This window comes from Meles meles, chromosome 4 (assembly GCF_922984935.1).
Source record: "Meles meles chromosome 4, mMelMel3.1 paternal haplotype, whole genome shotgun sequence".
In the NCBI taxonomy this organism is placed as follows: Eukaryota; Metazoa; Chordata; class Mammalia; order Carnivora; family Mustelidae; genus Meles; species Meles meles.
In genome coordinates, this window is record NC_060069.1 from 156,271,432 (window position 1) to 156,827,266 (window position 555,835).

The following is a 555,835-nucleotide window of genomic DNA, read 5'->3' on the forward strand; positions in this document are numbered from 1 at the left end:
CATGAAGACAGAGGCAGAGATTGGAAAGCTGCAACCACAAGCCAAGGGTCAGATGGAGCCAAGAAGCTGCTAGAGACCTTTCTCGAGAGTCTTTGGAGGCCACACGGCCCCATTGATGTCAAGCCTGGATTTCAGGCATTTGACCTCCACAATGTTTCTGTTCTTTTGAGCCACCAAGTCTGTGGCCATCTGTGATGGCAGCCCTAGGCCACACGCAGATTCTGTTTAGTTGGGCAGAATAAAGATGACTCCAAGTTTATTGTCATTCTCCATACCAAGAGATGTTAAACACCTTCCATCCTCTTGGGGCACCTGGGTGGCTCGGTTAAGTGTCTGACTTTGGATCAGGTCATGATCCCAGGATCCTGGGATTGAGCCCCACATCAGGTTCCACACTCAGTGCGGAGTCTGCTTCTCCTTCTGCCCCACCCCAGCTCAGGCTCTCTCTTTCTCTCTCTGTCTCTCTCTCTCTCTGTCAAGTAAATAAATAAAATCTTCAAAAAAAATGATCTTCCATCTTCTTGAATCTGGGTCGGCCCATGGCTGTTGAAACCAACAGAGTATGGCAGAAGTGATGCCATGCCAGTTCTAAGCCTGAGACATCAGAAGTCCTGGCAGGTTCTGCCTTTACATCTTCGGGAGCCTTGAGTTGCCTCACAGGAAGTGCAGCTACCTATCCTGCTGACAAAAGTACATGGAGAAGCCAGAGGAGAGAGAGGGAAGCAGGACTCCATGGAAAAAGAAAGGCCCAGCCACCTAGATTCAAGCTGGCCCAGCCTTCTAGATGCCCCTGATAACCAACGTCTGGACTTAGCCTCCAGCTTTGTCTCCCTCCCGTCCCATCCCAGAGCCTGGTTCTTCCGTCTAGAGGCCCCAGTACCTTCTCAATCCCAGGGCACTCACCCAGAGGCAGCTCTCCTCAACCAGTCCTGCCAGGGGCTCCTGTCACAAGTGGGTGAGCCATTTGGATGTCTCAGCCTGGCCGAGGGGCGAGAGGACTGCAGCCCCAGGCAAGATCACATTGAGCCAAAGAACCACCCGGCTGATCCCCAGTCTACTCACAGAACCACAAGCAGAAGAGGCATCAACCAACCTGAGAAAGATCTCCTTGCAGATATAAGCACTACAGGCAAAACCAAGTCGAGATTCATGTAGGTTCTCGGTTCCTGTTCTCAGTAGACGAGCTGACAATAATAAATTATTTAGACAGATATGAGGAGGAGATTTACAGAGCATCCAGATAATAGTTAACTCTTAGGTCTTAGTATCTAGGACTCTAATTTTGTTAACCACACACAAAGAGTGCTGCTTCTTTTTCTTCTTCTTCACCTTGTTTTACACCTGTGTAAATAAAACTACAAATCAAATAAAGAAAATATCAAGTTAATGAATATGGAAATGAAAATATCATAAAAACAAACCCATGTGGTTAACTGTGTGCCTTGGGGCCAGAAACTTGACCACTAGGTGGAACTGTAGAAACAAAACATCTCATTTATGGGTAATCATGGACATCTCAGGCCATGAGGAGAAAATCACCTCAGATCTGAGACAAACAAACTAAAACCGGGTCAGCAAAATCAAGGGAACCTTGTGACTTCCCTGTAAGGTACTAACTGCCAAGCAGAAATAACTTGATCCCAGACTTTTGTAATGCTGCTGTTTGGAAACTGGTCAGGATCCTTGTGGATGTGACAGTCATGTGAAAAATTCGCTGTTTTTCTTTTTTCAAAAGATTTTATGTATTTATTTATTTATTTGACAGAGAGAGATCACAAATAGGCAGAGGGAGAGGGGGAAGCAGGCTTCCCGCTGAGCAGAGAGCCTGATGCGGGGGTCAATCCCAGGATCCTGGGGTCATGACCTGAGCCAAAGGCAGAGGTTTAACTGACTGAGCCACCCAGGTGCCCAAAAATTTTGCTGTTTTTCTACTGTGCACAGACTAACTGTAACCTCAGTAGCCTTGGTGGGATTTTTTTCCCTTTAAATTCCTGTTGTATTTTGTATGATGACCTCAGGGAGAAAATATTGACAAGAAAGCAAGAATAGGGCCTGAAAGGAAAATATAAGAATTAAGTGATTATCTATATACTGGACAGCCATATTCCTCCCACTCACTCCCCAGAACACTGGATAAAATGTGTCTTTTCTCCGGGCAGGAAACTGGAGGATTTGTCCTTGAAGAAACTAAATAATAGGTCCAGTGAAAAGACACAGGTTTTAACAATTGGGACCCCCCCAATGAGAAAACCAGGTAACCTCTCAATCACCCTACAATGAGGCCCCAGTACCCACATGTCCCATCTACATCTATAGGACTTCCAATCAGAGTTCTTTTCTGACATGCAGACAAACCAGCATCTCTCCCTTTTGTTTTTGTTCTCCATGTTTTCCTCTGTTCTGTTTTTTTGCTTTGTTTTGCTTTATTAAATAAGACATCATCCTCTAATATCATGTTAGACACGTTTTTTCTAGCATTCTAACATGAGATGGCAAAAAAGAGAAAAGATAAGTGTGGGAGCAGAAGAAAACATCAAGAATTTATATAGCAAAATTTTCCAAGAGAATATAGTACATCTATAAAACAAGAATAGGGTGACAGAAAATAAGGCATAGCCAGAGAACAAGAATGAGGCCCTAGAAAGTAATGATGTATTAACTAAAATGAAAAATTCAATAGTTGGATGAGGGGAGTTGAAAAAAATCCCAAAAGTAGGATAAAATATCAAAGAGATAACTAAGAGAAGAAGATATGAATGAAAATCAGAAAACCAAAGCAGAAGTCAACATGCAACAACAGGAGTTCTGTACAAGACAGATAATACACAGAGGAAGAAATCATCAAAGGAAGAATTCCCATGGGGCACCTGGGTGGCTCAGTGAGTTAAGTGTCCAACTCTTGATTTCAACTCAGGTCATGATCTCAGGGTTGTGGGATTGAGCCCCACGATGGACTCTGTGCTCAGCATGGAGTCTGCTTGAGATTCTCCCTGTCCCTCTGCTCCCCTTCCCTCACTTGCTCTCTCTCTCTCTAAAAAATAAACAAACAGATAAAATCTTTTAAAAAAAAGAACCTTGTAGACCTTAAAAAAAGAAAGAATACCCACAACAATTGTCATCACCAAACAGCATGATTTTCCAGATTGAACAGCCCAGAGAGAATCCAGCACAATGAAGGATGGGGGAAGCCTCCATCAAAGATTAAAAAACAAAAAAACGTAACTTTCAGAGAGGCAAAAACAGTACAATTTTTAGGAATTAGAATGACATCAACTGCTCAATAGCAACATTAGAAGCTGGAAGACAGTAAAGGAATACACTCACAGTTCTGAAGAAAAATTTCCAATGCAGCATTCTATAATTAGTCAAACTAGCAACTCAAGGAGGAGGGAAGGATGAAGACACAAATATGTGAAATCTTAAAAATATTTCCTCCCATGCATCCTTTCTCAGGAAGCTAATTAGGGGGTGCTTTACTCAATGAGAAACAAGCCAAGTAAGCCAAAGGGATGAGAAAGAGAGAGAAGCAGAGGGAGAAGGCGAAAGAGAGAGAGAGAGGAGACACAGAGTGGAAGAGAGAGAGAGAGGAGGAAGAGGGTCAGAGAGAGAAGGAGGAAGAGAGACAGGGAGGGAGAGAGAAGAGACAAAGAGTAGGAGAGAGAGGAAGAGGGAGAGAGAGAAGAAAGAGAGGGAGAGAGAGAAAGAGAGAGGACTAACACATGGGAGACACGAGGTGTCAGAGCCTAGTAGGATTTGATGAGAAACAAGGTTTTATACGTTCTCAAAGTGGTTCCCTCACAAATACTTACTAATGAAAGAGGGAATAGGATTCTTTTATGGCAGAGAAGCCTTAATCAAATGATTATAATCAAGTATAATTACAAGAAATAAATGATTATATCACCTTAATCAAATTACCAAATTTAAAGCCAACAGGCAATGAAAGCCATGCACCCCTGGGTGGGAGGCAGGGGGCACACAGTCCTCGTGCGGGAGATGTGCTGCCTGGATCTAATCAGGAAAAACAACAGACAGAAAGGTTGAGGGACTGTTTTAGATTAAAGGAGACTAATGAGACATGACAGCTAAATGCAGCACATGATCCTGGATTAGATCCTGGACCAGGGGTGGGGGGGAGGGGGAATTATAAAGAACATTACTGGGAAAATTGATGAACTATGAATATAAACTCTGGATTAAATAATAGTATCACGGTTATAACAGTAAATTCCCTAGTTTTAATTATTGTATTGAAGTGAGGGAAGGGACTATTCTTATTCTTACAAAATACACATTGACTATTTGGGGGGCATAAGGGCATAAGGTCTCCAATTCATTTTAAAATGATTCAGAGATAGAGTGTGTGTGTGAATAATCAAATAGGAGGAGATGAAAACAAGTGGTGCATCTAGGTAAAGGGCTTATGAGGACTTCTCATAGGATTCTTGTAACACTTCTGTAAGCTCGCAGTTCTGTAGAAAGTAAAAGTTACAGAAAGTCTTCTTCTTTTCATTTAGATTTCAGTCCATTAACGTTTGCATTTTATGGTTAAAAATGTAGCTTTACTAATGGCATAAACTAAAATGTGTTACCTATTTTTTAAAAATAAAGTAAAATGTGTTAACTATACTGGAATTAAAATGTAAAAACTTAAAATAAATCAATAAATAAAATGCAAAATACCTGAGAGATTAAATAGTATCCACCCAGATGTAGGCTGCAGGCTAATCAACTTCCCTATGCCTCACTTTTCACATCTGTAAAATGGACTAATAACAGTACCTATTAGTTTAGATAACAGGTTTTGAGGACTATGTAAGGTAAAATGTGTAGCGTCCACTCCACACACACACGAAAAAGCTCACTCTGAGAAACATACCCTCACAGACAGAACTCCTCCCTTGCTCTGGCATCTCAGACCTCAGCACACAAAGTGATACTCTGTGACTTATTCATGTATAGGCCTGATATTAAGAATCCTATACAGGGGCCCCTGGGTGGCTCAGTCAGTTAAGCACTTGCCTTCAGCTCAGGTCATGATCTTAGAGTCCTGGGACTGAGACCCATATCAGATTCCCTGCTTTTCTCTCTCCTCCCCTTTCCTCCCCACTCATGCTCTCTGTCGCTATCTTTGTTTCTCTGTCTCAAATAAATAAATAAAATCTTTAAAAAAAAAAAAAAGAATCCTATGCAGCAAGAATGCGACAAGAGCCCTGTGTAGTTCTGACATGTTCCACTAGTTCTTTTTCCCCCCATTGATTTCTTTACATTTCAGAAGTGTCCCCAAGCAGTCGTTTATACAGAGAACAAAGGCAAGCTTCTGGGCATGTCTCTCTGTAAACACAGTACAAAGGGACAGGTGGGGTGGGGGAGACTAAGAGGCGCATCCCTCTGTCACTGGGCTTCCGAAAGCGATGCACCTGAGACCGTCACCTGGCGGTCTGCCGACATGAGCCTCGAATACAGGAAATGCCATATTTGGCTTCTATTTATGATGAAGTATCAGAGCAAACTTTGTGCTAAGAACGACTACAAAAACCGGGTAAGAGACAAGAAGCAACTGTCTGAGAACGTGGATCTGCGGAGATCCTGGAGTAGAGAGAAATGCATGGAGGCAGAAGCCAGACTGACTTTTGACTTTCTCCCTTGGAACCTTCCAGCTTGAAGCACTGGCTACGCGTGATGAGTGAAAAGTGTTGGGGTCGGCCTGAGGTTTGCATCGGCCTCATTAAGCTGGGTGGAAAAAACTAAGTGAGTTTAGGACAGCCAAGACAGCCAGTGCTTGAAATGCAAAAATCCCAGGAAAAAGAAAAACAGTGGAGATGGGAGCTTGACATTCTACGTGGCTTTGGCCTGCGGTATATGCCATACAGCGGTGACGCACAGACTGGGAGGCGGCTTGTAAAGAGGTTAACAATCTAAGTGGAGCTATCAATGGTTTTGTGGATTCAGTAGTGACCGTCCCAAAATCATGTCTTCCCAGAACCGCAGCAAGTGACCTTATTTGGACACGTAGCTCGGTTAGTATCTTGGGGTGAAAGTATCCTGATTTAGAATGGGCCCTAAATCCAATGACTGGTGTCATCAGAAGAAGAGACAAGGACACAAGGCAAGGCTGTGTGATGGCGGAGGCAGAGCCTGGAGGGACCCTAGAACAAGCCAAGGAACGCCTCGGGTCACCTGAAGCTAGAAGAGGCAAGAAAGGATCTTCCCAAGGACCCTTAGAGGGAGCATGGCCTGATGGCCCTCGATTCCTGGCCTCCAGAACTGGGAGAGAAGACATTTCTGTTGCTTAAGCCACCAAGTGTGTGGATCTGTTAAGGCAGCCCCAGAAACCTGCGAGCAAGGGAAAGCAGGTTCAGCGTGAACCTTCTCAGGATGAAAATTAGAGAAAAGTCCATATAAAACGTGTAGAACAGGGGTGCCTTGGTGGCCCAATGGGTTGGGACTCTGCCTTCAGCTCAGGTCACGATCGAGCTCAGGTCCTGGGATCGAGCCCCGCATCGGGCTCTCTGCTCATAGGGGCGCCTGCTTCCCCCTCTCTCTCTGCCTGCCTCTCTGCCTACTTGTGATCTCTGTCTGTCAAATAAATAAATAAAATCTTTTTTAAAAAGAAAGAAAAGAAATGTGTAGAACATAGCATAGGGAGCTAACACAGGTTCACCGCAGCAGGGCAGACACAATGGAGAGGATGGACAGAAGCAATACTGGAAGACAGACCAGCTGAGAAGTTCCCCAAACGGACAAAAAACATCAAAGAGGATAAATTATTTGTGCACAAACCAGTCAAACCGATAAAAACCAAAGACTGACAAGCTAGAGAAAAAAATCATCATATTCAAAGGGGAATAATGATGCAGACAACTGAATTTCCAAGAGGAATAACAGAAGCCAGAAGATACTGATATTGAAAGAATCCTATTCACTCCGGGGGAGAAAACAGCCTCTACCGAAACCCCGCAGCAAACGTCCGAAATATTCCAAGCTTTCCCCTGGAGACCGAGAATAAGGAAAGGATGTCTGTTCTAAGCACTCCTTTTCAAAATTGTATTGGAGGTCTAGTTACCACAGTGGGTAATCAATAAATAAAAGATACAGTGATTGTAAAGCATGAAAATGTAACTATCTGCAGCCAACATGCCTTTGGGCCACAGAGGAAGCGCCCCATCTCCAGTCCCTGAGGCAGGTCGCAGGTGTGTCCTGATACACCTCTGTGGGATGCCCTTAGCTGTGGGTTCCAGCGGCAGGTGCCTGGGAGGAGAGACGGCGGCTCCATGTAGCTATCTGGGGCCCCGGCGGGGTCTATGGTTCTGGCGGCTAGAAGGAGGAGGGCCGCTCGCAGGCTCACTGAGTCCCATAGGGCCCTTGGGCACTTCTGAGGGTCTACTCACCCTGAAAATACGCACACTCCCAGGGGGGAAAGTGACAGTAAATAGCAAACAATAGACACGAACACATACCATGGTGACAGATGGAAAGACCACAGGAAAGAGGAAAAAGATTTATAGTTTTATAACCTTCAATGCCGGTTTTTCCCCTTTTTGAATGAGAGGTCTCATATTTTTGTTGTGCACCGGGCCCCGCAAACCTTGTAAACGTCCCTGCGTCCCTTTATTCCTCAAGACACAGCTTAGACCAGCTGAAGTCTCAGAGATAAGAGAAGGGGGAGGCCACACCGAAGTGATCGAACCGCGGGGACTGTCATCTTGAGGAGGTCCGGAAGTCACCTCACAGCCCCGGCTTTGGTCTCTAATGAACTCCTGAAATTGTGCTCAGCGGCCGGACATGAGCAGCTGAACTATCCATGCTCTCCCTCAGATGCGTCCTTAAATCTCCAAATGGCTGGGTATGCATTTCTTATTTTAAAGATTTTATTTGTTCTTTTGAGAGAGAGAGAAAAAAAAGGAGGGGGCAGAGGGAGAGGGATAAGCAGACTCCCCACTGAATGCAGAGCCTGACATGGGGCTCCATCCCATGGCCCTGAGATCACGACCCAAGCCAAAATCAAGAGCCAATCACTCAACCGACTGAGCCACCCAGGCACCCCAGTTTGGTATGTGTTTCTAAAAGACAAGAACATTTCTGGGGCATCTGGGTGGCTCAGTGGGTTAAAGCCTCTGCCTTTCGGCTCAGGTCACGATCTCAGGGTCCTGGGATCGAGCTGTGCATCGGGCTCTCTGCTCAGCAGGGAGCCTGCTTCCCTTCTTCTCTCTCTACCTGCCTCTCTGCCTGCTTGTGATCTCTGTCAAATAAATAAATAAAATCTTAAAAAAAAATAAAAGAAAAGAAGTAAAAGATAAGAACATTTCTAAAACAGATCGTCACAGTACCATTATCATAACTACAAGACTGACAACGATACTTTGACAACATCAAATATGCAGTCCGTGTTCACATTTCCCTGGTTTTCTCCTACATTTTTACCAGGTGATTTTCATGCATTCAGATGCCAAGTTTCTAGCTTGCATGTGGGTCATTTGTCTCTTACAGTCCTTTCATTCTCAGGTTCTCTCTCTGCTTGACTCCCTGCCTTTTTTCCTTACCATTTATTTGTCAAAGAAACTGGAACGACTCTCCTATAGTCTTCCATATTCTAGATTTGTTGGTAGCATTCCCTGATGTCTTTTTTTTTTATAGTATAAACCCCCCTGATGTCTTTTAACATATTTCTCTGTCACTGTGATTCTTGAAAACCGGTAGATGGTCTAGTTAGGAACCGAATCAGATTCTGAGTTGATGTTTCTCGGCAAGGCTCTTTTGTAAGGGATGTATATACTCCCTCAGGAGGCAGGTAAATTCTCTGGATTATCCTCAGCACAGTCTCCATCTCTTTCCCTCAGCCTCCTCAGACCCCCTTCTGTCCTCACGGTTAGCAGCCACTGACAGGTAGGTGGTAGGTGATGAAATCCGTAACGTAATCAGAAGGTTAAAAAATGGTATCCTAATTCCATCCTCTCTTCTTTTATATTAGTCAGACTATTTTTATGGAGGGAAAATTTCCCCCGTTAACCATTTGTTTACCTGAAGATGTAATTTGGACGTATTTCCAGCATACGTGTTCTTTACTATTGACTTTTTCCTTCACAACTGAATCCAGAGTTGGACAGTTCAATGTCTTGGGCTGTCTGATTGAGTCTAAAGACCCACATTATCACAATATCTAATGATCACAACATCTAATGATTCCTTTCTGAGTCTTTCAGATGCACTCACGGGTTCTGTGATTTCTTGTCTTCATTTTCCACTAACTTTTCTTTTTTTTTAATATTTGTAAATTTTTTGAGTAATCTCTACTCCCAATGTAGGGCTCGAACCCACAACCCCAAGATCAAGAGTCCCAAGCTCTTCCGACTGAGCCAGCCAGGCAGCCTCCACTCACTTTTCTTAATTCATTAGGGAAGGATGCAATAAAATATTCGAAGAATTAAGCAGACCTCACCGAACAAGCCAAGAGCACAGCATGATGCCTCTGTACCATGGGCTAGCCAGGGGACCGCCACCAGGCAGCAGTTCAAAAGCATCTTTCGTCCACTAAGGCACCGGAGACCAGGTGTGATGGGTTATGTCCAGCATACAAGCACACACTGAGTAAAGTCAAGTGCATGAGAATCAAGGGCATGTGTGACCTGGTCATAGAAGAGGCACAGATCCTCTCAGAAGGCTCTCAGATGCTCACAGGCATCCTGAATGTTAGATTCAGGATGGACATTCATTCATCTGCCGGACAGCCCTGCCCCAGGGACACCAGGGCAGCTGTGAATGACAGCTGGGATATTCCTCCTCCTGAAGGACAGGAATCCCCCCTCAACGTGGAACTTCCTCATTTCCTACCAGGATACCAGGAGGAGAACTGGGGATGAGCATGGCTCTGTGGACACGCACTTCCTGAATCCAAGTAATTGACATTCGCCCTGCGTGTCTTCCGACTCAGAATATCCAGGGACGTGCAAATATTTTGTTTATTCTATGCTTATTACTTTCGCCTTTTAGCATTTGACACTGTGAGTCAAACTCATGTTTAATGAATGAACCCTGGGAAAATTTGACTGATGAGACAAATGACTAATTTTTTTTTTTAAGGGAGAGTTCGTAATTCTCAGACTAGACTCCAAACGGCAGAAACTGTCTTTGAGTGAATGTGGCAGGAGCAAGTCTCTGCAAACTGAGTTAACTCACCAAGGGCTGTACGGGAAAGGACACCTCTCTGAGTGAGTAATCTTGGCTCGTGCTCCTCCTGACCCATTAAATTATACAAGGGCATCAGTCACTGAAAGCTAAAAATAACACTTTGCGGGGCTTGCCAGAGAGTTCTGATAGCTCCAGTGGGAACTTTCCATGCTCTTGTGACAGACCAGCATCCACTGGTGTAGCCATAGGAAAAAAATAAGAATTGAGTTTCCTGCCTTGGTTTTTCTAGCAATTGCCACGTGGACAGCCTGCTTGGCTTTTGATGATAACCCCACTCTGGTCACATTGATTTGGCAAATATTTACTGGCCATCCACTGCGTGCCTGGTACAGTGCTGGGGGTTAGGGGTAAAGAGGTACATGTGACGGACAGAACATGGGCCCCAGGGCCATGAGATCTGGCCCCTAGACCAGCCTCAGTACTTTCTGGTCATGTGGTTTGGAACCAAGTCTCAAAAATCATGTCGGCTCTAGGCACTGGCAGGGTTCCTAGTGAAAGCAGCACTCCACATAAGTTAATAAGAGCTGGATCCCAGCTCTGTCCCTTACCAACTGTACGGCAGGAACCTGTGGTCACTTAGAAACAGAAAGGAAGAAGCAGCAGCTGGAATGGGAGAGCAAAAGGGAGGTAGGAGTAAAATCACATGTTATAATTTCTTCTTCTCTTTACTCAGGGTGTAACTTTCACGTATTAAATATAACAGTGCACGCAAGTCTGAACTACACTGCTTGATGCATTCTTCATACCAATCCCATGTAACTACCACCTAGATCAAGATATGGAACATCTCCAGCACCCCAGGAGATACAACTTTGAAATTGAAAAATACCAAAAGTCAAATCTCGGGACTTAGGTACGGTTCACTGTCCATCCTGCCAGCTTCGGATCCACTTTCCAAGCGGTGGAGATGAGTCTGCAGTCTCTCTCCCCATCCTTGTGCTGACCAACAGTACCACTTATAGACTGGTCTGCTGGACACGGGGGCTGGCTGAGGCTGGGAATCTGGCTCAGAACAGAGTCTGAATGCATACTAAGCTAACTGGCCCATCCAGGGACGAAACCCACCATCTTGCCCTCTTCTGAATATAAAACTCAGAGGTACTAGTCACCCCAGCCAGACTTTCCTTGTTGTAAAGTTTGCTAAATATTTATCGTAAAATGACTACATGGTCAAAATAAAGGTTGGAGGGAAATACCAGCATTATCCACAGCAGCTAAAAGGCAAAAACAACTTACATGTTCATCAACAGATCCACGGAGGGGCCAAACCTGGACTATCGCCTGCAGAATATGGTTTGCTGTAAAAAGGAATGAAGTATTCACACACTACAGCGGATATGCTACAACTTTGATGCCATTATGCCAAGTGAAAGAAGTCAGACACAGAAGACCACATGCTGTATGATTCGATTCATATGAAAGTCCCAAGCAGGGAAATCCGGAGAGAGAAAGTAGGTTAGTGATGGCTTAGGGCCAGTGTGGGGGGGGGGGGGGGCGGGAAGATAGGGATTTAAAAGCCAGTGGGTATTTTTTTGGAGAGGGCAATGGAAATGTTCTAAACCTGACCGTGGAGACGTCTGCACACATCTCTGAATGGACCAGAAACCACTGAATTGTACATTGTAAATGGGTGAATGGAATGGTCCGTGACTGTATCTCAATAAAGTTGCTTTTTTAAGAAACAAAGGGAACAAAAAGTAAATGGAAAGATTATTCACAGTCTTTCTGCCCAAAGATACTCATGATCAATGCTTCGGGGGATATCTGTCTGGTGCTCGTCTCCCTATAGTTCTATTGTTTTTTGCTGGTGATCACACAACATTTCATAGTATTGGCATATGTTGTCAGGATTTAGTTGCTAACGACAGAAAGTGGTTTTTTTTTTTTTTTTTCAGGCAGAAAGAGATCTGATGGAAGAACTTTGGTGCTTCTGGAACTACTGTTAGTCCTAGAAGAGAGGCTGGCTCTCCAGAGGTAGCGAACACATCAGGAAGGGTTGGCTGAATCCGGTAATGCCCGCAAGAACTACCAGCCAGGGATGAGAAAAACCACTACTGGGACTGCCCGCTTCAGCACAACTCAACTGGGCTCCATGCTGACAGACACACACTCACACGCGCGCACACACACACACCAAAAACATATTCACTGGGCACCTGGCTGGCTCAGTCAGTGGAGTGTGCTGACTCTTGATCTTGGGGTTGTGAGTTTGAGCCCCATGTTGGGTGTAGATCGTCCTTCAAAATAAAATCTTAAAAACATATTTATTTATTTTAGAGTGAGAGAGAGAGAGAACGGGGGGAGAGGCAGAGGGAGGGTATCTCAAGCAGACCCCCTGCTGACCCAGAAGTCCGAAGTGGGGTTCGATCTCATGAACCATGAGATCATAACTTGAGCCAAAATCAAGAGTCGGATAAGCTCCACCAACTGAGCCACTCGGGAACCCCTAAAAGGAAGATCTTAAAATAAAACAAAACAACCATATTCACTGATCGTGCCTACCAGCAGAAACAACAGAGGTCCCAGAAGTGTGACTTCCACTTTATTCTCAAAGAAGTGCGTCTCACGGTCACACTGAATTCACACCAGGAACCCTAGCTGCCAGGCAGCGGGAGAAATACGACTGCGTGCTAGGATCCATACTCTAGGAAGGTTCTTACCATGCCAGGTTGTTATAAACTTATCATTTTTAATAGCTACATAAGTTTTCATTAACTATTAGACGTATATCTATCCATATACAAGGATATTCATATATATAGTATATAGGATTTTATATTATTGGATCCAATATATTGGATATATATCCATTTATATATAGATAGATAAAGATCTATTATACATATATATGGATAGACTGTTTATTATTATATATGTTATATAGTATATATATATATAGACTGTTATTATATATTGGGATAGACTGTTTCCAGAGCTTAATATTATCAGTATTTATATTCCAAAGCTGAATAATAAAAATAATGCTGTAATGATAATGCCAGGAGTAGCAGCTACGGTTTACTGAATACTTCCTTTGTCTAGGCAGTGAGCGAGGCCCTTCACAGTCACTGTATGTGTCTTTCTTCTTTTAGTTAAGCTCATAACCTCTTTATGAGGTTGCTCTTAGCCCCACTGTACAGATAACAAAACTGAGGCATAAAGAGAAGTTAAAGCCAGACGTGACACAGCGAAGCTTACATCCTTAACCATTACACAAATACGCATGAAAAACAGTCTTTTTCATTTTGGAAATGCTTTCCATATCGCAAATAATCAGAAACAGAATTAGTGATTCAATACCTGCGGACATGGCGAAGGCCTCTGGCACATAGTAGCAGGTCAGAGTCTTTTTTTTTTTTTATTCGTTTATTTGTTTATTTACAGCATAACAGTGTTCATTGTTTTTGCATCACACCCAGTGCTCCATGCAGTACGTGCCCTCCCTATTATCTTAATCAGAGCATTATGGGGACTGAGAATGACCTCCATGGCAGGAGCTCACTTTTATCATGCAAATGCCTGGCTGGGTGCCTGGCACACTGTGGCCACCCGAGGGATGTTTCCCCAATGAGTAACAGCTTGTGTGCAAGCAGGAGTGCGTGAGGGCTCCCCAATTCAAAGAACTGCATTCCTTTCATGGGGTAAAGTACAAGCAGCTTCTAACTCAGTCCAGCTCTAGTCCGCAGTGAATAACGAGTGCCCGGAACACACAGCCCTGATCTGCTTCTTTCAGCCACCCTCACGCTGAGTCACCGCACAGGCCTGTCACTTTGTTTGCTGTGAAGAGTCTAAAATGACCAAATAAGTCACATCGCATGCATCTTACGGACCATGCATGCGGCTGGAAAGTGCATCTGTTCTTTTAGGTATATGCATGGGAGCATTTTTTTAGCAAGTGCAACCCCTTCCTCAGCTTGGATTATTTAAGAAGTCGACTGTCCTATTAAATGCTGATTCTCCGTGGAAACATTAACAACTGACACGCATTGTCCCAGTCCCAGTGCAAAACCGTAAACCCGATACCTTCGCAAGCTGCCTCGGCCTGTGGAGGCCACTTAACAGCCCTCAGATGCCCAGCTCTGCCCTGCTGTCAGGAAGCGCTGTACCCACCTAACTAACTACCAGCTTACGCGCTTCATAATGCTGAAACCGCGGGACCTCCATATACTGCTTTCCCCGGCAGAACAAAGTTTCATGACAGGATGGTTTGTCTTGGGAGAGTCAACGCAGAGGAGCCAAAAAACCTGCTGGACACCAGCTGGCCTATAACCAGGTGGGTTTATATTCCAAAAGAGTCATTCTGTCTTTCCAACTCTGTCCCATGGGATTGCCACAGTCTTTATTTCCCTTAAAAAAAAAAAATCCTAAGATGATGAAAGACACTCCTTTTAGTGTTACCTTACCTACTTCTTGGACTGTACTATTCAGGGGTCTTTGGAGGGATGGAATTATAACTTTCATTATCAATGTAGAAATACCTAGAAGGCCGCCTGGTGGCTCAGTGGGTTAAGCACCTGCCTTCTGCTCAGGTCATGATCCCAGCCCCCACCTCCCTTCCCCCATCAGGCTCCCTGCTCAGCCAGGAGCCTGCTTCTCCTTCTCTCCCTTCCCTCTCCCTTCCCCACTCTCCAGCTCATGCTCTCACTCTCTCTCTACTCTTTCTCTCAAATAAATAAATAAAATCTTAAAAAGAAAAGAAATACCTGGAGAAAGCAGGGATGTCCTTTGGCTCCTATCCCACTGCTGCTCTCACATCTAGAAGCTCTATCAGGTCTTCCTGGCACAGAGTAAAGCTGGGAGGCGATATGACCCAACCAGACCTCAATGATTTTATTTCTTCCACATGGCCTGAGAACATGTTTGAACATCACTTGCCATAATTTTTCTGGTGATTTCTATGAATCATTTTTTAATTATGAATAATGTCTTTAGAGACACTCCTGAGAAATTTCACCCCAAGTTCCCTTGACAAACATCCCATAAAGTATCTGAAATGAAGCAGCTTCCACGACCAACACAGAAAATCAATGCTAAAGCATGAATTCCTAAAAGATCCATTAGTCAACTTTGCTGGGAAGGGAGCTCAAGATCCACACACGCAAAAGGTTGCTGAGAAATACAAGAACAAACAAAACCAGAAAAAGACATTTACTGTCAAATAACATTCGAAGGATTTTTGTACAAATGCAGATCTTCTAACTCAGATGGAGTCTTTTTTTTCTTTCTTCAGCTGGAAATTTTCTGTGTCTAAAATTATTGCCTTTCTACCCTCAGCTGAAGGTTTTCAGCTCTTTCAGGATCTGCCATGGCTATGGCACAAAGGACCCTAACCTCTTGGCTCAATCCAGGCCACTCAGAAATTAAAATATTTGTGTAAGATAGTGAGCGTGAATTTCCATTTCTGGGATTTACTTTCAGAAAACCCAACTGTTGGATCTCAAACAATCAAGCAAGGTCTAAATACCCTTAAAGGACAGCCGGATGAGCCATTGGCCCTGGGATTTCAGCACTTTCTGCAGGCACGGCTCTTCTGGTTTCCACTTTCCTTGCTTGTCAGAGTTGACACCTTCTCCAAAATCGCGGTGTAGACTACCGGCTAAACAGAAATGCAGATAAGCCCATTAGATTTCAGTGGAGTACCCTTTATTTTTTTTTAAATATTTTATTTATTTGACAGAGAAATCACAACTAGGCAGAGAGACAGGCAGAGAGAGAGGAGGAAGCAGGCTCCCTGCGGAGCAGAGAGCCTGATGTGGGGCTCGATCCCAGGACCCTGGGATCATGACCTGAGCCGAAGGCAGAGGCTTTAACCCACTGAGCCACCCAGGAGCCCCAGTGGAGTACCCTTTAGGTTGCTTACCCAGGGAGGTGTTTTCTGGTCAATTATTTTAAGTAGAATTCAATAAACATTAAGATTATTTGTGCATGGGTAATAATGGCACTGATGTTTTTCCTCCATGGCCTCCAACTACCCAGGATGTAAAGCCGAGTCACATAGGTGCTTTCCAGTGCTCACTACCTTGTTTAAAGTGCTTCAAGGGTGTTTGGAGCTATCGTCCCCCCCCCCCCCAAGTGCTGACAGTTCCCAAACAAGTAGAAAATGGCACCCGTGGCCTCAAACGGTGCAGCCAGCACGTACATCATCACTGAACCGTGCTCCTGGGATGCCGGGCACCTCTGCGCTCTTCCTTACCCCATGCCTGCTTACATTTGTTCAAAAGTCAGATTTTTCAATAAAATGTTCCAAGTAGCCACCTTTCTGGTGCCCGCATGCTCTGGGCAGACGCTGGAGACCATAGGATCTGTCCACTACTTTTTTTTTTTTAATCTCTCCACTATTAAAAGCAAGTTGGAGGGGTGCCTGACTGACTCAGTCCATAAGGCATGTGGCTCTGGATCTTGGAGTTCTGAGTTCAAGCTCCACGGTGGGCGCAGAGTTTACATTAAAATAAGAATAATACTATAAATAAAAAATAAATAAACTTCAATGCAAGATTAAAACTAGGTCTCTCACAACACCCTAATTAAGCTGTTTAATGGGTTTCGACTTGGGGAGGGGAGTAGCACCTGCACGGTTCCCCTGAGCCAGGAGCGCACCGGCCCGCCCTTCCATAATGAGAAAAGCAAGGAGACAAGTCCCCTGAATGTGCAAACTTGGGCATCCAGCGAGGAAGGCGCTGGACGCTCACCCCGGAGAGGGGGTGGGGCACAGAGTATTCCTCAGTGAGATTAAATAATGCCTTTGTCGACACCCGCGGGGCGAAAAGACCGTTAGTGGAATAACCAGGATTATTTTTGTTTTCGCCCTCTAAAGACCGAAGACGGTGCTGGACTTGGGGCTTAAAATATTCACAAGTGACACGATTTGAATCAACCTTGTAGTTTATCAGCTAACCGCTGCTTTTGCCAGGGAAAATATCCTTGGATTGAGAAGAACTGCTGATTTTTAGTTATTCGTTTTACGCGAAAATGTGTTTTATTTACCCCGTGCCTTCTCTTCCAGGGTATTTGCTCTGGCACATAAAAGGATTTGTCTCAGGGCAGTTAAAAGAGGGCGAGGGACGGTGGAGATCCCCAGCGAGGGACCACGCAGGAATTCCCTCCAAGAAGGCTGAGCCGCTGACACTGAGAATTTTGACCTCAGATCCGTGCTAAGTGCGCGTGAGATGGGAGTGCCCCCACGGGGCTTTAGAGAGACCCAGATGAAATCACAATTTCATCTTCGATTTCCCCTAGATATCCCCCCCCACACACACCACCCACAGGCACCGGGTTTTGTCGTCTCCCGCTGGCCCCGCGCGCACCCAATCTTCCTCTGGTCTCCACTTTCCTCGTGAAAAGAACCTGGGAGGGAGGGGCGCAGCCGAAGCCAAGCAACCCGAGTGGGAAAGGTGGAGATGGGCACCCGCTGCAAGTGCCAGGGCGGGGACCATGTCCTGCCGGCCTCAAGCAGGCACCGGATCCTCACACACACCTCCGATCGCAATGCGCACAACCACTTGTGCCCCAGCGCGCCGCACGCCCCTCGCCCCAGGCGAACCGAGGTCCACCCCGTGGACGCTGCGCCCTCGCTGTGAGCTCTGAGAGCGCGCGCACTCGTGCGCTTCCCACTCCTTGTGCAATGCGCCCTCTCCGCGCGCTCGGTGCCCCCAACCTGCGTGTGTACTGACACCACCCTCCACACCCGGTGCGCTCCGCGCTGCTAGTGCTCACTGTGCCTTGCACCCTCCACGCGGACTGAACCCCTCGGGCGGCCGTGCGCATTGCGCCCCCTTCCGCCAACCCGCGCACGCAGCGTTTCTAACCGCGCGGACAGTCCCGAGACTGCGCCCGAAAGAGGCGGGACCACGCGGCAAAGGACATCTGAAACAAACCGATCTTGAGCCCGCAGGCAGCGCGGGGAGTCCCGAGTCCCTTCTGCAGAATCAAGACCTCTAGCGTCAGAGAAGCCTGACTCTTGTCCCCCTCCTGCCGCCGGTGTCCCCAAGTGTGGCCTGCAACTCCCAAAGCCGGGTTTCGGTTCGGGGTAAGGGGGGCTGGAGAGGGGTCTCTCCACCGCCTCCCTGCCTGGCCAGGTGGGGTGCGTTCTCCATGCGGCCGCAGCAGATCTAAAGTCGGGCTTTGGCGCGCCGGGAACCTCCGATTCGAGACGGCTCTCTGCCGTGGGAGTCGCCTCCTTCTCCTCCCCCGAGAGAAGAGGGTGTTCTTGGACACACACCTCTCAGGAAACCCGCCTACCGCGCCGGCCTGTGCAAGAAAATAAAAAATGAAAACCTTTGCTAAGTAGTAAGAGGCTCACGACCCGGGTTGGGGCGGTGTCGCGTCCCAGGCCAGGCTGGAGAGGGCCAACTCAGTCCGCCCGCCAGCTTTTCTCTCTCTAATCAACCACAAATGAATTAGCATACCTCTTTTTACAAAATTGTTTAGATTAGAGGAAAGGTTCCCCCGATATTCACTTTGCTTTGCAAATAACCCAGTTATATTAATTAAATGAAATGAGTTTGTATCCTCAAAGTACAGTAATAGCCCTATTCTGTAGTTTGCCTTTTGTTAAAGACCTGCTAGGGGGAAAAAAAAAATTTAAGCCCATCAGTTTTCTGCTCTTTGATGTGCAGAAATATTTATCTCTGGTGGATATTTTCTTTCGTTTTCTAAAGGAAATTGTTGGTGGATGTTTTAAAAGGCGGTTTCAACGCGGTGGTTACTGAACTAACTGGTTTTCAGATTTCAAGGTGGTGTGTAATTGGTATAACCACTGAGGAATTTCAGCGCATGCCGGACTGTTAAGACTCCTCCAGCTCAAAGGTTTCCAGGCACAACCCCCAGCTGGCTGGAGGCAAAAAGCGGGGCTTTGTGGGGAGCCAATGGGCAACCTTTTCCCAGAACTGTGATTTTGAGGCGCCGTTTCTGTTAAGCGAGGCCGGGTGTCCTCAGGAGGAGGACTGTGGAGGCTTCAGGTGGTGGGTCCTGGAAGGGTGGGGTTAGGTGGGCTCAGGTCACTCCTTATCCATCTCTCTCTCTCTCTCTCTCTCTCTCTCTCTCTCTGCCAAGGATTCCTTTCTGTCCCTGAGCTCTGAACTTGGCGCAGGCCACTGCCTGAGCTCCAGGGGTAAATCGCCCTCCCTGAAGAACGCTGGAAGTCTGAGTGCATTGGGAAGGGCACAAAGAATGGAGAGAAATTGGGGCCAGGCGTGGGAGAAAGGGGAGGAAAATGCGCAGGGCGGACTACCCTCTATCCTGCAGGTAAAAGTTAGAAGAAACGAGTGGCTCTCTTTTACCTGGAACCGGTGCGGCTTCTGTGCCCCTCTGTGTCCCATGCTCAGGGACTTTGCTAATTACGATAATTAATTAACCAGTGACACTGTTTTTCTTCTCCTAAATGCATCACCCTGAGGGAGGGAGAGAAGTGGACAGCAGCTATTCCATTCCTAGGTCAAGAGGCATTGCCGTGACCCAAGGTCTCCAGACCCCAATCTCAGGACCCAAAATTGTCCTAGGTAACTGAATCCGAAGAAAAGGACCATCTTCTTTTCAGAATCCCAGAGAGCCGAGTCACCTGAGAGCAGGCCCAGGTAGGAACCCAGAAGATGGGAATTACCCTCCCATAACCCCACTCTGGAATGCCTCCTTCTCTTGCCTCCCCACCCCATACCTAGGGCACCATGCTGAGGACCAAAGACCGGCAGGAAGAGCTCCCTGGACCCCATGCTCAAGGGTACTCTGCCCTCCTTACTGCATATGATCAGAGATCCTGCCCACCAAGCGGAAAGCTAACACTTTCTCCAAAGGAGTAACTTCCAGAGAAAGAATTTCTTAAAAACAAAACAAAACAAACAAAAAACAGGTAAACTTCTTTCTCTACTTGGAAATACATGAGCAGAGCCAGTTACTGTCTAGACCTCTGGAAGAATGGATTCACTAAGAAATGGCTCTGACTACCTCGAATTACTTTTCAACAACGAGCGGTGATACTGGAATTGTCGCCTGATCCTTTCCGGCAGTGGAAATGACTCCAGGAAAAGCTGGTGATATCTCCATGGGGCTTACCCAAGCGAAGGAGTGAAAAATTAGAGTACTGTTTCCGATAGTTCAGATCCAAAATGCCTCCAAGCCATGGTAGTCATATACCTGATACCAGAGCCAAGCCCATCTTCTGGAGTAACCACATCTTGCTAATTGTGTAGGAAAAGGCTTATAAATGGAATGGATTCTAATCTCTCTAGTCCTGGATGTTCTGTTGCCCCGTTTTGCTCCGGCAGTTGGCATTCTCCTTAACTACCACTCAGAGAGGATGGCCACCATCTCCCCTACACTGCTAGGCATGGGAGGAGTTCTCTCCCTGCCCCCACCTCCTTAGTGACGGTCTCTGACCCCCTTCCGCCACTGCAGCAGCCTCTCCCGGAGCCCATCCCCGGTAGAACATCTGCGCGTTTCCCCCTTGATCTCACCCGAAAGTCGGTTTCCTCGGGGGATGGGCCTCAGGTAGGCGCCGGGCGCGGCCTGGACAAAAACAGTTGCGGAGCATCTGAAGCGGAAAATCCAAGCAGATGTGGGGCGGCCTGGGCCCGCCCCTTTCCTCTTGGGGCCTCAATTTCTTCCAGATCACTTTCCTAATGGAAAATTTCGAAGAGGTGGCGGGTATGTAGAGGCCTGCTGGTGCACCTCCGGGTGCGCCAAAGCGTGTGATGCAGGACCGGTGGGGATTGGGGGGGGTGGGGGTGGTGAACAGGCCGTCCTCCCCAAGCTTGCTGACCTCAATGTGTCGGCCCCCCACTCCTTCCCACAAGCCCTCTTCCTGCCCCCAGCCTCCCTTCATTCTAGATTCTGCAGGCTCTTTGCAGGCCAGCCGGGGAACTACTGTTTTTGGGTGATGCCCCGACTTCAGGGTCTGTGGTGGCTGCTATATTTCTCCCCGGCAGGCCTGTCTCTGTGCTCTGGGGGAGGAACTGGGAGGTAGCCCCAAAGCATAGACCAGGAAGTCCTCTCTGCACAAAGAGCCCTGAGAAAGGGACATGCAGCAGGTGTCCCAACCAGCGGCCACCACTGACGCCCTTGATCGCTCTAATAAGCACGATTAATGCTTTTCCCACATTACACAGCGCCTGTGGGTGTCCCTATAGAGGTCCGAGGATTTCCTTCCGATAGAAAGAGCTCTGGAGCAGACCTAACCGGGAACGCACGGCGGAGGGGAGCGTTCTTCTTTCACTGTTCCATGCAGAAGTCACTGTCCTTACCACCCAGGAAACCTCGAGGTCTGCATCCAAGTGCTTTGGGAACTTTCGGTGACGGGGACCGCGGAGGGAGCCCAGAGCCGTCCTGGCCTGCGTGTGTGTGTCTCTCTTGAATGAAAGTGTTGGGGGATATACAGTGCCCGTTTTGGCGTCCGCTGAGGCAGGCTCTAGGGTTGGAAGTGTCCCACACCCAGAATTCTGCGGGTCTTCAAACGCTCCCTTATACCACGTCTCGAACCCCGCGACTCAGACCCGTCCGGCTGAGGTGAGAGCAGCGGCGGTGAAGATGAGATCATGAGATCTCAAATACTCTTTCCCGGAAAAAAATTTGGTTTAAGAAAAGTTTCTGTTCTTCCCACTTGTTGGGTCTCTCCCACTTCCACTTAGCCATGTTTCTGCGATCTGAGTAATCCCTTTCAAGCCTAGAAGGAATTCTCTAGGGTCCATAATTGAGGATCGGAAATCGTGGGGGTGAGGGAAGCGTTAAATCCTCCCGAAGCCAGGAAAGTGCCGCAGCACTCTCAGAGGCGGCCGTCGCAGCCCGCGGCGGGGCCCAGCCCGCATTCCCTTCTTCTTGGAGCTCTTTCTCCGGGTAGCCGGGAGACAACTGTCTGCGGAGGCAGGCGCGAGATTCCGGGCAGGGAAGAGGGCCCTGCGCCCTGCGTTTGGGTACTGCGTACCCTCACCTCTCGCGCGCCGTCCAGACCCTTCTGAACGCACCGCTGGAAACAGGAAAGTGCTCCTAGACCCAAAACCCCAAAGGAAAGTGCTGCGCTTGGCATGGGGTGGGGGTGGGGGTGGGGGTGGGGGGGTCCACCAACTCCGAAACTCGCGCTGCTCGGGGATTTCCGAGCACCAGCCCCGGGAGCCAAGGCCACCTCTGTGGGTTCCGCGGGACGCGGGGCTGCCGGCTGGGGGTTAAGCCGGAGTCTGCGCACACGGTCTCGCCCACCGAGGGAGCTAAGCCGCCTCCAACGCTGTCGAACTTGGCACCCTTCAAAGGGATCCCAGGAAAGGTCAGGAGCGCCCGCAGCAGAATTGGTGGTCCGTTTCTCGGCCCCCCAGGCTTGAGGGAAGGAGGTGGGTCCCGGGTCAGCGAGAGCGCGGAACAGCAGCACCCGGCTGGGAGGGAAAGAGGGGGCCGCTGGAACGGAGATCGTGGAGCGGAGCACCGCAGCCCCCGCGTCTCTCCCCCCTGAGCCAGCCTCAAAATCGGGCGCGCCACAGTCGTACAGTCTGTGCCACTCGGCCGAGGTACCCGCAAGACCCCGTGCCCTGAGTCCACCACAGCTGCCCTCTGACCTCACGCGTGGAGGAAGCCAGCGTCCTCCTAGCGCGCACGTCCGCACGATGGCCGTAGTTTTCCAACTGCTACGAGGGTGTGAGAGTCGGTACGACCGTGGGGATTGGAGGAGAGCCGTCCCGGGGGTGGCGTGAGAGTGGCTACCAGGACTCGCGGCCCAGTGTGGACCCGAGGGAAAAGCACCAGGACGCCCTATAGCTGTGTCCCCAAGGGCGCCTCCCTATTCCAGGTGCCTCCTGGCCCGCCTCCTGGGGCCCTACCAATGCTCACTGCATTACTCCCGCTCGGCCACCCCCGGCCCTGCAGAACCCGCCCCAGCCGCGATTCCCCGCAATTCCGGCAGCACCGAGTCCGGCTGCGGGAGAGGGAACTGTTGGACCCTGTGCCCGCCGACGCCCTGGGCGAGGCCTGGCCTCGAGGCTTGGCTCCCCGGCCCCCTCCTTTCGTCCCGCCCGCGTATCCCCGCGGCCTGCAGCCCCTCCGCGAAGGCGCCGATTTCTTCGGCTCCGGTGTTTCCAGGAGAGAAAGGGCCGGAGGGGCAGAAGGGGCAGAGGCTCTCTCCCGCCCTTTCCTGAGGGAGGGGGTCTTCCCTTCGGGCCCCCCCCACTTTCTGCCCTCGGACCTGCAAAGTGGGGAAGGAAGGGCGCGGGCCGGCGCGAGGCTCGGAGGACTGAGTCCTCCCTGGAACGGCACATGCCGGCGGGTCAAGCCGCCTCCCTTCGGCCTCGCGCGCCCAGGACTTGTCCGGGAGCCACCCGGAGGCTTGGGCATCCTTCCCTCCCTTCCGTCCCTCCTCCGCTCCTCCCCACCGCCCGTCCCAGCGCCCAGATCCCGCGACCCGCTGGCGGGAGCTGGTCCCCAGGGCGCGCCGTGTGCACTTACCGAGACTTCCTCGAGGCCGGGAGCGCGCGGGCCTCTCCGGGGAGAGTCCCTGGAGGCCGGACGCGGAGGCGCGCCTGTGACTCCCCGGCCGCGGCGGGGTCGGGAGCCGAGATTCGCCGCCCCCGCCCCCGCCACGGTCCCTCCCCCCTCCCCGCCCCCCCCTCCCCGGGCCGCGGCGGCCGAGTGCTCCGCCCGAAGGCGGGTCCGCCATAAACAAATGCGGCTCGGTCGCACGTGGACCGCGGAGCTGCTGCGACTCGCGACAGATCGGGGGCTTCGGGCGCCGCGTCTCCAGGCAGAGGGAACCGCCAGGGAGGGCAGGAGAGCGCGCCCGGGCCCGGCCCCAGCCGCCTCCGCCCCAGCTCCCCTCCGCTCCCCTCCCGCTCCATGGCTCCGCGGCCGCCGCCGCCGCCTTTGCCGCCCTCCAGCCCGCAGGGGCCTCGCGGCAGCGGGTACGCACACTCCGTCAAAGACTAAGCGGCTCCGCTGCCTCCTCGCTGGCTCCTCTCCGCTTCCTAAGGAAAGCCGAGACGCGAGAGGCGGGAGGGAGAAGGGAAGAGTGAGCAGAAGCGAGCGGAAGGTCGGGCTCTGGGCACCGCGGGACAGCACAGCCCGGAGGAGGCTGCGCCCGGGGCGGCGGGCAGAGCGCGCAGCGGCGCCGCCGGGTTGCGCCGAGCTCCGGGGCCCGGCGGCTGCGGAGAGGCGACTCGGTGCCCCGGGCCTCCCCGCGCACCTGCCCCGGGCGGTGCCCCGGACTCACCTGGTCCCCGGAGTTCCGTTCCCCATCCCCGCCGCTGCAGCCGGAGCGGGGCTCCGCGGGCCTGGAGCGCAGCCGGGTCTAATATGCCCGGAGCCGAGGCGCGATGAAGGAGAAGTCCAAGAATGCGGCCAAGACCAGGAGAGAGAAGGAAAATGGCGAGTTTTATGAGCTGGCCAAGCTGCTCCCGCTGCCGTCGGCCATCACCTCGCAGCTGGACAAGGCTTCTATCATCCGACTCACCACCAGCTACTTGAAGATGCGGGCCGTCTTCCCCGAAGGTGAGGCCGCAGGTGGGCGGCCGAGAGCCTCGGCCCAAGCGGGGAGCTGGAGCTGGATTGAAGCGCCAGTGCCGGGGAGTCTTAGGGAGGCCGCGCCGGGAGCTTCGGCTCCTGTTGGAGAGAGGAGCCAGGGTCTTGGCGTCGTGGGGACTAGACCGTCTTCTGGCCCAAGTGTGGACCCCGCGAATCAGGAATTGTTTTGTCATCATGCTGGTCCGTTCTGTTTCCTTCCCCTCTTTTCTTTTCTCGTGTTTCTTTTCTCTTTCCTTTGCTTTCCTTTTCGTTTTTCTTTCTTCATTTCTTTAACTCCCCCCCTTTTATTTTTTCCTTCTTTCATTCCTATCTTTTTTTCTGCGGAGGGGACACGTGTGCCCCCCAGCCAGAGGTGAGATGGGCTTGCTGCCCTGGCCTGGGAGAGAGTGGAGTGCACCGGGAGGCCCAGGCCCTGAAGGCCCTTTGGGGCCCGGGCCTCGGATTTGGGCCTCTCCGCCAGACTCTTCTTTGCTCCCTTGGGGCTGGGCGGGGCAGGTCAGGGTAGGAGAGACCGAAAGTAGGTGAGCAGAAACCTTCAGGAGAAAGGACTAGTATGAAAATGGCAGGCAGGCCGGCCAGAGCATGGTCTTCTTTCCCTGATCGGAATTATAAACCAGAGGGGCAGGTGCCACGGGGAGCAAGGGTCACCAGGATCCATGGGTCCCGCTGCGGTGGTAAGTAATGGCGTGCTGGCCAGCATTCCCTGCTAGCACATGGCCTGCAGGGAACTGTGGCTGCCAGGCTGGGCACTTCTGAGCAACGGGGCTGGGGATGCCTGGTCACCGCAGCGCTCCTTTTGGTGTCCGGGTGTTTCTGAACCAATCACTTTTCAGCGTCTGTCCCCAGCCAGGGTGGCCGCAGCCTGGCCCGCGAGATTCTGACACTACGCTCTGAGGCGGCCAAGGCTTCTGGGGCCGCGGAGCCACTGGAGCCGTGTGGAGCTCCAGAAGCCGATGGGGGAGTAGAAACAACTTCATCTGCGGGACACCGGACAGTGGCTACACCGTAGGGACAAGTGTCCTTTGGATGTAGGGTGCCTCCATTAAGCGGTGCCTGGTCAGGCCATCGACCAGAAGTCAGTAAGCTTGACCTTTGCGTTGGTTGCTTCTTAAGCATGTTAGAAGTAATTGGCTCTGGGTTGGAGCTGCGTTTCACGGTGCCCCCCGGGTGGAGCTCAAAGGGCCGGTTACGCTGCTTGACCTGCAGCCCTGCATCTCACCTGGCCAGAGAATTTAGGGGGGCCCCTCCCCAGAAGCAACTGGTAGCCTGGCTTAGCCTTTGCCTCCCAGCTGGGCCATGCAACCTCTAGCGCTTTCCTCTCTGGTGCGGGAGTCTGTGACCTGAACCTCCACCCCAGCCTCACACCCTTTCTTTCCTCTTCCAACCCCAGTATAAAGTCGTGTCCCACTCCAGCCCCTCCTACTGGAAGTTACCAAGCAGATGGTCGCTATTAGTGTGCCCAAGGGTGACCCCTTTACCAGAGAAGTAAAAAATTAAAATTAGAAGAGAATTGGCTTTTATGAGAGCTGAATCTCCTTCCCAGTCGGGAAGGAGTGGTGGTGAGCCAGTTTTTGTTTTTCTTTCTTTCTTTTTAAATTTTACCTATTCCCCCCCCCCAAAGTGAGTTGTTTCTTAATTTGCATGCCGCAAGCAGGTGGGGAACCAGGACAGGACCCTGGCTTCCTCTCACGTCCCTACTGGAAATAAACACATTAGAAGCCAGAATTGGGATATTAAATGATTTGTTACCAATGATTTCCAGTAAGCCAGAAATTACAAAGGGAGGCCTGGAGAAAGAGGGCTAATTGTAAGCCATTTATTGTTTGGAGAATTTCCAGGAAAGCCTGCTAAAAATTGAGAAGTGATGGGTACAGCGTAGGTTTTAAAAATTGGAGCTGGGTGCTCTAACTCTGAGAAGTGAGTCTCCACAGCCTTTGAGCCCAGAATTACTTGGCCCTGCGCCCTTTGCAGAGGTGGGCTTGCAGAGGTGGTCCAGAGCTCGATCGCCAGGCCCTTTTGCTTTGTTGGGTAGTGGTCTGGTTGAGGGGCGACCTGTATGCCTCCTGGGGGTGACGATCACAGTTGGAACTCAGGGTGGAGTGGGGGTCCAGGACTCCTCACTTCATTCAGAGGCCTGGGGCATGCAGCTCTGGGTGGGCGGCACTGCTCCCCTCAAGTCAGTCTGGGGCGCAGAGTTGTAAAGCTGGGTGCCTGGGCGGTGAAAGAGGCGTTTAGAGAGACCTCAATTATGCAAAGTAACTCGCTCACCAGTCCGGTAGCTCCGAAGGGCGGCGAGAGGAAACCGCGCTGTAATTGATTTAGCCTCAGGTCTCGAGCCTGGGTGTGCGCCGGGGGAATGGAAGAGGGCCTGGCGGACGCTCGGGGATCCGGGCGTCAGCTTCCGGGAGGTTTATGGCCAACGCAGGCTTGCGCGGCAGCGGGGGACCTCCCGGATCTGCTCCGTCGGACTCTCGGCTGCGGACTGAGAGATGCCGAGTGAAACCGGTATCTCGGGCTTGGTCTCGCCGATCCATAGTGACGGAGCAAGAGGGATGCGTGGGGGAAGAAGGGTCTAGAGGCCAAGTTAGGACTTCGGGGGCCAGAAGATGAGTAGCACAGTCGGAAGGAACCACAGGCATCGCGGACTAAGCCTCCCGGCGGAGAGGAAATTGAGGCCAGAGAAGGATGGGCCTTTTCCAGGGTCCCACAGCAAGGGCAAGAGGAAGCGGTCACTGTGCGGGGAGGCCGCTGGCCATGGGTCCTTTCATCTTGAGACCACCTGGGCCAGAGGAAAGATAGAGGAGCTCTGAGGAGTCCCGCACAGGGGCAGAAAGAGGCCAAGGTGGACACTCCCCATGGAGGTCAGACTGCAAGCTTGGGGGTGCTGACAACTTGCACAGCCTGTTCCCAGCTAAGCTGCCCCACCTAGACTTCCCGCTCCTTGTCTGTAAAATGGGCCCATTAAGAACTCCATTGCTGTGCAAGTTTCCTGGAATTAAGTGTGAGGAATCAGGCAGTGAAGGGGGAAATCGAAGGTGTTCTTACTCCACTCACTTTGTCCTGGGAGTGCACGCTGTTTCCTGAGCCAGGCATGGCTTAGATGGCAGGGCGCCCCGTCTTCTGTGCACCTCTGGGACTCACCGTGTGCAGTTGGAAGGCTGCTATTTTCTGCTCCCCCCAATAGCTAAAAAATGGGAGGTAGACAGGGAAGAGGACAGGCTGGCTTTGGAAGCGTACTCAGAATTGAAAACTCAGTGCGTTCGCTGGTGGCTGGAAAGGCCTCGGGCACTCAGGGCTCAGGGAAGGGCCGGGGCCACGATTTGCCTGCTGTCTTGGCGCTGTGATCTTCCCTTCAGGAGAGGGGCTCTTTGGAAGCACAGAGGCACCGGGTGGGAGAAAGCTGCTGCTCTCTGGCCATAGCTGCATGGTGACGTGCCATGCAGGACACAGGACGAGTTCCTCCCTCTGGTGATGTACGCTCAGCCTCAGGACACTGGAGTCAGAGCCCCAAGAACTCCAAGGCCCATCCAGTTGCTTAGGCTTCTTCCTAGGAGCCAGGACTCAGGATTCAGATTTGACTCCCAGCAGTGGGGTAGAGGGTGGTGTCTCTTTTGGACCCTTGCACACAGACAGCTGACAGGAGGGACTGGCCTGTGGTTCCAGCTGAGGAATGGAGCTGGAAACTGAGGCTGACTCCCCCCACCCCAGGAGAACACAGCCGCTCCCCCCCCCCTTTTCCCAGACCAGAAAACTCCGGACAGGTGGAGAGGGAGGGAGAGCAGGGGAAGGGAGTGCAGGGGAAGGGAGTAGTCCTCACACAAAAATAATGGGAATTTGGGGCCGGAATCAATCCAGCGGTGGAATTCGTCTGGGTTTAGAGTCAGGCAGACGGCTAGAAATTGTTGTCCGGAATGGAAACGCTTTGATTTAGAGGGTTGGGTGAGAAGAAAACCGCCCTCAACCTAAACAGATCCGAGCCCTTTCTCTACCGAAGCCCGAAATAATGTCGATTTTAAAAAGAAAACAAGCGAACTTTATTATTTTTAATAAAGTGGCGCTCGACAGCCACATTGGGAGAGCTCCCAGTCCCCGAGCAGGAAGCTGTGAGCTGCGGGCAGCGGCGAAGGGAACTCTGGGGTGCAGGGGGCCCCTGGCCATTGGAGGCGGGAACCAGAGCGCGCTCCAGCCGCGGAATCAGCCCGGGCGGCCAGAACCCGGGCCGCGGCCGGGGCGCTCGGAGGGGCGGGCGGAAAGCCGCTCGGGGCGGTGCCGGGCCTCCCGCGCTCCTCCGTGCGGGCCGCGGCCGGGCCTCCGTCCCAACCCCCGAGGTCTGGGCGTTGGGCGCTGGGGGCCCGGGCCTTGCTTGCGTCTGTTGTCTGAGCACGTACTCTGGCCGGCGGCCAGGCGAGGCCAGGCTGGAAGCCCCCTCCCTTCCCCGCCCCGCGGGCCGGGCGAGGCCTTCTTGGAGCGTCCCCACGACCCCGCTTCACAGCCCGCTCCCCGCCCGCCGTGCGCCGTGGGTTTGGAAAAAGGCCCAAAGGCCGGGCTTCTCGGGGACCCCGGACAGAACGAAGCATTCCGAGGAGGCCGGACGCTGAAGTGCTCGGAGGAGCCCCACAACCGTGACCGTGTACGGGGCCCTGCAGTCGGGCGAGGAAGGGGCGCCAGCCACGGGCTCCCCCGGCATGGGAGGCGGCAGCGCGACCCCCGGCTCCCGCGTTCCGACCTCGCCCGGGCGCGCTATGCCCCGTAGCCCCGGGCCGAGCCCCTGAGCCGGCCGCCTCGCTCCGGAAACCCGGTTGCAAATACCCGCGGGGCGACCGGCAACCCACGCCCGCGCCCCTGGCGTAGGGGGTGTCGCGGTAGAGAAGCCGAGCTGCCGCCTGCAGTCCCCGCCTCAGCCCTGCGCGCACCCTTCTCGACTTCGCAGTAGTCTGCGGTCAGCCAGTGTGACCTTGTGTCCTCAGATGGCCCACGATTTTCAAGAGGCCACACTCCCCGATAACACCCTTCCTTCCCCCGCAAGGGCCTAGTAATTTGGGGGACGGGAGGAGGGGGAGAGGGCCGGAGGCAGGGAAGGAGTGGGAAGGCAAGAGAAGGCTGGACCAATGTGGTGGCTGCGCCGCCGCCTTCCAGGGGACCCAACGCATTGCTCAACACCCTCTGGTTTCCTGCGTTTAATCCTACCAACCCTCCATCACTTGAGAGTCTAGAAATACATGTTAGAGGTCAGGGCGCTTGCTGGAGATCAGATCCTCCAGACTGGCCCAACTGGGGAGTGGGGGCAGAAGGAAGTGAGATACCCCTGTGTACCCTGGGGGCTCCAGAAATGTCCTTCCTGGATTTTGGATTTTTCTCAATCTCATCCGATTTCCCATGGATGGGGTATGTGTGTGTGTGTGTGGGTGTGTGTGTGGGGGTGGTGGTGGCAGGGTTAGAAGATCCCCTATTAACCCCGTTTAGTTTTCACAAGATCCCTGTGAGGAGTGTTCTTGTCACCATGTCAGACACCCAAGGCTGCCTTCCAGAAACCGCTGTCCATCACGGGAGTTCTTATCAAACTCCAGACCCTTTCTCTGGGGCTGGACAGCAGGTGCTCAACAGTTGTTTGTTGACTGACTAACTGAGCACCCAGCGAGGAAGGACCACATTTAGATAGCTTTGGTGGCGGGAGAGTCTGGTGAAGTTTAAACAGTCAGTCAGTCAGCCAAGTAGACAAGTTTGCATGCTAAGGTGCGGGTACCCACAAATGGGGGAAAGAGAACTCCTGGCTCCCTTTCTCTGCTGCTGCAGTGGCTGACCTCCTCCCCCGGGACCTGGGCATCTGGATTCCCGGTAGCAGGGGAAACCTTTTGGTTTCCCAGCAAACCTTTTGGTAGGGGAACACAGGCCAGGTTTGGGATGCTCCTGGCCATCGGCCATCCGGCTGCGCCCCCACAGTCAGTGGAAGGTAGGCGTTCCCAGGATGTGGTGAGGCCACAGATGAGCTTGGAAGAGCTTAGCTCAGTCTCACCTGTCTCTCCTCATTTCTCAAACAAATAAAACCTTTTGTTAAGCCCAAATATGGGTCCCATGCCCAGCGCCTCACTTTTGGGGGGGTATATATGGCTTTACAAGTACCAAGACAGATTTTTGGTTCTAATTACAAACCTTACCTTATTTTGTCTCTGCGTTCAGCCCAAAGTAGATTTTTATGGGTGGAGTGTAAAGGTCTCACCCACATAGGTTTCTAATGAAAGCGCCGACAGCACCTTGCCGGGGGGGCTGAGATGGCTCGGGGACCAGATGCTTGAGGGGAAACCTAGCTGTGACCCCTGCCACTTCAGACTAGGCCCAGAAGGGGGATTCGGACCAAAGCTTTACCTGCAAAGCAGAGGTATTATAGGAAAAATTACAATGCTATAAGACAACGGGCTCTCTTGAAGTATCCAGGTGTTTGAATTATATGAAAAATCATCCTGTGTACTCAGGGCATGTAATTTTGCATGTAAGGCCAGAGCCTTCTTCCACAAGGCTTTTGGGAGAGCTGGGCAGGGCAAGCCTGGTTTGGGTCTGGACCCTTCCCAGAGGTACAGACTTCCCCAGGTCACCTGGCTATGGACACTGCAAGAAGCCTAATCTGGGAGTCCAAGTTCACTTTTCCCACTGAGCCAGGCAAGGCTGGTGTGATGCAAACCAGGGGAAGGACCCAGGAGTTGGGTAGAGGACAGGGCATGGTGGTCCATTTTCGGAAATCAGGATTCCTGGGTCTTTATTAAATTCTTTTTTCATTCAAGTCCCAGGGTTTTTAAATTTTGGTTCTTTCCATTTCTCCTTAATGGAGTAAACGTTGACCGCACCAAGCCATCCTGCCCAGATGGGGGCGGGGGGCGGGGGAAGACTTGCTGGTGAGAGCCAGAGGTGCCCTACTATGGTCACTGTGGTCATCGTTGGAAGTGAAATTGGGCAGACAGTGATTAACTGGGATTGAGAAGACACCTCTGTTCACATAGTGGTGGCTGAGGGGCTGCGATTTTGTCTGGGGGATCGGGATATGTGGAATTTAGTCACTTCCTTATGGATAAGGATAAGCTCCTAATTCCTACAGTTTAGGAGGAGAAATTAAAGGTCATCCCTTTTTTTTTTTCTGAACAGAGTTTGCAAGGAAGGATCTCCAAAACCTCTGGGGGGGAGGTGGGCTGGGCCCCCAGGTCCTCTGGGGCCAGGCAGCTCCTTCGTGCTTGGGGTGGAAGCCTCCAGAAGCCCAGAGTCCTGATACATGGGGACAGCATGGGGACAGCATGGGGAGACCCAGAGCATCCAAGCAGCACCTTTCCGGGCCACCCACTGGCCGCAGCCCTCTTTGGGGAGTTTTGTGGTCCGGGGAATGGTCCCCAAATTCATTCACTGAGACTAGTGGAGGTTCCCCACCCCGCCTGGCCTGCTCTGGCTTCGCCACCAGCACTTCCCGGGGCGCAGCGGGCACCAGTCTGGCGTGCAGTTCTGGGCGAAAGAGAGGAGAGCCAACCGACTTACCTGCAGCGGGACCCACAGCTCACCCCGCAGGGGTGGCAGCCACGGGGCGGGGCGGGGGACGGTGCACAAGTGGGCCTGGAGCCTGGGGCCGCCTTCTCCCCTGGAGGCATCGGGCAGGCTGAGGACAGCAATCCCCGGCCTTCTTCACCTCGCGCCTGGGCGGTGGCTCTAACTGGGCGGTTGCTGCTGAGGGTTCTCCCACCTGGAACTTAGTGCGGAACCCTTGCCCAGCTTTCCTGCTTTCTTCTGAATATGCAGAAGCAAGCCTAGGGCTTCTGGGGGTCAGAGCAATTGAGTCGGGAACACAGGGGAGGAGGCTTCTCTGAGCAGAGCCACCATTCCGCTGATGTGCCTCCTGAAACACTTGTGACCTTCAGGGAAGTGGTGGGGAGAAGGAGGTAGGAGGGTGGTTAAGAACTGGGGAACGCTAATTGTGTAGCAGCAGATCCCTTCCACTTATCCTCCTGTACCTACATGACTCCCACCGCCTTTGGCCCATTCCCCAGGAGGCCTTGGGTGCATTTGGAGCTCTCTCTCCGGAAGGCGGCAGGGAACCCGTTCCCGAGGTGCCTGCGAGGGCTGCGGAGTCCGAGGGGTTATGTGAGGTTTAAAAACAAAGCAAAACTTTTTTTTTTAATGCCAGAAAAGCTGCCTCCTGGCCAGCTAGGGCTTCTCGCCTGGGCCTGTCTTTTAGGAAAATGCAGTTGCCGGGGACACAGTAAAGGGAGGGAGTGAAGGAGGGTCCTTGGGGAAATATTTACAGGTCAAATCGATATCCCCGTTTGGCTTCGAGGATGGCCGATTTCAAAGCAGATTAGATTACTTTATGGCATTTCAAATAAAACGGTAATTTCAGAGCCGTGAGCACGTGGGCGACTCACGGGAGCGATGGTCCCCGCCAGCTCAGCGCCCGCTGGGGGCGTTGGGACCCAAGGCCTCGGCGGGAACATCACCTCTGGCCTTTTTTTCTCTTTAGTCCAGGGCAAAGGGGCGATGGCAAGAACACAGACGGCGGCCTGCGGGGCCCAGGGGGCGGCAGGGGGGACGCTTGGAATTCCCGCCGGCCAGGGCGCGCCGTGAGGAAGTTCCGCATGCTCTGCAGGGCGTGAGGGCCTCTGGATCGGCGCTGCGGTTTACCGATTTGCTTTATTCCCCAGGTTTAGGAGACGCTTGGGGACAGCCAAGCCGCGCCGGGCCCCTGGACAGCGTCGCCAAGGAGCTGGGATCGCACTTGCTTCAGGTAAAGCCTCTTTTGCTCGGGGAAGGAGCGCAGCCACCGCCTGAGGCGCTGATCCGCGCCGGGTGGGGGCCCCCTTCTGACTCTGCCCTCCCAGTCTCCTCGTCCTTCCCCAAGGACCCCCGGGTGGATCCCGAGGCCACTATCAGGCTGCAGAAGTCGTCAAGGCGAGAGCTTCTGGACCTCGAGGCAATTGGCTACCTCCCCACCCTCTGTCCATGCATGCTCTTTGGAGGTCGGGACTGGAGCGGACTCAGCCCAACCAGAGTAACCTCCGGTCAGCCCCACCCTGACCCCGCATCTCACCGTGTCCCAGCCCTAGTACTCTCTAGCTCAGGAGACCTAGACCTAAGGAATCCCGTGGGCGCGCCATTCTTTCCAACCTTACTTCCTTCAGCAAACTTTCATGGAGCGCTTGCTCTGTGCCAGACGCTCTGCCAGGCGCTTGAGCCAAAGAAGAAGTGATCCCGGTGCTCCGAGCCAGAGTGCGGCAGTCCTAAAGCCTTGGACAATTGTGCATGTTTGGAGGGGATGCAATTAAAGAAGAGATGGTATCTATAACAGAATATTAAGTTAGCATTTATTGAGAACTTACTACCGACCAGATTCTGTTTTAGATCTTCTTGAATCTGGGTGCGTCATCACCCACCTAGAGTAGGTTCTATTTTGAGCTCCATTGTCTGAAAGGAGGAAATTGAGGCACAGAGAGGTTAAGCAACTTGCCTGAAGTCACACAGCAAGTGCTGGAGCGTGGTTCAACCCAAGTCCTCCAGCTCTCGAGTGCTCCAGGTCAGGACCTGGTGAGGCCTCCGGGGTCACCTGGCTCAGGGAGGGACCCCTTGCTTGGTTTGTGGTCTGCTGCTTATAGCCCTCAGCTCGGAGCCATTTCGCCCTCCGTCGGTAAACCGCTCGTGGCCTGGGGTTTCCCCCGCAGGGTGTGCGGCTCTGGCCGGCAAGGCGTGCGCACGGCCCACCACTTCCAAGTCCGGGGCTGGCGCTAGGTGGGGACCGCAAAGCCTCTTGTCTCCGAATCTTTCAAATGCCCTTTACAGAGCCTCATCAACGGCCCGATTCATTCCCCCCGCCCGTCATTTGTCTCTGCCATCGAAAAATGCTTACCAAGAGCTCTTTTGCATTTCCTCCTTCTAGTTTGTGTTTTCTTTAAAAGAAAAAAAATGTTGGCGGCCGTACGCAGTGGCTTGGGTCAGCCAGTCAGCCAAGCGGGCCGCATTTCGAAAAAAGCGGATCTTTTCAAAACCCCTTTCCCCAAATGTCTAGTATGATTTTTTTTGTTTGTTTGTTTTTAATGCATGCTCGGGGCACGAGAAGATCCCGGGGAATATTTGAAACCTGAAGCTTTTGCAGCATAAAGCAAGCGACGTGGTGGCCAGGCGGGGAAATGGCGCTCTTGGAGTCCTTCCCGCGCCCTGCGCTCACCCCTTGCTCACTCCCAGCTCCGTGCGCCGCCGCCGGATTTCGCTGGTTTGATATTCCTGCAGACTAAAAGTGACTCTAACATCAGGGACAAGTGAGTGAGAACCTGGCGGGCATAGTCCTCACGCCTGGGTTCCTCCACCGTACATTTCTTTAACTCTGGAATGCTGTGCCGATGGGCGTGTTTACCGTTAATATACCTTCAAGCGAATTAGGTCATTTGAAGCTATGAAGACATACCCCAAATTTTCCATTAAGGACATTATTTTTTTAGCTACTGCTGGCAACTCTCGGAATTTAATTATGATAGTTTTCTTCTTTTTTTTCTCGCATGACTGTCAGATACCGTTTCAATATATGTATCTCTTTAACGATTTCGGAGTTGAGCAAGGGTGTAAAATGTGCCAAAACATTTATAACTGTAGAAATTGCCATATAGTTTATATTTCTGAAATGGAATTTGGTTGGGAAGGTATTTTGTAGCTGAGTTAGACAGGAGAAAGTAAGGCTTATAATCAAGATGTTGATTTCATCCTCCGTGTAGGTTAGGGTGTTGATAGTTTAGCTGGCAAAGGATTTTCACAGTAAAACTGTATTTGAGACACAGAATGTAAGGATATCTTTCCCGTTTCACTTCTACTACATTCTTTGTAGGCCCCCCTCCAAAGAGGGGGCAGATTTAGAAAAACCGAAGGTAATCTGGTTTCAATTACATGTTGTAAAAATAGAATTTGTGGCCAGAAATTAATTTGGAATATTTTTTATGGGAGCAGCGTTGTGGGGTGTATGGACCTCTCACCAACTTTATTGCTTTTCTTTGGTTCTGGATCTAAAATATGAATGGGTAAATAAAATAAAAATGCAGTTTCCTTTTTCAAAAATAATTTAGCCTTTTCATCCTTGCCACATATAAATATAATCATTACCCTTTTATTTGTCTTAATTAGCTCTTAAAATTTTACTTTATTTTTTTGAGGGCTAGCCAACTTAAGCAATATCATTTAGGTAGTCTTAATTTTTCAGAAATTGATACTTTTTCTCCTTGAATTTTGCAAAAGTTATTTGATCTCTTGCAAATTCTAAGTAGTTAATTCTGTAGACATAGTCTGTTAAAAATAACCGGGTAGTTTATTTTCAGGGGAGTGGTAGTGCTCGGAATTTATTATTCAAATGGTACTTAGGGGGTAACTAGAAAATTGTGGCAAATAAGTATATGTTCTGGTGGTATAAAGGACTGCCAATTATGACATAAAATGGTCTGTATAGTGGTGGGTTTCCCCCTAAGTACCATAGAACTCCGGATTTGCACTAAGTGCTAAAATAACCCTAAACAATAAAACTACTGCATTTAAACTGAGCACGTTAGGAGTTCTCCAGTGTTTTGCGTGATTTTTGTGATGTGGATGTAGGATTGTTTTTAAAGTGCTTTAAAAGCATTTGAGAGCCTGGCCCCAGGAATTAAACCTTCAGTGTTATAACCTGGAACCCTTCTTAGGGCCCTGGGCTCGTTTTGCATTTGACAAGTATGTATGGATGATAATATGGTATACCTTCCTCTACCTCAGTGACAGTACAATTATGAGGTTTCAGTGTACTGTGTAACTATCACCTCTTAACCGTGGCACTCTCTTTTACAGACTTTGGATGGATTTGTTTTCGTGGTAGCATCTGATGGCAAAATCATGTATATATCGGAAACAGCTTCTGTGCATTTGGGCTTGTCGCAGGTAGGTATTACCTGGTTTTAGCTACAACCAAAATATTAAAGCGAGCGTCGGCAGATCCCAGCCTGTAAATGATTCTGTTCAAGCGTCTGCTTTTGTGTGTGAAATAATCCAAAATTGCAAAATCATCTTCTTAGGCTCTCCCGCAGAGCTTTTCTTCATGTTGCATTTCCCAGTTTTACTTTCTTTTTTCCTTTGGGATTAATGAGCGGTGTATCCTTGCAACAGCCAGCTTTGTTCTGAGATTCTGTCTGATAGCCTGGACTCTGCCTATACAGTAACGGTCTGCTGCTAACAAGAGCTTCACAAAGGGAGATTTTTCAGTGCACGCTTGCCGGGCTGCACGTGGTCTTGGGAGTTGCCATGAAAGCGAGCGGAAAACTGATGTCGAACATGGATTTTCTGCAGACTGTGCTTTGGGGAGAGAGAGAGGGGGGGGTAGATTTATGAGTGTTCACATGGAATTCAGGGTAATTTTTCCTGAGTTTTTCCAGTTCAGTGGTCGTTTCAGTAAAGCATTTTATATGCTTGTGATAGAAACTCGTAAAACTCAGTTTACTACTGTTTTGCACAGCAAGGTCCTGTTTTCTCCAGAACATTTAAATATTACCGATTTTTCTGGAACTGTCTCCTAAAAAGGGGTTCATCCCGTCAAGGAAAGAGGTTCGCTCGGCTTTATCTATTCTGATCAAGCCAAAGGTCTTCAGGTTTTGGGAGTGGGGGGAATTCGGCTGCTGTCTGGGCTCCTCGGAAGGGAGGGAGGGGAGGAGTCCGGTGGTGGCCCTTCACATTTCTGATTTAACGAGCGCGGACTGAGGTTTTAAAATTCACATTTTAAAAAATACATCTAGAGATTAAATGCTTCTTTATATTGTGACTTATCAGAATGCTTTTTTTTTTTCATCATGACTGAAGACGCACTAGAATTAATTAGAGACAGGAAATGGGCTCCTGGGAGGCAGATGATTAATCTGTGTTACACCAGCCCCCTCTGTAGTTAAGCCAAAATAAAACACGTCAATTAACAGGGCTGGAATTTTTTCATGGAAAAACAAAATTCCCAATTTGGGAAACCTGCATCTGGTGTATTCCTTTTCTTTTTCTGCCAATGCGTTTTTTTAAACTTGCCATTCGTTTACAACCATCTCTTCTAATGTGGGTATATCCTTATCCATGCCCAAGGGGTTTCTGTGCCTCTATTTCTTATGTAAAGTCCTTTAAAGAGAATCTCATATTAAAATTATTTAGTGTTTCCTTTGCTTTTCCTCCCGTCTTCCTTTATTTTTTTTTCCCGTCTTCCTTTATGAGACCGGGTCTCCCAGCTAACATTTGCTAAGGCTTGGCTCTTACACTTCCATGACAGATGGTGTTAGTACACTAGTAGAAAGGGAAATACTGTTGAGAACATGAAGTATACTGTTTATATGTTTTTCAAGGTTGTTATGCTCTGAATTCCCACGATGCCCTATTTAGAATTATTTAAACCCCTTTAGTTGTAACCAGTCTGGTGTCTAATCCTCGTTCTATTTGTGGCTGAATGATTTTGAGCAGATTACTTGATTTTTCAATTGTAATTTATCGAACCTTTGGTTAGTCTTATAATAATGTCACAAAAAAGATAAAGCATCTCACCTCCTTTAAAAAGAACTGGACAAAGATAAAACAGGTACAGTCACTATTTTCAGATATTAAATTTAGATCTGAGCTCCCTAGCAGTCAAAGCAAAAAGGGAAATGCCCAGTTATATGTTTTCATTGTCTGGTAGGGCAGGTTCTTAGCCTCTCTGAACCATCACTTAAATAAGAAAATCCTGCCTGATTTTCTCTTTCAGGATTGTGGTAAGAACTACATCAAAGTGCCCACTTTATGTGTTTTATAAATAATAGGGAGCTATGCAAAACCCAGGTGTCCCCAGTTTCACTAGAAGTATACTTCCGGTAGCACAGAAGTTGCTTCGGATAGTGTCTTGTGGTGGGCCCATATTGGGGCTGGCTAGTCCTGTGGAATATTCTGGCTCATGAGAAGGCCCTGTGCACGTCCCAGGACTCCAGCTGACTCAGTCAGGCTACTCTGTCTAGCATCCTACAACTCTCTGTCATTTTCCTCTTTTTATGTGGGAAATGAAATTGACCATTTGTGAGCACAATAATTAAGAATGAACAAAATATTGTAGAGGTGACAAGTCTGCCTCCTGTTCCTGAGTGAATTCTACAAAGGGAAATCTAAGGAGAATCCCAATTAAAATTACATTTCCTTTTGGTCATAATGCAGCAATAATACCTGGTGTCCTCGTTTTGAAAGAGGAGGGAGTTCTACACTCCCATCGTTTTTCAAGAATGTCGTAGAGATGCCTTTTGTCTGTATGTTGCCGGCTGGGAGAAGTGTCAGTTTAAAAAAAGATAAACCAAACTGACTGTGTACAGCGACTGATTCCCCCCCGCCCCCACTCAGTCTCTTGGCAGGACTGTCTCACTATCAGTCTCCAGCTACAAAAACACTTTAATGCAGACACGAGCCCTCGTTTGTGTCTGGGGAGTGTTCCACGCTGAACTGTTTAAATAAGCAACAGCAAACCTTTCCTTCCAAGCTGCCTCCTGCTCACGATTAACTCTGCAGAAGGAAATCTAGGCTGAATCACGGTGTGTATTTTTTTCTGTCTTCTTTACTTAAATAGTAAAATGAAGTATTAAATAGGATGTCCAGAACTTCTCCCCTTAAAAAAATTTTCATACCTTTTAAATTATTTTTATTAGTAGTAAGAAGTCAGACAAATATGTCAAACATGAAAACTTTATTAAAATAGGCTTAAGGATTTTTTTTAAACCCTCAGAGATGAAAGTGTTAAGAAAATTCTATCCAGTAGGCCCAGTAAAACTTTAAAGAGATTTTCTGATGGAGAACGATAATACTAATACTTATATTTACATAGTGTCCGTCTGTGTTCCAAGAACTTTCAATTACTCTTAGTGACATTATCTCATTAAGTAACAATATCTTTCCCATGAATTCAGGGTTAAACTCTACGTTAGCAGCTCCTGGGGAAACTAAGCTCTTGGGTTTGTCACAGCTGTGTGATATTCACAACAAAGCGATTTTTTTTTAATCTGCACTACCTAAATAACTACCTGAATCATCTATTTGAGAGTATAAAAATCATTCTTTATGTGTGATAAGTCCGTCCTAATTCTCAAGGCCTTTTATTGAACTTTCTTTTTTTAAGATTTTATTTATTTATTTGACAGATCACAAGTAGGCAGAGAGGCAGGCAGAGAGATGGGGAGAGGGGAAACAGGCTCCCTACGGAGCAGAGAGCCCGATGAGGGGCTCGATCCCAGGACCCTGGGACCACGACCTGAGCTGAAGGCAGAGGCTTTTTAACCCACTGAGCCAGCCAGGCGCCTGTTTTATTGAACTTTTTAAAAACAAGTGTGGGAGTAACAAATCTGGCAGTGTTTATTATTTTTGCTTTTAAATGAGTAATCATGGTGATCCTCGCTGTCAGACTTCAGGACCAAAGCGTGAGAGAGAGAACCACAAAATGCAAGTTGTGTCCTCAGCTCCCAGTCCGAGTGTGGGGAAAGTCAGACTACAGGCTTGAAAATTCCCCCTGGTCTATGTGCGCACAAGGATACGTAATAATTCATGTAGCCAGATTTAGATCTGTTTGGAAGAGGTAGAGTTGGGGAAGCACTCTACCCACGCAATTTTACTAGGTGGTTAGTTCCATGGTTTTTGGTTGATGTAATTAACTGACTTATATTAGAAGAAGGAAAAAAATGCCCTGTATACCCGCTGTGTATTTCTGTAGACTCTTGGAAGCATCTCTGTGTTGAAATTTCTTCACCAGAGTCATGTACGTTACATAGCATCTAGGTGACTAATGTAAATTTTCAAATAACTGTAGATATGTGTGAAATGGCCATTTATGAGACCTGTAAAGGAAAATATAATATTGGAGATTGTGGCCGGAACCGCAGCCGTAAAAATAGCCATGGTATTGTTTGAGGCCATAAGACCTAATCCTTTCACTTTTGAAATAAAGAGAAAGGACAGCGTTTTATGTTTGTTGACATAACTTGAACTCTGAAATCCAAACCATCTTTTTTTTTTTTTTTAAAGATTTTATTTATTTACTTGACAGAAAGAGATCACAAGCAGGCAGAGAGGCAGGCAGAGAGAGAGAGAGAGGGAAGCAGGCCCCCTGTTGAGCAGAGAGCCCGACGCGGGGCTCGATCCCAGGACCCTGAGATCATGACCTAAGCCGAAGGCAGCGGCTTAACCCACTGAGCCACCCAGGCGCCCCCAAACCATCTTTTTTTTTTAATGCTTAATTTACCGTAGTCAGCAAAACACCCAAAGCAGAGTAATGTGTGTTTCCAGGGGTGACTTTCCCCTTCCGACCCAGAATATATCCGTTTAGTGCAGTATTTATCGTATGTAGTTTTCTTGGCAGGAAGGAAAGCTATTCAGCAAAACATAATAACGTTCTTAGTCGGAAAGCAATTCATTTTGTAGTTAGCAGGGTCTTACAAATACTAAACTATCACATTGAGGTTCCGTTTTAATCAGGTTGATGTATGAGACCTGGGGAGTTTTATAGCGACAACCATAATTTTTTTTTTTTTTTTGGTGAGGTAGTCACATTTCTTCCAACCATTCAAAAGCAGGAATAGATATGTAAATACAGGAAACACCATGTCAACCATAATTTTGAGTCAAGGTCAGCTCTGTTTTGTCATTCCAAAATTTGTTCTTCAAAAACATTTCCAGTTATGTGAAGACCGTTGTACTTCCTGGGCAGGCTTGGAGTTTATAATTGAAGCAAGGATTCAGAAAATCAAACCTCTTAAATCATGGACCTTCTCTGTCTTCTCTGTCCTCATTGTCCCAATGCATGTGGCGAGAACGGGGTCTTTGAGGACAGATGAAGCTACTTTGGGATTAAAACGCGAATCGAATCCTTGTAAGGACAGTTGCAAATGTTCCTGCGAGTACATAAATGTACTTTCTCTGAAGAGACATGGGGTACTTTTTTCTGATGAAGAACTTGGAGCAAACCAGAATGCTCATTTTTTTTCCCCTAAAAACGTGGGTAAGGGAGAAATGATAGGCCCACACACAAAAAATTCTCTTTCGTTATTTTTTCATTTAAAAAAAATAAGCCATTGAAATTGTGAATCAATTTTTTTTTAAAAAAACTCCCTTATTGATTAGCCTCTGTCGCGCTCCACATGACAGAGTTTCACAAGGAATTTCTGTCCCTGACTTCAGGAAAAGAGGACATGGTCCTGTCCCGAAGGGGTGACTTAGCACTTGCTGGTTTATCGAAATTTTTAAAGGATGAAATGATTTGAAAGACGACTGTGTAGTTCTTAATCCTTACTGTGTTTGATGAACTCATGTAATAACTTTGGTCATTGGCAAATCCCCTTTAGGGTCAAGTGGGGAGGTAGGGAAGCTCTTTGTATCACATGATTCTCTCCCTTCCTCTGTAGGCATGACATTGGCAAGAGACATCCCATGAATAATGCAGAAAACAGAACTGCCAAAGCCGTTTCAGGGACAAGATTACTTAGCAGGCCAGAAACATAATTTGTTCTGAATAAAATGGTAACTCCTGTGTCGTAACAAATGGCAAGACCTGGCTCAGAGGACTGGGGTAAATTCCGTCACCTCTCCGTGGCCGCTCAGTCCCAGGGAGGGAGCTGGTGGCCTTGGTGCTAATTTGGAACAGTGGCTCCCAGGAGAAGCTGGGCCTCACGTGGCCGGGCTGCGGTTGTCCTGCTGCGTGAGGTAGCTGGGTCAGAGCTGCCCCCTGACAGGAGATCGTGTCGTCTCCACTCTGACGGAGACCAGGGAGCCTCCCAACAAAACACATGGCACGACGCACTTAAAAATAACAAGGGGGTGCTTGGGGACAAGACTGCCTTTGCTCTTTTAGCATGCCCTCTCCCCGTGGGGCAGAGCTGAGAAAGACAGAGTGGGACCTGCCCGTCGGGACCTGCCCACAGCTCCCTGCACCCCCCCCCCCCACCACCAAGGGCAGTTTCTCGCCCTCTCAGTTGCCATCCCCCTGGGCCGTGGGGATCCTTCAGGCTGTGGTGGAAGAGAGATCCCTGCCCTGGGCTCCCGCTGCCTCACTCTTCTTGTCTGCGGCCTTGCATCTCTAAGACAGGGCCTGCCCACCACTGCTCAGAAGGCCCTTCTGATGGTCATAGTCTCTAGAACAATCTCTGGCACCGCCCATCTTGGGAGGATGGGTGAGGGCGTCCAGGTCTTTGAGACTCTCTAACGTCCCCTGCCGTGGCACTTATGTTCCGGAGAACAGTAGGAAAGTTCCCAGACTTTGGCACTGAATCATCAGAAATCTCTGTGGAAAGGTCGTCGTGCTGGTGTTGTTGTCCTAGAGAACCCCATCCCTGCAAAGCAGGGTCCTGTCCCGCACGCACGTGGGCTCGAGGCCTGTCGTCGTGTCCTCTGCAGGGTGTGTACCTGGAAGTAGGTGGTGTCCAAGGCCTGGGGTCACACCCCCCGGAAATAACCACCGTGTCACTTGGCTGTCTGGAGCAGGCCCAAAGTCCCCACAGGTCACACAGCCGCCCCGCCGCACCCGTGGACGGGAGCCACTGGGTGACCAGTCATCCCAGAGTCAGAGGGCTGGGACACGTTTCTGGCAACGTGAAAGAGGCCTGGCAGTGCCCGAGGGGCGCAGCTCAGAGCTGACAGAGAAAGGGACCTTGTCGGAGGCAGGTCGTACCTGCTCAGTCTCAGAGAGGACACGGCTCGCGCAGGGACCACAGTCTGCACTCGGCAGCTGGTGTCCCGGCTGGCTAGGCCCCTCTGGCTCCACCCGGGCCCTGGCTCCGGTCTGTCGTGTCGTAAGCTGCCTCTTGTGTAAAGGACACTGCCTGGTGACCCGTGGGGGGTCACCCACCTCCAGGACACACCTTTCCCTCCTTCCCATCCCAGTTCCTCCTGCTCAGGACCGTCCCCATGTGGTGGGTGGTTCAGAGCGCAGCTCGACACAAGACCCACGTTTCTGCATGTGGAGAGGGTGTGGGCTGCGAGCAGAGGTCGGAGCTCTGACCCCTCCCTTCCCTCTGTGGCAGGTGGAGCTCACCGGCAACAGCATCTATGAATACATCCATCCTTCCGACCACGACGAGATGACAGCCGTCCTCGCAGCCCACCAACCCCTCCACCATCACCTGCTCCAAGGTATTTCCTCCAGGTGCAAAGAAACCAGAATGAAAACCAAACCAAGAACTTCAGCGTGACGCGAGGGTTTGCTTCCCGATCTGCCAGGGGGAAGGGTGACTGGGGCTGCCCAGCTGGGCCTCTCCAGCACACACGCAGCGTGGGGGATTTGCTTTCATGTCTCTGTCCTTTGAAGCAACACTATTGATCCCGTGCCTCGTGCCAGAGACCAGGACGGGCACCAGTGGGAGGTAAAGCGAAGCGATCAAGATGTGCTCTTGGTTCAGAATTCCGGGAACGCACGTCTGTCCCTGGGTCTCCTGACCAGAGGGTCCCTGGTAGGACTCAGGGGTCCGTGAAACGGCGCGGGGGGAACTACATCTTCATTCTGTCTGGTTGGAATGTAGCATTCCCTTGCTTGTGGGTTACGAGCAGTACGCCGTCTCCCTCTCACTCCGCCGGTGGCTTCGCCAACAACGAGTCACACACATTTTTCATTTCACTTTGTAGTTCTCCCACGTGTTTAAACTTATCACCTACGCTCATCGCTACTTCAGAACTCCAGGAGTTGCGAGGCCGGCTGCTGGCTGTTGTTATTTCATGTGTGAATAAAGCAGCACATTTATAACAAAATCACCACTTGTTTTATTACCAAAAATACTTTGGTAACTGTTTTAATACAGTTGGTTCCATTTGTGATCTCCTATACTTTTATCTTCTGCACTTAAAAACATTCTGGGGGCGCCTGGGCGGTTCAGTCTGTTAAGCCTCTGCCTTCGGCTCAGGTCATGATCCCAGGGTCCTGGGATCGAGCCCAGCATCTGGGGGAAGCCTGCTTCTCCCTCTCCTACTCCCCCTGCTTGTGTTCCCTCTCACCCTCTCTCTCTCCCTCTGTCAAATAAATAAATTTAAAAATCTTTTTTTAAAAAAGATTTTATTTATTTGACAGACAAAGATCACAATTAAGCAGAGGCAGGCAGAGAGAGAGGAAGGGAAGCAGGCTCCCTGCTCAGCAGAGAGCCCAATGCAGGGCTTGATCCCAGGACCCTCAGATCATGACCTGCCCCGAAGGCAGAGGCTTTAATCCACTGAACCACCCAGATGTCCCTAAAAAATCTTTTTTTTAAAAGGTTTTATTTATTTGACACAGAGCGAGAGATCACAAGCAGGCAGAGAATCAGGCAGAGGGAGAGGGAGAAGCAGGTTCCCCACTGAGCAGAGAGTCCGATGTGGGGCTCGATCCCAGGATCGTCAGATCATGACCTGCGTCAAAGGCAGAGGCTTAACTGACTGAGCCACCCAGGTGCCCCTAAATTAAAAAATCTTAAAAAAAAAAAAAAAGTTATTCTGGTTAGGAACCTAACCAGAGTAACTTTTGTGCCATGGCACGAATCAGTTAAGAACCTCCGGTCCAGATGGAGGCAGGTCCACTTCCCTGGCCTGACACCATGAGGGGGCCCAATCCCCCACCTGACGGTCCCATTACTGAACACGGATGGATTGGGGTCCTACTGCCATAAGTGCGTGTAAGGACATAATGTGTGATTCTTTGGGGGAGGATGTGGAGCACATCGTTACACAGATGACTCCCTAAGTTACAGTTGCCGTGCATGCTAGGAAAACGACCTTGTTCTGGGGTGCTGGCCCTGTAACTCCCTCTCTCTGACAAGCCAATGACGCCAACCAGCATGTGGCTCGGTGGGTCTCTTGTCTGCTGTGGACTATGGCATCCCAACTTGGCCAAAATTCCCCCACAGGAAAGAATGCAAATGCAGAGACCTCAAGCGTGGTAGAATGGGGTGGCCCACAGGTGACAATGGCCTCCTCCTGGGAGGGGCTGTTCTAAGGCTAGAAGGAGGGACTGCAGAAGCGCACTCGGCTTGAAAATCACTGCAGGTACAGCTCTGTGGCTCCCGTGTTCTCAGCCCCAGACGTAGTCCCTGGCGTCTCTTCCTTACCAAGGAGGGAGGTTGCTGTGCTGGTTTCTGAAATGAGGTGGGGGCTTCCTCGTAGCTATGGTCCGTAACTCTCTCTCTCTCTCTCTTTTTAAAAGATTTATTTATTTGATTTTATTATTTATATTTATATAATTTATATAAATATAAATATTCATTGATATCTATTTTAAGATTTTATTTATTTCTTTATTTAAGAGAGAAAAAGAGAGCGTGAGCATGAGCTGGGGGGTGGGGTGCAGAGGGACAGGGATGAGTAGATGCCCCACTGAGCGGGGAGCCTGATGTGGGGCTCAATCCTGGGGCTCGATCCCTGGACCCTGGGACCATGACCTGAGCGGAAGGCAGACATTTAAGCAACTGAGCCACCCAGGCACCCCGCTATAGTCTGTAACTCTTAAGTCCTTGCAAACAGTCTGGCCACCTCAGTGCACACAGATGAGCTCGGAAGAAGTAATTCCTAGCAAAATGAAGGCTGGCCGGGAATAGAGCACCTGAGTCTCATTCCTTCACGGAGGGGTTGTTTAACGCTGGAAAAGGCCACAGGAGTCTTAGAGAACTCCTTAAAACTTTCTGTTGTTATTGTTCTAGAAAGTTCCACAGTGTGTTAGCACACAGGAATGGACTTTCTCCCACGAGCTCTGGTTTCATGTCAGCCTTCCATGTCATAGCTATAAATTAGGTGTGTATATAATGACAGCAAACGAGTCTTGGGAATTCCATAAGACCCTTCCAATCCCAGTCCCCGTGGGGTTTATGTCTGAGGTGTAGCAACCACACAAGAGAAGTTTTCCAGGAGAGGTGGGAATGCCACCGGAGTACGCAGGGTCTGAGGTTCACGGACACTGGGACTAGTCCTCGGCTTCTTGTCCACAGAGCTGGTTTTCTGCCGCCGAGCTCCCCCCCCCCCCCCCCCCCCCCGCTGCTTCCTGGTTGTTGTGCTGTTGGCTTTTTCCATACTGGATGTTTCATTACTGGGTGAAGGTATTTAGCCCTGAGTGTCCACACCTCAGTGCATAGCTGGAAATGGTGCAGACAGGCACGCCTGTTCCGGGAAGCCTTTATGCCTTGCAGACCCTGGCCCGCTGCAGAGGAATTGTGGATAAATGTGGCCACCCCTCCAACAGGGGGGTGGGGTGGGGCGGGGGGATGACGACTCTCACGGCCATTCCCCTGCTCCCCCTGGGGAGGGCCAGGGGGCACTGCCTCCACTCCTAATGGTAACTTTTCTTTAAAAATTAATTTATTAACTGCCACCAAGTAGCTGTTTATTAGGAGTGGACTGACCTCACCCTTACCCAGGGACGTGGACACATCATTGCGGAGAACGGACATCTGCTCCCCGAAGCGTAGGGTGCTTCCTTAGGGAACTCACTTGCATTTGCAAGAGTGAGGCCAGAGATGTGTGGGTGAGGTCTTTGGGCCAGCCAGGGAGAGACTGAATGTGGAGGGTCAGAGCAGTCAAGACAGGAGGGGTGGTCGGGCTGGGGCTGTAGATGAAGGCAAAAGCTTTGATCTGGCCAAGCGAGTGGTCTGTTGGGTTCTCTTCCCCATTCCCCGGCAGTCTCGGGCAGGATCAGTGCCCATGGGCACAGCTGGCAGGAGGCGCCCTGTGGCTGCCTCCCTCTGCAGGAGAGAGGGCTCTGCCTGTGAGCCCTGACCCAGCATCCCCATCCCCGAGGGAACTCAGATGCCTCTGGTCCTTCCTGACCAACTCAGATGCCTACCCCAGGGCTGGCCAAGGCGGTTCATTTGGCACCAGGCCTCTCTGCACCTGCCTGGAGGGGACCACAGACGTGCGAGCGGGGCTGAGCCCACTGCACTTAGAGTCCTCACCGTCGGCCCCGGGCTGGTGTCTCCTGAGTTCCCGCCATGGCCACGTTTCCACGCTCCCTTTGGAGCGCGTGGAAGCCACACCAGGACGGGCCGGTCTCCCCACCCCACCCGGGGCCTGGCCACAGGCAGAAGTCCCTGGGTCAGGGGCTGGGCGTTCTGGGATGGGGCCTCTGGCTGCCTGGTCTGGTCCTGAGGGTTGACTGAGGTCGTGGGGACAAAATCGGGGCAAGCATCACTGGACAGTTGGCCCATCTAACGCCACTCCTGCTTTCAGAGTATGAGATAGAGAGGTCCTTCTTCCTGCGGATGAAGTGTGTGTTGGCAAAAAGAAACGCGGGCCTGACATGCAGCGGATACAAGGTACGAGGGGCCTGGCACGGCAGGAGAGAAGTGGGAGGCGGCGGTGGGTCTTCATGGCTTTAAGGGTTGCTTCCCGCATAAGAGCATCTGCACAGCACGCACCGGGACCCAGACATCTCGCCCTGGCAGAGTTCAAGTTCACTCAGGTAGAACTTTCTAGGGAGGCTGCTCGCCCCGGCTCCTGCAGCAGGTACGAGAGCTGGTGTCCCACGAGGATATTCCAATGTCTCCGCCAGACATGACCCCCTGCTCTGGCTCGCTCCAGAACCCAGGAGTCGGTCCCCTTACGAGCCCAGGGGTGGCGTGGTGCCTCCGTCCGTACCAGAGTCAGCCACTCCCAGGTGGACGGGCAGGTTGGGGGACATCAGGGCTGAGCATCACCTTCCGAGCTTCTGAGTCCTCTCTGGAGCCTGAAGTGACTGTTTCTCCCACCTTTTTCCTCTCTTTCTGGAATGCCCCCCCTCCCCACCACAGCAGGGGCTGCCTCCCCTTCAGCTTCTCCTCAGCGCCCCCCCCCCCCCGCTTTGAACCCCACACTGAGCTCTTTCCTTTGACTTTACCTTGCTCTGTTTTATAGTTTGGGGACACATTTCTTATTTGCTGACCCAGACTCGAAGCCTATTTCTACCAGGGGTGGAGAACCCCCGGCGCTGTCCCCTACCCGACAGACTTGGGTCTTGAGTTATGTCTGCCGCTTTCTAACTGTCTAAACTTAAGCAAAACAGATCACCTACCTTGTCCTTAGTTTCCTCATCAGTAAGATGGGACAATAGGCTGGACGGATTTTAAGATCTGTTGGGGCTCTAAAGAGTGAATGCATCCAGGAGTCCCGGAGGAACATTTTAGAAAAGAGAATTTAAGATTTTAGCTGCTCATTGCTGCTGTCATGGTGATTGGGATCCTTTCAAGATTTTACTGACTCTAACTTACATAAATGCTGCCAACAGTGAGTCTGGAGGTTGCACCAATGTTTCTGTTGGCCAGTTGGAACCCTCTAAGTTCTCTCCCTCATGGTTTTTGGCTATAACAATCAGAGGTTTCCAGAGAGCCATTCTGGCTTAGTGGTCTTTACAAGGGGGTAGAATCTTGAGTTACAAACAAACAAAACAAAATAAAAATACGTCAAAGGAAGACTCTTAATTCTACTGAAAGAATTCTTGATTTATGATGGAATGGTGTAGCTTGTCAAGTGATGCGTCAAGTTAACATGTTGTCAAATCCAGTCGCACCAGGAGGCGATGAGAATCATGGAGCCAACGGTCCGCTTCCCGTGGTGCTTTCGTTGTGCCTCTGATGGTGACTTGGTGATGAGTTAATTATGGATAAATCCATTGCGATTGGAGTCTTACCTTGTGGAGTTACTTGAGCAGAGTCAATTGGGTGAGACAACCCTTACATTCTATCACGATGGTTTCCTGAGAAAGAAGCACGTTGTCCCGACCACTCCGTAGAGGCTGGGCTGGGCACCGTCCAGCACGCTCGAGAAGGCAGGCAGGCCCCACGCCAGAAGAAGTGGGTGTCAGTCTGACCCCCGGGCTGCCGGCGTCTGACCCTGCCCTCTGCTTTCCCCAGGTCATCCACTGCAGCGGCTACTTGAAGATCAGGCAGTATATGCTGGACATGTCCCTGTACGACTCGTGCTACCAGATCGTGGGGCTGGTGGCTGTGGGCCAGTCGCTGCCGCCCAGCGCCGTCACAGAGATCAAGCTGCACAGTAACATGTTCATGTTCAGGGCCAGCCTCGACCTGAAGCTGATCTTCCTGGATTCCAGGTGAGTTTGGCACCTGCTGTTCCTGCAGAGTTCCGGAAGACCCGGACGGTGGAAACTGCCCCGAGAGCTAGCCTGTTAAGCCAAAATGTAATGTGGAATAAGTCATACTAAGAATGCAAGTGAGAGAGGCACCTGGGTGGCTTGGTCAGTTGAGCGTCTGCCTCTGGCTCAGGTCATGATCCCCGGGTCCGGGGATCGAGCCCCGCATTGGGCTGCCCGCTCAGTGGGGAGCCTGCTTCTCCCTCTTTGCTGCTCCCCCTGCTCATGCTCTCTCTCTCTCAAGAACGTGAGTTAGAAAGCGATTTAGTGGAACCAGGTCATGAGTCGAAAGACCTGCTATCAGCCGTAGGCCTCAGGGCACAGCCGCTTCTGCAGGTACTAGGTTTTATATTATTTTATCTTATTTACTTCTCCCTTCATCATCTCACTGGAATAGGAACTGGAAACACGTGTTGTGGACACTAGTTTTGGAAGGCCCACGAGGTCGGGATTGTCTTGTATCTCCATCAAGTAGGTAGGACCTTACAATCAAAAGAACGTAGTAGTGTGGGTGATGGGGCAGGGGGCTGCCCATGCAGGCTGTTGGGAGGCCATTCGAGCTGTGGCGGCCACCAGCACTGAGGCTTCGAGCAGGCAGGCGGCCTTCCCTGGGGAAAGCTGTGGCCACGACCTCAGTGGGGGCCCCCGTCCGGCCCTGGCCTGGGAGGGCACCCCCGTCGGGCGGGGAGGGTCAAAATGCAGTAGCTCCAGACCCAGCTCTCTCAACCGTCCTTGCCCTTCTTACTTGAGGATGCCTGCCAGTCCGAGGGTCTGCTCTCCGAGAGAGAAGGGAGAGTGAACGAGGCAGAAGCACTGATTCGTGTTCGCCGGGCCCACGGCAGCAGCCCGCGGGCTTCACCCTCCTGGAAGCCTCAGGCCTGTGGGGCTTCTCTGGCTTCCCTTTTCTCATCTGAATCTTCCTGATGGCTAGTGATGATGAGCATTTTTTCATGTGTCTGATAGCCATTTGTATGTCTTCATTGGAGAAGTGTCTGTTCATATCTTCTGCCCATTTTTTGATATGATTATCTGTTTTGCGTGTGTTGAGTTTGAGGAGTTCTTTGTAGATCCTGGATATCAACCTTTTGTCTGTACTGCCATTTGCAAATATCTTCTCCCATTCCGTGGGTTGCCTCTTTGTTTTGTCTCATCTGTGAAACAAGTCAGCCCTGCCCTGCCCACGGGGCTACCCACAGGCTGTTTAGGGAAAGTGAAATCTGAACCCAGACAGGAAGCATTTGTGAAAGTAAAAAGCCTGATGGGCCTGCAAGGTGAGTCTCACTGCCGCCTCGCAGTCACCCTGGAGTCCTCAGCTGTGCAGGGAGGACTCGACGTTCAGAAACCGCATTTCTGCTTTTTGGTGTGTGTGGCTAAGCTTTCTCGGATGGAGGAGACAGATACATCTATATGTAAATTTATATCTATATTTTGTTGTTGTTAAGATCTGTAGATTTTTTCCCCCATCTTTTTACTGTGGTAAAATATACATGCCACAAAATTGATCATTTTAACCAGTTATGGGAGAAAAACACACATATCTAGTTAGGGGTGGGAAGAGAAGACACCAGTTAGCTTAGTTCGTCGTCAGCACACCTCAGAACCTCAGAACCCTGCAAAGGTAAGGTGACAAAAGCGGGCTTGGCCTTTGCGCTCCCAGGAGCTCCAAGCAGAGTACGCATGACGCTTTGGGGGAAGGAGGCCAGCCCCTTTGGGCAGGCAGAGGCTGACAAATGCTGCTTCCTGCAGGGAAGACAGGCACCCGCCTGGAGGGGCCCCGGGTGGGCTGCCTGGGGTGCGGCGGAAGTGCCAGCAGGCAGTGGTGAGAAGGGGTTCTTTCTGGATTCAGGAGCCACTTTTAAAAGTGAACTGAAAAGAGTTCCAGTTCTCCGAGTTCATTATTTTAGACACTTGGGGGAGGTTCTCCCTTGTTATGTCTGGCTCCTAGATTTCCTTTGAGGGTTCCAGGAAAAGCCTCTGAGGCTCAGTGAATTCTCTAGAAGATGAGAGAGGCAGGTCTCCCCAGAGAAGAGATTTCAGGTCTTCTCAAATGGTTCAGTGCATGCAGCTTTGAAACAAGAAGGACAAACGGAGGGCTTTGCGGAAGAGGGTGTACTACGTGAGCTGACAGGCCAGACTGCTGGGGGAGGGAGCCTCAGGCCTGGGCTTTCTCGAATGCCAACATCCTTCCACTTCAGGGTGAGGGCCAGACCCCTCAGGTGAGTAGGAAAGAAAGACTGTGAACTTGCAGAAGACATCCTGTCTCTGCAGAAGTCCCCACCGTTCTCCCAACTAAGAACCAGGAAGCTTCTAGCAAAGTTTCTGAACTCCAGTCATCTTAGAGATGCTAAGAGAGTCAGAGATGAGCTGGAGAATTCTTCGCCCCAACTCTGGTCTCTGGTCCGTTGTAGCTTGGTCTCTGACAGGTCTCTGGGCTGGGGGACAGAGGGGCTGGCCTAGGACCCAGAGGTCAGCAGAATGGCCGGGCGTGATGGGAGATGTCAGCTCCCCAGGGGCCACTGTGTGGGCTTGGCTTGAAGCCCAGCAGCCCTAGAGTCACAGGGGCCTGGGGGGTGGCCACTGGGCCCCCCACCCAGTGGAATCCCAGACACAACTGAACTCAGCGTAACCTGAAATTTGGTTCATAGGGGTTTTGTGGTATTTCACTTTGAAACTGTAGATGGTGCTTTTGCTAAGGATGGGTGAACCCAGCCATGTTTGGGGTTTGGCAAATCCCTCTGACAGGTCTTCAGACACTGGAGGTTTGGAAAAAACCAGAAGGGCATGCTGCCAGACCCTTTTCTTTCCCTTTAATTTTTAAAACCAGCGTGCACTTTGATGAGAAACTTAATACATGTGTTTCTGATTCATTTACACATTCGGGGCCGTTGTTCTGTAACTTTGCTTCCAAAGGGTCTGGGAAGCCTCTTTCATCCCCACACCGTAGAGATGCCTGGTTTTCTTGCTGGGGAGACGCCAGCTCTCAGTTTTCCTGCCACACAGTTCGACTCTGGTGGGGCCTGAAGTTCTAGGTGGCCCTAAGACACGTCCCCCGAGCCCCGAAAGGCTGTGGCAAGTTCCCTTTCCCACCTACCTCCAGCCCCATCTCCTTCCCACCCTGGAGGAACACCATGGAAATGTGTACACCAAATAGTGAGTAATTCCAGGGAAATATGAGGCTCCCAGAGATTTACAACCCGAAGCCCGCACAGAACTCAACAGAAAGGGGAGCAGGTTACAAAATGAAAGTGAGGTCAAGTTTCCCCGATTCATTTCTAGTCAACATTTCAGACAGAAATCAGCAGGACCCCCAGTCCCGGCCCGGCCTCAGGCCCCACCTCTGCCCCCCAGAACCGCCTCCCTTCCCTTAGAGTCCTTCTTGTTCTCCTCTTTCATCTGTTCTTGAATATCTGTCACCAAGACGTTTGGGCCACCTCCTCCGAGGGCACAGCTCCCAGCTCAGTTGCCCAGGGCCTGAGGAACAACACCGTTGCCGCCTGCCCTTTTCACCTCCACACGGAGTGATCCGAAGGCCAGTGATGATGTGGGCTTGGACAGGGAGAGCTGCTTTTCTTCAAAGGGCTGATGTGGGGCCTCTTGAAGAGAATCCGCATTCCTGGGGCTTGATGAGAACAGAGACGTGATAATGGCAGGAAAACCCGGGGACATGCTGCCCTTTCGTCAGCAGACTGGAGGTTTACCTTGCAGTCATGCTATTTGTAGGGGCTGTTCTACTGTTTTCTGGGGGCTGCACGATCATGCTCCACTCATAGGAGGGGTCATTGGCTCCAGCTAGTCTGAATAAGCCACCGCCCAACGAGAGCATCCTGAGACCACAGCATCCGGTGAGACATCAGGGCTCACACACTCCGTAGCCCAGATGTGGAAACCTCCCAGGTGGCCGTCAGTGGGTGAACAGACCTAATGTGATACCTACATGCGATAGAACGTTACCCAACCATGAAAACGAACCACATCTATCACATGCCACAGCATGGGCACACCCTGAAAACATGATGCCTGGTGAAAGAAGCCAGACACAAAAGGACACATGCCAAATCATTTCACCCCTCTGCGATTCTTACTTTCTTAATTTTTACTTATTTATTTGTCAAAGAGAGAGTGATCACACAAGCAGGGGGAGTGGCAGGCAGAGGCAGAGGGAGAAGCAGGCTTCCCGCTGAGCAAGGAGCCCAATGTGGGGGACTCAATCCCAGGACCCCAGGATCACGACCTGAGCCAAAGGCAGCCGCTTAACCAACTGAGCCACCCAGGTGCCCCACTTGTAAGATATCTAGAATAGACAGATTCATTGAGACAGAGGGAGAGTGAAGGTTACCTGGGTGGCGGGGTGCAGTGGGGAGTTCTGGAGATGGAAAGGGAGCTGGTCCCACAATATTGTAGGATGTAGTTACTGCACTAAATGTACACTTAAAAATGGTTAAAATGGCAAAGGTTTTCCACTATGCATATTTTACCATAATAAAAAAACAAAGGTTCCCATTGGACTGTCACCCAAAAGCCCCAGGAAAGTGGGTCTTTCTCCCAGTAAAGCATCAAAGTTCACGTGTAAGCGCCCCCAGAGAAGCTTCACCCTGAAAAAGGGAAACATGTTAAGCCATCAAATGTTCTTCCAGCCGGTGGTTTCAGAAGAACATTCCCCCTCACAAACAGTGCTACATCCTGCACCGGGCTAGAGTTCAAAGACTGTCTTCTTGTAAAAAAGATCATTCTGGGTTTCCAAAACCAACATCAGCCCCCCTCCTCTGAGCCTTTTAGCACTTGATTCGTTGGCCAAACCAGTATTAGTTTAAATGAAAGGCGATCTGCAGAGCAGAGTAACCCACGGAGCCACTGTCCCCTACCCCCAGGGTGACCGAGCTGACCGGATATGAGCCGCAGGACCTGATCGAGAAGACCCTCTACCACCACGTGCACGGCTGTGACGTCTTCCACCTCCGCTACGCGCACCACCTCCGTGAGTACCGCTCACTAGGTCCACCCCTGGTCTGTGGGCGGGGCTCGCTGTGGGCGGGGCTCGCTGTGGGCGGGGCTCGCCGAGGTTTGGGCGGAGCGTGGAGGCCTTTGTCGGGTACCACGGTCATCTGCTGTGCATACGTGAATTTTAAACGTCCTGCGCACTCCATCCACCCCTCGATTAAGCACAGCTACTGGTCCGTTCTCAGCCGTCCAAGCTCACCTTCCAGTAATGTGGCGGGGGTGGGATGGTGCGGAAGCTGCTGGAGTGGAGGTGGTGAATTTAGAACCTGAATGTCTCTATGACATCTGGACACCGGCTGCAAGTGAGGGCAACCAGCCAAAGAACCAGCACACACAGAGTCCTTACTACTGTCGGGCACTGGTTTAAGTGGTTAAATATGTTGCCAGCCCGGTGACGGAGCGTCTCCTGTTCATAGCTTTCTTGTACTGCTGAGGAGGAGCTGAGGTTCAGAGAGGTTCTGCCACTTGTCTGGGGTCACACAGTGAGAGGCATCAGGCGGCCTCTGACCGCTGTCCACCACCTGGTTGGCAAGCTCAGGGGAGACCCCAGGTTCCCAGAATGGGAGAAGTCAGCATGGAAAGAGGGAATAATCAGTACTCGATTCGCCAGTGCAGACAGTTAGGTGAGCATCTGCACGGCATGGGGTGGGCCTCAAGTCACTGAAACGTTTAAAGAAGTGACACTTTCCTTCCGGAATCCAACTTGAGGCAGTAAAGAATTGTCATCGATCAGAATACCTCATCTCTGCAGATGGACGGAAGGTCCAGCCTTCCGTGCCAGTGGCCGGCTCAGGGGTGCTTGGCAAGGGGGTGCAGAAGGTTGGAGGAGCCGGATCTTCTCCTGCCCCCATTCTCGCTTTGCTTTGTGTTGACGAGGAGGCATTCGAGGACACGTGACTGGTGTCGGGCTGAGGGTGGACGGCAGGTTCAAGGACTGCTCGCTCTGGCCACATCATCTGCCTGCCCAGTCGTCTCTCATCCCAGTGGGCACGGCAGTCACTAGGGTATCGCTAGGCAGACTCACACAGCTTCTTCCTGCTCCCTTTTGATTCACAACAGCAAGGAGAGGTCGCCATGCACCTCTCAGACTTGGAGTTGTGAGCCGCCTTTGTATTTCTTGCGTTTCAATAACTGAATTGTGATACAAACATCCCTGTCATTCTTGAAAGCAGTTTGGTCAGGAAGAACTGCTGACCATTTGGACAGGATCTGTAGGTTGGCCTCCCTCCTACAGGGCTCGTATAGGGGTAGGGAGTGTCGATTACAGAATGAGTTACTGGGGAGACTTGCCCAGCAGAGCGTAAGCTGAGAGTATGTGCTCTAGAGTCACGAGAGTGGTCGGGAGATGAAGAGGCATCTGCCTTGAGGGTGTTGGAGCAGCAGCATCACCACGGAACAATCTAGAAGGGAGGACAGGCGTGAGGGTCCTCATCTCCACACCACCTGGGGGAGCCCCTGGGAGGGACATTCCCAGCTGCCACCACTGCAGATGGAGAAGGCAGGCAGCTGCTCTAAAAGCCCCCACCCCACAGGTCCCCAGCCCCCTTCCATGGAGGCAGGAGCTCGTCAGGACCCCAGCAAGCCCTGATATCCCCCAAATTACCTGCAGGAAGAGTTGCTCCTCGTAGTGGGGCTGCACTGGCGGACCTTAGGCCTCTAAGCACGGAGAATGAAAACGTAGGGAATTGAAAGTCTTCATTTTAAATCTCATTTCTTTTTTATTTTGAAGATTTTATTTATTTGTCAGAGAGAGAGAATGCACAGCAAGGGGAGCACAGGCAGACGGAGAAGCACGCTTCCCACTGAGCAAGGAGCCTGACGTGGGGCTCGATCCCACAACCTGGGATCATGACCTGAGCCGAAGGCAGACGCTTAACGGACTGAGCCACCCAGGTGTCCCTTACATCTCATTTTTTATCTCTTGTGCTGCCTGGCTCATAGAGGGGAGCAGGGATTTTTTCCCCCCGGGGAAATAAATATAATTTGTGCTTTGGAAATGTAATAAAAGCCACAGTGATGATCAGCATGAGGCTCTTGTGACCCCGACACGGTCTGGATGCTTTTCATGTATCCATTCTGACCTTTCGTCAGTGAGGGGAGCTGGGCGGCCCTTGTGCCCATTGCCCAGCAGAGCAGGTGAACCCCAGGAGTGGAGGCCTGTGGCCGGACAGCAGCTGAGTCAGACAGGACTGAGGTTCAGGCTTGTTTGGCTCTCAAGCCTTGAGCGGTTTCCGCCACAAGGTGGCTCTTAGACGTGGAGACATGGGCCCGTCTTGGCTGCATCAGGAACCCCAATCTTCCAAAGCTCACCCGGCTTATGAAGGGACTTTATTTATTTGAGAGGTTCTCTGCAGTTTATCTCACTTGGGATTTGGTATTTCTAGATATGTCGACAAGGGAGCCCTGAGAGGGAACGCATTCACAGGCTTCCAGGAGACGCAAGGAAAAGACAGAAGCATTTAGAAACCAGAGAGAGTACGGTGGTTTTTTTTTTTTTTTTTAATTTTCTCCAAATGGGCTAGAATTGGTAAATCAAAGAAAATTAAAAATAGCAACACTGACAATGATTGCTACAGTGCAGTGACCTTCGCGACGGTGGAGACACCGCCACGGGGACAGGAGGTAGAGAGCATATCCCAGCCCAGCTGAGGGGAGATGGGGCGTGGCCTGGGGATCCGCCATGAGCCCCATGTCTGCCTCAGACTCCCTTCCCCAGCTTTTCCTGACATAAACTAGAGCACCTTCGACAGAAATAGCAGAGGCTCTTACCACAAATAGGGGTGGGAATTAGTCCTCCAGAGCTCACCCCTTGGCTCCAGGATTGGAACGTTCTTTGGATATCCCCCTCAGGAAAGCCATGCATTTCACCTCCAAAGCTGGGACTCTTGGATGAGCAAAGGGGATGGATTCAACATGTGGAGCGTGGTTTTTGAACACCGCGTCTTTGTGGGTGTGGAGCTGGGGCAGTTTTGAAATCTCTGTGTTGGGAGGTAGCTGGGGTTCTGAGTCTCCTTCCCATGCACAGAACTGGGGCCAGAGGGGCCAACCCCGGGAGCCGACCCTGAGCCTAGAGTTCAAGGACAGCAGTTTATTTGGACAGTGGCCAAAACATGGTCAAGGGAGAAAGAAGTAAGTCACGGAGGGGAAGGAGTCTTAAGAGGGGCTTGTCTGTCTGGGACTCGGTCATGGTGCCAAGGAGGGGTGAGCTGAGGCGTTTATGTTCCTGTTTCTGCCAGTCATCGGCTGATGGCCGCTCTCAGGGCTGTTAACCCACCAGCTTCCCCACATCTGTCAGCGTGGGCTCTGCCAGAGAAAGGCCTCAGGAAGGAGATGGGGGCGTTGGAAGTTGCTGGGTGCGCTCCATGGTGAGGGATGCGATGAGGCATCTGTCAGAGCAAAGATCCAAAGGGCTGTGTCTCCTCAGCCTACCCCCCGCCCCCCACGTTGGTCTCCAGGCTTCGAGAAGGTGTTCTCCGTCCAGCCCTGCCTGAGGCCCTGAGTTCTTGTTTCTGGACAATGCTTTCACCTCACGCTGTTCGGATCCTTATGGGGACTGTATTGGTCTGCTTGGGCCGCCATGACAAAATACCCTAGGCTTTAAACCACAGAAATGTGTTTCCTCACAGTTCTGGAAGCTTGAATCTGAGATCAAGGTGTTGGCAGGGCTGGGTTCTCCGGAGGCCTCTGTCCTTGTGTCATAGATGGGCGTCTTGTTCCTGTGGCCTCACGTGATTGTCCCTCTGTGTGTATCTGCGTCCTCATCTCTTTTTATTATAAGAACACCGGCCATATTGGATTAGGGTCCCTCCCATTACTTCATTTTATTTCTGTTACTTCTTTAAAGATCCTATCTCTAAATACAGTGACATTCTGAGGTACTGTGGGATGGGGCTTCAACATATGAATCTGGGTAAAACATAGTTCAGCCCATGACGGGGACTTTCTCTCAGAGCTCTGTGTCCTTCCCCAGGCAGTAGGCCCAGATGGACAGGCCGGCTACAGGGGGACAGGGGAGAAGTCTGAGAAGGCAGGATTCATCATTTGGAAACATGACTTTTCAGTCCTGTCCCGTGGTGCTTCAGTAACCGAAGGCAGGGCTCTGGGCCAGGCCCCAGCCTCCTGAAGCCCTCCAGGCTTCACCTGGATTCTGGATCCGCACAGTGGACCATGCCAACCTCGGACTCAAGTCCTTCATTCTCATCACAGCTGGAGCTGGCCGGGTGTTTGCCCCAGGAGTCCGGCATGCCACTTCCTTCCCGTCCCCCACAACAGAAGGTGGCCAGAGGTGGCCTGACTATGGTGACCCTCAGGACTCCAAGGCCTTGGGGGGCACTGGCCTCCCCTTCTAGAGAAACACACAGACACATCTGTCTTCATAGTTGATGAGGTCACCGAGCACAGAAAACATCTGCCGGCACCCAGGGAAGTCACTGTCCAATTTTCCAAGCCAGATTTTCTCCACACTGGCGTCCCCAACCCAAGAATCCTGGGAGACGGGGGCCAAGGGCTTTGCCAGCAGCAGGGTTAGACATAAGGCCGTGGTGGCTCTGGAGGAGAACCGTCAGCCAAATGGTTTTCACACATTGTTCAAAATATTATCTTAACCCAGAGCAGGGACCCACAGGGTCCAAAGAAAGCACAGCCCCTCAAGAAAGAGAATTCAACACCTTCCAGAAAGTTAATTTCCTGAGGAGAAGCAGAACACGGGCTTCGTGAGGTCAGCAAAACGGGGCTGCCATGGCCCGGGCACCTTGGCCCCTGTGTCCCTGTGGACCTGAGCTTTCCCCACCAGTCAGACTGGGCCAGCACTTTCCCCAGAAGCTTCTGCAAGGACAAACGAACCCAGATCCTCTGGGGAATGTATTTGACCCACTCTACCCCCCAGCCTTCTCCTGACCACCATCCCGACGGGGCTCTGCTGAATGTGGGCCCCGGCACAGGCCTGACAGTCAGGCGGCCTCAGGCCGACACACAGCTCGGGAAGGGACTGACATCCGCAACCCTGATGATTTCTGTTGAGGGACACTGGGCAGGTTTCTTGTGGACACGGCAGTTTAGAAGAACTAGGATGTCCAGAAAGCTATTTGTCCAAGATGGGCAGAGAATGTCCCCTAGCTCTCTAGTTAGGCCCCTCTCCAAAGAGGGCCCAGATCACAGAGAACTCAGGCCATGGCCAACTGTCAAGACATTTCGATATCCCAGAGAGGCTTCAAAGCCTGAATGTGTGGTCTAGAGTTCAAGAAATAACTGTTGTAACAATATGATAGAACAGCTGTAGACGCCCATAAAGAACACACCTTAAATGGCACACAGTCCAAATGTTTATGGGGCCAGACCTATGACATGTATGAATGGGCAAATGGAGGGCAATAGGGAGTAGCGGAGCCTGTGGCTAACACCTGACCAGCCAAAGGCACCCAGAGTGACAACAGCACTGGGCCACCAGCAGAGCCCATCCACGAGCTTATGTGGTACAGGGGACACCAGTTTGCCTAACTCTGTGGAACAGGGGACAGAGGTCTTCAAATGAAAGATAAAGTTGAAAGGAGTTTCTAATCTACCGCGACCATTGCATTTCAAGCAACACTAGCCTCTGCTGCTGGCCTTGCTGGCCTCTGCACTGGAAATGGATGAGCACGTTTCATTCATACTCGGATCCTTTTTTAGATCCTATCCTCCAAGTAGAGTCTGGAGGTGGAGACGTCTTGGTCCTGAAGGTGACGGTGTGGGGAGCCTGTGCGTGAAGGGGGAACCACAAGCGATGCCGCAGTACAGAATCCTAGAAAGTGCAGCGTGATGCATGCATCGTCCTGATCCCCGGAAGCAGTTTGGGGCATCTAGATGTGTAGACTGTACCTTCGGGGTACATATGGGTCAGGCTCAGCCCAGGGCGGTAGGTGGTTGGTGCCGCAGTGTGGCTCTTGGGGACGTTCTTCCTGAAGGTGCTTCCGTGTCGTGCTACCCATCCTACCCTCAGCGTGGAGCAGGGCACTGTGTGGGGAACGTGCACGCCCCCTTCCTGGGGCTTTCTTGAATCTCACCGACTGCACTCCCCGAGGCCGAGCCAGCCCAGAGGATAAGAGCCGGAGAAGCACGGGGATCTCACTCACCCATTTTTCCCATGGAGGATGTTTTCCTGGCGGGGGCCGAACATGACGGAAATGCACTCGTGTACAGTTCTGGGGACCAGAAGTCCGAAGTGAAGGTGTCGGCAGGGCTGGGCTCCCTTTGGGGCCTCGAGGGCCTTCCTGCCTCTTCCAGCATCTGCTACTGTGGACCCATCCCTCCAGTCTCTGCCTTGGTCACTCCCCCCCCCCACCCCTGCCGGCGTATGTCTTCTCCTCTTCTGTCTTAGAGGGGCATTTGTGTCGAGGTAGAGCCCACCCCACCAGAACAATGTCGTCTTGAGATCCGTAACAGTGACACCTGCAGAGACCCTTTTCCCAAATATGGTCACATCCGTAGGTTCCTTGGGTCAGGAGAAGGAATGTATCTTTAGGGGGAACACTATTCAATCAAGACAGGCACTTCTGGTGTCCTCTTCAGCTCTTCATATTTCAAAACTGAAATGGAAATTGCGCTCCAGGCCGAGGTTTACTGTCCTCCCAGAGGCCGAGAGACCCAGTTGTGCCTTCAGGAGGAATTCCGGAGGAACCAGGCAGGCACCTACTTTTCTGGATAGCAAATTCACGGAACCAAAATCTCCACCCCAAAGTGCCCTCAGAAAACCACGACCACTGGCCTCCATCCCAGCATGGGCCACCCTGATTTCGGAAACATCTTGGACCATGATGTTGGGGATACTGTTTTGGACACTCCAGAGCCAAGACCTCTGCCCCCGAGCTCACGGTTTAGAGGACTCTCCAGCCTGGCCCCGTCCCTCACCTCCAGGCAGGGCCTTAGCTCATAGCCCTCCACCTCGGGATCATTTCAGGCAGCCAATTAAGAATGACGGACGGGAGGGGAAGCTAGGGCAAACCAAGGAATGTTGTGACTAAGCATCTAAGATTTCAGCTTGGATTGATACGTGGACTATCACCATGGGTCATAGAGAAGAACAAAAAAAATTCAGTGTCTATGTTTGTTTGGTCTCTGTATCTAAGCCCCATCACAGCAGAGGCAGGGAAGGTCAGAAATAAAATCTCAGCAGCTTCTCCCATCGGAATCCTAATATGAAATATTCGGGATAAACTGGCTTTATTGTATCTGGCTTAGAGGATTACGGATAGGTTTTAGGAATGTTGTAAGAAGTAAGGGAAGTATGGGGGCGCCTGGGTGGCTCATTTGGTTAAGTGTCTGACTCTTGATTTCAGCCCAGGTCCCAATCTCAGGGTCGTGGGATTGAGCCCTACATTGGGCTCCATGCTCAGCATGGAGTCTGCTTGGGATTCTCTCTCCTTCTCCCTCTGCCCCTTACTGCTGTACATGCGCACTCGCTCTTTCTCAAAGGGGGAAAAAAAGGAAGGAAAGTATGAAGTACAAGTTAGGAAAAAGGAAAAGCATATGGTCTTATTGCCAGGGGCACTACGGATACTACTAGGAACAGACTTCAAAGTTGAGGAGCCTCATAAGCATTTCTATTGAGGAAGGAATGGCCGCTTGGGAAATCCACATGTGGGACCCTTGTTGGATCTTACCGCATCTCTTTTGGGGCCAAAGGCAAATTGGTTGAGTCTTCCTTAACCTTCCACCTCTCCTTTCACATATAGCTACAGATAACCTTCTGGAGGCTGCAGCCTCCTCCTCCCACAGGGGTCACTTGGAGGAAGGAGAGTCAGGACACCCAGCCTGGGGTCCCAGCTGTGCCCACAAGATTAGTTGGCCCCACTTTCCAGGGATGCCTGGCTCCCACGGTGACATGCATGCATGCATGCAAACCTGAGCTGGAAATAGAAACCGTGGATCGTGCTGTTAAAAAAGCAAACCCCAGGGTCACCTGGGTGGCTCAGCGGGTTAAGCCTCTGCCTTCGGCTCAGGTCATGATCTCAGCATCCTGGGATCGAGCCCCACATCAGGCTCTCTGCTCAGCGGTGACCCTGCTTCCCTCTCTCTCTCTCTGCCTGCCTCTCTGACTACTTGTGATCTCTCTCTCTGTGTCAAATAAATAAATAAAATCTTTTAAAAAAAAAAAGCAAACCCCAAGAGGAGAAGCATAAGAAAGATAGCTCTTTGCTGCTCCCTCTGTCTGTACTTTTCAACATGGAATTTCACTCCTGTCAAGGGAGCCCACGCAGGTGCACATGCCAAGCCTGGGAAGAAGAGAGCCCATGTCTGCCCTATCCCAGAGAGCCCTGCCCCTAATCTGGGTGGGATGGCGGTCCTGCGGCTAAGTAGGGGGCCTGTGGCCTGATGTGTGCTGCATTTCCACTTCCCGACCCCCACACAAACGACTTAATCATGGGAAAAATAATTGTTCGCTTTTATTAAAAAATGAATACCTCCTTATTGTTGGAAACGTAGACAGTCAAGAAAAGCTGAACAAGAAAATGAAACTTACTTGTAATTTGACCAGATAATGAGAGTTAATATGTATCAAATCCTTGCTGTGTGTCTTTGTCACTGTTTTAAAGCTTCAAACAGATTATCTATGCTCCCAGCAGCTGGTTGAGGTAGGGAGTATGATTATCCTCTTGTTCTAAATGGGAAACTGAGCCACAGGGGGTTAGTAACTTGTCCAACATCACACAGTTAGCCAGGGTGTATGTGTGTGTGTGCATGTGTGTGCACTTTTTCCTACGGGTACTCTACACCTTTCTGAATCTTGTCTTTTTTTTTAATGAGACATAATTGACATGTAGCATTATATATGTTCCAGGTGTACAACATAATGATTTGACATCTGTATGTGCTGCTCCATGACCACAATGAGTCTAGTTAACATCCATTACAGTATATAGTTATAATTTTTTTCTTGTCTTGAGAGCTTGTAAGATCTATTCCCTTAACAACTTTCCATACATACATAATACAGTGTTATTAACTAAAGTCCCCATGCTAGACAGTACATACCCAGACTTATTTACTTTATTTATTTTTTTAAAGATTTTATTTATTTGAGAGAGAGATCAAGAGCACTAGTGGGGAGAGAGGCAGAGGGAGAAGCAGACTTTCTCCTGCACACAGAGCCCGACTCCAGGTTGAATCCCAGGACTCTGAGATCATGACCTGAGCTGAAGTCAGATGCTTAACTGACTGAGCCACCCAGGCATCCCTCCAAGACTGAAATAAATATTTCATAACTGGAAGTTTGTACCTCTTAACCCCTTTCACCCATTTCACCCGCCTGCGACCCCTCACCTTGGCAACCACCAAGTACCGGTCTGTTCTCTGCATCTATGAACTTTTTTTTTTTTTTTTAGATTGCACATGTAAGTGCGTGACATGGTATTTGTCTTTGACTTATCTCACTGAGCATAACGCCCTCCAGGTCCACCCATGTCGTCCCGAATGGCAGGATTTCCTTCTTTTTTTTTAATTTGTTTATTTACAGCATAACAGTGTTGATTTCCTTCTTTTTTTAATGGCTGAACAGAATTCCTCTCTCTGTGTGTGTACATATATACAACACAATTTCTTTATCCATTCATCCACTTAGGGTGCTTTCATTTTTTGTCTTTTGTAAATAATGCTGCAATGAACATGCAGGCACAGATGTCTTTTCAAGTTAGTATCTGTTTCCTTCAGAGAAATTACCCAGAAGTGGGATTTCTGGATCAGATGTTAGTTCTGTCTTAAATTTTCTGAGGAACCTCCTTACTGTTTTCCATAGAGGATGCACCAATTTACATTCCTACTGATAGGGCACAGGGGTTCCCTTTTCCCTACATCCTTGCCAACACTTGTCATATCTTGTCTTTTTGATAGTAGCCATTCTAACAGGTGCGGGGTGATGTCTCCTGTGATTCTGATCTGCATTTCCCTGACAATTAGTGATGTGATGAACTTTCTCGGGTACCCGTTGCCCACCTGTATGTCTTTGGGAAAATGTCAATTCAGACCCTCTGCCCAGTTTTCAGTTGGGCTGTTTTATTTATTTATTTTTGGTACTGAGTTGTGTGAGTTCTTTGTATATTTTGAATATTGACCCCTTATCACATATATGATTTGCAAATATTTTCTCCCATTCGGTAGGTTGTTGATGGTTTCCTTTGCTGTGCAGAAGCTTTTCATTACAATGTAATGCCGCTTTTTATGTTTGCTTTTCGTCTTTTAGGGAATTTGGGGGGGTTCCATACAAATTTTAGGGTTGTTTGTTCTGTTTTTTCAAAGGATGACCCTGGAATTTTGATAGGGATTTCACTAAGTCTGTAGATTGCTCTGGGTGGTATGGGCATTTTATATGAATTCTTCCACTCCATGAACATGGAATACCTTTGCATTAATTTCTGTCTCCTTCAGTTTCTTTCATTAATGTCTGTAGTTTTTAGGGTCTTTCACCTCCTCAGTTAAGTTTATTCTTAGGTGCTTTATTCTGTTTAATATAATTTGTAAATGGGATTTTTTTCTTAATTCCTCTTTCTAACAGTTCATTATTAATGTATAGAAACTGAACAGATTTTTGTATATTGATTTTATATCCTGCAACTCTACTCAATGCATTTATTAGTTATAAGAGTTTTTTGATGAAGTCTTTAGGGTCTTCTGTATATGCTGTATCATCAGCAAATAGTGACAGTTTTACTTCTTCCTTTTCAATTGGGTTGCCATTTATTTCTTCTTTTTCTTACCTAAGTGCTCAGCTAGCACTTCCGATCTGTTGAATAAAAGTGGTGAGAGCTTTCCCTTGTTGAGTGTGGTGTTAGCTGTGAACTTGTCATGAGTGGCTTTTATTATGTACAGTGGGCATTTATATCCCCACTTTGTTGAGAGGGTTTTTTTTTCTTTAATCATAAATGGGTGTTGGATTTTGTCAAATGCTTTCTCTGCATCTATTTTTATCCTTCACCTAGTTAGTGTGGTGTATCCTACAGATTGATTTGCAGATATTGAACCATCCTTGCATCCTGGACGTAAATCCCATTTGATCTTCGTGTGTGATCCTTTTAATGTATCATTGAATTCAGTTTGTTAATATTTTGTTGAGGATTTTTGCACCTATGTTCATCAGAGATATTGGCTGTAATTTCCCCCTTTTTTGTGGTACCCTTGTCTGGTTTTGGTATCAGGGACTTGCTGGCCTCATAGATATGTCTGAAAGTGTTCCCTCCTCCTCTGATTTTCCAAAGAGTTTGAAAAGGATTGGTATTAACTCTCCTTTAAGCATTCGGTGAATTCACCAGTGAAGTCATCTGATCCTGCACTTTTTTGTTTGTTGGGAGGTTTGGATCACTGATTTACTACTCTTTAGTAGTAATCATTCCTGTTCAGAATTTCTGTTTCTTCATCATCCAGTCTTCATAGATTGTATGTTTCTAGCAGATTATCCATTTCTTCTAAGTTGTTCAGTTTGTTGGCATGTAATTTTTCACAGCAGTCTCATATGATTTTCCTATTTCTGTGGTCTTGAATGTCTTATTTTCACTTATCATTATACCATACACATTCCCCATATTACAAAATTCGTATTAATCAGTATTCCAATAGCTGCATAGTACTCCAAAATTTATTTACCATCTTCCCTAATTCTTGGGCAGTCAGGTCTCCCCCTCCCTTTTTTCCCAGAATTCTAAGCAGGACTTCTTATAACAGGATCAATTATTGGAAGTGAAGTCATTGTGTCAGTGGATATGAGCCGTCAAACTTCTTCCCAGATGGACCGTACCAATCCATGCTTCTCTCAATGCATGACAATGCCTCCCACCATACATTAGCTGACATCACCCATTGTCAGTTCATTATTTTCTTTGAGATACAATCCACATATGAAACTCACCATTTTAACCATTTTCAGAGGTTTTCCGTATATTTACAATGTTATCCAACTGTCACACTGAACTCTTTACTGAGTTCCAGAACATTTCCTTCATTCCAAGAAGAACCCTGGTACCCATCAGCAGTCCTCCTGGTGCTGCTCAACCCCCAGTTCCTGTCAGCTACTACGCTGCTTTTGGTCTCTACAGATGTGCCTATTGTGGACATTTCACATAAATGGAACCATACAATATTGGTTTCTTTTTAAATGTCTGCTAATTTAATGAATGTTATCTAGCTTTGAATTAAGCAAATACATTGACCATTTGTTTCTCATTTATCTTTATTCTTTGGTAAATTGTTTTTTCAGGTCCTTTTCTCATATTACTTTTAGGGTCTTAATGTTTTCATTGATCCATGTGAACTCTTTATATATTAAGGCTTGTAGCTCTTTGACTATCATATTTGCAGTATTTTTTCTTCTGCACCAGAATACTTTACAGCATGTGTTAAAGTGGATGATAAAGAGGCACCCTTAATAGGAAAAGCCACAAAAGGTAGTGAAGAACCCCAGGAGTGTTTGGGCAGATGGTGAGGAGGCTCTGCCTAGTAGCACAAGATGAGGGCTAAATTTCTGTGTCTGTGAGCCCCCAGGAGGTCCCTTCAGTGCCAACTAGTGCAGGCACAGAATTTGGCCACCTCCCCAAACCCCTGTTTAGGTGGCTGCTAGTTAGGGCCCTAGGGCCAGCCCTGCTTGGAGAAGCAGGAATGCTCTGTAGCCACGACCTGGACATCAAGGGATGCATTTTAGATTTGTGCTGACCACTCCCTCCCTGGAGAAGGCTAACTAGGACTTTCTCCTCTCCACTGCCCACCCAGAGCTTCTGGCACTTTCCTTCCCCTCTAGCCTGTGCTCTCCGGGCCCTGAGAGAAATGAGTACAGAGACTTTGGATGGGAGTGTCGCTTAGCAGGCTGGAATTTGCGCCCATGCGTGGAAGATGGGCATATAGGCCCAGTGTTAAGAAACTAGCCAAGCAGAGTTCTTTCCTACATATGGATCATAGGAAATTAACAGGCCCGAGGAAAAGTGGGGCTGATGGGAAGAAAATATAAAAGGCATCAGAACAGCAGTCTCTCTGTGAATACACACATGTTCTGGAGAGTAGCAAATACCAACAACAATTTGACACTTGGTTGAATGTACTTATTATTTTGTTTAAATAACTACACCATCCCCTTCCCCTGGTGCCTATTAAGGGTTTTGGGGATTAAGGGTTTGGGGGATTATAACATAATCGTGGCATCTGGGAAACCGAAAAGCAGAACCAATTTTATCGCTCTGCCAAGTGTAAATGTTGTATGGGGACTAATTGTTTTTCCCAATGAAATCAGTGACTATTACATTTGACGGGGGAGGGCAGCACTACCCAGACCCCTGGAAGCTGTAGGTAAAAATTTTGCCTGCGTGCGTGTGTGCATGTGCGTGTGTGCGCGTGTGTGTGCGTCCAAGCATGCACCTTCCTATGGAGAAAGCCCATGCCTTTGTCAAGTTCTCAGAAGTGTCTTTGACCCCGAAAAGCTCCAGAACCGGGACTGTGGGTTATTCATGGGGGGCGATGTCCCCGAAGCTGGGGCCTGCTAACCGCCCCTCGGGACTCATGTCTTCTTGTGCTTGCAGTGCTGGTGAAGGGCCAGGTCACTACCAAGTACTACCGGCTGCTGTCCAAGCTGGGCGGCTGGGTGTGGGTGCAGAGCTACGCCACCGTCGTGCACAACAGCCGCTCGTCCCGGCCGCACTGCATCGTGAGTGTCAATTATGTCCTCACGTAAGTCAGACGTATTTGTTTCCTTGCTCTCTCCTCCTCCCGTCCCTCATCAGCCCGCTCCCACAAGCACCATCGCTCCCTCTCTCTCTCTCTCTTTCCAAAACTGTTCATTTGTCTTCTGTTTTGTTTTTATTTGAACAATCTGTTCGTTTGGGAAGGGCCAAACTCTTTCTGTACTCAGCACGGAGAGCCAGGCGCTGGGCATTGGGTGAACGCTGGAAAGGGGGCCCTGCCCCAGGCACAGCTGACGATCAGATCACAGACCAGCTGTGGGGGGCAGGGGCAGGGGCAGAGGGCAGGTGCCCTTGCCCTCCATCTTGCACAGGACGTATAGGCGATGTACCTCCAGGACCAGGAATTTAGGCTCTTTGTGCCCACAAATGCCGGGGTCATCTTGTGTGCTCCTGCCATGCGGGACAGTTTATGTCTCACATCTTTTCCTGTCTTTCTAAATAGCCCGTTGCAGATAATGATGAGTGTTTGACCCCTTTAAAAATCCTAGAAGGTCAAGTTCCGTAGCATATACTTCTAAGACCATTAGGCACAGCAGGACATGGGTCTCCCTGTGGACCCACCATGGCTACTGTATGTGAAATCAGCTCTGGCCCTGAACTCGATGTCCAGGCCGCCCCCCAGCCCCACCCGGAACAAGGTCCTCAAGTGTGCTCTAGAGCAGGAAGGATTTAGGCTCTCAGTTCTTTCATAGAATGACTGCCAGGTCGCTGGTTTCTTGATTTTGGTTTTAGTTTTGTTTTTTTAGAACTAGAGGTGAGTTCAACAAAACTGTAGGGAAGAAGGCATTTTGGCCCCTTTGTGATTCTTCCTAAGCAGCCAGGTGTGGGCTGGTACTCCGGGCAGCTTCCTCACCCCCTCCAACCATGAACATGACATTGCCGAGTTAGCTCTTCAGGGCACAAACTGGCGCCTGTTTTGGAAATGGGCGAAGCTGGCAGCCAGGCTCCTGGACCCTTGGTGGTCCACGCCTCCCTGGGTGCTAACTGGAGAACTGCTGAGTTCCAGATGCTCAGACTGATAAGAAGTGCTTCTACCCTTTCCTTCTGCCCTGACACACTTCCTCATGGCCCACTGTGTTCCTGGGAAACGTGTTTTTTGGGAGCTACAGGATGGAAGAGAGCTAAAGTGACACCCCCCCATCCCGCTATTCCTCACAGCATTGCCCAAGCTTTCAGGGGGGCTTTTCTCACGAGGCTGGGCTGCTCTCTGCTCAAGTCCTGTTCCCCCAATCTCAGTGATCCTCTGTGCTGGAGGTCCGGGAATGCACTCGCTCAGGGGCTGGGGCCAGGGAAGCCGCCCTTCCCCCGCAGCCCGCTGGACAGGACTTGTTCTGCTCTTGCTTCTCAGGGAGATCGAATACAAGGAACTGCAGCTGTCCCTGGACCAGGTGTCCACGTCCAAGTGCCAGGACTCCTGGAGGACTGCCTTGTCTACCTCACAAGAAACTAGGAAATTAGCTAAACCCAAAAACACGAAGATGAAGACAAAGCTGAGAACAAACCCTTACCCCCCACAGGTAACCCAGGGGAATGGCTGGGGCCTGGGTGCAGCAGACACCCAGCCGGGGGTGGGCGCGGGTGCTCAGGACCACCAGCCCCGTCGGAGAACGCCGAGCCTCTGACCGCAGAGCGGGTCTCCCGGCCCAGAAGTTTCCCTGTGGAGTGTGGGCAAGTCCCCTGGGGATGTCCCGCGCACTTGGCAGAGACAGAGCCTAGAGGCACATGAAACTAACATCTGGGAGGGCTCGTGAGGTCTAGGAAAAAAGACTAAATTAGGAAGGCACATCAGCTTGCTGGAATCCACATTAAGGTGGCTTTAGTGCATTGTGTTTCCATAGCATTTATTTTTTAATGAGAACCTTCCTTTTTTTTTTAAGGTTTTATTTATTTATTTGACAGAGAGTGAGTGAGAGAGAGAACACAAGCAGAGGGATCAGGAGAGGGAGAAGCAGGCTTCCCACTGAACAGGGAGCCCGATGAGGGCTTGATCCCAGCACCCTGGGATCATGACCTGAGCTGAAGGCAGTCGCTTAACGACTGAGTTACCCAGGCTTTCCTTTTTTTTTTTTTTTAAATATAGTTTGCAACCTCTATTAGAAAGTGTGTGTGGGGGGGCATGTGGTCAGCTCGGGCTCGGGAGACCTCCTCCCACACAGGGACCGGGTCACTGTGTACTGTTGGCTGTGCACCTGTCCCCAGTGGGGCCTCCCAGCTGTGGCCGCGCCCAGGGATGCGACTGAGTCCTAGAGAGTGGAGTCTGGTGAGGCCAGAGGGGTCTCTCACCGGCCCCTTCATCCGTCTTCTTTCCCATGCAGCAATACAGCTCGTTCCAAATGGACAAACTGGAATGCAGCCAGCTGGGAAACTGGAGAGCCAGCCCCCCGGCGAATGCCCCAGCACCCCCAGAACAGCAGCTCCATTCAGAAAGCAGCGACCTTTTGTACGCCCCGTCCTACAGCCTGCCCTTCTCCTACCATTATGGACACTTCCCTCTGGACTCTCACGTCTTTAGCAGCAAAAAGCCAATGTTGCCGGCTAAATTTGGGCAGCCCCAAGGATCCCCGTGTGAGGTGGCACGCTTTTTCCTGAGCACCCTGCCAGCCAGTGGTGAATGCCAGTGGCATTACGCCAACCCCCTAGTGCCTAGCAGCCCGACTCCAGCTAAAAGCCTTTCTGAGCCGCCAGTGAACACTGCTCGGCACAGCCTTGTGCCAAACTACGAAGGTGGGTCATGTTTGCACGAGGGGAGGGGGCAGGACTGTGAACAGCGGCGGTGCTGGCGGTGGGTGGCAAATGGAAAAAGGATCCTCACACTTTGGGCCAAGTTTTCCTTTTTCTGCTTGTAAGTAGGAGTTGCTACACTTTCCTGCTCTCAGTGAGAGGAGCTTCACGAGAGGGAGAGAAGCAGGGTGACCGAGTCCGTGTGCCTCTCGTGGCACCAGTGACAGCAGAGGGCAGAGGAACCCAGGGGTCCAGCCACCCTCCATAGAACCCTGGCCTCATGTGCTCCCCAAGAGGGAACAAAGTGATTTTCAAACCCAGCTCCTGGGTTTGAGAATGCTGCAACCGCAGTTATTTTACACGATTACTCTCCCACTCCACCCAAAAGTGAATATGGGACACTGCTGGTTTGCTTCCCGAGCCAGTTTTCAACGTGTGGAAAACGGTGGTGAAAATTCCTGAGCTCAAAGATAGAAATGTCACTCACCAACCCAGGGCAAATAACGTAAACACTCCATGACTCAGTTTCTTCATCTGTAAAATGGAATCATAACCCATGCGATATGCCTACTACCTCAGGGATTGGCACACAATAGGTGCCTGGCCAGCACCAGTGGTTCAACAACAGAGAGAGGGTAGCCCACGGTGGTCCTGCAGGGACTCCTACATTCGGGGTAAATGTGACATGCTCAGAAAAGAAACACCTGTCTCAAGAGGAGAGCTTTTTGGAGCCCCCACCTTCCCCTCTAACTTTCTCTCTTTGGAAGCAGGTAGGGCTCTGTTCCTCCTGGGGTTGCTTGGGGGAATCTCTTGCTCAGACTCTGTCTTTACAAGGCTGAGACACATTTTTTTTCTCTAAACCTGAGAAGAGGGGTAGATTGTAGGAGAAAGCGGACCGTGTTGGAGATTACTAGGACATGTTTTTCTGAAGGAGGCAGCTTAGAAAAGAACATGCCAGCGACTAGGGCAATGCAAACCCGCCTTCCGGTCTGGGCCAGTGCTTGGAGCCACCAGGTCTTCAGTTTTGGACAGATGGCCATCAGCGCACGGGTCGCTCCAATAACCAAGGAAGGGATTTCCCCCAACGACCAGAAAGGCAAAGATAAGAATTTTGATAACAGCTGAAAATATTATTCACTTGAGATTGATCTGAAAGGATTCTTTTAGTTTGGCCAATGATATTACCAACACACAGTGTCGTGTATATTTTTAAATTTGCTATTTTGAAAGTGAAAGAGGTTAACAAGGAGCTCATTTGTTATACTCTTGGTAAAAATGGGCCAAATTTGGGGGCAATTCGTGATCTACTTCCTAGTCTTCTTTGATATTAAAGGAAGACAAACGTTGTCTTAAAGGAAAAAACAAACAAAAAAACCAACCATAGGGAGCTAATTGATTGCCGGCACCTGATTAGTGAGGGTGGTTATGACCTTTAGTTAGGACAGCACTAAAAGGAGCAGGCGTGATTACCAGCCACTCTCTCCACTGAGGGCTAAGCAGCAAAAAAAAAAAAAAAAAAGGCGTGAGAAAGAGAAAAAAACAAGGTTGGCTGGGGGCACGGGCCGTGGAAGCCTCCAGACCAACGCCGTCCACTATGGTAGCCAGTAGCCACGTGCAGCTCTCGCACACGGAAATGTGGCCCGGGCACCGAGAGGCGCTGCTGGGTGCGCGTGGCACTTCGAAGTCAGAAACAAAGAATCAAGTATCTCGGTCATTTAAGAGTATTGATGCCACATGCGAGGAACCTGTTGGATACGTGGCATTTACGCAGAGTAGCGGTTTCCGCGAATTCCACCTGGCCCTCTCCGCGCTGGCTGGAGCGCGACCTCCCGAGCGCGGCACTGTGCAGCCTGCACTGGACGGCGCGGGCCTGGGCGCGGAGGGGAAGGGGCCCAGGCGGCCGCGGCCCCCGCCCCCCGGAGCGCGCAGAGGGGGGCCGAGGAGGGGGGTGGTGGCGGCGCCCGGATCCGCCGGGTTGGTGCTGCTTTGGGCAGGTCCCCTTCCTCCCCCCACGCGGGCGTCTAACGTGTCGCCTGTCCCCGCAGCGCCCGCCGCCGCCGCCGCGCGCAGGTTCGGCGAGGACACCGCGCCGCCGCCGCCGCCGCCGAGCTTCCCGAGCTGCGGCCACTACCGCGAGGAGCCCGCGTTGGGCCCGGCCAAGGCCGCCCGCCAGGCCGCCCGGGACGGGGCGCGGCTGGCGCTGGCCCGCGCGGCGCCGGACTGCTGCGCGCCGCCGACCCCCGAGCCCCCGGGCGCGCCTGCGCAGCTGCCCTTCGTGCTGCTCAACTACCACCGCGTGCTGGCCCGGCGCGGGCCGCTGGGGGGCGCTGCGCCCGGCGCGCCTGCTCTCGCCTGCGGCCCCGGCGCCCCCGAGGCGGCGGCCGGCGCGCTGCGGCCCCGGCCCCCCGGCCCCGCCGCCGCCTCGCCGCCTGGCGCGCCGCTGCCGCACTACCTGGGCGCCTCGGTCATCATCACCAACGGCAGGTGACGTCGCGCAGGGCTGCCCGCAGGGAGAAGCCATAGGCCAGGCCTCGGGCTCCCGTTCTCCAGAGCGCAGCCGAGTGGCGAGGGGCGAGCTGCAGACGCACGGTTTAAATTAATTTATGCAGAGACGACTATTTCACTAGAACTCCGCGGCCGCCTTCTAGATTTTTACGTAGATCCTGCAAACGCCGGTGCAGGGGACTGCGGCGCGGCCCGAGGCCGGGGGAGAGAGGCCCTCCGGACCTTTGTCCTCCCAGAGCCGGGCCCCCAAGGGGCGGGGCTGAGCGCCCCCCGCGTCCCGCGTGTGACCTCAGACTACCCGGTCGGGGGCGGACTCGGTTGCCCCACCTTGCCATCGGGCTCGCGCGCCTCGCCTCGTCCCCGGTGCTCAGTAGCCGTCCCGCCGGGGGACCGGAGGAGCTCCCACCCCGCGGAGAGCCCCCCTCAGGGGAGAGCCCCCCCACGCGGTGAGACACGCCGGGCGGTGGCCCCCCGGGAGGGAGGAGGCCTCTGGAACTCAGCGCTCCTGGCGTCTTAAGGCAGGGTGTGACGGTTGAAGTCCCGCGCACCGAGGACAACTCTGACTTTGCAAGTCATTCACGAGTCTCATTAGAAGCTGTCGTTTTCATTTAAGCCTTTTCTCCGTACACACATCATCAAGCCGAGACCAAGGGGGTGAAGGCACGTGGGGGTGCCCCACAAGCACGTTCATGAGCTTTCACTTCCTCCCAAGCCCTATGAACGCTCGATACCACCAAGCATAGCACCTTCCGAGTAGCTGAGATAGGCATTAAATGCAGAACTAGAGAGAGCCAGGTGTTTTCTGAGAACGACACGTTGGATGATGAGGTGCCCAAGGCGACTGGCTACCCCTGTCGGGTTTGATTACGAGGCAGCATCCCTGGGGCCCAGACAGACCTGTAACTCCCTAGGCTCGGGTTTGCTACAAGTAATGCTAATAAAGTTAGTTAAATTGCATGTGCAATACGGAAAATTGTCAATGGACTGCGCCCTCGTGGAGGAAGCTCGCTAGAGGGATGGTATAAAATGGTGTATACATTTTCTTCAGCATTTCCTGCATTTTCTGCATAGCAAAAAAAAAAAACAAAAAAAAAACAAAAAAAAAAAACAAAAACAAAAAAAACCCACAAAAACCCTTGAACATGTCCTGTATGTAACAGGTGAACAGAAATCCTTTTATAAAGCACCAGCAGTGTTTAAAAAATAAACTTCCCTTCATTTTTGTCTTTTATATTTTTGCTTCAAGATTTCACCATTTAAAAATCCCACCGTGCCTCTGAAATGGATTGGTGCATGGAACCACCGTCTTTCAATCTTTTCCACGCTCCAAACACGCCCTCATCTCCGTTTCCAAAATGGTTTTCTTTCAGGAAACTGCGCCTTTCTGAGTGGAAAGAGTTTTCACAAATGTCTCTTTAAGTCCTCGTTCGCGGATCTAAGTGCACCTATATATAATTGACTGTTTGCAAAATCTGAGATGATTGCTTGCCAACCTGGTGTCACACTGAGTGTCTGCCTCACTCTTAGCAGGGCGTCAGGAGCCTTATGTAGGGGGTGACGTTGCAAATTTAGGAACATGAGTCTGTCCTGCAGCAAAGGGACTGAGTCATAAGCATCCACCTCCTTACTGCACTTAGCAATACCTCATGAGCAGCTCTTTGTGCACACAGAAAATAAGCCCGGGGTATTATTTTTTTATGCTCACAAGTCTTGTCATTAAACCAGGCTTCCTGAAAGGTGCGGTTTGATGAGCAGATATCACCTGACATTTTTCAATAAAGTACCACAAAACGCGGTTGTGTCTCCCTTGTTATTAATCATCGGGGACTGTGTTCATGAGTAAATACAAACCAGGAAAGCTTTCGAGCAGTTTAGGGTACTGTGAAAAGATAAGACCATGACAGACTTACAAAGGATAACGTAAACAGTCTTAATGATGAGTGTGTGGGTACTTGAAAAATGCAACCTGTACTAGGGAAAACTTCCTTGTCTAAACAAACCCCGGGGTTTTCATAGCCTAGAACACGAAGGAAGATTCCTACACAAGCGGCTTCAAGGCAGCAGGCAGCTCAGTGCAAAGTTAACAGGAGTTACCATGGTAACCTAATATTGTTACCTCCATCTTTAAGAATCCGCACGTTTAAGCTGGGGATATCATTTCTTGACTTCTGTGAGGCTCTGGCAGGGGAAGAGGAAGCGTTTTTTAATAAATATGATTCTCATTCACAAAAAAAGAAAAAAAATGGTAGTGGGTCCTAACCCGTTGACAAAAATGCCAGATCAAAAGGATTTGAGAAATAAACCCAGTTCAAGACTGGCCCGGCCCTCCAAGGGGCCTCCCAGGGAAAGGAATTCCTTTATGTTCATGGAAGCCCTTTCTAGAAAAGCCATTCCATTCATACCTTTGTAGAGAAGGGAACAGGGTGTGAAGAAGGCTGCTCTGGGGAAATCTGCAAGAGCTGGGTATTTTGAACCCCCCTCACCCCCCACCCCTTTGTCCTTTTTAAAGTCCTATGGCCAAGCCTTCCCCCATGGACCCTAAGGGCGGGAGAGGTTTACACAGTCAATGAATCCTATATAAAGTCTACCTGAAGTTGGTAACTGTAAGACAGTTAAGGTGCACTGTGAGGGCTGCTACAAATAAAATGGGATAAAAAGAACATTTTCAAATAAATGCCAGAAAACTACAGTAGTTTAAAATCTTAGTGAATCGTACCCCTTGGGTTATCGAAGATGCATTATTCAAGCTGTTCCTAAACTTAAGTATGATATAGAAGGTTAAAATCTTGAGGGGGAAAAAACTCAAAAGTTAAGCGGTTCTTTTTTTTTTTTTTTTTTTTTTTTTTTTAAAGATTTTATTTATTTATTTGACAGAGAGAGAGATCATAAGTAGGCAGAGAGGCAGACAGAGAGAGCGAGAGGGAAGCAGGCTCCCTGCTGAGCAGAGAGCCCGATGTGGGACTCGATCCCAGGACTCTGAGATCATGACCTGAGCTGAAGGCAGCAGCTTAAACCACTGAGCCACCCAGGCGCCCCAAGTTAAGCGGTTCTTATAAAAAAAAGAGTAAGAACAATTCTATAAGAACAAAATCTGTTCGTATAGTAAATTTGTTGTTATATTAAATCTTTCAATTTAAAAATTTATATTAAATGGTTATATTAAATTTATTTCTCACCTCAGTTAAAAGGGGTCTTTTTTTTTTTTTTTTACTTTGGGTTTTGCTAACTTTCATTCTTTGGAGTAATAAGATTTCTCTTTTGTATGACACTTAATACATTTGTCAAAAAGAAATCAAAACAACAAAGAAAGCACCCAATTTCTCAATACTTAGAAATACATACATATTCCTTACTATGTAAAACTATTTATTTTGTAAAAATGTTTAAATATGAATAAAGATACTGTAACCAAGAGTAGTTGCCTATTTTGAAAAATGAAACTTGTGGTCAAAAGAACAATGAGCCCAAACCGTACAGAAAAATCTTAAAGTTTATTTTGGTAGACTTGCTTTTTATAGGCATTGGCTTAAAGTGATTACTCTTCTGAGACAGTTCTTTAGAAAAGGTAAAAATGCGAAGGTTGAAAGTTTCAGATGTGCATAGTAATAACCCAGGAATGAGGATTCTCTGCGCTCTGCCTGTTAAGAGCAAAGAGATCATCCAGAATGCAAGCCGAAAACGTCCGTCTGTGTATCCTGAAGCTGCTGGATGAGGCTGGCTTCTCTCCTGGTTCCCAGGCTCGAGGGTAGAGGCAAGTACATAGGCCATCCCTGCAGGTGTATGGGGGGGGCACGGACTGGAGGCTGCATGCGCCCCCCCCAGGTCTGTTCCTCACCCCCCCCCCCCATCACCCACTTGATCCCACATTGGGCCAAGTCTGCAGGAGCAAACCCTACCGACTGTTTCAGACCAGACACGAATCCTTCAACTTTGCCCAAGGTCAAGGGGCGCTGCTTCAGCAGGGAAGGCCTTCTGGAAAATAAAATGGGAAGGAGGGAAAACTTTCTTGTGCAAATTCAGGGAGCGCTTTCCCACAGCTTCCCCTGAAACCTGCAGTCAACCCGCAAGGGAGGAGGTCTTGTTTTGTTTTGTTTTGTTTTGAATAATAAGGGCAGCCTCTAAACTTGGGAGCCAATCCAGTGTCCTGGTGACGCACGCCAGTCCTGAGTTCAGTTGCCATGTTTTAAAGACTAGGAAGAAAAATGCAACGTTTCTGTTAAGAACTGAAAGTTCCTTGAGATCAGAGACGGCTGGGTGCCCGAAGGCCCCCAATCCATGAGGGTAGCAAGTAGAGAATTTCCCTAACATGAAGAGCTCTAAGGAAGATGCTTTTATTCAGTTGTTCTCTAGGAAGCAGAATTTCAGAAGTCTTTGGTTCACAGGAGGCAAGAGCGGGTTTATGGAAAACGTAGCATCTGCTTCGAGTCTCTATTTTGTCTCCCCCAAGACAACTGCGTGGCAGCACACGTAAGGAACAGTCTTGAAAGCACAGAGGCCAAGCCGTATGCCCGGAACATCTCCCATATGCACTGACACGGCCACACATCATTAGTTTTAATTTACAGAAAGGAAATTAAATGATAACATTTTTTTCCCCAAAGCAGAACTGTCTAGAACGGGACTTCAGCTTAAAACAAAACACAGCATGTTTTTCATTAAAGAACCCCCAAAGAAATTCAAACAGTACCAATGGCAGAGCCCTGAGAGACGACTGGCCTTATATTACAAAGTTTGAGAAATGAAACTTACAGCATTAGCCTGGAGATCTTTCCTCCTGACGATATTGTGCAGATGCCCTCTCTAGGGTGAGTCCATTTGGTGATTCTGGGGGTGCTGTGGGCTTTGATTGAAACTTGTCACTAGTTCCAAATGAAGACTTGGACACTTAGGAGAGAGCAGTATTTTGGTGTTTTCTGGTTTTTTGTGGGTTTTTGTTTTTTTTGAGAAAAATAATTCTAATGGAAGCCTTATTTGCAAAAATTACTTCTGAAGTTCTTTTAAAGTTACATTTCCAAAAAAACACATATTGGGTTGGTGTACTTAAGCAAACATGCTGTTTTCCCCCCTTCCTATGGTGCTGCCTACGCCTGGCTGAAGGCAGGCACATTTTATACTGAAAACCACAGTTTCTGGAATTAGCCCGAGTGGGGGAAGCCGGTACTCGTGAACAATAGGGGATTCTGTTCAAAGCTGAGAGCTCCATCCAGTCTTCCTTCCACTAATTTCAGTTGGGACTGGCAGGAAGAGAGAAAAGTGGGCAAAAAATCGGCCTTTTAAGGCTGAAAAGTAATGTGTGTGATTCCCAAGTTCAGCAGAGATAGGAGTGACATGGAAAAAGCATGGAGTGCATCTGGAAATTGCAAATGCATATCAAAAGGTTTCCTTTCTTTTGTTCTTCCAAGGAGACTTGTAGGGCATCGATCTTGAACATCTTTTAAAGCTTCACACACACACACACACACACACACACACACACACACACACACACACCCTCTCTCTTAAATGATGGTGTTCAGTATCAGTTCTCGGCCATTTAGGGAAGGCCGGGGTGGGGGGCCAAAAAAAATGATGACTTACAAATAAAATGCCACGTACGTGTACATTCTGTACACCCAACAGTCTTTCCGGAATGCTCCAGATTTCAAAGTGAGCCTACAACGGGCTTAAAAGCTCCAAATCCTTCGTGGTGTGTGGGATGAGTGAGTCGTCTCTCCAGCTGTTGGGGTCCAATCACCCACCCCACACGCACAGAAGGCCCCATTCCTACAGAATCTGTGGTAATTCAAACTTACGAAAAAGAAGTCATAGATTCATGTTGAAGTAAGTAACTGATTTCCTCTACAAGGTCACTGCAACCACGCCGGGGACACCCATCTCGGGCGCCGTTGCTGGACCGCCAAACCCCCGGGCTCAGAGTCAATGCTCAGAAGTCTACCAACTCTTTTCTCATTAACAAAAAAAATAAAACAACCACCAAGTGCCAACGTGTGTTCCTCTAGGAAAACCCCTCCCTGAATGCTCATAAATGGGTGTTACCAAACCTCTGCTCCATCACTGGCCTGGGCCTGGACGCTTTTTTTGATCTGTTGTTTAATAGTCTGGAGTGCAGGTCTTGGCTACTGGGGAAACAACTGCATTATTCCATTGCTGTTTTCCAAATAAAAACTTTTTTTTTTTTTTTTTTTTTTTGCCAATAAACACATATCCAAGCCCAAGTGGGGAAAAGGATTTCACACGTGCGGCCGTGCCTCACCTGAGCTAAGTCTCCGCTTGCCATCCCTCCACCCCAGAACGTCTGAGAGTGCCAAGGGAAAGGGCAGCAGACAGATCAACACGAAAGAATGACGCGGGTTAATTGGAGGGAGGCCACTTTCGCTCACAATTCTAAAACCATTTTCCAGATCCTCCGGCTAGGAAAGGGCGGCGGGAATGACCTAGAATGCTTGCTGGGGCGGCTCTCCCGGCCTCTCACTGCCCGGGGGCAGCTCCCTGCAGGCCCCCCAGGGCCGCTACTGCTGTTTGGGGAGGATGAGGTTTCTCAGCATGTCGAAGGAGTTGCCGTCGGGATGCACGGTCACCACCTTGCCGTCCTTCGCCTCGACCTGAAGGAACCCAGAGTCATCCAGGCCGACTATCCACACCTCTGGCCCCTCCAGACTTCCCAGGCGGACCCGCTGGCCACTGTGTGTGAGGAACAGCAGAGAGTCAGCGGGAAAAGTAATGCAGCGTCTGGAGACAGGCGGCTAAGTACTCACCCCTCCTGCTGGGGGGGCGGGGGTATGGGGATGGGGAGGGGGTCTGTGGGAGAGAGAAAATGCTTTGACTTTCACTGGTCCCGCCTGAACTGTTTTGCTAGCTACTAGAAAATCAGGGTGATGGAACTGGGGATGGGAACTTCTACCAACGGGGACGTGGCCTTGCTCCTAATTCCGATCATCTGACCATCCAGATGGTGATCTGTCCCACTGGCTCCCCCCATCCAGCACTTTTAAGAACCGCTGTGCCATTCTAAGTGTTTGGGCTGAAACTGGGGAAAAAGCAGCTGAGCTGGAAAGTGGATTTTCTAAAACAAAGCTGGTACCATCAACGGAAGTTGAACTCACTCTAATGCTGCTTTTTTTTGTAAATACAAGGCTGTATTTTTTTTTAAAGATTTCATCTATTTATTTGACAGACAGAGATCACAAGTAGGCAGAGAGGCAGGCAGAGAGAGAGGAAGCAGGCTCCCTGCCAAGCAGAGAGCCCGATGTGGGACTCGATCCCAGGACCCTGGGATCATGACATGAGCCAAAGGCAGAGGCTTAACCCACTGAGCCACCCAGCCACCCCTAACGCTATTTCTTTTAATATTTTCCAAATGTACCCGTTGAGTCACATCCCTGTTAATAGTTTCTAAAATAGAGGGTCCACCCCAGTGTCCGCCACCCCCCCTTATTTTCATTTGGAAGAATTTTAAACCTACAGAGAAGTTGAAGACACAGGACAAGGACCCCCAGAATCCCCCTTCGCTAATATTCACACCAACTGGTAACATCTTCCATATTCGCTTTCTCTCTTCACGCACACACATGCTTTTTTGCTGACATTTAAAAATAAGTTGCAGGCATCACGCCACTTTATACTTAAATACTTCGGCACGTACCTCCTAAGAACAATCTCCCACAAAACCAGAATGTGATTATCACCCTTGAGAAACCTAATCTCCATACAGTAACATCTAGCAGATAGTTCATGTTTAAATTTCCCCATTGCCCCATTAATATCATTTGTGGCAATTTCGGCTCATCCAGGATCTAATTATGAATCACATTCTGCATTTAGTTGTCATGCCTCTTTACTCTCAAACAAACCTCGACCTTCTTTTTATTTCGTGTGTTTGAAGACCTGGATGTTTCTGATGTGTTAGTGGCCTACTGGAATCCACCACGCTTCTCATGCTCCGGGTGCCTCGGACCCCCTAGAGCACGCGTTAAAACACGAATGTTCGCCCAGCCTCAGAGTTTCTGATTTAGGACGATCTATTTCTAACAAGTTCCCAGGTATGAGGGTGCTCCCGCCCCCCTGGGGGATCTCACTTTGAAAACGGTTGTTATCTAGAATGTTCTAGAATTTTTTTTTTTAGAATGTTCTAGAATTTAACAAGTGTCTGTTTCCTTGAGTTAGGCTCCACTTAAACATGCCGGAAAACTCTCAGGTGAGGCTGTGTCCTGCCCACAGCATCCCACCAGCAGGCACGGGATGCCGGGCCCCACCACCTCCCACCCCGGTATTGCTGATGATAACTCGCTCAATGCGGTGGATGCCAGTTTTCTCCATCAAAAAGGTAAAAAATAATTATCTAGGGGCACCTGGGTGGCTCAGTGGGTTAAAGCCTCTGCCTTCGGCTCAGGTCATGATCCCGGGTCCTGGGATCGAGCCCCGCATCGGGCTCTCTGCTCAGCGGGGAGCCTGCTTCCCTTCTTCTCTCTCTGCCTGCCTCTCTGCCTACTTGTGATCTCTGTCAAGTATATAAATAAAATCTTTTTAAAAAATTATCTAGGGGCACGTGAGGGGTGTGGTCGGTTAAGCGTCTGACTCTTGGTGTCAGCTCAGGTCTTGATGTCAGGGTCATGGGATGGAGCCCCGTGCTGAGCTCCAAGCTTGGTGCAGAGTCTGCCTGAGACTCTCCCTTTCCCTCTGTGCCTTCCCCTGCTTGCACGTGCTCTCTCTCCAAAATAAATAAATATTTTTAAAAAATTATCTAGATCTGTGCTTAGCTTCCTGTTTTAGGATACGGAACAAGTCACTTAATGAAGACATTTTAAAAGGAGGAAGATGGGCCAGCACTGACCTGTGTACCCAATACTTATAATAAAGGGGAAGGACGCCATTGGGCCCTTTGTCCTGAAAGGTGTCGATCAGTTTCTCCAGCACAGTCACGGTTCTGGCGATGAGACCGTCGCTTCTTAAGGGCTTTAGCCCTGCCCTGTGTTGCTTGTTGTATTCTGCGATGAGATCATTAATGCAGATGGTGGGGTTGCTGTTACTCACGTTAAACCCGAGGCCTACACAAAAACAGTAGAAAAACATGAGCGGCTCAACCTACTGAGGGCGTCGCACGTTCCTCCCAACCCCCTGGAAGAAGTTCCAGCCTTTATAACCGACTCTCTGCTTCCTTTCCCTCATTTCAAATTTATCATCTCTGGCCACTCAAAGAATGACTTATTGGGGCACCTGGGGCGGGGGGTCCCGTTGGTTGAGTGCCCAACTCTCAGTTTCAGCTCAGGTCATGATCTCAGGGTCATGAGATCGAGCCCCGCATGGGGCTCCCCGCTCAGCACAGTGTCTGCTTAATGTACTTTCTCCTTCTCTGTGTGCCCCACTCCCTGCGTCCTACTCTCGCTCTCTCCCATGAATAAATAAATCTTTTTTTTTTTTTAATAAATAAATCTTTAAAAAATAAATGAATGACTTGTGTCTTTGGGACCTTCTTCCTTTTCATTGTTCCTTTATTATCCTTGTCCAAGGATTATCCTCGTCCACCCCAACCTTGCTGCGGATCGGTTTGGTGGGGGTGGGGGGACCCAGCCAGATTCGATTCAGTTAAACAGGAGCTCTGAATGGGGCAAAGCTCCTTGGAATGGCCTCTGAAACAGTGCTTCCTGGGGTCTCGCCAAGAACCGTGGCTCTGCACTGAGCCCAAGAGAAAGCAAAGCCTCCCGTTTCTTTTCTGACTTGAGTAACAAAACACGTGCCTGAAAATATAGAATCTCCCTCAGGTCTTAAGGCATAAACTCTGGATTCAGAGATTTCAAACCCTGGTCATGGCATAACCCTAGAACACATCCTTTCCTGCGTGATCCTTGGAAGTCTTTGGTGCGAGGGTTATGCTGCTGGCAGGGGGCCAACCCGTGTTCAGTGGCTCTTTCATTGGGCTCCCAACCCAGAGCTTCAGAAAAGGGAGTCACCAGCAGTGGGTCTGAATGGGCTCGTCTCTGCTGTTACTTAATACCGCCATCCTCTCCAGGAGAGTGGGAGTCTTTGAGAAGCCGAAACTCGGTTTTCAACAGGGCCCTCAATCAACCTCAAAGACGTCTTCCATAAGAAATGAAATATTGCAGGAACTAAGCAGTGAGACGCTCTTGTTTTCAGTGCCTCTGAGACAAAAATTCCCCAAATCCTCGCCTCCGACAGAATGATGACATTTACAAGAACGGTGGAGAACAGTACTCTTCATCAGATGTTCTGGGCCATTTTCAGTATGAAGGAAAGGACTGATTGGTCTCAGTTTGGGGGGGGGAGGTTGGTGTGTGTGTGTTTTTTTAATATACTGGCTATTAAAATATAAAGCAATATCAATTACATCTGGAAAAAGAGAACAAGTAACTCCAGCAACAGGAAAGAATCGGCATTTCTTCATTTGTTCTCCAACAACACAGAGTACTGGAGCATAAGGCATTCAATTGAGGGCATATGGTGCTGAAAAAGCTCCCTTCTGTTCAGAAAATTCAGAGTCCTGGGGAAAACAGCCGCAATGACTACCGCCAACTCAGGCCATGTCTTTCCAAGGACAAGAGGGCACCCCTCCTGGGAACTGACTCTTTTCCCCTCTCCCCCATCGCATCCCATGGCCTTAAGAATTGAATAAAAACCATGAATTCCCCCTATAGGACCATGTTTCCTTTCCCCGACACTGACAGAAACCATCCCCAGACCTCCTCGATATCTCTGGGCCCTGCTCTGGAACGTTCGCTTCTAGCCTAGTGAACGCATTTTAAAATGGCCCAGAATAACAGCTGGCCCAGAGTAACATTGCCAGTTGGTGGCAGAGCTGGAAACCAGCTTTGCACTTTCTGGCTGGTACTTCCCAAAGACACATCATCACACGTTCTCCTGCCCACTACTCATTTCTGAACAGTAAGTTCTCCCAGACATTAGGGAGAAGCTGAGTGTCAGAGGGGCGGGAGCCTAAGAACTTCTGAAACTGTGTCTGCATCCTTCTTGCCTGATGTGGATGTGCTGAGGGGAAATGGGATTCTGCACCCGACCCTGACCAGCCTGGAGCTTCTTCCGAAGGTCAAATAACAAAAAACCAAAAAAGTCCAAAAACACACGCAACTTTTTCACGGCTTGGGGAAGGTTCAATTGAGAATGCAAAAAGCACCAGGAGCCCCATCCTTGAAGTTAGCTTTCTTTTCTTATTACAAAGTGGCATATTAAACATTTATTTTCACCACTTCTAATTTGACAAGAAGCCGGCGTGTGGAGAGGTGCAGGAAAAAGCCTGTTTGATGAGGTACCAATCTGGTGGTTTCCATGGCCAGAGACAGGAACGCTAAACCTCTGGAAGGGGCTTTCAACCAATCTGGCCTGTTTTGCATACATATTGTGCTCCGTAACTCAAGACTCAAAAGAAAAAGTAATCCCATATGATAATCCACTCCCCTCAAGGTAGTCATGTAGAAACCATTTTTATTTTTGCTTTTCTTCATCGAAAAATGTGGATGAAAGGCTTTCACAACTCACCAATGAGTATATAAAATGTTTCTCCCAAAAGCGTCGAGTTAACCAGAACTCCACCAAGCTTCATGAGGTCACTGTAATAAATATCGTTGGGCCATTTTACTCGTAGGTTGATATCCTAAAAGGAAATGCGCACGTTAATCAAGCCATCACGGGACACGAAGGGTCCAGGAGTGGTCATCCAGCTAAAAGGAAGATGAGTGGGAGACTCTGGAATCTAATGGAACTTGGGATCTCATCCTTGCCTCTTGTTCTGACGGCCAGTCAGTGTTTGGGACAATCCAGTGGTCAAGGACCACCTTGGGGCCAGAAGAGAGACCTACAGATGATACCTGGCGTAATAAATCTGGCTTTCTCGCCACAGCTCTGCACTCTCCATTATCCCAGATCGGTGGCAACCCTGAGCCCAGGAAGCCTAGTGGTGCCATTTACCCAATGGTATTTGCTCCCTTTGGGTCTCTGTGTCTCGTTTTGGTAATTCTTACATTTCAAACTTTGCAGCCTTTGGTATGGTGATCTGTGATCTGTGATCTGGTTGAAGGTTCCGATGATGGTGACCATTTTTTGGCCATAACGTATCTTTTAATCAAGGTATGTAAGTACACTGTTTTTTAGACAGAATGCTATTACACACTTAATAGACCACGGTGTAGGGTAAACGTGACTTTTATATGCCTCAGGAGACCAAAACTCTATTGTGGTGATCTGGAACTGAACCAGCAACTGTCTCCAAGGGGTCCCCGTGTCAACAGCCACCCCCATTGAGTGCCTACTGTGTGCAGGGGGCAGGGTGCAGGGAGACCGAAACACGCGCAGGGTTCTTTTCCCTTAAGGAGCTCACACTCGAGAGAGAAAGATGCCCCAAGTTCACCACTGTCACCAAGGGTGGGAAGAAATGTCTCAAGTAGAATCCTAGAGAGATACAGAGAAAGAACCTGGTTCACCAGATTATCACCAAAGGCCTCAACCAACTGCCAACAGCCAACAGAACAGAACAGATTTGCTCTGAGGCTCGCTGCCTCTCTGTCTGGAAGCAAACCTGGGCAGCCCGGCCTGGGCCTCCTGGTCACGGTCACAGTGGAGGGCGGACACTGCCTTGAACTGGGCCCCCCCAACCTCCTGCCACAACTCTTAAGCAGGGACACAGGGACTGGGTGAGACCCAGTGGATGCCGGAGCTGTTGGGCCTCCGGGACCTGGGGCTGGGAGCCAGGTGGTGCCATGTGTGGGGAGAGGAAGAAAATCTGGAAGAAAGACACTCGGGAGAATAAACCAAAAGACCGCAGGGTATCAGGTCGCCTCAAATTCCACAAGCCTGGCTCTTCCTTCCCTGAGGGCCCGCCCGGCACCAAGCCCCACCTCAGCACTGGTCTGTAGATTACTTACACCAAACCCACGTGGGGGTACTGGTTTCACTTCTGTTTAAACAAGGAAGACACTGAAGCGGGGAGAGATGGCCTGGCTTGCCTGAGGTTTACACTTAGAAGTGGCAGAGCTGGGATTCGAACCCAGGGCTTTCTGACACCCCCGCCCCCCGCTCCCGGGTGCTTAACACTAGCTATGTAGCCTACTGCAAGCAAAAAAAAAATCCTTTCTTTCCCTCCAACAAAGTCTTCTTTGCACAGTGGCCAGATGGAATGCGTTTCTGTTCTTCAGAAGCTCGTCTGCCTTAGCTGAGCACTCTAGGTGGGAGAAGAAAGCAGAAGCACAAAAGAACAAAAGTGTAAGTAAGGGGAGGGTGTGCACCAGGACCTGTAACCAGCCGGGAGCTTCGTGGTTTTTTCTGTGGTTGAACAGGGATCTCAATGGGGGTGCATTCTGCCACCTTGTCCCAGGGGACATCGAGCAATACAGGAGGCGTTTCTGGTCACTCTCCCAGGTCCCCTTCTTTGTCCTCTCTTGCCGTTCTGGGTCCCCCCCATGCCCAGCACAGTCGCTGCCCAGACCTGGAAACCACTCCCTCGGCATGGAAGCGGCAGCTCCGCTCTCCTTTGTGCTGGTCCTGCCCCTGGGCACCTGTTTTATTTCACATTTTCGGACCTAGTTAGTTAATGCTGCAGCTTATGAAATCGTGGGTTCTCGTGCAAGTAAACAATGCCCTCTATTTCAAGATGCAGAGAAAGGCTGCATGCTTCTGTCTCACTGTCCCAATCATTTGTTGGAACAGCTGCGGCGGGCCTCCCAGGCATACAGCACGGTGTTAGGCCCTTTGGAACAGGCAGAAAACTAATCCTGCATTCAAGTCGCTGGTTACTTTACAGGAGATGGCACAGGGACACGAATCACTCTGCTTCCGAGCGATCCATGCGAGACACTATAAGGCAACTCAGAACTGCAAAATGCAGAAAGGTTAGTTAGAGGAGGGAGTTTGTAGCCAGAGGTTTCTGGTAATGGCACCGAAGCTGGGCCTCCCAGGGCAAACAGAACTTGCAGGCGCGGGGAGGAGAGTAGAAGCAGGAATGTCCGGGTGGAGGGCTCCAGGCGCCCAGCGGGGACCTCGCGGACAGAAGGAACAGCGGGCGTTCCCGGGACACCAGCTCTGGTCCAGGGAGACGGGCACGATCTGTGTGCTGACAGGGACATCTGGCCAAGGACGTAAGGAAGGCAAACTCTATGCAACAGGGGCCTATTCCCACCATCCTGGAGCTGTACTGTGCAGGCCAAACGGCTCTGTCCAAAAGAAATACTAAGAGGGAGGGGAGGCTGGAGATGGGCATTAAGGGGGGCACGTGATGGAATGAGCACTGGGTGTTGTAGGCAACTGATGGGTCACTACATTCTACCCCGGAAACTAATAATACAATATATGTTCATTAAATTGAAGTTCAATAAAAAATTTTAGAAAGCACTGAGAAAGTAAATCCTAAAAGTTCTCATCACAAGGGGAGAAAATGCTTTTGGGGTGACTCTAGGAGGTGAAGGAGGTTAACTTGATGCAGTAATTAGTCCACAATATATGTACGCCAAGTCATTACACTGCACACCTGAAATTTACACGGTCGGGTTTGTCAATTCTATCTCAGTAAAACTGCAAGTAAAATAAAACCAGAATAAACCCAATCCCAAACCAAAGTCACACCACACAGGTGAGACCGAGCTGCGCAAATGCAGAAACAGGACAGGAACTTGCGTGGGAGCTCCTCAAGGAGGAGGAGGTGGCGTACCCCCTCGCCACCCCCCTTCCCACAGGGCAAGCTTCCCACCTCCCATCTCGCTGCCCACAGTGCCTGGCAGGGCCTCCCTGCCCAGGAGGCGCTCAGAGAATGCTCGCTCAGTTAACATGTGAGGCTACAAGGTCACGATCAAAGCCAGGAAAAGCTAAACAGACTAACTTAAATTTTAAATTTTATTTATATATTTTTTTCTTGTTTCCTACTGTTTTTTAAATATCCTTTTAAAAATTTAGATCAATTAATTAGCATAGAGTGTATTATTCGTTTCAGAGGTAGAGTTCAGTGACTCGTCAGTCTTATTTAACCCCCAGTGCTCATTACATCACATGCCTTCCTTGTCCATCACCCGGTTACCCATTCCCCCACCCCCTCCCATAATTTTATTTTTTAAAGAAGATAATAATGCTTTATAATAGCTTGCATGAAATGGCTAATACTATTTTTTGCATGCTTTCCTTAATATTCTTCCTTTTTTAGAATATAATGCTTTATGATACATGAAATTGATAAATATTATTTTTTTGCATGTTTTTCTTAGCATTGTTTTCTTTTAAAAACTTATTTAAATTCAATTTAGTTAACATATAGCATATTCTTAGTTTCAAGGGTAGAATTTAGTGATTCATCAGTTGCTTATAACACTCAGTGCTTGAGGGTTGCGGGAGGGGAATGGATGGGGGGATGGGGTAATTGGGTGATGGGCATTAAGGAGGGCACTTGATGTAAACTTTAAATTTTTAAAAAATACTTTATTTATTTACTTGTCAGAGAGAGTGAGCGAGCACAAGAAGGGAGAATGGCAGACAGAGAAGCGGGCTCCCCGCTGAGCAGGGAATCTGATGTGGGACTTGATCCCAGGACCCTGGGATCATGACCTGAGCCGAAGGCAGATGTTCAACCGACTGAGCCACCCAGGCAGCCCGATGTAAATTTGAAATTATTTTCCCAAGACTAATGAACCTGCTGCTAGGATTAAAAATACGTGCCCCACGACAGAACTTTATCTTCTCAACTGCCTTCTATGAGGCTGACCTGTGAAGGTGTATGGCAGCCGGAGGAGCCCAGGCCCTCTGGATACAGAGCGCAAGGATGCTGAATGCTGCTACAAACGTCACATTCCAGCGTGCATGCCAGGGACTCCACGTGATCTGGGAAACATATCCCTAGTCCCACACACGGTGACCATGAGGCCACGACCATGTTGGATGGGAGGACAGCTTCCCTGTTAAACACAAGGTCAGGCCCCTTTGAAAGTCATGATCTTAGCCTCTCACTTCAGGACTTAATACTATAATTGTGTTCAGCTCGATGCAAGAAATGTAGGCGGGAGGGAGGCTGGGGAGGAACCCCCCTTTTGATATTCACATGAAATTCGTCTAAGAAAACTGCATTAATCGCCCTCTTCCTTGTCTCCTTACTAATTGACGCAGAAGCATTGATGATGAAGCAGGCACCTCTGTCCCTACAGCGGGGAGCAGACACCCCAAATGAACCTACACATTGAACTTGGGCAGCCACAGACAAGAGCTGTTCTGCTGAGCATGAACGGTGCTAAATGAAGATAGGGAATGAGAAGGCTGTTTAGCTCCAGACAACAAGCCTTTTCACCAGAAGACACAACAGTGTGGATGTCAGTCTGATGTGCTTCAGTTAAAGGAGGGGGAAAAAAAAGGAGGCTTGCCCTAAGATGCTTGAGCAACCTGACAAGAGCACAGAAAGGGAATTCTGGGAAATAAACCCATCCCAGTGAACCCGGAGCCACTCTAAGAGCTGATGGTGCTTTTAAAACTCCAGGAGCAACCACTCGGCTGCCAGCTTGGCCAAGAGCAGCCTGGAACTCTACACGCAGGGGTCATCTGGACACACCCACACACCAACCCCAACTGAGATCTGCACGCAGGGTGGGTTTGCAGGGCGGGCGGGTCTCACGTACCTGGTACTCAGGGATGGACCTCACCGCCTCCACCACGGCCAGGGACATCAGATGCTGGACGAACGGGATCCTCTGTCCCAGCTGGGATCTCAGCGGGATGGAGATGAGCAGGGTGGACAGGGCGCACCCCAAGGGGCTCAGCCAAGCGTTTGCTCCCCGCCCTGGAACACAGAGGTCCCCATCAGGAAAGCGGCCACCTTGCCTAGACAGTCACATATGGACAGTCACATGCACGGTGCCCGAAAATGGGCCCCAGACTCAGAGCTCCACGTGTGACCAGCCGCACTGATGAAGGTGCTTGGAGGTTCTGGGGCTAACTCAAGAACAGAGAAGCGTTTTAAAGTCTGGTGCTGTGTTGCTGAACGGTTTCTGGTAAGTCGAGGAGTGTTCCGCCTCAGTGAGCAGATCATTTACGCTTTGATGATTCAAAGTCCTACAGGGTCTGAACATGCCTGTCAGCTTAATTGTCACCATCTGGTAATGCCGGCAAAACCAGAGAGAGTGGAGAAACCGGACCAGGTCTGTCCTGGTCCAGGAGAGGTCCTGGACGCCACAGTTTAGAACTGACCCGTATTGTGGTGATGCTCCCACAACCCTGTGAAAATATTAAAGACCTCAGAATTGTATACTTGAATTGGGGGAACCGTATGGTCTGTGAGTTAGATCTCACTGTTATCCGGGGGGGAAGGAAGGAAGCAGACTTTAAAAAGTAATCTCTGATATTAACTCTCAGAGTTATTTTTCCTAAAATAGAAGAGAAGAAAATGCTCAAAATGAGAGGAAGTTCTTCTACGTTCTTTTTTTTAACCACCATATTGAGCCCCCCCCCCCAACCCACCCCAGCTTTGGATAAAATGTATTTTCTCTTTGAGTTATGTTCAAAAGACGTGTTCAAAGGAAAGAAGTGGAAAACAGTGAATTTCTTATTTCATTCCACCTTCTGAGAAAGGCATAAGAGCCTCTGAGAGTTAAAAGCACGTTTGGGTTGGCCTGGCACCATGGGGGCGGGGGCAGGGGGAGCCAAGTGCCTCCGGCAGGACCACCGAGGACGGAGTCTGCTTGCGGTTGGACCCCGGGTGGATTCTGGGAGGATGCGGGCTCTCGTTTCCGAGGGTCAGCAGGTGGCAGAAGCTGGGAGCAGCTGTTGGCTTCTCTGTTGTCACTTAGTGAAGGGGCACTGACCACTGGTCATGGACTTTCCCGTGTGGCTGGCAGACGTAAGGGCTCTCCACGGGACACTCAACAGGTACCCAGAAGGCACCTCCCAGAGAACCTTCGGGCAAATAAATGTCTCTGTAACACAGTAACGATTCACACATTTGCAATGCTTACAATGTGTCTGAAAGAATTTACAAGATGTAGGTGATGGAATGTTAAAAGCATCCCCAGCGAATGTCCCCCGATTAATAACCATCCTGGTTCAAGAGAAAGCTTTAATTGTACCAAGACTCAGCCTTCTGATCAGTTTCCCTCCCTCTTCCTCCATTTTTGGGGATCTGAAAACAAGCACTCCTGACTTGAGTCTTCTCCGGGATCAGCACACCCACTCAATCGGCAATCTGGCCACGAGAGTCGCAGATTGTAGAAAACAGAACAACAGAAACGATAACAAAAGATGACTGACCTTTGCCCTGCGTCTGGCGGACTGCGATGGCTATTAACCCCATTTCCTGCGGGATCTCAAACATCAACCTGCAAACGGTGGGAAAGACTGGTCAGCCAGAACAGGGACACGACCGCGGAGCTTACGGACCCTGTTTGCACTCATCTGCGGGGGTGTGTGGGGAAGAAAAAGGGCCATTTCCCGGGTCTCGAGGGCTACTGACCCCATTCCCAGCCTCTGATAACAAAGGAGAAGAGACTAAGAAAACACCATAATCAAAAAAGAGTGGGGTTGGGGGTGCCCGCCTGAGCTGTTAGTTCATTTAAGATGTTTTTGATTTGGGGGCACCTGGGTGGCTCAGTCCTTAAGCGTCTGCCTTTGGCTCGGGTCATGATCCCAGGGTCCTGGGATCGAACCCCACATCGGGTTCCTTGCTCAACAGGAAGCCTGCTTCCCCCTCTCTCACTCCCCCTGCTTGTGTTCCCTCTCTCGTATGTCTTTCTGTCAAATAAATAAAATCCTAAAAAAAAAAAAATGTTGTTGTTCGATTCTATTTCTCTGGAATATCCTATCGAGACGTTCTTTCTTTCCCCCTGATGTGGTGTCCCTTCTCCAAGTGACAACTAGCAGTTCCTGACATTTGTTTCTACTTACGGTGTGTTTCTGTCCGAACACTAGAACATAATCATAACAGAAGTTTCTGATTATTCAGAAAGCCAATATGGTGGCAATAAAGCCGTTTAAAAGATACACTATCCCCTGAGAACTAATTATGTTTTAACTATAGTAAATAAATCTACACCTTCTGAGAAGTCCGAGAACCTTGGATCATTTCAGGCTTGAGTTCTGCTTTTAAAATGGTTTCATTTAAAAGAACACAAACTTCCCTTTGGGGATAGGTAGGAAAATGCCTTATATCTCCACCAAATGAGTCAACATTAACCTTTTTTTTTTCTTTAGAAAAGGAAAGTGTGGGGGGCAGGGGGAATCCCTCACACCAAAATTTCCTCCCAGCTACTTTCTACATATTTTAACTCCATGTTAGGAAGGCTTTCCTGTGCATTCCCAGAAGGTGCTGAGCAGGTCCTGAGCGGCATGGTTCGTGGTAGGATTTATGAAACAGAGCAAAAATCAGGTTGGTCCACTGCAACTGCAGTGCAGCTGCTGGGGACTCTCTGAAATACTTTTGGGGGAGGGAAGAAGGAGGGGAGGGAGGAGAGAGAGACAGAGAGATGGTATTTGTAGGAAGCTTCCGGTAAGTTTCCAGGGTTCTACAGCACCCCCCAGGCGAGAAGAAAGGGCTCTGAACCCCCGATCTGGTGGTTCTTCCGCTGCTCTCGGGGCTCAGGGTAGGGGGTGGAGGGGTCTACAAGGGGTAAGAGGAGAAACACACTTAAAATCAGGGAGCAATAACACAGTGCCTCCCTGTGCACTGCCGGCCGGTAGAGCTCGGCACCGGTGTGTGCAGACCATGGTCACAGGGAGCCCAGAAGACCCCCTCGCTTGCTAAGAGGAGCCGGGCCACGTCAGGTGGGGGCGGCGGGTGCCACCGGCCCAGGGCATTCCCAGCGAGCAGGCCGCCCGCCGTACGTGTGCCAAGCCCACTTTCATCGTGCAAGAAGCACAGCTCCAGAAGTATTTCTCTTGGACCCTATGAATAAGCCACTGAGACCGGCCGTTCTTGTGCACTGTTGGGCTCCAAGAATAAAGCGTCCTTTTCTTGGGCTGGACCAGCAGAAAAGAGAGAAAGAATCTTTGTCCGTGCGCGGACGTAACACTGTCTTCTTGGAGCCTCATGCTTTCCAGAAAGTTCCTTAAACCCCTCCCTCACCTGGGCTCCGAAGGCTGCGGGCAGCAGCTCGTGCACTTTTCTAGGGGAGCGGGTGGGGGATGACTTAGCACGTTGTGAGCAGACTGCAAAAGCTCTCTCAATGGCAGGCCATCGAGGATGTTCTTTAAATAAACACGAAGACAGGAGACAGTCATGTGCACGGCCAGGGATGGTGACGGCGGAATTAGGCGAGGAGGTTGGGGGGGTGGTTTAGAAACCAAACACAGACTTCTAGAACAAAGAGAAATGATTAAGGGAACATATGAAGTCAACTGCCGGAGGTTTGGCAGCAGTTAACAGGGCATATTGATGAGACGACGGCGTTTGTGCAGCTGAAGGCCAAGAGGAAATTTCTGCAGGGAGGGGACAACGCGGGGAGGGAGGTAATGCTCAGTCTGAGACAACTGGAGGCCGCCAGATTTATTTGCGCTATCTGAGATAACTCTAGGGGCCAAACCACACGGCTCACGGTCAACAAAGAGGCATTTATGAACTTCACGAATTTTGCATTTCTGGGAATGAAGTCGCTGGAGTTTGCTTTAGCAGAAAGGAGACACCAGACATGACTTCCCATCCCGGGCTGGTGATGTTCTCGCAAAAGGAAACAGAAAAAGGAAAAAAGAAAAAAAAAAAAAGGAAGAAGAAAGGAGGGGGTTACATAGCAATCGGGTCCCTGGTGCTGTGGAGTTTCTTTTCTGGTTTGCGAAGGATGTGGAATGAGAGGTTTCGGAGACAGGCGGATCAATGCGCTCCCTTGAGTTTCCCAATGGGGCATGCGGGAAATGGGCTCCATCACTTTGCCAATGTGACCACTTTGGTTCCTGAGGACTTCCCAGCAGCTAGTGGGTGCCCTGCCAACGGGGGTGCCCTCCACTTCACCAGGTGGTTGGAATAAAACTTCAAGGATTAAGACTAAGCTAGAGGACAGGCCAGTAGGAACGTGTGTGAAAATTCTGAAGGAACAATTTCAATTCAGACCCAGGTGATCCATTTGGGGGGAATTCAAACCCGAGGAAACAGTCCACATTCCCCACAGTGCTACGAAAGTAAAAATGTGGGAATAACTTAAATGTTCAACAGGGAAACGTTGAGTACGTTGTGGCAGGTGAGGTCAACCGAATAATTCACGGTCATTAAAAATGATAGTTATGAGGAGTGTGTGGGAAGAAAGGCTTGCAACACTCTGCTAAATAAAAAAACCTAAATATATGAAAACGACTATACTTTTATTCCAACTACGCAAAATTCATAGAAAAGGGAGGGAGGGAGATTTATTTAGGCTTTATTTATTATTTATTAGGCCTTATTATGATGACTTTTTATTTTAAAATTTCTTTAAGATGATTGGTTATCCTTAAAAATTATTCCAAAAATTTTTGGCAAAAAAACCCATGGTTTTTATGTTTAGATATACTACTAGTAATTAATTCTTCGTAAATACTTCTAAGAAAAGAACTAAGAGACCAGCTTTAAAATTAAATAAGACAGTAAGAGATATCTACAGCACCCATTTTATTATAAGCAAAAGCGTATTTGATAGTAATAAGGAGGAGGAATTTTAAAACCAGTCTGTTCATTTATTTGCAACCAGAGCCTTAAAAATATTACACCTTCTGACCCAGTGACCATCTTTCCAGGAATGCATCCTAAGCAGTATTCAGAGAAACAAAATAACTCGGGGGCACAACTGTTCATCACAGCCTCACAACGAGAAAAGTTGGAAACAACACGAAAACTTCACAGCATCCTCACATGAACACTAACTATCAAGTAGCCATCGGTCATACAGACAAAAAGCCCACTGCACTCCGACAGGTGATTTAATCAGAAGGCAAAACCCTATACAGAGCATGGTTCTAGTGATGCCTTAAAATATACTTTTTTAAGTTACTGAGAAATACAGCACAAGGGGCGCCTGGGTGGCTCAGTCGGTTAGGCATCTGCCTTCAGCTCAGGTCTTGATCTCATGATCCTGGGGTCCTGGGATCGAGCCCTATGCTCAGCAGGGAGCCTGCTTCTCCCTCTCCCCCTGCTTGTGCTCTCACTCTCTTGAAAATAAATAAAATCTTAAAAAAAAAAAATACAGCACAGTATTAGCTCTGGTTATTTTAAGGAGTGTAATTATTTGAAAAAAAGAAAAAAAACCAACAACAACAGAAAATAAGTCCCCCTTCTCACTAAAAGTGTATTTCTTCTAAACTTTCTCCTCTTTTAAACAAAGACACAGATATATTTCACAAAGTAGATTTCTGATGATTGGAGCAATTCCTCACTGTGGAGCTATGAAAATGATGCTGTATATGAGGTCCGGTTACGGACATTCTCATCACATGGACCATAAAGAGGGAATGCTTGGAAATAGCACGTTTGGTCCCACTTATGTAAGCCGTTTCTTTCCGTGTGCATTTCTAGAAGCACACAGGACACACGGCAGCACCCCCAGAAGATGGATGTGGAACCAGCACATCGCGATTTCAACTTCTTCTTTACGTCGTCCCCTGTCGTCTCTGGGCGGCGAGATTTCAAGTGGCTTTAATTTTCTTCTTTATCATTTTCTGGGTTTCCTAGTATTTCTGCACTTGGGGTGCATTCATTTTATAACCAGGAAAAACGCTATTTTTAAAAAGATGTGTTTAAACTCAGCTTTGCTCTAAGTGGGTCAGGCATGCACCCGCCCGCTTCTGGGTTGAACAAGCTCATGTCTTTGGAGAGACCTTAGTTTTGCGATGTGAGGGCAGCCCACCCGCTGGGTTTTTGCCAGGCTTGATGCATGGACCCACCCCCCCACCGCCCACCCCCTGAAATGCACATGGTGCACGTTCACTGGTGCCTGCCCCTCACTCTCCCTCCCTGGGAGCCCGAGCCCCGTGCACTGCTGACCGGCTGAGTCTGCTCACTGTCCCTGCAGACACGGCCTCCGGGCTGGGAAGGCAGCGTGCACGGGGCCGCCAGCATCCTTGGGCCACGGAGGAGCTTCATCGACTCGTGTTCTTGACGCACAGGCTGTGTCTTATCTTTGATGTCTTTTCCCCCCTGGTAGTTTCAACTCTGGCATCTCCTTTATTCTTGGCGTTCACAAAGACACTCTCAGACAGCAACCCCCTACCCGCCATGCTTTCTGTGAAAAAGAACCCAGTTAAGGGGGTAGGGATGAGGCAGAAGGACCCAGAAAGTCAGACGTTTATAAGTCCCGATTTCTGATTTTTAAAGACTTTCCTGGAAGATAAATTCCCGCTATTCATAACCCCTATGCCTACGTAGTTCAAAGGAAACAGCGCTAGCCTTCATTTCAGAAACTTTTAAAAATATATGACATGGCAAATTCCAACCACCATATTCAGGCAGTACTTTTTTAAAGTTAAAAAGCTAAAATTTCAAAGATATTTTTGTTTTTAAAAAGTCGGATTCTATCCGTGCAATCGATTTTTTTTTTTTAAGCTGCCTTCAATGTCAGAATGTGCAGCACTGTTTTTAGGGAAAAAAACACAGCGGTTTTTGCAACACCGTGGGAAACGGAGCGAGATGCGTGGAGGGCTCTGGGATGCCGCGGTGACTTCTGAACGGGCAGCGAGGCATGTGGGTGCAAAGCTGGGGTTGACAGTCCCAAGGAAGCATGGTGCCCCCCAGGGACCTGGAGACATTGGGGGAGTAGGGGGGGACTCCTGGCAGGAAAGGACAGGTTCCCCAGGACCTCTGCAAACACCCCAGCAGAGCAGAGTCACACAGGGAATCAGACCCAGATTCCAATTCAAATCCCAGTGTTGGCGAAACTGACATCGAGGAAGGGGCTCCCTCTCTCTCAATCTCTCGGGTCGCTCGGGAAATGGAACATTTCATCTGGTTTCCGTAAGAAGGAAACAGAATACAGGCAGGGAGTTGGCAGTAGGTGGGTGCTTAAACACAGCGCTTTCTCTTTGTTGTGTGGATCCTAGAACTTCCAGCTGTCAGAAGACCTCCCGTGACTCCTTCCTGGGGTTAAAGAAGACGGTGGTCAGGGAGAGGGGGGAGCAGTGGAACGTGTGAGTGTTTTAGGACTCTTCAAAAATGCTAGAGATAATGGCCTCTCCCCTGTACATCCCCCCATTCTAATCTAGACATGCACTGACCTCTGTGCACGGGGCTACAACGCATTTAGACTGACACTGGTAATTGGGGTTGGAAAATATTCCCTTTCAGTTCTCGGGTCTCTGAACCCCCTCGGTGAAGCTAGAAGCTGTTGGTTCAACTAGCTATTTGGCTGAATTTTACTTATTTATTTATAAGGTTGGTTTTTTTTTTGTTTGTTTGTTTGTTTGTTTTTAATTTGAAAGAGAGAGATCACAAGTAGGGGGAGTGGCAGAGGGAGAGGGAGAAGCAGGCTCCCTACAGAGCAGGGAGCCCAAGGCGGGGCTCGATCCCAGCACCAGGGGCTCATGACCTGAGCCGAAGGCAGACACTCTACCGACTGAGCCACCCAGGCGTCCCTAATGGGCTGACTTTTTAAGGACAGCATTTTCTTTAGGTGACTACTTGTTGATAATTTTGGTCGCTGACGCACAGAGGCACAGAATACGCAGTTTGATTAACATATTCTTCCCTTATCTTCTGGCTTTGACATTTAAAGCTCTAACAACCTGTTACCAGTCCACTCTTGGAATACTGTAAATAAATACACTTCACATCCGGTTCACTGTCCTCTCTCTTGGTGTTCAGCTGTAGGCGAAATGGGAATTTGGGGACCCCTCCTGGAGGACCCCCCAGAAGCAAAGGCCCCACCCGTACCTCTGTTGAAGGAGGCCAGTGGATTGGACCCTCTGGTGGAGATGCTGTTTAACTCCCGTATCTCCTACCACGGCAACCACTCCCGGGTCTTCCGCTAATGTTCCCCACCTCCGACATCATGATCGAACCTCCACTCCTAAATCATTTCGTGGCTCGCAGAGAAGAAGGCCTGTGGATCCAGCGTTCAAAATGGGGCAACTGTCTAGCAGACCAAGCATCTATCAATGCTGGTCAGTATTATTCAATCCAGATGAACACACGCCACTATGCCTTACCCCGACACTGGACCCGAGCATCACCTCTTTCTACCTTCGATACAGTTACAGAATTCGCAGATGGACAGGAGGCTGTGTATTTGGAGACCGTCATGGCACCCACAGCTGTGTCCGTGACCGTGTCCAACAGCGGTCCTGACCCTAGATCCTCTCCCCCTCCTGGATGCCAGCCTTCCCTGTACTACCAAACTCAGGAACTCAGACCATGTGCTAAGCCCTCCACTAAGAGTTATAGGATCTTCTCAACCCACCACTCAGGTCGATCACAGTCCATCCCCTGCGGCTGGATGTGGAGGGGCTCCCCACGGAGCGTGTCCACAACCATTGCTACGAGTCGTCTACCCCAACAGAGGGCCTTCTGCGGGGAGGCGGGGCTGCCAGCTCGGGAGACAGACGCTGGTGCTTCTTGAGCACGTGGCGAGCCGACATCTGGGAACCGTTTTCCTGCAGGCACTGGGTAGACTTTCAACATATGAGGAATTCCTACATGACTCTCCCTTGGCACCCAGATTTCCCAGATATTCACTCCTTACCACACAGGTTGTTTTGTCTGTCTATCCATCCCTCATTTCTCTTCCCTGAGCTATGTGAGAGTTGCAGCCATCACATCTCTTTATCCCTCTGTATGTCAGTGTGTCTTTCCTAAAAATTAAGGGCTTATTTTATGTAATCAGAGTACAATGATCAAAATCGGGAACTTCATACTGTGATATAACACTATTATCTAATCTGGGGGTCAGCAAACTTATCCTATGAAAAGCCAGGCAGTAAACAGTTTAATCTTTGTGAGCCACTGGGTTTCTGTAGGAATTGTTCAGCCCCACAGTCCGGGCACAGAAAGCAGCCACAGACAACACATAAATAAGTAAGTGTGGTTGTGTTCAGCAAAACTTTATAGACACAGAAATTTAAATTTTGGGGCACCTGAGTGGCTCCATCATTAAGCGTCTGCCTTCAGATAAGGTCATGATCTCGGGGTCCTGGGATCTAGTCCCGCATCGGGCTCCCTGGTCAGCGGGAAACCTGCTTCTCCCTCTTCCACTCCCCCTGCTTGTGTTCCCTCTCTCACTATGTCTCTCTCTGTCAAATAAATAAAATCTTTTTAAAAAGAGATGTAGATTTCATATACGCTTGTGTCACAACACAGTATGTTTTAAAAAATTAATAGACTTAATTTTCAAAAACTTTTTAAAAGATTTTATTTATTTATTTGACAGAGAGAGACACAGCGAGAGAAGGAACACAAGCAGGGGGAGTGGGAGAGGGAGGAGCAGGCTTCCTGCCACTGAGCAGGGAGCCCGATGCGGGGCTCGATCCCAGGACCCCGAGATCATGACCTGAGCCGAAGGCAGAGGCTTAACCCACTGAGCCACCCAGGCGCCCAGGTGGTTTAATATTAGGTTCACTCTTTGTACAGCACAACCTTGTAAGTTTGGACAAACGTACACCCCCTACGTGGAACAGTTCCCAGCACCACAACTATTCATCCCCCCCTTTCCTCCTCCCAACCCCTGATGGCTTCATCGTCTCTGCAGTTCTGCCTTTCCCAGAATGTCGTAGTGATTTTATTCTTTACATTTTGTTCCCAATCATTTCAAAATGTAAAAACCACTCTGAGCTCGTAAGTGGTACAAAGACGGGCAGCCAGCCAGATTTGGCCCGAGGACCACAGTCTGCCAAGTCTTGATCTCATCTACAGAATGTATTTAAATTTCACCCACTGCCCGAACAATGCCCTGGACGGTAAAGCACAACCTTCCTTCTGGTTTGGGATCGAACCCAGATCGCTTGGTGAGGTTAGCGGTCACCTCCCTTGACCGGCCTCCATTCTTTAGTCTTTGTCTTTCATGATCGAGACCTTTTTGGAAGAGTGTTAGACATTATGAGTATTTTGTTTGTTTGTTTTTTAAGATTTTATTTATTTATTTGACAGACAGAGGTCACAAGTAGGCAGGGAGGCAGAGAGAGAGAGGAGGAAGCAGACTCCCTGCTGAGCAGAGAACCCGATGTGGGGCTGGATCCCAGGACCCTGAGATCATGACCTGAGCCAAAGGCAGAGGCTTTAACCCACTGAGCCACCCAGGTGCCCCACGGGTATTTTGTAAAACGCCACTTGATTTAGACGATCTGGAATCTCCTCCTGATGGGACTTAGGCCAGCATCTTGGACAAGAACAAAAGCTCTTAGCGAAGCTGCATCCTTCCTGGTGTATCATGTCGGGAGGCCCGCACAGATGCAGGGTCCCGTGTTGGTGAGTTAATCCTGATCCACTCGATTAAGGTGGTATGTGCCAGGTTTTCCAGCGCAAAGTTACTGTTTTTCCATCGTAATTAACAAGTCCTTGTGGAGAGATCAATATCATGTTTCTCATAACATGCAACCTACTAGTTTTAGCATCCGGGGACCAAGCTCGCTTGAACAGATTATTTATTGCATGGTTGCCAAACAATGATTTGGTTCCATGAGTTCTTCTGTGTTTACTGGGTGGGACGCTACTGTAAGGAAGACCCCGTTTCTCCCTCACTTGCTTATCTATTTATGTCAGAATGGGTTTATGGATTCATATTTGATTTAACAGATTACATGTTTTCCTGTCATTATTTATTTTGATGCTCAAAACTGCCCCAGATTTGGCAGGTGGAAGCTCCTTGAGGCTGGTATCTGGGTCCTGGTGACATGTCCCTGTCACCTTTCAGCGGTTTCTTACTTTCTGGCATAAGAAGAGGTTCCTGCCTCACTTTCAAATCTCTCCGTCCCAGCCTTGGAATCAGCCTTTTCTCCACAGAGCTCTGGTTCCTTTTAGCAAAAAATGACATTTATGTATTTATTTATTTATTTATTTGAGAGACAGGGGCGGGGAAAGCAAGAGGGGGAGAGAGAATCTTAAGCAGACTTCACACTGAGCACAGAGCCCAAGTGGGGCTCCATCCCATGACCCTGAGATCATGACCTGAGATGACCTGAGCCAAAATCAGGAGTCAGATGCTTAAACTGACCGAGCCATCCAGGCACCCCGCAAGAAAAATGACATTTATAAAACAGATCTGGATACTAGGAGATAGCAAAAAAGTGTGCTTCCTTCCTTCCTTCCTTTTTTCCTTCCTTCCTCCCTCCCCATCCATCCATCCATCCATCCATGTATGCATCCACCTTAAAAACCACTGAAGTCCACTGAAAACTCCAATTCCAATTCAACACCACATGGTCCATTCTATTCTCCCTCTTTCTATGTTTCTAACTTCCTTCTCCAATAATGAGAAATCTGGATCCCATTATCTCAGATATTTTTACTTATTTGCTCAACACTGTAATACACAGAAAGTGGCTTCAGAACTGGGGACCCCCATGCTACTGTGAAAAACAAACTCACTAACCAGCCTTCAGTATTTATCTGTAGTTCTTTTTTGTCTCTAGCCTGAGGGTACACAGTCAAACTCTGTGTTTACAGATTCCTTGGGCTCCTTCTTCTTGTCTTTCACTTTAGTGTGGTTACATTATTCATCTAAAATAAGGTCAGGCTTAATTGGACTTCTGTGTCCCATTAAAGGGTCGCTCCTCCCATCCGTGTTTCTTTCCTAGTGTCATTTCTTGTTTCTTTCTTATTCTTGGTTCTGAGAATCAGAACTACACAGAAAAGCCTACTGAGAAGTGTCTATACCCGGAACCCTCCCTCCAACTCCTTTCTGTAAGTAACAGTTCAACTGATGTCATTACTTTCTGACTTACTCTTCCCGGTGCTTCCTTCTACACAGATGAATGGGTATGTGCACACTATTTCCTTTTCTCCCTTGCAGAAAGTTACCATGTTGCAGATACTCCTGGTCTTTTGTGGGTTGGTTGGTTTGTTTTATTCCCCACTCACTATGACCTGGAAACACTCTGTGAATTCTTAGAGCTCTTCCCCATTCTCTTCCAAAGCTGAGGAGTGTCCCCCTGTGTGCACATAGCACGGCTTATTCCACAACCGTCTTACAGATCGGCATTTAGGTCATCTCCGAGAGACAGCAGACTGAATACCTTCGTTCTCACATATTTTTGTGTTGCTGAAGTGGATCTTTGAGTAAATTCCTAGGACTGGGATGCGGGGTCAGAAGGCGAATGTGTATGTAGCTTTGTGAGATGCTGCGGGAGTCCCTCCCTGCATTACTAATGAACCGGCCACACAGATGGCACACCTATGCCTCCCCACCTCACCAGTACAGCATGACGTCACACCTTTCCCATTTTAGCCGTATGAGCTGGTGTTCAGCGTAGTTGTAATTTGCATTTCTCTTACCTGTGAGCTTTTCCTATGTGTAAGAGCCATTCATATATATATAGTATGTGTGAATTACCTGTTCATGCCTTTCGCCTATTTTTAAAAGGGCATTATCTGTCAGGGAATGGTCTTGCTTTATCTGTGGCATCTTGCCAATATTTTCTCCCAGGTTACTGTCTTCTGATTTTGTTTATGGTGTGTTGGTTTTTTTTTTTTTTTACCATGCAAAAATGTTTGATTTTTTTCCTTATATTTATGTAACTGACTGTATCAATCTTTTACTGCCTCTTGTTTTTGTGTGTCTTCAGACCCTACACCCAAGTTCCATAGGAACTCATCCGCTTGTTTCTGATATTTATAGGATTTCACTTTAAATTTAAATCCCTGTGGGGCGCCTGGGTGGCTCAGTGAGTTAGGCCTCTGCCTTCGGCTCGGGTCATGATCTCAGGGTCCTGGGATCGAGCCCCGCATCGGGTTCTCTAGCTCAGCGGGGAGCCTGCTTCCCTTCCTCTCTCTCTGCTTGCCTCTCTGCCTGCTTCTGATTTCTCTTTGTCAAATAAATAAATAAAATCTTAAAAAAAAAATAAATAAATTTAAATCCCTGATCGATTTGGGGTTTATTTTTAGGTATGATGAAAGGGATGGGTCTGATTTATCCCCCCCCCTCCAAAATATCTGTCAAATCATCCCAGGATCATTTATTTAAAAGTCTTACCTTTGGCCTATGAATTTGAGATGTCACTGTTATCATATACTACATATCTCTATGCACTTGGGTCCATTTCTGGACTTTCTATTTCATTCTGCTGGTCTTTCCTTTTTTTTTTTTTTTTTTTTTAAGACCCCATTTATTTATTTGAGACAGAGAAAGAGAGAGAGAGCATGAGAAGAGGAAGGGTCAGAGGGAAAAGCAGACTCCCCGCCAAGCAGGGAGCCCGATGCAGTACTAGGTCCCAGGACTCCAGGATCATGACCTGAGCCGAAGGCAGTCGCCTAACCGACTGCACCACCCAGGCGCTCCTGGTCTTTCCATTTATTCACATGCCAGTATCATGCTGTTTTAATTACAGAAGCTTTATAGTGTGTTTTAAGATCCAGCAAGGCTAGTAACACCTCATGGCTTTTCATTTTCATTGTTTTCCTGACTTATTGCATATTTACTTTACTTTTCTAAACTAACGTTAGCATCTATTTGTCTAGCTTATTGGTTTTAAAAATGGTATTTTTTGCATAAGTGCATTAAAGGTATAAATTAACTTAGGGAAAGAGCTGCCCGGGTGGCTCAGTCAGTTGAGCATCTGCCTTTGGCTCAGGTCATGATCCCAGGGTCCTGGGATCGAGCCCCGCATCAGGCTCCCTGCTCAGTTTCAGGGAGTCCGCTTCTCCCTCTCCCACTCCCCCTACTTGTGTTCCCTCTCTCACTGTGTCTCTCTCTGTCAAATAAATAAATAAAATCTTTTAAAAGAATTAACTTAGGGAGGACTGATATTTTGGTGATCTCAAACTGTCCTATCTACCAGCAGGCAACATCTTACATTTTTTCGAGGTTACTTTTGTGGATTTCAGACATGTTTCAAAATCATCTCATGCAAATTCTACACATTTTTTTGGTTAAGTTCATTCATTAGGTATTTTATCTTATCTCTTGCTATTGTGATTGCTTACCATAATATCTTTTGCTGGTTACTGTTTGTATATACAAAGACTATAGATTCCCACACATTAATTTTATATCTTGCTCTCTCATTGAATTCTTTTATTGTTCGAGTTAGAGAACCAATGATTCTCTAAGGTGTTCCAGGCATACTATTATAACATCTGCAAATAGAGGTAGTTGTTCTTCCTTTTCAATTATGCCTCTATTTGGATTGGCCATGCAATGTTAAGCAGAAGTAGAGATAGTGACTCTCCTCCTTACCTTGGTTCTGTCCTTAGTGGAACCCTTAGTTTTTAGGGGTCCTCCACCAAGACACTATCTTTAGTATTCACACACACATGCAATCACATTAAGAAAAAAACCATTAATTCTTATTTTGGGAATGTATTTATCAAGACAGGATGTTGAATTTTTCAGCATCTACAGAGACAACCATATATTTTTCCTCCTCCACTCTATTAACATATTAAAGAACTAATATATCTATAAATATATTAATTTATTTTGTCCAATATCAAACCAACCTTGCACTCCTGAAGAAAATATTTGATCACGGTATGTTATTTTCTTAATGTGGTGCTGGATTCTGTTTCTTAGTATTTTTTACTTCCATATCAAGGCTCAGAAGTGATACTGGTCTGTAATTTTTTTGAGTTGTCTTTAACAGATTTAACATATTATCTACTTCCTTAAAGAGGATCTGAGTTTTTTCTTCATTTGCTTTGTGGCCATGCTCTCTCTACTGATGTCCTCCTATCAGCAAGAATTAAAAAGTTTTGGCTAATGATCCTATAGGACAATTCCTAGAGAAGCCTTTTCTGTTTCTTCTTGAAATGGCTTTCATACTCCTGGTCTGCCTCAAATCTCTTTGCGTCTGTAGTTCTGTATCATTCATAACATGTGGGGATCAACCAGTGAGTCCCATTTCCACGGGAAAGTTAAGGAATTTATGCCTACGAATCCGAACTGAGGCTTCCCCCTCTCCCACCGACTGTCAGGCTAGACACGCACTGGACTTTCTCAGGAAGGTATGCACCAGGTCTGGTAGAGATCAGCCAGAATGATCGGGTCTCCTGACATTTCACAGAGCATTCCTCACATTTAACAAGACACAGGTCACAAGGGAAACCATTTGAAGAGTCTCAATCATCTCCATTAAAACTTTAGAAAAAAACCTGAGAACATACTTAGATGTTTTGTGCTGCATTTTTCACTCAGTTTTAACAGAGGACTCAGTCTTTATTAGAAACCACCAAGCTCAACCAAGGTGGGATCCTGACCATAGAGTCAAGGTCATAGACTCAAAGGGGCCTCTAGGGTTAGGTCCTCTAATGAAGGCGCACGTCAGAACCTGCTGTGGAGTTAAGGAAACAAAAACAAAAACAAAACACATAGATGTTAAGGCCTCATCTTAGACCCATCGGATCCCAATCTCCAAAGAGACTGGCTATGCCCTAAGTAATCAGGATACAGGTGGTCCAAAGGCTGGTGTCCTGAAACCATTGCACCAAAAGCTATTTCTCAATAATTAAAAAAAAAATTATATTTCTTGAAAAATCTCCAGAGCTACAACATTAAAGAGTGCCCTTCTCCTCTGGCCATCACAGCTCCTGAAATAAAGTATTGCATTCTTTTTCTATTCTCTAAGATAACACAGAAACATGCCCACAAATGAGGAGATTTTATTTTCTAGAGCTAAGGTGGCGATTGGTAGTTAAGGACAAGGGGAAAGAGGGAAAGGCATGAGGGACTGGCAATCAGACAGAAAGTGTACACCAGTGAGTGCCACTGTATACAAGACTGTGACTTGGAAATGCCTGAGTTCCTTGTTAGTGTTCTGTTCCCCTAAACTGACTTCTTTCACAGACACCAGAGGTCAAGCCTGAGTCGTTTTCAGCCCCATGAAGCATGTTACGGTACAGGACAGTCTCAGTCCCTCCTTCTCCCTGTCTCTCTCTCTCACACATGACAGCACTCGCACTCGCAATCACTACCTCATTATGACAGGCTTCCAACAGTGAGGACACCAGCCAACACAGCACCGTTTTCCCCTCACTATAAACATTTCTCCAAGGCCTGGGCGCCTAGGTGGCTCAGTTGATTAAGCATCTGACTCTTGACTCCAGCTCAGGTCATGATCTCAGGATTATGGGATCGAGCCTCGCATCAGGCTCTGGGCTCAGTGAGGGAAGTCTGTCTGATATTCTCTTTCCGTTTTCCCCTGCCCCTCCCCCACCACTCACAATTTCACTCTCTCTCTCTAAAATAAATAAATCTTTTTAAAAAAGGAATTTCTTTAAGGTCTTATGAGCTAATTAATTAATGAGCCATGTATCTTCAGTCACAGGTAAAGAATAAGTCTTTAAGTCCTCAGAAAGTATAGCAAGGTTACTGCATAATGCAACGGTATCATTTACTGAGCACCCAACCATGTGATTTTTTTTACTTCAACAATCCAGTGGCCCTCGTGATGGTCATTGCCACGTGGTCTCATTTTACTCGCGAGGAAGCGGAGGTCGCAGAGGTTAATGGCCTGGTGAGGTCCCAGAACAGTTAACCAGCTGTGCCTGGATCAGAGGCCCACTCCGTGAGTCACACTACCAAAAAAACAAAACAAAACAAAACAAAACAAAAAAACTCTCCTTTTACCAAAACAAAATTTGAAGGTAGAAATGCCGCCAGTCTCTTAAAATGCATTTTCGAGTTGTGGAAGTCTGGCGGTCCTGGGGGTTACACGCTTTCCTGGAAAGTTATGAAAATGTACACCCAACATGGAAAATCAGACAGGGGTTCTCGCATTTTTTTAAAAGAATTAAAATAGAGTCATCTTAAATTAAAAAAAAAAAAGAAAGAACAGAAATACCATATGAGACTTGCCCCAAAGTCCATTTGCTCAGCACGTGCCTGCCTGAGTCGGCGCTTTCCCTGCTCTGTGTGCGTTTTTATTCCAAAAATGACAATCTTTCTTTTTTTTTTTTTTTAAAGATTTTATTTATTTATTTGATAGACAGAGATCACAAGTAGGCAGAGAGGCAGGCAGAGAGAGAGAGAGAGGAGGAAGGAGGCTCCCTGCCGAGCAGAGAACCCGATGCGGGACTCAATCCCAGGACCCTGAGATCATGACCTGACCTGAAGGCAGAGGCTTTAACCCACTGAGCCACCCAGGCGCCCCCAAAAATGCCAATCTTTCTTCACTGAATTTACATCAAAACTCGCATCATTTCTTTACCTACAGGCCAAGGGGCTGTTGAAAGAGCCGGGCACACAAAGCAACAGGAAGGTAATGAATTTCTTCCTCTAGAAAGGGGGGCTCCTCCCCGCCACTCAGGCCCTCACGGGGGCCCCTCTTTCCACCCCAATACCACTGCCGCTTGGAGGATAATTAGGAGCACGAATTTCCTGCCCTGCCAGCTGGCCTTCAAACCATTGCTTCTTTCACCACCTTGCTGCCCCCTGTATCACCCTTCCCTTCTCCCTCTCGCCGGCCCAGGCCTCTCTCCAGGGCCCTCCTCGCACCCCACCCGGCCGGAGATCAAGCAGCATGTCAGAGCTCGTTCACCAGGAAGCTTAGCACCAGCTTAACTCTCCATTCACTGGGACAAGGGGCCCCTTTCTTTAATGCACGGCTTTGCTCCGAGAGAGAGACGCTGGGTTTACGGTCCCCGTGAACTCAACCTGGTTCAGCATCCAATTCTAGAACAGGGTTTCATGCAAATGGTTATTTTCCAACCGGCCCCCCTCCCTGGCTGCATTTTTGACCCAACCCTACTGGCCCCCTTGAGGCCGGCTTCTGGGGAGGCTCGGTGCCGGCAGGCCACCTAACATCCTGCTCCTTTGCTCAATTCTTCTATTGTTTCGGTGAAGGTTAGCATTAATTCTCCAACATTTCCCAGCTCTACTATCGCATCAGCTGCAAAAAGGAGAGAGTTTGTCTTCTTTTCCGATTTGTACGCTCGTAGTTGACATCTGTCGTCTACTGAACGTGGCTGATGTCCCTAGGATGATATCCAGCACCAGGAGAGAGAGTGGACTTCTGGCCTTGTTCCTGGTCTTTGTGGAAATACACTGAGGGCATCTCCATCAAGTGGGACACCAGCTCTAGGATCCAGTGGATTTCACTCACTTTCTCCAAACACCAGGCCTCAGCCTCTCCTCTCACAGATCCCCCCAGGGGCTCTGGGAAACACTATTTCAGGCCCAGGAGTGGCAAAGGATCCCCTGAATGGCAGGTCTCTGGAGACACCCTCAACCCAGGTGGGCTCCAACTGCCTACCCTCACCTCTGCAAGCTTTCCCTGCATCTCAAGCTGGAGACCGTCTGTCTCCCTGACAGCTGCGGGAAGTGACCATATAGGACGTTATAGGACCGGCAGGATCCTTGCCCTGATTCCAACAGGATACTCGTGCACGGAGAGAAGGAGGAGTAGATGGAAAGTCAGTTTTCCTGGGGTTTCCTGGGAATTTTCTCTCCTGATAACTACCTTCATCCTGCCTTTTGCTGCCCCTTTAAAGAGAAAAGGGCTTCCCGCATGTTAATTGTTGAGCGTTTGGACTGCCCTTTTATTTTGCTTGACATTTGATAATCAATCTTCTGTATATGTTTATATACGCTTTTCTATGTGAACTTTTTTTTTTTTTAAATCTAAAAAACATAGTACCATACCGCCAAAGGTGTCAGGAAACGCGCTCAAATAAGGACGGGCTCCAAAGACCGCCCTGCCAACGAAATGCCAGTAAAACCTGAAACCCGGTTCAGACACACTGGGAAGGTTCCAACATTTAAGACTTAAAGAACTTCTTTATTCCAGTAAATCAGCTTCCCTGTGAATACCATCAAAATCCTATGCTTTAATGGGTGAGGGACTATCAGAGGAAGGGGTAGAGAAGGAAGGGATTTGGACAAGAACGAAATTTAATTTAAAAACTATTATGAGAAGTTTAATTTCCCTCTCCCCCAACCAAATACATAAATCTTTCCCATGCATTTTCTTTGTTTCATTTTTCTTCAAAAAAAAACCAAACAAACAAACAACTTTTTAAAAGCATCCTGAACCATTAGAAGCCATGAACAGGGTAAGTCAGTGGAATGGAGTTTTTAATTACAAATATTTATTTACTGGATTCCTAATCATTAAAACACCACATCAGATAGACGGGAATGCAAAGGAATTTTACGCGAAGTTGCATTTCTTGCTGAATGTATCATCAAACCGGGGAGCAAAGACCTCAGCAGGAAGGGTATTTGGCCACACGAGGCCGTGTGGGCCACCTACAAGGCAGGGACAACTCGAGGTGCCAGAGTTCTGGGGGGAAGACAGCTCACTTCATGGTTGGAGCAGGTCAAAGAATGGCCAACCCCGATGGCATTTAAAGAGGCGAACCTGTGTAGGAGATAAGCTTGCCTCTGTCTTTCGTAACTTCCCCTACATACCACACTGCCTTCGGCTGTGTCCCAAAGCTGGAACTTATCAAGGCCAAGAAGTTCCGAACAAACCGCAAGAAAATGGACTTGTCAGTTCAGCTGGCAGTGTGTGTGTGCGTACAGGCGTGTGTGTGTGTGTGTCTGTGTGTCTGTGTACACGCTGGTGCGCCTTTGTGCCCTCCACTCCAGGTCCTGGGATAAGTCACCTTGGGATGCCCTTCCAAGAACGTCCCCCCAACCCACCCCACGTCCATGAGGGATGAGGCGCCCCTTTGATCTCAACGCAGAAACTGCAATGATGTCCCATCTTTTGGGGGAGGGCTGAGGCCACTGACTCCAGCACCACCACCAGCAAGGGTCACAAAAAGCCCAGGGGAGGTGCTTTGCTGGGGGCATCCGTGGGGGCACCCTGCTGATGTTGAGCCCCAGTCTCCTCGCAGATAAATCTGGACCCTACCCTTTAACCCCCCAGGGTACCTCGAGGAATGAGTGTGTCATGCTGCCGTGCATGCTGGGGGCATGTAGCTGACGTCAGCTTCTTCCCGCTGGCAAGGGGACATGAAGGAAGGGACACAAGGCTCCTTGGCTGTACCTTTTCTAGGAAAGGAGGCGGCTTCCACCTTCCAGTTTGAGCCATTCTGTGCACCCTTCGGAGGTGCTCAGAATGTTCTGGAGAAAGAAGAACCATCTGGTCTTCCCTTCCCACCCCACCGGACTGAAAGGAAGATTTGAAGAAAGGCCCCATGAGAGCACCTGACCGAGCTCTCAAGGACTTGGTAAACACAGTGTTGTTCCCGGTCCGCGGCTGGTACAGAGGGCACAGGGCACCTGTGCTGATGCGCGGGCTGGGGGCGGCCTCTGCTCTCAACCACCCCGCCCCCAAGAGGGGGCGTCAGGGCTCCTTGCGGGAAACACCACTGCCTTGTGCTTATTCCTTTTGCTTTCACCCACCACTGCCTTGTGCTTATTCCTTTTGCTTTCACCCCTCGGCGTGGCTCGGTTCTGATCCCAGGTACCTTCTGTCTTCATTTTGCTAGACTCACTCCTTTCCTGCAAGCCCCTAGTGGACTGTTCGGTGACCACGTCCCAGAAAAGTCAAAGCCATGGCATTTCGGGGGTGCCCAGGTGGCTCAGGCAGCAAAGCGTCTACTCTCAGCTGAGGTGATGATCCTGGGGTCCTGACATGAAGTCCAGCATCGGGTTCCCTGCTCAGTGGGAAGCCTGCTTCTCCCTCGACCCTGCCACTCCCCCTGCTTGTGCTCTCTCTCTCTGTCAAATAAATAAATAAAATCTTTAAAAAACAAACAAATAAACAAACAAAACCTTTGTCTTCTTGACGCTGTCTGGGCACAGGCCCCTCTCTGTACCCATGCTCAATGCTTCAAGAAGCAACGTGCAGCAGGTCCCCGAGGAAAACACAGAAATGTCAGAGCTGGGGACGCGCTGAGCTCAAGATGGGCTGGGCCATGCATGGGGCAAAAGTGACACAACATGCCGCCCTGTGTCACCAGAGTGGGCCCAAGTGACTTCTGCAGAAACGCGGGGATGGACACACCCCTAGACCTACTGCTAAACGCGATCCCAGTGAACGACCCTCATAAAACCAAGAACAGTAAACAGAGCTTAACGTTCTAATGAAATCGAGATTGCTGGGTGTGCTTTCACAAAATGAAACTGCCTGGAACTTCTCATAATGCTTTTTACGATAAGCATTAAAATGCAAAGAGGAAGATGGAAGTTCCTGGTCCAGACCCAGTCGGTAATGAGCGGGAGCGGAGGCCTTGCAGGCGGGGTCCGGGAGAGAGGTGTGTGCACTGCATTACAGTCGCAGATTATTATATAAAATGAGTGTGTTATTAAAAGGATCCTAAAGTCATAAAAAGTCGAAGTTATTTTTAGTGAGGATGAATAACTTCTTTGGTAAAAAATGAATAACTTGTATTATCTTGCTCCAGAGCACGGGGAAGCCCCGAAAGCTGTCACCCCGATTCCTCTACACCAGAGGGCTTTTGTTGCCAGTAGTTGGGTTTTGTCGTTTTTGTACGGCATTTTTGTCTTGGAAAGATCGAGAACTCAGTCTTTTTTTTTTAATTTTTTAAAATTTTATTTATTTATTTGACAGACAGAGATCACAAGCAGGAGAGGAAGGGAAGCAGGCTCCCCGCTGAACAGAGAGCCCGACACGGGGCTGGATCGCAGAGGCCTTAACCCACTGAGCCACCCAGGCGCCCCGAGAACTCAGTCTTGAAGAAAGTTGGTGTGAAAGAATCCCTCCAGTTAGCAAATATGGACCTTGACTATCCTACTGGGAAAAGTCAACAGAAAGACCCATCTCCTCCAGCCACGTCAGCCACGGGCATGACATGTTGTGTCCTTACTTCTCAAACACCACACACCACCTCAACCACTTGATGCCACACAGAGAATGAGATCATTGGGTCAGACGACGGTGGTCTGATGCGGTGGGGAAAGACAAGATTTTCATGCAATTCTCCTTCTTTCAAATGCATTCGATTAATCGAACATATGCTAAAGAATGACTCTGGGCTTGACCTCCTCAAGTAATTTAAACATATTCCCCATAATTTTGTTTGTGCCCATAAACCAAGGGAATTCCAATTTAATCTCCGACGGGATAATCATAAATTCTAAATGAGTGGAGACAAAATAACGTTCTCCTTTACATGGTCAGGAGGATGTAGGATATTTGATTTAGGAACGTACTCATGCTATAGACAGTCTGGAAAACAGAAATAAAAGATGTAATCATTCATCCTAACACAATGTAACCACTTTTCCATATTTCCTAGTCCTTTGTCAGATGCGTGTTTTAAGATTTTAATCTATGGGGCGCCTGGGTGTCTCAGTGGGTTAAGCCTCCGCCTTCAGTTCAGGCCATGATCCCAAGGTCCTAGGATAGAGCCTGGCATCGGGCTCTCTGCACCGCAGGGAGCCTGCTTCCTCCTTCTCTCTGCCTGTCTCTCTGCCTGTGATCTCTGTCAAATAAATAAATAAAATCTTTAAAACAAAGAAAAAAAAGATTTCAATCTACTATCTCCTTATTTTAACCTACTTTTTAATTGATCTAAGAATTGCTCTATATTGTTAGTCTTTCTGTTGATGGTTAGGACTATCCCATTGAGTATGGGTTTCCCCATATATATTGCTATATATTTTCCCATATAATTCTTGAGTGTGGATTGCCACAAAGTAGGGTTTCGGAATCCAAGGCTGGGAACTTCTTGTGCTCCCAATGCTCGCTACCAAATCGCTCTTCAGAACATTGTTCCAATGTGCACTCCCGTCAAGGTTTAAACTTGGTTTCGGAGTACCTGTCTCATTATACCCTTGCCTATCTTGAACAGGATCACTAAAAAATAAAACGAAAAATTAATAAAAATCCATCCAGGGTTTTTGGTCATTTGGTTTGTTTTGTTTTGGTTTTGGGGGGCTAATTTAGTGGGTGATAAGCATGTTCAGTGAATCCTGAAGAACTGTGAGGAAGTAGGGTCCTATGATCTTCGCTTGGCTCCTATAGTTCAGAGTAAAGGCATCAAAATAATCACAGAGACATATTGTGTATCTGGCTGCCTTTCTCCGAGTCTTAGGTTTCTGCTCATCTGCACAGAAAGATCCAGAAGGCAGGAGGAATGCTCCAATCTGTCTGGCAAGACTCAGACAGCGAGGGGGGCTGTCTACCCTGGGAGGAGGGTCGGGCTATGCCGTATTACTGTTCTGGCGTCATTTCGCTCGGCCTGCGCAACACTTGAGTTTCCAGAAGCAGATGGTAGAATTTTGGTGTTCTCTCCACTTAGAAAAACCATGAAGTCAGCAGAATTTTCTTCAGTCGTTCTGTTCACCATCATTGCTTATCTGTGCTGATTTGGCATAGATACGGCTTCTGGTTCTTTTAAGAGCTGAGAATTTAGGTGTTGGGCAACTTGTTTGTATGCAGAATAAAATAAAACAACAAACTAAGGTGTGCCTTAGTGAGGTCCGGGCTTGCTTATACTTACAGTGGGTTAAATATGTCTTATCAAAGATCTTCTGAACATGAATCATTATAGGAAAGATTTTGCACGGGGGAGAAAACAGCAATGGACGTGTCCACAACAAAATCTGCACACATCTTGCTGGGCCTTGGGTGACCCTCCGAAGCACTCTCCATTATACAAAATTTCAAACACTCAGCAAGCAAAAAGAATGGTGTAAGGAGCCCCCACGTGTGCGATCACTGTCGACAACCAATAAGGCCTTTAATGCGCGCAGACCGGAAGGAGGCGCCCCCCGCCCCCGGGCCCCGGCCCCGCATCCAGGCTTCCCAGCAGCTGCTGACTCTCGGTGAGGCAGCTTCCAGCATTTTCGAGAAGCAGCACAGCCAGCTGCCAAATTCCTGCCGGGTCGGCCAAGAGGTAGGAACCAAAAATGAAAAAACACGAAGGACTTGTTTTTTAACAGCAATACATCAAACATAAAAAGAGCTCTTTTGTATGAATTTCTGGTGTGGGAGCCAGAGAAGAGAAAATCGTTCTCCCTCCCGGGAGGAAGCAGCTTGACCTCACCTGCATCTTTTCTCTTACGGTGTGGGTTTTTCTCACCCCATTAAATGTAACCTACTCTAGGTGGGTTTGTACCATGTGGGAGGAAGACGGAGTGATGGAGAAAGTGCCCAAGGGAAGCAAAGTGCCCAAGGCCAGACTGGGGCTACCACCATCGTTCTAGAAGGCGGGCCCTCGAGCCACATCCACGTGGGGGGCAGGGCCACATAAGTGGGGGGCACATACTTGGGGGGCACAGGGCCATGGGGATGCGGCTGCTTCATTGCTGCTTCACTGTGTGCTTGTCAGACACACAAGGGCACAAGGATCATGTTTCCATGGCCTCAGAAGTCATGTACACAACCCCCACCCCCACCCCACAACACTCTTTACAAAAGGAAAGAGGAGAGAAAAAAAAGAAAAGAACAGGAAGAAAAACCAGGTTAGAATGGGGCCTCATCCCACCACTTAAAAAGAAACGGCCATTTGGGATGGCGGGAACAGGTTTCACACTAAAAGCCGAAGGAAAAGCAGCAGAATCAAACCAGTGTTCTCGAAGAGCACAGAAACAGGAGCGTGAACCCCTTAAAACCCAGCCGGGGAGCCCCGCGGGCAGTCAGGGCGCTCCAGACTGTGCCGCACGGAGCAGGAAAAGACAATGTCAGTACTGAGTCCCTAAATCCCCATCCCATTAACCAGGTGCCAATAGTGAAACCTACAGAAGGACCCCAGTTAAATCACCTGGCGGCCGCTCAGCAGGCTCCCGGTGCTCATCCCTGGGGATGGGCAGCCTTTTCTTCGGTCACACGGTCACATGGCAGGAGAAGGAGCTCACTTTGGCATCCGTGTGACGAGGGACAGTGGCCATCTGCTTACACACCGTCCCCTGTAGATGCGTCAGAGAAGCAGCCTCGGGGAGAACTGACAATCGGCCGTTTTCAACCTGCGAAAACGGCACTTTCCCGTGACTCAGACCACGGAGGAGAAGAAGCAGCACCCGCTGATGTTTCGACATCAGCGCCCAAGGGAACTGCTGCATTGTGATCCTGCTGAGCCCTTGGGACAGTGCTGCAAGGTGGGGACCTTGCAACCCCGTTTGTGGATGAGACAACGCAAGGGATTGATTCCGGACTGCAGCTGGTAAGAGGCATGCCTGGTACCCACAACAAGTAACTGTTCCCAAATGAGGAAACCAACAACCAGTGAACGTCTCATCACAGAGCAGCTAGGACAGGTGGCCCGCTTGGAGCAGCCGCACAGTCAGAGGCCAGTGGGGACGGCTCCAGGGAAAGAAGGCTGTGGGGTGCCAGATCCCGGCCCTTTCAGAGGGACTGAGACCCAAGGGCTGTCTCCATCTTAACTGTGACAGTGACCCTACTGGTTTGCTTTCACTTCCCTTTCCTTTCCTGGCGCAGGCGCGCACTAAAACGCATCCTTGGTGGGAGCCGCATCAGAGCCATCCAAAACATCCGTCTGCTTAACCACACTGGGCGTGGAGGAAAACACATGGCAATGCCTCTCCGTTCCCGCTGCCCCATTCCCGAGCTTCAACTTTGCCTCTCGATCGCACAGAAATGTTCACAGTCAGACCTGAGCTCCTAATGTACTTTGTCTCCAGTGAGATGACCTGGTCACAGGCTCGGCTGGTTTCTACAAGAGAAACCTTGACTCTTTAGTGACAAGTAAAAAGTTAAAGTCGTTGAGACCTTTAATTACCCTTTCTAATGTTAATGTTCCATTTGCTTCTGGACGTTTCCTTAGGGACAACTCCTTTCTCTAGGCCCCCGCTTCTCCCGAGAGCTTGAAGGCCACACAGAGGCTCGTGTCCCCAGAGACTCGTGGAGACACAGGGTAACAGGGGGCACACTCAGCCGTGCGGCAGTGTTACTCCCTGAGGCAAAGAGCCTGGAAAGTGGATATCGTTTTTATATTAAAACAAATACACACCAGATTTATGGAGTAGAATTACCCACGGAGTGGGTGAAATCATAAGGTGACAATACAGTGAAAACAAAATAAAGCAGAATAAAGGCATAGAGAGGGTCAAGGGAGGGGGTGTCTGTCAACTGTGCGGGGGATGGTCCAGCAGGGCCCCGTGACTAAGACATTTGTTCGGAGAGCGCCAGGAAGCCGGAGAGCGTGCCATGAAGGTATCAGAGAGAGGAATGGTCCAGGCAGTGGAAACAGCAAGGCCAAGGGCCCTGGGTGGGTATGGGGAAGAACAAGGTGGCCGTGTACACTGTCAATGTATGTAGGGGACAAGGACGGCTACGGGAATGTGGGTTGGGAGTGGGGTGGGGCAGGTTTAGGGTTTTGAAGATCTGGATTCTGGATTTTATACTGAATGAAATAAGAAGGAATGTTGAGGCATTCTAAGCAGAGGGATGATATAATCTTTTTAAAAAGGATTCACCTGGCTCCTGTATGAAAAACACCTGGGGGGCGGGCAGTGGTCGTGTCAGTGGCCGCAGGGAATTGACCAGAAAGCCCTACAACCATGCCGGTGAGAGGTGAGGCTGCGTGGGCTGGCCTGGGAATGCCAGAAGCTGGAGGGGTAGCTAAATTCTAGATCTTTCTAGGTTGAGTTCCTGAGAGAGAGAGAAGGAGGGAGAGAAAGGAAGATAGGAAGGAAAGAGTCAAGGATGAGTCCAAGATCTCTGGCCTGCACAACTGGGAGAAAGAGGATATGCCATTTGCAGAAAGGAGGAGGCCAGGCACCGAGCAGGTGGAGGGTGGATCGGGCACTGGGTTCGGAAGCGGCAAGAATGAGAGGCCCTACTGGACCATCCAGTAGATCTAAAAGGCCGTGTGGACTTGAAGGGAGAAATCTGGACCAGGTTCTTCATTTGGGAGCCATTACTGTGAAGATGGTACACAGAGCCATGGGACCCGGTACGGAAAGCCAGGTAACGAGTTGGACTGCAGAGGGAAGACGTCCCATCACCTTGACTTTGCTCTCTGGCAAGGGCTCCAGGCTGAGAATTCAGAACCCACAGCCCTGATTCCTTTCTCAGAAACACAAAGCGTGGTGACCATGTCAGGTCAACACACCTGAGCTGCCAACCCCGAGAAAAGGCGGGAATGCATCCCACCCCCGCTCTGAGCTGTGGACGGTGCTTGTTAACAAGTGTCCCCACACACAGGCAGAGCAGGGCAGGAGGGACAAGGGGGTCTGCTCCAGCACTGCTCCTGCCCACTTTTTAAATACATTGAGAATCGGGAGTAAATGATGACCATATGCATCCTCCGAAATAACGATGCCCTTTGACGCAAACTACTGGAATGACTTCAGTTTCTGTGCCACACACGCTGCCTGCATATAGTAGGAACTCTGTAAATATATGATGTGTGAATAACTACGTACATTTCTAACTGAAACCAGAAATTTTGGGACAGTGACTCCTCTGCAGCTCAACAAACATGCAAAATTACTACTTGGTTACAGACAAATATCTGAAGGACCCCGGCAATCCAACACCCCCTCCTACACACCCCTGTTCATAGAATGAGACATGCTGACTTAGGTAAACGAGCTCTGATTCCCTTCCAGAAAAAATGAGAGAGGAACTCTTGCCATTGATTTCTCCCCCAGTACCCCATGCAGAGCAAATGCCCAGTAAATCGTAATGAGTGTCCAATGAATGAGTGAATAAATATTCATTAAAAATTAACCGGACAGTTAATTTAGGTCACTCACTGGAAAAAAGAAAAACAGTGAAACTAGAAAAGTATCTTTTTAATTTGAAAGGTTAATTAAGGATAAAATTTTAGAAAAATATTTTGGTGGCTTAAGTAAACCGAACACAATGGGGGTTCTAAACAGCGGCGATTTGTAACTTGGAAAACATTCCATTATGTTCCACAAATGAGAAAAAAGAGCAAAAGCTGCCTGACTTATTTCATGGTTCTCGTACAATTAATCTCAATCCTGAGTTAGGTAAGTAAGAAAACAAAAAAACAGGCCCTCTTCACTTATAAACGGAGAAGTGAAAATCCTAAATGAAATGCTGGCGAACCGAGTTCAACTACATGTCTTATGTATAATGCATTATTATAATCAAGTCGTGCTGATCCTAGAAATGCAAGGATGGTTTAACATCAGAAAAACCGATCAGTGGAACACCTCACGAGGGCAAAACGGGAAAATCACAGGACTGTCCAGTGGATGCAGAAAACAAGTGATACATGTCAGTGGGTCTGAGTCAATTCTCCAAATGACCTATTAGTCAGATGACTGATTTCCTGAATTACCAAATGTTCTGATTACCCAAAGCATGTTTCTGTTGACTAAAGTGGTACAGCAATCCGTATTAGAAGTACTGGCAGGCCTGTGGGAATGGCAGGGGACTGGAACTCAGATCGTCTGCGACGCGGGAAAACCAAAAAGCCAGCACGCTCCCCAACCGGCAAAGAATCCCAAGCATATCCCTTCAGGCTTCCCGAAGAACCCACCAGACTGACCGGGGCCACTCCCAAGCAGGGAAGAAAAACTACTTTGCGGTTTTCTCCAGAGGACATGTGTGGGTCCACGCTAATGAGCGGTCACTTCCAGAAGGAAGAATTCAGGAATGAGGAAAAGTAATGACGCATCTACAGAAAATATCCTTGGCCCTATATTAGCAAATTTATTATGTACAAGTGACTTCTGATCACAGTCTCTCTAAATACCGTCCCTATATGATTCATGGCGATGCCATCCAAAGGCAGTATTTTGTGCTATGTCTAAAACCTTCTGATTCGGCTTTAAAACAAACATATCTTCAGCAATAGAACAGAGAGAAGTCAGAAAACAGTATTGGTTCTATGCCCATGGTTTCAATAGCATTTAAGTCCAACATTTTATAAACATTATTACATTTATTTTCTCCTCATTTTGCCGTACATTTTTGTTTTTATAAAGGGGGGGACAGGTGAGCAGAGGAAGACTTACAATGAGCCCAGCATGCACTGGTGAGAAGTTTCCTACGTAAAAAGCCCACTTTTAATACCTTTGCAAAAATGTCAAGAATTTCCCATTTGAACAGATTAAATGGGGGATTAAATGTGCTGGCACTCATTTCTGGTGTGTATTTCGTTAGTTCAGTTTCTCAAAGCTACACAGAGTCTGAGCCCGTTCAGCACATAGATGAATGAGAAGACTAAGGAAAAGCCGCCAACACAAAATGCAGCTGTATATATCTTTTTTTTTTTTTTAAAGATTTTACTTATGTATTTGACAGACAGAGATCACAAGTAGGCAGAGAGGAGGAAGCAGGCTCCCTGCGGAGGAGAGAGCCCAATGTGGTGCTCGATCCCAGGACCCTGGGATCATGACCCGAGCCGAAGGCAGAGGCTTTAACCCACTGAGCCACCCAGGCGCCCCAGCCGTATATATCTTGACGGAGCTCAGGATCCGGGAGGTCTCATCCTAGCGTGCTTCCTGCATTCCTATTTTTGTGCCCTGGCATCAGTTACCCAACAATGATCTACTGGGCACCTACTATGTAACAGTGTTCCAGAGAGCAAGAAATGTAGCGATAGACAAAGCAGGCTTACCTTCTGGCAGGAGGAGGCAGATACGAAACAAATATGCGAATAAATATATTCTATATTGGCTGGTATGCAGTAATATACAAATAAATATGCAAATAAATACATTCTGTGTTGGGTACGGGGGTGACAGAGGGGCAGTGTTTGCAAAATGTTTGACATTCTGCAAAGACGGTTCAGGACGGCCTCTCTCACGAGCTGACATGCCAGCAGAGTCCTGAAGGAGTGAGAGCAGGAACAGCATCTGGGAGAGGGATGGTCCAGGCAGGGGAAGAAGCCGGAAGGAGCTGAGGCGGGGAGGGTGCGCTTGCCGTGTCTGAGGCCCAACCCCCACGAGTGTGTGCATGGGTGCATGTGCATGTAGGTGTGCCAGGCGGGGGTGGGGCGGGGGTGGGGCGCCATCCGGTAGGGCTCCCGGGCAGGTGAGAACAGTGGATTTTCACGCAGCGTAACATTTCTGAGACACACCCGTGTTCCTGCAGGTGCTCATCTTCTGCCCCTGGATACTGCTGGGGAGTAGCCCAGGCATTTGTTGGAGATTAGGAATAAAAGTGCTACGAACATCTGCATCCGGGTCTTTGCGTGGACACATGTTTTCGTTTATCTTGGGTCCACCCCTAGGAGCTGCACTGCTGGGTCACATGGTGAGCGTGTATTTAATTCCGTAAGATATTACCAGCCTGCTTTCAGAAGCAGCGGCATCATTTTGCATCCCCACCAGCAATACATGGGAGTTCTAGTTCCTCGGCATCCTTGTCAACACACCAGCCACTAAGTCTGCCCTACAAATGGGTGCAATGGTATCCCATGACCTTGCATTTCCCTGAAGACTCGTAACACGGAGCATCTTCTCACATACTTCCTGGCATTCATCTTTTCTTTGAAATGTCTATTCAATTCTTTTGCCTTCTTCTTATTCTTTTTTTTAAACTGGGTTGTCTTCCTAACACTGAGTTGGAAGGCTTTTTATGTATTCTCGCTGCAACCTCTTTGCAGGTCTATGTTTTGCAAATATTTTCTCCCAGTCTGTGGCTTGCCTTTTTGTTTTCTTAACTCTGTCTTTTTTAGAAAAGGTTTTAGAAGTATATATACGATGGGATATTACTCAGCCATCAAAAAGAATGAAATCTTGCCATTTGCAGCAACGTGGTTGGAGCTAGAGGGTATTAGGCTAAGCAAAATAAGTTCAGCCAGAGAAAGACAATTATCATATGATTTCACTCAATGTGGAATTTAAGAAACGAAACAGATGAACACAGGGGAAGGGCAGAAAAAAAATAGGACAAAATCAGAGAGGGGTAAAAACCATAAGAGATCCTTAACTCTAAAAAACAAACTGAGGGTTGCTGGAGGGGAGGGGGTAGGAGATGGGGTAATTGGGGGATGGGTACTAAGGAGGACACTTGATGGAATGAGCTCTGGGTGTTCTATGCAACCGATTTCTAACTCTGAAAATAATAACCCACTATCTGTTAATTAATTGAATTTAAATAAACATTTTTTAAAAAGTTAAACAAAAATCATTTTTTTTCTTTTATAATTCATGCTCTTTGTGTCTTGTTTAAGAAATCGTTCCCTACTCCAATGTCACAAAGATTTTCACTAACATTTTCTTCCAGAAGTTTAATAATTTAGTTCTCATATTTAGGCTATGATGTGGTTTTTTTTTTTTATTTGACAGAGAGAGATGTCACAAGTAGGCAGAGAGAGGCAGGCAGAGAGAGAGGGAGAAACAGGCTCCCCACTGAGCAGAGAGCCCGATGCGGGGCTCGATCCCAGGACCCTGAGATCATGACCTGAGCCGAAGGCAGAGGCTTAAACCACTGAGCCACCCAGGCGCCCCGGCCTAGGCTATGATGTGTTTTCAGTTCATTTTTTCATATGGTAGCAGGTAAAGGTTGAGATTCATTTTCTTTTTCCCACACAGACACCCGGTTGTTGGATTGCCATTACTGAAATGAGTATCTTTTCCCCCATCGAATGACCTTAGCGTCTTTACCAAAAATCAATTGGCCACATGAATGTACGTGTGTTTCTGGGACTTCTCCTCTTCCGTTAATCTATACCTCGACCCTTCTGCCACTACACACACACATATATATCTTGATTACTGGGGCAAGTTAATTTAAAGCTGTCTCTTAGATATGTAAAAATTAGATCTCTAACTGTAATTATAGTTTATTTACCTATCCAATCAGTGAATAAATGTGAGTATCTGAATACCAGGGGAGAGATCGGAGGTGTAAATTTGGAAGCCATCAGTTCTGAGAGGATACTTACTTTATTTTTTTTTTTAAAGATTTTATTTATTTGACAGAGAGAAATCACAAGAGAGGCAGGCAGAGAGAGAGGAAGGGAAGCAGGCTCTCCGCTGAGCAGAGAGTCCGATGTGGGACTCGATCCCAGGATCCTGAGATCATGACCTGAGCTGAAGGCAGCGGCTTAACCCACTGAGCCACCCAGGCGCCCTACTTACTTTATTTTTAAAGATTTCATTTATTTATTTGAGAGACAGAGAGAGAGCATGAGAGCAGGGAGACCCGATGTGGGACTTGATCCCGTGACTCCAGGATCATGACCTGAGCCAAAGGCAATCGCTTAACTGACTGAGCCACCCAGACGCCCCTGAGAGGATATTTAAGGCAGGGGACAATCCCTAAGGCAAGGACACCCCCACAAATGCCCTTTTTATTTTTTTTAAAGATTTTATTTATTTATTTGATAGACAGAGATCACAAGTAGGCAGAGCAAGAGAGAGAAGCAGGCTCCCTGTGGCTCAGAGGCCTGATGCAGGGCTTGATTCCAGGACCCTGAGATCATGACCTGAGCTGAAGGCAGAGGCTTAACCCACTGAGACACCCAGGTGCCCCACACATGCCCTTTTTATCACACTCTGAGCTGCCCACACTAAGAAAGTGCACGACCTCTCTGATCTGTAAGCAGGGAGGCTCCTATCCCTCGCAATGTCAGCAAGGCCTGATGCCGCGCTACCTAATTTGGATCCGCTAGATTTCCATGGAGCAAATCGAGTCCCAGATGTAGCCTGGAGGCTCAGGGAGTCACTCCAGTCCCCACAGCCTCATTTCTCCAATTTGGGGGGTGGGGAGAAAAAGGCAATTCAGTAACAAACCAAAATCACAGGGTTGTGCATGAACAACTAACAACAGTAACATGTACACAAAATCCAGCCATCTTTCTTTCGATGGAAGGGTGTCTGAGAGTCACAGAATTCATTTCCACATTTGCTAACTGTGCTTAGTATCAGGGGCAGAGCGCACATGCAAACCATTTCTGGACGGTTCATCCCTGGTCTGGAAGAGCCCACAAGCTCTGAGGCCCGCCTGACCCCATCACCGCATCATCAGAGGGGTGTGGGGGGAGTGCGGAGGTCAGCCCTGCAGAACGTCTCCTACTGAAAACAGATATCACGGATGCGGGCATGGTGCTCAGCACACAGCAGGCACTCCATAAATACTTGGGGAGCAAGTAGACATATGTGAAAACAATTTGTATCACAAGCTAAGACACAGAGAATCTGTAATCGGCCTCCCCAGTAAAGTGACCATCGACATTACAGATTACAGATGTGAACAGATGTCATTGTAGTAGTGACAATGACAAGAACAGCTGAGCGCCCCATCCCTGTGGGTCCCCGTCTCAGCATTTCACACGACATGACTCAATCGTCTTAGCTAGATAGGTCGTACCATCATTAACTGCGTTTTACTGGTGAGGAAACAGGCTGGACGGTGCCGGGATTCCCGGGGCAGGTCTGCATGTGTGGGGTTTCCCCAGCCTACGTGTTAGCCACCAGCTGTCCTCCCAGTGTTTCCTTTACCTCAAACCTCAGATCCTATCTGCAAATTCCATTCCCGCCACTCGTTATCTTAACACAACCTAACTCACGTGACTTCAGGACGCAAGCCCACTGGTTACAGAACCCACTCGGAAGGTTAGGGTTGGCTGCAAGTCTGTACCCTGGGTCGTGAATTCAGTCCACTTAGTTTTGGGGGGGCGGGGAGCAGTGTTGAAGTAAAGAGGCACAATTCGAACATGAGGTCAGTTCATTAGAAAGCACCTGTGGCCGTTGGGGCCATATTCCCACGGCAGCACCTGTCTCCGTGGGAACTATCTCGTGCCTGGATGCCTCCGGCAAGAGGAGGAGACATGCAGGAAACCGTATCTGGTTGGACATATTTACATAAAAAATTCAAGCACAGACGGGCGAATCACTGGTAAGCCACAAATGCCCCCCGAATAATTATCCTTGTTCCTTCCACCAGCCAAAATGAACCCAGAGACACACAATAGAGACACCTGTACGTTTTCAACCTGCAACGGCCTACTAGAAATTGATTTTGGTAGTCACTGGCCCTGTGACATTTTATTTTATTTTATTTTTAAGATTTTATTTATTTATTTGACAGAGAGAGATACAGAGAGGGAGGGAACACAAGCAGGGGGACCGGGAGAGGGAGAAGCAGGCTCTCCGCTAAGCAGGGAGCCCGATGCGGGGCTCAATCCCCGGACCCTGGGATCATGATCTGAGCCGAAAGCAGATGTTTAAGGACTGAGCCACCCAGGCGACCCCCTGGGACATTTTAGAACTCACGTTCTCATACATGATTAGCGCCTCAGCTTAATTCACGTGGAACACACTCTATTACAACACAGGGGAAGGGAGCGTGACAATCTAGAAAAGGAGTAAATATGCTTTTGTCTGGTAAGCCAGTGTTAACAGAGAAAAAGCAAACATCTCATTTCCGGTGAACCCCTGTCACGTCTGCGAGTTCTTAGCACAGTATGTCTGACATATCACAGGAAGGGCTTCGTCGGCAACCGTTAATCTCCTTTTATGATTATGACTGTTTCCGGGAGGAACTTCCCTTTCAGGGAGTCTATTTTCTCTTTCTGGTCAAGCTAGGTACAGAAATTTAGTCAATCTTAAAGGACAGATCCGGTTCACCATGAGCAATTATGTTTTATTTATAAAAACTGCAAACAGGTTGATTTTCATTTGCACTTTGGCAACAGTCTTATATATAAGACTTAAATGACAGTATGTTATATTTATGACGTATATAAAAACACAAGTACTTGGAGCGCCTGGGTGACTCTGTTGGTTAAGCACCTGACTCTTGGTTTCGGCTCAGGTCATGATCTCAGGGTCGTGAGATCGAGCCCGGTGTCGGGCTCCCCACCGGGTGTGGAGTTTGCTTGAGATTCTCTCTCTCCCTCTCCCTCTGCCCCTCCCCCCAACCCTGCTCTCTCTTCCTCTAGAAAACAAAAACAAAAAAACCAAGCACTTCCTATGCTAACAGTGGCAAATAATACTCTTTTCCAAAACTGTGATTATTCAGCGTAGGCTAACATTGGGTCAAACAGCCCCAAGGGCAGTGTCCCAAGACCAAGGCTAGTTAGACAGCTCTCCTCCAAGAGGTGACTCAGGGACGGACCTCTTCCAACTACTAATTCTGCTGTTTTCCTGCACGACCTCCAAAATCACACCAGGAAACGCTAATGGCCCAGGTCTGGAAGACGGATACTTGGGTCCATCCTGTCTGTCGTCCATCCGTGCGACACCAGCCCCCGAGAGGGTGGCTGTGTGCCCAGGAGGAAGGAACGTGAAGCGGAGTCGGGAACCACATCATAGAGTCCCTGCCACGTCTGCCTTGTATTTCACAAATGTTTGCCCGGCACTTTCTAGCTACGTCTTATTTCCTTATTGTTAGAACAAGCTACAAGGCTGCTGTGGTCACTGCCACTTTACAGAAGAAGAAACAAAGGCCTGGAGAAGTCATTTAGTGTCCACGCAGATGACTGACGTGGCGAAGACATACTCCCCACCGCTGGATCCAGATCCCGAGCCCTCGCCACTGCTCGTGGCCCTGTACCGAACACCGAGAATGCTGGACCGATGGAGCTTCCGAGATAGAGCAGTCACGAGAGAACTGGGGCACGGTGCGATGTATCCCATGAAACAAGTCACGCGGGTGCGGCCAACAGAATGGTTCAGGCTGCCTCCTACGAGTAAGAAGTGGTGTGTCAACCACTGCAGGAAGTGTTTCAAAAATGAAAAAAGAATTACTATGGCAACTACCCCAAAATGCGACCTCTGCTTCTGATTTGGGGAGTTGCTGATACAGGTGCAAATAGAGAACAGTAAGATTCAAGTGGAAGTTGATGATGTGAGGGGCGCCTGGGGGGCTCCGTCGGTGAAGCCTCTGCCTTCGGCGCTGGTCATGATCCAGGGTCCTGGGATCGAGCTGCATTGTCGGGCTCCCAGCTCAGCGGGGAGCTTGCTTCTCCCTCTCCCGCTGCCCCTCCCCCTGCTGGTGCTTGTGCTCTCTCTCAAATAAATAAAATCTTTAAAAAAAAAAAAAAGAAAAAGAAAACTAATGATGGGAAAGAGGAACTCTGTGCAACTGGAATCAGATTCCCAGCCCTACATCTCCAAAGAAACGCGAGTTTCAAGAGTCACACTCATTGTCATGGTGACAAGGAGATGACGAGTGCTTGGAGACAGGACAGAACCCACAGCTGGGGACTCAAAGCCTGAGGGGATCCGAGCCCGTCAGAGGAGTGGCCAGTCCTCTGTGGACAAGATGGCCTTCCTGGTGGGAAGGGGTTCAAAGCACGCGCTTAGAGAACGAGGTCTGTACTGGTTGGCCAGAAGCGGGGCCGATGTTCTTTCCACGGCTTCCTTCCCCGTGGTCTCTGTCCAGCATCAATATTTCCATGTTCGGGATGAAACAGATTTACCTCACATTTAAAGGAATTATTTTCTCCTTTCAAAACAAGAAGGCATGTGCAGTATCAAATCTGGGTTCCAGAAACCCTGGTGGAGGACGACCCGGTGTCCCAAACTTTCTTGCCAAGGTTCCAGTTTATGCCCACGAGGCCCGAAGCAACGTTCCGGATGTGGCGGCAGCTTTTGGCTCTGACGGGTTTTGGCTGCTAGATCTACCTGGTGACTGATTTACTCCTCAATTTCAATTCTTTTTTTTCCCTCCATCAAAATAATTCGACATGAATCATTTCCATGGTTCCAAGGCAAAAATAGAAAAAACAAAAAGCTGTGAGTAAAAAAAAGAAAAAAAGCCTGCGAACAGCCTTTGCTATCCAGCGGATGGTTATCCCACATCCCTTTCAGGAAACCATCAGGTAGAACCGAGCCATGTAATGGGCAATTTGGTCTCGAATTCCCCATCAGGAAAAACGCCTGTGCGCACACATACACCCACATCCGTTCCCAGGCGAGCCCCGCACCAGACCATGAGCTTCTAGTGACACCAAATTCCTGCAGGAGGGCAGTTTCCTTTTTGCTATACCAACATAATGCTTCATTACACCAAGACATAGCTCTCTCCGATCTGCCAGGTAAGCAAAGAACGAAGCTTAAAATTTATAGTCACCTTTAACGTGCTAAGCGTTTCCACCCCAAATCAATGTGCCCTACCAACCCCTTCCCGTTCTGTGTTGGATTTCTCCCATGGCTGAGGTGCAAACTGGCCTTCCCAGAGGCCCGCTGGTTCTAGGCCAGTGCCCCAGGCTCAATGCATGCTCCCAAGTGATACTACGACGGCCACACAGCCAAACCCCCAGTCATACCCTGAGCTGCGGACATGGACACGGGGCGTGTCTCTACCTTTGTTTTGTGGGCATCACCAGAATGAACTTCAGGCCACCTGTGGTCAGCAAATCCCGTTATCTATCTGGGTTGGAGAAGATGCTGGAGGTAAGCCAGCGGACCTCCTCAAGGCCTCTCAAGTGGACAGTCCCCAAGTCCCCGCCCCGGGCTAGGAACTGACAGACTAACTGAGCTCACCTTCAGCTTCCAAAGGTGAGCGGGTCTCATGATGAAGCAAAACGTCACAATGAGCTAAGAGACTCTCACCCATCCTCTCCCTACACGCCAATCCCTCTGTCCGCCATGGTCCTCAACAGGCACAGGAGTTCCTTGGCCAGAATGAGGAAGCATCTGTATTTCTTTTTTATGTATTAAATGCTGCAATATTAGGTAGCCTCTCTGATAAAATATAAGACATCTCGGGTTCTTTGTGGTTCATGGTGTTCTTTATGGGATCGTGGTTCCCCTGTGGAGTCAGCGAGATGCAAGCCAACCCTGGCGTTCAGTCATTCCACCCGAGACTGGCAATGTTTGACAGCTTACCAGCCATTTCTGTATTTTGTCTTCTCAGCAGGGCAGGGAAGATCATCTCCATTTCGCCGCAGAGCGAACCACGACATGGGGACCCAAGGGCGGCCAGCGGGTACAGGATGCGGAGCTGACTTCCCACCCCAACAGGCGGGCTCCATACACACAAAGCCAGGCCAGAAATGGGACAACAGGACAAGGTTTGGAATCGCACAAAGACAATGCCGGTGGGATGTCCACCTTGAAAAATACGAACTTGGCAAAGACGAAAAGATGCTTCCAAATTTCAAAGGAAAAAACCCAGAAAACCCCTCAGAGCGAACCCTCACTACCCTGTCGAAAATAAAAGCAACGTGGAGGTAACGGCCCGAAAGGGGCTCAGATCAGCGCCGTCTCCCTGATCCCGGGCCACACGGAGGTCCGAGCCCGCCCTGGGCTGTGTGTGTACGGGAGGGCGGCAGGGAGGACATGACCACCTCGGCTCCGTGGCAGGTTAAGCAGCCTGATTGAACACTGCTGCTAATTAAGGGCCCCTCTCGTCTGGCAGGACCACCGGGCTACCTTCTGCACTTGTTCATGACCACGGCCCCTCGCTCAGAAATTAACTCTTGATGAGTGCAGACAGGGGCCCAGCTGGTCCTCCTGAGTCCTCCCAAATAGATAAATGAAGTGTAATAAGAATGGCGCTGGCTGCCAAGGCAAGAAGGGCTCTCCGTGACCTCTTGGTAAAATCCGGAGTATACTTTTACAGTGACTTAATTCTCAGCTCTGGGGACGCTAAACGCAGCCGGGAAGGGTGTGAGTAGGCTGATGGCCACAGGGACAGCGCTGAGAAGTCCATCACCAAATGTCCACTCATTAAGTATGAGCAGAAAGAATAGAGAGGCAATGGATGAGAAACTAATTTTCAATTGGCCGGAATTTTCACTGGGGGTGATGGGCTGTTTCTCTCCGTGACTCTTCACAGGTCTAGGGACAACGGTGGCCTTTATTACAGTCTGCAAATTGTACAATCGTTGCGCTCGGGTTTAAAATATTAAACACTCATTTGCTATCACTTACAGAGGAAATCTCTCCCTCCAGCTCTGTTTAAGAAGAGGGAGATGGTGGCCTTTATTGTCCAGGCGTTGCGGAAACTAGACGGAAAGACATGTTCTGGTTTGCACAGCAAAGCCACCGGGGTGGATGGGGCCAGAACCCAGAGGTCTAGCCACTCGGTAGGTCAGAGAATTCTCCCTTTTATCTCAGTAAGTCAATGGGTGGCGACTAGAGCGAGAACGCTGGGGACCATGCGTGGTCACTGACAGTCCCACTGCACTGGCCCACCGTGACCAATGCTGAGTGTGGCCCGTGAGCGACATCCTCCTGGAGATGTGGCAGAGGGACAGAGGGTGGGCTGCGAACCACTGCTCTGGGCTCTAGGTCACACTGAAGTCACACTGTCCTGTGACTTTTGAAAGGAGCAGGGGTGATCTCCAAAGCAACAGGTGAAATGACAGCACTAGTCAATTTGGTTTTTTGTTGACCCAGCACAAAAGTGGTGACTGGGCCAGAGGCAAGACAGCAAGATGACGGAATGGGCAGGAAAGGCGTCTGATGCCTTGATGTAAAATCTTAACAAGAAAAGGATGCCATGGAGAAAGAGCCAGAGTTCCCCAGGGACTGACGCAGAAGGGATGGAAGGAGGTGGGGAAAGTCCGTGAAGACACTCATTGCTTCAGAGAGTGTATTAGTCACCGACTGCCACGTAACAAATTTACTCGTGAAGACACTCATTGCTTCAGAGCGTGTATTAGTCACCGACTGCCACGTAACAAATTTACTCGTGAAGACACTCATTGCTTCAGAGAGTGTATTAGTCACCGACTGCCACGTAACAAATTTACTCGTGAAGACACTCATTGCTTCAGAGAGTGTATTAGTCACCGACTGCCACGTAACAAATTTACTCCAAACCCGGCAGCTGAAGACACATGTATTACCTCTCGGTTTTGGAAGGTCAGGACCCGGAGAGGTGCTCAGTGGGCTGCTTCTGGCTCAGTATCTCCCACAGGTGGCAAGGGAGGTGTCAGCTGGGCTGTGGTCATTTCAGAGCTTGACTGGGCTGTGGTCATTCCGGGTTCACTTCCACACCTGCCCACAGGCCTCGGGTTCTCACAGAATAAAACATCAGTTTCCAGTCACGTGGGCCTCGCCACAAGGTGACTGACTACATGTCTGCTCGCCTCTCCCAGAGCAACTGCTCCAAGAAGAGGGAGTAAGAAAAGGCCAGTGAGACACAAGCCACAATCCCCTTTGTAACCGACTCTCAGAAGTGATATCCCATCCCTTTTGCCATATTCTCTTTGTTAGAAGGGGGCCTGTAGGTCCAGCCCATACTCAAGGGGAGGGGCTTACAGAGGACCTGCCTACCGGAAGGCGGACATCACGGGGACCCTCTTGAAGGTGGCTTCCCAGACATTCCTCCTTTCTTGTTCCTTGGATCAACCCAGAGATGGATTCTTCTACGGTGAACCTCTACAGAGCATATGTGGGCCGCCGTCATCATCTTCCCATTCAACGTCCTTTCTCACATAAGTGAGACTATCTTCTCCCCAGGCATGGAGTTTGAAATATTTGGAAAACATAACACACATGCCAGCATGACGTCATGTTGGGGCATGGCTGCCCAGAGCTGGCAGTCCTTACAATGGACTCTTCGTGGTCCCTCCTTTCATGGGAGCCGCCCACACAGACGGGTGTAGCTGCTTCCCAGGGCTCAGCTCTGCACCCTTCCAGAAGGAAAGTTTGTGCAAGAGATACGTCCTCACAGCAGTAACCACTAACATTTGTCGAGAGAGTCTGATGGCCAAGGACTGAGTCAGGACTTTGCACCCATGGGCACATCTAATCCTTACAAGGAGCCTACACCATACATGAAGAAGCAGGGACGGACCCCAGACGTGTAATTCCCACTGCTTGGCACCCCCCCAACTCGTGTGAATAGTGATTAGCTCCTGGGGCTCTCCATTGTGTTAAGGTGAGCGTCAGACACCAAGAGATCTCATGACTGAACGGTCCTCTTAGATGTCCATCACCCAACCATATGCTTAGAAAATCTAAAGGAGGGCCGCCTGGGTGGCTCAGTGGGTTAAGCCGCTGCCTTCGGCTCAGGTCATGATCTCAGGGTCCTGGGATCGAGCCCTGCATCAGGCTCTCTGCTCCGCGGGGAGCCTGCTTCCTCCTCTCTCTCTCTGCCTGCCTCTCTGCCTACTTGTGATCTCTCTCTGTCAAATAAATAAATAAAATCTTAAAAAAAAAAAGAAAAGAAAATCTAAAGGAATTAGTAAAAAGCTATTCGAATAAAAAGAAATTTTAGTGAAGTGCCAAAATAGAGAATGTAGAAAAGCCAAGTGTTAATATGTAACTATGTACTAGTAACAGCTAAAAAAGGAATCTTGTGATAACCCTCATTTGCGCATTGTAGAAAATCTGGAGAATGTACCAAAGTAAGACTAGGATATTACGTCACCTAGAACTCTATCACCAAAAAACATTTTGGTATATTTTCTTAAACCTTCTTTTCTATAATGTGTGGGTGTGTGAATTTTGTTTTGCTTTATTTTAGTCATATTACGGTGGCTGAGAATTCTTTTTTTCACTTAGCACAACATCAGGAGAATTTTACTCAGATTAATAAATGTTCTTCAGGGAGCCTGGCTCGTTCCTTCAGTAGAGCATACAAGTCTTGATCTTGGTGTTGTAAGCTCAAGTCCTACATTGGGCATAGAGCCTAATTAAAAAAAAAGAGAGAGAGAGAGAGGAAGAAGAAGAAAAAGAAAAGGAAAGAAAAGAACCAGGGCAAAATAAATGTCTTAAAAATTAGTTCTTCAAAAAATTCAATTTTAAATGGCTACTATCATATTATAGCCTAATTTTAAAAATGATTTCCTTTTACTCATTTAATGGGTCACAAAATAAATAAAAAATTTGTTCCTGTTTCTCATTTCCTGCCTTTAACAAAAATTCTTTGAATATCCATTTCAATTCTTATGTTGGTTTTTTAGCTATATTTCTTTGCATTCTTAAGTGGCTGCACCAGGGATTATACTATACATCATAACTTTTCATTGCCCACTTATACTCAATATTGTACCACTTCCTGTAAAATACAGAGATCTCAACAACAGAGGTTCGTGCCGACCCTCTCGGTTGTTATAGGTACCATAGCTGCAAATGTTACAAGTCCCATAAGATAGTTACAATTTTTCCTTTTAATAATTACAGGATTGACAAAGAAATTAAGAGAGAAAGCACAAAGGAAAAAAATAGTATTTTGTATTTACCCAAATATTTACCATTTTGGTTATTCTTCATTTTCCCCCAAGGGTCCCAAGTTCCCATCTGGTGTCATTTCCCTCCAGCTTTAGGAAATTCCTCTAGCACTCCTTGAAATTCAGGTCTGCTGGGGATGGATTCTCATCATTTTCTTTATCTAACATGTCCTGATATTCTCTTCATTTTTTTTTAAGTAGGGGATTGAACATATGACCCTGAGATCAAGACCTGAGCTGAAATCAAGAGTTGGACACACTTAACTGACTGAACCCAGGCACCCACTTCATTATTTTAAAAAATTTTTTTAAAAAGTGGTAAAATATATACAATGAAATTTACTATTTTATCCATCATTAAAGGTAAAACTCAGTGGCACGAAAAAATTCATGTTGTTGCACAACCATTACCGCCAACCATCTCTGAACCTTATGATCATCCTAATCCTTCACACTTGAAGGATTTTTTAATAGATGCAGAATTCTGGGATGAAAATGGCTGTCTTTTGGCTCTTTAAAGATGCTGTTCCCTTTTCCCCTGGCCCCGTGGCTCCTGAAGTCGTCCATTCATTGGACTTCGGTTCCCTCGTACTGTTTCTCTCTTGTTGCTCTAAAGGTTTGCTCTTAACCTCTGGTTTTCAACAGTGTGAAAAAGTCAGCACGGGCTTCACTGTATGTACTCAGCATGACCCTCTTCAAGCACCCTCTCTGTACATTTCTACTTTTCATCAAATTTGGAAATGTTCAAGCCATTACTCATTCTAACATGTTTTTGCTTCCCCATCTTTGCTTTCTCTCTGCCATTTCCGTCCGACCGTGAAGTCCACGTAAGTGACTATTCTATTTCAGGTACCGTATTTTCAGTTCTAGAATTTCCATTTGGTTCTTCGTTGATCATTTCCACTTGTCTGCTGAGACAGCCTTTTTCCTTCATGGTGAGCTTACACTGTTTTCCTTCATTGAGCACAGTTCTAATAGTCACGGCAATACCCTCCTCTGCTCCTCCCCATACCTGCTTCAGCTTGGGGCTGGACTCTGTTGATTTCCCTTTCTCCTAAGAGGATATCCTATTTTCGGGTTTCTCAATGATGGAGTGTTTTAGCTTCATATTCCAGACATGACAAATGTTAAATTGCATAGATTCTGGATTTTCTTATTTTTCTTTGATGAATGTTTTTATTTTCTTTTTTCTGTTTTTTAAAAGATTTTATTTATTTATTTGACAGAGAGAGACACAGCGAGAGAGGGAACACAAGTAGGGGGAGTGGGAGAGGGAGAAGCAGGCTTCCTGCTGAGCACGGAGCCTGATGCGGGGCTCGATCCCAGGACCCTGGGATCATGACCTGAGCCAAAGGCAGATGCTTAATGACTGAGCCCACCCAGGTGCCCCATTTCCTTTCTTTCTTTTTTTTTTTTTAAGATTTATTTATTTTACTGGACAGAGAAAGTGCACGCATGTGTTGGGGGAGAGGCAGAGAGAGAAGGAGAGGAAGAAGCTCAAGCAGACTCCCTGCTGAGTGCAGAGCCCCAGGCAGGCTCAATTCCAGGACCCTCAGATCATGACCTGAGCCAAAACCAAGAGTCAGACGCTTAACTGCCTGAGCCACCCAGACTCCCTGAGTGTCGTTTCTTTTGTTTTGGTTGACAACTGCCTTGGCTGAGCTGGAACTGCAAACTCTGTCCCTCTGGGCAGCAGCTTTAGTCCTAGTCCCAATCTTCTGTCATTACCTGAGGAGCTTTCAGTCTACTCCACGCATGCACGGTTCAACAGTTGAAGAGGTACATAGAATTTGGAGATGCTTTTCTGACCCCTTCACTGTACGGCCAGCACCTGGCCTGGGCTTACTTTGGCTGGCTCTAGTCCTTCCCTTTCCCAAGAGGCAGTCCCACAGAGCTGCCTGCTCTGTTCACCGTCCGTGACTCAGGGTAACTGCTTTTTGTATTATGCTCAGCTTGCCCGGTTATTTTTAGGGTGAGAGGGAGGAGTCTGGCAAGCTCTTGGTGCATCATTCTCAGAAGGAGAAGTTAAAGATCTTCCATTTCTAAGTATCATTCGCCACTAAAAAGAACCAAATTGGCCAAATCTGGACCAATTCCATAAAGAATAAGAACTGTGATTGATTATAAGATAATAATTCACAAGTCTATAGCACAAGCAGAGAAAGAGAGAGTCAAGACAGAGAACCAAAGAGAAGTAAACCACTCATTTGCTGTTCGCGGAGCGATAAGTGTTTCAACTTCCTACTCTGAAAACGATTCTTTCCAGAATAATATCAGTTAATAAATGAAGGAAAAAACAGGTAAGAAGAATGTCCATTTTTGCAAACCTTAGAGAATTGGTTCAAGCAAGGATCACTAAGGTTACCAGAGAACAGAATATTGCCTGGTGTGCCAATGCGAGGCTCCGTAGATTACTCACAGAAAGAGAACTTAACCGTGGAGAGAACAGGTAGTAAAGCTCCTCGCCAAGAGGCTGAACTTCGTATCAGTGAGAAAGGTACAGTATGATGCGACGTGAAACGTAACACACAGCATTGCCTGGAAGCTTCCCTTCCCAAAATATTTAACCTGAGTCAAATCAAATTTTTAGACCTAACTTCCAGTTTACAAGAAATCCAGGGGCCACAGGAACAAAAACGTCACCACGAGGAAAACAGCCAAATCCAGAATGTGGTGTATCCTTTCAGATAACTGTCCTGGGCTCTCCAAAACCCAGATGTCATTTTTTTTTAAGGGATAAAAGAAACATAACAAACAAGTGTGATGCACAATGGTGATTGGGTCCTGATTAGAAATAAACGGTAAGACAAGACAATTTTTGTGCAATTGAAGAAATTTAAGTATGAACTAGATACTACTGAGCTAGCGTTTACATAAGAAATCGTGTATTGTGCTTATGTAGCAGAAAATCTTTATTGGTAAGAGATGCAAGTTGAAGCCTTTAGGGTGATGTGTAAAGAAGTCTACAACGTACTTGCAAATGCTGTATCTCAACAAACAAACAAAGGGAAAAAAGGACAAACTATAAATAGCTGCTGAATCTAGGTGTTGGGTATTACTTACTGGTACATGGTGTACTGTTCAACTTTCCAGTATATTTCAATTTTTCCATAATAAAAATTTGGAGAAAAAATTCCAGTTGACTCTTTTGGATGGTTCTGACTCCAAATCAGGGATGAAATCCAGATGAAAGTGAGTTTTGGAGTCAACCTTGAAATGGCATCTAGGTGACCAGCCAACCACAGCCAGTCTCCACTCTGGAAGGGACGCAAAGGAGAAGAATGGCTGGTAGGTAATGCCTGTCCCTCCAGGGGACAGGAGTAACTTGCTGACCCATGCCTTTGGGAAAATAACATACAGCACCTCTGGGAATAAGGCTGATCGGGATCACTGGATAAAAGTGAGGTTTCAGTGCTATTAATTCACATATTGATGATGTTCAAGTACTCCAGCCTTCGTGGAACTACAGTCTAGTCAGAGAGAGAAAACAGGCTGTTGCAAACCAGTAGAATAAGCAGGATAATGAGTCCATCATGGAGTGTTCAGGAATGCAAACATAGAAAGGGCAAGCGGGGAGAAGGGGAGCACTACCCTGGCCATGGGGAGAAGACATCAGATCTCCTTCAGGAGAAACTAGTTGACGGACAGCATCCGGCCACTTCCAGGATACAGTACGGCTCCAGGTACATATATGCAGGGTTGGTATTGAGTAAATGAATTCGTGAATCTCCATTACCCATGCCTTCTCTGGTCCCCATGAGTATGTCAGATACTGTGATGCTCACATAGGTCTCAGTTCCAATAATCTAGTGCTCCCTAACTAACCATCCCAAACATTAGTGGCTTAAATCACTCCATTATTTATTTTGCTCACAAATCTGCATTTGGGGCAAATGTAGGCAGTCCGGTACAGCTCCACTGGGCACAGAGGATCTGTTTCCAAGATGGCGCACACTCATGGCTAGCTGGTTGGTGCTAGCTGGGAGTTCAGCGAAGCTGGGCCAGAACTCGGTTTTCCACAGAGCTATATAGGCTTCCTCTCAGTATGATCACTGGACACAGGAGCAAGTGTCCCAAGAAACAGGAAGCCACCATTTCTTAAGGCCTGGGCCCAGAAACAAGCACACTGTCACTTCTACCATTCTATTGGTCAAGGCAGTCACAGAGCCCACCCAAATTCAAGGAGAGGGGACATGGCCCCGCCCTACTCATGGAAGGATCAAGCCTAGTCACATCCTTTTCTTCTGAAATGGGCTGTTTAAGAACTAAAAAGGTGTATTTCCCTCAAACCATAGTATAGTATACGCATACACACATACACATATCAATATCCACTCTGTCTGGATTTGTTACCTGGAGGTTGGTAACAAATCACGGGCTTCCCTCACCAAGTCAAAGAAGGCTTCAAAAAGAATGCACATTGTCTTAAAGTGTGGGAACAAAACTGTTGCAGTTTCCTTAACTAAATCCAATGTTCATTCACTTATACAACATTTTTTTGAGCAATTACTATATGTTGTCTTAGGGAATACAAAGATTAACCAAATATGGCATTTTCAAATTGCTCACAATCAAGCAGGAAAACAAATACACACATTACAATTAACTCCAATGGGATGGAATTCAGGGATGCCAACAATGAGCAAAACCCAAGGAGCCAAAAAGAGAAGGGAAGGAATCAGAGAAAGCTGACATTCTCCACATCCACCCCAACAGAAGTCAACTTATATCTTCATCTCTGTCATCTCCAGCTGGGCTCCTAGCCCTATGAGCTAGCCAGCCAGAACTCCAAAATCCAAAAATATTTAATATAGGATCCCTTTAAATGATACATCCTTAATAACATCAATATAATTTGAAAAATTACCATTAATTTTATACAGTACTTAAAAACTTAAAAAATCTATTTGTTGGGTCACCTGGGTGGCTCAGTCATTAAGCATCTGCCTTTGGCTCAGGTCAGGATCCCAGGGTCCTGGGATAGAGCCCCAAATCGGGCTCCCTGCTCAGTGGGAAGACTGCTTCTCCCACTCCCACTCCCCCTGCTTGTGTTCCCTCTCTTGCTGTCTCTCTCTCTCTGTCAAAGAGATGAATAAAATCTTAAAAAAAAATCTATTTGCTAAAACAATGTATGTATGCATGAGGTATAAACCCACCCCCCATGCCTACATGCCAGTAGCTCTGACTTCTCCCAGTTCCTCACCCTGGTCTTGTCACCTCCAATTACAGACCCGAAACCAGCTTAGAGTATTAACATCTCACTGCCTGCCCCTAAATTATGTTTGGCTCAAGTATCAGCTAGAAATTGACATTCATGTGCTGCTGACTATTTACTACCCAGGAACTTTGGTTGATTCCAGGAATCAACAAGGAGAATAATATCCTAAAGAATTATTATTATTATAAGCATCAGGAGAGATCAAAGGGTAAAGAATTTACTCCTGAAGATTTAAAGTACTTTATTTTTGTGACTTCTCTTAATCCTATCTCTCTATAAGACCCCCATCAACTCCTCCTGTCATTTAAAGTGCTAGCCATTAGGGAAATTCAAATCAAAACCACACCGAGGGGCACCTGGGTGGCTCAGTTAAATGTCTGCCTTGGGCTCAGGTCATGATCCCGGGGTCCTGGGATCGAGGCCCACATCAGGCTCCCGGCTCAGCGGGAAGCCTGTTTCTCCTTCTCCCACTCCCCCTGCTTGTATTCCTCTCTCGCTGTCTCTCTCTCTCTCAGTCAAACAAATAAATAAAAATTTAAAAAACAACAACAACAACAACACATTGAGACACCACCTTACATCAGTTAGAATGGCAAAAATTGACAAGGCAAGAAACAACTTGTGTTGGAGAGGATGTGGATAAAGGGGAACCCTCTAACACTGTTAGTGGGAATGCAAGTGTTGGTGCAGCCACTTTGGAAAACAGTGGGGAGATTCCTCAAAAAAGTAAAAAGAGAGCTACCCTATGACCTTGCAATTACACTACTGGGTATTTACCCCAAAGATACAGATGTAGTCAAAAGAAGGGCCATACGCACACCAATGTTCATACCAGCGATGGCCATAGTCGCCAAACTGTGGAAGGAGCCATGATGCTCTTCAACAGATGAATGGATAAAGAAGATGTGGTCCATGTATACCATGGAATATTACTCAGCCATCAGAAAGGATGAATATCCAGCTTTTGCATCAACATGGATGGGACTAGAGATTATGCTAAGTTAAGTAAGTCAAGCAGAGAAGTCAATTATCATATGGTTTCCCTTATTTGTGGAACATAAGGAATAGCAAGGAGGTCAATAGAAGGAAAGGAAAAATGAAGGGGGGGAATTAGAGGGGGGAGACGAACCATGGACTCCAGGACTCAAACTGAGGATTTTAGAGGGGAGTGGGGTGGGGGGGGATGGGTTAGCCCAGTGATGGGTATTAAGGAGGGCATATATTGCATGGAGCACTGGGTGTTATACATAAACAATGAATGGGGTCGTGGGATCCAGCCCCACGTCAGGCACCCTGCTCAGTGGGGAGTCTGCTTCTCCCTCTCCCTCTGAGCTCTCTCAAATAAATAAACTCTCTCTCTCTCAAGTAAATAAAATCTTTAAAAAAAATTTTACGAAGCTCTATTCCCACTTATGACACCAATATATAAATATGTGAGTAATAATTAATCTCTAAACTTTCAAAATACCTGCTTTTTGTGCTCTCTCATGCTGGTGAACGTCAGGTCTGAAGATGGTCAGCAGCACAAGATGGTATGAGATAGTAGAAAGGGCCCAGGATGGGAGTTGGGATTCACAGCAGCTAGTGTGGACTGGCTGTTGGCCAGACGACTGGAGACACAAGCCAGCCCCTCCCCGTCTTGGTTTTTTGTTTTTTGTTTTTTAAAAGATTTCTTAAAGTAATCTCTACACAATGTGGGGCTCAACCTCACAACCTCCAGATCAAGAGTCATAGGCTCCACCAACTGAGCCAGCCAGGTGCCGCTCTCTGTCTTGGTTCCTTAATGTGTAATACCAGAGGGATGGGGAAGAGTTTGCTAAGTCCCTTCCTCCTCTGAAATTCTGTGATTCTTAATTGTTCTAGGAATGGCCAGCACCAGGAACACTGAACAGCTCCTTCTCACCCTACCATGATCACTCTGCTTTAGTAGCAAATTGCAGGAGACACACTCTAGCCTCATGAACACAGGGGAAGGTGTCCTACAAAGGACAAGGACAAAGCCAGGTCCAGGTGAAAACTACTGAGGTTTTATGGAATTGACCCTGCTTCTAAAATCTACTTAGTTAAAGTCTCCTCCCACTGACCTTCTTAGAGTCTTATCAAATTGGGAGATAATGGATTCCCGATGGAAAAATATCTGCCTCCTATGGCATCATTTATCATTTCTGTAACACACACAGTATGTTAACTAACAACATTTTAAAGTTCCAGATATCCTTTATATCACTCCTGCTATAGTTTATCCTTTGACTTCTGAACAACCGTGATTTGTAGGATATGACTGCCTAATACCAAATTATGTCTTAGAATTTTAATTTTGAGATGTTTAAAAATAATTGTTATGTGAGGCCTCATAAACTCTAAAATGTGTATCTCATTATCTTGACCCAAACTGTTTATTTAAATGGCTAAGGAAATTATTTCCTCAACAAACAAACAATACTCATCAAATTTAGTGAGTTTAAAATAAGAAACTACATACGGAAGAGTAAGCCAGAGACGATATACCAGGAAAAAAAAAGATGGAGAAAGAAAAGTTCTTAAATTTTTCATCTCTGAAATGAGAGATACAAGGAGTCTTGGATTCCTGTTTTCTGGCAGTATTATGCCACATGTAAATGACATGGGTAACTTTGCTGCAACCAAGAAGATCTCTTTACCAGATTATAAATCTAGCCAGCATTTCCCCATACAACCTCCTTCATGATACTAAGCAACGCAAACACATAGCCAAACAACCAGTGTTTTAATATTCAAGTTCCCATTTCTTCCACCACATAATTTCCTGTAATAATCTCATTCATGTCTAAGGTCCAAAGGCATTCTTATTTATGCTTTTCAGGTCAGTATGCCAATTGTAAGAAGACTCGTAGACTCGTTCTTGAAAGGTTGAGCTTCTTGAACGAGTCCTGAAAGAATTCTACTAACACTGCATATTTCCTCAAGAGGGATAATGTAAAAAAGCAAAATTTTAAGAAAATGGTTCTAATGCCATTTTCAGTTAAAAGCACTGGGAGATTTACAATGATCAAGTAATATGTCAATTTCTTTCAAATGTTGCCAACATTTGATGCCAACACAATTACAAGTTGGAAAAATGTGTAATGAATAAGGCAGCTCATAATTTCCCTTAGAATATGTATGTACAACTTATTAAGTGGCATAAAAAGCAAAGAGTCATGGCAAATGTTGAAACCCTAAATCTGAGTTTCATTGCTTTGGGGCATTGGAGTCAAACTCCATCATCTGGAAGTACCTAACAATAAGAAATATTAGGTCACGAGCTGTTTTAGAAACACCTGCAGTACTTACATCTAATGAGGTGAATAAATGAAAGCTTCATGTTCCCCCATCAAATAAGAAAACTTAATAGTTAAATCTGACATAATAAGCCCAAACTCGAACCCCGTAGAAATGAAAACACTCACATGGAGGGCATTTTCTCTTCCAAATTTTGTGGCTCAGCTCTGCCAGCTCCCTTACCCAAAGCCACCTGGTAGAAAAGTGTGCCCCCAATTCTAGAGCAGTATGGTTTTTTCCAGAGTAGGGCCTGTTTATCTCACAGTCTTTGGAGGCTCAGAAAGAATGGACGGAGCTTTCTCTTGATGTCTCCTGTCCTCACCCTCACCCCTCAAACACACCTACAGCCTCCGTCAGAGGCAACACGCCACAGACATCTCATTCCAAACCCCAAATCCCATTCCTTTCAAAGTACAAGTCAGGCCAAAGGCAGGACGTGAATGGATGACTCACGAGTCTTCCCTCGGAACCTGCCTGTATACCTTATCTACTATCACTTTGTCCTGAAGGGGAGATGCTTTTGTTTCCTTCCAATGAGGGTTGGCAGATCTCACAAATAAAAAATACACAATGCCCAGCTAAGGATGAATTTTAGATAAACAACAGATCATTTAGTAGTTTAAATAGGTCCAAAAAGGCTATTTTCTCTGGCAAACCTATGCAGAATATTCATAATACCAAGAAAGTGAAATTAACACCTTGACTTCTTCCTGGAAATCTAGGAAGTAAAGAAAGGCAGCTAGGAAGAATTAGAGGAGGGAAATTAGAGGTGAGGAAAGGGAAAACATAAAGAGAAAAGAAAGTCTTTAGCAGAATGGCATGTGGTGTTTCTCGGACTTTACCATGCACGCCAATTACCCAGGGACCTTATAAATTTGACGTGTGGATTCTGACCTGGTAGGGCCAGGGGACCTCAGGTTTTCATCTTTTCTCAGGTGATGCTGATGCAAAGATCATGCTTTCGGAAGCCCAGCCAGACAAGGTCGGGGGGCATGCAAATGGTGTGGGTAAGCAGTTGGTGAGGAGGAAGGAGGCCAGTGATTTAAGCAGCTTTTCCAGCAGTTAAGGTTAAACACAAAGCTCTAGTCTCTTCCAAATTCCCTTCTAATTTCCCACTTTGAGAGATAACCACCATCACCAAACATACTAAGAAACAGCTTCCAAGCAAAAAACAAACACACACATAAGACACCAAAAACAAAAGCATCGAACAATTTCAGACATGCACGCTTTCCATATCGTTGTTGAGAAACAAAGCAGCACACTTAAGAATCCAGGACAAAAGCCTTGTCACCTTTAACCCCCCCCCCCGGAAAAACAGGGTATATATTGTGCCGAATTTATCAATTCAGTGCTCTTCTCTTCAAGACCAGCTTGAGACCTCAGGCTTTGGCCACAGCTTGGCCCTTGGGGACAGCCTTTTGAGAGCCATCTGGAAAGCTGTCCAAGTCTCTCCCCTGCACAGACCTGTTGCAGACACCATCTCCCGTTTCTTTTTTGCTTCCTGGAAGACAGGAGAGGCCTGGCTCGCCAAAGAACATCTCTTGTCGCTGATGGCCATGAGTCTGGTCTGTGTCTATGTTCCGGATGATGCTGTCCCCACATGAGCTCAGATCTCAGGAGGCAAGGACTCCGTGGCCCCGTGCTCTGGCCACCCAGAGCTGTGGCCCCATGTAAGAGCAGACTCAGTGCACTCAGAAAAGTGGCTAGAAAAGAGGCAGATGTTCTCTAAACTCTCTTTAGGTCTTAACTAGGAGAAAACACGCCAACATGTAAATTTCTCACAGCCTGACTAGGCAGAGGGGAGCGTTTTTTCCACACGGGCACTTTTTTGCAGATCTGGACCCTGTTCAAAGGTGTTTATATTTGTTTGGTTTCCTGGGGGCAAGGGAGCAGGGCTGCTTCTGTTTTGGAAGTAATAAATGGAGACAACAGAAAAACAGGTGCCCCAGGAACTGTCAGAACGTGCAGGTGGGCGGTGCGTGCGCCCATGCTGCTTTCCAAGAGTGATTTAGAGAAAAAATTTCCTTCTGGTTCAGTGGCTTAGCGTATGGGCCAGGGGTGGACATCTATATTCAGGGACATAGGCATATGAGATTCCCCTAGAGTCCTTGATGCCTTTGACTCGGAACAAAATAAACCCATTGGGAACCTGGGTAAACCACGGACCAGTCACTTTAGATTACCTTCTCCTAAAGCCAAGTCTCTAGCTACATCCAGGTACAGAGAGTTTGTATGTAAGTCGATGCTGCCACAGAAGGGGGTTGATGGGGATACTAACCTATCACAAGTATTTGTTCTGGGAAGTGGAGATACACAGCTCTGGTTGGTGCCCACAGAGCCCTGATTCAGTAAGTCCTAAATGCAGGCACATAAACATTTATTTTATCATAAACACCCTATTTTCCCCCTCACGAGAATTCATTATTCCAGAATCAACTGATGATCCCCCTCCCAACATTTCGGAAATGGAAATTACTTTTTTCCAGATGACGGAGAGCTCCCTCACTAGCACGTTAGGAGGTTATATCCCAAGAAGAAAAGAAGGTAAGAGACACAAACTGATTTTATCATCATCATACCCACCAGTAACAGGAGCAAAAAATACTCCCCAAAGTTCCTTTCTCTAAAGACTCTGCTAATGACAGCTCGATGTCATTGACGATGGTACAAAGGTACATGCATTCATTAAGAGCCATACTTCACATTTGGAATCTGTATCTTTTCCTGGGCTTGTGATATGGGCTAGGATCCATCCTCTCTTGTGACGGTGGGCAGGGACCCACAGCTCCCAGTCACAAAGTCACGGGGGGACATGACCCATGCGCTTACAACCATTCTGTACCCACATAACCATTCTGTTGTTCACTTCTGGTAGTTTTCAGTAAATTACATGTCAACACTTCGTTATAAAACAGGCTTTGCGTTAGGCGATTTTGCCCAACTGTGGGCTAACGTTAAGTGTTCTGAGCATGATTCAGGGAGTCTAGGTCACGCTGTCACGTTCAGTAGCTTAGGTGTCTTAAACACATTTTGGACTTAGGAGGATACTTCCAACCTACAGTGGGTTTAATGGAACAGAACTCCATTGTAAATCAAGTAAGGACAGAGTTTATCGGAATGTGACCCCAACAGAAGTCAAGGAAGAGCCGTAGTGATGGAAGGGACAGCCTAGCACCAGCACGAGGCTGTCCCCAGAAGAGGGTCAGAACATGACTGCACTCTCACGGAACAGCAACGATGTCACCGAAGTGGGCGGGCCACGGCCGCCGGTAACCCGAGCACCCCGCTCCCTGCTTTTTGCTTTATGCTCGCAGATGTGAAAGAAGTAGGTGGAAGTGTTGCCTTTTCCATGACCAGCAACCTTTTCTTTTTTTTTTTTAAAGCCTGACAGTGACACTAATTACTTAAGCAAAAGATCACAGAAGTCAGCTGTCCCCATTGCTCAGATCCCAATAAGACGTCCATGAGCAAAAATTAAAGTTGGCTCTCCTCCTTCCCGGCAATCATTCACAGCAACCTTGTTTGGCTGTAATACACCACGGCCGTTGTCAGAACTTTCCAGAGCGAAGAGTGAGCATTTGAAAAAGGTTAAAATTAGATTAAAACGACTGACGAAGCATTAGATAATAGGCTGCGTTACATGCCGTATTATTTTCAAAATGAAAAAAAAAAAGCCTATTTAATGTGGACTCTCCGGATATAAAGGTAGATTATAAACACAGACACTTTCCTCTTTACTCACATTTGGAACTACTCTGGTCTTCTCATTCGTGCCTCTGCTCAGTCCGGACCTCATGGCTTTCCTCTGTCCTTCCCTCTAAAATCGAGTCTTTTCACCACATGACCCCGAATTCGCCTTAATTTGATTTTCTGGGTTTACTGTGTTTTCATCTTCTAAGAACCGCTACTTATCTTGTGCCTTCGCTGTGATCAATTCTCCAACATTTGTTTGACAGGGGCTCAAGACTTAAAATTTTTTAAAAAGAAGAAGAATTTAAATCTCTTAATTCTCAAACACTCATCCACTCCGCACCCATGGGGGATTCTCCCTCACCCCTCTCCTCCACCGCCTTCCCCACCCACGGCACTGGGCCTTCTTGTCTTTGACATCATGCAGTTCCCTGCATAAAGGAGGCCGCAGTTTTGTTACCAATGAAACGAACTTTACATTACAGACATCCAAATTGGGTGGATTTGGTATAAGCTTCTTTCAAAAAAGTACTACTCCATTATGGGGAATGTTTATGCCTAAAAAGAAGATTCTGTGTTCCATTGTGTCAGAAGCTTTCAGAGTGCAATTGTTCAATTTGCAAACTGCAATTGGTTAACCAAGCTAAACTTAATTAGTCCAACGATCCTAGAGCCCACATCAAACCCCACTGTTTGATGTATTCTGCGAGGTGTCCAAGCCGCCTACAGCTGTCTAAGTGCCACAATGAAAAGGCAGCTAGGCTTAGGTCTGGGAACTGAAATGAGCTGTTCTAAGTGGGGCTTTTCTTCCATTTTCTGAGGCTGCACTGCTCTGACCTTCTCCAAATCAATCCTTTGCGGATTAACATGTAAAGCAGTGTCGAATTAATTTCAGAAAGGGAATATGAGATCAGCCTAGGATCATACAAAACATCTAACTCCTAAATACACTAATGCTCCTCGCCATTCAATGAGAAGCTGTCAATAAAGGGAAAAAAGTCGGGGAGGGGGGCGGCCAGAGGATTTGAAGGTTGGGGCAATCTATCAGACTAGTTAGCACATTGCCTACTTCTGTGGCATAGCTAACGCATTCCTCTAGAAGTTAATCCTATTTCTAAAGACCATCCCGCTAGGGGCACATAGGCCGTGATGAATGAGAACTAAAATGCATTAAAATTCTCAACAACTTCACCAAAAGGCACACTATTAGATTCTGAGTGTCTACGATAAGACGGTTCATTAAAAGTGCAGGTCTTAAAGAAACCGCTTTTGTCCCGGCATACTGGGGAGAGAGGGTCCAGCGTGTCACTCCTGACATCTGCAGCCAAAATATTTTTACATTAGGTTGTCCCAGTAATCACACGAGAAATGCTACAGAAGACACCCAAGGAAGGCCCTTTTCCGAGAGCTGGCTTTAATACCGTTATTATGCGCCTACGCTCGGGGTAGGCTGTGTGTTTCCACAGCATTAGCCGCACAACAGTGTCCTTAAACCCACTTTTAAAAAATGAGACATGAAAGAGCACTTACTCAATTTCCCTTGAAGAAGCGGCAGTGTTTGAACACGTCCCTTCTTCTCCCATTGTATTTTGCTTGTACGTAATTAAGAGATAATTTAGCCATTTATCATGGCATGGTTGGGGCTGAGCGCTCATATGGGCGTGGAGTCCGGCCTGTCTTAGAGGCAGAAATCTGGAACTATCTCCGGAAGGCAGCGGACAGTGGCGGGCCCAAGACTGACTGGAAATTCCATCTCTGAGTTAGGTTTTGGTCCCTGTCCACGGGCATGGGGAAAGGCTGAGAAGCCTCAAGAATGGGGCTGCCGTGAATTATAACGCAGCACTAACTCTAAATCAGAAATGCCAGTGATGCAACAATGGAGACACTATGGAGCCCAGGGGAAGCGGCAGACGAGGAGAGGCCCCAAGACAAAACGGCGGGGTCAGGGGCGCACACCCAGAGATGGGAGGGGGCCCATGCAGAGTATGTGTTGAATGAATGAATGAATAAATGAATGGACCAAGTTGGACTTGGCCCCTGGGCTCAGGACAGTTACAGCGACTCGACTGGCTCAGGTTTTGCCGAAGTTCATCCTCCATGTGAAACACACGGTCCGGCAGAGGGGTTCCCTGCGGAGGGGAGCTGGGGCACGGAGGGTGCAAACCACAGAGACGGTCATGTGACGTGTCCACCGTGTTTCTGGGCTTCACACCCGAGGGTTATGTCTAATTCTCACACTACTTCAGGAAGCTGGCATCTCTGTTTTACAGATGAAGCCCTTGGAGCTCAGAGAGGGCACGTCTGATGTTAAAGGTCACACAGCTAGCGGGTGCTGGACACAGGACTGAACTCAGATCTGTCCGACTCCAAAATCCAAGCTCTTTCCACTTCTGTATGAAGAAAAGTCCTGACCCTTGTAGAAAAAAATACAGTATGGACTAACAGAATTCTTTAAAAAAATCACCGGTAATTCTATCACGTCGCATGAGGATGTGAGTGGAACTACACCAAATCCCTTACCCCTAAACATGTGCCCCCCCTCAGGTCTTCGATGCTACTCCCGTCTTCCACGCCGTGGTCTGAGTGGCTTTTGTCCTTTGATTACCCGTCGAGAGGCAGCCCAAACCGCCCAGGACCCAGAAGGGGGCTGCGTGTGGCTGGCTGCCGGGTGGAGGAGGGGCGGGAGCAACACGGGTGCAAACACAGCACGAGGTGGGGCGCCTGGGTGGCTCAGCGGGTTAAAGCCTCTGCCTTCAGCTCAGGTCATGATCCCAGGGTCCTGGGATCGAGCCCCGCATCGGGCTCTCTGCTTGGCTGGGAGTCTGCTTCCTCCTCTCTCTCTCTCTGCCTGCCTCTCTGCCTACTTGTAATCTCTATCTGTCAAAAAATAAATCTTTAAAAAAAAAAAAACAACACAGCACGAGGTGTGCGCAGCTGGGAGGTGACCTGGTGGCCAGCACTGGGCCAGCCCCGGGGCCTGGGACGTGAGGGTGCTCCGGCAAAGGCGTAAGACAGTAAACTGAGTAGCACTCGGGGAGGCATGGTCCCCCCCATAAGAACGGGGGCAAAAATCCGCTGAGCATATCACTTTACAGCAGAAGAGGTTGTGAACGGGGACACAGGCCACCTGGGTGGTGGCAAAGCTAATTTCCCTGTAGTCTTAGGGCATCCCAGGCAGGTGGGCACAGGGCGGCGGGTGGACACACTTTCCCTTCCACAGCTCTGCCCTTCCTTCCACACACAGTAGGAGTGCACGCGGATTAGGAAGAACAGAGAAAACAACCATCCACATTTCGCAGGTTTTGCTGACCCGCGGCCACGAAGACTCGTAACAGTGCGCTGACGAGCTGCTAGACACTCCTGCGTGCGTGCGTGCGTGTGCTCATTCATTCATTCACTCGGGTAACTGGCTACAATGATCACCATCGCACCCACCAACATACACTGCCTGGGAGACCGGGCCCTTGCCAGCTCGGCAGAACCTTCCTCCCCAAATGCCGTGGTTTGCGTTTTGCTCTAGTGTGACCTCAAGGTTATACCACGAAAGCAAGGTTTCTGTACGTCTCTAACCCGGATGCTCACGCTGTTACCTCCTGGGCCCCTCGTGCATGGCTCTTATGATGCTTAAGCATTTGTTTAAAACAAACGAACAAACCAACAAAACCCTTCAAGAATGTAGTCTGAAGAGCCTGAAGTCAGTGATTATCCTAAAACTGACATAAGGTGTAAGACATAAAGTCTAGGCTGTAAGAAGAAGACTCAAGAAGAATGAAATGTACTCTTTGCAACAGTCCATATACAATGGAATATTACTCAGCCATCAGAAAGAATGAATAGCTACCATTTGCATCAACGTGGATGGGACTGGAGGGGATTACGCTGAGTTAAGTAAGTCAAGCAGAGACAGTCAATGACCATATGGTTTCACTTATTTGTGGAACATAAGGGATAGCATGGAGGACATTAGGAGGAGGGGAAAGATGAAGGGGGGAAATCAGAGGGGAGACGAACCATGAGAGATTATGGACTCCGGGAAACAAACTGAGGGTTTTAGAGGGGGGAGATGGGTAAGGGGATGGGTGAGCCTGGTGATGGGTATTAAGGAGGACACGGATTGCACGGAGCACCAGGTGTTATATACAAACAATGAATCATGGAACATGACATCAAAAATTAATGATGTACTGTGTGGTGACTAACATAACACGATAAAAAAAAAAAGAAAATGTATTCTTTACAATAAGAATTATGACCGACACAAAGGAAGGGAAGGGGAGGAAGAGGACAGGGCCAAGAGGGGTGAGGAGGGAGGGAGACACAAACACATGCGTGCAGGGTGCAGGGTTCCCCAGAGTAAGCACCGGACCATCAGCCCGCCACCCTGATGAGCACAGACCTCGGAAGCCAGGTATCCTCACCTTCCCACCCGCCAGTGAGCTACTGTCTCGCCATATACAAGTAATTTACAGTACTGCTACTCCATCTCACGCAGATTAGGTGGTGATACACGGTCAGTCCTCATCAAATGGGTGAAGCAGGCTTAAAGCATATCCATCAGACCTGATGTACTTTTTTTAAAAAAAGTTTTATTTATTTAAGTAATCGTTACACTCAACTTGGACCTCAAACTCATGACCCTGAGATCAAGAATTAATTGCATGCCCTTCCAACTGATCTAGGTGGGCACCTCTGATGGTTTTTCTTTCTTTTTAATAAATTTTTGAGTTTGGAAAAAATTTACATTTACATCGTTTTTAATGATACGGCAACTGCAGTGGTTTTCTTTGTGATGGGTTTAGGGAGTGTGATAGCCAGCAGCACACACACACACGGTTGCCCCAATCAATCCATCAACAACCCATTCGGGGATACAGAGACGTAGATACGGAGGGAATATCTAGCTAATCCTTACCAAGAACTTTACCGCTCATGGTATTTTAAAAATATGGTTATGTGGGTCAATGACCCATGCCTGGCAAGTGCCCAGAAAATGGAAGAACAAGGACAGGACAAGAATCTAAGTGCTTAGGTTTAGTCATAGCAGAATAATGACTTAAAAGGCAAGTATTTTTAGAACTATCCTTAAGTATAGTATTTAATTCACAGGAAGGGTAAAAGAAATGAAAATACCCAAGTAAAAGTTAATATATGACTCATGGATTTAGCTGTGCTATAGGCGAGGGCATAACTACTCAGGTTTTCTTCTTTGCTTTTTTTCCCCCTTTCTTTCTTTTTAAGACACTGCCAAATATACTAGTAATGACAGATATTTTTATCTAAGCCCCCGCTGATTGCAGCATCCATGTCAATTTCAGAAGTGTTAAAATGTATGTTTTAGAACTGGTGAAACAGTCATCAAATTAAATCCAAGCCAACCCAAACCACGTCTCCTATTTCTTTGGATCATAACACACAATGCCAGGCAGAGAGTGGAAACTGGGTAAATATTTACCGAATCAATGGATGCTCTGGGAGGTAATACTCACATGTTCAACCACAAGTACTTGCATTTTGCTGACACACCACCTTCTCTCCCCTCTGAACTTACCTAGCCCTGGGCCACCCCTCTCCCATCTGTTTCACTCTAAGGAATTAGGTCAATCATTACAGATACCTCTTCACTCTTTGTGATAATTTCCATGTCAACTGCAAATACTAATGTGTTAACTTTCTTCCAGGACTCAAGAAGACTCATCCAATTCTTTCGGGTGCTCCAGACTTGCAAATATGTGTGTGTGTGAGCTTGGTCTTCAGATGCATGGACTGCACGTGTGCTCATCATCTGCGTCTGTCTTTCTGCATCTCATCATGGAGAGGGAGACAGCGTGTGTCCCAGTGTGCACCCATGTGCTGCAGGGCGAGGCACGTGCTCTGTCATTTGCTTCCTTGGTCTCCTACCACCAGATGCACCGAGTAGGGTCACTAGCGTAAACGAAACTCAACTGGGTTTTTGTGTTTGCATTATCTAGATAAGTACTTTTCTCTGCATTTGAACTATGTAGACCAGGCCTATTTGGCTATTTCCTCCTTCCATCCACAGAGGACAAAACCTAATTTGTTGTCCTCAGAGGTTCTCTGTGTACCTAACACCACGAGATCAAAAGAAATGAAAGAGAACACTGATGCCATGCTTGCTGGAATACCGATAAGGAGGATGAAAGACAGTGAATAATTGTCAATTCTCAACAGAAAAAAATGGGGGTACTAAGTACTAAGTACTGTCCTTAGTACTTAATACTAAGATATTGTCAACTCTCAACAGAAAAGTGGGGGTACTAAATACTAAGTATTTGTTAAGTACTCAGTACCTAGTACTAACATATTGTCAATTCACAACAGAAAAATGGGGGTACTAAGTACTGTACTTAGTACTTCATACTAAGATATTGTCAACTCTCAACAGAAAAGTGGGGGTACTAAATACTAAGTATTTACTAAGTACTTAGTACCTAGTACTAACATATTGTCAATTCTCAACGGAAAAAATCAGGGTATCAGAAACTCATGAATAGGCCACTCCACCTGATGGCTCCCCGGCAGCACAGATGGAAAGAGAAACCTTGTGGTAGACGTTGTTGATGAACGCCCATTAACAGCCATCAAAGAGACATTTCAGCAAACAACCCATGGACTGCTTGCCTCCTTACCAGGCTTCCCTGCCACGTGACCGGATGCCATCTGGGATGGTCAAGGCCACACAGGATGCCACCTCTGCCATCTCATGTGGAATTTCTGCTTCGCCTAATTTTCTCCTGCCCACACATACATGGAGACTTTCTCCTTTGGGGACTTCACGAGAGCCAGAACCATAGACAGAACCTGGGTGAGAGGTTCAAGCCCAGCGAAGAGAATACAGATGCACGCGCACTCCGCCTAACCAGGACAGCACCGGAAACGACAACAGCAAAGGGCAGCGTTTTCCTCCCATTCCTGGGGCAGATTTAAATCAGTAACTTAGAGCTCGGACATCGAGGTGCGTCCATCTGAATGCTGGGGTTATGTGGTTTTGTTAAAGCTCTTAACCATTATATCATGTAACCCATGGCAGGGGGGGGGGGCAGGGGTCTATCCTATTACCGAGCTCAGACTGGGCTGGGTAGAGCAGCGTGTGTGGAAGCATGGTATACACACCACGGAGCTTTTGTAGCGCCATCTGAAATGACCCTGGAACTTCTGAAGCGTGGCTGTCAAAGGCCACCAGAACCCATCTGCAGTCAGAGTGGAGACTGTTCGACCTGCTGCGGAAAGAGTTCACAGAGGAACCATGCAACACCCTGGTAAGAGGGAGCTGGGAGCCACCTACCACAGACTTTGGGCTTGTGCCGACTGCTTCTGTGGGGTGGCTTTGGGTGGAACTGTGTCCCTCTCCTAAAAAAAAAAAAAAAATTAGAGTTCTGACCCTCAGGAGCTCAGAAATCTGACCCTATTTTTGGAAGTCAGGTTTTCACAGAAGTAAGTTAAAATGAGGTCACTAGGGTAGATCCAAATCCAATTTGACTGATATCCTTATAAAAAGGGGAAATCTGGACAGACACACATACACACAGGGAAGGTGATATGAAGAATAGAAAGGGGGGTTGTGGGACTGGAGAGACACAGCCACAAGCCAAGGGAGGCCAAGGACGGCCGGCTGCCACCAAAAGCTGGAAGGCACAAGAAAGGGTCCTCCCTTAAAGCCTTGAGAGGGTACAGGGCCCTGGCAATACCTTGATTTTGAATTTCTAACCTTGAGAACTATGAGACAATAAATCTCCATTGTTTTAAGAAAAAAAAAAACTGATCGGCCATTATGAAACTCTGAAAACTATACTGCCTAGATTTCAAATTACTTTAGCTTCCTACGAAAAAAATAATTACAGGGGTGCCTGGATGGCTCAGTCAGTTAAGCATCTGCCTTCGGCTCAGGTCATGATCCCAGGGTCCAGGGAGAGCCTGCTTCTCCCTCTCCCTCTGCCTGCTGCTTCCCCTGCCTGTGCTCTCTCTCTCCCTCTCTCGAAAAAAAAATAATTAGAGCCTGTGTGCCAACAATTCTTTTTTTTTTTTAAGATTTTATTTATTTGACAGAGATGACAAGCAGGCGGGGGGGGGGGGGGGGAAGCAGGCTCCCCGCTGAGCAGAGAGCCCGATTCGGGGCTTGATCCCAGGATCCTGGGATCATGACCTGAGCCGAAGGCAGAGGCTTTAACCCACGGAGCCACCCAGGCGCCCCTTGTGCCAACAATTCTTGAGGTCGGTTTGGTTCTGACGTGTGTGTGCACACACATGCATTTATATTGTTCTAAGTGACTTTTTAGAAAGATGAGCTACTTCCGTTTTGCAAATCAGTTAGAGTTCTTGATTCAGTTAAAAGTCAGGAAGTGGTTTGGGGTCTCTTGGTGTTGCTCGGGATCTTGTGGATCCCCAAGTCCCTCCCAGTCCCAGGATTCCATCATGCTTTGAGCAGAACTAGCATCACCGGGAGCACAGATGGGCGGCTGTGATCATCATCCACCAGATGATGGGAGACTCCACCAGAACATCGGTGATGCCACAGAACAGCTATGGGGATCTGGCTACGATGGAACAAGCGACAGGCTGGAAATGAGAACTATTTCAAGGATGAGAGATGCCTGCTGATGTGATATAGCTCAAGACAATGAAGACAGGACTCGAAATCTGGCATTCTGCCAAGCTGTACCTGGAGGGCAGAGGGAACAAGGAGCGCAACGGTAAAGTGAGGGGCATCCTCTCCACACCACTGAGGACTGGAATTACCTGGAACTACCCGGAAGGGAGAGGAGAGCTCGTTCAACCACTGCAAGGGGCTAGAATAAATGACATACAAATATGAAGGAAACTGAGAGAATCCTATCTATTTCCATTCTGTTCATTACAATTTTAATGTGAAAGAGATAGTCATGGGAAACCCATCAAAAAATCGTTGACACTGCCCACCAAGTGAAATGACGCTTGACAAGTCTAGATGAATTTTAGTTCTTTTAGGCTGATATTTAAAATATATAATCACCTTTTACTACTATTGATTTAAGTACTTTTTCCAATGAACGAACCTTTTAATCTCTCTCCCTCTCACTCCTAGCCCCTTCTTTTTCTCACGCGCTTAGAGTTCCAGAAATTGAGATTTTCCGTAAGAAGGTGGGTCGCCAGACAGGAAAAGCTTCTCTGATGATCACACAGTGTTTTTTTCTTTATTTTTGCTTTGTTTCATTTTGTTGTTGCTTTGTTTCATTCTTACTTCTTGATCTTTAAGATTTGGTGGTGTTTTTGTCAATTCCCCTAATTTCCATTCTACTATGTTGCTGGTGAGTTGTTTGCTCCAAATATACCAAACATCAATTTTAACTTCTTTTTTTTTAAGATTTTATTTATTTATTTGACAGACAGAGATCACAACTAGGCAGAGAGGCAGGCAGAGAGAGAGGCGGGGGGAAGCAGGATCCTCACTGAGCAGAGAGCCCGATGCGGGGCTCAATCCCAGGACTCTGGGATCATGACCTGAGCCGAAGGCAGAGGCTTTAACCCACTGAGCCACCCAGGCACCCCTGATTTTAACTTCTTAAGGGACAAGCAAATCAATCCCATGCATAGCTGTTTATAATCTAGCATGAAAATATTCATTAAATGTAACTTAGAATATATACCTCCTCGAGCATAACCCTTCCTGCGAGACAAAAGCACACCGGTGCTCCTGTAGGAAGGCATCCCTGGGAAAGGGGTTTCGGGAGCTGCAAAGCTGCTTGGGGAACAGACAAGGAAAGGGCACCCAAGGCGTGCGATGCTACTGTTTCAACGAGGACACAAAGGCAACAGCAAGTAGGCACAAAGAAGGGTTGTCAGGCACTCGGGCCTGAGATGAAAGGAAAGGCACGCTAAGTGTGCAACGGAAGAAGCACAGGAAATGATGGATCTCCCGTGCCTCCATCAAGAGCCTTGAAACGCAAAGAGAAGCCTGGATTTGGCCCAGAGTCGGATGAAAATCTCTGTGGCACTTTACGGAGGAACTACCCCAGGAGAAGGGTTAGGGATGGAAGTGTGGCCAATAGGAGAAGCCTCTTCTGAAGATGAACTTCGGGGCCAAGAGGAGAGGCTAGAAGAGGAGGAAGGACCTGATCACCCGATGACACACAGGGAAACAGGCAGACAAAGCAGAGCCAACCCAGAATACGTGCCTTTGATCCAAATCCCACCTGTCCCTAAAGAAACCTTTGCTGACCACTGGAACACAGAAGGAGGCCTGGCATCCCAAATCCTTCCGTCTTCCCTCTAGGTTGACTTCCTGTCCTGCAATGGCTAAAAAAAATTAAAAATGGCATTCCCAGACTCCCTAAGGTGAGGCTTTGGAGGCAACTGACATAGATTTGCCAGTAAGATGTGCTCCCACGAGGTTTAGAAGGAAGAAGAGAGGCAGAACCCCCCACTGTTCACCTCTTGCCACTTGGGCTGTTGTACATCCAGTCCCCAAGCTGGTGGAAGCAGCCAGATCCAGTGTCCCAAGGCCACAAGGTCCCTGGCTTCCTGGGACCTGCCCCCCCGGTCCCAGCCAGGCAATGCACTCCTGAGATCAACAGTGCTGGTGGTTCCCGGACCCCTCCCTTTCCTCAGGGTAGGCCACTTTGGTTGAGGTTAATGTAGGGCATGAAATCGGCTCTCACACCTGGCTTGCTAAGATTTAACACGGAGCTGATGGGGTGGGAGGAGGGAAGGTTTCTGCGAAGGGCGCAGGCCTTTGGAATGCAGAGGCCTGCGTGACCACTTTGCCGTAGGAATGCCACGAGGAGTTGCCTTCCCCAAAGCTTTCTTAGCCCAAAAGACCAAACAACCACCCTGGGATCTAAGAGATGTATGCGATGTCCCCTCGGCTATGTTTAGCAGAACTCACAGAAAGCACAGATTAGCATATCCTATCCTTCTGTAAACAGATGCTCCGGCTTCCAGTAAGACCCCTTGTCACACATCACATACTTGAGATTTGTGATTATCCTGAAGGACCGATAAAGGTGGGAGCAAAGAAGAGCAGAGGGTCCTTGTCTCTTGAGCGTTGACCCCCTTGGCTTCTCCTCTCTTTGACAGCAAAGTTTGGAGATCGGTACAGGGATTGCTGGCCATTCCTGGAAGTTTTCTAGGTCATTCTTGGAGCTAGCCCAGAGTCAGCACCTCAAGTCTTTTTACTGATTCCCCCGAGTACTCAATCACCGGCATCCAGTCCCTTCCCACTCAAGAGACCTAGAACCGAGCCTGACCACCATGTCCCCACTGCGTCCTCCTTCATCTCCAACTGAACAAAGCATAAAGTTCTGTCACATGGCATTTTCTAGAATAGTTACATCCAGTTTTACGTTGTGTCACGTACTGAAAGTAACCTTTCACAACAGCATGAATAATACATATCACTAATGCCATTTTACAACCAAGGAAGCTTGTCCAAGTTTACACGCTCAGCGACGGAGCAGAGGTCACTACCTCCCAGTCAAGGTTTACATGGTGAATACAGAACAATCAGATGAGAGAAAGAGAAGTAATGGATGTAATAGAGGGCCCAGGGTTGGCTTCATAAGTATAAACACAAATTGGGCATGTTTGTAGGCAAAAGGAAAAAAGAAGAGCAGAGAAAGGATAGTCACGTGTGGCTGGAAAGAATGCTGATGGGAGGTCTACTAACTGAGAGGGGATGGTGCACTCAGGGGGAAAGAAGAGATATGGGAGGATTTACACGTTTGGGGGCAGGTTGGGAAAGGCAGGTGCCTGGTATGAGCCATGGGGAGGTTACGCTCAAACTCTGTTGTGAGGGTAAAAAAAGGATGAGGGGTGAAACGTTACGGAGAATATAAAGGTCAACCAGAGCTCGTTGGTGAGCATATTCAACTGGGAAGTGTAAAATACTGCCGCACTGGACAAGATCAGCAAGTAATCCCCAAGGTAGAAAGAAACTCAGCTGATGAGCATTGTATCTACCGAATTCCCATGTTCTGAGAACTGCAGAAAGGATACTACATTTTGTTGTACGTGTGAGCTCTGGGCTGAGTCAGGAGGTTCTGAACGGAACTGAGTAAAACCAGATACCAGGACAGAGCATATCGCCAAAGGGGTGAAGTACCTCTAACAGGACTAAATTTCTCGACAGAATCTTTACACATCTATTTCCCAAGAGCTCAGTGTGTGGGATGCTGGTGGTACTCAGAAGTCTGTGGAATGAAGGAGTGGTTATTCTTTGCTAGGGTAGCCAGAACCAACACCGTGCAAATGCTGAAGGATGTGCCGAGGGAAGCTGCTCGAGAGAGACCTTTCTTTCCTTCATTATTCCTTTTTCACAAAGCGGTAATGGCCTGTTCAGCAATTTTTTTTTTTCCTGACTATAACAGGGAATGTAGTACCATATTTTCACTCAGCAAAAACAATCCACATTAGAAGGGGTCCTTCCGTCCACCAGAGCTAATTTTTTAAGTGGATAAGCCATAAAAGAGTTCAAGTAGATTACAATTGATCCCTAGCATAAAAGTTGTGATCAATAAAAAACAATCTGTAAATTTGATTGCAGAAATCCTTTTTACTTAAGTCCACCGTGAGTATAATTTTCAGGATCACTCCTTTGATCTCACTTACTGGAAAAGAAAATGTAATGAAAATACTGCTGCAGGGCTGAGTTTTCAAAAAATTACAAAATGCCTCTCTTTAAATGTTGAACCGTTCATGGAAGACAATCGGTAATCATCAGACCACACTGCTAATCATGGAAAATGTATGATTAAAGAACCCCTTGGGATCTAGCTGAGCTCCTAGCATGTTTTATTTAACTGGTTCCAACAGACCCTTACTGGTTTTCATGGTTTGGCAAATTTACACGTTGTTCTTTGGTTCCATGCAACGAGGATTTAATTCACCTGGCGTCCATTTCTTCTCCCCTCGAGTATTATGCATCTATTGCCAATCCTTGGACTAAACTCCTGTGAAACTCCAGATAACCTACCAAACCACACTTACTGCTTTACCTCCTACCACTGCATCAGGACGCTCAGTTTGTGAGCGAGGAACATCAGCGTTCACCTTCCCACTGCACCTCCCCTCCCACTCGGCCACCCATACATCACCAAATTTCATGACTTAATAGTCTCTGTTTAGTAGCAGCCATTGTATCTTTTGTTATCTGGTCTACAGGTTAATTTTAGAAGTTGAAACATATCAACTTTTTATGTCGTGACACATAATTGACATCAGTACTTACACAGATATTATTTGTTACCCAGCCAAAGAGTAAGCTAGAATTACATTTCCTTCTCAATGGGATCACTGTGCCATCTAATGGAGAATGTCTCTCATTTCAAAATAAAAAAAATATACCTTTTTTAAAAATATTCTAACAGATACTCTTATGTAGTGGGTCGGGAATGGTGGCCTCCCAAAACATATGTCCATGTGTCCTCATCCTTGGAAACTGTGAAAGCTACCTTATTCTAAAAACGTTCTTTTGCTGATAAGATCATGCTGGATTACCCATAAGGGCCCTAAAGCCAATGACTAGTGTCTTTATAAGATGCAGAAGAGGGAAAGACACAGACACACAGAGGAAGATGAAGGTAGAGACTGGAATGACGTGGCCACGAGCCAAGGAAGCCAGCAACCACCAGAAGCTGAAAGAGGCAAAGCCCAATTTCTCCCCACAGAGCCTCGAGAGAGAGAGAGCACAGGCCCTGACAACACCTTGATTTCAGACCTCTGGCTTCCAGAACTGGAAGAGAATAAATTTCTGTTGTTTTAAGATGCTCCATTTGTGGTAATTTGTTAGAGCAGCTCTAGGAAACTAGTATACATATCCAGGTTTTACTAAACTCCTAATCATAGTACATACATATACACACCATCAATTTCCTTTTTGTTTCAGAGAATTTTCTCCTGGAGGAGTCTCTTCTATTGCATTCTGAATGGGCAAATTTAGGCCTCCTGTATCAGACTATCTTCCCAGAACTGCCTTTCGATGCTTTCATGGTTGTACCCTTGGACCCACTATTTTTGGACGTGATGCTTTCATCTTTCTTGGTTTCCTTTTATGTTTGCTACAGTATAACCTCAAGTAACTGCCTTAAAAAGGATATACATTAAGCTAACTTTCTGAATCTCTGAGTGTCCCCAAACTCCCCAAATCTTTTTAACCTGCGTTCAAATTCAATTGAATATTTGGATGGAAACAAAACTCTAAACTCAAGACCTGGAGGGTATCGTGTTAAGTGAAATAAGTCAGACTGGGAAAGACAAATAGCATATGATTTCACTCATACGTGGAATCTAAAAGAAAAAAAAAACAACAAATGAATAAACAAACAAAAAGCAGAATCAGATGTATAAATTCAGAGAATAAATGGATAGTTGCCAGGAGGGAGGAGTGATGGACTTGGTGGGTAAAATGGGTGAAGGGCAGCAGGAGATACAGGCTTCAGTTACGGAATGAATAAGCCATGGGAATAAAAGGTACAGCACAAAGAATATAATCTATGATACTGCAACAGTAAAGAATATAATCTATGATACTGCAACAGTGCTCTGTGGGGACAGATGGCAGCTGCATCTGTGGGGGACATAGTCTAATGTACAAACTTGCCCAGTCACTAAGTTGTACACCTGAAACTAATAAAAAAAATTCCAGAGTCAAAATTATTTTATTTTGGAACATTAGCACTACCAATTCTCATTCTCTTGTAGATACTTATATTTATCTTTCTCTGGAAGTTTTTAGAATATTCTCTTTATCCTTGGTTCCTAAAATTTCACACTGATATGTCCAGGTATGTCTTTTTAAAAACCCACTCTGCTTGGTTTTATATAAGGCCTCTCAACATGAAGAGTCAAGTCTTCAAGTATTATTTATCTGAAAAGCACCCCATACCTTTTTCTCTAGTCTTCCTCTTTCTTATTTGTTGTCAAGGGCTATCCAATAGAAGTTTCTGCAAAAGAAATTTTCTGTATGTCTCCACTGTCCAAATATATAGCTGCTAACTACCTATGGTTACTGAGTCACTGAAATGAGGCTAAGGAACTAAGGAACTCAATTCCAAATTTAGCATTTATTAAATTTAAATGGCCACAAGCAGCTAGTTTTAGCCCTTACCTAGAACATTTTCTGGACTGTATCTTTACTCTGACAGTTGCCATACATTTGCAATATTATAACTCTTTAATAGAATCTTATTGCTTTAAGAATGAAATACTCTAGACTACACATTCATAACCTAATTAGAGGTTTGTAAATTCTATTCATTTCATTAAATTAGCTCTTTTTCATCGGTAGTCATTTTTCTTGTTTATCCTGGTCTTTTTCATTGTAAGGTTTAGTAACACTTTTGGTAATACTTGGTCTTCCATTCATATTCAAATCTGCAACAATAAAAAGACTCATGGACATGAGAAGACAATTCTCCAAAGATATTTTCACGTTTCTGCACAGTCCAGGCATTCACATCAAAGAGTACTGGCCAACATGATTGACTAGAAAACATTCCTTGGAAGCTACAGACAGTATATTGCTCCAGAGAAATTTAGATATATCTCCCCTGGGGCCATTTGTTTACATTCCAGGGTAGTAAATACCTAGGGATCTTCCATGTTCTTCCCCTCTTCTCCCCGTCCCTCCTCTTCTGAGAGAAGACTTGCTCATATTCAAAATTCAGTCTGTCTCTCTCTCTCTCCGCCCATAGGGAAGGAGGGGGAGGTCACTCCAGCCACCCCATAGAGGTTCCAAGCCTCATAATTCTGGGATTCCTTTCCTGTGGCACAACGCAGCTGCATATGCAGGGTACCATGGACAGAATTGTGTCCCCCACACCAAAATTCATATGCTGAAGTCATAACCACCAGTATCTCAGAATGTGACTTTGTTTGGAGACTGAGTCTTTATAGAGATGATTCAGATAACATGAGGCCCTTAATCAAATATGACTGGTGTCTACCACCAATGCATAAGAAATTTGGACACAGACACTTACAGAGGGAAAACAATGTGAAGACACAGGGAGAACATGGCCATCTACAAGCCAAGGAGAGAGGCCTTCCCTCACAGCCTTCAAAAGGAACCAGTCCAACTGACACTTGATCTCAGACTTCTAGCTTCCAGAATTGTAAGAAAATAAATTTCTGTTATCAAGCCACCTAGTCTGTGGTTCTTTGTTACAGCAGCGCTAGAAAACAAACTCACAGGGTAATATTAGCCTTGCACTGTGTCATCCTATGGAGACTGGAGCACCGAGAATCTCTGTATTACAAGGTCTGCTCCCTGATTCAGAAATCTCATGTCTCCTTTCAAAACAGATCTGTCTAGCTGTGTGTTGTGTGTGTACATCTATGTATATATTACACACACACACACACACACACACACACACACACACACACACAGAGCAGGGAGCTCTGTATGATATACAGGGTTTGTCAACAGGCAAGTTTCACTTTACTGAAAGTGGACACGGGGGACCCCTCAATTCCAGGATGAGGAGGGTTTTACTCTGTGATACTAATGTCATACTAACTGCCCTACTTATCATCAGAAGGTCATTTCATTTCTTTAAAGATAAGAATCAGATGAATATTTTGCTTGGGATAAAACTACCTGCCATTCTGCAGTGGGAGCAGAGGAGAGAGGATATTGACAACTAATACAGCCAGGCCCTGTTTTCAGCCCTCTGCAGCAGACACTCTCCAAGTCCAGGGCTCACGAGCGCTCTACCAGGGAGATCGACCCCTCCACAGTCGCAGGTCTCCACGTGTCCCCTAGGTTTCATCAGCACCAGCCTTCCATCTGCTTTCCATCTTCCAGAAATTGATTTAAATCTCATCTGCTGATAACCACCTTTTATATTCTTTGATGTTGTAGATGTTTAACTCATGTACAGTCATTTTAATGGGGGCTCAAGGACAGAAAATAAACGTGTGCAGACTGCCATCTTGAACTACAAGTGCCCATCGTTTCTCTTAAATATTGTTTCTTGATATGAAATCAGATATAGGCCCAGTTATCTTAACAACAAATTAATCTTCTCAAGTAGCTAAATGAACACATGACCTGTTATACAATACCACTTTTTCAAGTGATATGGAAAAATCTTAAGAAAAATAGGAGAAACAGGGGCGCCTGGGTGGCTCAGTGGGTTAAGTCTCTGCCTTCGGCTCAGGTCATGATCTCAGGGTCCTGGAATCAAGGCTCACATCGGGCTCTCTGCTCAGCGGGGAGCCTGCTTCCTCCCTCTCTCTCTGCCTGCCTCTCTGCCTACGTGTGATCTCTCTCTCTGTCAAATAAATAAATAAAATCTTAAAAAAAAAAAAAAGGGAAGAAAAATAGAAACAGAAATCTTTGGGGGTAGCCCAAGGAAGGAAAGCGGTTAAAAGTTTCAGAATACAGAAATAAAGCTCTTCCATCCAAAGAGCTATTTTTGTCTGGAAACTGAAAATTATTATATATATATCAGCATTTAGGCATTGAGTAGTTTGGAGTTAGGTGTTTTTTACAGGTAGAAGGAAATATCTTTAAATTAAAAAAAAAAAATACAGTTTCTTATATCCTCAGTTCCAGAACTGGGTTCTGAATCATCCCCTCTCAGGAAGTTACTAGTAGTGTTCCACAGTGATTTGTCTTCATCTATGAGCATCAGAATAATTGAGCAGATAGAAGACAAGCCACCTAGGGCGCCTGAGTGGCTCAGACGGTTAAGTGGCCACTTCTTGATTTCAACTCAGGTCATGATCTCAGGGTCCTGGGATGGAGCCCCATGTTGGGCTCTGTGCTGAGCAGGGACTCTGCTTAAGGATTCTTTCTTTCTCACTCTCCCTCTGCCCCATTCAAACGTGTGCTCTCTCTCACTCTAAGTAAATAAATCTTCAAAAAAAAAAGACAAGCAGCCTGAGATATAGAACACAGCTAAGCTATATAGCTCAGATGTTCAGCCCTTCTACTGCCATGGTGAAAGGAAAAAAACTCCTCTCAATTCCCCAAGGTATGCGTTCTTGCACATAAACTGACATTTAGGCTCAGGTCGATACCGAAGGCCTGGTCCTTTGAAGCCAAGTAAGCAAGTCCCAGCCAGGCAGCCAGCGACAGTGCTCACCAGTGCCCTGTCCACTGCTTGGTGAGTGGCCTTCTGGCTTTTGTGTGACCAAACCTATAACCTAATAAAAAGGTGAACAGGTCAAAGAAAAGCCTCAAGAGGAGGAAGAGGATGGAAAGAAAAGAATGCAAGGATTCACCCCACTGTCTACTTGACCGGAACCCCAAGAAGCAGAGTATCATGCTAGAAAACCTTGATGAAGAAGCTAATGGAGATCACAGAAGTGGGAAGCTTTCTCTTTATCATCTGACTCAGTTAACACCTGAACAGAGCTGGTTAGAAATGAAACAACAAAGTCAGTGGATGCCAGAGCTCCTGACTTCACCTGCAGCCTAGACAAGGGTTCCTTTGGCCAGTGGTAGACTATCGTACTCCAGGCACGGTTCTGGGCACTTTACAGCCACTGCTCACTTAATACTCACAATACATTATCCGCGCTTCACACACAAGAGAAACAAGGCACAGAGAGATGAATAACTCAACTAGCAAGCTAGAAGTTGCACAGCCAGTGAGTGGCTGATCCTCAGACCTGATACTGACAGTCATGCCCCAACTCCTTGCTCGTCATTTGCTTTCCACATTACCTTTACTCTCATTTAAAAAAAGGATATTAGGGGCGCCTGGGTGGCTTAGTGGGTTAAAGCCTCTGCCTTCAGCTCAGGTCATGATCCCAGGGTCCTGGGATTGAGCCCCGCATTGGGCTCTCTGCTCCGCAGGGAGCCTGCTTCCTCCTCTCTCTCTCTGCCTCCCTGTCTACTTGTGATCTCTGCCTGTCAAATAAATAAAATCTTTAATAAAAAATTTTTAAAAAATGGATATTATGCCAACTTGAGTCAGCAAAATACATGCTCAAAAGAAGGCAGGGGCAGAAAACCAAAAACCAAAAAACATTTTCCCTCAAAAAATAGCCCCCACGGCAGCATGAACCTTGTAAGACCGGCGAGGAAGTCCCGGATTCACAGCCGCCTTCCCCAGCACCGACCTTTGGTCTTCCTGTTTGGATGAATACGGGAAGGGCAGGACTTCACTCATTTTCCAGATTCTGGAAAGGCCAAAGACGTGAACTTTTTCCCCTTGGAGGGTAAGACACAGAGATAGCACTGAACCCCCTGAAAAAGTAGGAAACCTCATAACAAACCTTTTGAAATAAACATAAAAATACCTGATTCGGACCAGATCCTATTGAGAGATCTCGATATTATGAACTATGATATTCGTATTCATGAATATAGTACTATGCTATGAACACTACGGAGAGGAGGAGGGGGAGGAAGCAGAGGGAGAGGAAGAGGAAGGGGAGGAGGGAACAGAGCAGCCAAGCCCGAAGGGAAAGCATCAGACAAAACGAAGGGAAAAGTTCCAAAGTAAGAAAGTGGCCGAGGACCCAATCATTCCCACACCAGAATTATGACCGAAGTAACCACCCCCTGAAAGTATTTCCAGCTGCCAAAATTAGCCCAGAAACTATGGGCCTAAGTTTTGAGAAGCGAAGATGCTCCTTCCATGCTTCCCCCGACTGGAGAGATTTGCTGGATTCGGGACTTAGCACCGGGCACAGGGCGGCTCTGCAGGAACAGCAGGAGCCCCTCGTTTCTCCACACTGAGGTTATCGAATTCTAATCGCGGAAGTGCTTTCTCCTTTTTCCTCTGTAGTTGTGAGAAGTAGGAAAGAGGAAGGAAGTCAGCGCGCATGTGCCCCAGTCCAAGCGTGTCCGACCCGCCGAAGGCCAGAGACCACGCAATTCAAGACAAGGAGCATGCGCAACGGACTGCAGGAGCAACCAAGTGCAAGAGTGACTTACCGTGAAAAAGACCGAGCGACAGTGACTTATTATCGCGAGAAGACCGAGCATCCCTGACCTATCGCGAGAAAGACCAAGCGTCAGTGACCTATCGCGAGAGTGCCACGAGCTGGACCAAGCGGAAGTAGGATTCTGCCAGCACGTCTGTGCGCTGTAGGTGACCCAGCACCTTGAGGCTATATAAGGAGACTCTTCCAGTTCATACTTCTAAGGCTTCACATTCTGCCTTCAAAATAAGTTGTAAGGCTGAGAAACAAGAGCAAGTTTTTAAGAAATGGGGACTGAGCGATCAGGAGTTGCATGGCATCGGGAACAGGTGGAGCGCTGCCCCCCAGCCTGTTGGAGGACTTGTCAAGGAGACGGCGGTCCTCCTAGATGCCCCGAGGAAGGTCTTCAGCCTCCTGTCTGCATTCCCAGTGTCCTGGCCGTCAAGAACCCCATTCGGAACCCAAGTACTGGGGAGAAGCTGTTTTCCAGCAGAGCAGGCAACTGCTTCCAAGATGAAAAACCGAGGGATTCCAAGGCGCCTGACTCAGACTATTAGTAAAGCAAATTATAGTTTTGTCTTTTCTAAATATTGTGACAAAGACTTTAATTTCACATTATGTCAAGAGTTTTATGGAGCCAAGAAACTTGCCAGTACTGAATACTCCTTATACGAATCCCGCAGAAATCAGGCGGCAAAAGCAGCAATCATAACTATCACCTTTGGGGTCAAAATTCTGATTAAAACCAACTGACAACTAAAGTGTATTTTATTAGCAGTAAGATTAAATGCAGAGCATATGTCAAAGCTGTAATATGAAGTCACAGTTTCTCTAGATTACAGTTGGAAGCAGTAATTTTATAACTCTGCCCCTCCCTAGCCCATAAATCCAAATATAGTTGAGACAGCTACTCTGGACTGCAGGGCGCTATCCCTGCTCAGTGCAAGGCCCAGGGAAGGCGGTCCTCTCTGTGGGGCCTCAATCCCTCAGCAAGGCCATGCCAGGGCTTCCTGCTCCCCTTGTTTATGGACCTGGGCATGTCTCCCAATCCAGGGCTGAGATCAGGTGTCACAGGAGTACAGGGCTTCTGCACGCCCAGAACAGCTGTCCCCAGGCAGGCATGCCACTTGAGTGGTCTAATTAGCCACTATAAAGAGGTCCTGTTTTGCCAGCAATAATGAGCACCAGGACATTTTTAGACACAAAAATATCTCTCAGGCATATCAGAGAGGTGCCCTCTCTCTGTGGCTTTCCATGGGCCTCTTCGTGCTTTAGTCACAGTGGTAAAGAGCTGATCCCGACCTTTTAAAATCCAACCAGGAGTCACGGGGCTTACATTCATTCTCTAGCTACCCCTACCCATATCTAACTCATCTTCTTACTCAATATTGGCATGCAAATATGCCCGTGGCCTGTCCCAATCCCTATGCCAATGCCGCTGTCTGAATTTCAGGTTTGTTACGGTTTGCTGTGATTAGGGAGACAGTCTCCAAAAACTTCCCCTGAGTCAACCAACCACTACTCCCAGCCACTATCACAAGATTGTTCTGGAATACAGCCCTGCTTACATAGCTCCATTCTCAGATGGACCGACAGCACATCACGGTCAGCCCTTCCATCCAGGGGAGTTCATCTGTTTTTCCACTGGAAGACAGGAACAAGAACCATGCTCACTCTGAGCCTATGACAGGACTGCTCTTTTGCTTACCAGTACAGTGAAAATCTTGATGTTAAAAAAGAAAAAAAGGGGGGGGGCAGTAAGTGTCAAGGAATGATCAACAGTTCTTTCTCATGTAGGAACTGTACCAAAGATGTCTGCTGGCCAACGATCGACGTACACAATCTGGATGGCACCTGATGTTCTTAGTACTGGGATCTGACCTTACTGTTCAGAAAGATCCTTAAAAGGGTTTTGTGATGTGCTCATTCTGGCAGCACACATAGTAAATGTTTTGTGAAGACCGAAAGCATGACAAAAACTGTGTACTATATTAGATGGGTTTTTATAATCTGAAGACCCCTTTAAATAGAAATATCTACTAATAGGTAACTCAAAATCTCCCCAAATACATTGGAACAAGTTTTATACCTTTAAAAATACAACACCGAAGACAATATCTTGGCTATGTCCATGCCAAGGAAAAGCCCAAAGAGAATTGAAAGTGGCTGAATCCCAGAGAAAACATTTTCTTAATCAAGAGGGAATTAATGTTTAATTTATCTAGTGGGTGCTGTTACCGTAACCTCTTAATATCAAACTCCCCAAAGTACCAGCGGGAATGGAATGATAATTAAAAAAAAAAAAAAAATTCTCTTCCCAGTAAGGTTAGTCCATAGAAGAACAAACATGAGTAAGATCTATAGTGGTCAAACACGAAGAAATGAGTGGTAATTTTTACACATTGGAAGTGTTGGTTTTTCATAAAAGTATAATTTTGGAGAAATGTGCAAGTCAGCTGCAATCAGGAACCCTGTATCAAGCTCAATAATGAAAGCCACTTTTGTCTTGGTGGGCTCAGACCAGCCCAGCCCCTGCTGAAACCCTGATACGCTGTAGAACTAATAACCAAGTTCTTACAGTGGGGGTTGTGGGTGGGAGAGTGGGGAACGGAACAAAATATAAGTTGAAAACAAAATGAATACGTTTCCTGAAACAAAGCCAAAATCTGAATAATCCTTAGGTAATGACCATTTATGCAGTTGATAGTTTCCCAAGTTTTTCTTTCCCCACTTCTTAAGTAACATGGGACTCTGGGCCAATTTTTCAAGCCAGGGAATACTTAGGAACTATTTTTAGGTCATTTCATCCTCCTTTTAGGTGACTAGAGTAACCTGGGTGGCACTTGGATTTCAAAGCAGCAAAGGCCAGCATGCCTGGGCTCTCCCTGCCCCCAGCACCAGGGTGTAAGCCTTCACCCTCCCAGGAAATTGGCCCGTGAGACTTCATTGCCCTTCCTGCCATCAGCTTCTTGGTAATGAGAGTTTCCTTTCCTTCTGTAGTGGATTGAATGGTGGTACATCCTGTCCCCCCATAGATATGCTCATGTCCTGATCCCCAGACCCTCTGACTGTTTCCTCATTTGGAAAGAAGGTCTTAGCAGATATAACTAGAGATCTTGAGGTGAGGTCATCCTGAATCCCAAGGGGGGCTCTAAATCCAGTAATATTTGTCCTTGTAAGAGACAGGAGAGGAAAAGACACAGACACCCAGGGGACAAGCCCACATGAAGACCCAGGCAGAGACGGAATGATAAATCTACAAGGCAGGAGAACTCTAGGAACTACCAGAAGAAGCTGGAAGGTGCAAATAACACATATTCCCCAGGAGATTTCAGAGGGAGTGTGACCCTGCCAACATCTAGATTTCAGACTCCTGCCCTCCAGAACTGTGAGAGAATAATTTTCTGTTGTTTTAAGCCACCAGTTATGGTAATTTGTTTCAGCAGTCCCCAAGAAACTAATACATTCCAGATACACAGATAAACTATTCTCATTTCTGAACAGCCAAGAAATATCACTCCAACCGTAATAGGAACCAACCTCTCATCTTTATGGCAACCTAAGCATTTGGCCTCTAAAATGAAATGGGAATGAAATGAACACTGCTTTATGGAGTCAACTGCTGTGCAAGTACACAGGATTGGAAAGACACAAGAGTCCATGGATAACACTAGCGTGTCCCTTCATGAAACAATGACACACTTTTCTGTGCTGCTTTAGTAAATACTGGATTAAAAGGGGGAAAAGCTTGGTTCACTCACACGTGGATGGCTATCTTTCAGAAACGGGTCGGAAACTGTTGACCATCTTCCTTAGATTCCCCTGTTAGGAGGTGGGCCTGAAAGGGGCCCAACACTAAAATCTCTCCACACACATTTTTAATGACTCATTATTTTGTGAGAATTTGCTTTTCTTTCTATAACAGTCCCCACCTTATCTGCACTTCTGCTTTCCGTAGTTTCAGTTATCTGTGATCAACCAGAGTCCGGAAGTGGATTCCCCTTCTCACCTGTCATCAGAAGGTCAACAGTAGCCTAACGCTAGGTCACGTGCCTACATCACTCACCTGCCTCCATCTCCTCACAGAGGCACTGTATCATTTCCCGTCATCGCAGGACGAAGGGTGAGTGCAGTACAATAAGGTATCTGGAGAGAGAGACCACAGCCACGTAACTTTCATACAGTATCGTTACCACTGTTCTACTGTCTTATTCATCATCGTTGTCAGTCTCTTTCTGTGTCTAATTTATAAGTTAAACTCTGTCACAGGTACGTGTGTACACAGGAAAACACATTACATACAGCTGACCCTTGAACACCATGAGTTTGAACCACACGGGTCCGCTTATATGTGGATTTTTGTACAGAGCAGCATTATAAACATATCTTTTCTTCCTTCTAATTTTTCGTAATAACATTTATTACTTTATTCTAAGGATACAGTCTATAGTACAACATATGAAATACGTGTTTATTGTCTATGCTGTTTGGTTAGGTGTCAGTCAACATTAGGCTACTAGTAGTTAAGTCTCAAAGACGTCAAAAGTTGAGCAGGGGGTGGGAGTCAAGATGGCGGAGAAGTAGCAGCCTGAGACTACATCAGGTAACAGGAGATCAGCTCAATAGCTTATCTAAACATTGCAAACACCTACAAATCCAACGGGAGAGCGAAGAGAAGAAGAACAGCAACTCTAGAAACAGAAAATCAACCACTTTCTGAAAGGTAGGACTGGCGGAGAAGTGAATCTAAAACGACGGGAAGATAGACCGCGGGGGGAGGGGCCGGCTCCCGGCAAGCGGCGGAGGAACGGAGCACAAAATCAGGACTTTTAAAAGTCTGTTCCACTGAGGGGCATTGCTCCAGGGGCTAAACCGGGGTGAAGCCCACGCGGGGCCAGCGTGACCCCAGGCCCCGCAAGGTCACAGAAGGATCGGGGGTGTCAGAGTGTCGGAGAGCTCGCAGGTATTAGAACGGAGAAACCGGCTGCAAAGACAGAGCCGAGGACTGAACTCTCAGCTCGGGGTTACCTTGAACTGGTCGCGGGCTGGGTGAGCTCGGACCGTGGCTAGAGGCTGGGGATACGGGAGTGATTGGGTGCTGTCCTCTGGGGGCGCACTGAGGAGTGGGGCCCCAGGCTCTCGGCTCCTCCGGGCCGGAGACTGGGAGGCCGCCATTTTCATTCCCGTCCTCCGGAACTCTACGGAAAGCGTTCAGGGAACAGAAGCTCCCAAAAGCGAACCCGAGCTGATTACTTAGTCCGGCCGCCGGTAAGGGCGGTGCAATCCCGCCTCGGGCAAAGACACTTGAGAATCACTACAACAGGCCCCTCCCCCAGAAGATCAACAAAATATCCAGCCAGGACGAAGTTCATCTATCAAGGAGAAAGCAGATTCAATTCCTAAGACAGCAGAGCAATTCCAGAGGAGGAGAAAGCAAAGCACGGAACTCATGGCTTTCTCCCCATGATTCTTTAGTCTTGCGGCTACTTCAATTTTTTTTTTCTTTTTTCAATTTTTTTTTTCTTTTTTCAATTTTTTTTTCTTTTTTCTTTTTTCTTCTTCTGCTAAATTTTTTAAAACTTTTACCCTTTTCTTTTTTAACGTTTTTTGACTAGTTCATCTAAATATATATATTTTTTTCTTTCTTTTTTATATTTTTTTATTTGTTTTATTTTTTAAATTTTTTTCTTTTCTTTTTTTTTCAGAACCTGTTTTTTATCCCCTTTCTCCCCCCCCACAATTTGGGGTCTCTTCTGATTTGGTTACAGCGCATTTTTCCGGGGTCTTTGCCACCCTATTAGTAGTTTATTTGCTCCTTCATATCCTCTTATCTGGACAAAATGACAAGGCGGAAAAAATCACCACAAACAAAAGAACAAGAGACAGTACCGAAGGCTAGGGACCTAATCAACACAGACATTGGTACTATGTCAGATCAAGAGTTCAGAATGACGATTCTGAACATTCTAGCCGGGCTCAAAAAAGGCATGGAAGATATTAGAGAAACCCTCTCTGGAGATATTAAAGCCCTTTCTGGAGAAATTAAAGAACTAAAATCTAACCAAGTTGAAATCAAAAAAGCTATTAATGAGGTGCAATCAAAAATGGAGGCTCTCACTGCTAGGATAAATGAGGCAGAAGAAAGAATTAGTGATATAGAAGACCAAATGACAGAGAATAAGGAAGCCGAGCAAAAGAGGGACAAACAGCTACTGGACCATGAGGGGAGAATTCGAGAGATAAGTGACACCATAAGACGAAACAACATTAGAATAATTGGGATTCCAGAAGAAGAAGAAACAGAGAGGGGAGTAGAAGGTCTATTGGAGAGAATCATTGGAGAGAATTTCCCTAATATGGCAAAGGGAACAAGCATCAAAATCCAGGAGATGCAGAGAACCCCCCTCAAAGTCAACAAGAATAGGTCCACACCCCGTCACCTAATAGTAAAATTGACAAGTCTTAGTGACAAAGAGAAAATCCTGAAAGCAGCCCGAGAAAAGAAGTCTGTAACATACAATGGTAAAAATGTTAGATTGGCGGCAGACTTATCCACAGAGACCTGGCAGGCCAGGAAGAGCTGGCATGATATATTCAGAGCACTCAACGAGAAAAACATGCAGCCAAGAATACTCTATCCAGCTAGGCTATCATTGAAAATAGAAGGAGAGATCAAAATCTTCCAGGACAAACAGAAACTGAAAGAATTTGCAAACACCAAACCAGCTCTACAGGAAATATTGAAAGGGGTCCTCTAAGCAAAGAGAGAGCCTAAAAGCAGTAGATCAGAAAGGTACAGAGACAATAGACAGTAACAGTCACCTTACAGGCTACTAATGGCACTAAATTCATATCTCTCAATAGTTACCCTGAATGTTAATGGGCTAAATGCCCCAATCAAAAGACACAGGGTATCAGAATGGATAAAAAAACAAAACCCATCAGTATGTTGCCTACAAGAAACTCATTTTAGACGCGAAGACACCTCCAGATTGAAAGTGAGGGGGTGGAAAACAATTTACCATGCTAATGGGCATCAGAAGAAAGCTGGGGTGGCAATCCTTATATCAGATCAATTAGATTTTAAGCCAAAGACTATAATAAGAGATGAGGAAGGACACTATATCCTACTCAAAGGGTCTGTCCAACAAGAAGATCTAACAATTTTAAATATCTATGCCCCTAACGTGGGAGCAGCCAACTATATCAACCAATTAATAACAAAATCAAAGAAACACATCAATAATAATACAATAATAGTAGGGGACTTTAACACTCCCCTCACTGAAATGGACAGATCATCCAAGCAAAAGATCAACAAGGAAATAAAGGCCTTAAATGACACACTGGACCAGATGGACATCACAGATATATTCAGAACATTTCATCCCAAAGCAACAGAATACACATTCTTCTCTAGTGCACATGGAACCTTCTCCAGAATAGATCACATCCTGGGTCACAAATCAGGTCTCAACCGGTATCAAAAGATTAGGATTATTCCCTGCATATTTTCAGACCACAATGCTCTGATGCTAGAACTCAATCACAAGATGAAAGCTGGAAAGAAACCAAATACATGGAGACTAAACAGCATCCTTCTAAAGAATGAATGGGCTAACCAGGAAATTAAAGAAGAATTGAAAAAATTCATGGAAACAAATGATAATGAAAACACAACAGTTCAAAATCTGTGGGACACAGCAAAGGCAGTCCTGAGAGGAAAATATATAGCGGTACAAGCCTTTCTCAAGAAACAAGAAAGGTCTCAAGTACACAACCTAACCCTACGCGTAAAGGAGCTGGAGAAAGAACAAGAAAGAAACCCTAAACCCAGCAGGAGAAGAGAAATCATAAAGATCAGAGCAGAAATCAATGAAATAGAAACCAAAAAAACAATAGAAAAAATCAATGAAACTAGGAGCTGGTTCTTTGAAAGAATCAATAGGATTGATAAACCCCTGGCCAGACTCATCAAAAAGAAAAGAGAAAGGACCCAAATCAATAAAATCATGAATGAAAGAGGAGAGATCACAACTAACACCAAAGAAATACAGACAATTATAAGAACATACTATGAGCAACTCTACGCCAACAAATTGGACAATCTGGAAGAAATGGATGCATTCCTAGAGACATATAAACTACCACAACTGAACCAGGAAGAAATAGAAAACCTGAACAGGCCCATAACCAGTAAGGAGATTGAAACAGTCATCAAAAATCTCCAAACAAACAAAAGCCCAGGGCCAGATGGCTTCCCAGGGGAATTCTACCAAACATTTAAAGAAGAACTCATTCCTATTCTCCTGAAACTGTTCCAAAAAACAGAAATGGAAGGAAAACTTCCAAACTCATTCTATGAGGCCAGCATCACCTTGATCCCAAAACCAGACAAGGATCCCACCAAAAAAGAGAACTACAGACCAATATCCTTGATGAACACAGACACAAAAATTCTCGCCAAAATACTAGCCAATAGGATTCAACAGTACATTAAAAGGATTATTCACCACGATCAAGTGGGATTTATTCCAGGGCTGCAGGGTTGGTTCAACATCCGCAAATCAATCAATGTGATAGAACACATTAATAAAAGAAAGAACAAGAACCATATGATACTCTCAATAGATGCTGAAAAAGCATTTGACAAAGTACAGCATCCCTTCCTGATCAAAACTCTTCAAAGTGTAGGGATAGAGGGCACATACCTCAATATTATCAAAGCCATCTATGAAAAACCCACCGCAAATATCATTCTCAATGGAGAAAAACTGAAAGCTTTTCCATTAAGGTCAGGAACACGGCAGGGATGTCCATTATCACCACTGCTATTCAACATAGTATTAGAAGTCCTAGCCTCAGCAATCAGACAACAAAAAGAAATTAAAGGCATCCAAATTGGTAAAGAAGAAGTCAAACTATCACTCTTCGCAGATGATATGATACTATATGTGGAAAACCCAAAAGACTCCACTCCAAAACTGCTAGAACTTGTACAGGAATTCAGTAAAGTGTCAGGATATAAAATTAATGCACAGAAATCAGTTGCATTTCTGTACACCAACAACAAGACTGAAGAAAGAGAAATTAAGGAGTCAATCCCATTCACAATTGTACCCAAAACTATAAGATACCTAGGAATAAACCTAACCAAAGAGACTAAGAATCTATACACAGAAAATTATAAAGTACTCATGAAAGAAATTGAGGAAGACACAAAAAAATGGAAAAATGTTCCATGCTCCTGGATTGGAAGAATAAATATTGTGAAAATGTCTATGTTACCTAAAGCAATCTACACATTTAATGCAATCCCTATCAAAATACCATCCATTTTTTTCAAAGAAATGGAACAAATAATCCTAAAATTTATATGGAACCAGAAAAGACCTCGAATAGCCAAAGGAATATTGAAGAACAAAGCCAAAGTTGGTGGCATCACAATTCCGGACTTCAAGCTCTATTACAAAGCTGTCATCATCAAGACAGCATGGTACTGGCACAATAACAGACACATAGATCAGTGGAACAGAATAGAGAGCCCAGAAATCGACCCTCAACTCTATGGCCAACTCATCTTCGACAAAGCAGGAAAGAAGGTCCAATGGAAAAAAGACAGCCTCTTCAATAAATGGTGCTGGGAAAATTGGACAGCCACATGCAGAAAAATGAAATTGGACCACTTCCTTACACCACACACGAAAATAGACTCCAAATGGATGAAGGACCTCAATGTGAGAAAGGAATCCATTAAAATCCTTGAGGAGAATGCAGGCAGCAACCTCTTCGACCTCAGCCGTAGCAACATCTTCCTAGGAAAAACGGCAAAGGCAAGGGAAGCAAGGGCAAAAATGAACTATTGGGATTTCATCAAGATCAAAAGCTTTTGCACAGCAAAGGAAACAGTTAACAAAACCAAAAGACAGCTGACAGAATGGGAGAAGATATTTGCAAACGACATATCAGATAAAGGGCTAGTATCCAAAATCTATAAGGAACTTAGCAAACTCAACACCCAAAGAACAAACAATCCAATCAAGAAATGGGCAGAGGACATGAACAGACATTTCTGCAAAGAAGACATCCAGATGGCCAACAGACACATGAAAAAGTGCTCCACGTCACTCGGCATCAGGGAAATACAAATCAAAACCACAATGAGATATCACCTCACACCAGTCAGAATGGCTAAAATTAACAAGTCAGGAAATGACAGATGCTGGAGAGGATGTGGAGAAAGGGGAACCCTCCTCCACTGTTGGTGGGAATGCAAGCTGGTCCAACCACTCTGGAAAACAGCATGGAGGTTCCTCAAAATGTTGAAAATAGAACTACCCTATGACCCAGCAATTGCACTACTGGGTATTTACCCTAAAGATACAAACATAGTGATCCGAAGGGGCACGTGTACCCGAATGTTTATAGCAGCAATGTCTACAATAGCCAGACTATGGAAAGAACCTAGATGTCCATCAACAGATGAATGGATAAAGAAGATGTGGTATATATACACAATGGAATACTATGCAGCCATCAAAAGAAATGAAATCTTGCCATTTGCGACGACGTGGATGGAACTAGAGCGTATCATGCTTAGTGAAATAAGTCAATCGGAGAAAGACAACTATCATATGATCTCCCTGATATGAGGACATGGAGAAGCAACATGGGGGGGGTAGGGGGATAGGAGAAGAATCAATGAAACAAGATGGGATTGGGAGGGAGACAAACCATAAATGACTCTTAATCTCACAAAACAAACTGGGGGTTGCTGGGGGGAGGTGGGATTGGGAGAGGGGGAGCGGGCTATGGACATTGGGGAGGGGAGGCGAACCATAAGAGACTATGGACTCTGAAAAACAACCTGAGGGTTTTGAAGGGTCAGGGGTGGGAGGTTGGGGGAACAGGTGGTGGGTAATGGGGAGGGCACGTTTTGCATGGAGCACTGGGTGTTGTGCAAAAAGAATGAATACTGTTACGCTGAAAAAATAAATAAAATGGAAAAAAAAAAAAAAAAAAGTTGAGCAGGGATCAGTGCCCCAGTGTCTGCACTGTATAAGGGCCAACTGGGTAGGGTCTGGTACTATCCACAGTGTCAAGCATCCACTGGAGGTCTTCGAACATACCCCCAGGGGTAAGGAGGGGGATACTACTTTATATAGACACACAGGCACACCTTAGTTCAATTATAAGCGCAATTCTTGGGTGGAGGTAGAAGACAGGTAGCAGCCCAGGGAGGAAAGTCCAGCAGGAGGACAGATGTCAGGAGAGGCTTCCGAGTCCTCGAGGAGAAGCGATGTGCACAAGATAGAAGAACTTGAAAGCCAAAGCTCAAAGCGTGCGCAAAGGAAATTAATAGGCACATCCCAGAAGAAATCCAAGTGGCCAGAAAGCTCACAGGAAGATGGTTCAACTCACTACTCACATCTTACATGCGTGGTTTTGAAAATTCCACAGTGTTTGAAGATATAGGAAGACTCCTCAAACCCAAGCCCGGATCTGAAATGATGCTATACGGATGTTTTCCAGCCCAACTAGCATTAACACGAGTAAAACTCAAGAGAGCACAATACTGCCTATTACCTTGATAAATTCTAAAGCTAACATTTATTTCACTGGGTGCCAAAACTACTGAATAACAAAAGTGTTATTTAGCTTATAAATGGTCTCCTTGTAATTTGTTAGCACAAGTGCTTTCCAAGGGAGGAAGAAAAAAACCCTCAAAATATAAACAGACTCTAATATTAGTAAGACCCCCATTACTTACAAAAAGGTAAAGGATGGATCTGAAATAGCTCATAAACAGAAAAAGTATGTGTGGCTTGATTTACGAAACATATAACACGTTAGAGATTTACTTATCCTGGTAGGAATTTCATGGCTAATTTTTACATAATCACAAAATGAGACGGGCACATTGCCCAACACTTATATTTGGTTTCAGACAAAAATTACTAGTCCCAAATATAAAAATCGCCTCTCTCTAGAAAAAGGGAGTGGTTTTTAAGTCCATCTACCTTTACTGTTGAAGCAGTTTTGCTTCCATTGCTATTGATGGGAACTCAAGTAACAGTGTCCATAGGAACATATTCAAATATCTAAAAAAAAGATTCTCCTGCAACTTAATATATTATCATTGATTAAAATGGATAAATTAATGATTTCTTTTGAAGTATTTGTAGATTGCTTATGGTAGAATTATGATATGCAAAGATGATAAATTTCTCCCATATTCTTTTTTAAAGATTTTATTTATTTGAGAGAGAGGGGAGCAAGAGAAGGATGGGGGAGGGGCAGAAGGCGAAGGAAAAGCAGATTCCCTGCTGAGCAGGGAGCCCAAGACTGGAGACTTGGGGCTCAATCCCAGACTTGGAGACCATGACCTGAACAGAAGGCAGACACTTAACCAACTGAGCCACCCAGGCGCCCCTCCCGTATTTTAAAATTAAAGCCGTCATCATGGTAACGATTGAAGGAGATTATAAAATAATGTTCCTAAAGGATGAGAAGGAAATACATATTATAAATAACAATATTGTTTTTAAATTAAGTTTGTAATCTTTAAAAAAAAAATCCATTAAGATTTTCATTTTTCGGGGCGCCTGGGTGGCTCAGTGGGTTAAGCCTCTGCCTTTGGCTCAGGTCATGATCTCAGGGTCCTGGGATCGAGCCCCACATGGGGCTCTCTGCTCAGCAGGGAGCCTGCTTCCCCCTCTCTCTCTACTTGCCTCTCTATCTACTTGTGATCTCTCTATATATACCAAATAAATAAAATCTTTTAAAAAAAAAGATTTTCATTTTTCTCAGAGGGATGGGGAACTGATATGAAATTACAACTATTTGGGAAGGGTGGACTTTACAGTATGTGAATTATATCTCTATTAAAAAATGAGAAAACCTTAGATACACAAATACACACACAGAATGCTCAAGGGATATTTATTTTCCATCTAACTGCTATAAATTAAAGGTATTTCTTAAGTTGCCAACAATAGTTAAACTCATTTGGCTTATACTTAAGTAACTATCCCATCTGCAAACAAAATAAACAACACAAAAATAAACCACTGTCTGAATATTAGGAACAACTTGGAATGTGAGGGAAGATAAGACAAGAAATTAGTCCCAGACCATCAGCACATTGCTTACTATTACTACAGGAACAGTAAAATGCTATGTATGTTTGAGGCCTGAATAAAGAACAATAATGGGCTCCCGTGTTATCTAGAAGTCTCATACTGCGAGTTCCTTGGAAGGCAGGAGGATTTAGTCAGCCCCTGAATATGGCAAAGGGCTGCCCTATATGGTAGCTAAGAGCATAGGAGTCAACAGCCTAGGCTGGGATTTGGGTCTGTCCTCAGTCACATACGACCTTGGACAAATTAGATCACCTTAGTTGCAAGTCTTTTGATCTATAAAATGGGCATAATATAATTTACAACTCTTGTGAACTAATGCATGTGAAAGTACCAGGCACGACACCCAGCTCACAGCAGAAAATTACAAATGCTGGTTGTGTCCTGCGGTTGGACTGGCTCTGCTCCACGGCCACCAGGTTAGGCCAGGCATCCTAGAAATAACACGGGGTCATCAAACAAGAATGCCAGTGGTAACCTTGAAAGTCTCCCGACCCTGAATCACATACACAGCTGGCAGGGAAACTGTTTTTGTAGACTGAGCCCCAAACACTGAGGATGATGAGTGTATACCTTGTAAGCCCAACAATTCCGCTCCTGGAGGGGCGCCTGGGTGACTCAGTCGTTAAGAGTCTGCCGTCAGCTCAGGTCATGATCCCAGAGTCCTGGGATCGAGCCCTGCATTGGGCTACCTGCTCAGCAGGAAGCCTGCTTCTCCCTCTGCTTGTGTTCCCTCTCTCACTCTCTCTGTCAAATAAATAAATAAAACCTTAAAAAAAAAAAAAAAAACTTCTGCTCCTGGGTATACAACATACAATTCTATTTATTCACCCAAAGAACCAGACTGTTCATAACTGGTAATAGCTCCAAACCAGAAATGACCTGGGAGTCCATCAGTAGTAGAATGGATAAACAAATTGTGGAATTTTCACCCAGTGGAGTACAAAATAGCAGTTAGGGCAAACAAAGTGAGCACGTGTACTGAAAGGGAGGAACACAGAGTCCCCACTGTTCGTTTCCACACCTGTTGAGTACAAAAGCTGGGCTGAACTTAGATGGTGGCAATGCAGTGCCTCTCAGAAGGGATCAATGACCAGAAGCGATGATGACAGGTGCCTCTGGGATGCCAGACCCTGTTAATTCTTATCTGGTTACATGCATGAGTTCAGTATGTAAAAATTCAAATGTTGACCCTTAGGATATCTGTATTTTTCTGTATTACACTTCCATAAAAAAATTTTTTTTTTTTACATCTACTTCTACGGCTGATATGAACAGAAAGTCTGTACCCCACTCAAGGCCACACACCGAGAGCAGCCTGTAACACTCTGGTCCCAGCCCTGAAAGCCACTGGCCTACACCAATCAGCCTAACCACCTGCTGGGAGGTGACACCTGCCAGATGCAACACTTTCTCCCACCCATGATTTTTTTTTTAAAGATTTTATTTATTTATTTGAGAGAGAGAGATCACAAGTAGGCGAAGAGGCAAGCGCCGGGGGCGGGGGGGGGGGGCATGGGGAGCAGGCTCCCCACTGAGCAGAGAGCCCAATGTGGGACTCGATCCCAGGACCCCAAGATCATGACCTGAGCCAAAGGCAGCAGCTTAATCCACTGAGCCACCCAGGCGCCCCCAACCCATGATTTCTTCACTCACTTCTAAGCCCGGAATATTCCTGTGGCTTTCTGCATGTTTGAAACCGGGCATTTTTCCCTGCCGTATTTCCTCAGTTCTAAACTTTGGCTATCATCTGTATGGGTCCAATCCTCAGATAAAAAAACACAGCTCAGGCGCCTCCCTCTTTCTCTCTCAAATAAGTAAGTAAAATCTGTAAAAAATACATTAAAAAGGTAAAAAAAAAATAAAAGCAATGACAGTAATTTTTTAAAAACACACATATACACACACAGCTCAGGATACAGAGCTAAAATGAACCTACTAACACCAAAGTCTTTCATTAACCACCCCTTACCTCAGACAAGTCTTTCAAAATAAGTATCCACGTTAAAGATACAACTTTAAAGAAACGACTCCTTAAAGGATTAATTTATTTGTAAGCAACTCAAATGAATGCTAGCAATTTACAGAATTTTCTAGTTATCAGGCATACATCACACTTATAAATACATGCAAAGTTCTTTTAAAATGGAAAGCGAGTGGAAAGAACAAAGTTCTCTTAAGTTTTGTACAGTCAGTTCTAAAACACCAAAATGACTGTTTCTTCGGGCCTCTATGCATAAGAAAGAGCTTCTTTTTTCAAGGAACTACACCCTCAAGAATACTGTAGTCGTTAAGCATCTGCCTTCATGATCTCAGGGTCCTGGGATCGAGCCCCGCATCGGGTTCCCTGCTCTGCGGGGAGCCTGCTTTTCCCTCTCCCACTCCCCCCGCTTGTGTTCCCTCTCTGGCTATCTCTCTCTCTGCGTCAAATAAGTAAATAAAATCTTTAAAAAAAATACTTCAGTCGACAATGCCTCCTCCCACAGGTGGAACAAAGGGGATTCTTTAGAGCAAAGGAACTACTGTGGGAGACACTGTAATAGTGGCCGTTTGCACAAACCCAAAGACAAAGAGGGAACGGTAACAATGTAAATGATACTAACAATCCGTAAGGTCTCAATATAGATTCAGCAGCTCTAACAAAGGTACAGCACTAACATAAGATGTCAATAACAGGAAACTCGAGTCAGGGAGAGAAAAGGGAGGGAATATGTGGGAATTCTGTACCTTCTGTTTAATTTTTTTGTAAACCTAAAACCCAAGAAATGAAGTCTATTCATTAAAAATAAATGAATAAATAACGTTCCCTCCCAGCTTTTAAGATTTTCACATTCCTGCCTTGCTGGTTTTTCAGGAAGTGCCTCCTTTAGAACACAGAAGTAAAGAACAAAAGCTTTCACACAGTGTCAGGGTTTTTACAATTGTCCACGCAAACATCTTTCCCCCACAGTAAGTGACGACACAAACATAATTTTTAAAAATTCACTACAGAGGACGACTGTCTTAGGGTGTTTTGTACCAGGCTGGCATGCCGTTCTTCTGTGTAAGAAAATATAACGCAAAACGTATTCAAATAAAAGCGAGAATAGGGGTCGACTTTAATACCTCGGGGAGAAATCCGATCGATTGGGTCCCTAAGAAAAGATGTATGCATTTGGTGCTCCCTAATTACGGCTGCTTTGGTGGGCAGCAGCGGTGGTGAAACAGATGTTGCAGACCTATTAAAGAAGCCGTTTCAAACATCTGCTTACAATTTTAAGGCAATTGTAAATACAGCAGGGAAGGTCAGTTGGGCCAATTAAGGCCAACGTGCAAATCCACCACCGCCGCTCTCTTTTCAAGCTTACGTGGACTTGGTTTTTTATGCTATTTTCAACCACATTCTTTTTTAAAGCATGGGAAATGGGTTTAATAACAACTTCTGTCCATTTTGAGTGGGATATGTTTTTTTTAATAGCAACAAACTTTCTGTTCCAGGCCTTAGCTGCACACCTTTTTCCTAAGGATGACTCCGTTTTCCTTTCCTTTCCCTTTCCCGCTCGAAGCTGCTGCTCAGCTCCCGACCGGCCGAGGGGGTCTGCTGCTACAAGCTCCCAGGGAGATGAGGAATGAGCAGAATGAACCAGGGCAGGCATCACTTCCAGAAGAGTCAGCACTGTGACATGCAACTTAGCAGTCTTAGCTCGGGTGACCTTGCGATGGGGAGCGGCTGCTATTTCTACCATGAGCATCCTCACCAGCCCTAGTTAGAAAACCATCATGTGTACGACCAGGGAAACAGGGGCAAACATTACTCCCCCTAATCTCAGTGAGCAAAAACTGAAACTGCCCTACGGTAGGAAAGGCTCACACACATCAGAGGTAATACTGGGAACACGCTTCTAGGAAATTCTAGGCCGGTGCTCCAAAGCCCAAGACTCCTGGGCTGCCCAACAGTGGGACCCCGGAGTGGAGCAAGATTCAGAGGGAGACTCAGGTCGGCAAAGAGGAGGGGTGTCCGTCCCCAACTCTACTAGGTGATGGCTAAGTAGGTATAAAAAATAAGCCCACCTTCTTTTCCATGAGCTGAATGATGGCCCCCAGGCATATTTTACCCCCCCCCCCCGTTTTTTGGTGACCCAGACCACTGAATTATCCTCTTTAGAGAGAAGGGAAAAAAGCAAGATTAGACAAACCTGAATTCAAATTCTGCACTTTCTAGCTGAGTGACCTTTTGTTTCCTCATCTATAAAATGGGAGTATAGCCACCTTCCAGAGCATTACAAGCTGATACACAGTAGGCACTCAATAAATGTTCTTCTCCTAAAGTTGTACACAGTAAGCATTCAATAAATGCTAGGTTTCTGCCCTCCTTCTAAAACCTTCAGGACTTTCACCAAGACATCTGCAAGAGACCAGGATGGTTCTCTTGAATTTCTCTGTTTGTCTGAGGGGAAGGGTCTGTTCCATTTCTTCTGTTGTCAATGTTATTATAACTGTTTGCTCTGCTTTTGATGAAACAAAAAAGAGACTGGATAGTGAAAACATGAATGAGTTCTAGAAAAAGATTCCTTCAGGCAGGAGGGATGCGAAGAAATGACATTAAGAACAACAACAAAAATGCTGAGCGAGAGTCAGGATAACCCAGAGAAAGTGAAGTTGGGAAAGAACTTTCTCTTCTTACGTTCCCCTTTTTACTTTCCAACCTTGAAGCTCGGCTCACTCAGGCCTGAGCGAGAATAAAGAGGCCCGCTTGTCTACACAACTGCTAAATCTGAAAGCAAACAGCTCAACTCCGTGTGCTTCTTCAGCAACATTCCCGTCAATAAACCCCGTCTTTGCTCAATCAGTCCAACAATGCGGGACTTAGAGCTGCCTGATCATCTCGCGGCCGGTCGGCCGGCGCGTTTCCACAAGGCCTTTCCAAGAACAGCCCTCACGACTTTTGTAGCCTTTTCGAAAACACAAAAATCTCATTCCTTCGGCTCACTGTGTTGGCTACCCAGCTTAAACTAATTTTAAACCCCCTCCCGCCCCCCCGCTTTTAAAACGGTGGTAGCTGGAACACCACCGTGACTGCAATGTAAGTGACTGTACTTTTCTCTCTTGCAACAAGTCACCGCAGTCCTGTACGTGAAAAGCTTCAGGCTGGAACGCCAAGGGTGCTCCAGGCTGCCTGGGGTTCACAGTGTACTGGTGACACCAGATGCTAGGAATCTTTTTAACATTGAAATAAAAAGACTGCCTTAAAAAAAAAAATCACAGGTTTCGCACAGGACCCAGTATAAAAAGTGATGGGTTAGAAAAAGCTGATAGTCATACCAGCGCACTAAATTCAAGATCATCTGAGCTCTAGTACAGACGCACATCTAGGAATCATTTTTATTTTTTTAAGATTTATTTATTGGACAGAGATCACAATTAGGCAAAGAGGCAGGCAGAGAGAGAAAGGGGGAAGCAGGCTCCCTGCCGAGCAGAGAGCCCGACTTGGGGCTGGATCCCAGGACCCTGGGATCATGACCTGAGCCGAAGGTAGAGGCGTTAACCCACTGAGCCACCCAGGTGCCCCTAGGAATCATTTTTTTTTTAAATGTCATCTGCCAACAGAATCAGCACAGAAAGTTCTAGGCAGGATTAACAGCAGATACAAATTTTAGCATCTTACCATCCAAATAATTAATCAGTCTCAGTTTATTAGAACCGCAAATAAGTAATGGATATCCAAGGTACCTCAGTTAGAAATTCTCAAGAACCATTTTTATTTAGAATATTACAAAGGGTAAACTGCAAAACCCAAAATAATATTTGGGCCGAAACTCCAAAGAGCTGGGACATCCCTAAGCTAGAAGACAAGACCAGCAACTTCTAATACTCTGCATTGCAAAAACACTGGCTCCCCACTTTCCTTCAACAGGATTTATTATTTTTTCTTTCTATGTTAGAGCAACAATATAAACTCACAGAAGAAATTTTAGACAATTCAGAAAAATCAGAAGGAAGGTGGGGATGTCTCCCATAATCCCATCACCCCAAGAAAACTGCCTTTCACAAGCTCTAGCCAACTCTTCTCCTCTTTCAAGGCATGCACAGACCTTTTTATGAAGTAACGTGGTCATACTGTGGGTATTGGTTTTTGATCTTTTTTTTTTTATGGTTTATACCCATTACACAACAGTTACATAGATATAAAATCCAACCTCCTATTCCTAGGCACTAAGACGGTCTCTGGGTTTCTGTTTACTAAAAAGTCGAGCAAATGAATGCACGGACTTGTGTGCCTACTTTATCTTCTTGGGTTAAATTCGACAAACAGAATCGTTGGGTCAAAATACAGGCACATTCTAAGGCATGCATTACACAAGACACACCAGGAAGGATGCATTAACTCTGCACCAACAGCGTGGAAATACCAGTTTTCCCACACCTTTGCTCAAATACCTCTTAATCTTCACAGTTCAGCGTGCAAAAATTATGTATATTTTCATTTTTATTAATAATGATATTCAGATGTGTTTCCACGTTTTCACTGGTCACCTGATTGCTTCCATTGGGAAGTGACTGATTTACTTCCTTTACCCATTTTCCAATTGTGGAACGTTTTTTGTGTACTGAAAACATTAACCCTTTGATTACTTTTTGTGTTCCAAATATGTTTTCTCCGTCGGTCACCCACTTCGTAGTGTTATTTGGCATACGGAATTCTACTACTATAGAGAACCGCACCAACCTTTCCTTTTATCATTTTTCCTTGGGCTTTTAAGCTTCAAAAGAGCTTTCCTATCCCAAGAGCAAATAAACAATCTGTTTTACATATTGAACTAATATCGGGAGGGCATGGATTTTGATTGCAATGATTGAGAGGGCAAAGCAGAGTTAAGGAAAGAAAGAAGAAATCCCGGAGGAGCGAGAAAGAGGTGAGAAGGCTTCTAAAAATAACATTTGGCAGACATCGACTAAACGCAAGTCTAATTTGCTTCTTAGTTAATGAAGGAGAAACCGGAGGTGGTGAAGGAATGAAAGGCCCATTCTAGAATGGAAATAATAAAATCCCCTCTGAAGACAATAACAACATTCTTGTTATACACGGAAAGCTAATCCTAAAATAATAAAGAATATATTGATATAACAGCCCTGTGAATAAATTCCATTTAAGCGATGTTATTTTAACAATGACCCAGAAAATGTTGAACGAAAGTAGTTTGTTACGTGCCCAGTTTGGGGGGGATAAAATCCCACTTAGAGAACCCCAGGTTCTCAGTAACAAACCTGGAAAAGGCCTCTTTGTCTGCAATTGGTTCATCAATAATTGTGTGCTAGGAGGCTCACTCATTGCTGTTTACAAAGAGACTAGCCACAAACGTATGTGCATATACATATAAATGTCACTGATTTCAGAAGGGGAAAGATCTATGAAATGTCATCATTTGTTCCAGTTGTTAAACATAATCATAATCTTGGGGCACCTGGGTGGCTCAGTGGGTTAAGCCGCTGCCTTCAGCTCAGGTCATGATCTCAGGGTTCTCGGATCGAGTCCCGCATCGGGCTCTCTGCTCAGTGGGGAGCCTGCTTCCCTCTCTCTCTCTCTCTGCCTGCCTCTCTGCCTACTTGTGATCTCTCTCTTTCTGTCAAATAAATAAATAAAATCTTAAAAAAAAAAAACATAATCATAATCTCAGTATGGTCAAACAGAAAAGAATGACTTTGGCAGCTTTCAACCAAAGCCCTGCACCCCCTTCCTGTGGCTAGAGGAGCCCCTGAGGGCGTCTCGGAGGGAGGAGGACACGGAAGCCAGAGGACGTGCCCAAGCATCCTCCTGCCCAGGCCAAGCTGCTGGATTGTGCCTCTGCCCACATTCACTTTCGAACTCACCCCTCCCAGCCTTGTCCTCCGAACTCCCCCATGCTTTTGTCGGCTACCCCAGGTCCAGCTTCCAAGCCATTCCTTTTCTGGCCAAGTGACACTAGGCCATTTGTTTGGCCGGCAATCACCAACCCTGACTTGTACAAACTCTGAAGTCGTTTCTGACAATTTAAGGCTCACACTGATGCAACTGTCCTCAGCCCAGAAGTACACACTCTATTAAAAAGCTACTGTGAGGGCGCCTGGCTGGCTCAGTCGGTGGAGCATGCGACTCTTGATCTCAGGGTTGTGGGTTCGAGCCCCACGCTGGGTGCAGAGATTACTAACATAAATAAATAAAATTTTTTAAAAAACAAAATCAATAAAAAGCTACCTTGTCTCAGCTCTTTCTTTCTCTATACATCTCACAAGGTTTTACATTTGATTTTGTTCCTTTCGCTGTCTTCTCTTCATGCTCCGCTCCCCTCCCTAAAATGGGTCTGGTGGGAGAGGCGAGGGGAGAAAGCAGAGGTCCCTTTCCGTTCTTTCTCATGCGGTATGGTATGGCTGCAGAAGCCTTCCTGTAGTACTTCTTTCTTTCTTTCTTTCCTGTAAGTATACTGAAGAGTGTGTCAGACGTGGATTTACACCTAGATGTTGCTGTTGACCTTTCCATACGGATGCACGCTCTCTGCGTGCAATGAAGGGCTTGGAACCGAGAGTGGGCAGAAGGCGGACGTGGCAGTGACCCGACGGCAGCTCACCATTCTGGCCTCGGCGCCCCTGTGGGGGGTGTGTTTTCCAGAATTCAGAAGGCTGCAGCACAGGCAGGACCTCCCCCTCAGCTGAGGAGTTGGGGAAAATGCGGGAGACCACCTCTCTGCCCTGTATTTTGGGGCTCCCGTCCCTCCCCAGATGGGCTGGGCTGTCCCAGGGAGCCCGCTCCTAGAGGCCGGCCCCGGGATCAGCCCAGAGACGGATCCACTTCCCCGGGCATAGAGCTGTGGGCACGTGCCGAGCTGGGGGCGGGGGGGGGCAGTTCTCCAGCCCCGGGGTGACGGGGTGGACGAGGAACCATCAGTTGAAAACCGGTTGTGTTTTCTCCCAGCAGAAGCTTTTCTGTGCACCCCTCTCCCGACCCTCCTCCAAAAACAAGGCTATGGAGTAACTCAAGATTTTCAGCAGTCAGGTTAAGAATGTTCTACATTTTAGAAACATATATTTGAAAATTTAAAATTGCGAAGTGTAGAACCCAATTTACACCACGATTGCATTGACTCCTAAGCAAATTTCAGAGAGTTTTTTTTTAAGCTAACATTGTACGCTTCGGAGTCAGTGCATGAACCTTGTGGTTACTCCTACTGGAAAGATGCTCCTGGGAGCTGTTCCTTCTCATCAGATTTAAGTTATGAAGATCCGGAAGGAATTCCTGTCTGGTCTCACCGCTAAGAATTCTACTTTCACCTAAGTATCTTTTTATTTTAATCTGCGACATGCTTAACAGACCAGACTTTATCCTTTACATTAGCTGTTAGCAAAATCAAAGAAAAAATATATGACTCTGATAAGATACCTAGGATTAAGGGAAAATTACCCAGGAATTGCCTCTGGGTCACCTCAACAAGAAGCCACATGGGACTGGGGGTTCATTCCTTCTCTCAGCCTCCTGAGAGATCAGAAGGCGGCAGGAAAGGCCTCCCCAGCTTCCTGTGGGCCCCCAAGTTTCCTCTGCAAGGTAGCTGGATTTCCCAGACAACTAAACAGCTGTCACCTGGGGTCTTGCTGCTCGCTGCCAGGCCATCTGCCGTCCCACTGACAAGGGGGCTCTTACATGTCCCATATGAAACAAGAGCAGGAGGGGAACAGTGTCCTTCCCCAGAATATATACCCACTTCATTCCAGCACAGCGCCGGTATGCCTCTCCCCTGGCGACCAAAAAGATCGGGGACCTGATCCCGGGCTGGTAAGTTTCCCTCTACAACCTGATTCTTTTTTTTTCTTTTTCTCTTTTTTAAAGATTTATTTATTTATTTATTTGCCAGAGAGACAGAGCGACAGACAGCAAGAGAGGTAACATCAGTAGGGGGAGTGGGAGAGGGAGAAGCAGGCTCTCCGCTGAGTAGAGAGCCCGATGCAAGACTCGATCCCAGGACCCTGGGATCATGACTTGAGCCAAAGGCAGACGCTAAAGGACTGAGCCACCCAGGCGCCCCTACAACCTGATTCTCAAGCCATACCCTGTGGCCTTAAGACCCCACCCACATCCTGGTGCACAACAGGCACCTTCTGCAAAGGGACCGCCCTGCCTGACAACAAGCCTTGGGGACAGATAGCTATGTTGTTATTTTGCCTGTCGTTTTTATGCGTTCCTACCACTGCTGCAGTGTGTTTCCGCAAACACTGAATGTCTCTACCATTGCTTCTCCTCTTTCCCTCCCAACTGTAATTCAGGATCTGATAGATTTTAACATCCTCATAAACTGCCTTAAGTAAGTCTCAGGAAAGAGCAGAGCAGAGCAGAAGTGGGGGGAGAGAAAGAAGGGAAGACGGAGAAAAACCATAAATTCTCTAACTTCCAAATGCAAGCCCAACTTTTCACACATTCAGTGTACACCATAGTTATGAGAGTCTCAAAATCAATGATTGAAAATGTTCTAAAATATAGCCATCTTCAAACGGGCAAAGTATCTTTCTTTTTTTATTTAGTTGACAGGGAGATCACAAGTAGGCAGAGAGACAAGCAAAGAGAGAGGGGGAAGCATGCTCCCCGTTGAGCAGAGAGCCGGATGTGGGGCTCAATCCCAGGACCCAGAGATCATGACCTGAGCCGAAGGCAGAGGCTTAACCCACGGAGCCACCCAGGCGCCCCATGGGCAAAGTATCTTTCTAAAAGGGCATGAGGGCACATCAGCTTTAAGGGCAAATGTCCCCAGAGCTCCCAACTTGCCATAAGCATTCTCTCTTAACACAAGTCTATTTCAGAATGGGCTTGGAGTCCAGGCACACACAGGCTCTACCTTTAAATCTCCTCTTAATACCACTGCCTCCCTCCCACGTGACAAGGAAAGGATAACCTCTCATCCTCCCCAGGCCTAACTGTGGGGCACAGCCTGGGATATAAAAACCTCTTCGATAGGTAACAAAGGGGAAATGTAAAATATTGATGACTGTTAAAAGATCCTTTAATCAAACACCACAAACCAGAGATCATTTCTCATCCTAGACCCATTTTGGTAAGTGCAAAGTGCGGCTTTAGAAATGAAGTATTTTGATCCATGTTGCATTGTTCCGGATTGAGGAAGGCCCTAGGGTCGGGCAGAGGGAGTGAAGACAGCTTTCACTTAATCCTGCTTCCTCTGTGACCTCGCTGCTATTCAAGAATGCTTTACACCCAGAGAAATGCCAAAGAGAGCTATTTAAGATAGGGCACCTTATTCCATCCAGGGGGCAAACTGCATGCCTCATTTCATCTCCAAATTGGAAAAGAAGTGAGATGTGGTCACTGAGGCATAAATGCTAACACGTCCCCCTGAACTGGAAAAGGAAGGTGGACTTTCTAAAGAAAGTCTTGTTTGGCCAAGTGGTTTGTCAGTGAGGACTGGCTTTGCCAATTAGATCACCTGGCAGGTACTCTCCCCAAATTAGAAGAACTAAATCAGTAGCTCCAAGGTGTTTATGAAAGTATATTTTAAACATGGGATAAAATAAAAGCATTTTCTTTAAAAATGTCTATTGTGTTGATGAGGATGTATTAAAATTATTCCCAGTATCTCAACTACTGTTGAGTAGAGGAAGCAAGGTGTCTTTAAATGAACCAATAACCAGTGAAACTGTAACAATTTGGTAAGTAATAGTTGAGTCTCTCAGATATCCTTGATACATCAGGTAGTTTCCGGTTTTTTTTATTCAACAAAACTGACAGTGGACCTTGAGTTATTAACTGACAGATGGGTAAAAATAGCCAAGAAGAGAGAAAACTTAATTTGTGGCATACAACTTGAAAACCTTTAGAAAAACCTGAGTTTTTTTAAAGCATTTTGACAATTCTATTCAAGAAGAAGAAAAAAACCCTTCCATTCCCATCTACGGTTTTTTTTGTTTGTTTTTTGCTTTTTGTTTTTTTTTTTTTTTTTTTTATTTGACAGACAGAGATCACAAGTAGGCAGAGAGGCAGGCAGAGAGAGAGGGAAGCAGACTCCCTGCTGAGCAGAGAGCCCAATGTGGGGCTCGATCTCAGGACCCTGGGATCATGACCAGAGCGGAAGGCAGAGGCCTTAACCCACTGAGCCACCCAGGCGCCCCTCCCATCTACGTTTTTATGTGAAGAAAGTTTCTCATTGGCTGCACATCTAAAAAAGAAGAAAATTAATGCAGAACAGTCTCATTCTGTCAAAAAGTCATGTCCGTCCACAGAAAACAGGACTGAAACCAATGACCCGATCCATTTAATTCAGAACTCTATTCCTAGTAAAAACTTAGGTATGTTTAATAAGAATTTGTCAAAATTTACAGTGTATTTGTTCTTTTTTTGCTGTATACTATTCATCTTGATAAGGAGAATTCAATCCAGAAAAATTTTTTACCTTTAAAGCCTGACGTTCACGGAAAATTGCACAGTGTTGTTGCAGAGAAACATATTAGGATGATTGGTAAAAGACTTTCAAGCATCTACGTGTACTACATTAAGTATAAAATTCTGTAGGGGAAGGGGCACCCGGGTGGTTCAGTGGGTTAAGCCTCTGCCTTCAGCTCAGGTCATCATCTCAGGGTCCTGGGAACGAGCCCCACATCGGGCTCTCTGCGCAGCGGGGAACCTGCTTCCTCCTCTCTCTCTGCCTGCCTCTCTGCCTACTTATGGTCTCTCTCTGTGTCAGTTAAATAAATAAAATCTTTTAAAATCTTTAAAAAAATATTCTATGGGGGAACTGGAATGGCAACAGGAGTTCAAGGAGATAAAACGACGACAGAAACATAAACTTTTGACTAGTAAAAAACAGCTTCATGTAGTTATTCACGGACGATGACAGGCCTCGAAGAGGTACGGCATTTAGGTGATGAACATATGAACATCAGTGTTCATCATAGGTGGAAAATCATATCCTTCGCAATGATTTAAACTACGGATGAAAACTGTTAGATGTCAAATAAGCCACGTGTAAGGGGATTTATAGATTTCCAAAATTATTTTAGGGGGACACAAGTGAGAGAGAGTTTGACAACCACTGTACATCAGTGTCCCATTCACGCCTCCACCACGGCTCCCTCCCACCCGAGGCAGGCGGGTCCCGGGCACAGCGAAGGACGCTTAGGAGGATGTCCCCATCAAGTGTCCCAGTAAGCACCAGAAGGAGATGCAGGCCGTAGGGTTCGTCGGAGCTCTGTAGCAGTGACTTCTTGGTATTGCTTTGACAACACAGTGTTTCAGAACAGACGTAGAACTTGAGCAAACTCTTGGGGCAGTGGGGGACAGGGACGATCCGAGGAAGAGTACTCCCTTTTCATCATGCCTGAAGAAGGCACCAGCCTTCCTCCTCTTTGTTAAGAGGATGGCCAATAATTTGAACACTTGAGGGAGGAAAAAGCTTAATGAGAGATACTCATGGATGAAGCCCACGTCACAAAGCAATCCCCAGAGCAGAGGTCCTCAATGGGCAGACTGCCCCCTAGGGGACATTTCAGAATGCTATTTTTTGGGGGGGTTGTTCTAGTGACTAGAATTTAGTGCTCAGAGGGTGGAGAGACCCCCACTACCCTGCAGTGCACAATCAGACCCTCCCACCTGCTGAAACAAAAACGCAATGTCCTGCTTGTCACTCACATAGATGAAAAACTTGTTCATAACGATCTGCCACGAGAACCTCATTTTATGTTTACCTGTAAACAAAAAGAACTTTCTGTACAGTTTTATCACACTCTTAATTTCCCAAGGATGTTACCACCATATAAATCAAGGAGACATGGGTGAAGTCCAAACAAAGTAGAGAGATGCTTCCCATTATATAAAATCACATCACCTGCAGCAACACCATTTGTGGTGTCTGAACTGCCAAAGGCCACACGCCATCATGAGCCAGTCTGCTGCATGGCCATCATACGCCCAATTTCCGTGCAGGTGCATCAAACGACCTCACTGTCTGCTCCAACACTCGTCTGTGAGCATGTATTAAAATGCACATTTCCGAGGTGCCTCAGTTGGTTAAGCAACTGCCTTCAGCTCAGGTCATGATCCTGGAGTCCCGGGATTGAGTCCCACATTGGGCACCCTGCTCAGCGGGGAGTCTGCTTCTCCCTGACCTCTCCCCTCTTATTCTCTCTCTCTCTCTTGCTCTCAAATAAATAAATTATTGTTTTTTTAAAAAATGCACATTACTGGGACACCTGGGTGGCTCAGTGGGTTAAAGCCTCTGCCTTCGGCTCAGGTCATGATCTCAGGGTCCTGGGATCGAGCCCTGCATCAGGCTTTCTGCTCAGCAGGGAGTCTGCTTCCTCCTCCTCTCTCTCTGCCTGCCTCTCTGCCTACTTGTGATCTCTGTCTGTCAAATAAATAAATAAAAATTTTAAAAAAATAAAAATAAAAATGCACATTACTTTTTGTCTATTTTATTATGTTTAGATTACATTAATTTTTCCTTTTTCTTTTTTCATTTTAAGTAATCTCTACACCCAGCCTGGGGCTTGACCTCAAGATCCCGAGATCAAGAGCCAGGTGCTCCTAGGATATTATATTAATGTTTAAAGTTATGTGTGTAGGTTGGCTAGATGGTCCAAGAATTTAACTTTAAGAGGTTAAATGACAGCAATACAAAATATTGTAGGGTAGGGACAGGATGACCCTTTCACTTAGGCTAAGGGAAAGAAGCCAGGCACAAAGGGCCAAGTGTGATAGATTCCACCCATATGAAACAGCCAGATTAGGCCAATCTGTAGGGTTTGCGGAGGACCGATGAGGGGGATGGGGTTTCTCTTTGGGGCGAGGAAAACGTTCTCAAATTGACTGTGGTGATGGTTCCACATGTGCAAATATACGAAAAACCACTGAATTATACAGTTTAAATGGTTGAGTTGTATAATTCACATCCTATTATCTCAAAAAAGCCGGTGCGGGAGAAAAAAAAAAAACAAAAAAACGTTGGTATGGATCTAATTTGGTTGGCAACCACAGCTGCATTGAGAGTCACTCCCACCGCAAGTTGCTGCTGGAGACAAGGCAGGCCCGAACGCCGTGGCGGGATTCCCACGGGGTTAAAACCGTACTTGAACTTAGGGAACATTTCTGGTATTTAGACTGTGGATGGCTTCGGTTTTAAAGGATATGCAAATGGCAATAATCCTAGGTGAGATTTTCTAAAATGGGATCTGTCTCAGATTAGAAGTAAACTCTGCGGCTTCTCTGGTCGAGAAAGACATAAATAACGCACACCGCGCCAACAGCAGCCCTCTGAAACCCTCCAGAGCCAATTAACACTCGGAAAAAGCATTAAAACACAACCTGTTGTAGAAAGTACATCGAGGCGACATAATGCAGCCCCCACAGCAACAAAAGGAAAAATAGAAGGAAAAAATAATACATGAATGCCCAAATAGCACCCACCACCAATAATCACCTAGTTAAGAGAAAACCACATCTAGGGATCGTGTTCCCTCACCTCTAGTTATGAGGTGGGTATGAGCCAGAGCATGAAATGGCTAATGTATTTTGAAATCAGAAAACTAGCTCCAAGGAACTAAGAAACCACACAGACACGCACGCACACAGACACACATACTGCATACTTTTCCCAGGTGACGTCATACTTTGCCTGAAATGCACGTGTTTGTTAACGCAGGCCATTCTCCCGTCGCGTGCTGCATGGGAGATGGACCTCACGCACGTGGGAACCGCGTCCCCGTGAACCCTGCCAAAGCAAGGTCACGGCTCCGACGCGCCCAGGTATCGGTGAACCCAGCGCCAGGCAAAGTAAGGAATGCTCCACACTAAAATAGGTCCACCCATGTTTTTACATCTTCGCTGCTACAGAAATTCATTTAAAAGCTTGTCTCGGGGTGGTCCGTCTCTTGCTCGGCACAGCCCCTTCCTAGCCAGGCACCCAAGGCATGACGGTCCTACGTTAGTTGCTTCAACAACAAGAAATGAGCAAACTGGGGTGCCTGGTTGGCTCAGTGGGTTAAGCCTCTGCCTTCGGCTCAGGTCATGATCTTAGGGTCCTGAGACCAAGCCCTGAATCGGACTCTCTGCTCAGCAGGGAGCCTGCTTCCTCCCCTCTCTCTCTCTGCCTGCTTCTCTGCCTACTTGTGATCTCTGTCAATCAAATAAATAAATAAAATCTGTTAAAAAAAAAAAAAGAAAGAAAAAAAAAAAAGAAATGAACAAACCTTTAGGTCCTTTCTCCTTCCCTTTCTTTCTGTACCAGCTGGAGCTGGGAAGGCAGGAGGCAGGCATAGGGGTAGGAGAAGCACTCAGGACCATCAGCTCCTGGCTCTGCCCCCTCATCACTCACTTCTTCCAAAGAGGCCCCTAAGAATTCATGTTGGCATTTTGTCTGCGCACATATGTGACAGAGTCTGGCCCGGCTCTGAGACCAGCCAGCCGGGCCGAGCCCTTGGTAAAACAGTGCACCATCATGCTGAGGCCTGGCATCGACCCCCACTTTGTTCGCCCACCGCAAACCTCCAACGTCCTCCTGGGGCTCCCTACATGCTCAGAGCTCTGTCCCTGTTGGCATCTCAGGGGCTCAATTTCGACTTGCTTTGTACAAGCTCCCCTTGTCAAAGCGAGGTGGCCCTCTTTGCCCCACAAAGCCCATCTCTTAGCTTGCCATCACTGGGCTGGGGGCCCGGCTTAGTTTCTAATTTATTATCATACTTGAAACATTTCCACTAAATAGTGAAATTCATTAAAATTTCTATAAAAATCCCGTTGGTTCCCCTTACGCTTAAGCAACCTTATTTCATCATGGGCATGACTACGTATCCTGTTTGTTGTCTTCTCCTTTCTCCTGTTTCCACAGTCAATTCTTTAACCCAGCTGGAATCTATTCAGATATATCTCCAAAACACAGAAAATTCCAAAAGTAGCTACTAGCTAAGCATGACTTGGACTATAAAATTGGGACTCTCCCTCCCCGCCTTTTCTAAGAGGAGTCACAAGGTTGGTAAAATTGAGGTTGGATCAACGTTTTATAAAACACAAAAGACTGAGGACTAACCATCCAAACAGTCCTGAGTGTGTTTTCTAAATGCATCCGCTCATTCAACAAACATTTGCGGAGTCTCCACCTTGCCCAGGCTCAAGGGACACGGCGGTACACAAATCCCTGACCTTGAGAGCTTTAAGTTTTAGAGAGAGAGGATTAACAAGGGCCAGAAGGTTAGGGAGAAGCGTGGACAGGGGTCTCTGGGGTGGGTCGGCGCCTGATGTCATCAGGGTGGCCTTGGGGACATCTGAGATCCGCAGGGAGACAGAGCAGCCAGCATATGGATGGGCAGAGCCTTCCAGCGACGGACCGGACTGCATATGCACCACACTCACAGCCTAACACCCACCTCCCAAGTGAATCGGCTCATTAACTCTCCTCTAGACCCTCTCCAGGCTCTGATCTGCTGGGACCGGTTTCCCACGGGGTTTGTGATCGCCCCTTAGCCCGCCCCTTCTGGTGGCTTGAACTTCACCATCTCTCGCATCCTTCCTTACCTGACTTGGTTTTCCAACATCTCAGCAAAATGCCCACGAAATTCTCTGGCTTTTCCCAGTTTCTGGGTCTGGACTTGCCCCCACAACTCCCCGCCCCGTGCCCCACAGACTCGCGCGTGGTCCACAAAAGGAGGCAAACGAGGACGGCAGCTGCCATCTGGTTGTTTTGCTTAAGTGGACTGAAACGTCACATAAGCAGAAGGACCGAGGGTTTTTGTTGGTTTTTTTTTCCCCCACTCTTTTAATCTCAAGAGTTTCTCTCAAAACTACAGCCAGTAGGACATTACTGCACAGCGCTGGGACCTCCCTGCGGAACAGCCCAACGCCCTTTGCTTTCTATTACCTGCTTGTGATACAGGCCGATCCCTCAGCCTTTGAACAGAGTTTAGACTGAAATTGTAAGGATGGTGAACTAGGAATATTAAGTATCAAAGTCGGGCTTCCTGAACCATCCTTCTCACGTGTGTTCACGTGGAAGCCTCTGGCAGCAACGGGGCTTAACTGCTGGTGCTCTAGCACAGCGTGAGGGAAATGGGCAGATGGTCTAGGAATCCTCAGTCCCGCCATGGAGGCGAACGGCTGCCACGAGGATGACACTGACCCACACCTCATCCTAGAACTGCCCCTTGCAGGTCCCGTATTTATTGCACCAGCATTTATCCAGAGCCCAGGACTTGGGATTCAGGTCAGAATTAGCAGGACAAGAACGCACACCTGTACCCTGTGCAGAGTACATGCTGGGGGAGGGGTTAATTTTCATGGAGTACCTGCTCTGTCCCAGGTATCAAATTTAGTGTTTAATTTCATCTTATTCAGTCTGAGTAGGCATTATTATTCCTGATATTTCAGGTAAGGAAACTAAACAGAGAGAAGTCCTACAAGCTCCCCAAGGTCACCCAGGTAGCACATGGTAGAACAGGTTCATCAGACTCCAAAACCACGCCCCTCCAGGAAGTCAGGCCCTCTCGGGAGGCCACGCCCCCTGGAGGCTCCTCCCCAGGAGGCCCCGCCCCTCCCAGAAGCTGAGCTTCCCCAAACTGGCCACCTAAGACAAGGTTTGAACTAATAAAGTGGGAAGAACTAGTAGAACCAACGGGCAGGGAAAACCACTGATGCTTCATTGTTAATAAGACCCCGCAACCTCAAGTTTTCTCTGGAGGCGTTCAAATTTTAATTTAAGCTATTTTTAATTGAGAAAAATATGCCATAATGTTCCTGTTAATTTTGGTGTAAGTTAAAAAAAAAAGCTGAATTACAACTTGAGCTTTGTTTTAAAAGGAAAAGTGGCTGAAGAAACAGGCAAGAAGTAAAAAAGAAACGCATTTCTCTTAGAAATTCACCTGATACAGGGATTACGGCATTTTTTAAACCACGTCTAGTTTGGACATGGCACGTCTGGTATGATAGATGCTGTGTATGAATGGAAACAAGTTTAGAGTAATAAATGTTTCCCAGTGTTAAAATAAACACCTCAGCGGTTCAGATTTTGGCCAGGCAATTTCTCCACAGTAGGAGGCACTTATCTACTTTAACACTTTGCTACTTAGAAATTATCACTCAATCAATTACCATCCGCATGGGTTTATTTTTACAGAGAGCTTCAATAAAATGAGTGTGAAAATAAGTTAAACATATTCTATTCATTTTCTCAATTTTTCACCTCTCCCAATGGTAGATATGTTGACAGAAAAATTACTTCATTTTATTTCAGCAGACGTTTATGAAACGCTGACCAGGTTCTGTGCTAAGGGCTTGGAGACAGGATATGACAAAGAGGAATGAAATGCAGTCCCTGGTCGTTAAGGAGGGCGTATAAACCTACCTTATAACATGGCTGTGTCTCCACAGCCCAACTAGAGGCAAATGCAAGGAAATTCTGGACCCATAACCTCAACAGCGCCCCCTTTATCCCCACGATCCCAAACCCTCTACACTCTGCCCAGATAATCTGCCAGTGACTGGTTATTCCCCGTGGGTCATTAGCCACGCTGCTTGGCTGCTGTTTCCGATACAGAAATACTTTTCCGTTAAGAGATGTTCACTAGATTTTTAAAGAGTACCTACCTACCTGTTGCATCACTTTTGACGTACTTCTGAATTTGTACACTACTTACTTTAAAAAAAAATAACAGCTTCGTTGATATATAATTCAAATACCATATAGTTACCCTTTTAAAGTGTTAAGATTCAGTGGTTTTAATATATTCACAGAGCTGGGTGCCTGGGTGGCTCAGTTAAGCGTCTGGCTTTCTTGATTTCAGCTCAGGTCATGATCTCAGGGTCCTGAGACTGAGCCCCAGGATGGGCTCCACACTCAGTGGGGAGTCTGCTTGAGATTCTCACTCCCTCTGCCCCTCCCCGACCCTGCTCGAACACGTGCACACTCTCACTCTCTAAAATACAGATACAGATATATTTACAGAATTGTGCAATTGCCACCACGACCCGAATTCCAGAACATTCTCACACCACAAAAAAGAAAACCCCTACCTATGAGAGGTGCTCACCATTCCCCCACCCCATCCCCTGGCAACCACCCATTTACTTTGTATCTCTATGGATTTGTCTGTTCTGGACATTTCATATAAATAAAACCATACATGATCCGGTCTTTTGTGCCTGGCTTCTTCTACTTAGCATAATGGTTTCATAGTTCCTCCATGTATTGGGTATCACAACCTCATTCTTTGTTATGCCTGAATAATATTCCACTATACAGACAGACCACATTTTGTTTATCCATTCACCCATGGATACTGAGCTGAGTTGTTGGCCATTGTGGACAGCGATACGTGTGTGCACAGGCAGCCAGACTGTCTCCCAGAGGATCGCCCCACTTGACATTCCCATTAGCAGCCTACGAGGGGTCCAAATTCTCCACCTCCTCACTCTAATACTTCTGTATTGGAGGGCTGACAGGGCATCCCCCTGTGGGACCACTCATCTCTAAGGCAGTCATTATCGTCACGTCCAGCTGCAGTGGGGAAAGGACAGTCTGTCCTGCTGGTGGGTGAGAGGTCTCCCTCCAAGCTCCAGAAGCTCATGCCCAGCCTCCCAACACTGGTCAATTACTCTCCCACCAAAGCAATGCTATCTCTGCTCGTATAAGGAAATAAAGAAGTGCACGTGTTCAGGTAGGTATTTTAAATAATTTGAAATATTGGTTGTGATCGTTCCAAGAGGTGAAGACTAAATTTCTCTCCTCAGTGCCTTCTATGTAATACCTAAGCTGAGCACGGACAGTATGCCAGGCATCATTCTAAAGCATCACATAGTTCATTTAACCCATATGACAACAGGAAAGTAGATATTCTTCTTTTTTAAGATTTTATTTATTTATTTAAGAGAGGGGGGAATAGAGGGGGGCAGCAGGCAGAGAGAGGGAGAGAGAAACTGGCTCCCTACTGAGCAGGGAGCCCCACGTGGGGCTGGATCCCAGGACCTCAAGTTCATGACCTGAGCTGAAGGCTGATGCTTGACAGACTGAGCCACCCAGGCGCCCCTGAAAAGTAGATATTCTTTATCTAATTGACAATCCAGAAAACGAAAGAGAAAAATTAGATACTGTCTACCCTGCTGCGGTCACCCGGTAGCCGCAAAGTCAGCTGTCGATCCTGGGCAGCCCAGCTCCACAGCCCCGAGGAGTGAACGAGCCTTTGACTCTCACTGCTGATTCCAGGGGCAGATGTAACTGTGCCGTTCAAGAGCCAGAAACAGGCATGAGGGAGTGAAAATGCACAGAGTGGGGTAATTCTCCAGCCTTTTCTTGACATCCAAAAAGCTTATAGGATGGAGGCTGGAAAGGGGGTGAGAATAAGATGGAAGAAGATGAGCCACACATTGGTAACTGCCGATGGCGGGAGATAAACACACAGGAGTTCACTGAATTTTCTGTCTGCTTCTGTACATACTGGAGATTTTCTATGCTAAAAAGTAAACTATGGTCTCAAAGTTAATCACAAAGGGAAAAACAGTAAGCCTACAGCAGAGAATCTTGGCCAACCTCACCCTCACCTGGGGGTCAAGGTTAGCCTGATGTAACAGACAGACATCGTGCACCGAGATGACGTACCAAGAAGAGTCCAGCATCGGGATATCCATCCCCCAAATGCACAAGCTCAACCTAACCATGAGAAAACCCCAGACAAACCCAAACCAAGAGGTCTTCTGCAGATAACTGACCAGTACTCTTCGAAAGTGTCAAGGTCATGAAAGACAAGGAACCACAGAGGAATTATCACAAATTGAAAGCGACCAAGGAGACATAACAAAGACGCAGGTGACATCCTAGATTGGCTCTCAAACAGAGAAAAGGTATCAGTGGAAAGACCAGTGAGAACCAGTAAGTTCTGCAACACTGGTTAATAGTTGTCCAGAAAGGAGCTGACATGGGACCCTACGCCACCCTTGGAAAGGCCTGCTTGCAAGGTGGTCTTTGCCTGGCTTCTGGGAACTTGGACTTTGGGGATATTCTCACCACCACCTAACTTATAGAGTGGCTTACTGTGCTGACGCTGTCTGTTCAAACAACATGGTTTATGCTGAACATTTTCTTTTCTTCTGGGAATCTAAAATGTTGATGTGGACCAGGCAGAGGGGACCAAATGACCCGCCTCCCCAGTAAGCATCCTGAGCACTGCCTCTCATGAGCTTCTCTGGTACATAGCTTCTTTCTCTGTTGTCCACTGCTCATTGCTGGAGAAATTAAGTGTGTCCCATGTGAACCCAGAGGAGCAGACACTTGAAGCTGGCACCCAGTTTCCTCCAAGCTTCACCCATACACCTTTCCCCTTTTTTTGGCTCTGTATTTCCCCTGATTTTGCTCTGTATCCTCCCAGTGTAATCAAGGAAAGCCATGAGTAGGACTGCATGTCCTGTGGGTTCTCCCGGTCAATCAGTGGGGGTGGCCTCGGAACCCCCAATACAGTAGCTGTACCAAGAGGAATTTCTTGCATCTGATACACTTTCTGTGGTTTTGTCAGATCTTAACACACGGGGAAGCTATGTAGGGGAAAGCTTTACAGAAATTGATTTTGCATGATCCATTAATTATCTCAAAAAGTCAATTACACTTTTTCTTACTCCACCAGTAATTCATGGCTGTGATGCAAAATTTGGAAAGTATAGGTGAGCATAAAGAATAAAATAAGAATTCCTAAGAACTCTCCCTTTCCAAGAAAAGCAGTCCATGGGAAAAACAACGCCTCTTCCCCGATGGGTTTCTCACCCACCAAGCGCTCTCCCCAGAAGGCTACGGAGAAATAGTCTGGGGATCCAACAGCGACGGCTGTGGGGAAGTGGGTTTTGGTATAACAAAGTCAGACTTGACGGGTCCCACCAGGTTTAGAACACACAGTTCAGCTGTGGACAAGCTTCCCCCTCTACCAATAAAAACTTTCGTCTGAAATTAATGATGGAATAGTGAAATATGAACCAGCAGAGCATATAAAGACGCCACAGCAAACTGGGACCAGTAGTAATATAAAACAACACCTTTTTGTTTAAGGTGATTCCTGGGGTGCCTGGGTGGCTCAGTCAGTTGAGCATCCAAGGCTCTTGGTTTCAGCTCAGGTCATGTTCTCAGGTGGTGAGCTCAACCCCCGCGTCGGGCTCCCTGCTGGGCATGACGTCTGCTTGGGATTCTCTCTCTCCCTTTCCCTCTGTCCCTTCCTCCACCCCACAAACAAACAAACAAACAAAAGATTGCTTTTTGTAACAGAAAATAATAATGTTCAGGGGTGCCTGGGTGGCTCAGTGGGTTAAAGCCTCTGCCTTCAGCTCAGGTCGTGATCCCAGGGTCCTGGGATCGAGCCCCACATTGGGCTCCCTGCTGGGCAGAGAGTCTGCTTCCTCCTCTCTCTCTGCTTCTCTGCCTACTTGTGATCTCTGTCAAACAAATGAATAAAATCTTTAAAAAAAGAAAGAAAGAAAATAACAATGTTTCAAGACATGGTGAAAGTAGGATCATAAGACACAGGAATTATCTTGAAGGGGAGGCACCTGGGCCAGTCTGGGACAGTGTGTGCACCAAAATAAAAACATCTAATGCATTAAGCCCTTGAACAAAATAAAAATCTACACATTTGTATTGACATAAACGAATGAATAAAGAATAAGAAAACCTATTTCTTTTTCTTTTTTAAGATTTTACTTTTAAGTTATCTCTACACCCAACATGGGGCTCGAACTTACAACCTCAAGATCAAGAGTCACATGCGTCACTCCCTGAGCCAGCCAGGCTCCCCAAGAAAAGCTATTTCCTTCACAGGTCAACAAATAAATACCAAAGGAATAAAAGAAAAACTTACCATTTTGCTACCTGATTCCTGCAAGAATCATAGTAAAAATCTGGGGTGGGAGTTTGCAACAAGCCTCGAAGCATCCCCCCCCATTACTTATTGATTACTAACGGAAACGGTGACCTGTGGGTGCCCCCTTCAGCAAGGGATGAAAATGAAGCTCGCCAGTGCAGGACAGAGGGCGTCCTGAGCCCGCTGATGGGCTGCTCCGAGGACAGGACTTCACATGGGTTGTGTTCCTGCCCCCAAACGCCTGAATCGAATCCTGTGTTCCTCCCAGTGTCCACGCCAGGATGACAAAGGAAGGCTGCAGTAATGCCCCAGGTTGCAGCGGACTCTGGACACGCGAGCGTCAGTGCCGTGAGTGATCCTAGGATAGGGCCAGACAACCACAGCGGACACGCCTGGGCCGACGGGCAACGTGTGAGCACACACCCTAGGCAAATGGCATTGTACCAACACTAAACTGCAGAGTACGACAGCTGTCCCGTAGTTACGTGAACAGAAGGTCTTGTTCCTCGCATGTCGGGGCAAGAGGGCGTGACGGCTCAGGACAGACAAACACACACGTGTGCACACACACACACACGCGGGTATGTATTTATTTACTCATTGAGTGCAAAAGAGAAAGCAAATGTGGCCAAATGTTAGCAATGGGTCAATCCTGACACTGACCTTGATTTCAAAAGAGAAAGTTTGAAGTAACGCAAAACGGAAAAGGAAAGCAAGGAGCTGCTCCGGGAGGTCCCGGCAGACTCCGCAGTCACACTAAGGTCCCCGCACAGGCACGGAGCTGAGCGGCTCGGGTGATGGGGCTGGAGCCGTGGGTACAGCGTGAAGCCACACAACGGAGAATTAAAAGTGTCCAACAGGATGGCAGCACCTGGCTGGCTCAGTCGTAGAGCGTCTGCCTTCAGGGCAGGTCATGATCCTGGGGTCCTGGGATCGAGCCCCACGTCCGGCTCCCTGCTCAGCAGGAAGCCTGCTTCTCCCTCTCCCACTCCCCCTGCTTGTGGTCCCTCTCTTGCTGTGTCTTTCTCTGTCAAATAAATGAATAAAATCTTTTTAAAAATTTTTTAAAAATTAAAGTATCAAACACAACTGTATGTTAATAACTGGAATTTAAATAAAAACATTTAAAAAAAAAATCCACTGTCGAAGACAAAAGGGAATAGAAGGCATGAGGCTCCGGCCCCAAGCGGCCAGCACCAGCTGCTGCCAAGAGCCACGGTGGCCACCCAGGAGAAGGCGTAGTTGCTGTCGGGAGAGGAGATGACCCTGGCGTTCCACCGGACCAGCAGGGAGGCCCCGTCTGGAGACGGCGCTGACTGAGACCCACGTCACCAGCGGGACTCTGCACCCACAGGCGGGAGAGTAGGAGGGAGGGAGGCATGATCACTTGTGAATGATGAATCTACTGACCTTCTCTGGCCTTGGCTCCCTCACCTGCCCAATAAGAGGAAGGGGGAGGCCCTAGAAAGCCCGTTAGGACAGCACAGTACTCAATAAAGGTCTCTTGACTTGCTGACTCCTGCAAAACTGGGAAGTAAGCCAAAAAGGAAGCTTGGGATCCGTGAAAGAGGGGACCTCACAGAAGAGACACAAAGCCCTGTCCCCGGATGGCGGGGGGGGGGGGGGGGTCTCCAAAAAACAACAGTGCGGCAGGCCTAGAGGAAGGCTGCAGGAGAGGGGAAAGGAAGCCGGCAGACGCAGTATGTGGGAAATAACCTTGGTAAGTTGCGTTAAGTGTTGGGGTGTATGTGTGTGTGTGTGTGTGTGTGTGTGTGTGTGTGTGTACACAATTCAGTGGCTCTTAGCATATCCTCAAAGCTGTACAATCACCATCCTTATATAATTCCAGAATATTTTTATCAACTCCCCCTCCCCAAAATAACCCCATGCCCATTCATTAGCAATCGTCCCTGTATCCCCCAACTGCCAAGCCCTGGCAACTACTCGTCTTGCTTTCTGTCTGTAAGGATTAGTCTATGCTGGACATTAATGTAAATGGGATCCTACAATGCGCAGCCTTCCATGACCGTCTCAGCATAATGTTTTCAAGTCCATCCATGCGGTATCATGGATCGATCGGGGCTTCCTTTCTTTCTTTTTATGGCTGAATCATACTCTGTTGTATGGACGGACCCCATTTCATGAATGCATTCATCCAGTGATGGGCCTTGGATTGCTTCCGCCAGTTGGCTACTCTGAACAATGTTGCTCTATATATCCACCTACGGGTTTTCATGTGGATGCATGTTTCATTTCTCTTGGGTAGATCCCTAGGAGTCCAGAGGCTGGGTCCTATGGGAACTTTAAATTTTGTTTAAATTTTGAGGAACCACCAGTGTGTTTCGCAAAGCCACTGTCACATTTTCCACGGCCATGAGCAGTGTACGAGGGTTCCAATTCCTCCGCACCCTCACCGACACCTGTCACTGTGCGTGTCTCTGACCATGGCCATCGTAGAGGGTGCGAGATGGTATCTCCTTGTCGTTTTGATTCGCAGTTAGTTCCCTGGTGCCTAATGAAGTCACGCATTTTTCTGTGTGCTTACACAAGTTTCCAAGATTTTCTGTATCCTTTCACATCTCCATTCTGCCCTACCAGCTCAGAAATGCTCAGCTTTCATGTGTTTCACCCTCCTGGTCTCTGTGTTTTCCCGCCTCCCAGACACCGCCGGGGAGCCCTACAGAACCTGCAGTCTCGGCTTGCAGACCCAGATGGGGATCAGAGAACCTCTAATCAATCATGCACGGGTTTGACAGACAGAAGGAGGCAGAGGCAGGGCCGGGTGGCTCGCCAAAGCAAACGCAACTCATGATGGATGAAGTGAAACCCCAAGGTCTCCGGACAATTCTTTCCACCAAGCCAAGCCACACCCCTGAGTCAACACCTGCCACAAATTCCGTACATCCCACGGGCCAAAAATGTATATGCAACCGCAATACGAGGGCTCATTCGTCTCCCAGGCCTGATGTGGCACAAACAGAACACAGATCCTGCCCCTGGGCGAGCATGGGGAGCCGCGGCACACAGGCGCCCGTGGGATGTGGAGATGCCTGGGGGTCGAAGGAAAGCACTCCTGACGCTACCCAGGGACACGGACGAGGCGTCCAGGGCAGATCTGCGGACCGAGCTTGCCAGGAGGGCACAAATCAGATAGGAAATAGTGGGGAAGACGTTTAGGCAGTGGGAACAGCACATTCAAAGGTCCAATGTCAGGACATAGCAGGTGTTTTAGTGAAACTGAAAGGAGTAGCAGGGTCACGGGCAGGGTCGTAGGCAGACCCCAGGGCTGAAAAGAAAGAGATCGCTGCCTCCCTGAACATCATATAGACTTTTTTTCAGCCAAGTTACGAGAACTTAAAATCACTATAAAACCACCACCTAAACTCATTCAGTATTCTCTTTGTATTATTTCTTCTTGGAGAAGTTTTACTGCTAAAAACCAAAGAATGCATGTCAATCCCCTACCACAGGGTTAAGAAATACTAGGATAGGGGGCGCCTGGGTGGCTCAGTGGATTAAGCCGCTGCCTTCGGCTCAGGTCATGATCTCAGGGTCCTGGGATCGAGCCCCGCATCGGGCTCTCTGCTCTGCAGGGAGACTGCTTCCTCCTCTCTCTCTGCCTGCCTCTCTGCCTACTTGTGATCTCTCTCTCTGTCAAATAAATAAATAAAAAAAAAAAAATCTTTAATTAAAAAAAAAAAAAAAAAAAGAAATACTAGGATAACTTGGGGAACGCTGCTATGTGCCCCCAAAGCAGCAGTCTTCAAATCTTCAGCTTGCATATCACCCTAAAAACTTACAAGAAACTATGTCTCATATATATATTTTTTTCTTTTTTTTATTTATTTCTTTTCAGCATAACAGTATTCATTGTTTTTGCACCACACCCAGTGCTCCATACAACATGTGCCCTCCCTATTACCCACCACCTGGGAATCCATCAGAATCCTAGAGGAGAACATAGGCAGTAACCTCTTCGATATTAGCCACAGCAACTTCTTTCAAGATATGTCTCATATATTTTTAAGTTGACCATATAAAGGTTTTCAGTAGAAGCTCGGATAGGTGCAAAGAACGGAATTTTGAGCTTAGGGCAGAAGTTGATATTTTAAATAGAACTATTATATTACTCATTCAAATGTATTCCACAGAATCAATGTGTTGTGTTTCCCACCATCACCTATTTTAAAAGTACATGAACAGGGGAGCCTGGGTCGCTCAGTGGGTTAAGCGTCTGCCTTTGGCTCAGGTCACGGTCTCAGGGTCCTGGGATCCAGCCCTATACCAGGCTCCCTGCTCAGTGGGGAGTCTGCTTCTTCCTCTCCTCGGCTGCTTCCCACCCCAGCTTGTGCTCACTCTCACTTGCTCTCTCTATCAAATAAATGAATAAAATATAAATAAATAAATAAATAATACATGAACAAATTTTGTTGGTCAGAAATTTTTATTCCTTTTTCTCCATCAACAAAATTCCATTTCCCCTCCAGAATCTCATCCTAATAAAATCATCGTCTGCTTGAAAGTCTTAACCTCCCTGCTCTACTTGTCTACAATAAAGATATGTATGCAAAAACTGACATTTTTAATTGTTTTACTTCTGTGACCTAAGTATTAAAAATGTTTTATTCTAGGATGATTTATAGTTATAATTAGCAATAGCACAGAATTGATCAACCCATCAACGCTTCAAACTTTGATAAAAACATAATACCTAAAAACTTGGAATCCACTGGAAATTGGATGTTAAGAAATGAACGTATGTTAAGAAATGAACGGGTCCTTCTTCTTTACTGCACCCCCGGCTGCAGACGACTCACTGCTGATGAGACAGGAAACAACCCCGAGTCCATGCCTACATTCCATTCTCGTAGATTAAACATTGGGAAACCTTATTCACATAGGTCAGTATGGGGAAATCGAAGGAACTGTATTGCAGCAAGGTCACTCCACTCTTTCAACTCCTTCCAAAGCATTTGCCAAAAATCACACCCTTATCTATCATCAAAGAACCTCTTTGAACGATGTCAGCTGACGGACCCGTTAGGTTCTCCTTCCGCTGGGTCTAAAGGGCCGGAAACCACCCGAGCTGGCACTCAATGTCTCACCTCAATATATTTTTTTAAAGATTTTATTATTTATTTGACACAGAGAGAGATCACAAGTAGGCAGAGAGGCAGACGGGGGTGGGGGAGAGCAGGTTCCCCACTGAGCAGAGAGCCCGACTCGGGGCTCGATCCCGAGACTCTGAGATCATGACCTGAGCCGAAGGCAGAGGCTTAACCTACTGAGCCACCCAGGCGCCCCTCACCTCAATATTTCACATGGCGCTTGTGTTGGCCTCCCCAGAGGCTGCTGCAGCTGGGGCAAGCCTCCATCCACAACAAAAAGGGTGGGTGGGTGCGTGGGTGGGGGTAAAACACACCTGAGGCCCCACTGCAGGCACGGGTTTCAGGCAGGAGTCTGCACGGAGGCTGCAGGTCTGAAACCTGAACCTCCCCACTCACACGGAGCCCAGAAAGCTGCTCCAAGGCACGCGTCTGCAGACCCCTGGGCTACTGCACTGGTCCAACCTGGAAAGGAGGCTTTGTTCCTGTGGACACCAAGAACAGACGGGGAATTGAGGATGAAGCAAGGACAGAAAAGGGTGATAAAAAGACCAGGAAGGGCTTCAAAAAAAAAAAAAAACAACAACAACAACAACAAAAACAAGCCAAGCTGCACACATCCGAATTCTGCTGCCTGCCCCATGGAAAGTACCCGGACCAAAAGTGTTCGCCTTCCTTGGCTGTCTCCTGCCAGCCCCACTTCTCCCTTACTGCACCCCAGAATCTCCTCCGGCTTGGCCCGCCGTGTTCTGCTCTCGTTGTTCTGGAAGCAGAGGGCCATCCTTTCAACCCGAGATTTTCCAAATGAGCAGCAAACGGGTTCGAACGTTCTGACCATTCCGTCACCAGCATTCTGATGTGGTCTCATAACTCAACATTATTCCCTCTCATACGCACTTGATATGACATCAGCTACCACACAAGTTTTTAATACACAGTAAGCAGATGGCCCCAGAACTTCCCTCGTATCTCACATCTGGTATTGTACTCCATATAAGGTGTGAGCCCGATTTTTTAATAAAAACATGGCCTGAGCTTGTAAAAGTTCAAGTAAAATATACCTCTAAAACTGCTGTATTTAATTTCCAGTCATGAAAGTCTAAAACTATTGTAAAATAATACTCAACCTCTTTCATAGATCCGTTCAACCAAGCTTAAAACTACTTTCCTTTCAGAAAGGGAAAGAGCTTCATAACCAACAGCTTCTTGAATTCACATGTGCTATCTTACTTTCATGAGTCTGAACTGCATAGATTTTATAACCTTTCAATCTGGACAAAATTAGTTTGGTTAGTAGCGCAGAGTAATAACGTACTGACGTTTCTGGGGAGTGGGGTGGGGGGAAGGGAAAGGCAGAATCGCTGAAAATGAAATCACGTCGGTCACCTGACACTTGGAAGAAATTAATCTTGCTTTCGAAATGAAATTTAAGAAATTCACGCTAACAAGATAAAGACATCAACAAACACGCAGGCGACCGTAAACACGCTTCTCTGATTAAACGCCCATTTTCGGCTATGTTACCGCACTTTCCGTGAGGGCGGTGAGTAGGGAAGTGTGTCTACCAGCACAGCACAGACCTGCGCAAGTTCAAGCTCACAGCCGTGCTGCTGACCAGGAGGACCTAAGCGGCTACGCCCATGCTGCATCTCCCGCTCCGGGCTATGAAAGGCGCAGTTCCTCTGATTAAGACGACGACGACGGTTATGATCGGAGCAAATCCACAGCGGAAACACAGGGATCATATTCCTTCGATCATAAATTCCTCAAAAGCAATCTTGCTCTAAAGGCAGCTGGTTCTAAATCAAAAGGTAACTTTCATTTCCTTTAAGTAATTCGGTTTCATCTTTAACTATCATCTTCAACCACAGATTTTTAAATCGTTACTAAATTGGGTAACTAAGTAGAAATAAATGAGTATTAGGCACTGGCTATAAAATAAAGCCAAAAAGTTGAGTAGTTTAAAAAAAAAGTGTTCTGTTCTAACAAATTGACTCTGTAATAAATATTTCTCCAAAGAACTTTCATCCTAGTGTTTCATTTTTCTTTCTGGGGGTAGGGAGGGTACCGTTAGCCTCCCTTGTCAGAATTAAAATGCAAGCATCAGCCGACAGGCCACTGTACAGAAACAGGTTCTCTCAAATTCTGAGGGCCAAAGTGTAAACTGGCCTGTGACTGGGTTTGGGAGGCAGTTTAAGAAAAGCTATCCAGAGTAAAGACACCGTTGATGGCCAGCTCCCACGGGAGAGAAACGTCGCCCATGTCTGTAACGAGTGTGATGCCGTGGGCATCGCAACACTCAATGTAAGAGCAAAAGGTAGAAATCAGCTAACTGTGCATTAGGAAGAAATGACTGGACAAAAACGTGGCCTATTCTTGCTGTGGAATATCATGCAGCAGCAAAAAGGAAGCACTGTATGTAACAGGCGAGTCTCCAAGATTCCTGATGAATGACGGAATAACGCAGCCACGAAGACAGAGAGCCATGCACCCAAATCTATCCTCCCTTCTTCCCGGCTCCCCCTGCATCTCCTGGCCCGGACCAGGCTCTTGCCAAAGGATGGCCATGGCAAGCCACTCCGGGACTGTTTAAGAGAAAATTTCTGGCCCTCTATTTCCACCCTTCTGCCGTTCCCACCAGCTGGACAACGACCAGACTGGCCTAGAAAGCCACATGTTAAAAGACACAGCGCCACTGTCAGCCTGGGTCCCCAAATGACTCCAAGGAACGCGGCAGCCCAGTGACCTTGGCTACTTATCCTGGACTCTTGCATGAGGCAGAACTAAATGCCTTTCCCCTAAAGCCAAATTGTTGGGTATCTCTGCTATACAGTGACTCGGACTTTTATCTCAATACAGAAGCATAGCATCAGACAGCTCTTATATAATACGATATAGGAAAGCCTTGAAAAAGACAGATCAACCTCCCCACAGTGGTGGGAATGAAGGATGGGAAGTGCCCGGGCAAACGGGAGAAACAGGATTGCGGTGAATTTTAACCTTAGTTGCAATGTTCAATTTTATGAAAGCAACACACATCCGTGTGTAACAGTGTTCATTTGAAAAATGAACACAATCTCCGCAATTTTATGATTTTCAGTACCGATGACACCTTTCCTCTGCATTCCCCACTGAGCTTATATTTTGATCCCAACGTAACTCTAGCAAATACATCTTTCCACAAAGCAGAAAGGAAATGACAACCAAATAAAAATTGTAATGGAGAAAAGCATCAAGAAAAGATTGTTTGGGGGCGCCTGGGTGGCTCAGTGGGTTGGGCCGCTGCCTTCGGCTCAGGTCATGGTCTCGGGGTCCCGGGATCGAGTCCCGCGTGGGGCTCTCTGCTCAGCAGGGAGTCTGCTTCCCTCTCTCTCTCTCTCTGCCTGCCTCTCTATTTGTGATCTGTCTCTGTCAAATAAATGTTAAAAAAAAAAAAAAAAGAAAAGATTGTTTGCCTGTCACCCAGACCTCCGAAAGGAGTGCCCGGTGCAAGCAGAGAACTTTGCCTCGATGGAGTGTGGTCCTGCCTGTCTGGGGTCACCAGACCCTGGAAGCGGCCCATCTCCCCAGGCCAGGAGCTGAGGAGGAGGCGCGGAAAGGTTTAGGGCAGCCCCTCCTCCCTGCAAGCTTCTTCCCATGAAAAATGGAGACTGGGGAGACTATGTCGGGGCTCTGACTCCTTGGATTCATGCCTTGGCTAGAATGTTTAAGGGCAAAATTACAACTTTTTTTTTTTTTAATGATCTGAGTCCATTTTTTAGGGGAGAGAGGTTTAGGTGTAGACGAGTTCCTTCCAGCTATCTCCTGACGTGCCAGAAAAGGGATTTTCATTTCCAAATCCCATTTCTTTTCTACAGATTACCTACGTAAACTGCATTTGTGTTTTCACAACCCCCTTTGCCGTTAAAAAGAAACACACACACACACACACACACACACACACACACACACACACACAAAACCCCTGGGAGAACGAGATGCCACGCTGAAGAAGTTTCATGCTACTCAGAGAAAAACTACCTCGGGCGATTTTCATCTTTACCAGATGCACTTATGCCCATGAAACCAGCCGCCCCGTAAGAAAGTCTTTTTCTGATACTATAGCCTGATTTTGTTAATCCTTCATTCGGAATTTGCTGACATCCTTCATCTCTTGTTTATATCGGCGGAGTTGCAGGCTGAGAACTTCGGCGCTCCCTCCAAGGAGTGCATCAAATCCAAGGCTCCTATTGTTAAAAGAAGGGGGGGTCATCCCTTAGAAGGACTTTATGAACAATTAGGGAGCCTGATCTGGAGGACTAGAGCAGGGGTAGGAGCAGCAGAGAGCCACCTTCAAAATAAAAGCTTGGAGCCCAGTTACCTATGGCAACGCCGAACAGCAAATGACTCGGAAGACGGAAAGCTGCTTGCCGTGATTTTCAAATTAATTCCGCACCAAAGCACGTGTGCTGTTCCTTTAAGGGACTTCAGAAATTGATCCTGAAGGACTGACTGTGGGGGGATCTGGCTGCTTCATTTGTGAGCAACACAGAGTCTGGCCACCACCAGCCCGCCCACAAGCTCCATCTGACCACCGTGTCCCCTCGGATGTCCTCTGAACACCACAGAGGAGTAGGGAGGGGGGTAAAAGAGAAATTTTGGAACGTTCTTGTCCGTGGGCCTTGTACAGAGTCTCAGCAAACAGTCCCTCTCGGGGGTATTAGCCATTCGCCTAATTACCTTTATTAGTTACTACTCGCAGGGGTCTGCACCCAAAGGAGCACACTACGCCTCCCATTTCCTAAAATATCTTCCCAGCAGAGAGTTCACGAATAATGTAAAAACTGAACGATGAAGGAGAAAGCAGCAGCATGTACCTCGGTCGTCGATAAATCAGCCGTCGGCAAAGCTGCTCGATTGGGAGACACAAGGGTTTTCCTCTCAGTCTCCTCCCAGAGGTCACTGTTAAGGAATCAGAGTTGAAAGTGTCCCTCAAAAAAATCGTAAGGATGGGGTAAGGGGGTTTGCTTCATGATAAAACATCGCATACGGAAAATAAATTTTTTTTTTTTAAGATTTATTTGAGACAGAGAGCACGTTCGAGCGCAAGGAGGGTGAGAGGCAGAGGGAGAGAGAATCTGCAACTTGACCGCAGAGCTTGACTCGGGGCTCGAACCCACGACCCTGAGATCATGACCTGAGCCAAAATCAAGAGTCGGACGCTTCACCGACTGAGTCACCCCTAGCCCGGTTAGGAGGAATATCTTAAAAGACTAGTTACGAAAAGGATTCCCAATAACGTTTTGAGCTAGAGATATCCAAGACTAAAATCCAAACACTCTGAGAAGAAGGCCACCTCCTCCCAGGGCCACCAGGACTGCCTGAAAGGACGTTGGCAGGAGGGTCTGGAAAACAGGATCTGAGGAAGAAGGGAATTCGGCACCTGCCCCCCTCACCCGCCTCCGGCTAGAACCTTGGAGAGGCTCTTTTGAGCAACTGTGGAGTAAAATTACCTCAGAATATACATTAATGAGAATATTTGAAATAACGAGAACGCTGCTAATTAGATCTTCTCTTTTTTAACACGAGGCTGAGCGCTTTATAGCAACCCTGAGACTCCCCGTGTGCCCGGCAGGGAGCCCCCCACTCGGCACACACTTGTAAAGGCCGTGACAGCAGGCTGGACGATACGAGGTGTGAGAAATGAAAACTTTATGTGCAGACAAATTTAGATTTTTAAAATATTTTCACGAGGGGCATAAATAAAGAGAAATTAGGCCACTGGGATTTCAGAAAACGAGAATACAGACTGCGATTTTTGTTTTAAATTTTAGTACTCAGAATACCCAATACCTAAGGAGTAAATAATTCGGCAAGTCACCAGAAGGAACACTTCGGTGTCAACTTCATACTTTTCGTCTACCTTGAGCTATTTTCTTCAGGGGGGAAAGTTGTGCAGGATTTGAGTAAATGAAGGGCGACAAGGAATGCGGGAAACGACACGCATTTCCTTTTGTGATGAGGCTGTCATCTATAACCAAGCATTTACACAACTGCAATTTTTGCAAATTCCTTTTGAGTATAGTAGCGCGACCACTTCTACGATTCTTCCACGACGAGTCGCGTATTACAGAAAATAAGGACACGTTACGGCAAAGGTAAATTTTGGAGCAAACACGCACGTACCACCCAGCAACAGTCTACTATTAATACTCTGTTATACTTGCCTTAGTACATATCTATCAACTAGACTGTGTCCACTTAACTGCTTTTTGCAGTTCACATCAATTTCAGACAGCCCCCTCTTAAGACTTAAGCCTGAATTTAACTGGAGTTCAATATTTTAGTTCAGATGAAAAAATTACCTGCAGGGATACTGTAAGATCTGCTGGTTGGTTGGTTTGGTTGGTTGGTTTTAAATTTTTATTTACTTATTTTAGAGAAAGAGAGAGAGAGCATCAGGAAGTGAGGGGTGGGGGGTGGGAGGAAGAGGGAGAGAGAGAGAGTCTGAAGCAGACTCCCCACTGAGCATAGAATCCAACACAGGGCTCGATCTCATGACCCTGAGATCACAAACTGAGCCGAAACCAAGAGCTGGATGCTTAACAGACTGACACCACCCAGGTGCCCCGAGGTCTCTGCTGGGTTTTGACAAATGCATACACCCCGTTACTAAAAGCTCTATGGAAACAAGAAGCAGTACCATCACTCAAAAGGTTCCTCCTGTCCTTCCTGGTTGATCTCCACCCCAATCCCCTAGGGACAAGCCCTTTTCTGGATCTCCTCCCACTGCAGACTGGATCTGCCTGCTCTAGGACGTCACGAAATGGAGTAAAACACGAGGTACTAGTTGGCGGAAGGCTCCTTTGCGCTTAAAGTTTCTTGAGATTCCCGCAAGCTGATGCATGTATCAACTGTCCATCGTTTTTGTTTGCAGAGTGATATTCAAGTGTATGAATATGTTACATTGTATCCATTCGTGTTTGATGGGCATTTGGGCTGTTTCCAGGTTTGGGCTATTAAAAATCAAGCTGCTATGAACAATGACCTACAAGATGTTGTACAGACATATATTTTCGGACAGTTTTGGGCTGTTGGGTCAGGAGAGAAGTCCATGTTTACTTTTCTAAAAGACTGTCACATCATTTTTCCAAAGTGGGTGCATCACTTTAAATTCCCACCAACAGAGTGCTGTGAAGTATTAAACCTGGAGATTCACAGACCTGTACCCCTAGAGATAAAAATACATTATATGTTTATAAAAATAAAAAAAATTTAATTAAAAAATACAAAAATAAATAAATAAATTCCAACCAACAATATGATGTTTAGGAATTGTGGTTGTTCCACATCCTTACCGATATTTGGTGTGACCACTCTTTTCTACTTTTAGCTAATCTGGTAGGTGTGGTGGGTCAGGAGTGGTGTGTATCTCATTCTGGCTTTAATTTGCATTTTCCTGAAGACAGAAATTGTTAAGGATCTTTCCACGTGCTTCCTTGGCTGCTGGCACTCCTATTGGGACACGTGTTGTTCAAATGTTTTAAGTGAGCTGTCATTTGACTATTGAGTTGTAGACGTTCTTTATGTATCAGAGATACCGGGTTTTTGTCAAATGTGTGTTTGTGCGAACGTCTCCCAGCATGTAGCTTATCTATCTGTTTTATCACTAGCTTTTTGAAGAGCACAGCGTTTTCATTTTTGTAAAGTCTCACTGTCAATTTTTTTTCTTTTATGGCTACTGCTTTCTGTAACCAGTTTATGAAATCTCTGCCTACCACTAAGTCATGAAGATATTCTCTTTTCCTTTAGAAGTATTATAATTTTGGCTCTTGGTTTAAGGTCTGGGATCTATCCCAAATCAATTTCAGTGTGTGAGGTGAGGTAGGGGTTAAAATTTACTTATTTTCCTATGGACTGTGTTTTTGGTTATGCTAGCACCATTTCCTTTTTCTTTTCTTTCTTTTTTTTTTTTAAGATTTTATTTATTTATTTGACAGAGAGAGAGCAAGAGAGCACAAGCAGAGGGAAGAGGCAGAGGGAGACGGAAAAACAGACCCTGGACTAGACAGGGAGCCCAACAGGAGGGGGGATGGTGGGGGCTCCATCCCAGGACCCCGAGATCATGACCTGAGCTGAAAGCAGACGCTTCACCAACTGAGCCACCCAGGCACCCCAGCCGGCACCATTTCTTGAAAGACTTTCCTTCCTCTACTGGATTGCTTTGACACCCATGTCAAAAATCAAATGGCCAATTAAGGGCAGGTCTATTTCTGAAATATTCTATTCTATTGATCTATTTCTTGTTAATGCTAATACCACGTACTTTGATTACTACAATTTTACAGTAAGTGTGAGTCAGAGAATAGGATTTCTCCAACTTTGTTCTTACTCAAAATTACTTTCTCCATTATAGTGTCCTTGCATATTTTTATGTAAATTATATGCAAATTTTGGCATCAGCTTATACATTTCTACTGAAACGCCTCCTGAGATTTTCATTAAACTTTTATTGAATTCATAAATCAATTTCAAGCAAACTGGCATCTTAATACTGAGTCTTCTCTTCCAAAATTTCTATTGTGATTTCTTCCTTGACCATAGATAATTTAGATGTGTGTGTTTAATTTTAATATTTGTGATTTTCCTAGATACATTTTTGTACTAACTTCTCATCTGATTCCATTGTGGAAAGAGAAAGTACTTGCTCTATGTGAGTTCAATCACTTTATTTTTATGGAGATTTATTTCATGGCCCAGCATATAATCTACCTTGGTGAATATACCATGTGCACTTGAAGAGAACGTGCATTTGGCTGGATGTCATGTTCTATAAACGCCAATTAGGTAATGAGAGTTGATAGTGTTATTCAGATCTTTTATGCTTTTCACTATTTTTGGTTAATTGTTCTACCACCTGTTAAGAAAGTGGTATAAAAATCTCCAACTGTGATTGTGAACTTTTCTATTCTTCTCTTTAATTCTGTCTTTTTTTTTCTTTATTTTTTTGAAGCTCTGTTATCAGGTAAATACACATCTATGACTGTTACATCTTCTCAATGAATTGACCCTTTTATCATTATGAAATATTCTTCTTTATCTCTCCTAATTCTTTGTCCTGAAGTCTGTTTTACTGGATGTTAATAAAGTCACTCCAGCCTTCTTAAGCTTGCTGTTTGCATGGTGTATCTTTTTCCATCCTTTTGCTTTTAACCTCTTTATGTCTTTATAATTAAGTGTGTCTTAAAGAGAATATATACTCAGGTCTTGCTTTCTTTTTTTTTGTATCCATTCTGACACTCTGACCTTTAACCACAGCGTTTAGTCGATTAGCATTTCGCTGAATTAGAAAAATGACTTTGTTCATTTTTGGCTTTTCTTTCTATTTTTCATTCCAACATTCCTTTTTTTGTTGCCTTCTTTTGGATTATTTGGATATTTTAATTTACCTATTGGCTTTTTAGCTATACCTCTTTGCCTTATGTTTTTAAAGATTTCTTTTAATTAATTTATTTAAAGAGAGAAAGAGGAGGCGCAGAGGGAGAGAGAAAGAAAGGATCTCAGGCAGACTCCCTGTTGAGCCCGGAGCCTGATGTGGGACTTGATCTCATGACCCTAAGATCATGACCTGACCCTTCACTGAATGAGCTACCCACCTGCCCCTTTGTCTTATGTTTTTAGTGGTTACTCCAGGGATTACAATATAAATGCTTAATTTACACACCTACCAAGTTTATACCATTTCGTGTCAGATGTAGAAATACTGCCACCACATACAGTTCCATGTAGCCCCTTTCTAGTGTCCTTTATTGATTATGTCCTAGTTGTCATACGCACGACATCAGCATGCACAAGATTACGCAGGACGATGTTACAATTTTTGCTTTGAACAGTCATATGTGGCATGCCTGGGTGGCTCAGTTGGTTAAGTGCCTGCCTTTGGCTCAGGTCATGATCCCAGGGTCCTGAGTTCCAGTCCCACATAGGGCTCCCTGCTCGGCAGGGAGTCCGCTTTTCCCTCTGCCTGCTGCTCCCCCTGCTGGTGCATATTCTTTCTCTGACAAGTAAAATCTTTAATAGATAAATAAATAAAAATTTAAAAAATAAAGTCGTGTGTGTGTGTGTATTTAAAGACTTTATTTAATTATTTGAGAAAGTGAGAGCAAGAGGGAGAGAGAGCATGAGCAGGGTGAAGGTCTGAGGGGCAAGCATACAACCCACTGAGCAGGGAGACCGCTGTGGGGCTCGATCCCAGGACCCTGAGATCATGACCTGAGCCGAAGACAGAGGCTTCACCTCCTGAGCCACCCAGGCGCCCCAACAGTCATATGTGTTTTCAAGAAATTAAGTGGAGAAAAGTATTTTAAATTTACTTGGACATTTGCCATTTTGTTCCTTCTCGAAGGATCCAAGTTTCCCTCCAGTATATTTCCTCTTGCCTTCTAGAACTCCCGTTGGCATCCTACCCAGCAGATCTGCACTATAACAAATCATCTTGGTGTTCTCTTACCCGGGGATGTATTTTGCCTCCATTGTTAAAGCCTATTTTTGCTGGGTGTAGAATTTCCAGGTTGATAGGGTTTTTTTCTTTGAGCCCTTTAAAAATACCGTTCCACTTTCTTCAGACTTCCATGATTTCTTTTTTTTTTTTTAATTTATTTGACAGAGAGAAAAATCACAAGTAGGCAGAGAGGCAGGCAGAGAGAGGGGGAAGCAGGTTCTCCATTGAGCAGACAGCCCGATGGGGGACTCGATCCCAGAACCCTGAGATCATGACCTGAGCCGAAGGCAGAGGCTTAACCCACTGAGCCACCCAGGCACCCAAGGCTTCCATGATTTCTGATGAGAAATCGTGTACATTCAACTCATCATTCCTCTGCACATAAAGTGATGTTTTCCTCCGGCTGCTCTCAGTTTTTCCCCGTTATCTTTGTCTTCACCAGTTTGAGTCTGATCTGTATGTGTATTTTCACCAGCTTTATCCTGCTTGGAGTTTGCTAACATATTGAGCTTGCCAGTTCATGTCTTCTACCAGTGGGAGATCATCTGGCCATTGTTTGCTCAAATATTTCTTTCTGTCTCATTCTGTCTCTCTTCTCATGGGATGTCAATCACTATACATGGGATATTTTTAGATTATCCCACAGGTTCCTAAGGCTTACTTTTTTTTTTTTTTTTAGTCTTTTCCTCTCTTCTTCAAACTGGGCAATTATTATTATTCTATTTTCAAGTTCACAGAACTGGAGAACATGAGGAAGGTCTAATTAAATTCCTATGGCCGATCTTTGAAAGGTTACTATAAGCTCGAGAAGTTAAAAGAAACATACCATTGTAATTTTCAAAGGAAATTTTCAAAGGATGTCCTATCCCTGCTGAAATTCAAGAAACAAGGAAATTACTACTACAGAGTACTTAGGACTGCTTGAGCACCAGAAACTAAACTGGGACTTTAACATATACCCTTGTATTTAACCCAGATAATAGTCTAGTAATACAAGTATTATTGTCCGAGTTTTACAGAAGAACAAACAAGTTAAGTAAGATGTCCCACTAGTAAGCTCAAAACCGGAGAACTTCAACTTGGGACTCTTATTGTATCCCTTTCCACAAAAAAATCTCCTAATCTCCTAACTTAAGAAACTCACCAAGAATTAGATACGTCCACTAACTTGATTTCCTTTTACAACAAGATTAGCATTCACATAGATGCTGGAAGAATGGAGGATATCAGCAAACCACCTGTAGTAATATGGAATTAGGGGCTAAGAATCTAGGCCCTCTAATAAACCTTTTAAATGCTGGTTCTGCCATTCAACTCATCATGTGGCCCTGGCCAAGACATTTCAACCCTCTAAGCAACTGCTCCCTCGTTTCTTAAAATGGGAACTATAATGGTCCCTATCTCCTAGGGTCCTGGTAAAGTGAATGGGGAAAATGCACATAAGGCCCAGTACCTGCCACACAGCACATGCCAAGTTAACGTGAGACGTTACGAAGGCACAACATCGCTGTGGACGGAAGATGAACTAATGGGAAATAATTGTACCATCGTGCTGAAATAATATGAAACATTATAAACAACAAGTATTATTAGCCTCATCCTGTTCAACTTCTATCAACGTCTGCTTTTGTTCTGTAATTTTCCAATTATCTTCTGGAAAAGAAATATTATAATGGGGTCACTAAAGAATTATTCAGAACCGCTGCTTAAAAAAGAAATATGCTTGTTATTTGGAATAGAAAAACACTGGAAATGACAAAAGAACATTCGCTGGAGATTGCTCAAATAAATCATGGTCAAACTGCATCTACAGAACAAAAGCCATGTTTGTAGCAGACGGTCTGATTGCCTGGGAAGTGACCATTTCCTAAACAACATAATCACCGTCTTACATATATCGTGTAGGAGGAAAACAGACTAGAAGAAAATATACCAAAAGATTAATATGATTATTTATAGGTGGTGGGGTTATAGATGATTTTCATTTCCTTAGCAGAAATTACTATATTGTCTAGTTTCCTATCATGGCCAAGAATTCTTTTTATAGCCAAGAAATAGTTTCAGAAAAAATAATTAGTTTTATGTACCTTGACTGGCTTTATTGTCAAGGCTCTTGGTCCTGCAGACCTAAAGTTTCCATCTCCAACACAGCGATGGAACTGAACGTTCATTACTGGAGATGCTTAGAGAAAAGGTGATATGGGGATTAACAGAGCCAATAACAATCTTCAAATATTTTAGACTCTGAACTAATTAACAGACCCTTTACGTATCATTCGGGAGAAAGCTAAATACATTTACTCTTCTTGGATCCATGGTCAGATTTCCTTTTTTGGAATGGGATGGGTTTTGAAGGACCCGTCCCCGGAGACAGCACTCACCCTGAGATGCTGGAATGAGCTGCCGGAAGGTCTAACAGCTCAATAAGTATTTGTAAATTGAACAAGGGCCAGAAAGTTGCTCACCGTCCAGGACTCGGCACACATCTGAAACAGTGCAGAGGGCATTCCGGAAGCAGAGGGTGACAAGGCACTGGCCTTTCGGGTCCCCACCCCACCCCCCCCCCACCCCACCCCCCACTGATCTGAGAGACCACGAGAGTTTTGGTATACACCGTTGGTCTGATTTCAGGTTTATAAGCCTAACCCTAACCCTTCATCCTATCCCAACTACGACCACATTGTGTTGAACAAATCTGGTCTGTTTCCTGACAGTTTTGCAGGTGCCACAACAAAAAAGTAAACCTGCCCCCCATCTTGACCATGGCCTCTACCTCCACTGGCCCACAGCAGAACCCCAAGAGGGGCTTCTGAGGACCTTCAACAGTTGGGAGGCACCACACTTTGCAACAAAAAGAAGGGAAGGGAACCAAAAGGAACACCACCGAAGCTGAAAGCTACAGGAAGCTTTTTAACTGAGCTTCTAAACAAAAGCAGAAACAATCCTCTGTAAGCGGAGGTTCGCATCAGAGATCCACAATCCTGACAGGCAACAGGCAAGTGTCCCGCACTACCTTCACAGATAAGAGCGGACTGTTAAAAATCAAATTACGCTTCATTTTGGTGACGTTTAGAAAAGAGCAGGTGCCACAGGGTATCCTCAGAAGTCAGGAGGATACTGAAGGAGCCCAAAGAAAATCTCCAGGAAAGCAGGACGAAAGCCCCTTGGATAAACCCTGCACCTCAAACTCCGCACTATCCTTTGAGTACACACAACCCATACCCTGACTCCAGGGCCGGTTCTAGGCTGTGTTCATGAGCCAAGCGAGCTCCAGTGAAAGCTCAAAATCTGAAATGTTGACCAAGACTTCATAGAAGACAATAATGCACCTACCCCACTCCTCCCCCACCCCATTCCCACCACTGCCCCCACCACTCCCCTCCCCCCTCAGAGTACTGCTAAGGGGTTCAGGAACTGAAGGGCATTCTCCACCAAAGCTGAGATCCCCTCTTGGAGCCTGGGCATCTGAGACCCAAGCTAGTCCAGCAGAGATGCCCCTCTCAGACATCACTCACCTGTAACCGGAGACACCTGAAGAAGCACTGGATAATCACCCTGAGACAACAGCCACTTAGCTTCACGGGGCAGGGGACCCCCCAGGTTTCCCTGGGTTCTAGAGGGGGCCACAGTCACTCAGTCCTCACTGTCAGTCTGGGGAAGTCGGGACACTGAATGGTGCTGAGTTTTACAAACAATACGCATATAACGTTGACCTGACATATAATAACAACCAAAGAAACACCGTATAATCCTTTTGTCATACAGTTGTACCTACAGGAGGAGATCTGTATCTGGTAGCAGATAAACTAAAATCCCCGTTGCCTTAGATCTTCTTGGAACAAGGCAGGGTATAAAAAGAAACAGTCCAGGGGTGCCTGGGTGGCTGTGGGTAATGCATCTGACTCTTGATTTTGGCTCAGGTCATAATCTCGGGATCCTGGGATCGGACCCCGCATCAGGCTCCACATTCAGCACAGACCCTGCTTGAGATTCTCTCTCCCTGTCCCTACCCAGCTCGCACTCCCTCTCTCTAAATATATAAATAAAATATTTTAGAATAAATTAATTACTTAAAATTAAAATTTAAGGGCACCTGGGTGGCTCAGTTGGTTGGGCGACTGCCTTCAGCTTGGGTCATGATCGTGGAGCCCCGGGATCGAGTCCCGCATCGGGCTCCCTGCTCAGTGGGAGTCTGCTTCTCCCTCTGACCCTCCCCCTTCTCATGCTCTCTGTCTCTCTCTCTCTCTCAAATAAACAAATAAATAAAATAAAGTTTCATCCCTCTGGCATACATACATCTCCTTCTTTAAAAAAAATTTTTTTTAATTAAAAAAAAAAAAAAAGAAAGGAAAGGAAGTCCAGCCAACCAGTCAGCCTGCCACTAAGATTTAACTGTCCCCATCAGCTGGGCCTGAGTGTCCAGGTGACAGGAACTTGGGTACTTTCTTGGCCAGTGGTCCCTACACCCATGCCCTGAGAGACCTGGGCTCTAGAAGGCTCCCCAGCCCCGTCTGTACAGGGCGGGTAGTTCATGTAAAAATGGGCTTTACTGCTCAACATAGATATACATAAGATTAAGCCACAGATCTAGTATAATCCTCTTGTGTTACAGATAAGGAAAAAGATCCAGAGAATTCCGCGGGTTCACCCAACATCACACAGCTGGTGTGGGGGAACGACACAGATAATATTACAGCCTAAGATTCCAAGGTGACTAATACTGCTGTCCCACCATGTAGTTCCATTTTTGGGTAACTTCTGTACACACATGAGAGCCAATTTTAACCTGTGAAAACCACAGTAGCATCCAGGTGACCTCTGGAACCAAAGGCTAGAAAAAGAGGTAGGGACAGACCTCATGATAATCCCTTACTCTCCTCTTTGTCTCCCCTTACCCTTCCCACATCCCGAAAAATGCTTCTCTGCCAGGCAATGACTTCATCATTTTCCTTCTCACTAATTTGAATACTCTTGTGGGAGAGCCAAACGAAAAATGAAAATGATGAATGACCCCTTGTGCAATGCAGAAAAAATGCGGTGTCTGGGTCTCAGGGTGACGGAATGCCCCTCATGCAGAAACAGAACACGCTTCTCTCCAAAACAGAAAGCAGGAACAAGGGCATTTCAGAGCTCCGAGTGTGTCTGGACACATGGTAGGTGTGTAAAAGATTTTAAAGGGGCAGATGAAAGCAAATCAGCCCTCACCTCTAAAGCAGGTAAGTGTTTTTATGTGAAAGGAAAACAGAAATTTTTCTAAATGAGTCACAAAGCCATGTCGGGGGAGAGATGGGAATGGGGCAGAGGTACGCAGAACAGGGAGAGGAAAAAAAGATCCGCTTGATCACCTAACACATTGTTACGAAAACAAACATCTGAGCCCACAGCTCAGCCTCTACCCCCGCTCCCGAGTATTCGGGTAAGTGGCCATACTTGAGTGATCACAAACACCAAATTCGAAGAATATTTAAAATTTTTCCACGTAGAAACCAATGTTAATTCAGGAACTGAGTTTCACTTTTTTTAATCGAAGTATATTTGACATAGGACCGTGTATAAATCGGAGATGTCGATGTTAATTTGATACAATGGTATACTGCGGTAGGATTGCTATCGTGGCGATAACTGGCACCTCCAATACACTACTTACCATTTCTGGTTTTGCGTTCTGTTTTGTTTTATTGTCTTAAGTAGGCTCCATGCCCAATGCGGGGCTCGAACTCACGACCCCGAGATCAAGACTCGGACGCTTCACTGACTGAGCCACTCAGGTGCCCCTCACATTACGCATCCTTTCTTTCCAGTGGTTGGAGTGGTTAGGTTCTAGTCGTGAAGCGGGTTTGATGATTACAATATGGTACCGTTGTCTACGTGCACTGTGTTGTGCCTTAGGTCGTGAGGACTTATTTGAGAGCTTGAGGACTTCTCGTCGCAAACCTGTGCCCTTAAACAACACCTGTTCAACCCCCCCCCCCCGCTCCCCCCCTCATTCTACCTCTGTTCTGGCTTTTTTAGATTCCACACAGAAGTTAGAGCGTCACGGAATGCTTAATCTTTCTCCGTCCGACTTCTCTCGTTAGCAAGACATCCTGTCCATGTTGTCACATAACCAAGTTTTCAAAAATGCTGCTTTCTTGTCATGCATTTTTTCCGGCATGAGAACGTGGGGACACATTCTCAATCTTCATTTTTGCAGTTTCCAAGGAGGCGGTTGTCAGCAGTCCCCATCTGGAGAGAGCACCCCTCACACGCTCCATGTCGGACACTGAGGCAAGGGCTCCCCATTTCACCGCCCCCCGACCGTCTCAATGTGAGTGCCATTCCTATGAGTGGGCGTCATGACAGTCTGCTTATTTTAAGATGAGAAGTCATGGGGCGCCTGGGTGGCTCAGTGGGTTAAGCCTCTGCCTTCAGCTCAGGTCATGATCTCAGGGTCCTGGGATCGAGCCCCGCATCAGGCTCTCTGCTCAGCAGGGAGCCTGCTTCCTCCTCTCTCTCTGCCTGCCTCTCTGCCTACCTGTGATCTCTCTGTCAAATAAATAAATAAAATCATTTAAAAAAAAAAAAAGATGAGAAGTCATGGAATTTGCCAACGATGCTCGGGGGCCTGTGACGCTGTCACTATCCCGGGGTGCCCTGCCCAGTGTAAGCCAGATTTCTCGTCCGCCCACTCTGGGCCCTCCCAGGAAACGTCTCTAAGAAACCACTCCTCTGCACTCAGTAACTGAAAGTGAAGACATTCCTAACCATCACAGGACACGGCTCACGTCTCAACTGCAGCCAGCCCTCGGCTTTCTGGCTAAGACTCATCCGAACTGGGGAGAAACAAGTTGGGAATCAGCTGTCACCTTCTCTACTGGAGGCCTTTTCCAGCCCCAAACCTTACTTTATTTCCCTTTGTGAAATAAAGTATTTATTATTATAATGTAATATTATAATATTCCCCTATTTTATCACTCGTTCGAAATAGCAGAGGCATCAGACAAAATGAATATCAAGTACAGTATCCAGCAAGCCGTTCTGCAGAGTAGGAAGCATCTGGGGTGTTTAACGCCACTCAGGACCATCGCGCGACATCAAACGCGCGCGCTTCCAACCAGTGCGAGAGGTCTGGGGGCTCAAGGAAGACGTGGGACGGATGAAAATGTTCAAAGAGTCGAAGTTCTGGCTCTTTCCAAATGCCTACTGTTATCTGTGCAAACGATAAATTGTGAAGATTTCAAAAAAGAATAAATCTGATTTAAAAAGGGGCGTAACTGGTGCCACATATTTTAAGGGTAACACAAACACAGACGACGGACTATGTTTTCTCATCTTTCAAGAAAAGCTGGACTAAAACAACCCATTGCTGGCAAAGAAAGTAACTCGTGATGAGCCTTCATGCTTCTTGCATGATGAGAAAAACTGCCAAAATCTTCCGCAAAAACTCCACCCCAAGAAAACACGGATTACAATAGGGGGCAAAGACAATGCTGATCAGTTTCATGGACACTCACGGCACTGCCACCAAAGAGCTCAAAAGAAACAATGAATGAGGGGCGCCTGGGTGGCTCAGTGGGTTAAAGCCTCTGCCTTCGGCTCAGGTCATGATCCCAGGGTCCTGGGATCGAGCCCCACATCGGGCTCTCTGCTCCACGGAGAGTCTGCTTCCTCCCCTCTCTCTCTCTCTCTCTGCCTGCCTCTCTGCCTACTTTGATCTCTGTCTGTCAAATAAATAAATAAAATCTTAAAAAAAAAATCACACACTTTTTTGGGGGCACCTGGGTGGCTCAGTGTGTTGAGCCACTGCCTTCGGCTCGGGTCATGATCTTGGGGTCCTGGGATTGAGTCCCGTGTCGGGCTCTCTGCTCAGCGGGGAGTCTGCTTCTCTCTCTCTCTCTCTCTCTCTCCCTGCCTGCCTCTCTATCTACTTGTGATCTCTCTCTGTCAAGTAAATAAACAAAATCTTTAAAAAAAAAAAAAAAACAATGAATGACTCGGAAGCTTAAAGAATAGCGATCAGCATGCACTCTCTGTGCTGGGAGCTTTGCAAACGAGTCTCAGTACCTCCTCCCCAGATTCCGGGGCAGATGCAAGCTCCCGGAAGGAAGGTCTCCCATGTCTGCTGTCTTTCCTTACTGGGTCCCAGAGCCCACTGGAAAGGCCTGCACACAGCTGGTGCTGAAGAGAAATCAGCTGAGCAACTGAATTTAAAAAGAAAAAATGAAGAAGAAAGCAGAACCTGGGACCAGGGACATCGCACGGATGAGGAAACGGTGGCTTGCGTGGTTTCTGATTTACCCAAGGTCACTCAAGTAGTAAAAGGCAGAAGAATTCCAACCCAGGACAGGAATACCCCATCCCGAGATCTAAGCCCCTAGGTCAAGCCAAGAGTCTATCCTCAGTAATTAGAAGGGAGTGAACCATGGGGAACTAAGTGTTTCTGCAAATACTTCCCACAATGGATACCTTACCATCGTGTCTAGGGATTTTGTTTGCGGTTTTGTCTGATTTTGTTCTGTGTGTTGTTTTTTGTTTTTTCCTGGAAATCTGGTATACCCTCAAGAGATTAGAGCAACACCATCAAGAACATGGCAGGATTGTGCGGTGTGTTTGGGAGAAGGCGCCCGACGAAGAGCTCCTGCTGTGTGGGGTGCGCAGCAGAAACACCACCATGGCTGGGCAGCCCGTCCTGTGTGCCCCTGAAACCAGTGATGTGCACCACTCACATGGCTTCCCTGGACAGTGATTTTCTCCCTCACTCTTCTGAACTGTAAAACCTGGGGTGCTTCAGGTTATCCAACCACTAAATGTCACTTAACGGTAGGAGAGAGACAAAGAAGGTCCAATTCGAATGAAGCTGCCCTCTAGACAGCACAGGCTGTCACTACCACAAAATGGCGCACCGCGCAATGAGTTCACCCTAGTTAAAAAGAAAAATCAGCTACACGACGTGAAAGCCAACATCCTACAGCACTAGAAGTTAATGTGAGAGCATCTTTGGGAAAATAATGGGCCACTTCATAATTCAATTCCAGGAGCGTGGCATGTGAAAGGTTAACTTATTCAGGTGTTGAATTGGGGCAGGGGAAAAAAAAAAAAAAAAGGCATTTGATGGAGAACTTGCCAGAAGAGCCAGCCCTTCAGTCATGACCTCTGGAGTGAAAGGCTGGAGTTATATTCGAAACCTCAATTTAGAAGTAAACATTAAAATGAAGGTTTCTTTAAAATTCTCCAATAATTTTCACTTTAAAAGTATCAAATTGGCCTATAGAAAAAAAAAAAGCTCACACTAATTACGCCAAAGCAATCAACTTCTTAAAAACCCTTTATTTCACAATTACACCAACATCCCATTAATTTGGGACACTTGCCCTTGTATTTCTTCTTTGCTCATTACCTGTGTGCACATTAAGAGTACACCAATAACACAATACAGGCATTAATATGTAAAACATCAACAAAAGCCATCTGGAAAGCTAATGAATAATCAAGGGATTTCAAATTAAACTACAGAATTTTCCCTTAGAATCTTTAGGACAACACTGTCAAGTTCAATCTATTCACTTCGCCTCCAGAATCAATTTTTCAAACCTTATGACAGGTCTAATCGCTTCCACCTGTGTCTCTCGCTTGACTCTTGACTGGCATGCTACCAGCCAGGGTGGAAATGTAGACAAAGACCCCTATTAGGATCCGGCTGTTTCTCTACTGTGAGGTCACTCAGCCATTAAATTAGTTCCAGCCCAATTTCTGTCTCTCAGGCCTCAACTTCAGGGGAGGAGGGTGCACGGGAGAGCGGGTTAGGGGAGCAGAACGAGAAGAGCAGAAAAGGGGAGAGAGATGTTTGGGACTGAGCGGACACACATGCAGAGAGGCGAAAAGCAAGCACGGGCCCCAAGTTCTGAACCAAAAATACTCTTTCCCAAATGATGGTGGCCATTTTGCCCAGTGCGTTTTCCCCAAAATGTTTTCCAAAATGTTGTGCTGGGATTGTTTTTCCTCTTCGTTCCCTTTGCTCACAGGAAGTCCACTGTCTCCCATGCGCAGGGAGCCTAATTGCCAAAACCGTTTCAGCCCTCCAGAGGTGCTGGGGAGAGGCTGGCTGCTGGAAGAGGCAGACCCGGGAAGATGACCCGATCAAGGGAGCGTCCAGCACCCCAGATCTCACAGCTGAGGAGAGCAAGGCCCAGAGGACGGATACTGCCGTAGTTATAGAGCCAGATGGTGATAAAATCTTCAGTTCCAGCATTTTCCCTACCAGACCAGGAGATTTATGGCATCGGGAATGATGACTGACACACAGTAACAGCTCATAAGAAAGTCACTGACCAGTCTATTTCCTTCCTTATATTACCTTACCGACTGCACACTTCTCTCTGCCCAAACCCCTCGCACTCAGAACAAGGAGGGTGCACACAAGGTGTCTGAGCTCAGTGTGCACTGTGAGCTGATTCTTCCAGGGCACTGTAAGGCCCAGGGCAATGCCTTCTCCATCATTCTCCCTCAAGAGCCTAACACAGTGCCTGGCATAGAGAAGGTATGCCATAAACACTTACTCTATGAATGAAGGCAAACTTAAGCCGGAGAAATCAAGGGACTTAAACAATATTTTAAAAATAAGCTTATTTAATAAGGAAATCTATATTATTCTTTACAAATAAAAAGGAGTCCGCCCTTGGTGCGTTTATTGAGGGTATATAAGTATGTGGAGGAAATCAGTGTAAACAAGTCTGCGGCCATCTGGCTCCCCACAAACCATGGCTTCACATACGTGTTACTTCAGTATCTGACAGCAACTCAGTAAAAGTCATCAAGAAAGATGATATGTGTCAAAATCTAATAAGGGACAAGTCCCAAATTATCACGACTCAGTTACTCCCAAGCTCTCGCTCTACGGTCTAGTCTAACGCCTTCCCCACAGCAGAGACTTGTCACAAGATGGGACAGAAGGTGGTTTCCCAACCATGCTGCATCTCTCCATGCCGGCGACGGACGGTGCTAACCCATCACCCCCGCCGGTGCAGAACCCCCCACCCCACCTGTAGCTCCCATCTGCAAACAGCTTCCGGGGTGCCCAGCTGTAGGATGTGACCGGGGGACACAGTAAAGTTCACTGGCCCGGATGCAGTACCGAGCCCACGCCCTTGGGACTCCATCCCACTTGCTGAGCTAACTGGTCACAGGAAAACCTACCAGGAAATTGGGCAGAAGGAAAAAGAAAGGCGTCGAATGGCAATCAAAGCCAGCATGGCATCCAAAAGGTTACCATGACGACACAGTAGAAAACATATTTCAGGGTCAGAAACACATGCCAGGGAATACAACTGGAGCAGGGAACACAGGGTGAAATCACGCGTCCTCATCGGCCCGGTGGGCAGCTGAGCCAAGTGTGACTACTGGGGGACCAGCGCTCACTGACGTGGTGAGGGGGAGCCCACAGGCCCTTCCACTGCCTTGATTTAGTTGCTAGCGAGCAGCTCCCTTATCTCCGCTGGTTGCTCCCTTCCCCCGAGATCCTGCCCCTGTCCTGGTTTATTAACACCTTTCATATCCCAGCTCGGGGCAGAGGGGAGGTGGCGCGGGGCTCCCGCCCCTGCCTGCTTTCATACCTGGAGATCGGATGAAAGCTTTCAGCGTCTGTCTCAGGGCCTCAGTAGCTTAGCTGCGTTTGTAGCCAAAGAAGAACAGATGATGCCCTCCAAACTGTCTGTCGGGAGAGAAATTTCCAGATCGCCCTAGATTTGCACTAGTGACCTAAGAAAAATACCTCTAATGACACGGAGTAAGCGGTGAGACAGAATCAGCGTGAGTATTCGAGTAACTGTTTCCACCCACGATGTCAGAGCTTGGAAGCACTGGGGCTATCACGATGTGACGGTTATTTAAGGGTCTCCTGCTTTCTTTTTAACAGTCTGACTCATGAAAAGTACATGCTTGGGAGAAAGGCTTCTAATTCTCCTCCGTATCTGTTCTCCACGCCTCCCTTGTGTTTAAACCGCGATTTTCGGTGGATTCGTGGATGCTGAGTAGAAAGACCACATTTATTTCCCAGCCTTCTTTGTGGGCGGACATGGTCCTGTGCTTAAATCCCAGCCCCAGAACATACACAAAAATGTCATGAGCGATTTTTGGAAGGAATCCGTAAGAGTGGAGCCACACCCTTCTCACCCCTCCTCCCGCGTGCTGGCTAAGACGAGAACATAAATGTCGGGGGTACCACTTGCTGAGGGGGGCAGAGCGACTCAGCTGCATCCTTGACACGGTGGGCCGCACGCTGGCCAACCCTGGGCTGCCCATCTCAGCCTCTCTGGTTTATGGGACAGAGAAATAACCCTAGGGCTCAAACCTGTTTGAAACACTTTAACATGGGGATGCCTGTCTAGTCCTAACTGACCTAGAGGCTGGTACCTGGATGGAGTGTGTCGAGGCTCCGGTCTCTCGCATGTCACAAGAAATGCAGCCTGAGAGGGAGGGTCATCAGGGCAGGGAACGGTAGATGAGAACATACATCTCGAAGGTTCGTAAGTGGACACGGCTCTGGTCAAACAGCGGCAGAGCACTTGCTAGGAGCCTGGCTTTCTAGAGCTTGGGAGGAAGACCGAGCAGCAGTTAGAAGTGGTACCATCACAGGGACCAGCTCGGAACACTCACGAGGATAGTGTTTCCATCCCTGACACTCTCAGCAAAGTTCCCTGTAAGAGACACGACCTCCCCAGGAGCGGGCCCGGCTCAAAGGACGGAAAAGAAAACAGATCCGACAAGCGGGCGGCCCCCAGCAGGCTGGACTGGAGCCTCCGGGCAGTGCCGGCAGCCCCCACGGTGGGAAGACGGACGCCTCGCCACGGACAGCCCACAGCCTCACCACGGACAGCCCACGGCCTCGCCACGGACAGCCCACAGCCTTGCCACAGACAGCCCACAGCCTCGCGCCAAAGATGCCATCAAGGGATCACCCATGGCACGTTTCATTCAGCCAAGGGACCCGCCATCTGACTGACAGAGAAGGGGTTGGGCAGAGTATCAGGGCCTTTAAAAGAACAGAGTTCTTAGGCTAAAAATCTCAAGTCCTGCTAAGATCTTTGTTGGTTATTCACACAGAACCATCCGAGGCCTACCGAAGTTTTCAGAAACTTCTACCTCTGTAGAAACCGTAAGGCGGACCTAAAAGGCTGTCATTTCACCCTAAGAACAATAATACTCAGACCCCCCCCAACCCTCACCGAGAGTGGGTGTCAGAAGCCCATCCCTCTAATGCACAACACAATGTGTTACAGTTCAAGACCCTCCCAAAAGGCAAAGCCACGACCCCAAGGACACCAGGCCCAAGGGCACGACCAGGAAACTTATCTACCGCCTGAGCAGGGCGTCCCTCCTCTCCCTGACCCGGGAGATTCCGTGGTCCCCATCTCAGCCCCTGCAGCCAGGGGCAGAGAACACATCTGTTTCAAGTAGGAAGCTGCCAGAGAAGGTTCCATGCCCAGAGATCCTGAATCTGCTCCAGAGGAAGTAAACGAGCAGGCTGCCCTCCTGGAGGAGGGGGTGAGAGTTTTAGATGGGGGGAGCGGGCGGAGCTACAACACGGATATTTGGGACTGTGGCAGACATTGCTGGCTGTTCCCCACTGTGGACTCCCCACTCCTTTCCTAGGAAAAGAACTCCCGATTTTTAGCTGCCACAAGTCCCCACGGGTGGGCGGGAGAGGCAGAGAAAAAAAAAGATTTTGGAAACTTTATAAAGATCTATTATCTAATTTAAATTTTACTTCTATTTCAGACCCCGAGGCAAGAGCCACAGAAGTGACAGATATAAAGACAGAAACACGCATGGAGTTCAAACCCAGGCCATGCTTTCGAAAATTCTTCTGGTTCTGCCTAACAGGCCTATGGATGTGGTCGGTTCACAGAATCAATTCCATATATGGTAAATTCTGATACGTCGCTTTCCACACGCTGGTATGGTACTAGAGTTTGGCTCTGATGACCCTAGGCACTAAAAAATACCGTATGAAACTGGTCGATACGTGTAAAGTACATTGAAGCAGTGTCTGGAAGATAAAAGCTTTCAATATATGTTAGCTGTTATTATTATTAACGTTATTATTATACTTATTATCATTACCACAAGAGACTGTGCTTCCAGGAGGGAGCCCACGTGGGATCAAATATAATATTGGGTAGAGACATGGTTTTGGTCTGGGGCACATGGGTGGCTCGGTCAGTTAAGAGACTGACTCTTGACTTTGGCTCGGGTCATGATCTCAGGGTCGTGGGATCGAGCCCCGCATCGGGCTCCCCACTCAGTGTGGAGTCTGCTAGTCTCTCTGCAGTCTCTCTCTCTCCCTCTACCCTTCCCCCCGCTCTCACACACTCTCTTTCTCTCTCTCAAATATATAAATAAATCTTTAAAAAAAAAGAAGAAGAAGAAGACAAGAAATGGTTTTGGTCTTATTCTTAGAAAGGAATAAGTCCTATGTTTCATTTATCCATCTCACGGTCCCTTCGTGGACAACTGAGTTTTCAGCATCAAGGTGACCTCTGCAAGTTCCTTCTCCTAAAAAAGGCTATAGCCCATCCACCCCCACCCCCCACCTCTGGGCACTGCTCAGCAGGCTTGCTGACGCACGAGGCTGCAGTGAGTAACTTTATCTCGCCAAGCTCGGAAGGAAGCCATGCAAGCCGTGGAAGAGGACATCTGTATGTTTCGGTGAACAGCCACTATTTATTTATGCGGGATCTGCTCTGTGCCAAGCAGAGGGATTAATCATTAATCATCAAAGCTATTTCATTCTCCATGCTCTACAGAGACCCGGCAAGAAGAGAGACAAAGACGCTTCCTAAATGCCCTTGGAAAAGCCAAAATATTTTCCTCTTTTGTAAAAATAAAAACTCGTCATCCTACAGAAGGTTCTGACTCTGCTATTGTCCTGCTCAGCTATACACTTTTACAGACTTAAGTTGCCTAAGACAGAATTTTTTTTTTTTTAGATTTTTTATTTTATTTATTTGACAGAGAGATCACAAGTAGGCAGAGAGGCAGGCAGAGAGAGAGAGAGAGAGAGAGAGAGAGAAGCAGGCTCCCTGCCGAGCAGAGAGCCCCATGCGGGACTCGATCCCAGGACCCTGAGATCATGACCTGAGCTGAAGGCAGCGGCTTAACCCACTGAGCCACCCAGGTGCCCCAAGACAGAATGTTTTTAAAAAAAAAAAAAAAAAAGTTCAGTATCAAAAAGAAACTTACCACTGTTAAGGGTACTAAAGCAGTGAATTTACACGGCATTTTTTTTCTATCCTAAAACAAGTGCTCACCAGCATGTAAGGAAACCCAACCGTCTGACGACACAGGGGACAGGCCAGGGGACGGGCCATCCACTCAAGGCTTACAGCCCGCTTCATAATCGCTGCCCACTACACGAGCTCAGAGACCATAATTCCGGTGGTTCAAGATCATCCCAACGTAAAATATTCTTCACTTATTGCCCAACAACAATGGGCAAGAAGTGACAACGTTTTTCTTTTCTTTTTTTTTTAAGATTTTTTTTAATTTTTGAGAGAAAGAGAAATTGAGAGAGCACGAGCTGGGAGAGGGGGAGAAGGAAAAGCAGACTCCTCGCTGAGCAGAGAGCCCAACATGGGGCTCGATCCCAGGACCCCGAGATCATGATCAGCCAAAGGCAGACGCTTAACCAACTGAGCCCCCCAGGAGTCCCGTGATGTGCCAATGTTTCTCCATCAAAATTTAATCTCCCAAAATCTTATGTCAAATGCCACATCTGATTTTTTTATTTGGAAAATATGATGATAATAGGTCACCTTTTCAATACAAATAGTGTTCTCCTGAGCAACAAAGGATTATCCCAGAGTTCGCGGCCACAAGTAATGATTCTTCCATATACAAACACAGAGGAGGGCAGGGGACCGGGTAGGAGGAGAGGCAGGAGAAGGAGGAAACGCTGAAAAAAAAAGTACTTACGACAACACAAAATAACACAGCAAACAAGAACTGCTCGCGACCACGGCTCCCACTGCCCTCCCGCTACACCCACGCCGCTCCACGGATCCACGGATCCCGCCCCCCGAATGCTTTCCTACACACCAGCCACACAAAACCGCTCGCTCCATGGCTTTGAGGATAACTCTCAAGAAAAAGCTAAGCTGATCTCATCATTTCATGTCAACATATTATCAAATTCCAGAAATTACTAAGAAAGACCAAAATATTTCCCTATGGTGAATTATGTATGCATCTCATCGCGCAGTACATGAGTGAAAATGCCCAGAAACTGTGAATCCAGTGGGGTTCTAGGGGGGGTCTTACATTCCTGAAATTTTAGTCCCATGTTGAAGGACGATGCTTTTTTTTCCCTAAAGACTTTATTTATCTGATAGAGAGAGATAGAGAGGGAATACAAGCAGGGGGAGCGGGAGAGGGAGAGGCAGGCTTCCTGCTGAGCAGGGAGTCCAGTACAGGGCTCAATCCCAGGACCCCGGGATCATGACCCAAGCCAAAGGCAGACGCCCAATGAGTGAGCCACCCAGGCATCCCAGGAAGACGCCTTTTTTATTCACTCCCTCTATAATCCAACTTTTTAAACTATCTCAAATAGGAATATTGATTAATACTAATTTAAGACTAAAAAAAAATTCCTTTCATCTGTTTGCCATTTTTTAAACTTTAACCAAAGTCCATGAAACAGAAGAAATAAGAAAGATAACTCAGTAAGAATAAATCTCGAATATTTAAATGGGATTAGAGAGCGCTTGCAAAACGTACTGGATAGGGAGCATATCAAAATGGGTTTCCAGGGGCGCCTGGGTGGCTCAGTGGGTTAAAGCCTCTGCCTTCAGCCCAGGTTATGATCTCAGGGTCCTGGGATCGAGCCCCACATCGGGCTCTCTGCTCAGTGGGGAGCCTGCTTCCCTTCCTCTCTCTCTGCCTGCCTCTCTGCCTACTTGTGATCTCCATCTGTCAAATAAATAAATAAAATCTTAAAAAAAAAAAGGGGGTTTCCAAAAGTACAAAGCTTCTGATTCGTTTCAATCAAACACAGCTCGAGGGGGTATAGCTCAGTGGTAGAGCATTTGACTGCAAACACAGCTCGTGTGTCGTTCGAATGCCCTGTCCAAATGCCCCCGCAAAACATCTTCCACTATTGTTGAATACTGGTTACGACACAAAAATAAAATGATGGCCTGAGTAATAACACCACTGCTTAAAGATATTTTTCTGTAGTTTTCTCCAAGGATCATCTGCAAGGCCAATCACTAAGGAAAGAGGGTCACAAGACACAAAATCCCCTTGCTTTCAAATACACACCTGGGATCAAGGAACATTTTTAAGCTTTTCTTCCTACATTTTAACTCATCTAGGACAAGAGTACTCTGACTTGCTAATGGGCTCGAGAGTTCTCCTTCATTTCTAGCCCTTCTTCCCCAGCGCTGATCAGACGGGACAGTCAACGCCACTGGGCTGCTCCGACAGGTGCACAATGTCTGGCCAGAACTTACCCGTCTAGAAGGTTCATCGTGGTGGGCACCACTTCGGAAAACAGAATCACTTTTCCGAGTCGCTTAGTCTGCAGATTCTGTCGGTAGATGTCTAGGTTAAAATCTTCCGAAGAGAAAGCCTCCACGTCAGTCACCACGGGCAGAGCAGACGGCGTGATTTCTATTTCAGACGTGTAGGATGAAAGAAACTTAAGGGAGAGCTTGCTGGATTTTATGACTCCTTCTGGATCCGTGTGCTTCCCTAGCCACCGCCTAAGAGGATCCCAGATTTCCTGTGTTACAAAGAAAGAAATGAAAAGGTCGTAATTCGGCAGTACGTGAGGAGATGGTAGCCTTTCCCTAAAATGCCATTTCGGTAATGTAAGTATTTCCTAAGTCATGACCAGTAAGAGCTGCGGGAACATATTCTAGATGTCTGTGCTATCATACAGCAGACATTAAGCGTACACAACAGGCTTTTCTCGATAAATATATGGTACAGGGCTGTAAACCTAATTTCCTTACACCTTTCTTCAACACCTTTTCTTTACTCTAGCTTTCCTTCTCGTGAGGATACCGTACAGAATACACATAGCACGCAAAATACATGTTAATCAACTGTTTATGCCACTATTAAAGTTTTTGGTCAACAGTACGCTACGGCTAGTTAAGTTTTCGGGGAGTCAAGGTTATATGTTTTCGGGGAGTCAAGGTTATATGTTTTCGGGGAGTCAAGGTTATATGCTGTGGATTTCAGCAGCACTGGTGGGGGGTCGGGTGGAGGGGAGTCCCCTAACCCCCACATTGTTCAAGAGTCAAGGGCAAATTGTTTAGAAGCCACGATCCAAAGAAATACATACAGTACCTTATTAAACTTTCTATCTTACATAATATCCCAAATCCTTAAAAGTCTTCTCCAGCTCTAGAGCTCATCAGTAATTCTCTAGTCTGTGCCTTTTGCAGAAAATGTACAGCCTTAAACTTTCATGCTGCAAGGAAATTCATTATCTTAGTTGGGGAAATAGGCCCAACTAAAAAATGCCCATGACAGGAGTCACAGAAGACAAGGCACTAAGACAGGAGCATTCGTTCTCCCCCCTCCTAGACTCCTCCTAGACAAGCTGACCCCCACCAGCCACTGACAGGGCACCAGCAGCGGGGAACGTGACTTTCACATGCGGAAATGATGGGGAACCCAACAGCTGCTTTCTCTTTGTCCAAATACGGGTTGGGAGGGAGGCAGAACCTACCAGAAACCTTGCCTAGCCCAGAACGGAGCTCTCTATTCTTTTTTTTTTTTTTAAGATTTTATTTATTTATTTGACAGAGAGAGAGATCACAAGTAGAGAGAGAGGGAAGCAGGCTCCCCGCTGAGCAGAGAGCCCGATGCGGGACTCGATCCCAGGACCCTGAGATCATGACCCGAGCCGAAGGCAGCGGCTTAATCCACTGAGCCACCCAGGCGCCCCCGGATCTCTCTATTCTTATCTCTACCACAAGAAGGGGTCCTGGAGCCTCCCAGAAGGCTGTAACTTCCTCTTGGGCCCTGGAGGACCTCCCTCCGGGGTGGGCTAGGAGGTGGGAAACCAGGGAACTGTGGGATCAGGGGAGTCATCACCCCGAGAGGCCAACACCAACTGTATTGAGATAAGACAGTCCCAGCAAACACAGATCCAGGCTGTTAGGCCACCTTCACGCAAACGCCGGGCCTTTTGGGAGACAAAATGTGCCCTTCCGCTAGCCAAAGGGTACACCCCAAAGGTGCACGTGGCCACAGAGAAGCCACTTCCAAGATGAAATTTCACTGAGCTAAATTCAACTAGCGCACCACTAAAACTCACTTCTTTTTTTTTTTTTATTTTAAAGATTTTTATTTATTTATTTGACAGACGGAGATCACAAGTAGGCAGAGAAGAGGAGGCAGAGAGAGAGGAGGAAGCAGGCTCCCTGCTAAGCAGAGAGACCGATGCAGGGCTTGATCCCAGGACCCTAGGATCATGACCTGGGCTGAAGGCAGAGGCTTAATGCACTGAGCCACCCAGGCACCCCTAAAACTCACTTCTACTTGGCGAAAAATACAGGGGACAGAAGAACAAGTTAAATAACCTCGGGAGAAAGGAATCAGAAGAAATCAAGAAGGTGAGACATTGCACAGAACAAACGGGCAAGTCAACGTTACAGGGGCCCCAGAGGTAGACAAGGGGGTGCATGTCTGCAGGAGGAGAGACTCGAAAGACTGGATCAATGCAATGAGCGGCTCTTCACCGCACTCGGGTTTGAACAGTCGAGCTGGAAGAGACATTTTGAGACAATAAGACACGTGAATCTGGACAGTACGGCTCAGACCACAGAGGTTCATTGTCAGGTTCAGCAGGCGCGATCACGGGACCGTGGTGGCGTAGAAACACAGCCTTCATGTCAGAAATGTGTATGCATCACGGTATCTGTGGTTTACCCCAGAACAAATGAAGCAAATAAGGCGAAATGCTAATAACTTAAATTTAGCCCATGCATATTTGGGATATCTGTTACACTATTCTATTTTTCTCTAGATTTTAAAACTATCGTAACTAAAAGTAAAACAAAACAGGGGCACCTGAGTGGCTCAGTCGGTTAAGCGACAGACTCTTGGGTTTGGCTCAGGTCATGATCTCAGAGTCATGAGATGGAGTCCCGTGTCGGGCTCTAGGCTCAGCACAGAGTCTGCTCGTCTCTCTCCCTCCCCATTGGCTCCTCCCCCGACTCACACACATGCTCAGTCTCTCAAATACATAAAATCTATTAAAAAAAATTTTAAAGGTTAAAAAAAAGGTAAAATAAAATATAGAAATGGTAAAATAAACATTAACTGTTATAAAAATATGAGATTCAACCAAAATGTTTTGTCAATCCATTCATGCGACAAATGTTAGGATATTCTGGGGTGCCTACCATATGGCAGACATTTTCATAGGTTCTGACATTCAGTAATGAACAAAGGCACCAAAGTTCCCATCCTCAAAGGGCTTATATTCTAGCATGGGAGTCAGATCATTTTTTTTTTTTAATTCATCGGCACAAGACATAGAATGCTAGACAGTCACGAGTGCCAAGGAGAGACGATACGCAGAGCAGACAGATAAGAAGTGTTGGAGGAAGGCCATTGTGGGGAGGAGAGACGAACCCCAGCGGGAGGGAGGAGTGGAGGGTCGGACAACATAACCCATACAAGCCCATGACTCTTTAGTAATGTAGAGGCTCCAAGAGGAGCATGACGAGGGAGGGAAGTGCCCAGAACACAGAGCAAGCCACAAGGAAGTCAAGGAACCCAGAGGACAAGCCGGAGGGACACCCACGCTGTGGAAGGCCTGAAGGGCCACAGTGGGGACTGGGGCTTCCACTCTGGGGGCAACGAGGAGCCCTGGAGGCTTCGAGAAAGGGAGTGTGGTGACCTCCCGGTCACAGTCACCGCGGGATCACTCACTCAGCAAGCTGCCCTACGCACAGCTGATCAAGGGGGGCACGTGGAAGGGGACACCGGCCAGGAAGCCTGCAGAGCTCCCGGGAGGGAGAGGCCAACACCTGGACAGGTGTCACAGTGGCCCGCGACTGACGTAGAGGCTACAAGACTCGCTGGCAGATCACCCTTGGGATGTCAGAGGAAACGGAGTCAAAAATGAGCCCAAGCCACCAATTCAGCCAACTTTATATGTAAAACAAGGAAATGCAGGCTTACTTCCCTTTACAAATAAATAAATAAATAAGCCCAACGCTTTGGACCCAAGCACCTGGAAGGAGGGGACAGCCACCCGAAGCACTGAGAGGTGGGGGAAGGAACAGGTATGGACGGGAAGAGCCGGTTCTGCGCACGTCACATTGGAGACCCTGGTTAGAAATGCACAGAGGGGGCGCCTGGGTGGCTCAGTGGTTTAAGCCTCTGCCTTCGGCTCAGGTCGTGATCTCAGGGTCCTGGGATCGAGTCCTGCATCAGGCTCTCTGCTCAGTGGGGAGCCTGTTTCTCCCTCTCTCTCTGCCTGCCTCTCTGCCTACTTGTGACCTCTCTCTCTGTCAAATAAATAAATAAAATATTTTTAAAAATAATAATTAAAAAAAAAAAGAAAAGAAATGCACAGAGGCCGTGAATAAGCAGTAGGAGACAGCCAGGGATTTGGGGGCGAGGTCCACACCGAGGACATAAATCTGGGGATCTCCAGACTACGGCTGATACTTTGAAGGCAGGAGACAGGCTGAGAGCAATGAAGGAGTGACCACAGGTGAAAAGAGGGGTCGCACCGGTTTCCTGGGGCTGCCGCTACAAATTGCCCCAAAGTGGGGGGGGGCGCGGCTGAGACAGCAGAAATGTATCCTCTCACAGTCCTGGAAGTCAGAAGTCCAAAGTCAAGGTGTCGGCAGAGTCACGCTCCCTCTGAAGCCTCCAGGAGAGAATCGTTCCAGGCTTCTCTCCTGGCTTCTGGTGTTGCTGGCAATCCTTGGCTCCCTTCCCTGCGTCTGTGCCTCTTGTCATCTTCTTCAGAGGACACTAGCCATATTGGATTAGGGCCAGCCCTAGTGACCTCGTCTTAACTGGATTAGGCCTGCGAAGACCTTATTTCTAAAGAAGGACACATTACAGGTTCTGGAGATTAGGACTTCAGTGTACCTTTGTGGGGAAACAAAATTCAACCCACAGCGGGTGTCAATGTCTAGACATCAGGGAGACGAGGAGGAGCCTGCAAAGGAAAACCAAGCGTGAGTGTATGGGGTGCAGAGAGGTCTTGGGAATCCCAGGGCCAGGTTTCACGGGTGGCAAGAAGACAGGAAGATGGTGGCAGGGCAGTAAGAAGAGGGCTGAGCAGTTCCCGCCGGACTCTGCACGGCAGAGCCCATCAGGTGCAGGCAAGCCTGACGTTAACAGCGGGAGGAAAGAAACCACAGACTCCAAGAACTAAACTTTGGCAAGGAGTTTCCTCTAGGGGAAAAAAAAGACTGGCGTGATGGCTACAGAGAGGAAGGGAGCCCTCCAAACAGGTATGGTTTGGTTAAATGAGAGATATAACAGCATGTGTTTGGTTTTTTTTAAGATTTTATTTCTTGATTTGACAGATAGAGATCACAAGTAGGCAGGGAGGCAGGCAGAGAGAGAGAGAGGAGGAAGCAGGCTCCCTGCTGAGCAGAGAGCCCGATGTGGGGCTCGATCCCAGGACTCTGGGATCATGACCGGAGCCAAAGGCAGAGGCTTTAACCCACGGAGCCACCCAGGCGCCCCTAACAGCATGTGTTTTAATGATAATGTGAATGGTCCAATCCAGAAAGGTAACAGGTGAACAGGTGGGCACTGGATCCCGGTGCTGAAGCAGAGAGGTCAGCTTCAGCAGCAGAGCCCTCACACACTGCACAGGGGTCACATCCCCGCTGGAGACACCAGACACCAGGCTGCTTCCCCACTGGGTCGCAGCCCTCCCTCACCCCCAGGACAGCCCTGGGAACTCATCTATGCTACCACTGTTCTGCTCCCAGGCGGCAGGGGAGTAGGTAGGAGTCCTGGGCTGAAGGCTGTTGACATCATCTTCAGATTCCTTCTATTTTTTTCCTCAATAAATAAACAGCAAGATCATCAACTAAGAGTGAAAAGGAAGAAAGAGGTTTGAGAAGGCAAACTGAGAGAATGAGGAGAGCAGGGAAGATAAAAGGAGCAAGTGGAAGTGTCCAGGGTCCACTCCAGGTCAGTGCTTCTGAATTCAGAGTGAGCAGGTGGCACAAAGCTGTGCTTTTATCCAGACACACTCAGCTACAGAGCTCCGTGGAACAGATGCAGAGGAAGCTGAGGGGCACGTGAAGCAGCACAGCAACTGCCCTACTGCAGATGAGGCCCTGGTGGAGATATAAAGAGAAACAACAGGTAATCCTGGCCCAGGGGCTCACACCTCAGTGGGGAGGACAGCAAGAGGAGCACGACAGGACAAAACAGGAGAGGACAGGTCCAGAGGGAAAAGCAAAGTATCCAGGAGGAGTACAAAATAGGAAAGAAGAGTTGTCAGAAGACAGCAAGCTAAACTGAGCCACCGGAAGCTACAGCTCTAACTTTCCATCTTTGCATGAAGAACTAAGAGAAATTTTATTTTTTTAAAGATTTTATTTATTTGAGAGAGAGAGAGGAAGAGCGCATAAGCAGGGGGAGTGGCAGAGGGAGAAGCAGGCTCCCTCCTTGGCAGGGAGCAGGGCTGGATCCCAGGACCCCGGGGGATCATGACCTGAGCCAAAGGCAGACACTTAACTTACTGAGCCACCCAGGTGCCCCTCAAGATAAATTTTAAACCAAATATTCCTGGTTCACTGTTATTTCTTTGATATAAATTCTATTAGAGGAAGAAGACAGAATGAATTAATAACATACAAAAGTAACTCTCTGTTGTGGACTGAACATTTGCACCCCCCCCCCCAAGAATTCACAGTGAAACTGAAATCCCCCAGGTGATGGCAGTAGGAGGTGCGGGGCCTCTGGGAGGTCATTAAGGTCATGCAGGTGGAGTCCTTCTGAATGGGATATGGGAACTGCCCTTCACAGAAGCAACTCCAGAGAGATCCCCCACCCTCTCCACCAAGCAGGGACACGGCGAAAAGAGAGCTCTCTGCACCCCAACAGAGGGTTCTCACCACATCCGAACATGCCAGCCCCTTGATCTCAGACCTGAAGACTCCAGAAGCGTGAGAAATAAATGTCTGTTCTTTAAAAGCCACCTGGTCCACGCTATTCTATCTTACCGGCCTGAACTAAGCCACCTCCAAACCTCAAATCTGGCCATTAGTCATAACCAAGGCCTTCAACTCTGGCCAATGCCCTTACGGCATAAAGCAAACAGATCTGAATTGCCTTCATCACGTTCCGCAGGGCAGTCAGATGTCACAAGGCCACCACAAAGGCTGACAACACATATCGGTGAATAGGTTAAATCACAAAAATAAAGGGAAAATAATCTAGATGACAAGTCTTTCTTTTTTTTTTTTTTTAATTCCTGATTTTTTTTTTTTTGCTTTCTATTTATTTATTTTTTTCAGTGTAACAGTATTCATTCTTTTTGCACAACACCCAGTGCTCCATGCAAAACGTGCCCTCCCCATCACCCACCACCTGTTCCCCCAACCTCCCACCCCTGACCCTTCAAAACCCTCAGGTTGTTTTTCAGAGTCCATAGTCTCTTATGGTTCGCCTCCCCTCCCCAATGTCCATAGCCCGCTCCCCCTCTCCCAATCCCACCTCCTTTTCTTAACGAACTGCAGTTCTCATTAACCCAAGCAGAGGACTACACGGTTATTCAGCAGCAACAGGCAATGTTAATCTCCATTCAAAGTCGATGAAACCGACAAGAAACAGCGGACACCAGGGGTCTAGCTGGAGAATGAATGGGAATAAAGAATACGGGAACGGGAATTTCAGAACGGGAATGAAGCGGGGAATCTCCTCTACAGGGAATTATCCAACGGGCCACCTCTACAGCTACATACATCTAAGAAATATGCGTGGAACACCCACTATGTCTCCAAAATAGGACCACAGCATAGAGACAGGTGAGAGGACAGGTATGCACACACACAACAACAACCTAGTAGAAGCACCTAAAAAATGCATTCAAACTAGTCAAATAAACACATCCTTTGGCAAATGGATCAACCTGCCCCGTCAGATTGAACTGCTTCTTCCTATCTGCATACAAGTCAGGAGCCAGATTCTCAAGGAATTACGTTATCACTGTTACGTCTCCTGGGCCCGAAAGGGATATTCCAAATTGTTGCTGAGAGCAGTACTTCCGAGATGCACGAAGATGCAAAATAAAATTGATGAAAGCAAGGCACGTGGGGTTTTTTCTTAGCCTCTCTCACATAATCTCTCAAAACTCACCCAGAGCCAAGGAAATTACTCAGAACAAACGTAATCTGGGGCACCTGGGTGGCTCAGTGGGTTGGGCCTCTGCCTTCGGCTCAGATCGTGATCCCAGGGTCCTGGGATCGAGCCCCACATGGGGCTCTCTGCTCAGCAGGGAGCCTGCTTCCTCCTCTCTCTCTACCTACCTCTCTGCCTACTTGTGATCTCTGTCTGTCAAATAAATAAATAAAATCTTTAAAAACAAAAAAAGAACAAACATAATCTAAAAGATATAAAAGGAGACCCCGAACCTTTTAAGAAAGATAACTATATACCACCTATAATTCTCATATTTTTTTTTAAGATTTTATTTATTTGAGAGAGAAAGAGCGTAAGTGGAGAGGTCAGAGGGAGAAGCAGACTCCCTGTCAAGCAGGAAGTCTGATGCGGGACGTGATCCCAGGACTCCAGGATCATGACCTGAGCCGAAGGCAGTCGCCCAACGAACTGAGCCACCCAGGCGCCCCGCGTAAGTATTTATATTCGCTATAGTGAAATACAACTTGAAGGCGCCAAGTAAAACGGAGTACAGAAGATGTACTTCGGCTCCTCCTCCCATCATCCCTGGAGAGCGGAATAAAATTCTGGTTCCAAAACACATCAAAGCTACTACCTGTTTGATGCCAGCCTGCCTGATACGTCCTCTCGGATACACTCAAGTTACCGCTTACTGCAGAAGTGGCCGCCAACATACGCAGGAAGAAAGAATCAATTCATGATTTTTGACTTAACTTTCCTAATGACCACCAACGCTGTATGGAAATGCTACCCCGAAATCTACCTAATTTTTTAAATTCAATTACCAGAGTATAGCAAAAATGTCACTTCTTTAGGAAAGACTATATATATTCCAAGAGGTAAAATGAAGAAGACAGTCCTGATACAGATACATAAGACTCAAAAAGAAATTTGAGATCTTTGAAAGCCGCATCAGTCCTTTTTTTTTAAAAAAAATTTTATTTATTTATTTGACAGACAGAGATCACAAGTAGGCAGAGAGGCAGGCAGAGAGAGAGGAGGAAACAGGCTCCCCGTGGAGCAGAGAGCCCGATGTGGGGCTCGATCCCAGGACCCCAGGATCATGACCTGAGCTGAAGGCAGAGGCTTTAACCCACTGAGCCATCCAGGCGCCCCGCATCAGTCCTTTTGAAAACAAAACAACTATTATCAAATTTCACCACAATGAAATTCGTAAAAGCCTTCTAATTAGTGTTACTTTGTTAACATTTAAACCATAAGAATTTAGTATTTACCCTTCTCTAAGATTTCAAGCTACCTGAATACAATTCAGGTGAAACTGAAAACTGAATGTTTTATGGTCACATAAATGCTGGCCCTCTGAGTTAGCCACAGCAGTAGGGAAACACTAGCCAACCTCAAGAAAGGTGAATATGGCTTTATTTCTTATTTGGGCATGTTGCACATGACATGAAAACCCCAAGGAATCCACACACAAAAAAGGTACTAGACTAGACTACTACTAGTAAGCGAGCTTACTAGTAGTTGCAAACTACAAGGTCAATATACAAAAATTGGGTGTGTTTCTATATACTAGCAATGAGTACTTGGAGTCTGAAATTTATTTATTTATTTATTTTTAAAGATTTTATTTATTTGTCAGAGAGAGAGCGTGCACACAAGCAGGGGGAGGAGCAGGCAGAGGGAGAAGCAGGGAACCAGACATGGGACTGGATCCCAGGACCCTGGGACCATGCCTCGAGCCTTAGTCAGCCACTTAACTGACTGAACCACCCAGGTGCCCTGAAATTTTTTTCGTTCTAAATACCATTTTCAATCGCATCAATAGATCTGAAACATTTAGGGATAAATTAAACAAAATGTGTCAGACCCATACATTGAAAACTACAAAACACTCCTGAATCAAGAATTTTAAAAGCCCTAAATAATTAAAGAGATATACCATGTTTGTGAATCAGGAAACATAATACTGTTAAGATGTCAATTCTTCTCCAAATTGATTTATGGATTCAGTGCAATCCCAATCAAAATCCCAGGCTTTTTTTTTTTTTGTAGAAATTGGTAAGTTGATTCTAAAATTTGCACAGAAATGAAAAAGACCTAGAACGGCCAAACAATTTGGGGAAGAAAAGAGTTGGAAGTCTTACATTATCTGATTTCAAGACATTCAAAACCTGCAGCAATCCAGATAGTATGATATTATCATATAGATACGGATGCTGAAGCAGAACAGAGGCCAGAATCAGAGCCTCACGTACACATCCAAAATATTTTTGACAAAAGCACCAAGGTAATTCACTTGAAAATGGACCATCTTTCAGGATGTGGTGCTGGAACAACTGAACATCCACATGCAAAAAACAAGACAAAACAAAACCGTGACCATTACACCTTCTGGGTACACAAAACTTGAAATGAATTGCAGACCCAAATATAGAACTTCCAAAATAAAATAAATGAGAGTAACTTTCTGACCTCGGGACAGGTAAAGCCCTTCTCAGATAAATCAAAAGCATGGGCCATAAAAGAAAAGAATAATAATTGGATTTCATTAAAATTTAGGATTGCTGCTCATCGAGAGATATTGTTAAGAAAAAGGAAAAGACGACAGACTGAGAGAAACTATTCTCACTACATGGATCTGACGAAAGATCCATACCATGAGAAGAACTCTTACATCAGAATTATAAGAAAACAAACAATCCAACTTAGAATACCAATGAACAGATTTTAACAGACGCAACCCAAAAGAAAACATCAGCTGGCCAATAAACACATGAGAAACCGCTTGGCATCATTTTCACCAGGGAAATCCAAATCAAACCCACAATGAGCTACCACTACACACCCACTAGAAAAGATTAAATTTTAAATTCTGACAGTATCTAGTTTTGGCAAAGAAGTGATAACTGGAACTTTCAGAGATCACTGATGTGAACATAAAATGGTACCATGAGGGGCGCTGGCATGGCTCGGTGAGTTAAGCATCCAACTCTTGATTCCGGCTTAGGTCATGATCTCAGGATTGTGGGATGGAGACCCATGGTGGGCTTCGCACTCAGTTGGGGAGTCTGCTTCTCTCTCTTTGCCTCTCTCCCTGCTCAAGTGCTCTCTCTCTCTCAAATAATTTTTTTTAAAAAAATGGTACGATTCTGGAAAACAATCTGGCAGTTTCTTATCAAATTAAACATACACTTAACCGTATGACCCAGAAAATCTATTCCTAAGTATTTACCCAAGAGAAATAAAAACACACACCTACACAAAGATTCGTACATGAATGGTCATAGCATAACTTCACTCACGATAGCCAAAAATCACAAACAACCCAAATGTCCACTAACAAGTGAACGGGTAATAAAGTCACAGCTTATCCACATGACGCCAACACGATGTGGCAATAAAACGGAACAAACTATCCACGTATGCAATAACGTGGGTGAACCTCAAAAACGCGACTTTTTTTTTAAGATTTTATTGATTTATTTGACTGAGAGAGATCACGAGTAGGCAGAAAGGCAGGCAGACAGAGAGGGGGAAGCAGGCTCCCCGCTGAGCAGAGAGCCCGATGCGGGGCTCGATCCCAGGACCCTGAGATCGCGACCTGAGCTAAAGGCAGAGGTTTAACCCACTGAGCCACCCAGGAGCCCCTGGAACGCTGGTTTTTAGTAAAGACAGAGAAGTATATACGGTATGGCTTAACTCGGATGAAACTTCAAAAAAGACCAATTTAACCTACATACTGACAGAAAGCAGATCCAAGATTGCTGAAGCTGGTCATGGGGGTGCAGAGTGGGTGGGGGCTGACCGAGGAAGAGGAGGAGGCAATCTTGTAGGATTCTGGAATGTTCTCTATCTTGATTGTGTTGGTGGTTCCTCAGACATAAGCCCTACACTGAAAAGGGTGCATATTCTTAAATATAAATCATATCTAAGTTGATTTTTAAAAAATGAACAATGACCAGCTCATATAACACTAAATAACTGAAGCCCGTGAGCCTCCCTAGTCACGCCCCAAAACCCCAGCATCCCACCCTCCAAAGAAATGAACACTTCCTTTTCCACTGAGGGCGAACTCACAGGAGTGGCTACCCTAAGGCGGTTAACATACCGTAACGTCTGCTACGGGAAGAGCGACTGCGATCGAGGCAGTATGGTATTCTGTGTGACATCACATTACAGCATTTCACCCCGTCTCTCGTCCTCTCCGCTACATGCCCCCATCTAACAAGATCCACCAGCTGAAACGCAGCCACACCTCTAACTCAGCAAAGGACTCAAAGCATTTACTGCCATCTGTTTGCGGGGGGCGGGGGGGGTCTTCTTTTCCCAAGAAACACCAAATAACCGATTGCAACCAATAAAGGTTTTCTGTCTCAGAGAACATTTGCCTCCTTGTAAATAATCGAATTAGTTGCGCTTGCCTCATAACACTGCCCGTTGCTAGGCAACCAGAAGTGGGCAAATCAGAAAACGCATCCACCAAGACATGGATACAAGCTCTTTTTATGGGTGTCTCATGCTCCGTTAAATACTCTCCAGGAAACGGGAGCAGATCGTCCTCTACTCTCATGGAATTTATATGAAGCAACCCAATTCTTAGTATTTTCCGAACAAAACATTCACAGCCAAGTTCACATGGGTTCAGCGTCTACATGCAAGTGACGAAGGCACACAGAATAGCGGATCTTTAAAATCAAAAGATGTCCCTCCTTGGAAGGGCAGGACGGCTTCCGGTCCTGACCTCATTTAAGGCAGGGATTGCTCATTCGGCGACTTCTGGGCAGACTTTTATTCTGAGCAGCAGGACCAAGCAGAGGAGGGTCTGAGATGAGTGTTCTCCTCCTTACCTGACCGGACCCCTATGCAGGTGCTTCTGCTGTTCCAGCCCACTGACCCCACTGCAGTTTGATGCCTAACCTGTCCAGATCCCCCTTCGGATAGCACTGCATCCCAGGCTGGGTTCCCCAGACCCCTGCTTTCCTGTTCCCCCAAATATGCTCAGCCACCCGTCCCAAGCACTGTTACCCCAGAATGAAGGCACTGGACCCTGGAGGGGCTTCCAGCTTTAGCGACACACTATGAAACCAATCCAACCCCACCGGGATCCAGGTCACCCACTGCCAAAAGACACCCACGTGGCCAAAGGAACCTACAGGGAATGTGTTTTCTTTGGGTCACTCATTTTGAACTAGTTGCTAACACTTAAAATCAGGACATTTCACATTAAATATCCTGTCGCTTTGGAACAAATGCAAACTCTTTCCCACATGGCCATAACTGGCTGGGGCCAAGCGGCACCACCCTCATTATTGGGGTCACACTCTCCAGCTGGACTCTCAGATGCCACCTCTTCTGCCCCATAGGCATTCGGGTTCGAGACCAGACATCCTGGTCCTACATCAAGTGTGGCATCAAGGAGGCAAGGTGTCCCAGGAGACCCTCGGGGATGTTAGACCCTCTTTCCAGTTAGAGCCATCTCGACGACTCCTCAGAGTGAGTCTAGTGACAGGAGGACTCCAACTGGGAAGCCCCTCAAAGGCTAAACAGAGTATTGACATGGGGTCTAGCAATTCCATTCCCAGAATACACCCCAAAGAAGTGAAAGCAGGAACACAGAACTTGAACTTGAACACCAATGTTCACAATAGTGATACTTGTACACCAATGTTCATAAAAGTGATACTTGAACACCAATGTTCACAACAGTGATACTTGAACACCAATGTTCACGGCAACACTGTTCACAACACCCAAGAGGGAGAAATAGTCCAAGTGTGGACAGACGAATCGACAGACAAATGGACAAACGAGATGTGCCTGATACACACGACCGAGTATGAATGAAACCATACAAAGGAATGAAGTTCTGACAGATGCCATGTCAGGAATGGACCTTAAAAACATGATGCTAAATGAAATAAGCCAGATGCAAAGGGACAAATACCATGATTCTAGTTATGTGAAATACCTAGCACAGGCAAATGCACAGAAACAGAGAGAAGGGAGGTTCCCAGCAGCTGCAGCGAGAAAGGAATGGGGCGTTGTTGATGAATGGGTACAGAGTTTCTGTTTGGGGTGATGACAGGGTTTTGGAAATTGTGGTGAGGTTTACACAACCCTGTAAAGAAATCAATGCCACTAAATTCTATATTTAAAAATGGTTAATAGCATATTTGATGTTTCCATTATTTTAGCACAATAAGAAGAAGGGTCCTTGCTCTGCCCCCATCGATCTGCCCGGCAAACGGAGAGGACACAAAGGCACAGCATGTGGGAGACCCAAGCCCTCAGCATGAATGAGACCCAAAGCACACAGGTGGTAAGTCAGAGCTGAAAGGGAACCCAAGGAGCCCAGTCTGCCTGGTTCCCAAACCCCCATGCTAATTCCTATCTCACAGTCCCCAGCAAGAGGACCTAACCCGAAGTAAGGCGACACAGGACCCGCCTACTTACTGTAAGCAAAATGCTGCGGGCATCACAAAGAGAGACACAATTCAGTATAACATGGAACAATGAAACAGCGCTGAAGTAGATATATGCGGTTTGGGGCCAGAGTACGTGGGAGGGAGTAGAATGTTTGGCAACAGAAACTTAAATCTGGAGCCACGCGGGTGGCTCAGGGGGTTAAGCCTCTGCCTTTGGCTCAAGTCATGATCTCAGGGCCCTGGGATCGAGCCCCACATCGGGCTCTCTGCTCAGCGGGGAGTCTGCTGCTCCCTCTCATTCTCCCTCCGTGTTCACTCTCTTTCAGATAAATTAATAAAACCTTGAAAAAAAAAAAAACCTTAAATTTGAGCTTGGATCTACCATTAATTAACTCTGCCCACTCAGGCAAGCCTAGACTTAGACATTTTCACAAAGAAACAAAGTTTTATCATTCCCGTGAGTTATCGCTCGCTACTCTCTACTTTCCACTGGAAACCCTATATCCAGAAGGATTCCCCCCGAAGGGCTGCTTAGGGAACTGTGGGCAGTTAAGAGAAGCGAAGAGCTAAGGGAAGGGGAAGGACCTGGGCCAGCACTGGGCCTGAGGGAGCAGGAGGCCAGAGCTGCCCACAGGGGTGGAAGCCAAGAGGGCGAAGGAAATCTGTCCGCTTGCTCACCTGCTCCTGCAGTCTTGGAGCCGAGAGCCACCAGAGCCCGGGAAGGAGCAGAGAACGGGGTCGGGGGGGGGGGGGGGTAAACTGGGCAGGGGCCAACACACCTGCAGAGGGAGAACCCAGAGCTGCTCGGAGCCAGCTGGTGGGAGCAAGGGGCGACATGGGGGGGAGGCCTCCCTCTGAAGTGACTGCCTCTCCCAGACCGGCCCTGAGCCCCGGCGGCGAGATGAATTTCCACATGTGCCGATGCTTGGCCAGTGTCGAGACCACACCTGGGACGGTAACTCAGCAACGCCCTAGGACTTAGGACAGATCCACGTACCTCAATCCCAGGGACAGGAGTCCCTCGTGGGCTGGACCTGTCGCAGTCATTCCAGGTCCCCAGGCCTGGGACACAGTAGATGCTCAATAAACGTCTGTTGAGCGGCATTCCTTTTATTATGTGAGGGTATCGCTCGGGTCGGATTTACTGCATTTTTTGTTACCTGCCAACTAGTGAAGACCACAAAAGGCTCGTGCAGAGCAGTAAAACAGAGGTAATGAATCAGGCATTGCTAACAAGGCTGCTTTTATGGGCATCACACCTCCACGGGGCCGAACGGGCTCACGGTAGAGGTGCCATCCATTCCGCAAGGGCACGCAGCCCAAGCCAGCCAGGCCGGCACTGACGGGGAGGGAGGCGCTCCGGGCCGGGGCTCCAACACCACTTGCACACGACAGCCACTAACTTCCACCGACCGGGGCCCGCGGGTTCGGGGTCTGCGTCTGCAGGAGCCTCTGGGGCCTTCATTAAGCCTGCCTGTGCGCACGCCCGCCCTTCGTCCCCGTCCAACACAAACAGGCGGAGCGGGGCCGCGGGCTGGAGGGGGGGCCAGGAAAGCCCAGGGCCCAGGGCCCAGCGCAAGTGGGGATGCCCAAGGCGGGCCTGTCCTGCCCACACGCCCGCAGCAGTGATCCAGGACGCCCGGCCAGGCGCCGGCTGAAGGCAAGGACCCATCTCCAACCAGACCCATCTCCAGCCAGCCCGGCCTCTGACCCTCAAGTGCACGGGGTGGGGAAGCCACAGACCCCAGACCCCGGTGCAGAATCGGGTTCAGCAGCTTGGCTACCGGCCAGCCGGCTGGCACTGCCTGCTCCGGGCCTCAGTTTCCTCAACTGAGCAAGGTTTAATGCTCAGTGAAAACCATGCTGGCATCCTGGGGATTCCAAAAGGAAGAAATACATGGTACCTGGAAAGGAGCGACCGAGCCGGCCGGAGGTGTCTTCGGAGAAGGCCGGGAGCCTCCTGCTTCAGGCCACTCTTAGCAAAGGTTCATCAGCTCAAGGGCTGTCACAGGGACAGCTCAGAGAATCCCCAGGCACACCATGGGGGCCGGGGAGGGGCACAGGACACTGTCCTCGATGCGTTCCCAGAAGGTACTCCTAGTTCCCAGCAAGGAGAGGCTGACCCACCAGCATGAACACAGTCGCTTCTAGACGGGAAAGCAGGTTAACAACAGATAAAACCCTTCCGCCGTTCTCCTGAACTCCGCCTTGTCACTGGTCCTCAACAGCCGATTCTTTTTTTTTTTTTTAAAGATTTTATTTATTTGACAGAGAGAGAGATCACAAGTAGGCAGAGAGAGAGGAGGAAGCAGGCTCTCTGCTCCGCGGGGACTCTAGGGGTCCTAGGTTTGACAGAGGGTTTGCAGAAATGCTCATAAGTGATCACTTACAGGGAACCGCTCATTGCAAATGAGCATATACTGCTCCTCCTCGCACATGGCTGTGCTGATGCACTTGGAACAAGAGGAAGCCGACTCTGTCATTCCATAGTGCCGAACCAAACTTCTTCCTGCAGGGATTTCTATTCTGGCCTACACTGCAGACTTTGGTGGCTAACAGCCACAGAATTCAAAACCAGGTAGTGTCTATCAGCCTTCTTAACTCTGTGCGCACCCTATTTCAGTCTCCTACATTTGTTCTTCCGGGAATGTATGCATCTCTATATATATTTTCCCTCTCAAAACCAGAACGTCAACACTGCTGTTTCTGACACTGAGACATCCCACGCAAAGCCACATTGAATTTTTGCCAAATGAAAAATGCATCCAACAATCAAGTTTCTAAGAAGGTATCAAGTGGGGAATGATAATGTGTAATAATCAAGAAAGGAATTTATTAAAAGACAGCAGAAACATTGACTATTTTTTCCCCAGGAAGGAGTAGACCAATCGGGGACCGATGCGGGGCTCGATCTCAGGACCCTGAGTCATGACCCGAGCCGAAGGCAGCGGCTTAATCCACTGAGCCACCCAGGCGCCCCGTCAGCCGATTCTTTTAAACGGTTTCACATGGTTGTTTATGAAATGCCCATCATACCTGAATAAACGGTGACAGACTAGAGCGGACGGGCAGCCAGTCTGAGCTGGGTGGGCCGTTTGCTGCCAGCCTGGTCCCCAAGATCCCTCGGGTGTCCCAGACCCCAGAGCAGGGGAAGCGTTTCAGGACACATTAGTGGGAGAAGCCAAAACGCTTCGTAAGTGTTCAAACAAAACGCTCTCACTAAATGCCTGCTCTAGGCCAAATACTGGGAAGGGGCATAAAGATTAACAACATATGGGCCTTGCTTTCCAATGATCTTGTGTTACAGTTTAATGGGGCAGACAGATAGTCACATAAATAATACAACATTTGTACACTACTTACGGTTTACCAAAAAGGAAGAAGTCCTTATGGAAGCAAGCAATCAGATCTAAAGTTCCCACGTCACAATACTTGGGTTAGAAAGTTGAAAGAAAAATTGTAAATCCTATACTCATGACGTGGACATCAGTGGAATTTCCCTACATCAGGGGTAGAAAACTTCTGCTGGGCATAAAAGATCAACCAGTTGTCCTCCTAACACGTGGCTCCAAGATGTTTTATGTTCTGTAATTCAGGATTTTTAAGATATCGTGTAAGAATTTTAGACACGCTGGCCAGTGTGAAGATGGGCTGTGCCCACAGCACAGCCCCGTAGGGTGATGACCAGCCATCCAGAACCACTACAAACCAGTAAGCTACCGGCTTTACGTCAAAGAAAGAAAACAAGCCCAAGGCCAAGTACAAACTAGCACCGCTCTCTTGCCAAGTCCTAGAAGCAACGATGTCAAAGCCTCATGATCCCATAAATAACTTACAAGTCGTGTGCTTTGTGTTTTCCTTAAAGGTAGTAAAGTATACATCTTCCAAAAAAAAACAACCTTAATTTTATCAAGAAAAGGTAGCAAAATGTTAACAAGGGTGAACCAAGGTGAAGGCTACATGTGGTTTATGTACTGTCCTTTCACCCTTTCTTAGATTTTCTTTCTTTTCTTTTTTTTTTTTTTTAAATAAAAAGCTGAAGTCAAATGAAGGGATTTGCTCCCGAGGCTCTAAGTGCCCTCCGGCTCCGGCATTCGCCGTGTATTTTTTTCTGCCATCAATCCTGGGAATCATCAGAGACACAGTCTTTGTAACAAAAAACTAAAAATTTAAAAAAAAAAATTTTTTTTAAACCCACAAAACCACCACCAAAAACACCTTCTAGCGTTTCACATTTTAGTTGACTCAGCATGACCCCTGCCTTGGGGTATGGATGCTAAGGCCACTCTGGGTGAGAATACCTCCCCAAAAATCCAGACTGCCATCATCATGGGCCCTTCCTCCAGAGGCCCGGATCTGGAATAGTCCAAACGCAGGACCCGCTCTCCCTGAACACAAACCCCAGTACGTTCGTGAAGCTTTTCCGTCGACGTGTAATCAGTGTATTAATAACAGCTTATTGGCACTGAATGAAAAACACACAAGTCTTAATCTTGGGTCTTGAATTGGGTCCAGGCCCTACGTAATACCTGGCTGGAAGGGATACAGCTGTAAGCATGCTTGGTGACTGGAGGCTACGTCGTGAGACCTGAAGGTTGCAACCAGGATTGGTAGCTTAACAAAATTTACTGGTTGTAGAGAAAGTAAACTTGCCTCTGGGGAGGTGAGCTCAGACTCACCATTCTGACAGCAGCCCCTGGTGGCCAGTTTAGTGAAAAGTGTTGGCTCTGATGCTTGAAAGCTCCGACCTTGCCTTAACGAAGGTTGCTGCAAGCAGACAGTCCACTCTAGGTAACAGCTGGGGGGTGATTAGGGAAGCAGCAAAAATTCAAACTACGGTGTACCTTCAGGTCACGTAAATCACCGAGTCATTAGGTTACCGGTCACTTGCATTTAAAAAAAAAAAGTAGTTCTATCTTTCAAAAGTAGAAAAAAAAAATGAGAATTCGTTTTGAAAGGGCAAGGTAATAATACCAGGCTGGTAATACTGACCTTGGTTTGAAAGTTAACCTCATTCCTTAATCGTGTAGAAAACCTGTACACAGTCAAGGAGCGCAGACTCCCATGGAAAGTAAAGCGTGTCCTGTCTGCTTCCCGACACAGCATCACCCTAATTTCGACACACCAAAGACTGGAAATTCTTATAGGAATATAAGGGATTGCTCCATGTGGCAGAAACTTCTAGAAAATGCTATCAGTCCTTCAAAGAATAAAATAAAATAGTCAGGATTGTAAGGGAAGCCCGATTTCTCACGCTGCGGATTCACCGTTTTACTGAATGCAACTCGGAGAATGTTCTTGGGCTGACAGTCAGCTTCGGGGGGGCCGGGAACCCTGTAAGAAGGGGAAGCCACAAGCTCCGAGCCCACTTCTTCGTAAGGTGCACTCCGTCCTCAGCCAGCAGAGAACAATCTGGAAACAATCTGGTGGGCAGCTGCTCTCATCAACAAACTGTTTATTGTAAGAAAGTGGCTGGGTCAAAGGCCAAACATCAACCTGAACGGAGAGCATACGGAGGAAAAATCAATGCCGTCCCCGCTGAAGAAACCAGGGCTTCTCATGCAGAAGGGAGAGAGGGAGAAACTCCTGCCCAGCTCGGAACGCATGGGCGCCAGACACATCGGCCGTATTTGCAGGCACGGTTGTGTTGCACGCTGTTACAAATGACTATTTGCTGCTATTTTCAGAACAGCCCCATAACAACGGCTAAAAAATGGCGTTTCAAGTGACACAGAAATCTACTTTCTAAATCACTTCCCCCGAAAAGTTACACAGGCTTGTACTGAGCCGCTTCCTTCTTGCATCTGTCGTATAAGAGAACAAACGTGCCACAACGCACTGCACGGATAACGCGGCCCGTCTCTAAACACATCTCATCCGAAAATGGAGCACCAGCTGGGTACAAGATCACACGAAGAAACGGCTTTATTCTAAGTGTATCGGCGGTATTCCGGTTAGGGCTTTAAACAGAACGCGCGTCTTTCAGAAACACAAACCAAAATATGTACAGGAGAAAGGTCTAATATAAATAGGATTTGCTTCAAAATAACATGGAGAAGGAGTGGGCAGGAGGAGACAAAGTAAGACTGGCCAGAACAGAAATCTGTGAAGCAGACTGACTGTGTTCCTGAGCTCACTACATTTTCTGTTGACTTCGGCACATTTGAAATTTTCTTTTTCTTTTTTTTAACTTTTTTTTTTTTTACATTTGAAATTTTTTGCAAAACGCTTCCTTTGACGTGTGGGTACAGTCCAACAGTTACTACAAAAAAGAAAAAAATTTTTTTTTCTTAAATATGAGGAAAGTATTAACGTCCCAACACAAAGGCACGGATCCCCTGTAAGGACACACATGCGGCACGGTTATTACAAGGTGTCCGACAGGACCATTTCGGGGAGTGCCGAGCCAAACCCTGGAGAGGTGGAAAGAGACGTCCTGTGTGTTCCCAGTGCGTTCGGGATCCTCTAGGCCAGCGTCGGACCATGACAGCATCACAAGATGGCATTGAATTGTATTGGGGGCATGAGAACACACGCGGGCTGGTAAGGAAACCCCACGGACACAAATCACCCCGTTGTTAAAACAGCCAATTCAGCACACAGATTTTGAGACTGTATGTAACTTGGTTGTATGCACTGCACTGATAATTCTTAAGTTAACAGCAAAACCAATCTGAGAAAGAACCTGAAGTAAATAAAATAAAGCGGAGGGCAAGACAGTCTTTCACTTAAATTAACTGTGCAAAGGCACCTACCGATGACTTCGGATTGAATAAAGATGAAAGATGAAAATGGTAATATCCACAAATTCTTACCAAAAAATGCATCCAAAGGAACTACTTAAAAGTTTTTTGTTTGTTTGTTTTGGGTTTTGTTTGTTTGTTTGTTTTGCATCTGATTGTTTTGCTGGGACCAGCATCAATCCTGGAGTTCCGGAAGGAATGGGAAAGGTCATCTCATCTGCCCTCCCACAACAGAGCAGAGAAGATTTGGTCGTGAGAATCTGGTGACACTGGGCTGTCCTTTAAAAAGCCACCTTGCGGGATAAACTCATTTGGCCAATTCGAGACAGCGCATGTAATCCCATCGTCACGGAAACAAAATACATCTTCAGAATCACAGACCTCGGACTTTTAAGGCACTTTACAGACTGAAAAGGCCAGAGGAAAAACTTCAATCTTCATGCCTGTAGAAAGCACCCATCTAGACAATTCTAAGGCAGAAAGATCCCTCAAAAAAAACAGAGCATCGGGGAGCCTGGGTGGTTCAGCTGGCTAAGTGTCTGCTTTCGGCTCAGGTCATGATCTCGGAGTCCCCTGGGATGGAGCCCCGTGTTGGGCTCCCTGCTCAGCGGGGAGTCTGCTTCTCCCTCTCCCTCTGCCTCTACTCCTCTCCCTGGCTTGTGCTTTGGCGTTTCTTAGAAAAGCCCTATTTCCTTATTGACCGAGAATAAAACCAGGGAGGCGGGTAAGTGGTGCCATCATCCAATTACTGACTAATAAACGGCAGTGGGGAGGATCTGTTTCTCCTCAAAGACAAGAAAACAACTTGTCAAATGCTTTCCTATGGCGTTAGAAAAGGAAAACTTTACAAGTGTTCTTAGAAGAATACTCACTTCTAATTTTCCTTTTTATTGTCAAAATTTTACTTTGCCTGCGGGAGGCGAGTGGGTTTAAACTACACGTTCCCATAGTTCAGGGCACAGAAAAGCCTCACCCGGTACCAGTCCACCTTTACAAGAGATTCTATTGAGAATCTGAATTTAAACCCTGGAGGTATGAGAGCCGAGTGCCAACACGATCCTTCTCTTTACCCAGAAGCCCTATATCTCCCCACACCCAGACACATGCACGGGAGACACACGCGAGAACTTACACCCACAGCACCAGATTATGTTGTCCATCTCCGTGTGCCGATGGGAAGGTACGTTTCCTTCTTAGCAGGAATCTGTAGATATTTCCACCTAGATCGTTTCTCATCCTCAGGGAAAAAGACCTCTCTGCCTAGGAAGGTTCTATTTCAGCAATCTTATAGCATTTTCCAGAAGTTTTAGTTAAGGCAAACACAGGAATCTATGCATATATTCAATGTATTCATTCATTTATAATTTAGTTATAGGTTAATTCACATGTTAAAATTGTAAAGACTCAAATACCACTAAAAAATATCCATTGAAACAAATATTCTAAAGGCTAGAATGTTTGCATTCAAGGCCACATTGCTCAAGTCACCCAGTGGGGTCTGACCTCTAGAATTTTTTATGAGGGCCAGGATCTCCAACAAGCAATAAGAACCAAAATTACAGTCTATACTCCAGCTCTTCCACTGATTATGTAATTAAACCAACACCAGGAAATGTTTTAAGAAAGAAAAATACAACACAAGCAGGAGGATAATAGAGAGTTTTTCTAGAAACATCCAGTATCTGGAAGGCTGCGTGTGGCCAACCTCGGCACAGCAGCATCGGGAGAAATGCACCCACTTGTAGGCAGCGATGGGGAGCCAGAAGGAGAACACCCGGAGCATGATTACAGCATTCTCTTATCTCCGAGAACAGGAGACAGACAGACAGACTAACCTTAGCTGAGTTTTCCAGCTGCCAAGCTGGCCCACTTTCGCAAGGAAGCCAGAGAGATCTTCGCCTGGACGGCCCCAGCCGGCCTCCCTGCGGAGGTCCAGGACCACCACCACCCTGGCACCCGGTTTGCCTCTACCCGCTCAGGCAGGGGAAATGAGATCACACACCATCCGGGGCCACAAATCCCCATTTTGAAACCCCGAAACGTGATCAACATTTTTTCAAGACAGCACAATTCCCGGAGCGACATTCCCGAATTCTGAGCGTGAATGGCAACAGAATGTGCTCCCCGCCTGTCATTCCCACACCTGAAAACTGCAGGAGGGTTATCGATGGTGCTCAGGTCTCGGTGCCCAGCACCACGGCAGCCGCCACGGACCCCACGGCTCTGCACCTGAGTTCCAGCGGGCCCCATGCCGTGACCTCCAGCCCAGGACCAGCATGGGCTCATTCCCTGGGATGCACTTTTTAGGCCTGGGAGACAAAAATCTGCCCCTAAGAACGTTGCAAGACTCCTAGAGACAGCTTCAATCGGCTTCCCCAGGAGGCAAGGCCATAATCCGTACCCGCTCACACATGGCAGCTATTAGGGGAGCTGGTGTAGGAGACAGAAAGCATTTGGTCTTCGAGGACTTTTTATTCCAAAAGGGCCTGTTTCCCATCCACGGATCCGTGACTGCATAAGCAGTGGATATAAATAGTCTGAGGAAATAAAAGGGCCCTTCCTAGATAGGGTGCTTACCACCCCCCAAAAGGAAACGGCAGGGAGAGACACTCCCTCTCGCCTACCCCTCTTTCCCAGGCCGGCTGGGGAGACCTGAACTAGAACAGCACCCACTCCGAGTGGAAAACACCCAAAGCTGCGCCCACCGGTCTCTCTCCCACGAGCACCTTATCGGTCCCTGCCTGGGCTGCAGCCCAGACGTGTTTACTCTGCAGGAGTCTCTCGGAAACATGCTTGTGAAAATATCACGCAAATAACCAGTCGGTCTCTACAGTAGCTGTTTAAAAGCCTCTCCCTGCGAAAGACGGACTTAAACAGAAAGGCAGCTAAGGAAAACACCCCGCGTATTATCTCTTCTGCATGTCAGCGTCAAAACCCATCATGTCACCTTTGCCACAGGTATTATGTTCTCTAACAGGAAGTCGGTTAACAGAAACAAAACATTTCCAGTTTAGGCGAAGGAAGAAAGAAAGGAGAGAAAGGTGTATGAAAGACTCCTAAACATTCAGAGCTATAAAAGCTTTTAAATGTTGGCTTTAATCTGCCAGCTGCTCTCTAGCTCGGGCCGTATTATAAAATAGCTCTCCACCACCGTCAGCCACATGTCAAACGCCATTCAGGGCGCACCTGGAATTCTAAGTTTCTCTCTAATTTGGATCTCGAAAAATTATTTTCTAAGCTGCGTGCTAAAGGAACACTAGAAGTTTCCATCTCACCGTACTTATTTGAGATTCAGAACTGAGATTAAAGGCGGAGGGAGGGAGGGTGTCGTGCCAAATACTATGCTAAGACACAAAAAGCAAGTTTTGTTTTCTTTTAAAGTGGAGAATTTAATGAACTCCGAAAAATACATGAGATGCTTCCCTGTTCCACAGCCCGGCTTGCTCTCCCGAGGGGTGAGGACCCCTGCCCTGGCTTCCCACCTGTCAGGGCCACCGTGAGATCCAAACGAGACTGTAGACACCTGGGGAGGCACCTGGTTACCTACACCGCGTGCCACGAGATGGGAAAGTGGCTGTTTTCCAGAAACTTCCACAGAAAGGTCTCGAGCACGGTAGGCACTCAGATGTTTGCTAAACGAGGAGATCAGTTAAAGAAGGAGGAATAAGGACCATGTGGTATGATTTAGTCTCGGTTTCTTCCTAAAGCAACCGGCATCAGAAAAGCAACTCCCCAGATGGAGGGGACCGCACTCAGAAATTTTAATACATTTAGATATCGGAAAAACTCCTACCTGCTGTTTGGGTGGGGGAGGGGGCATTCCATGGCAAATGATCTGGGGCTGAATCCAAATGAAATGCGACACTAGTTTTTGTTTTAAAGCGTAGAGGACCCGTCCCACAACACCCACACTACCAAAATTACACACGTACACACAACATGACAATCTCTGCACGGCTGCTTTAAAAAGAAGCCCAGTAGGGGCGCCTGGGTGGCTCAGTGGGTTAAAGCCTCAGCCTTCGGCTCAGGTCATGATCCCAGGGTCCTGGGATCGAGCCCCACATCGGGCTCTCTGCTCCGCGGGGAGCGTGCTTCCTCCTCTCTCTCTGCCTGCCTCTCTGCCTAGTTGTGATCTCTCTCTGTCAAATAAATAAAATAAAAAAATAAAAAAATAAAAGAAGCCCAGTTGTCCCTTGTTATGGTTCCATCGTGACCCCAAGGCAAAGGAACCGCATACCCCCTCTCGGGCAGGACTTCTGGCAACATCCTGCCTGCCAGACGCCTCCGGACCATCAGCTACCGCCATAAAGGAATGCCCAAAAGAATACCAGCTTTGTCGTTTCAGAAAGCCCCAGACCCCAAGCAGTGGTGTCCCAGGGTAAGGGAACATGCCAGGCAGGCTGTGCGCAGTCCCATTCTCTCCCCTCTCCCCGGGGTCAGGCTGTAGGATCGAAAGGGACCTACTGAGATCCCACCCCGGCTTGTCCCCATCAACCAGCTGCCCCGTTCAAGTGCAAACCCTCGAGCTCATGCACACCCTCGCCCGGCAGAGACAAAAATGGAAACAGAGCCCCGAGAACTGGAAACAAGAGGGCCAGTTTTTCTGTGGGACTTTAGGTGCTGCAGGGAACAAGCTGTGTTTTTCTATCCAATTGGGGTGTCACTCTCACACACACACACACACACACACACACACACGGGTTCCCCACGGGAAGGTGTATTCCTGCTACCTTCCCGGCAGCACCAGCGGCAACATGGTGGCAGGAGGTCAGTGTGGTGGCCGCCCAGAAATCTGGGGTCGCCGTGGGTCCTCTGAGCCTCCACTCTGGTCACACCTCCAGGAAGGAAGTTAATCTGTTTGAGAGGGATCCCTGTGTAGACGTCAGCACAGCTGTGGTCTTCTCCGAGAAACAGTGCAAGGGGTTCCTTGAAGGAACACCCCAGCAGGGGTGGGGGCACTCAATGACGAGCTTCCACCAGGAGCCCCAGGACCCCCAGAAGCACCTTCCGCCCACAGGTGTGAATGCAGTGCTGCGGCCCCGGGGGCACCCACACAGGAGGGAGAGCCACGATTACACCTAGCAGTGTAGCCGCCACTGGCCGTCCACCAGAGTCAGGCCATTACTAACAAAGCTAACGCCGTTAGAGTAATTAATACAGACGCCAAATATTAAATAAACTATCAATACCTACACACATCCTTATTTTTTTTTTTAAGTCCTTACTTCTTAACATTCAAGCTGTGACTTTCTGGGATGCCTTCAGAGTCCAATAAGAGTAATCGTGTGCATTTTGAATAACTGGTTTTGCTCGTTACAAAAATGATACGTGTACGTTACAGAAAATTTAGAAAATACAGAAGTTTAGAGGCGCCTGGGTGGCTCAGTGGGTTAAAACCTCTGCCTTTGGCTCGGGTCATGATCTCAGGGTCCTGGGATCAAGCCCCGAATCAGGCTCTCTGCTCAGTGGGGAGCCTGCTTCCCTTGCTCTCTCTCTGCCTACCTCTCTGCCTACTTGTGATCACTGTCTGCCAAATAAATAAATAAAATCTTTTAAAAAAAAGAAAATACAGAAGTTTAGTATCATCACCCTGAACCCATCATCCAGAAATATACCCTAGAATCTGGATTTTTCTCCAGTCCCTTTTCTGTAGACAGCTTGTGGTATCCACGTGCTCGTGGGCTTTGTTTGCTCCAACAGAGCTAATTTTGCTGAGGCCTGAATTTCAATCCTGCCCCTGGGAGTTTTGGTTAAATGGGAAGTCCCTGGTCCCCCAGGGGCCAGCCTCAGCAGAGCCCTGCTTCCTCGTGGTGGTGTCATGCATGGGGACACTATGAGGCCACATATAACTGGATTTTACAGGGGAAATCACATGCTGCTGGGGCATGTGAGTGCCGGGAAAGGTCTCAGAACACACCCCCCGCAAACCCCGAGAGTGGACTGTACTTCAGGGGAGGGTTTTTTTCTACCTCAATCACCATGTTATTCTTTTCCATTTGTATCGCAGTAACGGGGAAGTTCCCGGGTACCTCGTAAATCTTCTGTACTTCGCGCTACAAGGGCGAGGGCCTCTGCACCGAGCTCTGCAAACACAGCTAGTAGGCAGCGAAACCATTCGGGTCGCTCGCGTGTTTACTGTGTTCTTGCACGTTCCATCCTCAAACAGTGCTAGGACAGCAAGATGCTTGAGGAAGGATGACTATTAACTGTGGCGCTGAAAGAATTCCTGCAGACCCAAAAGAAAGTGCCACCAATACAGCGGAATATGCGGAGCCGGTGCAGAGAGGGAAAAAAAGCCTCCAAAGGGCTTGCGGTCCGGTGGGGGCGGTGGGGGGGGCGTCTGTTTCCCGGGCAGCCTAGCTCAGCAGCGACACCGTGCGGCGAGAGGCGGTCGATTCCCAACAGCACAGAGTGGGTTCCGGAAGTCCCGAGCCAGCGCAGGCATGGAAACTGCGGAGCCTGTAGGGGACGCATCTAAGGATGGGCCATGGGGCAAGATGCCAGGAGGCCAAAATCCTCTCCACGTGCCTTAATTCCAGGCAGATCCATGAGATCTAGTAGGAAGGCTGCAGGAAAGCAAACCAAATAGAATGTACCACCCAGCTCTCTTCCCAGTCTGTCATCCCGAACTCTCTGCAAACACTGAGCCACCCACACAATGAAGGACTGCAAGATGATCTCAGGTGTCTCCACATCAGCGTGAGGAGACGCCCCCGAGGAATTACGCAGCTGCCTCCAGAAAGGCCATCGAGGTGGGGCTCCGTCTACGTCCATAGTCACTGCACGATAAGTGTATTTCGCGAAAACATACTCTCTCTGAATCCTTGTATTTCCTTTAACCGCAGATTCAAAGTCTTCTAGGAGGAGTCGATAAAACGAAGAAATGAGGACACACACAGCAACCGCATGTTCACACCTCGGTGCCTTGGGGTCCCCAAGAGAAAAGGAAGTCGGAGAAGAGCAGTCGGGAGAAAAAGCAATCCACAGTAAAGATCCGAGAGCAACCAGACCCAACGGGAAAATCCGAAAACGGGAAGAGAATGTTTCTGAAACTTGCTCTTTCCCCAAGTTATTATGTAAAGAGGAACCTGGTAAGCTTGGAGTCTGTGTGGGGCGTCTGTGTGTCCGTATATAGAACAAATAACTTGCTTTAATCTCGTTCAACACTTCATTCCCAAGGTTTGTGAGTGAGGGTCCCCAATCACTAGGGGAAATGTATCCCCGCACCCACAGGCAGTCTGAAGAACGGAACGGACAAAACTAGGAAGCATCTACTGGTACAGTAATGTGAGCAGACACACAACACAAACCCCCTGCTTCGGTGTTTCAGGTCACACCCACCCTAAAGAACCACGGGAAATGCCTAGAGTTTCAACCTTGAGAACACGGTTTCCTCCTCTCTGATACATCCAGGAGTCCAGAGGGGCAAGTCCCAAGGACCAGTGTGGTCGGAACTCCCAGGAAAGACCACGGAGCACTGCCAAGGGCCAGCCTGCTCTATCTCTCTCCGGGACCTCAGAACAGCAGGCCTTTCCTCACATATCCAGTCTCAGTCCTCCATGACCAAGAAAGGAAGGCAAGAGAAGATTTAGGACAGTGACATTCACAGCTCCCCTGGGACCAGTAACACTTACCCACGAGGCTCTGCCCCATCCCTCCACGGTGGGAGGCTGGCAGGTGGGCTATGTATAGGAGGGGAAGTCTGAGGACCCACTTTATTTTAATACAAGTCACAAGATGGATCTGATGCTTTTCCTCCTATTAACTGAACATTGAAAAGAGAGACAGACAATGTGGAGTTCTGAGTCCCGAGATAAAGGCACAAACCAAAGTCATACCATGAATCCCCAAGAGCACCCATTAAAAAGAGTCCCGGGCACCTGGCTGGCTCAGTTAGAAGAACACGGTACTCCTGATCTTGGAGGGTTGTAAGTTCAAGTCCCACACTAGGTGAAGAGATTACTAAAATAGATGAGCTTGGAAAAAAATCTTAATAAGAAAATAAAATAAGGAGAGTGCAAACTGACTAAAAACCATAATGAAAATGCAATAGAGGGATACTTCCTAAATGAAAAAAAAAAAATCATCCGTTGCAATATCATTCATTTTTAAAATTTAAAATATTACCCAGCATCTTTTTAGGTATCAGGCACTTTTGGGTACATTATGCACATGTAACCTATTAAAACTCCAAATTATCTAGTAATATTAATAACTGGACTGTCTTGGGGTGCCTGGGTGGCTCAGTGGGTTAAAGCCTCTGCCTTCGGCTCAGGTCATGATCCCAGGGTCCTGGGATCGAGCCCCCGCATCGGGCTCTCTGCTCAGCAGCGAGCCTGCTTCCTCCTCTCTCTCTCTGCCTGCCTCTCTGCCTACTTCTGATCTCTGTCTGTCAAATAAATAAATAAAATCTTTAAAAAAAATAATTGGACTTTCTTTTAAATAATATAATTCGTACCAAACTTTCACACATATTATTTCTTGTGAACTTCATATAATCCCATAAGGTATCCTAATCTTTTTTTAAGATTTTTTTATTTATTTGAGAGACAGAGATCACAAGTAGGCAGAGAGGCAGGCAGAGAGAGAGCAAGGGAAGCAGGCTCCCTGCTGAGCAGAAAGCCCAATGTGGGGCTCGATCCCACGACCCTGAGATCATGACCTGAGCTGAAGGCAGAGGTTTTAATCCATTGAGCCACCCAGGCACCCCAAGTTTATTCTTTTCAAGGGCAAGCAGGTACATCTGGTATTTAAATTCACCGTGATGATCAGGCATTTGCTGAAACTGCAGGGTTATATCACACTAAATTCACAAATTTCCCTATTAGGGGAGATAGGAAGAAGACCTCCAAACAATTTGCCACAATCAGTAAGAAACCGACAGCTTGGCAAAGCAAATGGGTTAGCAGGAGGAAACACCCCCAGAGAATCTGGCAAACTGCCCAAACCAGGTAACAACCACAGGCATCGAATGCAGACAAAGTCCCGGAAAACTCCTGAATACATTCCCAGCTCCGCAGGCATTTTCCCTTTAGACACCACTAAACCCTGGAAACTGAACTCGGAGCCCCTTCTGCCACAAGATGGCAGACATCAGCACGAATGAAACGAAACTTGGGATTTTCCCCATCCAAATATTCCCTGAGAAAGCCCCGGATCAAAACAAAGGTCTTTAATCCCAAATGAATCAACTGTGGTTTCCAAATACACTCTTGACACATGAAAGAGTGACCCTTTGCCCCCTACAGTGGATAGGCCGTGACCTTTCAGACAGGACACCTTCTAAACTCCAACAGTCTTCTCTCCTTTCCTTGCACACAAACCCCCAAAATACCAGTTATACCTGAATATCTTTAAGATGGTTCCCGAACCCGAAGGCAAAATAGAAACAGAAATCAAAATCGAGACCACGGAGGAACAACAGGGGCACCATTTGGAAGAGAGGTGACCGAGGTGTCCCCTTCCTGTCAGAGCAGACACTCACCTCGGCCGCAGGCAGCAAGTAAAGAGGTGTTAAGGCAGGAACTTGTTTTATGTCACAGTTTAGGCCGAGCGTCGTCAAGATCTCCCTAAGGACTTCATATCTTCTGCTATTGCTTGATTTGAGCAGATCAAAGTCTTCTGGGGCCTGCACGGCTGCAGAACTGGGAGGTAGTTCTAAGTGCGCCTGAGGGAAAAAGACACCGCTCCGTAAGTCGTGAATCGGGGACACCTGCCGACCTTAGGAGAAGCAGCGTTTCTCCTAACCTGTGTTTCTGAAAACCTCAACAGAAATCCTTCTGATGATCAACAGGATGTAAACGTTGAACTTGACCGTTTGGAGAGTCATGACAAGCAGTCAAAGATTCAAAGGAGCGGACTGAAATCGCGGCGGTCGGGCGGAAAGGCGGTGCTGGACACGAGCCTGGAGAGGAATCAGACTCTGTCCGGGTCCCAACTTGTACCACTGACCAGCCGGGGGACCCGGGGCAAGTTGCTTAACTTGATTAGTCGACAAACCACAAACCATAAGAGACTCTTAATGCTTACTGAGGGTTGCTGGAGGGGTGGGGTGGCTGGGTGATGGACATAGGGGAGGTTTGTGTTGTGGTGAGCGCTGTGAATTGTGTGAGACTGGTGAATCACAGACCTGTACCCCAGAAATAAGTGATGCATTATGTTAAAAAAAAAAAAACAACTTAGAAATAGGATTGTGCTGAGACGCCAACTGAAGTCGCTCTTGAAGGGGCGACTGGGTGGCTCAGTGGGTTAAGCCTCTGCCTTCAGCTCAGGTCATGATCTCAGGGTCCTGGGATCGAGCCCCACATCGGCCCCTCTGCTCGGCAGGGAGCCTGCTTCCTCCTCTCTCTCTCCCTGCCTCTCTGCCTGTGATCTCGGTATGTCAAATAAATAAATAAAATCTTTAAAAATAAATAAATAAATAAAGTCGCTCTTGAGCTCCAGGAGGCGCGATGGGTCATGTGGAAACTCTCACCCTACGTGTTAGTCATGACCACGGGGAAACGATACCAGGAAGGATAGGAGCCTCGTTCACCTTTGTAAGCGTGTCTGCAGGCATTCAAATCAAAGAAGTGGGGTTTGGGGGGCCCCAGAAAGGCCTGCCCCACCACCACCCTCCCTCACCTGGATTGAATTTAAGATTCAGGACTTCATTTATCTAGTTCAGGTTTTGTGGTCCACTTAAAATTAAAACAGCCCCATCTAGGGGCACCTGGGTGGCGCAGTCAGTTAAGCATCTGCCTTGGGCTCAGGTCTTAATTTCAGGGTTTCTGGGACTGAGCCCCACATCAGGCTCCCTGCTCAGCAGGAGTCTGTTTATCCCTCTGCCCCTCATGCTTTCTCTCTCTCTCATAAATAAAATCTTTTTAAAAAACAATAATAAATAAAACAGGCCCACCAATCAACAGTCTGTCTTGGTCTGAAGGAACATGCTAGAACTTCCAACTCCCTTCAGCTAGAAATTTCCAGTCAGTGGTGTGTGCTTTGGTATAAAGAAACAGACTAGAACTTCTCGTCCTCTTGAGATCAGATTTTAACCGGCCATTAGAGCCTCGGAAGGTGCCAGAATATTGAGCAACCTGAGCACGTTGGCTTTATTTTATTTTGCTTTTGCCAGGAATGAGCTGTGGATTCCTGTTGTACTCAGAGCTCCTGACCTGATGTTACGGGAGCATGATGAAAACAAAAAGCAAGAGGTCAGCCTTCAGGCAATGTAATCTCTCTCAATTCCTACCAAAGACTTAACCAAGTCAAAAACACGGTCCAAATGTCCTGTCCAAAATGGTCCAAATGTGCAAAGTTGATGCTAATCTGAAAAGGTTCACAGAGACAGTCCAGCATGTCCCACGCTACGGCGGGCCAGCTAAGGGTTGCTCCTGTCGTCCAGGGGCAGGAGTGAGTCTCTCCTCCAAACAGCTGTGGAGAGAAGCTCAGGCAGAGAAGAGAAATCCTTCAAGGCATCCGTATCCAAGTCCCTTTCATCCCTGCGTTCTCTCCCTAACTGTGGCCTCTCCTCCCCAGTGGACAAAGCCAGTGGTTCTCCAGAAGATGACCCCTTACAGGTGGCAGAAATAAAACAAGTGACATTCTTCACCGACCTGGGCCCAGGGGAGAGGGCGTGAGCGTGAGGAATGGCACACGTGCACCCCAGGCTGAGTGAACACCGAAGATCCAAGAAGCACCCGGAGTGAGGTATGTGGAACTCACAGTCACACATGAGCGAGGCCCAGGAGGAAAAGGAGGGCTCACCCTACGAGCAGACCTCCAGAGCTCCAGGAGGTAAGAGAAAGGACAGCCACTGGGGGGCCTGGTGGCTCAGCGGGTTAGGAGTCTACCTTCGGCTCGGGTCATGATCTCAGGGTCCTGGGATCAAACCCCACATCAGGCTTCCTGCTCAGAAGAGTCTGCTTCTCCCTCTCCCTCTCCCCCTCCCCCTGCTTGTGCTCTCTCTCGTTCTCTTTCTCAAACAAATAAAATCTTTTTTAAAAAAAATTAAGAGGGGCACTTGAGTGGCTCAGTGGGATAACGCCTCTCCCTTCAGCTCAGGTCATGATCCCAGGGTCCTCGGATCGAGCCCCACATCGGGCTCTTTGCTCGCTGGGGAGCTTGCTTCCTCCTTTCTCTCTGTTTCTCTCTCTGCCTGCCTCTCTGCCTACTTGTGATCTCTCTCCGTCAAATAAATAAATAAAATCTTAAAAAAATAAAAATTTTAAAATTTTAAAAAATTAAGAAAGAATGAATGAACAACCACTGACATTGTGAGGAGGGCTTTTGCAGGCTTTGACAGTTGCTGCTTTGACAACAGAAGCAGCGAGACCTCCTCCTGCTCTATACCTCAGTTCACAGGACAGACAGGGTCTGCTTTGGGATTTGCACCCCTGGTCCTCCGTGGGCCCCAACACACGCCGCATTCCCCAGCTAGAATACTGTTACCATACTGATGGGCCCATTTCTACACTTCCGCTTCTTCTAAAGTTAAGGCCTTTAGAACCTAAACGTCTCCAATCACAGATGGAGGGAGTGGAAGGCGGTTAGCTACTTGTGGGCAGTATCTAGTGGGTAGCAGGCCGCTAACACCCTATAGAGCATGGCCCGGAGGACTCCAGGACAAAACAGGATCTGCCTGAAACATCAATAGCACCGAGGATGAGGAAATAAAGTACTTTTAAGTTCGTGTGGGCAACTTCATGCCAAAGTCCTGGTCCATTCAATGATCCAATGTCAGCATTAACCTTTAGCCGTAAAGCTCCCCTGCAGACGCAATCGTCACAGCAAGCGCAGGAGACTGTCCTTCCTCCTCGTGACGAGCAGTCAAGGTGTGCACATGCAGCTCCGTGGCCACCAGACCACCGCCCACCGCACGGCTGTGGTTTGCCCTTGCAGCGCTCTGCCCCTCTTACCGGGTTACACCATTACTCAATTTATTAGAGATGAAGACTGTGAAATTGACCAGGGAAAGAGGAAACTAACCAGCCCACGGTAACGTTCACTGGCCGCTCCCGGCGGCGAGGTCTTGTAGTGACACCAGTCTGAGCCAAAAGCAGTGACCCTGTCACACAGAGACTGGAAGTCATTTAAAATCAAAAACGACATTCTAATCCTCTGAATCTGATTTTTGAAGCTGCATCGTATTGCCTTTTTTTTTTTTCCCAGACCAATGCCTGCAGTATCAAATTTTATGACGGTAACGGGGTCAATTTAAATGGTGCAGCAAGTGCAGGGCCATGTCACTCAGAGAAATGGATTGCAGCAGTGCCGAATCAATTTTCTAGTACAAGTCTGCGCACAGGGGTGGTAAAAGTCACTATTCAAAACTGAAATACAGCTCTAGGAAGTCGGGTTTTTAAGTGGATTTTCTGAGAATGCACAGTTGCTATAGTTACCGTCTTTGCAGAGAAAAAGATAAGAGGAACATTTATTAGGCCTCCAAATGGATTCATGTGCTTTGCAGCCTACGTAAAACCTGCTTGGCTTGTATCATTCATCTATTCTGCTGTCCAGATTTCTTATTATATGCATCTTTGCCTGAGCATTATCTTAAGAACAAATGAATGGGCTTTGGGATAGTAAAGGAAGAAATTTATGACCCCCTGAAGAATGTTTGGTCAGAAAAGCCAAGAGGCTTAGCTCCTAGGACAGCATATGAAATGAAAATAACAAAAAAAGGAAACGACTCTCCAACTCAATAATAAAAAAAAAAATCCTTATAATAAAATAAAATCTGTAACACTCATCCTGGGAACTATTTTGGGTAAAATACCTACATCTACTTAACTTTTCTCTTTAGATAACAAATCCTTAAGGACAAGGGTTCATCTAACTCTAACAAAAACTTTCCACCTTAAAGCATTAAAAAGTTTGCAGTCGATGATCAGAAATTTCGAAACAGTCTATCCTGCTCCCACCGGCTTAAACAAACAAACAAAGGAATGGGAAAAAGAAAGTGGGGACAAAAAAACAGGAGATGAGCCAAAGGATTTGGGAAGGGGGTGGGTAGCCTGTCCCTTCCTTTCCCTTTCCACTTTCTCCTTACCTATATAGAGCTGAGCCTTGAACAACGTGGGGGTGAGCGGCACCGACCTCTCTGTGCAGTGGAAAGTCCGCATATAACTTTCAACTCTCCAAAAACTTAACTACTAACAGCCTAGTGTTAACCGGAAGCCTCACCGATAACATGATCAGTCAATCATTTTGTATATTATACATATTATATACTCTATTCTTACAATAAAGTAAGCTGCAGAGAACTATTCAGAAAACCATGCAGAACAGAAAATACATTTACAGTATCATATTGTATTTAGCCCAAAAATGCCACACAAGTGGACCCACATGGTTCAAAGCCATGTTACTCAAGGGTCAGTAGTATTAATGTGCCATAAATTTAAGCCGCTTCAGTATTCTATCTCAAATTTTCTCAGCACTTAGACTTTAAGAGTGACAAAATCATGAAAGAACTAGGACCTGGTAAGTTTTCAACACTCACTACTCCACAGTTGGTGAGCATTCACAAGACCCCTGCCATCGACTACAAGGTTGAAATGTGAGGGTTATTAGCACCGAAAATCACCAGCCCAAGGCGCTCTCAACTCCCTACATTAATTAAAAGGTTCAAGTATATCAACCACAGTGTGCTTTGAGACAAGAGAGTAGACTCATGCATTTTGGAAAGCTTATTATCAGCATAGATCAAAATGAGAGAGATTTTTCGAATTCTCGGTTAACCAGCAGCCCTTAATCAGCCATGACCCCTTCTGCTTTGTTCCTCCATCCCGAGTGCTTTGGTGAAACGGGATATTCATGCGACAGGAAAGCCCTCATCTAAACCTATTCAGCATCAGCAAAAACTCCCAGCCAGGGATCCAAAGTGCCCCACAGAGCACACACTCTTGACCCTTTTGGTGTTCGGTCTTGAAGAGTAAACTCGTTGTCAGGTCCCCAAAGACCCCTACACGGATGCCAGCTCCATACCTGGCAAAGAACAGCTTCTCCTCCTTGTTCTCCGAAAGGCACCTGCACTATCAGCCGGTCCTTGTCCTTGTTCTCCAGGTGACCCTGGAGCCTGCCCAGGCTGCGGCGCTCCCCAGGGCTTTCCTCATAAACATAGCCACTGCTCAGGACACTGAGCTTCACCTGGGTCTGGTCAGCCTTGGAGAAAACCAAGTTCTGGACTGTTTCCTCGAGCACGCTCTTCCTCACCACCTGGAAGCCAGCAAACGTGAAGGACGAACACAGGCCTAACACCTTCCCTCCCTGGGAAAGGTAGGCCATGAACTTCTGGGCGAGGTCTTCGGGAATAGCCTCCCGGGTGGCAACGACCAACAACAGACAGTTGTCTGACCACGGGTCTCTGAGAGCACTTTCCCGTGACAGGTGGTAGAGCGTATAGCTGTCAGCATCCACACAGTCAGCCAGAACAGACCGGACCTCCCGGAACCTGCCCAGGGATTCCTGGGGGGCAGAGCCCACATAGAAGAGGATGTTGGGGGCCTTTCCCATGACGTTGACTCTCCTCCCTTCTCTCTCCAGGCAGGTATCACCAGCAACATCCTCCAAACTGCCTCTGTGATCATAGGGAAGATCTGGAATGTTCTCTGCAGATGCAAACTTGACAGATTCGATGGTGCTGTTCTCAAGCTCGAGACACTCGTGGCAGCTAGACAGATGGAGGGGACAGTGCTCGACGGAGCCCACTTCTCTGTCACGGTCCCCAGCAGGCTCGCCGCCAGAGGCACCCCCTTTCCCCAGTGTGGGTTCTGCACCAAGAACCTTGGGGTCCTCTCTACCCACGCACGCCATAACGTCTGACTCGGGCTTACTCTCAGTGGAAGGTTTGGGATTCAGCTGGAGGGTGTGGGCTTGCGTGTCTGAGGCCTGATCCTCAAGGGCCTTCAGAGTACAGTCCCGCAAGTGCACCGCTAAAACGCAAACAGAAAAGACAATCATCAGTTCAAAACCCACTGGCGCTCTCAGCACTCCATGACACCCACTGCAGGGCAGCCCGCCGCCGGCACCCACCGACATCCCCACCACAAGTCTGCGGCCTCCACTGGAACCTCGCCAGCGGAACCGGAACTGCTCCCACCTGCTGCGAGGGTGCGCCCGACCTTCCCCAGAGTGAAATTCCAAATCCCACATCTCCACAACACCTTTCCCTTGTGAATCAGGAAGGCCCAGATCCCCTTACGGGCTGGGGAACAAAGTGGGAGATTCGGAGAGGTAACTGCCTACTTACTTACAGAATCGACTGCTCGGGTGTCAGTCTCCTAGAAGGAAACTGAGAAACAAAAAAGGCACATATCTAGCGTACCCGGGCAGAGCCCACGCAGAAGGGGCTCTTGGGACACTTCTTAGGATCAGTTGGGGGGGAAGGGTCTTCCCAGGATCCTATCTCAGGACCTGAACAGAAGTTTACAATCACTGATTCAAAAAACATCGACGGACCCTTGCTAGGCACCTGACATCGTGTCGGGCACACACACATGCCAAATGGGGAAACTGAACGAGTTACAAGGATTTCCAGAGCTGGTAACACTCATTTGCTCAAGATACAAATGAAGACTTTCAAGGACATAAAAACTCAATTTTTAAATCTAATTAAGAAAGAACATTTTGCATGTTTCCTGAAAAGAAGATGTATCCCAAAATATTATGACATATATATATAGTAAAAAACTCTTAGAACTTTGTAGTAACACTGTGCTTTCCATTCAGTCGAACTACAGTCTAGGAACTTGTTATACTGTTTAGACTGTGGAAAGCAAATATTCTATGGGTTCTACATTTGCACGCCATCTTGTGGATAATGCAGTTATGGGAAATCCTTGTTTAAGAATTTTTAAAGCACTGGGGCGCCTGGGTAGCTCCGATGGTTAAGGGTCTGACTCTTTTTTTTTTTTTTAAGATTTTATTTATTTATTTGACAGAGAGAGAGATCACAAGCGCAGTTCAGGTCTTGATCTCCGGGTTGTGAGTTCAAGCCCCATGTTGGGCCCAGCATGGAGCCCACTTAAAAAAAAAAAAAGAATTTAAAAAGCACTATCGATATACTTAGGATAAGCATCTCAAAAAAAAAAAAAACACACACACGTACGAATCTCATACTGTTATAATTCTATCCAACCTGTTGACCGCATTAAACTGAAGATAAGCATTTGTCTTATGCCACATTGAACAAGAGGGTTCAACAGTCTTTAAGCTAATGACCCATGGTCTCCTGATATGACAGAAATATTTCTTTTAAGTTTTTACTTAGTTAAGTATTCTCTATACCCAACATGGGGCTCAAACTCATGACCGAGAGATCACGAGTTGCCTGCTCTTCTGACCGAGCCAACCAGGTGCCCCCGATGGAAACACTTCCAGGGTCACGTACAAACGATCTTCTGAGGTACCAATCCATCAGCCATCTGGAGTCTGTCTTCCAGGAACGCCACGCCCAGCTTACTAAAGTCATCCACGCTTGCTTCGGCGATTAACTGGTAAGGGTCCCCAGGTCTGTAAGCTAACGGCAAGCAGCAGTCCGACCACTTCACAATCTGAGAGAACACGGGTGAGGGAGGAGGAAGAAAAAGACGGTGAGACTGTCCTTCTCTAAAATAAGCAGACACTTTTCCCTTCAGTTCCCACCCCGAAGTTACAGTCAAACATAGGGAGTTACTGGAGATTGCATTTTATTATCATCAAAGTTGTCCTGCCTCCAACATTCTTGTTTCTGAAAATAGGGCTTCCAAAACACTACACACAACCCTCTCTTTCATTTTTTTCTTTTTTTAAAATTTTTATTTAAATTCAATTAGCCAACATGTGTGGCGTTCAATAATTGATCAGTCGCATGTAACACCCCGCGTTCATCACCTCGTGTGCCCTCCTTGATGCCCATCCCCCAGCGACCCCATCCCTCTCTTTTAAGAGCAAGGAGTTGAAGGCTCCACCGCTTTGCAAGGAGCTGAAAGGGGAAAGGGCCATTTTCCAGACATGAAAATACATCAGTGTGCCCTTTAGTAACAGGAAATAGGAGAAAGCAACAGGTCCACAATATCCAGTGATTTATAATGTAACCTGTAGACCAGCTTTGCCCTGGTGTGGTCTGAGACCAGCTGCACCAGGAACCCCCCCCCCCACCCCCCGCGCACTTCCCCGTCCTGGGCCCCGAGCTCTCTCTGGCGCTCCGGACGCCCTGCACGCCTCAGCCCTGCAGCCTCAGCCCAGGAATCAGAAGTCCACCTGGGCCTTCCCCTTGATTCCTACAACTGGGAAAACAACTGCCAAGGACCATCCAGAGCGCCTGCCTGGCCCAGCACACATTCCCACCACAAGGGGGCAGGGGAAATGACGACAGAAAAAACTCGGTCCCTGACGGGTCTGTTTTTTCTAAGAGAAGAATGTGAACCCCCTATAAGAAGGGGAGCTCTGGGGGGGGTTAGGAGCCTGGCTCTGGAGTCAAGGCTCTGGGTCTGGGTCCAACTGGGCAACTGGGCTCTTCTAATTTTTTTTTTTTAAGATTTTATTTATTTGACAGAGATCACAAGTAGGCAGAGAGGCAGGCAGAGAGAGAGAGAGGAAGGGAAGCAGGCTCCCCGCTGAGCAGAGGCTCCATCCCAGGACCCCGGGACCATGACCCGAGCCGAAGGCAGCGGCCCAACCCACTGAGCCACCCAGGCGCCCCCAACTGGGCTCTTCTTCGTTGCGTGTCCTCAGGCAAGTCTCAGAATGTCTGGATGTCTGGAGTCCCAGCTTCCTCATTCATAAAACAGGAGTAACTATGTGAGCACTAGTCATCCTATGGGTTTGCTGTGTTAATGAGATTCCAGAGTACATAATGCCATCAGCAGAAAGCCGGGGACAGCAGAGTGCTCAAATGATGAAAGCCACGATTTTTGGCTATTATGAATCTGGCTTTAAAAGCAAGTGGGTAGGTTGGGTGATGGACATTGGGGAAGGTATGTGCTATGGTGAGTGCTGTGAAGTGTATAAACCTGGCGATTCACAGACCTGTACCCCTGGGGCTAATAACACATTATACGTTAATGAAAATATATTTTTTTAAAAAACCAAGAGGATAGAGTGGTCTTTTTTTAAGATGCCATGAAGAATTTCCCTACTTCCCAAAATAAATCATCTCAGGAATACACTGCCCCAAATCTCATAATTGGAGATAAATAATTTTGAATTCCATTTTTTATACTGATAGGTTAAGTTTTTAGAACTAACTTTTGCTGAACAATGAGAAAGTGCTTATAACATCAATCAAACATCACCTTGAAAGCACTGAAGAAACGACTAGATAATGAAGCTTGGTGGGCCCAACGCTGGAGTAAATTCTGACCCTACAAGGGGAAGGGGAATTCCCATGAGCCAAACCAAATCGCTGCCGAGGGAACTTGCTCACCCAGGAAATGAGGGGTTCAAAAGTCAAGGTCCAATTGGCATAAGGACAGAAAGACAGATCAATGGAAGAGAACTGAGAGCACAGAAACAAACACATACACACCTACAGACAACTGATTTTGGACAAGGTTGACAACATAATTTAACAGGGACAGAACAATTTTTTCAACAGACAGTGCTGGTACAACGGGATATCCATATGCGAAAGAATGAAAACAGACCCCCTACCTCATGCAAAAATCAAGTCAAACTGGGTCAAATCCTCCATATTAGAGCTAAAACTATAAAATTCTTAGAAGAAAACAGGTGTAAATTGTTATGAGCTCAGACAAGGCAATGGTTTCTCAGCACATCAATCTTGGACTTTGGAAGAAAAAAAAAAAAAACAGATAAATGGGACTTTATTAAAATCCTGGTGCTTCAAAGAATAGCTTCAAGACAGTGGAAAGACAATCCACAAAATGGGAGAAAATATTTGCAAATAACATATCTGATAAAAAAGACTTGTATAAAAATGTAGTAAGAAAGAACTTCGGGGCGCCTGGGTGGCTCAGTGGGTTAAGCCTCTGCCTTCGGCTCAGGTCATGATCTCAGGGTCCTGGGATCGAGTCCCACATCGGGCTCTATGCTCGGCAGGGAGACTGCTTCCTCCTCTCTCTCTCTACCTGCCTCTCTGCCTACTTGTAATTTCTCTCTGTCAAATAAATAAATAAAATCTTAAAAAAAAAAAAAGAAAGAAAGAAAGAACTCCTACAACAATAAAGACAAAACAACCAATTTAAAAATGGACAGAGGCAGGGTGCCTGGGTAGCTCAGTCGGTTAAGCATCTGTCTCCAGCTCAAGTCATGCTCTCGGGGTCCTGGGATGGAGTCCTGCATTGGGCTCCCCGCTCAGCAGGGAATCGGCTTCTCCCTCTCCCTCCGCCCCTCCTGGCTGTTGGTGCTCTCTTGCACATGCTCTCTCACTCTCACTCTCTCAAATAAATAAACTCTTTTTTAAGAAATGGACAAGGGATCTGAGCAGACATTTCTCCAAAGAAGATATACGAATGGCAATAAGCACTTGAAAACATGCACAACGTCCCTGATTAGTAATAGAGAAACACAGAGCAAAACCACGATGAGAAATTTCAGCTCTGCTGGGCTGGTTCTAATCAAAAGGATGGATTCCAACAAGAGTTGCTGAGGATGCCGAGAAATCAGAACCCAACTGCCCTGCTGGTGGAAATACAGAACGGCGCAGCCTCTTCGGAAAAGAGTGGTACAGCTTGAAAAGTTAAACACAGGGGTGCTGGGTGGCTGGAGGGGGGGGGGCGGTACACTGGGTTGGTTGGGCATCCGACTCTTGATTTCGACTCAGGTCATGATCTCAGGGTCAAGGAATAGCCCCGAGTCAAAGCCTGAGCTCAGCATGGAGTCTGCTTGTCCCTCTCCCTCTGCTCCTACCCCCGCTCATGCTCTCTCTATCTCTAAAATAGATGAAATCTAAAAAATAAAGAAATAAAAATAAAAAACTTGAACACAGAATTACCAAAAGACCCAGCAATTGCACTCCCAGGTATATAACTAAAAGAACTGAAAATACATGGATTTTCACACAAAAGTTGTATGTAGATGTTCATAGCAGCATTATTCATAATGACCAAAGAGGGGGAACAACCCAAAAGTCTATCAACAGATGAAGGGATACATGAAATGTATCTCCATACAAGAGTATTATTCAGCCATGAAAAAGGATGAAATACTAATTCATGTCACAACGTCGATGAATCTTAAATACATCATCACTAAGTGTAATATTACAGGACTCTACAATAACAAAAGGTCACACATTACAGGACTCCACTTATATGAAATATCCAAAACAGACAAATCTAAAGAGTTAGCAAGTAGATGAGTGGTTGCCAGGCCAGGGAATGGGGAAGTGGAGGGTGGCCACTGATGGATTCGTGTTTCTTTTTGGGGTGATGAAAACAGTATTAGATAGTGGTAAATGCACAACCACTGTATTGTAATTGGATACTTCAAAAGACTAAGGTTTATGGCATATGCATTATATGTCAATATTCTATTTTTTTAAGATTTTATTTATTTATTTGACAGAGAGAAAGATCACAAGTAGGCAGAGGGGCAGGCAGAGAAGGGTGGGGGGGAAGCAGGCTCCCCACTGCGCAAAAAGCCCGATGCGGGGCTTGATCCCAGGACCCTGAGATCATGACCTGAGCCAAAGGCAGAGGTTTAACCCACTGAGCCACCGAGGCGCCCCATATGTAAATTTTAAGAAGAAAATAATCGAGGTAGTTTGCTTATTCGCACACTGCTCCTGGACAGCCTAGATAGTGGGAGGACTCCAGAACCCAAATGTTCCGGCTCCTCCTGCTAACAGGTGTGTGACCCAAGCAAGTCACTCAAATTCTCTGTGCTTGGGTTTCCCATCTGTAAGGTGGAAATGGTAAGATTACCCACCTCACAAGGTTACTGGGAGAGATAAATGGGAATGACGGGCAAAGTGCCTGGTCCACAGAGGGGCACTTACGATGCTACACATGGAGTCCTGAAAGCAGGTATTCTCGGCGGGGACCATATCCCCCGAGTGGTCAAAAACTGGTTTGAGGGGCACCTGGGTGGCTCAGTGGGTTAAAGCCTCTGCCTTTGGCTCAGGTCCTGGGATCAAGCCCCGCATTGGGCTCTCTGCTCAGCAGGGAGCCTGCTTCCCCCTCTCTCTCTCTGCCTACTTGTGATCTCTGCCTGTCAAATAAATAAATAAAATCTGGAAAAAAAAAACCTGGTTTGAGGGTGAGGGAGGGGTCTCGGGGGGGGTGAAAAAGTTCTAGGTATCACAAAGTTGTGTGGCCCTCCAAGGGGGAACCCTGTGACCCGCCCCCCACAAAATCTTATTCCTTACTATTTCATTTCTCCCCTGAGACAGAATTCAAATGGAATCTAATGTTTCTCGTTTTTAGAAGCCACTTAAAAAGCTGGGAGATAGGGGCACCTGGGTGACTCAGTGGGTTAAGCCTCTGCCTTCGGCTCAAGTCATGATCTCGGGTCCTGGGATCGAGCCCCACATTGCTGTCTCTGCTCAGTGGGGAGCTTGCTTCCCTCTCTCTCTGCCTGCATCTCTGCCTACTTGTGATCTCTGCCTGTCAAATAAATAAATAAACATCTTTTTTAAAAAGCTGGGAAATACTTAATAAATGCAAGTCTTTACGGTTAAAAGGTTGAAACCCACTAACGGGTTTAGAATATTTGGAGGAAGAGAACACTCAGGATTTCCTTTAAGCTCTGCGGGTAGCCTTCCCTCCACCTGATCGCCCACTTGTCCACCTCCCACCAGACCTGGAGCCAGAAGGAGCAGGACTCCCCTGACCGGCGATTCAATGGGGCTCCGCATTTCAAACCCTACCCCTCTGATCCAGGATGAGAGCGGAGATTGACAATTCGGGCAGATATTTAGCTGATTTCCAGCTCAGGGGGATGAGAGGACAGACTCTGGCCTGGGCAAGAGCTGACTCGGCAGGGGAGGGAGGACGGGAACCGTGAAAGGGACAGCGCCACGCTAACGCGTCTCTGTTCTCGGGGCTGTCGCTGGCCATGCATGCATGAGGACAAATGCCAGCGGGAGGAGACCCAGACCTGAGTTCAATTGTTCAAAAGTTGATTCGGCCCCTGCTGGAGCAGGCACGGGTGTGGAGCTGGGCCTCAAAGCAAGCATCTCGTGTAAAAGGAGCCAATAATTAAATTCTCAGGCACCCACGAAGGAGAGACGTGGGAGATAAACGAAGCATGGGAAAGACAGGAAGCGCCCAGAGAACAATACACACGCGTCCCGATCAGGTTTCTGAACTCAGCCAGCTGATTCCTCACCTAAGTGCATTTCCTCTTTGTAGAAACGTGGTCCGGGAGCCGCAGACCATGCAAACTCCCCAGGCGGCACCGTGTCCTCCATCAAAGCAAAGCCGGGCTGTCACCCATGCATCCAGCACTGTTTGTCTAAAAGCAGGCAGGGCCGCTGCCCGTTTGCACTTCAAGGTGGAAACAAAGGTACTGAGAAAGAAAAGGGAAGTCAAACCAAAGCGAAGATCAAAGCGGAGGAAGCCCTGGTCAGCCCCAAACAAAGGGATTTCCTGGCAGAAATCCCTTCCATAACCAAAGCTCGGACTTGGGGTTACCTCGATGACAGGAGGCAGGAGGCGGTGGTGGACCTGCTCTACTCAACACGCGTCCTTGAGGAGGGCCTGGGGCCACTGGATTACATGCTCGGGGCGGCCTCCAGTGAACTGTCCTTCCCAAGGCTGCCTGCAGCATGTTGGAGGTGGGGGGGAGGGTAGTAAGGAGGGAAGGATGAAGTTCTGCGGCAAATGTGGGGGCAAATGTGGGAGCAGATATTGCAACAGGCAGCTGATCGTCCTCCACGGGGTGGGAGATGCTAGACCACAGTATCCCGATCTGCAGCCCAGTTTCAGGCCAGATGTGACCCTGAACGTATTTAGATGTCATTAACATTTTTTTAGAGAGAGGAAGGGGAGCAAGTGGCAGAGGGAGAGGGAGAATCTCAAGCAGGCTCCACACCCAGAGGGAGCCCGACGCAGGGCTCGATCTCACCACCCCGAGATCACGACCTGAGCCGAAATCAAGAGTTGGACATGCAACCAACTGAGCCACCTAGGAGACACCAAAGTCCACTGATTCGGACATTAAAGACCTTCTGAGAAAAAGACTGAGGTCCCCCAAGGAAGGAGACCTCGTGACTCCAGCAGCCACGCCTACTGTTCCTGGGTGTTCCACCTCTCCGCCGGCCCTGCAAATTCTGGACCTGCACACTCCACCACCAGGGGAGCCAATTCCTTAAATCAGTGTTTCTGTATCTCTCTCCCCACCCCAGCCCCTCCGCATGTTTGTATATTTACATATACACATACACATATAAGGGCCCACGCATGCTTTCTTTCTTCTAAACCAACTTAATTATAATTAATTATACACGAGGTTTTTAAAATTTCTAGCGGCAAACTGGATGAAAGAAGGTGAGACACGCAGAGACGGGAGGAATGTGAAGCTCAGAGAGCGAGGGAAGGCGGTTACCCCCTGCAGCCTTCAGGTTTGCAAGTACAGAGGACAAAGGATGGCTACAAACTTCATTCTCACTCTCTGTTATTTGAAAAGATAATATGCCCTACCCTGTTTCAGGAGAGGGGTGCTGGAAAATCAGGGACGTCACAGCTGCATAGCAAGCAAACGCTGACATGATCAGTGAAACCGCATCGTACTGCAGAACCGGAACTGACCAGACACCCCAGGAAAAGGGAGGTCCAGGGGCCTTAATTTGCTGAGTACCGGAGCATCAGTCAGAAAATAAGAGAAAGACCCTTGCTGTCACAGACTGTAAGCAGTGCTTGTGTTCTGGAGGAGTCCCATAGGCCCCTGAGGCCCCCATCTAAGGTCTACAGCATTAGCCTCCCCGACTGGTCACGGCCCACTTCCCGAGCCCATCCCACCAATGCCGGTAAGCTGAGGAGGAAGTTTTAAGAGGCACCCCAAGTGTGGCGCACCTGGGTGTTTCAGCTGGTTGGGCACCGGCCTTCGGCTCAGGTCTCAGGTCATGCTCCCAGGGTCCTGGGATTGAGCCCCATGGTGCTCCCTGATCAGCGGGGAGGCTGCTTCTCCCTCTTCCACTGCCCTTCCCCCAATTTGTGTGCATGCACTCTCTCCCTCCCTCTCTCTCTCTCTCTCTTTCTCGATCATTCCCTCTCTCTGTCTCTCTCTCTCTCAAGCAAGTAAATAAATAAATCTTAAAAAAAAAAAAAAAAAGAGGGGCGCCTGGGTGGCTTAGTGGATTAAAGCCTCTGCCTTCGGCTCAGGTCATGATCCTAGGATCCTGGGATAGAGCCCCGCATCTGGCTCTCTGCTCGGCAGGGAGCCTGCTTCCTCTTCTCTCTCTCTCTGCCTGCCTCTCTGTCTACTTGTGATCTCTGTCAAATAAAATCAATAAAATCTTTAAAAAAAAAAAAAAAGACATCCCAAGGGTCTTCTTTACCCACTACGGTGTAACAAGCCACCCAAAATGCAGTGACTTGAGCTAATCATTTATTTTGCTCAGTCTCAACGTGGGCAGGGTTTGGCAGGGACAGTTCAACTCTGCTCCAGGAGGCTCGGGTCCAGTCCCTCCACCGGGCGGGGATGCTCTACTTCCAGGACGGCTCCCGCACCCAGCCAGTGAGAGCTGACCACCGGCTGGAGCGTCCTCGCTTGGCAGCAAGGGAGCTGAGTTCCAAGAGCCCAGGCAGAAGCTGCCAAGTGTCCTACACTCTAGCCTTGGAAGTCCCAGATTGTCACGTGCACCACATCATACAATCCACTATCCTGAGTCTCAGCCAGCTCCTGCTCCTCCCCTCTGTGTGAATCCCACATCCGAAAACGGACTTGCTCCCTCAGCCCGGGTCCCTGCACGAGAAGGACACATGGAGCAGAGCCCAGAGCAGAGTCCCAGCTTGAAATGCCTGCTGAGCCCACACGTCAGCCAAGCAAGAAACCAAGATCTGTTGTTAGAAGCCAGTGAGATGCTAGGGTCATCTGTTACTTCAGCAAAGCTGACCAAAACAATGCACAAAATCGCATTCCTTACAGCAGCCCCTCCCCGAGCCCTTCCGCCCTACTCCCAATCTCCACGAGTGAGTCCCCATCCACCAAAAACTACCATCCCTAGGATAAAACCCAATTTTTTTTTTTTTAGAGAGAGAATCACAAGCAGGCAGAGAGGCAGGCAGAGAGAGAGGGGAGGAAGCAGGCTCCCCGCTGAGCAGAGAGCCCGGCGCGGGGCTTGATCCCAGGACCCCGGGATCATGACTGAACCAAAGGCAGCGGCATAACCCACTGAGCCACCCAGGTGCCCCTAAAGCCCAAATTCTTAATGAGTGCATATAAACCTTCTGTGATCTTTGCATTATGTGCATTGGTTGTACTACCGAAGAATTCAGCTCTGCTACGTAGAAAAACAGCATGGACGAAACCCATACATCAAGTTAGTAACTTACAAGACATGCTAAAGATCAATGACATCAGTGGAACATACGTGTAATGAACACAGATAAAATGGAAAGAACAAAGGAAAGCACTACCCCAAGTCAGAGAGTCCTGCACAGACCAAGTAAATCTTAAATATTATTTTTTTTAAAGATTTTATTTATTTACTTGACAGACAAAGATCACAAGTAGGCAGAGAGGCAGGCAGAGAGGGAGGGGGAAGCAGACTCCCTGCTGAGCAAAGAGCCCGATGCGGGGCTCTATCCCAGGACCCGGGACCATGACCTGAGCTGAAGGCAGAGGCCTTAACCCACTGAGCCACCCTGGCGCCCCAAATCTTAAGTATTATTAAGACACAAATCATGCCACCTCGGGACTGACAGTTAAATCAGCCACCCAGCAGGGCCCCACGTACAGTCTGCCTAGGAACAAATGAAAAGTCCAGCTGGCACACAGCAATTCCAGGCACACAAGTCCTGAGTCTCCCCAGCAGAACTAGTGTGTGCCAGCCACACACACCCTCCACCTGCCGAGCCCCCTGCTTTAACCTCCTCTCCGGCCCTTGCAGCTAATCCTAAGGGTCAGCTGGCCCCAGATCTCTCCACGTGCTTCTTGCTGCGTGTTTTGAAATTATTCAATGAACTGTGTCATTCACGTCCCTTAACTTGGTCTGCAAGCTTCTCTACTCTGTGACTGCTGGGGAAGCCTGCCTGGTCATGTTTTTTTTGTTTGTTTGGTTTTTTTTTTTTTTTTTTGAAGATTTTACTTTTAAGTAACCTCTACACCCAATGTGGGGCTCAACTCGCAAGACGAAGATAAAAGCTGCACACTCTACGGACGTAGTCACCCAGGCGCCCCGGCTTTTAGAAGCTACTGCTGCATCTAGATAACTTCCCACATGACAGTCCAGCCCCATGGTTCTTCTCGCCTTATCTTGGGCCACTCCCCCAACTCCTGTCACTGTAGATGCAATTGTACTGAACCAGTCCTCAGGTGCAAACCTCTGTATACTTCTGCACCTGCCGTTCTGCTGGGAAGCCCTTCCCTCCTCTGCACCAAATCCCTGTTTTTCCTTTGAAACTCATCTATTACCTCCCCTGGAGGGTCTTTCCTGACCTCACCCTGCCTTGGGCATGGAGCCTACTTTAAAAAAAAGGAATGGATCTCATAGTTCACTGTCTTCTCATTAATTCTGCAGTTCTCATTTGGGTTGATTGCTTAATGGGATTTTGCTTTTGGGGGGGCTTCTATGAATCTCTGTATCTGCACTTAACTCTAAAGTCCTTTGAGTTTAACGGGACCCTGAGATGGTAAATTGAAAATATACATGTAAGAAAGACTTTGAACTTGATACATGTCACATTCTTTCATATCTCTAGGATTATGGAACTCTTACGGATATTTAAAATATCCTTTTTAATTTTGGATATCTCAAATGACTTTTAAAAAAAACTTTTTTTAATTTTATTGACTTATTTGAGAGAGAGAGTGAGAGAGAAAGCACGAGGGGGGAGGGGCAAAGGGGGAAGGAAAAGCAGACTCCCTGCTGAGCAGGAGCCCCACACCCTGGGATCATGACCTGAGCCAAAACCAAGAATTGGACCCTTAACCAACTGAACCACCCAGGCAGCCCTCAAATGACTTCCATTTGTGGTCATCCTATAGACTCCAACAACAAATAAATGAATCTTAGGAATTCAGTTTTTATTTATTCTTAAAGATTTTCTTTATTTACTTGACACATAGAGAGAGTGAAAGAGAGAGAGAGCACAAGCAAGAGGATCCACAAGGCAAAGGCAGAGGGAGAAGGAGAGTCTGTACTGAGCAGGGAGCCTGATGTGGGACTCAATTCCAGGATCCTGGGATCATGACCTGAGCTGAAGGCAGAGGCTTAACTGACTGAGCCACCCAGGTGACTCCAGAATTCAGTTTTGAAAAAATTGTAGGCTTCATATACTCATATTTTCATTGGGTCATTCATTAACATATTTACGGAACAACTACTGCATTCCACTTATTTTGCTAAGGTGCCATAACAAATACCAGTGGAGCATAATAGATTCAGCTCAATTTTCAGTAAGTTCTATAATAACATTAGCGTCTTGTTTAGTAAGAATTGACGACCCAAAAGTCATACATAATTCTTTTGTTGCCAAAAATTCACTCCCTATGAAGGCATTCATCCATTCATCTAGGGTTTATCAAGTGCCTTTTATATGCCAGATTGTGTGCCGGAGCCGGAGTTATGTGTCCTATAGAGATGCAAGGTGCTTTCAGAGATTATAGTCCCTGTCAACTTAGGGAGCTCACCGTGTGGGAGGGAAGACAGCTAAGTAAGTGAACAGTTAAAGTTCACCATGACAAGTGCAATGGGAGGGCATGGATTGGAGGGGTCGTGGGCAACCCACTGAGCCAGGTGCCTGAGATCAATTCCTTTTTAAGTTTTAAGGCCCAACTTATAAAATGAAGTACAGTGTAATAGTCAAAAAAATAGTCTGGAATGTCTCCGGCTCCTGGTTGCCAGACCCATCAAAGCCTCTGATGGTAAATAAAATGAATAATCTGGACAGTAGCCGTCTTCCTTGGCGGGTAGGCATCTTTCTCCCTCAGAAAATTAAGAAATAAGTTGTTGTCATTAAGCAAGATCTTAATTAAATCTTCATTAGAATGTATATTAAACGAAATGATAACTGTGAGAAACACTAATTATCTCCCAAAATCTAGTCTTCCGTCCTTCCCTTCCCTTCCTTGTCCTGCGAGGACTGCAGTTCACAGCCTGCCCTGCAGCTAAGGGGACAGGTACATGAGTGGCCTGTGAAACTTCTGATCCCAGTTTTTAAAGAGGAAGCTGACTGGCCCCACCTCCTCTCATCCCTCAACCCGAGGGCTAGAATGTGCATGAGACTGACGACAGCAGCAGGGATAGGAGGAACCAGCCTCTATCAAGAGAGTGAACAAGGGGGGCCTGGGTGGCTCAGTGGGTTAAGCCTCTGCCTTCCGCTCAGGTCATGATCTCAGGGTCCTGGGATCGAGCCCTGCATTGGGCTCTCTGCTCAGCGGGGAGCCTATTTCCCCCTCTCTCTGCCTACCTCTCTGCCTACTTGTGATCTCTCTGTCAAATAAATAAATAAATAAAATCTTTTAAAAAAAAAAAAAAAAGGAGAGAGTGAATGAGATGGGCAGAAAGGAGATGAGGGCAACACACAGAAGGGAACTGGGTGCCTGGATGCCTTACAGAGCAGAAATGCCTCCCTGAGAGAGAAAGAAACTTCTAGCTTTTTGCTCTGCTGCGGTTCTGGGTCTCTGTTACAGTAGCTTAGCCTCTACGCTCCATAACACAGTAACTATATTCCCTCAGATTCTCCATATCTTTGAACTCCAGAAAGAGGTACAATTAGGAACAATGATTTAGGAACTCAAGAGCAGAGCAGTCACATTTTGTGTTAAGGAATCTGTGCATACTTTACATAACAGCAATATTTTAGAAATCCTGGCATTGGTTTTAAGCCGAAATCTTACTACATACCAAGTAATAATAGCATATCTAAGAAAACATCAAGCTTACTCTAAGTTTAATAATTTATAAGAATTATGTAAGTATTCAGTAAGATGATGTTTGGTCACTCAGATGACTTACGTTGTCTAGAAAGAAGCTGGTTTGCGGAGGGAAAAGGTAGGGGCAGGGGAGGTAGAATGCGTGGATAGACTCTGGGGGCTCACATAGGTACATGTTCCATTTCCATACTCAGTGGTGATTTGTGGGTATTTATCATATAATTTCAAATTCATCAGCGAATGAGGGCCCTGCATGAACCAATGACAAGAGTACACTTTTGATCAAGGATTAGGGTTAATCCAAGGCTGTCCAGCTAGAATCCAAAAATAAAATACAGCGTTTTAGAATATAGCTTCAGAAGCATTTAGCTTCTGAAGAGGAAAAATATTATTCAGAAATTCCATTAACCATGATCACAAATTTTTGCTAACCTTCTAAGAATGGTTAATTAGGACTTAAAAGCCCATATTGGGTTTGGTTTCCAATTGCGTTACCATGAATGGACTCTTCATAGGTTAAAAAAAAAAAAAAAAAGCCAAGTATTGGCACTTTCACAATTCAACCCTGATAATTTAATTTGTAATTTTAATACACTGAAAATCATTGTTTTAAACAAAAAGGAACTTTCTGAATAGTCTTTTCTGCGTTTGGTGAATGCTTGAGTTCACCAAAAAAATTTCACGTCACCAGTTGGCGTCTTTCTACTGAACACAGGAGAAGAGCCATGAGCATTGCTGGCTTGGCCTTGGGTTAATGTAAGCTTTGTTGTTATGACTAGGAAAAGGCAATGACTAGATCTCTTTAAAACTACTAATGTAGGGGTACCTGGGTGGCACAATGGGTTAAAAGCCTCTGCCTTCGGCTCAGGTCATGATCTCAGGGTCCTGGGATCAAGCCCCGCATCGGGCTCTCTGCTCCGCAGGGAGCCTGCTTCCTCCTCTCTCTCTGCCGGCCTCTCTACCTAGTTGTGATTTCTCTCTGTCAAATAAATAAAATATTTAAAAAAAAAAACAAACTACTAATGTATCCCTCTGGCTACCAGAAAGGGTATGGACACTGGTTAAAATTTTATCTGCCATTTAGCAGCTGGTGGCTTTAGAATCGCCATTTAAGGGGCACCTGCCTGGCTCAGTAGGTTAAGCATCTGCTTTCAGCTCAGGTCATGATCCCAGGATCCTGGGATCAAGTCCCGCATTGGGGCTCCCTGCTCAATGGGGAGATGGCTTCTCTATCTCTATCTGCCTCCCAACCCCCAGCTTGTGATCGCTCTCCCTCCCGCACTCTTACTCTCAAATAAATAAAATCTTTAAAAAAAAGAAGGAAAGAAAGAAAGAAAGAAATGCCATTTAATCTTAAGGCTTCAGTTTTCTTCTCTTTAAAATGACAAGAATAGGGGCACCTGGGTGGCTCAGTGGGTTAAAGCCTCTGCCTTCGGCTCAGGTCATGATCTCAGGGTTTGAGCCCCGCATCGGGCTCTCTGCTCGGCAGGGAGCCTGCTTCCTCCTCTCTCTCTGCCTACTTGTGATCTCTGTCCGTCACAGAAATAAATAAAATCTTAAAAATAAATAAATTAATTAAATAAAATGACAAGAATAACATCATATAGAATTGGCTGAATGAATGGTACTATTATTATTATCCTAAGTCTATGTTTTATCCTAAAACATCAGGAAGCTGCCCAAGGAAATGGAGCGTCACAGCACACTGACGGCTCTCAGGCTACCTTTCAAGTCCCAAACACAGTCTCTTGCTCTCCTTTAAATATCTTTACCTATCTCATGGCCTTTACTTCAGTCTACCTTGAATTCTAGTCAATTTTTCTAGTCTTCCTCCTCTCTTCCTTTTCTCTCGTCCCAATACAATGGCTTGAAGACGGTGTTTGTAAAATGGAAATCCAGTGACGATGTCTGTCATCAGAAAACCCCTGCTGGACTATCCAGGGGCTGGCAGGGATCACATGGTGGCTGAGTGAAGGCAGCAAGGCCAGGACTCATGCAGACACCTAAGGGGAATAAACCCACAAGGGGGCTTAAGATCAGACTTCCACGAGCCTAAGGGCGTGACCGTGTCTGGTGAGAAGCCATCCCTTGAAGCTTAAGCAACAGTGAGTTTCCCTGGATTTGTGTCTAGGAAGAGAACTCTGGCCATCAAGAGGAAAACCCACAGACACAAGACAGGACTACATTTCCACGGTTAAGACCAAAAGACCTGAAGCAGAGCACGAAATGAGGAGTGGAAAAGAAGGAGGCGAGTGGAGACAGCCGGGGAGGGGCATTAGTAGAATTGGGACCTGCATGGCGGGCAGGATGCAGGAGGTGAGAGGAAGAACAGGTTGGGGTGTTCCTCTGAGACTCTTATTTTTTCCAGCAGAGAAATATATGCAACTACTTTTAGACAGGTTATGAAGTTCGAAGTGTTATCAGAATACTCCAGCGGAACTGGGTATTTACCCTAAAGATAGAAACGCAGTGATCCGAAGGGGCACGTGTACCCAAATGTTTATAGCAACAATGTCCACAATAGCCAAACTATGGAAAGAACCTAGATGTCCATCAACAGATGAATGGATAAAGAAGATGTGGTATATATACACAATGGAATACTATGCGGCCATCAAAAGAATAAAATCTTGCCATTTGCGACCACGTGGATGGAACTAGAGGGTATTATGCTTAGTGAAATAAGTCAATCAGAGAAAGACAACTATCATATGATCTCCCTGATATGAGGACGTGGAGATGCAACATGGGGGGTCTGGGGGGTAGGAAAGGAATAAATGAAAAAAGATGGGGTCGGGAGGGGGACAAACCATAAGTGACTCTTAATCTCACAAAACAAACTGGGGGTTGCTGGGGGGAGGTGGGGTTGGGAGAGAGGGAGGGAGTTATGGACATTGGGGAGGGTATGTGCTATGGTGAGTGCTGTGAAGTGTGTAAACCTGGTGATTCACAGACCTGTATCCCTGGGGCTAATAACACATTATATGTTTATTAAAAAATTTAAAAAAAAAAAAAAAAAAAAGAATACTCCAGCAGAGACATCTAGGAAATACATGGGGATAAAAGTTAACCACTCAGGCTGATTTGAAGAAGTAGAGGGACAGGCTAGATGTTCCTTGAACAGCGCTGCCCAGGGAAAACATGACATGAGCCCCAAACACAAGCCACTCAGGCAGATTTTCTAGCAGCCACGTTAAAAGAAGTAAAAAGAAACAGGTAAAAATAATTTTAATAATATTTTTTTCTTTAGCCCCAAAATATCTGCAAAAGAAAGGGGGTCACAAAGGCCAGGAAAGAACAGGGGGAAAATACAAATTTACTTTTGGTTAAGACATAGTTTCCTTCTGAGACACAAGTTAAAAACATGTTACTCACAGTTTCTGAAGAGGACGACGGTCTCTGTAAACTCTCGCCTTGCACCCAAATGCTCTCGGTCACAAATGCTATGTGCTCTCTTTCGAGTATAAAAGGAGACACAAGAAACAGCGCCCATTTGTTCAAGTCATCAATGGACTGGGCAGAGGGAAAGAAATACACAAAAAGAGGATTCAATATCACTTCAAACCACAACAGCCACTTACATCAACTCTGGGACCTCCCCTCCTCTGTAATTCCAGGCAGGATCTAGATAAGGTTACCGGACTCTCTCCTCCTACAGACCGCATTAACCCTGAGCCTCTGGTCGAACTGTGACTATTTAAACACCTGCAACGCCCCTTTTTTTCACAACAACTTAAACATCTCTAGGTATGTGGGTTCCACCATTAATTCTGAAGCTGGGCTTACCCCCACCATTCCTTACTGCTTAGAGCATGAGGACTTTCCCAAATCACAACTCAGATGCACATTTAAGGGTGAGGAGACTCAGGAGTGCGCGCTGGTCCAAAGCGACCCATTACTAACAGAAGCCTGGAGAACTCTTCTTCCACTTCCTCTGGCCATGATAGAGAACATCGACATTGGTTATCAGATTGGATTTGTCCATTTATCTGTGCTCTCCCTCCTGAAGCCTCTCTAAAAGGACAGTAAGTGGGGCGCCTGGATGGCTCAGTGGGTTAAAGCCTCTGCCTTCGGTTCAGGTCATGATCTCAGGGTTTGAGTCCCGCATCGGGCTCTCTGCTCAGCAGGGAGCCTGCTTCCCCCTTTCCCTCTGCCTGCCTCTCTGCCTACTTGTGATTTCTCTCTCTGTGTGTCAAATAAATAAATAAAATCTTTTAAAAATAAATAAATAAAATAAATTTTAAAAATAATAAAAGGACAGTAAGTGAATTTTGAAGGCTTTAACCCACTAAAAACAAGGCATATCCAGAGCAGAAGAGCTGACACCTAAGGGTCCACGGGGTGAGCCCTTTCAACACGACCAAAACAGGAGGTCAGGCTCCACACCCGCTTTACCAATTCAAACCTGCCCTTTTGATCTGGGAGGATCAAAAGGTGTTTCCACCTGGCCTAGTAACCTGGCACATAGTAGACTATTTTTTTTTTAATATTTTATTTATTTGACAGAGAGAAATCACAACTAGGCAGAGAGGCAGGCAGAGAGAGAGGAGGAAGCAGGTTCCCTGCGGAGCAGAGAGCCCGATGCGGGGCTCGATCCCAGGACCCTGGGATCATGACCTGAGCCGAAGGCAGAGGCTTTAACCCACTGAGCCACCCAGGTGCCCCACATAGTAGACTATTAATAAATGTCTACTAAACGAGTGAATGAATGAAAATTTGGAAAAGAGAGGGGCGCCTGGGTGGCTCAGTGGGTTAAGACGCTGCCTTCGGCTCAGGTCGTGATCTCAGGGTCCTGGGATCGAGTCCCGCATCGGGCTCTCTGCTCAGCAGGGAGCCTGCTTCCCTCTCTCTCTCTCTGCCTGCCTCTCTATCTACTTGTGATCTCTCTCTGTCAAATAAATAAATAAAATCTTTAAAAAAAAAAATCTGGAGAAGAGAAAACTCTCCATGGATTAACATAATTATCAATACAGCAGTTAACGACAAAGAACAGACTGTCCACCTTACTCAAACACAGAACACGTGTACATTAAACAAAAAGCTTAAAATTTCAAATGTGTTTAAAGTCTTCAGTTATACGGGCGCCTGGGTGGCTCAGTGGGTTAAAGCCTCTGCCTTCGGCTCAGGTCATGATCCCGGGGTCCTGGGATCGAGCCCCGCATCTGGCTCTCTGCTCAGTGGGGAGCCTGCTTCCCCCTCTCTCTCTGCCTACTTGTGGTCTCTGTCTGTTAAATAAATAAATTTTTAAAAATCTTTAAAAAAAAAGTCTTTGATTATAGTTACTCAATTTCCGTGGGAGCTTCAATCACATAAACATATGCATTCTATGCATCTGATTCTAAATATATGAAGTAAGGAGACGACAAAGACAGAAGATTCATTTCTGCAAAGTGACTTCAGTCCAGGTAGACTGACAAGGGAGCTAGCCCACAAATCACTGGCCGCACCATATTTTATAGCTGAAATCAACAGTAACTAATCATTCGTCAAATTTTCCAATCGCGGGCCTTAACCATCAAAGCTGAAACCCAACAACCACTAACCACTTCTTCATTCACTGAAGTGAAGTCACTGAGTGACTATTCTGGGGCAAGCTGGAAGCTAAGCTAAAAAGATCCAATTCCTAGGGAGGAAAAGATAAAAACTGGAAATATGAAGGGTGATTTAAAGTGGATGGTGAGGAGGGACGCCTGGGTGGCTCAGTGGATTAAGCCTCTGCCTTCCGCTCAGGTCATGATCTCAGGGTCCTGGGATGGGCATAGAGAGCATAGGGCTCTCTGCTCAGCAGGGAGCCTGCTTCCCCCTCTTTCTGACTTTCTCTCTGCCTGCTTGTGATCTATCAAATAAATAAATAAAATCGTTAAAAAATAATAATAATTAATAAATAAATAAAGTGGATGAGGGCACAGCCCAGACCTGTCCCATCTGGTGTGAAGAATGAGGAACATCCCCTTGAGACAATGATACCTGAGCAAAGCTCTAGGGTGAGGCAAGGTTAACTTCAAAGAGCAGGAGCACATCAGGTCATAGAATCCCTGCAAACCCAAGGCTACCTTGGCAGGGGTGCCCCCACGGTAGCCTGAAGCAGTAGGAAAAAAGCTGAAAAGCACTGGTTCTAGTTATGGTAGTTAACAGATTAGGAAAGTCATGGAAGTCTTCAAAAAGTACAACTTCTTCCAAGAAAATTAAATATATTTACATCTCAACATTTTTGAATGTTCAAAATGTTTACTCTAATTGAAATCTTTTTTTAAAAAAATGTTTTATTTATTTGACAGAGAGAATGCACAAGCAGGGAGAGCAGCAGAGGGATGGGGAGAAGCAGGCTCCCCACTGAGCAGGGAGCCCGATGGAGGTCTCCATCGCAGGACCCCAGGATCATGACCTGAGCAGAAGGCAGACCCTTAACGGGCTGAGCACCCACGCACCCCTCTAATTGAAATCTTAAAGGTTATTTTTTTTAAGTACATGAATCCAGATTGAAAACCACTCCAAGAGAAAAATGCACCCTTCGATCTTTCCTTAGTTTGCTCTCTCTCAATCTTGGTTCCTTGAGAGAATTAAGCCCTAATTAATGAACAGGGCCGTCAAGTGGAAACGAGTGTCTCCTGACTCGCATCTAAGCGGTCCTAGCTCGACACTCTCAGAACGGAGACAACAGTTACTCATTTTCGGTGGGTTATGATATACCAACAAGAATGGGTATCTGATTAGCTAGTAGCACCATAGAACTCCATACTTAAGCATACAACAAAGTATTCAAACCTGAGATAAGATTTTAATTCCCAAGCGGGTGCTATGGTTTCGCGTACGTAGAAAATCTTACTTTTTTTTAAAAGATTTTATTTATTTATTTGACAGACAGAGATCACAAGTAGGCAGAGAGGCAGGCAGACACAGGAGGGGAAGCAGGCTCCCCGCTGAGCAGAGAGCATATGGGACTCGATCCCAGGACCCTGAGATCATGACCTGAGCCGAAGGCAGAGGCTTAACCCACTGAGCCACCCAGGCGCCCCTGGAAAATCTTACTTTAACGCTAAAAGCGAATCGACTTTCCGGAGGAAAAGGAAAGGGAAACAAACCGATTAAAAGCAAAAATACTTCTAAGTGTTCATGGAAACAGTTATGTCAGCGGAAATCTGCGCAGAGCGCACTGGGAGGTCCAGTCCCCCTCCAACAGCTGAGTGGACAGAACCGCTACCCCCTTACAGAAAGGGAGCGGTTCTGCACAGAATGGACGACCGGCAGGGGAGCGGCTGCACTGGGCAGCTGTCAGGCTCAGCACCGGGTCATAAACAAAGTCTGTGCGCAACCGAAGTCAAACAGACGCGGAGACCATCCGTGGGACGCCCTGGTGGGTGAAACTCGCGACCGCCAGGGGCATCTCTGCGCCCTCGGAGACATCGGACAGAGACTGAGGATCCGCGGTCTTTCCGTGAAGTCAGGCTCCACCCGACCGCAGCCCGCAGCGGGGGAGCCCGTCAGAAACGCACTCCGGGTGGGCAGCGCTGTCGCCAGATTTGCAAGGCAAGAGCCAAGCCTCCCCATGCCCTAGACCCGGCACGCCGGGGACAGGCGACGTGTCGCCAGTCGCAGCAGTTCCGGACCTCTGGTCCCCCGTCCGGGCTCCCGAGGATATCGCACGCAGAGGTGCCCCCAAGCCCGCCCCCGGGACCCCAAGCCCGCGACCTCCGGCTCGCAGAGACCCGGCACAGCGCGGGGCCGGCCGGCGCTTCCGGCAGCGTGAGCCCCGAGGCCGCGCCTCCCGCCGGCCCCGCCCCCCGCGCGCCCCCGGCCCCGCCCGCACCCCGCCGGCCCCGCGCCCGCCCACCTGACTCTCGCCGACGCAGAAGACGCGGCCGCCGCGGCTCAGGCACACGCGGGCGTCCTGGGGCCGCGCGGCCGCGCCGCAGAAGGTGAAGGAGCAGCGCGAGGCGCGCAGCCGCTGCACCGTGGCGCGCACGAGCGCGGCCGGTCGGCGCCCCCAGCGCGCCCACAGGTACAGGTAGCACAGCGTGATGAGCATGACCGGCCGGCCGGCCGCGGGGCGGGAGCCCCGGACGCTCGCACCTCCGGCGCTCCCCTCTGCCCGGCCCCGCCCCACGCCCGCCCTCCCGCGGGCCGGAAGAGGCCGCGCCATAGGGGTGAGGCCGGGCGGGCTGGGGAAGGCCGGCGGGGGCGGGGGTGGGGGTGAGTACGGAGGGTGGAGCGAGGCCTCGCTGGTGGGGGTGAGTACGGAGGGTGGAGCGAGGCCTCGCTGGTGGGGGACGGGCGGGGGAGGATGGAGGGAGGAGGGAGGCTTCGCTGGGTGCTGGCCAGGATGGAGGGAGGCCTCGCAGGGGCGTGGGTGGGTGGGGATGGAGGGAGGCTGCGCTGCGCTGGGGGCAGCGGTGAGGATGGAGGGAGAACGGACGGGGACCGCGCTTGCGGAGGGCGGCGTGAGCAGGGAGGGAGGAGGTAGGCCTCGCTTGGGGATGTTGAGGCTGGAGGGAGGCTGAGCCGGAGCTGAGGGTGTGAGGATGGAGGGAGGCAGGGGCGGCGGGGGTGCTAAGGAGGGGAACCGTGAGCTTGGGTGACCCCGCACCCCCACACTGGTGGGGGAGGGTGTGATGGAGGGAGAAAGGAGGCATAAGGGAAAAGGAGGTTGATAAGGTTGGCGAAGGGCCAGGGGATTAGGCCCATTTGGCTGGTTTAAGCCAAAGTCCGGCTTCCCTTTCTTGGAAAGCTGGGAGGCGATTGAAGAAGGGCCTGTGGGTGTGTGTACGTTAGTTAGTAGTCCCGTATGGGATTCAGCTAACACATGGCCTCTACGCTGTACAGCTGGGAAAATGAGGTGAGACTGGGTTTAATAGATTATTCTAGGCCTTCTTGCGGAAAGGATTTTACAATAAATTACATAAATTCACAGTATAATTTTATATATATATATATTTATATATATATATATATATATGACTCTAAATATTTTAAAATAAGGACTGAAAACATGTTGAAGATAGACCAGCACTAAAAAGGCTGCCTGGTGTTCCTGTATATGTGGGTTACCAATGCGTGAGCATCCTAAAACCAGAAGAAGAAGGGAAACTCATCAATTATGATTCAAGGTTCTTGTCCCCTAAGAGAAGCGTAATTATTGTTGATGGTGACAGAGATCTCTCCCATGGAACCTCATTTGTTTTAAAAGGCAGTTTGCGGGGCGCCTGGGTAGCGCAGTCGGTTAAGCATCAACTCTTGATTTCTGCATGGGTCATGATCTCAGGGTCGTGGGATTGAGCCCCCTGTCAGGGTCCACATGCAGCAGGGAGTCTGCTTGAGGTCATGTCTCTCTCTCTCTCTTTCTCTCTCTTCCCCGCCTCCCTGCCCCTGCTACTTCCCTGCCCCCTCATGTGTGCACTCTAATAAATAAATCTTTTTTTAAAATAACAAAAGGCAGTTTGCAAAAAAACGGTGTCCCCAGCAGCTCTGAAATGTAGCAAAGATTTTCCCTGTGCTGCTTCCTACTCTGGCCTTTGCTATAAGTAGAAGGCCTCATGCAGTAGCAGTCAGGGACACCAATCCCAGGCCTTACTTAATCCAAGGATAGACATTTAAAGTGCCCTGACCATTCAGATCAGTGGTACAGAAAACCCACTTCCAGAACTTCAGATTTACAGTCAGGTGACAGAGGAAATTTTTCCCAGTGTATACAGCAATAATAGATTTTAAAAGAGAGAGAGAATCGGAAAAGAAAGAATCAGCCTGAAAAACAAGGTAAGCATCACAGTGGACCAGAAACAGGTCAGTAAGTGATGGGCAGGGCTGAAGCCGTATCCTCAACTTCCCCGCAGGACAGTGGCAGTTGGAAAGGGAGTTCCCGCACGGTCACAAGGCCTAAAATTGTGTCACTGTGTCCCTGGGGGAAGGAAAGAATGAGTCCTCCTGAAGAAGGCTTTTAGCCGCTCCAGGATAACACAGGCCTAACAAGATAGGAATAAGAAAATGAAAAAGCTTTACAAAGTGATAAACCCTGAGGTTTTACTGGACAAACCCTTCAGATAGCCTTCTTGGAGTTTGCTGAATTATGATTCTAAGAACACACCCTCTCCACTCCAGCTAGGTATGAAGAGGTCATCTCCTCTACCTGAAGGTCACAAGCATCTCTAGTTCCTCCAAGTTCCTTAAGAGCTTTGCAGTCCCACCTTCCCAGACACCATAAGTCCATTGGGCCAGAATAGGAACTTTCCAGGTTAGCCCTTAAATGCTTCCAGATGTCATGGTCTCAGAAGACATCATGGGGAAGGGTGAGGGTCCATTCTGTGCACAGCTCTGGGTTATAATGAATGGGGACCATGGTGGGGAACATGAACTGAGAAGTCGGTGAGGTCCTTTCTTAACCCTTGCACTGAGGAGCCCTGTTCCCATTCAGGCCCAGGAAGGCAGAGGAGTAAGAGAAGTTAAACAGGCACATGGCAGGCTCAGTTTATGATCCCAACTAAAATGAGGATAACAGCTCAAGGGTGGAGCTTATCATTCCTGGGTAGCAAAGGAAAAGGGAAAGGATGCCAAAATAAGACATCAGGGGATCTCAACTGTGTGCATACCTGATTCCCCCCTTATAGTCCCTCACCACTCAAAGTGTGGTCCTGGACCCACAGCACTGGCGTCACCCGGGAGCTCACTAGAAATGCAGAACCCCAGGCTCCACCCCAGACCCACTGAGTCAGCATCTGCACTTCCACAAAATCCCCCATATGATTCACAAACACATTAAAATTTCAGCAGCACTGTTGAAACCCGCCTCTGTCTCTCCCTAGATTTGGATTGCTCTGGACTCTCCACTAGACTATTCCAAGCTGGTGTGGAGAACAGACTAGGGAAAGACCACAGACGAGGGATTCAGAAGCAAGACTGTCCTTCACCAGAACGTCACTGCAGAAAGGAATTGTGGCACTCACCTGCCAACAACCAACTCAGTAACCCGTCACCATGCCTGGCTTCCTACAGGAAAAGCCGACTCCAAGTCTCCTGTCTGCCCCAAGGAGGCATGCCCTGGAAATGATGGTTTGGGGATAAGGCAGAGCATTAACCAAGAGTATCCCTCACCCAGAGGAGCTGTCCTCCCCGTCCCCAACCTCCACTAAACAGATCAACTGTTCCTCCCCAGGGGAAGCCTGTCTTGCTGACAGTGACTCTGTCTGCTTCTGGAAAGCACCCTGAACCCAAAAGGCCAGAGCTGAATAGGACAGTTTGCCAGGGGATCCCAGACTAGTTGGAAGCGTTTAGTAGATGCTGAATTTTAAATAGGTCTCACTGTAAACAGCTCACATTTAGCAATGGAATTTATTCCCTCCACATCAGTGTTGGAGAGCTAAAAAATGATACTCAGAGATCCCAGGATCTCAAGAATGACCCATCTGTTTTAAAAAATATCCTGCCTAGGGGCGCCTGCATGGCTCAGTGGGTTAAAGCCTCTGCCTTCAGCTCAGGTCATGATCCCAGGGTCCTGGGATTGAGCCCCGCATCAGGCTCTCTGCTCAGCAGGGAGCCTGCTTCCTCCTCTCTCTCTGCCGGCTCTCTGCCTACTTGTGATCTCCATCTGTCAAATAAATAAATAAAAATCTTTTTTAAAAAAAATCCTGCGTAAAAATGATTTAAATACACATTTAATTGAAATCATGAGGTTTTTTTCTTGGTAAAGCTGTAATTTGAAGAGTTTTTCTTTGACTACTTGAACCTCTATGGTAATGTGTGTTTGTGAGCCAGAAAGTGTCAGGGAAACTATTCACATGTGCAGTTAACCGTTAAGTAAATTAAACTGTTTTAAACCAATAATCCTTTTCATTATTGGTTTAAACTCAAAAAGAAAAATTCAGTTGGGATTGATAGAAACAAGCTACTGGCAAAAGAATAAATTAGAGGCTTGGGCTGTGATCAGGGCCTCAAAGCGGGGGAAAGTTGTCATTCTAAATCTTGCTGATTAGGAAATGCCAGGCCCTATGGAGGAAGGAATCAAACCAATCACCATCTCACCCTTGTTCAAAGATCAATTTTGGAATCCCAATTTTTAATTGGAATTTTGTATTAAATTCCAAATAGGAAAATTTTGTATTAAATGCCTTGTATGTTTCCATAAATTATTCCTTATATAACTAAGGAAGCTGAGAATGTATTATTTTAATTGCATTTTATTTTTATAAACTTTGGTTATTTTTCTAAAAATGCTTTTGGAAGTTTTATATTTATCAGAACAACTCTAAGTTCTACACAGCCTGTAATTAAGGGGCACCTGGGTGGCTCAGTGGGTTAAGCATTTAACTTCTGCTCAGGACATGATCTCAGGGTCCTGGGATGGAGCCCTGCCTGCCCGTGGAGCTCAGAGGAGTCTGCTTCTCCCTCTCCTGCTGCCCCACCCCCTCATGCGTGCACACACTCTCTCTCACAAATAAATAAATAAAATCTTTTTTTAAAAAATCAGATAATAGGGGCACTGGCTGGCTTAGCCAAAAGACACTTGATTTGGGGGTGTGAGTTTGAGCCCCAGGTTGGGTGTGGAGGTTATTTAAAAAATAAAATTTCTAGGGGCGCCTGGGTGGCTCAGTGGATTAAGCCGCTGCCTTCGGCTCAGGTCATGATCTCAGGGTCCTGGGATCGGGCCCCGCATCAGGCTCTCTGCTCCGCGGGGAGCCTGCTTCCTCCTCTCTCTCTGCCTGCTTGAAATCTCTGTCTGTCAAATAAATAAATAAAATCTTTAAAAAAAAATAAAATAAAATTTCTATATACATATATACAGATAATAAAGGCAAGATGTGAGTTGTGACCCAAGAATTAAAGGATGCTTTCACGTAAAACCTTAAGAGCCTCTATTTGATGTGTCATTATTTCTTAATTATATGGAATGCCAAAATACTAGCTCTCTCCCTGCAGCAAAAATAAACATTTCCACTGGTAGTAAGTAGGTCAAGATAAATGCTAACTGGGAAAACCGTTTGAATTTATTCATTATAAATCTTGGTATAACAATATGTAACATATTGGTAAGAGAATGTTACATATATTTTAAAAGAACTAAGTTTTAGGGTAGGATTTATTTACCAACTACAAAATGTATTGATTCTAATATTATCAGTAATTCAGTAATAGGCAGAACCAGTTAGTCTGGCTAGAGATCACACACACGTGTATCTTACAATTATATTTTAAGTGGCAGTACACGGACACAGTGATGAGAAAATGTTACAACACTGTTGTAGACTGAGCTGATTTCAAAGTGGAATGGCGAGGGGGCCTCCCTCCCCACTCCTTCACCATCTGGAGGGGACTGGGGAGCGCCTGCTAAATTCTATGCCTTATAAGAACTTGAAAAGTGTCAACTATTAGAAAACCAGCACCCTTAAGCTGAAAGCAGGATGAAAACAGTGGAACCAAACTCTCCATCAGGTGACTATGTAAGGAGCCACACCAAACCAGAGGTTATGAATTACTGGAATGCCTGTCTGGCTCAGTCAGTCGAGCCTGTGACTCTTGGTCTTGGGGCTGTGAGTTCGATTCCTCATTCCAGAAAGGAGGTAAGCTTCCAAGAAAAATAGGATCCTGTCAGAGAGCCAACCCAAAGGGCCCCCCACTAGCCAGGCATTAAATTCATGAAGAGCCATGAGATCACGACGATCCATAATAAAAGTTTTAAGTATTCTAAAAGAACGTAGAACATAATCAGCACCACTCATTCTTATTTTAAAGATTTTATTTATTTGACAGACAGAGATCACAAGAAGGGAGGCAGGCAGAGAGAGAGAGGAGGAAGAAGGCTCCCTGCCCAGCAGAGAGCCTGATGTGGACCCGATCCCAGGACCCTGGGATCATGACCTGAGCTGAAGGCAGAGGCTTTGACCCACTGAGCCACACAGGGGCCCCGTCATTCTTATTGATTATGTTTGTGTTACTGACTTCTTTATCCTATTGACAAAATTAGTTAAGTTATACATTCTCCCTTTAGAAGGCTGTTTCTGAGCCAAGGGAGAATCATTGATACAAAGACCGCAGAAGCTGTGATACCAAAGCAGAGAGAGCCAGAATGCAGCCGCATCTCGTTTTAAGGCTCTGGAAGAGTGAAATGGTCCTAAAAATGTAATACAGGGGCGTCTGAGTGGTTCAGTAGGTTGAAGCCTCTGCCTTCGGCTCAGGTCTTGACCTCAGGGTCCTGGGATCGAGTCCCACATCGGGCTTTCTGCTCAGCAGGGAGCCTGCTTCCCCCCTTTTTCTGCCTGCCTCTCTGCCTACTTGTGATCTCTCCCTCTTTGTCAAATAAATAAATAAAAATCTTTTTTAAAAAAATTAACACAGTACAAGAGTCTTAGGTCCAAAGACCTTAAAAATCAGACAAATTTTGAGACTTGATCAGCCAGTGTGGTAAGGACAAGCTTCTCTGGGGCTGAATAAGTAAGGCTTTGATTTGAATCCAGAGAGGGGCTCAGTGAGATGACAGAATCACCGATGTGACCACAATAGATGAGATCTGGTGTCTCATAAAGACTCAGCAAAACTCTGATGATCAATGATCTCCATTAACCAGCACAGTAAGTATTTTCTTAAAAAAAAAAAAAAAATCCATCTCTGAATCCAATAAAATTTTGGGTCAAATACACACAGACTTAGAAGAAACCAAACCACAGATTCATATTTCTGGGTTAATAAGGAATCTGTGTGTATGTGGTTTCTGTCTGCCTGAAATGTGTTAGAGAATGTGGCTATTTTAGGTCCAGCCTTCTAAATCTGACTTGAAATGGGTGCTTGTAACCTGAAATCTTACCGAGTACAAACAGTATTGAAACATCTAAGAGAACATCAGGTTTGCCATACTGATGAGCTTAATTTGCTAGATTTATACAAATTGTTTAATCAGGCAGCTGAAGTACATTAAAAAAGGAAATTTAATTTTCCTTCCAGACGGGGACACTGAATACCCAGGGCAGGAGGACCTTTCCCTACCTCTCACCATGTCCATCTCTTGTTACAGTTACAGTCTCTGCAAAAGCATCTCCATAAATAAGCAGATATGATTGTGTGCGTGGTAGGTCTCCAGAGCAGGAGGAAGAAATCAGACCTCTATATAAGACGCTACTACATGTCAGCATTTGGGGAGAGGCCCATGCTCCACAAAATGATGGCTCCTGGATGTTTTCCTGGGCAAACACCATGACCCCATTCAGGGAGCCTTCCACAAGGTCTGCCTTCCTTTCCCTCCCCTACTGGGCATCCCAAGCCCTTGTCTCTTACCTGTGCCATTAGGCCCCCTTCCCTACTGGCGCTAGACCTGTAGCTTCTACCTGCATCACTCAAAGTTCTGACCATTTTCAGTTTCCATCCATTCCATCATTCCACAGCATTTGCTTTCCTGACTAGGGTGTCCCTACTGGTCAGGTAGACAGAAACCACTGTAGATTTGATATCGCAAATTGGCAACAGACACAATGAAGGTGTCAACGCACCAAACAGGGAACAGCGAGGCAGCCCAGAGAACAGAAATAGCAGAAAGTCACTACCTACCCCCAAGGAGATGGGGTGACCCCAGCCTGGAGCCAGGGTCACCTGGTGGAACGGTCAACCGCACAGGGAAAACGGCTGGTGCTGGGGACCCTGCCAGAGCTAGAGAGAAGAGAGGAATTCCCCTGACTTCTCCAGTCCTCTGGCCTCTGCCATCCCCCTTGACATACCTCTTTGGAAGCTAAACAAGAACCTCAAAGAGCCTCCTTCCTTGCAAATTGCTAGAGAGGGAAAGAGGCCCGGTGCGTGAATGGATCAGAGCCAGTCCTTTCTCAAACTCTTCCTTTGAGTTCTTGCAAAAGCCATTACCTGTTTCTGTGTCCATGTTATGGACTGAATTGCATCCCCTGATCCAAGTTCTAATGTTGAAATTCTAATCCCCAGTACCCCAAAGTGTGACTGTATTTGGAAATGGGGCCTTTAAAGTGGTGACTAAGGTAAAAGGAGGTCATGTGGGCGGGCTCTGGTCCAGGATAACTGGTATCCTTAGGTTAGGACACAGATGTACACCAAGGGAAGACCACGTGAAACGAAAACCTTCAAAAGAAACCAACTTGCCAATACTTTGATCTTGGACGTCTAGCCTCCAGACCATGAGGACATGTACTTGGCCTGTTGAAACGCCCTAGTCTGTGGTACCTTGTTACGGCAGCTAGGGCAAAGCGATACGTCCTAGCTCTCAGTGGTCCTTCCTCTGTCTCTCTCCCTCTTCTGTGCACCACTGGTCTAGAAGCAGTCTTTGCCCCCAACTCTGGCCCCAGCTACGTTCTCTTCCAGGGTGGCTCGTTTGCTCTCTGGGTCTCAGCGGCCACCCCTTTGGGCACGATGTCCAGATGGCTCCAAGGCCACAATCATTGTTTCTACATACCTGCTTAGACCTTCTGTTGGTATCTCAAGTGCAACATGAATAAAACCAACTGTATTTTCCCCACCAATTTCCTCTTTATTCTGATTTCTCCAGCTACAGTTAATGACATCAGTCTTTTTTTCACATGGACCCAGAATTCGGTCATCTTGGAGTCCTGCCTTCACCTCATATCCTCTAGATCAGTGGATGGCCTGATCCACACCATCTCTTGAGAGTTTCATCTTTCCATCCCACCTTCTTCCAGTCCAAGCGCCCATTCTGCTCTCATCAGAACTAACATAATAAATAGCCTTCTGATGATTCCCCATGGATACCCTGCTTCCCGAGGCTCCTGTAATCCAACACATTGTGACTTTGTAAGGTCAACTCTGATCTCATCCGCTCCCCTACTCAAACCCTTCATTGTCCACCCTGCCCACCAGGGAGTTCAACGTCTCACCTGGCATTCAAGACTCTCCACTGTACTCTGCTAGCCAGGTCTCCCCCCCACCCCGCCAGCCAGCCGCTTGCTTACTCACTCCACATCAGCACACCTTGCACTATGCTAATCACTGTGTACATTCTTACATTCAGACCTCTCAACCCTGCAGGGAGGCTGTTGTCCCCATCTTCCAGAGGAGCAATCCAGTGACTTGCTCAAGGTACCACAACTGGGTGGGGAAGCTTGAGGCTGAATCTGTGTCTTTCTGACTCCAACGCCCCTCACCATATAAACCAGGCACCTGAGAGCAAAGAATGCTGTATGCACAACAATAATCAACAGAAATGAGACTCAAGATCCAAGACGGAACAGTAGCAGAAGGTTCAGACGGTGGCGCTGCTGGCCCCGAGGGCAGCCTCTTGTACCCAGATCAGACAGGCTGGGATTGTCCAGAATTCGCACACATCCAGAAACTCTCAGTGAGATTTCATTGAGATCCTCCTGGCAAACAGCTGGCTCTGGAAACAGCCTGTTCCAAAACCCAAAGAAACCTGGGATACAGTTTCTGCACAACAGCTGAATGTCACTGATTCAACATCTTAAAAAACCTCCTCAAGTATAGGAAAATCCGAAGTTAAAAACTACAGTGTAGGGGGCGCCTGGGTGGCTCAGTGGGTTAAGCCTCCGCCTTTGGCTCAGGTCATGATCCCATGGTGCTGGGATCGAGCCCCACCTTGGGATTTTGCCCAGCAGGGAGCCTGCTTCTCCCTCTCTATCTGCCTGCCTCTGCCTACTTCTGCCTACTTGTGATTTCTCTCTCTGTAAAATAAATAAATAAAAAATCTTAAAAAAAAAACTACAGTGTAAATGCTATGATACATTTTTTAGAAATCTAAAAATAATAATAATAATAAATGTTATGTGGTATCCTGGATTGGATCCTGGAACGAAGTGAACATTAGTGGGAAAACCAGTGAAGTCTGAAGTCTGTAGTTTAGCCGATGTACTAGTTTTGATAAACCCATGGTTGTGTAAGACATGAACACCAGAGGAAGCCGAGCAAAGAACTCTGTACTATTTTTGCAATTCTTGTAAGTCTAAAATTATTTCAAAATACGAAGTCATAAGAATTAGCGGATGACCTTCTACTAAATTTCACTGGCATTTTTCTCCCCTGTCCCTAACTAGCCACATATGGCCTTCAGCACATTATATCTCTCTGCGTGCCAGTTTTCAACCATTTAAAAAAGAAGGAGTGAAACAAACCAGATAATCTCCAAGTTCTAAAGTTCTGGGATCCTGGGGTGCTTGGGTGGCTCAGTCGTTGGGCATCTGCCTTCAGCTCAGGTCATGATCCCAGGGTCCTGGGATTCGACACCCCCCACCCCCCTACCCCATCGGGCTCATGCTGGGCGGGAAGCCTGCTTCTCCCTCTCCCACTCCCCCTGCTTGTGTTCCCTCTCTCACTGTGTGTCTGTCTGTCAAACAAATAAATAAAATCTTCAAAAAAATTAAAATTAAGTTCTGGGATCCTAACATATTTATGACGTGATTCACTTTACAAAGAACTGATCTGCAGTCTTGTTCACGTTCACAACCCTGGCATTTAGCACTGTGCCAGCACGTGGTGGGTGCTCGATAAAAGTTTTTGAAACTAAACTGGCTCATACCTCCTCCATTTTTAAGATGAAGTAGAATTGTTAACTCTTTTGCCTAGTTGGCCACTAGAGAGCGAAATGCTCACAGAATTTTCTCCACTGAAATGCAAATTTCATCTTCCTCCAACAGAGGGGAGTGGTCCTTCAGGTCCCCTGCATGTAAAAATCCATCCCTGGTTGGGGGAAGGGAGTCACCATCTGTGCATAGTTTTCTGCCCATCGGAGGGAAATTCTCGTTAGGGCAATCAGTACCATAAGCTTCCAGAAGATTAGGCAAACACGCAGGGCACTCAGCAGGCTCAAAAGTCTAAACCACCTCAATAGATCAGAGGCCGAACTGCAAAAAGGTAAGCCCCCCCACCTCCCCACCTCAAGTACTTGTTGTCTTCCCATTTCCTGAACAAAACGGGCCGCACTTTTAAAGGCTGGTTAAAGAGCTCAAATGAATGACTGGAAATTGACTAAAACCTTTATAACCAGACTGAAGACAGCCTCAGCAGCGCATCCGCTCAGCAGCCCAGGGCAAGGCGAAGCAGCAGGGACCTCCATCTGGAGTCAGGCATCCTGGGTTCAAATAGTGCCCCCTGACCCCCGGCTCCCCCGATGGGTACAGACACGACACATACAGTGACCATGTGACCGCGGGCAGGTGCCTTTGTTCCCACAGTGGTCCTGGAGGATAACAGCATCCACATGGTGCTGCCTGAGGTTCAAGAATGTGGCGGGCACACAGGGCTGAGTAGTGACTGACCTGATCCAGGAGTAGCTCACCTGGATGAGTCAAAAGCAAGGGAGTAGAACAGCAAGACGCTTTCCTTTCATCTTCCTAACTCTTAGGGGTGAATATTATAACCTCCTTCTAACAGCACAGGAAACGGGCTGTGGTCTACCCAAAGCAGAGCCCCCTTCAAGTAGATCAAGTTGTCTTTCTCAAGCATGTCCCCAAATGTTCCCGAACTGGCTCGTCACAGTGCCTCCCGTCCCTGCCATCTGACCCTCTCCCTCAGCCGATGTCATTTCATGACATGAGATTTAAATTGAAGTCAGGGTCAAATTCTGGACTGTGGCCACTGTCAGTGTCCACATTAATTTAGAAAATTCAGAGTAGACATCCTCCCCCACCCCGCAGTGTGTAGGAAGGAAGACAGAAACATTGTGATCTAAGTTGCTGCCTCATGATTTGCGGAGTAAAATCCCAGACAGAGCCTGAGGCCTGAGAAAGGGACAAGCAGAGGGGCATCAGGGGACATCCCGGAGAGAGACAGAACTGAGGTCCAAAAACTTCAGGGACATTTGGCAGAGAGCCCTGGGAATGTCACCCAGCAAAGCACAGATGAAGATAATTTATCAAAAGCAAATTCAGCCTAAAATTACAGCCACTTCGGTAACACCCAGCACCCATGGGTCCTGCCCTTGTGGCTGCGAGGGGCAGATGAATCACATAATAACTGAATTTTCTCTTCTCTCTCAGCCAACCTGGACATTTTCTCCTAGGAACTGAGATTTAGGGAAAGTGAATCCCTGCTTTAAAAAATAATACTAATAAATAAAAGTCGCACCTGTTACCAATTTTTGCTACTGGAAATTTCATGAGTCTGGGAAGCAAAGCTTGGTGGAAAGAACTGATGGGAGAATGGGAGCATTACGCGCAGACATGTACTGGCTTAACATTCCCAGGCCAGCGCGGCTTTGCTTTCCTGTTTTCACTGAACTGTGTTTTCACAGACACACCAGCATCAAGACTCCAGGAAGGGCTCCAGAAAAGCTGCCATGCCCCCTTGTTGGTGTCCGCTGTTTTGCGGGCCACCTTGTGATTTTTTCAAAGGTAAACGTATTTCTTAAATACTACATTCCTGGTGAACATAGCTAATGCATAGTGGTCGAATCTGAGTTCAGGTACTGATCTCAGGGTCTCGATCTATGGTTGTGATGGGTTCCTTGCTGGGCATGGAGCCTACTAAAAAACAACAAAACAAAACAAAAACCCAAGAATAACAACAAAAAATTAAACCTGTAATATAGATTAAAAAATAACTAAATAAAATGCGTTTATGCAAATCTGCTTCTTAGCGTCAAAAGCATGGCAGGCCGTTTACAGTAAAATAACAGTAAATCTGGTGGATGAGAAGGAGAAATTCACTGTGCAAAGGGAAGCAGCAACTCAATTCCCACAGGGCTAGTTCGTACGGGGTTTATCAAGCGCTTGTAAATCTCTATATAGAGAAAGGGCCGCTTCCCAGAGAGGCCAAGAGCAGATGACGCAGCTGAATGGGAACTGCTTTATGCAGCCCTCTTTGAACAAGAGTTCTACCCCGCAAAGATGATTGCATCCAGCTCCCCGCCCCCCTCCGGGCAGGCGTCCTGAATAAGAAAAGCAAAACCCGAGGAGCAGGAGGTGATCAAACCCTTCCCGTCTATAAATAACTCCCCTAGGGGAATAACAGCAGGATCCAAGGCAGGAAACCCGAGCCGGAAGAATCTGGCCATTTCTTGGAGAACCCCTCGAGGAGCTTGCGCCCAGGGCCCCGTGGAGGGGACCCGGGCACTTTACCTGGCCAGACCCAGCCCTGCCATCTGCGTGGCACATACCTGTTGCCGGAGCCCGTGGGGCCAACCCCCCAGGTCGGGCCCTGCACCTGCGCCCGCGCCGCACCACTGGGTGGCCTGCCGCTGCCGAAAGGCACCGGAGGGTGTCCCCAGGACAGAGCAGGTGGCAGCGGGGGAGGGGGCGGTGGGGGGGGGGCATAGGAAACCACAGTGGGAAAGGCCAGGTCGGAAAACCCCTCGGTGGGGCCCCACTGCCGAGAGCAACCCCAAATCCTGTGTTGGCCACTACTGGCCACACTGGCGTGGACTTCTGGCTCAGCCTCAGCACCCTTCTCCCCGCCCTCCTCCACTTGGCCGCCCAGAGCACGGCCTGGCCTGCCCCCAACGTTCTCCTACCTGTCCTTAGGTTTTGCCTTAAACATCAAAATGTCACCTTCTCGGAGAGGTCTCCCTCCACCCCTAGGCTAGGTGAGCCCCCTCAGCCCCCCTGCCCAACTCTCTCCAGCAATAACACACTCACGCACCACCTTGTAACTGAACCCTTGTAATTGAACCCTGTGTCTGTCTTCTCTTGGAGGCTGTAAACTCTCCAGGGGCAAGGAGGAGAGCTGTCTTTATTGCCGGCACAGAGTGAGGTGGCTGAAGGTTTTGCTAAATGAGAAGGAAAAGTGGCCAAATGGGGCCCCTCTTGATAGGATGTTTCAGGAAGGAGGTGCAGATTATGGGTTTAAATTGCTTATTCGCGGGCGCATGGGTGGCTCAGGTGGTTAAGGGTCTGCCTTCAGCTCAGGTCATGATCCCTGGTTCCTGGGATGGTCCCTGCATCAGGCTTACTGCTCACCGGGGAGCCTGCTTCTCCCTCTCCTCCCCAGCCCCCATGCTGTCCCTTGCTATCGCTTTCTCTCAAATAAATAAATTAAAATCTTTAAAAAAAATTTTTTTTAAATCGCTTATTCAGTGGATTTCTTGTTCCCGTGCTAGGTGCTAACTGCTTCTTTCATCGCAAGAGTAACTGAAATCTGGACTTCCTGTTCCTTTACTAGGGGCACTTGGTACATTTCCACTGCTGCCTCAAGTATGAATGGTCATAATTTTGCCACCTAATCCCTGAAAACTTCACCGTCAGCACAGCAGTTTCAAGCAAGAACTTGAGCCTTCCCCATCTGTGTTTTGGGAAATAGGGAATTCATGATTCTGTGGTTCTAGGGTAGGACCTAGAATGCCCCATGGTGTCTATTGGGAATATGGCCACCCAGCCCTTCCAAAAACAAAAACAAAAACAAACAAACGAAGGAGATAAATGCAGAGCATCTGGGAAAAGGAATGGAGTCTGACCTCCAGTTGGGTGGTTATGGGTGGCCTCCAGGCCAGAGAAACCTCAAGTTGAGATCTCCTGTCACTGCTGAGGTTTCTAGAAAACACAGGAGAATCCAGGGATGGTCAGAGTAAATGCCTTCACAGCTCCTGACAGCTGCAAAATATTCTACATTCGAGTGTTCCATGATTTGTTCACCCCTCTCCTGTTTTTGGCCTGTTTTCTACCCCTGTGACTGCTCACACGATGCTGAGAAGAATTGTCCTATACAAAACTTCTTAGCCACCTTTCTGGTAATTGTTTAGGATATATTCCTACATTCCTATAAGTGAAATTACTGGGTCAAAGAATATAAGCCTAAGACTATGGAAACCTAAGGCCAAACTTCTTACTTTGAATGTTGTATCATTTTATCTCCTCATAGAGGACAACCTTTAAAAAAAAAAAATCTTGGGTGCCTGAGTGGCTTGGTTGGTTAAGCGACTGCCTTCAGCTCAGGTCATGATCCTGGAGTCCCAGGATCGAGTCCCGCATCAGGCTCCCTGCTCAGTGGGGAGTCTGTTTCTCCCCCTGACCTCTCCGCTCTCATGCTCCCTCTCTCTCAAATAAATAAATAAATAAATAAATAAATAAATAAAATCTTTAAAAAAAATAAAATAAGTTAAAAAAAATCTTTACTACTTTTTGGGGCACCTGAGTGGTTAAGTGTCCAACACTTGATTTTGACTCAGATCATGATCTCAAGTCATAAGATCGAGCCCCGCATCAGACTCTGTGCTGGGAGTGGAGTCTGCTTAAGATTCACTCTCTCCCTCTCTCTCTGCCCCCTCCCCCCTCTAAAAAATATAAATCTTGGGGGACCTGGGTGGCTCAGATCATTTAGCATCTGCCTTCAGCTCAGGTCATGGTCCGAGGGTCCTGGGATCGAGCCCTGCATAGGACTTCCTGCTCTGCAGGGAGCCTGCTTCTCTCCCCCCCCGCCACTCCCCCTGCTTGTACTCTCTCTGTCAAATAAATAAAAAAAGTTTTTAAATAAATAAAAATAAATCTTTACTACTTTGATTAATGAAAAATGGTATCTCAATTTTTAAAATTTTTTTATTTTATTTTAATTTTTAGTTTATTAACATCTAATGTATTATTAGCCCCAGGAGTACAGGTCTGTGAATCTCCAGGTTTTCACACCTCACAGCGCTCACCATAGCACATACCTTCCCCAGTGTCCGTAACCCAATCACCCTCTCCCTACCCCCCTCCCCCCGGCAACCCTCAGTTTGTTTTGTGACATTAAGAGTCTCTTATGGTTTGTCTCCCTCCGGATCCCATCTTGTTTCATTTATTCCTTTCCTACCCCCCAAACCCCCTACATTGCCTCTCAAATTCCTCATATCAGAGAGATCATATGATAATTGTCTTTCTCTGATTGACTTATTTCACTCAGCATAATAACCTCTAGTTCCATCTGCATAGTATTCCATTGTATATATTGGTATCTCTCTTTGAAAGAGTGGTTTTTCTTTCCTTTTGAATTACTGGAAAAACTTTTTTTTCAATGTTTTACTGGTCATTTGCATTTCTTCACCTATAAAGGAGATTTACAGTGCACGTTAAAAAAAAAAACTAGAATATAGCGAATACCTCTATACTTCTTATCTTTCCCATCCCATACCCCTGACTCCTCATTCTTGATATTCCCTTGCTTTAAAAAATACATCTTAGGGGTGCTGGATGGCTCAGCCTCTGCCTTCGGCTCAGGTCATGGTCCCAGGGTCCTGGGATCGAGCCCCGCATTGGACTCCCTGCTCAGCAGGAAGCCTGCTTCTTTCTCTCCCACTCCCCCTGCTCATGTTCCTTCTCTTGCTGTGTCTCTCTCTGTCAAACAAATAAATAAAATCTTTTTTAAAAATACATCTTAAATACAAATGAGTATATCCCTACATGGTACATGGTTTTGTTTTAGTTTTATAAAAATATTATTCTATATACTTCCGAGCCTTACCCCTTTCCATGCAATGTTTCTGTGATTTACATACATAATTCTGCAGAGCTGCACTTACATTCATGTTCACTGCTATATGATATGCTATCGTATGACTACCACATCGCTGGTCTAGCCCTTGTCCAGCTGATCGACACTGAGTTATTTCCAGTTTGTTTGCTGTGACAGGTAGCCCTGCTCTGACCAACCTCTTACTTGTCCCTGGAGCAGATGGGCAAACATTTCTCTGGCTGTGGACCCAGGAGAGGGATTACTGGGCTGAGCTGATTAATATTTGGTTTTATTTCTTTTTAAGATTTTATTTTTATTTATTTGACAGACAGAGATCACAAGTAGGCAGAGAGAGAGGAGGAAGCAGGCTCCCCGATGAGCAGAGAGCCCAATGAGGGGCTCCATCCCAGGACCCTGAGATCATGACCTGAGCCGAAGGCAGAGGCTTTAACCCACTGAGCCACCCAGGCGCCCCAACATTTTGTTTTAAAAGGTAATGCTAAACTGTTTTCCAAAGTAGTTATACCAATTTACCTCCGATTACCAGCAGATTTATTTGTTTTCAACTGAATATATTTTAGGGCAAATACTTGTTCTTTTTCAATTTGCAGTTTATACAGATTTTTACAGCTGCCTTGGAGAGTTGTTAGGTTCCCGAACAGAAAACCTCACACTGTGGTTCTTGAGAAAATCCTCGAGAGGCAATGAGCCAGCTAATCACAAATCCCTTACTGTCCAAAATCTAGGTTTAGGTCACAGTGGCTTGGAGTAGACCCCTGGTTCGCAGGACAATGGCAAGGGTGTGACAAGCCTACAGTCTGCCGTGAGTTTGGTGTGGGGGGTTTTCCTAGTGACACCAGAGTCCTGTGCACAATAGCGCAAGCATCCGCCTTCACAATCTCCTGCTATTTGTAGCTCAAAGCTGTCACCCCCCCCCCATTCCGTACAACCTTCTATTTAAATCAGCCACTCTCGGCATCTCAGGCGGCTCCTCTTCTTAAAGGCCAAAAAACATTTACACTCTTCGATTTGGGATTCACAGTTGTGGGCATCCATTCTAAAAATGCTGACAAAAAAAGAAATTAGATTCATATCTAGCAACATGGGGTATGAGTGATTTTTTTTAATTGGCAAAACATTTTTAAAAATTTTTAAATTATTATTTGAAAACAATCTCTACACCCGACATAGGGCTCAAACTCATGACCCCGGATCAAGAGTTGGATGCTCTACAGATTACACCCGCCGGGTGCCCCTTCATTGGAAAATTTTAGATGTTCCACAGTAGGAAGCATATTATGCAAGTTGGGGTGTATCCACTAAGTGGTACGAGGCGTCCCACAGACTTTTCTTCTTCCCTGAACTATTTGAGATTAAGTTGCAGAAATCATGACTCTTCAGTCCTAAGAATTGCAGGGTAAATTTCCTAAGAACAAGAAGTTTCTCGCATATCCATGTTGCAATGTTCAAATTCAGAAGATCTAACACTGATCCAAAGCCAATCTCTCGTGTTCAGTACATGCTCACATTTTACCAATAGTCCCAGTAACAGCCTTTACGGCAATGTTATCTTTTCCAAAACCACACGTTTCATGCAGCCTTCGTGTCTCTTTATTCTCCTTTAATCTGGACAGTCCTTAGTCTTTGTCTTCTGTGACCTTGACATTGTTTGAGAGTCAGGCCCGTATTATTATCCCTCAATTTGTGTTTGTCTGTGTCCTCATGATTTAATGTAGGGGATGCATTTTTGGCACATGATGTAAGGTCACCCTTATTGACGATGCTGACTTCGACCACAGGCTTAAGGAGGTATCCACCAGATTGTCCCACTATGGAGGTGTCAGTGGAATGTGACTCTGTAATGTCCCCCAACAAGATTTCACCCGGGGGGGGGGGTGAAGCATCCATGAGCATCCATGAGCGATTCCCGCCTGAGTCGGTTACTGCTGTAATAGTTGTAACACAGTTACTTTTCTAACTCTGCTGTGCCTTCAGCATTTATTAGCTGGTACTCTACTGAAAAGAAGAGCTGTTCCTTTTACCTCTATTTATTTGTTTGTGAGATTTTTTTTTTTAGTCTCATTCTCGACTCATGGATCCTTTTTTTCCCAATGTCATAATTCACTACTGTCACTATTCATTTTGATTTCACATTGCTCCAAATTTAGCCACTGGAATCCCTACCAAGCTGACCCTTGCGTCCCTTCTGACCTGTCTCCGTCATTCTTTCTGCCCCTCCTGGCTTTCGGCAGCCACAAGCTGTTCCCTAGTATCTTTCACTTGCCCTGCCCCTCCCAGAGTGAGCCACAGACCCAAGAAATGCTCATGACTCTTGGAATCGCCCTATTCCCCAGGCTTTTTCAGCAGGCAGATCTAGGAAGTAGATTCCAACCCAAGGAGTTCTCCCTGGCGGCCCCTCCCTCCATGTTTGTAACACCCTACTCCAAGGGAGAATCCTGGCTCCCACCCATAGCACAGTCATCAATTTACTTAATCCTACAATACTCGGGCAACATTTTCAGAATTGCTACCCCAGACCACTGACAACTAAGTGAAATTCAAAATTTCTTTGTAGTTTTGTTTGCTTGTTTACACACAGAAGGTATACAGAGATTTGTGCTCAAAAGTAATTTGGGGGGCGCCTGGGTGGCTCAGTGGTTAAGCCACTGCCTTCGGCTCAGGTCATGATCTCAGGGTCCTGGGATCGAGTCCCACATCGGGCTCTCTGCTCAGCAGGGAGCCTGCTTCCCTCTCTCTCTCTCTGCCTGCCTCTCTATCTACTTGTGATCTCTCTCTGTCAAATAAATAAATAAAATCTTAAAAAAAAAAAGTTTAAAAGTAATTTGGGGAGCACCTGGGTGGCTCAGTCGGTTAAGTGTCTGTCTTTAGCTCAGGTCATGATCCCAGGGTCCTGGGATCGAGCCCCACATCGGGCTCTCTCTCGGTGGGGAGCCTGCTTCCCCCTCTCTCTCTCTGCCTGCCTCTCTGCCTGCTTGTGATCTCTCTCTCTGTTAAATAAATGAATAAAATCTTTAAAAAAAAAAAGTAATTTGGGTTTACTTCTTACACAGTTAATTTACTATAGTATTTAGTTCATTTACTTCTGTTTGTATTCAATTTTAGTTTTCTCTCCCCCTTCTTTGTTGATTTAATTTTACTTTTTGAATAGAAAAACATCCATGTTTCTACAAGTCAAAACTACCCCAAAAAAGTACGCTTGAATACATCTTTCCTCTTAGTTTCTCCCCATTCCCACCCATCCACTCTAAGTAACCAATTTGTTAGTTTCTAGTTGATTCTTCCTGAGTTTTCTTTTTTCGCAAAAACAAGCAGATCCTTGAACATTTTATTTCTCATTTTACACAAAAAGTAGTATAATATATGTACTTTTTTTGTATTTAACTTTTTTCACTTATCAACATATCCTAGAAATCACTCCACATCAGTTCAGAGAGATCTTCCTCCCTCTCTTTAACAACTGCATAGTACCTCATTGTATGAATGTCCCAGTGTATTCAATCCCTTGTCTATGTATTGGCACAAAAATTGTCTCCAAAATTTTGTCATTTCAAATAATGCTGCAATAGTTAACTTTGTACATATACATACTCTCATGTTGGCTTAAGTGTTTCTCAAGTGTGACTTTCTAGCTGTGAAACTACTAGGTCAAAGTGTAAGTACATACCAACTTTCGTTAGATGTTGCCAAACACCCCTCTGCAGGAGTTGTACGGTCTTGTATTCCCACCAGCAATGTATATGAGTGCCTGGGTCCCCACAGCCTATCCTCTCCCTTTTGATTGCAAACTGGGTTAACTTAGAAACGGTATCTCAGAATAATGTGCTTTTTTTCTCTTACTGTAAGAACCTACGAACCTAACATCTTTCCTTTTAAGGAACAGTTTCATACTCCCCCCCCCACTATCCATTCATGTCTCTTGCCTTTTTATTTATTTTTTATTTTTTTAAAAGCTTTTTTTTTTAATTTATTTGACAGACAGAGATCACAAGTAGGCAGAGAAGCAGGCAGAGAGAGGAGGAAGCAGGCTCCCCGCTGAGCAGAGAGTTCAATTCAGGATTTGATCCCAGAACCCCGGGATCATGACCTGAGCAGAAGGCAGAGGCTTAACCCACTGAGCTACCCAGGCACCCCTCTCGCCTTTTTAAAAAATTGACTGGACGGGTGCCTGGTGGCTCAGTGGTTTAAAGCCTCTGCCTTTGGCTTGGGTCATGATCTCAGGGTCCTGGGATCGAGTCCCACATCGGGCTCTCCACTCAGCAGGGAGCCTGCTCCCCCCCCCCCCCCCGCCTGCCTCTTTGCCTACTTGGGAACTCTGTCAAATAAATAAAATCTTAGAAAAAATTGATTGGAATTCTGATCTTTGGTCCCCTCAGTCTTGTTTACTTATGTGGGATATTAACCTTGTATCTGTGATACACGTTGCAAATATATTGTCCCCATCTTCCACTTTCTTTTTTTTTTTAAGATTTTTTAAAATTTATTTGACAGAGATCACAGGTAAGGCAGAGAGGGAGGAAGCAGGCTCCCCGCTGAGCAGAGAGCCCGATGTGGGGGCTCGATCCCAGGACTCTGGAATCATGACCTGAGCTGAAGGCAGAGGCCTAACCTCTGAGCCACCCGGGCGCCCCCATCTTCTACTTTCTTCATGGTAGGCTTCTGTGTGCCCATGACCCGACTTTTGTTTTTCGGTGCTGGCAAACGTACCACCTTTTTTCTTCTTGCACTTGGATTGGGTCAGTAGAAAACCTCTGCCACACCCACGCTACGGAGCCTTCCCCCGCGTTTCCCGGCCGCGCGTGGGCCGGCCCTGCTCCCTCCCGCTATCGCTCGCACCTGGCACACACGTGCGTCAGGGACGGCGCCGGATGGGCCGCTACAATGGGAGCCGCGGGACTGCGGATTGCGGGCCGCGCCTGCGCACTGACAGGCGGGCCCAGCCTGCGGGGGACCCGTGGGGAGGAGCGCGAGGGCTGGCGGCGCTGCGGGCTCGCGAGGTTTCCTCCCGGCCCTTCCGGAAGCGCCTCCCCCTGTCGCGCGCCGGGGAGGGTCTCCCGCCCGCGACCCCGCCGCCACCCCTGGCTGCGGCCCGTCGGCCCGCCCTGCCCCGTGCGCCCCCACCGCCCCCGGAACGGACGCGCGCAGCGGGTTTTGGGGCCGCGGGAGGGCGTGCGATCGCCGGGGATGTGGCGGCGCCGGGCGCTTCTCTAACGTTAGACGCGGGAAACAGAAAACCTCGTTGGGTGATTCTCCTCTACCAGCCTTCTCTCCCCAGCGTCGTCCCCTCCTGACGGTTGTTGTTTTAACCCTCCTCCATGCAGTCCTCCAGCCTGCCCCCCTCCTAACTGCCGTCTAGATCCTATCTCAAGGTCCTGGGCAGAAAGGGGCTCCCCGCCGGCCTGCGCCGGTCGTCGTCTCTAAGGGGTTTCCCGGTCTCCCGCACGGGCGTCTTGTCTTCTCCAACGCCAACAACCGGGCTCTGGTCCTCTGCCCCCGCTTTAGACGCCACCTTCGTTTTTGCCACGCAGACGACAAATTCGTGGGTTCCCACCCGCACCCCTGCCGTGTGATCATTCCTAGACCACGCGGAGCTCGGGCAAGGGCTTTACCCACCGTGCGCTGTGACGGGTACAGGTCGCGAGGCGCAGGTGGTTGGCAGAGAAGGCCGGAGGGGGCGTCCAGAGCTTCTGTGACTTTTGGACGGCCCCACCCTGGCAGCACCCAGCCCTGAGCCTTCTCCTTGGTGGTTTTCTTCATTTCATTCGGTAAGTGGAGGCTGAGGTAAGTGAAGGTTACAGCCCTCCCGGCGCTTGGTTGGTTCCCCAGCTACCAGCCCTTTCGGAGCCATCCGGGAGCTCCCAGTCCCCACCTCTTTCCCGTAACCTCAGCCCAGCAACTTCCAAGGGTCTGGGAGCTATGGGCCAGACCCTGGGGACAAAGACCAAATAGGTTTTTATTATACCACACACACACCCCAACCCATAACTGCCTGTAATCATGAGAAAAACATCAGGTAAATTCCAACAGAGCATCATGCTACGAAATACGTAACCTGACCTTAGAACTGCCTAGGTCATTAAACACAAGGAGAATCCAAGAGGTTTTCACAGCCAAAAAGAGCCTAAATTGATGGTTAAAGGTAATGTGGTATCTAGATGTAGTGAAAAGAAGGGCCATCTGTACCCCAATGTTTATAGCAGCAATGGCCACAATCGCCAAACTGTGGAAAGAACCGAGATGCCCTTCAACGGACGAATGGATAAGGAAGATGTGGTCCATATACACGATGGAGTATTATGCCTCCATCAGAAAGGACGAATACCCAACTTTTGTAGCAACATGGACGGGACTGGAAGAGATTATGCTGAGTGAAATAAGTCAAGCAGAGAGAGTCAAGTATCATATGGTCTCACTTATTTGTGGAGCATAACAAATAACATGGAGGACATGGGGAGATGGAGAGGAAAAGGGAGTTGAGGGAAATTGGAAGGGGAGGTGAACCATGAGAGACTATGGACTCTGAAAAACAACCTGAGTGTCTTGAAGGGGCAGGGGGTGAGAGGTTGGGGGAACAAGGTGGTGGGTAATAGGGAGGGCACGAATTGCATGGAGCACTGGGTGTGGTGCAAAAACAATGAATACTGTTACGCTGAAAAGAAAAAAAAAGTGTAATGTGGTATCTGGATGGGCTCCTGGAACAGAAAAAGAGCATTAGGGAAAAACAGAAAATCTGAATAAAGTACACACTATAGATAATAATATCTATGTAGATCTATTAACTGTAACAAATACTGTAATAACATATTAACAGGAAAACAGTTTATGAGATCTCCACCATCTTGCAAATTTTCTGTAAATCTAAAATTATTCCAAAAATAAAGTTTATTTAAAAAAAAAAAAAACTTATGGGGGCAGCTGGGTGGCTCAGTCGTTAAGCATCTGCCCTCAGCTCAGGTCATGATCCCAGAGTCCTGGAATCGAGCCCCGCATCAGGCTCCCTGCTCAGTGGGAAACCTGCTTCTCCCTTTCTCACTCCCCCTGGTTGTGTTCTTCCCTCTCTCACTGTGTCTCTCTCTGTGTCAAATAAATAAATAAACTCTTAAAAAAACAAACAAACCAAGTTTTGAAAGACCCTTCAGTTTTCAGAACACACCTTTAGAAGGCAGGCAGAGAATTTGTAAATCACTTGTATTTATGGACATGTGTGCTGGCAGGTAGGAAGAGAATAGTAGAATGGAATCTTCTGTGGGATGCCATGATGCCCGTGTATCAGACACAAAGAGAGGGTGAGGAGACCCCCCACGGGCCAGAGCTGCAAAGGAAGGAATGCTTCCCTGGTCCCCCAGCACCTCAGCCTAATCGAGGAAATACAAGGGGTCAGAGTGTGAAGAGGAGTGGGGTGAGAGCCCTGGACCTGCTGTGAGGTGTCTTCTCCCGGCCCTTCCTTCAACCAGGAATCGCCCAGAGTGTGTTAGTCTGTGTCCCTCCATTGGGAGGACCTGGTGGACATGCGTCTGACATCCCCTAGGAAATCCAGTTGGACTGACCAACTGCTTTGGTGGCAAGGCTGGGATCATGCAGCTGTCTGCAGTTCTTGTAGGGCTCCTTGAATCCCGTGTGGGCCATGGGGGAGAATTGAGGGCTGGCATTGAGTCATTGAGGGTCCTGCTGGAAAGGGCTACTTAGGAACAGAGGGAGGAATGCTGGATTTCTAGGGCTGAAAAAAAGGTTGCAAGTTAATTCCCCAAATCAAATTGCATGTGCCAGAATTCTCCAAGTTGGGAGTCTCCAAAGAAATTCCAGAAATACCCATGAGAGGAAAAGGAGCTGAAAAGTAGCCCCTGAGAGTCTGGAGCCTTCCAGGAGGTCAGACCTGTCCCATCCTCCCACTTCTCTCATCCTGGCTGGAGACAGAGCCCATGGGTGGTGGGGAGCGAATGGGCAGGGTGCCAAAGAAGTTGAAAGAAAGCAGCAACCTCCAGCCACACCCCCTCCTGCAGGCAGGCCGTTGCCAACCCCTCACCTACCGCTGGCCTTGGAATGGAACTTGAAGGACTGATCCATCGCTAGGACTGGAAATACCAGTTTCTGAATTGAGAATGAACTTGTGACTTAAAGTAACCCCTAACATTGTGTGTCCTACCTGAAATGAGCAGAAAAGTTTTGGGTCTACATTAGGGGCTGAATTATATCCTCCCTCCTCCCCCCCCCCCCCCCCCGCAAAGGAAGATATATTGAAGTCCTAACCTTCGGTACCCTAGAATGTGACTGTATTTGGAAATGCAGTCACTGCAGATGTCATTAGTTAAGACAAGGTCATACTGACAGAATTGGGCATGATGACCAAGGCAGAGACTGGAGGGACCAAGCTAGGTAGCCCCCAAAACGGGGAAGTGGCAAGAAGGATTCCCTTATGGGTTTCACCGGGAGTGTGGCCCTGCCAAGACCTGGATTGTGGACTTCCGGCCTCCAGAACTGTAAGACAATAAAATTGTTGTCTTAAGCCATCCAGTTTCTGGTACTTTGTTACAGAAGCCTGGGAAACTAACACAGCCTCCTAGAGTTTTCATCTGGGGCAGGTCGTATCATTTCCACGGGATGCACTTAGAGACGGTAAGGTTGTGTTCGTTATGTTCCATGAGTCATGCATACAATATACCCGTTCCTCCAACCCTCCTGTGCCATAAATCTCTCAGGGACCAAGGGACTGTAATGGGCTCCTGGCACAGAAGCCTAGGCCTATAGGCCCATCGAGGACCTGGTTAGTGATGACCAACTCAGGCACCTCTTCCAAGAATGTAGTCTGAGATAGAGTCATGAATGGACATAATGGTGTACGCCTGTCTAAGGTCAGTTGCTGAGGCATTGCTTGTAGCAACAGAAGGCTGGAAAGCACCTAAATGTCCATCAGGTAGGGATAGTTAAATAAATGTTGATACTCCACACACTGGCGCACTGTACAACTCTTAAAAAAAAAAAAAAAAAAGCTGAGGCAGCTCTCTGTGCATTAATATGGAAAGGGAAATATCTAGAATATGGTAATCTACCTTTTGTGTAAGAGGCCAGGGGCTGATAAGAAACCGTAAGTGTATTTGCTTCTATTTGCGTAAAGCACCCTAAAGCCTGCACAAGAAGCTTTGGAAAGGGGGGGAGAGGGGAACAGAGTGGGAAGGCACAGGGGTAGGAAGGAGGCTTTCCTACTCTGCCACTCTTTATGCTGGGTTGTTTTTCGAGCCATGTGAACACAAGATCCGCGGATGAAATGAAAAATGAATAAGGAGGGGGCACCTGGGTGGCTCAGTGGGTTAAAGCCTCTGCCTTTGGCTCAGATCATGATCCCGGGGTCCTGGGATAGAGCTCCACATCAGGCTCTCTGCTCAGCGGGGAGCCTGCTCCCCCCTTCTCTCTCTGCCTCTCTGCCTACTTGTGATCTCTCTCTGTCAAATAAATAAAATCTTTTAAAAAACTGAATAAGGGGAACATCAAGACAACTGGTTTTCTAGAGTGAGGGATAAATTGAATATACAGCTGACCTTTGATACACATGGGTTTGAACTGCGCAGGGGTCCAATTATATACAGATTTTTGTGGCTTTTTTCTGTAAATACAGCACAACACTGAACTGTATTTTCTCCTCTGATGTTCCTTTTTTTAAAAAAATATTTATTTGAGAGAGAGAGAGAGAGCACAAACGGGGAGGGGCTTAGAGAGAGGGCTGAGCCGGGAGCCTGATATGGGGCTCCGTCCCAGGACCCTGAAATCATGACCCAAGTGGAAGGCAGACACTTAACCAACTGAACCGCCCAGGATTTCTTGATAACATTTTCCTTTCTCTAGCTTGCTTTACTGTAAGAATACAGGCACAAAACATGTTTTAATCAACTGCTTATGTTATCAGTAAGGCTTCTGATCAACAGTAGGTTATTAGTGGTTAAGTTTTGGGAATCAAAGGTTATATGCAGATTTTTGACGGTATAGGGCCTGGCACCCCAACCACGAAGTTGTTCAATGGTCAACTTGTATTGAATATCAAGTAATTATGGAGATCTGGAATACTCAGTCAAGAAGTTAGGAATTGATCAGAGAATCATGAGATGTTTGAACAAGTACTTAGCATCAGGAATAATCACTCAAGGCAGTGTATAGTCTAGAGCGGAGGCAGGAGAGACCCACATGGGGAAGGTGTGGAATAATGCGCAGGGTCAGGAGTGGCAGTGGGGCTGGAGACAGAGGTTTTCAGGAAAGATCTAGAGAGATAAATTCTGGTGGAACTGCTACATATCCAGCGCTGCTTGAAATAAATGGGTCATAGCCATAGAAGTTATTTTTGCTGTGAGCTTAATTATTTATATGTGAGTGTATTTATTCTAATTTTTCTGGCATACAAAACACTGTTTTAAGGCTGCCTATGTTTTAGATCTTTATTTTGAACTATATCTGGAATTTTTATAAAAGATTTCATTTGTTTATTTGAGAGAGAGAGAACCATGCGAGAGTGAGCACAGGTGGGGAGGATAAGGAGGGTCAGGTTCCCTGCTGAGCACGGAGCTGGATGTCAGACTCCATCCCAGGACCCTGGGACCATCCCCCAAGCTGAAGGCAGATGCTTAACTGACTGAGCCCCCAGGCATCCCTATATTTGGAACTTATATTGCCACCATAATTAAGTTTTAACTCCCTAAGATATATGCTAGCTAGTTTGAAGTTTTTTTCTCTACACCCTAATGTTTAGGTACACTTTTTTGAGAGTTGTTTCCTCAGGTTACGGAAGGTAACAATACTTTCTGTTGTGTTCATTGAAAATCTTTGGCTCTCTACATGGTAAATATTCCAACTTACATTAATCAAAACTTACCAAGTTCTGGTATCTTTTTTTTTTTTTTAGAGTTTTATTTATTTATTTATTTATAGATTTCATTTATTTCACAGAGAGAGAGCGCACAAGTAGGCAAAGAGGCAGGTAGAGGGTGAGGGAGAAGCAGGCTCTTCACCGAGCAGGGAGCCCTACATGGGGCTTGATCCTAGGACCCTGAGATCATGACCTGAGCCAAAGGCAGAGGCTTAGCCCACTGAGCCACCCAGATGCCCCTGTACTTTTTTTTTTTTAAGATTTATTTCTTTGAGGGTGCCTGGGTGGCTCAGTGGGTTAAGCCTCTGCCTTTGGCTCAGGTCATGATCTCAGGGTCCTGGGATCAAATCCTGAATTGAACTCTCTGCTCAGCAGGGAGCCTGCTTTCCCCTCTCTCTCTACCTGCCTCTCTGCCTACTTGGGATCTCTCTCTGTCAAATAAATAAATAAAATCTTAAAAAAAAAAAGATTTATTTCTTTGAGAGAAAGAGAACAAGGGTGAGGGGTGGAGTGAGAGAGAGTCTTAAGCAGACTCCACACTGAGTGTGGAGCCTGACGTGGGGCTTGATCTCACGACCCTGAGATCATGACCTGAGCCAGAACCAAGAGTCAGACTTTAGAGTAACAAGACAGAAGGAGGCTGGACCCTGTACGAATGGAGCTGGGCTCCCTCCCAGCCCCGGACCACCTCTGTCCAGCCTCTTATGTGAGAAACAGGCTTCTATCTTGTGTAAGTCACTATCACATGGGGTCTCTAAAGCACAGACAAGCCTATATCCATGCTAATACACAGACTGTTCGGGGCTTGGGAACGGAGTGAGGAATATAGTCCTGCTCTACTGGGGAAGATAGATGCTGTAAAAAGTAACACAGTTTGTTCATTTAAAAGTCCTGTAGTGGGGGCGCCTGGGTGGCTCAGCGGGTTAAAGCCTCTGCCTTCAGCTCAGGTCATGATCCCGGGGTCCTGGGATCGAGCCCCGCATCGGGCTCTCTGCTTGGCTGGGAGCCTGCTTCCTCCTCTCTCTCTGCCTGCCTCTCTGCCTACTTGTAATCTCTATCTGTCAAATAAATAAATCTTAAAAAAAAAAAAAAAAAGTCCTGTAGTGAGTGTCAGATACATACCCTGCACCTGTTCTAGGAGTATCCCGCCAAAGGTGAGATAAGGCTGTGAGCAGGAAATGAGCCAGAATCAAGAGTCTGTGGCTTAACCAACTGAGCCACCCAGGCATCCCCTAATCTCTTATGAGAGCACCCGTCATGGCACCTAGCTGGCTCAGTTGGAGAAGTATGTGACCCTTGATCTCAGGGTTGTGAGTTTGAGCCCCAGACTGGGTGCAGAGATTATGTTAAAAAATAAAAATGTATCTTAAAAAAGATAGGGTTTGGGGTGTCTCGGCGGCTCAGTGGGTTAAGCCTCTGCCTTCAACTCAGGTCATGATCTCAGGGTCCTGGGATCAAGCCCCGCATGGGGTTCTCTGCTCAGCAGGGAGCCTGCTTCCTCCTCGCTCTCTGTCTGTCTCTCTGCCTACTTGTGATCTCTCTGTCTGTCAAATGAATAAATAAAAATCTTAAAAAAAAAAAAAGAGAGAGAGAAGGTGCCTGGGTGGCTCAGTGGGTTAAGCATCTGCCTTTTGCTCAGGTTATGATCTCAGGGTCCTGGGATCAAGCCCCATGTCAGGCTTCCTGCTCAATGGGAAGTCTGCTTCTCCCTTTCCTTCTGCCCCTTCCCCGAACACATGTGTGTGTGTGTGTGTGTGTGCATACTCTCAAATAAAATCATTTTTTAAAAAAAGAGAGAACGCCAGTGTATGAGAGTAGAGCCCACCCATATGACCTCATTTGGCCTTAATAACTTCTTTAAAAACCTTATCTCTGGGGCCCCTGGGTGGCTCAGAGGGTTAAGCCTCGGCCTTCCGTCCAGGTCATGATCTCAAGGTCCTGAGATCAAGCCCCACACCCGGCATCCAGCTCTCTGCTCAGTGGGGATCCTGCTTCTCCCGCTCTCTCTGCCTGCTTCTCTGCCTACTTGTGATCTCTGTCAAACAAATAAAATCTTAAATTTTTTTTTAATTAAAAAAAAAAAAAACCTTATCCGAGAAAGGGAAACCCTTATACTGTTGTCGAAATGCAAACTAGAGCAGCCCTCTGGAAAACAGCATGGAGGTTCATCAAAAAGTTAAAAATAGAGCTATCTTACGTCTCAGCAATTGCACCTCTAGGTATTTATCCAAAGGATACAAATGTAGTGATCCGAAGGGGCACGTGCACTCCAGTGTTTATAGCACATTATCAACAATAGCCAAATTATGGAAAGAGCCCACATTTCCATTGACTGCTGATAGATAAAGATGTGGTATGGGGCACCTGGGTGGCTCAGTCAGTTAAGTATCTGCCTTCAGCTCAGGTCATGATCTTGCGGTCCTGGGATCGAGCCCCACATCAGGCTCTGCACTCATCAGGGAATCTGCTTGCCCCTCTCCCTCTCTCTCTTCCCCTCATCCTGCTTGTGCTCTGTCTCTCTCAAATAAAAAATAAAAAAGATGTGAAATACACACACACACACACACACACACACACACACACACACACACTGGAATATTACTTGGCCATCAAAAAGAATGAAGTCTTGCCATTTGCAATGACGGGTGGAGTTAGAGGGTATTATGCTAAGTGAAATAAGTCAAAGAAAGACAAATACCACCTGATCTCACTCATATGTGGAATTTAAGGAATAAAACACGTGAACATTGGGGAAGGGAAAAAAGGAGAGAGGCAAACCATAAGAGACACTTAACTCTAGAGAACGAACTGAGGGTTGAAGGAGGGCGGTGGGCAGGGGGATTGGCTAGGAGGGTGATGGGGATTAAGGAAGACACTTGTCATAAGCACTGGGTGTTATATGCAAATGATGAATCACTAAATTCTATTCTTGAAATCAACATTACATTATATGTTAACTAACTGGAATTTTTAAAAAAGATTTATTTATTTGAGAGGGAGCTCGCACACACAAGCTGGGTGAGGGGCAGAAGGAGAGAGAGAAGGAGAGAGAGAGAGAGAGAGAATCCCCAAGCGGACTTCCCACTGAGCATGGAGTCCAGCGTGGGGCCTGATCTCAGCACCACAATGTGATCATGACCCGAGCTGAAACCAAGAATGAGATGCTTAACCGCCACCCAGGTGTGCACTAACTAGAATTTAAATAAAAACTTTAAAAAAACGAAAACGCTATCTCCAAATACAGTTATGTTTTGAGGTACTGAGGGGTTAGGTCTTCAACATATGAATAACAGTCTCCTTTTTATGGCGTCCTGGTTGCAAAGCACAGGGCCGTGCCTGTCACCCATGCAGACAGGACAAGGAGAGATCATCGAAGCAGACTCCGGTGAGCTGTGAAGGTTCTTGGGCATCACGAATTCAGTCCACCTCCTGGAGAGCCAGGCCAGGTCCAGCTGGCATGTCGCTGGTGTCACTGTGGAATCCCAGTGGCTGAAGACAGATGGGTGAGCAGGTCCCTGGAGCCCCTGGATGGCTGTTGAGCCCTGGGGTGAATTATGACAGTGTCCATAGGAAAGAGCAAAAAAGCAAAGCAGAGGTGCCAAGTCATCAGACCAGAGGGGTAGGGCTGGGGTTTAGGGCAAGGACGGGTGTAGCACAGGCAATGGGGACATCAGAAAGGACTGGGGCCCGGGAAGGGAGTATTCATCCAAGTACCAATGGAAGGATTAGCTGTCAGATATAATTAGCTCGTATCATGGAGTTATATGGTGATCTCAGGGTCATGTCCTGTGGGACAGAAACCCCATCGTCATGAGCCCCTACGGACATGCTGTACCCATCCTTGGGGAGACGATCTCCCTGGCCATAGGCTCGAGCCTTTGCCAGCCTGGGAAAATAAAATGGACTGATGCCAGGTTAGAGAAAAAATTACTGTATATTTCCAGGAGCCATAGATTGTCTAGAATTGTCCTGCTTTTTTCTCCTCATGTTTTCCATACCTCACTGAGCTCCAGCCACAAAAAATCGTCTTCACTTTCAACACCATAAAAACCCAGAGAGGCAGAGTTTACAGGGAGGGTCTGAATTTCAACTTCTCAGAATAGTAGCAGAGTTTCAGCAAGACCTGAAATGGTTTCACTTGAGAATGAGCTATAGGTCTTGCTGCCATCATCCGTTCAACTCTCCACCACAATTTATCTGTCATATCGCTAGTCCCCTGGGAAGCCAGTGTGACTGCAGAGGGACGCCAACTCTGACAGATGACAGGGAGTTCTGGCTTCCCCAGAACATGCTTGCCAAGCCTCAGATTCGAGTGAGTCTGCCTGGGTTCATGTCCCAGCTCTGATTTTCTGGGTGAGCTTGAAGAAATGATTTAACTTCTCCTTGCTTTGGTTTCCTTACCTGGAAAATTTAGATAATGTTCTCTCTGTGGGGCACCTGCCTGGCTCGGTCGGGGCAACGTGTGACTCTTAATCTCAGGGATGTGAGTTCGAGTCCCATATTGGATGTAGAGATCACTTAAAAATGAAATCTTAGAAAAAAAAAATTCTCTCCCTTACATGTTCTTAAAGACTGAGTGAATCGATATCCATAAACCATAATGCCCGGCACATAATAAATGCTCAATAAATATTAGTCAAAGTTAATATTACTACATTAGCGATTACTAATGTCATAGGCAAGTCATTTCCTGAGCTTGTTAGCTCGTCTGTGAAGTGGAGAGGAGCCAGGAACGACAGACAGCCATGTCACTTCCTGCTTTGGCATCCTGAGTTCTGGTTCTTCTATCCTGCTGGGTTCTTTTGTTTGTTTGTTTTTAATTGTTGTTGTCATTTCGTTTTGGTTTTGGTTTCGATGGGGTAGCACTGTGAACAACCAGGCAAGCTGTAAGTAATGGGAATTTCTTCATTCTCCTCTAGACGCAGCTGGATGAGTGAATCTCATTACAGTCACCAACTCGGGGGCCAGTTTACAGATGCCTCTGGCAGGGTAGGTTAATGTCCTGGAGCCACTGGAACAAATTATCACAAACTAGGTGGCTTAAAATAACAGAAAGTTATGCTCTCACAGTTTTAGAGACCAGAAGTCTAAAATCTAGCTGCCTGCAGGGGGTTTCCTCCCAGAGGCTCTCCGGGAGAATCCACGGCATGCCTCTCTCCTACCTTCTGGAGGCTGCCTGCCCCCATTAGCATCCCTTGTCTTGTGGATGCCTCATTCCTGTCCCTGCCTCGGTCTTCACACCTCCTCCTTCTCCACGTGTCTCTGTGTTTCCAATCTCCCTTTGCCTTCCACTCATGATTTCTCTGATAAAGATACCTGCCATTTAATTTCAGGTTCACTCTAAATCCAGGATGATCTCCTCTAGAGATTGTTAATTACATCTGAAAAAAAAATTTTTTTTAAAGTGAGGTCATTCACAGGTTCTAGATTAGGACTTGGACATATCTTTTTGGGGGAGACTATTCGACCCACTACAGGTGAATAGCACCCTGCTTACTTTGGGCCCAGTCTAAAGTGAGATTCTCGTGTTTATCATGTGTCATAGGCGGATAAAACAGGCTGCTTTCCAGCCTCATTTGGGGTGTTAAGTCAAAGTACATAATTAGGCAATTCCAAAGTACTTAAGTACTTCTTCCTTTTCATCCAAAGCAGAATGTAGGCACAGCTACGCACCTGCCTACACTTCCTGGGCCTCGTACTATGTCAGATGCTGTTCTAGGTGGCGGGATACCGTAATGAACAAAAGCAGACAAGAGCCCCATCCCCGTGGAGCTGACAGCCTAGTGAGAGAAGCAGACAATCAACAAAATACATACATATTAAAATATAACGTGTTAAATGTGATAGGTACTATTGAGAAAAATAAAGCAGAAAAGGAAGGGGGAGAGGCAATGCCAAGGGGCATGCCTCTGTGTGTGTGTGTGAGTGTGCATGAGAGAGAGAGAGAGGGGGGTGCTTTAAACAGGTGTCTAGCAATGGCTTCATCCTCAGGGGACACTTGAGTAAAGACCTGAAGTAGATGGAGGACAAGCTATGTGGGTATATGGAAGGATGCTGTTTGGGGAGGAGGCCCTGAGAGGTGCGTCTGTCTGGGATCTTTGTGGTCCACGAACAGTCCAGAGGCCTGGAGCTCTAGGGGATGGGCTGGAAGGGAGAGCAGTAGGGGGGATCTGAGAGGTAAAGAGGGTAGGGAGGAGGTCAGGGAGCTGTTGCAATGGTCCGGGCTTTATTGCTGGGAGGACCTGGACTTGGTTCCAGCACCCAGACATTCATCAACACACAGTTAAGCTGGAGACATCTGCAGTCACAGGGAGAAGCTTGGTTACAAATGTTTATAACATCCTCCTCTTTCACGCCTTGAAAACAAATTCCTTGTTAAATTTTTTTTTTTCTAAAAACAAATTCAGGTTTTAAGAATTCAAAACCCAGTATGTCTCATCTCGCAATTCTACTTCTGAATACATACCAAAAGACTTGAAGGCAGGGACTCATATGAATGCTGTTCTTTTTTTTTTTTTTTTAATATTTTATTTATTTGACAGAAAGAGGTCACAAGTAGGCAGAGAGAAAGGAAGGGAAGCAGGCTCCCTGCTGAGCAGAGAGCCCGATGCGGGACTCGATCCCAGGACCCTGAGATCATGACCTGAGCCGAAGGCAGAGGCTTAACCCACTGAGCCACCCTGGCGCCCCCATATGAATGCTGTTCTTAGCAGCAGTATACACAATCACCAAAAGGCTGGAACAAGCTGTGTCCAACCAGGGATGAATGGATAAACGGAAGTGATCTACACATACAATGGAATACAGCCTTGAAAGGGAAGGAAATTCTCACGTATGCTACAGGTAGATGAATGAACCCTGAGGACATTATCCTTAGTGAAACAAAAGGACAGATACTGCTTGGTTCCACTTACATGATATATCTAGATAATCATTCATCGAACAGAAGGTAGAATAGAGGTTATCCGGGCAGAGCAAGGGGGCAATGGGAATGTATGTTTAATGGATACAAAGTTTCAATTCCGGATGATGAAAAAGTTCCAGGGATGGGTGGTGGTAAGTGGTTGCCCAACAATGTGAATGTACTTGATACCACTTGAAAAAGACTTAAAAATCCAGTTATGGAATACATACGTCACAGGGGAAAGGGCACAGTGCAGGAGCATAACTTACAGAGCTGTTGAATCTCTGAGTTGTACACCTGAAACTAATGTAACATTGTGCCAATTATACTTCAATTACAATTACTTAAAGTGTTTAAGATGGTAGATTTTATGTTATTTGTATCTTACCATGATTTAAAAAAATAAAAATCAATTTCTTAAAAACAAAAATATCCCAATGCCTCTTATTCCCATGGAAAAATAGACTTCTTTTTTTTTTTTTTTTTTTTTTTTGGTCTCCAGAACAATCTCTTAGAAAATAATATCAACAGCAAGAACATCTTGAAGCTTCTAAATCAGCTTTGGGAATTGTGGAGCACTTTGTGAAGCAGAGAACAGGAAACAGGGTCTGTCTAAACACAAGGAAAGGAAACAGTCATTTCCCTGCTTGTCTTCAGCACTGTTTATGTAAAAATATTCTGCCCTCTGAGATGTTTTGACTTTTGGTATCCTCCTCCTAGGCAAGCCGGAAACCCTGAGGGTTGACATCTTCACTCTTTGTTTCTAAGCAACAACTGAAAGTCAGCATACGAAAAAGAATTTTTAATTAAAGAGAACAGAGCAAGAAATAGAACCTCAATTTTATCTCTTTCCCACATCACCTCCGAGGCAGGAATCCAGGCACTTGAAGCTATGCAATTTTTCCCAGTTTATAAACCAAGAGTTTAATTAAGTTTCTTAAGATTTCTATACCCTCTGGCAAATTATTTCCTCTATTACAAACATCTTTCTTGGATCCCCAAAAAGTTTAAGAAATAATTGTAACATACTTGATAACACAAAAGTCCTTTGAGTTGAAAGTCCTTGACTCAGCAGCAGTTTATTTCTGTTACTGTATTTTAATTCTACCCGCAGAGAGAACTCAAAACACACACACCCCTTTATCCTGCATTACCGATGAACTTATTTTTCATTAAATATATTTTCAGTAGAAACATGCATAGCTATTAATTTTCAGTATAGTTTTTGGAGTCATATCCCAAGTCCTCGAGGGTAGAGTATTTACATAAATCTTTTGGAACTCTTCTCTAAGGAGACTTGCTTATGCTTCTCACTTGATTTTTTTTTAATAAGATTTTATTTATTTATTTGACACAGAGAGAGTGATCACAAGTAGGCATAGAGGCAGGTAGAGAGACAGGCGGAAGCAGGCTTGATCCTAGGACCCTGAGATCACGACAGGAGCTGAAGGCAAGAGGCTTAACCCTCTGAGCTACCCAGGTGCCCCTTGATCTTTGTTGATATCAGTATGAACTCACTGATATTTATTATATACTTCAGTGTAGTCCATAACTACTTGATATCGCTGAAATTGTCGCTGCAGGCCATGTGTTCCTCCATATGCTCGGCGGAGGAAGAACAAAAGAAAACAGGAAGACAAAACTGAGTGTTTACTGTGTGCAAGCGCTGTCTTGGGTCCTTCTTGTCTTTGAAACTTACTTTAGCAGCATTCAGTGTCTGAATTCCATGTACCCGCAGGAGCACAAGTTCTGGTGTTCTAACCAAATGGTGACTTTATACCAATTACCCTACCTCCCTGAACCCCAGATTCTTAATCTGTAAGATAAGGATAATATGTATTTACAGGGTTGGGATGAGGATTATGAAATTAACTAGCTTATGAAATTAATTATGGGCTTCACAAAAGGAACAAATGAGTCCAATTATAGGAGGTGCCTGGAATAGTGAGAGCCACAGGAAGGAGAATGGTGGTACCAGGAGCTGGAGGAAAGGGGTGCGGGGAGTTTTGTGTTTTACGGCACAGAGTTACTGGGACTGGATGCACAATGGTGTGAATGTACTTAATGCTGCTGAGTTGCATTTGAAAATGGTTAAAATGGTAAATGATGTGATGCATATTTTACCACACAGAAATATATGCTCATTGTTGAAAATTTAGAAAATGTTTTTTTTTTAAAGTGTTTTAAATCCTTAATGGGGGACCTGGCTGGCTCTGTCAGTAGAGCGTGGGACTCTTGACCCGTGAGTTGTAAGCTCGAGCCCCATGTTGAGTGTAGAGATTACTTAAAAGTAATTTAAAAAATGTTTTAAAATTTTAATTTATTTTTAATTAAATAATTTATTTTTTATTATGTTCAGTTAGCCAGCATATAGTGCATCATTAGTTTCTGATGTAATGTTCAATGATTCCTTAGTTGTGTATAAGACCCAGTGCTCATCACAACAGGTGAATAAAAAAATTCTTTAAAAAAAATCCTTGGTAATCCCAGTACTCAGTGGCCACTTCTGTTTTGTCATTTGTAGCCTCTGTATAGTCTGGATCCTACTCTTTTAACATTATTTGTATGTATTTCCCCAAGCTGGTGAAAACTCAATGACCATTTTATTAGCTGCATGATGGTCCACCATCACTGATTAGTCATTGATTAGTCATCAGTCATATTTTTCAGCATTATAAATAACACTATAATGAACATCTCTCTGTGAATTAATACATCTTTAATATAGACCCAGAAGGAGAATTACCGAGCCAAGAGGCGATCATGTTTGTTGTTTTTTTTTTTTTTAAGATTTTACTTATTTATTTGACAGAGAGAGATCACAGGTAAGCAGAGAGGCAGGCAGAGAGGCAGGAAGCAGGCTCCCTGCTGAGCAGAGAGCGGACATGGGGCTCAATCCCACAATCCTGAGATCATGACCTGAGCCGAAGGCAGAGGCTTTAACCCACTGAGCCACCCAGGTGCCCCGAAGCGATCATGTTTAAGGCGTGTGATACATGCTGTCATACTTAGGAAGGTAATCTGACTACCTTGCCACAGGCTACCTAAAAAGACACTTATCTGAAGGCGCCCACATGGGCTGCCCAACGTTAAATACAATACTTTTTTGTTGTAACGTTGTCTGCTAATGTTGTTCTTCAATTTCCCCTCCCCCTCTGTTACTACTCAGTCTTCTTTAATCATTTGTATGAAACCGTATATAGTAAGGTTATTAATTTTCCCTCGCTGCCTTTAATTGGCGTTAACTATTGTCAAACATCTGTTGCTTTTAAGAAAGAAAAATGTGGAAGTATTTTTATTTCTTAAGTTCGTTGATTTCTCCTCCCCCCAAACAGAACACGCAAATTCCCATAAATCACACACAGCAAGCTCCAGTTCTCAAACGCAGCGTCAGTGGGACGCGGAGGAGCAGAGGCTATTTAAGCCAATATCACGCCCCCCCCCCCCCCCCCCCGCCCACCCCGACTTCAGGCCCGCCGCCGCCTTCGGTGTCCTGTCGCCGGGGCAACTAACAAACCAGCATTCCTTCCACCTGACCCTGCGCTGGCGACGGTGGCTGCTGCGCTCCCGCGCCCCCTTGAGCCCTGCAGCCTGGGGAAGTGTCCTCAAGGCCGGGCGTCGGCGCCTCCAGGCTCATCCAGGCGCTTTCTAAGCGCGGCCTCTAACCGGAGGCAAATCCCTCGCACCCCCCACGCGGAGTCATGCTCTTTCCCAAGACCCGGCACGGTGGGCAGCGTACTCTCTTCTCTCTCTCCTCTCCGCGGCCTTCCACCGCCTGGAAGCGCAGCCGCGTCTCCACCCAACCCGCTTCGCGCAGCGCCGTCGGGGCGTCCCGGGCGCGCGCTCCGGCCCCGCAGGCAGGGCAGGTCTACGTGGGTCCCGAGACATCTGCAACCGCCCCCACCCCAAACCGCGCGGCTGCTTAAAAGGGTGGACGTGAGATCCTCCGGGAATCTGGGCACCTAGACGCTGCCGCAGGAACCAGAACCCCTAGGCCTGCGGGGAGCCCCAGAGGGACAGGAAGAAGCCAGGGACCCCTTCGCTCCCGCACCCAGCGGGGGAGGCCCCTGAGCAACTGCTCCGTCACCCCCGACCCCTAGGGAGAACCCCTCACCCCAACACGTGCCTTCCTCCCCGCGTTCTCCGAGTCACTTCCCGCCGCCCATTCCCCAAGCTTCCTCGTCCCCGCCCCTGGCGACCCTCCTTGGGTTTCCTTTGTCCCCTCCACACCCTCGCCCGAGCTTCCTGTGTCCTTTCCACGGATAGTTTCCCCCTCCTCCTCCTCACTCCCCGCGCGGCGCCCCTTCTGAAGCTTTTCTCTTCCCCTCCCCCTCTCCGGCTTCCCCGTCCCTTCGCGGAGCCTCTCCTGCGCCCTCTCCAGCGCCCTCTCCGCCCCCTCCTCGGTTTCCCTTGTCCCCTCCCGCCCCGCCCCCGTTTTTAAACCTGGCGCGGAGCGCCCTGGTAGGTGAGCGCCCTCGCCCGAGCGGTTAGAGGCGCGGCCGTGTCGCTGGCGCAGCCGGAGAGGCGCGGGCTGCGCGGGCACCATGAGACCCGAGGCGGCGGCCGGAGCCCGGGAGGCGCGGGGGCGCGTCTGTCACTGCCCCGCGGATGGTCCCCGGAGGCCACCGCCGCCGCGCGGGCCCGAGAGGTGAGGGTGTCCCCGCGGCCCCCTGGACGCGTCGAGAGGCGCGCGGCGCGTCGGGGCAGCGAGCGCAGAGCGGGATGTACGCGCCGTGGAGCCCCCCGAATCCGGGCGGAGCCCCGGAGCCCGACCGCGACGCCAAGCAAGTTCCTTAGCCCTGGACGGGAACGCACGGTCCTCTCCATTTTCCGCGCACAGCGCCGAAGCGTGGAGGCCCGGGAGGCGCACACCAAGCAAATGGGCCAACGCTTCCATTCATAGATCTGAAATTCACCGGGCTGGGGACTTGGAAGTCTCCGGGCCTCCCAGCTAGCCTTCCAGAGGGTCCCCTCACGTTGACTGTCACACTTTTGATGACAGTCTTTGTTTGCCCTGCACTTGGGGCTCAGCCCTTTCAAGATAGTACAGTTAAAGTGTGGAAGGGGCTGGGTGGCTAGGCAGCCAGAGAGGAGAAACCCATTCCCCAACCCCCCTTTTGCATTGTAGAACCCTGTGGAATCATCTCTGCGGGGTCAAGATCCTTCAACAGCCGAGGGGGTGCAGTTGAAATTAATGAGCAACAAAGTAGCCAGCTACAGTGGGGAATCAATTGAAGAATCTATTTGGGTTGGGAGAGGAAATCTCTCAACTTTTGTGTCCCCTGATAATCGCATCAGATCTGGGACTTCTCAAAGTCGGTGAAGGCAGAGAAGTAAGAATGTGTCAGGAGAGAAAAAAACCAAAAACACAAATGGTATTAGTTTATTCATAGACTGAGAACTTGAAAGAACTTTCTATGGTATCCAGGGACTCTCAGTCAAACACTAGAATTGATAAGAATGATAACTCTTATGATATAATTTTAAAAGACAGCAGAAAATTCTGCGGTTCACCTCTGGTCCCTGCCTTTCCAGCCCCACACCGTGGAGACCTTGGATCCTCACATCCCAAGAAGCTGAGCTGACCAGAACTGGAAGCCGGGTAAGGCTAAGGTGGGCATTGTGGTATCGAAGGGTTTGGCCAGAAAGTGGCACAACTCAAAAATGACCATGAAAGGCCTCCTCAGCCTGTCCCTCCCTTGGTCCCCTAATGCAGAACTGCCTGGGGGCTGGGAGAGGGAGCCTGGGTGAACTTGCGGTTAAGCAGACCTGAGTCACATGTATAGACTGGGCTCCTGCTTGCTTTCTTGAAAAGCAGAGCCACTATAGCATAGTTCTTTCAAGGGCATTATAAGAGAGTTCTAGAAAAGAGCGAGTGAGAATGAGAGAGATTTCTTTATGTTGAGTTCCCCCCGCCGCTGCAAACCAGTAGGTGGAGAGAGGAGGGGAGAAGGCTGCCCCAGTCCCCCTTCTGAGTGTACCATTACTGGTGGGCTGGTACCACAGTGCAAATAAGGGCAGAAACCAGTCTGGGGTGCCCAGAAGTGGTGGTTAAAAGCCCCCACCCATCATCTGGCCCTTCCCGAAGCACTTTTGGGCAGTCTGCAAGCACTCCTGGGGTAATTCATGTTGTCTGAGCAAATACACTCCCGCCAAGGGCTTTGTGGGTAAAGATTAATCTTCCCCACAATTCTTTTGTTTCCTGCATTGGCACCTAAATTGCTTTATACTTATTGAAGTAATGGCTTGCTTTCATAGAATTTACCTTTCCTTTCCAAAAATCTTAAAATGTAAGCTGATGACTGTTATAATGCTGGAGAGCTAATCAGGCTGAAAAGGACCATGCATTTAACTTACCCAACACGTGGTATAGGTTATGTGTATAGTTATTTGCAATATGATAAGAGACTCAGGTGCACGAAAGCTGACCTTTGACTGTATTTTGATATTCAAACTACTTTACTAAATTAGCTTGGATAATGGAAGTTTTCATTGTTGCTTTTATTTTAAAAAAAAATGAAACATGCAATCTGTATCAGATTAACAAGGTATATGATCTTGTAGCCCAAGTTACTCTGAAATACGTGCAATATCTAAATAATGGAAAATGATTAACACCTTTTGCATTCAAGCTCAAGTTCTTAAACAATAAGATTTAAAAAGTGCTTGAGAGAGGGAGAAATTATAGAAGTTCACAATTATCCATTTTTTTGTTAAATGAAATGTATATGGAGCCTATCCGTTGTTGTAAGAATAAAAATACAACAGCACAGTATATTCAAGGCAAATGGTTTTTTTTTTCCCCCTCTTAGGATGAGAAGGATATTTGTGAGAAAGATGATTACTTGCAGGGAAGTGTTAAACTGTGGGAAGTTGCTAGTTGATCGTCAGCATGGCACGGTTGTGTCCATGGATTTGCGGGGGGCGGGGGTTGTTCTCAGGGGGCTGTAAAGCACGCTTGCCTGGCGAGCTTTTTGCAGAGCCCAGATGGCCAGGCGGAAAGGACAGCAGCGGGCCACCGCAGGTTCCACGTACCGCTCACGGTTCCGGGACCCCGGGCAGGGTGAGCGCAGCCTAGCGCGGGAAGAGAACGCTTCTTGCTCAGCAGCGCCCTCTCCCGACAACGCGGGAAAATTCCCGGGCTCCAGAGCCCTGTTGCATATTTCCCGAGAAATTCGAGGGCGGGGTTCAAAGCCCTGTGTCTTGAGCACCTGGGTCACCCACACCCGTTTGGTACCCCTACTTCCCTTGGGAGCTGTCTCCCTCTCCTGTCTGTGGAAAATGAACCACAGCCTAAGCCTTTGTTGACCTCTGTTATACTTCCCTCCTGGCTGCTTGCCCACCTTGCAAGGGAGGTGATTTCCTGAAAGGAGATGTCTGGGGCTGTGTCCTGCTGGGCTCATCCTCCCATTTTACAGGCTTCCCACGCCATAGCTTTATCGGAGTCAGAGGCTGCACGGGGAGGAGAACCAGAGACTCTAATGGAAGTCTACTTTTATCTCTTCTCTTACTCCTAAGGACACACACACCTTTCCTTGTATACATTCCTGATCCCCTTGAATTATCCAAGCGTGAATGTGTAGACATTTCTGCCAACAGAAGATGATCTTTAATTAGAAGATATTTGTGGCATAAAGCTATGTATGTTGGGGGGTAAAGTTTTACAGTTTCTAGAGGCGTATTGTATGTTTCACAGAGTCTGGTTAGAATTACTCACTTAAAGGAAGCTGTTTTTCTGTACTGACACTGTGTTTTGGGGTCCACCAAAGTTTGCCCTATTGCTTTAGATGCTGTCCCCTCACAGGATGTAAAATCACCTCTGACAGCGCAGGATTGCTTACTGTGTTTGTCGGCAGTTAGGGGTATTTTATAATTACAACACAGCTTAGCACAGACATGATTCTCTGGAGTCCTCAAAAAGCGAACTTCATTTTGGAGAAGATTGTGTTCAAAGAGCTTCATTTTCTTTCCCTAACATTGCTCATCACAGCGTATTGTAAAAAAATACAGTTGGTAAAATATAATGGCATTTGTTCACAAAAGCTACACAACTATCACTGTGGGATGGGCTGGGTGGGATGATGGTTGGTGACAAACCATCCTCACAGTCCTTCCCCGTCCTGCTCTAGCAGGTTTTGTCTCACTCCTGATCTGGTTCCTGCTAAACTCCATGCAAACCCAAGCGCTGGGGTTTCTGATCCATTGCTCTAGCTCATTTCAGCTCACTTTCAAGCAAAAGCGTCTCGTCCCGCTTTCCATAGTAACGACAACTTTCAGAGCTCTGAGATCGAATGAAGATCTCCAGCTTTGTAGCCCCTCAGATCATCTGACCACAGTTCAGGCCAAGTTCATTGAGATTCAGGACCTCATGGATTTGGGCACAACGGGGTCAGGCCTGGACAGGCAGAGTGTGACTGTCCCTTTACCTCCCTAGCTCCAACGCTGGTCACTGCATGGACAAGCCTGGCGTGCGCTCTCTCTTTCTCTCTTTACTTGTATCTTATCTCCATCATCGTAGCCCTTAGTTCCTCAGACTGGCTTCCCTCTCCTCCACTCGTGACATTCAAGTGGTCAGGTGGTTTTTTGAATACGACTGAAGTGCCCTTGGAATCCACCTTTCCTTTCCCTTCCTGTCCCTGTTCAGACCTTTATCCCTTCTTGCCCCATGCCTCCGAGCCCTCACCTCCCCAAGCTAGGCTGTGCGCTGGTCCCTGGGGCCACCATATGCTTGAACTACAGATCTGACGGTTGAACTCCTGACTCAGAAATCAGTGATGGTTTCTAGTGCTTCTCCAGAATGAAACCCAGGCTTGGAAGTAGGTCTTCAAGGCATCCTGTGATCGGGACTCGGCTTCCTGTTGGGGCCCATTAAACATCACAGCTTCTCCTTTGTTCTGCACTGGGCTCCTCACCCTTCCCCGCCTATGATCTCTGTTTTCCGGCCCCTCAGAATTTGATGTTCCCCTCTGCCAGGAATGGTCTCAGACTTGCACACCCAAATGCTGTCGATGTCTCCGCCAGGCCCTCCGTGAACCTTTCTTCCTCCCTGCTTAGAACTGTTGGCATCTTGGGCACCTGGGTGGCTCAGTTGGTTGGGCTACTGCCTTCGGCTCAGGTCATGATCCCGGACTTCCAGGATCAAGTCCCGCATTGGGCTCCCAGCTCTTTGGGGAGTCTGCTTCTCCCTCTGGCCTTCTCCTCTCTCATGCTCTCTCTCATTCATTCTCTCTCAAATAAATAAATAAAATCTTAAAAAAAAAAAAAAGAATTGTTGGCATCTTGCTGTAAGAGGCTTTGTAGTGTAGTCATTTCCCTATATGTGTCTTTTCCCATTAGTTGTAAAAGCGTGGGGGCACCTGGGTGACTCAGTTATTAAGCGTCTGCCTTCGGCTCAGATTATGATTTCAGGGTCCCGAGATTGAGCCCCATATCAAGCTCCCTGCTCCTCCCTCTCCCTCTACCCTTGCTTGTGTTTCCTGTCTCGCTGTCTCTCGTTGTCAAATAAATAGACAAAGTCTTTAAAAAAAAAACAAAAAACAAGAAACGCCTGAACTGAAGGACTGTCTGGGACTCATCTTCCTGTCTTTGATCCCTCACAGTGCCCAGGACATCTCTGACAGCAGGAAGAGAAAGAGGCTCACCAAGTACTGTAAAGGTGTTTAAACTGTCTCTAAATTCGTATTGCTATTAAGAAGTGCAAACCACTAAGATTTTCTTTTCTAGAATTTCAAGGTGCTACCTCAGAGGGGTGTGTTTGACTATGTCTGTGTTTGTACGTGTCTGTCTTTACAGCTTGAACCTGGAGGTGACCAACAAACTCCGGGATCAAAGGGGGCCTTTGGGTTTCAGCATCCTGTAAGGTAACATGACCTCACAGTAAGAAATAGATTATTTTCTTTTAATAGAGACATAAATACACTTTCGTGCCTTCAACTGTGCACATTCTCAACAAAGTAGAAAATAATTCCATATATTGTCTAATATTTAGTTATTATGACCTCCCAAAACTTCAAGGATATTTTGTTGGATTTCTGGAATTCATTCATTCATTCATTCAGTGTTCTAGTTGCAGATTGGATTGATGTCTTTCCTTTACGTCCTTCGTTCATACCTCTCATTACATTTCATGTCTTGGGTTAAATTCAGCGAAGTATGACTCGTACATGTGTATCTGCTTATTTACTTAAGTATTTAAGTCCATTCCGATTTGTCTCCTGGGTATCAGTTAGTATACTGTCTAGAGCAAAGTAAACCTTCCAAATACGTGTGCGACCGAATGAAGGGCTGGGGGATGGCTCCACCACGGTTGGCCTCTCTAGCCTTTCTGTGCTCCTGCGGTCCTCGGGGTGACAGCGCCCCCACTGCTGTGTCCCTCTTACATTCATCCGCTGAGGCAGGTGGCTCGTGCTCAGGATTCATGTCTGTTTCTCTGTCTCTTTCTCTGCCCGTCTCTTACTCCCTTCAGCAAAAGGAGCCACTCCTCCTCAGAGTATTTTTTACCCTGGTTATCCCAGAAGACTGAAAACTTAAGTAAGATCCAGGGATCCTCATTGCCAGAGATGAAATCGAAAGCCCTTCCAACGGGTCAAAGAGTGATTTCTGGAAAAGGGAAGCTTTTCCGTCCCCATAGGATCACTTGGGAAGCTTTATTTTTATTTTATCTTTTTTTTAACAATTATTATTTTTTTAAGATTATATTTATTTATTTGACAGAGATCACAAGTAGGCAGAGAGGCAGGCAGAGAGAGAGGAGGAAGCAGGCTTCGTAAGGAGCAGAGAGCCCAACGCGGGACTTGATCCCAGGACCCTGAGATCATGACCTGAGCCGAAGGCAGAGGCTTAACCCACTGAGTCACCCAGGTGCCCCTTATTTTATCTTTTTATTATAAAAAATTTCAAGCTTACACACAAGTGGAAAGAAGAGTCCTGTGACCCCCCCACATGCCCCAGCCTCAATAATTATCAACAATCTTCAGATCTGTGTTTATCACCCTCTCCCAAGTATGTTTTTATTGTTGTTAGAATTTTTTTTTTTGAAAGATTTATTTATTTGAGAGAGAGAGTTCGAGTGGGAGGAGCAGAGGGAGAGGAAGAGAGAGAATCCCAGCCAGACTCCCTGCTGAGCCCAGAGCCCAGTGCTGGGCTCAGTCTCACGCCGCGCCTCCCCCCCCCAGCTCATGATCCGAAGGGAAACCAAGATTGTGCCCCCAGGGCACTCCTGTTAGAATTTTAAATCAGTTCCAGACATCTTACAAATTCAAATTCCCCTGTAAATAACTTCAGCATTACAGGCTAATTTTTAATATGGCCAAACCCTAAACTGTGTTTATATTTCTGTCATTACCTGTATTTTAGATAATATAGAAATATATATAAATTTAAAGAATATATATATGTGTGTGTGTATATATGTGTATGTATATATAAAGAAAATATAAATAGAGAAAAAGAAAACCATATAATGGTTTTGTCTGGTGCGGTGGTTGGTTGTTGCAAAGTTCCTCAACCCCAGCACTGCCAACACTTTGAGCGGGACAACTCTTTGTTGGAAGGCGCCTGGTGGACATGGTGGGATGTTCACAGCATCCCTGGGCTCCGCCCACTCTTGCTGGTAGCGCCTCCTCAGTCAAGGCAACCGGAAATGTCCCCAGACATTGCCAAATGCGCTCTGGAGGTTGAGAATCCCTGATTTATCAGGAATCTTAGGAAGGTCAGAAGGGTACTTGGGTGGCTCCGCTGTTAAGCGTCTGCCTTTGGCTCAGGTCGTGATCCCGCCCTCATCCAGCTCCCTGCTCAGCAGGAAGCCTGCTTCTCCCTCTCTCACTCCCCCTGCTTGTGTTCTCTCTCTCCGTCCAATAAATAAATAAATAAAATCTTAAAAAAAAAATTAGGAAGTTCGGAATCGTCACGCATTATTTATAGTAGGGCATTTTCTTTCTCTCTTTTCTTCTCCGTCCAAGAGAGAAATTACAGTCAGCTTTGCAAGGGTGCGTGGCTGGCTCAGTTGGTAGAGGATGTGACTGGAGGTCGGAATTGTAGGTTTAAGCCCCACGGTGGGCGTAGAGATTATTTAAAAATAAAAAAATAAAAAATAAATCAGTTTTGCAAATAAGTGGTGGTCAAATGATAATCCCTCTCAGTTCCTAGGAAGACCTCTAGAAAAATTGCAAATAAATTAGTGAATGAAAGGTGTAAGAATGAGGGATTATGGGGAGAGTGAGGGGTATTTTGAACACTTTCCGTGAGGGGCGCCTGGGTGGCTCAGTGGGTTAAGCCCCAACCTTCCGCTCAGGTCAGAATCTCAGGGTCCCACCCACATCCAGCTCTCTGCTCGGCAGGGAGCCTGCTTCCTCCTCTCTGTCTCTGCCTGCCTCTCTGCCTACTTGTGATCTCTCTCTGTCAAATAAATAAATAAAATCTTAAAAAAATAATAATAATAATTAGCTGCTTCTCTAGACGGGGGTTTCAGAGTCAGATTTCCTCCAGAGCCCAAAGGGTCACAACACTCCCCAGACTTGAGGGTGTTGCGGGGGGGATAGGGACCTAACCTAAATAAGACATATATTCTCCAGGATACATGACATTCTCTCTTTGATCAGAATGAGACTCTTCAACTTGAAACTCAGTGTTTTAATTTTCTTTTACCTTCACGGAGGCACATCCTTTCTCCCGTGGTGGTCTAAATCTGCTCACCCTGATTATAGACTCATTTCTGAACTGGTGTGTAGGGTTCCTTTTGCCAGGTCTCTCCATCTGCCCACGGTTTTGTGTTCTGATGATTTAAGAAACACTTTGTGCGCAGCGAAGGCAAGAGAGGAAGATTGGGGGTTAGCTGCCTCTAGGGGAGAGGACCCGCTAGATGGGAGTTTGCCTATTTCTGGGTGATTAATGGTGTATTTGTTTCTTAAATATTAGACTTTATTTACCCATTTCAAAGCGCCAAGAGTATCTGCAAAGTTCTGGAGAAAAAGTGCTGGCCAGTTTCCCAGTGCAAGCCACAATCCACTTCTACAACGACGAGTCCGATTCAGATGATGACGAGCAAGAGGCAGAAAACCAGACTTTCAGTCTTCAGCACCGGGAGACTCAAGGTCCGGTGGAAAATAGCCCAGGAGGGAAGGGCAGAGGTCAGCCGACAAACCCAGGATGGAGTTCTGTAGGACACAGTGGCCTCGGTGGTAAGGGTCCACTCCCTCATGGTGACCCTCTGGGGGCCACAGAACCTGCCTCACCCAAATAAGTGGGGTCTCTCTCCTGCACCAGACTTGGCTCACATGCGCTCTGGGGGACAGCTCTGCATTTCCCCTGGTGTACAGGGGTTGGTGACTGTCTCTGACCAGCACCCCAGTCACAGCAAGGACTTCGCTTGTAACTTTTCCTGCTCCTGGTGATTCTCTTCAGGGCGCTCATGCACACCATTGGAAAAGGTTTCTAGAACCAGGAGGTTTGTGTTAACATGGGTTGTTATCAGAGGGGACCAAATTTCAAAGCGCGTTCATCTTGTCACTCTGTCATCAAATGATAGGTCATTCCAGTATAGATTAATAACCCACCGATGCCTCTCTCGACCTCAAACTCGTTATGTAGCTAATTCTACTTTTGTAAGCAAAAGGATTTAGACGTTGTCCAAGGGTGGATGTGTTTGCTTCATGGCATTTCAGAAATATTTATGAAAAATAAACAAAACTGAATAATTTCCATAAGAGTAACAGAAACTTTAAATATGGATTTTTAGGGGAACAATTCTGGTTAAAAATTTATGATCCTTGTCTAAGGGCTGAGCGTATGAAGATATAGAGAAAAGAGCTTTAACTCTTAGTTGGGAACTGGTTTGGGTTTGTTACTTGAATAAAACAACACTGTTTTCAATCAAATTATCTAATATAAGATTATTTTCATTTTTTTATATTTTGATGATCAAATGATTATGTTCCACAAGTTTATTACTTATCTTATATATGATTGTCTTCTTATATATAGTATGTTACATAAGTTTATACTTGAAATAAATATTTTGAAAGACAAAATGTTTGATAATCACCTTTTTTGTGTAAAGACAATTTTATTTATTTATTTATTTAGATTTTCTTTTTTTTGAGTGATCTCTACATCCATTGTGGGGCTTGAACTTACAACCTCGAGATCAAGAGTCACACATGCTCTACCAACTGAGCCAGCCAGGCGTCCCATTTTTAAGACAATTTTAATTTTTTTTTTTAATTTTATTTAGTTACTTGACAGAGAGAGAGAGAGTGAGAGCACAAGCTGGCAGAGCAGCAGGCAGAGGAAGAGGGAGAAGCAGACTCCCTGCTGAGCAAGGAGCCCAACATGGGGGGGGACTCGATCCCAGAACCTTGGGATCGTGAACTGAGCTGAAGGCAGAGGCCTAACCGACTGAGCCACCCAGGTGCCCCAAGACAATTTTAGATTTAATTAGTGCCTGCTTTAAAGTTTTCATAAGTTTGTCTGGACGTTTTCATATTTAACTCTTTAAATGATACTGGTTTTGGGGCGCCTGGGTGGCTCAGTGGATTAAGACGCTGCCTTCGGCTCAGGTCATGATCTCAGGGTCCTGGGATCGAGCCCCGCATCGGGCTCTCTGCTCCGCAGGGAGCCTGCTTCCTCCTCTCTCTCTGCCTGCCTCTCTGCCTACTTGTGATCTCTCTCTCTGTCAAATAAATAAATAAAATCTTTTAAAAAAAATGATACTGTTTTTAAGAATAAAAATATACATATAAAAAACAAAAGAGATTATAACCTCGATGTCCAAAAAGCCCACTAATACTAAAAAAATTAGAGTAATACATGCAAATATTTTAACAATCCAAACAGCATAGAAAAGTGTACATTTGCAAAAAGTCACGCTTTTCTCTGTGCAAAGGTACCTAACATCAATTGTTTTTGATAGCTGCTCCCCTTTAGAAATTACTATTTGTTTTTTTCTTTCTTGAAAAAAATAAATAACTGGAAATTTGTACCTCTTCATCCCCTTTCTCTATCCCACCCACCCCCCACCTGCCTCCCATCTGGGGACCGCCAAGTTACCCTCTGTATTTAAGGGTCTGTTTTGTTTGTTTGTTCACTTGTTTTGTTTCTGAGATTCCACATGTGAGTGAAATCATATGGCATTTGTCTTTCTCTGACTTATTTCACTTACCATAATCCCTTCTGTTCTATCCGTGCTGTTGTAAATGGCAAGATCTCATTCTTTTTTTTTTATGGCTGAGCAAATTCCGTTGTGTGTGCTCACGCACGCGCACACACATACGCGTGCGCGCGTGCACACACATACGCGTGCGCGCGCGCACACACACACACACACACACACCCCTATACCACATTTTCTTCTTTTATCTATCAACAGATGCTGGGGCTGCTTCCGTATCTTGGCAGTTGTAAATAATGCTGCAATGAACATAGAAGGGCATCTATCTTCCCAAATTAGTGTTTTTGCTCTCTTTGGGTAAATACCAAGTTGTGGAATTACGGATCATATGGTAATTCTACTTTCAATTTTTTGAGACTCCTCCATAATGGTTTTCCACAGTGGCTACACCAATTTACATTCCCACCAACAGCACACAAGGTTCCTTTCTGTCCATATCCTCACCCACATTGTGTTATTTCTTTTTTTTAAAAAAGATGTTATTTTTATTTATTTTGAAGGAGAGAGAGAGCATGGGAGAGGGGCCGGAGGGAGAAGCAGAGAGAGAATCTTAAGCAGGCTCCACACCCAGTGTGGAGCCCAACTCGGGGCTCCATCTCACAACCCTGAGAGCACGACCCAAGCCTGAATCAAGAGTCAGACACTTAGCCGACTGAGCCTTCCAGGTGCCTTGTTTTAAGATTCTTTTTCAGTAAATCTCTATACCCAACACGGTGCTCAGACTTAGAACCCTGAGATCAAGTCTCATGCTCTACCAACTGAGCCAGCCAGGTGCCCTGTTTTTTGTCTTTTCGATATTAGCCACATCATTGTGGTTTTGATTTGTATTTCCCTGATGATATGAGATGTTGAGCATCTTTTCATGTGCCTAATGGCCAGCTTGATGTCATCTTTGGAAAAATGTCTACTCAGATCCTCTGCTCATTTTTTTAATCAGATTGGGCTTTTTTTCCTTGGTCTTTTTTTTTTTTTTCTTTTCAGATTTCTTCCTAAAATTCTTTTTATCAGTTAATTTTATTGTTTCTTTTGCTTGTTTATGGTACCTTTTTTCAGACTTAAAAACAATTCTACCTGGGCTTATTTCAGAAACGATATAAGATGGCCTTTTATTTTGCTGGGTTTTAACAAAAAAAGTATTAGAAGTCTCATCCTTACTGCCCCTCCGTGTGATGCATAAGGGGAAGCTTCAGTCATCACATTTGGCTTTGTTTCGTGTTTCTTAATAAATCACTTTTACTGAGGAAAAAAAAAGATCTGGCTCAGTCTCCAACTTCCCGTTAAGAAACCAAACTCGGGGGACGCCTGGGTGGCTCAGTGGGTTAAGCCGCTGCCTTCAGCTCGGGTCATGATCCCAGGGTCCTGGGATCGAATCCCACATGGCCTCCTTGCTCGGCAGGGAGCCTGCTTCTCTCTCCACCTCTGCCTGCCTCTGTGCTCTCCTCCTCTCTGACAAATAAATAAAATTAAAAAAAAAAAAAAAAAAGAAACCAAACTCGGTCACCATACATTCACTTACAAACTGCACGTTATATGGAACCATTTGAAGCTGCTGACGTTTTGACCTCCATTTCCATATGTTTTCAAAATGAACAAAATCATCTCAGTGGTATTTTCTACACCCTGCATTTCTCCTTCATTTTCTGCAATAGCCTTGCCTAATAATGATACAGAAAGTAGATGTCACGTGTGATGTCATCTACATACCTTTCCCCTGAAATCTTTTAAAAAATTTGAATCAAAGCAGCCACTCCAACAAAGGGTACCAATAGCCAGGTTTCCATGAAATATATTATTTCAAATAAATAATCTGTGGTTCAGGCTTTCTGTGAGGCATCTTTCAGTGGTTCACCAAACATAGCTCCTAACGAATGTGATTATTGAAACAGAATCTTGCAAATGCCACAAGCTGAAGCCTGTTAGGAACATTTGTACTTTCAGCCAGCTGCGTGGCAAACCTCCCACAGGGGGAATTTGTTGCAATCTTGGTTTCTGCCCATCTCCAGCTTTTCATGGAGTCCTCCAGCTGTGTGGCTGACAAAAGAAAGCAGTTCCATTGTTTCCTGAGCGCTATTTTAACCACTTCAGCCGTGGTAGGAAGAAAAAGCGTTTTCCCAGTGCTGTTTCTTTGTGAACTTCTGTATTAACAAGAAATTGCAAAGTAATCTGCTAAACGTCGTTAAGTTTGGTGACGTTTTGTAGAATACTAGATTCAGGATCCCATAGTTTTTGTGTTTTTTTTTAATATTTTATTTATTTTATTTGACACAGAGAGAGGTCACAAGTAGGCAGAGAGGCAGGCAGAGAGAGGGAGAAACAGGCTCCCCACTGAGCAGAGAGCCCGATACGGGGCTCGATCCCAGGACCCTGAGATCATGACCTGAGCCGAAGGCAGAGGCTTAAACCACTGAGCCACCCAGGCGCCCCAGGATCCCATAGTTTTAAACGTATTAGTAATGTCAGGGGTCATCTGTGCTTTGTTTGAGGTTCAGTGATAACGTGTTAATAACTCAATTATTTTCCTTGAGAATTTCAGTTATTTTTTGCTCACTTCCTATCGGATCTTTTCACTTGTGATGTGCCCAAAGATGAGCTTGTTAGAAAAGCATGGGTTTTAGGGGCGCCTGGGTGGCTCAATTGTTAAGCATCTGCCTTCAGCTCAGGTCCTGTTTCCGGGGTCCTGTTTCCGGGGTCCTGGGATTGAGCCCTGCATCTGGCTCCCTGATCAGCAGGAAACCTGCTTCTCCCTCTCCCACTCCCCCTGCTTGTGTTCCCTTTCTCGCTGTATCTCTCTCTGTCAAATAAATAAATAAAATCTTCTAAAAAAGAAAAGCATAGGTTTCAGTGTTAACATTTTCTTGTTGGTTCGCTTGTACTCAGATTACCTGTATTATTTAAATCAATTTCAACTGAAGTCAGAGGGATTTTTCAATTTATTTGGGGAACTTACCCTTTTTTTTTTTTATATTTTCTTTATTTATTTGACAGAGAGAGATCACAAGCAGGCAGAGAGGCAGGCAGAGAGAGAGGGGGAAGCAGGCTCCCTGCTGAGCAGAGAGCTGGATGCTGGGGTCGATCCCAGGGTCTGGGATCATGACCTGAGCTGAAGGCAGAGGCTTCAACCCACTGAGTCATCCAGGTGCCCCTGGGGAACTTATTTTTAATCACCTTTTCCTCCTTGTGATAGCTCATTAAAGAGGAAAACTACCTGTTTTTCTGGGTCTGCATGAGTCATTTTTGTATACTTGCTGGTGAAAGACCAAGGCATAAATAGGTAATTTTTTATGATGCTTTTGAAAATGGTGAATATTTATAAAAACAACTTCAATTCCCTTGGAGTTTGCTGGGAATATCTAAAATATGATGTCACTGGCATATTCCATTATGTCATTACATGGTAACCTTTACAAACAGATTTTAAAATGCTGATGAACCAAAAATTACAAACAGATTTTATTTTTATTTTATAGTTTGAAACATTTCAAAAAGATGCTCAGCATCATTAGCCATTACAGAAATGAGAAATGAAAACCACAGGTACTATCACGCTCCTACTAGAATGACTGCAATTTTTAAAAGACAAACAATGTGTAAAAAAAAAAAAAAAGGACAATGTAGAGTAACCGGAAGCCTCACACATCACTGGTGGGAATGTAAGATGGTCAGAGTTTGGAAAACAATTCAGCAACTTCATTAAAAAGTTAAACACAGACTTAGGTCACAAGCCAGCAATTCCACTCCTAGAAGTCTACCCAGGAGAAAATGAAAACGTTTGTCCACAGAAAGACATGTAAACCCATGTTCATAGCACCTTTATGCATGATAATCCCAAACTGAAAATAATCCAGGGGCGCCTGGGTGGTTCAGTGGGTTAAAGCCTCTGCCTTCGGCTCAGGTCATGATCCCAGGGTCCTGGGATCAAGCCCCGCATCGGGCTCTCCACTCGGTGGGGAGCCTGCTTCCTCCTCTCTCTTTGCTGCCTCTCTGTCTGCTTGTGATTTCTGTCTGACAAATAAATAAAAATCTTAAAAAAAAAAAACCCTGAAAGCAATCCAAATGCACATCAACTGGTGAATGGATAAATAAAATGTGGTCTATCCATATGATGGGATATAATTCAGTAACAGGGAGGCATGAAATGTAATGTCAATGTATTTTAAAACAAGGAGGGACCATGCCAACATGATGCTAAGTGAAAGACTCCAAATGCCACAGACTACCCTGTATGATCTCATTGTATGAAATGTCAAGAAAAAGCTTGCTGCATGCTTGCAAAGAGAGTCATTGTCCAGGAACCAGGTTGTGGGGTCTTCTGTGGCAAGCTCGGGGCACCCGCCTATCTACAGAGGGCAGTGGAGAGAAAAGCATGAGAGAGTTTTGAACAAGAGAGTGATATGATCTGGCTTGTGTTCCGAGCAGCCTTTCTGTACCGAGGAAGGACTGGGTACAAGAAAATCAGACAGGAGGCTGTCACAGTGGTGAGAGATGGGGGCTTGAACCCCAGGAGGAAGGCGAGCGAGGAGGACACCTACTGGAGGATGTACATTTCCGTATGTACATTTCCGGGCTCTCGTTGTTGGAAGATGATGCACCTTCTCACTAGATAACTAACTGCCCATTGCTTTCCAAATTCATGCTGGCCCATTTATGCAGGCAATGTCCTTTGGAAAACCCCAGTGACTCCCTATCCCCTCTGTCTTCCTATGGTGTGACTTCCTATCACCTGCTCCATGAAGGAGATCTGTTCTCTGTGGATAAAGAAAATCAAAAGCTTTCTGTGAAGTATGTGATGTCCCCTCTCCCACTGCGCCCGAGCTCTTTGGCTCATTACCAACAATACCAATAAGGGTCACCGGCTGTCGTAATTTGGGGTCTCTCCAAATTACCCCACTGGAAGGCATGCTTCTTCTTAATAGACCTGGACCATAAATCTAAGTATGCAAGAAAAAACAAAGGAAAAAAAAGAGAGAAAAGGCAAATCTTTAATAATTCTATCTAAACAACATTGTATCTAATCATATATAAATGTGGTTATATATTATATACCATTATAATTTATATTATATAATGCATTATATATAAGGTATATGCACATAATGATAATGGTTGCTTAGCACTGGGAGTGGGTGCCTTTCCATGACAGGAATTGACTGTCGATGGGTGCAAAGAAGCTTTTGGGAGTGATGGAAACATTCTAAAACTGGGTATGGTGATGGTGGCACAATTCTAGAAATTCACTAAAATTATTGAATTATGCAGTGCCGTGAATGGGTGAATATATGGTACATAAGCTACACCCCCAATAAAGCTGTTAAAAAAAAAAAAAAAGCTTAGACTCTTCTACTAAAACAATATTTGGGTTTTTTTTTTAGTCACTGAATCAATAATCAAACAATGCAATCTTTTGTTGGCATGAAAAATATTTGTATTTTTTAAGGAAATTAATCCAAAGGAGAAAGCTCTAAAGAAATCATTTGGTTTCTTAGTTTTTGACTCTCTGGGTTTCTCGAGGCCCTGTCTTCTGCACACTTTCCATGACCTCTGAGTCATCCATCACAAAGGGGGGGAGAAGTCCCAGGTGTATGTTCAGATGATGGCCTCCGTTCCAAAGGAAGACATGATGGGGAGACTGCTTGCTGAGACCCAGATCACCGTAAAGCTAGATCTTTCCGTGAGCAATTACTTTAAATTCCAAGAATATATTGTTAAGCGTTGTGGTAGGGCTATGACCCAGATTTTCAGTTAGGTGTAAGAGTTGGGGCTCATTACCAACAATACCAATAATGGTCACCGGCTGTCGTAATTTGGGGTCTCTCCAAGTACATTGACTACACCTACAAATGCAGAAGCTTTACAGAGTTTTCTATGATACACTGATCCTAGCAATAGTTAAAGCTACAATCTAGCTCATTCCAAAGATATATTTTTTAAAGATTTTATTTATTTATTTATTTGACAGAGAGATCTTAAGTAGGCAGAGAGGCAGACAGAGAGAGGAGGAAGCAGGCTCCCTGACTAGCAGAGAGCCCGATGCGGGGCTCGATCCCAGGACCCCGAGATCATGACCTGAGCCGAAGGCAGAGGCTTTAACCCACTGAGCCACCCAGGTGCCCCCCAAAGATATTTTTATAAAATGTATTTTAAAATGTATTTCTTGGGGTGCCTGGGTGGCTCAGTCAATTGGGTGCCCGACTCTACATCTTAGTTCAGGTCTTGACCTCAGGGTCATGAGTTCGGGCCCCACGTTGGGCTCCATGCTGGGTGTGGAGCCTCCTTAAAGAAAAACAACACAACATTTCTTATCAGTGTATAACAGATACAGAAAAGTGAGCAAATCATAAGAGCTTGATGAATTTTATTTAAAGATTTTTTAAAAAGATTTTATTTATTTGACACAGAGAGAGAGATCACAAGTAGGCAGAGAGGCAGGCAGAGAGAGAGGGAGAACCAGGCTCCCCACTGAGCAGAGAGCCCCAATGTAGGGATCGATCCCAGGACCCTGAGATCATGACATGAGCCGAAGGCAGAGGCTCAACCCACACTGAGCCACCCAGGTGCCCCTAAAGATTTTATTTTTAAGTAATCTCTCCACCCAATGTGGGGCTCAAGCTCAAGTCCCTAGATCAAGGGGCACCATGGTGGCTCAGTTGTTGAGCGTCTGCCTTTACCCAAGACCCTAGATTGAGAGTTACACATGCTACCGACTGAGCCACCCAGGCACCCCAGTACTTGATGAATTTAAAAATAGAACACAGCCTTCAAAATACAAGGCACGTTAAGAAATAGATTACCATCACACCAGAAACTCCTTTTATGCACCCTCCCAGCTAACACACACATTCCCTTCCCCAAGAATAGCCATTATTCTTTTCTTTTCTTTTTTCTTTTTTTTTTTTTTTTCTTTTTAGGAGAAAGAGAGAGAGAGCAGGAGGGGGTTGGGCAGAGGAAGTGGGAGAGAGAGAATCCTAAGCAGGCTCTATGCTCAGTAAGGAGGCCAATATGGGGCTTGATCTCACAATCTTAAGATCATGACCTGAGCCAAAATCAAGAGTCAGATTTTTTTTAAAATTTTTGTTTATTTTTTAAATTTCTTTTCAGTGTTCCAGAATTCATTGTTTATGCACCACACCCAGTGCTCCATGCAATACGTGCCTTCCATAATACCCACCACCAGGCTCACCCAACTTCCCACCTCCCGCCCCTCCAAAACACTCAGATTGTTTTTCAGAGTCCACGGTAAGAGTCACCGATTGAGTGACCCAGGCGCCCCGGGTGACTTCTAGTACCATTGATTTTTGTTGCCCAATTTTGAAATTTATACAAATGGAATCCTAAGTAAGTGCTCACTTTGTGTCTGGTTTCTTTTACTCAACATTGTGTACATAAGAGTCCCTCATTGTTCTATGATATTCTGTTGTAGGAATATATCACTATTTATCCATTCTGTTGCCAATGGGCATTTGGATTGCTTCCAGGGTTTTTCCTATTGTGAATAATTCTGCTAAGAACTCTCTTGAATATGCCTTTTGTGCATTTCTGTTGCGTAGGCACCTAGGAGTGGTTCCTGGGTCATAGGGTATGTGTATGGTTAGCGTAACATAAATCATTTTATTTTGCTAAAATCTAGAAAGCCACTTGAAGTGATTTAAGAGTAAACACATCCAAATGCAGAAATTTTCTAAGTATAAACAGACGTTCATTCTTCTTCAGAGTTGACCTGAGCAAACACTGTCATAGGGAGGACAATTGATTATCAGTCACAAAGTTACTGGAGTGTGATATCTCACAAACATGACTTCTGAAGACACCATCTCCTGTAAGTTTCGGCCCTCAGGAAATGAGGTTGATGTGAGCTTTCTGGCATTCCTGCCTGCTCCGGGGCTGGAACCTGGATGAGCACGGCTTGTATCCCTGCCTGGGCTTTGATCCCAGAGAAAAGTATCACGTTTGTTCAATTTCCCCTTACAATCAGGAAATAAATTTATTTGGGGGCTAGTAAAAAAAGTCTAAGATAGTTATCAGCGCAAGATATCAGACCAAGTCTCTCGTTTCCTAGGCAACATTTCTGTGCTGTTCTGTGGGGTTCCTTGGTTGTCTCCTAGGAGAGGCCACAGGCTGCGTCTTCGACCAGTTCTTCTGGGGTGGCCTTGGGCTCATAAACAAACCCTGTCAATTCCATCTCTTGAAATTTGAATTCAAGCCAAGGGAACCCTGATTCAACCCATGGCCCTTCCAATCAGATGTTCTCATGGCCTAGGTTAATTTTAGAAATATGGAGGATTTGCCCACAGGAAAGAAAAACCTCCCAGGGAGCGTCTGCATCAGTTTCATTTCCTGATCTCTGGACCGGTTGTCCACTGGGATTTGGAGAAAACTTTCTCTCAAACCAAGGGACCTTCTTGCGTCCTTCCTGCCCTTAGGAATTTGAGGGGCTCCCCAGAATTCCCGGGCCTCCAGGTTTTTATGCCCTAATGGACCAGGCCGTGGGGAGGTCTCAGGTCTCAGTTTTATTTTCTTTCTATTTGGATTCCTTCTGTCGCTGCCTGATATTTCCCAGGTCTCTGAAGTACTTAGTACATAGAAAAAGCAGCTTTTGGAATAGTGTCCGTGATGTCTTTGTGTTTAGACGGCAAGTGGTGACCACATCTTTTGTTTCTTTTCACGACACCGTAGCGCCCCAAAGAGACCAGCTTCAGCGTGAAGAGAATTGACCACATGTTCTTCTCTGTGTGCTTTGGTGTGCTTTAAAAGTTGCCACATTTTTGACTTTCCCATTTGTCAGTGGCAGAACAGAAATTAATTCTTCCAATCAGACGGGCTTCCTGAATTTGGTCCTACTTACCCCGTTTTGGACAAACCATAGCCATGTCCTAAATCTCTACCCAGAACGTGTTTTGTGGAAAACTTGTTTTTTGTAGAATGACAAGTATTTAACAAAATGAGATAGAGGACCACTAATGACCTACTTGCTTAGGTTTATGAAATGGAAAGTAACTATTTGGGATCCCCTACTTTGGGGTAGCTTAACATTTTAAAAGAATTATTTACTGCCTAAGAATATATGTTCTTAAAACATAAGAATGCAGCTCGAGGGTTTAGCAAGACCAGAGGAAAAATCTGCATCAAAAGACCAAGTTAGCCGAACAGCCCCTCTCAGTTTTCCATATTTGTGCTGATCTAAATGTGGATGACTTAGCTTCTTTTTTCTTAAACCAGTTTTCATCCATCTATCCGTCCATCCATTTTTAGCAGCTTTATTGAGATGGAATTCACATACACTGTAATTCAACCATTTCGAGTGTACAATTCAGTGGTTATCAGCATATTCATAAATAAGTACAACCATCGGGCACTTGGGTGGCTCAGTAGGTTAAGCGTCTGCCTTGGCTCAAGTCATGATCCTGGGGTCCTGGGATCCAGCCCTGCGTCGGGCTCCCCAGTCAGCAGGGAGTCTGCTTCTCCCTCTGTAGCTCATGCTTCCCCTGCTTGTGCTTTCTCTCTCAAAGAAATCAATAAAGTCTTTTAAAAATATATGTTTACAACCATCACCACCATCAATTCTGGAACATTTTTCAAAGAAACCCCATACTCCTGATATCTCAGCTCCCTACTGCCCCATCCCAACCCTCAGCAACCACAAATCTGCTTTTGGTGTCTATCGATTTTCCTGCCCCCCCCCCCAGGTTTTTATCTAAATTCCAGCTAGCTAGCAAACAGTGGGGTATTAGTCTGTTTCCATAGATTTTCCTATTTTCAAGTTTCATAGGAATGGAATCCTAAAACATGTGGATTTTTGGACTGGCTTCTTTCCCTAAGTATCATGTTTCTAGGTTCTTTCATGTTCTAGCAGGTGTTAGTGCTGCCTGCCTTTTCATGGCTGAGACATATTTCATTGTATGATTAGACCATAGTGTGCTTATGCGTTTGTTCGTTGTGGACACTTGGGGTGGTCCTCTGCATGGCTTCTTAAAGTTCACCCTAGCCTTGTAGTCCTATTCTTTTTCTTTCTTTTTTTTTTTTTGCATTTTATTTTATTTCTTTTCAGTGTTCCAAGATTCATTGTTTATGCACCACACCCAGTACTCCATGCAATACGTGCCCTCCACAATACCCACCACGAGGCTCACCCAAACCCCTCATCCCCTCCCCTCCAAAACCCTCAGTTTGTTTCTCAGAGTCCACAGTCTCTCATGGTTCGTCTCCCCTCTCTGATTTCCCCCAACTCCCTTCTCCTCTCCATCTCCCCATGTCCTCCGTGTTATTCCTTATGCTCCACAAGTAAGTGAAACCATATGATAATTGACTCTCTCTGCTTGACGTATTTTACTCAGCGTAATATTCTTAAACATGAGACTATCATTTCCAAGAGCAGCCTAGAGTCAGGAGAATTGTGAACAGGATCTGTGATTGTATGTTTACCTGATGTTTGCCAAAAACAAGCATTGTGGCCCAACGTTAGATGTTCCATGTATATTCCTCTGCTCCTTGTCGGATGCTAAATGGAAATAAATGGCGCTTGTTCCCGGGTTTAAATGAATTGCTAAAACCATTACTCTTTCTCCCTCTTCCATTTGCTCCTCCACTAGTTCTCACAAATAAAACTAAAACAGGAGCTGCATGGCGGAGTTCCTTGATACCCAGGAGAATGAGCACGACTATTCTTCTGTTTACAAGGGAAGCCACAAAGCTCACCCGGACAGCTGCAGCTTGTCAGTTACCTCGATCACTCCGAATACTTTTCAGTATGGTTTGACCTTCTCCGAGCACGTCACTTCAGCAAAGCTGTCATGATGATCGTTTTCATCTTCACCTCCCACAGTCAACAGAATATTTAAGATGTGACAGGAAGATAACAGTACATCAGTAAAATAACATTAAGAAATTTCAAAATAGCTTCCAAATGATCCAGGTCTTAGGCATCAGAGCTGTTCCTTTTCCTTTTTTCTTTTTTAAGATTTTATTTAAGAGAGAGACAGAGAGAGAGCACGAGTGGCAGGGAGGGGCAGACGGAGAGAGAGAAGCAGACTCCCGGCCAAGCAGGGAGCCCGAAGCAGGACTCGATCCCAGGATTCTGGGATCATGACCTGAGCCGAAGGCAAATGCATAATGGACTAGGCCACCCAGGCTCCCCATTTCCCTCTTTTCTGGGGACCTTCCCCCAGTTCAGCGGGAAAATCAACATAGGAACTGAGCCTGTACCCTGAGCATTTCGGGTGCCCGTGCATGTGTCTGGCCCTGTGGACTGGTGAGTGGAGAAGGCCGGTCTGTAGAGTGATGAGAAGTAGAACGGATGTGCTCAGAGCAGCTCCTGGTTGGGAGAAGCCTGCTGGATACACAGCTCTTGGTTCTGCTGCATTCCTGACACCTGGCTGCGTTCCTGCCCTGTGCTGCATGAAAAATACTTATGCTCGACAACAATAGTAATACTGACATAATCACATAACACTAACAGAATCCTTACCAGGTGCCAAGTGCTGTTCTGAGTACTTCCGTGATGATATTTTTACAGAACCTTATGAGGTCATGACCATTATTATCCCCACTTGGCAGCTGAGGGAACTGAAGGGCAGGCAAATGATCACCTGTTCCTTGCGGGGGACACTTGGGAGGAGTATCCAAGTCCCCAGGGCTCTGATGGTGGTCTGTGGGGGGACCTAGGACTCCACAGCCACAGACTGGCCTGAGGAAGGACCCCGAGGCAGAACAAGAGAGTGTCCTTTCCTCTCCAGATGAATGAGCAATTCCCCAAGGAAGGCTTAGTGACTCTTCTCTACCTCTGCCGCCTGCCATCCTGATGTCAAGGGGGAGGAAAGGGAAGATCTGGAGCTCACGAGGGATACGAAGCAGGGTGCGGGCTGCTGGCATAGGGAACGGGGGCTGAGGGTGCGGTCACCCGGGGAGCTGGCCCCCTTCCACTGGGCACTTCTGGTGGCGAGTCTTGGCAGGCAGAGCAGCAGCTGAGAGTCTGGTGACTGTCCTGTTGCCTCAGGCAGTTCTGGGTGGTGATCCTGGCGGGTCCTTCCTCTGGTGGTGCTGAGTGTGGTCGGTCCTACTTGGCACAGTGGCCGGAGCAGGGCATCCCCAACACACCGGGGTGGACTCTTAGCACAGGGCAGCCCAGGGACAGAGAGTTAAGAGCCACAGAGACTTACATCTCAGACACTGCAGACGTGGCCCGGGGGCGAAGGCTACGGCCCTGTGTTCACCATCCAGCCACACGGGCCAGCGTGACGCCTGAGCACCTGGATTCTTAGCCTGGAAGCACCTGGCCTGGCTGCGCCCGGGGGTCCATCCTCTTGCGAGAGAGGACCATGTCCTGTTTATTGCTACGTGCCTGCTCCCATTGTCCTGTCCCTTCTTCCCTCTGCTCTGGGCAAAGTAGCCACGTTCCCTCTTCTTAGCTTTGTGGTTTGTGTGGCCTCAGGGGCGTGGCTGGACCTGGCGAGGACGCAATCTGTCTCCTGAGCTCCCCATGGCTTTCTGTCCCAGACTCACATACCTTAGAGGAATCCTGCAAAATGGGTGTCTTTGACCCACTCTGACCTACAGAAATTTGGCGTTCTCACAGGTCAACTGACATGGAGGCCTTTGATATTTGAAACATCTTGCTGCTCATTTGGTAGGAATATAAACAGAAGGAAACAAAATAGGAACTATTGGGCTCCTAACAGACTCCCTAGAGATGGTACGGATAGTTTTCCTGGCCTGTCTGCCTTTCCCAGGGACCTTCTTCTTCTTTTTTTTTTTTTTAATTAATTTATTTTTTTAACACACAGAGATCACAAGCAGGCAGAGGGGGGGGGGAAGTAGGCTCCCTGCTGAGCAGAGAGCCCCATGCAGGGCTCGATCCCAGGACCCTGAGATCATGACCTGAGCTGAAGGCAGAGGCTTTAACCCACTGAGCCACCCAGGTGCCCCTCCCGGGGACCTACTTGACAGTGAGCTTTGAACGTATCTCCCAATGTTACCACACAGCCCGGTTTGAATGTCAGATCCGACAGCTCAGCTCAGACCGTAGCGTGGCTGGGCCCAGCCTCATGGCTTCCCAGTGCCTTCCTATCCTCACCCTCACATCTCTGCTCCCCATCTGCTCTCCTTCCTGCTGCCTCTTGGTCCTGCCCTTACCCCCACCCCCCATGAGAAAGAGTCTGGCAGCTCAGGGGGTCTTGTCTGACTCCGTCGTTAGCTCCTCCTGCTGTCCTGGAGGCCCCTGGGTCCAGTCCCCGGCTCCTTGCCAATTCCTTTCTGTACTGGGTGTTTTGGCCACAACCCTTCTCCTGGCTGGACCGAGAAGTCCAGAGAAGCTCACTTTCCTTTCCTTCATTGTGGGTTTATATCTGAGCCGGCTCTCTCCTCAAGTCAGGTGTCCCTGAACAGCAGGGGTCGACCTCGGGAAGCCCCCTCCCCCCAGCTGCTCCCCGACCCCGGCAGATTCTGTCTGTCTGTCAGGTCCGAGTCCCTGCTGGTCTCCTGCTGGGATCCCGTGTTGAGGCCGCAGGGTGCTTGGGTACCCACTCCCTAGCAGAGGCTGATGACCATCAGCTACCTAAACCTGACCCTCAGACTCTCTCTGCATCTCCCCTCAGGATGCCCCCACCCAGTTCACACCAATGCATCTGGAATGAACTTTCCACTCAGGATCCTCAGAGGGAGTCTGGTCAGAGATCGGAGAGTCGCCAGTCAGACCATGGGGGCCAGGCGGAGCCGAGCTGCTCCGGATAAAACATGGCTGCTGCATTGGCAAGGGCCCTGCTCAGGGCCTACCGTGGGCCTAGCCGGTGAGAGTGCCGCTGAGTCATCCCTGGGCCCCGGCTGGCTCCCCACGATGTTTGCAGACTTCAGCATCTGCCTTCAGCTCCTTTGCCAACAGGGACGCACCCAGCCAAATCACCCAGCGGAGCCCTCTTTTCTACATACCGTCTTTATAGCAACTCGTTGTTCATACGACCACTCACACCATTCAATAGAAATGTCTTTTTTTTTTTTAAGATTTTATTTATTTATTTGGCAGACAGAGATCACAAGCAGGCAGAGAGGCAGGCAGAGAGAGAGGGGGAAGCAGGCTCCCCGCTGAGCAGAGAGCCTGATGCGGGACTCGATCCCAGGACCCTGAGATCATGACCTGAGCCGAAGGCAGAGGCTTTAAACCCACTGAGCCACCCAGGCACCCCTAGAAATGTCTTTTTTTAAAAAAGATTTTATTTATGTATTTTTGAGAGACAGAGAGAGACAGAGCACACGTGAGAGCATGAGGAATGGGGGCAGAGGGAGAAGCAGACTTCCCACTGAGAGCCTATTGCAGGACCCACGACCTGAGCCAAAGGCAGATGTTTATCCGACTGAGCCATCCGGGTGCCCTCAATAGAAATGTCTTGAACGTCTACACCTGCCAGGTACCATTCTAGGCCTTGTGGACATGCAGTGAATAAGATGGATGAGGTTCCTTCCCCTATGGAGCTCATAGGCTGGTGGGGACAAATCAAGGATCATCAGAGTTGGGTCTGTGGACTAGAGCTGGAAAACAGATCTGTGTTACCAGGTTGGGATGAGTTAATACAGAAGTTGAGTAAAGTGCTTAGAAACTCCTATAGCAATTGGACAGAGTAATTTGTTGAATCTAGTTTAAAAAAAAATCCAGCTTCTAAGATAAAATACTTCTTTTTATTGTATATATAAACAATTTTTATTTTATAAAAAATATAGATCTCCGATGGTCTGGAAATGTAGAAAAATTAATCCTATACTCCAGAAACTTTGAGAAGCTTTGCCCTAAGCTACACTGGGAAAAACTTGGTCTAAGGAGGGTGGTATTTGATGTGACCAGGAGGATGGGGAGGAACCCACCAGGCAAAGAGCTGGGGAAGGAGCTTTCCAGACAAAAGAACAGCCCATGAAAAGGCCCTGAGGTGAGTGAGAACCTGGAAGACTAAAGTAGAAAGGAAGCCAGCGGAGGTGGAGGCAGAAGGAGCAAGGGGAGGTAGAGCAGGGGGCAGGCAGGGTGTGCGGGCAGAGGCCCGGTCATGTGAGTGCATTCGAAAGGCAAGGAGAAGCTAGTGAGGTGCTGGAAGTGGGCATGTGGCCTTCGGCACTGCCTACCTGCCCCTTACACATGCAGAGCAGAAAAGGGACAGCTTCATCCTGGACTCCTGGGGAGTCTTGCCTGTCAGACCCCGAAGGACACCCTGATAGCGGTGTCTCTCCTGAAGTCTAGCCCTGAGACAGGTGTTTTCAGAGCAGCTTTCTTGCAAAGGTCTGCAAACCTTTTAAAAGATTATTTATTTATTTGGGAGAGAGTGAGAGAGAGAGAGCACGAGCAGGGGAAAGGTAGAGGGAGAAGCAGATTTGCCACTGAGCAAGGAGCTCGATGCAGGACTCAATTCCAGGACCCCAGGATTATGACCGGAGCGGAAGGCAGACACTTAACCGATTTGGCCACCCAGGTGATCTAGGTGAGTTTAAAGTCTGAACCAGCCCCATAACTAGGTCTCTCTCTCTCTCTTTTTTAAAAAAGATTTTATTTATTTGACACAGAGAGAGACAGCATAAGCAGAGGGGGCAGCAGAGGGAGAGGGAGAAGCAGGCTCTCTGCTGAGCAGGGAGCCTGATGTGGGGCTCGATCCCAGGACCCCAGGATCATGATCTGAGCCAAAGGCAGATGCTTAACTGACTGAGCCACCCAGGTGCTTCCCCCCATCACCATTTTTCTTATTGCAAAATAATTACTTTGTATACGAAGGGGTTTTCTACATGAGTTTGAAATTTTAAGTTATGTTGCACGGATAAGTCATTTCTACCTACCAGACCTGCCAGGAAGCTCTAAGTTCTGGTTTATGGTTAAATAAGTCTGGACAAATGCCCAAGAAATAATGGCCTTGATATTTCTTTGAACTTACTTCGTTTATTCTGAAAATGATCATGGAAGAGCCACTATTGTTTCCTTGAATAATTAAACTGAAAATGCATATTAAATAAATAAATTATCAATACATGATGTTGATGGTCATGCTTTGCTGGTGGGAGTGGAAAGCAGAGGTTACTTTCCTAGCAATTTGGCGATAGGTAGTCAGACTTCTTAGAAGTTTTATACCCCTCACCTTTCTGTAAATATTTCCTAGGGATATGATCAGAGACAAAAAAAAAAAAAAGATTTTTATAGAGAGATATTTGTTATGGTGACATTTATAAAAATAAACCTCGGGACCATCCTTAAAGTCCCAATAATAGAGAATTTGTGAAATTATGGTATAGCCATATGCCACAATATTATGTAATTGTTAACCACTCATATAATGTTATTTGAAAAATGAGGAACACCAAGTTATGTTTACAGTGGTTTTTTTTTTTTTTTTTAACCACACACATCCTTCAAAGGGCTTCCATAAGACTATTCAGAATAATTATATTTGAGTCATGGCTTCGGGTTAATTTTAATTCTTTTTCTTTTCCATAGTTTAAAAATTCTCTATGATGTGTATTACGTATCATGTGCATATATGCATATCATGTGCATATTACTTTTAAAATAAGTGATACTGATTTAAAAACAATGGAAATATTTAAAGCATCTGCCATTAGATACCATTCCATATTCATTACTTATGTAGATTTAAAATTCTATAATCACAAAATGACCTTAGCCAAAATCTTACGGGCTTTAATCGCGGGTGTTTCTGATAGAGTCTGTCGATTCATAGACTGTGTGATTGAGGGCTCTTCAGCACCTTTCAATCACATAAGGTATTTGGTTCATGGCATTTTCTTGATGAATCCAACGTGAAAAATCTGATTTAGCCCAATGCACTAACTACCACTAATCTTCCTGGTGACAAGCAGCTTCTGATAAGGATGGGGGAGAGAGGTGAGAATGAGGGCAAGTTTGGGGATTTGACTTCACTGAAACCATTTTCTTTGAGGGACTGGATATCTGATCTGATGTTGGTTACTTCAGATCTTTGAACAAATCATTACGCAGGTATTTTGGGTGGGAAGGAGTTAAGTTGAGAAGCAGGGCTCGATGTAGCATTTGTTTTGGAATCACTTACCAGTTGGGCTGCTGACAGCAATAAACATTTTCTAAATACCTCAAGGAATGAAAGTAGATTGTCTTCCCGTAAGAACAGTGGCAGATGAAAGTTGGTTATTTCTCTACATTCATTCCAGTGAATGTTTGAGTAGAAAAAAAAAAAAAAACCCACAAAAACCCCGAAACCAAAACAAAACAGATGAAAGTGACCTCTTAAATTTGTCAGGCATCAGTCCGAGGTGTGTGGCCCTCTCTAACTTCCAAGATGGCCTGGGAGAGATATTTATTTTGTAAAATAAAGTTCAGAAAGGCAAAGATACCGTCCCCTTAGGCCAAACATTCAATAACTCCTGCAAATGGATTGTCAATAGGGCCTTAACATACATTCCTTATTCTGGCCAGGAAGGGGTAGAGTTATTCTCAAGGTTAAGTAAAGGTCACCTCTCTCTACCAACTGCCACTCAGCAGTGATGGAAAAGCACGGGCTGGAGCTAGATGCCTGGAAATTTCACGGAAGAAACCAGTGGCCCCAGTCTGTCTGTACACTCGGGTCAGTTCTGTTAGTTTTCCCATAATCGTACTGGACTGGTAGTCAGGTAAGGCAACAGAGTCGTCACTGATAGAATCTGTCCTGGGTTGACAGTTCCTTAATTTGTGGGCCTTTGTGGTCAGAGGCCATTATTTCTTTCTTTTTTTTTTTTTTTTGAGGCTATTATTTCTAATTGGCTTTTCGTCCTGCCGCAGTGACCTATCTTTCACACACATTCAATTGAATCTTCTCGTTCAAGGAGGACAGCGCCTTTGGTCTGATGTAGCTTTCAGACCGGTTTCCTCACCTTCGCTAAATTCCAGGGGAAAACGATCTTAGAAGACTCAAGAATGTGAAAGTGGAACTCAAGTAATGACGGCTTTCTGGCCCTTCAGGGTTGTTACCAAGATCTCCACGTGGATAATTCTAAATATTTAGGGACTTACATGATGTGACTCCTTAAAACATGAAAAAAGTTTACATCTCCCTCATGGCACCTTCCAAACTCCTTAATTGTCATGGTTCTGATGATTCCAGACGGGAGCCTCTGAACGTCTCCTATTTCACTCAGCAACTTTATACTTTGCTCCTTGGTGCTAGGAACCGGGGACCCAAGATTGAATCGGACAAGTTCCCAGGAAGGAAAGTAAAACCAAAGTGTGTGTATGTGTGTGTGTGTGTGTGTGTGTGTGTGCGTGTGGGCATGCACGTGTGCGTGTGTGTAGCGCAGAGGACATTCAGAGAGAGATGAACACACTCTGGGGTACTGGAGTGTGGAGAGGACTTTTTTCACCGTGCGCTGGGATCTTACAATTCTTGGGGTTTAATCCACTTTACCTGATTCAGCTCTCAGGATGATCTCAAGGTGGGTGCATCCCTCCAGCCGGCGAGAGAAGTGAGCGTGGGCAAAGCCTCCCACACCCCGCAGGAGGTGAAGCGAGGGCTCAGAGCTGGTGTTCTCACCCAGAGCTGCAAGTCTTAACCTATCAGGCTCTCTTCCTGAGCACAGGGGCAAAAGTGGAAAGGACTTCTAGGAATGAGGTGGTCCAGCCAAGTGGCTGGGGTACAGGGGAGCAGGTGGGGGTAGACAGAGACGGCAGTGGAGGGAGATGAGGGTGAGGCTGTCTACGGGCATGTTGGTCTCCCTGTTTCACAAGAGGGATGGGTATCTAACACAGTCCAATGACGGCAGGGGCTGCCTCCGGGTTCGGGGTGTTCAATGGTACAGTATTGCCAGCCCGGACACAGGGTTTTCTTCTTTGTGCCATGCCATCCTTAGCACTTTTCATCCTCAGACGTGAGGGGACACTTTTTCTTCTGTTTCTTGTTAGGGATTTCAAGCCATACATGATATTGGGGTAGCCTGAATAATGGGCCCCAAAGACATCGTCGGGTCCCAGGCCCTTGACTCTGCACATGTCACCCCGTAAAGAAGGGACTTTGAAGATGTGGCAAAGTTAAGGATTGTTTTGTTTTGCTCTATAAACACTTTATCAAGAGCAGCAGACCAGCCCCGTGGCCAGTGCTCAGTGCAGACACCCAGGAGCCAGCGGCAAGCTCAGCGCAGCCTCCAAGCCTCTCGCTGTGACTCCGATGGGCTGAGCAGGTCACCCTCACGCACTGGGTCTTCTTGTTCCATATGATGGAGCAGCTCGTGTCCTTTATGGACTCCGTGGGGACCTGTGGGCACTGTCCCTGAGAACCCGTCCTGCCCAGAGCCCTGCTGACCCTGCACAAGGCTTATATTCAGGACAGTGGCACCGGGGGCAGTTGAGAGGAGATGAGCCAAGGGTCCAGACAGGGGGAGATGATCCTTGATGACCTAGGTGCGCCCTTAATCCAATCACAAGTGTCCTGACAAGAGAGGCGGAGGGAGATTTGATAGGCACAGAAGAGAGTGCGGTCTGTCTTTGTCTCTCCAGGCTGTTACACCAGAAAACCCCAGGCTGGGTCTGGCCCTGGTTCATAAATGATCTTCTCACTGTGTCCTCACATGGCAGAAGGAGAGAGGGAGCTCCCTGGGGTCTGTCTGTTTTGTAGGGCCCCCTACAAAAGACCCCGCCCTCACGACCTAATTACAATCTCCGGAAGGCCCCGTCTCCATATTGGTGGTCAGGGCTAGGATTGCAACAGAGGAATCTGGGGGGGACATAAACATCCAGTCCATGACACCATGTGACCACGGAGGCAGAGATCGGAATAACATGGTTGCAAACCAAGAAATACCAGCCACCACCAGCATCCAGAGGAGACGAGGGATGGATTCTCCTGCAGAGCCTCCCGAGGGAGCTCAGCCCCGCCCACCCCCTGATTTGGGCCCCGGAAGACCTGCAGAACAGTGAGAGAATACATTTCTGTTGGTTTACGCCGCTCTGTTGGAGGCGGTCTGTTATGGTGGCCCCAGGAAACGAACCCAGTGGTAACAGGAATTGGTGGAAAAGTAGCACGTGTTCGAGGCAGCTGTGCCCATGACAAAAAGCGTGGGATATATTGATGATGACATAACCTAAGGGCCTACTGGGTCAAACCTGTTTCTCTGTACCCTATAAACTGAGTGTTGTTCAGTTCGGACGAAGAAACTGAAGGTCAGAGTGGTCAAGTAACCTGCCCACGGTCAGGCTGGCAGGAAAGGGGTAGAGCTGGGATTCGGACTCAGGACTCATTGATGCCAAAGCCCTCCTCTTTTTGCTGTGCTTCTTGGAAGTTGGGCATTTTAATGTATATTTATTCAGTTTGCATAAAGTATTGCACCTTATTGGTATTCAAACGTGCAACTTAGAACTGCATGCTGTTCCTTTACTTACTATATTAGCAAAAGTGGGACAAGGGGGCTTAGGGCTCCACATTGTGGCAGCTTGCTCATTTTTTGCTGCTATAGAAAAACAGCAAAAACATACAGTGTCTTCCCTTCCCACATGAGCAAGGACAGACCAGCAGAGGGTCCAGGTTTCTTTTCAGATGTGACACACCTCTTTGTCTGGAGGAAGAGCACTGAGTGGAACTTTCTGTGCCTGGGCCTGCGGCTTCCAAGGCCCGCTATCAACATGTGGTCCGTGGCCTATTCCCCGCGGACTCGTCAAGGCGCTCTGTTAAAAGCAGATTCCAGGGCCTTCCAGATTTACTAGATCTGGGAATCTGAATTTTTTTTTTAGGATTTTATTTATTTATTTGACAGAGATCACAAGTAGGCAGAGAGACAGGCAGAGAGAGAGAGAGAGAGAGGAGGAGGAAGCAGGCTCCCTGCTGCGTGGACAGCCCCATGCGGGGCTCGAACCCAGGACCCTGGGATCATGACCTGAGCTGAAGGCAGCGGCTTTAACCCACTGAGCCACACAGGCGCCCCTGGGAACCTGCATTTTAACAGCTTCCCAGGTAGTTCTTGGCCACTTCAATGTTGAAAATAGACACCCAAGGCCGTTCTGGCAATCAGCAGGGCAAAGACGATGGCTTTGTGCCTGAACGCTGAAGGGAACCATAATGTTTGGCTTAGGTTTGGCTGTGACTGGACAAGCCCAAACTTAACAGTGGCTGAAACAAGACAGAAGGACAGTTCTCTGTGTCCAAGTCTGGAGGTAAGCCATCCGGGACTGGTACAATGTCAGGATTTGGGCTCTTTTCTTCTTTCCTTTTCTTTTTTCTTTTCCTTTTCTTTCTTTTTTTCTTTCTTTCTTTCTTTTTTTTTTTTTTTTGGTAGAGAACAGAGCATAGAGGGAGAGTGAAAGGGAGAAGCAGGCTCCCTGCCAAGCAGAGAGCTGGACATGGGGCTCAATCCCAGGCCCCCGAGCCCATGACCTGAGCTGAAGGCAAACACTTATCTGACTGAGCCACCGAGGGGCCCCATGGGACTCTTTCAATCCTTTTGCTCTGCGGCCATGTGGCTTCTATTCCTAGGGTCACTGCATGGTCTAAGGGACACCTGGACTTCCGGTCATTAAACCCACACCCCAGGCAGCAGAAATGAGGAGGGCTGAAGCAGGGCATGATCCTTCCTTGAAAGACACTTTACAGAAGCATCTCTCTTCCCCCTTCTGTCCAATGTACTGCCCAGAAGAAACTGAGGTCGCATTGTCTTGCTGCGAGGGAGAGAGAGCTTTATTCCGGGTCACCGCATACCTCACTGAAAGTGGGGAACCACTTCAGAGGAGGCTGAGAGATGGAAACTAGAGAAGCCAGAAGCCCCTGCCTCAGGGTCGGTGCCCACCCCAGCACTGATGTCTGGGTGTCCCGAGACAGCAACAGAGGGACAGAGGGCAGAGGTCTGGGAGTTCACGTGCAGCACCCAGAGAGGAGGGCCTTGAATGGGGGTGGTCGGCAGGAGGTCTGTGGACACTGAGCACGAGCCTCACGAGCTCGAGGCAGTCTCTGAGCAGGGCATGGGAGGAGGTGGGGCAATGGGTCTGGAAGAGGCACAACGGCAGAGACAACCAACATGACGGATTAAACGCCAGGACTGCCTCTCTTGTTCTTGGCTAGCGTAAGCATACGCAGCCCAAGGGAGGGTGAGGAAGCCCCCCCTCCACCAGTGAAGGATTCTGAAATTCCTGTCAACAGGAAATCACAACATGTTTAGTAAGATTTGGAAAGTGGAACATGGTGACATTTCATACAGTCCAGGAGCGAGGACCACGTCATACCCAGCTCTGTTAGTCACGGCTCTCCAGAGAAACAGAACACACGGAAGAAGAGATTTATCGTGGGAGCTGGCTTTTCTGATTATGGGGCCTGCGATATGCCACCCTCTGCCATCCGTCATCAGCTGGAGAACCAGGAAAGCCGCTTGTGTAATTCAGTCCAAATCTGAAGGCCTGAGAACCAGGAGCTCTGATGTCCAAGGACAGAAGACGATGCCCCAGAGCAAGAAGAGGGCATTCATCTTTCCTCCACTTTTTCGTTCTATTCCAGGCTGTCAAAGGATTGGATGCCCACCCACACTGGAGAGGGCAGATCTTCTCTACCTAGTCTGATTCAAAGGCCAATCTCTTCTGGAAACATCCTCACAGACACATTCAGAAATAATGTTTTACTAGTTGTCTGGGCATCCCTTAGCCCGGTCAAGCTGACACGTAAAATTAACCATCACACCAGTACAATGTTAGGGAACTGTAGGGAGTGTGTGAATAGATACGACCTCTTTGAAGATCAGTCTGACATTTTATATTAAGGGTCTTAACAATGTTCAAGCCCTTTGACCCTGTGGTCAAATCCCAGTGTGAGGAACGTAGCCCAAGGACACAACTTCACAATCTTATCCACAAAGATTTCTGTTGTTTGTTTATAACAGGAAAAAACAGGAGATGACCTAAGTGGCCAGTGTAGGGAAAAACCATGGTCTTTCTCCTCGTATTTCTGCCTCAGTGACTAGAAGAGTTCTGCCTTCTCAGGGAAGGACTAGGGACTACACTCCGGCACTCCATCCCACACTCCTTAACACCCACGGGGAGGGTGTGGCCTATCAGGCGGGTGAGAAATGGTAACCCACGGTCGTCTGCTATCTGCCAGGACCGCCCAGGTAGGTGGCGTGCTGCTGGCCACGCCAAGTCTTGGTCTGTAGGCCCAGCCCTCCGCATTATCAGATACAAGGAAGAAAGCTTGGTTTCAGCTTCATTTTTATGCAGCACAAACATGTGGCCCTACCAGTAATAAAGTAGAAGCGTTTTGCGACGCATTTTTTTTTAAAAGATTTTATTTATTTATTTGACAGAGAGATCACAAGTGGGCAGAGAGGCAGGCAGAGAGAGGAAGGGAAACAGGCTCCCCACTGAGCAGAGAGCCCGATGCGGGGCTCGATCCCAGGACCCCGGGATCATGACCTGAGCCGAAGGCAGAGGTTTTAACACACTGAGCCACCCAGGTGCCCCCAAATTTATAAATGTTTATTAAAAATTTAAAAATTAGGGAGGGAAGAATTTGGGATTTGATTGAGGTGATTTCATATTTGGACTTTCGTAATGAAATTCTTGTTGAGAATCTAATTACTGGAGGGGGTTTGTGAAATGGTTAACTTTATACTACTGCCATTTTGGGGGTATTTTATGCTATTATTTGGGCTTACTGTAAAACGCAGTGTCTTTCAAACATTTTTCTTGAATCGGAATACGCAGCAGGGAAATGCATTACAGGGAAATGCATTAAGGATTCTGGCCCTTTAACTGAAGCACAGTTTTTACAAAATAAAAACCTCTCAGCTGGGGTTCCCATGAAAGCAGAGCCTGCGACAAAGGCTTGTGTGTAGGCAGTTTATTTGGAAAGTGACATTAGGAAGGCGTGGGCAGCAAGGGAGCAAAACTGAGAAGAGCCAACGCAGGCCTGCGTTACCCAGGGCACCGTTGCCATGGTGACTGCAGCTCAGTCTCCAGAGACCTCCTCCGAAGCTGAATGAATTCAGCTCACAACCACACTGTTGGGGCATGGATGCCTGCCCCACAGTGAGCTCCTCGGCGTCCTTTGGGGGTTGACGTCCTCTCTCTCCAGGGTGCACTGCTGAGTGGCACCTGTGTGGACCTGATCACGAGGGCATCAGTGGCTGGAGTCAGGGGTGGAACGGGAAGGATCGGCCATGGCCACAAGAGGTGTTCAATCACGGTTTATCCTTATCAAGTGCAGTGCTCTATCCTATGCTAGCTCCCTCTCACCAGCGTGCACACACACACACACCCACATACACACACACACACACACACACACACACACACACTCTAGCTGAGGCCCACTAAGCAGTGGTTCTCAAAGTGTGGCCTGGAGACCCTGTTTCAGGGGGTCTGTGAGGTCGAAACCAATTTTACAAAACCACTAAGATGCTATTTCTCCCTTCCGCTCTCATTCTCACAAGTGTGCCGTGGTTTTCCAGAGGCTTTGTGACGTGTGGTATTGGCATGGGTTGAACACAGAAGCAGACAGGAGAACCCAGCAGTCTTCCATTAACTTAGACTTTTGAAGCGTTTTGCAAAAAAACACAAAACAATTCTATGGTTCTCGCTAAATTTGTTTTAGAAAATATAGTTATTTGTCATAAAATGCTATTTAGTATTTATAAACACGTTTTTAAAATTCCTCTTTTAATTTCTAAATATAATCCACATATATGAATGCTCTTTGGGAACACTATGAGTGTTAAGGGGGTCCTGAGAATTTAAAAAAATGGTGAGAATCGCTCCACTAAACTGGCCAGGACCCTGGAAACAACTGCAGCCCACGATGTGAGAAACACAGACAATCTCTAATGAGCTGTAAGAACAATGTGCTTGGGGAAACAGAATGAGAAATTACTAGGAGGTCGGAGGTGAGGCGGGGTACTGGAGTTAATCAAGGGCCTTTTCTGACCCATTTCAAAACCTTTTGAGGCCTATCACTGGCCAGAAGGAAATACAAAGGGACGATGCTGATCCGGGGAGGAGTGCCACAAAGGTGAAAGGACTGCTCTGGTGAACTATCCATTCTTCCAAAGAAACAGCCAGTCTCCCGGCTGACCATAGGTTGTTAAATACAATGGATTAAGGCAGGCAGTTCTCAATCCTGGCTGCGTGTTAAGTGTCCGGGAGTCAGTAAAAGCTATCCCTCCTCGGGCCTCGCTCCAGATCAATGAATTAAAATTTGGGGGGATGGTGGGACACCTGGGTGGCTCAGTTGGTTAAGTGCCTGCCTTCAGCTCAGGTCATGATCCCAGTGTCCTGGGATCGAGTCCCGCTCAGGCTCCCTGCTCAGTGGGGAGCTTGCTTCTCCCTCCCCCTGCCGCTCCCCCTGTTTGTGCTTGCTCACTCTGACAAATAAATCAATAAAATATTAAAAGAAAATTTCTGGGGATGGGGCATAGGCACTGTTCTTTACTTTTTTATTGATGTGTAAGTTATGTCAAGGGCACAGATCTTGGGTGGGGGGATAGGTGGAACAGCTAAAGGGAATTAAGAGGTACAAACTTCTTACAAAATAAGCCACAGGGATGTAATGTACAGCATAGGGGATATAGTCAATGACACTGTAGTCACTGTATATGGTGACAGACGGTAACTAACCCATCTATTGGGGTGAGCATTTTGTAATATATAAAAGTATCGAACTGCTCCCTTGTACACCTGAATTCATATAATACGGTATGTCAGCTATGATTCACTTTTAAGAAGCACAAGTTAAATTATATTAATGCTATGCTTCTGTTACAGCCAAGTAACTGCAACCCAGGCCCATGTGCAGGGCACCTTTAAGCTCCCTGTGGGTTCCCTCATGCCTCTCCTGGTTAATATTGCTATTGTATATTTATCACCAAAGCCTCGTTTTTCCTGATTTCGAGTTTCATATAAATGGAATTATACACTATATATTCTTTTATGTCTGTCTTTTCCCCCCAACATGTGAGTTTGATATTCATTCATGTTGTTAGGTAGAGCAATTTGTTCTTGTTGCATGGCTGTGGGGTTTTCTGCTGTAAAAATAGATATTTTATTGTTTATTTACCGTTCTCCTGGATGGAGCCAATGGGTCCTCTCAAACCGCTCTGAAGTGTGGGGACACGCTCCTACCACAGAAATATAGGAGCTGGGACAAATGACAGACTAGAAATAAACTCACGTCCCCTATCTTATGCTTACAAGGCAGGGATATGGTTATTAAAATGGAAGTCCTAGTTTTCTCAACTATTTAAAATTAACAGTTTTTCTTCTCTTTACAGGAGGTATAGTCAAATCCGCACGAAAACGTGTGGCCCCACTCCTGTGCAGAGATTTTGTGTCTCCGACAAAGGCTGCCGAGTGACCTGCTTGTCCCCAGCCCCACTGCCACCACTGTGCTGGAGCGGGCCCCTTACTTCCAAACTCCTGTCCCACCCCAACTCTCCCTCCTGAGTCCATCCTCTATCCACCAGCCTGAGCAACTTTCTCAAGATATCCATGGGGCCAGGTCATGCCTTTCCTTAAAGCCTCCTTATAGCTCAGAAGTGAAAGGGCCTCCAACTCACCCCACTGACACTTGAGTCCAGACTTCCTGTGTTCGCCTACAAAGCCCTCTGTGGTAGTGCGGTGGGGCTGGGCCTCTCCACATTCCCTTGGGCAGTGTGCCCGAGGCCCCTGCTGGCCTTCCCTCCTCAGGACACACTGAGCTCCTTCCACCTTGGAGGCCTCTGCGCCACCCCCCCCCCGCAATCTCTCCCATCTCCAATCCTTCTCATAGGCTCTTGCTTTTGCTAATTAAATTTCAATCTCAACTGCCTCACTCTCAACAGCCTTCCCTGACCACCCAAGATAAAGTAGTCATCCCTTTACTTTCTAGAACATTGTAATATCTTGATTCTCTGCATAGCACTCATTAAATAATATTGGTTTATTTGCTTAGTCTGTCTCAGTCTGCCTCTAAAATGCAAGCTCTTTCAGAAAGAATCTTATCCTTGCTACATCCAGAAAAATACCTCGGTCTCCCATCCAAGTACTAACCAGGCCCAACCGACCCTGCTTAGCTTCCGAGATCAGACGAGATCTGGCGCGTTCAGGGTGGTATGGCCGTAGACCAGAAAAATACCTCGGAAGTAAGTACTCAACAAATGTTTCTTTCTGTCTTAGACACAAATATGATGCAAGAACACACAAACTAAATGTACTCCTCTCCCAAATCTAAGAGTTTGAATTCTGGGCCTCGAAGAAAAAACAATGGGAAGGACATAATTGCCATTTAAAAATCACAACATGAGGGACGCCTGGTGGCTCAGTGGACTAAAGCCTCTGCCTTCGGTTCAGGTCATGATCTCAGGGTCCTGGGATCGAGTCCCGCATCGGGCTCTCTGCTCAGCAGGGAGCCTGCTTCCTCCTCTCTCTCTGCCTACCTGTCATCTCTGTCTGTCAAATAAATAAATAAAATCTTTAAAAAAATAAAAACAAAAATCACAACATGAATGCTTCTCTGGAGATACTTCTTGCTTTTACTAATACTTATTTTTTAACAAGTCTGCAATATGGTAATGCAGTATTTTATTTATTCTGTTCATTCATAACTAATACTCAAGAACATTTATAATATTAATAGAACTTAATCTAAGAAACAACAAATTTTTTTTAACACTTCAATATTGGGTATGAGAGAAAGTCAAAATAATTATGGTCAAATTATTACATCAAAAACTTAAGAGTAAATGCTTTGTGTTAGTCTACATGCAATTTACTTTTTGGCATACGGTTCTTTGGTTGCAAGGAAGAACATTTGGTTTACTTCACTAATAGGAATATCTCTTAATGCTGGGATGGCCTCTTCTTGGTATTTCTTCTGCTGCTGATTTTTAGCATAGTTATCTGTCGGAAGAGGACAAAAAGCTCTGCTTACCCAAGCAGTTTCTTCTACCATTTTTGTGGTTTACAGAAATGCACTGAATACTTTGCTAGGCTAATATCTGCATAATGACAAATACCATGTTTAACATAATTAAAAGATTACTTAAATTCTCTCTTTAGAAGAAATGTCCCAAATAGAATAAAAATCAGGAAAGTACTTTCTGCATGTTTAACTAGGATAAGAAATTAACATTTCATTCAACTGTACAATAATGATTAAAGTTCCGCCTGCACATTTCTCATAGGGACAGAATTATACCCAGGCTTAGAAAATATATTTAACCCAACACCGCCAAACGGTTAAATCATTTGGTACAATCATCCATGCAAACTTAACAAGGTCCCCTCTTTGCACAAATTGTCTATTCGCTAGAATTTTAGGCAAGAAGACAGGGAATACAGTATTTTATCGGAAAGCAATATAAAAATACTAGAACTGGTTTTCAAAGTACATTGTATAGGCTCATAAAAAAAGGCTCTGAAAATTTGAAAAAAAATCAGACCAAGCAACTTAAAAAACACTTCATTTCCTCCCCAAACCCCTTCACTTCCTAGAATCTAAGCATGGTCAGGAATTTACTTTATTCTTTAGACTTAGAGGAATTTAAAAAAAAAAACTACAAAGACATGCTGCGGCTCTTCTATCTACATAACTGGGATCAGGTGCGTACAAGGATCCTGAGGCGCATGCACATTCTCAAATCCCTCTATCGGACAAGGTCTGCATGGACCTACTTGCCATTCTTCGATCAACATCGTCCGTTTAGGATAAAATGTTTTTCTTGGGCACAGCTGCTAAGGAACATATTATACACCTGCTGACTGGTGCTATAAGTAGCATATTCATCAGAATTGGTTTCTGCCACATAAACATTTCCTCTGGTATAACTTTGTATTTATTTCTCCTACATTCTTTTTCTTGTGCTGATACGTGTCACCTACTATAGCCTATTCTTTGCTGCTTTTCTTGATAAAACTGCTAATACCTTACTCTCCTGCCCCCCCTCCGCCCCCCGCCAGCACTCCCCTTTGATATACATTTACCTGTGATGGTATGGATGGAGTTGAGTGGAGAGGTACTCATCATGTTTATTCCAAATAAGAGTACGTAACCAATTACTATAGTAATGAGGAGGTAGACAGGCAATGCGACTGCCCAGTATCTGTAGAAGAAAATATTAAAGAAGATAAGAAACTGCCTGAAGAGTCATCATTCTCAAGAGACCATCACGGAGTTAACATGCTTTTTAAATCTGATTTTTTAAAAATTAAAATAATACATATATTTACAAGACAGTGAAATCATTCTACAAGGCTTGTAATGAAAAGCTGCAATCCTGGCCCTGATCGTATAGTGGTTAGTACTCTGCGTTGTAAAAAGCTGCAATCCTGGGGCACCTGGGTGGCTCAGTGGGTTAAAGCCTCTGCTTTCCACTCAGGTCATGATCCCAGGGTCCTGGGATCAAGCCTCGTGTCTGGCTCTCTGCTCAGCGGGGAGCCTGCTTCCCTTCCTCTCTCTCTGGCTGCCTCTCGGCCTACCTGTGATCTCTGTCTGTCAAATAAATAAATAAAATCTTAAAAAAAAAAAAAAAAAAAAAGGCTGCAATCCTGCATCATTCCCTACCATAGCACCATGGAAAATGTGGAAACTAAGTTACCTCTCCCCTGTCTGCAATCATTTCCTTGAACACTTAAAAAAAGAAAGATTTTATTTATTTGGCAGAGAGAGAAATCACAAGAAAGACAGAGAGGCAGGCAGAGAGAGAGGGGGGGATGTAGGCTTCCCCGTGAGCAGAGAGCCCGATACGGGGCTCGATCCCAGGACCCCGAGATCATAACCTGGGCCGAAGGCAGCCGCTCAACTGACTGAGCCACCCAGGTGCCCCACCTTGAATTCTTTTTTTTTTTTTTTTTTAATATTTTATTTATTTGACAGAGAGAAATCACAACCAGGCAGAGAGGCAGGCAGAGAGAGAGGAGGAAGCAGGCTCCCCACGGAGCAGAGAGCCCGATGTGGGGCTCGATCCCAGGACCCCGGGACCATGACCCGAGCCGAAGGCAGAGGCTTCAATCCACTGAGCCACCCAGGTGCCCCCTGAATTCTTTTGATAATTATCTGCTCTCCCATTATTTGTTCCTGTGGGTTTATACCTTAAACATTTTTCTTGTATAGTGTTACCTTAGCAAGATGTTGGGAGGAAATGGAATGTATGTTCACTCTGCCATCCTGAATTAGAGATGTAGCACTATAGACCTCTGAAAAGCTTTAAATTTCTATATGGCTATTTATGGATCTTAAAAGGATAAATATTTACAATTTGGGCAGTCTTAAGGAAAAACTGTATCCTTCAAAACAGTATTCACACATTTTTATTTAAGAAAAACATTAAACTTACTTTTGAGGCCAATAGGTTAATCCTAAGGAATGCAGCCAAGATTCAGGAATAAATGCCCACACAAGATACAGTACTGCAGAGAGGAACAAAAACAAGAGAAAAAGCGAAGTCATAAGGTATGCATCTAATTTAACAAGGTTCAGATAAAACAATAAGCTTGTGGGGTGCCTGGTGGCTCAGTCAGTTAAGGGTCCAATTCTCGATGGAGGCTCAGGTCATGATCTCAGCGTTGTGGGATGGAGCCCCCATCAGGTTCTGTGCTCACCACCAGAGTCTACTTAAGATTCTCTCTTTCCCTCTGACCTTCCTCCTCATGTGTACTTTCTTGCTCCCTCTCTAAAATAAATAAATCTTTAAACAACAACAACAAAACCCAAAAAGCTCCTTTGAGATTCCCTGATTACCTCAGAAATGAGTTTTCTTTTCTTTCAGTTTCCTAGCTCCTTATTTCTATCATTCTTATAGTATTTATGACACTTAACTTAGAGTAGTATATTTGAGGGGCACCTGGGTGGCTCAGTCGTTAAGCATCTGCCTTCGGCTTAGGTCATGATCCCAGAGTCCTGGGATCAAGCCCCACATCGGGCTCCCTGCTCGGTGGGGAGTCTGCTTCTCTCTCTCCCACTCACCCTGTTGTGTTCCCTCTCTCTCTCTCTGTCAAATAAATAAATAAAATCTTTTAAAAAGTAGTATATTTGCATTGCTATGAAAGAGATCTCTAGAACTTTACCATCCTGCAAATCTAAAACTCTGTGCACATTAAACAACTCCATTTCCCCATTACTCCCTTTTTAAAAAATATGTCTTAACTCTCACACTGTATTTGAAGCAATTTCAGGGCAGAAATCACGTCTTAGCTATTGTTGTGATCCTTACAGCACCTAGCAATTTGCCCTCTATATAGTAGCTGTTCAATACTTCATCACCTCAGGGCTGAAATGCTTATAGACACCGGTTGCTTAAAGGTGAATTTATCTACCCTTGTTCTGATCTACCTCATGATAGGCTTCTGCCTCATCTCCCAGAATACTATCTTATTTCCCTCAAGCTCAGTCTTTGTGGAACGCTTTATTGTTAATTTGTAAAAACAACAGCTAACATCCAAGCACTCACTGTAGACTCCCCACACTTCAAAGCATTTCACATGCATTATTTAACTTAATCCTTAAAACAATCATGTGATATGTAAGCTATTTTTATAGAAGAGTAAATGAAATGAAATAAAGTCTTAGAAATGTTACATACTCTGCCCAAGGTAAGGGGCAGAGACAAATTTCAAACTATCTCTGTCGATGATGTTGTAGGATTCATATTCTACATCAGGAGCATAAGAAACAGCAGTGATCCCAAAAGGCATGGTCTCTGGCCTTCCCAAGCTTAAAATCTAGGGGAGGGGAATAGAGACGAGTAAATGGACATTTTCATTACACTGTGATAAGCGTGAATGTGTAATAAAAGGTGATACAGGAGCATGTAAGAAGGGATCTTAGCCCACACTGGCGCTGATGGAGGTGATGTTAATGGTCAGGAAAAGATTTCCTGGAGTAAGTGACTAAACTGGACCCTAAATAATCAGTAGCAGATTAGCCAGATCAAAAATATGTATGTCTGGGGGCTGCAGATGAGGAAGGAAGGAAATATGAGAAAATGGTGTTCGCTGCCATGATCCACAGGAAGAGTGTGAGGGATCTGGTGAGGGATTTGGTGTGACTGGATGGTAGAGAGAAAAGATGGCATGGGACAGGCTTGTAGCTTGTAGATAACTTTTAAGACAAATGAAATACAAAGAACAGGGAAACACAATATAAATTCATAAATGGAAGTGACTGACGTTAATTAAATCAATGAGAATTTATTGAACATCTACTTTATGCCAGGCACTATGTAAAAGTCAAGACTATATAGAAATACTTATCAATCTTTTGTATTGTTTCAAGTGCTTTACATTAATTAATTAGTCAATTAATTATTCCTCAGAACTGCCCTAAAAGGCAGCACAGTGAAGTCAACCCAGTGTCTGGGTTCAAATTCCAGCTCTAATATGACCTTTGGCGCATTCTTAAAATCTCATGCCTTAGGATCATCTTCGATAAAATAAGGACAGAAATAACAATACCTACCTCACAGAGCTGTCTTGCACATCATAAACATTCAATAAACATTATCACCACCCTTTTACAGATGAAGAATCTGAAGGTTCAAGAGCTTGGACAAATGGTGCCCGGTGACACAGCTAGTCCCTGGAGGAGTCAGGATTTGAACTCAAGTCACAACTTCTTTACTCCCTATACTACCCTTGCCAACAGCATGGTTGGCTGTACCAATATGGTCAGGGTTTAGAAACACTACCACTCCTTCACCTCCCTGGTTTCCACAAAATTCCAAAAGGTTGGATGGGGGCACCCAATTTTCTACCTCTTGTTTTCCTTTATAATTCCCATATCCTTTAGAGGAGAGATGTGGGGCCTCCTGTGTGACCCTGGGCACATTAGCCTCTCAGCGAGCATCAGTTTCCTTATCTGGAAAACAGGATCTTCTGGGAACTAAGCCAGGTCGAGGGCTCTAAAGTGCACATGGCTTCTCTAGCCTAATTCTCTTGGCTTCCCGCCTCCCACAGGCTGCACCTGCACCAACTTACTCACTCTACACCCTTCATTCAAAACCTTCCCACATCTTCCTTCTCGCTGCCGAGGAGAAAGCTAAACCCTGTTTCCTAGTCTGATTTCATGTTGCTCTACTGGGTTCCCATGGCTCTTTTCACAGTTAATTGTAGATTCCATTGTCTGTCTTGTCCAGAAGACTATGACCACAGGGATGTTGAACCACAGGGACCAGGTTTCATTCACGTTGCAGTCCTGTCTGGTGCTGTATAAATAATTTCTTGAGAATACTTACCCTAGTGTCAGGCATATAAAATACCAAACACAAGTTCCCTGTAGGTTTTCTTAGAAAAAGACATGAGTAGAAAGAATCACAACTCATATGTGCACATTCTAAGAACAAATGCTGTAATTTCCTTGTCCTTGAACACCAGAAAAGAGGCCCTGGCCATCCATTCGAAAGCACTTACTGAAGCCAAATTGGGAGCTTAAGAAAAGAACAAAGCCATAAATCGCTCTTTCTGGCAATGGCGACGGTGAATTTTCCACCATTTTCCCTGTGGCTTTAGACAATCTGCGGGAAAGAAACACAATCATCATCAGTGACTCACTCCCCTTCATCACTGGTCTGTTGTAGCCTCATCGCTTTGCTACGGGGACAGCCTCTGCAGTGTCTCTCCTTGCCTAAGCCACTGCACACCTCCTCCCTGCGCACACACCCGCAACACACACCGCTTGCACGCGTGCACGAGACCCCAGACCTCGCGTGCGCGCGCACACAAGGGCACACCCAGAGCGCGCGGACCCTGCAGTGGAGGGGAGGGGAGGGTACAGAAAGGACGAACGCCGCTCCTAGCCTGCAGGCGTCGCCTGCCCGCGGAAAGGGCTTGGCAAGGCCGGGTTCGGGGCACGCGCGCCTCCTCCCCAGGGCCCGGCCACCGTGCCCGGGACCAGGCCCGGTCCTCTCGGGGTTGTTTCAGTTTCTTATTCAAGGGTTGTGGGGTGGGGGGAGGCCCTCGCTTCTCAGGCCCCTCCCGACAGCTCGGCCACTTCAGCGCCGAGTCCCTCGCGCAGGCGCCTTCTGGAAAACCTTCGCGGGGGTGAGAGAAGGAAAAGCTAAAGGAAATGCCGGGTCTCTCCGGCAGCCCCCCTCCCAGCCCAGGCGCAGGCGCACCGCGACCCTTGCCGGCCTAGAGCGCGCTAACACCGAGAACCGCCGGATCGCTCTGCTCGCCGCCGCGGAAGGGAGCGCGGCTGCACGACTGCGCATGTGCGCAGCCCACGTGACGGGCTTTGCCGCCTGCGCCGCCGCCCGCTCCCGCCCGCCCGCTGGCTGACGTGGAGGGCCTGAGGCGGCGGCGGCGGCGGCGGCCCGCGTCCGAGGCTCGGGGGCTGCGGGCCCCGGTGAGTGCACATCTGGCGCGCGGCGGGGCTCCCGGATGTGTCACCTTATCGCGCTGCAGCCGAGATGCCCGGGGAGAGGGGCCCTCCACACCCCCTCCGTGGGTGTGTGGTGAGTGTGGGTGTGTGCGCGTCGCCCCGCGTCGTTCGCTGTGGTGCCCCCGGTGTGTCTGCGTGGGTCGGGGCGCTGGGGGTGTGGCCGCCTTTGTCGGCCCCAGTGGGTGTGTCCCTTTTGTCTTACGGGCCCCTTCAGACTCCCTGGGCTCCCGGGGGCGTCTCTGTGAGGGTGGGAGTAGCCCCTTTGTGGGCGCATCCCCCTGCCGCCCGCGCACTCTCGTCTGGAGGGTGACACCCCTGACAGGCGAGGGGTCCCTGGGTTCGGGCGTGCGGGCACGCGCCTTTGTGTCCACTCCCGGCTTCTTTGTGTCGCTCCCGTTCTTGGCGACGGCGTGGGCGCCTCTGGCCCGTGTGGTGGCCCCCCTTTGTGTCACCGTTCCTCTCCGGGGGGCGCGCGTCCCCCGCTCGCGTGGCCGCGCCTTCTGCAGTCGTGCCCCCATCCTGGTACATCGCCCTCCCCGGTGTGCGCCCTCGCGTGTCCCCGCGCGCGTGCCGCGCCTGTGTCCTGTCGAGTGTGTGATTTCCCTTGTGCGCGTTTTCATTCGCGAGTGTTCGTGAACGTTCGTGCGCGCCCCGTTCTCTGTTTTGTGCGCTTTAACGTCTGCGCCACCTGTTTTCGTGAGTGGCAGTCGAGTCCGGGGGCGGCTTCCCTCCCAGGAGCGGACCGGGGGTGGCAAAATCAACCCAGCGCTTCCCCCCTCCCTCCTCGCGGGAGCATCCTCCCTCCCCCGGCGCGGGTGGGAAGGGGGGACGGAGGCGGGTCTGGCCAGCTGCTCCGTAGTGTTGACGACGTCAGGTGTGGCCTGTGGAGCCAGCGTATTCTGGGAGGAATGAGGGGGGAGCCAAGGGCCAAAAACTGAGCCAACGCGTAGGTGAATTTTGGCTGGTACCAGTGCAGAGTGCCTTTTCCAGAAGAGCCGAAGATGCCCAAAGCTCTTCAATTGCAGACTCCAAAATATACGCACACGCCAGCTGGGCAGATACGTTCTAGCTGTGCCTGGGCGTTCTTGATAATACTTAACGGTTCGTATAGTGTTGTATCGCGTTCTCATAAATTATCTCTTGATTCTGCCCACCATCCTGGAGAGGAGACTCAGGGTAGACATTGTACAGATTTTTACTCCTCCCTTGGCAGCAGTATTCTCATAGTCACACCTCTAGTTAGGACATTTTTTTTTTTAAGATTTTATTTATTTATTTATTTGACAGACAGAGATCATAAGTAGGCAGAGAGGCAGGCAGAGAGAGGAGGAAGCAGGCTCCCCGCTGAGCAGAGAGCCCGATGTGGGGCTCCATCCAGGACGCTGGGATCATGACCCGAGCCGAAGGCAGAGGCTTTAACCCACTGAGCCACCCAGGTGCCCCTAGGACATTTTTTATTGCAAGAAATTTGCATTTTATCCTAAGGGAAATGGGATTTATTACAAGGATACACAGGGAAGGAAACTTCAAACCGATTAAAGAGCCACCTCCTACGCTGCTGCTTGCTCGAAGGTTCGTGCTCTGCGCTCTAAGGCTGTGTTTTGGTGTGTCTTTCTGTTCATTTGTTCAATTTTCTTACCTTTGCCTAATTTCCTTTTTTCTTTCTAATTTCTGAAATATTTCACATATAAAATACACGGGGGGGTCTAACCAACCCATGATTCAGATTTACAAATGTAATTATTTTGCCAAATTTACTTCAAATCCTTTTTTATTTTAAGAAATAAAATTGCAGATGTTGGAGGCGCTCCGAGTTCCTGCCCCTCCTTCCCTAAGGTGGCCACTGTGTTCAGATTTGTGTATATCATTCCCTTTAATATTTTATAGTTGGTTCACAGTGAATCCATAAACAATATGTGGTGGTATGTGTTTTAAATCTCAATGGTTTTAAATAATATGTCTTTTTGCAACTTGCATTTTAAAAATCCGTATTACATTTTGAGATTTATATATAAATAAATTGGGCAATTGTGTTATCTTTGGTTCATTCATTTTAATTGCTGGTACAGAATCCAATTGTATGAATATACCATAGTTCATTTCCCAATCGATGGACTTCAAAGTTGTTTCTGGTTTTTGACTCTAAAAACAATCCTGCAATAAACATCTTTATCTGCTTGTGCACACATTTGGAAGTTTCTCTAAGAAATACACGTAGTAGGAGAGTTGCTGGATAGTAGGATATGTGCATCTTCAACATAACTGAATATCACAGAAGCTCACAAAGTGGTTGTACTAATTTTCACTCTCACTGGTACTGAGTGAGGACACTCATTTCCTCACATCCTTGCTAATACTTTATGTTACTAGGCTTTTATTTTTTGCCTTCTCTTTACTGACCAGCTTCCTTATAACTTTAGCTTACAGCTAAATTTGCTTGTAGCCACCTTGGCTTCTGTTCTAGCCCTGTGTCAGATGGATTCATCTCTCACAGCTAACTGGCTCAGTCTTCATCTCATGTGCTCCTCATAAGATTAATTCCAGTAAAAATGTATTTGGCACCTATGGTTAATGTAAAGATAGTAGTTTCCGCGGTATGTTTTATGTACCTCTTTAGTGGCAGTTGAGGTGATTTAATTACTTTTTAAAATATAATGAATGGTTTTGAAAAATCTTTTTTCCTCTTCAATGTAATATTTGATACAATCAAAATATATGTAACAAAATAAAAAAATAAAATAATGTAACATATATGCAGTTGTGAAGCAAAACAGTACAGTGAATACCAATCAGTACACCCCTCAATCCAAGAAGCAAAATGACCAATATTGTATGTGTTCATCTCCAGAGTGACTATCCTGAATTGTCTGTGTCATTCCTTGCTTTTAAAAAATAATTTTTTCAGATATATGTATATTGCTCAACAATGTATTGTATGGTTTCTTTGTCTTTGGGTTTTTTAAAGAAAGGAATTGTGGATACAGTTTTCTGAGACTTGCTTATTTCACTCAATGTTGTTTCTAAGTGACTGATATTGAGAATAGATGTAAGTCATTAATTTTCACTGCTGTGTAATATTACACAGTGTATGCATTCTTTGATGGACATTTGGCTGTTTCTAGGTTTTGCTATTATGAAGATTCTTGTACGTATCTTCTGGTACACAGTTGCCAAGAATTTCTTTAATTTTCATACGGGGGTTTATGACCCCCCAGAGGAGTAATGAAGATATTTCTAGGAAGTACTTGGGCAGGAGTGATATTAATGAATCGATTTCTAGATCATTAAATCCCATGTGTACTCTTTTTTAAAATTGGTAATGCCTGGGGCCTGTGCTAGCGGCCTCTTGTTGGTCCTACTTTCCACTTTACCTTTCCTAGTAGCACTTTTACCTTAGGTAAGGAAGGCATACTACTTTCCCACATGGAATATTATTAAGGTATTGTCCCAAGCAGAAAAACTCCATGGAAGACAGATAATTTAAAATCCAGTATATGTGTGTGTGTATATACACATACATATATATATATATATATATATATATACATATATATATATATATATATAAAAAACACTATATATAGTGTTAGAGCCTTTTCTAATCCAGGTACTTCCATCTCAGGAGCTGCATTTGCAATTACAATTTCACATTTTATGATTGATTATCAGTGTATGCAGTTATTTTTGATAAATCCTATGCTATAATAATTATAACAGTTTAAACCAATGATATGTCACAAAACTACATTATCTTTAGATAATATCTAAGATTATCTTTAAGTCACAAGAAATTCATCATTTGCAATTATTTAAAGTTGGGCTGAACACTTGTAGATGTCATCTTAGGGTGAAAATGATTTAAAACATTTTTAGTGGTTTGTGAGTAAAATAATGGTTGGAATACTACTGTGGTAAACTATTTGCTAAAGGTCAAATCGCTGGATTATGGGGTATGAATGTTCAACTTTACCAAACTTTTCTGAAGTGGTTGTACCACCTTGTACTTTGGCCAGCAGTTTTGTCAATTTTTATATACTTTGATAAGCAGTGTATAAGAGTTACAGTTGATCCATATTTACTCCAACACTTATTATCATCAGATTTCTTAATATTTGCCAATCAAATGGGTATGAAATGATGTGTCTTGTGGTTTTAATTTGCATTTCTTTGTTAATGAGTTTGAGCATCTTTTCATATGTTTATGAACTCTTTCCCTTTTGTGAAATACCTGGTCCTATCTTTTACCCATTTTTCTCTTGGGCTGTCTTTTAAAACTAATAAACTGGTAACACTGATCCTTTGTTGATTATATGCACTGTAAATATCTTCTTCAAATTCGTGGCTTGTCTTTTTACTCCTTATGGTGTGTTTTGGTGAACAGAAGTTCTTAATTTTAATGTAATCTAATTGGAAACTTTACCTGATCTTGGGATTATAAAGACATTCTCCTTGGTTTCTTTTTAGAAGTTTTAAAATGATGCCTTTCACATTTAAATTCATAATTCATCTGGTATTGGTTTTTGTGTAAAGTGTTAAGGCAGTGATCCACATTCATTTTTTTCTCCTTGTGGCTACAGCTGTCCTTATACCATGCATGGAATTGGCCCTCTGTTCACCAGCATGGGTTTGTTTCTGCCTCCCCTTTCTGTGCCACTTGTCTGCTTGACTCTCTCTGTTGTTATACCACACTGTCATAATTATTAATCCTATAGCTCTACCAGAAATCTTGCCATTTGGGGCAGGGGATCTTGAATCTCAGCTGTTCTTGGACCTTTGTTCTTGTTTTAAGAACCAGCTTGTCAAGTGACGTGAAAAACTGGGAATTAATTGGAATTATTGAATCAATTTGAGGGAGAATTGAAATCTTTAAGATTTTTGAGCCTTCCTGTCTGAGAACATGGTATGTATTTCCATTTATTTAGGTTTTTAATGTCTTTTAATGTAGTTTTGTAATTTTCTCCATACAGATCTAATACTTTAAATTGTTGATTCTGATGTTTCTAGTAGTTTTGTTGTTTTTATAACTGGTGTTATTTTTTAATGTTCTATTTTCTGACTTTTTTGTTAGCAAATAGAAATTTAATGGATTTTTATATTAACCTTTAGCCATCACTTGATAAACTCTTATTATTTCTAACATAGTTTCTATTATTCTTTTGAGTTTTCTATGTAAATAATTATATTGTTGCAAATACTGACACTTTTTGGTTTTTCCTTTCAATTATTTTCCCTTTAAATTTTTTTTTTCTGGTCTTAATACGCTGGCATACTTTTACATTTGTGTTGAATGGAAATGATTATGGTTATTCTTTAGAAGTGATTATAGTGGGCATACATGTCTCATTCCTGATTTTAAGAAGGGAATGTTTCCCCATTAAAAATCTTTGTTTTAAGCTTTCGTAGATACTTTTTATTACATTAGGGGAGTCTTTGCAATTTTGGCACACGCTTTCTGTGTGGGACAGAAAAACAAGAATATCTTGGGGTTTTTCTTTTTTAATCTGTTATGTGTAATGAATTTCAATTTATATGTTTTAAAATTCTTAATTCTCTTTTGTATTCTTCACTGAGGAAAACCCAAATTGATCTTAGTGAATTGTCTTTTTGTGAACTACTGGCTTGAGTTTGCTAATATTTTATTTAGGATTTTTGTGTCTGTGAGTGAAATCACCATCATTTTTCTTTATTGACTATCTTGTCTGATTTTGGCATTAAGGTTATACTGGCCTTATACCAATTAGAGAATAGCGCACCCCCCCCCTTTCCTGGGACAGTTTGGATTGAAGTGATTTGTTTCTTTAAAGTTTGGTGGAATTTACCTCTATGATCATTTGTATCAAATGTTTTCTTTGGAGATGGATTGTAAATTGTTAATAATTTTTAGTAGTGATTAGCAGTTGAGTAGTAGTAGCACATCAGATTTTCTGTTTCTCTTAATCGATTTTGTAAGTTTAAGAAATTTGTCTTTCACCAAAAGTTTTAAGTTGATTAGCATCATTTTCTTGGTATTTTCTTAATTCCCTTTTTAATTTCTGCTTTATCTGTAGTTAGTGTTCCCTTTTTCATTTTGAATATTATTTGGATGTGGCTTCTCTTTTTTCTTGATTAATCTTGCCAGAACTTCGTCTAACTAATTAATCTTGTCAGGTGGTTAATTTTTGGCCTAATTAGTTCTATTACATTTTTGTGTTTTAGTTAGTTGATTCTTTTTCTTTTATTTACTTACGTATTCTGTCTTTGGACTTATCCGTCATTTTTCTAACTTAAATTGCATGCTTAACTTACTAATTTTCAGCCATTGTTACTTCCTAGTATAAGTATGTTAGACTGTAAACTTGCTCCAAATTTATTTTCAGTTTACCTAACATTGTTCAGTTTATAGTGTTTTCATTAAATTTCAAATCTAAATACTTTTTAAATTTTCATTTTGATTTCTTCTTTGACTTACATGTCTTAAATTTTTCTTTGAAATATGTTTAATTTTCAAAAGTATCTACATTAACATTTTTTCTTTCTGTTACTCATTTCTAAACTGTGTTATCAGAGAATGTAGTATGTATTTTATCTTCTAAAAAATACTTGCTTGCCCTGAACTTAGGGCCTTGTACATAGTGAACTATAACTTCTCAGTGTGTACTTGTGACAAGTGTGTATTTTGTTATGTATCTGTTAGCTCAAGTTTGTAAATTGTGTTTAGATTGTCTTCATTAATTTTTGTTCCCCTGTTGTTAATTGAGAGAGATGTGTTGGAATCTCCCACTCCCACCTTCAAACTGACTTTCTGTAGTTCTGACAGCTTTTTTTTTTTTTTTTTTTTTGATGTATTTTGAGACTTTGATTTAGGTATGTGAAGTTTAACATTGTTTTCCTTGCAGATTGAACCTTTTCTATTATGCCATCATCCTCTCTATACCTGATTTTGCTTTCTGTGTTAGTATCTATTTAATGTATCCCACTTTTTTTTTTTTGGTGGTAAATTTACCTGAAATATCTTATTCCTTTGTTTTACTCTCATTTATTTTTATGTCCTTAAATTTTAGATATCTGTTATAAAGAATATATTACTGGATTTTTCTTTTAATATAGTCAAGCAGTTTGTCTTTTAATTGATACTATTTTAGAAGTTCAAGTCTCTTGGTAGTCTGATCAGTTTTTATCTAAAATGATTTTTAGGGGTGCCTGGGTGGCTTAGTTGGTTAAGCATCTGACTTAGGCTCAGGTCATTGTCTCAGGGTTCTGTGTTCAAGCCCTGTGTTGGGCTCCATGCTTAGCGGGGAGTCTGCTCCTTCTCCATTTGCCCAGCCTTTGCTTATATGTGTGCATGCGTTCTCTGTCAAAGTCTTCTAAAAAAATTTAAAAAAATATTTTTTTCATTTTATCCTTGTTCTTGAGAGAGAGTTTCAAGAGGTATATAGTTCTAGGTTGATAGATTATTTTCTGTCTGCATGACAAAGATACTCTACATGCAAAGCCTCCTGCCAGTTTTATTTTTCCTACTTTGAAGAAAATACTCTTTTTCTTTTGGTTGCATTGGATTTTCTATCTTTGGTGCTATGCTATTTCCCTTCCAAGTCTGATGGAGATTACTTTTTATTTATTCTCTTTCGGATACATGTTTCTTGATTCTGACTTTTGTCTTTCATGATTTCTAGAAGATTCTGAGCCTTGCAATATTATCTTTAATTTTATCTATTTCTCCTTCTAGAAATTTAATTGGATGTATGTATATTGAACTGTGTCCAGGTCAGTTACTTTTCATCTTTATAGTTTTCATTTTCTTGTTTCTTTACCAGAATTTACAGTGCTGGGTAATTTCATCAGGCACATCTTTAGTTCAGTTTCTCTTCATCCGTGCTTAATCTTAAGTGCATCCTTTTTTTCCCTTTTACTTTTAACAGTTATATTTTTTATTTTTCAAAGTTCCACTTCTTTTTCTAGACATACTGAGTCTTTCTTTTATAGTCTTATGTTGCTTGCTTGTGTTTCTGAATCCATGGGTATTCTGTAGACTGTATCTGGCAGTCCCAATGTCTGATGTCTTTAGGAGTCTAAATTTATGGCTTGTTCTTTCTGTTGTCTCTGCTTCATGGTGGGTCCACTCCACCTTTGCTTAATGATCTTTGGTTATGAACTCCTGTTTGATGGACCTTTCCCTGTGGGATCTTGAGAGTTTGATTTGGGGGTGCTTTTCTTCTGATAGAATTTTTATCTGCTTCCATTGGGAGCTGGGGAATTTACATTACATCGCTCAGTTTCCTCACTTTGCTTCTGGCTCAGGGCTTAGTGTCCATTATTGCTCTTGGCATTATTACTTGTATCTCCTGACTGTCAGTTTTAGTTTTTAGCTAGAGGTTTATTCTTTTTGGGGGAAAGGGTGGCTTTAAATGTTCCCTATTCCTACGAGCTCATCAAAATTTAAAAAATTTTAAAGTTTAGAATCTACTTTGTTTTGCAGTGAGAGTCCCCCATTAGTTCATTGTAACTAATGGGATTAGAAGTCCTTTCCTTTAATGTTTAATTTTAGCAGTATGTTTATTTGAGTTTGTATTAGAAAAATCAAACCGGTCCTACCAAATGTAAGATTTCTTGTGATAATCAAATTTTCTATTAAAACTAGTTTCCATCTAAGTTAGAAGTTGAGTTATTCTCAAGAAAAATATCGAACAACAGCAGTATAGGTGGCAAGTGCATTTTGCAAAGTTTTGTTCTTGGGGAGTGTGAATAAAAAATTTGGGAAATTCTGAGGGACTCAAGATGAGTAGGGCACAGTGTACCCCTTGGTCTACAAAGATAAACCCGTGATGACCAGTGTGAGAGTTGCTGTCGAAAAGATATGGACAGGATGCTCTGGTTTTATAGAGAAGAGGTGCAGAAAGAAACTTGGTAGTTGTGAGAAGATCAAGAAATGCTTCCCAGAATGGTGTATTAAGGACTGGTAGATACTAGCTGGTTGCAGAATAAGGTTTGTTTATGAATCAGAAGCAGTTGAATATGAATGGCTTCTAAGTTGCATGTTGCCGAGTGACTGGGAATAAAAGCAGGAACAGGATTACAAAAAGGCCTTCCATACTATGGTAGGGAGTTTGTACTTTTTTCTGAAGATGAAGGGAAGCTGTTGAATGATTTTAAGCACTGAAATGTTATGATCAGAGTTTTAGAGACTGCTAAGGTTGAAGGCAGGTGACCAGCTAGGAGGCTGCTTGTTAAGTTAGTTCAGAGGAGAAAAGATGAAGTGACAATTAAGGCAGTGTCACTGGCATGAAGCTGTGTGTGTGATAATTTTAGATTTCTTAAATAGCTAGAAAAGACAGGACTTTCTGGTGGTTTGGATAGAAATGTTGAAAGACTGGGCTGGATTGACCTCCAGATTGCTGGTTTGGTTAACCAGGTGGCATATAGAGCAACTGACATAATATACAGAAAGAGGAAAGAACTTGGTTTCATTTGTTTGTTTTTGAGGAAAAAGATAAGTTCATTTTTGAACTTAATGAATTTGAGAGGCTTGTGGTACATCTTGTATAAGATCTAGTAGTAGTTGATCCAATAACCATAGAGATGCAGTGCAGCCTGGAGAAATTAGAGACTCTGCACCATTTGGGTGTTTCAGCTATTGTTTGCTACAGTGCAGTATGAGATATTTAAAGTGGCACATAGATTTTTAATAGTCAAGAATTTAATGTGTATGAAAAATACAAGTTGTGCTTCAAACCTATGATATCATGGATATTATCACATAAGCCAAGTGAGCCCAATAAAAGAGAAATACTAAGTAAACAAAAATACATGTGATATGTGGAAATGGCAAAAATCATGGTGAAGCTGTGCAAAAAAATGGAAGTTCAGAAAGTGCTGTTTTAAGCCATGGGTGTGGTGGATAAGGTCACCAAGGAGAGAGTAAGCCCGAAAAGAAAAAAGTTGACATTTGGGTGGCGGGGAATGGAGAAGAAGAGCCCATGGAAACTGAGGAAAAGGAGCCAGAAGAATAGGAGAAGGACCAGGAGAAGATGGTCTTTGGAGTCCAAATGAAGAGTTCTGAGGAGGAGGAAGTGGTCAACAGCGTCAAGTAAGTTGTAAGCTGAAAAGTGCTCTTTGGACTTAGCAATTAAGGTAGCTGCAAGCATCCAAACAATGGATTTTTAAAAATACTCATCTAATACTAATGTTAATGGTAGCTGATACTTATAGCATTTCCTATATGCCATGTACTATTCTAAGCACAACGCATGTGTTAACTGGTTAATCAGGTAGGTAGTATTGCTATTGCCTTTGACACGTGAGGAACCGAAGTACAGGGAGGTAAAGTAACTTGCCCAAGATCATACACTCAGGAAATGGGGGAGCCAGGATTCAATCCTAGGCAATCTGGTTTCAGAGTTCATGCTCTTTAATTAACCCCTGTGCCTGTCACCTCTCTGGTTAAAACAAAATAGAAAATAAAAATCACACTAGTGTCTAATTACAGCGTAGTTGGTGTAAGGTATGCTATCAGTGAGATCTGTCAGGCTACCAGTGACCAGCATGATGTCACAGTGGCTCAGTCTGCTGGGTATGAGCACATTAACTGGATTGTAATCGATGCCATGATGGTGATGTGTAGGCTATGACAGAGAGTTTTTGGCTCTTTCTGTGTGTATATACAAAAAAATGTTTGTGAGGAAAATTGTATCTGTTTGCAAGATAGCATGTGTCCAATTTTACATTCCACACTTTGGGTCCTAAAATTTTTTTTTTTTTTTTTTTCGCTTTTGTAGTTAAATTCCCTAAACTCTGGAAAGAGTGTTCATCCAGAACAGCTCACGTTCCAGACGTGATAGATAACCAGCCTATTGGAGAAGGTCACTAATGACCTTATTGTAAGCAGTTCCTTGAATGGCAGAGGTAGAAACCCAGTTGCAGAAAGCTGAAAGTGAATGAGAATGGAGGAAATGCGAGAAGGGAGGAAGAATCATGAGGACGAAGGATATCTGTGGTAGGAGATAGAGGACACAAGAGCCCTAAGACTCTTGGTTGTGGTCAAAGGAGCTAATCAGAGTTAAAGATTTAAAAACTAGTTTAGACCGGCACTGTGATCTGAAGTGTAGCCTTGGGAAGGAAGAGCCTAGGTGTCAGGGGTGGTGAAGATTATTTTAATCAAGGAGGTCAACAGCAAGGTTGGGGTCTTGAAGGGATTGTCTACATGGGTTGATGTGGCTGGGACGGTGAGAGTTTGGAGGAGAGTGGGGAGTACTCTGAACTAATGGCCCATGTTCATAAACAGGACAACAAGCAAGGGTTAAGTAGGTGGCAGTGATGAGGAAAGGTAGATGTAGTGAAATAGAGTGGGAGACTATGGAATCAGAGGACCTGTGTTTGAATCCTTCCTGGCTTGGTGACTTTGAGCCAATTACTTGATTTTATTCAGAATGCTTCCCATATATCTGCAGGTGATGGAATTGGACCTGAGAATTGCCATGAGATTGAACGAGATAATGCATGTAAAAATGCCTGGTATGATGTGTGACAAATAGTGTGAATAGTTAACTAGGAGGATTGTTTTTGTTCTTCGATTCTTATACTATAAGGTTTTCATACTACAAATTGGACATAATAAGAATAAAACATTTGTATTTTGAGGACTGATGGTGGTCTTGTGTAGGAAAAAAGAAACTTGGTTTGTCCTAACAATAGCCGGGTAGTAGTGAAGTGGAAAAGTCTTAAGAAATCGTGTGAATGGTGGTGGTGATGATGATAGGAAAGGAAGGCCATTAATTGGGCAAGAGTTAGAAGTACTACCATGCTTCGTTTTTTAGTGATGTTTATGTTTTGTAACTATTCTCTGATGGCAATAAGTTTTTATTATTAAACTTTCTTCCAGAAAAAAGCCTTAAGTCTGAAACTCCAGCCCTAATTTCCCTTTCCCCCATTGAAATATTCTATTTAAAACATCGATAATATGTTTGATAATATGAGGCTGTTGGCAGCGTGAGGGGTTTTGTCCACATTTGCAATCTAGCAGTGTTGTGTGTTGTAGTTGTGAGAGCGCCAGATGCAGCGATTGTTAGGAGATGGAAGTCTGGTGGTGTGGCTATGGGTAGTTTGGAGATTGACAAGCTTGCCCTGTACCACTCCAGCTCTGCCCCTTTGCCCAAGACAGGAACATACACGGATGGATGGATAGGGGAAAATAAGTAGCCGAAAAAGAAACCATTTTCTCAGTGGAGTCAGGATTTACTTCTGGCCAGGAGGTTGAGAATATGGCGGAGATTGTGTGGTGAAATGGCGTGTTTCATAGGATGCGGTAAAAGCAATGCGGTAAAAGGGCAGCAGTGGAAAGATGTCTCTTGTTCATCCAGCAAACAATTATTCGAGGGTTTTACTATGTGCTGGGCACATACAAAAGTGGAGAAGCCCTTAATTCTCTTCCATTTAAAGGAGACCTGTAAAGAGATAAGTTCAGAGTAGAGACGGTGACTATGTGAGTCTAAGGGGAAAAAAAGACTAAACTGGTATTTGAAGAGAGTTGGGAAAAGAATAGAAGCAGACTGAGGATGAGAATCTTCCAGACTCAATGTTCTTATGATTATTTTGGGGAGGCCTAAGTTTGAAGGATTTTTCTAATACACCATAGAAGCCAGGAAGATTGCTTCTCATATTACCTCACATGATTTAATTACTGATTCGGGATTGTGTTGTTTCTTTAGGATGGTACAGCATGGATGATTTTGCCCTGGGAGATTTCACTGTAGCAGATGATGCCTTGTTAGAAGATTGCCCTTATTTGGATGATTTTGTCTTTGCTCCTGAATTTATGTCCAATGATTATGTTCGTGTGACTCAACTTTACTGCGATGGGGTGGTAAGATTTGTTGCTTTTTTGTTTAAACGCTGTGTCTTCTTTTTTTTTTTTTTTAATAAACCAGTATGTATAGCTTTTTATTGTACATAGGTATATATACATATAAAGTGTGGAAAGATTCATCTTAAAATGTTAGTAATTCTTATCTCTGGTTGGTAGAGTTCAGGTAGTTTTTAATTCTCTTTCGGTCCATGCTCAGGGCAGAGTCTACTTGAGGTTCTCTTTTTCCCTCTCCCTTTCCCCTCCCCTGGCTCACACTCTCTAAAATAAAATCAATATATCTTTTTAAAAAAGTACCTGTATATTCTGATTATTCTTTTTTTTGTTTGTTTTGTTTTTTATTTATTTTCAGAGTAACAGTGTTCATTGTTTTTGCACCACACCCAGTGCTCCATGCAGTACGTGCCCTCCCTATTACCCACCACCTGGTTCCTCAACCTCCCACCACCCCACCCCTTCAAAACCCTCTGGTTGTTTTTCAGAGTCCATAGTCTCTCATGGTTCATCTCCCCTTCCAGTTTCCCTCAACTCCCTCTCCTCTCCATCTCCCCATGTCCTCCGTGTTCTTTGTTATGCTCCACAAATAATTGAGACCATATGATACTTGACTCTCTCTGCTTGACTTATTTCGCTCAGCATAATCTCTTCCAGTCCTGTCCATGTTGCTACAAAAGTTGGGTATTCATCCTTTCTGATGGAGGCATAATACTCCATCGTGTATATGGACCACATCTTCCTTATCCATTCATCCGTTGAAGGGCATCTTGGTTCTTTCCACAGTTTGGCGACCGTGGCCATTGCTGTAATAAACATTGGGGTACAGATGGCCCTTCTTTTCACTACATCTGTATCTTTGGGGTAAATACCCAGTAGTGCAATTGCAGGGTCATAGGTAAGCTTTATTCTTAATTTCTTGAGGAATCTCCACACTGTTCTCCAAAGTGGCTGCACTAACTTGCATTCCCACCAACAGTGTAAGAGGGTTCCCCTTTCTCCACATCCTCTCCAACACACGTTGTTTCCTGTCTTGCTAATTTTGGCCATTCTAACTGGTGTCAGGTGGTATCTCAGTGTAGTTTTAATTTGAATCTCCCTAATGGCTAGTGATGATGAACATTTTTTCATGTGTCTGATAGCCATTTGTATGTCTTCATTGGAGAAGTGTCTGTTCATATCTTCTGCCCATTTTTTGATATGATTATCTGTTTTGTTTTTTTTTCTGTGTTGAGTTTGAGGAGTTCATTATAGATCCTGGATATCAACCTTTTATCTGTACTGTCATTTGCAAATATCTTCTCCCATATCTTCTCCCAACAAAGGGTTGCCTTTTTGTTTTATTGACTGTTTCCTTTGCTGTGCAGAAGCTTTTGATCTTGATGAAGTCCCAAAAGTTCATTTTCGCTTTTGTTTCCTTGGCCTTTGGAGACATCTTGAAAGAAGTTGCTGTGGCTGATATCGAAGAGGTTACTGCCTATGTTCTCCTCTGGTATTCTGATGGATTCCTGTCTCACGTTGAGGTCTTTCATCTATTTTGAGTTTATCTTTGTGTACGGTGTAAGAGAATGGTCGAGTTTCATTCTTCTACGTATAGCTGTCCAGTTTTCCCAGCACCATTTATTGAAGAGACTGTCTTTTTTCAATTGTATATTTTTTCCTGTTTTGTCAAAGATTATTTGACCATAGAGTTGAGGTTCCATATCTGGGCTCTCCACTCTCTGTTCCACTGGTCTATGTGTCTGTTTTTATGCCAGTACCACGCTGTCTTGGTGATCACAGCTTTGTAGTAATGCTTGAAATCGGGTAACGTGATGCCGCCAGTTTTGTTTTTGTTTTTCAACATTTCCTTAGCAATTCGGGGTCTCTTCTGATTCCATACAAATTTTAGGATTATTTGCTCCAGATCTTTGAAAAATACCGGTGGAATTTTGATCGGAATGGCATTAAAAGTATAGATTGCTCTAGGCAGTATAGACATTTTAACAATGTTTATTCTTCCGATCCAAGAGCATGGAACGGTCTTCCATCTTTTTGTGTCTTCTTCAATTTCTTTCATGAGTGTTCTGTAGTTCCTCGAGTACAGGTCCTTTACCTCTTTGGTTAGGTTTATTCCCAGGTATCTTATGGTTCTTGGTGCTATAGTAAATGGAATTGATTCTCTAATTTCCCTTTCTGTATTTTCATTGTTAGTGTATAAGAAAGCCACTGATTTCTGTACATTGACTTTGTATCCTGCCACGTTACTGAATTGCTGTATGAGTGCTAGTAGTTTGGGAGTGTAGTCTTTGGGGTTTTCCCTATAAAGAATCATGTCATCTCTGAAGAGAGAGAGTTTGACTTCTTCCTTGCCAATTTGGATACCTTTTATTTCTCTTTGTTGTCTGATTGCCGTTGCTAGGACTTCTAATACTATGTTGAACAAGAGTGGTGAGAGTGGGCATCCTTGTCGTGTTCCTGATCTCAGCGGGAAGGCTGCAAGCTTTTTCCCATTGAGGATGATATTTGCTGTGGGTCTTTCATAGATAGATTTTATGAAGTTCAGGAATGTTCCCTTTATCCCTATACTTTGAAGCGTTTTAATCAGGAACGGATGCTGGATTTTGTCAAATGCATCAATTGAGAGGACCATGTGGTTCTTTTCTCTTCTCTTACTGATTTGTTCTATCACATTGATTGATTTGCGAATGTTGAGCCATCCTTGTAACCCAGGGATGAATCCCACATGGTCATGCTGGGTAATCTTTTTAATGTGCCGCTGGATCCTGTTTGCTAGGATCTTGTTGAGAATCTTAGCATACATATTCATCAGTGATCTTGGTCTGAAATTCTCCTTTTTGGTAGGGTCTTTGCCTGGTTTGGGGATCAGGGTAATGCTGGCTTCATAAAAAGAGTCTGGAAATTTTCCTTCTGCTTCAATTTTTTGAAACAGCTTCAGGAGAATTGGTGTTATTTCTTTTTTGAAAGTTTGGTAGAATTCCCCAGGGAATCCATCAGGTCCTGGGCTCTTGTTTTTTGGGAGGTTTTTGATCACTGCTTCAATCTCATTAGTAGATATTGGTCTATTCAGGTTGTCAATTTCTTCCTGGATCAATTTTGGGAGCTTATAGTTTTCCAGGAATGCATCCATTTCATCTAGGTTGCTTAGCTTATTGGCATATAACTGTTGGTAATAATTTCTGATGATTGTTTCTATTTCCTTGGTGTTAGTTGTGATCTCTCCCTTTTCATTCATAATTTTATTAATTTGGGCTTTCTCTCTTTTCTTTTGGATTAGTGTGGCCAATGGTTTATCGATCTTATTGATTCTTTCAAAAACCAGCTTCTAGTTTCATTGATACGTTCTACTGTATCTCTGGTTTCTACCTCATTGATCTCTGCTCTAATCTTGATTATTTCCCTTCTTGTGTGTGGAGTTGGTTTGATTTGTTGTTGATTCTCCAGTTCTTTAAGAACGCTGTGTCTTCTTAAAGGTTTATTATTTTATTGAGATATAATTGACATATGATATTGTATTAGTTTCTGGTGTACAACATAATGACTTGAAATGTGTATATGTTGTCAAACTATCACCACATTAAGTCTAGTTAAAACTACATCCATCACCATTCATAGTTACAGCTCTTTATTTATTTAAAAGATTTTATTTATTTATTTGAGAGAGAGAGAGAGAGCATGAGAGGAGAGAGGTCAGAGGGAGAAGCAGACTCCCCGCTGAGCAGGGAGCCCGATGTGGGACTCGATTCCGGGACCCCAGGACCATGATCTGAGCCGAAGTCAGCTGCCCAACCAACTGAGCCACCCAGGCGCCCCCAGATCTTTTTTTATTATGCTGAAGACTTAATGTCTACATTTTAAAGGTTTTTTTGATTCAGACCTATGGGAGTAAAGATGTTTTATGGGACAAAAGTTATTACAGGGAGTTACAAATGCAATTTCGGAAGGGAAGGTAAATAGTATCCCGACAATGTGCAGTACCAGAGAATGAGTGATGGGGAAAGATGTTTTTCTGACTGGAGATTAGAATAGCTCTCAAGAAACAGCTGTAGACACAGACTTGGGGGAAACAGTATTTAAAAAAGCCTAAAAGGCTCACCAGCTGAAGATATTGTAGTCAGAGTGTATAAGTAAATGTGCACTGAAATATTTGTTACTTTAGTACGGATAATCCTTACATTAAAAATTGAAAGCTGTACTTTTGCATTTCATCAGATACAAATGAAAAGAATTTTTTTCTGTTTAGGGCATGAAGTATAAAGATTTTACCCAAAGTGAGAGAAACTTAGGTGAGTAAACTGGTATTTTAATTTGTTAAGAGACTTGTGGAAGATTCATCCATTCACATCAACATAATGGCCCTACATATCTTTCATTTTTTTATGTTTTGATCTATGTATTTTTAATTGAAGGATAGTTGACATGCAGTACGGTATTGGTCTCAGGTGTATACTATAGTGATGGGTCATTTATATATGCTATGCAGTGCTTACCGTAAGTGTAGTTATTTTATGTTGCCATACAAAGTTATTACCGTGTTACTGACTATACTTTCAACTTTACATCCCTGTGACTTACGTATTTTATAAGTGGAAGTTTTACCTTTTAGTCCCTTTCTTCTGTTTTACTCATTGTCTTCTTTCTTACGTTTTCCATATCCATTGTAGCCATTTCTCTATTAACAGTGTTTATTCCAAAATGAGGCAAAAATATTAATTTAAAACTTTTTTTTTAATAAAGAATTTGACATCTGCAATATGTGGTGTAGTAAACCAGTTTCTGTTCTGCAAGATTACTGTGATGCCATTAAAATATACATCTTCTGGCCACTTCTGTTTCAACGTCAGCACAGTTCTATAATATCACGGTTGCACCCCTGTGTGGAGGCCACGTAAGTTATTACACGTCATTCATTTTGTGTAAACAGTGATAAGCATGTTGCCCATTATTGAGGAATGCCAAGTGCAGGGTCAGGCTTATTTTTTTGTATATACTGTTCAGCTTCACTCTTATGTAATAAGATGGGAAAAGTTAATGCTTTGGGTTTGGATATGAATGACTAATCTTGGTGACATTATGATGAATGAACCTCTGAGGAGCATTAGATGCTAGATTTGAAACTGGGGGATAATTAATATGCTTGTTAATAAATAGCACTGTAGTACAGAAGAGAGAAAAAGGTACAGTATTTTGTCCACTTAGTAAACAACTTATGGTTACCTAGAGTGAAGTAAGAGAGAATGTGATCTTTTTCAAGTAGTTTAAATTGAGGTATAACATATAATAAAGTGTAAAGCTCAATGAATTTTTATATATGAGAACCTAATTTTTTAAAAAATGAATTTGTATTTAAGCAATTCTCATGCTTCTGAGATAAGTTTGAAGAAATTACAACATCTGGAATTGATGGAAGATATTGTGGATTTGGCAAAGAAAGTTGTGGTAAGTGGTAGAATGTATATTTTCCCCCTGTATGTAAAGAATATAATTATATGGTGTCAGGCCCATGTTACTCATTTATAGTGGTTAACAGGTGATGGTTTCAGTTTGATTTAACCTGAGATTATTCTGCTGTCCGTGAGTTTGTCCTATGTATTTGAGAGATTAGGTAGATGGCAATCTTCCTGACATGAATGATGAGATCCAGGACCATTCCTCCTCATTAAAGGATAGAAAATAGAATTTGTCACAGACAAAAGAAAGCTGCTGGTTCCTAGGCACTGAAAGTGATAGGTTCTTTCTTGTAAAATCATGCCGCTTTCAGCAGTACCACAACAAATACTTGTTCTTTGGGGTAGACTTTTATTATATAGTATTTGAGGCAGTGTCCTGTATTATACTGAGGGTTTTTCCCCTTGAAAGCCATTTGATCATTTTTCTTATTTCAGTTGGTTATGGAGTTATGGGGCCAAGTGTTTATTTCCTGCTGATAATCCTTTGCTATTCCTTATATCAGCCAGTGTAGTTTCATAAAAAATCTTGGTGTAATGAACTTTAAAGTCTATACATCTAAAAGTTACACTAAGCCATTTAATTATTAGAAGCAAGAAGTGTAAGACTACTTCTGAATTCTTGTGTTAGGGTTCTAAGGAGGTAAACTGGGCGTGAAAATGCTTGTGGGAAGTGGACTCTGTACACATAGCAGTAGTCCTGAAATGCAGCATTTTTTTGGTCCACTGCAAATTTCAAGTATAACTGATCAAAGATGGTTCATGTTTTGTTTTGTTTTGCAGAATGATTCATTCTTTATTGGAGGCTTACTGAGAATTGGTTATAAAATAGAAAATGTAAGTGTTAAACATGGGAAGCCAGCATGACCACTGCCGATAAATGGCAGATGTCTCACTGCTCGTTGCACCATGAATTGGGTTCTCAAGTTAGTGTTTTACATGTAGTATTTGCTAGTATTGATTTCTGTATTTTGCTTAAACAGTCTCCTTATTTTGGGGGTTTGTGTCATTCCCTCCTCCCCCATATGTGAGTGTAATTTGGGGCTGCTTTTACACATTGATTCTTTTTTTCTTTTTTATTTATTTGGCATATATTCTCCTAGATGAAATTATTAGGTCCCTGGTGTGAACATTTTTTTTTTTTTTAGATTTTTTTTTTTTCCAATTTATTTATTTTTCAGAGAGAGAAAGAGTGAGTGAGCACAAGCAGGGAGAGCAGCAGACAGAGAGGGAGGGAGAAGCAGGCTCTCTGCTGAGCCAGGAGCCCGATGTGGGGCTCGATCCCAGGACCCTGGGATCATGACCTGAGCAGAAGGCAGCCACTTAACCAACTGAGCCACCCAGGCATCCCAACATTTTTGATATGTAATTACTAGATAATCTCCAGATAAAATGATAAGCCAATTTTTAATGCTCCTCGTAAAATAAACATCTACCTGTTTCCCTTAAACCTGATATGAGCATCTATAACTCTTTTACTTCTGAAGTCATTTCAGACTAGAAGTACGAATAACATTCTTGTGAACTCCTTACTCTTTGTGAAGGTCTTTGCACTGACTGCTTATTTGCACAGCTGCACTCTCCTGTTTATCTCCTTACTCTTCTGTTTGCCATAGACCATTTAAAATACACAGGCCCTTTCAGGCACCTTGCTCTGCTTTAACCTTGTGGTAAGGATGAAAGTCCTAGTTTGGATGAGATTGAGACCTCTCATTCACCTTGTCTTCTTGCATCCTCCTGCTACCCAGGGCAGCTGCTGGCCAGGTTGTCAACCTCAACTTCCAGGTCTGTAGTAATTGAAGCAGCATCCTGGGCTCTGAGGGTAGCCTGAGGTTACTGGAAGATGTAACATATGTGAGTCCATGGTATCTATTAACTTATATGTTGGGGTCCAGCTATTCTAGGTTGCATGAGTAATGAAAATACAAGATTGTGTAAGTTTTTATTAAGAATCTGAAATACTGTATGTTAAATTTATGGTACCACATGTACATTTAAAATTAATACCTAGGGGCGTCTGGGTGGCTCAGTGGGTTAAAGCCTCTGCCTTCGGCTTGGGTCATGATCCCAGGGTCCTGGGATCGAGCCCCGTGTCGGGCTCTCTGCTTGGCAGGGAGCCTGCTTCCTCCTCTCTCTCTGCCTGCCTCTCTGCCTGCCTCTCTGCCTATTTGTGATCTCTGTATGTCAAATAAATAATAAATAATCTTAAAAAAAATTAAATTAATACCCAAATCACATTCTTCATCTTTTTGATACAGAAAATCTTGGCAATGGAAGAAGCGTTGAATTGGGTGAAATACACAGGCGATGTAACAATTCTACCTAAATTAGGAGCAGTTGACAATTGTTGGCCTATGTTAAGTATTTTCTTTACTGAATGTAAGTATAAATGCTTTAAATTGTTACCTGACTCAATTTTTAAAGCCATTATTTAGGAAAATGGGATGTGTGTTTATGTGATCTCTTATTTATTTTTGGATCTTAAGGAATGTTTTCTCTTAAAAAAAATCTTTTTCTATTGTGAAGAAAAGCCTGAATAAGAGAACTGTAATCTCATAGTTACCTTTGTTCTGTATTTCCTGTCTTAATGATTTCTGTGATGTCACACTTCTAAAAATCCTACCAAGTGAATGCCATAAGTTATATATATAATACCCAAAAAAAGAATCCACAACTGGAACCTCATGTATTCTCCTTCAAAGGAGAATTAAGTAACAGAGCTAAGATTATAAATTTCATGTTCCTGATGACCCTGTTATTCTTTTGTATAATGAAACTGCCTTCTGTATTTTTTTTTTTTTAACTTTGTGGAATAGGTCTCTCTAAAGCATTTGAATGTTAGCAGTGTTTTTATAGTATAGTTGTAGGGATCTTGAAACAGGACTATTTGGCTCTTTAGTTTATGACTGGTAATTTGCCATCACCACTTGAGAAGAGGTTAGATTTTATACTGTTGATCTAAGTGGTAGACAGAAATTACGCTTAAACACAAAGACATATTTTTCTGATATTACATACTAGGCTGTATTACATTGATAAAGGTGGTTCTCATTGTTCTGGAGGTCTGTAATTAAAGGGTAGATTTTATGGTAGAAGTAGAGGACCAGTATCATGTATTAGGCATCCATGTAGGGTTGCTTCTCACATTCTCCCTCTTTTTCTCTCTGTTCTCTTCTTTGCAATAGCCCTGTGTTGTCCCTATTGTAGAAGTAAGCAAACTAAGACTTTGGGAGGTTAAGTGATACTTCTACAGTCTCTTGAGTTGTAGAACCTAGATGAGAAATTAAGTCTCCCTGATTTCAAAGCTCAGGTTTTTATCCTGTAATCTTACTTTGTCTCTTATTACTTTATTTGATGAACTTCTGAAAATTCTTCCTTAAATTTAGATTTTGGATACCTTTTCATCTTGGAAATGTATGTGTTTGGCTAGAGGCTTAACTATAGTTTTGTTGGGATAAAAGTATTAACACTTAAATCTATAGCACCAGCTAAAAATACAGGAAACGAGGTCCGATAAACTTTTAACATAAATTTTGGTTATTACCTACTGTGTTTTAATTAGTTCATCAAATACTTTAAAGACTAGTATTTCAGATAACATCTTAACATTTCATTCGTGAGAGTCAAAATGTTGAATTAAGATACTTAAAATTCTTTGTTACATTAAATAAATTTAGAGAGTTTTCCAGGTTTTTGGTCTCAGACATTTTTGTGGAACATTGTGCCACCATAGGTGCTCAGTAATGTTTGTTGAACTAACTTGAGTAATTATGAGGCCTAATTGGAATATTATGACTGAGGATTTGTTTTAGGTACACTTAGAACTTTTGTAATAACAAGTGTTTTTTTTTTTATTTTATTTTTATTTTTATTTTTTTATTTATTTTTTATTATTTATTTGACAGAGAAATCACAACTAGGCAGAGAGGCAGGCAGAGAGGCAGGCAGAGAGAGAGGAGGAAGCAGGCTCCCTACAGAGCAGAGAGCCCGACGTGGGGCTCGATCCCAGGACCCTGAGATCATGACCTGAGCCGAAGGCAGCGGCTTAATCCACTGAGCCACCCAGGCGCCCCAACAAGTTTTTTTTTAAATGTTAAATAATAAAACGGATTATTTCACTAAGCATGATACCCTCTAGTTCCATCCACGTGGTTGCAAATGGCAAGATTTCATTTCTTTTGATGGCTGCATAGTATTCCATTGACATCTAGGTTCTTTCCATAGTTTGGCTATTGTAGACATTGCTGCTATAAACATTCGGGTGCATGTGCCCCTTCAGATCACTATGTTTGTATCTTTAGGGTAAATACCCAGTAGTGCAATTGCTGGATCGTAGGGTAGTTCTATTTTCAACATTTTGAGGATCCTCCATGCTGTTTTCCAGAGTGGTTGCACCAGCTTGCATTCCCACCAACAGTGTAGGAGGGTTGCGACAATGTGGAACTAGATGGTATCATGGAACTAGATGGAACTAGAGGGTATCATGCTTAGTGAAATAAGTCAGTCGGAGAAAGACAACTATCATATGATCTCCCTGATATGAGGACGTGGAGATGCAACATGGGGGGTTAGGGGGATAGGAGAAGAATAAATGAAACAAGATGGGATTGGGAGGGAGACAAACCATAAATGACTCTTAATCTCACAAAACAAACTGGGGGTTGCTGGGGGGAGGTGGGGTTGGGAGAGAGGGAGGGAGTTATGGACATTGGGGAGGGTATGTGCTATGGTGAGTGCTGTGAAGTGTGTAAACCTGGTGATTCACAGACCTGTACCCCTGGGGATAAAAATACATTATATGTTTATTAAAAAAAAAAAAAGAAAAAGGATGAATACCCAACTTTTGTAGCAACATCGATGGGACTGGAAGTGATTATGCTGAGTGAAATAAGTGAAGCAGAGAGAGTCAAGTATCATGGTTTCACTTATTTGTGGAGCATAACAAATGACATGAAGGACATTGGGAGATGGAGAGGAGAAGGAAGTTGAGGGAAATTGGAAGGGGAGGCGAACCATAAGAGACTATGGACTCTGAAAAACAACCTGAGGGTTTTGAAGGGGCGGGGGTGGGAGGTTGGGGGAACCAGGTGGTGGGTAATAGGGAGGGCACGTATTGCATGGAGCACTGGGTGTTGTGCAAAAACAATAAATACTGTTACGCTGAAAAAATAAATAAAAAAATAATAATAAAACAGATTAGATTCACAAGGAATGAATCTAATGTATTCTAAAACATTTAATTAGTTGTTCACTTTAGGTTGTTATTATTTGATACATGTAAAATATTACAAGAAACATGTTATTAGAAAGTGTAATAATTAATTGATCTTTTGGACTGACTTATGTAACCTAAGTTTTAGAACTTTAACAATACCAATTTGCTTTTTTTTTAAACAAATGTTCTCTCACTCTCTCCTAAAAATAAAATTTAGACAAGTATCACATAACTAAAGTTGTAACAGAAAACTGCAATTTGCTTGAAGAATTTAAAACTCAAAATTGTGCGGAATGTGTAGAGGTGAGAATAAATACTTACTTGTAAGTATATTTTAAAATTTATCTGTTAGAACTTCTATTAGCATTCAGAAAGTTCAATAAAACTGCTGTTTGTCAGCACACAAGAAACTATTTTAACATGTTTGAGGGAAAATTTTAATGAATTTTGATTGGAATATTATTTTTTTGGAAGAGAAAAACAACATCTTGATCAGAATTTTAAAATTTTACATACGTATTTTAAATATATATATTTATATATCATTAAATAAATTTGTAGAATTTTGAATAATAAACATTTAAATGTATTTTAAAAGTTAATTGAAAATTAAAATTTGATTTTTTAAACTAAAGATTTTTAATTAGTTGAGGAAATGTAATTTTCTTTGGTAACAGCTTTGTTGAGATGTAATTCTTATGCCATAGAGTTCATTCAAAGGAAATTTTTTTTTTGAAAAATTTTATTTTTGAGTAATCTCTACTCCCAATGGTGGGGCTCAGACTTACAGCCCTGAGATCAAGAGTTACATTCTCTACCAACAGAGCCAGCCAGGTGCCCTGGGAAATACGATTTTAACTAAATTTTTAAAGAAGGATTTAGGAAAATATTTAATGTTCTATTTAATTCACTTACTAAAGCCATTTATAGGATCCAGTTTATTTTAATCTGTTTATTTTGAAAATTTGATTATTTGAAGTGAAAGTTTCCATTATATCTGTACCATTTTTGATTTCATTCTTGCCAATTTTGCTGCCTCAATTGTTGGCAATTAATATATTCAACATTGCCTATATGCTACCAATTTATATATCATTTTTAAGCACCCAGGATTACTGTATAATATCACATTTTCTAACTTAAAATTTTACCTTGCCTCTGTTTTTTTTCCCTGCTATATGGCAGGCTCAGTAGGTATTTTTAAAAGTGGGCCTGCCAAATACATACACAAGGGGATAAATTGTTAATTGGTATACATAATGTGGTGGTTTTGTTTACTTTTTAACATTCCCTTAACAAAGTTAGCATTGAATTATCAGAAGCAGATTTTTTAAAATAAATATACCAAAATATTAGCTATTGGGTTCTCATTTTTTACATAAGTATCCCCCAGCTTATTTCTGTTACCAGAAGTAAAAGCCCAGAACCATTTTTCCTAGATATTGAGGTTCTTGATTGTCTTTGCTTTTAATTGATGGGTCTTCTTTCACGTTGGTTTCTCAGCAAGGAGAGCTAATGAAAATGAAAGGAAATGAAGAGTTTTCAAAAGAAAGATTTGATATAGCTATTATCTATTACACCAGAGCCATTGAATATAGGTAAGAGCAAAATAGAACAATGAGATCCTTTTTGTGTGGCAGATTAAGGTGGAATGCTAGTCAGGAGAAATAAAAGCAAGGCAAGGAATTGGAGAGAGTATCCTCAACTTGCTATGTAGAATAGATTTTCTTACCATTAGGAATTAGAAGTGTTAGGGATGGCCTGGTAGATGAACTTAACTGAGTAGTAAAATTCAAGCAAGTTAGGCAGAATTGTGAATATTGCTTCTATCCTGCACATTTTCTCTTAGGCTTTCCAGTATAGGTCACCTGTTTTTTTCTTGTTCTCATTTGCCTTCAGCTAATACCTTCCAAATTATTAGCTAATCAAAAAGGGCTAGTTACTAATAATTAAGATATTACCCATTCAGGAATTTTTGGTTTCTAAGAGGGAACTTTTAAAGGTTAATAGTTGGAATTGTTGAGTCTCTGTTCTCTCTACCTCATCTTCTGTTTGCTCAGCTGCTAGAATTTTTTAGCTTTCCTGCATGTGTACCTTATACTTCATTCCTACTGATATCTTAGCTGGGCCATCTAATGCTGTAGCAGTCTTTGGAGGATGTGCTGTAGACAGCTACTGTCTTGCCTACCTTGCTTATCTCCATGGGGAATGAATGAATCAGGGCAGCACACCATATCTGGAAGGCTGCTGCTCTGTTCTGAGGAAAGAAACAGATTAAATGAGAAAAGACAAAATTTGAAATGACGCGATTTAAATTGTTGAAATTTACAGACCTTGTCAGAGTTCTTTGTCAAAGTGGTATAGTCCTGACTTATATAAGTATAATTCTGTCCTTTATACTTCCACCATACTTGTGATCTGCTAGCTTTTTAATACGCCTCATTTGATCCTCACAACGTTCCTGTGAGCTAGGCAGAAAAAGTAGAACATTTTGAATACAATGAAGTGTAGGTTGATTTGAACAAAGTTACTGAGTAGGAAGTAAAGGAATGAAGACTTAGCCAGTCAGGTCTCCAACTCCTGTATTCTTTCTGCTCTGCCACACAGATGTAAAGTTTTTGAAAAGTTTTTCATGCCTTATTTTTTCTGTGAGCTTTTTATTTGTTTTGTACATAATATACTTTACTGACCAAACATTATTTCTTTTAAAGACCTGAAAATCATCTTCTTTATGGTAACCGAGCTCTTTGTTTTCTTCGCACTGGACAGTTTAGGTAAGTTGGTTAGAGTACCTGTCACTGAGCTGTTATGTTAAATACGCATGTTTTGAGAAATATTTCTGTTCTGCAAATATACAAGAAAATCCTTCAGGAGTTTTTTTGTCAATCATAGTTAAATGGTTAAAGGGGCTTTGTAAGGTTTATGCATAACAACGACAGCAGCAGCTGTTCTGATTGAGTGGATAACATATGTGCTGTTTTAGGTATTTTACATCGTTCCTTAGTTCTTACAACACACTTAATAGTTAATGTTATTCTCCACATTTACATTTGGGCAGACTCATACTTATAAGTAGTGATGTCAACATTTGAATACAGATCTTATCTGATGATGTTGAAGTCTGTATTTATAGTACCTGTGTTATCTTCTTTTGCTCTCTTAATTATTCTGTATAATTCTGGAAGAATTTTTGCTGTTTTCTATAGCTTAGTATAAAAAAATTAAGTAGCTCTCATTTGTAAGTGAAAGAAAGAAAAGAAATTTAATGGTTTAACCATCAGAGTGAAATCATCATTAATTCTTAATTTCTTAATTAATTCTTAGTTTCTTATGTTGCATTGAGTTTTTATGAGTTGAAGGAGATTGTTAACACTGCACCTGATTTTGTTGTCCCTCAGTTTAAAATTTTTAGGATATAAATTAGAAGTATTAATAGAGAGCAGTGTATGCTGTTACATTTAATTATGTCCTGCCTTACTGTAAGAAGGGCTTAGAGTGGCTTCAGGAATAAATCTGCTTGGTAGAAGAATATTAAAAACACAACAAAACAAACTAAAAAACCAATTTAGAGCTGGGGATCCTCAAAATAAAGCTATATAGGGATAAGGTCCTACACAGTTAATAGTTACAGTTCATACTTGTATTTGACCTTTCTGTTGCTTAAAATAAAAGGAGAAAACCTGACAGGTTACATGATTCTCACTGTCCATGAAGAAAAAGGAGAGAAGTTGCTCAGGTGAAGCAGTTTTCCTGATGTTTAGTTCTGGAAGAAATTCCTTATGTGACTTACAAGTAACATGAACTGAGTGATAGAATAGAGAAGAAACTCAGCAACATTCCTGTTCAAAGCAGAAAACTCCCTGAAAGTGCAGTTTTGGGTTTCACAAATAAATTTTTCTGTGGAGTTTTCTGATTAAAGCAGAGAGTCTGAAACTAGTGGTTTTTAGCTGAAGTACTTATGGTTGGGATGCGGGAGGGTGGGAGTGGGGGAGAGAGTATATTCCAAGTATGTAGCTTTTAAAAATAACATTTGTTTTTCTTTTATTGTAAACAGAACACATTCTCATGGTAGAAAATTTGGAAAATACAAGAGTTTAAAAAGAAGAAAATAAAAATCACCAGTAATCCAACCACCTCGGAGAATACCGCTGTATTAACGTTATGCAGCTTTTAGATGGCTTAAGCCGTGGATAAAGCGAGGCTATCTAGACTAGAGGAATGGATGGGCTGGACACAGTCTTCCATCAATACCACTGTCCTCAACTGGTTCTGACAAGAAATGAGCTACAAATGTCCTTAGGTTATTGCATCTGGCTAGGTCCAGAATCGCAGATTTCCTATGCCGTTTGATGGTGAATCTGTGCTTTCAAGATGAATAGGTTGGCAACTTGGCTAGCCTCTTGTGAAAATCGAAACCTTAATTGGGCAAAAGGTCATCCACTCTGCGTAGGGGACTCCGAGAGCGGAGAGGCAAGCCAGGGGGTTTCTGCCCTCTTTCATGAGTGTTGAATGCTAGACACTCGAGGAGGATCCTCTTAAAACTGTGCTGTAAAGGAGGTGCATCAAAGTAGAATTACAGAAGCCAGGTAGCCTGGTGAGGCAAAGGTCAAGAGCAGGGTTGTGCATCAATCCTTGTACCTCCTTCCTGAGAGTCTAGCTTGTGGTTCAGCACCATCGAAGTTTTCACTAGATGCAGGTCAGCAACATTTCCTTCTCAGGCAGTCACCGATATGCATTAGATGTCAATGTCGGAAACATTGTGCCGCACAATTTTCTTGGTGTTTCCCACCTTCTCACATGTTGTTTATATGACTCACTCAGTAATGTAGGGATAATGTTTTCTGAGTTTACAGTACATCTCACTCCTGATGAAGTGAGTACGTAATGTGACTTCAGAAAGGAACACGTTGCCAGGGATTCACTCGTGCCATTTAAACAGAAGGACCCATGCCCTTTAGCTGAGTTACCATGTTGGGATGTATTGAAGCTCTCACATCTGAGGTTTGGTAGATCTGTCATGGGAATCTGGCTGAGCAGCTGTGGGACACCTGGGAGTGAAGCATCCAACCTCCCTGGCACTGTTCTGAGCCCTTTATGCATACAAGCTCAAAAAGCCCTCAACAACCCTGTGAAGTGGGTGCTGCTATCTCTTTAGAGACGAGGAAACAGAAATGGGAGGTCAAGGAAAGTATCCACAGAAACTAGGTGGGTGTGATGGAGCCAGGCAGTCTGGATGCAGAGTTTCTGCTCTTAATCCCGATGGAAAGGAGTTGGTAGAATCAAAGGGCAATGTGAAAGCTGAAAAAAAACTTAAAAATAAATGGTTCAAATAGTCGATAAACATGAGTATCCTTATAGGACATGCAGATGACAAACTTTGAGTCTCTTTTTTCATGTCCATCAGATTGGCAAATATTTTAAAAACCTCATAATACCAAGTGTTTGAGAGGATGTGGAACAAAAGAAACTTGCATACTCGGCTGGAGAAAGTGTAAATTGGTGCAATCACTTTGGACAGCAATTTGGCAAGGTGAAGATGTGCATACTCTGGAGTCCACTTCTAGGCTCCTATCCTCCAAACTCAAATGTGCACCCAAGAAGATACGTACAAGCCTTCACGATAGCATTGTTTGTAAAAGTGAAATGGAAACAACTTAAATGTCCATCTATGGGAGAATGGATAAATAAATGATGGTATATTCATACAATGGAATTTTATGCAGCAGTTAAAATGATGACAATGTTGAGTGAAAAAGCAAGTTGCAGAATGATTTGTATGATGCGATTTATATAATGTCAAACGATGCGAAGTGACAAACATAGTTAATTCATAGTTATGTATTAAAAATGTTTTATAAATGCACGGGCATGTTAAACACCAGTGGAGTGGCTGTCTTTGGGGAGGGAAAGAAGGGAAAGGATTGGTGATGAGAAAGTGGTACACAGTGCTTGTCAACTGTAACAGTTCTGTGAGAAGATCTGAAGTGAATATGGCAAAATGTTAAGATCTTGCTAAGCTGGTACAAGGGTATCGACTATTTTAATGTTATTCTCTGTATTTTTATGTATACTTGAAATATGTGATGAAAAGTTATAGTAAAATTAAAAATGCACATAAGATAAAAAAAAAACAAAAACAGTGTTCACTAAAATAGCAAGGATAAAATAAGGGAATGTAATCTCGAAAGAAGAGAAATATAAGTGTTTTAAGACTAATGGTGGGGAACCCGAGGTGAGATTTGTGTGGGGAAAGTGCTTCATTAAGAAATGGTCAGAGTGCTGGTGGGGGCTTGAATGCCAGGTAGTCACAGTCTGTACCACCTTTGGATGAATGTGGGTGAGGCCAAGAGCCCATCTGAACTCCTGCTGTTCACCATACGTGTGTACCTCCCGGTCTGCGAATGTCGCACTTGGGAAATCTGTGGAACGGGGCCGGGGCGGGGGGTTGTGCGGAAATACGCTACTTTTTGCCACAGCTTCTGCTGAGTCCTTTAGGCTCAGGACTGTGTGCACTGTATCCCGAATGCCCATCATGGCTGCGATGTCCTTTTATTCAGGTCTTCCAGAAGTTCACTTCACAATTTGGCAGTTAAATATAGGGAATTTTAGAATGATAGTTTTAATTGAAGTAATCATGTTTTAAAGGAGAATCTAAAAAAAGTAATGAAGCATATCCATGGCTTCTGTAGTTACAGTACTTATGCGAGGTGTATCGTCAGGCTGTGCCTCTTTACTGTTTTATTCTTTCTTCTGGTACTCCTATGTGGAAATTTGAATTCTTTGATGGGATGTGATAAACTGTGTAAGGGGAAATGTAATTGGAAAAAGGGAAAGCTGAGCCTTGGATATTTTTTTAATTTACTTTGGAAAATTATGGAATTTTAAACTTGGCATTTACTTTGACCTTCAGTGTTTAACTACCTACCATATTCTCTTCTGTTAGATCCAACTTATGATTAATAGCAGGCAGGTAGCCTTTAAATGACTTCTGGTTTTTGGTTTTGTTTTATGTTTTTCTGAATTTCTTTGAGGCCAGAAGTATAAATCGAATCAATGTTGTGTTCCTGTGAGAATTTTAAAAACTCTAGTATATAAGCACTTAGTATGTTGGACCAAATGAAGTTGCCATTTTTATAATCCAGAATGTAGGCAGTTTTGTTTGATTCAGTGTGATGTGCATATATATGTATGGGTGTGTTCACCTTTGTGAACTTTAAGCTTGGAGGAAAAGGGAATCTGGTGTAATGATAGTGTTCAGTATAAGATTCCAAAGAGAGAAAAAAAAGAGGCTTAGCCACAGACGATTAGTGCCCCTCCCCATCATTATTTATCCTCAGGAAAAGTTAGTGAGGGGTGGGGAAGGAGAGAGCTCAAAAGTGATTAATGTAGCAAATCCACATGGAAGCTAGAGGAGGAAGAAATATGTATTTGCTCCCAACATGTTTTAGGGCAAAATGTGCCATATTGTATATGAAGGTGAGAGTGCTGGAGAAGTAACATGTCCCCGTGTAGTATGTATTCTGTTGGAGCAGCTAGGCTAGAATATTCTTTCATACCCTCTGTTCAGTACTCTTACCATTTTGTCACATGGTCTTCAGGAGTAAGTAACCATTTGCATCTCTTGAGTCTTCCTGTTTTCGTAGATGTATTGTGTAGATGTATTGCCCTTGCTAAGGTCATGCCAGCTTTCAAGTCTGTACACCTCAGCTGCACTAGGTTGGATGAGCAATCACACCATGTAATTTATTACATCCACTTTGTTTTGGTAGGAAGATGTGGTCATATGCGAGTAAATGTGAAAGTATGTTATAGTTTATAGATACATCTATATATACACACACACACAAATATATTTATAGTGTATGTGATTGTAACAACATAGTACTGTGGTTATAGTATTTATTATAATAACAATAACATTCAACATTGATTTATAAGTATGATTGGTGTTCTGCTTCTAGCCATGTCAGAAATGAGCAAAACCAGACATAGTTCTGTATTCTAGACAGTGGGCCAGCACTGGGAGGGCAGATATTGCACTCATGAAATTAATAGTGTGCCAGATGGCCTGAATACAGAGGAGGGGAGTGGTTGTCAGGGACTAGACCAAGGAAGGTCTTTTAGGCTACATAACTGTGGCCTTGAAGAGCATCGATAAAGGATTTTAAATTGAGGTGAGATGCCATGATTAGGACCTTAGAAAGATCAATCTAGTTGTAGTGAGGAGAATGGGTTTGGAGAGGATGCAGCATGAATTGGGTTAGGACACTGTTGCAGTACTCTAGGCCAGAGGTGATGGTAGCTTAGTGGGGTAATGGTAGCAGAAATGGAGGAGTGGAAGGATTTGAGATATTTTGGAGGTAAAATGAACAGAGATTGCTTATGGTTTGGTGTTTGGAACTATTATGAACTTTCTGCCTTCAGCTGCTTCATAGATTATAGGCTCACTCCCTAATACTGGGATCAGTGGAAGAGATACATTTGTAGGAAGTAGAACTTGACTTCACTCCTGGACATCCTGAAGGATCCCAGGATGAAGGATTGAAGGATCCCAGTTGGAATGTCACATCGGCAATGAATTATGTGGGTCTGGACTCCAAGGAGGTGTTTGGGCAAGAGATGCATACTTGGGATAGTTAACCTAGTTGATTTGAAGTTGCAAATGTGGATGAGATTGCTTGGGGAGGTGGATCTCAACTTTCACTGCACCCTGGAATCAACCTGGGAAGAAATAATCCCAACCCAGAGATTTTGATTTAATTAATTGGGCATTGGGCTTCCAGCAGCCCCCCGGATGGTACTCATGTGTAGCCAAGGTTGAGACCCATTGGTGTAGAGCAAGGATGAACTGAAAACTGGGACTTAGCCTTGAGGGACACAAGCAGTGGCCAATTAAGGGAAGATGAACCAGCGTGGGAGACGGTTAAAAGGTAGCCAGAGAGGTAAGAGGAAAACCAGAAGTGTGACATCATGGAAGGAAGAAAAAGAGTGACCGGTAGTGCCTATTGTTGCTGAGAAGCCAAATGGAATTTAGATTGAGCAATATGGACATCTTTTAGTTGTCATAGGGGGAGCTGTGTATGGGAAGCTTGTAGATCCTGGGTCGGAATGGGTTGAGATGAAAGGAAATAGAAATAGTATAGGCAGTTATTAAAAGCATTTGCAGAGGGAAGCAGTGGAGAGATGAGGTGTGCCATTGTATTAGGATGTGTTTCATTGCCAGTAACAGAAAACCCTATGTAAATGGTGAAGAAAACATCATTAAAGAAATGCATCATTAAAGAAAGTGGCTCTAATTGTATATTTAGTGCTTCAACAGTGTTATCAAAGACATAGGATTTTTCTAGTCTCTCTGTGTGACTTGGACTCCAGTCTGCCTCCTCTGGCTACTGTAATTCACATATTAAGCTGGATGTTACTGTCTCCAGCAAAAGAATCACTCTTATAATCTTCAGAAAAAATTACATATACTGCAAAGTGTGTAATTCATAAGAATATAGGTTGAATTTTCAGACTCCTTACATGAGTAATTGATACCCACATCACAACTCCAGTACCTCTGAAATTCCTCGTCCTAATCTACCTACCTTCCTCCCCAGGTTAACTGTTACCCCATTTTCCAACGCAGTGGGTTAGTTTTGCCTGTTTTTGTGTAATGTAAACAGTCATGGTATGTGCTCTTTTATGTTTGGCATTCAGCATTGTTTTTCAAGATCCATATTGTTGCATGGAGTTGTACAGTGTTCATCTATTGCATGAATATACCACATTTTATCCATTCTAATGTTGATGGACATTTGGGTAGTTTCTAATATTTGGCTTTTACAGATAGTATCATTGTGAACATATGTATTCATTTCTGTTGAGAATCTAATTAAGGAGTAGAGTTGCTGGGACAAGGGTATGCTTCTATTTAGCTTTCATAGATAGTTTCCTATATGGTTGTATCGTTTTGCACTCCTGCCAGCAGTATATGAGAGTTTTGGTTCCATGTCCTTACTAACACTTATTATTTTTGTCATTTCATTTAGACATTCTGATGGGTATGTAGTTATACAGTGCTGTGATTTTAATTTGCATTTCCTTAAGTCAATTAAGGTTATTTAAGTTGAGCATCTTTTCATATGCTTCTTGACCGCATGGATATTCTCATTTGTGAAGTGCCTGTTTGGATCTTTTGCTGTTTTTTTTTGTTTTTCTTTTTGTTTTTCTTTTGAGTCAATGTCTTATTCTTTAGGTTTTTTAAAAAAAGCTTTTTGGATTTGAGTCATTGGTCAAATATATGCATTATGAATAGCTTCTCACACCCTGGCTTGCCTTTTCACTTTTTTTTTTTTTTAAACAAATGGATGATGCTAACTTGAACATAGTGCCGTTTATCAGTTCTTTTTCTTTATAATAAGCACTTTTTGGCTTCTGTTTAATAGTCTCTGGCTTCTCTAACATCAGCTAAATGTTCTATGTTTCTTTTAAAAGCTTGATTATTTAATTTTGCAGTTAGTGAGAGGTAGGTTCAAGATGGGTATGAATGTCTAATTGACTCATCACTCTTTCTTAAGAATATGTTTTCTTGATGCGCTGCAGTGGTCATTTTTGTCACCTAGATCAGGTGACTGTATGCATCTCTTTCTGATTTATCCTAATCTGTTGGTCAGGTCATCTGTCTTTAGATAGACCTTTTTTTTTTTTTAACTATATATAGTCTTTTAGTAGGTACTGCTATCTGGTAGTATAAGTTACCTAGTTTTGTTCTTCCTTGTAAATCTTTTCGTAAGAGTGATGAGTCCTCTAAACTCTCATTGGCCAGCACTGGGTCATATGACTACCCCCAAACCAGGCAGTAGAAAGGAGAGTGAGATTGCAGTGATTGGCTTAAACTAATTAGAATTAATCATCCTCATTTTACCTATGGGAAAGCAGGCCAGAGCATTAATAATTTCCCAAACAGTCCTGAAGAGAGTTAGTGGTTGTATTGAACTTAACTCCCATCTGTGTCTCAGCTTTTATGCTCTGTCCACAGCGGTTTAGCTGATGTGTGAAAGATCTGGGAGGTATTTTTTTGGAGATCAGAAGTCTTGCTGACATGCAAAAGTAGTGCTGAAAAACTATGTAGATAATAACAAGTTAGACACAGATAAGATGTAGGTATGTGTAGGAAATCTTCCAGAAATATGAAAAGTAGTTATTCCTGGGTAGTTGTGATTGTGACTCTGGGTGACTTTTTCCTTTTATTTTACTTTTCTGTATTTTCCAAATTTCCTATAATGGACATATATGGATTTTTAAAAATTAAGAAATTATTTTTAACTAGGTTTTTTTTCTAGAAAATTCAAGAAGTACAAATAGATACACAATTTATAATGCCTTTATGAAAAAAATAAGAGTATTTCTTGTTTTTCTTTTTAGAAATGCACTTGGTGATGGAAAGAGAGCCATTATCCTGAAGAACAATTGGACAAAGGTAGGTTGCTTTTATCTTTACATTGGGCAGGTAATGCCATATAACTTTTGAAAAATCTGTGTATAAGATATAAATTTATATGTAGAAATGCTGGATAAAATTATACCAAGCTCAAGAATGTGAGAGAGGAATCTTCATTTCCATAATCAGAAAGGAGACTTAACACAGCAGTGAGAGGCCATGTGTGTCTGAGCAGGACAAGGAGCATGTAGAAATGTTGAGAAGCTGGAGGGTACCTTAGTGACTGAGATGTCAGCATCTGCACATTCTGGATGGGGTAAAGACTTTACAATGAGAAATGAAACTTAAAACTTAGAAGAAGAATTATAGGAGACTGCTTTTATAACCTTGAGGTGGGAAAGGATTTATTAAATAACACAGTACACAAATCAGTATTGGGGGTTGCATAAATTTGACTATATTAAACTGAAAAACTTCTGCATGTCAAAGGACACCATGAATGAAATCATAAGCCTGGAAGGAGATAATTTGTCCTATAGATGACATTTATAACTGATAGGATTTATATCCAGAATATGCGAAGAGCTATAATAAATAAACCCAGTAGAAAATGGTCTAGTGAATAAACATGTGTTTCACGGAAGAGAAATCCTGAATGGGCAATAGAAATAACCTATGTTCTATTTCCTAGCACTTAAAATTGTACAGTTAGAAAAACAAAACCAAGATAGCAGAATAGAGAGCTTCCAAACAGACCTACATGTACGTAAGTAAGTAAGTAAAACCATGTGATACTGTTTAGGTCCTTTAGGTCAGCAAAGGTTAAAGAGACCAGTAGTCCCCAGCGTTGGTGAATATGTCTACCAACAGGAACCTTCCATAAACCAGTGGGTGAGAATTGGTTGCAGCCAGCTTGGAGAGCACTAGGATGTGCATACGCTGTAATTATTCCAAGTATGTGTACTCTACAACATTCTCGCAATAAGTACACATGGAGAGATATGCAAAGTGGTCATTGCAGTGGTGTTTTAATGGCATAAAACTGCAGATACCTACCTATCCGTTGATGAAGCAGGGATGGATATGATACTTTCACTTTATCAAAGTTGTTCCTCTGATCTGCTCTGTCCCTCTTTCTTAAACACCCATTATGTCTCTGACCTCACTCCTACCACTCTCTGCTTTGTTCACTCTTTGTTGACCTGTTGGCCTCCTTAGCTGTTCCTTATATATGCCAGGCCCACTCCCCATTTGTACTTGTTCTTCCCTCTGCCTAGAATTGAATGCCTTTCCCCAGAGCATGAGCTAGCTCCCTTACTTCCTTTCATGTTTTACCTTTTTTCTCGGTGGAAACTTCTTGGCCACATTACTAAAATGCCAAGGCTACCCCTGCCTAGACAGTTGCTACCCTCTTGTCCTGCTCTACTTTTTTCCTGTTGGCATTTAACGTTATTGAACATACTGTATGAATTATTACTACAATATGAGATCCATGAGGATGGATTTTTTTTTTGTTTGCTTGGTTCACTATTGAATCTGGACTGCCTGACAAGCTGCTTGGCACATAGCAAACATTTCCTAGTAAATATTTGTTGACTTAGTGAATGAACAAACTGAATACTAGATTGCAGTTGGAATAAGTTAACTGGTTGACCAGCATTTATAGATTTAAAAAAATAGTGTTGAATGAAAAAAAGTAGTAGAAGCATAATATAGGCCCGAAAGATACCTTTCAAACTCATGATAATGTTTCTGGGCAGTTAGAGAAGGAAACATTAGAGAGGGTACAAAGAGGATTTTAGCCATATCTGTATGGTTTTATTTCTTTTAGTAAGAAAGAATCTAAAGCAAATATAGCAAATGTTAGTGATTAATTCTAGGTGTTTGTGATATTAATCACTGTATTTTCCTAAATCACAAAAATACCCGACTTTTTTTTTTTTAAGTAGAGCTTCAAATAAGACACAGAAAGATACGTGTTTCGGACTTCATTCCTGGCTTTACATAATTTGTTTTTAAATCAGAGTGTTTTTAAATCAGAGTGAGTATTAATCAGAGAATTTTAGAGTCCTCCAAATTATGATTCTTGTGGCTGAGTAGTGTATCAGAGTCTGGGGATTGTGAAATTCCCCAGATGGACTCCTGCATCCAGATTTTGGAGGCTGTTTTTAAATACCTCATTTTACAGATGAAGAGATTGAGTCCCAGAGAGGTAAAGTGACTTTTGCAAGTAAGAGACAAAAGTGAATTTAGAATCCAGCATTGGATGTGCTTCTTTTGAGAGTGATCAGTTTGTGGTTGTTTTTAGTAGGAGTCATTGTGCTTGGTATAGAATCTTTGTTCATCAATTTGTCATGTGCTCCATAAAGCTGTTATAAATACCTACGTGCAGGGTTTTGTGTTGACATGTTTTCAGCTCTTCTGGGTAATTACCAAGGATTGCTGGATTGCAGTGATTCCTGGAATATGATCCAGGAATATGTTCCTGGAATATGTCATCCAGGATGACAGGAATATGTTTAGTTTTTGTTTTTGTTTTTTAATTTATTTGAGAGACAGAGAGAGAGAGAGAGAAAGAGGAGCAAGGGGAGGGATAGAGGGAGAAGAAGAAGCAGACTCCCTGCCAAGCAGGGAGTCTGATATGGGCCTCAGTCTTGGGACCCTGGGATCATGACCTGAGCTGAAGGCAGACACCCACCCAGTTGCCCCTAGTTTTTTGTTTTGTTTTGTTTAAGATTTTATTTATTAGAGAGAGATACAGGGGTAATGAGAGAGAATGAGCAGCGGGGAAAGGGAAAAGTAGACGCCCCACTGAGCAGGGAGCATAGTGCAGGCTCAATCCCAGGATTCTGGGATTATGACCTGAGCTGAAGGCAGATGCTTAGCTGACTGAGCCACCCAGATGCCCCAAGAACATGTTTAGTTTTTTAAAGAAGTGCCAAACTTTTCCAAAGTGTCTGTACCATTTTGCATTCCCAGCAGCCACAATTGAAAGTTCCTGCTGCTCCATATCCTCCTTGGCATTTGGACTTGTCCCTTGTGGTCATTCCAGTGTTGGTTTTAATGGCGTATGTCCTGAATTTTGACCTCGCTGCTAGGTGTATGGTAGTATCTTGTTTTAACTTGCATTTCCCTAATGACATATGATGTGGAGCATCTTTTCATGTGCTCATTTGCCACCATATACCTTCCTTGATGAGGTGTCTGTTAAGATCTTTTTGAATTAGTTGTTTTCTTATTGCTGAATTTTAAGAATTCTTTTCTATTTTGGGTAACAGACCTTATCAAATATGTCTGCTAAATATTTTCTTCTTGATTGCGGCTTGTCTTCTCATTTTCTTGACAGCAACTTTCAGAGAGAAGTTTTTCATTTTAAAGTCTAGCTTATAAGTTATTTCTTTCATGGATCATGCCTTTGGTATGGTATCTAAAAAGTCATTACTATTTTTTGCATTTTACATTTAGGTCTGTGATTCACTTTTAGTTAATTTTTGTGGAGGGTATAAGGTCTAGATTCTTTTTTCTTTCTTTCTTTTTTTTTTTTTTTTGCATGTAGAAGCCCCAACATCACTCCTGCAAAGGCTCTATTTACTTCATTTTATTACCTTTGTTATCTTCATCAAAGATCTGTTAACTATATTTATGTGGGTTCATTCACTTTATTTAAATATGGATGGTTTGTGATGACTGCAGAAATATTTGTATAGATGAAAAACACAAATCCTAGTAAGTATTAAAAAATGTAACTACACCTAGGTCATTTTTTTCATTTTCTTTTATTGGAAAGAAGTCCTCATTAAAAGGTAGCTTCAACTTCAGAAGCAAAGGTGAACTGTGCAAGGTGCATTCTGTACTTCTACTTCAGAGTAACTGTGAGCCCACATCTGTTGAATCATGTCCTAGAAAGGACATAAACATGTATAACAAGGTTCTCTGTAGATTCTGTGAGGGTGGGCCATTGTTGTGCCTTCCAGGTAGAGAAGCCTGGTACAATGACAACTGCCCTGCATGTGCTTTCAGGCCTAAGAGAGGATGTGTCATTGTATCCCAAATAGTGGGAATTTTTATGGTATTGTCAGTAGACATTTGTTGACATTTCTCTCTGCATTGCCTTTTGATACTGTTTTGTAGCATACAAACCGGTAGCCTCACAGATGTCCATAAGAACCTTTAATATTGAAGGGTATATTAAGACTCTCTTGTTTGTGAATGACAAAAGCTAACTCAGATTTGGCCTAAGTAGTTGACTCATGTAATTGCAAAGTCTAGGCATTACCTTCAGTCATGGCTGGATCCAGGTTTATATACATTTTTCTTCCCATTTCTCAGTTTTTCTTTCCTGTTTATTAGCTTTATTTTCAGTCTCTTTTCTCCCTTTTCATTTAGTGTTTCTTTGGTTCTGTTGCTGTATTGAGTTCACTGATTTTTTTTCTTCTGCAATGTCTAATCTTCCCCAATTTCATCTGATGTATTTTTTCACCTTAAATGCTATAATTTCCGTCTTTAGAATATCAGTTTGAGTGTTCTTTATGTATTTCACATCTTAATATGTTCAGTCTTTTAACCTCTTGAAGATATGGAATAGGTTTATAATAACTGTTCTAATGTTCTTGTCTACTAATTCTTTGTGTGTGTGTGTGTGTGTGTATTATCTATTTATTTATTAACATATAATGTATTATTTGTCCCAGGGGTACAGGTCTGTGAATCACCAGACTTACCGATTTCACAGCACTCACCATAGCACATACCCTCCCCAGTGTCCGTAACCCAGCCAACCTTTCCCTACCCCCCAACCCCCAGCAACCCTCAGTTTGTTTCATGAGATTAAGAGTCTCTTAGGGTTTTTCTCCCTCCTGATCCCATCTTGTTTCATTTTTTTCCCTTCCCGACCCCCACAGCCCCCTGCCCTGCCTCTCAAATTCCTCATATCAGAGAGATAATATGATAATTGTCTTTCTCTGATTGACTTATTTCACTTATTTCACTCAGCATAATACCCTCTAGTTCCATCCATGTCATTGCAAAGGGCAAGATTTTGTTCTTTTGATGGCAGAGTAGTATTCCATTGTGTGTGTGTGTGTATGCATATATGCATACATACACACACACACACATATATATATATATACACACCACATCTTTATCCATTCATCTGTTGATGGACATCTAGGTTCTTTCCATAGTTTGGCTATTGTGGACATTGCTGCTATAAACATTCAGGTGCACGTGCCCCTTCGGATCACTACATTTGTATCTTTAGTGTAAATACCCAGTAGTGTGATTGCTGGGTCGTAGGGTAGCTCTATTTTCAACTTTTTGAGGAACATCCATGCTGTTTTCCAGAATGGCTGCACCAGCTGGCATTCCCACCAACAGTATGGGAGGGTTCCCCTTTCTCTGCATCCTCGCCAACATCTGTCGTTTCCTGACTTGTTAATTTTAGCCATTCTGACTGGTGTGAGGTGGTATCTCATTTGGTTTTGATTTGTATTTCCCTGATGCTGAGTGATGTTGAGCACTTTTTCATGTGTCTGTTGGCCATCTGAATGTCTTTGCAGAAATGTCTGTTCATGTCTTCTGCCCATTTCTTGATTGGATTATTTGTTCTTTGGGTGTTGAATTTGATAAGTTCCTTACAGATTTTGGATACTAGCCCTTTATCTGGTATGTCATTTGTGAATATCTTCTCCCACTGTGTCAGTTGTCTTTTGGTTTTGTTGACTATTTCATTTGCTGTGCAAAAGCTTTTGATCTTGATGAAATCCCAATAGTTCATTTTTGCCCTTGCTTCCCTTGCCTTTGGTGATGTTTCTAGGAAGAAGTTGCTGTGGCTGAGGTCGAAGAGGTTGCTGCCTGTGTTCTCCTCAAGGATTTTGATGGATTCCTGTCTCACATTGAGGTCTTTCATCCATCTTGTGTGTGGTGTAAGGAAATGGTCCAGTTTCATTCTTCTGCATGTGGCTGTCCAGTTTTCCCAACACCATTTGTTGAAGAGACTGTCTTTTTTCCATTTTTTGTTGAAGATTAGTTGACCATAGAGTTGAGGGTCTATTTCTGGGCTCTCTATTCTGTTCCATTGATCTATATATGTGTTTTTGTGCTAGTACCATACTGTCTTGATAATGACAGCTTTGTAATAGAGCTTAAAGTCTGGATTGTGATGCCACCAACTTTGGCTTTCTTTTTCAACATTTCTCTGGCTATTCGGGGTCTTTTCTGGTTCCATATAAATTTCAGGATTATTTGTTCTATTTCTTGGGAAGAAATTGATGGTATCTTGATAGGGATTGTATTAAATGTGTAGACTGCTTTAGGTAGCATAGACATTTTCACAATATTTATTCTTCCAGTCCATGAGCGTGGAAAGTTTTTTCATTTCTTTGTGTCTTCCTCAATTTCTTTCATGAGTACTTTATGGTTTTCTGAGTACAGAGCCTTTGCCTCTTTGGTTAGGTTTATTCCTATGGTTTTGGGTACAGTTGTAAATAGGATTGACTCCTTAATTTCTCTTTCTTCTGTCTTGCTGTTGGTGTATAGAAATGCAACTGATTTCTGTGCATTGATTTTATATCCTGACACTTTACTGAATTCCTGAATGAGTTCTAGCAGTTTTGGAGTAGAGTCTCTTGGGTTTTCCACATAAAGTATCGTATTGGCAAAGAGTGAGAGTTTGCCTTCTTTGTTGATTCGGATGCCTTTAATTTCTTTTTGTTGTCTGATTGCTGAGGCTAGGACTTCTTGTACTATGTTGAATAGTAGTGGTGATAGTGGCCATCCCTGCCATGTTCCTGACCTTAGGGGAAAAGCTGTCTGTTTTTCCCCATTGAGAATGATATTTGATGTGGGTTTTTCATAGATGGCTTTGATGATATTGAGGTACGTACCCTCTATGCCTATACCATGAAGAGTTTTGATCAAGAAAGGATGCTGTACTTTGTCAAATGCTTTTTCAGCATCTATTGAGAGGATCATATGGTTCTTGTTCTTTCTTTTATTAATGTAGTGTATCACATTGATTGATTTGCAGATGTTGAACTAACCTTGCAGCCCAGGAATAAATTCCACTTGGTTGTGGTGAATAATCCTTTTAATGTACTGTTGGATCCTATTGGCTAATACTTTGGTGAGAATTTTCGCATCTGTGTTCATCAAGGATATTGGTCTCTAATTCTCCTTTTTGATGGGGCCTTTGTTTGGTTTTGGGATCAAGGTAATGCTGGCCTCATAAATGAGTTTAGAAGTTTTCCTTCCATTTCTTTTTTTTGAAGCACTTTCAGGAGAATAGGTATTAATTCTTCTTTAAATGCTTAATAGAATTCCCCTGGGAAGCCATCTGGTCCTGGGCTCTTGTTTGTTGGGAGATTTTTGATGACTGCTTCAGTCTCCTTACTTGTTACGGGTCTGTTCAGGTGTTCTGTTTCTTCCTGGTTCAGTTGTGGTAGTTTATATATCTCTAGGAATGCATCCATTTCTTCCTGATTGTCAAATTTTCTGGCATATATTTGCTCATAATATGTTCTTATAATTGTTTGTATTTCTTTGGTGTTGGTTGTGATCTCTCCTCTTTCATTCATGATTTTATTAATTTGGGTCCTTCCTCTTTTCTTTTTGATAAGTCTGGCCAGAGGTTTATCAGTCTTATTAATTCTTTCAAAGAAGTAGCTCCCAGTTTTGTTGATTGGTTTATGTTTCATTGATTTCTGCTCTGATCTTTATTATTTCTCTTCTTCTGCTGGGTTTAGGCTTTCTTTGTTGTTCTTTCTCCAGCTCCTTTAGGTGTAGGGTTAGGTTGTGTACTTGAGAATTTGTTTCTTGAGAAAGACTTGTATTGCTATATACTTTCCTCTCAGGACTGCCTTTCCTGTGTCCCAAAGATTTTGAACAGTTGTGTTTTCATTTTCATTTGTTTTCCTGAATTTTTTCAATTCTTCTTTAATTTCCTGGTTGACCCATTCATTCTTTAGTAGGATGCTCTTTAGCCTCTATGTATTTGAGTTCTTTCCAACTTTCCTCTTGTGATTGAGTTCTAGCTTCAGAGCATTGTGGTCTGAAAATATGCAGGGAATGATCCCAATCTTTTGGTACTGGTTGAGACCTGATTTTGACCCAGGATGTGATCTATTCTGGAGAATGTTCCATGTGCACTAGAAAAGAAAGTGTATTCTATTGCTTTGGGATGGAATGTTCTGAATATATCTGTTATGTCCATCTGGTCTGGTGTGTCATTTAAAGCCTTTATTTCCTTGTTGATCTTTTGCTTAGATGATCTGTCCATTTCAGTGGGGGGGGTGTTAAAATCCCCTAGTATTACTGTATTATTTTCAGTGTGTTTCTTTGATTTTATTAATTGGGTTATATAATTGGCCGCTCCCTTGTTAGGGACAGAGATATTTAAAATTGTTAGCTCTTCTTGTTGGACAAACACTTTAAGTAGGGTATAGTGTCCTTCCTCATCTCTTATTATAGTCTTTGGCTTAAAATCTGATATATCTGATATAAGGATTGCCACCCCATCTTTCTTTTGATGTCCGTTAGCATGGTAAGTTGTTTTCTAACCCCTCACTTTCAATCTAGAGGTGTCTTTGGGTCTAAAATGAGTTTCTTGTAGACAGCATATCAATGGGTCTTGTATTTTTATCCATCCTGATACCCCGTGTCTTTTGATTTGGGCATTTAGCCCATTTACATTCAGGATACCTATTGAGAGATAGGTATCCTATCTCTTAGTGCCGTTATAAGCACTAAGTGCCGTTAGTGCACTATCTCTTAGTGCCGTTGTATTGCCTGTAAGGGACTGTTACTGCATATTATCTCTATTCCTTTCTGGTCTGTTACTTTTAGGCTCTCTCTTTGCTTAGCGAACCAGGGCCAGGCTAAGTAATCTGCTTGGGTTTGCTCTGGGTAGCTTTGTTCCCTGAATGCTTTCTGTACAAATTTGGAGGATGGGAATGAGGATGGTGGCCTCACAGTCTCTGGTCCTGTAGGAGCCAAGAGCTCAGGGCCCCACTCCTTAGTGTGCCCTCAGAGAAAAGCAGTCCATCCCTCCTGTTTCCCTGGTCACCAGCTGCACTTGGAGCTCACCCAGCCTATGACTGTGTGTTTCTCTCTCAGGTGCATGGCACCGTTTGGCATCTCCAAACCCAGTAGATTCCTGCAACAGGCTCCCAAGCTGTTCCTCCCAGAGGAAGAATGAGGGGGTCTCTCCGGATCTGCCACTTGTGGGGTCCCTGCCCAAAGAGCAGTGGTTCGACTGTGCCTTGGATTGTGGTTTAAGGTAACCCTGAGCTGAGAGCCCACTCCTCGGCTCTGTCTCTATAGCTGGCTTCCCTGCTCCGATACCTGGCAACTCTGCCACACTCAGACACCCCTGGTCTTTCTGTGACCCTGTGGGTCCTCAGACCCGGAGGGCTTCACCCCCTCCTAAGCCTCTGGAGTGATATCCCTCAGTGGAGCAGACTTCTAAATGTTTTCATTTTGTGCTCCGCTTCTCTCTCACTTGCCGGGAGCCAGCCCCTCCCACTGTGGTCCATATTCCTGTTGATTGGGATTCACTTCTCCGCTCATCCTACCTTCTGGAAAGTGGTCGATTTTCTGTTCCTGGAATTGCTTCTCTTCTTCTCTTCTATCTCCTGTTGAGTTTGTAGGTGTTCAGAATGGTTTGATAACTACCTAGCTGAACTCCTGGGACCTAGTGATATTTCAGTCTCCTATTCCTCTGCCATCTTGCCAACCCCAGATATTCTTGATTTGTCATTGGATGAAATAGATGTATAACTTTTGCCTCTCTAATGGATAATTAAGTTGTGTGACTTCTTTAAAATCCTTCAAAAGCATTTCTTCATGTTGGAAATTATCAGAATCAGAGGGTTCTCTGCACAGTTTTTCCACATCCACAATAAGGTTTTTATACCCAATGGTGTGCAGAAGTCAAGCCTGAGAAGAGGCCCAACCTGGGTGGCTCAGTCATGAGGCGTCTGCCTTCGGCTCAGTTCATGATTCTCAGGTCCTGGAATTGAGCCCCACATTGGGGTTTCTCCCTCTCCCACTCCCCCTGCTTGCATTCCTTCTCTCGCTGTCTCTTTGAAAAATTCTCTAGCTGAGGAGTCTCTCCCTGACCCTTCTACAGAGAAGGCCTTGTCTACTAATTCTATCATCTGTGTCGTTTCTGAGTATTTTCAATTGGCTCATTTTTCTCTTCTTATAGATCATATTTTCCTTCTTTGCATGTTTAGTAATTTTTTATTAATACAAGACATTGTTACTGATATTTGTGTGTATCTATAAATATTTTTGAGCTTCCTTTATGGGATGCAGTAAAGTTACTTGGAAGCAGTGTAAGTCTTTGGAGCCTTATTTTAGGTTTTGATAGGTGGGACCGTAGTGGTATTTGGTCAAGGTGTATCTTTTTATTCACAACTGAATCCAAATGCTTCTGAACACTCTGCCCATTACTCCATGAATTATGATGTTTTCTGCTCTGGCTGGTAGAAGCAGGAATTATTCCCGGCCCTATGTGAGTGCTGACTCTTGTTTCCTTATTAGTCTTTCTAGTCGTTCTTCCCCTGGTTTGGGTTTCAGGTGGTTGTCCCACATGCATATACTGCTTAGTATTCACCTGAAGACTCAACTCGGGGGACTGTGTAAAGATCTCTGGACTTCTCTGTGGAGCAGTCTCTCTTGGTCCTCTGCCCTGTGAATGTGTGCTGCCTTGGCTCTCCTGGACTCCTGTCTCTGTCTTCTGAACTGAGACTGCCAGTGTCCCTGCCTGGGTTCCTTCTCCCTGTACCAGGGCTTAGAAATTCCATTCAGTAAGCTGGAGCAGTCATAGGGCTTGTGTTGTGTTTTTCAGGGGTCACTCTGTTTTGTTGCCTGATAATCACTCAGTGTCTTGCAAACCTTTGTTTCATGTGTTTTGTCCTTGTTTATTTGTTTAGGGCAAGAGTGTAAATCCAAATCCTTGTTAACTCTATGTTGGCCACTAGTGGTAATTGGAGTGTGGGCTCTCTTGGTTTCATTTTGAAAAAGATTTTTACCATGTAGTGGGAACCCCAAACTGATATCCTTAATAATTGTTCATTCTAGTGGCTATAGAACCTCTTTTAGTATCTATATAGTACACCTAATGGGTGCCTCACACTGATCCTGATTGAGCCATGTGCTCACCAGTGGATTGATCCTATGACCTGGAAAATGGTGCATATTTCAATTGGTCAGTCTCCTGGGTCATATGCTTCTCCCCATTCATTTTTGAGATGGAGCACTAGTCCCAGTTCTGCCATTGCTGTGTGGAGTAGGGACATAGTGGCACCAAAATGAGGAGATGCTAGGCAGATGAACAGTAGGGAATTTCTGTATATGTGAAAGAGAATGAAGTAATGTCAAAGAAAAGTAAAACTTTGTATTGTAATTGGGTTCAGAAAGCTCTCAGAGATACCTTTTAATTTGAGCATCATTCAAATAACCTGAGCAATGAGGTGTGAATAAATTCATTTTTCAACCAATTGACATTATACTAGGTTTTGTAGAGTTTAGAGAAAAGGACCCAGGAAAGGATAAGGAAGGTGGGAGGCTGGGGGGCCGGGGGATGGGGATGATAAAGAAAAATTGTTTTTGTTTTGTTTTTTTTTTTTTTCATAAATTTAGCAGGTATGGTTTATAATCCGTCATGTATCTTATGCTGTGATTTCTTTTTTAATGTAGTTACCTAAATTTTGAAGTTGAAGTAGTCCTGGGTGATAGGATGTTGGTCTTGTGGCATATCTGAGAGATCTATCTTCATATGCCTTTTGAGGAAAAGCAAAGTTTGAGAAAATGCAATCTGATTGAGATCTGAGTCTAAATCTTAGTCTGACTAAAACAATGCTTCGGAACTTGGATGGTGTGCAAGAGCAGGATTACATAGGTACCAAACCTGCATAAACAAAGGTCCCCAAGGTTGTTTCTGGCCTTTTTTTTAGTGAAAAGCTCATCTTTGCTAAAAGGGTTACTTATTTTTGATTTAGTAGTTTCTCTTAGAATGAGAATGTTCTTTGGAAAATCTGTAGGAAGGAGGAAAAAGCTCTGGACCTGGAGTCATAAGGTCAGGATTCTTTGGTTTGCCTCTAAATAAGTATGACATTAGGCCAGTTTCTAGCCTCTTTCATGGGTAAGTCAATTCACAAGTGGAGATACTGTGCCTACAATGGGAGTTTAGTTTGTGAGTAGCTAGAAAAGGAGTTTGAGTTAACTTCAGGTTTGGTAATATTAGCTTTCTAGGTTAGAATGTTCATCCTTGAGGTAGATTTCCCAAAAAGCATAAATGGGGCCAGCCAGGATGTGGTTCTGTAGCATCCAAAACAAAACAAAAGCCCTGATCATTGGAACTGAGTAAATCAGTGGTTTTCGGACCTTTTCTTAAAGCCAAGAACTACATTTAGAGGTAAAATAATTAAAAGCTGATTAAGAGCAAACTGAATGGAAGATCTAGCCTAGATGTACCCCTTATCTGACCATATCCTTCGGAGGGGTTGGAAAATGACTGTATTAGCTGATTGTTCCTTTCAGCTCTAAAATTTCTCTGATTTTCAAAGTGTAGGGAATATAATGACTTAGAGACTATTACTGCCTTAAAATATTTTGAAAAAATCAAGTTATTTATTTTTAATGAATTTTTTTGTACTTTATTTGGCATAAAATAATATATATCATTCTTTACTAGTAAAATATAATAAAGGTTGAATTATTTTCTTTGGGGTAGAAATCTCTTAAGCAAAAATACTGATCTCTAGTTAAAATTATTATAAATACTATTCATAAGTTCACGTTAGCTCATTTAGGTAATTTTATTTCCTCATAGGTATTAACATTTTTAAAAATTTTTCATTGATAGGATCCTAATCTAACATTTTAAGTAATCAGTTTGCAAGCAAAATATTTTTCCTTATCTATTTTCTTTAACTTAAGCATATTTTTGAGAAAAAAATTAAATTTATCTTTTGGAACAGGGTCATTATCGTTATTGTGCTGCTCTTTCTATGCTGGGGGAATATGACTGGGCCCTGCAAGCAAACATAAAAGCTCAAAAACTCTGTAAAAATGACCCTGAGGGAATCAAGGATCTAATTCAGCAGCATGTAAAGTTACAAAAACAAATAGAAGACCTGCAAGGTATTTCACCTAAGATTCTTTGGTTACAGTTGAATTCCCTTTAAAACTTTTGAAGGTGGGTTTCTTGGATTAATGGAGGACCATAAATCAACTCTCAGGTGATTTGTGCTTATTTTGTTATGTTATCTTGGTCCAGTCACTGAAGTTTTCCATTTCTGTCTGTGTTGAAGTATGTTAGTGTTATATTCCACTAGGTAATTATAAATGATTTGAATTTTTTATTTGAAATAACAAATTATTATTTATTCTTCTGTTGTAAAATCTGACGCCTTGAGATTTTAGGTAAAGTTAAGACTTTTGAAACAAAATTATTTAAAAATTTTTCCTCCGTTATGGTTATTTCTTAAAGAAAAAACCCTTCAGTAGAATTGTTTGACGTTTTTGCACCAGGTGTGTGGCTCATTCTATAGCATGCGGAACATTTTTGCATATATACATCTGTATGTGGGTATGTACACATATATCACAAATCAGGTGTGTGGGCTAGGAATTCTAGATTTTCATTCTCTTGTTTTCTCTCCTAAGTATTTTGCTTTCTCTAATGCCTGAAATTCCTTACTCTATACTTTCAGCGTACAGGTCTTTCCTGGTTTTCTTTTTGGGTATTTAGTGTCTTAGGAAGCTGAGCTGAGCTGTTACTATCCAACGTAACATGATTATAAGATTGTGAGCTCCTTGAAGACAGGTACCATCTCTGATTCAGATTTATGTACTCCTGCATCTAGTCAATGATCACATGTAATGGGATGTCAAATAAGGCTGTATAACATTTTGCTGACGCCATCCTAAAACTCAGAACACCTGAAAATATAAAATTATTAATGTTTATTTTTCAGTTCTATAAATTTGATGTTCTTACTGTCAGCTTAAGGGATATTTGAAAAGCTCTTCAAACTATGTGTTGCCAATCCACTGATTATTATGCATGTGTGTGATTGATTTTTATAGGTCGAACACCAACTAGAAATCCAATTAAAGCCTTTTATGAAAGCAGGTGAGTTAATACCAATCAGATCAGTAGCTGTTACTTGGGATGGCTTTGCCCTGTAGATTTAAGAATCACTGTATCTGATGCTTTGTGGCTAATAACAACCACAGTAAAGTTGGGGAGGGAAGAAAGAGGGGTTTGTGTCTCAGATCAGGTGACCTGTGAATTGTCAGATTTGTTTGGCCAACTGTTTTACTGAACCATTTGTATGTGTATTTATGGGAGCTCAGTAGCCTAAGCCTTGGGAAAAGGTGGGTGAAGTGTTAAGTGGATGTCACTGTGCTTGGGTGGGAGCAGTTTTTACATTGAGGGTCCTGGCAGAGAGCAGGGACACAGTCTGTACCTTTAACCCTTAGCCTCTGTCCTGGAAACATCTGTCACCAGCCTCCCAGTATCTTGTTAAGGACTTTCTGTTAGAAGTAGACAACAGACAGATTCGAATATACTCACAAGGAAACAAATAACAGCCAGGGTTCTACATTTATTACTTGGCACTAAAAATAGATATTTTTCCCACATACTTTAGATGCCTAAGATATTGAAGCTGTTAAATTTAAGACAGGGAGAATTACTTATTTTAATATTAGAAACCAGAATACATATTGAACTGTTCTTAATCTATTTTGAGTTTTTACTATGAAATTTAAAGCAATATTTGTGTATAAAGCCCAATCTCAGAGGTGGATCCTTTTTAAAAACAGTATTACCCTGCTTTCAAGGAAGAAAAGTGGTATTTGCTGGAACCTATTTTTTTGTAGGATAACTTTTTAAAGATTTTTTTTTTATTATTTATTTATGTATTTGACAGATAGAAAGCACAAGTAGGGAGAGAGGCAGGCAGAGAGAGAGAGAGAGGAAGAAGGAGGCTCCCTGCCAAGCAGAGAGCCCGATGCGGGGCTGGATCCCAGGACCCTGGGATCATGACCTGAGTGAAAGGCAGAGGCTTTAACCCACTGAGCCACCCAGGTGCCCCGTAGGATAACTTTTTAAAAATGCATGCTAATCAATAGAAGTAAAATTATTATTTCTCATATTCCCTCTCAGGGCCTACATACCCAGTTTATCAGCACCTGCATTTAGTACTTCACTTAACTTTGTGGAAACCGAAAAAGATTCCAGAAAATCTAACCACGAAATGGCAGACGGTGGTAATCAGAATGTAAAGGTAGGTTCAGTTAAAAGCTAAAATTAAAATGGTTTCAAGTATAAGTAGTCTCATGTTTTCACAGTAGTAGTCTGGTGAGAATGGAAATTAAGTATTTTGATGGTATGAATTCCTTTTTGCCTCTAATACGAAGAGAGAGTGTCTTTTCGTTTTAATATTCTAACTATCTCCTTCAACTATGAACAGAATATTTCAGTATGACAGTTTCTTTTGAAATCACATTTGTGTGTTTTCAAAATTTTTTTTTCTAAATTTCATTTTACTACTTGGATAGTTCTCTTAGTATGCTTTTCCCGCTTTACATGTCTCTCAGTCAAACAGCCACTTGGGAATGAGTGACAGTGGGGTCTAGTGGCCATGTCATCCCATTCCTTACAGTGCTTTCAATTTTTCTTCTCCTTCCTTTTCCCTTTTGCAATCTCTTAGCTACCTGGCACCACCTGAGCCTGCCCATCTGACTTGTGTTATTTTGGGCCTGGGAGGCACACCCTTCCCATCTCTGCCCAAGGCATTTCTGCAGCCTTTGTTGCTTTTCCCAGCAGTGGTCCCCAGTCTTGACTCCCTGCTGAACTCACCAGCACCCAGAACTCATGGTTTCTGAGGGCGCCTCTAAGCTTTTTAGCCTGGTTCTGTGATTGGTATCCCAAATGACCTGAATCTGAGTTTTCTTCTGAACAGTAGTGTGCTAAAAACTTGGCATTATCACCAAGTCCACGTTAATACTTCTTTCTAGGATTTGTGAGGGAAAAAGAAAATGGTGTTTTGGAGTCTGTGGCTAGTAGGCATTAAGAGAACTTTTCCAACTCACTGTGTAGTCCTTTTATTGTTAATAAAAATCTCAGAGGCTGTATTCAGTTAGAGGAGCATAAGGAAAGATGCGATAATATTTATTCAGTATACTTATTGAACAATAGACCTGTCAGGCATCATGCCAAGTGTTGGAAGTAGAATTATCATTAGAGAATTTGTCATATTAGAATCTCTTATCACTGGTTCTCATTTTGTTTGTTTATTCATTTAGGCCTAATTACCAGCTGGTTATTTTAGGCTCTTGGGTAAATTCTGTTCTATTCTTTTTTATTATTTAGTTATTGAATTCTTTATGGCTTTATTTTTTTGCAAATCTCACAAATTTTGTTTTCATGGGTAGGCGGTAGATGAAGCTTTGAAGGTAGATGATTGTGACTGTCATCCTGAATTTCTACCACCATCAGGTAAGATTTTTCCTTACATAAGTTGTTTGCTGAATTAATATAGCATTCCTAAAACTGCAGCCCCAACATTGCATGAGTCTTGGATACATTTGCTATTACTTTCCTTTTACTTCATAATGCTTCTGTGTTAAGAAAACACTGAATACTTATTTGAAATCAATGCTTAGTCTTTTCATATTATTTAATAAATTTAAATAAATTTAATATTTATTTATATATAATTTAAATATTTATATATAAAATTTATATATTTTATACATATAATTTAAATATATAAATATAAAATTTATATATAATATATAAGTTATATATAAAATAGATATAATATAAATAATATAAATTTTAAATAAATTTAAATAAATTTAATTTTTTAAATTTCTTTTCAGCGTAACAGTATTCATTGTTTTTGTACCACACCCAGTGCTCCATGCAATACATGCCCTCCCTAATACCCACCACCTTGTTCCCCCAACCTCTCACCTCCCGCCCCTTCAAGACCCTCAGGTTGTTTTTCAGAGTCCATAGTCTCTCATGGTTCACCTCCCCTTCCAATTTCCCTCAACTCCCTTCTCCTCTCCATCTCCCCATGTCCTCCATGTTATTTGTTACGCTCCACAAATAAGTGAAACCATATGATAATTGACTCTCTCTGCTTGACTTATTTCACTCAGCATAATCTCTTCCAGTCCCATCCATGTTGCTACAAAAGTTGGTTATTCATCCTTTCTGATGGAGGCATAATACTCCATCGTGTATATGGACCACATCTTCCTTATCCATTCATCCGTTGAAGGGCGTCTCGGTTCTTTCCACAGTTTGGCGACCATGGCCATTGCTGCTATAAACATTGGGGTACAGATGACCCTTCTTTTCACTACATCTGTATCTTTGGGGTAAATACCCAGTAATGCAATTGCAGGGTCATAGGGAAGCTCTATTTTTAAGTAAATGGAATAGAAGGGAAGGACAAAAACTCTTTGTCTGCTACCTAATTTCCATGAGGCCAGAGTTTTTCACCTTCAGTTTCATTAAGGAGTTGACTAAGGAGGCTATTTAGACAAATTTTTTTCTGTTTGTCCCCCTACTATAGGTACTGTTTATTTATGTTCTATATGTACATCTGTGCTTTATATATTAAAAATTTAGATTTTTTTTTCATCCCCTTAAACTAAATTTCACCCTTTTCAGGGTGGTTTTCAGAATGGATGCTTTAGGCCGATATTAGTTTAACTGGTACATGCTCAGTATATATGTTTATATGCTCAGTGTGTATGTTTATTTCTGCATCTAATAAACACACAGACACACACAGCAGGACTTCTTTTACTTGGCATCATTGGGAAGTAAGGGGTCCAGAGAAGTGAACATTCATCTTCCATTTATTTCTCAATCTTCCTTTTTTTTTTTTTTTTTTTAAGATTTTATTTATTTATTTGACAGAAGGAAAGAGATCACAAGTAGGTGGAGAGGCAGGCAGAGAGAGAGGGGGAAGCAGGTGCCCCGCTGAGCAGAGAACCCCATGTGGGGCTGGATCCCAGGACCCTGAGATCATGACCTGAGCCGAAGGCAGAGGCTTAACCCACTGAGCCACCCAGGCGCCCCTCTTAATCTCCCTTTACATGACCAGATTTTGTTGAAAATCATTCTGAAGCAGATTATATGCTTCCCTGCCTTTTAAAACAGTTTAAGAAAAATACAGATTTTCTTGTTGACTCAACATTGCTGTTAGATGCAAATTTTTTGTGTGAAGCTTTCAGAGGTTATTGGGGTGAGATTGCTGACCTGATTAGTGATCTTGTTAGTGATCTCTTTTCCTTTTTCTTGTTTGCTGGCTGGTTTGTTTTCAGTGTTTCTACTTCTGGCAGCCATTTCTGTCTTTTCCTTCCTGCAGTTCTGTCTCTTCTCAGGCTTCAGTGCCACATACCCAGCTGTTTACCACTGGCCCTTCCCGTTTGTTTAGCACATTAGAAAATTACAAAGAGGGAGACTCAGGTGATTGTCTTATCTGATGTAAGTCTAATAGCACATGAAAAATCCTTGAGGATAAAACTTTTCTTTTGGAAAAATCTTTTAAATTTATTGATATTTCTTGGACTGTTATTATCAGATAGCACATTTCAGTAAATGTTTTAAATAGCACCTACACTTCATCTGGATTTAGTCAAAGAAATTGAGGTCCCAGGGTTAGGGCTGTGTAGTTTTGCCTGAAATCAGAAGGAATCAAATTAGAACTCTCCTGCCTTTCTGGAGGCCTCTTTTGTGTTCTGAGGCCATCCAAACCCGTTTGGCTCTGATCCCCTTCTTAATACATAGGTTCTGACTGCCTCTGCTATCTCTTCCCAAAACTTCCATCAAAAAAACCCTGTCCCTATTGCTGTGCTTTCTTCTACATAACTTTGGGCATGGCCCCTCCCCCACTCCAAAGTATGCAGTGGTCCCTGCTCTTGCCAGTGGGATAAAGGCTGGGCTCACAGAGCTGGAGTATCAGAAGCAAAGGACCCATGAGCACTCACTCCAGCTGGCCTTCACTGCCCCTTTCTAACTTTCTTTTCTTACCCAGCTTACCACATCACACAGGCTTAGTACTTAATGTTTCTTAAAGTGAATGTCATTCTTGGGTTTGTCCCATCCCATCTAAATCCTACTTGTTTGTTTCTCTCTCTCTCTCTCTCTCTCTCAAGACTTTTATTTATTTGAGAGAGAGCGAGTATGAGTGGAAGAAGGGGCAGAGGGAAAGGGACAAGCAAACCCCTCGCTGAGCACAGAGCCCACCATGGGGCTCCATCCCAGAACCCCAGAATTATGACGACCTGAGCCAAAAATCAGATGCTTAACTGACTGAACCACACAGGTGCCCCAAATCCTACTTGTTCCTTAAAGCTAAATACAAATGCTATATCCCCACTAAGGTTTTTCCTGGCCACTGGACATTAAGTGATGTCCACCTCTTTAAGTTGTAAGAGCAGTTAATATGGAATTCATACGTCAGTAATAATGTGTTGTCTTCTCGTCTTCCTAAAGGTGATTGTTGCGTAATTACTGGTGACTGCCTTTTCTTCCCATCTGATTATAAAAATCTGAGGACAGGAACTATGGCCTGTATCTTTCTATATCTACTTTAGGCCTAAGTAGTATCACTGTGATTAATGTTCACAATACTTTCATAGCATACATAGACAAACATCATTGTGTCTGGTTTTTCACCTGTTTGTCAGAAGATATTGCTTCCTTTGCTGCTTATTCCAATGTACATATTTTTAATTAATTTACTTTCAGGCTTGTTGATTTTTATGAACAGTTTTCAGGAACAAATACTTTGTATTCACAGGTCAGCCTCCAAAATATAAAGGAAAACAAAAATCTCGAAACAATGAATTGGAGAAGTTCAGGTATGTTTTTTATCTGTGTGATTTTTTTCCCCCTTTCAGATATCAAAGGCATACCTTTAGGAGAGTGTTGTTTTGGCTAAAGGATTATTAATCCTGAGTGTTAGTAAATGTCTCAAAAGCATGGAATATGAGATATAGCAGTGCTAATTCTTAAAAATCCCAAGATAAATTCTTATACAAAGAAAAAATATTCCGAGAAGTATAAAGTGAGAGTTACATCTTCTCCTTGCTCACCTTATTTCACCTTTCCCACAGTTGCTTCTCTGGTGGCTTCCTTTAGGGACTCTGTGTTAATGAGTTCTTGGCCACCTGGAAGCAGGCATGGGTATGTGTATATTTAGGGGCCCTTCTGGGTAGTTCTCATTAAAGGAACATGTTCACTAATGAAGCAACCACTTATAAAGTTAGTTCTAACAAACACCTGCCCCCACCAAAATTAACAGTAGGACCTCTTGCCACCCATCTTTATAATTAACCCCTCCATTGCCTACTAGCTATATATTGATTGCAGAGTGAAACTGTAAATCTTAGTTAATATAGAAGTTCATGAGGTCAAGGAAAGTGATGCCGGAAACCCTGCAAAACCATTTCTGCCACAGTTAGATCAGCGATCAGCTTTCTTTTCTTCTTTCTCCTGGCTAGGTGCTTCAGGGAGAAGGATTTTAATATCAAAGCACTAAGAGAAATTAGTAAAGCTCCATCTTCAGAAAATGACTGTTTTTTGATGTTGTTACAAAAGTTTAAATATAAAGCAAGGGCTTAGATACTATGTTGTTCTTTTACTCTGTAGAAAAATCCCGAGTCTTCCTTCCCCTGTTAAACCTCAAAATAAACCAAAAACATATAGTGTTATTCTTTGAATGCTTAGTTATAATTTTAAACTGTTCTGCTAAAGAAAAATTTATTTTCCGATGTTTTGTTTTTGTTTTCAAATTGAGGTCTTCTTCTTTGATTATGTCTACTTCATGGAGGTCAACATCCTTCATTTTCATGGCTACAGGATAATTCATAGTATAGATGTGTATTTGAAGAAGAAATTTCTAGAGTGGAATTGCTCTGTCAAAGAGGATGTGTGGTTTTAACTTTGCTAGATACTGTCACATTGTCCTCCCAGAACGTGAGCACTTTTCACACCCTTACTGAGCTGTGGGGGAGTGTGTTGTCATAAAAAACGTGTATGTATATTTGGTCTCTGTTCTCACTTCTTGTCATAGAGCACTTAAAATCCTTGGAATTCTCAGAGTGCTAAGAGTATCTTTTGTTCTTCAAAATGAGGTTCTTTCTACCTTACTTATACTAATGAGGTGACTCAAGTCTGGTCCCCTACCTATAAGGACTGGGGTGGTTGGTCACCAGAAAGACTAAATGTGTGATTGGAGGGTTGGAACTCTCAACCCCACCCCCGATCTCCAAGAAGGGGAAGGAGGCTGGAAGTTGAGTTTGGTCACCAATGACTAGTAATGATTATTCATGCTTATCACATAAGCATGAAACCTTGATAGAAGAAACCTCTAAACTATGGGATCAGGGGAGCTTCTTGGTTGCTGAGTACATGGAGATGCTGGGAAGGTGGGGCACTCTGGGGCAGCATGAACGCTTTGCAGCATTCCCCTCCTTCATGCCTTCCTGTGCTTCTCTTCCATTGGGCTGTTGTGAATTATATCCTTTATAATAAGCTAGTGATAATAAGTAGAGCACTTTCCTGAGTTTGGTGAGTCATTCTAAGGAGTTGTTGAACCTGAGGGAGGGTCACAGGAACCTCTGAGTTTGTCATCCACCAGGCAGTAGTGTAGGTAGCCTGAGCACCTCATTGTGGCCGACAGTAGGGGTAAGGGCATTTTGCCTGAAGTGGGGTCAGCCTTGTGGGACTGGGGCTTTGAACTGTAGGGCCTATGTTAGCTCCAGAGTTGGTGTCAAAATGGAATTGACTTGTTGGACACTGGGTATTGGAGAATTGATGTGGAGAATAGCAACTATTTGATGTCAGAAAACACCACCTAGCATACCTGAACCTTCCTTACCCTCACCAGCATTGGAAGTCAGACTTTCTGAAACAGTTGTATCTTACTAGATTTTCATGAGGTGGCGCATCTTTGCGATGTTTACTGGGCACATTTCTTGTTTCAAGGCTATGTTGTTGTGAGTACATTTATAATAACTTTTGATGATCAGCATAAACCCCCCCATTTTCTTTTTCTTTTTTTTAAGTTCATCCATACCATCTTTTTTTTTATACCATCTTTATAATAAATTCATTTGGCCCCCCTCCACCTCTAATTTTATAGGGATTTTTATTGAGATTTCATTGTATTTAGAGAGTGATTTGGGGGAGAATCAGCTTCTTGGTAATATTTCAGTGTAGGCACTAGTGACTCTCCATTTATTCAGTGTTTAAAATGACCTTCACATGGAGATTAAAAGTGCAGCATAGAGAATATAGTTAACAATATTGTAATTGTAATAATGTTGCATGGTGACAGGGGGTGACTGCACGTCCTGTGGTGAGCTTTGTGTGATGTGTAGCATTGTGGAGTCGCTGTGCTGTATGCCTAAAACTAATGTAACATTTTATGTCAACTATACTACAGTTTTTAAAAAATGGCCTTCAGTAAATATATTCTTTATATAAGCTAGACTGTTTTATTTTAAAATAACTCAACACTTTTCTCTATTAGTTCTAGCTCACAGGGTAGTTTACCAGTAGATTTGAAGAACATCTTGGAAAAACAGTTTTCTAAATCTTCCAGAGCTGCGCACCAGGTAAAGAAAAAGGCTTATTTCTAATGAAAAAGCAAAGTCTTTGAACAAAACATTTTTCTTATAAATTAAGTCTTACCATGTACATCTCTAAGATTTATTTTTTATAATTTAAGTTATGGACATACGATTTTATATATAACTGCTAATAAACCAAACTATCACTAATTTAGGTATTAACTTGATAATCCCTTTTTTTAACTTGATAATCACTTTAACCAGAAATTTAACTAATGCTTGATACTGCAGAATTGTTTGCTTCCCAGGGATTCAAAGATGAAGGAATTCTTTGCTTTCCAGTTTTAACTTTTTTTTTTTTTAAAGATTTTATTTATTTATTTGACAGACAGAGATCACAAGTAGGCAGAGAGGCAGGCAGAGAGAAAGGGGGAAGCAGGCTCCCCGCTGAGCAGGGAGCCCGATGCGGGGCTCGATCCCAGGACCCTGGGACCACGACCTGAGCCAAAGGCAGAGGCTTAACCCACTGAGCCACCCAGGCGTCCCCCAGTTTTAACTTTTAAGATTAATACTTTAAGGGGCACCTGGCTGGCTCACTTGGTAGAGCATGTGACTCTTGATCTCTGGGTTATGAGTTCAAGACTCATGTTGGGTGTACAGCTTACTTAAAAATAAAAACTTAAAAAAATAGATAAGTTTTAAGAAGATTTAAGTTATTCTAAAAGGTTCAAGCACTTGCAGTTTTATTACCTTAAAGCTGTTAAAGAGCAAACTTTTTGTTCTTTGAATGATTTAACAGTAATCAGATAACTTTGTATAAAAATAGTAATCAGATAACTTTGTATAAAATTCTCTCTGTGGTATTTAGGAAGAAATTAAAAAGTATACATTAAGGGGGAAAAGATGAATAGGCAGAGCACAGAGGACTTTTAGGACAGTGAAAATTCTCTGTATAATTTTATAATGGTAGATAGATGTCCTTGTACATTGATCTAAACCAGTAGAATGTACAGCACCAAGAGTATATCTGATATTAAACCATAGACTTTGCGTGATTAGGGTGTATCCATGTAGTTCATCTTTGGTAAGAAATATACTGTTCTGGGGAAAAGAAGATGTGTGCTTGTACACACACACACACACACGTGCACGCACACACACAGTGGAGTATTACTCAGCCATAAAAAAGAATAAACTGTTGCCATTCTTAACAACATGGATGGACCTAGGGAGTATTTCGCTAAGTGAAAGAAGTTAGAGAAAGACAAATACCATGTGATTTCACTTATATGTGGACTCTGAAAAACAAAGCAAATGAACAAACACAAAAACAGCTAGTCTTATAAATACAGAGAACACACTGGTGGTTGCCAGTGTGGAGGGAGAGGGAGAGAATCAAAGGGGAACGGGTGAAATACATGAAGGGAATGGAGAAGTTCAAACTCAGTTAGGAAATAAATAACCGCGGGGTGAAAAGTGCAGCATAGAGAATATAGTCAATAATATTGTAATGACTCCGGCTGATGGCAGATGGTAACTGCGCTTACTGTGGTGAACACTGCATAATGTTTAGCATTGTTGAATCACTATATTGTATACCTGAAATTAGTGTAACATTGTATGTTAGCTATACCTCAATAAAAAATGTAAATATGTAGAATATACCATTCTGACGAGTAACATCAATAGTGGAGTATACATGGGAGGAGGCAAAGGGTATGTGGAAATTTCTGTACCTCCATCTCAATTTTGTTGTAAACCTAAAACTAAGAGAAAAATGCAAGGGATACAGCTAAAGGATTACTTTGAAGGAAATTGATCAAGCTAAATGTATGTATTAAAAGAACAAAAACTTTTAAATTAACGAAATATTTATCCCAGGAGCTAGAAAAAAAGAAAACCAGGAAATAAACCCAAAGAAAGTAGAAGGAAGGAAATAATGAAGTTCAAAGTAGAAAATAATGAACTGGAAACAAACTTGTAAGGAAGAATCCACAGAGCTAATAGTTGATTCTTTGCCAGTATTAATAAAATTTACACACTGGTGTGGCAACTGATTAAGAAAGAAAGAAAAGAAAACATCATAAAACAGTTTCAAGAATGAACGAGGAAGGATGCATTACTATAGATCCTTGAGTATTACAAATGCATCAAAATACTATTATGAACAATATCATACCAAGAAATTTGAAAAAAATATATATGGATGAAATGGACAAATACCTAAAAAAATCCAACTTACAAAAACTGGTTCAAGAAGAACTCAAAACCTTGATGAAATCCAGAATTTACAGGACCATCGCTGGTCACTGTTCTAGTCATTGAACACTTGTAGACTATGTAGTAGTAAGTGAAAGGTTGTCTTTTGTGGGTGAACATGATTCATAGGAGTCTGCTTTGATGATTAATCCTTTATGTAAACAGTTTTATTCCTTCTAAAATAGAATGTTGTATTTAAATTTCACTCCAAAAAATTTCTGTTAGCATATGGAATACAGTACTTGTTTTAATATGGGGGTCATTTTAAAATTCCGTTAACTGTTTTAGGTATATATGACAATTATCTTACAGAGGACTGTAGGAATGAAGCATGTTTCAAGCAGTTTATGAAAACAGATTTCTAATCAGTTGCATAAAAACATCTTTAGAATTTCTGACATTTGCAGATTTAAAAATTATGCCTTTTTACATTGATTTTATGGACTCTCAAAACTGTGAAGGACTTAAATAGAAAAGACAACCTGGGAAGATCAGAGGTGATTTAGTAAGTATGGTAGTCATTTTTGAGCCTTCCCTTGTTCATGTAACACACTTTTGGTTAGGCACTGAGACCCAGCCTACTCTGATGGAGCTTTTAGTACTCCATGATAGTTTTTTGTATTGTACTCAGAAAAATAATTTTTTTTAAAGATTTTATTTTATTTATTTGACAGAGAGAGATCACAAGTAGGCAGAGAGGCAGGCAGAGAGAGAGGAGGAAGCAGGCTCCCTGCAGAGCAGAGAGCCCGACGCGGGGCTCGATCTCAGGACCCTGAGATCATGACCTGAGCGAAGGCAGCGGCTTAACCCACTGAGCCACCCAGGCGCCCCTGGAAAAATATTTTTTTTTAAGATTTATTTTTATTTATTTTAGAGAGCACGCCTATGCCTTCGAGTGTGGGGAGGGACAGAGGAAGAGGGAGAGAGAGTCCCAAGGAGACTCCATGCTGAGCACAGGGCCCGACATGGGGCTCAGTCTCGTGACCCATGAGATCACAACCTGAGTGGAAGCCAGGAGTTGGATGCCCAGATGACTGAGCCACCCAGGCGTCCCTGCGAGAAATAATTTTTGATGAAAACAGGAGGTTATAGGTCTCTCTTTTCTAGAATGTGAAAGATTAAAATGGAATCAGTTCATTTAAGGATAGCACATCATCATCTATAACTTTCAAAATTCATGTCTTAACATAAATACAGGTATTCTTGAGCTTTATAATACTCTAAGAAATTCCAAGTATATGTGAGAGCTGCTCTTTTCTGTGTGTATTCTTGGGGAAAGTTCTTCTGAATTTTGAGTCACTGGAGGAAAACTAGTAGGCAGCTTTTGTTAATTGTGACCGAACTGCTCTTCCATTTGTGCTTTGTGCAACGGCGCCTCCTTTTGGATCTTTACTGTTAGCAACAGTGAGGACTATCACATGCATATTTGCATTTCCTGCTTTCCTGAGTGGTGTACACATGTAAGTCAAGGAGTGAGGAAGTCTAGGCTTAATGTGTAGTCTGTCTAGTTTTTATGGAATTTTGCGACTGATAGGTATTGCCATGTAACTAAAACTTGACTTCAGGTTGTAATGCATGTCACATATATACCCAGAGATAAAGTTTTTTTCTCACGTAGCACTTTCATTTTTGTTTTTTATTTCTTATGCTCTTCTCTTTACATTTAACCTATTTTTCCTGATAATTTTATTGAGTTCTATTCAAGTACATGTTGGGCAGAAGTAGGACCAAGGATTGAAATGTCCTTTCTTGCTGAGAATTAAGGTTTATTCCAGAGCACGAGGGTAGGTGTTAAAATCTGATGTGATCAGTAAATTGCTTGTTCTTATTTGTCTAATTCTCGTCAGCCAAACAGTTATTTAAATGGTGGCTGGTATTCTCTGTGCTGTTTGTGCTATTAGAACTTCTGAATGCTGTCTTTTCCATCTGGAAAAGTGAGCAAGTCATAGAACCATGCAGCGTAAAATGAACTACCCTTTCTTGCCATGAGTAGCAGCAGTAGAAATGTTGGAAATAAAATGGTGAAGCAGGACCTTTCAGTTTTCACTGGAAAAGTGCCATGTAGAGAGGGGAGTATAACACATGAAGGGCAGCTTTGGGTATTTACTTACATATTTTACGATCAGTTATAAAATGTAACCGCCCTGTGATGAACTTTGCATCTTGAGTTTTTGGCTAAACACACATAGCTCGCTCTGGATTACCTAATAGAATTTTTTTTTTTTTTTTTGCAGGATTTTGCTAATATAATGAAAATGCTGAGAAGCTTAATCCAGGATGGTTACACGGCGTTGTTGGAGCAGCGCTGCCGCAGTGCTGCACAGGCCTTCACGGAGTTGCTCAACGGTTTAGATCCTCAAAAAATAAAGGTAAAATTGCAGTCTTTCACTTTCTCAATGTAGGTGCATTTCAGGTGAATGCAGAAGAGAACCATGGCTTTAACTTCATTATATTAATGTACCTTAGACCTACCTGAGATTAGCGGAATTTGCTCCAGGTGGTGAGAAGCAGCTAACACTGATTCAGTCTTTGTGGTTGCACTCAATATGCGACCCAGGGTTAGACTCTCTCCTTGCTCTCTACTTGGTGTTCATTAGAACATTTGACAGCTTCTACAGAAGTACTGGATCAAGGTTTTGGACTTGCTTTAATCACATCTTTTCATTTAGAAAGAATTAGCTAGGTGAATAGTCCATGCAGGATTGTAAGCAAACGTCTTAATCTGTCGTAGTACCCGCTTACGTGCAAAAGAACATGGTAACTCAGTTATTCTAGTTTGCTCTCAACCACTCCTTCAAGGAACTCTGAGACAGTGGTTCTGTGTTTTAAATACTTGATTTTAGTATAACTGCATATCTTTATAAGATATATTTTCTAATTTTGTTTGGCCTTTGTCCTGGTTATAGTGATTAGAGAGATTTCATTACACTTTTTGTTTTTCTGTTGTGGCTAACAGGTTGGTTTGATGCAGGTTGGGCAAAATTATGTTCAGATTTTTAACTGGAGCATTTTTATTGACAGCAATTGAACCTGGCCATGATTAACTATGTCTTAGTAGTCTACGGACTTGCTATTTCTCTCCTTGGAATAGGACAACCTGAGGTAAGATTTGTAACAGATATAATAAACAGTTAAAATATGCCATTAATTTTAGAAGATAATGTAAAAAATAGTTTTGCCTCTTTGGCTTATTTCTTTCTGATAATTTCTTCTGAAACCTGTTTAATTTGTGTTGTTTTTATTGAAGAAAAAATATGATCCAATTAGAAAAAAGCTATACCAGACAACCAGTAGGAGTTTTTTTACTTGTATAAAAAGTAAATCTGTATCATCACAGATTTAAGAGAACACACTGAGTGAGAGATAAATTGGAGACCATAACAAACTTTGTGAATAACCACTTACATACAATTTGGAAAACATATGGGAAAAAAGCATATGTTGTCTATAACTATCTCTGCCTCTTGTAAAGGTGAAAAAAAACATGAGCTAGCCTAGTTTAAGATAATGGTTACATTTAGTGATGGAAGGAAGGAATGAGCCTGGGGAAATTAAGTAAGGAGTGTTCAACTTTGTGTGACGATCTCTTAGTTCTGGGTGGTAGTATTTGGGTATTTTATCTTCTGGAGTGCAGCCTTCCCAGAACCATGTACAATCAGTGAATAGGTGTGAGCACACTCATGGTCCTTCAGTGCTCTCCTGGACGGTGTGCTTATCTGCACTGCACAGCATTATACAGTTGACCGTTGAACAGCACTGGTTTGAACTGCATGGGTTTACTTATAAATGGATTAAAAAAAAATACATAGTAGAGTACTGTGAATGTATTTTCTCTTTCTTATGATTTTCTTTTCCTTTATTAAAATGTTACAGTATATAATACACATATAAATTTGTGTTAATCTGCTCTTTATATTGTTGATAAGGCTTCTATTGAGTAGGCTATTGGTAAAATTTGGGGGGAATCAAAAGTTATACCTGTATTTTCCATTGCATGAGGCACCCCTACTCCCTGCTTTGTTCCACTGTCAGCTATAACTCGCTTTCTGTGGTTTTTAGTTTTCAGTAAAAGTTAAAACTGCTCTAGAATTACCTCAGGTATAATACATCCTTTCTGCGAACTTAGCCTCCAAGCTTCCTTGACTAAATGAAGGCTTAACCCTAACTGCTACCTAATAAGAGTGAAGCCATCTTTTAGGTCCCATTCTGAGAGTGAAACCACTTTAACACTGTAAACACAGTGTCTAAGGTTTATTTTACTTCTTACATGCTTCTTTTCTTGTTCTTTTTTTTTTTTAATTATTTATTTATTTGACAGAGATCACAAGTAGGCAGAAAGGCAGGCAGAGAGAGAGGAGGAAGCAGGCTCCCTGCGGAGCAGAGAGCCCGATGCGGGGCTCGATCCCAGGACCCTGAGATCATGACCTGAGCCGAAGGCAGCGGCTTAATCCACTGAGCCACCCAGGCGCCCCTCATAGATTCTTTCTAATAGATTGTTGGAGACAGGACTTCATGATCTCCAATTCTTCTGTTGTGGCAGTGTGATAATAAATATCTTAATGTTTTGCTTTATCAAAATTGAAGAAAAAGTTCACTACATTTGTGATTTACTTTGAAATAGTGAGACTGATTAAAACAACAGAGCAGGTATGATAGAACTTGGACATTTAAAAGAATGTCATCATTCAGAGTAGCCCCCAAGTAAGCAATGTATTTGCTCCAGTACAGCTGTTGCTTAAAACAGTTTTGGAATGCCTCCTTTGGAACTGACCTCAACGTTTCTTATAAACTCCCATTTTGTAGTGACATTTCCTTTTTCACCCACAATCGGGTTACCAGGACTGCCTTGAGCTATTTCTTCTGGATTTTTTCCAAAACAGAATTTGTTCGAAGCGATAGAAAGAAGTTTCTACTATTGAGAATATTCGGAAGAATGTACTCTAAGTTTTGTAAAGTTTTTGCTAAAGCACTGTTTTTTAAAACAGAACATTTATCTTTCTTATGCCACAAAACATTGTGGGTAGCACTATTGGAGTGCCTGTATTCCAGGGGAGCAGCACCTGCGAGGACATATGTCATGGTGTGTTTGCATCTAGGCGGTCTTTTTTACTATGAATTCACACTTTTTAGTGTTAGCCAGCACATACCAGGCTCTTTTTGTGTATTAGTAAGTCTTCATTTGGTTTGTTGTCTGATGTGTTCCACACCAATTTTTGATTCTCAAGCCAGATCACTCTGGTTGTGTCTCTGTATATCCTGTGGTCAAAATTTGTATATTTGCTAAGAAAATAAAATGCAGGAGGTTTAATTTTGAAATAGAAATTTTTGAATACATAGTTATCTGTAATACTACACGAAAAGAATCAACCTTCAGATAATATCTGTTCCAGTGTCTATTTTGTAGCTTAAGTGATCGTTATTTTTATTGCTACTGAAGGAATTATCTGAAGCTGAAAACCAGTTTAAGAGGATGATTGAACACTACCCCAATGAGGGACTTGATTGCTTGGCCTACTGTGGAATTGGAAAAGTATATTTGAAAAAGAACAGGTTAGTAGAAACTGTGTTCTTTTACACTCAGGGTGGATAACTCAGTTGAAGTCTCATGTGAAGTCTAAGGTCCCTTTTCTGGAATTATATTGTTTTTTATTTATGTATTATATTGTTACCTTCTTTGCGGCAAACTATTATCATCATGTTTGCTCGGAGGACCATCATTTCTTTTTTTTTTTTTTTTAATTTGTTTATTTACAGCATAACAGTGTTCATTGTTTTGGCATCACACCCAGTGCTCCATGCAGTACGTGCCCTCCCTATTACCCACCACCTTTTCTATATCAATACTTATTATTGAAGTATGGCCAATCAGTTCAGCTCCTAGCGCTTCCTTATTTTGAATCTTGTAAGAAAGTCAGGAACAAGACGATTTGACACAAAGGATTTTGTATTTTTTCTGTTAGTATATCTCACTTATAAATAGTGACTGAATTGATATAAATTAATGCTTTACAAGTCTGATTGTATAATTTACGAGTATGATTGTATAATCTTTTGGTTACCAAAATATCTGTTTTTCCCAAAAACCTGTATGAAGATGGTATCTTTGAACAGATAGATACCTGTTCAAAGACAAATGAGTTAGAAATAAAAATCTCTTCTCAGAAATTCTTCTATAGTTGGAATCCCTACTCAAAGTTTAGTATGTAGTTGTTCTGCAAATGTTTCATGTCTTAGCTTCCCAAACTGCTATATGACCCTTTGGGGATACGATTATGCATTGAGTTTTTTAAAAAACTCCCCTGGTTACTGCTTTCTTGGGCAGCACATAGACTAAAATTGGAATAATACAGAGATTAGCGTGGCCCCTGTGCAAGGATGACACACAGTTTTGTGAAGGATTCGGTATTTTTGGCACAGTAAAACTATCATTAACTGTAACAACAATATCAAAAAGAAAACCAAGAATCTCCCTGTTCCTGCACTTAACACCCAGTGTACTGGTAGGTGTGTTAGATTACTTTATACAGAAGTAATTGTTGACTGATTGAATATCATTCATAGCTTTTAATCTTGAATTTTCATCTGTCCTTTCAGGGAAATTTTTTAAAAGATTTTTGTTTTTAAATTCTACACCCAACCTGGGGCTCAAACTCACAACCCTGAGATCAAGAGTTACATGCTTTTCTGACTGAAACAGCCAGGTGCTCCTAAGGGAAATTTTATCAGACCTCTGGGACTCTTGGGAACCCAGTCTTAGAATATGCTTAGAACTTCCTTTATAGATTTTTTTTTTTTAGAGATTAAAGAAAGTTCTTTTACTTCCTGAAGTTACTGTGTGACTAGACTGAATTATATATGAATCAGGCAGAGGGAGGGATAGTGAGGATTTAGCAATCATCTGTATAGTAACAGCAAATGAAATTAATTTCAAAGTTTGGCATAAGTTATTTAAGATACATGTTTTTTTTTTTTTAAGATTTTATTTATTTATTTGACAGAGACCACAAGCAGGCAGAGAGGCAGAGAGAGAGGGGGAAGCAGGCTCCCTGCTGAGCAGAGAGCCCAATGTGGGGCTCCATCCCAGGACCCTGAGACCATGACCTGAGACGAAGGCAGAGGCTTAACCCACTGAGCCACCCAGGCGTCTCTAAGATACATGGTTTTAATGCAGTAGTCACATGTAATTATTCATAAGATCTAGGAATATATCATAAGTGTAAAATATCATGGGAATTATGAAGAAGTCTTTGCCATTTTGAAAAGCATTTACATTTTAATTTCAAAATAAGATTGTTTGGAGTTCAGTGTCTGATATGTTGGTTTTTGCTGTTGTAATGTGCAGTTTCTGGTAAAGTCCTGCTGTTAGCTGTCTTACGGTTGATGGTGGTCTAGCTTTTCTGCAGGTGAATTTTTCTTACTAATAGGCAAAAAAAGTTCTTAAATTGGAAAGTCATTTCAAGATTGGAGAAAGCAGGAAATCTTTCTTCTCTTTCTTCCCTAGTCTGAGAGAATAATAAGGACTTGGTTAACTTTATAATCTAATGTGTTAATGTTCTTTTGTTGAATGGACTGTGGGAATCTATTGACATTTTTTTGAAAACATGAATCAGAGCTAAAACATTTCATGTAGTTAAAACAATTTGCATACACATTTGTTTTATTAAAATACTTCACTGCTTTATGGTCGAAGAAATATGTCCAGCATACACAATCTCTTTAGATTTTTTTCAGGAGAGTGGTTTTTACTAAATAGATTTCCTAATAGAGTTGAGTTTTTAAAAAAAAAGAATTTATTTATGATTAATTAGTTGATGTGAAGGGTTGTCATTTCTCTATAGGAATCTAATTAGCTTAGTAAATGAAACAAATAAAAATCGAACAACCAAATCATTCAATTTTCTGTTTTAGTTGTTGTAAACTTTTTTTTTTTTTAAGATTTTATTGATTTGACAGAGAGAGTGCAAGCACAGGCAAGGGGAAGCAGCAGAGGGAGAGGAAAAAACAGGCTGCCCACTGAACTAGGAGCTCAGTGTGGGGTTCAATCCCAGGACACTGGGATCATGACCTGAGTTGAAAGCAGACGCTTAACCAACTGAGCCATCCAGGTTTCCCAATAAATTGCAACCTTAAAAGGACTAGTATGCACCTACCATAATAACGTCAGTGTCCAGGCAGATTTGTTGTTTAATTTATGTTACTTATATAGCAAACAATGAATAAATGCCTTCTTCTTTTTTTTTAGTGTTTATTTTAATTCTAGTTAGTTTATATACAATGTTATATTCAGGTGTACAGTATAGTGATTCAACATGCCGTTGTTTTTTTTTTTTAAAGAAAATATAGGTTCCATTGAATATTTCTGAACAGTGATTTATCAAATGTACTCTTATTAGTAGACTTGAAATTTCTATAACTTTTATTGTGGGGAATGAAAATTCTTGTCACAGCTTTAATACCTTCTTTCTTCATAATTATGACTTTAGATTTCTAGAAGCTCTCAATCATTTTGAGAAAGCAAGAACCTTGATTTGTCGTCTTCCTGGAGTGTTAACTTGGCCCACAAGTAATGTGATTATTGAAGAGACTCAGCCAGGGAAAATAAAGGTAACCATTTATTTATTCAGAGATCTTCTTACTAATTAAAAAGCCCATCTGCACTGATTGACTCAGGTATCAGAAGACAGAGAGGTAGGGGCTCTCTGTCCTCAGCATCCCCACATGTGTTTCCCTTTTAAAGACTATTGAGAATCACTAACATTTGTTAAATATTTCCTGTGTGCCAGTCACACAGCTTCCATTTATCATACCTTTAAGTCTTTATAGCAATCATACAAGGTGAGTACTATGATTATTCTCATTTTACTGAAGAGGAAGATTAAGGATGTTAGGGATGTTAAGTGATGAGCTCAAGGTTAAACAGCTAGGAAGTAGTGGAGGTGGGACTTGAATCTAGGCATTCTGAATTAGGGCATTCATTATTAAGTAGTGTGACTTACTGCTTACACTTAAAGGTATAGCGTTGTTCTTTCATCATAGAGACTATAATTATTAAGATTGCACTTGAGGACTTGGAAAATATAAATTTGTTCTCATATCCAGAAACCTAGGATACTTTGCTAGTTCTGGAAAGACTGAATTATGTGTGGATTGACTAGAGTAGGCCTTTGCTTGTGGGAAATACTGGAATGTATACAGAAACTGCTTTTGGCAAAAGCTTTTTAAAATAATCACAGGAGTCAACTCTTAGAACTCGATAATTTTAGACAATTTAATTAAAAGTAGCCATTATATTGGAATTAAAAAAATAAAAAAATACATGAAAAAGTAGCCAAAGGATCTGAATAGACCTGTATCTGTCAAGAATTTCTTCAAGTAGCCAATAAACCTGTGAAAGATGTTCAGCAACATTAGCTATAAGAGAAATGCAAATTAAAACCTTAATGAGATACATCGTCACATACTACAATGGCTAATCCAGAAGGCAGACAAAAGTGTTGATACATATCTCTGGATATGGATATGTATGGATTCTGTATCAGAACCCCCATATGTTGCTGGTGGACATGTAAAACGGTCTGGCAGCTCCTCAATAGAGTAAAGATAGAGTTACCATATGACCCAGCAGTTCATTCCTAGGCTTGATACAGAGAAAGGAAAATACATGTTCTCACAAAAATGTGTCCGTGAATGTTTATAGCAACACTTCAAAATTAAAACAGTATTAAAAAGTGGGAACAGCTCACGTGTCTGTCAACTGATGAGTAGTTAAATAAAACCATTCATAAGCCATTCATAAAACCAGACAGTGGCCTATCCGTACAACTGAATATTATTTGCCCGTAAAAAGTAATGTACTGATAAGTACTACAGCATAGATGAACCTTGAAAACCTGCTAAGTAAGAGAAGCCAGACAAAAGGGCATGTGTTGTATGATTGTATTTACCTGAAATTTCCAGAACAGGCAGATCTGTATTTAGAAACAAAGTAGATTAGTGGTTGTCAGGGGCTTGGGGATTGAGGGGAAAGGAGAAGGGACTGCTAATGGAGAATATTTTCCTGGGTGATAAAACTGTTTAAATTTAGCCTGAGGCCGTGGTTGAACAACTCTGTGGATATACTGAAAACCACTGAACTATATACATTTTAAATGTGTAGATTGTGTGGTATGTGAATTATATCTCAACAAAACTGTTTAAAAAAATCACTGGATGTTCTCTTTACAGTAGATTGGGGTGGAGACAGAGGAACTCTTGAGAACAAAAAGCCAGCACTGGACACAGGCATGAGTGTTTTGGGGGTTTTAGTGGCAGTGGGTTAATTCTTTAAGGAATGCACAAGATGAATGAGGATGGTAGGATCCCAGGTGAAATGACACTGGGAGTGGGGAGAAGGGGAGACTCCTGAGGGTTTTTCTACCTCATCTAACTCCCTCTGAGTGCCTAAAGGACATTTCTAAGAGCCATACCTTATAAAATGAGCTTGATAATAACATGGGATAAGACTTTGATTCTGACTGTAAAATTCTGAAATTTTTGTTCAGTCTTTTTTTTCTGCCTTTATCTGTGGATATGTCTCTATATCAGCCTTTTGTTGTTGTTGTTGTTGTCATTGTTTTTGAGAGAGAGAGAGCATGAGTGCATGTGAGGGAGAGAGAGCACTGAGCCTGATGCAGGGCTTGATCTCACAACCCTGGGATCATGATCTGAGCTAAAATCAAGAGTCAGGTGCTTAACCAGCTGAACCACCCAGGTGCCCCATGTATCAACCTCCTTCTAAAAAGAAAAACTAAGGGGCGCCTGGGTGGCTCAGTCCGTTGAGCATCTGCCTTTGGCTCAGGTCCTGATCCCAGGGTCCTGGGATAGAGCCCTGCATCAGGTTTCCTGCTCAGCGGGGAGCCTGCTTCTCCCTCTCCTCCTTGCTGTGCTCTCTCACTATCTCTGTCACTCCCTCAAATAAATAAAGGCTTCAAAAAGAAAAACTTTAAAAGTTATATGTAGTTTTTTCTTCTCTAAAAAACATTTTGTCATTCATATGTTGAAAGTATTTTGATGGCAAGAAGTCATTGAAATCATAAGCACTTTTATTGACAAATTAGTGTTGTAATATTGTTTTTGTTTATTTTTGTTTTAGATGCTGTTAGAGAAATTCATTGAAGAATGCAGGTTCCCTCCAGTGCCAGATGCCATTTGTTGCTATCAGAAGTGCCGTGGATATTCCAAAATCCAGATATATATAACTGATCCAGACTTCAAGGTACATAATGAATGTACAGTAGGACAGTAACTTGCAGAATTGTGTCTTAAAATGGATTCAGAACAAATTCTGTAATTGGAGGTATCCAAGTTTTCTCTTGTTAGCAGTTTTATGTCCTCTCTTCTGCCCTATCCCCTGGACTTCTGTAGGTCTGCATCATCTCATTTGGGGACCCAGGGCCACTAAATAAACACTGAGTGCAGGGATAGTAACCTAAGAAGGCAGGCTAGTTAATTCTATTTCCCCTTTCTAGCCACTGTTCATATAACTTGCCTATTTCTTTTTTTTTTTTTTTTTTTTTTTTTTTTTTTTTTTAAAGATTTTATTTATTTATTTGACAGAGAGAGATCACAAGTAGGCAGAGAGGCAGACAGAGAGAGTGAGAGGGAAGCAGGCTCCCCGCTGAGCAGAGAGCCCGATGCGGGACTCGATCCCAGGACCCTGAGATCATGACCTGAGCCGAAGGCAGCAGCTTAAACCACTGAGCCACCCAGGCGCCCCTAACTTGCCTATTTCTTAAGAGCACAGGAAAGAAAATGAGATTGTTACTTCTCTCTCTCTCTCCTTTTTTTTTTTTTTAAAGATTTTATTTGTTTACTTGACATAGAGAGATCACAGGTAGGCAGAGAGAGAGGGGGAAGCAGGCTCCCCGCTGAGCAGAAAGCCTAATGTGGGGCTTGAGCCTGATGTGGGGCTTGGTCCCAGGACCCTAAGATGATGACCTGAGCCGAAGGCAGAGGCTTAACCCACTGAGCCACCCAGGTGCCCCGAGACTGTTACTTGTGATTGGTTGCAATTTTAATTTCTTGTAAAATTTGAGTCCAGGAAATCTAAAGGCTGTTGTGACCACTGAATTATCTCCTAGAAACCTAAGTCTGAACCCAGGTCTAGCACTTAACTGAGTTCCTGGGCCTTACTTTATTCAAGAAGATAGGAACTGTCTACTCTCCGTGGTTAGTAGATCAGGTGAATAATGTTTGTAAATCATTTGATATTGTAAAGGATGATGTATGCTATGGCTATGAATATGTAAGTCAAGTTCTCTGTCTTTAGCACTAGGGATTTAGGGGTATAGAAAGATTTCATTTCCCCAAGAGAGACTGTGATATCTAGTTACATTTGCCAGGTGAATGCAGACAGCTTCCTCTTTGCTTAATATCTGTGTTGTGATTGTGAAAGAGTGTGTGTATGTGTAAACACTTTAAATTGTGTTAAACGCTGTTTCAAACCTCTAGGGTTTTATACGAATTAGCTGCTGCCAGTACTGTAAAATAGAATTTCACATGAACTGTTGGAAGAAGTTGAAAACAACAACTTTTAATGATAAAATTGACAAGGTAAGTTCACAATTTGTCTGGATTTTGTAGTATGCTTAATTTATGTTAATTTTTTTTCCCTGAGATTCTTTAGGAAACATTTTTAGTGAATATCAGTTCTTTTCTGTGCATTCTAACCATAACTAAAAAGTTTTAAATTAAAACTTTAATGAAAAAGTAGAAAGTCAGTTTTTGTATTTATTTTATACTGGGATAAGGGCAATAACCATAGAGGCCTTTAATAAAATATTGACCAGTTTTTATAATGGGGAACCTTACCAAAAGTAAAAGTTTAAATGTCTGATGTTAGTGTTCTGATATAGCATCAGGGTCTCACATTTTTTACTTTCTACCAAATTTGATGATATATTTTGTACTAAGAAATAAATTTGGCACTGCCACTATTCATTGTGGTTTTTCTTAATTAGCAAGATAATGTTGATTACCATTAGCTAGATATACTTTGAGAGAAAGCACAATTTTGTAATCTTATTTGCATTCGTTTCTGATTCCTATAAGCTATGGACTTTAAAAAAGAAAACTATTTTCTTTTTTTAATGTTATTTATTTATTTGTTTTTTTTATTCTGTTTGATTAGCCAGCATATAATATATCATTAGTTGAAAAGACCACCTTCTACACTGCTTAGCTTCATGTAAGCCCCTGTTTTTGTTGGAGAGAAGAGTAAGGTGCTTGTACTAGGTGTTTCTTAGCAAGAGGAATTATTCAACTTTGGTAGAAATAAATTCTCACATTTTATGCATTTTCACATAGTTAACTAAAGATACAATGATATAACCAAATAATTATTGCCATTGAGTCACTTTTGCTGTGTCATTGACATTAATTCAATGTCTCTAGTTACACATGCACCCTTAGTGCTCTTAACCATTCCTGTGAGTTAAAATAGTCCCTGTAAATTAGTCACCTTGCACTAGGATATACTGAAGTAATGCATAACCCAAGTATATCTTGATTTATAGTAAGAGAAGGTCATCTCTTGATTACGTTAATCATCCTAGAGTTCTGCAGCTGTGGGCCAGCAGCTCGTCTGTGTAGCTGTGTTCTTTGTTTCTGAATTGAGGTTGACGAGTGACCAGAACATGTTCCTGTAGGAGAGGGTAAGGAGCAATGGCCAGCCCATTCATTGTTTCTTAAAGCTTTTGCGTGGATGTAGGGTACATTATGTCAGCTCACTCTACAATGGCCAAAGCAAGTCATGTGGTCTGTCCTGTAGCTGGAAGTATATTCCTTCTCCAAGGGAGGCTCTGAAAGTCAGAAGACAAGGAGTAGGGACTTTCACTGCTTCCCTAAATGAGGTTTTAGACATATCTTGACTGTTCTTGGGGGTTAAAATTGTGTACATATATAAATTTATTCTGAGATATAGCACTTGTTTTTTTTTTAATCATATAGGATTTTCTACAAGGAATTTGTCTTACCCCTGACTGTGAAGGAATCATTTCTAAGATAATCATTTTCAGCAGTGGTGGTCAAGTTAAATGTGAAGTAAGTAATCTAATAGAGGAAAATATTACCAAATTGTTAACCAAAATGTTTATAACTTTAAAATATGATTTAAATTTGGGTAATTGTACAATTTGGATCTTGTGTTATCTAGGAGAAATATTCCTTAATTTAAGAAAATATAAGAAATACTAGGATGTCAGAATGTATCTTTGTAATGAAGGATTCTCACATTCTTTCATTTCCTAAAAGAGGATACCTTTTACATTTTAGTTTCATGGTTTTTGTTCTTTTTGATAATCTCGTTTTCTTAACCGCCAGTAAATTTTGGGATATTAATGAGGGTGGGGCTCTTAGGGAGGGAGAGGGTGTTTTAAAGGATTACCTTTCACTTCACTATATGGGAATATTAGGAGTGGGTTGTTCTAAAAGTATTTGTAATTTATTTGATCTGGTTACTCTTAATATATATATATTTTTTGAGCTTCCTAAAGTATGTTTACTCTTTTGTTCCTCTTTTCAGTAAATTGTTTTGCTAAACTTTTCTGGGCTTTTGTCAGGGTCAGAACATCATCCCTGTTCTGTATCAAATTGAACATTGGCTGTGTGTGCTTCTGAACTGTTATTTATGGTTTTGTGCTTTATGTCATGAGAGTATGAGACAAATTTTGGATGTCTTTGTTTTATTTAAAGTTTGAACACAAGGTCATAAAGGAAAAGGTTCCTCCAAGACCTATTCTGAAGCAGAAATGTTCTAGGTAAGATTCTTAACTATCAATCAGTAGTTTAATCATGTCTATTAGAATATACTTCTATTAATGCAGATTTCTAAATTATGTTATTTTTTAAATTGGCTGTATATACTTATTCACATAAGTGGTGTTTAAATGAATTTTATGGATATTTAAAACTTAAAGAGAATAAGCCTGTGGTTAAATACTAAAAGCTTGAATAATTAGTAGTATTTGGTGGTTGAATTTTTAAGTAAAATTATGACATTTGATGCTGTGAGATGACATGTTGCTTAATAGCTTTGGCATTTAGATAAAATTTATACAGTTAGCTCTCAGTTGTTTAAACTTTAATTCCAAAAGCATTTTTCTTTTTTATCTCTCTTCAGAAAACATTTTTGAACCAATGACTATTTCTCATCCTGAAAATCTCAATATACTGTAAAAAAATATTAACTTGTATATATTATTGTTTAGATCAAATAATTCCAGTCCTTTTTTTCCCTCCTTCTTTTTGGTCTTGCTTCTTGTCCTCCATTCTAAGAAGTAATTTTTTTTTGTCATTTGTGACCAAGAAAAAACAAAAGAAAAGATGAACGGAATTATTTGTTGAAGAGAATTCATTGTAAACCATATCAACCAAATTCCAGTGTTGTGGGCCATTATTGCAATGTGAAAATAATGTTTTACTATGTAATCTTTCTTTGAAATGAGTGTATATATGTATTATCTTGCAGGATAATTTATACTATTTTTATATACCCTAAGCAATAACTTACATACGTGGAAATAACATTTGTACAGTGTGTGCATGCCACTCTTAAATATGAATTACTCAGTCACTGAGTTCTTGCTTTCATGAAATAAGTACCCTAATTTTAATTGAACATGTGTCAACAAGTTTTTTATATTAAAGAGAAGATACAGGCCAAGTTCCGTATTAAAAGGGAAACTTCGAGCTTACTACTTGGAGGATGGTTTTGTTAATAGGCAGATAGTTGACTATAACAAAGGTGGATTATCACTAATTGTAAATGCTTATCAGCCTAGAGAAGCTAAGACTGAAAGAAGACAAAAAATTGAAGAGAAAGATCCAAAAAAAAGAAGCAAAAAAATTAGCACAAGAAAGAATGGAAGAGGACTTAAGAGAAAGTAATCCCCCCAAAACTGAAGAGCAGAAAGGTATGCTAAAGTCAGAGGCATGATGAAAGTGATATCCTCTTGCTTAAAAGTATAAACACAAATATCCATCTTATTGGGGATTATATTGTTACTGAATTGAAATTTGGATTTCAATTTGTATTTTAGTACCACTACTTTCTTGTGTTGCTCTGAGATGGGGAGAGGTTGTTGTAAAGAGCACTGTATTTGGGCACCTGCATGGCTCAGTGGGTTAAAGCCTCTGCCTTCAGCTCAGGTCATGATCCCAAGGTCCTGGGATTGAGCCCCGCATCGGGCTCTCTGCTCAGCGGGGAGCCTGCTTCCTCCTCTCTCTCTCTCTGCCTGCCTTTCTGCCTACTTGTGATCTCTGTCAAATAAATAAATAAAATATTTAAAAAAAAAAAGGCACTGTATTTGGAAGCAGGACATACACAGGGATTCAAAATCCCCAGACACAGTGATAGCAGTAAGCTAACGTGGGGCAAGATCTTTGTCTGCTTCCTCATCACCGCAGTGAAGACGGAAATAATAGCTGACGTGCATATTGCATGTTTGATAGTGTTCTGTAAACTCCACTGTGCAGAGTTAGATTCTAAAACACTGAACATGAATTAGCTACTAATTATCTGAAATAATGCTGAGTTCAAATAAAGAAGCAGTTCATAAAAGATGCTGTAGGGATTACCTAACCCAGCCTTCTCTTTTATGTTTGTCTTGTTATTATTCCCTGGTCACCTTGGGAATGTGATTATACTGTTCCTGTGAGCATATTTACTTCCAGATTTTTTTTCTTAATTAAGAGTTGTTGTTTTTTTTCAGTTGAGGAACAGAGGACATAACATTACATGAGTTTAAGGTGTACAACATGATGTATATATGATCACCATACGCAAAATGATCACCATAGTAAGTCCAGCTAACATCCATCACAATGCATAGTTACAGAATTTGTTTTCTTATGACAGGAACTTTCAAGATCCACTCTTCAAGCTGCTTTGAAATATGCAGTACAGTATTATTATTTATTATTTTTAAGTAGACTCCACGCCTAGCATGGCGCCCAATGCGGGACTTGAACTCATGACCCTGAGATCAAGACCTGAACTGAGATCAAGAGTCAGACCCTGAACCAACCAACTGAGCCAGCCAGGTGCTCCACAATATAGTAGTATTAACTGTAGTCACTGTGATGGACATTACATCCCCAGGGTACTTTCAGTTTTCAATTGAAGTTACTCTTTCTCATTTTTTGTGATGGCTGTTACCAAAATGAAACACTTCCTCTTGTTTTTATTTTTTATTTAGTATTCCATTAATGTTTCACAAATCAGTCAAAATTATCTTTCCTACTATAGAAGTCTCCAGTGAATGTTTGTTTTTTTAATTTTGGACGCTACAAGAGGCTAAATGGCAATCCATTAGGGAGATGCATGGGTTGGGAAGATGAACTTCTGAGAGATTTTCCGGCCTGGAGTTAACATCTCCATGGGGACCTATGGTTTAGGATCCAACAGGAAGATGAATAACATTAACAATAACTACCAAATATTAATTGAATTCATAAATAAATGACCCTTTCAACTCTAGAAAAAACCCTTTTGTAGTCTTTTTTTTTTTTAAAGATTTTATTTATTTATTTGACACAGAGAGATACAGTGAGAGAGGGAACACAAGCAGGGGGAGTGGGAGAGAGAGGAGCAGGCTTCCTGCCAAGCAGGGAGCTGGATGTGGGTCTTGATCCCAGGACTCAGCAATCATGACCTGAGCGGAAGGCAGATGCTTAACGACAGAGCCACCCAGGCTCCCCAACCCTTTGCATTCTTAATGATTAAACATAGTTACTGAATATAAAGTATAGGTAGTGATGAGGCTGGGTTAGGATTGTTCAACCTTATTTTATAAGAACTAAGTTTTTAGATGTTACATGAGTGATGTAGAGTGAAGGAGATAAGGTACTTTTGATATGTTTGATTTAATGTGAACTTTCATATGTTTTCAAAGGTATTGTTAAGTATATTCCAAATTTAAAATTTCTTGAATTTATTTAAAACATGAAGAATCCCTCTGAACCATATTTTATATTATTATGTAATGCTATATTATTTCTCTTCTCGGTTTATATCTTTGCAGATTGGTCCGTTGCTCACTTTAACCACTTTTATTTATCCTTAGAAACTGCAGACAACATTCAGAGTTGCCAGTTCCTTGACGACAGAATTCTGCAATGCATAAAGCAATATGCTGACAAGATAAAATCTGGCATTCTGAACACTTCCAAGCTTCTCAAAGAATTGCTTTCTTGGAAGGTTTTAAGCACAGAAGACTATACAACTTGTTTTTCTAGCAGAAATTTTCTAAATGAAGCAGTGGACTATGTCATCCGTCACTTGATTCAAGAAAAGAATAGAGTAAAGACCAGGATATTTCTGCATGTTTTGAGCGAGCTTAAAGAAGTGGAGCCAAAATTAGCCGCTTGGATCCAGAAACTTAACAGCTTTGGTATGCCACTGAGCTCTAGAGCTGCTGCTTAGTAGGAAGGGTGGACATTGGCCTCTGATCCCTTTTTCATTTTCTGTCATCCTTTATTATTATTTTTTTTTAAATGTAGGACTACAGATTTGTATGGTTAAAAATATTATTTCCTTCCAACTCACAGTTTGGGTTATTTTATCGATAGGTTACAGTACACTTTCAAAAGGTGTAAACACACAGGACCTCTAGTCCTGTATTTTGCTAAACTATTTGTAAATGTTTAAATGAAGTGAATTTTAGGCAGATTATGGGGGGGGGGTCAGTAGCGCCCCCTACAGGTGACTGTCTGAGTGCCCTCTGGGATCATGCACTTCTAGTCAGATTCCTTAGAAAACTTTGAGGAAGAGTGGGTGGAACTAATTGCTTAGGATCACTGAAAGCAAATCTGTATCTAAGGATTGTGAGAAAAATACTCCGAGCTTGGATCGCAGGATTTTAAAACTCTGCTGCTGTTCCTGATTTTCCCAATTTGGTGGAGGAAGACCCTCCTCTCCCCGCAAGCAGGCTCTTTGCCCAAGGCCATGCGGGGACTGCAGAAAGTAGCTGCAGCTAGAGTTGTGGTCGAACACTAGCTTGAGATTTCTCTGGGTACCTACCAAGACACTGTTTATCTTGGTGACTTTGGTGGTAACTGGCCTCAGAGAGTAGGTGATTCATTTGGCAGCTGTTGGATACAAAGCCAGGGGGAGCCACAGAGGAGCAGTCCAAAGAGTGAGACTGCCAGGCCTCTGCAGGTCACCCCCATCTGCTGGAATTTTTAGGGACATGGAGCCCTTAGAATTCTAGAGTTTCAGAGAATATATTGATAAATTTCTGTCAATAGAAACAAAGTAAGATAGCAGGAAGCTCGGCATAGTTGATAGCTAAAGTGTTGCTGCTTTGAGCATAGGTCTGCATGGGTTTCTGGTCCCAGAATATTACTTGTAAGTGATAGGGTTGTCATTTGCATCTGTTAACAATCAACTAAGTAAATTATAATGTTACTTTTCACTTTATTCTGCTTTGGAAGATAGATTCAGGAGAAGGAAGCTTTCTGGTTATGCTTCCCCAGGCAAGAGTGCCTGCCACCCTTCTTTCAGTGTACGGTAGCATTTGAGCCTTCTAGCTCACTGACGGAAATGTTAATGTGTCCTTTTGACATAATTCACATTTATTCTGGAGATTAAAGGCATTTTAATAAGTATATACACATTATTAATGCAGTTTTTATTTTAAAAAGCTCTAAAATGACTTCAACCATGTTGATTAGGAAGGTTATACTATATCCCTGATGTAAAGCTCATATTTATTTATTAAAGGCAAGTAACCTTCTCAACAAAAAATACATACTGTAGGGTCACGTCATGTATTTATTTAACATGAGAGATCAGTTTATATGTGGGGTATGGGGAGAGTAACATTTTAATCATAGACGTGACCTCTTGCCTTCCCTTCAGTGAGCACATTTTTTCATGCAGCATGACGTCTGTAAGGTAACTGTTTCATTTGGAGGAAACCAATCCAGGGTAACTTTGACTCAGCAGTCCGCGTCATATGCTGACTGAGAAACTGTGGCTGACATAAAAGGCAAGTTGTGCTGTATTCGAGATTGGTGGGAAGATAGACCAGAACTGGTCTTTGCCTTTTGGAGGCTGTGTTAGTAAGGGTAGGGGCTCATCATCCCTTCAGAACAGTGGTATGAGGTTGCAGCCGCTTCTTTTCTGATTGTTAGAAGGTGGAATATAAGTGGGAATAGTGACCATCTGATTTTTAGAGGAGGGTAAGGAGCCCTTAATGGAGGTGTTGGAGGGGTGGTTTGTTTACCCCTTTCCTGTTTTAAAGGCACTTGCGAAGAATTTCCATATTATTGTTACTATAGAATATACGTAGAAAAGCACTAAAATCTTGCCAGTTTGTACTAATTAGGATAAAAATCATTTTGAATTAGTAAAAAAGTTATAGTAGTTTTACAGGAATTTAATGCCTTGTTTTCATTGCTGAAGTCTAATAAAAATGACCATAGAAGCTTGTAATACATGAACAATTCTATAAGAAGGCTTTGGCCCACTTACTCAACTAATAGGTAAGAACTATTGTAATTAGTGTATCAGTGTTAAGTGGTATTCCTAAAGTGCAAAGTAGCTTGAACAAGTTTGTATTCAGGCATGCGTTTTCACTGAAAACGTCGGCAAGCTATAACCGAACTGCTTTCAGAGATGTAAGATTGAATGTGATTTTATGGTAAATTATTTTTCCTTTTTCTGATTTGGGTTTTGTTTTTATTACAGGTTTAGATGCCACAGGACCTTTTTTTTCTCGTTATGGAGCATCTCTTAAGGAGCTTGATTTTAGCATCATGACTTTTCTCTGGAATGAGAAATATGGTCATAAGCTAGCCTCTATAGAAGGAAAGCAACTTGATTACTTCTGTGAGCCAACATCACTGAAGGAAGCGCGGTGTTTAATATGGCTGCTAGAAGAGCACAGAGACAAGTTCCCGGCGCTGCATAATGCTCTAGACGAGTTCTTTGACATAATGGGTATGTGGGCTGAGTTTCAATATATATTATATCTGGTCTGACAGGGAAAACAAATCTGAGAAGAACCTAGCTTATTTAATACTTGACAAAATAGAATTATTATGGGATAGCTTGCTTATTTGGGGAAGTAAGTGATGAAGAATAGTGATTTTTGGGGGGGGGGGATGTCATGTTTTTACTCTGTTGAGCTAGGTGTTGTAGGGGTGCTCAGATGGGTGTGTTACACTGATAACATACCTGCTCTTCCCATCTTAGATACATTGACAGTATCATGGCAAAGCTTGCATATTAAATGGACAGAATTTATCAGTGAGTGGTTTAAATTGTGACCTTCAAGAACACATAGCCCTGCAGAGGAGGTGATGTTTGCAGAATCCAGAAATAGCATAGCTGTTGTAGTGGAAGACTTAGAATGGGGCGTCAGGAAGCAGGCTCCCCACTAAGCAGAGAGCGCGATGCAGAGCTCGATCCCAGGACCCTGGGATCATGACCCGAGCCAAAGGCAGAGGCTTTAACCCACTGAGCCACCCAGGCACCCCTGATTTTAACTTCTTATCTTTGGTACTACAAGTGTGTCTTATGATACCCCCTCCCCCACCTTTCCCTTCACATTCCTCAGCATCTGCTTCATGGACTGTCAGGAGTTAGACTTCTAAATTTCATGCTTTTTTTTAAAGGGCACATTAAAAGATCTGGCCTTGTACAAAAGTATCATACATTATAAAGTTCATATGTAGAAGGAACTAAAAAGCTTGCTTTTGTTGTGGTTCCTAGGAAGGAGCACATTCAAATATAGATGGCTTTGTGACTCGAGGCGACATATTACTTGATAGCCTGAATTTACTGCCATCAGTTTGCTGCTACTGGTAATAAAATGCTGTTTGGTAATTGAGCTTATAAAACCTGATGCTTGGATCACACAACGAAAATAACTAAAAAGGACACCCTCTTGGTGTGCACGTTTTTTTGTTTTTTTGTTTTTGTTTTTGTTTTTGTACCCTAATGATGCAGTCCATCTGGCTATGGCTATTCCTCTGCTTTTAATCATAGAGTCAGAAGCCACCAGCTAAATGACTGGCCATCCCAACAGATTTTCTCCTCCAGTAGCTCTGCTTCTCACTTTTATCCCAGATAGTTTCAGTTTTATCTCTTTTCATTGAAAGGGATGATTGTATTTCTTAAAACTTTTCAGAATCCACTGGTCTTGTAAATGAAAATATTCAATAATGTCACCAGTGCTATGATAATTTGTTAGAATTCCAGCCTCTCCTGAACTCTGCATGGTATTTTCCTGTTGGTATTTCTTTGTAGACAGCTGAAAGTCCCCTTAAGAGCAGTGTGGCTGAACCCACTTATTATATCCCTAGAGATCTATTTTTTTCTAAATTATTCTTCGTAACATTGTTGTATATCTTGTATCTAAGTAGGAAACCCTGAAATTAGTCTCACTTCTTCCTTTTTCCTATTACCCCATGTCTAGTTTGTCACCAGTTCCAGTAAGCTGTATCTTTGATCTGTCCTTTCCTGTCCCTCTCCACTTCCTTACATCAGAGCCTTAGGAATCCTTCTATCATTAGACCATCCTGGTAGCCTCCAAACTGGTCTCTGTGCCTCTAGACCTTTCCACTCCAGATCTTCCTCTTTACATTGCCACTAATGACTCTTCTAGAACATCTGATCATGTAATGATTTTATTAAACACTTGCTTCGTTTTGCCTACACATCATCTCTCTGGGTTTATCATTACTCTCCCCATCTGCCCTCTGTACATGCATCTCATTTCTTGAAGGTGTGCAAACCCTTGTGCTTTCCTGCCTGTGTCTTTCCTCAGGCATTTCCTCCAGCCATGTCCTACTCATTTGCTTGTTCAAGTCTCACTTTAATATAGCCTTCCCCCACCAAGCTCTCCCTGACCTCTCCTTGGGCCTTTATCCTTGAAAACTTTATTATTCCATTAGTTTTGTTTCCATTGTATTCATTGAGGCACTTAACATACTGGGTTACAGGTGTTTGCCTGTTAGTGCATGTTGCACAATACAACTTAGGACACAAGCTTATCTGTGTCAGGGACTATTTCTGCATTTCTGTATTCCCGGCACCTGGCATAAGAGTTTGATGCCTAGAAAGCACTCAAATCGTGCTGAATTGGATTCACATTTTGTGGTTCTTTGTGGTTCATTTCCTTTTAATGGGCCATTTTGCTCTTGGTTTCTAAACTAAATTAGTGTCAAAGCCAAATAAGGAGTAGAATATAGTTGATGATAGTAGTATCTGGGGTGGTTCTCTTTAAGGCTTAATGTATTGTTTGGCACTGCAAACTTTCATTTTCTCACAAATCATCGGTATTTTCCTACAGATAGCCGCTGCACTGTGTTAAGGAAACAAGACAGTGGTGATTTGCCGGTAAGTTACTTGATCCCTTTAACTGTAGTGTGCTAATTTGTGTTAGCCAGAGAAGAGAGGAGTACCCAAGCCAGTGTTTATTTACATCACAGTGGCATTCTAGAACCAAATCTGGAGGATTTCTGGCTGATGTTTGCTCATTTATTAGAAAGTTAATAACAATCTTCCTCTTAGAATTAGAGTGACAGCAAACTTACGGGCTTAAATTAGACAGTGTCCATAAAGTTTTGCAACTAATAAATGTTAATTTCAGAAATAGGGAAGGAGTTGTTTAGTCTTCTCCTGGCATTAAAAATGAAAAGCTATCTGTAATTAAAATTTTAATGTTTTGCACAGTAAGGAAAGTAAAGAGACTTTGTTTTGAATGGCTCCAAACTGAGTTCAAGTTAAAATAATCAGAGTTTTTCTTAGTAGCTTGTGGCAATTTTCAGACAGAAGGATGCTTGTTTACTGAATTTTAGTATCAGGTCATCTGTACTTGAAATTTTGTCTTAATCTGGTGTTAAATACTGCCCAGGTAAGTATGGAAACACAGCTAACACACCGTGGGAAGTTAAATGTCAGAAGTTCACTGTGCCCCCAGGGTTTAGCCGGGTATAGAGTGTTTAGCTTAGCAAAGGAATGTCATTAAAATGCTAGTAGCATATAACTGGAGTTACTCTAAAAGACTGATTAATTGCTTAAAATAACATAAACCTTCTTAAAAATGAGTTTAAAATGTTGGGACAGTTTTAGTTATAGTCCTCATTGAGCTTTCTCTTATTTTCTGTTGTAGATCATAACACTAGCACTAACATACTAAATGTTAATTTTGTTCAGTATTTTTGTTATTTTATATATATTCAACTTGTGGCTAAAACCTTATGATATCTTTATTGTGAGATTCGTAATTCTGTTATTTGAGTTTTCATTGTTTTTTTCCTCCCATTTTTCCAGTTTAATTCTTCCAAGATAAAAAATAAAGGCAAGAAAAAGAAGCCAAAAGATTCAAAGGTATATTTTCTATATCAATTCTTGTATAAAATAATTGAATATATAAATTAGAATTAACCAATTTGGGGGGATATTTTGAAGCATTTTGTAGAGAAAGACTTTTTTTTTTAACATTTAATCTAAAATTCATGCCAAGCCCATGTGATAAATAGGGTGCTGTTTATCTTATGGTGGGTTCTCCTTGGCTGTCGTGTATGTGGAGGCTCAGGGGGACAGGAGTTGAGACCAGGAACAAATACTAGGGGAAGATGAGAGCAGCTGTTTGTAAGTTCCACTAAAACTTGGCTTTTTTAAAAAAAAAAAAAATAATAAAGGAGGGGCACCTGGGTGGCTCAGTTGTTGGGTGTCTGCCTTCGGCTCTGGTCATGATCCCAGAGTTCTGGGATTGGGCCCCACATCGGGCTCCCTGCTTGGTGGGAGGCCTGCTTCTCTCTCACTCTCTGCAGCTCCCCTGCTTGTGTTCCCTCTCTCGCTGGGTCTCTCTCTGTCAAATAAATAAATAAAAATCTTAAAAAAAAAAAAAAATCTTGTCTTTTTATCTTTGACTTAAAATTTTTTCAGAGCATTGAAAACTACCTGAATGTTAATTTGGTTTTATTTATGGCTGTTGTAACTTTTATTACTATGTGTTCCTGTACACAAGAAAAATTTAGTTAAGTCATATATTGGCAGTTTGCATGCATATTTATATAAACATTCAGTTTTAATACTAATTTTTTAATAGAATTCTAAGGTGGAAAATCATTTTCATTTTTCTTTTAAACCAGCCTATGTTAGTGGGGTCTGGAACAGCTTCAGTAACAACAAATAATGAGACTGTCACTTCAGGTGAAGACCATAAGTAAGTACAATTAAAATTTTTTGCTTCATTTTAGTTCAAATGTTTGGCTTATAAGCAAGTCGTGTTACTTTAACATAAATTAAACTTGTATTTTATTTCCCTCACTTCACTCTCTGAAGATGTGCATCTGTTATGACAGCCTCGTGTGATCCATCTTGGTTGAATTAATGGCGTGGCTTGTCTGCATTAAGAATTCATACAAACTACATTAAAACCACTGGGCTAATAACATTCATTAGATCAGTTTGGGAACTTACCGTGTGCAAGATACTGTGGGAAAATTATAGAAAATAGTCCTTAAAATGTTCAGTGAAAAAAATGTCCTATTGATAATCAGTAGCATTTGCTATAGTAGGAGAGAGGAGGATGTTTCAGAAGCTGTACATGATGTTGTGGTTTAACCTTAGATGCGAGCAGTTTTCAGTTGTGTCTGGTTGTTGAAACTGAGTTTTCAGGAAATGAATAGACATAAGAAGAAATAACAGTGAATAGCAGTGACCTTTTTATGTTATTCCTTTAGGGACTAGAAACCCACATTTTTTATTTCACATTTCTTAAAGGAGTTGTCATACGACTGCTTTCCCGCAGTCATTTTCATGGATTCTTTAAACGGAAGAATTATTTTAAATTCAAATAGTAATAGCCTATACTTAGATTACACTTATGTACCAGGTACTGTTCCATTGGCTTTACATATATAAACTCAGTGAATCCACTCTTCCACCCTGAGAGGTAAGTACTGTTACTGTGTCCATTTTATAGATAAGGAGACCCGTCATGCACAGTATAATTGAATGGTACAGCTGAATGATGTGCCCAAGAACCTGAAGCTTGTAAATAAAAGAGCCAAGGAATTAAAGCCATTAAAACCTGGTTTTAGAATTCACACTGAAACCACCGCATCTATTTAGAATGCTAGAATCTTATATTTTAGAAAAAGAATCTTTTTATTGTCTCAATCTCATTTTGACTTAATAGCAGTTATAATAAAATCTTTCATTTTTCTCTTTAACAAGTTACCTTAATGTAACATTATACTTTTAAAAACAGGAGTTTCAAAAAGTTTGCTCTTGGGACCAGCATTGGTACTTAATTAACAGTGCTTACTCAGTGGTCAGGCATATATATGTATTTGTGGAAGGGTAACTTTTCCACATTGAATTCTCTGGTAGTGGTTTTTTTTTTTTTTGCATTGTAAAATTTAAATTATACATTTTATATTATAAATTTCAAATTATATAAAATTGGAATATTATTTGGGTAACCTCACAAGTTTATGATTCACAAAATTGTTTTTTTATCTGCAGACGTAATTCAAATCCTGCAGGCCCATTTGTGGTACCTGACCACCTTCGGCAAGACGTAGAAGAATTTGAAGCTATCTATGAGCAGCACAGTAGTGAATATGTTGTCCGTAATAAGAAGCTGTGGGACATTAACCCAAAACAAAAATGTTCAACTCTGTATGAGTAAGTAGTTTAACACTCCTGCAAAAATTATTTTATACTGAAGCTGCCAGTTAAAGATCTCAAGTTGTTTAATTTGTGTCCATTGTGCTTATTAAAGGAATCATTTACTGGCTCACAAACCTAGGGAAGAAAAGTACTTTTACAGCTTTTGTCAGGTATTACACAGAGTTAACTGAGTGTTTTTAACTATTAAATTTAGAATCCTAGTAATTACTGGTTTCTGTCAGTTTGAGCTGCTTAATATAGATATTTTCTATTTCTAAGACTGATCTGGTAGATGCTGATAGGACCTAAAGAGTTTCCAGCTATAATTTTTTTAAAGATATATTTATTTATTTGAGAGAGGAAGAGATGTATACACACACGTGCATGGATGGGGGTGCAAAGGGAGAGAATCTTCGGGCTGAGCGTGGAACCCGGCACTGGGCTTGCTCTCATTGTCTGTGAGATCATGACCTGAGGTGAAACCAAGAGTCGGACACCTGACTGATTGAGGTGCCCCCCAGCCATAATCTTTTATCATGAATTCCAAAGCATACAGTTCTCCATTATCCTTCGTTTCGCTTTCCAAGGTTTCTCTTACCGCCATCAGTCGTGCTCTAGAAGCCGATGGTCCTCCTTCTGACATACTGTCAGAAGGTCAGTTGTAGCCTCACATTGCATCACAGTGCCTACATCACTCACCTCACTTCATCTTGTCATGTAGACATTTTATCGTCCCCATCATCACAAGAAGGGTGAGTACAGTGCAATAAGATAATTTTGATAGACCACATTCACATAACTTTCATTACAGTATATTATTGTAACTGTTCTATTTTATTGTTAGTGCTATTAATTTTTTATTGCACCTAATTTATAACTTAAACTTTATCATAGGTATGTGTGTGTAGGAACAAAACAGTATAAATAAGGTACAGTACTGTGGTTTCAGGCATCCCTGGTGGTTTTGGAACATCTCTCTCTTGGATAAGGGTGGAGTTACACATTGGACAAGGAGTAGTATGATGAGTTGATCTTACTATTCCTTTGTTGGTGGATGCGGATGTTTTGCATCTCGTAAGTCCAGTGACAAGTTAATACATCTGAGCGGGGCAGATAAAATAATGGAGTAAAGAGTTCAGGAAAATCTAGGAAGCAATTAACTGTTTAGAGTTTGCTGTTAAGGCATTGCTACCTTCCTTAAGAGAAATTGAGGGGTGCCTAGATTGCTCAGTTGATTAAGCATCTGCCTTAAGCTCAGGTCCTGCCTGATCTCAGGGTCCTGGGATCAGGCTCCGACATCAAGCCCCATGTCAGGCTCCCTGCTCAGCGGGAGCCTGCTTCTCCCTCTCCAGCTCTGCCCTTCCACCTGCTTATGCTCACTGTCTCAAATAAATAAAATCTTTAAAAAAAAAAAAAAAAGAAAAGAAAGAAAAAAATTGAGGGCTAAGACCTGCAATAAAAAACTAACTTAAAAGCTAACTATTCTCTCAGAAAACCTGTCACTCGCCCATAATTTAGTCATTCCTCCTTTTCTCCCCAGCTGCATTATTTCTGTTCAGTCTAGTTATGCTTGTAGATCCCTCTTCATGGTTTTTCTTTAGAGTTGAAATGCTGAACAAGTCATATTTCCAGAGAACTCTCCTGGATGAAACAGCTCTAAAACTACACTAGTTATTTCTTAAAATATGGTAAGCTTTGCTTCAGGCATCCAGAACTGAAGCTAAACTGTTATTCTGAGGCCCTTGCTTCTTGAAGATTTATTACTATAATAAGTGGGAGGAGTTAAACAACTTAAGGAAAAAAAATAGGCTGATTTGTATTTTGAGATAGAACTTAAAGTCATGAAGTTGTAGGAAATTACACCTCAAAACAGTTGTTTCTTTGAATTTTCAAAAGTAGACATATGATGATGGGCTTAAGAATGATTTTTTTCTAGGGGTTCCTGGCTGGCTCAATCAGAGGAGCATATGACTCTTGATCTCGAGGTTGTGAGTTCAAGCCCCATACGGGATGTAGAGATTACTTAAGTGAATAAACGAAAACTTTAAAAAGAAAAAATACATAAATATTTCTTTTAGGAGCCAGTGGATAAAAAGAAAGTAAATGAAACTACTACAATTTTCTTTATGATAAGGATGTAGAGAAAAAAATATTAGACAGAGAATCAAGAATATTGGGATAACTGCTTTAACTTTATCTTAAGTATTTCACCGTGAAGTCGGGGATTAGAAAGATTAGTGTTTAATTCATCTAATGCCCTTCTAGTTCTAATATTTTATGATTTTAGATAGTTGAAGCAAGTTAAATTTCAATGGATAGTATTCTGCATTTAGCTCTTCCTAACACCTCATCAGTGGTGTTAATTAGTTGGCCAGCGTTTATTAACCACTTTGAGTTAAGCACTGTGGAAGATTGCAGAAAAAGTCGAAGATATGGTTCTTTCATGCAGCTTGCAAATAGCAGAAGAACTGAATTGATCATTGGTCATGTAACAGTGTACTGCAGATAAAATTACTCTGAAATAAGAATCATGAGCTTGTACAAAACAGTGACTTTTCGGAGGACCAACACCTAGAATACTAGGGTGGTGGTGCCTTCTGAAGTGTTTTCTCCATCCTTATTTGTTGTTGCTGTGCCAGCAGTGACGGTGGTAGAGCCGTAGGATGACCAACCATGACCATTTCAGATGCTAATGGTCGTCATCCAGTTATGAAAATATATGTGCATATATACATAAATATTAATATCTCTGATATAATTAGCTTTAAAAAAAAAACAAAACTCCTGTCACATGCAGTGTATCTCGTTTTTGTCTCTGGTCCTGAAGTGCAGAGTCTGAGAGTTTGAGCGAGAACAGGCCATGATAAGAGAGATGAATCTTGTGTAACTTGTCAGAAGCTGAGTCAATTCCCATCATTTCAGTTGTTATCTAACATCTTTCTTTAGAGCTTTGGCCTCTGTCATGTCTGCTAAATAGCTACACAGTACCACTGTTAAGTGTGCATTGATGGGTAGATTATTAAGAAATCATATTTATGCTATTTTGGACCTACTGTTTATCTTACAGAGATGATTTTTCAAGGCTAGAAAGATGTATAAATAGAATTATTCATTTTGTGTTGCATTTCAAATAATAGTGACTATAAAAATTTTATTCACAGTATTTATAATACTGTTTTCCTTTGGGCTAGGGACCCGTATTAAATTAAATTTTGTTCTACTCCAGTGTTTGAAAAAATTCATTGCTTCTTAGCCAGTGGAAAAAACATGGAGGCTCTATTTCTTTGAAAACATTTTTTTCTGATTGTAAAACTAATAATATAAATTACTATGGAATTTTTTTAAATAAAGGAAAAATAAAAATTATGAATAATTCTATTACCCAGATACAACCACAGTTAATTTTTGGTGTATATTCTTTCAGGCTTTTAAAATTAGATGTGTAAAACATAGGTTTTAAAATTTATAAACTGTGATTTTACTATAATTCAGCTTTGTCATAACCTTTTTCACTCAAAATGCATAGTGAGGATTTTTCATATCCTTGACTACTCAAGAACATGACTTTTATTAGTTGCTTGATAATATTCAGCAGATCTGCACTGGCATTTACCTTGCTAGCTACTGAAAAGCTCATTGTCAAGTTACTTAGAGGGGTTTCCTTGCATGTAGTCTCTGTTTTTTAGTTATGCCATTTTGTATTTAAGTGTTTTAATCCAGGTGGAAAAGCTTTGTTTTTCAATGATTCTCTTTAGTATTCCTAATGGAGAGCAGAGAGTAAATACACATACACCATTCGTGACCTAATGGAAAGGTATCTCTCTTTAGAGAGGTGGTAGAGCCGGAGTTCTACCAATCAGCCAAAACCCTCAACAAGAGGATTCTCCTTCAGACCCTTCTGCTTTTAGAGATTTCTCATTAAAAATGAAGTTTGAGGGGCCCCTGGGTGGCTCAGTGGGTTAAGCAACCGACTCTTGATTTCAGCTCAGGCTGTGATCTCAGAGTCCTGGGATTGAGCCGCTTGTGGGCAGGGAGTCTACTTGAAGATTTTTCTCCCTCTCCCTATGCCCCTCCCCTCACCTGCACTCTTGCGCACACGTGCACTCTCGCTTTTTAAAATAAATATAATCATTAAAAAAAAAAAAGTTTGATGGGAATCTTAAAGTGAAAACAAATCTAATCTGTTACCTTGCAAAACAATATGTGTATTGGGTAGTTTCAGTTGTAGAGATTATCCTAAGGGGAAAGTAGTCATCAAAAAACACTAAGTATTAGAGGAGGAGTCAAGATGGCGGAGAAGTAGCAGCCTGAGACTACATCAGGTAGCAGGAGATCAGCTCGATAGCTTATCTAAACATTGCAAACACCTACAAATCCAACGGGAGAGCGAAGAGAAGAAGAACAGCAACTCTAGAAACAGAAAATCAACCACTTTCTGAAAGGTAGGACTGGCGGAGAAGTGAATCTAAACCGACGGGAAGATAGACCGCGGGGGGAGGGGCCGGCTCCCGGCAAGCGGCGGAGGAACGGAGCACAAAATCAGGACTTTTAAAAGTCTGTTCCACTGAGGGACATTGCTCCAGGGGCTAAACCGGGGTGAAGCCCACGCGGGGCCAGCGTGGCTCCAGGCCCCGCAGGGTCACAGAAGGATCGGGGGTGTCGGAGTGTCGGAGAGCTCGCAGCTATTAGAACGGAGAAGCCGGCTGCCAAGACAGAGCCGAGGACTGAACTCTCAGCTCGGGGTTACCTTGAACTGGTCGCGGGCTGGGTGAGCTCGGAGCGCGGCTAGAGGCTGGGGATACGGGAGTGATTGGGTGCTGTCCTCTGGGGGCGCACTGAGGAGTGGGGCCCCAGGCTCTCGGCTCCTCCGGGCCGGAGACTGGGAGGCCGCCATTTTCATTCCCGTCCTCCGGAACTCTACGGAAAGCGTTCAGGGAACAGAAGCTCCCAAAAGCGAACCCGAGCCGATTACTTAGTCCGGCCGCCGGTAAGGGCGGTGCAATCCCGCCTCGGGCAAAGACACTTGAGAGTCACTACAACAGGCCCCTCCCCCAGAAGATCAACAAAATATCCAGCCAGGACGAAGTTCATCTATCAAGGAGAAAGCAGATTCAATTCCTAAGACAGCAGAGCAATTCCAGAGGAGGAGAAAGCAAAGCACGGAACTCATGGCTTTCTCCCCATGATTCTTTAGTCTTGCGGCTACTTCAATTTTTTTTTCTTTTTTCAATTTTTTATTTTTTTTTTCTTTTTTCAATTTTTTTTTCTTTTTTCTTTTTTCTTCTTCTGCTAAATTTTTTTAAAAACTTTTACCCTTTTCTTTTTTAACGTTTTTTGACTAGTTCATCTAAATATATATATTTTTTCATTCTTTTTTATATTTTTTTATTTGTTTTATTTTTTAAATTTTTTTCTTTTTCTTTTTTTTTTTCTTTTTTTTCAGAACCTGTTTTTTATCCCCTCCCCCCCCCCCCCCCACAATTTGGGGTCTCTTCTGATTTGGTTACAGCGCATTTTTCTGGGGTCTTTGCCACCCTATTAGTAGTTTATTTGCTCCTTCATATCCTCTTATCTGGACAAAATGACAAGGCGGAAAAAATCACCACAAACAAAAGAACAAGAGACAGTACCGAAGGCTAGGGACCTAATCAACACAGACATTGGTACTATGTCAGATCAAGAGTTCAGAATGACGATTCTGAACATTCTAGCCGGGCTCGAAAAAGGCATGGAAGATATTAGAGAAACCCTCTCTGGAGATATTAAAGCCCTTTCTGGAGAAATTAAAGAACTAAAGTCTAACCAAGTTGAAATCAAAAAAGCTATTAATGAGGTGCAATCAAAAATGGAGGCTCTCACTGCTAGGATCAATGAGGCAGAAGAAAGAATTAGTGATATAGAAGACCAAATGACAGAGAATAAAGAAGCCAAGCAAAAGAGGGACAAACAGCTACTGGACCATGAGGGGAGAATTCGAGAGATAAGTGACACCATAAGACGAAACAACATTAGAATAATTGGGATTCCAGAAGAAGAAGAAACAGAGAGGGGAGCAGAGGGTCTATTGGAGAGAATCATTGGAGAGAATTTCCCTAATATGGCAAAGGGAACAAGCATTAAAATCCAGGAGATGCAGAGAACCCCCCTCAAAGTCAACAAGAATAGGTCCACACCCCGTCACCTAATAGTAAAATTTACAAGTCTTAGTGACAAAGAGAAAATCCTGAAAGCAGCCCGAGAAAAGAAATCAGTAACATACAATGGTAAAAATATTAGATTGGCGGCAGACTTATCCACAGAGACCTGGCAGGCCAGAAAGAGCTGGCATGATATATTCAGAGCTCTCAACGAGAAAAACATGCAGCCAAGAATACTCTATCCAGCTAGGCTATCATTGAAAATAGAAGGAGAGATCAAAAGCTTCCAGGACAAACAAAAACTGAAAGAATTTGCAAACACCAAACCAGCTCTCCAGGAAATATTGAAAGGGGTCCTCTAAGCAAAGAGAGAGCCTAAAAGTAGTAGATCAGAAAGGTACAGAGACAATATACAGTAACAGTCACCTTACAGGCTACTAATGGCACTAAATTCATATCTCTCAATAGTTACCCTGAATGTTAATGGGCTAAATGCCCCAATCAAAAGACACAGGCTATCAGAATGGATAAAAAAACAAAACCCATCAGTATGTTGCCTACAAGAAACTCATTTTAGACGCGAAGACACCTCCAGATTGAAAGTGAGGGGGTGGAAAACAATTTACCATGCTAATGGGCATCAGAAGAAAGCTGGGGTGGCAATCCTTATATCAGATCAATTAGATTTTAAGCCAAAGACTATAATAAGAGATGAGGAAGGACACTATATCCTACTCAAAGGGTCTGTCCAACAAGAAGATCTAACAATTTTAAATATCTATGCCCCTAACGTGGGAGCAGCCAACTATATCAACCAATTAATAACAAAATCAAAGAAACACATCAATAATAATACAATAATAGTAGGGGACTTTAACACGCCCCTCACTGAAATGGACAGATCATCCAAGCAAAAGATCAACAAGGAAATAAAGGCCTTAAATGACACACTGGACCAGATGGACATCACAGATATATTCAGAACATTTCATCCCAAAGCAACAGAATACACATTCTTCTCTAGTGCACATGGAACCTTCTCCAGAATAGATCACATCCTGGGTCACAAATCAGGTCTCAACCGGTATCAAAAGATTAGGATTATTCCCTGCATATTTTCAGACCACAATGCTCTGAAGCTAGAACTCAATCACAAGAGGAAAGCTGGAAAGAACCCAAATACATGGAGACTAAACAGCATCCTTCTAAAGAATGAATGGGTCAACCAGGAAATTAAAGAAGAATTGAAAAAATTCATGGAAACAAATGATAATGAAAACACAACAGTTCAAAATCTGTGGGACACAGCAAAGGCAGTCCTGAGAGGAAAATATATAGCGGTACAAGCCTTTCTCAAGAAACAAGAAAGGTCTCAAGTACACAACCTAACCCTACGTGTAAAGGAGCTGGAGAAAGAACAAGAAAGAAACCCTAAACCCAGCAGGAGAAGAGAAATCATAAAGATCAGAGCAGAAATCAATGAAATAGAAACCAAAAAAACAATAGAAAAAATCAATGAAACTAGGAGCTGGTTCTTTGAAAGAATCAATAGGATTGATAAACCCCTGGCCATACTCATCAAAAAGAAAAGAGAAAGGACCCAAATCAATAAAATCATGAATGAAAGAGGAGAGATCACAACTAACACCAAAGAAATACAGACAATTATAAGAACATACTATGAACAACTCTACGCCAACAAATTGGCCAATCTGGAAGAAATGGATGCATTCCTAGAGACATATAAACTACCACAACTGAACCAGGAAGAAATAGAAAACCTGAACAGGCCCATAACCAGTAAGGAGATTGAAACAGTCATCAAAAATCTCCAAACAAACAAAAGCCCAGGGCCAGACGGCTTCCCAAGGGAATTCTACCAAACATTTAAAGAAGAACTCATTCCTATTCTCCTGAAACTGTTCCAAAAAATAGAAATGGAAGGAAAACTTCCAAACTCATTCTATGAGGCCAGCATCACCTTGATCCCAAAACCAGACAAGGATCCCACCAAAAAAGAGAACTACAGACCAATATCCTTGATGAACACAGACGCAAAAATTCTCGCCAAAATACTAGCCAATAGGATTCAACAGTACATTAAAAGGATTATTCACCACGATCAAGTGGGATTTATTCCAGGGCTGCAGGGTTGGTTCAACATCCGCAAATCAATCAATGTGATAGAACACATTAATAAAAGAAAGAACAAGAACCATATGATACTCTCAATAGATGCTGAAAAAGCATTTGACAAAGTACAGCATCCCTTCCTGATCAAAACTCTTCAAAGTGTAGGGATAGAGGGCACATACCTCAATATTATCAAAGCCATCTATGAAAAACCCACCGCAAATATCATTCTCAATGGAGAAAAACTGAAAGCTTTTCCATTAAGGTCAGGAACACGGCAGGGATGTCCATTATCACCACTGCTATTCAACATAGTATTAGAAGTCCTAGCCTCAGCAATCAGACAACAAAAAGAAATTAAAGGCATCCAAATTGGTAAAGAAGAAGTCAAACTATCACTCTTCGCAGATGATATGATACTATATGTGGAAAACCCAAAAGATTCCACTCCAAAACTGCTAGAACTTGTCCAGGAATTCAGTAAAGTGTCAGGATATAAAATCAATGCACAGAAATCAGTTGCATTTCTGTACACCAACAACAAGACTGAAGAAAGAGAAATTAAGGAGTCAATCCCATTCACAATTGTACCCAAAACTATAAGATACCTAGGAATAAACCTAACCAAAGAGACTAAGAATCTATACACAGAAAATTATAAAGTACTCATGAAAGAAATTGAGGAAGACACAAAAAAATGGAAAAATGTTCCATGCTCCTGGATTGGAAGAATAAATATTGTGAAAATGTCTATGCTACCTAAAGCAATCTACACATTTAATGCAATCCCTATCAAAATACCATCCATTTTTTTCAAAGAAATGGAACAAATAATCCTAAAATTTATATGGAACCAGAAAAGACCTCGAATAGCCAAAGGAATATTGAAGAACAAAGTCAAAGTTGGTGGCATCACAATTCCGGACTTCAAGCTCTATTACAAAGCTGTCATCATCAAGACAGCATGGTACTGGCACAAAAACAGACACATAGACCAGTGGAACAGAATAGAGAGCCCAGAAATCGACCCTCAACTCTATGGTCAACTAATCTTCGACAAAGCAGGAAAGAATGTCCAATGGAAAAAAGACAGCCTCTTCAATAAATGGTGCTGGGAAAATTGGACAGCCACATGCAGAAAAATGAAATTGGACTACTTCTTACACCACACACGAAAATAGACTCCAAATGGATGAAGGACCTCAATGTGAGAAAGGAATCCATCAAAATCCTTGAGGAGAACGCAGGCAGCAACCTCTTCGACCTCAGCCGCAGCAACATCTTCCTAGGAACAACGGCAAAGGCAAGGGAAGCAAGGGCGAAAATGAACTGTTGGGATTTCATCAAGATCAAAAGCTTTTGCACAGCAAAGGAAACAGTTAACAAAACCAAAAGACAGCTGACAGAATGGGAGAAGATATTTGCAAACGACATATCAGATAAAGGGCTAGTATCCAAAATCTATAAGGAACTTAGCAAACTCAACACCCAAAGAACAAACAATCCAATCAAGAAATGGGCAGAGGACATGAACAGACATTTCTGCAAAGAAGACATCCAGATGGCCAACAGACACATGAAAAAGTGCTCCACGTCACTCGGCATCAGGGAAATACAAATCAAAACCACAATGAGATATCACCTCACACCAGTCAGAATGGCTAAAATTAACAAGTCAGGAAATGACAGATGCTGGAGAGGATGTGGAGAAAGGGGAACCCTCCTCCACTGTTGGTGGGAATGCAAGCTGGTGCAACCACTCTGGAAAACAGCATGGAGGTTCCTCAAAATGTTGAAAATAGAACTACCCTATGACCCAGCAATTGCACTACTGGGTATTTACCCTAAAGATACAAACATAGTGATCCGAAGGGGCACGTGTACCCGAATGTTTATAGCAGCAATGTCTACAATAGCCAGACTATGGAAAGAACCTAGATGTCCATCAACAGATGAATGGATCAAGAAGATGTGGTATATATACACAATGGAATACTATGCAGCCATCAAAAGAAATGAAATCTTGCCATTTGCGACGACGTGGATGGAACTAGAGCGTATCATGCTTAGTGAAATAAGTCAATCGGAGAAAGACAACTATCATATGATCTCCCTGATATGAGGACATGGAGAAGCAACATGGGGGGGTAGGGGGATAGGAGAAGAATAAATGAAACAAGATGGGATTGGGAGGGAGACAAACCATAAATGACTCTTAATCTCACAAAACAAACTGGGGGTTGCTGGGGGGAGGTGGGATTGGGAGAGGGGGTGCGGGCTATGGACATTGGGGAGGGGAGGCGAACCATAAGAGACTATGGACTCTGAAAAACAACCTGAGGGTTTTGAAGGGTCAGGGGTGGGAGGTTGGGGGAACAGGTGGTGGGTGATGGGGAGGGCACGTTTTGCATGGAGCACTGGGTGTTGTGCAAAAAGAATGAATACTGTTACGCTGAAAAAGAAATAAATAAATAAAAAGGGGAAAAAAAATAAAAAAAAAAAAAACACTAAGTATTAAAAAAAAAACAAAAAACACTAAGTATTTAAAGTAACATTGCTGACGAAAAGTAGTGGCATTTGGTCTTCAACCTTCAGAGTATCAGTTACTTTGAGTAGATGTTAATCATTTGCAAAAATAGTCCTATGTCTTTATCTCGAGCAGCATCTGTACATAAAGTGGTTTCTTTTGCTTCAAAGAAATGGTGTTTTTAACCTCCCCCCAAAATAAGTTGTCTTTCTGGTTAGCGTTAATTTCCTAAGAAAGTCCCTTTGGAGATTTTTGCTCTTGAAAAAGCAAATCTTTTTGGTGATGTGTGTTATGTGTCTTTCTTGCTAGTTAATGTCACTGTTACAGACTGAAGATCAAATCCAAATGGAAGAGTAAGGCTCTTTGAGGCTGACCCCAGAATGGGGAAAAAAGTAGCCCCAGAACTGAAGGGAGTCCCAATCCAGAACTGGAGCTAGATTAAGGGATTGCCCCATTAATGTGTGTCTAATCTTACTGGTTTATTGATCAGACAGAATTAATTTCAGTACCTCTAAATCATAGTCTATTCTTAAACAGAAAAATGTTAAGTTTTACTATATGGAAATTCCATAGGATCTTAGTGAAATTTTATGTCTTCTCATTTGACATTCTTATATAATAAATTTTCTTTTCATTACTTTTAAAATAGATTGTGTAATTATATAATTGAAATTTATAAAGTAACTTTTTAATCTTTTTGGTTTTCAAAAAAATTTTTAAGGATTATTTTCCAAGGGGTAAACAATATTTTGCTTTCAGAGTATCATTAATTGCAGTTAGCTTGTGTCAGATTTAATATGAATGTAATATGTTTGTTAAGGAGCTGTTGAGATCAGTCAGCAAAATAGTATTTTGCTTTGGGAGAATTTGGGGAAAAATATTTTTTTCAAATGAACATGTATAAGTACTTCCTTATAACATGTAAACATAATTTTTTCCAAGTTATTTCTCTCAGTTGTTGGAGGAGCATGGTCCGTTGGACATGAGTAATAAAATGTTCTCTGAAGAATATGAATTCTTCCCAGAAGAAACTCGACAGATACTAGAAAAAGCCGGAGGTTTGAAGTCTTTTCTCCTGGGATGTCCTCGTTTTGTTGTGATTGACAACTGTATTGCACTGAAGAAAGTTGCATTGCGGCTCAAGAAAAAGAGAAAGAAGAAAAACATTAAGACAAAAGTGGAAGAAATTTCAAAAACAGGGGAGTATTTACGAGTCAAACTACCACTGAATCCATCTGCTAGGGAATTTAAACCAGATATAAAGTCTAAACCAGTGTCTGATTTATCTTCAGCAGCAGCTTCTGAGGATGTGAAGCCCAAACCTATAGCTGCGAATTCTTCCAAACCAACCTGTGAGGCTGTGAAGCCAAAACCAGTGTCTGATAATTCTTCTAGATCAGTTTCTGAGAATGAGAAGCCCAAAGAGGTCTCTTCTCATTCTCCCAAACCAGTGTCTGAGGATGCAGGTCACAAGCGAATATCCTGTCATTCTCCCAAACCAGCTTCTGAGGATATGAAACCGACCTACTGGACTCAACCCCATTTGGTCACAGGATACTGTACATATCTCCCCTTCCGGGGGTTTGGCATTACCCAGACACCACCAGCATATATAAATGTGTTACCGAGTTTGCCCCAGTACACTAACATTTACACACCCCTGGCCAACGTTTCTTCTGAGTATCAGCTGCAAAGATCAGTGCCAGTGATGCCATCTTTTATAGCCAATGACAGACCAGATGAAAGTGCTGTTGTATATTTTGAGGGTCATCATCTGAATGCTGAGAATGCCCCTGGTAACCAGATTGCCCCAAAAATACAGATCCCTCAGGACTCTTTGCAAGTATCAGTAAAGACACAGCGTAGCACAAATAGTGCTGATACAGCCTTTAGTGAGTGTAACAGATATGATGGTCACCGTGGAAATGCTGCCAACAGGCGGGAAGTAAATCCAGACACTGCCAATGAAGTAACAAATATTCCACGTACACAAGTGGTTGCCATACAGGTAAGACTTAAATAGAAAAAAGTTATCTTAATACTGAAGTTAAATTTTCTTTCTCCTCTTTCATTGCCATTATATTTACTAAAATTCTTTTAAACAATTGACTGCATAATGGTTATGAAATCTTTGGCCTGGAAATGTTTAAAAAATATGAACCCTTTTGTAGGACATGATGGGTAATGCAGAAATAATTTTTGGGTCTAGTAAATAATACACTTCTTTCCTAACCAAGTTTTATACCAGCTGAGAAATAAGATAGAGGAATCAGCAGATGGAGCCAAAACATCACTTTAATAATTAATAATGGCACCATAAGGTGATGTTGTTTGTTTCCATAGTGCTTACATGTCCTAACATTGAAGCCCAACGTTGAAGCATCCGCTCACCCATCCAGTCATAGTAGTGCTGGACCGAGGAAGCCTCCTATCTTGGGGTGCTTGCCCCACAAGACTTACTGCATGGAGAATTAAGGGAAAGGTGCTTTTTGCACAAGCAGCCTAAAAAAGCAGAGTCTGGGCTATATGTGTGACCAGTTTCTCCTACCAAAACAGGAGAGGAGAGTGGGGGAGTTAAAAAAAAATAAAACATAGGTGGAGAGAAATGAGAGATGTAAATAAAAGTTCCTGACAAGGGTAGACTAAATTGACGTTCTCCTGTAGTTCACTCTATAGGGTATGAATTCATTAATGTTTTGTTGGATTATCCCCCTCCTCATTACATTTTCTGTTTTCTAAGAAAGCTTTGAAAAAACATGTTAAGGGGCACCTGGGTGGCTCAGTCGGTTTAGCAGCTGCCTTCGGTTCAAGTCTGATCCCAGGGTCCTGGGATGGAGACCCATGTCGGGCTCCCTGCTCAGCAGGGAGCCAACTTCTCCCTGTGCCCCTCCCCCTGCTCATACTTTCTTGTTTCTACTCACTTTCTCCTACTCTCACAGGCTCTCTCTTTCAAATAAATAAAATCTTAAAAAAGAACTTAAGAGTAATGAACCAAATTCATTTTTGTTTTTACTAATTCTACATATAGCTCTTTCCTATTACAAGTATTTGTAGAAAGTGTACAACATTATTAAAATTGTCACACACAAAAAAACCCTTGAAAAAATTGTGGGCATGTCTTTAAATGTCATTACATGATGGATTTATTTTACTAGAGCAAATGAGATAAATTTGAGTGTTTGTTTTGCCCCAAAGGTGTCTTGGAATGTAACACATCAAGAAGTCAATACTGAGCCATATGATCCTTTTGAGGTGCAACATGTGAGTAAAAATGAATTATCATGACATTTCTCTTGTAAATTTTCATCTGCCTTTTATTCTCCTCTGTTTAAGAGACTGTTCAGAACAAGATCAGAAATAGGTATTTTAAACTATTTCTAATAGATAATTTTGTAATTTACCTTTAGGGAGATATTTTACAGATTGAGAAGGAGTACCAGGTTTTACAGGAGCAGCTTAAGGAGGCATGCGAAAATTATGAGCAGAGAAAACTCAAGGGCTCAGAAGAGACCAGGGATCTGGAAGAAAAGTTGAAAAGGAACATAGAAGAAAACAAGGTAACCCTGTCTGAAACTTCGCTGTAGTAGCATGTGGCATGATCAACAGCATTGTTGGCTGAACAGAGGATTTTTTGTTAATGATGCCTATTTAAATTTCTCTGTGACATATTAAAGTGGCAGTGTTTTTGCAGTGTTTCAGAACTTCTACGTGTTGCTATTTAAGAAAAGGGCTGTGAATCTGGGTTTTCATTTATTTATAGTTCAGTTTGTTTCATTAACTAAACCGGTTTTGTGGTGACTTAAATTTTGAGTTAATCCTTGCTTATACTGAGATATAGCATTAGTGGTTCATAGTGGAAGTCTTGGGGTCAGACCGACCAGGTTCGGATGAAGCCGGGTTCCATGCTAGTCTCATCCGGGGCAAGTTATCTAACTTCTTTGTGCTTTCATTTCTTATTTGAAAAATTTGGGTGATAATAGTTCCCATTTCGTGGGGTTAGATTAATACTTGTAAAGTTCTTAAAACTGCCTGGTGCATAACAGGGGGCTCTGTGATTATTGCCTGACATTGTTACTACTATTCCTACTACTGTCTTCACCTTACAATTAAGGAAGTGTGAGAATAACACATGGAGCTTAGGCATATTAGATCTGTGAAACCACTTAGACCACATTGTTTGAGTCTACTGGTCTTGAGTTCCATTAGCTAAGATAGATTACAGTTATATGTAACTGGCTGTTGGAGTAATACTAATTAGTGGCAAGGCCAGATTAAATTGGTAGGGAAATGGAATTACAGATATAAGGGAATCATAGTGTGTTCTTTTTTAAAACTGAGGTCTTTTGTGTAGATGTAATAAAGGGATGTTAGTTAATTTAAGAAAGGAAGGATTTAACTTCTGTGGCAAGCAGTGTCTAACATATAGAATTGCTGATTCACTATCTTGTATACCTAAAACGAATACAACATGTGTGTCCGCTGCACTTAAGTTAAAAACAAAAAAGGAAGAATTTGTTCCAGAAGTCTGGTCAGTAGCTGGGGTATCATGTTAAATAGAAGAAAGTTTGCTGAGGTAGCACCTTAATAAGAAAATTCATTTATTGAGATTTAAGTACAGAAAAGGGTCAGTTTGTAAAGGTAACTGTTACAACATTCCTATTATAATAGTTATAACATTCCTGTATAACTTGTTTTTACTTGGGATGGGACTGGTGAGATTTGAAGGATGGGAGGAATTAGAAGGAACCAGACTTTCTGATCAGTTGCCTGGTTGAATGAGATCTTCCTAATTGGGAGAAGAGAAAATAAGCAAAAATAAAACCCTGCATGGTGACTGTAGAACACTAATAAGCTACCTGGGGGGCTTAACAAAATACAATATCTTTATAAACTTTCTGTTGCCTTAGTAAAGTTCAGTTTTACTAAGTTTGTATAAGAATGCCTGTGGGAAAAAAAAAAAAAAAAAAAGAATGCCTGTGGCCACCCGATGAAGTGAGGAGAGCAGATTTTCAGACTGCCGCTGAAGGTGGGCGTCTGATGAGTGAGGTTTCCTTCCCTCTGGCAGAGATTTGTCTAGCTTTATAAACTGCTGGTCTGACTGGGTCCTGTATTTGTGCGGTTTATCAAGGCATCTTCGTACACTTCTACACTTGACCAAGAAATTCACAGTTAATCAGGTGTCCAGGGTAGAGGGCTGCTAAGGAGTCACAGCTCTGACTGGGACTGGGCTTCTGATGCATTTTCTTTCTTTTTCTTTTTAATGTGTTTATTTGACAGACAGAGATGACGAGTAAGCAGAGAGGCAGGCAGAGAGAGAGGGGAAAGCATGCTCCCCGCCGAGTATGGAGCCCGATGCGGGGCTCGATCCCAGGACCCTGGGATCATGACCAGAGCTGAAGGCAGAGGCTTTAACCCACTGAGCCACCCAGGTGCCCCCTGATGCGTTTTCTTTACCTTCACTGAGGCTCTGGGTCTGCTTTCAGGTGGAGGTTCTTAAGCATGTAGTCAGTCTGTTTTTAAAAAGAGCCATTATTTGGTCCTCAAATTTCAGGCCTACTAAGTTGTTACACTTCCCATATAAATTATGATATCAGGATAAGTTGCTCATCTGAGTTTTTAGGTGGTTGTCCACATAAGAGCAGATGAGATGGAGCTGCGGCCATTTCTTTATTAATCATGATTATGTTCATAATTAGCTTGTGGAGGAATCTTTTATAAACATAAAAAGAAATTTGGGGCTTTTATTGATCTTTCCCTGGCCTTTGATTCTCTAGTCACTGAGGTTATCAGATAATACCTTTACTTGAAAATTGCTTGATACGACATACTGAATGTATTAGATGCAGCATTCCTTCACACTGTAGAGAAGAGATAGGCAAGCCCAGGCCTCAGTCAGGCTGCCTAGGTTGAACTTCAGCATTACCATCTAATACCTTTGTGATCTTAGTTTACTCAATCTCTTTGACCCTCAGTTTCCTCATTAGTAACACAGCCTCTACTTCATAGGTTTGTGAGACTCACAGGGGTGGTTGGAAAAGGGTGGGGTTGTCCAGAGAAACTAGTATAGTAGAAGGAAGAATTGTCCCACTTAACATCCACTCAGGCCCCTACTGAGAAAAACTGTTTACAAAGCAGTTGAAGAGTGCTTAGCACATAAAAAGCACCAATAAAAATCTGAGCTAACTGTTTTAAATAGATATGAACAGACACTTCTCCAATGAGGACATACAAATGGCTATCAGACACAAGAAAAAATGCTCATCATCACTAGCCATCGGGGAGATTCAAATTAAAACCTCATTGAGATATCACCTTACACCAGTTAGAATGGCCAAAATTAGCAAGACAGGAAACAATGTGTGTTGGAGAGGTTATGGAGAAAGGGGAACCCTCTTACACTGTTGGTAGGAATGCAAGTTGGTGCAGCCACTTTGGAGAACAGTGTGGAGATTCCTCAAGAAATTAAAAATAGAGCTTCCCTATGACCCTGCAATTGCACTGCTGGGTATTTACCCCAAAGATACAGATGTAGTGAAAAGAAGAGCCTTCTGTACCCCAATGTTTATACCAGCAATGGCCACAGTTGCCAAACTGTGGAAAGAGCCAAGATGCCCTTCAACGGACGAATGGATAAGGAAGATGTGGTCCATATACACGATGGAGTATTATGTCTCCATCAGAAAGGACGAATACCCAACTTTTATAGCAACATGGACGGGACTGGAAGAGATTATGCTGAGCGAAATAAGTCAAGCAGAGAGAGTCAAGTATCATATGGTTTCACTTATTTGTAGAGCATAACAAAGAATATGGAAGACATGGGGAGATGGAGAGGAGAAGGGAGTTGTGGGAAATTGGAAGGGGAGATGAACCATGAGAGACTACGGACTCTGAAAAACAACCTGAGTGTTTTGAAGGGGCAGGGATGGGAGGTTGGGGAACCAGGTGGTGGGTAATAGGGAGGGCACGTACTGCATGGAGCACTGGGTGTGGTGCAAAAACAATGAGTACTGTTACGCTGAAAATAAATAAATAAATTAAAAACAAAAAAAGAAAAAAAATAGCTAATGGGGTTTCATTATTATGAGCTAGGAAAGGCCTTCATAGATATTTAGGCCAGTTATCTATTCTGTCAGAGGAGAATTCCTATCTAAAGCCAGAGTTTCCTGTTGTTTTTAATGTACCTTTAACTTAAAACTGACAGGTTGTAACTGATTGCAGTATTGACTTGAGGGCATATGTTCTTTTAGTTTATTAAGATAAAATTCACCATTTTAACCATTATAAACTCTGTAACTCAGTGGTTTTCAGTTGACTCACAACATTGTATGACCATTACCACTGTCTTGTTCCAGAACCATTTCATAGCACCAAAAAGAAACCCTGTACCCATTAAGCAATCACTCCTCATCTCCCCTAGGACATGTGTTCTCAAGGTGCTTTAATGAGATTTTCTTATAGCTAAGATAGGTGTTTAAGTTCACTTTGGCTCTAGAAACACAGTCAAAATAATTTTGGCTAGAATAATTTGTGGAGAAGAATTTTGGAACTTTGTCCTATTTTTATATTAAAACAGAATCTTGGGTCCTGCTTGCCAAACATTTCTCAGCCCACATCTGTGTAGTGGTGGGGTTCTCCTATTCAGTCACAATCTTTGCCAGGTTCAGCTTTTTTTTAATCTAACGTTTATGGAGCTCGTTATGTGTCATACTCAATTGTAAATGTTTTGCATGAGTTATTCGATTTCATCTCAAACAATCAGAGTATTACTAATGCTATAGTATAGTACACTAGTATTGTCTCCACTTTACTGTTAAGGAAATGGAGGCAGGATCAGCGAATGCAGCTTGTTCGAAGTCATGCCAGTACTAAGTGGCAGAAGAGTTAGTGAGTGTCAGGCTCTAGGTCCCTTGCTTTTGTCTTCCCTTAAGAGAGTGTCAATTCCACAAGCAGTTGAAAAACATTTCTCAGCACTTTGTGAGCAGGATAGGTGCATCAGTGAATTGTTGCTGTAGAATAATGTGAATAGCAACCGCCTACAAAACCTCAGTGACATAGAACAGTAAACATCAAGGGTGTGAGTCTGTGGGTTAGGTTATCCCATTTGGCTTGGCTGGTCAGCTGGGGCTCTGCTGTTCTTGGCTGTGCTTGCTTTCATATGTGGGGTTACCATATTCTGTGTCTGCTTACATCAGAGAACATCAGGCCTGCACATTCTGTGAAAATTGTTTGATTTTTTGCTAGTATGTTGTTGAGGATATTATCCAGTATTTCATTTGACAAAAGTTATTGGATGCCCCCATACAAATGGCCAACAGAAACATGAAAAATGCTCAATATCACTCGGCATCAGGGTAATACAAATCAAAACCACAATGGGATATCACCTCACAACAGTCAGAATGGCTAAAATTAACAAGTCAGGAAATGACAGATGCTGGCAAGAATTCAGAGAAAGGGGAACCCTCTTACACTGTTGGTGGGAATGCAAGCTGGTACAGCCACTCTGGAAAACAGCATGGAGGTTCTTCAAAAAGTTAAAAAAAAAAAAAAAACAGAGCTACCCTATGACCCAGCAATTGCACCACTAGGTATTTATCCAAAGTATACAAATGTAGTGATTCGAAGGGGCACATGCACTCCAGTGTTTATAGCAGCAATGTCCACAGTAGCCAAACTGTGGAAAGAGCCCAGATGTTCCATCAACAGAGGAATGGATACAGAAGATGGGGGATATATATATGCATTTATATATATATATTTGTATATTTATAATGGAATATTCCTTAGCCATTAAAAAGAATGAAATCTTGCCATTTACAATGACATGGATGGAGCTTAGAGGGTATTATGCTAAGTGAAATAGAGAAGGACATACCGTAGGGCCTCACTCATATGTGGAACTTAAAAAACTGAACAGGTGAATATAGGAGAAGGGAAGGAAGTAAAACAATGAAATCAGAGAGGTGGACAGACCATAAGAGATTCTTAAGTATAGAGGACAACCTGAGGGTTGCTGGAGGGTGAGGGGTGGGGGGATGGGGTAACTGGGTGATGCCTTAATAGGAGTGCACGTGATAGAATGAGCACTGAGTGTTGTATGGAGCTGATGAATCACTAAATTCGATCTCTGAAACTGAAAGTACAGTATATGTTAACTAAATTGAATTTAAATAAGGAATTAAAAAAAAAATAAGCCAAGCTCTGTGCTGGTCTTCCCGGGACTTTTATGCAGCATCCTCTTTATGAGACCCTAAGAAGTCATTTCTCTCTGCTTTCACTACCTGGGCTTCTCTGTGCAGCAGATTTGTTTTTTTTGTTTTTTATTTTTTTAAAGATTTTGTTTATTTATTTGACAGACAAAGATCACAAGTAGGCAGAGAGGTAGGCAGAGAGAGAGGAAGGGAGAGAGGAAGGGAAGCAGGCTCCCCACGGAGCAGGGAGCCCAATGCGGGGCTCGATCCCAGGACCCTGAGATCATGACCTGAGCCGAAGGCAGAGGCTTAACCCACTGAGCCACCCAGGTGCCCCAGCAGATTTGTTTTTATTTTGTGGCTGTAGCTCACTGTATTTCTTCTGACTTTATCTGACAGAAGGGTTTTAAGCTATTTCTAAAGAATGGTTAGAGCCTTATGCCACTCATTTTCTTTTTTAAGATTTTTATTTATTTATTTATTTTGAAGATAGGGAGAGTGCACACACGCAAGTGGCGGAAGGGGTAGGGGGGAGGGAAAGAGAATCTTCAGCAGACTCTGCACTTTGTGTAGAGCCTGACACAGGGCTGATCCCATAACCCAAGATAATGACCTGAACTGAAACCAAAGTCAGCTGTCCAGTCGACTGAACCACCCAGGTTCCCTATGCCATTCATTTTTATATTGTTCTCACTCCTAGGTTTATATTATCATTTTTATCTTTTTATTCTGTTTTCTTTACCAACTTAACAATCTTTCTGTTGTGTCTTTTATTTTTTAAAAAAGATTTTATTTATTTATTTGAGAGAGGTCACCAGCAGTGGGGATGGGTAGAGGGAGAAGCAGACTCCCTGCTGAGCAGGAGCATGACGCAGGACTTGATTACAGGACCCTGGGATCATGACTTGAACCAAAGGCAGATGCTTAACAAACTGGGCCACCCAGGTGCCCCTATTTTGTCTTTATAACTATATTTATTTAAACTATATATATATACATATTTATTTAAACTGTATCATTCATATATATATATATATATATATATATGACACACACATACACAGTCAATGGTACCTCAATTGTTTATTTTGGAACAAAGTTGAGGTTTAAGAAAAAGAGGTATGGAAACCAGGTGTTTTCTCATTGAGGAAAAAAGCCATCGGAAACCATTTATGTCAATAAGCTGTGCATATAGAAGAAGCAGTTATGTATAGTCTGTTTGTTTTCTTTTAGTGTTTCAAAGAAAAGGATTCAGATCCTTGTCTTCCATGTAGTCAGAGACAGTCTCTGACAGCTGACCTGCTAGCATTGTGAGGCAACTGTGTCGTTAAAGGGCGGTTAGTTCAGACAGCAGATGAATCATACAGCATCTTCTGTGGCTGAGCTGTGTGGGTGTGGGTGTGTGTGGGTGTGTGTGTGTGTGTAATATTTTGTGCCTTTTAATACTGAACTCCTTTTGGTACTTGTTGCCAAGTAAGTTCTTATGCCCCACTATAACTTTGTGGTTATCATCTCCTGGCCAAGGGGCTAAATCTGAGGTGAACTCGTTGGCTCGTGGGAAGCTCAGCATAGGTGAGAAGCAAGGTCGGCTGGGTTACCAGCAACAGGGCTTGCATATGGACATTGGTCATGGTAATAGAAGTGAACCAGTGCAAGATGGGATTTTGTAAGTGGAGTACACATGGTAGTCACCCCAGTGACAGTAATGATTCAGTGATTCACAGTGTAGCAGTGAGGAAAATGTGAGTAAAACTGTCCCCATGCCAGAAGGAATGTCACTGAAATGTCATCCAACCTCTGCTGCCTAAAAACAGTTGGCCTGTGCATCTCAAAGCCAATGAAATCAACCCTACCCCTGCGGTAGGACTTGGAAGTCTTGAAGGACCTGGACTATTAGCAAATCTGTCACCCAGGAACATCACAGGCCTTGGTGTCTAAGGCTTAAGTGGGAGAAATGTCCTTTCTCTAAGTCAGTGTTGTCTTTGGCTGGAAGACCATCACTTCCCACAGAGTCTGTGTAGGTTGGCCTCAGGTACACCATCCTCTTTGAGGGAGGAAGCCCCCAATTTCTGTATCTGAACCTATATCCTCAGTAACCTGGTCACATTCTCAGCAGTTGTTGATATTAGTAGGGTTTCAAACTGGAAAATATTAAAATTTAAACTTGTTTCTTATAAACATTGCTCTATTCCCCGATTCCCATATTATTAGAAAGGTTAATATAGGGAATGTTTTACTTATAAATGACATGTATTTACAAGCATGTGCCCCACCTCTACCCCTGCCAATATTGAATGGATGACATTTTGAAAAATGACGTAAAACTTTGAGAGAATGTATAGGTTCAGAAGAAGTTTCAGAAAACAGCACCTGCATAAGAAAGCTAACAAGGAAGGCTGGATCTCAACATGGTGTTTTACCTAACCATCTGGGGAAGGGTAACTACTTCTGCTTCAAAATACAGGTTTTCACTTGTGTTTGTCATGCTGCCTGAAATTCTGGTGGTTAGCTCAACCCAAATGCCCCTGTGACCAGCCAGAAACACCGCATGTTTATTCTAAAAAGCGAACAGAAACTATTGGACTTGCCAAATGTATGCAGACTACATTAGATTAGAGAGTCACTGAGCTGAAGAGTGAAGTGTGAACACTTCTAGGCAAGCTGAGGGGATTCTTCGGAATCCGTTCATGTAGTCGGGTGCTCTGGATGCTGAGAGACATGAAGCGAGGAAAGACGTTTAAAGTACGTGCTTGGAAGGTGGGCATGCCCTGGCTCAGGGGTGCTTAAATGAGGGGTCAGGTGACACTTGAAGGTGTTGTGGGAGAAGGGTCCTTGGAGGACGGAATGAATGTCAAAAGAGAAAGCTGCAGACAGACATGAATCTTTTCAAGCAGATTTCAGAGGAGATTCTGCACTTTACTCTTTGCCTTCCCTGCACCACATCTCTGTCTCCAGCACCCAGGGTTAAGACGGTTTTACACAGACTCTTCGTGGTCTAGTGACTTGCGCTGTTAACTCTATAGCCCTCCATGTATCCGGTTTACCATTGTAACCAGGAGCTTCCTGGAAGGAACTGGTGGATGATTAACTGACATTTCTAACATGGCTTTTCATGGGGAAATGCATTCTAAGTGACAAGCAATCAAGTGTTCAGCAGACTTTTGGAATAGGGTGGGAGTTGCCCATATTGAGAAAGTCTGTTTTGAGGAGCATAGCACACTGTGCTAATCTGTGCTAGAATCCAAGTGCCTGTTGTATAGAGAAATATGACTTAGAAGCATGTTGTTCCTTTGTAACTCGTTATGTGGAGAGCTGTTTGAATTCACTGAGTATTTTTATTCCTTTGACTTTTAGTCTCTGTCAAACACTTGTAAATTTCTTCTGTGTCCCATCAAAATGACTGCAGGGTCCGAATTAAGGAATTCTCACATATTTTATTGTTTATTCGTAGATTTATTTAAACATCCGAATCTAGGTTTTTCGTGTCCTAGCTTAGTACATCTTTTGGGCTCTCCTTTTTTGTTAAGGGGATTTTTAGCTATTCTTTGAAAGTAGAAACCTGTCTTTAGTTCTGTCAACCTCTACTTTATGTCTTCTATCCCACTTAGACTCAGTCTCTCATACGTCCTCTTCCTTTAAAGTTTCCTTTATTTCTTTTTATCATTCCTACTGTTACCACCATCATCCTTATTCTCTCTCACTTGGGGTATTGCAGTGAGATTTTAAAAGATTCTCCCTTCAGGGCGTCTAGGTGGCTCAGTCAGTTAAGTGCCAGACTCATGATTTCAACTCAGGTTATGATCTTGGGGTTATGGGATTGAGCCCATGTCTGGGCTCTGTAATCAGCACTGAGTCTGGTTAAAATTCTTTTTCTCCCTCTCCCTATGCTTCTTCCCCGACACGTGCTGTCTCTCTGTCTCTTTCAAGTGAGTAAGTAAGTAAATAAATAAATAAAATATTTTTAAAAAAAGATTTTACCTTCTTCTACCTAGAGTTCTTAACATTAAGGGTTATAATTCATACTGAGCTGTGAAATCAGTTAAAAATGGTGACTGGCATTGTTTTTAGTAATTGAATAGAATAGAAGTATCAGAAAGCATCTTAGTAAAGACAGTTCTCTTTCAATTGTGTGTGTGTACATACATACATATATTACATACACATGCTATGGATCATAATTAAAATGTATTATTTTGGGTCACAGTCAAGAAGATGTGAAGGCCACTGTTTTGGTCTAATGCTTTCATGGGCCTTCTTACCCAATCCTAATCCATCTCTGTCTTTCAGAGCTATTTTTCCAAAACCAGAATCTCATCATCTCACTGCCCTGCTTAAGACTTCACCAGCTCCCTGTGGTCTACAGGGAAAAGTCCACCCTCCTTACATGGCTTATAAGACCTTTCATAATTTGAACCCAAAGCATCTTGGGTACTGTTCTCCCTGCCCTGCCTTCCATATGTCCACCTTGTGTCCCAGCCACATAGTGCCTCTTGCTTTTTTTCAGACATGCTATGCTCTTTTATCCTTCTGGCCATTCCCGCTGCTTGGAATCCACTCTCCACATGGCATCTCATCTTTTTTTTTTTTTTTTTTTTTAGATGTATTTATTTATTTTAGAGAGAGAGAGCCGGAAGGAGGAGGAAAAGGAGAGAAAAACTCAAGCAGACTCCCTACTGAGCACAGAGCCTGACCCGGGGCTATTATCTCATGACCCTGAGAGCAGACCTGAGCTGAAACCAAGAATCAGATGCTTAACTGACTGAGCCACTCCGGTGTCTTGGCATCTCATCTTTAAAGACAGAAATCAGAAATCACTGATTTTGAGAAGCCCTTCTTCAGTACCAGATAGTCTGTCATGCCTCTGTGCCTGTATATTTCATTGCCTCCCCCAGCCTGACTGGGGAGAGTAGGTGAGGGCAGGTGAGGCCCAGGGCTGTGTATGTGCTGCTAAACTGGAGTCCTCGGTTAAGCGAACACCACCACAGTTCTGGTCTTTGGGTGTTTGTTTTTGTTTTGTTTTGTTTTTAAGTAAATCTTCCTATTTATGTACTTTCTAAACATGTTTTTAGATCTCAAAGACAGAATTAGATTGGTTTCTTGAAGATCTGGAAAAGGAAATTAAAAAATGGCAACAGGAGAAAAAAGAAATCCAAGAAAGTCTGAAAGCACTAATGAAGAAGATGAGAAAGGTTTTAAATGCCAGTGAGACGTAAGTAATGGCTTGAAAGGCAGTGATTTTTATTGCTTGGGGGAGGGGGTTGTTAACATTTTTCGGACTATGTCAGGTAAAGTACAAACTTAAATATTGTTTTCATCACATTTTTTAGAACATTCAGTGGGAAATTTTTTTACCTAAAACTTTTCCTAAACTTACCCTGTTGTCAGATAAAATGCGACTATTGGGACTATGAATCTTAGCAAAGCACTGACTTCCTTCTAGTTGGGACACCACCCCTTACTGTGAACATTACCTTTGACCCTTGTTTTTCTTATCGGTAAAGTGAGAGGCTTGGTCTAGATCTAAGGCTCTTTCCTGCACTAGGATTCTGAGATGATTATTTATATTACTTTCATCTTGAATCTTTAAATTATTAAAATTTGGTCTTGTGGTATGAAGGATTTGGTAATGCATACAAGTAAGCACTTGTCAGATGGGCCACATTTGTTTTGAGATTCCCTGTAATCCATTCCTAATCCCTCTCCTCCCTAAAATGTGGTATGTCATATGATTCCTGACCTTAATTGTTACCCACCACCATAATTGTTACCTACACCCAAACCTGGTGGCTTAAATTAGCAGCCATTTTATTTGATCCTCATCTTGGAACTTGGGCTGAGTTCCACTGGGCTGTTATGCTGGTCTTGCCAGTGGTTCCCCATGTGGCTGGGGGCTAGACTCAGCTGGGATGTCCTGGCCTCTTCTCTCCCATTTAGTTTCAGGGTTGTTCCCTTTCCATGTGACTTTTTTTTTTTTTTTTTTTTTTTAAAGATTTATTTATTTGACAGATAGAGATTACAAGTAGGCAGAGAGGCAGGCAGAGAGAGAGAGAGGAGGAAGCAGGCTCCCAGCCAAGCAGAGAGCCCGATGCGGGGCTCGATCCCAGGACCCTGGGATCATGACCTGAGCTGAAGGCAGAGGCTTTAACCCGCTGAGCCACCCAGGTGCCCCTCCATGTGACTTTTATCTGTTGGTCTCTCCATGTGGCATGTGGTCTCCAGCATGGTAGACAGACTTCTTATGTGGTACCAGAAGGCTTCAAGGATATAGGAGTGGAAGCTGCCGTGTCTTCTGAGGGTCTGGGCCCAGAACTGTCAGAGCATCACTTCCACCACATTCTGTTGTTTAAAGCAAGTTGGCAGGTCTGCTTTACATTTTGGGGCATGAAGAATGGGAGGCATGGTTCACTTGGGGCCACACTACCACATCACCGTTCAGGACATTTGTGCTTTTTCCATTAGCCATGCTATATGATCAGACGACTTTTATTATGAGTCTTGCTGGGATTACATTTGGGCAATTTTTAGGTAGTCCTTAAGAGAATGATGACATATAAAACACTGCCTGTGGCCCGTCATTTTGAGTTCGCTCAGAGTAGGGTAGTTCCTTCAACACATTTATGGAAATCATAATGTCTGTAAAGCTCTTTGCAGTATTTCCCCCCTCCTCCCATCATTGTCACTTTCCATGGTTTCAGTTACCCTCAGGCACCCGCAGTCCAGAAGCTCAGATGATCCCCCTTCTGACATGTTGTCGGGGGATCAGTAGTAGCCTAACACTGTCACACACCTCACCTCAGCTCACGTCATCACCAGAAGGGTGAGTTCAGTGCAGTAAGATGTTTTGAGGAAGACCACATTCACATAACTTACATTACAACTCATTGTTATAACTTCTAATTTATTATTACTTATCGTTGTTAATCTCTTACTGTGCCTTATTTACAACTTGAACTTTATCATAGGTGTGTAGGTGCGGTACAGTCTGTGGTTTCATGCGTCCATGGGGCGGTCTTGGAACCTATCGCTCCATGGATAAAGGGGACTGTTATGCCTCTTAATATTTGAGCATTCTGGCAGTCAAGTTATTCAAAACTTCAGGATTACTTATATTTAATATATATTTTTGTATACTCAATTCAAGTTTACTATCAAACTAGATAAAATAAATGAGGCTATTTAAAAATATTTTCTGTACTATCATAAAAATTGTTTCTGTTGCAGAATAAGGTTTTATTTTTTTCACTTTTTTGTGTTTAAAGATAAGTTACAGACTTCTCTATGTGTATTGTTTTTTAAACTTTCCAGATGATTTTTTTATTTCCAGATAAATTTTTTATTTAGGTTTTAAAGTAAAATCTTAGAACCTTTTGGATCTCTTAGCGAAGTACAAAGGATGTGAGAAATGATGGCTGTCCAGTATTGAGTACTTAGAGGAGGACATATTTTACAAAAGAAGTGAAAATGACATTTAAATATTTAGGTTCTTAGAATTTTTAGCAAGTAGAGATGACGAAAAATTGTGTGGGAGAGAATGAAAGAAAGGCAGAGTCCATCTTGTACAGGGTTTTACTTTCTGATTGTTGTTGCTGTTTTTAAGATTTTATTTATTTGACAGACAGAGAGATCACAAATAGGCAGAGAGGCAGGCAGAGAGAAAGGGGGAAACAGGACCCTGGGATCATGACCTGAGCCAAAGGCAGAGGCTTAACCCACTGAGCCACCCGCGCGCCCCCAGGGTTTTGCTTTAAAATCAAAGACTTACACACTTTGTTTTGTAGGATTATCAGACTGGATGTATGTGTTAACTGGGCTTTAAGTTCTGTTTTAAAGACTAGAAGGCTGTTTTCATTTTGAGTGAGAGCTGCTGGTTCTACGGATCATGATCAACAACACCTGCACTCTTCTGGGTCACGTTGAACCCCATGGGGCTTTCCTTGCAGTGAACTTAGATAGGGTAGTCTACACTCAAACATATGACCCAGGGTGAAGAAAAGGTTTCTGCCCTCCATGCATGAAAGGAAACCCACCCAAATTCTTTGCCTGTTTCTAAGATAATAGAAATAAAATAAAAATGTAGAAATTTACAGAGAATTCAAAAAATGTTTGAATGGATATAGGTCAAATTTACTATGTGGGATCGTGTCTTTAAAAATATTTGAAAATTTGGGGTGCCTGGGTGGCTCAGTGGGTTAAAGCCTCTGCCTTCCGCTCAGGTCATGGTCCCGGGGTCCTGGGATCGAGCCCCGCATCGGGCTCTCTGCTCCACAGGGAGCCTTCTTCCTCCTCTCTCTCTGCCTGCCTCTCTGCCTAGTTGTGATCTCTCTCTGTCAAATAAATTTTAAAAAATTTAAAAAATAAAAATAAAAAAATAAAAATATTTGAAAATTAAAACAAATAAAAATAAAAATATTTGAAAATTAATTGAAATTTGGTGATTTTCTTTCATAGATGTACCCAGGAAAATGATGGGAAGGATAAGGAACATGAATTACTTCTGGATCAGTCCCTTGAAATCAGGCAAATTAAGCTTAAATTTGTTTTTACTATCTTAATATACTTTTAATACCAGAGGCACCAGCACATTAGGCTTCTAAGTCTATTGTTGTAGCTTGTCTCTTTTTTAAAAATAATTGTGTTTCTGTTCTTTATTTCTGTTTTTATTTTATTCTTTAAATTAACATGTAAATACATTTATTCTTTGAGTATTTTTATTTTATGATGTTCCTACTACTTTATTTCACATTGTCAGTTAAAAATCTTGAATTTATTATTGTTGACTACTCTTCTTTTGAATTCTGAAACTAAAAGTGTATTTTTTAAAACCTTTCTTTCGTGTTACTTAAAATAACAATCGCAACTTTGCTATGGTAGTTTGTTGCTCTACAATGATAAGTTTATTTAAGATTTTTATTATGAACCTATGAAATGTTTTCCTTTTAATCTTTATTAATGGAAATAATGTGTTTACATACTGGTAGCCAGTGTATCCAGTAGTTAAGCAGTTGTGTCGCATTTCTTGTTGAATATTATTTCACGTATACATTTCCATTCACATCATGATTCTTGGCCTCTCTTTTTAACTCTTATAAACATATTGCCATGAATAACTTTGTACAGATCACTTTTTTCCTTTGAGTTATTTCCTTGTAATGTGTGCCAAAACAGAATTTCTGACAGGAAGGAGGAGGGAATGTTCTGTAAAGCTTATTGATATAGGCAGATTGCACTCCACCTGTCCTCATATAAAGGACGAACCGGTTTCTCAGCATTTCCACCAAACACTCAATTGTATATGTTCCTTTGGTCATTTATGAAGTGCAAAAAGGACATATGAGTCTGTGTATTCAACAGTCAAGATACTAGCAAGAATGTACTTTAGAGGGTGTTATGTAAGTCTGTCTGTGGCATGATTCAAAGGTAGGCCTTTGGTTATCTCAATGGTTTGGTTTGGTTTTGTTTTCAAGAAGTTTTTTTCTTAATATTTGCAGTAATACATTTACAAATGAGAAAGTGAAAGTAGAAGAATGTATAAAGAAAGGGAAGGAGAATTATGAAGAGAGTCTTCAAAGAGCTGTGGCTGCAGAGGTGAGTCTAAGACACTTGGTGACGGACAGATACGGCAACGTATACGGCAACGTGTTTACTTTCTGTTCAATTACATATGAGGCATAACGGCATTGCCAAAAGGTGTGGAGTCCAGGGGATATCCTGTCACCCATAATCCTACCTCCCAGAAATAGCTACTTTTTCCTTGCCTATCACATTTTAATGTTTTTTTACCCTTAAGCTTACATTGTGTAACATAGCTGTACTCACGACGTACACCAAATTTTGCGATCTGCTTAACTAGTATTGTAATTCAGTCCTTTTCCATGCTGTACACTTAGAATGGCTTTATCATATGTAATTAAGTGAAGTAGCCAACTATAAAACATACTTGCCAATACTAGAAGAACTTGAAAATGTTCCATTTATTAATATACTCTCAAAAAGAAAGAATATGCTTTTTCCCCCAGAAGAACATATATAATGTCAGTGTACTGTTTTGAGACACTGCTGAGACAAAAATCAAAATAATGACCTCTGGCTCTGTTTTATTTAGTTCCCAAAATATGGTTGTCTTTGTTTTTCCAATTGAGAAGTAATGTTCTTGGTTGGTGTATATATCTGTGATTATTCTGGAAAATTAAAAAAAAAAAACTTAGCTTATGTAGTCCACGGATGCACTTTTGATTAAATATTGGCTGTGCAGTTGCTTCTAAGGATAAGAGTCGGGGAGAAAGCCAAAGTACGTGTATTTTTTGGGTCCTGTGCCCTCATCTGTATTCATAAGTTTCTTCAGGTCCCATTTACCACCATTTGGCCAGCCCATCTGCCTCGTGGGTCCGGGACTGACACCTGCCTTAAAACAAAGCACTTCTGTATTTCTGTAGTGACTTAATGAAAATGGCCAGTAGGCTTATTGGGAAGCTGAAGAGTCTAAAGTTTTAAAAACCTGCCCCAAAGGCTTTTGAAGTTCATAGTGAGAGCAACTTCTCGGAGGCCTTTGAATTTGAGAGGGTGCAGCCTTGGGGTTATTCTGCAGGCCCCAGCCCTCTGCTCTCCAGGAACAGGACCATAGGTAACGCACATCAGGTGTATCCATGCAGGTAGCCTGGCTCCATGCTCATACATGGCTTAAGCAGTAAGCCATGTGGACAGTTCCATGTCTGAGAAAAACGTATCATTGAAGGTAAAATAATTTTACTGTCATTATGCTACTCTATATTCAAATCCAGTTTTGTTTAATTCCTGTTCACTTGTGTGAAATTACGACATAATCCAGGTTCTAGTGATGCTGTCATCATCTGTCATTCAAGAAGAAACTTGAAAGTAGTTCAGAATGTTTATGTTTTAACAACCTAAAATAGTTTGTTACACTATCTTAAAATACTTAAACACTCTAATCTAATGTTAGGTATCTGTGCTTGAGAACTGGAAAGACATGGATGTGTACAAATTACAGATCCTGGAATCACAGGCAGAAGGGTATCTTAAGAACCTGAAGCTTCTGGGCAGGTACTGTGTGCTATCACAGATGTTCGTTCTGGCATGTCATTTAGTAAATCCAGGTTAGAGCTGATTTGAGAAAAAAATGTTTATATTAGACAGGACCTTTTTTTTTTTTTTATTGGGCTACACATGGAGGCCAACAAGGGGCTTGAACTCATCACCCTGAGATTAAGACCCGAGCCGAAAGCAGATGCTTAACTGAGCCACCCAGGCGCCCCAAGACCATTTTTTTTTTTTAAGATTTTATTTATTTATTTGACAGCGATCACAAGTAGGCCTAGAGGCAGGCAGAGAGAGAGGAAGGGAAGCAGGCTCCCTGCTGAGCAGAGAGCCGGATGCGGGACTCGATCCCAGGAACCTACGATCGTGACCTGAGCCAAAGGCAGAGGCTTTAACCCACTGAGCCACCCAGGCACCCCAAGACCATTTTATTTTTGATAGTTATACAGTCAATACATGTTCAATTGTAGAAATATCAAAATACACAAACAAAACTGATAAAGATTATCCATAATTCTAAATTGATGTGTAACTAGTTAGTATTTCAGAATAAATCATAATCAGTAAGTATTTGAAAAAAAAATTTATGGGTTTTATCCACTAAGTAATATATAGGAAACTTACCTTCATATCAGTAATTACATTTCTCTAACCTAATTTTATGAAGTCGGGTAGTGTTCTACCATACAAATGTGTTGTGATTTATTAAACAACACTGCAATGGTATAGTCAGGTTATTTGCACATTCTGTTAATAAAAGCTGTACTTCAGTGAGTTTCCTTATAGCTAAATTTTTATGCCCATCATTAATCATTTCCATGCAATACATTTCTGGAATGATGATCACATTTTCAAACTTTTTAAAAAACTTTCTATAAGAATAGTCACTTAACAGTCTTAGTGGTAGACTGAGAACGGAATGTCACTTCCAAAGATACTCACCTGTGGTCCTTTTTTCAACTCTCCATTATTTTTTTTTTTAAGATTTTATTTATTTGTTTATTTATTTATTTTTAAAGATTTTATTTATTTATTTGACAGAGATCACAAGTAGACAGAGAGACAGGCAGAGAGAGAGGAAGGGAAGCAGGCTCCCTGCTGAGCAGAGAGCCTGACACGGGGCTCGATCCCAGGACCCTGAGATCATGACCTGAGCTGAAGGCAGAGGCTTTAACCCACTGAGCCACCCAGGCGCCCTTTATTTATTTATTTATTTGACAGAGAGATCACAAGTGGGCAGGGAGACAGGCAGAGAGAGAGGAAGGGAAGCAGGCTCCCCGCCGAGCAGAGAGCCCATTGTGGGGCTCGATCCTAGGACCCTGGGATCATGACCTGAGCTGAGGCAGAGGCTTTGATCCACTGAGCCACCCAGGTGCCCTCAAGTCTCCATAATCTTTACTTGTTTTTATTCGACTTCGTTTTTGGAATAAGGTTTACCTGGGAATTTTAAAGGGTCTTCTTCAGTCTAGCCTCAGCACTTTCTGTGTGGATTTTCACACAAGGGGTTACTTTTCATCTGGTCTCTTTATTATTTTTTATTTTAATTTTATTTATTCTATTTATTTATTATTCTAATATATCTTATTTATTATTATTCCACAGTCAGGTTTTTCATCCTTCTCTATGCTTTTTACTTTATACTTTTAACTCTCAGTGTTGACCCTCTGTGGGTCATGGAAAAAGTTCTAAGTTTTTATTTCTTGATTTTTCAAGATTTAGTTTTTCTCACATGAGAAAACCTTTATAATGAGAGAAAACTAATATGCTGATTCGAATGACAAGACTGATACAGCTGAAGTGGAGACCAGTGGTGCCAAAAGGCTGGTGTTTCATCTGGTCATGGGCCACACGTTAGGGCAACTCTGGAAACGGAGCTCTCAGACCTTCCATCTGATAGTGTCAGCTTCCTCATGAAACGCCACAGTACATGTAGCTTCTTTCTTAGGGATTCTGTACAAACTCTTTCATTCCACCGAAGGATAGTGAAAGAGAAAAGATGTAAAGGAAGTGTTCAGGTTTTTCTTTAGGATACATAATGAGAACTGACGCAGCCATGAATTGATAATGTTATTGACCTTCCCAGTTCGGAATGGAAAGGTTGTTTGTCGCTTTCAGTAAAGGTGCTGAGGTATAAACTTACCCGTCTGTTAGGCCCCACCCTTTATTTTACCATAAGGTGAGGGTGAGGTTTTATTGAAACGTTTAAGTGTTCCAGGTTCCCTTTTATTTTTTTAATGTAAAAACAGCCTTTGATGTTAAACACGAAGATGTTAAATGAAAAATGGTCAGCTCTTCAAATTTAGGGCAAGAAATTAAAATTCAGGAGAATACACTGTCTGCCCACCACTTCGGGAAGTTTGGTTGCTCAGTAATTAAGATTTCCTCAAGTGTTTCTACTGGTGAGCCTGTAAGGTACATAATTCTTTAAAAATAGTTTTCTATGTGGGGCACCTGGGTGGCTCAGTCTGTTAAGCATCTGACTCTTGATTTCCGGTCAGGTCATGATCTCAGGGTTGTGAGATGGAACCCCACATTGGGCTCCACACTCAGTGGGGAGTCTGCTTGAAGATTCTATCCCTCTGCCTCCTCCCAACATGTGAGCACTCTCGCGGACTCTCTAAAATAAATAAATCTTTAAGAAAAATAGTTTTGCATGTGTGATCATGTTAAATATATCTTTCTGGGGGGCCTGGGTGGCTCAGTTGGTTAAGTGCCAGTCTTCTGCTCAGATCATAATTCCCCAGTCGTGGGATCGGGCCCCACATCGGGCTCCTTGTTCAGCAGGGAGCGTACTTCTCCCTCTCCCTCTGCCTGCCGCTCCCCCTGCTTGTGCTTGCTGTCTCTCTCTCTCTGTCAAATAAAATCTTTAAGAAAATAATGTAATCTTTCTCATGTTTACATGTTTTTATTTGGACTTTAGTGTTTTTAACTTTTAAAAACATTTCTGAAGTAGACAGTAAGCTATTTCATGTTTTTCTACTGTTTCAGTGATTCTGCAACTTACCCTGATATGGAATCTGATGTACATTCATGGGAATCGTTTCTTTCTAAGATTAAAAAAGAAATTGAGAAAGCAAAGGTAAGTTATAAAATATTTTGTAATTCTTTGAAAACTTATATGCCAATTATAGTTCTCAGGAGATAAGTTAGTGTCACTGAAACACTTTTTTGAACTGTTAAAGGCAATATGTATTTTTTGTTGTAATTGTTAAAAGTTTTTCCAAAAGTAATGCTGTTTTCTTAATTAGCTGTCTTAAACTCTGCCTGTAATTGAGAAAATTAGAGAAGTTATATTTGATAAGGCTGTAGAGTATTCTGATTAATTAAATCTAATTTTGAACTTCTTTCAAGAAATAATTGTTCTGATACTTTGCATCTCCGTTATATTTCCTGGACGATTGTTGACCATTTGTAAATATATAGTAAGAAAAAAATATTAATTCACAATGGTGATTTTCCCTGGGATTTTATTAGACGAGGTTAATACTTTTCCTTCTACCTACAGTCTCAGTATGAAGAACAAATTCAGGCAGTTAAAAATGGCTCTCGGCTCAGTGAACTTTCTAAAGTGGAGATTCCCGAGCTTTCATTTCCTATCTGCAGCACAGTAAGTCTGTCACGCTTTCTTTTTTTCTTACGTTTTTTGTGCATGTGAAGAAAAGAAAACAGAACAGTAAACCACAGTTTCTTTCTTATTTGGCCAGACTAGATGTTTGTTGTTTGTATTCTAGGAGTGGGGATGAAATGGATTAATAAGTTGCCTTCCTCCTTTCATTATTGGTGCTGCTGGTTAACCCTTTAGGCTTTATAATGAACATTCTTATATAAATGGAAGATGAGTCTTCCTTGCATGAGTATCTGAGGACAGGACTATAGTAAACACAGGGCTGGTACATCTGCTTTCTTCTCTGGATACTGGTGTTTCCTGCGTGTGAATGAGTAATCCAAGAGGATCAGGTGCCTGTGATTTAGACCAACTCTGTCTACAGATACAGTCTTACTCCTAGATACTGTGGGCATAGGACCAAAATTAAGATTTGTTTTTTCATCAAATATAGACTAAAAAGTGCTATACCTGAGACATACAAAGGTTTTGTTGGTCTGATCTGTCGTATTTTACTGCTAGTTTAAGGTATTTGCTGAATCTTTTGAATAATAGTGGTTGCCAAACCTGGCTTTGTATTTTAAAATAGGCAGCGCAGTAAAGAAAAACTATTTCTGTATTATGGACTTTAAAATATGGCTACACTTAGTATCACTTTATTGTATTCTCGGGTACGTATTTCTTATTTGGGCACAGAGCAGATGCTCAGCCAATATCAAATTGAAAAGAATTAAGACCAAGGGAGATCCGACTATAAGAATTTAAAGAGGGACTGTATTCAAGAGTTGATTAGAGGTAGGTTTCAGAATATTTGGGGACAACATTAAAATCTTCTGGTTGTGAAATAGTCTGTTGTAAGGAGACTATTTTCCTTACATCCTGATTAGCACCTTCCTGCCACTGGCAGACCTTTGGGCTGTTCCCTAGCCAGGAGCACCAGCCTCACCCTCCACCTTCTGCCTCTTCCTAAAAGCCCAGTCAAGGCCACCCACGTTTGTGCCTCACCCTGTGGCCCTTCGTCATGTGTGTTCAGTCTCCTTAACATAGGTGACTACACTCGGGAGCTTGATCTTGAAAGTCTCATTCTAGCCAGTACCTTGCATACTAAGCATGCAAGCTTATTGTGGTTTCACCTGCCAGAAAATTTTTCGGTGCCTAAGTGGCTCAGTTGGTTGATCGTCTGTCTTCGGCTCAGATCGTGATCTCAGTCCTGGGATTGAGCCCTGGGTCGGGCTCCCTCCTCTGCAGGGGGGCCTGCTTCTCCCTTTCCCTCTGCCTGCTGCTCCTCCTGCTCATGTTCTCTCTCTTTCTTTCTCTAATAAAGAAATAAAATCTTTAAAATAAAAAAAATTTGGAGTACCTTGGTGGCTCAGATGGCTAAGCATCTGCCTTCAGCTCAGGTCATGATCTCTAGGTCCTGAGATAGAGACCCACATCGGGCTCCCGGCTCAGTGGGGAGTCTCCTTCTTCCTCTCCCTCTGCCTTGCCCCTGCTTATGCTCTCTCTGTCTCTCAAATGAATAAATAAAATCTTTTAAAAAATTAATGTAAACATAAGTTTGTGTTTCTCCTGCTGTGTTATCTTTCTCTCTCAAATAAATAAAAGCTTTTAAAAAAAAACATTAAAAAGTTTGGCCACCTTGGGGCACCTGGGTGGCTCAATGGGTTAAAGCCTCTGCCCTCAGCTCAGGTCGTGGTCTCAGGGTCCTGGGATCGAGTCTGGCATCAGGCTCTCTGCTCAGCAGGGAGCCTGCTTCCACCTCCCTCTCTGTCTACTTACGATCTCTCCCTGTCAAATAAATAAATAAAATCTTACCTTGAAATGAGTAATATACTCTACTGAGATCCATTTTCTTCTCTCCATTTCTTTAATGGAGAGAAAATGTTTTTCTCTCCATTGAACTGAGTAAGAAGTAGAGTTTGATATAGAATTAAAAATTATTTACGTTTCTCAGTTTTTTTTTTGGTTTGTTTTTTTTTTTAAGATTTATTTGAGAGAGAGTTTGGCGGGGAGGGACAGAGGGAGAATCACAGGCAGACTCTGTGCTGAATTCAGAGCCTGAGGCAGGGCTCTGTCTCACAACCCTGGCGGGTTGTGAGGGGTTCATGACGTGAACCGAAACCAAGAGTCAGATGCTCAACTGACTGTGCCACCCAGACCCCCCCTTTTTCTTTTTTTTTTTTTTATTTTAGAGAGAAGTATGTGTTTCTAAGTTCTTAGTGGCAAACATGGAAGGAAAAAAAATGTGAGATCTCAGTAGAATATTTGCTATTAATTTTTAGTTGTAGCTTATGTAATTTTATAAATACACAAAAGAATTTTAATATCTAAGCCTTGGGAACTCTTAGGGTTCCAGGAACTTAAGTAATAAGTGTCCCTAAAAACCATTAGCTTTGTGTGTCATTTCTCCCCCATTCATTCATTGGTTATTTAGTGGTGATCAAGATTAGATGTGGTCTGTTCCCTCAAAGGGCATATGGGTTTGGGAAAAGAGAGTCATTAAGCCCATAATTATAAGTAAAGTGTGCCAGGGTTTTGCATAGGAGCAGAAAAATGCTATAGCAGCATAAATTAGGAGGCATTAACCTAACCTAGAGGTCTGGGCCTCAGCAGAAGATTCCCTGTTGGAGGTCTCGGTGAGTCAGAGATCTGGAATAGGAATTAACTAACCAGTCAAAAGGAAGACATGGGTGTGTATTTGAGAAAAGGTGGATGATGTGATATTTGGAGGGTCAGAGTGTTTCAAATGGAAGAAACAGCATATTTGGAGGCTAGAAAAACAGAGAATACTTCTTTCATGGGTATAAAAGAAGTTCAGTGTGACAGAGGAGGGCTTTGGTAAGAAAAATCATGAAAGTACCCGGGGCCAGAACGAAGGGAACCTTACTCTGTAAAGTGTGTTTAGCAGTTTGACTTTTCCTGAGGTCACTAAGAAGCCAATATAGGTTTCAAGGAAGGAGATGCCATCAGCTCGCCCACAGTGTAGAGAAGTGGGAGAGGGGCTCACTGTGAGCAGCTGTGTCCTGGATTAGAGAGTGGGGGTCGGGCTGGAGGGAGAGAGCAGGTTTGAGAAGTATTTAGGATGAACAGTGGAAAGAACTATACTGCCTGTGAGATGGGGGAGCATGATGTGTGTATTTGGGGGAGTTAAGACAAATCTGGTTTTCTGCCCATGAGGGGGACACCCAAGGAAGAGCAGGGTTGGAGACTGAGCTGAGCCTGATTTTGAAGACACTGAGTTTAAATGGCCTTGGATTTGCTTAAGAGGAAGTTTGGGTTTGTAGGTTTGGATCTGAGGAACACATTCAGACTAGAATCTTTTAAAAAGTGGGCATTATCAGTACCAAGCACATAGTCACTGAGGCGTGAAAGAATGTGAGATGTCCTGGGGGAAAACGTGAATCTCCACCCCAGCAGCATCCTAAGGAGCATCCACATTAAGGCACAGGCAAGCATTAAGAATTGTAGGGAGAGGGGTGCCTGGGTGGCTAAGTCGGTTAAGCATCTGCCTTTGGCTTAGGTCATGATCCCAGGGTCCTGTGATTGAGCCCTGCATCAGACTCCCTGTTCAGTCGGAAGCCTGCTTCTCTCTCTCCCAGTCTCACTGCTTGTGTTCCCTCTCTCACTGTGTCTCTCTCTGTCAAATAAATAAATAAAATCTTTTAAAAAAAAAGAAAGAAAGAACTGCAGGGAGAGCCCGGGAAGGGGCTGCAGGGAGGTGGGCGGGAGGCCAGCAGTACAGTAGGGCTCATTTTAAAGTGAAGGTGAACAGCAGTTTTCTGAAAACAAAACTGTTTAGTTTATTGTATTCAAGTTTCCTGTGCACTTGAGCACCCAAGTTTTATTACAGTCATGCTAAATCGTCAGTCTTGTGCACGGATGTTTCTCTTAGTGATACAAGGACTGTGGTGTATTCTTCCCAGATTCTTCCTGCGGGACTTCCTGAGTCTTCAGGCCATGAAGATCATGGAACTTCCACTTCTTTGAGTCATGGGACTGGAAACCAAACAGCTGTTCCTGAGGATTCAAGTCTGGTCTCTGCCAGTGATGGCCCAGTGGGTGCTTCCTCCTCACCGTTAACAGGATCGCTCTGCCATCAGCCCGAAGTCACCCAGCTGCCAGAGTCTAAGAGCATGGGCCAGGAAACTCCGCCAAAACAGAGCCTTGTGGCTGATCAGAAACTACCTGTTCTTCCAGGACGTGCTACCCGCTCAAGCCAATCTCCAAAAAAGCCCTTCAATAGTATTATCGAGCACCTGTCAGTGGTATTCCCATGTTACAACAGGTATTGCCCCCAGCAATCCTCAGTCTGTTTTCTGAGATTGAGTCTTTTATGGTTTGTCTCCCTCCCGATCCCATCTTCTTTCATTTTTTCTTTTCCTACACCCCAAACCCTCCGCATTGCATCTCCACTTCCTCATATCAGGGAGATCATATGATAATTGTCTTTCTCCGATTGACTTATTTCGCTAAGCATAATACCTTCTAGTTCCATCCACGTCATTGCAAATGGCAAGATTTCATTTCTTTTGAAGGCTGCATAGTATTCCATTGTGTATATACACCACATCTTCTTTATCCATTCATCTGTTGATGGACATCTAGGTTCTTTCCATAGTTTGGCTGTTGTGGACATTGCTGCTATAAACATTCGGGTGCATGTGCCCCTTCGGAGCACCACGTTTGTATCTTTAGGATATATACCCAGTAGTGCAATCGCTGGGTCATAGGGTAGCTCTATTTTCAGTTTTTTTGAGGCGCCTCCACACTGTTTTCCAGAGTGGTTGCACCAGCTTGCCTTCCCACCAACAGTGTAGGAGGGTAGAGGTGAGCAATTTTTTTTTTGAGGTGAGCATTTTTAAACCAACTTTTTGATGTGTGGATCTAAACTGAAAACACTGAATCCTGGTTACTCCACACTCATCAGAACCTAGGGTAATTTGCTGATATTTTGATGAGGTCAGTCCTAGCATGCAGTTCCTAAATGAAAAACAAAACTACAAAGCACTAGTTTCGTATCATTTGGGAGAGGAAATACCACCTAGCAAGGAAGGCAGCAACAACTTAGACCTTGCTAATACCTCTGATTTATTAGAGGTGTGACATTGGGAGGACTAGGTGTGATTTGATAGTGAGTCAGGCCTGTGGGTGTGTTACAGAGGGTCCTTGAGGGTGGAGATTGCTGCTTTATTTAAGCCAGTGAGTGTTTGCACCACAGCCTCTGGCCTCAATCTCTAGGTTGGTATGAGGGAGCAGAAGTGCTCCCTGTCTCAGCCAAGGAGAGAAGCAGTGAAGGCAGTGTCTCAGGGATACAGCTAGGAAGAGGGAATCCACATCCCAGAATGACCCTCTGTACTCTGTCCCATGTGATTTCTGTCTTTGATACAATATTAGTTACAAGTTTTAAAATTACACTTTTGAAACAAAGTAGTGGTTAAATTATGATTGGCTAGAATTAATGTTTTGCATCTGTTGGTGGAGTCCTGCTTATTTGAAAATAAGTATATGTCCATGGGCATATTTACCCTAAGTTTGAGAAATATTGTAAGTTCTCTCAATAGCAGTTCCCATGCCAGTTGTAAAAAATGCTCGTTATAATTACCAGAAGTACCTTACAAATAAAATGGTTTGCAATCCTGACTAAATTGGGGAGAGTTTAAACAACTGAATAGAAATGCATCCTGGGGGCGCCTGGGTGGCTCAGCGGGTTGAAGCCTCTGCCTTCCGCTCAGGTCGTGGTCTCGGAGTCCTGGGATCGAGCCCCACATCAGGCTCTCTGCTCAGCGGGGAGCCTGCTTCCTCCTCTCTTCTCTGCCTGCCTCTCTGCCTACTTGTGATCTCTGTCTGTCAAATAAATAAAATCTTTAAAAAAAAAAATGCATCCTGATTTTCTGAAAATTAAAACATTTGAGGTATAGTGCTTCAAATATCAAGTTCCTATTGATTAATGGTTTAATTCCATCCACTGGTACTTGTGAAGTATTCAGGCTTTGAAAACCTTGTTGTCGGGGCACCTGGGTGGCTCAGTGTGTTAAGCCTCTGCCTTCGGCTCAGGTCATGATCTCAGGGTCACTGGGATCGAGCCCCACATCAGGCTCTCTGCTCAGTGAGGAGCCTGCTTCTCTCTCTCTCTCTCTCTCTGCCAGCCTTTCTGCCTACCTGTGATCTCTCTCTATCAAGTAAATAAATAAAATCTTAAAAAAAAAAAAAAAAGAAAACCTTGTTGTCAGGTTTTTTTAAAGGAGTCAGTCAACAGATCTAGTTTCCCCTTAGGTAAAGGAGATTTTACTGATTTCAAGTCAGAACCAGTGTTGTCTGATCAGTCATTGATTTAGCATAAAGCTACAGTATAGCCAACCTATATGAAGTCTGGTTTCAAAGTAAATACATATATTCCAGATGGATCTAGCAGTTTAAACTGTTCTGTTACTTTGAAATTCTAGTAAAATAAATACTTAGAAATAGTACTGGAATTTTCATAACTACTTGTAAAGAGTGATTCTCTTGGTTTTATGTACAGTTACCATTGTTTAATTTTGTTTGTATGTATTTGATTTCTTTCTTATACATGTTGGGTTAATATTGGCACATAATATTTCCACGAAAACTTTGACTTTCTCTTGTCATTTATCTTCACTTCCTTTTTTTTTTTTTTTTTTAGCACTGAGCTTGCTGGTTTTATTAAAAAAGTACGAAACAAGAGCAAGAACTCGCTCTCGGGATTGAGCATTGATGAAATTGTCCAAAGAGTGACAGAACACATTCTGGATGAACAGAAAAAGAGAAAGGTCAGTGTTTCATCCAGCTACAATAAAATGGTCCACTTTGTTTATAAAATATGAGAATGAGAAGAAGCAAAAAAAAAAGGATCCAGCCAAAATCTGGAGAGCACTTCGGTAAAGATAGAAGATTTGGATCAGTAAACTTGCTTCTCCCCCCACCCCACTTTATCTCTGTAGCCAAATTCAAATTCAGGAAAGGATAAGAAATTATCTGAAGCCAACCCTGCTGCTTCTGTGACCAGGGCCTCCCAGGGTTCACCCTCCATGATTGCTGGACCATCGCCCAAAACCAAGGGACAGAAGACGGAAGATTCCCTTGTGAGTGTTACATGTATGACAGTGGAGTCGGTTTTGTTTTTTAAATTAAATAGATAATCCTGATTTAGCCCTTCTTTTCATTTCTAGACCGAATTTATTTGACCTTAAAATTAGAAACCAGGGGCTCCAGGCTGGCTCAGTTCGTAGAGTGTGCAGCTCTTGACCTTGCGGTTGTGAGTTTGAGCCCCATGTTGGCCGTGGAACCTACTTTAAAAAAAATATTACGGTCTCTTGGATGGGTTAGTCACTTAAGCATGGACTCTTGATTTTGGCTCAGGTCATGAGCTCAGGGTGGTGACCTTTGACAGGACCTTTGACAGGCTCTGTGCTCAGTAGGGAGTGTGCTTGAGATTCTCTCTCTCCCTTTTCCTCTGCCCCTCTCCCACTCGTGTGTGTGTGCTCTCTCTCACTCTCTGTCTCACAAATAACTCTTTAAAAAATATTAGAGATGAAATTTAGATGTACTTGAGTGTCCCATTAGAACAGTCTGTGAAACAGTGAGGTCATCTCTGCTTTTGTGGGTATCTGTGGGTCTCTGTTGGGAGAAGCCCCTGCACTAGAGAGACCAGGGGAGTTCTGGCCACATTGTGGGAACTGGGCCTACTGACAGTCAAGTACAAGTTAATTTTTATATTAAGTATGATATTTTGAACAGTTGGGGAAAATGATTTTTGAATCATTTTATTCTGTGTCACCACGGGCTTTGGAATCCCAGACCTGGTTCTGTCACTTAGTTGCACTGTGAGCTCAGATCATACCTGCTTGTTGTGGCTATTGTCTGGATGACGTGCTGGAATAGAAGCATCAGGGTCCAACTCTGTGTTTAGGCAAGTCTGGTTGCTTCCCTTCTCTCTCTCCTTGAGGGCGAGGGGCGAGGGGCACTGGAATGCGCTAAACTTGCCTTAATTTGATATACAGATTTAAAATGTTTTTTGTTCTTTTGGACAGTAAGAATGTTACTTTTACATAGTTTTTTTTTCCCCCACAAAATACTGTGGTAGTTACCTCAATTGATAAGGCACTATACTTTATTTACTTTATTTTATAATGAAGAAACCGAGGCACAGATGATTCACGCCGCTTGCCAGCATTCCTTCATTTGGTCTGGGTGTGTAGCATGTCATTCCCTAATCCTCACCACACGGACCCAGCTGATGCTAGGGACTGTGTAGTAGGAACCAAACGTGGTTGAAAGAGGCCATTCAGGGCTGCAGGCTCCAGGTTAAATTCTGGTATAAAGCATGTTTTCCCCTTTTGACCAACTGTGATATAAGTTTATTTTTTTAAAGATTTTATTTATCTGTTTGAGAGAGCGTGAGCAAGCATGAGTTGGGGGAGGAGTAGAGGGAGACGGAGAAGCAGACTCCCTGCTTAGCAGGGAGTCTGATGCAGGACTTGATCGTGACCTGACCCAAAGGCAGATGCTTAACTGACTGAGCCACTCGGGCTCCCTGGTATCAGAGTTTAAATGAAATGAAAATTAGAAGAGTTTCTGGCCCCACAGTGGAGTCAGCGATCCCTGATTGCACAGAGTACTAGTTTGCTGGCTTGAACTAAACAGCGAATCTTTGTGTGAACTTATGTTTTTATTCCTCCTTTACATTGTCATTATCCACTCTTCTTTGGATATTCTCCAAACTATATACACTCATTTCCCAGAGCATCTGACTCCAGTCAGAGCGCTCCCGGGCATGCAGAGCATTCCTGCAAGACCCGGCTGGAGTGCCTCCCTCTCCCCAGGCTGCTGACTGGCCAGGTGCTGTGTGGCCCTCCAGCCAGGCCGAATTCTCAGAGCATCTTCCCTGACAAACCCCCTACCCCCCGCCTGAGCTAGAAAGCAGTCACCTTCAGGGGAGAGATTACTTTCTGCTTCATGGTTGTTGGTGATCATAAAGTTGTAAAAGCTGACTTATAAGAAAAATATGTATTCAAACTGGGACTTATTTTGATAATTTTAGGTAGTTTTTTAAAAATTAAAAGTAGTTTGTTTAATCTTTTCAAATTACAAAAGCAGTATGTATACTGTTCATATTCGCAAATACTAATTAAAAGCCTTTAAGGAACCCCAAAACCCACCCTCAGGTAACGTATTATGATATCGGTATATATTTTTCTAAACTCTTTTGTCTGTGTGTGTATATGTGAATTTAGTCAAAACTATATATACTTTATTGTGTCTTTTTTTTTTCACTTAGAAATGTATGTGCCCATCTTTTCATGCTAATAAAAATAAGTCCAGTAAACAGGGTTTTTCAAGCCAAACCTAGCTCTGAGCTTTGCAGAGGCCTTAATTTGCCCTTCCGTGGGACCGACACTTCTGTTGGTCCCCTGTCCCTCCCCTCAGGGGCCGCAGAGTGGAGACAGAGCACCTCATTTTACTGTATCTACCCCATCAGTTCCCCGGGGAGAGACAGAAAACCCAGTCAGCAGTTCAGGGTCTTCAGAGCCTTTAGACACTGTCCCCGTCTGCATCCCTGACCTTAATCCCACAGCCAGGGCTGCTTTCATTCACTCGCCTGACGGTTTATGGAGAATCATTTTGGGGCCACGTTCTGTGCCGTTTGCTAAGGATATAGATGAACAGGACTCCTTCCTTGCCTTCAGGGTGCTCAGAGTTCGGAGGGGAGGAGGAGTTGGAAAATAATGGTGCAGTGTGGGTAGGTGCCGTGAGTTGTAGGGGGAATTTGTACCTGGTGTCCTGGTGGCACTCGGGTCTGCTTTCACAGAAAATGCTGTCTGTGCTCACCAGACTGTGTGCTGCTTGAGCTGGAAACTCTCCCATTCAGCTCTGTGCCCTCGCGCCCTGCACAGTCCCTGACCTCAGATGTTTGCTGAATGAGCCATCAGTTTGTTTTGTTTTGATTTGCACACATAATCCACATTCATAGAAACTTTAGAAAATAGCAAAGAAAAAAGTTAAATCTCTTAACTGAAAGTAACTGCTGTTCACATTCTAGATCTTTCCAGGCTCTTTATAAGGTATCTCTCTCTATGCCCATTCTCCTTATTTCAGAAAAATCAATTATGCAATTATCTGATATGTACTGTTTTATAAGCTGCTTTTTATCCAGAGGGTGGTCATCACCAGCTTTTTGTGTCAGGGATTTTGGACTTCCATCATGACTTCGGTTAGTCCCACAATAGTCCGAGGTGTGGATGTTTCATAATTTATGTTTCTGTCCCCAACTGTTAGATGATTAGATGAGCGATTAATTTATAATATTCATACCATAGTTTGGGTGTGGTTTGGGATAATTAGAAATTTGTAATAATTTTCTGGGAACCTATTAGCTATATAAAACATTTTTTTCTGTGAGAAAATTAGAACTTTAAAGGTATATTTTTTCTTTTTTGTGTGTTTGTAATTTTTCTTAAGAAATGCTATTAAAAAATAAGTTGTTCCTTCAGCCTGCTTAGCTATAATTGGGAGTAATTTGCCACCTTAATGACAAAAGTATATAAAGGCCACTTGTAGGAAGAGCTTATGTAATAGAAAGGAATTGAGCTATTCTTTATTACTGGGACACGTTTGTCTCCACAGGCATCGGGGGCAGCTTCCTGTGAACTATGCCATGACGTATTCAAATCCAAAAATGTGCGTGTGCTAAAATGTGGGCACAAGTTTCACAAAGGGGTAAGAATTCTCTTTGGCCATCCTGATATCATGGATTTTGACTGTTAAGTATTTTGAACATAAAAAGGGACTTTTTTTCCTCGGTGTCAATACTTCTAGTGTTTTCAAAGCCCTTTCTGCATAAGCCTCCTTGTGCCAGTGTTCATTATCTCCCTTTTCAGAGATTGCTGCTGTGGAAAAGGGGAGAGGCCTCCTGGGCTCTGGGGTGTGCAATTCTGCACACTGTCCTTTCCATCCATCACATCATGGGTGGAGAACAGTCCTAGTCGGCTCATTCAAATATGTTGGTGCTGAAATTCAAAACAGTATTTGTTTCTTGAAAGGTACTTTCTTACGCACATGGATGCATAGATGCACAGTGCAACGTTTTGTCAGTTTAGTGCAGTATATGAAGTATGTTTAACCTTTTAGAGGAGAAAAACTAAACCTAACTGGGCCCATTGTGCTTGATCCTGGGAGATCCTGGCTTATAAACTTTCAAGATCTTTCGATAAATATCTTGGATGCTGTGGGCATTCATTCTCCATGCCTGCTTCTGGTTAGGTCTCTGCCATGTCAGTTTATTAGTCCCTTGAAAAAAGGGATAAAAACAATACACTTACTAGGAGGAGTCAAGACAGCTCTCAGTCTTTTGCGTGGCCTGTCTCCTACAGGTTTAGGGGTGTTGTACTTGGGCTCTCAGACTTAACACACACACCCAGCTCTTAGCAGCAACAGGCAGCCACAAGCAACTTGGGACCACAGTGGGTAGAAAGTTTCCAGTCAAGGATGTGGTGTGGAGGCTGGTAGGAGGTACAAGAATCAAGATCAGGCTAAGAGAGAATTGGTTAGAAATTGGGTAAGTCTCAGGACCAAGAAAATGCCAACCCCTGGAATGAAATGCCAAGACTGAAGCTGGAGTGAGGGAAAGTGGAGGGACAAGGCCATCCCCCTAAGATCAGATTGGAAGCCCAGAGTCCATGGGTCAGATTCTGAGGCAAGATGATTTGTTCCTAGGGCTGGAGGCACACTCCTCTCTTGAGTAGGCATCAGTGTTCCTGAGTGTTGGGCAGCTCCAGGCCCCACCAGACGTGGAGATGAACTTAACCATGTCTGTTGAGGAGCAGCATGGGGGAACTAAGGCTCCCCATGTTCTTGAAGACACTGACTGATTTCATTTTCTCATTTTCAGTGCTTTAAGCAGTGGCTGAAAGGGCAGAGCTCTTGCCCAGCCTGCCTTGCTCAGGATCTCCTGTAAGAAGAGTAGCCAGCACCCTCTGGAAGAGGCCAGCCTGCTTTCCTAGGTAGTCACAGTTCACTGAAGAGTAATTTACTGTTTTGTTGAATTGGAAGAATAACAATATACTACTTCTGGTATAAAAAGCAAACATTTGAAGATTCTTTGCACTGTGTGTCGCAGTGCTAATAAGTAGAAATCTTTAATACAATTGATGGTAATTTCTCTGCTCTTATTAAACACTTCAGTAATAACAAATAGTGGCTAATAAGATTATGTGTAGCCACATTCCTAAATTGCTGGGGCTGCTTACAGAGGTGCCTTCTGAGTTGGAAGGCTTCTTTTGGGAAGTGTTATGAGCACCTCAAAGCAGTACTTGAATTTAAAGTATGCTGACCTATTAAAGTCCCCCAGGTTAAAATTTTTACAAGTCAGTATTCCTTATAACATGCCTACATTTTTCCTCAAAGATTCTGCATTTAAATGGGCTTAAGCAAACACATTTTAATAATCTCTAGTAAATGGTAACATGTCGGCTGATTTAAACCAAAAGATTCAAATCTTCGTTTCGTGAGACACCATGTGCTTTTGCTTTTTCATTTCATTATTTTATTCCCCCCAGTAGGTTTATAAGGAGCTTATTTTTCATCACCCAAAAGATACAGTCTGATTTCTTATTAGTGTCAGCCAAGACTTTTTCTTTGCCTTGAAAATTGAGGCTACGTATTCATCACCCAATCCCACATTTGGAACTTCTTTGAATATCTTACTCTTACTAGCAGCATTTGTCCTTTTTCATGAGTTAGAATACGAATGTTTGGGTATCTTTGTCTAGCACATAGTAGGCACCATAGGGAAATAGTCTCTATGATTCCCCTCCCTTATCCCAGCCATCAGAAAGAGGCACTTGTGTAGTTAGACCGTCCTTGGTGTCCGTGTTTCACTTGTTCCGTGTTTGACAGTTGTGTGAAGTAATGCATGCACTCTTATACTGTGGTGTGAGGACAAAACTTGAACTGCATTAGAATCTGTTAAAATACTAGATCTCTTTAGTGATTTGTAGTCAGTGGTAAATATAGAAACATGTATTCTGGACACACTCCATTTCTCTCAGACATCAACACAATGTTTTCATTGTGTTCTTTGTTCCCCTGGAAGCTCCTAGTCCCAGATTCATGAGCTAATTTGGTCACCTTCCTCAGCCTTGGTTGCTTGTGAGTTTTGATGTCGTAGTGACTTAGTCTGTAGATGCTCACTCTTTATTTTGAGGCAAATTCTCCTTGCAGGTCCCTGAAACATTGCCTACATGTTCACAAGAACAGAACTGTAGGTAGATATGTAGGGGCCAGTTTGTAGCAGCAGATACAAAGGAAAAGAACAGCTGGAGAGTGAGAAAATGTGTTTTGTACACCAAACAAACATTGTGAACCTGCCTTACACATGTCCTGGTGTAAGTTTCAAAATAAAGAACATTCTAAAATAATACCTGTTTACTGTCATGCTTGTCCATTTTCCTCAAAAAAATTTTAAAAAGAATTCTAGAAAATTCAAGACACATACATTATCTTCATTTGGAAAAGAGGAGCCATGATACATCCAAAGCGTCTAACCAAGATTCTTAGGAATTTTAGAGCCTGGATCAAAAAACATCCCTCTGTGGCTAGATAAAGGTTGCTAAACTCAGGTTTACATGATCGTCTATTTTATTTGTGAATAGAAAGTTTATATACAGATGATAGTTTACTGTTTTAGCTAATGTACGATTTTTCTTGTGAACACATATAAGAATGTTGAAGCTAATCAAATTACATTCCTTGGTATCCATTTTCCTTTGAGGCGCTTATGGATTCATGGACGACTGAGGCCGAGTAGGAGGGTTTCTCTTTTGGAGAATCTTCTGGTGAGCACTAAGAGATGATGAAAGAAAGCCAGTATTATCAGTATATGTTTTTATTCTGATAACATTTAATTCAAAATAACACATAACTTAAAACAATGACTATTCCTAAGAGTTTAAATTGTTTTCTCTGCTGAGCAGCTTAATCTATGCCAAAAATAATGGGAAATCCAATAGAAATTGAAATAAATGGTGCCCTAGCAATGCAAAATGTTACTACATTTTTAAAGTAATTTCTAAGACTGTAGTGGAGGCATGTGGGCCAAGTGTTCACACCACGGCATTGAAGCAATGAAGCTATTTTCGGTGGTTTTTCAGTCAGTGGACTCTGAAGACATGGATTAAAAGAAACTGGCAGGGGTGCCTGGGTGGCTCAGTCATTAAGGGTCTGCCTTCCCTTCCACTCAGGTCATGATCTCAGTGTTCTGGGATCGAGCCCCATATCAGGCTACCTGCTCTGTGGGAAGCCTGCTTCTCTCTCTCCCACTCCCCCCATCAAGTTTGTGTTCCTCTCTCGCTGTCTCTGTCTCTCTCAAATAAATAAAATCTTAAAAAAAAAAAAAAAAAAAAAAGAACCTGGCAGAAGAGATAGTAGCAAATGTGGAAACTCCTCTTACCGTAAGAGGTACTTAGTGATGAGGCTGATAAAAAGTAGACAGTAAAGTTGGTCAGAATGAGGACCAAAAACATCTCCAATATGGTCCTTCGTGAAAGAAATAGGAAATACATTTAGGTATTCTAAGATTTAATCAAACTATATTAAAAGAAAAGTTATAAAAATAATCATCAGTCATGTCTAATCCCTTTTTTATTTTCTCCTCTTTGTTCTGCCAAGGATCTGAGAGGGGCGTCTACCTTCAGGTAGTCCTATACCTTAAGTGCTTTGCTGAGAAGGATGGAATGGCAAGGCCTGGAAGCCAATGAAAATGAGTGTGTATTAAGTATATCCAGTTGCAGGGCACTGGGCTATTTGTTTTGATACAACAGTGAACAAGAAACCAGGACTCTGAAACTTGTTTCCCAGCTGAACAGACACTATATGGTGTGATTCCTGATGGTAAGAAAAGCTTTGAAGTAGTAGGTATATAGATTAATAGTAATACTAATAATCACCTAAAGGGTTTAGCATAGTGCCTAACAAATCCTTCATAAAAGGAAGCTAGTAACTGTTCCTAAGATTAGGGCCTAAAGGGGTGCCTGGGTGGCTCAGTTGGTTAAGCCTCTGCCTTTGGCTCAGGTCGTGGTCCAGGGTTCTGGAATCAAGCCCCATGTCAGGCTCTCTGCTCAGCGAGGAGCCTGCTTCTCCCTCTGCGTCCCCACCCCCGCTTGTGTTCTCTCTCTCAAATAAAATCCTAAAAAAAAAAAAAAAAAAAAAAAAAAAAAATCCTGGAAATGGTGTAGGGAAAGAGTTTGGTGGTCTTATAAGAAGGGCTTTGTTAGATTAGGAAGTAAAGTTCCTCAGTGTAGCCCAGACTTTGGAATGTGATCAAGTGGACGAGAGAACAGAAGAAATCGATTCACCTCAAAGTTAATTTGAACAATACATCTTTGTTCCTGAAATCTCCCTAAGATGACTATGGACATTGTGATGATACAGCAAAGGATAATTTAACCTGTGGGTTTCACCACAGATGACCTGGATGAGAAGTCTTGAGGCAGCCATTCCAATCTATTAAGACTGAGGACCAAAGTTCTATGGTTGGCTCACTTGGGGTATTTGTACTGGAGCATAGGAGGGGTCCAGGCAAGGTTAATCCTAATGGAGATGGTGTGTTGTATGATCCTGACTTCCTGTTTTGGGGTAAGAACTGTGCTCATTCACTTTCTCATTGTGTCCAGATTATACTGTCTCTCCCTATTTTCCCTTTAAGAGTGAAAGAAAAGGGGGTACCCCGGAGGCTCAGTTGGTTGTGTCTGACTCTTGATTTCAGCTCAGGTCACGATCTCAGGGTCATGAGACTGAGCTCCGCAACAGGCTCCACACTGGGCGTGGAGACTGCTTAAGATTCTCTCTCCCTTTTCCTTGACAGCCCCTCTCCCCACCACGCACATTGCACACTGTCTCTAAAAAGGGGAAAAAAGATAAAATACTTAGCAAAAATGTAGGAATTAACACTTGGAAACTGCAAAATCCTAATGCGACAACCATCAATCAGAAAAAATAATTTTGGATGTACATATGGAAAAAAGTGAACCTTGACCTCGCACCGTACATAAACATGAACTCCAAATAGATCATGATCCTAAGTGTGGAAAGTAAAATAATCAGGCTTCTGAAGAAAACAGTCTTCTGGCCTTGGACTAGGCAAAGATTTATTGGGACACAAAAAACACCATATGGGTAAAAATATGATAAATTGAATGTCATTACAATTAACTCATTATCGAATTACCTTTGAGAGAGAAGTCAAGCTATGAAGTGGGAAAATCCAATGAAGGACCCAGAACATAAAAATGTCACATATCGATAAAAAGACAATGTATTTAGAAATGAACAAGTAATTTGGCCACTTCACCAATATCCAGATAGTTAACAAGCATTTTAACAGCCAAATTTATTCAAATCCATCATCAGGGAAGTGTGAAAACCGCATGAGCTACTGCTAGATCCCTGCCAGGGTGGTTAATATAAAGGGGACGGACGCTACCAAGTGTTAATGAAGATGAGGAGCAACTGGGACTCTACAGACAACCCAAAATGGACAGATTGTCCATATAGGATTCCCTGTATGTGAATTTCAAAAACAAGAAAGCAAAGTGGGAGAGGCCAGAGTCACGGTCACCTCTGAGGTAATGCTGCTGGCGGAAAGGGCATGAGGTTGTCCACCAGGGCTCTGGAAATGGATCGCTTCAGCTGAGTGACGTTTCCCTGAATGGATCATTTGGAAAATCCATGGAGTGGTATATTTTAAAATGTGTGCACTCTTCTGTAGTTATTTTCAATAAAACTAACCAAGAGCACAAGAAAAACAACAAAATAATAACAAACCTGAGCCAAGGAGGCCTAGTGATTACTATGGTCTCAGGGCCAAGCTCCTGGAAAGGCTCATCATGTACCTGTACACGTGGCCCACACGACTGTTAAGATGAAATTCCCATCAGGGGCCTGGAGCTGACCTACACGCCCCCCCCCCCCCCCCATAGAACAGGTGCTCCCTGCTTGGGTTGCTGGCTTCTGGCAACTCCCAGCTATGAACACAGCCAGCCAGCGGTTCTTCAGGAAGCCGCTCTGCGGGGTAGTAAGGAATATGAGCCTGATGCCAAATTTGTAACTGCTGCCAAATCAAGAGAAAACCAAAGAGTACACCTTGCTAGGAAGGTAGTGCCAATTGTCTTGGAGTTGCCTGGTACGGACAAGCAAGACCATTCTCTTGTTTTGCCATCTTCCTCGGCCTGGGAGGAGGTCTGGGACGCTGGCTTCGGTTTCCACTGGCCCAGCTAGCAAGAGCCAATTGTTAATTTTCAGGAATTTTGTGAGCTGGCTGTTCAGCACAACTATTGAAAACTGAATGTATAAACTTAGAGTTGTTACATAAAAGGCGAAGGTAATTCCTTCCTGTTGCTATAGTTTATGCTTTGGGGGTTACTGGTGTATATAGAATCCGTGGGGTGGAAATACTGTGTCATGGGATTCTGTGCGTCTCTTCCCAACTCTGTTCAGTGCTGGGAGTACCAACACCGTAGAAACTGGCGAATGCTACATATCAAGGCTTCCCGTCCCTACAGCCCTCCGCTCCTGGAGAAGCTGGGAAGGCAAGATTTTGTCTGTAGGAGAAACAGCTGGTCTAATGGCACTGAAGGTGCTCCTTATGCCCTTCTCAGTTCACATTTGACGCAGTGACTACGGGGTTTTAACACGTGATTTCTGCTGAGCACGTTCCTTCGCACTACTGTTTGGTGAGGTCCTCATTCTCACTGCTAAGTGCCTCCTGTCTGCCCGTCCTGGGCCCCACGCTGGGCTGCTCTCTCACCAGCACCCTGGAGAGAAGACCGCTCGCCACAACGCCTGGGGCACACAGGCCCAGAGGCAGAGGCCCAAGCGCGCGGTGGAGTCACCTCTTACCCTTCTCAGCACCTCCCAGTGGCCCCTGTGCCCATCACCCTGGCCCTGCTGCGGGGCCTCCTCTGCATAGAAAGACAGGGAAGGACCCCCTTGCTGGCCCTGGCGAGGCCCCACCCCCGGAGCTTGCCGGTGAATCCGCAGCAGGTGTGCCGGGCAAGAAACAACCGCGTGGATGACCCCCAGCCAGAGGCGACTCATCTTACCTCCCCGGAGATGGGAGAAGGCTTGAAACTGGGCCAGCCCTCAGTCTTGCTGCGAGAGCCCGGACAGCGAAGCCGTTGGCATTCGTTACCCAGGCTTCTGTGTGTGGCAGGACACTTCAAAGAGAAAGGCTTGCTCTTGCTAACATGTGCTTTTGTGTCAGACAGAGGTGTCATTGTTTCCAGCAAATACCTTGGGACTTGAGTGCATAAACACCATTCTGTTTTCTAACTTTTTCCCCTCCATGTTTCAGAAGTTGTGTATAAAGGCATTTTGCCTAATTCCTTCAGTTCTCTACTTCAGCTTCTATTTATTTGGTGTGATATAAAGGTCTTAATTTAGATCTCCCTGCTACCAGTTCCAAGAAATCTGCCACCAGCTCCAAGCTTCATGTCCCGAAGTGCCACCCCATTCCAGCGGGGTGAGCCAACCGCCTCCAAAAAAAGAAAGCAATTGAACAGATCGACATTGTGCATCCAGACGCTGGCCGCTGCCCCAGCGCCAGCAGGACTCCAGCTTTGACTGGGGCCTCATTGGAGGCCACACTGCTTTTGCTTCCAGTTTCAAAACTACCACAACCTCTAAATTGGCCAAGACCTATGGAAAGTCGGGGCATAGCCCTTGCTACAAGCCTTCCCGGTGAGAGACACAGCCATCAAGCCCTGCGTCCTGGGTCTTTGTGAGACTGCCGAGCTTACGTCTCCACCCTTCCTGGGCCCTTCCCTCTTCCTTGTCCCGTTAGGGACCTCTCCTCAGGCACAAAGACCTTGTCTGCCCTTCTGCCTTCTCCCAAGAAGTTTCAGTGCATCCGAGCTGTGCTTTCTGGAAGTAATCATGGCCTTGGTCACTGATGAGCTGCTGACCCACAGCACATCCACTATTCCTTGGTTCATTCAGTCATTCGTCAGATCCTCATTGAATATCTAGCAGGTGCAGGCACTGTTCTGAGTGCAGGAGATACTACAGGGAATAGGAGACATGAGAGGCCTGTCATTCTGGTCGGGGAGACTGGCATTAACTATGACAGTAAATATATATGGTATGTCAGTGGTACCGGTGAGGAATAGAGCCAGGGAAGGGATGAGGTGGTGTGTATGGGAGGCTAGGGGTCAAATTTAGAGGGGCCAGGGAAGGAAACATCTGGGCGGAAGCCTGAAGGAGCCAGGCAAAGGACTCAAGGAGGGGAGGGAGAGGGGCTGGGCAGCGCAGGCAGAACTAAAGCAAGAACAAAGCTGGCCAAGGGAGGACCTGCTGGGTGTTTAAGGAGAGCAAGACGGTCAGTGTTCCCCTTCTTCAGGTGAATTGTGTAGGGGTAGGAGGTCCCCAGGGCAGAGACAGGCCACTGGTTGGCACTTGGGCTTGAGATGACCGATGTGGAGGTATTTCAACATTTGGCAGACAATGTAGTTTGCTGTCCGGCCCTCATTACATATCAGTCCTCAGCGGGGGCTTGGACTAACAAGGGACTGGCCATGGGGCAGGCCACAGGCATTTCTGATGCAATTTGAATTGTATTTTATCAGGCTCCTAACAGTGTCTGCTCCCACCCTCGACACCCCTGCCACACTCCCATTCTTCCCTAGTCACTTGAGGTTCCGCACCCAGTCGGGCCCCAAACACCTTCAGTGAATCTGCCCAGCAGTGCTGCAGGTGCAGCAGTGGGCTCATGGATCCTGGGCCTGAGCTCCTTCATTCACTACCAGCCCCCACCCCACGTCATCAGCCTCATTCTCACTTCTCACACCTGTAACCCAAACCAGCTCCCTTCCAGGGCTCCCACAGCCAGCCAAGATACCCAGGTCTCCCCTTTCATAGTGCCACGCCCTGCTCCCTGAATGCCTTTAGTAATGAGGCCTTGATCAATTGTTTAATTTCTTAGAACCTTGGTTTCACATTCGTACAACCAGAATTAAATGAGTGTGCCTTGCACATAGTAGCTGCTCAATAAACATTTTTTAAAATCACTGCAGTCACAGAATAAGAGCCATATACTCCAAATTGGCTGTGGTGGCCTCCAAGTCTGATGCCCCCAACCCCCATCACCCCTCCCTCACAATCCCCCAACACAGGCTCTACCCTTCATTGTCTCCCAACATTCCTTTTACAAATGACCATTTCTCGAGTGTAGTAAAATGTTCTGGCTACTGCATTGATCACAAACATCACAGCCTTTAATTTCTCCAACTATACCCTACAAAGTAGAGATCACTTTTACCCCCATTTTCCAGAAGAGGAAACAAATATAAAGGGTTAAACAACTTCACCATGATCACAAGGCTGGAAAATGTCTGAGTCAGGATTTGTACCTCCTAGGCCAGGACTCTTCTCAAGCCATTCATCTCCTGGCCACTCCCCTTCAGCCGAAACAACTTCCCACACCCTAACAAAACCTCCACCCATGTAGACTGCAAAGTCCTTGGAATTCCCAGTTCACCTGCTGCAAGCACCTACACCACAGCTGCAGTGGGGGTCCCCTTCGGACTACCTCACGAGGACACAAGGTGGCAACCCATGGTTAAATGACTTTCTCCATGGTTACAATGCTACAACCCTTGTGCCACTCGTGTTTTTGGGAAGAGAACGTCTCGGAATCCTGGTTATCTTTCTATTCTGTTTTCATCTTATCTGTGGGTGGGAACCCACTGACTTCTAATTAGGCCAGGCTCTTTTTCTTTTTTTCTGAAAAATTTGATTGCCTCTCTTTCCCTCTTTCTTTGCTCCTCTCTTCTTCCATTATGTATCTTTAGCCTATTTTCTCAGGCTCTTGTCCAGCTTCCATCCTAGAATTACATTTATTGCTATCTTGGATTGGACCCATACCTTCCTCAGTGCATGTTTTTCTCTAATTGGTTTACAACTCTTTTTAGGATCAATTCATTAATTTTTACAAAAATAGACTGCTTGGATTTTAACATGGATTGCATTAAACCCATATATCAATTCGGAGAGACTTGACATCTTTACAATATTGAATTTTCACTCTATGAACATGGTACATCTCTCTATTTATTCAAGTTTTCTTTAATTTTTCTCAAGAATGTTTCACAGTTTTCAGAGTGGAGATCTTGCACATATTATGTCAAGTATATGCAAGTATTTTCTATTTCTGATGCTGTTATGATTTTTATTTTAATGTCAATTTCTGATTGTTTGGGGTACCTGGGTGTCTCAGTGGGTTAAGCCTCTGCCTTCAGCTCTAGCCTTGATCTCAGGGTCCTGGGATCAAGCCCCATATTGGGCTGTCTGCTCAGCAGGGAGCCTGCTTGCCCCCTCTCTCTGCCTGTTACTCTGCCTACTTGTGATCTCTCTCTCTCTGTCAAATAAATAAATAAAATCTTTTTAAAAAATTTCTGATAGTTTATAACTAAGATATTGAAATACAAGTGATATTTGTATATTTATTTTACATTGTGCAAACTTGTTAAACCCACCTATTCTAGTAGCTTTTTTTATAGACTGAAGAATTTTCACAGATAAGCATCTCATTAGAGAATAAAGACAGTTTTAATTCTTCCATTCTACTCTGGATTTCTTTTATGTTTTGTCTCATTGAACTGTAAACAATGCAGTAAAGTAGAATACTGAATAGAAGTGATGAGAGCAGGCAACTTTACCTATTCCTCATCTTATGCTGAAAGCACTCAGTATTACTACTAGTTATCATGCTAACTGTAGTTTTTCCAGAGATGCCCTTTATTAAATTGAGGAAGTTCATTTATATTCTTAGTTTGCTGAAGCTTTTTCTTAATCAGAAATACACACTACTAGAAATTTTTTTTAATCAGACAAACACACGACCCAAAAAGAAAGTTACAGGCCAGTATCCCTGATGAAGATAGATGCAAAAATCCTCAACAAACTATTAGTAACAAAATTCAACAATACATTAAAAGGATTATGTATGGGGGCGCCTGGGTGGTTCAATGGGTTAAAGCCTCTGCCTTCAGCTCACGTCATGATCTCAGGGTCCTGGGATCGAGCCCCACATTGGGCTCCCTGCTCAGTGGGGAGTCTGCTTCTCTCTCTCTCTCTGCCTGCCTCTCTGCCTACCTGTGATCTCTCTCTCTGTGAGAGAGAGATAAATAAATAAATAAAAATAAAATCTTAAAAAAAAAAGATTATGTATGCTCTGTGATTAAATGGGATTTATTCCAGATATGCAAGGATGGTCCAATATCTGCAAATCAATCAATCTGATACACCAACTTAATAAAATGAAAGATCAAAATCATATGATTATCTCAATAACTGCAGAAAAAGCATTTGACAAAATTCCACATCTGTTTATGATAAAAATTGAATAAAAGGAGGTTAGAAGGAACATATCTCAACCTAATGGGGGCAGTATATGACAAACCCATAGACAACATCATACTCAATGGGAAATCTGCAAGTTTTTTCTCTAAGATCAGCAACAAGAAAGTTGCTTGTTCTTGCCACTTGTATTCAATACAGTATTGGAAATCCTAGCCACAGCAGTTAGGCAAGAAAAAGAAATAAAAGGCATCCAAATTGGAAAGGAAAAAGTAAAACTTACTATGTGCAGATGACATAGTAATGTATATAGAAAACCCTAAAGACTCTACCAAAAAACTGCTAGAACTAATAAATGAATTCAGAAAATCAGAGGATACAAAATTAGTATACAGAAGTAGGCTGCACCTCTGTACACTAATAACGAGCTATCAGAGAAATGAAGACAATTGCTTTTACAATTGCTTGAAAAAGAATAAAATACCTAGGAATAAATATAACCAAGGGGGTGAAAGACCTGTACTCTGAAAATAAGATACTAATGAAATTGAAGATGACACAAATAAATGTAAAGATACACTGTGCTTATAGATCAGAAGGACTAGTATTATTAATATCCATACTGTTCAAAGCAATCTACAGATTCAGTGGAATCCCCCTCAAAATACCAATGAAGTAGAACTTTCACAGAAGTAGAACAAATAAACCTAAAATTTGTATGGAACCTCAAAAGACCCTGAATAACCAAAACAATCCTGAGAAGGAAGAAAGAAGCTGAAGCTCTTATGCTCCCTGACTTCAAACTATACAATAAAGCTATAGTAATCAAAATAGTATGGTGCTGGCACAAAAACAGACACATAGATTAATGGAATAGAATAGAGAGCCCAGAGAAGAAAACTTTACATACACACTCAATTTACGACAAAGGAAGCAAGAATATAAAATCAGGGAAAGACAGTTTCTTCAATAAATGGTGTTGGGGAAACTGGACCATTATCTTACACTATATACAAAAATAAATTGGAAATGCAGTAAAGACTTACATAAACCCATAAAACTTCTAGAAAGAAACATAAGCAGTAAGCTCTTTGACGTCAGTCTTAGCAGTATTTTGTCAGACCAGTCTCCTCAGGCAAGGGAAGCAAAAACTAAAGTAAACAAATGGAACTACATCAAACTAAAAAGCTTTTGCACAACCAAGGAAACCACCAACAAAATGAAAAGGCAACCTACTGAATAGAAGAAGGTATTTGCAAATCATGCATCTGATAAGGGATTAATATCCCAAATATATAATGAATTCACACAACTTAATATTTAAAAAGATTTTAAAATGGGCAGACATTTTTGACTAGATATTTTCCCACCCCCAAGAATACAAACAAATGGCCAACATGCACAAAAAAAGATAGTCATCACTAATTAGCAGAAAATGCAAATCAAAGGGTGCCACAGCCACAATGATATACCACCTCATACCTGTCAGACTGACTATTATCAAAAAGACAAAAAATAAGTGTTGGAGAACATGAAGAAAAGGGGATTATACACTGTTGGTGGGAATGTAAACTGGTGCAGCCACTATGGAAAATAGTAGGGAGTCTTCTCAAAAAATTAAAAATAGTATTAGCATATGACCCACCAATTCCACTTTTGGATATTTATCTGAAGAAAATGAAAACACCAATTTGAAGAGATACATGCACCCCTTTGTTCTTTGTAGCATTAATAACAATAGCCAAGATATGGAAGCAACCTGTGTCCATTAATGGGTGCATGAATAAAGATGTGGAATATATATGCACAGTGGAATATACTCAGCCATACAGAAAAATGAAACTTTGCCTTCTGTGAAAGAGGAATGGACCGAGAGGATATTATACTAAGTGAAGTAAGTTGATAGAGAAAGACAAATACTGTATTATTTCACTTATATATGAAATCTAAAAAAAAAAAAAATGAAAAAACAAAACAAAACAGAAACAGACTCATAGATAAAAGAAACCTTTAGTTCCCAGAGTGGGGAGGGGTTGAAGGGTAGGCAAAATATGTGAAGGAGACTAAGAGGTAAAAATCTTCCAGTTAAAAAATAAATAAGTCATGAGGGTGTAATGTACAGCATGAGGAATATGGTCAATAATATGGTAACAATTTTGTATAGTGACAGGTGGTAACTAGATTTATCATAGCGATCATTTGTAAGGTATGAAAATATTTAATCACTGATGTATACCTGAAATTAATAGGATATTGTATGTCAGTTACACTTCAATTTAAAATTAATTAAAGAAATCAGTGTTGGATTTGTCAAATGTTTTTTTCTGCATCAGTTTGGATGATTATATCATTTTTCCTTTTTTTAAATTTTTTTTATTTATTTCTTATTTTTTTATAAACATATAATGTATTTTTATCCCCAGGGGTACAGGTCTGTGAATCGCCAGGTTTACACACTTCACAGCACTCACCATAGCACATACCCTCCCCAATGTCCATAACCCCCCTCCCCCTCTCCCAACCCCACCTCCCCCCAGCAACCCCCAGTTTGTTTTGTGAGATTAAGAGTCACTTATGGTATGTCTCCCTCCCAATCCCATCTTGTTTCATTTATTCTCCTATCCCCCTAACCCCCCATGTTGCATCTCCACGTCCTCATGTCAGGGAGATCACATGATAGTTGTCTTTCTCCGATTGACTTATTTCACTAAGCATGATACCCTCCCGTTCCATCCATGTTGTTGCAAATGGCAAGATTTCATTTCTTTTGATGGCTGCATAGTATTCCATTGTGTATATATACCACATCTTCTTTATCCATTCATCTAGGTTCTTTCCATAGTTTGGTTATTGTAGACATTGCTGCTATAAACATTCGGGTGCACGTGCCCCTTCGGATCACTACGTTTGTATCTTTAGGGTAAATACCAAGTAGTGCAATTGCTGGGTCATAGGGTAGTTCTATTTTCAACATTTTGAGGAACCTCCATGCTGTTTTCCAGAGTGGTTGCACCAGGTTGCATTCCCACCAACAGTGGAGGAGGGTTCCCCTTTCTCCACATCCTCGCCAGCATCTGTCATTTCCTGACTTGTCTTGTTAATTTTAGCCATTCTGACCGGGGTGAGGTGATATCTCATTGTGGTTTTGATTTGTACTTCCCTGATGCTGAGTGATGTGGAGCACTTTTTCATGTGTCTGTTGGCCATCTGGAAGTCTTCTTTGCAGAAATGTCTGTTCATGGCCTCTGCCCATTTCTTGATTGGATTGTTTGTTCTTTGGGTATTGAGTTTGCTAAGTTCCCTATAGATTTTGGATACTAGCCCTTTATCTGATAAGTCGTTTGCAAATATCTTCTCCCATTCTGTCAGTTGTCTTTTGGTTTTGTTAACTGTTTTATTTACTGTGCAAAAGCTTTTGATCTTGATGAAATCCCAATAGTTCATTTTCGCCCTTGCTGCCCTTGCCTTTGGCGATGTTCCTAGGAAGACGTTGCTGCGGCTGAGGTCGAAAAGGTTGCTGCCTGCGTTCTCCTCAAAGATTTTTTTTTAAAGATTTTATTTATTTATTTGACAGACAGAGATCACAAGTAGGCAGAGAGGCAGGCAGAGAGAGAGGAGGAAGCAGGCTCCCTGCATAGCAGAGAGCCTGATGTGGGGCTCAATCCCAGGACTCTAGGATCATGACCTGAGCTGAAGGCAGTGGCTTTAACCCACTGAGCCATCCAGGCGCCCCTCTCCTCAAAGATTTTGATGGATTCCTTTCTCACATTGAGGTCCTTCATCCATTTGGAGTCTATTTTCGTGTGTGGTGTAAGGAAGTGGTCCAATTTCATTTTTCTGCATGTGGCTGTCCAATTTTCCCAGCACCATTTATTTAAGAGGCTGTCTTTTTTCCATTGGACATTCTTTCCTGCTTTGTTGAAGATTAGTTGACCATAGAGTTGAGGGTCTATTTCTGGGCTCTCTATTCTGTTCCATTGATCTATGTGTCTGTTTTTGTGCCAGTACCATGCTGCCTTGATGATGACAGCTTTGTAATAGAGCTTGAAGTCCGGAATTGTGATGCCACCAACTTTGGCTTTCTTTTTCAATATTCCTTTGGCTATTCGAGGTCTTTTCTGGTTCCATATAAATTTTAGGATTATTTGTTCCATTTCTTTGAAAAAAAAAATGGATGGTATTTTGATAGGGATGCATTAAATGTATAGATTGCTTTAGGTAGCATGGACATTTTCACAATATTTATTCTTCCAATCCAGGATTATGGAATATTTTTCCATTTCTTTGTGTCTTCCTCAATTTCTTTCATGAGTACTTTATAGTTTTCTGCATATAGATTCTTAGCCTCTTTGGTTAGGTTTATTCCTAGGTATCTTATACTTTTGGGTGCAATTGTAAATGGGATTGACTCCTTAATTTCTCTTTCTTCTGTCTTGTTGTTGGTGTACAGAAATGCAACTGATTTCTGTGCATTGATTTTATATCCTGACACTTTACTGAATTCCTGTACAAGTTCTAGCAGTTTTGGAGTGGAGTCTCTTGGGTTTTCCACATATAGTATCATATCATCTGCGAAGAGTGATAATTTGACTTCTTCTTTGCTAATTTGGATGCCTTTAATTTCTTTTTGTTGTCTGATTGCTGAGGTTAGGACTTCTAGTACTATGTTGAATAGCAGTGGTGATAATGGACATCCCTGCCGTGTTCCTGACCTTAACGGAAAAGCTTTCAGTTTTTCTCCATTGGGAATGATATTTGCGGTGGGTTTTTCATAGATGGCTTTGATAATATTGAGGTATGTGCCCTCTATCCCTATACTTTGAAGAGTTTTGATCAGAAAGGGATGCTGTACTTTGTCAAATGCTTTTTCAGCATCTATTGAGAGTATCATAGGGTTCTTGTTCTTTCTTTTATTAATGTGTTGTATCACATTGATTAATTTGTGAATGTTGAACCAAACTTGCAGCCCTGGAATAAATCCCACTTGGTCGTGGTGAATAATCCTTTTAATGTACTGTTGAATCCTATTGGCTAGTGTTTTGGTGAGAATTTTTGCATCTGTGTTCATCAAGGATATTAGTCTATAGTTCTCTTTTATGGTGGGATCCTTGTCTGGTTTTGGGATCAAGGTGATGCTGGCCTCATAAAGTGAGTTTGGAAGTTTTCCTTCCATTTCTATTTTTTGGAACAGTTTCAGGAGAATAGGAATTAGTTCTTCTTTAAATGTTTGGTAGAATTCCCCTGGGAAGCCATCTGGCCCTGGGCTTTTGTTTGTTTGGAGATTTTTGATGACTGTTTCAATCTCCTTACTGGTTATGGGCCTGTTCAGGTTTTCTATTTCTTCCTGGTTCAGTTGTGGTAGTTTATATGTCTCTAGGAATGCATCCATTTCTTCCAGATTGTCAAATTTGTTGGCGTAGAGTTGCTCATAGTATGTTCTTATAATTGTCTGTATTTCTTTGGTGTTAGTTGTGGTCTCTCCTCTTTCATTCATGATTTTATTTATTTGGGTCCTTTCTCTTTTCTTTTGGATAAGTCTGGCCAGGGGTTTATAAATCTTATTGATTCTTTCAAAGAACCAGCTCCTAGTTTCATTGATTTTTTTTTTTTTTTTTTTTTTGGGTTTCTATTTCATTGATTTCTGCTCTGATCTTTCTGATTTCTCTTCTCCTGCTGGGGTTAGGGTTTCTTTCTTGTTCTTTCTCCAGCTCCTTTAGGTATAGGGTTAGGTTGTGTACTTGAGACCTTTCTTGTTTCTTGAGAAAGCCTTGTACCACTATATATTTTCCTCTCAGGACTGCCTTTGCTGTGTCCCACAGATTTTGAACCATTGTGTTTTCATTATCATTTGTTTCCATGAATTTTTTCAATTCTTCTTTAATTTCCTGGTTGACCCATTCATTCTTTAGAAGGATGCTGTTTAGTCTCCATGTATTTGGGTTCTTTCCAGCTTTCCTCTTGTGGTTGAGTTCTAGCTTCAGAGCATTGTGGTCTGAAAATATGCAGGGAATGATCCTAATCTTTTGATACCAGTTGAGACCTGATTTGTGACCCAGGATGTGATCTATTCTGGAGAATGTTCCATGTGCACTAGAGAAGAATGTGTATTCTGTTGCTTTTGGATGAAATGTTCTGAATATATCTGTGATGTCCATCTGGTCCAGTGTGTCATTTAAGGCCTTTATTTCCTTGTTGATCTTTTGCTTGGATGATCTGTCCATTTCAGTGAGGGGAGTGTTAAAGTCCCCTACTATTATTGTATTATTGTTGATGTGTTTCTTTGATTTTGTTATTAATTGGTTTATATAGTTGGCTGCTCCCACGTTAGGGGCATAGATATTTAAAATTGTTAGATCTGGGGCACCTGGGTGGCTCAGTGGTTTAAGCCTCTGCCTTCGGCTCAGGTCATGATCTCAGGGTCCTGGGATCGAGCCCCGCATCGGGCTCTCTGCTCAGTGGGGAGCCTGTTTCTCCCTCTCTCTCTGCCTGCCTCTCTGCCTACTTGTGACCGCTCTCTCTGTCAAATAAATAAATAAAATATTTTAAAAAATTGTTTAAAATTGTTAGATCTTCTTGTTGGACAGACCCTTTGAGTATGATATAGTGTCCTTCCTCATCTCTTATTATAGTCTTTGGCTTAAAATCTAATTAATCTGATAGAAGGATTGCCACCCCAGCTTTCTTCTGATGCCCATTAGCATGGTCAATTGTTTTCCACCCCCTCACTTTAAATCTGGAGGTGTCTTCGGGTCTAAATGAGTTTCTTGTAGGCAACATACTGATGGGTTTTGGTTTTTTATCCCTTCTGATACCCTGTGTCTTTTGATTGGGACATTTAGCCCATTAACAGTCAGGGTAACTATTGAGAGATATGAATTTAGTGCCATTATTAGCCTGTAAGGTGACTGTTACTGTATATTGTCTCTGTACCTTTCTGATCTACTACTTTTAGGTTCTCTCTTTGCTTAGAGGACCCCTTTCAATATTTCCTGTAGAGCTGGTTTGGTGTTTGCAAATTCTTTCAGTTTTTGTTTGTCCTGGAAGCTTTTTATCTCTCCTTCTATTTTCAATGATAGCCTAGCAGGATAGAGTATTCTTGGCTGCATGTTTTTCTTGTTTAGTGCTCTGAATATATCATGCCAGCTCTTTATGGCCTGCCAGGTCTCTGTGGATAAGTCTGCTGCCAATCTAATATTTTTACCATTGTATGTTACTGACTTCTTTTCCCGGGCTTCTTTCAGGATTTTCTCTTTGTCACTAAGACTTGTAAATTTTACTATTAGGTGATAGGGTGTGGACCTATTCTTGTTGACTTTGAGGGGGGTTCTCTGCACCTCCTGGATTTTGATGCTTGTTCCCTTTGCCATATTAGGGAAATTCTCTCCAATAATTCTCTCCAATAGACCTTCTGCTCCCCTCTCTCTTTCTTCTTCTTCTGGAATCCCAATTATCCTAATGTTGTTTCATCTTATGGTGTCACTTATCTCTCGAATTCTCCCTCATGGTCCAGTAGCTGTTTGTCCCTCTTTTGCTCGGTTTCTTTATTCTCTGTCATTTGGTCTTCTATATCACTAATTCTTGCTTCTGCCTCATTCATCTTAGCAGTGAGAGCCTCCATTTTTGATTACACCTCATTAGTAGCTTTTTTTATTTCAACTTGGTTCGATTTTAGTTCTTTTATTTCTCCAGAAAGGGCTTTTATGTCTCCAGAGAGGGTTTCTCTAATATCTTCCATGCCTTTTTCGAGCCTGGCCAGAACGTTCAGAATCGTCATTCTGAACTCTTGATCTGACATATTACCAATGTCTGTGTTGATTAGTCCGTAGCCTTCGGTACTGCCTTTTGTTCTTTTGTTTGTGGTGACTTTTTCTGCCTTGTCATTTTGTCCAGATATGAGGACATGAAGGATCAAATAAAATACTAATAGGGTGGCAAAGACCCCAGAAAAATGCGCTGTAACCAAATCAGACGAGACCCCAAATTGTGGGGGGGAGGAAGGGGATAAAAAGAGGTTCAGGGAAAAAAAAGAAAAAAATTTAAAAATTAAAGCAAATAAAGAAAAAATATAAAAAAGAAAGAAAATATATATATCTTTAGATAAACTAGTCAAAAAACGTTAAAAAAGAAAAGGGTAAAAGTTTTAAAAAATTTAGCAGAAGAAGAAAAAAGACAGAAAATTGAAAAAAAATTGAATTAACCACAAGACTAAAGAATCATGAGTTCTCAAGAAAGCCATGAGTTCCGTGCTTTGCTTTCTCCTCCTCTGGAATTCCGCTGCTGTCTTAGGAATTGAACCTGCTTTGCTTGATAGCTGAACTTCATCCTGGCTGGATATTTTGTTGATCTTCTGGGGGAGGGGCCTGTTGTAGTGACTCTCAAGTGTCTTTGCCCGAGGCGGGATTGCACCGCCCTTACCGGCGGCCGGACTAAGTAATCGGCTCGGGTTCGCTTTTGGGAGCTTCTGTTCCCTGAACGCTTTCCGTAGAGTTCCGGAGGACGGGAATGAAAATGGCGGCCTCCTAGTCTCCAGCCTGGAGGAGCCGAGAGCCCGGGGCCCCACTCCTCAGTGCGCCCCCAGAGGACAGCACCCAGTCACTCCTGTATCCCCAGTCTCCAGCCGCGCTCCGAGCTCACCCAGCCCGCGATCATTTCAAGGTAACCCCGAGCTGAGAGTTCAGTCCTCGGCTCTGTCTCTGCAGCCGGCTTCTCCGTTCTAATACCTGCGAGCTCTGCGACACTCTGACACCCCCGATCCTTCTGTGACCCTGCGGGGCCTGGGGCCACGCTGACCCCGCGTGGGCTTCACCCTGGTTTAGCCCCTGGAGCAATGTCCCTCAGTGGAACAGACTTTTAAAAGTCCTGATTTTGTGCTCCGTTCCTCCGCCGCTTGCCGGGAGCCGGCCCCTCCCCCCGCGGTCTATCTTCCCGTCGTTTTAGATTCACTTCTCCGCCAGTCCTACCTTTGAGAAAGTGGTTGATTTTCTGTTTCTAGAGTTGCTGTTCTTCTTCTCTTCGCTCTCCCGTTGGATTTGTAGGTGTTTGCAATGTTTAGATAAGCTATCGAGCTGATCTCCGGCTACCTGATGTAGTCTCAGCCTGCTACTTCTCCGCCATCTTGACTCCTCCCCCTCATTTTCCCTTTTTAATCTGTTAATGTGGTAAATTATATTGATTCGTTTTGAAATGTTAAGTCAACCTTATTTTCCTGGGATAAATCTCATTTGGCCATCCTTTTTGTATTATTGTTGAATTAAATTTTATGACTTGTTTTAGAATTTTTCCATTTATGTCTATGAGGAATATGAGTATATAATATCTTTTTTCATAATATCTTTCCCTAGTTGTGATAATGGGGTAATATTTGCCTCATATGATGGGTTCAGAAGTACTCTCTCTTTGATTTTCTGAAAGACTTTGTGTAGAACTGGTACTATTTCTTTCATAAATGTTTGGTAGAATTCATCATTAAGCCCTATAATGTAATGTTGTGTTTTCATTTTGATTCAGTTCAAAATATTTTTTAATTTTGATTTTCATTTTCTCTTTTACCTCTGGATTATTTTAAAATGTATTATTTCATTTCCAAATATTTGGGTTGGTTTTAAAGATATCTTCCTGTTATTGATTTCTAATTTAATACCAAAAGTCAGAGAATCAACTTTGTATGATTTGAATCCTTTTAAAATATTAAGAGTTTTTAAAAAGATTTATTTATCTGAGAGAGATGGGGAGAGGGGCAGAGGGAGATGGAGGCTGTCTGCTGAGCTCAGAGCCAGATGCAAGTCTTGAACCCCGGACCCTGAGATCATGACCTGAGGCAAAACCAAGAGTCAGATACTTAACCAACTAAGCCACCCAATTGCCCCTAAAATATTAAGAGTTCTTTATGGCCCACAATATGGTCTATCATAGTAAATGTTCGATGAGCACTTAAAAAAAAATGTGTGTTCTGTTGTTGGTAGGTGAAGCATCAATCAACAAATGAAACTGGTTGGTAGTATTTTTCAAGCCTTTGATATACTTTCTGATTTCCTGTCAATTCATTCTCCCAATTACAGTGTGAAACTCCTGACTATAATTGTGGACTTGTCTCTTCTTAGAGTTCCAACAGATTTTACTTTGTGTATTTTGAAGCTGTGCTGTTATGTGCATAAATATTTACATGTCCTCTTGATGAACTGACTCTTTATTACTATGAAATGACTAGTTTTAATCTCCACTAATATTCTTTGATCTGAAATCTACATCATCTAATGTTAATATAGCTACTCCAGCTTTCTTTTGGTTACTGTTGGCAAAATGTCTTTTCCCATCCCTTTGCTTCTAACTTACATTATATATATTTTTCTTTATATTCAAAAGCAGGTTTCTTTCTTTCTTTTTTTCTGTCTTCCTTTCTTTCTTTCATTCATTCCTTTCTTTCTTAAGATTCATTTATTTGAGAGAGAGAGAGGACATTTGGTGGAGGGGCAGAGGAAGAGGGACTATGAAGCAGACTCCATGCTGAGTGTGGAAGCCAGTGTGGGCTTGATCCCACAACCTTGAAATCATGACATGAGCTGAAATCACAGCTGGGAACTTAACCAACTGTGCCACCCAGGCACCTTGAAACTAGGTTTCTTATAAGCAGCTCTTACATTTTTTTTTTAATTTTTTTTTAATTTTTTATTTTTTTGACAGATAGAGATCACAAGTAGGGAGAGAGGTAGGCAGAGAGAGAGAGAGGAGGAAGCAGGCTCCCCGCCAAGCAGAGAGCCCGATGCGGGGCTCGATCCCAGGACCCTGGGATCATGACCTGAGCGAAAGGCAGAGGCTTTAACCCACTGAGCCACCCAGGCACCCCAGCTCTTACATTTTTAACTCACCTGACAAGTTGGGACTTCATTTGGAGTGCCAGGTCATTTACACTTCATGTAGTTGTACAGTTGAGTGTAAATCTACCATGTTGCTGTTAGTTTTCTATTTGCAGTATCTTCTCATTTCTAGTTTCCCTTTTTGTCATCTTTTTTGAGTAACTGTTTTTAAAAATTTTGATTTTGGTTTATTAGCTATCTCTTTTTAAATTTTTAATGGTTTATTTATTAATAATTTACACCTTTAACTTCCTTCAAGTAATATTAAGCCTATTTACTCATGGTATAAGAATCTTACAACGGTATTCTTTCATTTTCCCCTCCTGGCCTTTGTGTTATTATTGCCATACATTTAAACCCTATAGGATATTGCAGTTATTTTTGTTTTAAACAGTTATCTTTTTAATGACAGCTTTATTGAGAGATAATTCACATGCTATACAATTCACCCATTTAAAGTGCATAATTCCATGGTTTTTAGTATATGCAGAATTGTGCAACAATCACCATAATTAATTTTAGAATATTTTCATCATTTCAAAAATAAACTTCATATCTTGTAAGAGTCACCCTCATTACCTCTATTCTCCTAAGTCCTTCATAGCCACTAATCTACTTCTTGTCTCTCTAGATTTGTCTATTCTGGGACATTTGATATGAATGGAGTCATATAATATGTGGTCTTTTATGACTGCCTTCCTTCACTTAGAGTTCAGAGTTCATCTATTTGGTAGCATGTACCAGAACTTTGTTCCTTTTTATTGCTGAATGATATTCCTTTGTATGAATATACTTCATTTTATTTATTCATTCTTCAGTTGATGGAAATTTTGCGTGTTTCCACTTCTTGACTTTTATGAATAATACTGAAATGAATGTTCATGTTCAGTTTTTGTTTGGACAAATGTTTTCTTTTCTCTTGGGCATATACCTAGCAGTGGAATCACTCAGTTTTACAGTAACTCTACATTTAACTTTTTGAGGAACTTCCAGACTGTTTCCTAACTGATGACTACACCATTTGGCATTCCCACCAGCAGTAAACGAATGTTCCAACTTCTCCACGTCTTCATCACACTTGATATTGCACATCTTTTTTATTATAGCCATCTTAATGAGCCTGAAATGGTATCTCATTGTGGTTTTAATTTGTATTTTCCTAATGGATAATGATGTGCATCTCAATGACTTTTCCCCCTTAATTCTACTGAGATACAATTGACATAAGACATTGTCTAAGTTTAAGGTGTACAATGTAATGATTTGATACATGTATATATTGTAAAGTTATTACCAAAATAAGTTTAGTTAACACAGTCATCACATCTCATAGTTATAATTTCCCCCTCCCTGCCTTCTTTCTCCCTCCCACCCATTTCCTTCCTTCCTTCCTTCCTTTTTTCTTCTGTGGTGAGAGCTTTTAAGATTTAACAATGATCTATTAAGGAGATTCTTTAATAGAGGGGAAAACTCACTTTCATATTTATCAATACACTTTGTATTTTTAGTACTTTTTATTTATCTGTGTGGATACTCTTTAAATTTCTTGGGCTCATGGGCCTATGAGTTTCATCAAACTTAGAAAATTCTCAGCTGTTATTTATTCAGATCTTTTTCTTGTCCTTCTCCTACATTTCTTGTGGTGTCCAATTACAGGTATGTTAGATTACTTAGGTTATCTTACAGCTCAATGATATTCTATTTACTTTTTTCCCCATTTCCCCCTTCTCTATGCTTCATTTTGGGTAGTATTTTTATATTCTTAAATTCACTGATTTTTGTCCCTACACTGTCTGATCTGTTGTTTATCCCACCAAGTGTAATTTTTATCACAGGTATTGTAATTTTCAAGTCTAGAAGTTCATTTTAGATCTTTTCAATATTTCTGTCTCTATTTAACATGTTTAACATTTCCTCCACCTTCTCAAACATATGGTTATAAGAACTGTTTTAAAGTCCTTGTCTACTAATTCTATCATCTCTATCTTTTTTTCTGTTTTTGTTGATTGATTTTTCTCATTATTATGAATCATATTTCTCTACTTCTTTGCATGCCTGGTGATTTTTGGTTGAATGCGGACAGTGTAACTTTTATCTTATGTGGCAGATATTTTTCTATAAATATTCTTGAACTTTGTTCTGCAGTACAATTAAGCTACTTGGGAAAAATTTGATACTTTTATTTTTTTTTTAAACTTTGTTAGTTGAGACTCAAGTAGATTTTAACTGGGGCTTTTCATACTTTCTGGGTATTCCACCTGATACCTTGTAAATTACAAACCTTTGTAGTCCAGATACTTGGAACCATTACTGGTCCTGAGTAAAGCATAAGGATTATTCCCTCTGGTCCTTTTCAAGAAAATATTTTATTTTTAAGTAATCTCTACACCCAATGTGGGGCTTGAACCTACAACCCGGAGATCAAGAGTCACATGTTATACTGACTGAGCCAGCCAGGAAACCCTGCCTGTGGTCCTTTTGGGTGACTCTTTCTCCAGTCTCTGTTGGTGTCATCATATGGATGTGTTGATCAATAATAAGCTGAAGACTCAAGGGGACCCTCTTCAAATCTCTGGGACCCTCTCTCTATATGATTGTCTTCTCTCCATGTACTCTGCCCTCTCAGTCAGAATTGCCTTGGCCTCTTTTGACTCCCTGCTCCATTTTCTAAATTCAGGGAGACTACTGGCCTCCACTGGGGTTTCCCCTTGCAATGCTGTAGTCTGGAAACTCTGTCTGGACAGTAAATTGGAGACATTGTAGGGCTCTTTTGTTTTGCCTTTCTGAAGATTACTGTCCTGTGCTGCCTGACATCTGCTATTTGCATATCATCCCCCACCCCAGCCCGTGTTTTAGGGTTTCAATCAAGAGGGTACATCTTGTCCCTGTTCCTTCTGGAAGCAGTAGACTTAGAGGGTATTTTAAAATATTGTGATAAAATTGACATAACAGGGGGCCTGGGTAGCTCAGTGGGTTAAACCTCTGCCTTTGGCTCAGGTCATGATCCCAGGGTCCTGGGATCGAGTCCCACATCAGGCTCTCTGCTCAGCAGCGAACCTGCCTTCTCCTCCATCTCTGCCTGCCTCTCTGCCTACTTGGGATCTCTCTCTGTCAAATGAATAAATAAAATCTTTTTAAAAATTGACATAACATAAAATTTACCATTTTAACTATTTTTAACTGTACAGTTCAGTGGCATTAAGTACATCGACATTGTTGTGCAACTATCACCACTGTTCTTCTCTAGAACTTTTTCATCTTCCCAAACTGAAACTCTGTACTCATTAAACACTAACTCGCTTGGATTATATGTTAGATATTGTGGATGCTCCGTTGTTGAGAGTCTGTATTTCGTTGTCTTCCCTTAAGTAATGGGTAATTTTATTCTGAATAAATTTGTTGATAGATTCTTAATCTTCCAAATCTTACTAATAGGCTTTGTGAGGACGCTGAGTGGCCTTGCCCAGGGGCAAAGAGGACTACCTTTTCTAGGGCCTCAGCTAAATGAACAGGATGCTAAGCAAAGTGTCCCCAAGCAGAGAGCCGGGTTCAATGTGGTACTCACTTAATGTTTCACTTCCCTCAGGGACCATAGTCTTCTAACGGCTTTTATCCAATGTCTGAAAGCAGTTGCTTTACATTTGTTCAGTTTTATTTTATTGTGAGAAAATAAGTCCAATACCTGTTCTTCAGTTCTGACCAGACCTGAAAGTCCTGGAGGGTATTTCAAAAACAGGGTGTCTAATACACCATTTAAAGTTGTTTGAATTTTTGTAATATAAGTGCTTCCTCAACCCTCCCACTTCTTCATGAAATCTGTTATAGATTCTGTGTTAGTTGAACTTGTGTGGAAAGTACACACTAAAGAAGAGTTTCATGGCTCCATGAGGTGTGGAGCAGAACTGCAGTAACTTGGAGAATGAACAGAAGATCTCTGGAACTTGCTAGTATGTTTAAGGGAAATTTAGACTTTCATAGGATAGGGCAAACAAGAGAGGATTCAACTTAACCTTTTCTGACTCAGAGAGCTGAGAACTCCTGCTGACATATTTATATTCTTCACAGCACCCAAAAGGGCATCTTACTTGGAAGATGAGAAGAAGTTATCATAGAAATATGATGCATAAATGAATGAAGTAAGTTTACGTTCTTACTTCAAAGGCAAAAGAGAATAGTTTCCTGTGTGTTTCTGCTATTTTTTTTTCTCAAGTAGTCGATGGATTTTAGATTTAAGTTCAAATGTCAAACTCTCTTATATCCTAACACTTTCCCCCCATACCGCTCTTTGTAAGAGGTAGGCCTTCTCTGTCTCAAGAAGCATCTGCATGTCATTTCGTGGCAGCCTGTCTCCCCAGTGACGGGTCATTAAGCAGTGTAGAGCAGCTGCCCCTAATGGAGCCAGAGATAGTCCAGCATGCATTCTCTTGGCCAGGCAGCTGGTGTGAGCCTTCCTTTGTGGAAAGGGGCCGCAGGTGGCAGGGAGATGGGAAGGGAAAATGACTGTGCAGAATGGAATCTACTGCTTGTCTCCAAGTTTGTGCTACTGTGAACCAAAGCCTGGTGGGCTTTGCCAGCCTGGGACCTAGCCCTGTGAAAATGGCATGCCCATTTCTGGTGTGAGCAGCCTCTGAGATCTGAGCTGGGGAGGGTGAAGAAAGGGGAATTGTGGGGAACCCACAGCTTGGGGAGGTGGCCCTGGTGCTTGGTGGCCTGCCCTGGTTTCCTTTCTTCTCACTGACTTTCTCATTGACCTCTCAGTGTCCTTTTCCCTCCCTGCCTTAGGACTCTAGGGCAAGAGCTGTGAGCAGTGGTGGAGCCTGTGGAGGGAGCAGCCCAAAGTTTGTTGGGTAGAGGAGGCAGAGCCAGACTTGGACAGAGCCGTGATAAGGGGGTGGGAGGAAAGAGCCTTCACGTTACGGCCCTGATAGCAAAGATAAAGGGGACAGCACAAGGGGTGAATCTGGAGCTCAGATAAAGTTGACGCAAATGCTGGAAACTCCTTCCATGCCTCTTGCCAGTTGTCACCACACCAATCCTAAAAATAGTCCTCTTAATCCTAAGGAAGCAACTAGACTTGTGGACTGTGTGGCTGTGTGACAATGGACTGTGCTTGTTTCTAAGGCTTTCATATATGTTAGATTGGCTGGAGGGTGCTTCGTGGTTCCTGCTGGTTCTCACTGACAAATCTTCATCTTTCCATGCAGTGGAAGTAACAAGAGGTGCCTAGATTGTCACTCAATGACTCTGAATTAGCACACATCCCAAAATGATAGCATACAAACACAGGAACTTTAAAACGAATAAAACCCACTAACGTCCAAACACTGGGGCTCCTGACCACACAATGTAAGCATAGTATTGCTTTCCTCTCTCGGTTATTTACTGCTGGGTTTCCTCCTGTTCTGGAAGCTACTAGGGTATAGTGGGAAGAGTCTGGATCTTTGAGTGGAGGAAATGTGAAATTTGGAGCCTGCCCAATGACTTCTATTTAGTGAGCATTGCTCTGGGCCTGACATTGGGCTGAGTATGTTACACAGGGGATCCTAGGACCATGCAAGGTGGGGGACATGTCTGAAATAGAACTCTTTCCTAGCAGGCACTTAATCACAGAGCCCCGTTCCAGGTGTCTAGTTGATGTCATCCATCAGTCAGCGCTCGCAGAGTCCAGAAGAGCCTCTGTGACTTCAGCCCCTCCATGGGTTGAGTCCTTAGTCCTCACTTAGTGGTTCTCAGCCTCTTTAGAATCCCAGGAAGCATTTACACATCCTATAACCAGGATCCCCAGCACAATTTAATCAGACTCTCTAGGGGTAAGATTCATGTTATAGACTGAACTGTCTCCCTCAAATTCACATGTTGAAGCCTTAACCCCTAATGTGACTTAATTCGGAAACAGAGCCTTTACGGAGATAACTGAAGTTGAAGGAGGTCGTAAGGGTGAAGCCTTAACCTACCCCCCAAACTACTGTGTCCTTATGAGAAAAGGAAGAGACCACTGGGGATACACACACAGAGTAAAGACCATGTGAGGACAGAGTGAGAAGGTGGCCATTTACAAGCCAAGGAGAGAGGCCTCAGGAGAAACCAAGTGTGCTGACTCTATAATTGGGGATCTGGGACTTCCAGCTTCTAGAACACTGAGAAAATAAATCTCTGTTGTTTAAACCAGCCTGTCTGTAGTATTTTGTTATGGCAGCCTGAGCAAATGAATATAATCCAGCATCAGCATTTTACTTTTTCAAAATAACTGGCTAGTCTAGGTCTTTTTCATTTCCAAATACAATTTAGAATCAGGTTATCATTTTATACATAAAGCCTACTAGGGGTTTGGGGATTGCATTGAATCTATAGCTCAATTTTAGCAGAATGAACACTGTAACAATGTTGATTATTCTAACTCATAAACATTATCTTTCTCTCCATTTATTTAGATCATTTAAAATTTCTCTCACCAATGTTTTATAGTTTTCATGCTGGTCTTTTGTATCTTTCTTTTCTCTTTCTTTTTTTGCATTTATTGATTTTATTGCAGTGTACAAGTTTTTTAAACTCCAAATTTAATATCTTAGCCATTTGTTTCCCTTAACATTCCTTTGAGAATGATCTTTAAAAAATTTTTATTATGTTACATTAATCACCATATAGTACATCATTAGTTTTTGATGTAGTGTTCCATGATTCATTGTTTGCATATAATACCCAGTGTTCCATGCAATATATGCCCTTCTTAATACCTGTCACAGGGCCAACATGTCCCCCTCCCCCCTCCCCTCTAAAACCCTCAGTTTGTTTCTCAGAGTCCACAGTCTCTCGTGGTTTGTTTCCCTCTCTGATATCCCCCCTTCATTTTCCCCTTCCTTCTAAGGTCCTCCATGCTATTCCTTATGTTCCACAAATAAGTGAAATTATATGATAATTGTCTTTCTCTGCTTGACTTATTTCACTTAGCATAATCTCCTCCAGTTCCATCCATGTTGATGCAAATGGTGGGTATTCATCCTTTCTGATGGCTGAGTAATACTCCATAGAATATATGGACCATATCTTCTTTATCTAGTCATCTGTTGAAGGGCATCTCATCTCCTTCCACAGTTTGGCTATTACGGACATTGTTGCTATGAATATTGGGGTATGTATGGCCCTTCTTTTCAGTACCTCAGTATCTTTGGGGTAAATAACCAATAGTGCAATTGCTGGGTCATAAGGCAGCTCTATTTTTAATTTTCTGAGGAACTTTCACACTGTTTACCAGAGTGGCTGTACCAACTTGCATTCCCAACAACAGTGTAAGGGGGTTCCCCTTTCTCCACAACCTCTCCAACATTTGTTGTCTCTTGCCTTGTCAATTTTTGCCATTCTAACTGGTGTGAGGTGGTATCTCATTGTGTTTTTTTTTAATTAATTTTTTTCAGCGTAACAGTATTTATTGTTTTTGCACCACACCCAGTGCTCCATGCAGTACGTGCCCTCCCTATCACCTACCACCTGGTTCCCCCAACCTCCCACCCCCGCCCCTTCAAAACCCTCAGGTTGTTTTTCAGAGTCCATAGTCTCTCATGGTTCACCTCCCCTTCCAATTTCCCTCAACTCCCTTCTCCTCTCCATCTCCCCATGTCCTTCATGTCATTTGTTATGCTCCACAAATAAGTGAAACCATATGATACTTGACTCTCTCTACTTGACTTATTTCACTCAGCATAATATTGTGGTTTTGATTTGAATCTCCTTAATGGCTAATGATGGTGAACATTTTCTCATGTGTCTGTTAGCCATTTGTATGTATTCTTTGGAGAAGTGTCTGTTCGTGTCTTCTGCCCATTTTTTTTTTTTTTTACTTTATTTTTTTGGGCGGGGTGTTGAGTTTGAGAAGTTCTTTATAAATCTTGGATATCAGCTCTTTATCTGTAGTGTCATTTGCAAATATCTTCTCCCATTCCGTGGGTTGTCTCTTGTTTTGTTGACTGTTTCCTTTGCTGTGCAGAAGCTTTTATCCTTATGAAGTCCCAAAAGTTCATTTTTGCTTTGTTTCCCTTGCCTTTGGAGATGTGTCTTAAAAGAAGTTGCTGTGGCTGATGTTGAAGAGGTTACTGCCAATGTTATCCTCTAGGATTTTGATGGATTCCTGTCTCACTTTCATCCATTTAGATTTTATCTTTGTGTACGGTGTAAGTGAATGGTCGAGTTTCATTCTTCTACACACAGCTGTGCGATTTTCCCAGCACCATTTATGAAGAGACTATCTTTTTTCCACTGCATATTTTTTCCTGCTTTGTCGAAGATTAGTTGACCATAGAGTTGAAGGTTTATATCTGGGCTCTCTATTCTTTTCCACTGGTATATGTTTCTCTTTTTGTGCCAGTACCATGCTGTCTTGATGATCACAGCTTTGTAATAGAGCTTGAAATCAGGCAACATGGTGGCCCAAGCTTTGTTTTTCTTTTCCTTGGTGATTTTGGGGTCTTTTCTGATTCCATACAAACTTTAGGATTGCTTGTTCTAGTACTTTAAAAAATGGCATTGCTATTTTGATTGGGATGGTATTGAAAGTATAGATTGCTCTGGACAGTGTAGACATTTTAACAATGTTTATTCTTCCAATCTATGACCATGAATGTTTTTCTATCTTTTTGTGTCTTCTTTTTCTTTCGTAAGGGTTCTGTAGTTTATAGAATATAGATCCTTTACCACTTTGGTTAAGTTTATTCCAAAGTATCTTACGGGTTTTGGTGCTATTGTAAATGGAATCGATTCCCTAATTTCTCTTTCTACAGTTACATTGTTAGTGTATAGGAAAGCAGCTGATTTCTGTGCATTGATTTTGTATCCCGCTACATTATTCAATTGCTGTATAAGTTCTAGTAACTTGGGGGTGGAGAATTTTGGGTTTCCCCACAAAGTATCATATCATCTGCCAATTTGAATATGTTATTTTTTGCCAATTTGAATACATTTTTATTTCTTTCTGTTGTCTGATTGCTCTTGCTAGGACTTCTAGTACTATGTTGAACAATAGTGGTGAGAGTGGGCATCCTTGTCGTGTTCCTCATCTTAAGGGAAAGGCTCTCAGCTTTTCCCCATTGATATTCGCTGTGGGCTCATATCTTTCACTGACTATATTCCTAAGTATGCTGCATATTTTGATGCCACTGGAAATGCTATTTTTAAACTTCATTTTCCAAGTGTTTTTTGCTGGCACTCAGAAATATAATTCCTGCGCATTGACCTTGTATCCTGCAACCTTGATGAATGTTCTTAATAATTCTCATAGTATTTTTTTTATTCCTTAGATCTTCTGTTTGGACAATTGTGACTGCAAATAGAGACAATTTTACTCTTTCCCTCCCAATCTTATACCTTTCATTATTTTTTTTTACTTAACTGCATTGGCTAGGACCTCCAGTATAAAACATTCTCACTTTGTTCCTACTTTTAGGGGGAAAGAATTTACTTTTTCTTCATTAAATGTAATGTTAGCTATGGATTTTCAGTAGATGCCCTTTATCCAGTTAAGGAAGTTTCCTTCATATTCATAATTTGTTGAGAGTTTTAAAAATCATTAGTAGATGTTGAATTTTGTCCATTTTTATTAGTGATCACATGATTTTTCTCTTCTCTGTTGATGTGGTGAATCACATCTGATAAACCTAATTTATTCATGATGTATATATTTCTATATTGCTTCATTATATTGGATAATATCCTGAAGATTTTTACCTCTATGTTCATGGGGTGTTATCAGTCTGCAAATCTCTAGCTGGAATATTTTCCTCAGGATGTGGTGTCGGGGTTGATCTCATAAAATGAACTGTAGTGTTCTGTTTTCTGAAAGAGTTTGTGTAATATGGGTACTATTTCTCTGTTAGATATTGGATAATTTGGAATTTTCTCTGTGGAATTTTTTAATAGAGAATATATTTAATACATTTACAGGACCATTTTTGTCAAGTGTAGTAATTTGTGTCTTTCAAGGAATTTTCCCAGTTCATCTAGATTGAATTTGTTGGCATAATACTTTTTTTTAAATATTTCTTTATTGTCCTTTTAGTAGCTAAAGAACCTATAGGTACTTCTTCATCCCTACTATTGGTTATCTGTATTTTGATTCCCTGTAGCCGAGAAGGGGCCCTGATTTTAAATCTCTCTCCGCCTAGAAGCAGAATAGAAACTAGAACTGGTATCAATTGCAGGGATGGATAAAAGGGACGATAATTTGCTTTATTCACTTTTTTATATGAAAGACACACCAAAGTTCTCTGATTATAGAAAACTGGATGATGCCTTCAGATTATTTTACAAGGTAAAGCTCTTCCCAGGAAGTTATCTCCTACCATGTAAAATGACTTTTTAAATGCCAGTTTTTCATACTATTTACATTTAAATCTCAGCACCTCCTTTCATCCTCTCGTCTTGGAATCCATTGCCTGGTGTTCATCTAATTACATGCACCACATCTCACGAGTTTCCTCTGTTGAGAGCTTCCCTCTAGAGCTCTCTTAAAATTGGGTGGAGCAGCTAGCCGTTCCTCTGAAGCTCTAGCGAATTAGACAACAGACCCACTTGGTCTCTTGGTAGGTGCTGCGCAAGAAAGTACTTTTTCGGCTTTTACATTTTTCTCAATGGCAGTAAAAATAAAAGTACACTGCTTGTGAGTATAAGTGTAGTAACTGGTCAGACAAGATGATTTGTTTTTAGGGTTACAAACACAAATTCGGAAGTTCCCAGGCCCGCAACCTCTGACTTCTGGCCTGCTTACCCCGGAGTGAGGTCACGGGCAGGACAGGGGCCGGCTGCTGGGCCAGGAAGTCCGAGCACAGCACCTGCCCTGCAGCGAGTGAGCCACGCATGCTGAAGTCACTGCCTTCATACCTGCCTGGTCATTGCACATGCTGAGGGAATAACAACGGCCCCATTTACCTGGCTCTTTTTATGGGCCAGGCCCCGTGCCAAGTGTTTGAATCCTTCCCAGTAGGTGTTACTGTCCATATTTAACAGATGAAAGATTTATCTTTCTATTTGCTACGGAGGCAGGCCTGGGGATTTACATGCAATTATTAGCTAAATATGGGTTGAGCTAATAATTTAGGTCTTAACCTCATCTGTTTTTCAAAAACAAGGGCCAATTCAACTGTATTAGCCACAGGTCGGTGATCTCATCCGCTTTTCTCCAGGCCCTGCTTTTCAGTCTCCTTGTTCAACGAACATTTGTTGCACACCTGCTCCGGGCCAGGCCCTGGGACACTCAGAGAAGCCATCCATATTCTGCAGGGTAAGGTGGACCAGGGGCCGGGGAGGGGAAGCTTGTTTCTCTGGAAAAGGGTGTGATTATAGAGCTCCCAGAAAGCACCGAGCCCTCCCGCCGGCTGCACACAGGGTTCCCAATTTGGACTTTCTTCTCAGTAACTGGAATAAGTAGTCAGGCTGTGGCCTCTGGGCTTTTAAAAGCCCTACCTGGGTACTTCCACCATGCAGTCGGGGTGGACGACGAGGGCACCTGTGGGTAAGATACGACAGGTGTTGGCCACTGGGCAGCCGAGTTAATCGTATGCCAAGCAGGCCTGGGAAGAGCTTCCCCTTGGCAGGGGACCTCGTTACCTCCCGCCCTGCAGTCAGGGCCCTAACTGGGGAGTAGCAGTGGCTGAGAGTGTCGGCCCCGGGCCTCCTCGCTAGGTGACCTTGGGCAAATGGCAGATTTCCCCATACCTGTTTCCTCATCTATAAGGAGACAGACGAGTACTCTCTTCACAGGCCTGAGACAGACGAGTACTCTTTTCACAGGCCTGAGCGAATTAAGAGCCAACAGTAGGCGCCGAGAACGGGGCCTGGCACGTGATAAGCACTAGAGGAGTATCAGCTGTTAGTTAGTCAGACACGAGAGAGTCTCCTCTCCTGCCTTCAGACACTTTCAGGCAAAGCAGAAGAAACGGCTCTCCTTACCCGTCCTCCTGGCTAGGCTGAGAGGCTTCCTGTGGACATCGGCTCTCCTGCCTGGTGTGGACTGGACCAGTGGTTGCCGGTTTAGGGGCAATGGCCTGGGCCTAGGCACTGGAGGTCTATCCTTGAGTCCCCCCAAGGGCTCTCAGGGGTGAATAGTCTGCTTTTTTGTGGGTTTTTTTTTTTGAGTCTCACTCATTTTTCTCGCTCTTTGTTTTTTAAGCGCTCCCTGAGCCTTTACCCCATTTTCTTTTCTTTTTTTTAAAAATTATTTTAAGAGAGAGAGAGGGTGAGCAGGGGGAGAGCAGAGGGAGAGGGACAAGCAGACTCCATGCTGAGCACGGAGCCCAATACGGGGCTTGATCCCACAACTCTGAGGTCATGACCTGAGTCAAACCCAAGAGCTGACGCTTGACTGAAGCACGCCTACTCCATTTCCTCGTTCTTCAGTTTTATGTACATCCCAGGAAGAACTGTGTATGTTGGTAAAGACTTAATTTCCTCTGTAATGTGAAAATTATCACAGCGAACTTTCTTTACCAGTTTTTAAACTGATTTTTGGGTGGCGCCTGGGTGTCTCCGTTGACTAATAGTCTGCCTTAGGCTCAGGTCATGATCCCAGGGATCAAGCCCCACATAACGCTCCCTGCTCAGCGGGAAACCTGCTTCCCCCTCCTTCCCTCCCTCTCCGCCCCTGCTCCTGCTCTCTCTCTCTTGCTATTTCAGTCTCTCTCAAATAAATAAAATCTTTAAAAATTTCTTTCTGGAGGTTTTTTTTTCTTCCTTAATCTGTGTCATACACGTATTCGCATTTCTGCGTACACATGTGTACATACACATACCCCAGACTACCGTCCCACCGACAGTGCGTGAGAACACATCGTGTATTTTAAATGCTTTAATTGACTTTGTTTTAAAAATTTTTAAAAATCTGGAAAGGGAAAACTTCAAATAGTACAGAAAGTAAGACAACTAAACATAAGTAAGAATCTGCTCTTCCGTCTCTCTACCCTGACCCCCTGTCCCGGGGAATCCGCTTCTAAAAGTTTATTATGGCTGCTTCCATATCCGTTTCACAGAAGATAATGTGCGCCGTCTTCAAAGTCACACAAATGGGACAATTCTAAACCTACTGTTGCACCCCTTGCTTTTCTCACTTTATAATACATATGATCTTTCCAAATACAGATACATACAAATCTACCTTATCCAATTTAACAACTCTAGCATTCAGTATTGATGTAACAAAATCTATTGAACTACTTCAATTTTCATCAACTTTGGAAAATTTTCAGTCATTATTCATGCAAACATTTTTCTGCAGTCAACCCTTTTTCCCAGGATTTCAGTGGTAAGTAGGATAGCCCACTTGCCATCATCCCACAGGTCATGAGGGTCCTTCTTTGTTTCCTTTCCCTCTGTTTCTTCCTTTTTCTTTTCTTTCCTTTTTTTTCCTTTTACTTTCTTTTTTTTTTTTCCTGAAGATGTAACTTCAGAAGTAGTTTCCAGTCATTCAATATTTTTCCAGTTTTTTCAATGTATTTTTCCAGTATTTCCAGTTTATTCAATGATCCACAAATCAGGCAGCCTCCTTTCTAGTAAAGAGGTAGGTGCTCCCCATTTGATTCTTTTTTTTTTTTAAGATTTTATTTAGTTATTTGATATAGAGAGAGAAAGACAGCAAGTGCACAAACAGGGGAAGGAGCAGAGGGAAAAGATGAAGCAGCCTCCCCACTGAGCAGGGAGCCTGGTGGGGGCTCGATCCCAGGACCCTGGGATCATCACCTGAGCCAAAGGCAGATGCTCAAAAGACTGAGTCATCCAGGCACCCCCATTTGATTCTTTTTTATGTCTTCAATTTCTTTTCTCATCATGTTATGTTTTCTCATGTTTCAGCATATTTTAAATAGCTGTTTAAAATTCCTTATCTACTGGATGCTTGGGTGGCTCAGTCATTAAGCATCTGCATTTGGCTCAGGTCACGATCCCAGGGTCCTGGGACTGAGTCCCACACTGGGCTCCCGGCTCACTGGGGAGCCTGCTTCTCCCTCACCCTCTGCCTGCTGCTCACCCTGCTTTTGTGCTCTCTTTCTCTATCAAATAAATAAAATAAAATCTTAAAAAAATAAATAAATTTCTTGTTTGCTGATTTGACCTTTTCTGCCAATTCTAGATCTCTGGATTTTGACTGAGTTTTCTCCTGTTTATGGATCCCATTGTTCTGCTTCTTGGAGTGTCTAGTAATTTTGATTGGGTACTAGATATTGTGTATCATACTACTGACGGTCTAGAGTCTGTGGCTTCCTTTAAAGAGTGTTGAGTTTGTTTTGGCTGACAGTTCAACTGCTTGAATATCAACTTGAGCTCTTTAAGACTCATTTTTAAGCTTTGTTGGGATGGGTTTAGAGTAGCCCTGCTAATGATACATGACTCTTCTGGAATCTTCACTCTGGCTGGTTGGAATTCATATGCACTGTGTCAGCTCTGGAAACATTTTTACATACAGATACCTGGTATTTCCTTACCTTTTGGAGTTTCACTGTACATGCATATGGCTAAGTTTTCAGCAACAGATTCAAGGGGACTCTTCAGATTTCTAGAGTTCTTTCTCTATGTATCTTTCTCCTCTCCAATATTCTAAATCTCATATTCCAGCCACTTATATTTTGTTCAATTTTCCTTTTTTTTATGTTGCATTTTGTTCAATTTTCTATTTGTTTACAATTTTTTTTATGTTGCATTTTGTTCAATTTTCTATTTGTTTATTAAAGGAAGGCAAGTCTGGTACCAATTGCCCCCTTCGTGGATATGAGTAGAAGTTCCTAAACACTATTTTAAAAATTTGTATCTTTCGGGGCACCTGGGTGGCTTAGGGGGTTAAGCCTCTGCCTTCAGCTCAGGTCATGATCTCAGAGTACTGGGATCGAGCCCCACATCGGGCTCTCTGCTCAGCAGGGAGCCTGCTTCCCTTCCTCTCTCTCTGCCTCTTTGCTTCCTTGTGATCTCCCTCTCTGTCAAATAAATGAATAAAATATTTAAAAAAATTTATATCTTTCATTATCTGTAATTATAAACCCCATGAGGACATACATGTTGGTCTGTAAACAAAAATCGGATATGTCTAGGCTTAATGCGTAAAACACTTTAATTTCTTTCTTTCTTTTTTTTTAAGATTATTTATTTATTTGAGAGAGAGAGAACACGAGTTGGGAGGGGAGGGGCGGAAGAAGAGGGAGAACCAGACTCCCGGCTGAGCAGGTTGTTCAATGCAGGGTTTGATCCCAGGACCCTGACATCATGACCTGAGCTGAAGGCAGACAGAAACTTAACCAACTGAGCCACTCAGGCACCCCTACAACACTTTAATTTCTTTATAATATGTCCATTATACTTTTGAAAAAGGGAGATGATAAATTACGGAAACATCACAGAAAAATGGAAGCTTAATGGAGACCAAAGAAAGCATGAGAAAAAATGTGATTTCATTTATAATTGAGGTGAAAATAACAAACATACAGGGACACCTGGATGGCTCAGTTGGTTAAGTGTCTGCCTCTGGCTCAGGTCATTATTCCAGAGTCTTGGGATGGAGCCCCACATTGGGCTCCCTGTTCAGTGTGGAATCTGCGCCCCTCTCTCCCTCTGCCCCTCCCCCCTACTCATACTCTCTCTAATAAATAAATAAAATCTTTTAAAAAAGAAAATAACGAACATATAATTCACAAATGAAAACTATGTAATTTATATTTTCTTAAATTTAAAATTTGAAAAACAAATTTTCTTATGTTAAACAATTGATTTAAGTCAAAGAATTAAATTAAATTAAATTAAATTAAGTCAAAGGTTAAAGAATACATGGCAGGTGTTTAAAGATTATTTGTTATTTTGTAATACTGCTTAGCAAAAAGACACACCACAGAAAATTTAGTTATGATGGAGCCAAGCCAGGTTTTAGGCTTATTTAGTGTTCCTTGCTTATTTCAACCTGATTCATGGACAACAAGTTCTTTGTTTATCTCCCTGAGTCATAAATATTTTGTATCCTTAGCTCCTATTGTGAGCAAAGAACAGAAATTTGTAACATGGAGCCTGAACAAGCAAAGGATTATTAGACCATGTGATTGGCATTACCGTTTTTCTTTAAAAGATTCCCACATATCTGATTTCATTCATTTCTGAATCATAGAAAGAGCTTATATAATTTTGTTCCCACATTTCTCTTTTTTTACATTTGTATTTTATTGCTTTTTTTATTTTTAAAATTTTTTCTGTGTTCCAAGATTCATTGTTTATAGACCACATTTCTCTTAATACAGAGAACTTAAGACCCTTTAGCTTTCATAGACGCTATGCTTTTTACCCTTTTCACTACATATCTTAAAACAATGGCTTATAAGTAGTATTAATAGAAATGTTGCATAAATGAAGAAATTAATGAGGCTGACCTTTTTTTTTTTTTCATGAGTTTACTGGATACATGCTTTTTTTCCTTTGGTGAATTGTCTATTCAGATCTTGACCTATTTTCTTTTGGGGTGTTCATTTTTTTTTTTTTTTTTAACTGATCTGTAGGAGTATTCTATATGTTAATGATATTAATACATTTCAAGTCACATGTCATAAATATTTTTCCTAATCTTTTCTCTTTTAACTTTCAGAAAATTTTTATGTACTGAAGGTTTTTATCATTAATATTTTTCCTAATGACTTTTGTCCCTGCTGTTATATTGTAAAAGTTTCAGCATATGCAAGTTCTATTTTATTTACATCTCCTTTTTTTAAGGTTTTAATTTAAATTCCAGTGAATTAACATACAGTGTGGTAGTAGTTTCATGTGTGGGTTTTTCACTTAGCATATATCTTGTGGTATTATTAGGTCATTATTTACTTTCACATTTTTATACCTTTGGAATTTACTTCCTTTTGAGGCGACTAGCGGCAATATAATTTTTAACACAACGTAAAATTTTCATTTCTTTTGCATCCGGTTTGAAGTGACATTTTTACTTAGTGTTCCTTGCTTATCTCATATACTAAATTATTTATATACCTGAGTCTAATTATGGCTTTTATATTTGTTAAATTGACTCTTAACAATTATCTGTTTTTAAAGATTTTATTTATTCACTTGAGACAGAGAGATACATAGAGAAGATGAGCAGGGGAGGGGCAGAGGGAAAGGGAGAAACAGACTTCCTGCTGAACTGGGAGCCCAACATGGGGCTCGATTCCAGGACCTGGAGAACATGACCTGAGCCAAAGATATTTAACCACCTGAGCCAGCCAGGTGCCCAGACCTGTCATTTTTTACATAACTATCGTGCTGTTATAAGTTTTATACTTTTATATTTTTTATTTTTTTTTATTTTTTTTTTTAAAGATTTATTTATTTGACAGATAGAGATTACAAGTAGGCAGAGAGGCAGGCAGAGAGAGAGAGAGGAGGAAGCAGGCTCCCCACCAAGCAGAGAGCCCGATGCGGGGCTCGATCCCAGGACCCTGGGATCATGACCCGAGCTGAAGGCAGAGGCTTTAACCCGCTGAGCCACCCAGGCGCCCCTACTTTTATATTTTTTAAAGATTTTATTTATTTATTTGACAGACAGAGATCACAAGTAGGCAGAGAGGCAGACAGAGAGAGAGGAAGAAGCAGGCTCCCTGCTGAGCAGAGAGCCTGATGCGGGACTCGATCCCAGGACCCTGAGATCATGACCTGAGCCGAAGGCAGAGGCTTAACCCACTGTGCCACCCAGGCACCCCAGTTTTATACTTTTAAATACAATTTATTATCTGGTTTGGTATTACCTTTTATTTTTTCCTTCATTTAAAAAGTATTACTGAATATTTTAGCATACCTATTCTTCCATATGAACTTAAGAGCCAAAGAAAATATTACATTAAGATTTATATTAGAATAATGGGTCAGTTGGTTAAACATCTGCCTTAGGCCCAGGTTGTGATCCAGGATCATGATGCTGAGGAGTCCTGCATCCAGCTCCTTGCTCAGTGGGGAGCCTGCTTCTCCTTCTGACTGCTGCTCCTGCTGCTTGTGTACTCACTCACTCTCTCTCACACAAATAACTAAATAAAATATTAAAAATATTGTATTAGAATAAGGTTAAGTATCAAATTTTTTAAGTATTAAAATTTTAAAATTAATTTGGTAACTGACATTTTTACAACTGAGACTTCCTATATGTTATAATTTTAAGAAGTACTCCTAAATAATGTTACATAGATTTCTTTAAAAAGGTCTTACATGTGTCTTATTAATAATTTAATTTTGTCAAGGTTTACCTCTATTTTTTTGGAAAGCTATCTTTGTGTATTTGTAATGGGCTATCTTATTGAATTGCCTTTACAATTACAATCTTTTTTAATTCAGTTGATTTTCTGGGATTTTTAAAAAATAATATCTGCTAATAATGATAACTTTATGTTTCCTTTGCAATGTTCATACTGAGTGCAAGGAATAGAAACTCACTGAGATTAGCTCAAGTAGAAAACAAAGTAATTTTTTTAAAAGATTTTATTTATTTGACAGAGAGATAGAGAGTATGAGTAGGCAGAGTGGAAGGCAGAGGAAGAGGGAGAAGCAGGCTCCCTGCCAAGCAGCGAACCCGACATGGGGCTTGATCCCAGGACCCTGGGATCATGACCCAAGCTGAAGGCAGCCACTCAACTGACTGAGCCACCAAGGCACCCCAAAAACAAAGTAATTTGTAAGGATACATTCAGACAGGAAGGCAAAAGCTATTTGGATCCAAGGTAGTCTAGAGACTTCTATCTTCTGTGTCCATTCCCTCAGTCCCCTTGGTCTCCTGTGGACTGTGCAAATGTGTCTACATCCCTTTCCCTAAGCATGAACCTACAGAAGGGCTCTGGCATTGACTTAACACCAAGGCACCTGGAACTGCCCTCCTGGGCTTTCCTAGTTCAAGTACCTGGTCCAAATCAGTTCAATCCAGATTAAAAGGGTTTGTTTTGCTATAAGCACATATAACCATCACTAAGAGACTTCCTAGTCTATCTAGTGAACAACTCCTTTTTAAAAAATCTTACTGCATTGGCCAAAACTTCAACAGAAAATTTGAATAATCACTTGGAAAAAAGATACCCTCTTGCTCTAAAAATTATCAAGATATCCCCAACACTTTGTTATACAGAGTATTTCCTATTTGTTTTTATAAATCCATTTAATTACATTTTTAGAATTCTATATTTCCCTAGTTTAAAAAGTTTTTAAAAATCAAAATAGATGTCTTGAACAACTGGTCTTTTGAATATATGAATATAGACACAAAAATCCTGAGCAAAATACTATCAAACCAAATCCAGCAACATATGAAAAGGATTGTACACCTCTGACAAGTGAAACTTGTCCCAAGGCTGACTTAATATTTGAAAATCAATTAATGTAATAAACTTTAGTAATAGAATAAAGGGCATTTCCCATAAAATCATTTAAATAGATGCATAAAACCATCAGACAAAATACAACACCCTTGCATAATAAAAATACTCAACAAACTAGCTTTATAAGGGAACTTCCTCAAGCCCATGAGAGCATCTATGAAAACCCCAAATTTTAACATCCTACTTAATGGTGAAAGACTGAAATGTTTCTCCCAAGATCAGGAACAAGACAAGGATGTCTACTCTCATTATGTGTATTCAATATTTACTAGAGGAGCTAGCCAAGGCAATTAGGTAAGAAAAAGAAATAAAAGACAAAATTTGAAAGGAAAAAGTAAAACTATTTGCAGATGTCATGATCTTGTATATAGAAAATCCCAGCAAATTTACAAAAAAACCCAAAAAACAAAAAACAAACAAGCAAAAAACAACCCCACAAACTTATTTAGCATTTAATTAGCCTATTTTAGTAATTAACCTATTAGTAAATAATGTCAGCAAGGCTGCTGGATACAAACAATATATAGAAATCAACCATATTCTATACACTAGTAATGAACAACCTGGTTTAGGAAAACAATTCCACTTACAATAGCATCAAACATAATGAAATATTGGGGAACCTGTATAGCTCATTTGGTTGAGTGTCTGACTCTTGATTTCAGCTCAGATCATGATCTCAGGGTGGTAAGATCAAGTCCTGTGTCAGGCTTCCTACCCTCAGCAAGGAGTCTTCTTCCCCTCTTGCCTCTCCCTTTGGCTCTCCCTGCACTCACACTCTCTCTAAAATAAAAAAAAAATTAAAAAAAAGATTTTTATGTATTTATTTGACACAGAGAGAGAGAGAGAAATCACAAGTAGGCAGAGAGGCAGGCAGAGAGAGAGGGGGAAGCAGGCTCGCCGATGAGCAGAGAGCCCAATGCGGGGCTTGATTCCAGGACCCTGAGATCATGACCTGATTTGAAGGCAGAGGCTTCAAATGGCAGAGGCCACCCAGGTGCCCCAATAAATAAATCTTAAAAAAATAATGAAATACTTAGAAATAAATTTAACAAAAGAAAAGGAAGACTTGTACAATGAAAAGTATAAAACATTGTTGAAAGAAAAACAGGGTCTAAATCAACGCAAAGACATCTCATGGTCATGGATGGGAAAACTTGATATTACTATGACGATAATACTCCCAAAACTGATCTACAGATTCAATGTAATTCTTACCAAAATCCTAGGTAACTTTTTTGCAGAAACTGAAAAACTGATCCTCAAATGCATTTGGAAATGCAGAAGACCCCAAACAATTGTAAAAATGAAAATAAAAGTTATAGGACTCACAGTTCACAATTTCAAGACTTACTGCAAAGCTACAGTAACCCAAAACAATATGGTACTGATATATGGATAGACATATAGATTAATGGAAAAGAATCCAGGATCCAGAAACCCAAACAATTATGGTTGATTGTTTACCAGGGTGCCAAGACAATTCAATGGGGTAAGTAATAGTGTTTTTTGACAAATGGTGCTGGGACAATGGGATACCCAGACGTAGAAGAATGAGGTTAGATCTCTACTTCACACCATGCAAAAAAATTAATTCAAAATTGTTCAGAGACATAAATCTAACAGCTAAAACTATACATGTCTTGGGGAAAAAAAGCCACTGGAGTAAATCTTCATGGCCTTTGGACCCCAGGCAGTAGGTAGGTCCTTAGATATGACACCAAAAACTCAAGCAAGAGAAGAAAAAACAAACTGGACTACATCAAATGTTAAAACTTTCATGCTGCAAATTATGTATTAAGATGGTGAAAACACAACCCACAGAATGGGGGGAAATACTTGAAAACCATATATCTGAAAAGGGATTTGTAAACAATGTACAAAGAACTCTCATAACTCAATAAGAAATATAATCCAATTAAAAATGGGCAAAAGATCTGAACAGACATTTCACCAAAGATGACATACAAATGGCCACTAGGCACATGAAAAGATGCTCAATATCATTCGTCTTTAGAGCAATGAAAACCAACATCAAAATGAGATACCACTTCACACCCACTTGGATGAGTTACAATAAAAGAGACAGACCATAGTAAATGGTGGTGAGGATGTGGAGAAATCAGAACCCTGTTGGGACTGCTGGTGCAGCTGCTTGGGAAAGAGTCTGGCAGTTCCTCAAAAGATTAAATAGAGTCATATGACCCTGAACTTCTATCCCTGGATGATCTAAGAAGAGTAAAAACATATGTCCACACAAAAGTATGCATGTATATGAGTGTTCATAGAAGCATTTTTCTTAATTGCCAGAAAGTGGAAACAGTTCAAATGCTTGTCAACCGATGAATAAACACAATATGGTATAGCTATGCAATAAAATGATATTTGGCAGTAAAAAGTAACGAGCTACTGATCCACTTTGCCATATGGATGAACCTCAACTACATTATGTGAAGTCCAAGAAGTCAGTCACGAAAGGCCACATAATAAATGATTCCATTTATACGAGATGTCCAGAATAGGCAAACGTATGGAGACAGAAGGTAAAGTACTGGTTTCAGGGCGGAAAGTGACTGACTGCTGATAGGTTCAGGGTTTCTACTTAGATTGAAGAAATGTCCTAAATTTAGATTGCGGTGATGGTTCCACAATTCTGTGAGTTTACTAACAACTGTGAAATCGTACAGTGTAAATGGGTCAATTCTATGGTAAATTATATCTCAATAAAGATATTAACAAAAAGAATACATGTCTTTTGGATATGACATAATCTATATGATTATCTCCTTTTGTATATGTTGGAAAACTCCAAAATAAAAAGTTAAAATATATGCCCCATGGCATCCATCAAGATGGTTTCCTTTGGGGCACCTGGGTGGCTCAGTGCATTAAGCCTCTGCCTTCGGTTCAGGTCATGATCTCAGGGTCCTGGGATCAAGCCCCGCATTGGGCTCTCTGCTCAGCAGGGAGCCTGCTCCCCCCGCCTCGCCTGCCTCTTTGCCTACTTGTGATCTCTGTCAAATAAATAAATAAAATTTTTTTTTTTTTTTAAGATGGTTTCCTTCAACCCACTAATGTGATAAGATTTCCTAGTGTTGAACTGCCTTTTCTTACCCTGCTCCCCCACCACTTTATGGTCATGATATATTGGTTTTTTAATATAATGAGAAATCAACTTGTATGGGTAAGTGATATAGGGTTATGGGCTTTTTCCTGCTGTCAATGTTCAGTTTTCCCTTCTTGTAAAACTTCCAGTATTTCTCAGTTAGCTACATGACCACGCAGAATAATGTGTTTCTTGTTTCTCTGCCGCTATTTGTGGCCACATGTTTCTGATGATCAGATATAGGCAGAAGTGTCATATGGCAGTTCTAGGAACCATCCTTAATAGAGCTAGCACCTGGCCTTTGCCTTTTCTCACCCCTCCCTCCATCCTGCTTGCTGGATACAGAATAATGGCTGCAGCTAGCTGTTACTGCCTTACACGGTGATGACAAGGTGGCACCACAAGCCAGAAGTAGCCCAGATCACTGAGGCCATCATGGCTCTGTGCTGACCTGCCAGCTCTGGGCTACCTGCCTGTGGACATTTATCTGAGTCTTATTTAAGTCCCTCCAACCGTGGGTCTCCCTCCCTCACAGCTAAATCTAATCCCACCTGCTAGGTTGGATTTTGATATTAGGGCTACACTGGCTTCATAAAATACACTGGGAGATTTTCAACTTTAGCAGCAACAAAGAGCAGAATTACCTGATCCTTGAAGCTGTGATAGAAACCTGGTATACAACCATCTCAGCCCGGCACCTTTTTAGTGCCATTTCTTTGCCAATTTTTTCTCAGTTTCTTCCCAAGGCTATCGTTTTATTTAGGTAGCCTATATTTTCTGGAGTCACTTTGCATTTTACAAGTTTGCAAATTTATTAACACAGGAGGTACATACTGCAATATAACTTATCATGCTTTTTATCTGACATAGTTCCTGGTGTTCTTTCTTTTTCTCTCCTTGTGTTTAGTTTGTTCTATTGAAGACGTGTCAACTGAACCAGTCTTTCCAAAGTACCAACTCATGGACTTACACATTTTCCAACAGTTTTGCTTTCATTTCAGTTAATTACTGATTTTATTGTCATTCTTATTTTGTTACGCTTTCCTAGACATTTGGGTGCCCAGCTCATTAGTTTTCATTCTCTCCAGTATGATAATAGCAACACGTAAGGCTATGAATTAGCCTCTGACTGCAGCACTGGTCATAGCACAAAGCTCTTTGCCGTATAGTATATGTTCATTTTCATCAAATTTTAAAAGGTCTGCAAATGGAAGTTTTGGTTTCCTTTTTGAAGAATGTTATAAAATTTAAGTGAGGGGGAGGCACCTGGGTGGCTCAGTCAGTTAAGCGTCTGCTTTCGGCTCAGGTCATGATCCCAGAGTCCTGGGATTCAGTCCCATTTCGGGCTCCCTGCTCTGTGGGGAGGCTGTTTCACCCTCTGCCTCTCTCACTCTCTCATGAATAAATAAAATCTTCTAAAAAATTTACAAGTGGTTATACTGAATTTGATTTTCCCTTTGGTATTAATTTCTCATCAGATTCCAATATGGTAGACTATGTGGCTTGGGCAGTTTCTACTTGTTAAAATTTTACTGAGACTGTCTTTCTTTTTCGGAAGAACATATAACTGATTTTTGCAAATTTCCCATGGATTAAAAAATATATGTATTTTCTATAAGATATAAAGGAAGACGGTGGTAAACACTTTAGGAAGTAAATGCTCATCTCTTAACATGTTTCTGTTTTTATGTACTGGGTTTTAAATTTGGGTTTTAATACACACTGATGTTGAAAACTATTTTAAAACCGAAATGAATACTTGATTTTATTTTTCTGCTTTTTTCCTACCATC

General features: G+C 44.4%; 5 protein-coding genes, 1 long non-coding RNA gene and 2 other non-coding genes across 14 annotated transcripts; 6 read left to right on the forward strand and 2 right to left on the reverse strand.

Annotated features, from left to right (window-relative positions):
- Positions 1–23,966: 23,966 nt before the first annotated feature.
- SIM2 (SIM bHLH transcription factor 2) lies at positions 23,967–75,516 on the forward strand. Its single transcript, XM_046001518.1, has 11 exons — positions 23,967–24,642; positions 33,348–33,430; positions 36,499–36,588; positions 43,695–43,803; positions 47,848–47,933; positions 49,506–49,705; positions 54,613–54,719; positions 68,272–68,419; positions 69,782–69,950; positions 70,749–71,157; positions 73,200–75,516. The coding sequence occupies exons 1-11, from the start codon at positions 24,468–24,470 to the stop codon at positions 73,640–73,642; spliced, it is 2,019 nt and encodes a 672-aa protein (XP_045857474.1). The 5' UTR covers positions 23,967–24,467; the 3' UTR covers positions 73,643–75,516.
- A 1,615-nt stretch (positions 75,517–77,131) lies between these two features.
- On the reverse strand, positions 77,132–293,854 carry HLCS (holocarboxylase synthetase). 4 transcript variants are annotated; one of them, XR_006818012.1, is made up of 13 exons: positions 293,548–293,854; positions 289,092–289,229; positions 273,124–273,286; positions 270,720–271,666; positions 265,234–265,416; positions 234,721–234,992; positions 91,891–91,958; positions 90,267–90,427; positions 85,165–85,279; positions 82,490–82,703; positions 78,409–80,340; positions 77,556–77,631; positions 77,132–77,429 (listed from the first exon to the last, which is right to left on the reverse strand). XR_006818012.1 is itself a non-coding variant. In XM_046002075.1 (11 exons), the coding sequence occupies exons 1-11, from the start codon at positions 293,740–293,742 to the stop codon at positions 80,169–80,171; spliced, it is 2,628 nt and encodes an 875-aa protein (XP_045858031.1). In that variant the 5' UTR covers positions 293,743–293,854; the 3' UTR covers positions 77,132–80,168. The 4 variants fall into 4 exon arrangements, 1 of the variants encoding a protein (XP_045858031.1); XR_006818011.1 differs by having other exon boundaries at positions 77,132–77,631; XR_006818010.1 differs by having other exon boundaries at positions 77,556–80,340.
- TRNAK-CUU lies at positions 185,912–185,984 on the forward strand. The gene has a single exon. It is a non-coding gene; the product is annotated as a tRNA-Lys (tRNA).
- Positions 293,577–307,582, forward strand: LOC123939936. Its single transcript, XR_006818013.1, has 3 exons — positions 293,577–293,715; positions 305,908–306,007; positions 307,307–307,582. It is a non-coding gene; the product is annotated as an uncharacterized LOC123939936 (long non-coding RNA).
- A 24,677-nt stretch (positions 307,583–332,259) lies between these two features.
- Positions 332,260–341,825, forward strand: RIPPLY3 (ripply transcriptional repressor 3). Its single transcript, XM_046001485.1, has 4 exons — positions 332,260–332,453; positions 333,341–333,407; positions 337,598–337,665; positions 340,721–341,825. The coding sequence occupies exons 1-4, from the start codon at positions 332,350–332,352 to the stop codon at positions 341,043–341,045; spliced, it is 564 nt and encodes a 187-aa protein (XP_045857441.1). The 5' UTR covers positions 332,260–332,349; the 3' UTR covers positions 341,046–341,825.
- Positions 341,826–370,386: 28,561 nt separating this feature from the next.
- LOC123939618 (phosphatidylinositol glycan anchor biosynthesis class P) lies at positions 370,387–377,078 on the reverse strand. Of its 4 annotated transcripts, none has more exons than XM_046001348.1 (5): positions 376,998–377,078; positions 376,294–376,397; positions 373,224–373,296; positions 371,872–371,990; positions 370,387–370,788 (listed from the first exon to the last, which is right to left on the reverse strand). In XM_046001348.1, the coding sequence occupies exons 2-5, from the start codon at positions 376,373–376,375 to the stop codon at positions 370,658–370,660; spliced, it is 405 nt and encodes a 134-aa protein (XP_045857304.1). In that variant the 5' UTR covers positions 376,376–376,397; positions 376,998–377,078; the 3' UTR covers positions 370,387–370,657. The 4 variants fall into 4 exon arrangements, with proteins under 4 accessions (XP_045857304.1, XP_045857305.1, XP_045857307.1 ...); XM_046001349.1 differs by lacking the exon at positions 376,998–377,078 and adding an exon at positions 376,698–376,982; XM_046001351.1 differs by lacking the exon at positions 376,998–377,078 and adding an exon at positions 376,543–376,660.
- A 101-nt stretch (positions 377,079–377,179) lies between these two features.
- TTC3 (tetratricopeptide repeat domain 3) lies at positions 377,180–511,806 on the forward strand. The gene is made up of 46 exons (XM_046001346.1): positions 377,180–377,336; positions 389,944–390,098; positions 394,336–394,378; positions 394,830–394,980; positions 395,444–395,531; positions 396,323–396,376; positions 397,798–397,918; positions 400,972–401,057; positions 402,258–402,352; positions 403,466–403,528; positions 412,161–412,215; positions 425,163–425,325; positions 426,274–426,319; positions 427,358–427,478; positions 428,629–428,692; positions 432,021–432,081; positions 434,757–434,841; positions 439,290–439,424; positions 440,077–440,157; positions 442,493–442,605; positions 445,539–445,659; positions 448,187–448,309; positions 449,545–449,646; positions 451,042–451,134; positions 451,786–451,850; positions 452,869–453,005; positions 455,157–455,483; positions 457,784–458,035; positions 460,392–460,438; positions 461,375–461,431; positions 462,199–462,272; positions 463,580–463,741; positions 475,466–476,531; positions 477,719–477,784; positions 477,931–478,080; positions 488,787–488,926; positions 492,166–492,234; positions 493,206–493,302; positions 494,675–494,775; positions 497,758–497,848; positions 498,275–498,376; positions 502,297–502,658; positions 505,035–505,161; positions 505,333–505,473; positions 509,015–509,107; positions 510,279–511,806. Exons 2-46 carry the CDS (start codon positions 389,955–389,957, stop codon positions 510,342–510,344), a joined length of 6,000 nt encoding a protein of 1,999 aa, XP_045857302.1. The 5' UTR covers positions 377,180–377,336; positions 389,944–389,954; the 3' UTR covers positions 510,345–511,806.
- On the forward strand, positions 443,362–443,465 carry LOC123941071. Its single transcript, XR_006818167.1, has one exon. It is a non-coding gene; the product is annotated as a U6 spliceosomal RNA (small nuclear RNA).
- Positions 511,807–555,835: the final 44,029 nt, after the last annotated feature.

What these genes read in the sequence shown, in the direction of transcription:
- SIM2 (XM_046001518.1), top strand. Translation starts at nt 24,468, where the DNA reads ATGAAGGAGAAGTCCAAGAATGCGGCCAAGACCAGGAGAGAGAAGGAA. An exon ending in GCGGGCCGTCTTCCCCGAAG is followed by an intron (nt 24,643 to 33,347) that starts GTGAGGCCGCAG and finishes TTTATTCCCCAG; the next exon opens with GTTTAGGAGACGCTTGGGGA. An exon ending in CCTTGTGCCAAACTACGAAG is followed by an intron (nt 71,158 to 73,199) that starts GTGGGTCATGTT and finishes CTGTCCCCGCAG; the next exon opens with CGCCCGCCGCCGCCGCCGCG.
- HLCS (XM_046002075.1), bottom strand. Translation starts at nt 293,742, where the DNA reads ATGCTCATCACGCTGTGCTACCTGTACCTGTGGGCGCGCTGGGGGCGC. An exon ending in TCTGCGTCGGCGAGAGTCAG is followed by an intron (nt 289,230 to 293,547) that starts GTGGGCGGGCGC and finishes CCCTCTGCCCAG; the next exon opens with TCCATTGATGACTTGAACAA. An exon ending in GGTCCATCCCTGAGTACCAG is followed by an intron (nt 85,280 to 90,266) that starts GTACGTGAGACC and finishes ATTTCCTTTTAG; the next exon opens with GATATCAACCTACGAGTAAA.
- RIPPLY3 (XM_046001485.1), top strand. Translation starts at nt 332,350, where the DNA reads ATGAGACCCGAGGCGGCGGCCGGAGCCCGGGAGGCGCGGGGGCGCGTC. An exon ending in CCGCCGCGCGGGCCCGAGAG is followed by an intron (nt 332,454 to 333,340) that starts GTGAGGGTGTCC and finishes CTGCCTTTCCAG; the next exon opens with CCCCACACCGTGGAGACCTT. An exon ending in GGGTTTCAGCATCCTGTAAG is followed by an intron (nt 337,666 to 340,720) that starts GTAACATGACCT and finishes CTTAAATATTAG; the next exon opens with ACTTTATTTACCCATTTCAA.
- LOC123939618 (XM_046001348.1), bottom strand. Translation starts at nt 376,375, where the DNA reads ATGGTGGAAAATTCACCGTCGCCATTGCCAGAAAGAGCGATTTATGGC. An exon ending in AAGCTCCCAATTTGGCTTCA is followed by an intron (nt 373,297 to 376,293) that starts GTAAGTGCTTTC and finishes TCCTCTCTGCAG; the next exon opens with TACTGTATCTTGTGTGGGCA. An exon ending in CTCCATCCATACCATCACAG is followed by an intron (nt 370,789 to 371,871) that starts GTAAATGTATAT and finishes CTCTTCCGACAG; the next exon opens with ATAACTATGCTAAAAATCAG.
- TTC3 (XM_046001346.1), top strand. Translation starts at nt 389,955, where the DNA reads ATGGATGATTTTGCCCTGGGAGATTTCACTGTAGCAGATGATGCCTTG. An exon ending in GTGGTCAAGTTAAATGTGAA is followed by an intron (nt 451,135 to 451,785) that starts GTAAGTAATCTA and finishes TTTTATTTAAAG; the next exon opens with TTTGAACACAAGGTCATAAA. An exon ending in AAGAAATTGAGAAAGCAAAG is followed by an intron (nt 497,849 to 498,274) that starts GTAAGTTATAAA and finishes TTCTACCTACAG; the next exon opens with TCTCAGTATGAAGAACAAAT.